General features: G+C 42.6%; 5 protein-coding genes, 1 long non-coding RNA gene and 3 pseudogenes across 19 annotated transcripts; 3 read left to right on the forward strand and 6 right to left on the reverse strand.

The window, feature by feature from the left end:
- Window positions 1-22,970: 22,970 nt before the first annotated feature.
- On the forward strand, window positions 22,971-85,010 carry CAPN2 (calpain 2). Its single transcript, XM_060127501.1, has 20 exons — window positions 22,971-23,330; window positions 27,879-27,948; window positions 52,413-52,531; window positions 53,044-53,177; window positions 54,277-54,445; window positions 55,637-55,720; window positions 64,922-65,007; window positions 65,914-65,988; window positions 66,691-66,851; window positions 69,323-69,492; window positions 72,438-72,649; window positions 73,836-73,872; window positions 74,800-74,865; window positions 76,158-76,215; window positions 78,449-78,513; window positions 79,757-79,825; window positions 80,384-80,462; window positions 81,874-81,990; window positions 82,254-82,312; window positions 84,049-85,010. Exons 1-20 carry the CDS (start codon window positions 23,094-23,096, stop codon window positions 84,070-84,072), a joined length of 2,091 nt encoding a protein of 696 aa, XP_059983484.1. The 5' UTR covers window positions 22,971-23,093; the 3' UTR covers window positions 84,073-85,010.
- On the reverse strand, window positions 31,776-32,657 carry LOC132507838 (poly(A) polymerase alpha-like; annotated as a pseudogene).
- A 3,719-nt stretch (window positions 85,011-88,729) lies between the features above and the next one.
- Window positions 88,730-155,393, reverse strand: TP53BP2 (tumor protein p53 binding protein 2). Of its 4 annotated transcripts, none has more exons than XM_060127458.1 (18): window positions 155,087-155,393; window positions 132,744-132,891; window positions 127,066-127,179; window positions 122,852-122,934; window positions 112,225-112,326; window positions 110,104-110,278; window positions 109,147-109,328; window positions 108,624-108,788; window positions 108,013-108,241; window positions 106,507-106,620; window positions 106,045-106,193; window positions 104,814-105,279; window positions 102,701-103,476; window positions 99,480-99,617; window positions 98,648-98,781; window positions 95,439-95,605; window positions 92,148-92,347; window positions 88,730-89,536 (listed from the first exon to the last, which is right to left on the reverse strand). In XM_060127458.1, exons 1-18 carry the CDS (start codon window positions 155,111-155,113, stop codon window positions 89,495-89,497), a joined length of 3,411 nt encoding a protein of 1,136 aa, XP_059983441.1. In that variant the 5' UTR covers window positions 155,114-155,393; the 3' UTR covers window positions 88,730-89,494. The 4 variants fall into 4 exon arrangements, with proteins under 4 accessions (XP_059983441.1, XP_059983450.1, XP_059983469.1 ...); XM_060127467.1 differs by lacking the exon at window positions 155,087-155,393 and adding an exon at window positions 127,677-127,762 and having other exon boundaries at window positions 132,744-132,814; XM_060127486.1 differs by lacking the exons at window positions 122,852-122,934; window positions 155,087-155,393 and adding an exon at window positions 127,677-127,762 and having other exon boundaries at window positions 132,744-132,814.
- A 16,235-nt stretch (window positions 155,394-171,628) lies between these two features.
- On the reverse strand, window positions 171,629-290,661 carry LOC132507843 (uncharacterized). 10 transcript variants are annotated; one of them, XR_009536331.1, is made up of 6 exons: window positions 290,476-290,661; window positions 288,595-288,976; window positions 287,336-287,406; window positions 281,864-282,010; window positions 280,482-280,866; window positions 278,427-279,800 (listed from the first exon to the last, which is right to left on the reverse strand). It is a non-coding gene; the product is annotated as an uncharacterized LOC132507843 (long non-coding RNA). The 10 variants fall into 10 exon arrangements; XR_009536335.1 differs by lacking the exons at window positions 278,427-279,800; window positions 287,336-287,406 and adding an exon at window positions 253,383-253,528 and having other exon boundaries at window positions 280,719-280,866; window positions 288,599-288,976; window positions 290,476-290,660; XR_009536332.1 differs by lacking the exon at window positions 287,336-287,406 and having other exon boundaries at window positions 278,429-279,800; window positions 280,482-280,863; window positions 288,599-288,976.
- Window positions 220,763-251,927, forward strand: FBXO28 (F-box protein 28). Its single transcript, XM_060127446.1, has 5 exons — window positions 220,763-221,037; window positions 231,638-231,747; window positions 235,397-235,535; window positions 245,309-245,504; window positions 247,262-251,927. The coding sequence occupies exons 1-5, from the start codon at window positions 220,771-220,773 to the stop codon at window positions 247,654-247,656; spliced, it is 1,107 nt and encodes a 368-aa protein (XP_059983429.1). The 5' UTR covers window positions 220,763-220,770; the 3' UTR covers window positions 247,657-251,927.
- Window positions 290,662-290,707: 46 nt separating the features above from the next.
- Window positions 290,708-299,352, forward strand: DEGS1 (delta 4-desaturase, sphingolipid 1). Its single transcript, XM_060127511.1, has 3 exons — window positions 290,708-290,924; window positions 295,533-296,275; window positions 298,842-299,352. Exons 1-3 carry the CDS (start codon window positions 290,843-290,845, stop codon window positions 298,986-298,988), a joined length of 972 nt encoding a protein of 323 aa, XP_059983494.1. The 5' UTR covers window positions 290,708-290,842; the 3' UTR covers window positions 298,989-299,352.
- Window positions 299,353-301,871: 2,519 nt separating this feature from the next.
- Window positions 301,872-321,111, reverse strand: LOC132515369 (large ribosomal subunit protein P1-like; annotated as a pseudogene).
- A 4,776-nt stretch (window positions 321,112-325,887) lies between these two features.
- NVL (nuclear VCP like) lies at window positions 325,888-425,970 on the reverse strand. 2 transcript variants are annotated; one of them, XM_060127581.1, is made up of 23 exons: window positions 425,791-425,940; window positions 422,102-422,175; window positions 420,288-420,340; window positions 420,102-420,201; window positions 416,278-416,335; window positions 415,246-415,518; window positions 412,481-412,613; window positions 411,986-412,062; window positions 411,324-411,458; window positions 409,241-409,342; window positions 406,046-406,163; window positions 400,555-400,699; window positions 389,129-389,378; window positions 387,206-387,424; window positions 386,207-386,311; window positions 381,026-381,088; window positions 376,307-376,426; window positions 372,787-372,886; window positions 357,302-357,408; window positions 345,880-345,956; window positions 343,161-343,249; window positions 339,954-340,024; window positions 325,888-326,205 (listed from the first exon to the last, which is right to left on the reverse strand). In XM_060127581.1, exons 1-23 carry the CDS (start codon window positions 425,845-425,847, stop codon window positions 326,161-326,163), a joined length of 2,571 nt encoding a protein of 856 aa, XP_059983564.1. In that variant the 5' UTR covers window positions 425,848-425,940; the 3' UTR covers window positions 325,888-326,160. The 2 variants fall into 2 exon arrangements, 1 of the variants encoding a protein (XP_059983564.1); XR_009536347.1 differs by lacking the exons at window positions 325,888-326,205; window positions 339,954-340,024 and adding an exon at window positions 371,385-371,446 and having other exon boundaries at window positions 343,190-343,249; window positions 425,791-425,970.
- Window positions 360,141-368,025, reverse strand: LOC132516413 (serine/arginine-rich splicing factor 3-like; annotated as a pseudogene).
- Window positions 425,971-428,137: the final 2,167 nt, after the last annotated feature.

Here is a 428,137-nt window from a genome sequence, read left to right on the forward strand (position 1 = left end):
TTTTTCCTCAGTTTTCCTCTAAGAGTTTTATAGTGTCTGTTCTTACATTTAATTCTTTAATCCATTTGGAGTTTATTTTTGTGTATGGAGCTACGGAGTGTTCCAATTTCATTCTTTTACATGTAGCTGTCCAGTTTTTCCAGCACTACTTATTGAAGAGGCTGTCTTTTCTCCATTGTATGTTCTTGCCTCCTTTGTCATAAATTAGGTGCCCATATGTGCGTGGGTTTACTCTGGGCATTCTATCCTGTGCCATTGATCTATATTTCTGTTTTTGTGCCAGTACCATACTGCCTTGATTACTGTAGCTTTGTGGTATAGTTTGAAGTCGGGGAGCCAGATTCCTCCAACTCCATTTTTCTTTCCCAAGATTGCTTTGGCTATTTGGGGTCTTTTGTGTTTCCATACGAATTGTAAAATTTTTTGTTCTAATTCTGTGAAGAATGCCACTGGTAGCTTGATAAGGATTGCGTTGAATTTGTAGATTGCTTTGGGTAGTATAGTCATTTTCACAGTATTGATTCTTCCCATCCAAGAACATGGTATATTTCTCCATCTGTTTATATCATCTTTGATTTCTTTCATCAGTGTTTTATGGTTTTTTGAGTACAAGTCTTTCGCCTCCTTAGGCAGGTTTATTCCTAGGTATTTTATTCTTTTTGTTGCAATGGTAAATGGGAGTGTTTCCTTAATTTCTCTTTCAGATTTTTTGTTGTTGGTATATAGGAAAGCCAGAGATTTCTGTGCATTAATTTTGTATCCTGCAACCTTACCAAATTCATTGATTAGTTCTAGTAGTTTTCTGGTGACATCTTTAGGATTTTCTATGTATAGTATCATGTCATCAGCAAACAGTGACAGTTTTACTTTTTCTTTTCCAATTTGGATTCTTTTTATTTCTTTTTCTTCTCTGATTGCCGTAACTAGGACTTCCAAAACTATGTTGAATAAGAGTGACGACAGTGGACATCCTTGCCTTTTTCCTGATCTTAGTGGAAATGCTTTCAGTTTTTCACCATTGAGTATGATGCTTGCTGTGGGTTTGTCATATATGGCCTTTATTATGTTGATGTAGCTTCCCTCTATGTCCACTTTCTGGAGAGTTTTTATTATAAATGGGTGTTGAATTTTGTCAAAAGCTTTGTCTGCATCTATTGAGATGATCACATGGTTTTTATTCCTTAATTTGTTAATGTGGTGTATCACATTGATTGACTTGCGTACATTGAAGAACCCTCGCATCCCTGGGATAAATCCCACTTGATCATTGTGTATGATCTTTTTAATGTGCTGTTGGATTCTGTTTGCTACTATTTTGTTGAGGATTTTTGCCTCTATGTTCATCAGTGATATTAGTCTATAATTTTCCTTTTTGGGGATATCTTTTTCTGGTTTTGGTATCAAGGTGATGGTAGCTTTGTAGAATGAATTTGGGAGTGTTTCTCCCTCTGCAATTTTTTGGAAGAGTTTGAGAAGGATTGGTGTTAGCTCTTCTCTAAATGCTTGATAGAATTCACCTGTGAAGCCATCTGGTCCTGGACTTTTGTTTGTTGGAAGATTTTTAATTACAGTTTCAATTTCATTACTTGTGATAGGTCTGTTTATATTTCCTAATTCTTCCTGGTTCAGTCTTGGAAAATTGTACCTTTCCACGAATTTGTCCATTTCTTCGTGGTTATCCCTTTTATTGGCAGATAGTTGTTTGTAGTGGTCTTTTATAGTCCTTTGTATTTCTGCAGTATCTGTTGTGATTTCTCCTTTTTCATTTCTGATTTTATTGATTTGCGTCCTCTCCCTTTTTTTTCTTGATGAGTCTGGCTAAGGGTTTATCAATTTTGTTTATCTTCTCAAAGACCCAGCTTTTAGTTTTATTGATCTTTGCTATTGTTTTCTTCATTTCTATTTCATTTATTTCTGCTCTGATTTTTATGATTTCTTTCCTTCTACTGACTTTGGATTTTCTTTGTTCTTCTTTCTCTGGTTGTTTCAAGTGTAGGTTAGATTGTTTATTTGATATTTTTCTTGTTTCTTGAGGTGAGATTGAATTGCTATAAACTTCCCTCTTAGAACTGCTTTTGCTGCATCCCACAGGTTTTGGGTCGTCGTGTTTTCATGGTCATTTGTTTCTATGCATTTCTTTATTTCTTCTTTGATTTCTTCAGTGATCTCTTGTTTATTTAGTAGCACACTGTTTAGCCTCCATGTATTTGTGTTTTTTACAGTTTCTTCCCTGTAATTGATTTCTATTCTCATAGCACTGTGGTCAGAAAAGATGCTTGATACAATTTGAATTATCTTAAATTTTCTGAGTCTTGATTTGTGATCCAAGATGTGATCTATCCTGAAGACTGTCCCTTGTGCCCTTGAGAAGAAAGTGTGTTCTGCCACTTTGGGATGGAATGTTCTATAAACATCAGTTAGATCTGTCTGGTCTATTGTTGTCACCTGGCAACCATATTTTTACTGTCTCCATATTTTTGCCCTTCCCAGAATGTCATGAAACTGGAACCATACAGTATGCAGTTTTTTCAGATTGAGTTCTTTAGCAAAACATGTTTAAATTTCCTCCATGTCTTTTTGTACCTTGATAACTTGTATCTGGATTTTGCATCCACCAAACCTGCCCCACCGGCAGAAATACCTGCTCAGCCATAAAGAACAACATTCTCATAGCATCAAGACAACTCCTTAAAAGATAACATTCCTGGGCTTCCCTGGTGGCGCAGTGGTTGAGAGTCCACCTGCTGATGCAGGGGACACGGGTTCGTGCCCCGGTCTGGGAAGATCCCACATGCCACGGAGCGGCTGGGCCCGTGAGCCATGGCCGCTGAGCCTGCGCGTCCGGAGCCTGTTGCTCCGCAACGGGAGAGGCCACAACAGTGAGAGGCCCGTGTACCACCACCAAAAAAAAAAAAGATAACATTCCTTCTTGATCTTGAAAGGGGCCATGATGACACTTAGATCTGGATTGTGTAAACTGTCAATAATACATCATTTAATACACAGCCTTCTGTCTCAAAAAACTTATATAACTGTGCATTGACTTCTAATGGATGAAACAGTTCTTGGAGCTTTTTGAGTTGCTGTTCCCAGGTTACAGTCTTCTTTTGGCTTCAATAAAATTTTCCATTCCTTTCTTAGACCAACTGATTAATTTATCATTGACACAAGATATATCTTTTCCCATCATTTTATTTTCACCCTTTCTTATCTGTAAGCATATCATTCTGTTAATGCAGATCAGTCAATCAGTGATTGATTCGCTGATTCCCCAATGTTAAACCAACCTTCTATTCTTGGAACAGACCCAAGCTGTTGGTTGTGATTATTACCATATGTATATGGCTGGATTTCGTTTGTTAACATTCTCTTCAGAAGACAAAGCAGGATGTGGGTCCAGGTGGGAAGGGTGTGTCCTTGGGTGAGGTGGCCTCCTTCAACTAAAACACACCCTAAAGGAACTGAGAGTTGGAAACTTTCTGCTAATCACACTCCCTGCCGTTGGAGCAGCCCACATCCAGTGATTGACAGAGACAAAGGTCTAAAGACATTTTGGCCCAACCTAGCATTTCTTATGGGCCATGGATGGTCCAGAACATTCCATGGGATTGGCCAAAATTTTGTCTCAGCTCTATCACATTTTGACTTCACCCTCTGACCAAGACTACCTACCAAGCTTTATATATATGTTATATATTATATATATATATATATATAAAACTTTTTTTTTTTGGCTCCACTGCATGGCATGCAGAACTCCCCCAACTAGAGATTGAACCCATGCCCCCTACAGTGGAAGTATGAAGTCTTAACCACTGGACCACCAGGGAAACCCCAAAGCTTTATATTTTAACAGCATTTTTTTCCTGGGTTTTGAGAATGTGGTCACATTTTCTTTTTGTGCTGAGCCCTGTAAGTTATGTAGCAGGCCCTGAGGGTGAGATCCTGTGCCACTAATTTGGTTGTCCCGTGGGAGTTTGGAAAAGAGGAGTAATACTTTAAGCTATTATCTGTCATTTACCCCTTAATGTAAATGAATTTCAGATCCTTTTATGAAAGATCTTAAAACATGTAAAAAGCAAGCTTAGGGGCACTGCATACCTGGAAAATAGAAAGAATACCATTAAGGTGGGAAAAAGTGATGAAATGGGGGTCAGGGGTTAAAGATAAGCTCCAAATTTTGTACCGAGTTAGGCTTTGTTAGACTCTTATTCCTGATGCTAATGTGAATAAAACGTACAGCCCAGTTATTAAAAACTAAAATTAAGACATCGTTTATATGAGTCATAAAATAATTCCCTAACCCCCAGGAGTACACTAACACCACATATAAGAGTGAACAATCAGAAACGTCATTCAACCTCTTGTTTAAAACTGGCTTTGAATGGCCCAACTCTGGAGAATTGGAGATGCTTTTTATTACCTGGGGTTCTCTGAAGGGATATCAACTTATCAGAGTTCTAAATAGAGAAAAATATCTGGAGTTAATTAAAATGTGCCGATACTGTCATTTTCCATGTGGGGCAGAAAGAACTAATGTGTAGTTAGGATATCAGCAAAAGGCTAGTAAAAATATGTCACTGGTAAATCGAATGTACAACTCCTGCAAGTGATCACAACTTTTTTTTTTTTTTTTTACATTCTGTTCCATGTACATTTGATATTTCTATTTATATGGCTACTTTGTACAAAAAGTAAGAATCTGTTTTCATGTGAAAGGAACTTGTACAGTTAACAACACTCTGGCTACAGGTGTGGAATAAACTGTTCCAGTCCTTTTATAAACAGATTTCAGACTCAGAAAGGATCTGTCAGACAGAAGAAAAACTAATCCAAGAGACTTTATCCACAGCATTTTGACCATATATCCTGAGCAAAGACAACTGTAAACAAATATTGAATACTGGTTGGTAGTTTTGATTTTCACGGTAGAATGGGTTAGCAATTTAAAACTACTTTCTGTGTATTCTTGGATTAAGTAAATGAAAAAATATATCAAGAATGATGGAAGCCATGTTTTTCATTGTTGGCGAAGGGAATTACAAGTATGGAGAGAGGGAACTTTAAAACAAATTCATGTGGTGTTTGTTTGGAAATTGAAGGTCAATGGGAACTCGTGTGCAAGGTATAACATTTAATAAATTAAAATGTTATTTCATTTATTCACTTTTATAAATATAAAGTGAAGATGAATTTATTTACCCAATGTTTAAAAATAATTTATTTACCTAATTAAAAGAAAACCAGCAGGGTAGCAAAGGTGGTTCAAAGAGAATTTGAAAGATTAAATATTTTAGGCACTTGGGAATGTAAGTTGGTACAGCCACTATGGAAAACAGTATGGAGGTTCCTCAGAAAACTAAAAATAGGATTACTATATGATCCAGCAATCCTACTCCTGGGAATATACGCGGACAAAACTATAATTCAAAAAGACAGGGACTTCCCTGGTGGTCCAGTGATAATCCTCCTTGCAATGCAGGGGACACGGGTTAAATCCCTGGTCAGGGCACTAAGATCCCACATGCCACGGGGCAACTAAGCCCACATGCCACAACCACTGAGCTTGCACGCTCCTCAACTAAAGCCTGCATGCCACAAACTACAGAGCCCACAAGATCTGGAGCCCAGACGCCACAACTAGAGAAGAGAAAACCCGCATGCCACAACTAGAAAGAAGGCTGCGCACCACAACGAAAACCCCCGTATGCCTCAACAAAGATCCCGTGTGCTGCAACTAAGACCTGAGGCAGCCAAAAATAAATTAAATAAATAAATAATAAATCTTTTTTAAAAAATCCTAAAACTTATTTAAAAAAACCCAAAAAGACACATGCACCCCTATGTTCATAGCAGCACTGTTCACAATAGCCAAAACACGGAAACAACCTAAATGTCCATCGACAGATGAACAGATAAAGAAGACGTGGTACATGTATACAATGGAATACCAGTCAACCATAAAAGAAGAATGAAATAATGCCATTTGCAGCAACATGGATGCAAATAGAGATTATCATTCTAAGTGCAGTGAGTCAGAAAGAGAAAGACAAATACCATATGATATCACTTATATGTGGAATCTAAAATATGGCACAGAAGAACCCATCTACAAAACGGAAACAGACTCACAGACACAGAGAACAGACTTGTGGCTGCCAAGGAGGAGGGGGAGGAAGAGGGATGGACTGGGAGTTTGGGGGTGGTAGATGCAAACTTCTACACTTAGAATAGATAAACAACAAGGTCCTGTGTATAACACAGGGAACGATATTCAATATCCTGGGATAAACCATAATGGAAAAGAATATAAAAAAAAAGAATGCAGGGCTTCCCTGGTGGTGCAGTGGTTGAGAATCTGCCTGCTAATGCAGGGGACATGGGTTCGAGCCCTGGTCTGGGAAGATCCCACATGCCGCAGAGCAACTAGGCCCGTGAGCCACAACTACTGAGCCTGCGCTTCTGGAGCCTGTGCTCCGCAACAAGAGAGGCCGCGATAGTGAGAGGCCCGCGCACCGTGATGAAGAGTGGCGCCCGCTTGCCACAACTAGAGAGAGCCCTCGCACAGAAATGAAGACCCAATACAGCCAAAAATTAATTAATTAATTAATTTAAAAAACAAAAGAAAACAACAAAAAAAAGAACGCATATACATGTATGAGTCACTTTGCTGTACAGCAGAGACTGGCACAATATTGTAAATCAACTATACTTCAATAAAAATTATTTTTTTAATATTATAGGCACTGAATAAAGAATAGGATTTCTGGGTTAGATACAAAACTGGTTAATGTCATACAGGGCAAGGAAGCTGTAACCTTTGGGATCTGGGGATTTTGTTTCTTTGTGTGTGTGTGTGTGTGTGTGTGTGTGTGTGTGTGTGTGTGTGTGTGTGTGGTACGTGGGCCTCTCACTGTTGTGGCCCCTCCCGTTACGGAGCACAGGCTCCAGACGCGCAGGCTCAGCGTCCATGGCTCACGGGCCCAGCCGCTCCGCGGCATGTGGGATCTTCCCAGACCGGGGCATGAACCCGTGTCCCCTGCATCGGCAGGCGGACTCTCAACCACTGCGCCACCAGGGAAGCCCTCTTTTTTTAATTTATTTATTTATTTATTTTTGGCTGCATTGGGTCTTCACTGCTGTGCACGGGCTTTCTCTGGTTGCGTCGAGTGGGGACAACTCTTCGTTGTGGTGCGCGAGCTTCTCATTGCAGTGGCTTCTCTTGTTGTGGAGCACAGGCTCTAGAGCTCAAGCTCAGTAGTTGTGGCACATGGGCTCAGTAGTTGTGGCTCATGGGCTCTAGAGCGCAGGCTCAGTAGTTGTGGCGCACGGGCTTAGTTGCTCCACGCCATGTGGGATATTTCTGGACCAGGGATCAAACCCGTGTCCCCTGCATTGGCAGACAGACTCTCAACCACTGTGCTACAAGGGAAGTCCCGGGGATTTTGTTTCTGATTTCTTTGGTTTTTGTTGTTTTATTTTTTACCTGAAAGAAATGATTTATATCAGTACCAGACAAAAATCTGCATGTTAACATGTAACCTTATACAGTCTGGGCTCTATTCAATGGTGAATAACCATTCAAACAAAAGTACATTTCCCTAAAAAATAAAAAAACCTTTGAGTGGGCCTTTAGCTGCAGAATGGACAGTGTCCTTTATAGAGCGGACAAGATATGTCTGCCATGAGGGCCAGGAAACATTGCTACTTCAGTAGCAATAAGCAAGCACCAGGATCTTGGTTTCTAAACACCATTCTCCATTACTCCATGAAGCAATGGTTAATTACAGAGCTAGGGCAGAAGACGTATAAGAGAGATCTGGAATGTAGTTATGTGCCAGAAAGTAAGGGAGTGCTCAAAGAATGGTGGGGGCTTGTTAAAAGGACACAGGAGCCTGCTTGAAGGGACTCCAACTGGCCAAATCTGGGGCAATTTAAGCATAGAAATAAATAACGATAGCAAAGGATTAGAATCCATTGAGTAAAATAAGAATCTGTGTGTCTTTATATAAATAACTGGAGGAGAAGGGAAAGTGCTTCCTAACAGTGGAATGCCAGCCAATAAAGGCAGAAGAAATAATAAAACGAGAAAAAACACTATTTTGTAATACTCAGAGTAATGGTTGATTCAGGCAAAACATATCAATGAATGCTACAACTAGTGGATGAAAGTTTGATAAGGAACAGGATATTTATACAGTTTCAAAATATTTCCTATCAAATGATTGATTAATTATAGAGGAAAAAAATAGTAACTTTACAATGGAGACACTGACAGACACCACCTTCACTAAGTAATCAAGATGAACATTACCAGTAATAGGACAAATCAATATCGTGTACCTCCTGATACAATGTCCTAAGAAGGACACAATATCATTTCTGTAATATTATTGCCAAAATGCATAACCTGAATCTGATCATGAAGAAACATCAGACAAACCCAAACTGAAGGACATTCTTTGGATAATTAGATAATAGCAATGTATCAAAGTTAAATATTCTGACTTTGTTACTCCTTAAAGTATTTAGGGGCAAATAGACACAATGTCTGCAACTGATTCCCAAGTGGTTCAGGAAAAATACATTCATGTATTTTATATATATATGTATATATATATGCATACATAATGGTATATGCATATACTCTTTTATATGCATATAAAAGAAATGAAGGAGTATGGTGCTTGCAAGGTGATGAGGTTTGGAAATGGCTGCTAAAGACACAGGGAATGTGATTTGCTGAGAGAACAGGGAGGACCTGAACCTTCTGGCCTCCAATTCCACCACTTCAGTGAAGCAGCAGTGACCAAGTCCAGCGACCACTCACCAGTCATCTTCCTTGTTGATCTCTGATCTGCTGTTGACTTTGTCTCCTTGAAAACATCTCTTCCCTCCGCTTCCACTGGCATGGATCTCCTGGTTTCTCCTTCTGCCTTTCCATCTCTTCCCAGCTTTTCTTTCTCTGCCTATTTCTTTCACGCATGTGACATTCAGGGTTCTGATCTCGCCACTCTTCACAATTTCCCACCTCAGGTTCATCTATGCTCACAGCTTCCATGACCACCTCACGCTGAAGAATCTCCCACCCTCATCTCCCGCTCAGGCCCTGCTCTTCTAAGTTGTATCTACATTTCCACCTGTCCTTTGGGTACCTGCACCCAGCGGCATCTCAAACTCAACAAGTCCCAAACAGAGCTCTCTGTCTTCCTGTTCACTCTGCCACACTGTTGCTCCAGTCTTCTCTACCTCAGAAAATATCCTGTTCTCAAGACGGAACCCTGAGCATCATTCTGCACTGAGCACCTTCAGTCAGTCACTGAGTCCTGTCTTTTCTGCCTCCTAATTCTCCCTCAAACCCGTCCACTTCTATCACTACAGTCACCCCCTGCCAATCCGTTGACCCCAGCTCTCCTTGGATCATTCCAACAGCCTCCTAGCTCTCCTCTCCCCCTCTAGGCCACGTGTCACACTGAGGTTAAACGCCGTGGGTGAGCACTTTAACCTGAGTCTGAACTCCTCCAGTTAACTCACAAAGCCCTTTGTGTTCTGCCCCTGCTCTCCTCTCTGGCCTCATCTCCTACTGCCTCTCCCCTCTTGCACCCTACATGCCAGCCCCTCAAACTTCCCTCACTTCCTCCAACCCAATATCCCCCCATCAGTTTGGAAACCTCTCCCGTTCCTACCCTTCCTCACTCCACTTGCTTCTCCCACCCACTCACTCACTCTTACATAAATTGCATTCAGCTGTCACGCATTGCTTGTTTACTACCAGACTCACCAAGTCTGGTTGAGGATCTCCTATAATGCACTTCCCACCATAGTATTTGCCACGGTGAACTGTAATTTCCTGTTTATTTGTCTTTATCCTCGCGAGGACAGCACTGTCTTGTCCACGGTTGAAGCCTCAGTGCTCGTCGTTATACCTGGCACATTATACCTGGCCACATATAATGATAGAGAGATGGATAGATGGATCAATAGATAAATGATTGAGGGGCTTCCCTGGTGGTGCAGTGGTTGAGAATCTGCCTGCCAATTCAGGGGACACGGGTTCGAGCCTTGGTCTGGGAAGATCCTACATGCCACGGAGCAACTGGGCCCGTGAGCCACAATTACTGAGCCTGCGCATCTGGAGCCTGTGCTCCACAGAGAACAAGAGAGGCAGCGATAGTGAGAGGCCCGCGCACCGCGATGAAGAGTGGCCCCCACTTGCCACAACTAGAGAAAGCCCTCGCACAGAAACGAAGACCCAACACAGCCATAAATAAATTTAAAAATAAATTTTAAAAAAATAGATAAATTATTGATTGATAATAGGTGATAGATGATAGAAAGATGATAGATAGAAAGATAGATGATAGGTAGATAGATAGATGATAGAGAATAGGTAAACGAACAAACAACTCAGTATAAATTCCAGAGGGTTTTGGAATCTCGACTCATGACTTCCTGAGAGCCATAGCAATACACCTTGTCAGTTTTACTCATTATGGCCGAAAAGTATCAAAGGCCTTTGAGGTAGAGATTTCCTTTTCCACAGGGAGGTTGGGAGTTTTACGGCTTTGAAGGAACAGTACTATGTTCTGCCACGTGGTGGCGCCAGCACAACACCAAAGAGGTCTTCAGAGGCGCCATTTCGCCCCCATCATCAGACTGGGGGTGATACCACCCACCCTTGTTGACAGTGGACAGCATTATTGTGGTGTAAAGGCTTTACTAGGGGCTTGTATTCATTGTTTGGGAAATCTTGGCAATATTTACAGCTCTCTGAGACTCAGAGAAATCATCCCAGCTCCACAAAAGGGCGGAGAGGGTTATTTCCTCTCCCACAAAAGTGTGTCAGCCTATTGTGCTAATAAGTGAGAAGGCTGCTCCCCTGTGAACGAGGAGAAACCTTGGGGAATTGCTGTCTTCAGAAAAGCCGAGTACTCTTCCCTCAGAGCCTGCCTCTGAGGGCTGAGCAGGCCCTGGGGACTGAGAGGTGGGGCTCTGCAATCCTGGCCAGAGTCCTGCTTCTGGAAGGAGCCTTCAGTGCTCCTGGCATTTCCTGTGATGGGGCTCAGGGGCCCCCTCCACCCAAATCCCTCCCCCTCTCCCCCCCAGCCTTACTCACCCTCACCTCCTTAACCCTTTGATGACTCCCTCAAGGCCCTTACAAGGCCCTGCAGAGGCGGGCTCCTGGTTTGCAGTACTTTGTAATCAGCCCTGAATGCCCCAGGGTATTTGCACACCCCAGTGGGTGGAAATGGGGTGGAGAGACTGGGCTGTGTAATGGCCAGTCTGGTCCCAGGCAGACTCCCTGAAGACTCTCAGGGCTCCCCAACCCCATAGGCCAGCATCAGCACCCACATCTGAAGGATAGACCAGTCCAACCAAGGAGAGTGAGGGGAGGAGGGAGTCAGCAGGAAACGCTTGCAAGACCTTGACCAAGAACCTTCTCATGTTTCTCCTAGAGCAGACATCACAGCCGCCCCACCCTGGGGCAGAGATCTTCTGGCTCTCTTGTAGAGAGCAGTGTTACACCCCACCCCAAGATAAACACAGACACAAGACACAGCCCTCGTGGCTGTTAAGCCTGGGCTCCTAAAAACTCTCAATTCAGGGACCCCTTTAGCAGGACACAGGGCCCTAAGCAGCATGTCCCCCACCCTATATAAGTGACACAGCCATGGGAGATACCAGCAAGCTTTGCCTAGAGTAAGCTTTGTGTCTATGTTCCTTCAGTCAACAGACCTTCACCAGGGACCCACCAGGTGCCAGGCACTGTGCCAGGATCACAGGGTGAATAAGAAAGACAGTTCTCCAGTTCAGGAACTTACAGGCTAGCAGGGAATCAGACCCATTAGTATTTGTCGCACCTGGTTATAAGCACTGTAAAAGAAGTGACACAAAAAGTGCTAAGGTAATAGCTCTGATTATTCATTATTGTGTTTTTTGATTTGCATTCAAAGCCACATCACAGAATATACATTAGAGAGCACTTATGTCTTCACGTGACTTGCATTTTTGATCAGTGCCTATGTTGCAGGAAGGGGGACCCCTTCCAGGGCGCGACAGTGGGCTCTTGTCTAACGCTTGGAAATGAATTGTCCGAGGAGACACTCGTGCTGACAAAGCGAGAGACTTTATTGGGAAGGGGCGCCCGGGGAAGAGAGCAGCAGGGTGAGGGACCGCAGGAGAAGTGCTCTGCCACGTGGCTCGCAGCCTTGGGTTTCATGGTGATGGGATTAGTTTCGGGTTGTCTCTGGCCAATCTCTCTGACTCAGGGTCCTTTCTGGTGGTGCGCACAACGGCTCAGCCAAGATGGATTCCAGCGAGGAGGATTCTGGGAGGCTGGTAAGACATGTGGACAGGTGTCTCCTCTCTCCTTTTGACCTTTCCCGTAGTTTTCTGGTTGGCGGTGCCTTGTTAGTTCCGTGTTCCTAACCAGAACCTCGTGTTGTAAAATAACTCATGCAAATTGTTGCTGTCTTTGCCTGGCCCCCACAGGCGGTTTCAGTCAGTGTTTCCCCTAACACCTAGACTGCTTGGGTGGAAAGAAATTCCTCCAAGACACTCCCTTCTGAGTATGAGTCAGGAAGCCTAGGCCTCCCAGGCATAACCGGGTCAGAGGCAGGGTAACTGGGCTCCACTACGTGTTCCAACCAGAGGCTGGACACAGCCTGGGAAGCGGGCAGCAAGATGGGAAACCCACCCCCTCCCACTAGGCAGAGGCCCCAGTGCTGGCTCCAGCCCTCCCCTATGACTGCTGGCCCTCCAGCTGTCACAGCCCTTCTCTGGCCTCAGCTTCACATCTGCAGCGATTAGATGGGAAGAAATGGTCCTGCCCTCTTCTCCACCCCTAAGCCTGTCGCCTTTGTGATTCTCATCCTTGCCATTAGGAGCTGAAGGATCTCCATGCTCTGAGCCAGATGCTGTGTGGCCACATCACTAAGGGGTGACTCAGACCCAGACAGGGCTCTGAGGCTCCTTTTGTAATTCCCTCGTTTGGCCCCCAGGCAGGGTCTCTCTTTGGAGGTGCTGGGCAGAGCCTCTCTCTGGGCCAGGGAAGAACCTGGGCACCCAACACCCAGGCAGTGACAGTCTGGCATGGGCTCTGTAGCTGACCACCTCATCCTCAGAAGAGACTTATGCTAAGGAATGTCTTTCCGGGGACCTCCCTGGCGGTCCAGTGGTTAAGACTCCACGCTTCCACTGAAGGGGGCGCTGGTTCGATCCCTGGTCGAAAAAAATGAAAAAAAAAAAGGAATGTCTTTCCAAGCTTTAAATCATGTGAAAATTTAAGTTATAAATTGTATGGAGAATGCCTTGGGCACCATTATGCTTCATTGTGCCTGGAAGCCCAAATTAATGTTCTAAAAAGTAAGTATCTTGGGCTTCCCTGGTGGCGCAGTGGTTGAGAGTCCGCCTGCCGATGCAGGGGACGCGGGTTCGTGCCCCAGTCCGGGAAGATCCCACGTGCCGCGGAGCGGCTGGGCCCGTGAGCCTTGGCCGCCGAGCCTGCGCGTCCGGAGCCTGTGCTCCGTAACGGGAGAGGCCACAACAGTGAGAGGCCCGCGTACCGCAAAAAAAAAAAAAAAAAAAGTAAGTATCTCTAAGTCTGTAGAAAAGTCGTGTGTGTGTGTGTGTGTGTGTGTATGTGTGTGTGTGTGTGTGTGTGTGTGTGTGTAAAAGAAAACAAACAAACAACCTCTCAGAGGAGGAAGAAGCCTCAGGCAGTGGAAATATCCTGGTTATACCCCCAGCGCTGGCTGCATTTACAAGTGGCCCCTGTGATTGGAAGTTGGAAGCAGAGGGGATGATGGACCAGGCAGGTTCTGGGGCAGGAAAAGCCAGAACAATGTACACAAAAGGCACAGGCAGAGAAAGAGGAGCTGGTGAAGGAGGTTGAGGAAGAACAGGCAGAGAGCTGGGAGAAAAGCCAGGAGAGGGAGTCATCCTCGGAAGCAGAGGGAGGAAAGGTTTCGAGAAGGAAGGGGAAGGACTGCAGTGCCAGAGGCAGCGCACAATACCTCAGGTGAAAACAGGGAAGCCTTGGTATCTGCAAAACAGCTCAAAGGGTGTGGCTCAAAATATTATCTCTAGCCCTTGAGGAGGAACTAGATCCTTGACTGAAGGTCTGGAAGCCATCAGTGACTGTGGCCATTGCAGTTTGTGGCATGCTGATAAATAAGGGTCAGAATGTTCATTTTTCTCCGCATTCGCTCCGCAAACCACACTGCCTCGTGTCTAGGGCAGGACTTCCCAAATGCAGCTTTGCGTTCAAATTCCGACTCCACTATACTCACTAGCTGGATGACCCCAGGGAAGTCACTGAAACTCATGGTGCCTCGGTTTCCTCATCTGTAAATGTGGAAAAAATGACAAGACCCATCCATGAAATGAAAAAATATGTGTAGAGCATTCTAGATGAAGACAAGCTCTCCCCAGGCTGCTCTAGCCACTGATGATACAGCAGAGGCACTGGGCTGGCCATTTCTGCCCACTGCTGACTTCTAAGAGGCCTGATTTGCTCAGGAGTCCCCAGTGGGTTGGCTGGGGATTTCTCAGGCGGCACTGCTGGCCCCCCAACCCCACTGTTTTTCCTTCTCTCTCTCTTTCCACAGGTGTCAGGCTTGCACTGTGGTGCAAAGGCTCCCCTACCTCCTCTGCTCCCTCCCCGCTTTCTCTTTCACAGGTATCACCCCCAATCAATCTCTTGCACGTCTAACTTTGTGTTGGCATTTTGCCTCCTGGAGGACCCAAATCGACAAACTAGGTAAAACAGAATTCTTTGCTACAGGACTTGCCTGAGCCTTTAATGTAAGAATATACATTATGGTTCTCAAGAGGGGAACATAATTGGAAGTGTTTCCCAAATTTATTTGATCACTAAAAGCTAACATCCACACACTCACAGCCACAATACCATAGAACATCCATTAACGTCTCATGGAATTTATGATCTGCTAAGTAAAGTTTTGGTTTTTTTGTTTTGTTTTGTTTGCTTTTCTTTTTTTTTTTGTGCTAGAACCATTTTAATATAATTATACACATCTTCCAAATCCAGGAAGAAAGGTTTATGCATATATAACTTTTCCATTTAACATCTGCAAACATAAACAACGAGGATCTCAGTTTAGAAATTCATCAGGGTCAGAGCAATTGACCAACGTCTCTTTACTGCTAGGCTTACCAACAGCAAATTACAGATGAATTAGTGTCCTTTTGTTTCTCTTCTCTCACCTTGTCCAGAGACATTCTGTTGTAAAGTTTCAGTGCAGCTCACCTCCAGCCAAAGGTAATCGTTCTAGATAAGTACTCAGTTGCTCTGAATTTACTTATAATTATAACCTCTTTAATCATAGAACCCCTGCAGAGGTGGAGTTCAAGGTTGCATACAATAACAGGAGCTCACTGTTTTGAAGTCTAGCACAGATTAAAAACCACAGATGTACCATTTATATAAGACGCATACTGATTGTCTCTTAAACTACATATTGACTCCTTGTGAACATTATATATATATATATATATATATATATATTTTTTTTTTTTTTTTTTGCGGTACGCGGGCCTCTCACTGTTGCGGACCACAGGCTCCGGACACGCAGGCTCAGCGGCCATGGCTCACGGGCCCAGCCGCTCCGCGGCATGTGGGATCTTCCCAGACCGGGGCACGAACCCACGTCCCCTGCATCGGCAGGCGGACTCTCAACCACTGCGCCACCAGGGAAGCCCTCTTACAGAACTTTTTATTTTCCCTGAGGTTAAGCATCCGGGCTATGGATTTGGTATGACCTAGATGCTTTATTTTCTCTTCTTTTCACTTGGAGAAAATAATCTAAAGAAAAATTCTACAAAAAGAAGGTTCTACTATATAGCACAGAGAACTATTTTCAGTATCCTATGATAAACCATAATGGAAAAGAATATTTTAAAAAAGAATGTATATATAGGTATAACTGAATCACTTTGCTGTACAGCAGAAATTAACACAACATTGTAAATCAACTATACTCCAATAAAAACACAATATTGACCAAGAAAAAAGAAAAAGAAACAAAAAGAAAAATTCTACAAAAAGAGATTCCTTTGCTCTGGCCCTCTGAGACACACATACTTTCTCTCTCTCTCCCTCTCTTCTTCTCTCCCTCTCCCTCTCTCTCTCTCTGTCTCTCTCTCTCTGTCTCTCTCTCTCTCTCTCTCTCTCTCTCTCTCTCTCTCACACACACACACACACACACACACACACACACACATACACACACACCCCTAGTGGCACACAGGCCTGTGGCCCGCCCCCAGGCAGCTGTGGGTAATCCCAGCTGCTCTGACTCACCCCTGCTCTCAGGGCTGGGTGACTCACTGCATCAGTGAGGCTAATGGGATGTCTGTCTGTCTGTCTGCACTGGTGAGTTCCTGTGGAAGGGATTATGCCATCAGAAGGAGATTTTGCTGGATCCAGAGAGATAAAATCATGTGAGAGGCTTTGAAAAGTACAGAGCAGTGTTTATTCAGGTTTTAAAAACTGGACCTTGTCCAGTGGCGGGTGTAGTCATCATCATGGGTAACAAGTAAATATGAGTAGCTCAGGACCACCAAGTTCCTTTGTGAGCAGAGTCCTGTGTGCAGAGGCCCTGAAGGCTGACGAATCATCGGCCAGGACCGCAGAGAAGAGGGTGTGGCCCGGGCCAGAGGATGGTACTCCCGGGTGACGAGGGGGTTCCTCTGTGAAGGGCTGCAGGAAGCTTCTGTTACAGCTGGTTTGCCTTTGTCGCTGAAAGGCCTGGGAAGGGGAACCTCAGCCACCTGCCTGGGAGGAGGTGCTTTCCCAGGATGGGCTGTCCTCCAGCAGACTGGCTGGAGGAGAAATCTGCCCACTCTACTGCTGGACGGTTGGACAAGCTTTCTCCCAAGAGCCCCCGGGGGCTCAGTGGCCCAGCAGTGAAGGAAACTAACAGCTTCCAGGAAGGGTTGTCTCTTTCCTCTGCTCTCAACTGGGATGGTTTCGTAAAACACTTGCACCAGAAACCTGTGACTTAGGAATGAGTGCCTGTGTCCCCCATTTCATCCAAGGGTACAGAAAGCAGAGCCTGGTGGTGGCAGTGGTACCCGTCCATCGGGCAGTGCCAACTGGAGATGGAGGATGTCAGGTAAAAACACATCCAGACTTAGATGGGGAAGACTTCTATCAGAAAGAAAGACTGTTGCAACAGGGGGAACTCTCAGGTCTCAGAAAGCTGCAAGGATCTCAAAATCAAAAAAAAAACCACAAAACAACAATTTGTTTTTTAATAGGGTAAAGGAGGGGCGACAGAAATAAGCAGACTCTTTGGAGGGGAAGCTGGACAAACAAGGGGAAACGAATGGGGTCTGATAGGAAAAGGTCATGCTGGGGGTCAGGAGATTTCCCGGGAGAAGCTGATAAGCGGGACCTGGTCTGCTTTTTCTGTGTTTGCTCAGACTTGGAGGCAAGAGAGAAACCTGACTAAAGTTTGGTCAAGCAGAGTGTAAGAAATGGACACGTGAACACCTGGTCAAGAACAAGATAGACTGAGGGAGGAGGAATAAAATTGGTGAATACAAAACCAAACACAAATGGAGGCTGTTTTCATGGAAATGGGGTGCCTGGGAATTCCACTCCTGGAGCTCTTGGTCCAAAGGACTCCGTTCTTAAATGTGAATAAATACTCATGGCAGCCAATGCAATTCGAAAATCCTATGAAATCCGGGAAATTTAGAAAGTGGGGAGTAATAGGCAATCCCCCAAAGATTCTGAGGGACAGAGTAGTTCCTTCATATGCAAACCACTCCCCCCCCCACTTATAGAATGGGTGTGCGGCCCTCATGAACAAGGCCAGTGCTGACTTTAAAGCTAGGAGGAGGATGGCACCCTGATGACGATTGTAAGGCCAACTGGCCCGAGGCAGGGGAACACAATCAGATTCACAGGTTGCATCAGACCGAATTCTCCGGACCACCCAGTTCCAGAAACTGCCCTGGAGACATTCCGGACCACCCAGTTCCAGAAACTGACGTGGGGACTTTGAACCCGGCCCAGCCTTCCCGCCTTTCGAGGGGCGGGACCAACGGTCCCCCAGGATACCCGAAAAGACCACCAAATAAGGAATACCCTGTGCCCTCCCAGATTCACCACACCCCTTTCCCTTCTTCCTCTATAAAATCTTGCCCAACCCTCGCCCAGGTGCGACTTCTCTGGCCCCCTTTCTCTCGGAGCAGTGAACCTCGCCCGGGAGCGCTCCCTGATAAAGCTCACTTGAAGCTTTCCTCTGTTTCGTGGTGCCGTTTGTTAAGATCCGACCTTACAATGATGGAAAAGTACCTGCAGGGCTGGCTCATACCATCTGCCTGCAAACCTTGAGGCCATGGAATCTTTGGCTATGAAAGAACCCCATAGGTCACCAGGCCCTATCTCTGCAGGCCCCTCCAGCAGAAGGACCCCCATCTGGCTGGCCCGCAATCATTAAAGACCAAACACTTTGTGACCCCAAGTGATTCTGATACTCAGCCGAGTTGGGGAACCCCTGACCCCTTGAACACAGCCAGTGCTGCTGGAATCTCTGCGTCACAAGCCACTATTTAATTAGTTTTTATGTTGAATTAAAATCTGTGCCCCTTTAAGTCGATCACTAGTTCCACTTCTCCCTCTGGAGCAACACAGAATGAATACACTTCCTCTTCTCCAGGACAATCCTGTAAACACTTGAAGTTAGCGCATCGAGTGCCCAATATCCATCTCTTATCCAAGAAAAATGCCTCTATTTCACTTGAATATTTCTCACCCATTTTATTTATTTCTCCATCATTTATTAAGAGGCGATAATGTGCACATGACATAACAGAGCCTGTCCACAAAGTGTCTGTTAAAAGAGTAAATAATGGGGGCTTCCCTGGTGGCGCAGTGGTTGAGAGTCCGCCTGCCGATGCAGGGGACACGGGTTTGCGCCCCGGTCCGGGAAGATCCCACATGCCGCTGAGCGGCTGGGCCCGTGAGCCATGGCCACTGAGTCTGCGCATCCGGAGCCTGTGCTCTGCTACGGGAGAGGCCACAACAGTGAGAGTCCCGCGTACCACACACACACAAAAAAGAGTAAATAATGACTCTCATACAAATATAAAATAACTACATGTCAAAGATTTGATTTAACTCATGAATAAATGAGGGAACCAGTAGATATTAAAAAAAAATAGTTTAAAGGAGAATGCAAAAGAACAATTAGGAATGCTGAATGGAATTTGTTAATAGATGCAAAACTGAGGGAGGGAATCCGTTTGATTGCGCTTCTACCCAAAGAAGTTCATTTGCATATACATGGACAATAATTATTTGCATTACTATCCATTTCTACAATGCACAGAGTAGTAAAATACCCTGAAGACTGTGAAAGGCACAGACCGCTGCAGATCTGACCCCTGGCAGGGTGATTAGGCTTCACCTAATTCCATAGAACACCAGGAATACTTTGTAATTCCAAAGACTTTTCAATTTTTCCTGACAGATCATTGTTTCACTAAAAAATCCTGAATATTCAAATCTCAAACTGTCCTTCAAGATTGACTAAAATGCCACTTTATCTGGTCTTCCTCAGACTAAAAGATAATTAAAAAAAAAAAAGGTAAAATCATGACTCACATACGGATATAAAATGAACAAGTTTTAAAGATTTTATTTAACTTATTAATTAAATGAGGCAACTAAGCATATGTTATGACTGATTCAAAGGAAAAGTCAAAGAGGCACAGATTTATATGAAGTAAAGAATAAAGAATATTGAAATGAATGTGCAAATGGACTCAACTGGCTTCTCCACGGTGGGGAGGGAGATCCCCCGCCCCACACTGAACAGAATTAATTTGCATGTAGAGAAAAATTATTTTGCACTGCTACTGTTATCTACAACTTTGGTTGTAAAATGACTCAAAAACAGTGAAAGGCTGGAAGCAGATAACTTGGGAGGAGGTGCTCTAAACCAGACTTTCTCAGCCTCGGCATTACTGACATCTTTGGATGCTGACTAACAATTGTCACTTCCCATCTGGCTCTCAAAGTCGCTGACCTTCAACACCCGCTGAAAGGAGTTCAGGGTGGAGATCAGGAATGAGGCACTGTGCTCTGAGAAAAACTGGCAGAACAGGCCTTTAGATAGTTAGATATTTTCAGGAGAAGATTTTATGAGCCCGATTTCTTGCACCTTCTCACATCTAGGAAAGCACTAAAACCATTCATGGAGACGTCTCCTTGTGACTAGCTGCAGCCTTCTGCCAAGATGTGAGCTTGACTGTATGTATCCCCCGTCACCAAAATCACATGTGTACCGTCCTCCTCCCACCTCTTCGGAGCAGTTCCTCAGAGCTGAGAGGCTGTCTGCCAGGCTATAATTCTCATTTTGCCCCCAAAAAACTTAACTCACAACTCTCACGTTGTGTTTTTTTCTTTCTTTTTTTCAGTCGACATGGACCACGTAATTCTTTGTTTTGTGGGGAGCTGTCCTAGACATCCAAGATGTTTAGCAGCATCCCTGGCTTCTACCCAATAGAGGCCAGTAGCACCCCATCATAACAAAAATTATCTCCAGACATTGCCAAGGGTCACCCAAGGCCGGGAGGAGGGGGCAAATTCACCCTCAGTTAAGAAATACTGCTCTAGGGCTTCCCTGGTGGCACAGTGGTTAAGAATCCACCCGCCAATGCAGGGGACGTGGGTTTGAGCCCTGGTCCGGGAAGATCCCACATGCCACGGACCAACTAAGCCCGTGTGCCACAACTACTGAGCCTGCACTCTAGAGCCCGCGAGCCACAACTACTAAGCCCACGCACCACAACTACTAAGCCCACGCACCACAACTACTGAAACCCGCACACCTAGAGCCCGTGCTCCACAACGAGAGAAGCCCACACACCGCAATGAAGAGTAGCCCCCGCTCGCCACAACTAGAGAAATGCCACGCGCAGCAACGAGGACACAACGCAGCCAAAAATAAATAAATAAATTTTTTAAAAAATTTAAAAAAGAAGTACTGTTCTAAACAGTGCATAGCTTTCCACTGAAACACGAATTCTTCCATATTAGCACAGAGATGGAGAGGAAGGGACGACCGCACTCCTTGGCACACACCCATTCCTGTGTATGAGCCAAGAATCTCACACTACCTCTTCAACGAGCAGAATGGTCACAGTGGCCCCTAACACAGGCAGTGTTCTAAAGGCTTTACCAATATGGACTCCGTCCTCCCAGTTAAAAGTGAGTTTCAGATAAATAGCAATTAGAGAAGAAGAAATTTTCTTCCACCCTTCTATGTTCTTCCGGCTGGTCTAAAAATCAAATTGACATGAGGCAGGTTAACAAAAGAAAATCAAATACAAGTTTAATACCACGTATACATGGGAGAGAGCCAGAAAAACTGAGTAACTCGCCAAACTGGCTGAAGCCCTCTCCTTAAACACCATCTTCAGCTAAAGACAAATGAGGATGTTGGTGGTAGGGGTTTGGGACTTCAAAGGGGCAGAAGACAATTGACTTGGAGATGGAAAAGCAAATATTTGGTAAACAGATGTTTGCTGGGCCAGGTGGAGACAATGGGACACAGGGAGGAATCTGGTCTCTAGGCCAGTCTTCCCCACCACAGTGAGCCCACATTCTTTGCACACATCTCTGGTGATGGCTCTCTTCTGAAAAGAGGCCCTTTATCTAAATTCTTTAGGCAGTTACCGGGAAGGTCAAAGCTTCTTCCTGAGTCTTTTGGGCCTTGACTGTTTTCAGCTCAAAATAATCCACATGCCAGAGAGATATTTTGGGGTGGCAAATTTTGCTCCCCTACGTAGGAAATAATTTTTTAGTTTAAGTATGCCCCCGTGCAATATTTGGGATATACTTATACTAAAAATCATTAGTGTTTACCTGAAAATCAAATTTAACTGGGTGTGTTACCAAACGCAAGTTCATGTGCCTGACATATAGCGAGCCCAAACAAACCGAAACAGAGTTTGGAGCAGAGAAAGATTTGTTGCAGGGCTATGCAAGAAGGCTGTCTCATGCTTAAAATGCCCCCAACTTCTCCAAGAAGTTCAGCAAAGTACTTTTAAAGGCAAGATGAGGGAGGGGCATGGTTGGTTGTTGCAAACTTCTTGGTGTTGGAATCCTTCCTTCTTGTAGCTGTTCATGTTGGTCAGGTGAAGATGTTCCTGTAAACCTCCAATGAAACAAAAGTTATTCTCTGTTTTGCAACTTTTTATCTCTATATGAATGTACTCTTAAAGGTCAGAGCCCTGGGAATAGGCTATCCTGTATATTTCAGGCTGTAGATAACATTCTTTTACAAAAGGTTCGGAGCCAGCATGACTAAACACAGGCAACAAAACAGATCTAATATGGAGTCAGATTTGTTCTTTCCTATTACAGGTGGATGCATTTCTATTTGCCAAATCTGGCCACCCTATCTGTGATCATATAGCTAACCAGTAGCAGTGTGTAGCTACTGGTCATGATTGTAACATGCCTCTGGTGACTTAGAATTCCTGTTCTGCCTCTAATTAGTTGTGCAACATTGGATGATGTCATTGAACCTCTCTGATGCTCAGTTTTCCCATCTGCCAATTGGGAGTATAGCGGAGGGACAACCTTCTCACAGAGCTAATTTAGTCCCCTGGAGCTCTCTCCCCGATCTTCTGACTCACAGGGTGTGTCCTGGAGAGTCAGGACAGCCCCAGCCTCGCGTTTCGCTCAGGGTTGGGTTTGAGTCCCCACTTTTCCACCAGGACGCCCAGGTGCACGGCGCGAGCCGGCTCGGCCATCCCAGGCGCCGGCCGCAGGTAGCAGCACCGGCCCTGTGGGCCGCCGCCGCCGTCCTCCCGCCGGCGCTGTGCAGGCCGCCGGCCGGCAGGGTCTAGGGCCGCGCGCCGAGCTGGCGGGGAGCGGCCAGGCCACGCCCCGACGCGCGGAGTGCGCTGCCCTGCCGGGTGAATCATCACCCACGGCGGCCGCTCCCAGTCCCGCTACCGCGCGCCGAACCCTGGCCGCGCCCCTGCGGAGCGACGCGCAGAGCAGCCGCTGAGACTCTCGCTCGCGCAGCGCGGACACCGGGCCGACCATGGCGGGCATCGCGGTCAAGCTGGCGAGGGACCGGGAGGCGGCCGAGGGGCTGGGCTCGCACGAGAGGGCCATCAAGTACCTCAACCAGGACTACGCGGCGCTGCGGGACGAGTGCCTGGAGGCCGGGGCGCTCTTCCAGGACCCGTCCTTCCCGGCCCTCCCGTCTTCCCTGGGCTTCAAGGAGTTGGGACCCTACTCCAGCAAGACCCGGGGCATCGAGTGGAAGCGGCCCACGGTAGGCAGCGGGCCCGCGGCGGGATGCGGGGCGGGCGGGGCGCGGAGACCGGAGGCGCAGCGACCGGGCCTCGCGGCAGCCGAGAACCAGGCCCAGCGCGCGGGGAGCCCGGGGAGCGCGCAGAGCCGAGCCCCGCAGCCGGGAGCCCCGTCCCCGCGCTGCCCAGCCGGGGACTCTGCAGGCGCGGGGTCGGGGGAAGCTCCGCGGTCGCCCGTGTCCCCTCTGCCACCCACGGCGCCCGCAGGACGGGCCGAAATGCACGCTGCCCGTAAATCCCACTAGCAGTCCCGCCAGCAAAAACTCACAAAAACTGGGTTGATATAGGGGGAACGTGGAGAAAACTTGTTGGACTCCGGTGGGGAGAGAGTCTGCGGAGAAGGGAGGCAGGGTGCCGGGGGTGGGGTGAGTGGGACACTATCCAACCGGGAAAAGTCGGTCTCTAACTCGGTTAGGCTGCTTCAGGAAGGGAGAAACTCCATGCCTGGCCTGGTCCTTTGTGACTAAGGATTGCCTCATGCAGCCACGGTTAGATTTATCCAGTCGGAGTTTCCTGTTTATTTTTCCAAATGGGGGCCGACCTCCCTGTAACATTTACCCTGGGGATTATCAAAAGGACAGGGGAGATGCAGCCAGGAGCCAGTTCCTGCACCTTACTCACCCTCCCAGAATCCTCACCCCTGCATCTCAAGGGCCCCTCGGTGTTCCCTTATCCCGCCCCGCTGGGTCTCTGTCCTCCTTGCCCTGGCAGGCCTTGGAACAGTTTCCTTCCTGATTAGTTTGTCCATCCTATTTCCCCTGGAACCCCTCCTGGCCCCATGTCCTATGGGACACCTCACCGATCTTCCCCCACCAAACCTCAAGGAGGCTTCCTGGGAAATACAGGCTCCAGACTCCTGTTAGGGAAATAAACATTCCCGCCCTGCTCCCACTTCTCTGAGCCCCTCACCCCCACCCGCTAGTCACCTTCTGTTGCTCCAAACCCAGTCCGTAGGCAGCAAGTTCAGTAGGAAGTGTCCTTGGCCTGGAGCACTTGACTTCATTTCTTGCTAACCTGCGTGAGCCGTTTAACCTCCCTGCCTCCGTTTCTTCGTCTAAAAGAAGAGGTGATGCCTACATAGTTTCCTCTCCCCACTGGCGCACCAGGCCCAGCACCTTTTAGTTTCTCAAGGGCACCCATTTCTTTCCTGCCTCACCTGCCAGGGATGCTCTTTCCTGGTTTTCTGGGGTCTGGCTCACTTACTCTTTGGGACTCAGTTAGATGTCAACTCCCCAAAGAGATCTTTCCTGACCATTCTTAGCAGCCCCCTTCTCATCTTGTTATTCTTTATCACTGAACCCTGCTAATTTCCTTCATAGCATTTTCACAACTTATAAATGTAGTTACATATATTTGTTTGTCCTTCCTAGTGAACTGCAGGGACCATGTGTGTATTGTGCACCAGTCTATCCCCAGTGCATTCAGAGTATGCATTCATTCGTTCATTCATTCATTTAACAATACTTATCGAGTGCCTGTTATGTCAGGCAGTGTCTTAAATGCTTGGGATACATCTGCGAACAAAGACTGTGACTATTTGTGGAATGAGTGAATGCAAGACTAATCAGCCTCAAACAGAATTACAGCTGTGAAAGTGATAAACGAGAATGTATTCGCCTTACATTTGTATAGCACTTTACAGTTTACAAAGTGAATTTACATACTTCTTTGCTTATTCTTTCATTCACTCAATAAGCGTATCTTGAACACCTACTGAATGCCAGGCACAGTGCATATGGTTTCTGCCCCTGAAGGCTTTAGGGGCTAGTGAGGGGACACAGACAGGTCACCCAACAGTTGGAAATGCCTGTAGGACTTCCAGATGGGGAAATAGAGATCCGAGACTATTTTAGGGCCCCAGATTAGGGCGGGACAGGGTGTGCACTGCACATCCAAGGGGGAGGGTAGCTGTTATTGTCCCATTCAGTAGTTGAAGAAATTGAGGCCGGGGGAGGTTAGCTATTCGCTCATACAGGTGTCTGGGGTGGAGCCAGGACTGTGTCCAGCCTATGGGTGTCGAGAGCCACAGCTCACAGCCGCCCTCTCTGCCTTCTCCAACACCACTGTGGTTCGGGTCAGACAAGGCGAACAGACAAGTGTCTACTGGATCTAGATGGAAGCAAGTCATTGGTAACTGTAACAGAGCAATCGCAGTGGCATAGAATTGCAATGGGGTAGAAGCCGGATGGCTGTAGACCCCAAAGTAAGGAACCGGAAATGAAGAGCGCGCCCAGCTAATTCCAGAAGGGGGCCTGTGAAAGGAGAGGAGGAAAAGTGTCGGGGAGAATGGGACCTGGGGCTTGAGAGGCTGGTTTTCAGATGAGAACAGTTGGAATGTGTTATATGTCAGGTCCCAGAGAGAAAAGCAGCGGGGAGACGGTGAAACGGAGCCACCAGGAAGTGAGAGTAGGGTTGCAGGAGGGAGGCAGGGGAGCAGGCCAGCCCTGGAGCGGGGGCTGCTCCTCTGGCCACAGAGGGCTGGGGGCTGGGAAGGAGGCTGAGGAGCACAGGGCTGCAGTCCCTGTGGCTGACGCAGAGGCACAGCGAGGAAAAAGCCGGCACCACCCGTCGGGTGGGAGCGAGGGCAGGTGTGTGAGTCCCCACCTTACCCTGAAACATCTAAGGCCTCTGAGTGGTTTATGATTTGTTTATACTCAGCTGGCTGAACTTAGCCTCAAACCTGCATCTCCTGCCTCAAGTTCAGTGATTACGATCAACTTCTCCAGTAATAATTAATAGTAGATGACTTTTATAGAGCTCTTACCAAGGCATGTGTACATAGTCATCTCATTTAACCCTCAGAACAACCTGATGTGGTAGGTACGCTTGTCAGCGCCGTCCCCATTATACAGATGAGGAAACTGAGGCTTAAAGAGGTGAAGTAACGTGCCAGGGTCATAGAACCCATATAAGAAGTGACAGAGCCAGAATTCAAACCCAGGTTGTCTGACTCCAAGGCCCAAGCCCTCAACCCCTTTCCTGGGACTGTTAAGTTCCGTATTTAATTCCGTGCCCTTCCTGTTGTGGACAAGTTTCAATTTCCTGAAGCATCTCGAAGGGCCACTCTAAACTTTTCCTTCTTTGGAGAGGGTGCCAAAGGTGTGAGGAAGTTTCTCAAATATAGTGGAAAAATCCTTCTAGGGTAAGTGCCTGGCACACTGAAGATTGTCAGTATGATTTTTGGGCTCCCAGCACCAAACCCAGTCTCTTCCATCAGCAGGATAAGCGTTTGGCTGGCAGGCCTTGGGCCAAGCTGGCTTCATTTGCCTCCGCAGAAAAGCATTCTCACTGTCCCTGTCATTCCCCCAAACAGCCCAACCTTAACACGGAAGGGACAATGCAGAGGCATGAAAGGAGTGTGTTCTGCTGCGGATTCCAAAAGAGCCTCTGCAGACTAAGCTGGGATGGCCAGGGTCTAGATCCAGGCCTCACCCAAGAAAAGCTGCTGCTTGACAGGGAGGGCAGTGGGGGGATGGGTACGGGGGGCTGGGCGCTCTGGGGTGGAGCTCTTACGAACCAAGGGGTCCCGGCCGAGGGAAGCCCAGATTCATGCCCTGACTTCCTCTGTGGTTTTGGGGTGGGGCTCTTCAGAATCAGGAAGCGTACTCAGAGGGGACTGCAGAAGGGCCAGCACTGTTCAAGGTTGGGTTCCAGCAGGTGACCTGTGGGACAGCCCTTGGAGGCTTGTTAGTAATCCATTAGGGGCAGGGCAGGAGGGAAAGAATATATGGTTTACACCGGTGAGTTCAAATCCCAGTGCCATCTACAGCTTACGAGCAGTGTATCTTGGGATATGTGGCTTTATCTCTTAGCCTGTCTCCCCACCTGTGAAATGGTGTCAGTGTCCATCTGTGCTCCTGGAAGGGCTGCCTGAGATAAAGTACCACACACAGTATTGACACACAGCAGGCTCACGGTATGCGGACCCCCAAGTATCATGGCCCGTGGATGAATCCAGAAGGCTAGATACCATCCCCTGCCCTCAAGAAGCGTGTGTTAGGAAGACAGACTGGTACCCAGCACCACCACATAGCACACAACTAGCTGCTAAATTGCAGAATACACATACTCTGGGATTCAGGATCCAAAGGATGGGTGAGGGCTGGACTGTGAAGGAGAGCTTCGTGGAGTTGGTGGCAGTGGGTCTTGAGATATGGTAAGATGTGGAAAAGGAGAGAAGAGTGTGGGAGAGGGAGGAATTCCATGCAGGAACAGAGGAGAGGGACCGGCATAGCGGGCGGGGCAGCTCCAGAGCGAGGACCGTCTCGAGGCCCCCAGAGGAGGCTGGACTTGGCACTGCCCTGGCCCTAGGAAGGTAGCGTGATGAAGTGGGCTGTAGGCGGTGTGGAGCGTTGGGGTCCCGTGGCAGTCTAACTGTAACTGCATAGCTTTCCCTAGAGGGGAGGGGAAGGGGCCGAGGGGGTCCGATGCACCTTCTGGGAACCGAGGTGTCCTGACTACAGAAGCACATGGCAGGTGGGTTGACAGCACTTTGTGGGTCTCGTTTCCAGGAGATCTGCGATGATCCACAATTTATTACTGGAGGGGCCACTCGCACAGACATCTGCCAAGGAGCCCTGGGTAAGTGATGGCATCTCAAACAGGCTACGGGGGCTTGTCTGAAAGGCTGTGGGTAGAAGGCGTGAGGGATGATCTATGGCTCCGCTCCCTTGCCAGAGAGTTCGACAATTTTCAGTTCTAGAAGCTTCCTGGAATGTCTTGTCCCCTGAGGACCCGGTGCTGCGGCGGACAAATGCACAGATGTGCAGTGAGGCCTCCTGGGTCCCCTGCCCTGGGCTAGTTGTTGAAGTTACAAAGACACTCCCACTAGAAGACGGAGGAGCTTCTGCATCTCAGCCACCCTTGGTGTCTGTATGTCCCGGGGCCCGTGTTGCTAGTGGCCCACAGAACAGTCAGGCTCGGGGCTGAGGGCCAGGTGGGAGGCCTAGCCCAGGCCTGGTTGCAGCACTGAGACATCAGTTCTCTGGGGTTCAGGGGTGGGATGGTGACTCAGTGTGTGGAGGAAGAGGAAACCCTCACACTCACTGCTGGGAGGAAGTTAACGTACCAGGGCGTTCTCAGTGTTTGCAGGACGAGCTCACCATGGTATCACAACAGTGAATGTGGGCGCTTATTGTCACAGAGGCAACTGAAATGTTCGTTTAAGTAAGTTCAACTGGAGTAGCTGAATCGTGAGGGTCTGAAACCTTGCTCTCTGTAGCTGAGCTCTGATTTTCTGGACATAGTGCCTGCTGAGATTGGAACCTGCTCCAGCTTTGGCATGAAAGCCCCCAAGTTTTCTTTTTTTTTTCTTTAATTTATTTTATTGAAGTAAAGTTGAATTACAGTGTTGTGTTAATTTCAGCTGTACAGCAAAGTGATTCAGTTATACATATATTCTTTTTCATATTCTTTTCCATCATGGTTTATCATAAGATATTGAACATAGTTCCCTGTGCTATACAGTAGGACCTTGTTGTTTATTGCTGTACAGGACCCGAGGGTTCTGCAAAGAAGTCTTAACGATGGTGCCTGGGACCACTATTTAAGATTCTCATAGAATCCACGCTCATTTTTTTTACTCATAATAGATATGGGCCTATGATCGCTGGAGGAGATTATTTGCTGCGAATAACCAAAAACTTGTTTCGAGCCATCAGCTCCAACTTGCGTTCCAGACCAGTCTATCAGTAACAAAATTAATCATCTTGAATTGTACCTTCTTTCCTGGCCCACCCAGCAGAGGTTCTGTCCTGGGAGTGACTTGTTTGAGGTCATCCAACAGCTGAAGTGAGGGCCTGGAATGCAAATGCAGAGCGTCTGCGTGTTTAACCCCTGAGCTAGGCTGGGAGTGACTTGTTTGAGGTCATCCAACAGCTGAAGTGAGGGCCTGGAATGCAAATGCAGAGCGTCTGTGTGTTTAACCCCTGAGCTAGGCTCCCCAGAAGGGGCATGGAAAGTTTTCAGTCTCTGAGGGATGTCAGGGCATTTGTGTGAATCGTTAGGACAGGCAACTGGGAGCCCCTTGTGAAATGGGTCTCTGAGAGCATGACCCAGGGCTGGGCGTGCAAACACCGCTCTCTGAGCTCAGCCTCTGTGTGCAAATTCCTGAGATGCCAGAGCACATTCTTACCCACAGAAAACGTACCTCCCATTTCCCACCTTCTCTCCCCCACAAAAGAGAGATGCCCAGGGGGCCAAGGGCACCTAGGTGGGTGCTCCCGGAAAATCCATTGGTTAGAGAAAATGGAAGTTAACAGGGCTAGAAGTTGATGGAGACTTTGACCAACCATGGGGGCTTTAGGAAATCTGGAAAAAAAAGGACAACTGTCATACCCGGGCTAAATTCCACACCTAGACTAAACATCTACTTTAAAGTTTAATGACATCTTAAGGGCCAAATTGCAAGATTTAAGTCCTGGTTAAATACTGTCAGGCCATTTGGAGAGGAGCCTCTCGCAAAGCTTACACTCCCTGGGGTAGAAATCCCCATGATATGCACCAAATCAAATAGAAACAAGATTAAGTGTAAGTCCTTTAAAACATTTCTCAGTAATCAGGTCTGTGATTTCTAAGGTTTTTTTTTACACCACATTGGCCGTTTTGTCCTCTTGGCCTTTTATTTTGGAGGATCTGGGTTTGATTACAATCTGTGAAGTGTGGTGGACTGAACTCTGATTCTGGCATCCGGACACAGGGTGGGCATGGGGTGGGGACTGTCACCAGGTCCCAGCAGGTTCAGAGGCATCAGGAACAGGGGGGCCGCGGCAGTGACACCTGGCCACACAACCAGAGATACGAGTCAAGGCTCAGCTCTTAGTTGGCAGACGTTGGGCACGTCATCACTTGGAACCTCAGTCTCTTCTGAAAATGGGAGGGAGGGGGAGAGTCAACGGGGTGACCTCAGAGATCCCCTACGGACGGGGCAGTCAGCTATTCTAGAGTCGTTCCTCATGCCTGACACTGAGTGTAAATCTTGTGCTGGAGAATCAAAGCACCGAGGGCAGATCTCTTATCTCAGAGCAGGAATGATAACAGCCCCTATCACTGTATAACAGTATGCAACTCGTGGAGCATTTTCATTGCATTGTCTCATGTAATCAAGTAAATATTTTCATCCCCACTCTGCAGATAAGAAAACTTACCTTATCTGGAGGCAGGGGGTGGGGAGCCCATGCAAGGCCACAAAGCTAAAAATTGCCAAAGGAAAGAACCCTGATCTGATTGTAAAGCTTTCCACACTCTTCTCACTCCCATCACAAGTGGCCATGAGGCGATGTTGAGGGATTTTGGAGGTAAAATTCTCAAAGCAAAATTTATTTTCCTACCTGTACTTTCTACCCTGAGACTCACTCAGTTCACCAGTGAACCTGGGCGGGGCCCATCCTGGGACTTGTACATTTCTCAGCCTCCTGCCTCCCTTCACAGGGCTGCCCAGCAATGGTTAATCCACCAGCTCCCACCCACTTTCCCAGAGGGTAAGCTGGAAGCCCCACCAAAGTAATTCCAACCATGGTTGCAGAACTGCTCTGATGTGAGCCATCTGCTTTGCAGACCCTGGTTGGGCTCAGCACTGAGTCAGTGAGGAAAAATCTGCCCATCTGGAGGAAGGGCTGGAGACCCAGGCTGAACCTCGGCCAGGCTGGCCCTACAGCTAAATATGGCTCTGGAGTTGCTGCTTTCAGCCTCTTCTTACAGGTGATGGCCGTGGAGTGGCCCCAGGAGCCCAGGAGGTCCCAGAGATGAGCTCCTCCTACCTTTGGTTTTCACTGGGCCACTGCTGGGCTTTAACCACTGCCCCCTCAGAGCCCCCCATGGGCCCCAGAGCCTTCAAAGCTCTCAGAGGAAGGTAGCTGCCCTGGCCAGGTTCCCCCATAGGCCCTCGGCTTCCTGGGGGAAGGCTCGAGGCTGCCAGCACTGTCAGAGCTGTTGAAACCACACAGCCCCGTGTCTTTGTAACCTGGCCCCTCAGAGGTGGATCACCCTGCCTCTACCCCTAAAAGTCACGTGGGCCCCCAAACACTAGGAGATGCTTGGCTACGGGGTGCCCCTCCCCACAGCCCGGCTCAGCAGAGAGTGGGGAAGGGCAGGGCCAGTGGGAAAAGCGTGCAGGAAGGAGGTTTCCAGTTCCTGCTTCCTCCCCTGCTTACTAGCCTGGGTGACTTTGGGCAGGTTACCCAAGCTCTCTGAGCTTCAGTTTCCTCTTCTATAAAATGGGAATAATGATAATACCCCTTTCCCAGGGCTGTGATGAAAAATGCGATTAATATAGGCAAACACATTGGCAAATTGTAGAGTCCTGAACAAATTCAACCTCTCCCTATTTTCCCATTTTTAAATACTGTAAATAACTTTTTAAATGATTCTTAAATTATATATTTTTCTCAGTGTCTACAATCCATTTTATTTTAATATAATCTAAACACATACCATTTAGAAAATACCAAGAAAAATTTATGTACAAGAGTTGATGCGGTTGCATTGGGATAAACCTGGCACGTTCTTGCTACTAGCATAGCCCAGGAAACACCACCGAGGAAACCTAATATATTGGAATAGACGTTGCGGTGTTTGGCCCACAGTTTGATAGCTCTCAGGGTTAACCTGAAGTTGTCAGTGTTTGGTACTAGATGTACAATTTCATCGGTTACCCTGCAACCATTAAGACTTCTTACGCATCTTATATTTAAATTTTTAAGCAGGCTGTCATCTCTTAAGCCCAAGTCTCCTGGAATAGTCTGCAGTGCTAATCGTGCAAACAAAATATCAATCTCTATCCCATCAGAACACAGTCTGATAACTGGTACAAATGCTTCTTCAACAGCTCTTCAATCTTTTACTTCTTCCTGTAATTTCAACTTATCATAGAATGAGGTGAAAAAATCACTTCGATCAACGTGTCTTGGTACGACACACAATGCATTAATGTCGGCACCTTTTGTATGTACTCGTAATCTCTAAGATCCAAATGTAAAACTTTTTCCACCACCATTTTCAGTTACAGATTGTGGAAGATTCTTGCTTTCACTGATTTCTCGTATCCACTCATTTATCAGGTTATTTAATTTTCCCCAAATTAAAAAATCCTGCGCTGCAGTTCCCCTTCCTCTTCAAAAATGCCAAAGGGCTTCAGAGTCTCAATTAGTTTCTGTGTAAGCAGGCAGTCAGTCTCCTTGGGGGCTGCTAAGCTGATGGGAGAGGTAATGCCATAGTGCTTCTGCGGCAGCTGTGTTTGCTCTGATCCCTGCGTTGTAACTGGAAACCGCATGGTCTCCTTCGCGGACACTGCCCAGTCATCCGCCTCCCCCGCTGCCGCCCTGGGCATGACCCACTGAGACGGGGGTGAGGGGTGTCTGCCTCAGCCCTGGATCCAACCCCCTTAAATTATAATTTTTAAAAGCCATTTTAATAGATGCCTTTTAAACATTTTAATAGACTTTGTTAGAACAGTTTTAGGTTTACAGAAAAATTGAGATGATAGTACAGAGAATTCCAAACACACCAGCCCAGTTTCCCCTACTGGTAACTTCTTACATTATTAAGTGTGGGACATTTGTTACAGTTAATGAACCAGTATTGGTACATTATCATTAACTAAAGACCATACTTTAGCTTTCTTTAGTTTTTACTTAAGGTCCTTTTTCTGTCCCAGGATCCCATCCAGGACCCCACATTACATTTAGTTGTCATGTCTCCTAAGGCTCTTCTTGGCTGTGACAGTTTCTCAGCCTGTTTTGGTTGACCTTGTCACTTTTCAGGAGTACTGGTCCGGGATTTTGTAGGATGCCCCTCTATTGGAATTTGTAGGTGCCTTTTTTAAAAAAGAGTGCTTGTAGTTAAAAAAAAAAAAAAAAAAAAAAAAGAACTAGAAAATAAGTGTTGGCTGGTTTGGTGGGGAAAATAAATATATTTTTTCCTGTTTCTTAAAACAATGGCTTCACCGCCAGCCCCAGCACTGCCCTCACCGTCCCCGACCCCAGTGGCTTCCCCCAGCTCCTGGGGCAGATGTGTGCGGTCTGTGAGTCCTCCTGTCCTCTCCCCGGCAGCTCTTCTGGTTACAAATGCGTTTTCACAGCTTTTCTCCCCTGTGGCTGCTGCCTGGGCTCCCAGCTTCCTTTCCTGCTGCACCTGAGACAGGCCCATAAACGCGCCAGGGATGAATCTCCCGGCGGCCCCGTCCAGCCCTGGCTGCCCCAGCCTTGGCAATCACACAGCGGGGTTCCTGCCTCATCCCAGGCCTAAAGTTGGGCACATCTCTCCTTGGCTGTCCCTGACCTCCTCTCCCCAGGGAGGAGAGGCAGTGGGAATCCTCCCCAAAGAATCCCCCCTCCCATTGTCATGTGCATGTTCCTCCGAAGCCAGAGGAAACTTGCAAAGAGTTTACACGGTTCCTTGGCTCCCCGTGGGCCTGTGGGTCAGAGTGTGACTTTGTGCTTGTTCGGACGCTTGTTCGGGTGCTGCCTGAGCCAGGAGCCAGGCCGCATCCCCGTGTGGACTCTGCTCCGTTTCTGAGTTGAGGGGATTGGATCCTAGTTCCATAAGGTCTCACTACTTCTGATGTTCTGTGACTTCCACTGGCAGTCCCCACTCTCCACCACCCCCCGCCGGCACCAGGCTGCAGATCGTGTTTGTTGAGCAGTAACATCTCCACCCCAGGGCCTGAGACCCTTGCTCAGATCATCCCCCACAGGATGAGCCACAGAGAGGCCCCCATCCAGGGGATTTCAGAAATAAGGGCCGTGTGTTCTGTGAGGTCTAGTGGGGCCCTGGGCAGCAACTGTGGGGCGAGGAAGCCCCAGGAGGAGGGCAGTCTGCTCTGGCTGGGCCGACGTTGGGTGGCCTGTGTGCAGTGGGGCAGGCTCTAGACCAGCACTGTCCACCAGCACTTTGAGCCGTGATGCGAACGTTCTACACTATCAATATGGTAGCTGCAAGCCACATGTGGAGCATTTGAAGTGTGACTAATGCAACCAAGGGACTGAATTTTTAATTTTCTTCAGTTTGGACATGAAAAGCCACGTGTGCGTTATGGCCACTGCAGCGCTGGGATCCGGCCTCCCATCCTTGACTTTCCGGAGTGGGATGGTCTCCACACAGAGACAAGCAAGCCACGTACATCAGTAAGCATCTGTAAATGGCAAGGTCCAGAGTGAGGACTTGGGTGTCCGTCAGTTAGAGGCTGGCCTCGTGGTTCTGCCACTTCCTGGCTCTATCACATGGGGTAAATCACCGTCCTCGTTAAGCCTCAGTTTCCTCATCCATAACATGGGGATGATAGTAGTATCTACCTCAGAGGGCTGTGAGGATGAAATTAAATAATGCATGGAAAGCTCAGAGTGCCAGAGGCTGACACTTAGAAGGGTTTAATCACTGCAAATTGCAAGTTACCTTTGGGGAGAGTGTGGCTTGAGGGGAGTACGGAAATGAGGCTGGGGAGGGGAGATGGAGCATGCCCTGCTGTGTCTTGAACAACCAATGGGGTCCGTCTCTAGCACTTGGCACTAGGAGGTGACCAAGGCGCTGATGTTTGGAGAAAAGTTCAAGAGACTCGGTGAAGTCTCCTGCTCCAACTTTCAGGGCTCGTGCAATGGCCATTGCTCCCTGATGTTTCCCAAAAGGCCAGGAGGCTCCTCACTGCCACCACACTTGGGCTCTCTCCTCTCCCAGCACTCGCTTTGCCTGTAGCGTGCCTACTATTTTCAGTCTCAAGCCTCTACTTACCCACCTGTGAAATGGGAACAAGGTGACATGTCTGTCCTTTCCTTTTCCCGTGAGGCGGAGAACCTTAAGGCTGTATGACTGATGGTTTCTCTCTCTCTGGGGATCAGGACCAGAGTGAGAAAACCTCTAACGTTCACTCTTACCGCAATCCCCGACGTGATCTCTCCCCTGTGTTTTGCTGCCCCAGCTGCACTGAGACTTTACCTTTCGTTCAACACTGTGAAGGCCCCCAGGAAACCAGGAAAGTAGATCCTCACCCTCTGGTTCCTCCGGGAGGTGAGGAAGCAATTCTGAGGAGTAGGAATCTCAGATGGGGTTGGCTCCACCTCCTTGCCTGCTGGGGCCTCTGGGCACGGAGGGGTTGGGGAGGAAGGCGAGGTTGTGGATGTGGATGGCAGGAAGACACAGGGCTACGGTGAGCTGGCTGGTAACTCTGCCATCTGGTAGTGACCGCAGCGTCCACGGTCGCGGGGAGCTGGGGGGCAGAGTCGACACCTACAACCGGGAGGCTGTGTCCTCCCGGTCCAGGGCAGCCGAGGGCGGCACGGGGCAGGGCCTCCCTTCCGAGAGTCTGGTTCGTCCATGCAAGTTCGGTGTGCGACAGTGTGACCCTGAGGCCTCGGCTTCCTCGTCCGCCTGCATCCTCCCTTCTCCTTCTCCCTTTCAGGGCCCCGCTCCTCAGGAGCGGCAGGGGGAAGGGAGGGAGAGGGCACACATGTGGTTCGGATCATTTGTTCTGGCTGCAGTCGCGCTTGCAGCTCACGGAAGGCGGCTGAAGCCCTGTGTTTACCAGGGCTGGGATGTGAGCAGAACGGAGCACCTCCACCTCCCCCCGACAGTGCCGATATAATGAGACGTGATTGTGTGTAGGGGGTCATTCCGCTTTGGGGGTGCCCTTTTCTGGGCTGCTCCAGACAGTGAAGCAGTCACGGAAGGGATGGCCCCGTGGGACTCATCGGCCGCCATGGTGCAGGGCCGGGCACTGGCAGGGTGTGCACTTCCTCTGGGGAGCACCAGCAGCCCCGGGGCTGGGGGAGTGCCTGTTGGCTCCCAAGGACTTCCTTCCAAAGCTGAGACGCCCCAGGCTGCCTGGGCCAGGAGACAGTTATTCTGCCAGCAGGGTCTCGGTCTGCTGGAGACTGCTAAATACCAGTGTCTCGAGAAGTAGCCTCAGTATCTTGGTCCCTTTATCATTTATCTAGCTGTCACCATGGAAAAGCAAAGGCACAGAGCCCTGCAGGGATGAAACACAGGACAAGCAGGACTTGAGAGGGAGAAGGGTTTCCCCGACCTCGGCCCTGCTGGTGGTTGCGGCCGGCTCATTCTCCATCATGGGGGTGTCCCGAGGGCTGCGGCACGCATGGCAGCGTTCCCAGCCTCTGCCCATTAGATGCACTGGCAGCCCTCCCCAAGCATGACAACCCAAGATGTCTCCACACAGAGCCAAAAATCCCTTGGGGGTAAGGGGAGCAAAAACGGTCCTGGGGGGCAACCTGTGGTAGATCCGGGGAGAGAAGGAGGCTATGGACACAGTAAGTACCACGGGGCAGGCGGAGGGCAGTCATTGGGCACCCAGGGTGTGATGCCTGTTCTGGCAGCTGGTGAAGACCAGCCCCACGCACGTCCAGAATCACCTCCCCTAAGCCAGCCACAGTTGGGAGTAAGCGTCCTCCTGGGGAAGGAGGAAACATGGAGCTGCAGTCAGGGCGGCATGGCTGGGATGTTTGACCCCATGGAGAGGAGCTGCTGCAGCAAAGGAGATCGGCCCTCTCTACGTCTCGGGACTCTCCCCTTGGCGGGCCGTCTGTCTCATCAGCTTCCCGGAGCAGGCATGTGCGGTGCATCTCAGGTCCTGGGGTGCCCCGGGGACTGCAGAGTGATTGGGTGTCTGGGCAGGCATGTCCCCCCCCCCCAGGGGCAGACTCTGTCAGCTGGCAGGGGCCTCTTACTGCCCCTGGCCAGGCACAGATTTCAGGAAGGTCCTGGTCTCCTTGCACCTGTATCTACTGCGTGGCAATCTGCCCCACCATCAAAGGCTTGAAACAACAGCAATCATTTTCTCATTCTCTCCTGTGGTCCTGAAGGATAGATAGCTGAGCTTAGCAGGGGGGACTCTCTCAGGGTCCCTCGTGGGGTTGCAGTCAGATGGGGACGGGCTCAGGTCACCCGAAGGCCCCCCACTCATGTGTTTGGTGCCTGGGCTGGAGGCTCGTCAGCTGAATCTCTGGGGTCTTCCTGCATCCTGTGTGGTCTCTTCCATGGAGGCTTTAAGGGAGCTCCACTTCTTACACGGAAGTTACAGAGAGAGAGCCTCAGAAGTCACAGAGCATCACTTCTGCCATATCTATTCACTGAGACAGACAGAGGCCCCACCAGGTTCAAGGGGAGGGATGCAGATTCCACCCCCGGTGGGGAAGGGCAAGGTCCTAGAAGAACAGGTGAAACCGGAAATATCGTGGCTGCCGTTTTGGGAAGATGCCACAGTTCCTCCCCTTTGAATAATGGTCACCAGTGGTGACCCAAGGCTGCTCGGACACTAGCCCATCGTGGTTGGGGCAGGTGAGTCCTCTGTTCTCTGGGACTTCCCAGTACGCAGGGCGGAGGGGCACTCAGCGGGCTGGGCTGGTGGTGCCGAGCTTTCCTGAGACACCCTGCCGGGCCCCGAGGCCCTTTCTGCTTCCACTCGGCCATTGGGTGCCTGTGACCGAAAGAGCAGTGGGCTGCGACTTTAGGCAGAAGACAAAAAACACCGCGGCCCTTTCTCTGCACCAGACTCGTCTTGTCTCCAGCTCCTTCTCCCACATCCATCTGGTCCTCCCTGTTCTGGGTCCTTAATCCCTCGTCACGCCTCTCCCAGCCTCTCCACCTACCAAGCCCCCATTACTCCAGGTGGGCCCTAGTTCTCACCTGGATTCCTGCTCTGGGTACCTGCCTGTCACCGGTCCATTCTGACGTTACTGCCAGAGGCCCTGTCATCAGGGAAGTGACGGCCAGTGGGGGAAACGGTTAAACGGACAAATTAAATATAAGTTCTGTTCATGCTATAGTAGGGGTCAGCTGGGATGCAGTGTGAGGACACAGGAGGGGAATGGCAAGGGATGGGACAGTCCCCAAGGACGACTAAGGAGAGAGGCGGAGGGAAGGTGTGGGACAGAGGAAGCAGAGCAAAGTGTGTGCTTCCCCAGCAGGAAGAAGCCCATTCTGGAAAGTGCAAGTGGTATTTTCTTGTGCCTGGAAGGTCTGTGCAGAAGAAGAAAGGGTGAAAGGGAACCTTCGTTTAAATTCCCTCGGGGTCAGTTCAGACGCTGCGGAAGTGTAACCCATCTCCAGACTCTGCCCTCCCTAGACCCCCGGGGTCCTCGCACCCCCTCTGCCCTGCTCCCCACCCTCCTGGACGGTGCCACGCCACCCCCCATACCTTCGGGAGCCTGCACTTGACCTCTCTCTCTGCAAGCGCTTCCCACCCCACCTCCACCTTGCTCTCAGGACCAGTCCAAGCTCCCCTCTTCGAACCCCATGGCCCTACAGCCCGTGTGACCCGTTTGGACTTGAGTCCTGGGGCTCACCCCCGTCTTCTCTGATGGTGTTTCCACATTGTTCCCCACGCCAGCTGGTGAGCCCAAGTGTGAGAAGCATCCTTCTCTAGACCTGGCTCAGGAGGGACATCTGAGACCAGGTGGGAGGCAGAGGAAGCACGTAGGCCAGTCAGGTGCTCAGAGGCTCTCGGGGCGGCTGGTGTGCCCCAGGAGCCACGGGAAGCAGCAGCGAGGGGTGCAGAGCCCTGCAAGGCTGGCCCTGGGCTTCTTGTTCTGTCCATTCTTTCTCCTCCGAGATGAAGAGCTTCCTCAGCCTGTGTTGCTTCATGGAGCACGTGCTCCGCGTTGGCCGCGTCCCTGCCCTCACAGAGCTTGCCTCCTCCTGGGACTGTCAGCAGGCACCATGCCCTAGAGTGATGGAGCTGCAGCGGGACAGGTGGGCCGGCAGCCAGCATCTCCTGGGTCCTCTGCTCCGCTTCCCGGTGGGTGGAGGAAAGACAGTGATGGTGGGAGGGAAAGGAGCGGAACACACACAACAAACATCACGCTCCCCTCTGGGGAAAACTTCCAGCAGCCACCAGTGTAATCCTCATCACCATTCCAGCCCCATTCCACCCCTCCCCACTACAGTGGGCCCCAGGTGTCCTCGGCCTGTGCTCAGCGCTGACCCTCGGGACTGGACACAGAGGCCCGGGGAGCACAGCTCTGGAAATTCATCGACGTGACTCTGCATGAATTTATCTTTTTAGAAGAGGGCTCCGGAGCTTAAAGGAGCTATTCATGAGGTCTGCCCGTGGGTGCTGTGTGCTCAGAGGGTGGGGATCTGGGCGTGCTGAGTGTGTGCAGTAGAGGGAAGCCTGTGTGTACATGGTCACGGTCACAGCGAGGCTGCAGAGGAGCCGGACAAGGGCAGCCCAGCCGGGGACAGTTAAACTTTTATCCAGGTAGCCTGGGTGCCTGAGTCCAGGAGGGTGAGGCAGCTGTGCTTAACGAACAAACCAAGATCCTACTCAAGCCTCCTTTTCCCAAGCAAATCAGAAGGGGAGGGGGAGGTCTGAACTACGAGGGGGGTTCCCTGAGGTCCCTTGAGAAAAGTGGCTTAAGTGATCTCAGCAGGTGCCCAAGGGTGGGCCAGAGAGAACGACACTACATAGGCATTGAACAAGTGAATAAATTCAGAATCAATGCATGAACACTCTTCCGCCGTAGGCACAAAATACAGTAAAATTTTGTGTGAAAACCCACAGGAAAGGCATGCGGGGAGAGAAAGTGAGTATCAGACTGCAGAGACGGGGTAGGCAGTTTGCTTGTTAAAGGAGCCTCTTGCCTTGTCTCCTGTGAGGGGACAGAGCAGAGTCCGCGAAGCCATCCTCAGCCCAGGGGGCGGGTATCGGGGCCCCTGGTCTTGCGCTGGGGTGGGGGTGGGCGTAGGGGGCAAAGGCCACAGTCCCGGGTGAGGCACGGGCAGGGGTGAAGGTGAGGGGCTCCATCACTGCAGGGGCCGTTCTTGGGTTTTGAGTAAATGCTTTCATGTCTACATCCTCATCAGTGCACATCCTTTACCTTTATTTACCGTCCCCCCCACCCCCTGCTTGCTTCTGAAGATTCGGCAGGGGCTCAAGATGGTGAGACAGGCCCCAAAGCACTCAGCAGGTCACAGTCCTCCCCGGTCTCACTCCCTCCTCCTTCCCACCTACCCGCACCCCCAGCTGTCACCCTTTCCGAAACAGGGCGTAACTCATCCTCACTCGAGACTTCACCTCTTCTGGGCCTCAGTTTTCTCCCTTATAAACTTAGAAGATAAAAAGAGCAAACCCTCAGAGACAGTGTTCTAAATGCTTGACTTTTTTTCTCCCATTTAATTCTCAACTCTGTGAGGCCATTTCCTATCATGAAACCCATTGTATGTATGAGGAAATGAGCACAAAGAGAGTAGTTTGCCCTGAGTCAGAGCCAGAATTTGAACTCCATGTTCTGGCTCTGTTGTTTCTTAATTTTGGGGGTGTGAGGGGGAAGGAAACCTGACTCCCCCCTAGAAAATGCATATATTTGCATACATACAAAAGGTGCACACAGTGTTTTCGGGTTCCAGATCTCTGAAGCCCATCCAGGACCCCCAGTTTCCCTTTTTCATCTGATCCTAACAGCCCTTTGAGGATATGTGTGTATTATCCCCCTTCCACAGCTGAGAGAACATGGGCTCAGAGAAATTAAGAAATGTGTCCAAGATTACACAATCTTAAGCGGCGGGGTCAGGATTCAAATCCGGGTCAGTCCTCCTAGCTCTATTCAGGGGATCTTTCCTTTCTGGTTGGGGGGTCACCTGGAGGCCCCGCGGGGCTGTGGGTGCCTGTGCAGCCCCTGCCCTGTGCCTGGGATCCGGGAAGGCCAGGCAAGGCGCACCTCCCCCTCTCACCTCCGTGGTGGGTCAGCACATCAGCCCAGCTGCAGCCTTCCTTGGGACCCGTCGGCACCCAGGCTGACGGCACCCAGGTTCTCATCCAGCGGGCCAGCGCTCCCGGTGGGCAGGCACCCTGCAGCGGGCTTGTGGACCTCCCTCTAGCTCAGTGCTGGCAGCAAGAGCCCCAGGACAACGTGGACTGGACTCGTAGAGGGGGTTGTGCAGGAAGGGTGATCCCTAGGGCCTGGGCTGGAAGGACAAACTCGGCCAAAGGGGACTGACAGGGCGGCCGAGAGCCAGCCTCTGAGGAACCCAGAGAGCGTGGAGTTGGTGCAGGGGCCTCCTGGTGCCAGGAGGCAGCAAGGTGCATGGAAAGGTGAGAGAATGGGTGCGAAGCAAGATGAGAAGGGCAGTTCTTTAAGGGAACGGGCAGGAACACAGCCTCCAGCGGGATACGCCTTTTATAGGGATCCAGAAGTCCCCACTGGGGAGGGCAGGGAACCTCTGCGCCCACCCAAGTCCAAGTTCAAGGGGCAGGTCTGGCATGAGGTCCTGGACCGCCCCCGCCCCGGCCTCGGCTGGTTTCCTTTCTCTCGTGCTTTTTATTTGCTCCACCCCTACCCCGGCTCCAGACTCCCAGAACCCTACCTCTCCCTTTTCCCCACTAAGCTGCTCTCGGTCATTTTCATGTTAGGGCATGTAAATGCACGGGTCCCTTTCCCTCGGTACTTGCGTTTGAGGTCCCACCTCAGTGCAGGGTGAGGACTGTTCTGTCCGGGGAGTTTCGTCTGCACGTGGTGCAGATGTGCAGAGGAAGGGGGCTGCGGGCTCCTGTAGGGAGGGGCACCCAGGTGGGCTTCTAGGATAGGCAGCAGGGCAGAAGGTCCCCAGCCTCACAGGCCTGTACTGGCCGAGTGTCTCCCAGGACAGAAAGGAGGGGCAGAAGCTTAGCTGTCGGGGGAGCCCAGATGTGGGAGCAGTCAGCATGTCGAGCCTGCTGGCAGGCCTTCAGGGTGGTTCAGGAACCTCTGGGCAGGGCCCTGTGTGCTGCCTCAGTGATGGACGGGGCCAGCAGCCACCTGCTGAAAGGAAATGTCGCAGGGAGCCAGGGTGGTCAAGGACCTCTAGTGACCCAGCTCTGACACTTGTCTCTGCTTGTGTGCAGGGCTCTGGACAGACCGAGGCAGGTATCAGGCTCCCAGAATGAGAAAGGCAGATGACAGGTGGTGAGTCAGAAGATGTTAAGTGTTTAGATACGCCTCGCCTCATTCCTCAGAAATTGTTTTGGCCTAAACACCCCCCCAAGAAAAGGCATACAATGAAACCATATATTACAAAGAAAAATAATCAGTTCTATAGACAGGACTTCCCTGGTGGCACAGTGGTTTAAGAATCCGCCTGCCAATGCAGGGGACATGGGTTCAAGCCCTGGTCCGGGAAGATCCCACATGCTGCGGAGCAGCTAAGCCTGTGTGCCACAACTACTGAGCCTGAGCTCTAGAGCCCATGAGCCACAAATACTGAGCCTGTACTCTAGAGCCCGTGAGCCACAACTACTGAAGCCTGCGTGCCACAACTACTGAGCCTGAGCTCTAGAGCCCATGCGCCACAAATACTGAGCCTGTACTCTAGAGCCCGCGAGCCACAACTACTGAAGCCTGCATGCTACAACTACTGAGCCTGTGCTCTAGAGCCCGCGAGCCACAACTACTGAAGCCCGCGCGCCTAGAGCCCATGCTCCGCAACAAGAGAAGCCACCGCAATGAGAAGCCCGCACACTGCAACGAAGAGTAGCCCCCGCTCACCGCAACTAGAGAAAGCCCACGCGCAGCAGCGAAGACCCAAAGCCTTTAGCCAAAAATAAATTAAATTAATTTAAATTAATAAATAAAGTATAGACAATCCAGAAAGAAGAGGATGTCAAAACCTGGAGAGAGGAAAAAGCACATGGGTGCTGTCAGAAGGACCTCAGCCACTAGAGGTGGGCCCTGCAGCTAGTGTTGATGCCTGACAGCCGCTCACTGGGCCCCCAGGGAAGATCTGGTTCTGAGCAGCCCAGCTCCTGGAGCACCTCCCAGGGTGAGCCAGCGGCTCCTGTGCCCTCACAAGGTAAGCCAGCATCTCCAGTGAGCTCCATGGTCCCTGCCTGTGTGAGATGTCAACAGCAAGGGTTCCAGGGTCAAATAAATTTGGGTAACATTCATATTATACCCCACTCCCCTTACCCCTGGGAAGGTCACAGTGTGTAATTATTGAAAGGCTCTGAGATGTCTCCACACTTGACCTAGTTAGCTTTGCATTTCCCAAACTTACTTGACCACAGAACCCATTTCTCAAGGAGCATCTGTTAACCCCAAGGAACTAGTTTCTACACAACACACTTTAGGGGACACAGGAATAAGTGACTTGATTGGTTGTTTGTTCTTACTGACTAGAGACCAATTATTATGGAAGACTTTACCAAAAAATAATCATTTTCATTTAGAAGACCTGATATTAAGCTACTTTTTTTTTTTTTGCTGCAAATACTGACATAACCAGTTATCTATTGAAGGCAATAAACTAGAGTTTCTGGTAATAAAACTACGATTTAAGCACATAGGACACATGTTCTGTGTAATAAATCATCCAAAAATAACTTCAGTTTGTGAAGATATGAATTACAGAATGGGAGCCAATACTATGTTCGCCCAGTTTTTCTTTTTCCCTCTTTTTGTTGTTGTTGTTCTGTACCTTGCTTTGTTTCACTTAACACATCTTGGAGATTATTCCGTATCAACAGAAACCATCTTCGTTTCTTTTCAGGGCTGCACAGAATGTTGTCATAGAGGGAGCATAGTTTGTTTCACCTGTTCTCTGTGGATGAACATTTACCTTTAGTCTTTTCTGTTGCAACCAATGCTGCAATAAATAACCTTACACATGCATTATTTTCACACGTGAGTATGTCTGTAGGAAGATTACTACATGTGGAATTGCTGGAGTATATTGACGATATCCTCAAATTGCCTTTGTCAGCATTGAGCGTGTACATTCCCCCAGAGCCTCTCCAAATGATCATGCTTTGACCTTTGCAATCCGAAAGGTGAAAAATGGTATCTTAGTATAGTTTTACTTTATGTTTCTTTTATGATGATGAGGATAAATGCCTTTTACTATGTGTAAGAGACATTAATTTTTCCTTTTTCCATTAACTCTGTTTATATCTTTGCCCATTTTTCTATTGAACTTTCATTTTTTCCCTTTTAAATACTAGGAAGATTTATATATCACTTGTGGTCTGGGAGCTGAATAACAGATATTTTTCCTTATTAATTTTTAGTTTGACCTTATTGTGATTTTTTTTTACCATGCAAATTTTCTTTACTTTAATGTAAAGTTTATCATTTAAAATTTTTATGGCTTCTAGGTTACAATTTGATAGCCTATCACCACTCTAAGATTATAATAGAATTCTCCCATTGTCTCTTCTAGGGTATATAGATTTATAAATATATTTATAATGTGAACATATTAAAATATATCATATAAATACATAAACAATAAATATGTAAATAATACAAATGGCTAGATTTATATATAACATATAAATAATATAAAGTACATTGTTAAGATATATAATGTTATGTTCATGTAAATCTTATTCCATTTAGAATTTATCCCCATGACAAGATGAGCTATAACTTGATTTTTTTCTAGATGGCTACTCAGTTGTTCCAGTTCCAGTTGTGAATAATTTATCTTTACTAAATTCCTATGTTTGGAACTATTTCTGGACTTTCTATTTTGTGCCATTTATGTATCTCTGGATACTCTTGCACAAGTTCTGTCCTATTTTAAATATGTTAGCTCTATATGTGTTTTAATAGCTAATAGAGCTAGACTCCGCTCCCTTTAGATTTTTTTCTGGCTAGCCTTTATGTTTACTTTTTCCTTGTAAATTTTAGGATCAGCTAAGTTCCAATTTTTAAAAAATCCTCTTGCTATTTTTATTGGGATTGCATTCAATTTATAGACTGACTTAAGAGGAAGCGCCAATTTTATGATGAATCTTTCTAGCCAAGAATGCGGGCCGCCTTTTGAATGGAGTAAATGACTGTCTACGCCTCTCCAGGCAGGATGGTGTCCTGGAAGGATGACTAACTAACTCCAGGATGGACTTAGCTATAAGGGTGAACAGCCAGTGGAGGACAGACCACAGTAGCCAGAGAAGTCTTGAACACTGTTGGATATAAACGGCGTGGCTGGAAGCCTCTGTAATCAAATGAGGAAGCATAACCATCCCTCCCAGAAGAGAGCCCTGATGTGAGTCGGAGGCAGTTGTCAGGATTCTAGAACTGGGTCGTGTACAGATGCCACCTTGAAGGAACAGTGCCTGCAGCCAAGGGACGTAGCTCGAGCCGAGCTCACAAAGAAGGAGCCAGGGAAGAAATACACTAATCTCACTTTCCTCCCTCCCTCTGGTCTTTAGGGCTCCCTGCTGGCCAAACCCTCCCAGCAGCCAGAGGCCCCGGGAGCCCACAGTTTCATCCACTGAGGTCAGCTCTGGGGCAGAGGGCAGGATGGAAAAGGGTGTAGGCTGGACGTGGGGAGGCAACCGGAAGGTACCCATCCTCACCTCCAGCTCACACAGTCCGGCACTCAGGCCCCCAAGACAGTTGTTTCTGCTCTGAGATAAATGGAGTAAATAAAGATCAGAAGGGGCTTCCCTGGTGGCGCAGTGGTTGAGAGTCCGCCTGCTGATGCAGGGGACAGGGGTTCGTGCCCCGGTCTGGGAAGGTCCCACATGCCGCGGAGCGGCTGGGCCCGTGAGCCATGGCCGCTGAGCCTGCACGTCCGGAGCCTGTGCTCCGCAACGGGAGGGGTCGCAACAGTGAGAGGCCTGTGTACCGCAAAAAAAAAAAGAAAGATCAGAAGGTTATCACCTCCTTCTGCTCCTTCTAAAAGGACTTTGTACCTGGGCAGGAAGGCTAAAATCATGTAACAACTGGAAAACCCACCAGGAAGGGAAGGCAGGAGTTTCGTGGTGCACTGTTCAGTGACACATCCCCTGAGCGGTCTGGGCGGCTACCCTCACCCCTGCCAAAATATCTTCTTGTGTGACTGGAGAGCAGAGCCAAACAGACAAACAAGCGAGCACGAGGAAGAAATATTTGCTGAAGTGCAGAGTCTCTTATAGATATATAATTTAGACACCCGTAGAAAACTACACACCGGATCTTTCTTTTTCAAGCCCCAACCACGTGGCAACATTCCAGGAGAAGCCTTGGTCACTGGCAGGCACCCTCTCAAACCATTTTGCGCCACAAGTGGTCTGGAGCCTCGGAGGTCAACGGGTTGCCTTGCCCGGCCCGTACCAGCTGGCCTGGTTTTTATCCAGACCAGGATGTGACTGACCCAAACAGGCTGTGCCAGGAGGAGACTCCAGTGACTTCTCCAACCAGGTCACCTCTACAGAAGCAGATCACCATGGGATTACCCGGAGGAGACGGGTTTTCATAAATCATTTTAGGGAGAGTAGATGCTGACCTTGGTAGGGAGAACCCTCAGCCCGGAGGAGTGGCACTGTGTGAGGCTACAGCTAATGAGGGTGTAGAACAGGTTTCCACGTGGGGAGAAAACCCTCAGGCGGACATGGCCATCCAGGCGGAGCGAGCAGGAAGCTAGAGAGAAAACACTGCAGCCAAACACTGAAACATAGTGGAGTCACCTCTCAAGGACAAAAGCCCCCAAGACCATGTTTTGTGAACTGGGTGAATTAGAAACTGACACCTACTTGTAAAGGAGACTTCAGATTATACATTAAAAGCATGTGCTTTGCTCAGGCACGTCTGACAGCCGCTCATTAGCTGGGATCTTGGGGTGAGCCACCCAATCTCCTTACAGAGGGGGGTAATAGTACCCATCTACCCCAGATTGTTTTGTGGCGAGGAAATGAGATAACTTCATGATACTTCCGACTGAAAAAAACGCACAACCTAAAAGTTGCGAGTTACGTTTTATTCGGGGACCTATCTGGGGACTGTAGCCTGGGAGACAGCCTCCCTGGTAGCTCTGAGGGACTGTTCCAAAGAGGTAAGGGAGGAGCAAGGTATATAGGAGTTTTTACTGAAAAAAATCACGTAGTGGACATCAAAAGATTACTGCTAATCACAAAAAAACAGACATCTCAAGTTAATGACTTTAGTGTTCTTCTATGTATGGGAGGATCCAGGAGTCTGGACTCATTGAAATTATTCCCTAGATATCATATGCGTCTTAACTATCTAGGACCAGTTTTTCTCCGTCCTGAATCCCCTCAGGGTGCACTGTTTGGGTGGCTGCCATGGCTGATGGCTTGATGGCAGCAACATTGTTGTTTCCTGGAATGAGAGGCAATATTTTGTTGTTGTTGTTTGCAACGCATGTAAAGCATTTTAGCACAGGGCCTGGCACACAGTAAGTCAAGTCTCCGTGAGTGTAAACTGCGATAACCGTTGTCTTCAGATCTTGTAACTGAGAAAGCTTATATGAGCAGATATTAAATAAACTTTAAAAATGGGCTCTACATAAGGGAGCTTCCCAACTTAGTTAAAAATATTTTGCTGCGTGGGGTGAGGGAGAAAGTTAAGAAATCAGAATAATACAATAGGATTTCAAATGCTTTCACCTTATTAGAAATCAAGATGTTCTTCTGAGTGGCTCTAAGTCTCCCTCAACTCCAGAATTTGGAGACCTGATAAAAAAACTTTGAACCTTTGACTGTAAAATGCATCTAACTCTTGTTTCTTCTTGCTTGTGCTGTGATCTTAGTGCCAGGGTCTTGGCTGTGCAGTGACAGGCCATCCTCCTGTTGCTGTAAGGAATTGCACTGCCTTGAATGGGTGATACGTTTGTTTGTTTGTTTTTTGTTTTGTTTTTGTTTTGTTTTTTCCTTTTTTGCGGTACGCAGGCCTCTCACTGCCGCGGCCCCTCCCGCTGCGGAGCACAGGCTCCGGACGCACAGGCCCAGCGGCCATGGCTCACGGGCCCAGCCGCTTCGCGGCATGTGGGATCCTCCCGGACTGGGGCACGAAGCCGCGTCCCCTGTATCGGCAGGCGGACTCCCAACCACTGCGCCACCAGGGAAGCCCGGGTGATATGTTTTAATATTTCTGAGCCAAGGATATTGGGGTATTAAGATACAATATAGGATTTCAGGAAGCTGCCAACTTGTTACCCCTTAGTTTTAAATTTGAATTGCAGTTGGATTTTCCTAGTTAGAAGTGGGGTCTTTCCCTAGTTAGAAGAATCAGATACTCTTAACCATAGGAAATCTTCAGCAAGGTATGGTTTTTAAACAAAACCCAGGATTTGTATTCAGAGGATTTACATGTTAAGACCTGCTAACTGTGTAGAACACAGACTCCTGAGCTTCGTCCAAAAAAGGTGATAATAATTAGGATAATCATAAGATTTCTGTAAGGATCAAATAAGATGTGGACCATGTTCTTTGTAAATTGCAGAGTATTATACACAATGTTAACTACTTGTTATTTCTTTCATTCCTTCTGGCGGAAGGAGCACAGACCAGAAGTTAAGAGTCTAGATTCCTGTCCCTGCACAGGTCCCCCTTTCCAGGACCTGTGACCTCAAGAAAGTAACTTAATCTCTCTCTCTTTTTTTTTCGTTTGGCCACACTGTACAGCTCGAGGGATCTTAATTCTCTGACCAGGGATTGAACCTGGGCCCCAGCAGTGAAAGCGCAGAGTCCTAACCACTGGACCACCAGGGAATTCCCTTTTTTTTTTTTATAACTTAATCTCTAAAAGGTACAGTTTTGTGGTCTAGGAGACATTCTAGGATTATGAATCCTTTCAGAGGAAACATGTTAGATTGGAATAGGAAGGGATGAAGAAAGCAATCCTCTCTGAAGGGTAGGGGGAGATGAGGCCTTGCTCCTCTCAGGATGACCAGGAAAAATACTTCTGGGACATGAAGGAAAAAAACAGGGAGCCTTGAAACGTGGCCACTGATTTCTGGGATGTCGCAAGAACGTCCAGGTCTGGTGGTGAGCGGTAATCTGAGACACATGTACGGTCGGCACTGACCTAGATGTATGACCCACAAAAAGAAAAAGAAAAAAAAAGGAAAAGGCATCACTACCTGAATTCAGTCACTGTCCCACAAATAGCACAGTCAGCCGTGACCTCCAACGCTAAAAAGCAACCAACAGGTCCTGCAGACACACACTCGTGTGATGCCTACACGCACGCACAAGGTAAAGGCATCGACTCTTGGTACCAAGGGAAAGAGAACCAGGAGGGCGTTAGAATGGCCCTCCCAGAGTCAGACAGAGTGGGCAGCTCTTCCGAGGATTTGACAGAAGAGCTACAGGAACCATGGGAATAACTGGTTTCAGGACAAATGTCGCTGAAGTTCCTACACTTGGGCCCACTTTATCCACACGCCTGTCTGCCTCCATGTATTGACAGACCCAAGTCATTTTCCAGGATTCCTAGAAAATCTTAAATAACCTCAAGGAAAATAAGAATCACAGTCATCTCCAGGTTCTCAAAGAAGGACTAAAGTCAGGAGAAGATCTGAAGTTGGAGGAAGGGGAATAGATTGAAAAGGAGGATCTCATGACTCGAAGAGCAGCTGCCACTTGGTGTAGTCATCCTCCAGGGCAGACAGTATGATAAGGTCTAAGTGAGAGGGGGGTGGGTGCTCAGAAAAGGCCTGAATGTCGTCTGTTTCAATGACAGTCTGGTTCCTACAAGGCAGCGTAGGGAATCAAGCCGGGAAGAGCTCCTCTACATAGATTTCCATCCTCACCAACTGGGGGCTCCTTCCGCAGGGCCAGTGCTTAAAACCCTCACTGCCAAGTTTCTCTGCAAGCTCCTATTCTCACTGTGTCAAAGAGTGTGTCTCTAGTTTGGTTTATATAAAGATCTAGTTGACCCAAAAGGTTGTCTCTGAGATCTGACGAACGCCACACCTTTTAAACTCTTCCTTGCAGTGTTTTACTGTTGGCAGTGCACTTAACCTCCTAAGCCTTGTCATTCTCAGCTTTTAGCATGGAGATGGTCATAGCACCATCCTCATAGAGCTGTTGTGAGAAATAAATGAAATGATGAACCTGCAGCTCCTAGAACAGTGGCTGGCACATAGGGAGGCCTCATCAGTCATGGCTATTGCCCAAGCTCCCCTAGCAGTCAGGAGGCAGGAACTGGTAGCCCTGGCTAATGGGTCAGGAAATAGGGACTTGACCAGTTCTTGGAACTGAGAAGTCCAAGGCAGGTGTGGCTTCAGGTACAGCTTGATACAGGGACTCAAGTGATGACACCAGGACATGGTTTCTCTCTCTCCAGCTCTCAGCCCCTCTCCCTCTGAGTTGGCTGCAAGATGGCTTCAGCAGTAGGCCGCCCCTCATTGTAGAGCCAGTGCAGTAGAAGAGGGCACCTGTCCACTCTCTCTGAAGCCCCAGGAGTGGTCTCCTCACACCTCCCTGGCTCTGGCTGGATGGCAGAACCTTCCCCAAGTGAACCACTGAAGCCAGAGAACATGCAGCCCAGCTTGCTGAAGATCCACCTCTGGAACTGGGGGCAAGGCCAGCGCTACCCAAACCTCTCAGGCAGGGAGACTTGCTTCCCGGAGGGTCACTGGTGGTGCCAGGAGGGAGGAGATGGCCGCTGAGTGGAAAACTGCGGTGAACCCACAGCGGCCGCCCAACCTGAGGAGCAAAGGGATTTAACTTCCTTTGGCTACTGACTGGCTGGTTAGGGAGAGGTGTGCTTCCACTTCCCACAGGGCCGGCTTGAGCACCTAGAGGCCTCAGAGCTGTTCCCCCGTCATTGCTAAGTGTTAGCAGGTCAGTCGGTTCAGCAACTCTCAGGACACCAACTAGTCCACAGAATTCAAAGATTGCGGTGAATTTCAGTAACACTCTTTAAAAAGAGTTGACATTTAAAAAAATATTTTTTAACTTATTTTTATTTATTTATTTTTGGCTGCGTTGGGTCTTCGTTGCTGCACATGGGCTTTCTCTAGTTGCGGCGAGAGGGGGCTACTCTTCGTTGCGGTGTGTGGGCTTCTCATTGCAGTGGCTTCTCTTGTTGCGGAGCATGGGCTCCAGTAGTTGTGGCTCACAGGCTCAGTAGTTGTGGCTCGCAGGCTTCAGAGCACAGGCTTGGTAGTTGTGGCGCATGGGTTTAGTTGCTCCGCGGCATGTGGGATCTTCCCAGACCGGGGCTCAAACCTGTGTCCCCTGCATTGGCAGGCGGATTCTTAACCACTGTGCCACTAGGGAAGTCCTTCAGTAACACTTTTAATAGACCTGCCAATTAATAAAAATAAACCCAGCCATGGAAATCAAACTCATCTGAGGCTATTTCCTATTCTTGTCATGGGAAATTGTAGGAAAGTGCACATTCCTTAAGAATGGAGTAAACTGGGCTTCCCTGCTGGTGCAGTGGTTGAGAGTCCGCCTGCCGATGCAGGGGACACGGGTTGGTGTCCCGGTCCAGGAAGATCCCACGTGCCGCGGAGCGGCTGGGCCCGTGAGCCATGGCCGCTGAGCCTGCGTGTCCGGAGCCTGTGCTCCGCAACGGGAGAGGCCACAGCAGTGAGAGGCCACGTACCAAAAAAAAAAAAAAAAAAAAAGAATGGAGTAAACTTCCTCATCTTCGTCCCAGAACGCCCCCATCAGTCGGGCCTTTTATCTCGTGGCAAACATGACCCCTCCCCGCCACCAGCTTGCTTCTGACCCCCTGAAATGGGTGTGTGCTTTACACACGTGCTCTCGTCACACCTCCCAGTTACTCAACGTGTCGCAGAGGAGGGCACTGAGGCTAAGGGGAGGCCAGGCTGCCAGACAGCTGACCATCTGACTGTCCCCATCTTTGACTCCCACGTGTGGTACCCACACACCCGCCCAGAGGTGTTCCTCGCCCGTCCTCAGGGAGATAGCCCAGGGTGCCTCCTCAGATTCTGGCTCTTGCATTTGCGTCCATGGGGCTGCCTGCCGGTGTCTTCTTCCTCTCCCTCAAACTCGCCCACTTTTAAACCCTGTGTTGTCAGAAGCCTCTGCTGCTGAGTTGGAGTCCTCACTCCACACATGATCGCTGCCATGCACCTTCGGTGGCCCAGGCCCAGAGCTGGCTGTGAGGATACAGTCCAGCCATCACCGGGTTCTGGGTTCTTCAGGGAATGAATTCTCCCATCTCAACTATCACAGCAAAAACATTTCTCCCTCAGCATTCCCTCAGAGCATCACCCCAGCCCTCCTCCATAGCCCTCGTGTGAGGACCAGGGGGGAACATCTGTGCCGGAACAACAGCCTCAAGTGCCAGAGGTGGGCACAAGAGGTTTAGCATCCTCCCGGCACTGAACCTGTCTGATGAGAGCTCCTTACACCGTGTTCACAGGTGACTGCTGGCTACTGGCAGCCATTGCCTCCCTCACCTTGAATGAAGAAGTCCTGGCCCGAGTCGTCCCCTTGGACCAGAGCTTCCAGGAGAACTACGCGGGGATCTTCCACTTCCAGGTAACTTAAGAGTTGGCTCGAGCTTCTCCTGAGCAGGTCCTGAGGGCTAGGAGCAGGTGCTGGGGGCCAGGCAAGGACACTGAGAGACAGCAGGAAGCTGCCTGGCCTGTCGTCGCCCTGGGACCCTGTAAGGACAGCAATGCGGAGGAGGGCGGTAGGGCAGGGCACTCAGGAAGTAATTCCCACATTTCTTTAAGAAAGTTGACTATTTGGGGTCTGAGACAAAATGTTAAGGTACCACTTGCTGTTCTCCTTTTATGCCGGTAAAGGAGAAATAGCATTTTGAAAAGCATAAGTCTGGAGGGGCAGGTGTGGCCTGGGAGGGAAGGGCAGGTGCCTCTGCGCTCGTTTCTCAGCGAGGCTGTACCTGCAGGAGGAGGGCTAGAGGGGAGCGTCTCCTCGGGGATGCGATGGGCTTGGGGAACCGGCGCCCAGGGGCCGGGCAGGGAGGAGCCAGCTGCGGCTGAGGCTCTCAACCCCCCGCACACTGCCGCCACCTCCCCCTCCTGCAGTTCTGGCAGTACGGCGAATGGGTGGAGGTGGTGGTGGACGACAGGCTGCCCACCAAGGACGGGGAGCTGCTCTTCGTGCACTCGGTAGAGGGCAGTGAGTTCTGGAGCGCGCTGCTGGAGAAGGCCTACGCCAAGTAAGTGCCTGCCGTGCCCGTCCCCCCGCAGCCTGCCCCCAGCTGCCCTGCATTCTGGGAAGCAACACGGGACTTAGGCGAGGGCTGTCCCGAAGAGAAGTCCTCTGGTACAGAAGGACTACTTTGGACAAGATTGGGCTCTCAATTCTAGGAGATAACGCACCCAGCTCTTGCCGTTTTTAACCAAATGCACAGGAACGAGTCATGGTACTGATCGTGCTGGCCTTGAGAAGAGCCTCTGCTTCCTTGGCAGGTCATGTTACATTTTTGTCAGCTAAATACAGCAAAGAGTTGCTGCCCGTGGGCAAAACTATCCACTGCAGAGGTATGAAAATGATGCAGACTTGCCCACAGTACATAATACGCTGAGTAAAACTGGTTTCCCCAGCCGGGCCCCCGCCCCCCCCAGGCTGCCCGGAGTCGAGCCTGTCCAGCGCTTAGCACTGCCTGTTCTCAGCGGGACGCCCACGTCGGCCCCCCTCCAGAGTGGCCGGGTCCTGGCCCTGCTATCTGGGCTCCCTCTGAGAAAATGACCGGCTCTCAGGCATCAGGAGGATTTCTGTTCCTTCCAGCCCCTGCCAGGGAGGAGGGCCAGGAGTCACACACCCAGCTGTGAGAATCTGGGGCCTGAGATGCTACTAAGTCTTATGCTTTAACAGTAGAGTTAGGGAAGCCACAGGGCGCCAACATCGCCATGGGGAGAGACCAGCCCCTCCTAACACAGCACACGGAAGCTGCTTTCATTACTGAACTGTTTTCTTTTAAGCTATAAATGCCAAACAGCCAATTTAGCAGACCTCCCCTTTCCTGCCAGGATGTAGAAAGAATCAATACAGGAGGTTGGGCCAGATAAACACCGAAGTCCTTCCTAACTCTTAAGGTTCTGTGAGATTTTTCCAAAACCTTCACCAAGTACCAGGCAGTGGTAGCTTTGGCGACAGTCACTGGCCCTCGTGGGCACCCGGAGGTGGAGACAAACCAAGGAACGACCGAGCAGGGGGTCCCTGCAGCATCCAACAAAAGAGGCGTGGGGGGAGGGGCACTCTGAGAAGCAGAAGTGTCCGCACCAGGTGGCAGTGGCATCTGTCCCCTCCTGCAGGATCAATGGGTGTTACGAAGCACTCTCCGGGGGTGCCACCACTGAGGGCTTCGAGGACTTCACCGGAGGCATCGCCGAGTGGTATGAGTTAAGGAAGGCCCCTCCCAACCTGTTCAGGATCATCCAGAAAGCTCTGCAGAAAGGCTCTCTCCTTGGCTGCTCTATCGATGTAAGTCCAGGCCTCCCTCCCTGGCCGCACCCCCATCTGCTCTAGCTGAAGGGAGCCTCCGCCAACAGTGACCAAAGAGACCCACTGCCCTCATTCCCCACACGGTTGGCGCATCCTTTGTCCACCATAGTGCACCTCACCCGGAGCCCAGGGGCGGCTAGGCAACCACCCGGCTGGCTGGGGTACAGCCGCTGGGGCGATGGTGACTCCAGCCTTTCCTTCTCCCACCTGCTTACAACCCTCAGCCTCCTTGGACTCACCACCCCGGACCACAGCTTCCCTGAGAGTCCCCTGCCCTCTGCTGGGCCCAAGGCAGGACCATTCTAGACACCTTCTGCCCCACCTGTGGGGCCTATGACCGCAGGGAGCCCAGCAGCCTTCCCTCCACTGCTGCAGGGTTAAGGGGCCCGTGGCAAGACTTCAGAAGGCACAGGAAGGAACCATTCCCACGTGCCACCCTTGCTGGTGAACGTCACCAGAGGAAGGGAGGTGGGCACAACCCCTGTCCCCAAGGAGCCTCCAGGCTTTGCCTGTGCCCGGCACCGGAGCCCTGTCCTAGCTCTGGTCCCTGTGGGGACAGGGGTAAGAAGTGTGGCTCTGGGGGCCCAAGTCTCTGTCTGACTCTAGGCAGGGATTCTCAGACTTTCTCTGCAAACCATGTTTGCATGGCAGAGACCCTTTCTACTCCGACACAGCCCTTCTCATTGACCCAGACAAAAAGAACAACCTCCATCAGAACAGATGGGGAAGGAATGACTGGGGAAGTTCTAGTAGAACAGAAGCCAATTCTGAAGTCAGGCAGAAACGAACGGCTGTCCTAGTGTAAACCCTGCAGTGGGTGGGGCAGCCCTCGCAGTTTCAGGGGACTCAGCGCACCTGGGCCGCCGATGCCGTCCAGGTGTGTGTCCTGAGTCCCCTCCACGGTGTGCCCTTTCCTGCGGGAATTTGTGACCGCGCCGGGCACACACGAGTGCAAGCGCCGCTCTCCCAGAGGGCTGCCCTCGGCCTCTTCTCTGGTTGTGAATAGCCGGGCAGCGCCTCAAAGAAGTAGTAGGTGGGCCTCCAGGCGGGAGCGAGAGCCCTCCACCCGGGCCAAGGCGCTGCTGAGCCCTGAGCAACGGAGGGAGGGAGGGAGGGAGGGAGGGAGGGAGGGAGGCAGCCGGCCTGGGACTGATTCTCCGACATTTCCAGATCACCAGTGCTGCAGACTCGGAGGCCATCACCTTCCAGAAGCTGGTGAAAGGGCACGCGTACTCGGTCACTGGCGCCGAGGAGGTAACGCCTGGCAGGCATTTTCGGGGGTCTTTGTCTTGTTCGCCCGATGGCAAAAGCCATTTTTGCTGCTTGCTGAGGGTGGGGCCCGTGTTCCCCAGTTCTCGCTGCAATTCAGGGCCAAGGGGATGGGCCGGCCCTCTCCAGCCCCTGCCGGCCACGTGCTGCCCTCTGCTGGCCACAGGTCGGTCCAGGCCCTCTGTGCCACTGAGTTCCACAATTGTCTCGCTCTTCTGGACCAGGTAAGATAATACAACAACACTGCATCTGTGTAGTGTTCCGTCCTCTTCAAAGTGCTTTCATGAGACTTCCGGGAAGATGGCGGAAGAGTAAGACGCGGAGATCACCTTCCTCCCCACAGATACACCAGAAATACATCTACACGTGGAACAACTCCTACAGAACACCTAATGAACACTGGCAGAAGACCTCAGACCTCCCCAAAGGCAAGAAACCCCCCCCACGTACCTGGGTAGGGCAAAAGAAAAAAGAATAAACAGAGACAAAAGGATAGGGACAGGTCCTGCACAAGCGGGAGGGAGCTGTGAAGGAGGAAAAGTGTCCACACACTAGGAAGCCCCTTCGTGGGCAGAGACTGCGGGTGGCGGAGGGGGAAGCTTCGGAGCCGCGGAGGAGAGCACAGCAGCAGGGGTAAGGAGGGCAAAGCGGGGAGATTCCTGCACAGAGGATTGGTGCTGACCGGCACTCACCAGCCGAGAGGCTTGTCTGCTTGCCCGCCGGGGCGGGCGGGGCTGGGAGCTGAGGCTCGGGCTTCAGTCGGAGTGCAGGGAGAGGACTGGGGTTGGCGGTGTGAACACAGCCTACAGGGCGTTAGTGTGCCACGGCTAGCCGGGAGGGAGTCCGGGGAAAAGTCTGGACCTGCCGAAGAGACAAGAGACTTTTTCTTCCCTCTTTGTTTCCTGGTGCGCGAGGAGAGGGGATTAAGAGCGCTGCTTAAAGGAGCTCCAGAGACGAGCGCGAGCCGCGGCTACTAACAGCACGGACCCCAGAGACGGGCATGAGACGCTAAGGCCGCTGCTGCCCCCACCAAGAAGCCTGTGTGCGAACACAGGTCACTATCCACAACCCCTTCTGGGAGCCTGAGCAGCCCGCCACTGTCAGGGTCCCGGGATCCAGGGACAACTTCCCGGGAGAACGCACGGCGCGCCTCAGGCTGGTGCAACGTCATGCTGGCCTCTGCCGCTGCAGGCTCGCCCTGCACTCCGTGCCCCTCCCTCCCCCCGGCCTGAGTGAGCCAGAGCCTCCGAATCAGCGGCTCCTTTAACCCCGTCCTGTCTGAGCAAAGAACAGACGCTCTCCGGCGACCTACAGGCACAGGCGGGTCCAAATCCAAAGCTGAGCCCCTGGGAGCTGTGAGAACAAAGAAAAGAAAGGGAAATCTCTCCCAGCAGCCACAGAAGCAGCGGATTAAAGCTCCACAATCAACTTGATGTACCCTGCATCTGTGGAATACCTGAATAGACAACGAATCATCCCAAATTAAGGAGGTGGACTTTGAGAGCAAGATTTATGACTTTTTCCTCTTTTCCTCTTTTTCTGAGTGTGTATGTGTATGCTTCTGTGTGAGATTTTGTCTGTATAGCTTTGCTTCCACCATTTGTTCCGGGTTCTATCCATCCGTTTTTTTGTTTTGTTTTTTTTCCTCTTAATAATTATTTCTTTATTTTAATAACTTCATTATATTTTATCTTTATTTTATTTTACTTTGTCTTCTTTTTTTCCTTCCTTCCCTCCTTCCTTTCTTGCTCCCTCCCTCCCTCCTTTCTTTCTTTCTACTTCTACTAATTCTTTCTTTCTACTTTTTCTCCCTTTTCTTCTGAGCCATGTGGATGAAAGGCTCTTGGTGCTGCAGCCAGGAGTTAGTGCTGTGCCTCTGAGGTGGGAGAGCCAACTTCAGGACACTGGTCCACAAGAGGCCTCCCAGCTGCACATAATATCAAACGGCGAAAATCTCCCAGAGATCTCCATCTCAACGCTAGCACCCAGCTCACTCAACGACCAGCAAGCTACAGTGCGGAACATCCTATGCCAAACAACTAGCAAGACAGGAACACAACCCCACCCATTAGCAGAGAGGCTGCCCAAAATCATAATAAGTCTACAGACACCCCAAAACACACCACCAGACGTGGACCTGCCCACCAGAAAGACAAGATCCAGCCTCATCCACCAGAACACAGGCACTAGTACCCTCCACCAGGAAGGCTACACAACCCACTGAACCAACCTTAGCCACTGGGGACAGACACCAAAAACAACAGTAACTACGAACCTTCAGCCTGCAAAAAGGAGACCCCAAACACAGTAAGATAAGCAAAATGAAAAGACAGAAAAACACACAGCAGATGAAGGAGCAAGGTAAAAACCCACCACACCTAACAAATGAAGAGGAAATAGGCAGTCTACCTGAAAAAGAATTCAGAATAATGATAGTAAAGATGATCAAAAATCTTGGAAATAGAATAGACAAAATGCAAGAAACAGTTAACAAGGACCTAGAAGAACTAAAGATGAAACAAACAGTGATGAACAACACAATAAATGAAATGAAAAATACTCTAGATGGGATCAATAGCAGAAGGCAGAAGAACGGATAAGTTACCTGGAAGATAAAATAGTGGAAATAACTACTACAGAGCAGAATAAAGAAAAAAGAATGAAAAGAACTGAGGACAGTCTCAGAGACCTCTGGGACAACATTAAACGCACCAACATTCGAATTATTGGGGTTCCAGAAGAAGAAGAGAAAAAGAAAGGGACTGAGAAAATATTTGAAGAGATTATAGTTGAAAACTTCCCTAATATGGGAAAGGAAATAGTTAATCAAGTCCAGGAAGCACAGAGAGTCCCATACAGGATAAATCCAAGGAGAAATACGCCAAGACACATAAAAATCAAACTGTCAAAAATTAAATACAAAGAAAACATTAAAAGCAGCAAGGGAAAAACAACAAATAACACACAAGGGAATCCCCATATGGTTAACAGCTGATCTTTCAGCAGAAACTCCACAAGCCAGAAGGGAGTGGCAGGACATATTGAAAGTGATGAAGGAGAAAAACCTGCAACCAAGATTACTCTACCCAGCAAGGATCTCATTCAGATTTGATGGAGAAATTAAAACCTTTACAGACAAGCAAAAGCCGAGAGAGTTCAGCACCACCAAACCAGCTCTACAACAACTGCTAAAGGAACTTCTCTAGGCAAGAAACACAAGAGAAGGAAAAGACCTACAATAACGAACCCAAAACAATTAAGAAAATGGGAATAGGAACATACATATCGATAATTACCTTAAATGTAAATGGACTGAATGCTCCCACCAAAAGACACAGATTGGCTGAATGGATACAAAAACAAGACGCATATATTTGCTGTCTAGAAGAGACCCACTTCAGACCTAGAGACACATACAGACTGAAGGGATGGAAAAAGGTATTTCATGCAAATGGAAACCAAAAGAAAGCTGGAGTAGCAATTCTCGTATCAGACAAAATAGACTTTAAAATACAGGCTATTAGAAGAGACAAAGAAGGACACTACATAATGATCAAGGGATCGATCCAAGAAGAAGATATAACAATTGTAAATATTTATGCACCCAACATAGGAGCACCTCAATACATAAGGCAAATACTAACAGCCATAAAAGGGGAAATCGACAGTAACACAATCATAGTAGGGGACTTTAACACCCCACTTTCACCAATGGACAGATCATCCAAAATGAAAATAAATAAGGAAACACAAGCTTTAAATGATACATTAAACAAGATGGACTTAATTGATATTTATAGGACATTCCATCCAAAAACAACAGAATACACATTTTTCTCAAGTGCTCATGGAATATTCTCCAGGATAGATCATATCTTGGGTCACAAATCAAGCCTTGGTAAATTTAAGAAAACTGAAATTGTATCAAGTATCTTTTCCGACCACAACGCTATGAGACTAGATATCAATTACAGGAAAAGATCTGTAAAAAATACAAACACATGGAGGCTAAACAATACACTACTTAATAACGAAGTGATCACGGAAGAAATCAAAGAGGAAATCAAAAAATACCAAGAAACAAATAACAATGGAGACACGACGACTCAAAATCTATGGGATGCAGCAAAAGCAGTTCTAAGAGGGAAGTTTATAGCAATACAATCCTACTTAAGAAACAGGAAACATCTCGAATAAACAACCTAACCTTGCACCTAAAGCAATTAGAGAAAGAAGAACAAAAAAAACCCAAAGTTAGCAGAAGGAAAGAAATCATAAAGATCACATCAGAAATAAATGAAAAAGAAATGAAGGAAACGATAGCAAAGATCAATAAAACTAAAAGCGGGTTCTTTGAGAAGATAAACAAAATTGATAAACCATTAGCCAGACTCATCAAGAAAAAAAGGGAGAAGACTCAAATCAATAGAATTAGAAATGAAAAAGGAGAAGTAACAACTGACACTGCAGAAATACAAAAGATCATGAGAGATTACTACAAGCAACTCTATGCCAATAAAATGGACAACCTGGAAGAAATGGACAAGTTCTTAGAAAGGCACAACCTGCCAAGACTGAACCAGGAAGAAATAGAAAATATGAACAGACCAATCACAAGCACTGAAATTGAAACTGTGATTAAAAATCTTCCAACAAACAAAAGCCCAGGACCAGATGGCTTCACAGGCGAATTCTATCAAACATTTATAGAAGAGCTATCACCTATCCTTCTCAAACTCATCCAAAATATAGCAGGGGGAGGAACACTCCCCAACTCATTCTACGAGGCCACCATCACCCTGATACCGAAACCAGACAAGGATGTCACAAAGAAAGAAAACTACAGGCCAATATCACTGATGAACATAGATGCAAAAATCCTCAACAAAATACTAGCAAACGGAATCCAACAGCACATTAAACGGATCATACCCCATGATCAAGTGGGGTTTATTCCAGGAATGCAAGGGTTCTTCAATATACGCAAATCAATCAATGTGATACACCATATTAACAAATTGAAGGAGAAAAAACATATGATCATCTCAATAGATGCAGAGAAAGCTTTTGACAAAATTCAACACCCATTTATGATAAAAACCCTCCAGAAAGTAGGCATAGAGGGAACTTTCCTCAACATAATAAAGGCCATATATGACAAACCCACAGCCAACATCGTCCTCAATGGTGAAAAACTGAAAGCATTTCCACTAAGATCAGGAACAAGACAAGGTTGCCCACTCTCACCACTCTTATTCAACATAGTTTTGGAAGTTTTAGCCACAGCAATCAGAGAAGAAAAGGAAATAAAATAATACAAATTGGAAAAGAAGAAGTAAAGCTGTCACTATTTGCAGATGACATGATACTATACATAGAGAATCCTAAAGATGCTACCAGAAAACTACTAGAGCTAATCAATGAATTTGGTAAAGTAGCAGAATTCAAAATTAATGCACAGAAATCTCTTGCATTTCTATACACTAAGGATGAAAAATCTGAAAGTGAAATCAACAAAACACTCCCATTTACCATTGCAACAAAAAGAATAAAATATCTAGGAATAAGCCTACCTATGGAGACAAAAGACCTGTATGCAGAAAATTATAAGACACTGATGAAAGAAATTAAAGATGATACAAATAGATGGAGAGATATACCATGTTCTCATATTGGAAGAATCAACATTGTGAAAATGACTCTACTACCCAAAGCAATCTACAGATTCAATGCAATCCCTATCAAACTACCACTAGCATTTTTCACAGAAGTAGAACAAAAAATTTCACAATTTGTATGGAAACACAAAAGACCCCGAATAGCCAAAGCAATCTTGAGAACGAAAAACGGAGCTGGAAGAATCAGGCTCCCTGACTTCAGACTATACTACAAAGCTACAGTAATCAAGACAGTATGGTACTGGCACAAAAACAGAAAGATAGATCAATGGAACAGGAGAGAAAGCCCAGAGATAAACCCACGGACATATGGTCACCTTATCTTTGATAAAGGAGGGAGGAATGTACAGTGGAGAAAGGACAGCCTCTTCAATAAGTGGTGCTGGGAAAACTGGACAGCTACATGTAAAAGTATGAGATTGTATCACTCCCTAACGCCCTGCACAAAGATAAGCTCAAGGTGGATTAAAGACCTAAATGTAAGGCCAGAAACTATCAAACTCTTAGAGGAAAACATAGGCAGGACACTCTATGACATAAATCACAGCAAGGTCCTTTTTGACCCACCTCCTAGAGAAATGGAAATTAAAAACAAAAATAAACAAATGGGACCTAATGAAACTTAAAGGCTTTTGCGCAGCAAAGGAAACCATAAACAAGACCAAAAGACAACCCTCAGAATGGGAGAAAATATTTGCAAATGAAGCAACTGACAAAGGATTAATCTCCAAAATTTATAAGCAGCTCATGCAGCTTAATAACAAAAAAACAAACAACCCAATCCAAAAATGGGCAGAAGACCTAAATAGACATTTCTCCAAAGATATACAGACTGCCAACAAACACATGAAAGAATGCTCAACATCACTAATCATTAGAGAAATGCAAATCAAAACTACAATGAGGTATCATCTCACACCAGTCAGAATGGCCATCATCAAAAAATCTAGAAACAATAAATTCTGGAGAGGGTGTGGAGAAAAGGGAACCCTCTTACACTGTTGGTGGGAATGTAAATTGATACAGCCACTGTGGAGAACAGTATGGAGGTTCCTTTAAAAACTACAAATAGAACTACCATATGACCCAGCCATCCCACTACTGGGCATATACCCTGAGAAAACCATAATTCAAAAAGAGTCATGTACGAAAATGTTCATTGCAGCTCTATTTACAATAGCCCGGAGATGGAAACAACCTAAATGTCCATCATCGGATGAAAGGATAAAGAAGATGTGGCACATATATACAATTGAATATTACTGAGCCATAAAAAGAAACGAAATTGAGCTATTTGTAATGAGGTGGATGGACCTAGAGTCTGTCATACAGAGTGAAGTACGTCAGAAGGAGAGAGACAAATACCGTATGCTAACACATATATATGGAATTTAAAGAAAAAAAATGACATGAAGAACCTAGGGGTGAAACAGGAATAAAGACACAGACTTACTAGAGAATGGACTTGAGGATATGGGGAGGGGGAAGGGTAAACTGTGACAAAGCGAGAGAGAGGCATGGACACATATACACTACCAAACGTAAGGTAGATAGCTAGTGGGAAGCAGGCGCATAGCACAGGGAGATCAGCTCGGTGCTTTGTGACCGCCTGGCGGGGTGGGATAGGGAGGGTGGGAGGGAGGGAGACGCAAGCGGGAAGAGATATGGGAACATATGTGTATATATATAACTGATTCATTTTGTTGTGAAGCTGAAACTAACAAAAAAAACAAACAAAAAAAGTGCTTTCACATTTGATCTCACAGAAGCATTGGTGCCCCAATTACTGTAGTGGTCAAATCTGACTCTGCTTGCCAGCTGTGTGGCCTTGGGCAGTTATTTAAGCTCTCTTCTGCCCCCTAGTTTCCTCAGATTTAAATTAGAAACAGTAATAATAATATCCATTGTAGGGACTTCCCTGGTGGTGCAGTGGTTAAGAATCCGCCTGCCAGTGCAGGGAACACGGGTTCGAGCCCTGGTCCGGGAAGATGCCATATGCTCTGGAGCAACTAAGCCCGTGCGCCACAAGTACTGAGCCTGCGCTCTAGAGCCCGTGAGCCACAGCTACTGAGCCCACGTGCCACAACTACTGAAGCCTGTACGCCTAGAGCCCGTGCTCCACAACAAGAGAAGCCACTGCAATGAGAAGCCCACGCACTGCAACAAAGAGTAGCCCCCGCTCGCCGCAACTAGAGAAAGCCCACGCACAGCAACGAAGACCCAACGCAGCCAAAAATTGATTAATTAATTAATTAAAAAAAATAACATCCATTGCAGGTTGTTGAGGTGATTCAAACAAGTTAATATATGTAAAGCACTCAGACTGCACCTGACACATTGTGTCCAAGCAGGTCGCTGTCCTGGATTTTGCTGGCGGTGTTTGTTTGTTTGTTTTTATACTATAAGGTAGCCACCATCCACTGTTAATTACAAAACCCGGACTAGATCCCAGGTCTTCTGACATGTGCAGTGCCCTCTCTCTCTCTCTTTTTTTTTTTTAACACCACCGCATATATCTTTTTATTTTGAAAAATTTCAAGTCTACAGAAAAGTTGACAGAATAGTATAATAAACATCCAAATGCTATTTTTCCAGATTCAACAGTGGTTGAAATTTTCCACATCTGTTTTGTCTCTATGTATGTGTACTTCCTTTCTGAACCATTTGGAAGTAAATTGCAGATGTCACAACAGACGCTTCACTCCTGAATACTTCAGCATTTATCTCCTACCCATAAGGACACTCTCTTACATAATCCCAGTACTATTTTCATGCTGAAGAAATAAACGTTAATTCAATAACATGATCTAATATATAGTCCATGTAAACATTTTCCCAGTTGCTCCAAAATGTCCTTTAGAGTACCCTCGATGCCCCCAGTCCAGGGTTTAATCAAGATTCATGCACTGCATTTGCTTGTCATCACCAGTGTTCATTTGATGGAGCTCCCGTGACAAAAGTACATGCTATTATAGTTAGTTAAACTAAGGTTCAGAGGTGACGTGCCAATTCAGCATCTAGAGCAAGCACATTTGTGCCTCAGACTCAGGATAGAGGTTAAAGAGCCCTGGTCCTTGCGGCTTCCCTGGTGGCGCAGTGGTTGAGAGTCCGCCTGCCGATGCAGGGGACACGGGTTCGCGCCCCGGTCCGCGAAGATTCCCACATGCCGCGGAGCGGCTGGGCCCGTGAGCCATGGCCGCTGAGCCTGCGCGTCCGGAGCCTGTGCTCCGCAACGGGAGAGGCCACAGCAGCGAGAGGCCCGCGTGCCGCAAAAAAAAAAAAAAAGAGCCCTGGTCCTCCAAGGGCCAGACCCTGGGAGCTGACCAAGACGAGCAGCAGCGAGGGTCTGGGAGTCAAGGCCCTCTCCCTTTTGCGATCCCCCTTATTACATGGACTTGACGCCTCCTGCCCCTGGCTCATGGAGAAAAAGGGGCTTTGGGCCGGAGAACCTCCAGGCCTGGCTTGAACTCAACATCTCTCTCCTCTCCTTCCCCCACCCCTCCTGCAGGTGGAAAGCAGAGGAAGCCTGCAGAAGCTGATCCGCATCCGGAATCCCTGGGGAGAGGTGGAGTGGACCGGGCAGTGGAACGACAAGTGAGTAGGGCAGGTTCGGGAGCCGGCGTGGGGGCACTCTTTCCAGGGGTCTCTGGGGAGCTGAGGAGGGGGGGGGCATGGTAGCCGTGCTGAGAATAAATCCCCGAGAGCACAGGCCACCCCGAGTGGGACCCCTGGGGCTGGTGGCCCTCTAGGCTCTTAACCAGTGCACTCCAGCCGTCTGGGTGCCTTTACAAGGGCTCCTGGGATGCTCATCCTTTCATCACCTCATGGTTCCTCCCTTCCCTAGCTCGGCGTCACCTTGCTATTGGATCTTCAGGGAAAAAATACACCCTTCCTCCCCTAAGCACTCGTTCTAGCCCAAGGATGTAAACGTTGTGCCTGTGACCAGAGAGAAGTCCTTCTGTTGATGTCTAGGGTTCCTGGTAGGCCTGTTAGACCTTCGACTCTCTGGGGTGAACTCTGTGAGCCCCTCTCATGGTCTTCCTCTGCTCCCGTCTCCCCGTGCCCCTCCACAGCCCAGCACCCATGGTTCTTCACCTTTTCCCTGGCAGCCTCTGCCATGGCATAGAGACGCCTGCCCGGGACTGCAGGCCAGCCACAGAGACCAAGATGAGCGCCCCTCCCCTACATCGAATTTCCAATCGCCCCTTAAAAGAGCTGACAGGCCCATCTCAGTTTGGGCCACTGATGCTACTTCATGTCTCTCTGATGGGCTGTGTTCATCTTCTGGAATCTTCCTTGCCACCATCTTCCAGGATAATGTATCCTCTCACCTTGCTGCCCTGTACCTCTCAGCCACCTGTGTGTTACTTCCCTCCCTTACTGGGGTCTGAGCCCTCAGGTGGGAGAGCATGTCCCCGGTCCTCAACTTTGGGGCATCTTGGGGAGAAGTCATCGTCCCACACTAGTTTCTAATGCCTCTCCCATTGCTTGGTTTTCCAGCTGCCCAAACTGGACCACTATTGACCCAGAGGAGAGGGAAAGGCTGACCAGACGGCAGGAAGATGGGGAATTCTGGTAAGATTCTTAGGCGTTAGGGAAAGAGGTGTCTGATCTTCACTAGAAAATGAGTGAGATTATCGTGTTGAGGGAGCAGGGGCGTGGGATCCTGGTTTTGTTGTTGTTTTAAATTCACTATAAGACCTTGAACAAAACAATTCTTGAACCTCTTCAGTTTGTCCATCTCAGCAGTAGGGTTTCAAAGCTGAGCAGCTCAGCAGAGAAGGCTAAGAATCCCTGCAGGCATGTTCAGGTCCCAAGAGAAAAGAGGGGGAATGTGGGCCTTTCCCCTAACCAGTTCCTAGAGATTCATCCCGAGGCCTCAAGAAATGGGTCCTTTGGAGAGTAGCAGTGGGGCCCACGCGGCTGTGTCTGTGCTGCTCTGGGACCACCTGCGTCTGCACAGTACTGGCGTTTTACCAAATGAGCAGCCGTATTTTGTCTCATTTGATGCACGTGGCCCCCATTTTTACAGATGAGAGTTCTGAGTTTCACAGAGGCTTAAGTAACTTGCTGAAGGTCACCTGGCTAGAAGGTGGTAGCACCAGGACTAGAATTGGCGCCTTCCAGTGGTGGACCTGGTGGCCATGTGGCCCCGAGGTGCTGTCTCCTAGCAGCTCTGCCTGGCCCTGACTGGGTCCTAGTCTGGCCTTGGGCGGAAGGTCCAGGCTTATCAGTGTGTCCTCCGGCAACCTGGGTGCTGCGTCCCTGCTTTTGCAGGATGTCTTTCAACGACTTCCTGAGGCACTATTCCCGCCTGGAGATCTGCAACCTGACCCCTGACACGCTGACCAGTGACACCTACAAGAAGTGGAAACTCACCAAGATGGATGGGAACTGGAGGCGGGGCTCCACCGCGGGCGGCTGCAGGAACTACCCGAGTGAGCACCCTGCCACCGCCCCACCCTGGTGTGCTGCACCCCATCCTGGCCGCTCCTACCCTCCAGGACCCTCTGCCTCTTCTCCCTGAGTCTCCACCTCAACACCCTTCTTGTCCCCTCAGCCCCTTGCCTTCTGCACTCACTTGTCTCCCTGCCCACGCAGAACCCAAGACGTGCTCTTTCTGTGATTCCTCTCCGGGCCCTAGATTCCCTGATGCCACGGCCTCGCCCACTGAGGCAGCGTTAATCCCACTTCATACCCATGGGCTACTTTTTTTTTTGTTTTTTTGCGGTACGGGGGCTTCTCACTGTTGTGGCCTCTCCCATTGCGGAGCGCAGGCTCAGTGGCCATGGCTCACGGGCCCAGCCGCTCCACGGCATGTGGGATCTTCCCGGACCGGGGCACGAACCTGTGTCCCCTGCATCGGCAGGCGGACTCTCAACCAGTGCGCCACCAGGGAAACCCCCATGGGCTACTTTATCCACACGAAGCCCACGCGGCCTAGCCCAGCAGGGGGACCTCACCCACTGGACCTCTGCACATCCAGACCCTGGTTGTTGCCTGGCAATCCTCTTGTGCCCAATTCACTCAGCAGGTGTTGATGGGGTCCTGCTCAGATGGGGGCAAGGACTCCTCCTCTGGTTTATCGTTTGTTTATTCCCCTGACCCTTCTGCCTCGATGGCCCAGTCCTCCCCGCCCTCTCCCACTCAGAAATTGTCCCATCATGATGACATTTGCCAATTATGAAACATACATTGGGTGCTAGGAACTGTGCTAAGTGATTTATTAATATATTTACTCCATTTAATCCTCACAACAGCCTTCTGAGGCAGGCACTTTATTATCATCTCCATCTTTAAGATGAGGGGACTGAGGCTTGGAGAGGTTAAGTGACTTGCCCAAGGCCTCACAGCCTTCACTGTGCCCGGGATTTGAACCCGGGCAGTCTGACTGTGGAGTCAGTCTTTAAGTACTGCAAGGGCAATTCATGGTCATATATTGATTCTCTTGTTACAGATGAGGAAACCAAGGCTCTCAGTGGCATACCTGGGCCACAGAGCAAGTAGTCAGACTGGGACTAGCAGATTGGTGCCTCTAGCTCTGGTGCTTTTTTTTTTTTTTTTTTTGGCTGCATTGGGTCTTTGTTGCTGTGTGCAGGCTTTCTTTAGTTGTGGCGAGCAGGGGCTACTCTTCATTGCGGTGCGCAGGCTTCTCATTGCGGTGGCTTCTCTTGTTGCGGAGCACGGGCTCTAGGCACGCGGGCTTCAGTATTTGTGGCTCTAGAGCACAGGCTCAGTAGTTGTGGCTCGCGGGCTCTAGAGCGCAGGCTCAGTAGTTGTGGTGCACGGGCTTAGTTGCTCTGTGGCATGTGGGATCTTCCCAGACCAGGGATCGAACCTGGGTCCCCTGCATTGGCAGGCAGATTCTTATCCATTGCGCCACCAGGGGAGCCCAGCTCTGGTGGCATCTCATGTATGCAGCCACCAAGCAAGTTCCAGAGGTGCTGGGATGGTCCTCTGCCTCAGATAAGACTATGTCTCCTACCCACTAGATCAGGGGTTGGCAGACTCTCTCTTAAGGGCGAGATAGTTGACCCTTTTGGCTCTGTGGGCCATCTAGTCTCTATGGCAACTATTCAACTGTTGCTGTAGCCCGAAGGCAGCCATACTTAAATGAACAGATATGATGACTGTGTTCTAATAAAACTTTACTTGTAAAAACAGGCAGCCAGCAGCCCATAAAGCCATAGTTTGCCAAACCCTACACTAGATACCTTTATCTCCACAAGTAGAATGTTAGTAGGTAAAGGAAGGAGATCACATTAATTATCCTTAAGATGAATGAATCTCGGCTCCTTCCTGCAAGTTGGTTTTGAAAGTTGGGAGGACAGAGACACCATGGGAGTGGGCAAGGGGACAGGCCCAGGAGGACGGGGACACAGAACAAGAGGCTGAGACGGGGCACAGGATGTTCCTGGCCCCTGGGTTCATTGATGGGGTGCAGACCTAGTCCCCAAGTCCCCCCCCGCCAGGCCAGCTGGGCCATCTCTGACCCCCGAGTTAGAGCCTGGTGAGAAGATACCGCGGGGAGATATCACAGCTGAGCCAAAGGAGATCTGGGCCTCAGCTCTGACCACCCTGTTCCAGGATGCCTCCAAGCCCGGCCAGCCTGAGGGCGAGCGAGAGAGAACTGCAAAGGGGAGCTTCTAATTTAGGTTCCCGTGAGGTTCAGACAAACCCCCAGCCCTCCACTGCTCATGGCCTGTTGCCACCCGGACGGGCTGCCAGCCAGCCCTGGTCTCTGGTTCCTCTGCCCTGCCATACCCCCACCCGCCCATCCTCACCCCTCTCCCAGCAGCCTCCAACCCCTGCGACCAGCGCGGCCTCGTCCCCTCGTCCCCCCATGCACACCTGTTCACGCTGGGCTCCTGCGGTCTGAGTGACTGACCCCCGCCCCTTCTGCCTACAGATACCTTCTGGATGAACCCTCAGTATCTGATCAAGTTGGAGGAGGAGGACGAAGACCAGGAGGACGGGGAGAACGGCTGCACCTTCCTGGTGGGTCTCATCCAGAAGCACCGGCGGCGGCAGAGGAAGATGGGCGAGGACATGCACACCATTGGCTTCGGCATCTATGAGGTATGGGAGGGGCGTCCACAGGGCTGGGGCTCCTCCTTCCCTTCCACCTTGGCTCGTGTCAGCCCCTGCGACGAAGGCCAACCCCAGAGGCAGACCTGGAGATGGGACCCCAGGCCGGGAGCTTGGCCAAGGAAAAGCAAAGCCATGGGCCGGGCCAGTCCTAAGAGACTCATGCAGGGAGGTCCCTGCAATTGGTCTGGGTCACCAGGAGCCCCCGCCCCCCTTCCCCTGCAGCCAGCTTCCGGGGAGTCCCGCTCTTTCAAGTGGCCTCCGTGTCCCTTCTCACTTCCCCCAGGCCTGGCACTCTGGCTGGCCACCAATCTCCAAAGGACAGAACAGATGTAAGGCGAGGACAGAGTATGCTGGACCATGTCCGGAGCCACTGTGAGGGCAGGAACTGAGCCAGCAGGTCCCGTCCCGCTGGGCAGAGCCCGTGCTCGGGGCAGGGGAGCAGTTGGTCCTCTGCTCCCACCAGGGCTCAGCCGGCTAGAGCCCCGCGCCCAACACAGGTGCTCTCACTGCCCCCATGTCCTTTCATTCCGAACCAACTGACCCAACACGCTGGGCCCGGTCCCTTCCCCTCTCCCTTCTCCCGCACAGAGAAGAGCTGCTCCTGGCCTGGGGTGAGCAGTGGGAGAAGCGGGGTGCAAGGAAGACTTCAGAGCCACTCAAGTGGGGTGCACTTTGGTGTGATGGGCGGGCCGCAGTGATGTGCTGGAACCGGCCCACTCTTCCCAGCCCGACATTCAGTGAGGTCACGTGGGCAGCCTGAAGACAGCCACGGCAGGGAGGGGGCAGTATGTACAGCATGGAAATGAGCAAATACTACACATCAGGTCTCCCACCGAACCCTGAGAGCCGGGCTCCCAGCACGGCGCGTAGGAGTCAGACACAGTGTCGGGGAGAAGGCTGTCTGCTCACTTCACCCAGCAGGGAAACGCGGCTGCCACCCGTGGGGCGACGATCTGCCTGCTCACCCACCAACAGGTGGAGCTGGGCAAGCACCATCATTTCTAAAAATGCACATAAGGGCTTCTCTGGTGGCGCAGTGGTTGAGAGTCCGTCTGCCAATGCAGGGGACACGGGTTCGTGCCCTGGTCCGGGAAGATCCCACGTGCCGCGGAGCGGCTGGGCCCGTGAGCCATTCCGCTGAGCCTGCGCGTCCGGAGCCTGTGCTCCGCAACGGGAGAGGCCAAAACTGAGAGGCCTGTGTACCGCAAAAAAAAAAAAAAAAAAAGCACATAATTCCAAGCTTCTCAGTCTCTGAAGTAGGAGCTGAGGACTTCAGATCTAGGACAGAAGAGCTGCAAGAAAAATGCAGACTGAATTGTGACACACAGCCCAGACTTGGAAATCCAGCCATGGGCTTTCAGAGCCAAGAAGCACCTATCCCGTTTTAGAGATAAGGAAACTGAGGCCAGAGAAGGGAAGTGACTTGCTTGAGGAAATACAGATGGATGTGGCCGGCAGCAGCTTAGAACCAGCACGTGCTGGCCCCCAGCCCCGGGGGGCAGCTGTGTCCCTGTGCTGCTTCCTCCAGCCCTGCTTTCCCTGGCGGCGAGGGTGGGGTGTGGGCTTTGCTACAGGCAGCTGGGTGACCTCAGCCAGGTCAGCCAGGTCACTTCACAGCTCCAGGCCTCGGTTTCTTGCTCTATAAGTTAAGCACGGGGCTAAGGGCCCATGTACATTATCGCCGGCTCATAAGATTTTTTTTAAAATGTGGGAATACGTTGCGTTCCTTGGGAAATAATTACTGGGTTGACTTAGTTCCTATTGGTAAAGCTACAGAGAAAGCGGGGTAGCAAAGGAGACCATCTCAGTGGTGACATTTCTTTCTGGAGCTTTTCCAGAATCTGAATTCAGCGTGTTCTCCTTTATTTGCAGATTCCAGAGGAGGTACGTCTGGCTCACGTCAGCCGCTGTCCCTGGGGGCTCAGGTTCACCAACAAGGAAGAGGCTTAGACTGCTGGCTCGGGGGTCTTGTGAAGCCTGGGCAGGGGCTGGTGGCGATGAAGGATGAGTCCCCAGCCCCTCTGGGCTGCAGTGAGCTTGCTCAGGTCCTAGATCCCAGGGTCTAAGCACAGGGTAAGGCAGCTGGGGCAGTTGCCACGGGGCGTGCTGTCTCCCCAGACCTGGCAAAGCCGCTGCACACATTTAGTCCCAGGTGGAGGGTCCGTGGTCCAGGGGCTGCAGGAGACTCTTCCTGGAGTCCTGTAGTGCTCTTAAAACAGGCCTAAAGGGAAATGATGAGCCCTGCGGTGGTATTATAAGATGGGAGAGCACAGAAAGAGGCCCGGACCCCATTCCCAGCTCTGCCATTTGCAAGCTGTGTGACCTTGAGCAATTAACCTGTCCTCTCTGGACTTCAGTTTCTTCGTCAGTAAAACTGGTCAACCATCCACCTTGCCAGACTATTGGGATGCGTGGTGATACGTGAGAGCACTTAGTAGGCCCACAGTTAGGCTTAACCGAGCTGGTGAGACACACAGTCGCAGTGTGTGTTTTTAAAGGCAACAGTTATTCAAGTCGACACACAGGACAGGGCAGTTGGTGGCGTGCTGGGCCTTTGTGGATGCCGTGGTCAGACTGACACCCCACATTTGAGAGCTGGGCCCCCTCCTCGCCGCGGTCCTGGCTGCTTGGTCAGTGTGTCTATACCACACAGAACTGAGTGGATCCCGGCCGAGGGCACTTTAATGCCCCTGAGTCGTAAGGGGAAAGCTGAGGACCTCTGTCCGAGTGGAGAGATGGGGCATCTGAAGACGGGGTGAATGTGGGTCTCCTGCTGTGTGTGCCTCTGAGCTCGTGTTTGGGGTAGAAAGTTAGCTTTTCATCTAAGATGATGCAGAGTTGTCGCCGTGAGCTTCTTGTCTCGATGAGTGGAGAGGACGGTGCTTGGAGCCCTTTCCACCCTCCACTCCGTCTTGCTCCTGTTTCTTCACCAGTTGACAGGACAGAACAACGTCCACCTCAGCAAGAGCTTCTTCCTGACTCACCGAGCGAGGGAGCGGTCGGACACCTTCATCAACCTGCGGGAGGTGCTCAACCGCTTCAAGCTGCCCCCGGGGGAGTACATCCTGGTGCCGTCCACCTTCGAGCCCAACAAGGACGGGGACTTCTGCATCCGGGTCTTTTCCGAGAAGAAGGCTGACTACCAGTAGGTCGTTCAGCCCTCCTCATCCCCACGCCTTGTTCCTGCCCCGCCTGGACCCCCGCGTCAGCTTCTTTTTCTGTAGTACCCGCCCGCTTCGAAGGCTTAGCGTGAGGACTTGAGGTATCGAAGAACGTTAGTGCTGTCCTCGGGTCAGCAAAGAAAATAGACACTCGGGATGTTTCTGATGAGAAAGGGATGGTTGTAGAGCAAATTGCAAATGCCTGTCATTTGGGGCAGTGCTGGTAGAATCCCTGCGTCCCCAGCCCACCAGCCTGGCAGAGCCGAGGGTCTAAGTGCCAATCCCAGCGGTCCCTCAGATGTCTCCAGGCGCTCCCCCGTCCTCACTGGAGCCCCGCCGTTCAGGGACCATTTTTGGCTCAATTCACAATGGCTGCTGGCTTAACCGTGTCTGTTCAGCTGGGCCCTTGACTGCGTGAGATGTAATCAGCCTTGGGCAACTTAAGCACAAGATTTACTGGAAGGCCCTGGAGACCCTCTAGAACTGATAGGAGGCTGGACGCCAGAGGACCAGGGTGTGGGAAGAGGGGGTGTGGCAGCTGCCATGTCCCCCTCTGACCTTGGGCCACATGCTCAGATCCATGTGGGATGGAGGGGGGCGGGCAGTGGGCGGGAGGGGCAGGGATCGCCGGGCTCCAAGACCATGCACAGCAGAGAAGGAATTTCCCTCTCTGTGGAGCAGAAGGACCCAGCCCTGCACACAGGACTGTGTGTGGGATAAACTAGCCAGGGCCTGAGCTTCAGCTGAAATCTCACCCAGGCCTCCCTGCCTTCTCCCACCCTCGGCAGAGCAAGTAGGCAGCAGGGTACACTGCAGGATTCTCAGTGTGAAGATTTATGACAGCAAAGGGCGTTTCAGAGGGAGCCTAAAAGCTGTCCCTCCAGGCCAGAGCGCCAGCACCGTAGAGCCTGGGAAGCCTGTGTTCTTCGATGAAGATTGAAAACTAGCAAACAAAACAGTTCTGACTCTCAAGTTGTTTTAGCCAGGACACTTCCTTGGATCATCTCTAACTGTAATTTCTGCTGTAGGGGATGTGTTGTCACAGAAACTTGGGATGCAGAAAAAACCCCTGTGCCCACCCCATGCTGGGTTTAACGGCGCAGTTTCATTTTAGCCGGGATTTCTGCAACGCTCCCTTTTCAGTGACACGTAGTTTCCTTCTGTTTCCAGAGTTGTCGACGACGAAATCGAGGCCAACCTTGAAGAGGTACCGTACTGCTTGAGCTTCACCCGCTCTGTCCTGAACAACCCAGGAGCGGTGGAGCAGAAAATAACCCCAAGGGTTCAGGAGGCCCCTAGGATTTCACGAGCAGAGCTTGAAACTAGGGTGCAGCCCTGGCCTGGGAGTCCGAGAGCGCCTCCTGCACCGGCTGTAGCCGCTGCGTGGGGCTGGACGGTCCCCTGGATGTAGCCCGCACGCACGGGGTGCCTGGAGGATGGGACACCAGGCTGCTCTGAGCAGTGGGCGGTCTTGTCACTCCCCTTTCTGGCCCTCAGTTTTCTCATCAACAAAATGGAAATGTTGCATGACAAGATTTTTCAGGTTCCCTAGAGTTCTGGGAGTTGTGATTCAGTGGTAAATCCTGAGGGCTTTGAGGACTGCAACTCAGGAATTCCAGACCCAACCTAAGCGTCCAGAGTTGAGGAAGGATAGCACACAGATGGGAAGGAGCGCTCTTCCCCCTGTCCTGGTGCCCGCAGCGGCCTGATGATGGTTATTCCTCAGCAGCTGAAGCTCCGTGTACTCAGTGAGACATGGAGCCATTCCCAAGGGCCTCACGGCTGTGCTCTCGCCACGTTCAGAGTCGTCCGAGACCCCGCCAGCTCGTCTTTACACTTCTGAGTCCCCATTACTTAGATCATAAAAGGCCGTTTTGGTGGAATGTTGGAGAAGACGCCTATGTGAGAAATTAGAGTGTAACTCCTTCCCACATAGTTAATAGTCCCTCTTATGTGTTTTAACTGGAAAAAAAACTCCTTCCTCACACTGTCCTTTGTCTCAATCCCGGTAACCTTAGAATTCAGGCCTGAGAGAGGGAGAGAGGGTAACTGAGGGGGGCGGGGGAGGCCACCTCGGAAGGGAGAGCAGGCGCCCGCTGGTCACTGCGTCTCACTTCTGTGCCTCACCTTCCAGATTGATATCAGCGAGGACGACATCGATGATGGATTCAGGAGGCTGTTTGCCCAGTTGGCAGGAGAGGTAAGTGCTCCCCAAACCTCTGTGCTGCGCGCCCTGCTTGACGCAAAGGAAGAGACCATCTTTGCCCTCAAGGAGACTTCAGTCTAAGGGGGGGAAAGGAAACAAACTGAACAAAAAGCAAAGAGGAATTACAAACATAACTGGGATTTCCGCTCAGATTCCTTACCCAAGGCCTCCCCAGGGCCTCTGCACGTCAGTCGCCAGGGGCTTCTGCTGTCGGGGGTCGGCTCTGGCTGTGATCCTCCTGCCTGAGGACTCTGGGCCTCTCCTTGTGGCTGTTTTGTTTGCTCTGTGCCACTGCAGCTGAGACGTGGAACTCAACCCCTTCTCTTTGATTGCCACGAAAATATTTGGGGACTTGGAGGGTTTTCAGTCTCAAGGATGCAAGCAACAGAGAGAGTGTCAGCCTTCCCTGTCCTTAAAAAAGAAATCCCTCAGGCATCTAGGCTTCCGTCCGCTACAAAGTTAGCAGGCCTCTTCCTCCAACGACTCCAAACAAAGTCATTCTCCTCCATATATGGAGCACACTAGCTCTCTCGAGTGTCCACCATCGGCTTACCTGGGCCTCCTCATCAGAGTTGAAGCAGGTGCCACCTGCCCCATGCCTCCGCCCGCCTGTCTGCCTCCCTCCCTCCCTCCTGCTTTCTAAGGGAAGGGGCATCGTAGAGACATACTTCCCCACTGATTGAAACACACACGCACACACACACACCCCAAGAACGCACAATGTCAGTCTTGGTCTTAAATAATGGGGCTTATCCCCCAGTTACACAATATGTGTAAGTGAACAGAGGTACCCGCACCACTTCTGAGGAGCTGTGACATCAAGGGCCACAGAAAAAGTGCTGGGCCAGTTCTTGGAGACAGCCGGTCCCAGCCAGCTTTGCAGGAAGCCAGATCTGGGTTTTAAAGGGAGAGGAAGGCATGCTGGGTACGAGGAAGGGTATAGAGAACTGAGTCAAAAGACCACAAACATGGGTAGAATGGAGAATTTATTCTTCATATTCTCTACAGCAGAGCAATGGCGAACGAACTCTGCCTGGAGCACGCTGTGCATTAAAACACTATCAGAAACTTGGGCTGTGGCTGTGCTCCTTGTGCGGCCTGGGGGGTGATGGCAGCAGCGTATCCCGGGGGCTTGTTAGAAACGCACGCCCACAGACCCCTCCCCGCCCCAGCTCTAATGCACCTCGCGGGCTCAGCCAGAGCGGACACCCGTTACACGTCCGCTGCTCCGCGCTTCACGCAGCCCCAAGGGAGCCCATAATGACGCTCTGGTTGCATCTCCACAGGATGCAGAGATCTCTGCCTTTGAGTTGCAGACAATCCTGAGAAGAGTTCTGGCAAGGCGTAAGTACCCACCCCTCGCACATCCCTCATCCTGCTTCTGCAACGTGAGGGGACACGGTGACCCTTCCCCTTCCCCGGCTCAGCGGCTGTCACCCCCACTCCTGCTTAAACGCCACCGTCACCACCAAGGAACCGGATGAAGGAGGTTCTCCCCGATGTGATAAAAAAGGGCGGAGGTTTCTGGAGTCTATAGAGGTCAATGATCACATCCAGGTTTCCACGACTTACTAGCTCTGTTAGATAATCTCCCTGACTCTTGTTTCGTTATCTGCAAAATAGGCATATTATTACTTAACCTCTTCAGAGTGGTTGAATGTCTTAAGTGAGATGATGTGTAGGAACAAAGCCTGGGCTCCGTATATATACGGTGACTCTTAGGATGATTAATTGCTAAGAAAAAGCGTGATGGGAGCCAGAAAGCATCCCCTCCCTGGATTCCCGGCTGTATTTAGTGGGGAACCACTGACAGAGTGACGACAGCTCACTGATGAGCCAGAATGGAAAAATAAGGGGTCCGTCTTCCACTCCAGCTAAGGGGATGGCATTAAAAAGGCTCATCTCCCACATGTGTGTTTAAGGGAGCCTGGTCGAGCCAGTTCTTGACGGGAGAAATGTCACTTCCGTTGAGCCAGTGGGCCAGGCAAGGGGCTTCAAGGCTCCAGAAGTGACGGCCCTCAGCCCAGGCCGATGGGCGTCTATACAGAACGGACAGAACTGGGTGGAGACTTGAGAAGGAGCTGGAGAGCCATGGTCCTCACGCACCTTTTCAGGTGAAACTGTTTCTTAAGCAAAAAATATCAAAGGATGGATCGTCCACCTCCCCAGTGTTGATCACCGCTGCAGGGGGTGGGGAGAAAGCACCCCCACACACTGCTCTTCTCCCCCTCGAGTTAGCACCAGAACTGTGCTGCTGTGATAAGACAGCAGTCCACTGAGCAGGGGTCTGTACGGTATCAGGAGTTCTCAGCCTGGATCCGAAACCAGAGCGCATGTCGTCAGGGCTGAGCGTCAGCCTGGGATCATCTCCAGAAGTCCCGTGGACTTCACTCTGGCCCAACCCCAAGAGATAAAAATCCTCCTCTTGAAGCCAAAGAAGGATCCAGGCCAGTGGGGTCTTCCATCACAGCGCACGTGAACGACACGCATGTGGTCCCTCACAGGAACCGCGTGTGACCGATCCATGCCCGGTGGCCTCCAAACAAAAGGCTGCCTTTGAGCTTCTTCGCAGAGCTGCAGCCAGGGGGTCCAGCGGCCAGGGTGGGGCTTCCCCAAGGCGGACCCTGGTCCTCGGCGCCCCTCCTCCAATCTGGGGGTGATGAGAAGATAGTGTTTACCCTCGAGGCCACCAGGCACGAGTGAGGTCACAGCCTGTTAAGCTGTGTGGCTGTCATGAACCCAGGGACACGGAGCCCCATTGTTTCTGCACAGATGCGGGGAGGGGGAGGGGAGGGATCGGGCCACGCTGGGATTCAGCTGCTGCTTGTTGGGGGCGCGGCAGTAGCCTCACCCGAGCCCTGGAGCTCGGTACCCTTCCCCGCTCCACACCCAGTGACGACTCCTGCCCGAGGGCCCCAGGCACAGCCCACACCCGAGAAGGGGTCAGAGCCCAGAACAGCAGCTCTGAGACAGGTTACGTCCTAACCTTCCACAAGGACAGGATGAAAAGGGTGGGCTCCCCTGAAGGCTGTGGGAACAGACTCACATCTGTGACAAGGCTCTCACGCCACCTGTCGACCACCAACTAGACGGGAGTCAACCAGTGAGTGACTCACCTAGGAGAGCACAGGCTGCGGACAGGCTCTGGCCCTCTGGCTAACCCAGCTGGGGACACAGAGGCCCCCTAAATGCCTGCAGACGGGCAGTTAAGTAAACCTCTTCCTCTCTCAGGGCCCTGCCTAGAATAAACACGCAGGGCCCCCGCTAGCTCCACAGGTGACTTTGCACCTTATGAACACTTCAAGGCCCAGACTCTTACCATTCTCTTATTTATTTAAAAAGCACTTCTTATAACTCCGTATGCCCATGGCCAATATACAGAGAAGTCAGGCAGATGTCACACAGCCTCTGCACTGTCCCAGTACGGTGGCCACCTGCCTCGTGCCGCTATTTAAAACAATTTAAGTGGCTCCCACATGGGAGGGTGCAGATACGGAATATTCTGCGATCGTAGAAGGTTGTATTGGACAGTACTGCTCTAGAAGATGTTCCTGTCACACTTATTTTTGTCTCCTAGGCCAAGATATCAAGTCAGACGGCTTCAGCATAGAGACCTGCAAAATCATGGTTGACATGCTCGACGTATCCTTTAATGGGCCCCGCAGGACAGAGGCTGGGAGAGTTTGAAACTTCACTCCAGGAAGATACAAACACAGGCCTCCTCCCCTGCACAGCGGCCAGCTGTCCCTACTGGCTGAGGTGTAGGACCGTTGTCAGCACTGACCTCCCTTGGTAGGGAATTCGAGGGACTGCAGCTGAGGGAATGTGAGATGCCACAGGCTGAGGGGTTCCTGCAGGAAATTCCCGACAGCATGCCCGCGGTTCTCTGCCCAGGGCAGCTTGGATGTGTCACCTCTAGGGAAATAGTCCCTAAACCATGATACTTTTTTTTTTTAATTTTTTTTTTAATTTTTGGCTGTGTTGGGTCTTCGTTGCTGTGCGCGGGCTTTCTCTAGTTGCGGCGAGCAGGGGCTACTCTTCGTTGCGGTGCACGGGCTTCTCATTGCAGTGGTTCTTCTGGGCTATAGGTGCGCGGGCTTCAGCAGTTGTGGCTCGCGGGCTCTAGGCGCACGGGCTCAGTAGTCGTGGCGCACGGGCTTAGTTGCCCTGCGGCATGTGGGATCTTCCCGGACCGGGGTTCGAACCCGTGTCCCCTGCATTGGCAGATGGATTCTTAACCACTGTGCCACCAGGGAAGTCCCTACCATGATACTTCTGATGTGAATGCTTTCCCCAGTCATGATTTTCTTCCTGATTCATAAGATAGGGGCCCACCCTCCAAGAGCACTCTCCTTCCTCTTGCTCTGGCTCCTTCCCAGGCCACCACCCGGCCCTGAGGCCGACTCATCGTCCATCTGCTGCCCCTGCTGCTTACTGAGAGGTGCTGGGCAAGGATGGCCTGGATGGCTTAAGCTTCTATGAAGTTTCATCTGGTGGGCTAATGGCACCTGCTGTGTAGCTCCCCTCACAGAAGGCCTCTTAGAAATAATGATACTCCCTAAATGGGCAAGGGCGCAGCCATTAGAAGCCATCTGAAGCCTCTGCATATCCTCCAACGGCTCCTTCTTAGCAGGAACTGGGGCCAGCTGCATAGCACCCCCAGACCCATCAGCACACAGTGTCGGGGAACCAGCAGGTCTCTATTGGGCCCTTCCACCAGCCCTCAGATGGAGGTCTAGCCAGTGTGAAGAGCAGGAAAAGGGTCCTTCTGCGAGAGCTTCTCGTGATTGAACTGTGGTTACCAGATGCTCCAGGGGAGAGGACAAACCAGGTGCCACGGCCCACGTGAACCCAGACTCTGGGAGCTTTCCTTAACTGCAGGCAGTCGGATGGGAGTGGCAAGCTGGGTCTGAAGGAGTTCTACATTCTTTGGACCAAGATTCAGAAATACCAAGTGAGAGCCCAGGCGGGCCGGGCGGCAGGGGCGGTAGATCTGTGTGGGCAACGCGCCATGCACGTACTTTTGGACGCAGCAGCTCTTTAGGACGGTGGAGGAGCATCTCCGAGCAGAGGGGATTGTACTCATAACGGAGCTCAGAATGGGTGAAGACAGGGCTGGGCAAATGCAAACAGGAAAAACAAAGACTTCGCAAGCGACATGGTTTACTCCCTGCCTTACTGACCCGAAACGGGGTCATCTAAAAGTCACCATCAAGTGTCCTGAAAAGGCCATGTAGCCACTTGTAGTTGGGGTTTTTGACAGCTAAAGTACAAAAATTACAGAGGATAATAACAGGGGCTCATGTAGTTGGCTAGGTGATTTGATGGGCATATTTATAAACTAGCTCATGGAGAGGCAAAGTACTCTTTAAGGCAGAAACATGGGTGACGCTTCCAAGGCCACACTAGAGGCATGGAGCTGGAAGAACTTCAGCCCCACTTAGCACACAGCACAGAGAGGTAACTTGCCACCTTCTGGGTCATGGTTTTCTAACTATTTTGCGTGTTTCAGAAAATTTACCGGGAGATCGACGTGGACAGGTCCGGAACCATGAACTCCTATGAGATGCGGAAAGCATTAGAAGAAGCAGGTAACACTTCCTAACTGTATTTTCTTTCTTTTATCTGTAGAATATGTGAAAACTTATTCTATACGATACAAAGTTTGGTAAGCTATGAAATAGAGTAGGTGCTGGTTCAGTACAAACACATCCTTTTCATTCGCCTTTTAAAGACTAATTGGTAAAATGAAATGGAGTCCAGGACGCTCTGCCCTCTAAGCCGTCTGGAATCTCAGTTTCCCTCCAAGGGCCCCAGCGGGTCGCAGGCAAAGCCAGTTTTCAGCACACCCACACACCCTGCCCTCGTCCGTTCAGGTGCAGGGCTGGTCAGGCAGAAGTGCGATGTCCAGTTCCACCCTTGGGTGAGTCCTTAGCAGCACGTGATGTCGGTAAAAGGGACACCAGCTGTGGGAGACCAGCAGAGTGGGAGACTGGTGTGCTTAGGGGACAAATATGACAGTATGAGGCTGTCCATTCGTTGGGATGTAATGCTGCAGCAGAGACCCCAAAGAAGTGGTTTAAACAAGATACACCTTCCTCTCACATAACGATTCAAGCTCAAGCCATCCAAGGCCAGATGGTGTCTCCTGTTGTCAGGGACCCAGGCTCCTTCTCTCACACTGTGTCACCAGCCCTTAGATCGTCACCCGTATCTGTAGGTCGGGGACGGCTTGTCACCACAACCACGTTCTAGCAGTGGGCTGACAGAAGGAGGGAAAGAGGGGCTCCTTGCCTTTAAGGGCACATGTCACTCTGTACACAAATCCCAGTGCCAGGACTTAGTCACAAGGCTTCAGAGGGCTGCCAGGGAAGCTGGGAAAGGCAGCCTTGATTCTAGGCAGCCATGGCCTGTTAAAAATTCTACAACTATGGAAAAAGGGAGAATTAATATTAGTTTAGCATGAACAGTTTCTGCCACATACATCCAGGAAGAATCTAGTCTCCAAGGCGATTCAGCGTAAGACAGACAGAAAAGGAGATAGGATCGATAGCATGAAATAGCCTGACCGTGAAAGTAGGAACAGGCAAGGAAAGTCTTACATGTTAGTAAGGAGACGGGACTTCCTGATGGTCCAGTAGGTAAGACTCCACGCTCCCAATGCAGGGGGTCTGGGTTCAATCCCTGGTCGGGGAACCAGATCTCACACGCATGCTGCAACTAAGACCCGGAGCAGCCTAAATAAATAATATATAAATATTAAAATGCAAAAAAAAAAAAAAACCAAAAGAAAAGGAGAGAGGCAGGGTGGAGGTGAACAGTGTGGAAACAGAAGCAATGGCAGAAGGCACTGGCTTTGCAAAATAAAAACAGTCTCACAGCAGAGCAGCCAGGGGACCAAAGCCATCATAACTCTCATCTGCCGGGTCCAGAGCCCATGAACAGAGCCCTAGGGTGCAGTCGAACACTTGGCAATCGGTCTGCATGTCCATTTAACTGCAGGTTTCAAGATGCCCTGTCAGCTCCACCAAGTCATCGTTGCTCGGTTCGCAGATGACCAGCTCGTCATCGATTTTGACAATTTTGTTAGGTGTTTGTTTCGACTGGAAACACTATTCAGTAAGTGCCCACTTGGGTAAAGGCCCATTTCAGTTCTCTCGGCACGAAAGCAGCCTGCCTTTCCCTACGGGTGAAACCATCCTCACGGGTGAGCCAGAGACGTGTCCGTCCAGTTGAGAATGAAAATCCTTCTTTAATTTGGGGACGGAGGGAAGAAATCGTAACTTGTGCCATTCAGTGAACTCAGCTGCCAGGCTGGGGAAAAGGATAATGTGACCTCTGTTGCAGCTCACTTATATGACATCCTGTTTCTGCCTCCACAGGGATATTTAAGCGGCTGGACCCCGAGGATACTGGTATGATCCAGCTTGACCTTATCTCTGTAAGTCAGCAGCTTCCCAGCCCCTACTCCTAGGGCACAGAGGGGAGAAGGGCTGCAACTTGGGCGACAGAGATCTGTGGCTTTTGGTCTGTCAGGGTCAGGCTGTAAATTGTTGTAAGATCCCACAGTGCACCTCTACTGGCAGTCATTTCCCAACTACCCATTGGTTCTCGAGTCCAAGAAAACACACCTGGTGCCTCCTCCCAGAAGCTTTGCCTTGAGAATAGCACAAGGTTAAAAGAAGAAGAGGGTGGCTTGTAGAATCCCTCTTAGAAAAATGACCTGCTAATTAGCATGCACGGGAGAAGATGCTTATTATGCAAAGAAACCCTGTGGATGAAATGTAAGTGGGTCTTGGGAAGAGCTGTCATTCTTAGATCTACTTAAAATACTTTCTGCACAAATTACTTTACTTCCTCCACCTTTAAAATAAAATAACAATAGTAGATAAGCTTACCATATATAATGATTGTGCTCATGTGTCTGGAAGCCCAGCAATGGGCACCTCTGAAACGATCACTCGAAATTCAGTTGGTATGCCAATTCCACAGAAAGCAAAGCGCAAAAATGTTCTCTTGTCATCCGAAGACAGAAAGTTCTCTCACTCCAAAGAAGGAAGCCAGCGGGGCTTACTTTTCATCCTTGCCCGGCTCCAGCTTGCATTTCCTCTGTCCAAGGGGGAACTGAGCTTGGAGCAACACAGGCTACAGAGACTGGGGTTGGGTGGCCAGTGCTGGGTAGGAAGGACCAAGTCCCAGGGACCAGAGAGGAGCAGAGTGGTAAGAAGGACGAGGGTGAGGGACTGGCGCCGCCTTCCATTGAATTTCGAACTCTGGAGGAAGCCAGCAACTAAATAGCTCTTTCACTCTGGTATCAATGCATTTTAAAGTAGCGCGAGCCAACTGCAAAATACGTTTTAGCTGCTTCCAAAGAACACTAACTTGCTTAAAACTCTGTGTAGCTCAGGAAATAACCCTCCCCTGAGACTGCAGTCTAAGGTAGAGGCAATACAATTGGGACCTAAACATGCCACGTGTGAAGTTTGGGAAACTGCAGCCCCCTTTATCCTTCTGGCTGGAAATCTCATTCCTCCCACTATTTTATGCGGCCAGCCTACTCAGACCATCCTCCCATTTCCTCTGAGAAACATCTCACCCACCGGCTTTCCCTCCTTTCCTAAGCCTCGCCTTTCACAGGTCCCTGGAGTTCCCCACACTCAACTCTCTTTTCGCTGAGGCTGCGACAGAAGAAGACCTCTCCTTCAGTTTGCAGCGATTGTTAGCCTGGCCTGCAGCTCGCAGTCCTGGGGAGCTTCGCAGAAGTCCTGATGTCCAGGCCCATCCCAGACTAATTTCATTAGAGTCTGATTTAAAGTTCGCAGATTACTCCAGTAGAGAACCGAGGTTGAAAACCACTAGTTTAAGGGCTATCCAAACTAACCTCTGATGTGACACTGAGGCAGGGATACAGAAATGCTAATTCGTGTTTTCCACGTTTCACGTGTTTCAGTCAACCCTGTAATACGATTCATGACCACCTAATTCAGATTTACGACCCTGTAAAAAGCTAGACTCTAGAAATCAGGTAGAAAAAATGTGAGTTAATACTCTGATATCTCAACCCTTGATCAGCTTTTCTCGTACAACAATCTTCCAGAATAATCTGTAGGTACTCAGATAGCCTTTTAATTCTAAGAATGCTCACTGAACTGATTTGGTTTTTTTCCTTCCCCACAGTGGCTGTGTTTTTCAGTACTTTGAGGTTATAACTGATCTGCCTGAAGACTTCTCATGAAAGAATCAGCCACGGACTAAGCATCCACAGAGAAACTTTTTATCTGGATCTTGAACTTATGGGAACATTTACTTAAACTGATGATTAGAGCTGAAAATGATGACACTATCTGCTTGAGAAAGCAGAACTTTCAGATATCGAAGTAAAAGATTTGCATATAACCGTACTAAATGCAAGCGGGTCACTTAACCCTTGAAAAACTTAGAGAAAACCTTCAATCTGTACATAGGATACACTTTCCTTTTACACACTTTCCTGTTTATAACAATATTAAATCAGGAAAAAATGCAGGGAGGTATTTAACAGCTGAGCTTAATTTAACATTCAGTCAAACCTTAAAGGACATAAGGTCCTTGCCAGCAATATTTAAAGCAACTTTGAGTTTAAAAATACAGTTGTGACATGTACCAAAGAGCTGTCCAGGGGTTACCATTTCCCTTGAGTAAAATGGAAAAATATGCTGCATCACGAAGGCACCTGAAGAGGCCAGGTGAGAAGCACATCTCTCATTTGGGCTAAATAAGAGACAGATTTTATATAAAACTGATTGGTTAACAGTGTGTCTGTCTCAAGTCCTCGCACATGTCTGGTCTTATAAACTGAGCGTTACGATACTGAAGGGACGCTCCTGTTGCTCAGCTGAAGTGATGACCCAAACCGGGGGTCCCGTCTGCAAGCCCACGGTGACGGAAGACAGCAGAGCTGTTCGCCGCCTGCCTCGAACCTTCCCAGACTTCACCGCTAGCGTTCGTGCATGGATTGGGGGGGACGCCCATGGAAACCACATGAACGTGTTTCCTGGCTTCACCTTGGGTAAATGCTAGCGACACTGTACAGATACTGCCTTGTTGCCTTATCTTCTTGCAAATGTACTGTTCAATAAAGAGTCGCTCAGGCAATCGCACGTGGGTGCCGCTCTTCCTGAGGGCCCAGCGGTGAGCACACCCAGTTACATCCCGTCCCACTCTAGCCAGGCGCGCTCCCTCCCTCCCTAAATGCCGGTATTGAGAGGAAAGGGCAGCTGGCCTCCATTTCAGTGTGGAACTATAGAGCTTTTTAAAAATCCAATTCAGAAGCTTTGATAATGGACCAGAAAGTCAGCTCCAATTTCTACTGCTTCTTGGTCTCTGAAAGAGGTACCGGCAAGTCTGTGCTCCACCTGCCACCTGCCTGTCACTTTGGTGGAGGGGACAAGAGAGAGCCAGGAAGACATGCAGCTAAACCACAGGTCGGCTGCTGGGGAATCCTTGAGGAATCGCAGGAGGGAAAGATGTCAGACGACTAGAGAGAGGCAAATGGCAGCCTGCTATCTCATGAAACGATAGGAAGATGGATTTCCCAAATTCAACTCGCAGGAGTTTAAGTTTTCCTGCTTGCGGAGCATCTCAGGGCCCAGAGGAAGCGGGAACCAAGAACAGGCAGCACTTCCCCTGGTGCGGGGGTGGTGATTTTCTCCATTCAGTAGAACTGGGTTTGGGAGGGCTGGATGCTCCCAGTGACACGGGATTGCTATGGGAGGGGTGGGGTGGGGGGAGGGTAGGCTGACCACTGGAAGGGGAGAGGAGGGTGCTAAGACGGTTGAAATACAGGAGTGGTAGAAATTGGGAGGAGAAGGGCAGGCAGGCTCCCCCCAGTCCACCCAGGCTGCTCCAAACCTTTCCCACTGTTCCGGGTGCTCTGCCCCTCCCGGTGCACTTTGACCTGCCGTGCTGCCTGAAGCTGGAGTTCACAACTTCACTTTTAGTCACAGGATAAGAAATAATGCTTTAAAAAAAAAAAAAAAAGATACGTTATATGCTTATCGTAGCAAATTTAGAAAAGATTTAAAAGAGAAGGGGAGAGATTTCACGGGGGGAAAGAACCAGATGATAAAGTAAATCCCCCCCAGACTTCTGCCCCGAGGAAGTCACCCTAATCTAATCCCCCATTGCTCCCTTCCCTCCAGTCCAAAAGAAAAGCCCTCCCCGTCTCTGCTCTGAACTGCAGTCTCAGCCTATCAGCTGGCCCCTCTCTTCACACTCTCTTTCAGGTGCCTTAGGCCTGCCACCTGGTAACACACAGACCACCCGCCTCCTCCCGGCCTCCCCTCCTTCCCCCAGAGCCAGGCCTCCCCAGCAGCTACGCCCCTGCATCTTTCTGGGACTCCTTTACCTTCTGCGATCTGGCTAATGGCCTGACCACTCTCCTAAAACTGCTTTTGATGATCACCACTTACCTCCCAAAAAAGCTATGGACACGTATCTGTCATCACCCTCCCCGACTTTGTGCTGCCGTCCCTGCCGTCCCCTCTCCCTCACGGACACCCCTGCTCGCCTGCCTCCCTGGCTGACTCCCGTACTCCCCTGGTTAAAACCCCTCGGTGGCTCCACTGCCTTTAGACTCCAAGCACAGCTAGAGTTTACACCCTACCCTCCTTAGCAAGGCCCATTCTCCAGTTGCTTTATCCCCACTTATTTTTTCAACAATCTAAAACTTCTGCTCCCATAAAGATGTGAGCGCAGCATCGATGATAACACAAGCGAAAGGCAGCCAGGCGTTCAACACAAACGACTTGGATGAATGACGTGGTGGAATACTACACCGCCATTAAAAATCAGCAACGTGAAGCATAAAACAGGACAATACAGCATTGCTTAAACAGTATGCTCTCAACTATGTGAAGAGAAAATCATAAGCAAGAATAGAAAGAAATAGGCCCGAATGTTAGTTATGGTTGCCTCCATAGTGGTCTTTTCCCCCCTGGCTTCATAACCTTTTTCTATACTTTTAAGGAGCTTTTTTTTTTTTCCGGCTATGCCGCATGGAGTCTTAATCACTGGACTGCCAGGGAATCCCCTATAGGGAGCTTTAATATACGGATATTCTGATAATAAAACAAGCAAGTAAAAATACCCCCAAAGGGAGAATAAAAACAAATGATGCTCTAAGTTTCGGACTAAGGAAATAAAAGTGAGATGATCACGTTTTCCCAAATTTTCCCATCTTCCCTTTTCATACATTGGCGCAATTTGTTGCGGGTTTCCAGGTACCTTCACGTATAGTACTTAGTATGGTTTCCCTCGACCCCATCTCAGATTATACACACAAGGCTGAGTGTCCCGGGCAAGGTCACAGGATGGATGAGTAAGTGCACCAGCCCAGGATGAGAATCCATTGTTTTTTTGGCTCCTGTGCTGCTGTAACATGTTTGCCCAAACTTGGTGGCTTGAAAAACACCCACCATCTCCCAGTTCTGTAGGTTAAAGTCCAACACCTCTCTTATTGGGTGACACATTCTTGCTGGAGACTGGAGGAGGATCTGTTTCCAGGCCCACTCAGGTTGGCAGAATTCAGGTCCATGTCGTTGTAAACCCGCGGTCCCCGTTTCCTTGCTGGCTGTCAGCCAGGGGTTTCCTCAGTTTCCACATTCCCTGGCTCATGACCCCTTCACCTTCAAAGCCAGCAATGGCAGGTCGAATCCCTTCACTTCAAATCTCGCTGACCTCCCCTTCGGCCTCATCTCTCCTGCTTTGAAGGGCTCAAGTTGGGCCCACCTGGGATGGGCCCAGGATAATCCCCCTATGGTCAGGGTCCGTTGATTAGTAAATTTAATTTAAATCTGAAAAATCCTTCACGGCAGTACCTGGATTGGTGCTTGATTAAATAACCAGGTGTCTCAGTCTGCTCAAGCTGCTGTAACAAAATACCACAGGCTGTGTGGCTTAAATAACATTCTCGTGATTCTGGAAGCTGGGAAGTCCAGGATCAAGGTGCTAGCAGGTTCAGTGTCTGGTGAGAGTGGCAGCCTTCCTGGGGTGTCCTCACACAGTGCACCAGACTCCTCCTCTTATGAGAACACTAACCTCATCATGCAGCCCCACCCTCAGGACCTCACCTAAACCTAATCACCTCCCAAGGGCCCCACCTCCAAATACTATCACACTGGGGGTTAGGGCTTCAACATGAATTTTAGGGGGACACAGACAGTCAGTCCATAGCACCACAGGACAGGAATATGAGGGGCTGGAGGGGCAGCTTTAGAATTCTGTCTACCACACAGGTCTTCTGATGTTTCATCCATGTTGTCACTACTTCTGCATGACTCTGAAAGGCATCATATGTTCTGTCATTCATCTATCTTCCTTTTTTGCTAGAAGTTAGCTACTCATAAAAATGTAAAAGGAAAAGTGGCCACTGGTTTTTCTCACCTGTATCTTCTATTAAATGAAACAGTTTCACTAAGCAAAAGGAGTTCCCCCAAAATTCACAAACTTGGTAACCTATTAATAAAACGACGTGCAGACTGTGTCCACCTAAGTTTTCATCCCGTAAATGTATATAACTCTATGAAGAATCTGAAATAAAATGAGGACACTGAAACAGCCTATCAGAAGCTCTAGGTAAAGGTACAAGTTTCTAGCACCATGGCCTCTAGGATCTTTAAAAAGCATCTTAATTCTATAACAAAGACCGCCACGAAACTCACAAATTGCAAAACTGAGCAAAGAAATACTTACGTTTAATCACATGGCTGGTAAAAAAAAAAATTCTTATTATTTTTCAGCAGGGTACGATATTCCAATGGCTTAGGAACGTTAAACAAGGCTGTTAACGTGACATAAAAAACTAAAGCCGGTAAAAAGCTTAGAGTCAAAAAGTTTAACTTTATTACAATTGTTTTTAAAGTCAGCTATGATCTTGACAAATATCACGGGTAAGTCTATATAGCAAGTCTCTAATTTCCGAGATACAAAAGACAATAAATATAGATTCAAACTTCAGCCTAAAAACAAAAGTCTAAATCTAATTACCTGTAGTGTAGTGTGGTTTCAATATTTTGAATACATGACGCTACAAGAACTCATACCATAAAGTTATTGCTCACTGACAACCAACAAACAGTTCTTCACAGACGACACGCAAGTGTGCGGCACCTTCGAGCCTCCATGTGAGTCCCCCACGGGCCTGCTGGTGCTGGGGGACAATCTGAGATGGCATCATGATGGCACTGCTCCTTCCGGTGGGAGGGCAGGGACAGGGGCAGGCAATGAAAAACGCCCATTTAAGCAGGCCCCGAAGTTGATCTCCCAGGAGCCCAATAAGTGGTCCCGTTTCTTGCAGAGAACAGGACGGTCACCGTGTATCTTTTGGAGTGTGACACGGAGTACCTGTATCCAGCGCAGAGTGGTCAGCTTCCTGCCAAGCTCCGTTCATTCTGTCGTGCTGAGTATCCTCCACCAACAGTGGCTCTGCTCCAAGCCTTCATTTGCTTCCAGAGCCTGATCTTCATTGCTTTCAAGTTAGTTTGTCATTAAAATAAGTCTTACAAAATTTCTGCCACAAACAATCATATTATTTCTTCTTATTGGTAACAGATTAATTCTTCATTAACTAAAAGTGTGCAAAGTTTCAAGCCAAGCTCCTTTGTCTTGGTTTAATTCTTGGGTATAGCTGTAATAAAGAATTTTAAAAATATTTACATACTGCACAGACGTGGGAGTATAACACATTTTCAAGAAATATGGGGGGTAGGGACGGGTGCTGATGTCACAGGAAAGAAATTAAACCAAAGAAAGAACTCCCTGCCATGTGAAACACCCAGAGCTGCCCAAAGATTCATATTTACCAACTCTTGTACAAAGGACATTCAAAGGTCACAGGGGTTCCCTCAACAGGGACAACGCCATGGTGCAGTGATATAAAATCCAGGATGCGGGCTTCCCTGGCGGCGCAGTGGTTGACAGTCCGCCTGCCGATGCAGGGGACACGGGTTCGTGCCCCGGTCCGGGAAGATCCCATATGCCGCGGAGTGGCCGGGCCCGTGAGCCGTGGCCGCTGAGCCTGCGCGTCCGGAGCCTGTGCTCCGCAACGGGAGAGGCCACAACAGTGAGAGGCCCGCGTACCGCAAAAAAAAAAAAAAAAAAAATCCAAGATGCTCTGAGCATTAACTCCATCTACACAGCCTACTGAACCGTAAATCAAGTCCAACAAGGACCACAAAGGACTAGAGGTGATTTGCAATACGCTATAAGCTCCAATGCTGGGAGCTTCCATTCCACGGGAAAAGATAAGAGGTTAAAAAGTCTCTATTTTAACTTTATTTCACAATGGACGTCACACAGACTTGAGGCTGTCAGGAACCAAATGCCACAGACTAAAAGTCTACAGATTTGAGGAAGGATAAGTGGAGTTTTTTGTTTTAGGATTTGGTGGTTTTGTGTTTTCCATAACAAGAGCTGGCAAGGAGGGTGTTCAGGAAGCCAAGAGCAACTCAAACTAGTCATTCAACTGGCAAACAGAACAAAACCCTCCTCCCCCTCCCCTAGACAAAGGGAAAAAAGGGTTTACTGAAACAAAGTCAAGCCAGACTTCCAGCCCAAACTGCAAAGTTAACTGAGGGATCAATGTTGTATCAAGGGTTGTTTTTCTCTGTGAGGAAAGATATTTTAGCCAATATAATTTTCTACACTTGTATGTGAGCCTCTGACTAAAACATTTATGCAATTTCCTTTTTTAAAAAAAAACCTCAAAAGGAACCCAAAGAAGTTGTGTAGAGGCCACTTCTACCCAGGAAAGATCTCCAAAGAACCGAGAATATTTAAATGTCCGATTAAAATGAAAATCTGCAATCCAGTCCGCTGATTACAGCACCTCTGAAAGCCACCCAGGAGGCAGAGCTTGGTCTCTGACCAGCTGCTTCCACACTTGGGAACAAATCATTCTCCCCATGTTTCATTCACCACTGGACCTCTTTGTCAGAAAATTAAAGTTAAGACTCAAATAAGCAACTACTTCTAAGAGGTAGAGCTTTTCCCAGATAAGAAACTACAAAAAGCAGAAGTGCGTGCCTGTTTGCTCTCGGTGTTCATTAAAGAAGGAAAGAGGCTGCACGCAAGAGATTATGCTTCTCTGGCGCTAAAGACTTTGTAGAAGCAAACAGGAGGGCTCAAAAGAGAACTACCTTTACGTTTCTGCTTTCGTCGTAATTGGAAAGATTTTTTTTAACAGGCTCCATGGCTTAATTGTTTTTTTCAGTTTCACTACTCTTTATCGTTTATAGTATGATCACACGAATGAATATTGTCCAAACCCCAAATGCTTATCTAATAGTAAATTTTGCTACCAGGAAGACAGCAGTCAGGATATATGATGTCATTTACACTGCACATCAAACCACAAAGGAGAAGAGTCAGGAGGAGGAGATACAGGCCAGAATCCAAGCTCCAGGTCCCAACACCGGGGTCATTTTAACGAGCTCCACAGAGAGTAATGTCCGGACAGTGGGATGATTCCAGACAGAGCCCTGGTTCAGGGCCTCAAGTGGGACAGAAGCTCTCTGCGGACACAGACCATGTCTGTCTGACAGCTGATGAAAATACAGTGAAAATATCTCCCATTTTTTGTATATTAGACTCTGTCCAACTATACTAGCCTTTCCCTGAAAATACTCCCCCCACCAAGAATGTCTGCCCACTGACAGCAGTCCCTTCAGACTAATACAGACATGTTATTGGATTACATGTGCTGATATGATTCGATTATTTTCTTGGTTTTTATGAAACTTAAAATCCAAAGGTAGAGAAAGAACAAAGAATCTTGTCTCTGGTGCACTGTTCAAGTTCCCTAGCAGATTCGGAAATCCTGACTTAAACAAATCCAGGGACTTCCCTGGTGACGCAGTGGTTAAGAATCCGCCTGCCAATGCAGGGCCCTGGTTCGAGCCCTGGTCCGGGAAGATCCCACATGCCGCAGAGCAACTAGGCCCATGCGCCACAACTACTGAGCCTGCGCTCTAGAGCCCGCAAGCCACAGCTACTGAGCCCACGCGCCACAACTACTGAAGTTCATGCACCTAGAGCCCGTGCTCCACAACAAGAGAAGGCACTGCAATGAGAAGCCCATGTACCGCAACAAAAAGTAGCTCCAGCTCGCCCCAACTAGAGAAAAGCCCGCGCATAGCAACGAAGATCCAATGCAGCCAAAAATAAACAAATAAATAACATAAAATAGATACAACATTAAAGAAATAAAAATTGTTTAAAAAAAAATATCCTTCACTTACTCCCAGCAAATTGCGTGGAACGTATCCCTCCTTGTCATTCAGGCGGGCCCACCACCATTCAATCTCATCTTCGTCTTCCCTGCGGATGATTGTCATGCAGTCTCCTTCTTTCATGGGTAGCTCGTCGTCATTCTGAGGTTCATAGTCCCAAAGGGCATAAATGACCCCTTTATTCATTATGCCCATCTTCTCCTGAACTCCTGAAATCATGTAAGATACAGAACAGAATATATGTAACTCAGAGGATACCACGCTCAGAACCTGTCACTCTATAAAACCAAATGAGAAGAAATGGGGACCTGCTGGAATGGTAGAACTACTACATTAAACTTTCAATAAATAAACTTCCCGGGGCCAGGGGGAGCAGACGAAGGCCAGCCGTGTAGAGGGAACATATAAAAGACAAGTTAACATATGCTATCATCTCTAAACCAGCTCTAAAAACTAACCAACACCTTATAAGCAGCTCTCAAAACTTCTCTTACTCAGAATACAAAACGATTACAAACCCAGGAATAAAAAAAGAACTGTTCCAGTCTAGGATATTAAAAAAGTTAATGAAACATCTGTCCAATTTTAGCCTATTCACTAAGTGTAATGACCAAGGAACTCTGGAATCATTTTTGTTCTTTACCTAAAACTTAAAGCAGAGAAAAATGACCAGAGTGTTGTGCCTATTAAAGTGGTCTCTATCAATTTCCAAATGTGGAAAGATAAAAGAAAAAAAATTATAAAATGTTACAATATAGAAATATGGCCAGGTATATTAGGCAGGATATAAAAGTCCACATATAGTCAACTCTAAGATGATGAGAATCAGAATTCTAAAAGATACTGAAATCCACAAACTGGGGAAGGAAAAAAAATCCCCAAATGTCCACTTCTTACCAGAGTTAATAACAGATTTGCAAATGAACTACGACCTTAGGTTGTACCTTTCTCCATTTATACCTTCCTATCCTATAAGGTGATGCTAATTAGCGGTCACAATCATCAACGGACAGGCAACATGGGGAAAGGGGAGGAAGAATTAGACAACAACGTCCTGGGCAAGTCAGAGGTCATTATCATTGTCACCTTTTTAGAAAAGCCAGGAAAATACCTGCTTGCCTGTGAACAGCTGGGTTTCTCAACTTATGCGAACCTAAATTATTATGAACTTATTTTTCCTGTGTCAATTAATATGACATAGCACACACTACCTCTCACTCTGGGCAAAACAAGAAATTAAATCGTTCTTTTCCAAAAGAAGGCTCTACCTATCTAAATGGTCAGGTTTCTACTCATGGGGACAAGTAAATTTCCAACTTTCAAGTTATACTTGATAGAACTGTAACTCCACCAAGTTTTAAAGCACGCCAGACTCGTCATCTGGTTGGGATCAGAATGGTGCACTCAACATAACAACTTGAGTCTCATTTCCAGGAAACCATTAGGCATGGAAGACAATTTCTCATTACTTTGCTATTTACCAAACTAAGAGTTATGAGTCAACAATTTTCAAACGTTTCTGAGGGTCCTAAAAACATGCTCCATCTCAGTGGCAGTTTGGGAAATGCAAACTAAAGGCACAGTGAGACAGGCTTCCAAATCCACCAAAGGTCAAAGAGAACACAGAGCAAAAGGTACTCTCTGCTTGACGTATATTCCTGCGACCTGGCTATTCTACTTCTAGAGAGACACCAGAAGATGAGGACAAAAATGGTGGCCGAAGCCATGTTTATAATTGAATGCATGAATGGATAAATAAATAAAGGAAATAACTCAACATCTGCCAAAAGTAGAATGGAAAGATAAATTGTAGTAGAGTCCCCAAATGGAACAGTAGCACAGTGAAAAGAAACAACAGCTACATGCAACAACACAGATGCATCTCAAAAACTATGGGGAATGAAAAAAGCAAGCCACAGAATCACCAGTATGGTTTATTTAATATGAAGGCCAAAAACGGGCAGAACTAAACAATATCAGTTGTAGGATTCATACAGAGGTGATATACCTATTTTTATAAATTCAAGGGGGCAGTCACCACAGATGTGAGAAGAGCTACAACAGGGCAGGGCCCCTGCTGACGGCAGACAGAGCTCATGTTCTGTTTCCCAAGCTGGATACCTGGATGTTTCACTGTGTTAATGTAGGATCATCATTACTTAAACTGCACATCTATGTCAGAAATGCTCTTGGTATCCACGATATATTTCATAAATTTAAAAAATCTGATCAAATGTCCCTAAATGTTTTTTAAAAAATCATATCCCATACTTACATATAGCTCGATCGCCAATACGTTTAATGTAACAAAATACATATTAATATAACATACTGATTTCAAAATGTATCCATAGGTCAAAATTATTCTTTGATGTAAAGTTGAGAACATAAACAGAGAGTGATCATAAATATCAACGATAAAAACTAAGAGCTGAGAGATGAAGAAGAGAACCTGCAGTCTGTGGTTCTCCCTCTGACCCCTCTCCCTTCTCTCCGAGAGCCTGAAAACAGGCCTAGTGAGACTCGGAAAACAGTCAAACAGAGAAGACGTTTCACCTCAGGCATCTTTCCATGCCTGATGCTTGAGTGGTCTGGGGTCCTGGGACGTACCTCCTCATTTGTCTCTGTCTTTTCCCCTTCTCCACTTCTCTCAAGCCAGACTAAAAAGAAACATTAACCTCAACTTCTAAGACTTGTAAATAAAAACAATTTTCCTTGTAAATAACTGTGCCAATCAACATATATCCATCTAAAACTTCAAGTCCTTTTTTCTCTAGGGACAGAGCTGATGGGATGCATCAGAATCATAAACTCAAAAACAAGGGAACAAAAGAGTCAAAAAAATCAGTTCTAAAATATGGTGTTGCCTTTCTTTTCCTCTGCGACAAGTTTGATTTAGCAGGAAAACTTGGATCTGTGGATTCTCATTCCAACCCTGCATTTCTCTTGATCATCTTGCGGGGGGGTTCTGTTTACTTATTTGCACAGATACAGCATCACTCGCTAAGTACTGAAGTCTTACTAGAGGATCTTTCGATGGTCAAAAGCTATTAACCCTGCTAGGTCCAAGGCTGCATCACTGTCTTTTGTCTTTGAAGATGTCCCTGATAACAGCCGCTTCTAGGCACACACAAAAGCTGCATTCATGTTTGTGATCGAGGCTGCCCTATCTTCAACGCCCAGGACTATGTACAACACAAAATGCATTCCCAAATAATAAAAACCCTTTGGAACGATCCCCTAGAGATAAAGGATAAATGAATGCAGTAATCAGTGCACGTAAATCGAATTGTTCCGTACCGTAAAGAAACTGCGAGCACTGGGTGTAGCCTTCCTCCGTTTCCTCACATTTATCCGCAGCCGTCTGCATGTCGCTGTAGGTCATGGCAAACACAGCGGCTCCGGACTCCACCAAAAACTTACACACCTGGACGCTGTTACAGGACGCAGCGCAATGCAGCGGGGTCCTGCGGACAAGGGCACAGCAAGGACTGGGGGTGCCTTCCTACACGGGACGACACCTGCCGCAACACGGCATCCGCAGGGAGAGCTCTCCAGCCTGTCACCCACCAGGCCCTTTCTCCTGAAAACCGCTCTCACAGATTTTTAAAAATGAGTTAAACATAGATGCTGGAGCCCATCCGAGAATTCCAGCCACAAAGAAAAATGTCGGGACGGCACTGGGGCCAGGGCAGCACCGCGGGTGAGAGGGATCAAGGACAGGAGTGAAAGGACATGCAATTCGTATACTGATCTAAAGCAGGATAGAATATATTTAGTTCCACGTTCTGGAGCATCCAGCCTGATTATTTCCGCCAGGATGGAGGACCTAACGTCTTTAAATAATAGGCCTCCCCTCAAAACACGTGCCTGGGCTTCCCTGGTGGTGCAGTGGCTGGGACTCCGCCTGCCGATGCAGGGGACGCGGGTTCGTGCCCCGGTCCGGGAGGATCCCACATGCAGCGGAGCGGCTGGGCCCGTGGGCCATGGCCTCTGGGCCTGCGAGTCCGGAGCCTGTGCTCCGCGGTGCGGGGGGCCACGGCAGTGAGAAGCCCACGTACCGCAAAAAAAAAAAAACAAAAAAAAAAAACACGTGCCTGTAACTGTCCCTTTATCACCACCAATTTTGAAGGAATTAAGCTGCACATAAAGAACTACCTTTACCCAACATTTTTTTAATCCTAATTCAATTTTAATTGGAAAAAAAATTGCCAATTCAATTCAGACCAGAAAAATGACTGGAAAATACACATTTCAATCTATATTAGCAACCGGTTAGCAGGAACTTAGGAATACCATGACAAAGAATCTTCTCCACCATCTCAAATGTTTCATAATGTATTATAAATGACTCCAGATTCATGGTAAAGGTGGAAGAGCCGGGACCACTGCCCAAACTCAGAAGATGGGCTGGAGGATGTTAATCAAGCCCTGAAGTACATGAGATTTCTTTACCCTTTTCTTCCCTCCCCTTTTCATGTTATTCCACTTGGGTCTTTCACAAAAGAAATTTATTTCCCACCCCCCCATATCCCAAAACACTATCACTAATAATTTGGTGAATATTACTACAGACTTTTTAACTGCATGGCTTTTTAATTTTTTTAATAGTAAAAAATTATAATCTAAACTCCCAATATTAGGAAACAAAGACATTGTGACACATTAAGAGTTTGTTCTGCTTATGTTGTGAAGGTAAACTAAAAAGTAGGCATAAAAAAGGCAAATACTGTTTGTTATCACTTATATGTAGAATCTGAAAAATAAAACAAATGAATGAAGAGAACAAAACATGCAGACTCACAGGTGCAGAGAACAAATCAGAGGTTACCAGTGGGGAAAGCCAAGCGAGGAAGAGATCAAGACGGGGACTAAGAGGTACAAACTATTATGTATAAAATAAATAAGCTACAAGGATATTTTGTACAGCACAGGGAATGTAGCCGATATTTTAATAACTTTAAATGGAGTATAACCTATAAAAATTTTGACCCTGTGTTATACACCCGAAACTAGTATAATATTGTAACTCACCTACACCTCAACTTAAAAAAAAAAAACCTATTGAGAGCTAAACTAAAAAAAATATATAGGCATAAAAAATTATACATATAGGGCTTCCCTGGTGGCACAGTGGTTGAGAGTCTGCCTGCCGATGCGGGGGACACGGGTTCGTGCCCCGGTCCGGGAAGATCCCACATGCCACGGAGCGGCTGGGCCCGTGAGCCATGGCTGCTGAGCCTGCGCGTCCAGAGCCTGTGCTCCGCAACGGGAGAGGCCATAACAGTGAGAGGCCCGCATACCACAAAAAATAAATAAATAAATAAAAATTATACATATATACACATACATAAATGAGCTTGAAGGAAACATATTAAAATATTGATGGTGTTTACTTCTAGATTGTAGGATGCAAATGGCTTGTTTTCCTCTTATTTCTCTATTTTGTACGTTTTCCACAATGGGCTCACATTACTTTTATAAATACAATTTTTTTAAAGTGCAACCAAAAATGCTTCTCCAAGAATTATTTATAACAAACAAAGAATTGGAAAGCAATCTAAACGTCTAGCAAGAAGGAGACAGCCACAATGAATGAGTCACAGCCATGTGGTAAGAGATGAGGCTTTTTCAAACCTATGCATATGGGTGTCTGCAACTTATATGTGTATACATGTAAATTTGATATTACAATTATTTCCATATTGAGAGAAATACAGGCTATAAAATTTAAATACTTGCATAAATATAGTGTGATTATAACTTAATTCTTTTTTATATAGAAAGAAGTAAATCTTTCCTAGGAATCATTATTAATCATTAAATCATAATTTAATTAATAATCATAATCATTAAATCATCATCCTAGGAATAATAATATTCGTCATTTACAATAATATCTCCTAGGTTTTAGCCACACACCAGTTCCACAAGATGCTCCATGAAAAATGGATTCCACGGTCAAAATTACTGGGAGAAGTTTACAAATTATAATCCCCTCTTAGACACACAGTAGTTTCAGGGAGGTGGGGGGACCCTGCTTAAATCAGCATTTCTCATATTCACTGAAGCATGCCAATGAACTGTGTACCACTTTGGGACATTTCTTATTTTTATTATTTAACTACTAAACTTCTGAAACTCCATCTGGGAAATTCCCTGGCGGTCCAGTGGTTAGGACTCTAAACTCTCACTGCCAAGGGCCTGAGTTCAATCTCTGGTCGGGGAACTATGATCCCATAAGCCATGCAGTGTGGCTAAAAAAAATTTTTTTATATAAAAAAACAGAACTCCGTCTGCTTCCAGAACGGGAGTGAGATGACTATTACATGAAGACATATTAATTCCTTAAAAATGTCTCCCACGTCTCTCCTTCTAGATTACAAGCAGCATTGAGGACACGCACTGACATACTTCTTCCCTTCTAACAGCATCTACAACACTGCTCCTCCGCTGCCTACGCAGCAGATACAATTGAAGTCTGAGTGGAGTTTAAAAGAAAACCTTACCATCCATCACTGTCAGCAGCATTGACATTTACACCAAACTGTACCAGGAATTTAACAATTTCTGTGTGTCCTGCACACACGGCGTTGTGAAGAGCTGTGATACCTTCATCATTAGGTAGGCTTGGGTCATCAACCTGTAACATCAATAAGAACAAGGGTGATCATCACTCAAATTTTTTGTCACCTTAACTGTCAACTATTAACTGGCTCTAGGATCAAGAGAATTGAAAGAGACTCTTGTAGTTTTTTTTTTTTTTAAACATAATTAAAACCTTCAGAAGCCAAGAAAACTATACCAAGTACAGTTCTAGAAATACGACATTAAGTAGGCACTCCCTATAAAAAGGGTTTTAAAAGCTGAAGAAGTCCCAGAAACTATATATCCTTATAGTCACTTTTGCTTATTTATCCTCCAACTTCCCACCACAGATAAGCATCTACGGAGAAGTCACGTTTGCCATGGAAGGGAAGAAAGGTCAACTAAAAATATTTTAAATAGTAGGTTTCTGAAAAGTAGGGACCACATCTGTAATTTAACACTGCAGGGTACAAATCCATACTTGAGCAACTTTTAAAGGAGAGTCATGATGTCCCTAAGGAAAGTACCCCCAGTGAATAACTGAACTTCCGCACTATTTATTGGAAGTGTTACAGCCACACCTTTAAAACAGAGAAGCTGGTTTGGGAGCATGCTCAAGAGTTCCTCTCAACAACCCCACCTCCCAAATGAGAAAACAATGCAAAAGTACAGTTTCCCTACAGTAGCCTTCTGATTAGAGCTTTAAAACAAAATACAAGGCGGTATATAAGAAACGTACTAATTCAATCGTACCTCATATATAATTCTCTGTACAAGGTCAAATTCTCCCTCCAAAGAGGAATCGAGAAGTAAAGCAAGGGGGTTGAATTTCACCCTCATCCCATGAGCAATCCGGTCTGAACCAGTTTTACGCAAGTTTGTCCTTTTGCCCTGCAAAAGAAATGCACGGAAGGTTAAGGATCCCGGTCTAAGCAAGAGACCAAAAAACAACAAGAAGGGAGGAATAATATCTCAGCTGAGATAGTAAAAGGAGCTTTGAAAATACACACATATATATATATATATATAAAAATATATTTTTTTTAGCGCTTAATGAATAAACCCACGTAACTAAGTGGGAAGAACCTAATTCTTTAAAGCCTAGTGAAAACTACATTTGGGTAACATGCGCTAAGAGTATAATCTGCAGTAGGAAGCAGGCTGGTTCTCTGTCAAGGATCAAAATTAGCCAAGATTGGTCTTTAATTACCTAATACAGTAGCGCTAACCCCACATTAATAAACTGGGCAAGAGCACAAACTGAGAATTGCGAGAGCTGACATTTATTGAATGATTATTCATTTATTCCTCTTGAAAACCCTATTATCCCATTTTACAGATAAGGAAGTTGAGGCACACAGCCAGTAAACATCAGAGCTGGAATTCAAATCCAAGGAATCTGGCTTCTTCAAAGCCCCTCCTTTTAACCATATCCAACATAATGCCTCCTGGGGGAAGGGGAGTGGAGCATATTATGAAAGTAAAAAATAAAGATTATTAGTCTGTCTTAGACATACCAGGGAGGAATCCTACAAGTCTTAAAATGCTATCACTATTTTATATTTAAAAATTTAACTGTACTCCAAGACACATGGGTAAATTAACCATCTTTTCTACATTTTAATACGTCAGGCTTAAAAAACTAAGGCAAATGTTAAAACTAGATCTAACATCCTATAAGACAGGTTTCTTAAACACAGCCAACAGAGTGGAAACATTTCCTAGGGTATGATATGCTGTACATACTTCTCTTTATTTTATTTCAGGTGTGGAAAACTACTGAGTTTTGAAAAACGTTAAGTAGCAATGAATATATTTCATAAATGTACAATGGCTAAAATGTTTCTGTCTCTTGAAAATAAGAAAACAAGAGTAAATATTACATGGCTGAGATAATACAACTCACAAACAGTACAATCATACCCACTTTCAAACAACAGCACGAGACAGTGGCTTCTATTTCACTTGAACCAAGAAGGGAAAAGTTTATAGATCACCTTCCCAGGAAGAGAATAACAGAATCTCGCATGTTTAACTCAAAGAGAATCACGCCTCAGGATGGAGCAGCACAGAACTGTTAAAAAAGTGTTAACCTCTATTTTAAAACTTTTTTCACTAGAATTCAATGTTTACCATATAGAATTTTTTTTTTTTTTTTTTTTTGGTGGTACGCGGGCCTCTCACTGCTGTGGTCTCTCCCGCTGCGGAGCACAGGCTCCCGACGCGCAGGCTCAGCGGCCATGGCTCACGGGCCCAGCCACTCCACGGCATGTGGGATCTTCCCGGACTGGGGCACGAACCCGTGTCCCCTGCATCGGCAGGCGGACTATCAACCACTGCGCCACCAGGGAAGCCCTACCATATAGAAGTTTTAAACAAATGTCGACTATAAACTAGTAGTTGAGGCAACTTTGGATAATCATTATCTTTGACTTTTACCACATCTAAAAGATGTAATAAGGGATCAAACATATAAAGCACTTAAAAAAAAAACCCTTACAATATGCTATGGTGCTTCTGCCCAGGTTTTAAAAATTCATAGCTTGGCATCCTACTGAAACAAAATGACTTCAAACTAAACTCTGAAGAAAACAACTTTGAAGACATTTTGGGATTCTGATCTTCTCTCACCTATTTCAAAGTGACAAAATAAACTTCCAAAGAAAAGCTTAACATTTGGAAGGAGTGCAGAAGACACGCCCAAGTCAAAACATACAAAGCTTTAGAATAACTTAGCGTCATCCAAAACCTATGGGATGCGGCAAAAGCAGTTCTAAGAGAAAAGTTTACAGTGATACAAACTTACCTCAGGAAACAAGAAAAACCTCCACCTAACCTTATATCTAAAGCAACTAGAGAAGGAAAAACAAACAAAACCCAAAGTTAGCAGAAGAAAAGAAATCATAAAGATCAGAGCAGAAATAAATGAACTAGAGACGAAGAAATCAACAGAAAAGATCAATGAAACTAAAAGCTGGCTCTTTGAAAAGATAAACAAAATTGATACACCTTTAGCCAGACTCGTCAAGAAAAAAAGGGAGAGGGCCCAAATCAACAAAATTAGAAATGAAAAAGGAGAAGTTACAACCGACACCGCAGATATACAAAGGACCAATAAGAGACTACTACAGGCGACTACATGTCAATAAAATGACTGTCCACACTAGAAGAAATGGACCAATTCTTAGAAAGGTACAATCTTCCAAGACTGAACCAGGAAGAAATAGAAAATATGAACAGACCAATTACAAGTACTGAATCAGAATAACAATGTCAGAGCACAAGGAAACCTGAGGGATCGCCATGATACCCAGAGACTTCAAACCAGGCTGAAGGAGAGGAAGAGGCTGAAGAGGGTCCACCCCACTCTCTGCTCAGTTACCTCCCCCAGCCCCCATTTCATCTCGAACCCTTCCAATTTTATCAGCATTGAAAGTTTGAGGTTCCACCTAAATATGACATTGAAAATAAATTTCACTGCTAGAAAAAGAAAAGTCTGAAAGAGTGGTATCACCAATGAGAGAAGTTAAACCATCTGCCCGATTTCACAGAGCTAAACTAGTGATCGAAAGTTCCAAATCCAGGCCTTTTCATTCCCAGTGTTGCCTTCCATAATATGTGACACCAGCTAGAGAAGAAACAGCAAACATGGTGTTTATAGGTATGAGAGCAAAACTTTGTTTCCTTCATAAAGAAAGGGGCTCTTCCCCCAAAATTAAAATGTTTGTGATGCTGAACATATTGCGTTTTGATAACATTTATAAGATCCACTCTGTGCCAAGGGAACTGTAAAATGAAGGGCAAGCTGTAGAACACATTGGCTACAACAGGCAGTTTAAACACAGACCATCTTTGGTGAATGGCCGGCTGTAAGTACTCACTGGTGTTTCACTGAGTAGTGACGACTAGCCACCTAGAAAGCTGTGACAAGACAAAAGGTTTCTGCAGTGACCACAAGACACCACAGTACTTACAGGAGGCAGAGAAACCTGCCCAGTGATCTCAGGCGGACGCAGGCTCACAGGGTCTTCTCCTGGGCCTTCTGGCTCCCCAGACGGGTATGGCGGGGGTGGGTAGGGGGGGTACTCTTCGAGGTACACTTCAAGCAGAGGGGGAGCCTCTGGGTTTGGCTCTTCCACGTTGTTCTGGAAACTTGGACTGCTGTCTGGGACTCCTTCAGGCTCATACTCGAGGCCCGGAGAAGGAGCGGGCAGGTCACTGCTCTCTGTACTGGCGCTCCCTGCTTCCCCCGGGGATACCGGCTCAGGGGCCAGGGGGAGCGCCTCCTTCTCTGGCTCCACGTGCAAATATGGACTCTGGGTCTCCAGCGGGCTCTCCGGGCTGGCAGTCCCGGAAGTGGACTTGGATGCGTGTGCCGGGACGGAGATGGTCTCCATGGCGGCGATGGTGGTCCTCTGATACAGAAGTTTCTGAATGTTCGGCCCATTAGGACCCTCTGGCTCTGTAATAGAGCTGCGTTTCTTTAGTGGCCGTGGTGCGTTCGACAGTTTCTTTCGCAAGGCTTCTAGGTCAGCGTCGCTCTGGTTTCGGTAAGGATTCGATAAGAAAGGCAGTAATTTGGTTGGGCTCAGTGGCCTAGGAATTCTTTCGTTTTCATGGGTCTCCTGAACTGAAGAAATGGGCTCTGTTTCAGGTTCCGGGCTGCCAGGTTTGCCCTGGGTATTGGAATAAATGTTCTCTGGGAGCTGCTGTGGGTTCTGGGCAGTAGCAATCACAGGCTTGCCATAAACTAATTGGAAATGGAAAAAAAAGCCCTGATTAGTATTAATTAACAAAACTAGCAAATAACAGACATAGCTAACAATAATTAAAGCCTCTTGTAATTTCAGTTATTACATAATACCCTTCAATACAACTAATTTTTAAAAATAACAAATGACAAAGCAAGGTTTCCATCGTTGCATAATAAACTTATTACAGAATCAAAACCCTCATTGATTGTAAAGAGGTACCACTATTTTATGTACCAATGTGAAAGAAAATGTTGTCAATTATAATTGTAAGAAATCACAGACCATAGTATCCAAATTTAAAATGTCAAAATGTAAAAAAAATAAAATTAAAATTAAAATAAATAAAATGTCAAAATGTGAAAAGAATTTAGAATCAGTGAAAACTGGTGATCCTTTCACGTGTCCAGATTAAAACTAAACATGCACTATCCCATCTTTCACAATTTTCAAAAGGAAATCAATGTGACAAATCATTTGGCTTACAAAATTATTAATAACCACTTCTATTTACCAAAACTATTCTCCTTAAACATTCTGATTACATCATCATTATCTAATTCCCAAATTATTATATTAGCAGTTTTCACCAGACTCATGAAAAAGAGTAAGATGTAGCATATATACTAATTCTCTGCTGTGTAATTACTTTCATGACATTCTGGGCCACAATTACGTGCTTATTTCATAACTAGAAAGCCATTTTCATTCCATTAAAACACAGTGAATTTTATTCCGGTCCCATAAACTAATGACTCTTAGAAAGAACCCAACAAGTTACCAAATTATGTATGTTGAACACAAAGTAATCTTTTTGTGTTTTATATTTAACTAGTAACTGTGTCCTCATTAGAACAACTTAAAATATAGTAGAGAACATTAAAAAAAAAAAATACATATACAGAGGCAGTTGTCTAAACCTCTAGGCACCAAGAACACCTGGTCAGACCTAGAGTGAAGACACATCCCTCTGCGCAGCGATCCCCTGCAGGCACTTTTCCCCCGCTCACCGAGGAGCTCGTCCGTGAGCGGGAAACAAACGCACACAGGAAATTCAACACAGAAGGCTATGTCATCGCTATAGGTTTTATGCATCAATTTTCATATTTATTTCATTTTATTCACCTACCATCTTCAGCTACTACAGTAGCTGACATTTAGCACAAACTCTTTTAAACTGCCCATGAAGAACAGAAGCCATAATGAAACAAATCTCTTAGGACAAAAGCATCAGTCAAAAGAGGTACACGTCACTGTGCTGTTTACTGATCGACGGCAGCTCTGGTGTAGGATGGAAACACATCCACGCAGGTGAAGATGAGACCAAGAATCTTACCGCTCGGAAAGTGGGGCCCTCGGGAATGGGACTTGGTCAACGCGCTCTGCACGGCCTGCTGGAAGTTTTTGCCGGGAGCCTGGTGCTGGGTGTACATGGAGTATATGGAGCTGGCAGCCACGGTCTGGGGTTTCCTGAAGGGCGGAAGGAGGGTGTCCTTGGAAGGCTGAGGCGTGAAGGGCCGGACGGCAGCAGCAGGGGGACTTTCTTGCTTAGAACCTGGAGGAAGGGTCTGGTCCGCTTGGCCAACTGAAGGCATGCTGACAGCCAGCAGGACCCTCTGCTGCTGCCCTGCTGGTTTGGGTTTGTTTCCCATGGATGCGACAGCCGCTGACAACTGCTGAGGGTTTCCATCTGGCTTAACGTCTGAGGGCGACTGATTAGTTTGTCCAAAATAAGGCAAATTAATCTGTTTTGGTTTTGATGGAACAGGAGGTGGTACCTTAGCTACATTCTTATTTGCAGCCTGTGAACACACACGACAGCCGATTAAAATACTGTGTAACTGGGTGTACAGGATGTTCCAGACACCCTAAGCTTCACAAATGCTAAGTACAGACTGAAAAGACTAGCTCTGCATTTAAAAATCATTAAAAACTCTTAAATCTCTGAACTAAATCACACGTAAAAGGCACTTCAGTAATGCAATACAGATCCTGCCCCGTACGATTTCCTCCGCATTGCCCCTTCCTATTTGGGCAACTGTAAGTGGCCACTTGAAAACTTTTAACTGCCATTTTTCATATTCACGGGTGACACCAATAACTGAAAACCATTCTCGTTCATCGGAACGTCACGCAATCTGGGCCACGTGGTTTAAAAAAAACTCCTAACTTGAAGCATGCAGCCATAGACTGCTTATCAAAGGGTGGGATCCTAACAGTTACGGAAGATTCATCATCAGATTGCTTGACATAACCTAAGCTCCAAATTTTGAAGAAACAAGGTAACTGAGCAGCACAAATACAATGTTCTTCAATGCACTAGTATTTTTTTTAGAGAATCATACAAAATATGACCCAGAAGCAAGCATGTTAGTCATGCGCCAGTACGATGTGAGACGACAAATATACTCAAGCAACAGAATTTAAAATAACAGAATGCTGTTGTATTTTCTAATCTTCCAGATAGATTTTTTTTCTCTCCCTTACATAATACTTTCTCTCTTCTAAAAAAAAAAAATGTATATAGAATTACCATTAAATCTTAAAACTGGGATACTCTCAAGTACCTGAGCATCCCGCAAGATATCTTCACTGCTCTGGTTCTTCCTGAGGGTACCAAAGGCGGGTGGGGCAGCAGACTGGTCCACGGTGTCAAACATTGAAAAGGGACGCACTTTCTTCTCCTTCTCCCTCAGCGGAACCTCCCCATCATCAGCTGAAGAAGACAGGGAAAAAAAAGAATCACGCTGATAACCAAACTGCTCGTAATAAAATTTCTTATTCATACATGTTTCTCTCTCCTCAAACGTATACCCACTAAATGCTCTTCTATTCTTAAATTAAGTTGATTAAAGGATAACCCAACACTACAATGCTAGTACCTTAATTCCCTGGCTAAATGAAGCTGTTCTGGAAATAAACACAGTCCCTGGTCTTAACACACTAGAAAATAAGCTATCTAAAAAAGGATACACAGAACCTTTAGATGCCCAAAACAGAATATTCAGGAACAGCAAAGTAAACCTCACCTTGGTCTGGAGCATTTCCAGAGCTTTTGGACACAGAAGCAGAGGCTTGTTGGCTCGAGAAGAGATCTGCATTCGGAGGAGTCCAATCAGGGCCAAGCAGATGGATTTTAGAGCCTAGAACACAGAAAAGCAACTGCAATAACCTGGCATTCTAAGGAGATGTTTAATGGTTCACTTTGCTGCTAAGACGTTAAATCTCTAAAAATGGGTTTAAATCTCAGACTCACAAAAACCCCAGTAAACTTACTTAGAAAACATCAGATTTTATACTTGTAATTTAAGAGGGCTCCTGCTGACTCAAATAAATTAATCACCATCAACAGAAAGTCCGTTTGAAGCAGCAAGGACGCATTACTCCTCACCAGGTAAGAAAACGTCACCATCCCACCCAGAAAACGACTTCCAATCTAGCAGACCAAGGGCTCGCTGGTGTGTCTTACATAACCACCACAAGTGATGCACGCACAACAAAAGCAAAAGCACGGACTTTCAGCCCATGACTCTGACCACAGTCTTGGGTAAATCAGAGTATTCAGGTTTTTTCTACACTGGTATTTAAGTTTCAAAGCCATAGCTTTTATTTTTCCTTAAAAGAACAAAACTAACTCTACAATAAAACCCAGACTATGCAGCACTACTGCTTCACAGTGGCAATTAATCCAAAATAATAAATAATTTTAAAGTTAGCTATTATTTACACATGATAGTGGTTACGGAAAAGAGATGATTCTATTTTTTTTTCTCCAGGGGTGAGTTTAATAAGCTCATTAAAGGATGCGTTTTGCCCTGCTTTTCCTACAACTCTCCCTTCATTTTTTCCTCCTATTATAAAAGTCTGGCTTGCACCTGCCCCCCGCCCCCAGCCAAGTATCTGAGGACTACACACAGAATGTAAAGACCACTAACACAACGAGCCTCTGTTACTTTCACTTTTATCTCCCAATATGTTTACCTTTATTCTAAAAATTATCATCAGGCAAATTCTCACACAGAAACATATACGAATAGCAAACACCAATCATCAACAGAATGGACCTACTGTCTCGCATTCTGTGGAGACACCACCACTAACATATCTGGAGTTTTTATACCACAAGGAAAGTTCTCAAGTTATTAACATCAGATCAAAACTTCCTTATTGATGAGAAGGAATTCAAAACAATTTCCAGGTTTTTAAAAACCTGATGTTTTATTTCATTTCCTGAACAGAACCCTATAGTACTTAGGGTTAAGAAAATTATCATTTCTTAACCCCAAAGAACACAAGGAGATTTTTAGAATTGCCACATGAACAAGGGATAGGAAGACATCTTTTTAAACTCAAACCTGGAGGGAAAAAAAAAAATCTAAATTAAAAAAAAAAAAAGACTTGCTGTGAAGCACAAATAAAAGAAAGGTATACAAAAACAAACAAACAAATAAATAAATAACTCAAATTTGGGGGAAAATCATAGTGAGCACAGGAGCAACTCAGCCCTGGAAGGACTTGGAAATGCCTGGTTTTACCTTTCACTTGTGAAGCGGCCCCAGATCTCATGTTGGGCAGTGTCTGGACTTTCATGGACCCCTCGGAAGCCTGCATGGCCCCAGGCCCGTCGGGCAGGGCTGGCTTCACCAGAAGCTCAGGCCTCGAGGCAATCCGGGGCATAGTTGACGACTGGATATAGGGACCGACTGCAGCCACTCGACTCGGCCCCGACGCCCCCGGCTGGGGCAGGTGTCCATCAGACGAAACCTTAGGAGAAAGCACAGAGCCTTTAGTATTGCAAGTCAGGCTGGATCTGACTCAGAAAAGCCCGTGACGTGTTCATAATTTTGTTAAAAATCGGCACTTTCAGGATCTAGTCATCAAATCTACAAGAGAGATCCCCAAACAAAAACACCCCATGGTGAACTCTCACCCACACTTTATCACAAGAATTAGAAAAAAGAGCAGAGCTATGTAGGTGATCATATTAAAAGTATAAGAACGGTGGATTCTCTTTCAAGAAGTCACAGGTCCCGTCCCTTTCCGGAGGACGCACCGAGCAACGATTCTGAAGATGCTGCTGCAAGTACTGACCTCACTGGGATGGTCATCGTCCCCTCCTCCCGCCCCCTGCCAACAGCACACTTACTGGAAGGTTCTCCTTCTGCTGCAGGGCCGCCTTCTTCTTCCACAGCCGGTCCCTGAGCTCATTAACACGCTTGTCCATGACCGCCACTTCTGAATTGCGCTTATTCAAGCACTCCCTCTGTTGTTGCAGCTTGGCATTCTGCTCCTGGTTCAGTTTGTTTCTTAACTGAACAAAATTAAGGGAATAAAAGGTAGCCAAGGAGTAGGAAGAAAAATTTCTCAAACAGATAATCACATGGTTCGCTATCATACAATTTCTAAAAATGTAAGGTCCCCCCAATACTTCTCATCTCACGGTTTAAAATTAAGTGTTGGACCACCAGCTGTGGTCATAAGGAACACCTCAGATTTCCTGTCTGAGGTACTATAAAGTTTATTCTGGATTCTGCGGGGTTTAGGTCTTCCTCCCCCTCCCCGCTTTAAGGAAAAGAGGCCGAAATCCAGGACTTCCTGCCGCTTATGTGGACAATGCTGTCGTCCTAGAGAGGATGTGCCACTGAATGTCACGGGCGGCCACAGTTTACCTGCAGCTCCTTGTACAACCGATCAAGCTCAGCCACCGCGGACTGGTTGTCATGGTGACCATCAATCCTGCCGTTCTTGAGCATCTCTAGCTGTCTTGTAAGTTCCTCTACTTTTGACACAGCCAGAACGAGCTCCCTCTGCTTTTGCTGGAACAAACTATTCATCTGTTCAATTTCCTCCACTAAAGTAAGAACAAGAAAAGCAACAGTAGTTGAAAAGAAAAATGAGAATGGACTGCTTTCCGGGCAACCAGGATGTACCATAAACTTTCTCATAAAAAGTAGAGAAAATTTTCAGGAATGTCCTAGAATCAACCTATTCCTTTATAAGCGCCTCTAAATCAAACAGACATCTCTAAATCAAATCACTAAAATTTTAATTAAAATGGTATTGTAATAGATGGAGCCATTATATGCATAAAAATCCTTACCTTCATCAAATTTTCAGTCAAAAATTAGAGAGAAGAAAGAGGACTTCAATGCAGGGGGCCTGGGCTCCATCCTTGGTCAGGGAACTAGATCCCACATGCATGCCGCAACTAAGAGTTCACATACCACAACTAAGGAGCCCTGGAGTCGCAACTAAGGAGCCCGCCTGCTGCAACTAAGACCTGGTGCAACCAAATAAATAAATAACTAAATGGGGCGGGTGGAAACTACTACTACTACTACTACATTTTCCAAAGGGAACCTGGAAACCTTGTCTAAAACATTCAACAGCTGAATTCAATTCAGGGGGAAGCAGCAGCATCAAAACTGCAGTGAATTATACTTTTCCAAAAAAATCCTTTGAAGTTGATCTACATACAGAGTCTCATCTTATTCTTCTTACTTACTGCAAATTCACATAAACTTCCTACACCAACGTGTTTTCTTATACCAATGCGTTTCCTTACACCCAAACAGTTTAACACTGTAGCATTTAGCACTGAGGTAAACCAAATGGGAGCAACTCACCAAGTTTCCCGTTGCTTAGCCTCTTCTGTTCCACGTGGCCTTTAAGTGCTCTCACTTTTTTCAGCTTAGCTTCCTGATTCTCAGCTATTTCTTTGAGCCTCTTAAGCTTTTCCTGTTCAGCAGCTTGTTGCTGCTGACGCTGATCTTGCTGTTTCAAAAACTTTAAGCGCTGCTCCTGAAGATATAAGCCATCATCAGACATGTCATTTTAAACAGTAGACCACTAACCCACAATTAATCTAACCACACCCTGAGGTGCCCAGGCTGAGGTACACTGGTGGCGTTGCTCTGGTCTCACCATCTGTCCTACACACTGCTATGAGAACCACCTGGGGAGTTTGTGAAAAACAGACTCTCCCGGGCCCAAGCCTAGAATCCACCTCTTAGGGGGTAAGATCCAGGAACCAGTATTTTTATCCAAGTGGTCCTTGTGCAGCAAGCAAGCAGTGATCCTTGAACTAGTTTTCATGAGCTGCGGCTATAATTTTAAGAAGGAGCTCATGTAGAGGGGGAGGCAGTAAAAGAAAGCTATTAAATGATACACTTCGAAGTCCAATTTGGATTCAAACCCAAGCTCTGCCATTTATTAGCTATGAGACTTTGGGCAAATTACGTAATTTCACCAAATCCACAAGTCTGTCTCTTCACCTATAAAATGAGATGATCACTAGTCCTCCTAGGGCTACAGTGAGGATTAAATGCAGTGTGAAATGTAAATCTCTGTCAACAGTATTGTACATAGTTAGTACACACTCAATACACTTAGAAAAGAGCTAAAGAACTACTTAGTGCCTTCAGAAAACTGCAATAATGCAACTTACAATTTTATTTCTATTATATTAAAATTTTTAACTGAGTAATACAGCCACACAATTTATAATCAAGGGTAAACTTCACAGATTAATATGGCTAAAACATACAAATAACACAGAAATAGTTTCAAAATAAGACCCTGAGGGTAGAGAGTTATTCTGTTAACAATCAACCTTTTTCTTTGAATTCATGTCCTTGCAACTCAAGGAATGCTGCGTCAGCATCACATGGGACCTTGTTAGAAATGCAAAATGTCAGACTCCAACCCACACCTACTGAATCAAAATATGAATTTTTAACAAGATCCCTAGGTGATCTGTATTCGTATTAAAGTTTGAGAAGCAATGATACACATGATTTTGAAAAAGCTGGTGTCTGGCATCAGAAGTAGAAAGGATGCATCGGAACCCTAGGAAGTATTCCAGGGAAGGCCATCGTGCATGTTGAGAACCACCTTAAAGAATCCCTGGCCATCACTTCAAAGCCCTGCTGGGGACCTTGCTACTCAAACCCTCAAGTTGTTCACCCCAAGTGAACTTACAGTCCCTCAAAGACTGGTCGGCGGCAGAGACTGGGTATTTAGACCAGGGGCAGGCAGACCTGCAGGCGAAATCCAGCTTGCTATCCGTGTTGTGAGTAAAGTCTTCTCGGCACACTGCCATACCCGTTCGTCTATGGCTGCTTTCCTGCTACAACTGCGGAGCTGAGACAGCACAGCTTGCAAAGCCTAAAATATCTCAGCCCTTTACAGACAAAGTCCGACAACATCTGGCTCAGACTAGAAGCCCATGGCTGGCAGAAGCAGCAGCAGGGAGACTGGTTTAGATAGCAGTGGAGAGGCTTCCCATGTTTTCTTTGTCCAAGGACAGGATGTGAATTAGGTGGTGGGTGAAGAATGTCCCCAGATAAAGGCAGGCAGCCTGTTACCAGTGCCAAGCAGCAGCTGGGGACAGGTTTGCGTGAGCAGCAAGCGCCTCTTGCTGCAGTAATGATTCAGGAGGAGGTTAGCCCAGAGCTGTGCCTACAAGCAAAGCTGAAAGGTTCTTTCTGCTGTTCCTGTTTTACTGATACTCAACATAGCGTGGTTAACTCTGATCAGAATGGTGGTCGGGAAGATCAGGAACAACTGGGTGATTTAAGGTTTCTACAAAATGCTGCAGTGAAGAGAAGAAAGCAGGTACCTTTCGGGTTGATGGTATCAACACGTATCTAGGAGGTAACTGGTTTACTAGTGAGGATGGAATGTAAACGGCTTTACACACACATGAACAGGAGTGGCCCGTTAGGTCTTTGAAAACAAGGTATTACCTTAGTGGCCAGCATTTGTTGCTGGGCCTCAATCTGTTGCTGCTGGCGAGATGCCATTTCCTGAAGTTCAGCAAGTGTCAGGTCCATCCTAGGACTATTAACCTACCAAAAAAAAAAAATGCAAACAATCCAACTTAGTACAAAATGATCACAGAGACTCCTCACTCAAAGGCCCATTATAAGCATCACCTGAACCAATCATGACAAAATTATTTAGCCATTTTTCTTCCATAATATTAAAGAAACCATTAACTTTTATATTAATACCCCACATTGACTTATTAACATATAAAACATACTAACATACAGACCAACACTCTTCTAAGCTGTAAATTTAAATTAACTAGTTTCAATAGTCAGTAACACAGATGGAACAACTTGGAATTACCTCGTTCTATAGTTAGTTTAAATTAGGAAGGCAGTGTTTGACCATATTAAACATGATACTGGGACACTGGCAGCAAACCTAGAATACAGTCATCAAAGCACCCTTTAAAACTATGACACTAGAATTTTAAAAATTCAAGATACATTGGGTCATCAGGGACAAGGCAAGATGTCCACTCTCTAAACATCCATTGGACATGGTCCTAAGAGGTTTAACCAGTGCCACAGAACAAAAAAGTAGAAATAAACTGTTTCCAGATTGAAAACGAAAACGTTTCTTGGATGGGGCTAATGGCGGACTGTGGGAGGGCTCACGCCAAGGAGTACTCCCCCGAACTTTTGTTGCCAGTGTCCTTGTCCCTGTGGTGAGCCACAGCCGCCCTCAGACTCTGCAGGAGACCCTCCAACACTAGCAGAAAAAGAAGAAAAGTAGAAAAAGGAGATAATGAAGGAACAGCCATTATTCAGTCATTTTTCTGCAGCTTTACCTGAAAGGAGAATTGCGTCTATGTGATTCATTACAAGATACCAACAGCATCAGATACATCAGAAATACATCTACACGTGGAACAGCTCCTACAGAACACCTACTGAACGCTGACAGAAGACCTCAGACCTCCCCAAAGGCAAGAAAGTCCCCACGTACCTGGGTAGGGCAAAAGAAAATATAATAAACAGAGACAAAAGGATAGGGATGGGACCTGCACCAGTGGGAGGGAGCTGTGAAGGAGGAAAGGTTTCCACACACTAGAAGCCCCTTCGCGGGCGGAGACTGCGGGTGGCGGAGGGGGAAGCTTTGGAGCCGCGGAGGAGAGCACAGCAACAGGGGTGCGGAGGGCAAAGCGGGGAGATTCCCGCACAGAGGATCAGGGCCGACCGGCACTCACCAGCCCGAGAGGCTTGTCTGCTCACCCGCCGAAGCGGGCGGGGCTGGGAGCTGAGGCTCAGGCTTCGGGCCTGAAGGGGTTAGTGCACCACGGCTAGCTGGGAGGGAGTCTGGACCTGCCGAAGAGGCAAGAGACTTTTTCTTCCCTCTTTGTTTCCTGGTGCTCGAGAAGAGGGGATTAAGAGCGCTACTTAAAGGAGCACCTGAGACGGGCACGAGCCGCGGCTAACAGTGCGCACCCCAGAGACGGGCATGAGCCGCGGCTAACAGTGCGCACCCCAGAGACGGGCATGAGCCGCTAAGGCTGCTGCTGCCGCCACCAAGAGGCCTGTGTGCGAGCACAGGTGACTATCCACACCTCGGTGGATCCGAGGTGTGGATCCACAGCACGGTCCGGGGAGCCTGTGCAGCCCACCACTGCCAGGGTCCCGGGAACCAGGGACAACTTTCCCGGGAGAACGAACGGCGTGCCTCAGGCTGGTGCAACGACCCACCGGCCTCTGCCGCCGCAGGCTCGCCCCGCACTCCGTGCCCCTCCCTCCCCTTGGACTGAGTGAGCCGGAGCCCCGGAATCAGCAGCTCCCTTAACCTCGTCCTGTCTGAGCGAAGAACACACACCCTCCGGCGACCTACACGCAGAGGCGGGGCCAAATCCAAAGCTGAGCCCCGGGAGCTATGCGAACAAAGAAGAGAAAGGGAAATCTCTCCCAGCAGCCTCAAGAGCAGCGGATTAAATCTCCACAATCAACTTGATGTACCCTGCATCTGTGGAATACCTGAATAGACAACGAATCATCCCAAATTGAGGAGGTAGACTTTGAGAGCAAGATTTATTATTTTTCAAAAAAAAAAAAAAAAAGATTTATTATTTTTCCCCTTTTCCTCTTTTTGTGAGTGTGTATGTGTATGCTTCTGTGTGAGATTTTGTCTATATAGCTCTGCTTTCACCATTTGTCCTAGGATTCTATCCGTCTGTTTTTTGTTTTAATTTTTCTTAATAATTATTTTTTATTTTAATAACTTTATTTTATTTTACCTTATTTTCTTTTACCTTCTTTCTTTCTACTTTTTCTCCCTTTTATTCAGAGCCGTGTGGATGAAAGGCGCTAGGTGCTGCAGCCAGGAGTCAGTGCTGTGCCTCTGAGGTGGGAGAGCCAACTTCAGGACACTGTTCCACAAGAGACCTCCCAGCACCACAGAATTTCAAATGGGGAAAATCTCCCTGAGATCTCCATCTCAACACCGGCACCCAGCTTCACTCAACGACCAGCAAGCTACAGTGCTGGACATCCTATGCCAAACAACTAGCAAGACAGGAACACAACCCCACCCATTAGCAGAGAGGCTGCCTAAAATCATAATAAGTCCACAGACACCCCAAAACACACCACCAGATGTGGACCTGCCCACCAGAAAGACAAGATCCAGCCTCATCCACCAGAACACAGGCACTAGTCCCCTCCACCAGGAAGCCTACACAACCCACTGAACCAACCTTAGCCACTGGGGACAGACACCAAAAACAATGGGAACTACAAAACCTGCAGCCTGCAAAAAGGAGACCCCAAACACAGTAAGATAAGCAAAATGAGAAGACAGAAAAACACACAGCAGATGAAGGAGCAAGATAAAAATCCACCAGACCTAACAAATGAAGAGGAAATAGGCAGTCTACCTGAAAAAGAATTCAGAACAATGATAGTAAAGATGATACAAAATCTTGGAAATAGAATACAGAAAATGCAAGAAACATTTCACAAGGACCTAGAAGAACTAAAGATGAAACAAGCAACGATGAACAACACAATAAATGAAATTAAAAATACTCTAGATGGGATCAGTAGCAGAATAGTTGAGGCAGAAGAACGGATAAGTGACCTGGAAGATAAAATAGTGGAAATAACTACTGCAGAGCAGAATAAAGAAAAAAGAATGGAAAGAACTGAGGACGGTCTCAGAAACCTCTGGGACAACATTAAACGCACCAACATTCGAATTATAGGGGTACCAGAAGAAGAGGAGAAAAAGAAAGGGATTGAGAAAATATTTGAAGAGATTATAGTTGAAAACTTCCCTAATATGGGAAAGGAAATAGTTAATCAAGTCCAGGAAGCACAGAGTCCCATACAGGATAAATCCAAGGAGAAACACGCCAAGACACATATTAATCAAACTGTCAAAAATTAAATACAAAGAAAACATATTAAAAGCAGCAAGGGAAAAACAACAAATAACACACAAGGGAATCCCCATATGGTTAACAGCTGATCTTTCAGCAGAAACTCCACAAGCCAGAAGGGACTGGCAGGACATATTTAAAGTGATGAAGGAGAAAAACCTGCAACCAAGACTACTCTACCCAGCAAGGATCTCATTCAGATTTGATGGAGAAATTAAAACCTTTACAGACAAGCAAAAGCTGAGAGAGTTCAGCACCACCAAACCAGCTCTACAACAACTGCTAAAGGAACTTCTCTAGGAAAGAAACACAAGAGAAGGAAAAGACCTATAATAACAAACCCAAAACAATTAAGAAAATGGGAATAGGAACATACATATCGATAATTACCTTAAATGTAAATGGATTAAATGCTCCCACCAAAAGACACAGACTGGCTGAATGGATACAAAAACAAGACGCATATATATGCTGTCTACAAGAGACCCACTTCAGACCTAGAGACACATACAGACTGAAAGTGAGGGGATGGAAAAAGATATTCCATGCAAATGGAAACCAAAAGAAAGCTGGAGTAGCAATCCTCATATCAGACAAAATAGACTTTAAAATAAAGACTGTTAGAAGAGACAAAGAAGGACACTACACAATGATCAAGGGATCGATCCAAGAAGAAGATATAACAATTGTAAATATTTATGCACCCAACATAGGAGCACCTCAATACATAAGGCAAATACTAACAGCCATAAAAGGGGAAATCGACAGTAACACAATCATAGTAAGGGACTTTAACACCCCACTTTCACCAATGGACAGATCATCCAAAATGAAAATAAATAAGGAAACACAAGCTTTAAATGATACATTAAACAAGATGGACTTAAATTGATATTTATAGGACATTCCATCCAAAAACAATAGAATACACATTTTTCTCAAGTGCTCATGGAATATTCTCCAGGATAGATCATATCTTGGGTCACAAATCAAGCCTTGGTAAATTTAAGAAAACTGAAATTGTATCAAGTATCTTTTCCGACCACAACGCTATGAGACTAGATATCAATTACAGGAAAAGATCTGTAAAAAATACAAACACATGGAGGCTAAACAATACACTACTTAATAACGAAGTGATCACTGAAGAAATCAAAGAGGAAATCAAAAAATACCTAGAAACAAATGACAATGGAGACACGACGACTCAAAACCTATGGGATGCAGCAAAAGCAGTTCTAAGAGGGAATTTTATAGCAATACAATTCTACCTTAAGAAACAGGAAACATCTCAAATAAACAACCTAACTTTGAACCTAAAGCAATTAGAGGAAGAAGAACAAAAAAACCCCAAAGTTAGCAGAAGGAAAGAAATCATAAAGATCACGTCAGAAATAAATGAAAAAGAAATGAAGGAAACGATAGCAAAGATCAATAAAACTAAAAGCTGGATCTTCGAGAAGATAAACAAAATTGATAAATCATTAGCCAGACTCATCAAGAAAAAAAGGGAGAAGACTCAAATCAATAGAATTAGAAATGAAAAAGGAGAAGTAACAACTGACAATGCAGAAATACAAAGGATAATCAGAGATGATTACAAGCAACTCTATGCCAATAAAATGGACAACCTGGAAGAAATGGACAAATTCTTAGAAATGCACAACCTGCCATGACTAAATCAGGAAGAAATAGAAAATATGAACAGACCAATCACAAGCACTGAAATTGAAACTGTGATTAAAAATCTTCCAACAAACAAAAGCCCAGGACCAGATGGCTTCACAGGTGAATTCTATCACACATTTACAGAAGAGATAACACCTATCCTTCTCAAACTCATCCAAAATATAGCAGAGGGAGGAACACTCCCAAAGTCATTCCACGAAGCCACCATCACCTTGATACCAAAACCAGACATAGATGTCACAAAGAAAACTACAGGCCAATATCACTGATGAACAAAGATGCAAAAATCCTCAACAAAATACTAGCAAACAGAATCCAACAGCACATTAAAAGGATCATACACCATGATCAAGCAGGGTTTATTCCAGGCATGCAAGGATTCTTCAATATACGCAAATCAATCAATGTGATACACCATATTAACAAATTGAAGGAGAAAAACCATATGATCATCTCAATAGATGCAGAGAAAGCTTTCAACAAAACTCAACACCCATTTATGATAAAAACCCTCCAGAAAGTAGGCATAGAGGGAACTTTCCTCAACATAATAAAGGGCATACATGACAAACGCAGAGCCAACATCATCATCAATGGTGAAAAACTGAAACCATTTCCACTAAGATCAGGAACAATTCAAGGTTGCCCACTCTCACCACTCTTATTCAACATAGTTTTGGAAGTTTTAGCCACAGCAATCAGAGAAGAAAAGGAAATAAAATAATACAAATAGGAAAAGAAGAAGTAAAGCTGTCACTGTTTGCAGATGTCATGATACTATACATAGAGAATCCTAAAGATGCTACCAGAAAACTACTACAGCTAATCAATGAATTTGGTAAAGTAGCAGGATACAAAATTAATGCACAGAAATCTCTGGCATTCCTATACACTAATGATGAAAAATCTGAAAGTGAAATCAACAAAACATTCCCATTTACCACTGCAACAAAAAGAATAAAATATCTAGGAATAAACCTACCTAAGGAGACAAAAGACCTGTATGCAGAAAATTTTAAGACACTGATGAAAGAAATTAAAGGTGATACAAATAGATGGACAGATATACCATGTTTTTGGATTGGAAGAATCAACATTGTTAAAATGACTGTACTACCCAAAGCAATCTACAGATTCAATGCAATCCCTATCAAACTACCACTAGCATTTTTCACAGAAGTAGAACAAAAAATTTCACAATTTGTATGGAAACACAAAAGACCCCGAATAGCCAAAGCAATCTTCAGAATGAAAAACGGAGCTGGAAGAATCAGGCTCCCTGACTTCACACTATACTACAAAGCTACAGTAATCAAGACAGTATGGTACTGGCACAAAAACAGAAAGATAGATCAATGCAACAGGATAGAAAGCCCAGAGATAAACCCACGCACATATGGTCACCTTATCTTTGATAAAGGAGGCAGGAATGTACAGTGGAGAAAGGACAGCCTCTTCAGTAAGTGGTGCTGGGAAAACTGGACAGGTACATGTGAAAGTATGAGATTAGATCACTCCCTAACACCATACACAAAAATTAGCTCAAAATGGATTAAAGACCTAAATGTAAGGCCAGAAACTATCAAACTCTTAGAGGGAAACATAGGCAGGACACTCTATGACATAAATCACAGCAAGATCCTTTTTGACCCACCTCCTAGAGAAATGGAAATAAAAACAAAAATAAACAAATGGGACCTAATGAAACTTCAAAGCTTTTGCACAGCAAGGTCATAAACAAGACCAAAAGACAACCTTCAGAATGGGAGAAAATATTTGCAAATGAAGCAACTGACAATGGATTAATCTCCAAAATTTACAAGCAGCTCATGCAGCTCAATAACAGAAAAACAAACAACCCAATCCAAAAATGGGCAGAAGACCTAAATAGACATTTCTCCAAAGAAGATATACAGACTGCCAACAAACACATGAAAGAATGCTCAACGCCATTAATCATTAGAGAAATGCAAATCAAAACTACAATGAGATATCATCTCACACCAGTCAGAATGGCCATTATCAAAAAATCTGGAAACAAATGCTGGAGAGGGTGTGGAGAAAAGGGAACACTCTTGCACTGCTGATGGGAATGTGAATTGGTACAGCCACTATGGAGAACAGTATGGAGGTTCCTTAAAAAACTACAAATAGAACTACCATACGACCCAGCAATCCCACTACTGGGCATATACCCTGAGAAAACCATAATTCAAAAAGAGTCATGTACCAAAATGTTCATTGCAGCTCTATTTACAATAGCCAGGAGATGGAAACAACCTAAGTGTTCATCATCAGATGAATGGATAAAGAAGATGTGGCACATATATACAATGGAATATTACTCAGCCATAAAAAGAAATGAAGTTGAGCTATTTGTTATGAGGTGGATGGACCTAGAGTCTGTCATACAAAGTGAAGTAAGTCAGAAAGAGAAAGACAAATACCGTATGCTAACACATATATATGGAATTTAAGGGAAAAAAAATGTCATGAAGATCCCAGGGGTAGGACAGGAATAAAGACACAGACCTACTGGAGAATGGACTTGAGGATATGGGGAGGGGGAAGGGTAAGCTGGGACAAAGTGAGAGAGAGGCATGGACATATATACACTACCAAACGTAAGGTAGATAGCTAGTGGGAAGCAGCCGCATAGCACAGGGAGATCAGCTCGGTGCTTTGTGACCGCCTGGAGGGGTGGGATAGGGAGGGCGGGAGGGAGGGAGACGCAAGAGGGAGGAGATATGGGAACATATGTATATGTACAACTGATTCACTTTGTTATAAAGCAGAAACTAACACACCATTGTAAAGCAATTATACTCCAATAAAGATGTAAAAAAAAAAAGTTTCTTTTCTGTCTTTACACAAAGACAACACAATCATCTATGAAGAAAATCCTATGGAATCTACAAAAAAGCTACGAGAATAATTTATTTAGCAAGAATGCAGGATAAAACATCAATATGGCAAAATCAATTATATTTCTCTATATTAGCAACAACCAGAAACTGAAGAAAATATTTTTAATACCATTAACAATAGCATAAAAAACATGAAGCACTTAGGAATAAATTAACAGAAGATGTGCCAGATCTGCACACTGAAAACTTCAAAACCTGGCTGAGAGAGAGAAGGCTTGAATAAAGGGCGAAGTGGAGCTCATGAACCGGAAAGCTCAATACTGTCAAGACGGCAATTCTTCCCAAACTGACTTACAGAGTCAACAGAATCCCAACCAAAATCCCAGCAGGCTTTTTTTGTATAAACTGACAACCAAATTCTAAAATTCCATATGGAAGTGCAAAGGACATACAATAGCCAAACCTTTGTAAAGAATGCAGTTGAAAACATACACTACCTGACTTCAAGACTTACCATGTTTCAGTAACCAACACAGTGTGTTACTGACATCATGATAGATAAATAGATCAATTGTGCAGGACACAGAGTACAAAAATAGACCCACACGTCTATGGGGTAATTGATTTTAGAAAAAAAGGCAATTGAGTGGAGAAAGTTTAGTGTTTTCAACAAATACTGCTTGTACAACTGCTATCCATATATGAAAAACAAAATGAACTTTAACTCTCACACCATATGCAAATGTTACTGCAAAATGGATCATAAACTTAGATGTAAAATCTAAAACTACAAAACTTCTAAACCGATCAATTATACTGTATTAAAATTAAGAACAAGTCATAGACTGGGAAAAATATTTGCAAATCATCTAAGTAATAAAAAACTTGGATCCAGAATATATAAAGAAGCCTTAAACTCAGTAATAAGAAAGTAAACAACCCAATAAAGAAAAAATTAAGCAAAAGAGGTGAACAAATACTTCACCAAAGACAATACACAAATGGCAAGTAAGCACATGATAGATGCCCAACATCATTAGCCATTAGAGAAATACAAATTAAAACCACAATGTAATACCACTACACACCTATTAGACTGCCAAAATGAAAAGGAATGACCATACCAAATGTTGGCAAGGATGTGGAAAAACTAGAACTCTCTGGTGGGGAATGTAAAATAAAACAATCACTTTGGAAAACACTCTGGCAGCTTTTTAAAAGTTAACATACAACACACCACTGTAAAGCAATTATACTCCAATAAAGATGTTAAAAAAAAAAAGTTAACATACATCTACCAAACGACCCAACCATTCCACTCCTAAGTATTCACCCAAGAGAAATAAAAGTATATGTCCATACAAAGATGTGTACCCAAATATTCACTGTAGCTTGATATGGAGTAACTGGAAACAACCCAAATGTCCATCAACAGATGAATGGATAAGGAGTGGTGTAACCAGACAATGAAGTATCTCTCAGCAATAAAAAGGAATCAACTATTGATACACACAGCAAAATGGATTAATCTCAAAATAATTATCCTGAGTAAATTCAGACAAAAAGAGTACATACTGGATGGCTCCATTTATCCTAGATTCTAGAAAATATAACTAATTTGTAGTAACAGAAAGGAGACTTGCTAGCAGTTCCCTGAGGATGGGGAGGGAGGCAAGAAGGAAAGGATTACAGAAGGACGTAAGGAAACTTTTTTTGGGGGGGAGGGGGTGATGGATATGTTCATTAGCTTGATTATGGTAATGGCTTCACAGGTGTACACATATGTCAAAACTTATCAAATTGTATACCTGAAATATGTGCAGTTTATTATATGACAATTATACTTCTATCAAGATGTTTTTTAACAACCCAGTGATGGGACTTCCCTGGTAGTCCAGTGGTTAAGACTCTGCATTTCCAGTGCAGGGGGCATGGGTTCGATCCTTGGTCGGGAAACTACGATCCCGCATGCTGCGTGGCCGAAAAAACAAATAAAAAATTAAAAAACCAGTGATAAGATGTGTCAAGATGCACTGAAATCCTGTTAATGGTTGAGACCATTTCTGTTATCGTCATATCAACCTTTCTTCACTGTAAGATAAAAATGAGATCAGAGAAGAGAAACAGGAAGAATTTTGGGGGGAAAAACAAAGAATATGGGGAAAGGCAGAGTAGAAGCAAATGTAGGTTGGAGAGAGGTAATTTAGCTAATCCTTAACAGTATTAAAAAGTCTAAGCTCTGAAAAGAAAATGCCTACAAGGAATCCCAAGGATACCTGCTAAAATTCATATGCAGTAGCAGGAGTATTAATATATCATTAATCGCTAAAAACGACGGCAACAAATAAAATCACCAAAAAAACAGACACTTCCCCCAACCTGCTCAACATCTGTTTTGTTCTGAATTTAGGGTACATTCAGCATTTGAATTATTTCGACAGCCACGTGGAGATCATTAAAATTAACCGTTTTTGAAGAAATAAATTTAAAATAGGCCTTTTAAAAAGGGCCATCCTTAATAACCCACTGAAAAACAAAGTAACAGTGAATGAGATTTAAAGGTTAAAAAAGCAGTATCACTGTGGTCCATACATGGCATGGGTAACAATGATCACTTACGCCATTCTCCTTTCTCCGATGTTCACCTGGAACTTTTACACCATTTCTTTTTAAACTTGGATCCTGAGACCTTGGTCCGCTCACTAGGCACAAAATTCAGAAAGCAGGCATTAACACTAGAGTTGACAGATATTTTAAGTCCCAGTTCATTTCTCAGTTCCCTGGTGGCGCAGTGGTTGAGAGTCCGCCTGCCGATGCAGGGGACACGGGTTCGTGCCCCGGTCCGGGAAGATCCCACATGCCGCGGAGCCGCTGGGCCCGTGAGCCATGGCCGCTGAGCCTGCACATCCGGAGCCTGCGCTCCGCAACGGGAGAGGCCACAACAGTGAGAGGCCCGCATACCGCAAAAAAAAAAAAAAAAAAAAAAAAGCTGTAATTCAGCCTGTTCTGGAAAACCTTACTTGGAATGGTGAATAAATAGTCAGTATTACAGGGCTTCCCTGGTGGCGCAGTGGTTAAGAGTCCGCCTGCCGATGCACCCCGGTCCGCGAAGATCCCACATGCCGCGGAGCGGCTGGGCCCGTGAGCCATGGCCGCTGAGCCTGTGCGTCTGGAGCCTGTGCTCCGCAACGGGAGAGGCCACAGCAGTGAGAGGCCCGCGTACCGCAAAAAAAAAAAAAAAAAAAAAAGGCACTAGAAAATGTCACATGCTAACCATTCCCATGCGTCAGATACCACAGGAGGCGAAGTTAAGAAAATACATGTACTTCTGATTACGGGTCATTCACACCGTTTGCTTAAGTGGCTCCTCCCAGTTCTCTATTTAGCTACTCAGCAGTGAAATTGGGAATAGTTTCATTGAAAGAAATAAAAGTGAAAATTAAATCAACCCATCCTTGTACTCGTTAAAGAGTTTGTACCTTACACGGGAAGGAAGCAAATGAAAACAGAACAAGTGGCATTTCGAACATTTGGTCATTTTGCGATAATTCCGAAGTATTATCAAGTATTTCCCCATTTATTTAAGTAAAAAAAATTCCATTTTCTTAGCTTGGGAAAGTACTAATTGGAAAACACTGTGCATTCTGCTTTTTTGGCTAAAAAGAATTTTTCAAGCCCGAATATATGGGTCTCTCAGTACCACTTAAAGCATCATGAAGGGAAAACAGTCTTAAACTGATAAATTATAAGAAACAATATCAAAGAGAATTTCTTAAATATGTGAAATTAAGCTTAGACCTGTACTTCCCAGAAGTTAGAAAATTTATTAAATTATCTCCCAAGAGGTTTTAGATTAAAATTTCTTTTGAATCAAATCTCTATTATACCTGCCTGGAAGCTTAGCACAAATTTCCAGTAAATAAATATGTCTATCCTCAGGGCCACGTACCACACTTACATCTAACTCCAATGAGTTAGCTTTACTTTTTTTTTTTTTTGCGGTACGCGGGCCTCTCACTGTTGTGGCCTCTCCCATTGCACAGCACAGGCTCCGGACGCGCAGGCTCAGCGGCCATGGCTCAGGTGCCCAGCCACTCCGCGGCACGTGGGATCTTCCCGGATCGGGGCACGAACCCGTGTCCCCTGCATCGGCAGGCGGACTCTCAACCACTGCGCCACCAGGGAAGCCCTACTTTTAAATACTGTTCAATTCTCTGACAAAACAGCTCAGGTAACCTGTGACAATATTTCCGTAGAAGAAAAAAAAAAAATCTATCACTTAGGAATAACTGCTTTCTTTGCTGCCTCAAAGAAAGAGCACTCCACCAGTTTCTCCTTGGCATGTTCAGTTACATAATCAGAGTAAAAAGCAAGAGTTTTTAAATTAATGTCATATACATTTTGGGTCACAGGTCCTAGTTAAACTGGAAAAAGAATACAGTAACAGTCTCCTAATCTGTAATCTAGAAGTCTACACCACAAAGGCTGACACTGAACAGCAATCCTGTTTTATCCCAGTTTCGACACTATGTGGCACTGGTGTTTTGCAACAATGTGAAAACAGCGTCTTTATCTTCAGATTATATTTCTCACATTACAGACACACTGAAACTGCGTACTGCACTATTGAGAGGCTGTTTAATAATTTACCCGGTACGATAGAGAAAGATATTTGAACTAGTAGATCAACGGGGAAAATTCATCTAATTTACTAAAAGAAGATGTATGCAGTACTGTAAACAAAGAACAAAATAAAAATAAGATGCAGATGCCAACTTAAAACCACAAAAAAGAAGGCTGCTTTAGGGAAAAAGAAAAAATGCATGCTTATTTAAAATAAAATTACAGACACCAGAGACACTGAAAGGCCTGTGAGCCAGCCTGGCTGAAGTGACTCAGGTTCCACTCCTGCCTCTGCCTCTAGGGACGTGGCCTCTGACAAGTCATTTAACCCCTGAGTATCAGCCTTTCTCATCTGTAGAGTAAGAGGCCAGACTAAGTCAATTCTGGGGTCCCCCACGGTCTGAATGTCTAATTGCTGGGTACCATGTGGACATCTGTACTAAAGGAATAAAACTGAGATTCTGTGACACCTAATAATTAACCTCTGTTACCGACATTCTTACTCCCAAGAATTACACACATACTGAAGTCACAAACCTTCCATTTTAAAAGTTCCAACATTTTTAGAAACACCTAGTAATCATGCTCCGGCCAGTGGTTTCCCACTGAGAACAAAGTTTCCCCACAGATCTCAGACCTGAAACTGCCCTTTTCTCCCATGTCCTATGAGATCTCCAGGGTCACAGGGATAGCTGTGTCCCGATGTCTAAGGGCTGCTTTCAGCCCACTATTTCTCCACCTTCACGTATTACCTTCTACCCTCTCCTCACTGTCATCTATAAACTCTGGTCACAACCCTCAGTCACCGCAGATGTGACCACCCGACCCCCCTGTTCTCCCCACTCCAAGTCCTGCCTTCATGCTGGATGACCTTACCACCCAAAAGCTCACCTCTAGGATCCGTGGCCTCCTACCTCCTCTCTAATTCAGGATCATTTCATGGCCCGGTGCAGGACCACGTCACCTAGAGGTGCTCTACCCCTGAAATCTTAAATTCAGACTTTCTACTTTTTGACCATAATTTCCTCTCACTGCACCTGTGCATGAATCTGAGACGTGCAGTTCCTTAGCACTGGTCTGCTCTTGCCCTGCAGCCCCCCTGCCTTCACTTCGCCCCCACCCAGCTTAGACGTCATCTCACCAACATCCTCGTCTTCCCTGTCCCACTGACTCCACTGAACTGGTCTGGTCAAACCCCAACCTTGGGTCAATCCAACCATCTCCTCTTACAACCCTCTGGGCTGCAGAGCATCACTGGGGAAAAAAATCACCCATGGTCTCCTGGTCTCTAGTCTCAACTGGCCTCCAGGGGGACCCTGGTCCCCCAGCAGCACTCTCTCCTGTTCTCCACCATGGCTCCAACCATCACTTTCACACGGCTGTGCCTCCTATCTCAGAGAAAACAAATGTTCTCAGATGAGAAGACCCTCCCACTGCTCCCACAGGGAGCACACATTTACCTGCATCTGCAAAGTTTCCCTTCCACCCAGTTAAAATGGAAGAGAGAATAAAGACGCAGACTTAGAGAACGGACTTGAAGACACAGCAGGGGCGGGGGGCAGGGAAGGGGAAGCTGGGATGAAGTGAGAGACTAGCATGGACATATATACACTACCAAATGTAAAATAGAGGGCTAGTGGGAAGCAGCCGCATAGCACAGGGAGATCAGCTCGGTGCTCTGTGACCACCTAGAGGGGTGGGATAGGGAGAGTGGGAGGGAGACGCAAGAGGGAGGAGATATGGTGATATATGTATATGTATAGCTGATTCGCTTTGTTATAAAGCAGAAACTAACACACCATTGCAGAGCAATTATACTCCAATAAAGATGTTAAAAATAAATTTTAAAAATAATAAATAAATAAATAATGGAAGAGAGACCCTTCCCCGCCACCTCCCACTGGCTGACTTGCCCATCGAGCATTCCTCCTCCTTGTATTTCAACCCGCTGCTCTACTGACTCTTTCCTTCCCACCCACATTAAAAACTGTCGCCAAACTTTTCCCATCTTCCAAGAAAACAGAACAAACTGAACCACACCCCTTTCTCCCCACCCCCCAGTCAGGGCTTAGAGGAGCTGTCTATCCTCGCTGTTCCCACTTCCTTACCTCTCACTTACTCCCCAAATTACCTGGCTCCTGATCACGTGCTACACCCGAGCATGAAATAAAACTTCAGATCTTTGTTATGACTGATAGGATGCTACCTACCAATGTCCCTGCCAGAGGGGCGTTCATGGCGAAGGAAGAACCGAACTTCACTCCTCTGACTTCCAAACCGTTGCAGGACATCAAACATTCGCTCATTATCAGCAACTGGACGTTCTAAAAGAAACGAATAAATGAGGTACAAATCATGTTATCTGCAGGTAAAAAGAAAGACGAACATATCATTTACTGTCTATCCTTCATGCAAATTATGCATTATGAATGCAGAAGTTACTTAGCATCTTACACCTTTTTTTTTTTTTTTTTAGAAAATGAAGCATCACCAGCTTTCCACCCATATGATCAGGGTCAAGCGTGGGTGGAGTACTGGGGGGAGGACTGGATCCAGGCTGCGAGCAGGAGCTCAGGAGTCTAATTCAGCGGCCCCTCACTAGCCACAGGCAGGCTGGGAAGCTCTGCGGGTTCCAAAGCCCCTGTCATCTATTCCATAGGACAGTCTCTGAGGTCCCTTCTAACTCTAATGGCTCTATGATTCTCTAAGTATACACATGAAACATTAAAAAACAGCTTTCTAAATAGTGTAGTCTTACTGTCTATTGCTTTTTTTAATTACAATTTTATAAACTACGTTAAAAAAAAAATCAGACACTTGCATTTCCAAACAAAAGCCTCTTTACTGCCCTGAAAATATGCTTCTTTGGCCCTTCTTCCGATGAGACTGCCAGTTGTCAGAACTTTTCTAGAGACAAAAAGAAGGGCATAGATAAATACCCTAATAAATGGGAACTTTAGGAGAAACCAGATATCTTAAGCTCCCCTCAAAAAATCTTCCAATCTTGAGGGCTTCCCTGGTGGCGCAGTGGTTAGGAACCCGCCTGCCAATGCAGGGGACACGGGTTCAAGCCCTGGTCCAGGAAGATCCCACATGTCACGGAGCAACTAAGCCCGTGCACCACAATTGCTGAGCCTGCGCCCTGGAGCCCGCGAGCCAAAACTACTGAGCCCACGTGTCACAACTACTGAAGCCCGTGCACCTACAGCCTGTGCTCCACAACAAGAGAAGCCACCGCAATGAGAAGCCCATGCAACGCAACGAACAGTAGCCCCCTCTTGCCGCAAGTAGAGAAAGCCTGCGTGCAGCAATGAAGACCCAACGCAGCCAAAAAAAAAAAAAAATCTTCCAATCTTAAGGGATCTGGATATAAAAACCAAATATACTGCCTGAGGATGCAACTGTTTAAAATGAAAGAACTCCGGTAACATCGATATAATTTTTAATATAAGAAAGTTGAAACAGCCTAAGAAAACTCAATGCACTTGTCAGTAATCAAAGACACTATCTGAGTACCTTAAATAAACAACACGGGCAGAGAATGGGGCAGCCAAGGGTTCAGCAGCCAATTCTGTGAACTAAGCCCTGAACTTAATCTGCTCGGTTGCAACGAAGTACATCTCTGGTTCTTGACATACTGAGTTGACACAGATACCCCTCTCTCCTCTAAACTGGGGAAATTCTAACTAAGACCACCCCACAAAAGGAAACACCCATAGCTGAGTAGACACCCTCCCAAAAGAAACTCTCAGCAGACCCTCCACCTCCTCACAAAAAAACCAAAAACACACACACACACACACTTTATTTCAAAAGAAGTGAAATCCCCAGGTTCCATAAGCAAAGAGGGAATTCAAAGGAAGGGAAGTAACTTCCAGTCCACGCTGGGTTGGACCGTCTTACAAGGTCTAGGAGCTAAGGTCCTGATGGCCTATGACGACAAAAAATCAGGCTTAGGCCAGCAAACGCTGAAATACACTTCAAAGGGTCTCAAAGCCGCCTATTCACCCCATGCTCTGACCACACCAATCCCCTTGTCCTGGCATCCGTGCCTATGTGACTTGGAACAAGCCATTCCTAGCATTGAGAACTGTCCCCATCACTCTTTTCTCCTTCTGCAGATGGAGCACATCCATCTATTCCTGCAGTCATCGCACTGTATGATAAATGTCTGCTGATTCCTGCTTTTACTTGAAGGCAGGACACTTTCATCTCTCTATTCCTCACAATCAAGCACAGTTCCTAGTACATTATAGGAATCCAAGAAACGTTCTCTTAGCAAACAAATGAGTGGGGAGTAAGGAAATGGAGATGGCAAATAAAAGCTACATATTTTGAAAGACTGTCAGTTAAAGGAAATGGGAAACTTGAGAAGCTAACAAAGTGGAAGCAACAAATTTATTATGTTTATTTTTAAAATTTTACTTATTCATTTATTTATTTTTGGCTGCACACGGGCTTTCTAGTTGTGGCGAGCGGGGGCTACTCTTCATTGTGGTGTGCGGGCTTCTCATTGCGGTGGCTTCTCTTGTTGCGGAGCACAGGCTCTAGGCACGCAGGCTTCAGTAGTTGTGGCACACGGGCTCAGTAGTTGTGGCTGTAGAGCGCCAGCTCAGTAGTTGTGGCGCACGGGCTTAGCTGCTCCATGGCATGTGGGATCTTCCCGGACCAGGGTTCAAACCCGTGTTCCCTGGACTGGCAGGCGGATTCTTAACCACCATGCCACCAGGGAAGTCCAAATGTACTATTTTTAAAATGGGGCACCTTGAACAATTTACAGCAAAAAAGGAGGAGTTGAAAACATAACAGCTATTACTTGCTGAGAGCTAACATTAAGTGCTATGCTAACAGGGGCTATGCTAAACCCCCTTCAAATGTCAGCTCCTGGGATCCTCACACAATCCTATGCAATAAATTCAATTATTATCCCAATTATGCAGGGAAAACACTTGAGGACTACTGAGATTAAGTACCTTGTCTGAAGTTATAAAGCTAGTAAATGAAAGAGACAAGATTTTGATACCTAAGACCTTGATCTTAATCACACCATACAAACAACCCTCAAATGAATTATGAATTCACTGTAAGCAATCAGAAGCCCCAAAGAATTTTTCATGGAACATTTCAAGGTAATTCTAAAACATATCTGAAAAAGAAAATACACAAGAATACTACAGGATAACAATGAAATAAGCACTTGCCTTACAATACCAAACCTTTTATAAAACTATAGTAATTAAAACTGTTTGGTCCTATCATAAAACTAGAAGAAAACAATAAAAGTAACTGACTATAAAGCTTATAGAAACATAACTTCATATAAGACATAACAAGAATTCAAAGTGACATTTCACATCAGTAAGGAAAAAGACAGCTGTTCAATAAGACACTTAAAAAAAAATTCGGGGGGGACTTCCCTGGTGGTGGAGTGGATAAGACTCTGCACTCCCAATGCAGGGGGCCCGGGTTCAATCCCTGGTCAGAGAACTAGATCCCACATGCATGCTGCAATTAAGAATTCACGTGGCACAACTAAGGAGCTGGCAAGCCACAACTAAGGAGCCCACGTGCTGCAACTAAGGAGCCCGCCTGCCGCAACTAAGACGGGCGCAACCAAATAAATAAATAAATAATTTTTTAAAAAATTGACGGGATTTCCCTGGTGGCGCAGTGGTTAAGAATCCGCCTGCCAATGCAGGGGACACGGGTTCGAGCCCTGGTCCGGGAAGATCTCACATGTCACGGAGCAACTGTGCGCCACAGTTGTGACACTGTGCGCCACAACTAAGCCTGCGCTCTAGAGCCTGCGAGCCACAACTACTGAGCCTGTGTGTCACAACTACTGAAGCCCACGTGCCTAGGGCCCATGCTCCACAAGAGAAGCCACCGCAATGAGAAGTCTGCGCACCGCAATGAAGAGTAGCCCCTGCTCACCGCAACTAGAGAAAGCCTGAGCGCAGCAACGAAGACCCAATGCAGCCATAAATAAATAAATAAATAAATTCATTAAAATAAATAAAAGAATTCCATCAATAATCAAAAACAAGGAGACCATGCCAGGCTCCCAGAAAAAAAAAAAAGTTTCAACTCAGAGAGTGAGCCTTGGCAAAGTGAAAGAACCCTTCTTGCTCTAAGAAAATCAGCCAGAAGGGTAGGCACACATGCAGAGAAACCTGAGGTAAGTACAGAGGAAGGAAACCGAGGAAGCTCACAATGCGTGGTTTCAATCATCTTGGGAAAGTAATTTGCAGAATGCAAGGAGGCCACCAGAGCAACGAGAAGCTCATTTATTCATTCAGTAAATATTTATCGAGCACTCCCTCTGAGCTGGGGTGCAGCAAGGAACAAGACAAGCAGGTCTCTGCTCTTAGGGAGTTTACATTCTTGTGCGTGTGTGTGAGGCTACGGGGATTAAAGAGGCAATAAACTAATAAACACACACAAAACACCGGACACACCTCACGCAGAGGATCAAATCAGGATGGAGCTGTAAAACAGAGAACCTCATGCCTGCTTTAGTAGGAAGCTCGGGAGAAGCACCTCCGAGGAGGCAGTGTTTTAGCTGCAATCCCAATGACCAGAGGGAACCGGCAATGACAAAATCCGGAGGGAGAGCAATAGAGGCAGAGCGAACAGCTGCCGCCACTGGCTCTAAGGCGGGAAAGAGCGTTGTTTATCCAGGAATATAAAATAGCTGCAGGAGGCAGGCAAGGAGGAAAATGGTTCCAGATGACATCAAAGACCTCACAATCTCAGATCAAGACTTTGGATTTTATTCTAAGTAGAAGAGAAAGCCATCAAAGGGTTTAAACAGGAAAGTCGAACTATCAGATTTTTTTTTTTTTTTTTTTTTGCGGTACGCGGGCCTCTCACTGTTGCGGCCTCTCCCGTTGCGGAGCACGGGCTCCGGATGTGCAGGCTCAGCGGCCATGGCTCACGGGCCCAGCCGCTCCGCGGCATGTGGGATCTTCCCGGACCGGGGCACGAACCCGCGTCCCCTGCATCGGCCGGCGGACTCTCAACCACCGCGCCACCAGGGAAGCCCGAACTATCAGATTTTTATTTAAAAAGGATCACTTGGGTTTCTTTATGGGACTGGTCTAATCTAGCTCCTATGTGAAGTAAGCAATTCGGGGAGAGTGCAGAAGACCTTCCTGAACACACAGCTGTAGGGAAGTCAACGGGAGATGAGTAAGAGGACTGGCCTGGGAAGCAGCGGACGCCCAGCTGGAGTCACACACCATGACCGGTGTGAATGCAATGAACACAGTGGGAAACTCGTGCTGGGACACTGCACCCCCAGGGGAGAAAAAGGAAACAGTGGGAGCTCACCCAGGCTGTACAGAAACAAAGCAGAAATCCTGAAAACTTATTCCCGCATCTACAAACTCCTAAGGGGCCAAAAAGAAACCAGGCTGTCCCATTTCAGGGCTCCAAAGAACTAAGTAAGGGGGTTGATGTCAAGGCTTACAATAATGCCTATGTCTCCTGCCACCACAGTAACTCAACGCCGAAGAGCTTTCCCGAAAAACCTACAGAACCTCAGAGAGGGCAAAACAGTCAGGACACCTCAAATTCCTAATTAAGTGCAGCTTAAGCGTACAAGAAACACTTGTGAGCGCTATACATTTTACCATAACACCCCAGAAGCTTCCACCCTGTGTATCAGCTGCCTATCTTTTGACCTTTTATACTGGAGTGTCTACGGTGTCCTGCAGAAAAAGAAAACAGCAAAGAGACTTTGTAGGTCGCCACAGAACTGGACTGAGAATACTAGCTCTGATGGACACCCTATCCCGCAGTTTCTCCACGCATAAACGCGTGCGGCACACAGCGCCTCGTCTAAAACCGATGACAATGAAAGACGGCACGACCGAAGCACGCATACCGGAGCCGCACCACACTTCAGCCAGGTGGCAATCGCTCTCGCCAGGTTCTTTGCAAAGATCCACCACGTCCCTGCAGATGGTTTCCGGAGTAACTGGGACTTCCGTGAAGTGCTGCTCGTTGTTGCTGAGGTACACGGTAAGAAACATCTGGAAACAAAAGGAGAAACACAACAGTTATCAGTACTGTCTACACTGGTGCTGGTCACTTTCTACTCACCTCGGATTCCTTTCCCCAGATGGTCTCAGGTGAAGTGCAAATGCACAACAGGACCGTCTGGCTGTTCCCTGGCCTGAGGAAGGGAGGGACCTGGAGCTCGGCCAATGGACACCGGCCCCCCTCTCCTGGCAGTGCCTGCAGAGCCCTTGGGGATCCCCGGAGCACAGGCAAATCAGTGCATACAAAAGGTCGTATTAAATTTTCTTCTGGGAATTCCCTGGCAGTCAAGTGGTTAAAAGACTACCTGCTTCCAATGCAGGGGACATGGGTTCAATGCCTGGTCAGGGATCCCACGTGCCCTGTGGTACGGCCAAAAAAAAGTCTTCCTCTGACATTTTATTCATGTTATTTGTTTACCAAATACTTATGTAGTTCTTAGTATGATGTGCCAGACCCATACTACAAATAGATCTTCTTATCAATCCTGTGAAGATGATCAGGGGACGATGATCTCACACACGCACACACACACACACACACACACACACACACACACACTTATGCAAAGCCTCTCTTGGGAAGGATACACAAGAACAAAACATGTGTTGCTTCTGAGGGTGGGGATGTCTTTTTTTATAAAAAGAAAAGATGCAGGGCTTCCCTGGTGGCGCAGTGTTTGAGAGTCCGCCTGCCGATGCAGGGGTCACGGGCTTGTGCTCCGGTCCAGGAAGATCCCACATGCCACAGAGCAGCTGGGCCTGTGAGCCACGGCCGCTGAGCCTGTGCCTCCGGAGCCTGTGCTTCGCAACGGGAGAGGCCACAACAGTGAGAGGCCCGCGTACCGCAAAAATAAATAAATAAATAAAAAAGAAAAGATGCAGTATCTACTTTTACTGGGAGAAAGACTGCTAGTGAGTTTTATTTATTTATTTATTTATTGTGGGGTCTTCGTTGCTGCGCGCAGGCTTTCACTAGTTGCAGTGAGCAGGGGCTACTCTTTGTTGCGGTGCACGGGCTTCTCATTGTCGTGGCTTCTCTTGTTGTGGAGCACAGGCTCTAGGCGCGCGGGCTTCAGTAGTTGTGGCACGTGGACTCAGTAGTTGTGCCTTGCAGGCTCTAGAGCTCAGGCTCAGTAGTTGTGGCGCACGGGCTTAGTTGCTCCACGGCATGTGCGATCTTCCCGGGCCAGGGCTCAAACCCATGTCCCCTGCATTGGCAGGCGGATTGTTAATCAGTGTGCCACCAGGGAAGCCCAATACTGCATCTTAAAGACACTGCAACTAAAGAATTCAAGTTTAAAAAAAATAAATAAAAATGCATGACAATTAAAAAAAGGAACACAAGTTTTCATACCTATTAAATAACCAAAAATAACCCAAACAAAAAAACCGTTGTTAACTCCCAGTACTGAAGAAACTGAGTGAATCAACAAACAAATTGATGGCGGCAATGCAAGTCAGCACACTCCCATGCTCACTCACTCAGTGAGGACCTATGCCGGGAAGATTAGTGTGTATCAGGATAAAACAAAACAATAAACAAAAAAAAACACCAGACAACTTGAAAGCGTAATCCCACTGTGAGAATTTATCCTGTGAAAATAACTCTAATCAAAGAGAATACAAAGCCTGTGAAACATGAACTTGATGGGCCATTATACATTCTGTAAAAATAATTAATGAGACTATGCCAAACACTGGGGGAAATTGGGGTTTTAAGGCTCTAACAAAGCAGAATGAGTAGGATCTGCACTGTGACCACACTGACACAAGGACATCATACGACAGCTGTAGCACCTGCCAACAGTCAGCCACACAGCTTCCCATCCAGCTTAAACCTCGCTGCCCATTACCCCCAGGTGAGACAGATGCATTAGGCTCTTCTTTTTTTATTTTTGCAGGGGGGGGTGGGGTAAGGGGGGAAGGAGGGGGAAGGCAGTGCCTCATGGAAACTATGACGGAAACTGGCTAAAACAGCAGACTGGGTGCCTCAAGGATCCGGTCCAAGTAAGGGGAGAAGACAACATGCGTAAGAGAAGACGGCCCACTGGGTCAGCAGGCTCAGCCCCCGGGGGCTTCCCACCTCCTCCCTGCACTAAAACCATGAGTTCTTAAAGTAAGCCAAGTCTCCACTTCCTGCAACCAAAACCCTTTAACTCACATGAACATGTGTAGCATAGAAAGTAACCCCCAAAACTAGAAACAATTACAGCTAGAGGGTAACCCAGAAAAAAAAGAGTTTAAGTGGATAATGTTGAAACAGTAAAATATATAAAATCAAAACTAGAATTTGCCAGGATGAGCTCAGAAGCTTTCACGCTGTTATCAGGTTCTTCACATTCTGATCAACTGTGCTACATAAAGATAGATACATAGTTCTAGGCCTCAACTTAGTCAACACTTTCAAACTGTTCCACAAAATGAACACAGGTTTCCACCCTGCTGCTGCTCTAGATACATATACAGTGCATTTAACGAGAGAGATAAATAATTTACACTTCAGTACTAAACTGTGCTCCTCCTCAGTGTTCCTACCCACACCAATACTTTCTTTGAAGTTCAACACTTCAAACACAGTAACTGTTTTCTTCGTAAATATGAGACCTAGAGGCATTTATTAAATTACAGAAATATTTAATATACAGTATATATACGAAACATACTGTATCAACAAATAAAAGGCTATTACATAAGACAACAGCACCTTATTCAAACGATCCTCCCACTAAGGACCAAAAAAAAAAAAAATCTGGATGAATATGTTTAAATTTAAGAGCATTAAAAGCTAATGAGGGGGGACTTCCCTCGTGGCACAGTGATTAAGAATCCGCCTGCCAATGCAGGGGACACGGGTGCGAGCCCTGGTCTGGGAAGATCCCACATGCCACAGAGCAACTAAGCCCGTGCGCCACAACTACTGAGCCTCCGCTCTAGAGCCCGCGAGCCACAGCTACTGACCCCACGTGCCACAACTACTGAAGCCCGTGTGCCTAGAGCCCGTGCTCCGCAATGAGAAGCCCGCTCACCGCAATGAAGAGTAGGCCCGCTCGCAGCAACCAGAGAAAAGCCCGTGCACAGCAACGAAGACCCAATGCAACCAAAAATAAATAAATTAAATAAATAAATTAAATTTTTTTTAAAAAAAAAAGCTTATGGAGAGGCTTTACCTGGGTTCAGTCTCCAGGCTGCGTCCTTGGGCAGCTTCGAGCTCGGGGGAAGGCAGGTGGAGCGCACATTCCAAGGACAGGAAAGTGAGTGCACGGCCTCCAAGCCGGGGTCCAGCTTGCAGGTCAAACCTGTGGTCACGCCTTCTTAATGACCTTCCCCAACAAATGTTCTTCCCTGTGTGCCGGCACGGCCTGCCCCCTCACCTCCCCAGGGCTTTATACTCCAACACTGCCTTCCCAGAGAGGCCTGCCCTGGCCATCCCGCCTAAAATCCCACCACCGTGCTCACACGTGCGCCTCCACTGTCTCTCCTTGGCACAGTGGCCATCATACCAAATATTATATTTATTTCACTTGCTTTTAATATCTGTCTTCCCTGCTAGAACATAAGCTCCACGAAGTCCAGGGCTTTTTCTGTTCCATACAATATCCTCGGCCCCTTGATCTGTGCCTGGTCTGTGACAAGCACACAATAAGTGTGTGTTTATGAATGAATACGTCCAGTAGCTGTTACTGCACTTGACAGATTCACCTCTGATTTATTTTCAGAGTAAGTGTTCCCTCGGGTATTGACAGATGGTAGAGCAGATAGTATACAGCACAGCTACACGCACTGACAGAAATTAGCTTCCTCTCCTCATTTCTTCAAGCTTACATCATGCTACGTCCTCCTACTTCTGTTTCAACATTCTTTTCATTCATGAAAGATATATAGGCCATCTATTTTTGTTTTTTTTCTTTTTGCCACACCGCCCAGCTTGTGGGATTTTAGTTCCCCAACCAGGGATCAAACATGGGGCCTCGGCATTGAGAGCACTGAGCCCTAACCACTGGACCACCAGGGAATTCCCTATAGGCCATCTATTTTATGGTTTAAGTTCTAATGTAGAAATCATCCTCACTAAATAGTTATTATAGCACACAGCACAAAATTCAAGAGAGAGAGAGAGCACGCTGCGTGGAGAGGACTCAGCCAGCCCAGAGGAATAAATACCCCAACCTGGCTCCCTTCTTCTTATATCATCCATCCTACCACTCCCCACTGGATAAACCCAACTAGAAGTCGGACGGCAAGGGAGGCCATTTATGTGGCTTATAGAAGTCAACCTCCTGGGGCATAAAGCAGGGTAGAGACAGGCCATGCTCAAACTCAATTACTTCAACCTCTATGTGGTTAGAGAGGGTCCTTGAGCCACAATCGAAACAGAATGAGAACACACGATATAGGAAAAGAATATCCCAAGCAGAGGAAATAGCAAATGTAAAGGCCCTGAGGAGGAATCAAGTTTGTCACATCTGTGGAAGAGGAAGGTCACTGTAGAGAGAGCAAGAGGAAAGGATTATAGGAGATCATTTCAAAGAGTCCAGATGATGCAAGACCTTAGAGGCCACTGGTCCTCGAGATGTGGTGCGGAGAGAGGGTCTTTAACTATGGATGGCTAGGTCCCATCTTCAGAGCTTCTGATTCAGTAGATCTAGGATGGGGACTGAGATGCTGCATTTCTAACGAGCTGCCACGTGATGCTGGTACCTGCTGCCCTGGAAACCACAAGCTGAGAACCACTGTTCAAAGGCCAGAGCAAGGAATTTGGATTTTAATCTAAGAGACCATTGGAGGCAAATCATTAGAGACAAAAAGTGGATTAGTGGTTGCCAGGGCTGGGGGAGTGACTGCTCAGAGGTACAGGGCTTCTTTTTGGGGTGATGAGAATGTTCTGGAATTAGTGGTGATGGTTGCACCATCTTGTAAACACACTAAAAAACACCGAATTGGATACTTCAAAATGGTGGTACGTAAATCATATCTCAAATTTTTAAAAAAAAAGAAGTCACTGGAGGATTCTGAACAGGGTATTGAAGTCATTTTTATGTCATTTTTTAAAAAATCACTCTGGCTACTATATGAATAGACTACAGGGGGACAGGCACGGAAGACCAATTAAGAGGAAATGTAGCACATAAAATGAGATATAATGGTAGCACAGACTGCAGGTAACAGCAAAGGTAGTGAAAAATGGCTGGATTGGGGTTATATTTTGAAGCAGAGCCAGCAAGACTGGCTTAATGGACAGAATATGGGATGTGAGTGTAGAGAGAAATTAAGAGTGAACGTGGATTTGGTGTCTAAGCAACGGAGTTAAGAGTAGTGTGACTTACTGAGATGAGGAAGGTGGAACGAGCTGGGGAAGGGCCCACAAGTCAGGGGTCTCGTCCAGAAGTCCTACAGAGAACAAGGATCCAGCAAAGGACTGGGAAAGATCCATCCATAAAAAAACCAGAAAGAAACCCAAAGGAGTGTGGAGTACCAGAGACCAAGTAAAGACAGTGCTTCAGATGAAGCTTACAGATCTCAGAAATGAGAGCTGAGGACCGGTCCCCAGGCTCAGCAAGACAGAGGCTGCTGGGCGCCTTGACCAGCGCTGAGGAATGAGATTGAAGGCCTGGCTGAGACAGGCTGAGAACCTGAAGGAAGGATGCAGAGACTCAGAACAGAAAGACGGAAAAAACGGAGCCACAGATGGAAGGAGACAGAGTGAAAGGGGTGCTTTGTTTCTTCTTTATTTCAACATGGAGTTTTTACAGGACACTTTAATGGATGGAATGATCCAGTCAAGAGGAAATGATGTGGGTGATGCTGAATCTGTATCTCTAGCCACTGCCTGCTCCCTAGACTGCCCAGCGGTGATCTGCGTCCGGAGAACCCACAAACACTTCATGCTAGGCTTGGCCAAAGCAGTCCCGTTCTCACTTATTTTCTTTGTTGTAGTGATTTTACTTTTTAAGTTACAAAGATAGTTTACCTTTATTTTGAAGATTTCTTAATTGGACACCACAGCATGGTGACAGCGATATAGCTGGAAGAGGTGTCTTTGAGCCATGACAGTATGACAGCTCATGTGCAGCTGAGAGCAAGTGTCTTCCCATCCACACCAGAGAAGGGGTGGGGGAGAGGGACCACCCACCGGGCCCAGCTGCTCCTGATGGCCATAATACCTATAACTGCTACACTTCCCCCTAGAAAATTCTGATTAGAACACAAAGCATTTGAAATCAACCTTTAAAACTCACTTCACCCATCTTTAAATTTATAGACTTTAAGTATGTCCCCAAGTTATAAAGGTTAAATATCACTTGCATTTATATATCACTTATAATTTTAAATCTTTTCATTATCATCTGCCCACAATTATGGGCTTTACTGGTAATTTATAACTACTTCAAATTTTATAGAGAAAGTGAAACGGGCATTTTCTCAATAAGTATCAATTCTCTTCTTAACTTTACTTGGAAAAGGAACAAAAAAGAAAAAAGATGTGGTTGTCAAGTGGCGGGGTGGGGGGAGGGATGGACTGGAAGTTTGGGGTTAGTAGATGCAAACTATTACACTTAGAATGGATAAACAACAAGGTCCTACTGTATAGCACAGGGGACTATATCCAATCTCCTGGGATAAACCATAATAGAAAAGAATATTAAAAAAAATAAAAGAAGAATGTAAAGAAAAAAGAGAAGAGGGTCAAAACAGAGGGCTGGTTAAACTAATCTATCATGTTAACCTGAGAAAAAGTAGGCACACATGCTCTTTATATTGCTACTTTCCTTTCATCTTTGTTTCATAAGTGTACTGTGCTACAAAAGATAAAAGAATTCTTCAAAATGTAATTTAATTACCTAAAAAATAAAACAAGATGAAGCTGTTTTTATTTCATTTTGATGAAGCAGTTTTATCAGCATGTCGAAAACTTACTAAAGAAAGAAATTTTAGCCTATTCTATCAAGTCCTTCTGAAAACAACTGTGGCCAAGAATTCATGATCTTTAATGATAAAAAATAAAACTGCTAAATCTTAGAAGTTTTCAGCATCTGATACCGAAACATTTTAGAAGGAAAAAGCACAAAGAGCAAAACTTTCAAAAATGTGTCAGTTATGTATTGTTTTATTACAAAACAGTATTCACCATATCTTACTATACAACTGGGAAAATATACGTGCATACATACATGTAATACATGCAAAGAAAAAAAAAGGGCCTGGAATTAAATTCACCAAATTAACAGTAGTTATGCCTTGGTGATAAGATTAAGAAATAAATTTGGGGGAGCTTATCTATGATTAAGTTTTCTAGAATGATTAAACATCACTTGGATAATAAAATTGATTTTTTTTTTTTTTTTTTTTTTTTTTGCGGTACGCGGGCCTCTCGCTGTTGTGGCCTCCCCTATTGCGGAGCACAGGCTCCGGACGCGCAGGCTCAGCGGCCATGGCTCACGGGCCCAGCCGCTCCGCGGCACATGGGATCCTCCCGGACCGGGGCACGAACCCGTGTCCCCTGCAGGCGGACTCTCAACCACTACACCACCAGGGAAGCCCTAAAATTGATTTTATAAGGAATCAATAGTGAAATTAGTAAGATAAACATAAAGTACCATTTTTATTCCCTGGGCCCTTGCTGTGAGATATGTAAGGCAAATAAATATCTGTCTGACAATACTTTTCTAGGGTTACCATACTGCCTTAACTTTAGCCAGGGACTAAAAATAAACAATCAAGAAATATATCTTAAATGTCCATTAGAATGGAATATTATTCAGCCATAAAAGGAATGAAGTACTGAGGCATACTACACGTAGATGAACCTTGGGAACATTATGCTAAGTGACAGAAGCCAGACACAAAAAGAAACATCCAGAGAATTCAAATCCATAGGGACAAAAGCTAGATAAATGTTTAGCAGCGGCTGGGGGGCAGGCAGAATAGGGAGTGACTCTGGAGGATGGAGTTTCTCTCTGGGGTGATAAAAATGTTCTGGAATTAGTGGTAATAACCTTGTGAATATACTAAAAAAAAAAACCCTACTGAATTATATACTCTGTAGGGTGAATTTTATGGTATGTGAATTATATCACAATTAAAAATGCCTACTACATACTTACTATGTGAGAAATATAAAAATCTCTTAAAAGAAATAAAATTTACTCATGAAAAGATTAGAGAACAATTTAGTACCAAATTACATGAGTGAGGCTGTAGGTAAAATGGAAATTCAGAAAAGAGAAAGATGAATGTCATCGGAGGTAGACCGAGGTTTCAACAAAGAGGCATAAATTAATGGAAAGCATTAAGAAATAATAGAAAAATAATAATCTATAGTAACCTTACTTCCAAAATGCCATCTTTTCCTGATGCTTCAGATTTTTTTTTTTTTTTTTTTGCGGTACGCGGGCCTCTCACTGTTGTGGCCTCTCCCGTTGCGGAGCACAGGCTCTGGATGCGCAGGCTCAGCGGCTATGGCTCAGGGGCCCAGCCGCTCCGCGGCATGTGGGATCTTCCCGGACCGGGGCACGAACCCATGTCCCCTGCATCAGCAGGCGGACTCTCAACCACTGTGCCACTAGGGAAGCCCCAGATTTTTTTTAAAACACCATATTCTCAAGAAAATAGAGGTGACTTCCTTAGCTTCTTTCCCATATGGAAGCAAGGAAAATGGAGTTCCCTAGAGTTAAATCCCCTGGGAGGCTGCCGTGAGAATCCTGGTTATTCTCACTGACTCACAAATGTGTTCCTGGGAACTTGTGACGTAAATTAACTTCATCATAAACAGTGCAGCAATAATCAGATCAAAACAACACATGAGCCTTTACAGCTGCACCTGCGGCTACGAGGACAATAAATTGCTGGGGCATCTGAAAATGCTCATGGCATCTAGCTTGGATGGAACAGAGGAGATGGCTTTTCTTCCCTTAAAAGCTGGTCAGCCCTTCTCAGTGACATACAGACATCAACTGTTAACTTATTTCCAACTTGTAAATCAAGAACTTCATTTTTTTATAGTATGAGCCACAAAGAGAATAGATTACCCAATAAACAACAAGAGTCAAATCTAGAGTATACTTAAGAGCAAAAGCTATAACAGACAGATCACATAGGGCAATACAAATGGTAAAACTTGGGGGTGGGAGGATAAATTAAATTAAAACAACAAGGCATCACTTACAACTATTAAATTAGTCTTCTATTAAAAGATGATATAACAGAGATGAGGTTGTGGGAAAGTGAGTCATTCAAAGACATAATGATGGTACTAAAAATTGTTAAAAATCCCGTTTAGAAAGTAAAATGAATCATGTATCAAAACCCATAAATTTATGTATACCTCATGAATTATCCCTAGAGAAATAAATAAAATGAAGAAAAACTCTAAATGCCTGAAGATTTTCACTACGGTGCTAGATCAATAAACAGCAAGATAGAAAACTAAATATCCAGTAAGTTAAGCAAGGAAAAGTTAAAATACAACTGCTGGAAGGACTATGACCCAGCTACCAACTACTGTAAGTATAGTGTTAGAAAAATGGTAAGAAAAAGTTATAAAACAGTAATATTAAGTTGTAGATTGTAACCATTTAAAACATCTGGGGACTTCCCTGGTGGTGCAGTGGTTAAGAATCCACCTGCCAATGCAGGGGACATGGGTTCGAGCCCCTGGTCTGGGAAGATCCCACATGCCGCGGAGCAACTATGCCCGTGCGCCACAACTACTGAGCCTGCGCTCTAGAGCCTGTGAGCCACAACTACTGAACCTGCGTGCCTAGAGCCTGTGCTCCGCAACAAGAGAAGCCACCGCAATGAGAAGCTCGCGCACCGCAACGAAGAGTAGCCCCCGCTCGCCGCAACTAGAGAAAGCCCGCGCGCAGCAACAAAGACCAAACGCAGCTAAAAATAAATTAAAAAAAAAAAGTCTAAAACATATGGACACAGGAACTGACTTGTATGGAATATGTAAGTGAAATCCGTGGTATTAGGAGATCAGATATAGATGTCACTTTAAATTTGTTTAAATCTCAACGTTAATGTATTTTTACAGTAATTTACAATTTTAAAGTACACATAACACAATACAAACTGTGATAAAACAATGTGAAAATATTTCAGTAAAACTAGTAAATGTGGTTCGATTCTTAAAGTGATCAATCTGAAAAGAAAGAAGATTCAGGGAAAGATCAAACACTATGTTAAGTTGGGCCAGGCCACACCTCCCCACACGCTGTGCACAGTCATTCACACCTGTCATGTCTGAAGGAAGGTTTGCCTTTCCAAACATCCAAAGTCACAGACAATTTTCACTTAAAAAGAACAGATCAAAGATTTATTTTTAAGAGTTCCATTTTTACAGGACATGTATTCACTGTAACTATAATGTTATGCTATTAACACAAGAATGACTCATTTCAAAGAGGAATTATTTCAGATTAAAATTTGGAAGACTTTTCCAAGAGGAAATTAAAAAAAAAAAACTGCCCGGTGCATTTACAAGAAATGTACTTGTGTCAGAGGCCAAAGTTTATTCCTTTGATTGAAAAAACCATGTGAAGTTCCACAGAAAGAAAAAAAGAATTAAGAGTTTAAGACGTTCCCTGTCAGAGAAAGGAAATTAAGCTTTGCAATAACACCTTCAGAGCTTTGATTTACAAAAACTCAAATTGCTTAGGTTTACCTAAGAGGGAAAAAAAAACAATGGAAGAGGAGAAAAAAATTGTCCTTTAGAGAAAAATGAACAATCTGTAAAAAGTGACATAAATCCTCTGCAATCTTACAACTCACAGGAAACTCACCATAGGGACAGCCAGGTAATAATGCTCGTAGTGAGATTAAAGTCAAGATGCGTTTTGTATTTAATAATTCCTCTGTGGAGAAAGAATGTCATGAATGAAGGAAGCCCCCAGATTTCCTTCTAGAAGAGGATGCTGCCACTAGGCTTCCTATAACTGGTCAAGAAAAACACCTCTCTTAACACTCATACATCCAGAAAGGGGATTTGATTAAGACATAGCAACAGCAACCAAAGCTTCTTTCAATCTCTCAAACGCACAGAGCCATTCAGCCCAACTATGGCTTACAACCCTGGAAGGGGGTTAGAAATGAGATGCAGAGAGTTCCGATCTTCCGGGTTTTCAGCGTCCTGCCCCTCGGAGTCCCGGCTGTCTGCTCCCGTGGTCGCTCTGCTGGCAGGGAGCGTGCACCGAAACACTCCGTGGCTCACTTGGCTCCCTATCTTGGACACACTCCGCCCTAGAGGTGGGCTGGGCTGCCGGCCTTCTGTAGGAAGTGTGCTGTCCCGTTACCCCAGTTATCCCAGCCTGGTTGGCCCTTCCGCCTCTCCCCCCATCTCAGTGGGCAACCCAACAGCGGTCTCTGTGGAGCCTCCCTCAGGAGCAGCGGGGATACAGCTTTGAGTCCTTTCCCTCAAACAGATACTCTCCAGCCTCCCTGATGATCAGTCCAACCTTATTACAGTTATCTGATGATCACTGCTTAGAGAGGCCTATTATGACTTCTGAGCCGTCTCTCCTGCCTAGAGTTTACTCTCGAGGCCATTAAACTGCTTTATTAAATCTTCATCAATTACCATGAGTTACATCAACTAATGTTGTATTAAAGATCAATGATATTTAAACCTACTTCTACACTAAGTGTACCACTCATACACGACATGTACTGCCTTTTTAGCATGGAATATTTTAAACATCAGTCCATCAGTTTCTATGAGATATCTGAGTTACATAAAAAAAAATTATAAAATCATATTCAATGGATTTTTTTTTTTTACATCATAAGCTATTTCTTTGGTCACAATAGCAAGTGAGTAGAATCTAGAAATCAATGACACATTCGTCTCAATACCAATTTGAACAGTACTGTTAGAAAAGTTCATCACAGGGCTTCCCTGGTGGCGCAGTGGTTTAGAGTCCACCTGCCGATGCAGGGGACACGGGTTCGTGCCCCGGTCCGGGAAGATCCCACATGCCGCGGAGCAGCTGGGCCCGTGAGCCATGGCCGCTGAGCCTGCGCGTCTGGAGCCTGTGCTCCGCAACGGGAGAGGCCTCAACATTGAGAGGCCCGCGTACCACAAAAAAAAAAAAAAGTTCATCACATATGGGATATCCTAGCCATTCATTCAGTGTTACCTAGAGTCCACAATCATTTTCTGAGATAATTACCATTCTGGGGAAAATGACACAGCACATATGAAGTGGTTACTTTAATTGTGGGAAAAATTCATTACATACTAAAAACTAGCTGGTCTTAGGTATCTGATTACATAAGCACTTCATCTACGTCAACAGAACAGTCACCTCCCCTGAGACTGAGTCTTATCCCATCAACGTCAGTCACTCTGAAGAAGTTCCTCCTTCAGTTTCCTCTCAATCCCAAAAAAAAAAAAGCACTCCTTTCGGGCTTCCCTGGTGGCGCAGTGGTTGAGAGTCCGCCTGCCGATGCAGGGGACACGGGTTCGTACCCCGGTCTGGGAAGATCCCACATGCCGCGGAGCGGCTGGGCCCGTGAGCCATGGCCGTTGAGCCTGCGCGTCCGGAGCCTGTGATCCGCAATGGGAGAGGCCACAGCAGTGAGAGGCCCGCGTACCGCAAAAAAAAAAAAAAAGCACTCCTTTCAAGGAGTACTACTGAACTGAAAACTGCAGGATGAGTAAGACAAGCAGGAAGAGGGCCATCCAGGCAGAAAAACATCACACGTAAAGGCGTGAGGAAACCTAGCATGCTATCCTCACTGCAATCCTGGAACTGCTGAAACAGGAAGGTGGGAGGACAAACAGAAGAGACAGGTCACTTTTTAACCAGTGAGCCGCAGCTGCGCTGTAGAAACCTACAACGTACAAAACTTGTTTTACACACACAGGGGATTATGGCAAAGTCAGATGGCGCAGAGCAGGTGGTGGACGGCAATATACAAGAAGGTGCAACTTACCGTGAGCGAAAGGAAAAGGGATCAGGCCCCACAAACAGTCCTAACGCAGGGTCCCTGGGAGCATGTGCGAGGTGGTGAGCAGATCTTCCAGAACTGCCCCTCGATCCCGAAGGAAGGTCGGCTGAGCAGTGAGGAGGTGGCTGCTCTTCCATTCAGCACAAAGCAAACACACTATTTACTCCCCCTCCACGGTGGGTGCTGGGTTGGAAGTGCTGACTTGTTCTGTGTTTTGAGTCTTTCAATCACTTCCACTGCCCACTGAGAGGCAAAATATTCTGGAAGTCTATCTTGACACAAAAAGGCCGAAATCGAAATCTACTGGGCTAGACAATAAAGAAACTTTGTATCTAGCTAAGGAGGTTATATCATAGTCTGTAAGTAATACAAGTCAGCCTGGAAGAATTCTGGAGGGGGAAGAGACAGACTGCTGTTTCAGAAAGACCACCACGGGGTCTTCCCTGGTGGCGCAGTGGTCAGGAATCCGCCTGCCAAGGCAGGGGACACGGGTTCGAGCCCTAGTCCGGGAAGATCCCACATGCTGCGGAGCAACTAAGCCCGTGCGCCACAACTACTGAGCCTGCGTTCTAGAGCCCACGAGCCACAACTACTGAAGCCCGTGAGCCACAATTACTGAGCCCGCATGCCACGACTACTGCAGCCCATGCGCCTAGAGCCCATGCTACACAAAAAGAGAAGCCACCACAATGAGAAGCCCGCGCACCGCAAGGAAGGGTAGCCCCCACTCGCCACAACTAGAGAAAGCCCGCGTGCAGCAACAAAGCCAACGCAGCCAAAAATAAATCAATTGATTAATTAAAAAAAAAGAAAGAAAGACCACCACGAAGTAGTGTAAGAAAGACCACCACGAAGAAGTGTACAGATGGATTGAAGGCATGAAGAACAGTAAGGGTAAGAAGATAAATAAGGAGAGGATCACCCCAGTCCAGGCAGGCGAGGGGTGATGCAGAAGAGGAGCACCAGGGGTTAGAGAGGAGGGGTCCGTGACAGTGATGAAACCATTATGGGAGAAAACAGAAGAACAGAAGGAAAGCAGGATAACGCCCAGGTCTCCCGACCACTGAAAGCAGCAAGCAAAACCTACCAGAGAAAGGATCCTATCTACCTTTAAAATAAAAGTGTTATCCAAAATAGCCCTCCCCACCCCGCAGTGGTTGAGAGTCCACCTGCCGATGCAGGGGACACGGGTTCGTGCCCCGGTCCGGGAAGATCCCACATGCCGCGGAGCGGCTGGGCCCGTGAGCCATGGCTGCTGAGCCTGCACGTCCGGAGCCTGTGCTCCGCAACGGGAGAGGCCACGGCAGTGAGAGGCCCGCGTACTGCAAAAAAAAAAAAAAAAAATAGCCCCCCCCTTTCCAGGAGATCAATAAATTACCAAAAAACGACCTACACATCACAAACCAGGTATCAGTCAGCAACTAGATATTGTTGGGGTGCAAAAAACACTGGCACGAGGAGACCCTTTCTAGAATTCAAGTCGCCTCTGACTTGAATTTCCTAGATTGCTAGCTGCTTTGTATTTGTCAATAAAATGAAGATTATCACAGCGTTTTAAAAAAAAAAAAAAAAAGGAGGTCAAGGAACTTGTAGGTGAAAGTATCAGAAGCTTCCATGGTGGCGTGGTCACATGGTCAAAGGCACAGTTGTTGTAAAACACTTGCAGGGTTATGGCTTCTGTAAGAAACCTGATGTGCCCCTCTCCGTTTAAAGAACCACGGGGACAGAAGGCGGCTTTCTCTCAAGCTCTGCAGAGCTCTCTAAATGATATAAAAAGTCTGGTTTCTCTTTAGTCCCATAGGAGGAGCTTGTGGACGTGTTACCCTCCCCATCCCTGTCCTGGTCTTAATCCCAACCCCGGGCAGGTGTTACTGTTTCTTCTCTCACCCTTGAAGCTTCTGAACGCCTAGAGCAAGTCACACACTGTGTGGACTGAGCTCACATCCAGTTCACACTAACAGCTGGGCCCTCGGTGTGATAACGCTTTTCTCCATCTTAGGTGGTTTTCTGCAGTCTTCCTATGCCGTGGGTTGTCAGGCTCTCGCACCTTTCCCAGTTCCTTCGCTCTGGCGCCGCCATCATCCATTCTCACACAGCAACGGAGGGATCTTTTCTAACCTCTCAGATCATGTCACTTTTACTGCTTAAAACTCTTCCAGTGGCTGCCACATCCCCTCCCCTGCCACCTAAAATCTTCGCCCCAGCCCAGGAAAGCCTACACGCTGCACCTCTCCACCTCCGCTCCTGCCACCCGCCCCCCAGCCTGCTAATCTCCAGCCTCACCATCCCCATTGCTTCCTCCGGGCCTTTACACCAGCCCCTGGGAATTCTGCCTACTTGATATGCCCCTTCCACAAATCTTCACAAGACCAGCCGCTTCCTGTCATTCAGGTCTCAGCCGAAATGTCACTTCCCTGACCATCCAATCTAAAGCAGCCATCCCAGTCACATGATGCTATTTAAATCCTACATACCTCTCATGTTTTGTTTTTTTACTTTCCATATCCGCCCCCCTCCAAGCCTCACACTAAACTTCTTGAAAGGTAAGCTCCCCGAAAACTCTCTTCTTCTTTCCTGTGTCCATGGCACTTAGAACAGTGGCTGGAATACAGTAGATGTTCGCTAAAAATACCTGTTGAACAGATGTTGTCTCCAAAAGGCCATCCAAAAACAATCAGCAGGTTAATGAGAAAGAATGAAGAGCGATGATTTAATGTGATGTCGTTTGACATCAGTCCCTAGTTTACTTCCGATAAATTCATCTGACTAAACTGAATCACTATTCCTCACTATACAGACAACCCTGGGGCAGCAAGGGGAGATGCTGTCACTCTGCCCCCGCCTGGAGATCCCACCAGCAGCGGGCATTCCTTCAAGTCACTGCTGTCCCTCTCAAGCCGCTGGAAATGACTGCACAATGACGATGGCAATCTCTCAGCAGACGCCACGCTTTCCTTGCCCTCCACGGCTCCCAACACGCCTACGCTACTCTGCCCTTTCTTTCCTACCTCATCACCTTCACACCCTGTTTAAAGATACCGTCAAAGAAAGATTATCCAACACCCCTCATACAAAAGGTAAACATTAAAAAGAAAGAAGAGAAAAAAAAAGGTAATCATTACACCCCTTCTCTTTCCCTGCTGATGTGGAAGAACTAAGATCTCTATGGAAATATTAGACATAGGAAAAACTAATAGTCACTGAGATGTTTACTCTGCACAGGGTGAGGTCAGCTCCACATCAGTCGAAACTTGGTAAGAAACATTTACCAATCTTCTCATCCAGTTTGGATTTAAATATGGGAAGATACCTCTGTTCTCCTTTTTCTACGTCAAAAATAATTATAGTTATGCCCTGAAAAGCAATATTTGAAGTTATCATTAGCCAAAAGAACATCATGACTACTGTCCTGCCCAGTATATAAAAACATTCTAGAGGGACTTCCCTGGTGGTCCAGTGGTTAGGACTCCGCGCTTCCACTGCAGGGGGGCATGGGTTCAATCCCTGGTGGGGAAACTAAGATCCCATACGCCATGCGGCTCAGCCAAAACAGAACAAAACAAACATAAAAAAAAATTCTAGAACATTTCTTCACAGGTAGACCTCGTTTTCATTTCATTTCTGCCACGTGACCTGCAGTAAATTACCGAAACCCTTTGAGCTTGAAATTCCTTATCTGTTGTATGAGAAGGGGGTAGCCTCGCTTCACAGGGTCATAAGGAGATTATCTGGGATGAGCAGCCTAACCTCGGGGCAGGTGTGGGGCACACAGGGGTTCCAGGAGAAGCTCCCTCTCCATCCTGGGTGGGAAATGAGAGCACAGGGCTTTCACCCACGCTGGTTTACAGAGAAATTGTTCATTCCACTGTGGAAGACCAATACACCGCCTTGACCATTTTTTATTTTTACCACTAGCAGTTTCAACTGGTATTCTACAATAGTTTACTTTCCTAAACTTGCGCCTTAGGGATTTCTGGTAGAAATGTTTCAAATTTAAATAAATAGTACTGTTATAAATCTGTTTCTAGAAAAACCACTGAAATATGCATTTCAAAAGGGAAAGTTCAGTATCTACTGGCCCCATGAACATTTTCAATGAAAATCTGGTTCCACTAACCAAATAAATCATTTGTTTTTTGGATAAATTTTATGTAGAAAAGAGCTAAAAATGGCCACAGTGGCTGAGTCTGCGAAGCTACGTTTCTTGCACGTGATCTAACTATGTTGAGAATCTGCATTTCTTCGATAAGATAGTTTTCTTTTGATAAGACAGTATGCAGAACGTTTTAAGAATCCTCCTTAATGCTCAGTGCTCCTAAAGGATCTCCTTAATGACTAAGACTTCTTGGCTCTCCCCAACAAGATGAAAACTTTTACTGTCTCACCTACCACTCCAGCGTAAGTATACCTCTCACACGGTCTGTCATCTCTGCGTGCTTTTCTCAATGACATCTGATTAAGGAAAATGTTCTGTTCAGTACCTAGCACATCGTCAAAAAAAAATGTATTTAAATAATGTTTGACTTGACTACATGGCATGAGCTGAAAAGAACACCCTGGATTCCTGAATTCTTATATCCCATTCTTCATATTCTTTGTGATATTTGTTAGTAGAGAAGGGTGGTGAGAGGTTTACAATACATGACGGCAAGTCATACCAACATGTATTGGTACGCAGTTACCCTATTTGAGCTGGAGAGAGGCTGGACCTCACATGAGCTGCAAGAATGGCTCAGTGTTAAGTTAGCTTTAGAAAGACTTTTTAAGGAGTCTCACACACTATGGTAGATTACCAAGAGATAAAGGTCTACAGTATTCCTTAAAAGCTCCAGAAAAGAGAGGTTTTGTTTTCTTGTTTTTACTGTCTGCTGCTGGGGGGCAGGGGACGTGAAGAGGGAGAGAAAACAGTTCTTCCTAGAAGCAGTGCATTAATAAATGACCCTCCGTGTCCCTCCCAGATAAAGAAGTTCTAAGTTAATTTTTTAAATATAAGCAGGTACACGTTTGTGCTACGTTTCTTTATAAAGTCTAAATCTGGTTTCTCTGAAACAGGTAAAAATACAGAAATTATTAAATGCTTTTCAGCTTTTAATTAGTGTAGCAGAAGTCACAAGGCAACAAATTTCACTACAGCACATGAAATGTGAGATACTTTGCACAGTTTTTAAAATAGGTGATTTAACAGCCTTTGAGAATTACAATTCTATAGAGAACCTACCTTAAACTTTCTTCTGGAATAAAACCTAAACTAACTCACTACATTACTACTCAACAACAAAAATAAATTCTTTCAGGACGTGGTATAATCATAATAATACAATGTTCCAATGCTATAACTTGAAAGGTTTGTAATTTCAAAACACAATCTCAGTTTGGAAAAATATGTGCAAATAAAACCAGCGCTTCGCTTCCCTGGTGGCGCAGTGGTTGAGAGTCCGCCTGCCAATGCAGGGGACGCAGGTTCGTACCCCGGTCTGGGAAGATCCCACATGCCGCGGAGCGGCTGGGCCCGTAAGCCATGGCCGCTGAGCCTGCGCGCCCGGAGCCTGTGCTCCGCAACGGGAGAGCCACAACACTGAAAGGCCCACGTACCGCAAAAAAAAAAAAAAAAAAAAACAGTAGGGGCAAAACCAGCACTTCTATATGAAACTAATACAAGTATTTCAGCAGAAGTTAAGCTCTTGGGCTGTACATCTAACGAAGCTGCACCTAGTTGCCTTTAGAAATATATAAATCCGACTGACCAGGTATCAAACTTCTAAAGGAGCTACTACAATATCCCATTTTTTTGGTCCCAGACTCCCCAGACTAGAAGCTCAAATAATCAGATATTATTTCACAGCATCATGGGATAACTAGAAATAATTACGATACCTCTGAAGCACCAAAAGATAAGAAGCCATAAACCTAAAAATAAATCATGATTAGTTCAATTGAGCTCTTTAAAATAAGCTATTATTTTCTCGAAAATATTATCCGTATTAGGGCTACATGATAAAATTTGTTTAGGCAGAACACTAAATTAAATAATCAGAAAAACCATTCTCCAAGTCATTAGCGATAAACAGGCCATCACTATTTCATTTAAACTATTAATGTAAATGTGAAGCTGCAATATGGGATTCAAATGTAAAATTATCCTTTGTGCCACTTCGTCAAACTGACTGCACTGTAAATACAATCAGTGGCCACTAGGCACATGTGACTATTTCGATGTAATTAAAATTAAATACATTTTTTAAAAAAATTCAATTCCTTGGTCCCACTAGTCCCATTTCAAGTGCAGTGGCTGCAGGTGGCTGGTGGCTACCACACTGGACAGCACAGATACAGTTCATTTCCATCACAGCTGGATATAAATGCCAAATATATGACATCAACCACTGAGACAGGCAAATTCAAGTCCTCTGGCCTTCCATGTGGCACTGCAGAATACTGTGTGTGGTTTTGTGTGTACATTTTGTTAATTTACCTTTCAGCAGCAAGTACAAACAAAAATTTTGATAAAACTATATCTAAAAGAACAGTGAATGCTTTTAGAGTTAGCTAAGCTCCTTCATAAAAATATTCTTCTTTGAATACAACACTTCACAAAATGAAAGCAATGAAAAAAAGATATCTGATATAATTTTAAATGGCTGAGAAATTTTGCTTTTAATGATGATTTCCCTTTATTTGATAAGTAAATACAATATGAGAGTGGCTCACTAAAAAGTCATACTGTCAAACTGCAAATGACCCTTTCTTTAATGAAGAAAAAATAAGGTGTCAAGTATGAAAGCATAATCAGTTTCTCCTCACCAAGTTGTGGAAATATCACAGAACCAGACATACTAACTATGGCAGGTATCTGAAAATGAGTGTAATTATTACCCCCTTTTCTGCAATAACCTATCATTACCTCTATTGTGATTCTCAGCGCTTGTCTACTTATTTTTAGTTAGCCTGCTAAAATGCATCATCCCCTTCTGGTTTGGGGTCCAAGTATCACTCATGTCCCACATGGAAGAAAATCACTTGATTCTCTAACATTTGGTGAGAAAACACATGAACACAACTTATTTGCACATTTTTAATATAATGCAGCCTAAATATCAACAGCAAATTATTTTTAGCATGCCTTTAAAAGCAGATCAAAAAATTGTACTCTTAATGCCACAGAACTATACACTTAAAAACGGTTAAAATGGTCATTTTTATGTTACGTACATTTTACCCCAACAAGAAAGTATATCAAAGCAACTATCTACTTTCTGAGACTATCCATTTTTCCATATTAAGCATAATGCTCTTCCTGATAAATTAGAATTTTTCAAAGTAATAAATTCAAAACCTCACTTGGTGGAATAAAAATCCATATTAAAAGCTAAAGAGGAGAATATATTTAAGAAAACAGTCTTATTTTCAAGTACCCCAAACATTACAGGATAAAGACACATATAACATGAGGTTACTAAGTGAAAATTTGTTTCATATTTTTGTGTGTCGCAAGTATAAGAATCTCCAGTTTAACCAATATTGCAAATTCAGGAGAAGTTCTTATCTAGCAACTATTCTAAGCAAGGCAATGAGGCACCAACTGCTTCATAAACAGTAACTCTAATCCTCCCAACCACCCTAAGAGCTACTATCATCCCCATTTTGCAGATGGTGAAATTGAGGAACAAATCCGTAAAAAAGAAAAAAGGGTACAGTCACAAAGGTAGGAGCTGAGCAAATACTGCGCATGCCATCACAGCACACAGTCTCATTAAGAGTCTACTGACATTAGGAAAGGCAATCAGAAGAACCATGCTGCTAAATTAGTCTTAAAGAGCTACATAAATTTTTATAGATTGTGATGATCTGGTATGTAGTTGGGAGAAAGAAAACTTTCATAAGCATTAAGAAAGCCCAAAGAACACCTTCCTTCTTCAAGGAAGAAATCATATTGCAACAACGCACATTTGCTGTCTTGCTCCTATTTTTAAGAAGAATTCACAGACAACTTGCAAAAGTTATTTTAAGGCAAAGAAATGTAAATCCAAGGAATAAAAAATTTTAACAGCAAAATCCCTCACCCTTATCCTATGTCCGTATTTTAATATTGGGCATTCAGATCACAAACCTAACTTCATAACCAGGTATTAAACTAAAATAGGATGCATAATGCTATTAACACTTTCAAATTCCCTGAATCCTGGCAGGACAAACTATCCCAAACCATCTAAACTCAATTATCAAATCCAATAAATTAAGTGTGTCCAGTACGTGAAAGTTTAGGGACGCCCTCCTTAAACACAAGCTAGGGGGCCTGGGGACAGAATATTATATTCTGCATCTGTGACTGCATATAAACAAAATTTGTCGCCACTCATTCCACAGATTGTATAAAAGTAAAAGAAAAGTTGTTTCGTTGTTTTAACAAATGAAGCCATAAGAAAACATCGGATGACTGCAAGATGATCCCGCTTCAGTGGGAGAGGTTTAAGTACAACTTCCTCGAGGAAACAACACTACTGAAGTCTGCATAAGCCATTGCAAGCCTCCAGGTTCTGCGACCGTTGAAGGAAAGGGGCATTTCAAATGTCTCAAACCTGCTGTTCACCTGTGTCCTGGTGGCCACGTCAAAAGCCTACAGAGCCTATAAACAACTCACTAATCTTCTCAGAGGTCTAGCTAAACAAGTTGTGGGAAACAGCAGGAACCAGGCAAATGCGTTTACTGCGATCAAAAACTTTGAGGTTGCATTTATTAAAACCAGTTTCCAGAAAGAGATAGAGTGGCTTGGCTGCCATCACAGCTATCAAGATCGAAATTCAACTAAAAATAAAGCAAAAGTTCTCTTTTCAGTAGGTATATTTCACTCCAACTTAAAGTTGTTTGTTTAAAGACAAAGCAAATAACAAGATTCCCGGTTCCCTTGTTCTTGACCTTCAAGAACTGCAAAAAGTCAGGACCCAACCAGAGAGAAAAAGAAAAGTTCGAGTGGCTGCCTCACCGACTCTGGAGCAGTTGCTGGAACCCCTCCCCGCGGTGAGGGTCTCCCCGCTCCCGCACGCAGGAGCTTGGGGTGGAGAGCCCCGAGGATGGAGCCGCAGCAGCTCTCCCGAGGTTTGCAACGCAAAGACCACCCGCGACGCGGACTCAGGCCCCCGGGCTCCTCTGGGGACCTGCACGAAGGCGCGCACCAGACCCCCGCCCGCTACCCCGCACACTTCCGACCCCGGCCCCGGCCCCCACCCGCCAGCCCGCTTACCGGCATCATTTTGGACCCGAACCGCATCGAAGCGGATGGCCAGACCGCGGCTCGGAGCCGATTGGAGGCGCCCAGGGGGTCGCGCGGTGCGGGGGTGGGGAGCGCAGAGGGAGGCCGCCCGGGAGGCGGCGGACCTGTTGCAAAGCGACGGCGGGTGGTGGGGCGGCGTGCGGGTCCGCAGAGTTCTCCCCGCGGGCTGGGGCGCCACCGAGCCCCGGGCCCACCTCCGACCGGGCCCCCGGACGCGGCTTTGTCTACTCAGCGCTCGCGACGGCCCGGACTCCCCCCGCTTTGCTCCGAAACCAACTAATCCCGGGGCCTGGCCCCCGCCGAGCCCGCGCCGGCTCCGCCCCCCGCGCGGAGCCCCGCCCGCGGCGCGCCAGGCTGGCTGGGGGAGGGGAGGACGCGGGGACTGAGCCGCGCGCGCCTGCGCGGGCCCGCGGCAGGAGGGAGGCGAGGCGGCTGGCTCGCGCCCGGGTTGGCGGGCGCCGGGTCACCTTTTCTTTATTTGCCTTCGGACGACGCGTCGCCGGGGGCGCGCGGCGGAGCGACCGGAGCGCGCGCCTGCAGGCGGGGCCGGGGACTGTAAGGCCGCCTCTGAAAGACGGAATAATGAAAGACGCCGGAGGAGCCCGGGGGCTGCGGCCGTCACTTCCCCGCAGTTTCGAACTGGGCCAGGAAGCTGAACCTTGGGCCGAGACTCGGCACCTGGACGGGTCCTCCCCGCGGCGGTGCCGCGGGGCTTGGCCGAAGCCAGGCGACCGGACCTCATGGGAGGACCCGGCCGCACGGCTGGAACGGCCGATGTCCCTGGAGGCCCGGCCACTGCCCCGTCCCAGCAAGATGGAGATCGGCAGGGCCGTCTCAGCCCGCAGCGCATTCCGAGAGTTCCTGGTGAAGGAGTCCTCGGGCTGTCGCCTTTCGTCTCATTTGCCATCGTCCAAATTCTGATATAGAACTCACGTGTGACTTTCTATAACTAAAAACAAACAAAAAAACCAAACATTTAAAGATGACGAAAATGGTCAATTTTACCTGTTTTACCACAATAAAAATAAGTAAAAAAAACCAAAGAAGTTTGAAATGCGTAAAGCAGCTTTCTGAGGCGCTGCTTTTCTGTTGCTCAAGAATGTCCTGGATTTCCTCTCTGAAGGTTGCTTGTTACACCCTCAGGACAGTCTCGGATGTGACCACACACTGCTCCCTTTGCAGGGAGCTAAGCGAAGGCCTAGGAGAATTGCAGAGGCTCATTTCGAAAGAGTAGCAGAGCTGGTTCAGGTACCCTCTTCCACCTTCCAGGGAGACAGATTCCGGGAACCCTAACTCCAGGAAGCCTTAGTTCTGGCAGAATTGTCCCTGTGAGCGAGCGTAAGTGGGGTGAAGCACCTGGATTTACCTAGCCTCAAGGATGGACGGTTCTTTCGTTGTCCAGTATATCCCTTACCAGAATCTCCATCAAAGTCTTATCCTACTCTTCCAGGTACATATCTGGAAATAGTAAATATTAAACTATGACTAATTTGATTAGTATTAAAATGTCTCCAAAAATCTAGTTTAAAGTCTAGCTTTTCTAAGAGGATTGTCCTAAGTCAAGTAAAGGGAATTCATCCCTTTTTTCAGTAAATATTTATCCAATACCTACTACATGCTGGGTATTCTTCTAAGTGCTGGGATACATTAATGAAGAAAACAAAAATTGGGTGGACAACAAAATCCGTAGCTGAGTATATTAATAATTAAGACTTACATTACCAAATATAGTTATAAGGAAAAAATTAAAGGGGCTAAGGGGATGAGGCATGCAGGTGCAATTTTAAAGTGATCAAGGGACTTCCCTGGTGGTCCAGTGGTTGAGACTTCCCCTTCCAGTGCAGGGGGTGTGGGTTTGATCCCTGGTCTGGGAGCTAAGATCCCACATGCCTCATGGCCAAAAAACCAAAACATAAAACAGAAGCAATATTGTAAAAATTTAATAAAGTTTTAAGAAATGGTCCACATCAAAAAAAAACTTTAAAAATAAATGAATAAATAAATCAAGTGGTCAAGGTAGACCTCACTGAAAAGATGATCTGTGAGCACAAACTTGAAGGAGTGGACTACAGCAGCGGTCCCCAACCTTTCTGGCACCAGGGACCAGTTTCCCGGAAGACAACTTTTCGGAGGGGGAGGGGTGGGGGGATAGTTCAGGCGAGTGATGAATGCGAGTTATGGGGAGCAGCAGATGAAGCTTTGCTAGCTTACCCGCAGCTCACCTCCTGCTGTGCAGCCCGGGTTCCTAACAGGCCGTGGACTGGTACCAGTCCGCGGCCAGGCAGTTGGGGATCTCTGAACTACAGCCTCCATGAAGGCTTCCAGGCAGCAGGAATAGCCAGTGCTAAGGCCTTATGGTGGGAGCCTACTTGTCACATTCCAGGACCGTCAAGGAGGCCAGGATGGCTGGAGAAGACTAGATAAGGTGGAGAGAAGCAGCAGATGAGGTAGAGTGATATAAGGAGCCGGATAATGTACAGCCTTGGGGGCCATTGTAAGGACTTTGGCTTTTACTCTGAGTGAAATGGGGAGTCATGGAAAGATTCTGAACGGAAAGATGGAAAGATGAGTACCATGATCTGACATATTTTAATGGAATCATTCTAGCTGCTGTGGAAAACAGACAAAGTTAGCAGAGAACCTGTAGGAAGACCTTGCAATAATCCAAGCAAAAGATGAAAGTGGCTTGGGCAGTAACAGTGGATGTGGTGAAAAGTGATCAGATGTGGGATGTATTCTGAAGGCTGAACCCATAGAATTTCCTGATAGGATAGATATGGAATAGGAGAGTAAAAAGTCAAGGGTGAGTTCAAGGTTTTTGTCCTGAAGAATGGAAGCAGCTACCAACTGAGACGGAGAAAGACCCTGGGTGGCAAGTTGCAGGGAAGAGGCGATCATGTTAAATTTGAGAATCTTAATAAAAATAAGAGAAACCCTAATCCTGGAATTTAGCACATTTGTGGAAAACAAGACTCCCTTTTGGCAACAGGCAGGGACTATGTAACCCAAAAACCTACTTCATATTCCGCTGGCTTTCATTATTTTCTGGCATATGAAGAAATCTCAGAAACAACTATAAGATACCATGATCCAGGTCATCCAGGAAAGGGATTCTGAATATCGGTCACTAAACGTCCCATCCTCAACAAGGAGAAAACATCTCTCTTTGCCATCCAAAAACTGGTCACACACAATTGTAAATTATATTTAGAGGGAGCATGGGCAGCCCTGGCTTATTAATAAAATAATAACAGCAGTAGAAGAAAGGAGACGATTATTGGAATAAGATGGCCCAGGTCTATTTCTTTCCCGCCTGTTCTCACGGTTTGTCTTACTGCCTGTTTCTCCTGAGGAGAGGAAGAAAAGGGGACAGTGGCTGGCGATCGGTCCCAAAACTCACTTCCAGCCAATTGAGAATTCCCTGCTGCCAAATAGCAGGCATGTTTCTGTTGAGGGTTTGGTTTTGTTTTCTTTTCTTTCTTTCGTTTATTTTCTTTTTTAGCGTTGAGCATGAAACCCTGTCTATGCTTCGGTTTCACTCCTTCAGATTCTGTGCCATCACATATAGCTCTCAGATGGGTTGTTTTCTCCCTTCCAAAGTTCCACCTGTTTCTTCATGCCCACTCTCACCTGCTTATTCTGCCGAGAGCCTGTCCTCGTTTCTCCCAACTCCATAATTCTATATCCAACTCCGAGAAAGATAAATCAAATCACCACCAAGCTGGGTGCGGAGGAGCTGTCTTCTCTTTGGATCTCACCTCACCCCCAGGCACAGTACAATCAATCACTTGTTTGGCTGGAGTTCAAATGTTTGAGTTCCCAACTTCCTCCCCATGTTACTTTCTTTCCCATTTCCCTCAGGTGTTCCAAACCTTGCATCCCTCCCCGGCTCAGAAGATGAACTCCCAGTTTCCTTACCCAATGAAATAGAGGCTATTGGAGCTTACGTTACACACCTGCAATATCCTTTCCTCCACTTCCAACCCATCATGCAGCCTTTTCCACTTCCTTCCTCTTCTTCATTTCACTCTGTGTGCCTGAATTTTGCCAGGCACCGTTCTAGACTCTAGAGATACAACAGCCTGCAAAACAAAGACTCTGCCTTCATGAAGCTTGGATTCTAGTCAGGGAGTTAGACAATAAATGAATGAGATTGTAATAGATGCTTTGTGGGGCGGGGGAAGCAACTAGGTAAACCAAAGAGTAGTGTCTGTTTTGGATAGGGTGGTCAGAGAAGTCCTCTGAGGGATGGAGTGAGGGAGGGAATGGGGCTCTAGGCAGTGGGAACAGCAAGGGCAAAGAGCCTGAGGCAGGAGTGTGCCAGGCATCTTAAAGAAACAGCAGGGAATTCCCTGGCGGTCCAGTGGTTAGGACTCTGCACTTTCACTGTGAGGGCCTGGGTTCAATCCCTGGTAGGGGAACTTAGATCCTGCGAGCCACAGGGTGCAGCCAAAAAAAAAAAAAAAAGAAAAACCAGCAAAAAGGACCAGTGTGCCTGGCGCTGAGTGAACAAGAAGGGTGGTCAGGGAGGTGGAAGATCGATTGCGTGGGACCATGTGTTCCACCAATTATTCCCCCTCTTGAAATCTCAGATACTCCATTTTTCAGGTTTCTTCGCCTACAAGTTTATTTGGTTCTCTCCTATACTCCCTTCAAATTGGCAGTAACCAAAAGACAGAGATGGGGCAGAATTTTGAGTTTCAAGCCCCCTTGCCTCCATCCGCACTTTTCTCTTTGCCTTGAATATCTTCCCCCTCACCCTACTTCTGCTCATCTTTTAAGTGCCTACCTAAATGTCATTCTTGGAAGTCACGTTTCATGTTTCTCAAACAGAATTAATCAATATCTCATCTATATTCCATAGCCATTTATATATATATATAAACAATTTATTTATTATGGTACTTACCATATGATATAGAAAAAACCACATTTGTCTTCCCAACTAGACTCAGTGACAAAAGCTATTTGTTTGTTCATTTATTTGTGTATCTTCAGCCCTAACATTGTGCCTGGGCATGGTAGGTACTCAATAAATGTAGAATTGATGGTACTTAATCAGTGTTCACCATGCTCTCTTTTCTCTTTGCTAGGAACAAAACCTAGGGAGGTTTTGTTCCTGATTCCTGCAATAGCCTCAGGCAGGCCTTCCTGCCCTGTTTCCTCCAATCCATTCTCCTCCCTAGGAGTTGGCAACCAACAGGCCAGATCTGCCCTCCACCAGTTTTTGTATTGCCTATGAGCAAATACGGTTTTTAAATTTTTTAATGCTCGAGGGAGAGGGGAGGAATCAAAAAAGAATATGTTGTGACACAAGAAAATTATATGAAATTCAAATTTCTGTGTCCTTAAGGAAAGTTTTATTGGAATACAGCCACACATATTTGTTTGCATGTTGTCTGTGGCTGCTTTGACACTACAACAGGGGAGTTGAGTAGTTGTGGTAGAGACTGTATGTCCGGCAAAGCCTGAAATATTTACTACCTGGCCCTTTAAAGGGGAGGTTTGCCGCTCCTGCTCTAAGAGCAACAAGAATGATCATTTTAGCAAAAGCGTAATCATGTCACTCCCATGCTTGAAGGTCTTTAATCAAAGTGGATGAGCATATGGATGGGGTAGAACTGAGGTCTGAAGGCCACTGGGGCCAGGAGATAAATGTACATAGAAGTTAATCATACTTTTCTGTCTTCTTGTGTTTACTCTAAATTCTGGATAATAAAAAAATTTTTTTCAAGAAAAAGGAAAACCCTTCTATTGCCTTCTATTGCTGTTAGGGTAAAGAATACTCTATACATGGCCTCCAAGCCTTTGCTTGGTCTAGCTCATACCTACTGTCCGAGACAGTTAGGGCAGGAAGAAGGAACAGTAATTACCTCCCCAAATTCATGAAAAAATGATTCGAAATTGGTAACTTTGCAGAATAAACTCAGTGCTTTGAAGACATCTTTCTGGCTACTGACTGTACGTTGATTTGGTTTAAATAAGTCCCTGCTTATTGCAAGTCGTGGAACCAGGGGCTCCTGGTTCCTCAGCTTCTGTTGTCAATTCTCTCTCCATACCTCACCTTCCCCTCCCTCATCCAGTCTGCCTTCCAGCCCCATCCCCCCTCTGAAATAGCTCTTGATGAAATCACTGGTGACCTCTACTTCATTGATGCAATAAACATTTTCATCTTTCTTGACCTTTCACCAGCACTTAGCTGTGACTCATTCTCTCCCTCTCAAAACACCCGTTTCCCTTGACTTTTAGGACAATGCTCTCATGGTTTTCCTCCTACCTCTCTCACTGCTTCTTCTCTGTGTCTTTTGAAGCTCATTCCTCCTCACCAGCCTTGACATGTTGAAGGTCCTCAAGGCTCAATCCTAACTATTTCCTTTTTTCACTGACTACCTACTTCCTCGACAGTCTCATCCCCAGTCATAAACCTCATCTACACGTGGTATGAAGTTTTATATTTCCAAACCAGACTGCTTCTCTGGGCTCTAGAACTGAGCTGTCCAATGAGAAAGTCACGTACCATATATAGTTATTGAGCATTTGAAATGTGGCTAGCGCAACTGAGAAACTACAATTTTCATTTTAATTCATTTAAATGTAAGTGGACGGTAGTGGTAGACAGTGTAGATACAGAATACTTACATCATCACAGAAAGTTCTACTGAGCAGTGCTGCATATCCAGCTGCCTGTTAGTCATTTCCTCTTGGCTGTCTCAAGGTATTGCAAACTCAACTTGTCTAAAACCAAACATTTAATCTTTCTCCCCAGCATGTCCTGTCTCTGTGAATGGCACAAGTGTTCATCCATTTTCTCAAGCCAAGAACCCAGGAATCATGCTTGACTTTATTTCTTCCTCATCTCCAACATCTATTCAATCATCAAGCTGTGTTCATTCTGTTTCTTAAACATTTCTTCAAAATTCCCATTTTCCATCACCACCGCTACTCTGCTGAAGCCACTATCATCTCATTCGTCTGATTATAGACAACCCTACTTAAAGTCTCTCCTTAACATTGCCTCCAAGCCCTGAATGTCTGTCCCTGCCCATTCTCTATCTTTACCAGGTATAGTCCCCTCCCTCCCTGAGACTCAGCCGCACCATCCTTTTTCAGTCCCTTTCACCCTCCGTGCTTCTTCCAGGACATACGGCAGTATGGCTCCGAGGACCTCACCTTTATGCCACGTGCCACCACTGAATATTTAGATGAATTGTGTTGCTAGTGTTATTCAATTCATGCCTGTCTCTCCCACAAGACTTTAAACTGTAGGGTATCGACTTCAGCTCATCCTTGTTTACCCCTGATCCTTCAGTACCTAAAATGGGGCCCGGTACATAGTAGTAGAATGAATAACTGAATGAACAAAAGAGTGACTAATGAGTTGTTCATTTGCCTGTAACGCATGTGATTAAAGCCAGTGCATTAATCAGCTCAGGCTGCCATAACAAAATATCATAGACTAGGTGGCTTAAACTACAGGAATTTATGTTTTTCACGGTTCTGGAGGCTGGGAAGTCCAAGACCAAGGTACCAGCCAGTTTGGTTCCACAGCGAGGGCTCTCTTCCTGGCTTACAGGCTACTGTCTTAGCATGTATCCCCACACGGCAGAGAGAGAAAGAGGAAGAAAGCTCTCTGGTGTCTCTTCCTATAAGGACGAGAATCCCATCATGAGGGCCTTCAAGACCTCATTTAAACTTTATTATCTTTCAAAAGCCCCACCCTCAAATACCATCACACTTGGGGGGGGTAGTGCTTCAACATAAATTTGGGGGTGGACACAATTCAGTCCACAACAGCTAGCATTTTGCACATTTTCCCAATCCTATGGCCATACATTATACTCATCACCCCAAAAAGCCATCTCATAAATGCCTATAAGAGGCTCTGATTGAATGAGGGTGAAAGGATGTATGGAACAAAAACCCGTTGCTGGAAAACAGACCTAATGTGCTTGCCCTTCTGCTGATTGGTCTATGATGTCACCATCCATAAAGGACTATATTGATAATTACTACACAGCATTTGAAAAGTAAGACAGTCCACCTGATGTTACTTCAGAAAGTTAAACTGAGGCTTCACTGTTAGCAAGCAAGAGAAGTCTAGCCTGAAATACTGGAAATGGACACTTTCAAGTGCCGAGGTGTCACAAAGGCCATTGGCCATCAACAGAGCCTGCTGTGGCTTTGTTCTCCCCAATGCAAAGGGGTTTTTATTTCACTGTGAGGAATATACATGTATTTCCTCGTGGTCTCTGTTAAAATACACCATGTTAGATCAGAATGCACTGAGTTCTAGTCAGTTCAAAAGCATTTAAAACCATTTTTAATCCAGGGCTTTATTCAAATATTTTTCAAGAGTGCCTGTGAAGGGACTTCCCTGGTGGCGCAGTGGTTAGGAATCCTCCTGACAGTGCAGGGGACACGGGTTCGATCCCTGGTCCGGGAAGATCCCACATGCCACAGAGCAACTAGGCCCGTGTGCCACGGCTGCTGAGCCTGCGCTCCAGAGCCTGCGAGCCACAACTACTGAGGCTGCGTGCCACAACTACTGAAACCCGTGCGCCTAGAGCCCGTGCTCCACAACAAGAGAAGCCACCACAATGAGAAGCCCACACACTGCAACGAAGAGTAGCCCCTGCTTGATGCAACTAAAGAAAGCCTGTGTGCAGCAACGAAGACCCAAGGCAGCCATAAATAAATAAATAAATAAATAAATAAATAAAAGACTGCACTCCTAATGCAGGGGACACGGGTTTGATCCCTGGTCAGGGAACTGAGATCCCACATGCTGCACACCGTGGCCAATAAATAAATAAAGTTTTATTGAGTGTCTACTATGTGCATAGCAATATGAAATATACAAGTAAGACTTGATCTGGGCCCTTGACAAGCTTAGGAACTGGGGAAGGAGGAAATGCAGGCAGAAATAATAATAACTAGGCCCACCATTTATAGCACCATGCCCACACCGTGCTAAGCCCTTTACAAACCTTTTCTTGTATGATCTGCACTAACTGCATAAGGAGATACTGAAATCTCCATTTTACAGATGGAGAAACTAAGGCTTAGAGATGCTAACTCATTAATTCATTCAATAAGTATTTACTAAGAGTGTATTATGTATGTGCAGGTACAATTCTAAGTTCTAGGGATATAGCAGTGAAGAAGACGGATAAGGTCCTGCTCTGCTGTCTAGAAGTTTTTTTTCTAATAGAGGATGCAGATGATAAACAAGTAAATAGGACAAGTGCTATGAAGAAGTTAAAATAAGATGATGTAACAGTGACTGGAGTTGGGTAGGTACTTTAGAAATGGTGGTCAGGAAAGTTCTGTCTGAAGAGATGATATTTGAACTGAGATCCGGATGACAAGAAGAAACTATCCTCAGAAGATCTGGATGAAGATGGTCCCAGGCAGAGGAAAGAGCACATGCAAAAACCCTGAGGGAGACGTGAGCCTTGCATGTTCAACAAGCAAAAGGAAAGCCAGAGTGACTAGAGCAGGGGGTCTCACCCCAAGTCAGACAGCCAATAAATAACACAGACGACAGTCAAATCTAGCTCTGCCTACAGCCAAAGCCCGCACTCTACAACTAAACATCACCTAAAGGGACAGATCGAATGTTCTACATATTGTCATCACTGACTGTGTTTTTAAGTTAACTTGAAAAAAATCCAAAGAAAATCCAAAATCCAAAGCAAAAGGAACATATGGAATCAAAAGTCAAAATAGAAGTCTTGCAAACAGAAAGGCTTCCCTAAGAGAGGAGCTAAGAAGACAAAGCCTTGTATTGCACAAGCTGTATCAAACCCAGTTTCATCTAACCCTGAGCTTAACTTCAGCCCATTATGCATCTGCAGTTCTTATCTTGGACTGAAATCCCTTGGGGGTGATGGGAGGTAGCTCTAATACTTCAGATTAGGAGCTCAGATAAGCTTAATGTCCAAAATTCTTCCAGCTTCTCACGGGTGCCGGCAGAGAACTACTCAGTCTGGAGGGCCCCTACTTCTGGAGGCTCCAACAGAAGAACCCTGGGCAGGCAGGAGCCATCATGGCGAGAGGTTCTGCAGGAAACCATGCTGGCTTGGCTGGTCAGGTGTGATTAAACCAGTGCGCGTATGGGAGGGGGTGGTAGGTTCAGACAGGTGTTGTTATTGAGATAGTCATCATAAGGTAAGTGGCAGAGGGCCAAATTGTGGGCAGGGCAGGCTTCAAGTTGCCAGGCAAACTGTCATAGAAAAAGAGGGCAGAAAACCTTATCGAAATGAAACACCATGTGTGAATCCAAGAGCAACGAGTTTTTCTAATACCTCGCCGGGTCAAATGAGCCCATTTTAAGGCAAGTTAGCCTGGATTTAACTGCACAGCCATGTCCCAAAGAAATCTCAGTCTTAAAGGGCTGGGCCTCTCCTCTGTATCCAGGTACACAGAATGTCCTACTCCAGCAATCCCTTCACCTGTTGATGAATATTTGGGCTGTTTCCTGATCTGGCTATTATGAATAAACCTGCTGTGAACATTCGGAAGTCTTTTTCTGATCATGTATTTTCATTTACCTTTGGCAAATAAATATATAGCAATAGAATTGCTGGGTCATTTGGTTACTGTATGCTTACCTTTATAAAAAATTGCCAAACTCTTTTCCAAAGTGGTTAGACCATTTTACACTCCTGCCAACACCATATGGGAGTTCCAGTCGAGCCACGTATCTGAGAACACTTGGTATTGTCTGATGACTTATGGTAAGCATCTTCTCATGCTATTGGCCATTTGTATATTTTCTTTTGTGAAATATCTGTCCAAGTCTTTAGCCCACCTTTAACTGGGTTGTTCGTCTTATGATTATTGAGTTGTAAGAATTTCTTGTATATTCTGGGGAAATGTCCTTTGACAGACATGTGCATTGAGACTATTTTCTCCCATTATGTGGCTTGTCATTTCATTTTCTTAATGGTGTCTTTCAAAGAGGAGAAATTCTAATTTTGATGAAGTTCAGTTTATCATGTTGTTCTTTTATGTTTTGTGCTTTCTGTGTCCTAAGAAATCTTGCTTAACACAAGGTTTCGAAGATTTTTCTCCCATGTTTTCTTCTAGAAAATTTACAATTTTATCTTTTACACTTAGGTCCATGACCTATTTTGAGTTACTTTTTGTGTATGTTATGAAATAAGGTCAAAGTCCTTTTTTCAATATGGATATATAGTCTATTCCAATGAAATAGACTATCCTTTCCTCATTCAATTATTTTGGCCTTTTTGTCAAAAATCAACTGATCATATATGTGTGGGTATATTTCTGGGCTCTCCACTCCATCCCATTGATTTACACGTCCCATAGTATCAAGATCCCCACACTGCTCCCTCTTCTCCAGTATCTTGTCCCCCAGCCCATGGATTCAAGCTATGTCAGCCGCCCCTAACTCTGATCTCTGCTTCCTCAGCTCAGAGGGACTTCCATGTTCTGTCTGGGTTCTATATCATGATGCCAAAGAAACTGTCCCCAGGTACAATATGCCCAAAGTCAAAGGGCAAATGGCACTCACCCCTTGAGCTTCCTTGTCCTCAAGGATCACGATCTCATACTGTCTGTTGTTAAATGCCTGAAGACAGTTGCCGCATATATTTTGTCTAGTTTTATTCTTGTTTATGGCAGGAAGGTTAGTCTAGTACCAATTACTACATCTTGGCCAGAAGTAGAAGTGAAAGCATATACTTCTAACTTTATGGTTAGAAGAAACCTTGGAGGTACATCTGAGCAGCAACTATGGCAGCAGTTAACAGCAGCAGCTACAACTCTGTGGGCTCCCCAGTAGGGTCTGAAGTCTGTCACTTTTGTTAGTAGCTCAAAGCTGCAAAAATTGAAGTGTTCCGTTAGGATGAGGTTGATGCATTCAACCCTCAAGAAGGGTTTCATCGTCTTTTACAACTATATGAGGACGGAAAAAGTTTCCTTTGGTCAGCTTATCTAGTTCTTTATATGGACATAAATGTATGGGTGTCCGCTAACTAGCAGATTCCCTCCCCAAATTCAAGGTCACCAAAATTTCTAGCTGACCATGAAGAGGTTTATAAACCCCAATGTCCTGAGGCAGGGCCCAAATACGTCTTGTGAAGAGTCCTGATGAGGACACACATGCGTCCAACAGGGAGTATCTTCCTGGACTTGGGGTTAACTGATAGAACTTGCTGAGCCAGATGACAGCCAGGCGGCTCCCAGGAGGCAAAGTCGGGATAAAGCTGGGGCCTCACAGTTACATTGAGAAGCAACAGGTGAGCTGACACCATCATCCCTGGGGATGTCTCTCTGTGTGTGTGTGTGTGTGTGTGTGTGTGTGTGTGTGTGTGTGTGTGTAGCCGGGAGGGGTGGGGGGGCAGGGGGATGGTTGGAGAAGACAGCCTGAAAACAGGATGCTGGGGAGATGTGTCAAATCTAAACACTAAGCTGAGTGGTAAGCTGGGCCTATGAACCCCAGATAGTTGAACAAAGAGAAAGCCTGTGCACAGCAACGAAGACCCAACACAGTCAAAAATACATAAACTAAAATAATAATAATAATTTTTAAAATAAATAAATAAATTTTAACATTATTGTTTTGCAAGTCTAGATAAAGTTTTTACCATACGCCAAAGTGAACAAGGTTCCTCAGCTTTCTAAGTGAGCCGTCTTTTTTTTTTATTTATTTTTGGCTGCATTGGGTCTTCGTTGCTGCGTGCGGGCTTTCTCTAACTGCGGCGAGCGGGGGCTATTCTTCGTTGCGATGCATGGGCTTCTCCTTGTGGTGTTTTCTCTTGTTGTGGAGCACGGGCTCTAGGCGCTCAGGCTTCAGTACTTGTGGCGCATGGGCTTTAGTAGTTGTGGCACACAGGCTTAGTTGCTTCGCGGCATGTGGGATTTTCCCGGACCAGGGCTCGAGCCCGTGTCCCCAGCATTGGCAGGGGGATTCTTAACCACTGCGCCACCAGGGAAGCCCCAAGCCATTTTCCTAATTATCATGTGCACAAAATTTGTCACACATGCAACTTAGAGGTGAAACTATATACTCCTCTTCCAAGTGTGTGATGTTCTAAAAATAAAAAACCAGGGGCTTCCCTGGTGGCGCAGTGGTTGACAGTCCACCTGCCAATGCAGGGGACACGGGTTCGTGCCCCGGTCCGGGAAGATCCCACATGCCGCGGAGCGGCTGGGCCCGTGAGCCATGGCCGCTGAGCCTGCGCGTCTGGAGCCTGTGATCTGCAATGGGAAAGGCCACAACAGTGAGAGGCCTGCGTACCGCAAAAATAATAATACTAATTAAAAAAAAAAATTAAAAACCAGAAAGGTCTTTTTATGTGTATTGTTTTCAGAAATAAAAAAGGTTATATGCTCAACCAAACTATCATATAAGAATAAGTTATTGGATAATTGATGATATCATGAGATTATTACAGATTTAAGAGTGATAATGATACTATTGTGGCTATTTTTATTTTATTTTTTTAAGTCCTTATCTTCTAGTTATACATATTGAAATAGCTATGGATAGAATGATATGATATCTGGCTTTTGCTTAAAATAATAAAGGATGGCAGGAGTAGATGAGGGTGTAATTGAAATGAGATTTGCCTGAAGTAGATAACTGTTAAAGTTAAGTGATGGGTACATGGGAATTCACTATATTGTTCTCTATATATGTTAGTTGTTTTTCTTTTTTTTAATTTTATTTATTTATTTACTTATTTTTGGCTTCATTGGGTCTTTGTTGCTGCACGTGGGCTTTCTCTAGTTGCAGCGAGCAGGGCTACTCTTCATTGCAGTGTGCAGGCTTCTCATTGCAGTGGCTTCTCTTGTTGCGGAGCATGGACTCTAGGTATGCAGGCTTCAGTAGTTGTGACACACGGGCTCAATAGTTGTGGCTTGTGGGCTCTAAAGCGCAGACTCAGTAGTTGTGGCGCATGGGTTTAGTTGCTCTGCAGTATGTGGGATCTTCCCGGACCAGGGTTTGACGTTATTTGTATTTTATTACAAATTATTTGTATAACTTGTTAATAAGTTGTTATTTGTATAAGTTTAAATTTTTCCATAATAAAATGCTAAGAAAAGTCTTCAAATATTTAAAGGGTTGTCACTTTTAAGGACCCTTGTGATTTCATTAGGCCCACCCATATAATCCAGGATAATTTCCCTATTCTAAGGTCAGCTGATTAGCAACTTTAATTCCATCTGCAGCCTGAATTCCTTTTTGCCATGTAATATATTCACTGGTTCTGGGGGGCCATTATTATGCCAACTATATTGCGATATGATTGACATGCTAAAAACTGCAATATTTACAGTGTACCATTGATAAGTTTTAACATATATGCAAATCTCTGAAATTGTCACCACAATCAAGATAATAAACATATCCATCACCCTCAAAAGCTTCTTTGTGCCCCTTTATAATCTCTACCTCCTTCCTCTCCCTTTCCCTCTTCTTCCCCATGTGGCTACCAACCTGATTTCTGTCAGTATAGAATTAGCTTGCATTTTCTAGAATTTTATATAGATGGAATCATACAGTATGTACTTTTGGGGGGTTGTCTGGCTTCTTCTTCACTCTGAATAATTATGAGATTCATCTATGTTTTTATGTGTATCAATATCTTACCCCAATTTTTTTGTTGTGGTTCTGGTTAAGTAGTATTCCATTGTCTGGTTACACCACAATTTGTTTACCCATTAATCTGTTAATGGAAATCTGGGTTGTTCCCAGTTTCGGGCTATTACAAATAAAGCTGTTATAAACATTAGTATACAAGTCTTTGTATAGACACATGGTTTCATTTCTCTTGGGTAAGTAACTGGGAGTGGAATGGCTTGGTCATATAATAGGTGTATGTTTAACTTTTTTTAAAAAGGGCCAAACTGTTTTCCAAAGTGCATGAGAGTCCCACCAGCAGTGTATGAGAGTTCTAATTCCTCCACATTCTCACCAACACTTGGTATGGTCACTCTTTTTCATTTTAGCCATCCTCATTGGACCGCTAATTAGATAGGGGTATCTTGCTGTGGTATTTGTTTGTATTTAAAATGCAAATAACTAGTGACTATTGATGTTGAGGATCTTTTCATGCCAACTATATATCTTCTTGAGTGAAGTGTCTATTTAAATCTTTTATCCATTTTTAAAATTCAGTTGTTTGTATTATTGAGTTTTGAGAATTATTTATATATTCTGCATATAAGTCATTGCTAAATCAATTGAACCTAGAAGGTCAAGCCTCTGAGCTAACTACTGGCTTACAGGAAATACAGGGGATGGAAGAACAGGTTAGATGACACCCAGGAAAAACAATCAGTGAAATCCACGCTGTGGGAAACTCTATAGGTCAAAGGGTCCCATGTCCTTAAAACTATATTGCAAAGAAAAAAGTGTGGGAGAGAAAGAGGAAGAGAGAACCTATGATAAATGAGACAAGAGACATATTACTATCACAATATATGAATACAGATTTGAATATCAAACTACAGAGAGAGAGTTAAAAAAGGGAGAATTGGGAAATTTAAACACTGACTGGATATTTGATGGCTCTAAGGAATTATTGTTTGTCTTCAGTTTGATAATAATGTGGAATTTGCTTCAAAATAATCAGTAAACTGTGGAAGTGAGTGGAAGTAGGTGAAGATATACAGAGGAAATGATGTTGGCGATGCATTGAGAGTTGTTAAAGTTGTGATGAACACATGAAAGATCATAACACAAAAAAACTCTCTGCCTTTGTTTGAAATTTTGTGTTATAAAAATTTTAAAAACAAAACAAAAAAGTAAATTCTTTTAAATGTACAATAACTTAGAAAGTTTACTGCTGAACTATTCTCACTGAAAAATTTCCAAAGGATGCAAAAGAATAAAGGAAGAGGGGCTTCCCTGGTGGCGCAGTGGTTAAGAATCCGCCTGCCAATTCAGGGGACACGGGTTCGATCCCTGGTCTGGGAAGAACCTACATGCCGCGGAGCAACTAAGCCTGTGCGCCACAACTACTGAGCCTGCGCTCTAGAGCCCGTAAGACACAACTACTGAGCCCATATGCCACAACTACTGAAGCCTGCGTGCCTAGAGCCTGTGCTCCACAACAAGAGAAGCCACTGCAATGAGAAGCCCGCGCACCGCAACAGAGTAGCCCCCGCTCCCCACAACTAGAGAATGCCTGCGTGCAGCAATGAAAACCCAATGCAGCCATAAATAAATAAATAAAATTTAAAAAAATAAATAAAGGAAGATGTAGAATATGAAAAGTAAGAGTGAACAGAGAAACTGGTAATATATGGTAATACATCTAAATCTAAATCATTAATAGTAAAATAGCTTTTGCATGTTTAAAAACAGACTAAAACAAATACCAATATCAGGCTACGTATGGGAATAGAGTTTGCAAGAAAGGCACTAAATTCTTGCCTCATGCAGGAAGAGGATATAAATACTGATTAACTTCAAACTTTATTAGAAAAATACTAGGGATGCACGTTAAAAATTAAGGTAGTCACAAAAATATTACACCCAGAATTTTAATAAGTAGCATGAAGAAAATTTTATCAACTCAATAGAAGGCAGGAAAGAAGAAAGAAAGTAGTAAATACAAGCATGGAAAGAAGAAAACAAAATTGTATGACAGTGGGCTTCCCTGGTGGCGCAGTGGTTGAGAGTCCGCCTGCTGATGCAGGGGACACGGGTTCGTGCCCTGGGCCGGGAGGATCCCACGTGCTGCGGAGCGGCTGGGCCCATGAGCCATGGCCACTGAGCCTGCGCGTCCGAAGCCTGTGCTCCGCAACGGGAGAGGCCACAACAGTGAGAGTCCCACGTACTGGGAAAAAAAAAAAAAAAAATTGGATGGCAGTTTCAAGTCCACTTATATTGGTAATCATGATAAATGTAAATGGTAAAACACACCAAATAAAAGACAGACTCTTAGATTGGATTTTAAAATTCCAACTAAATGTTCTTTATAGGACATACAGCTTACTACCTATAAAAAGAAAATTAATACCTTAATGAAAACATTATAGAATTTAAGGAAATAGCAGTAAAAGGAACAAAGAGGGATGTTTCATACTTAACCCACCAAGAAGACATAACTAAAAATGTCATGGAAAGCTCTTGTAAAAATTATATTCAAGAACTTCTTTTTCTATAGATCTTCATTTATTTCATGGCTCTGTACATTTTTTTTTAACATTTTAAGGTTTTGTCCTTCATGGGTCTTTCTGTATTTAAATATAGTACAATACCAAAATATATCCTGGCACGAAAGTGATTCAGGGACTTTGAGGAACCAAGACTATGAAAGACAAATGGGAGGTAAGCAAGACCAATGGGCTGTTATTCCCTGTGGAGAGAGGAGAAGAGATCGCGGTAACTCCAGTGCAGACACAATGAATTCATTTCCACAACGCGCTGTAAGGTGCAGAGGAAGGAGGTAGCTCTCATTAGAAGTGATCAGAAGAGGCTTTCTGGAAGAGGTGGTATGGTGGGCAGAATTCTAAGAATGATTCCCAGTGACCCTCACCCTTATATAATATCGTCCCCCTTGAGGTTGGGCAGAACCTGGGAATATGTTGAGATATTATTCCCATGATTAGGTTACCTTATCTGGCAAAATGGAGCTTATCCAGATGGGCCCGGTCTAATCACATGACTCTTCTAGAAGAAGAAAACTTAAAAAGGTGAGGGGAATTTGACTCAAGGGAGGTTCTCTGTTGCTGAGATGGAGGGGGCCACGTGGAAGGAGCCTAGAGCAATCTCTAGGAGCTCAGAGCAACCCCAGCCAACAGCCAGCAAGAAAAAAGACTTTTCTTTCTACAGCTTAAGGAACAGAATTCAGCCAACAGTCTGGATGAGCTGGGAAGCAGATTCTACCCCAGAGCCTCCGGATAAAAGCCCACCCCAGCTGACACCTTGGTTTCCAGCTTGTGAGACCCTGAGCAGAGAACCCCATTGAGCCTGCTCAGACGTCAGACCTACAGAGCTGGGAAGTAATAAATGGCTGTTGGTTTAAACCACTGAGTTAATTTGTTACACAGCAATAGCAAACTAATACAGTGACATTTGAACTTTACCTTGAGGGTGGACAGGATTTCAAAATCTAGAGAAGAGGAGGAAAAAGCTCTCCAGGCAGAGGGGAGAGCATGGCCCAAGGTAAGAGCTGGAAATGTCGGGAAGCATTCAAGGAGCAGCCGATAACATTGTTGGCGCCAGGTTTCCTGTGAGGTTAAAGAGTTTGCAGTCAGCTTACAGGGATCTGGAATGCCATCCCAAGGAGTTTATCTTTTCTCCAGGATGTCATGGAGAGATATTGAAGATTTTCAAGCAGAGGAGTATATGATAAGAGCTGTTCTTGAGGACGATTAAGCTGAGATTATAGGTAGGGTGGATCGGTGACAAAGATACAGAGGTAGGAAGACTAATTAGGAAGTTATCACAATTGCCCAGAGAACCAGATGCCATGGTGCCCACATCCCAACCCCTCAGCCCACCTGTGATTTCAGGTGACAGTCCCAGGCTTTCTCTAAGGCTCTGAGAGCCCTCCAGGTCCTGGGCTAGTGCAGCTTAGAAGTGCAGTGTTCCCCTCAACTAATGGGAGACAGAAGCGTTGAGTGTCTGTCTGTCTCCTGTCCTTTAGGTAGACTGTTGTGGGAGGTATTCTCTACACTTCTTAAAAGGTCCCAGTGGAATCACATCTCCATTGCTCAAAGCAATCCAGACCCTCAGCAACGTAACCTGATATTGGCTTTTACTCCGCTCTCTCTCCCCTCCCCCTCACTCCCACTCCCTGCACCCGGGTCCTTCTATCAGGCTCTTATTTGGGGAAAATCCACACCAATAAATTCAGGTAAACAGGGCTTAACCCAGGCTGGTAGTGTGGATGAGAAAAGGATAGAGACACTGCATGGCTAACTGGGCAATAGACTTCACCATTTGGACGTGAAGGGAACAAAGAGAGAAGAGCCCAAGAAGATACCAATGTTTCAAACCTGAGGGTCATTGGCAGGAAAAGTCAAGCGTGAAGTGGAGATGTATAATTTGTGCAGTTCTTGGACCAACATTTGCATTAACATGTATATATATATATATACACAAATTATAGAGCCATATACCACAATTAATGTCATGTTTTATGTCCTATATCTCGTTGCCCTTTGTCATAAAATATGTCATAGATGCCAATTGTTATTTGTGTAAAGGGGTGGCAGTACACCACCACCACCACCATCTGGAGAAAACAGCTCCAGATGGTACCAACAGTTCTTAAATTATTACACACCTCCATAGGCCCCAATGGTGTCTTTGCCTGTGGTGGTCACATCCTCTCCCTGGCCTTTGCCCACTATCACATGTCCAGTGGAGTTCTGCATGCCTAATGTACCAAGCACTGGACTTTCACAATCTACTAGAACCAATGTAGAACTTATTTTCCTGGGTAGGAAGATGCAAGATTTTTGTCTTATCCTTACGTGCAAACAAATAACAAGAACAAAAAGTGTGTATTTTCCGAGCCTCCAGCAAAACTATAGTATTATAACTTAACCTCAATTATGTGGAAATAAAATCTAGTCCCCAAGATTCTAATAAAACCAAAGATGAAACCTTAAGGTTTGCCAAATGTCTTTTCCTCCAGCTGACTAAAAGAACAAAATGACATTGTTAGGGACTTCCCTGGTGGTCCAGTCATTAAGACTCTGCGCTCCTAATGCCGGGGACCCAGGTTCAATCCCTGGTCGGAGAACTAGATCCCACATGCACATCGCAACTAAAAGATCATGCATGCTGCAACTAAGACCCGGCGCAGCCAAAATAAATAATAAACAAATAAATAAATATTTTTTAAAAAATAACATTGTTAGATCTTCCAAATAATGAGGGCTCTCATCTTTTGAGTACTTACAATTTATTGGGAACTTTTACGATATTATTTTATTAAATTCTCACAACAACTTGGTGAAGTAGTTATTAGATCTCCATTTTACAGAGGAAAAAAACTCAACCACTCAAAAAGGTATGGTAATGTGAGCCAGGTAAGTGGAGCTGTAATTAAAACCCAGATCTGCTTGATTCCAAATCCCACTCTTTCTGCTATGTAATCCTGACCTACCTGTGGGCTTGGTAGCTGAAGAGTGATAGGCCACAAAGGAGAAGACAGGTCAGCACTATTTCCTTTGGGTCAATGACCCTTAATCTCCTCCTTGTGATTACATGGGGTTTTCCATGTTTATTTTCCAGAAAAACAGAGGTAAATGATTTGCTTAAATCCCTGGGGATCAATACTAATAAGTTAACTCTAAAACAAGTGTGCCCAGTGTGACATTACCTCCCATCTCTACCCGTGTATTACGTTTCCTGAGATGACTCATCCTCTCTGGTCCTCATCCATGTAGCAACCTGCCAGCAGGCCTGAAGGCATTCATTCACTGACCTGCATCTTTCCACCCCCTGGGATTTCTGCTTGAAAGACCTTCTGCCTCAGTGTTCACTGCAGGCTCACTCCTTGGTGCCTGGGGGGTTTGCAGTGGGATTGAAAAAGAGGATTCCCACCAAATGATTTTCTAAAGTTTTCATAGGGAAAACATTCACACATACACACAATCCTGCAACGTGGTGGAGTGCTGGAAGAGGTTTCAAAGGTTAGGACTTCATCAGGAGCCCCTGAGCAGGGCCAGAGCAATGTGAACTAACAATTCACAATGGAAACAGTGGTCCAGAAAAATGTCCGGGACCATGCTTAGTAGCAAAGCCACCTGCTCCTCCTGTGGATGAAGAAATGGGAAATCAGTGGAGGGGGATCCAAGGCGTGCTGTAGGAGTTGGAGTAGAAGCCAGAATGTTCCATCCAGTCTGGCTTATCCCCTCTTACGGGAGCTGCAGAAAGAAGAGTAGTCAAGGCTGCTGGGAAAGGGGGTCATGCTGATTTCCCAGAACAAATAACAGATTAGTCAACTTGGAAAAAATTCAGGGTAGCTGAAATCCTTCCCAAACTCCTGATTTCGTAAACATTATTAGCTGAGACAGTAATCCACCCCTGGAATTCTGGAAATCTTGACCTGCAGCATCTGCCGGGCTGACAGAAATAGCCTTTAATGGTAGCTTCAATCAGTGATACTAAAACCATCTAAAGAAGAAAGTGTCAGAGAGGAGGTGAGTTAGGGAGAAAGAATGGGTTCAGGGAGACAAAAGAAACCAATAGCATCTGTTTCTATCCAAGACCCTGCACCTGGGGTCACTGGACAAACAGCCCTGTCACCGGAGAAGTATCCTCTGATGAAGAGAAGGGATTTTTCATCAGGCTTTACAGGAACATAGGCGAAGAGTTCCCCACAGCCGTAATGCTTTCTTGTCGATACTCTATTCATAGGAAACAGCCTTCTGACTAATAATGCAGTCACCCAAAAGCCCTTCTACTACAAATGATGGCTCTGCTCCCACAGGCATGGCTTGGAGACTCACACATCCTGGTCACTGCAAAGGGAAACCCCTGCTGCAAATCCTTCTGCTGGAATTCTAATGAACAAGTCAGTCTGCTGTCAGCTTAACAGGCATGAGTCTATCACTGGGTAGACAAAGAAAATCCAGAGGCTGGACCTAAAACTCCAAGGACTGAGCTAAGCCCTGAACTCAGGGACCTCTCAGAGGTGCCATTTGTGTGACCTGCTGGATTCCCATCAGTGACAACCCCCCCCGCACCCCCCCAAAATCCTTTTACACATCAGAATGCTTAGAAGTCACACCTGTGTTATCATAGTGTCACGTTTCCCAGGCCTGATCCATTCCTGAGACAGAGCTCTTTCCCTATCCTCCTACTCCTGGCAGGGGAACCTGCTTCCCCAGCCCAGATCCCTGCTCTGCTCATGTCATCACTGTCTTGGTTCTGCAAGACCGGAAGTCTGTCTTGTCTATACTTTGTAGCTATTAGTAACTGTTTGTTTTGTTTTGTTTGTGTGTGTGTGTGTGTGTGTGTGTGTGTGTTGATGCACACAGACTTTCTCTAGTTGTGGCAAGCGGGGGCTACTCTTCATTGCAGTGCGCGGGCTTCTCACTGCGGTGGCTTCTCTTGTGGAGCACAGGCTCTAGGTGCGCCGGCTTCAGTACTTGTGGCTTGCGGGATCTAGAGCACAGGCTCGGTAGTTGTGGCGCATGAGCTTAGTTGCTCCGCAGCATGTGGGATCTTCCTGGACCAGGGTTCGAACCCGTGTCCGCTGCATTGGCAGGTGGATTCTTAACCACTGCACCACCAGGGAAGTCCCAGTAATTGTTTTTTAAATTCTCTTTTCTCCTCTGTTACTAGTCTATTAAATTTTGTATTCCTTATAGCAGTTGGATGCAAAATAAAAAATTAAAAGTATTTAAAGAAACACGGGGAAAGTTCTACATAATCTTAGTGGAAGAAGCTATCCTAAGTGTGACACAAAACCCAGATACCATTTTTTAAAAAGATCGATGAATTAAATTACATTTTCAAAAAGAGATTCTAAGCAGAAACTAACACGCCATTGTAAAGCAATTATACCCCAATAAGATGTTAAAAAAGAAAAAAAAGAGATTCTATTGGACACAGAGAAAGGAACTTATTAAAAGAAATTACTAACACAATATACCATTAGTGGGACATATTGTAAGGACAAAAAGAACTAGAAAGAAATATTGAAATTTATAGGTTTATTTTTAGTAGTTGCATTGGTGATATAGCTCCAAAACTATCTTGTGTATATTGTAGGGTAATGGGTAAATTCATTAATATTCCAGGGAACAAGGTTTTCTTTAGGAAAAGGAAGATACAATAGGGAATAAGATAAGGTGGGGAAAAAACTTGTGATGTCAGATTTGGATGGTAATATAAACTCATGATATACATAATATATATACATATAAATGTACATATGTATTTTAATTGCACATATTTAATTTCATAAATATTAAAATTCTGCAGGAAAATATGATGAACAAAGACAAAAGACAAGCGAAAAACCAAAGAAAATATTTATAACACATATGACAAAGAGCTCATTTTTTTACTATTTAAAGAACTCCTATATATCAATTTTTTTTCTTTTTTTTTTTTTTTTTTGCCGTACGCGGGCCTCTCACTGTTGTGGCCTCTCCCGTTGCGGAGCACAGGCTCCGGACGCGCAGGCTCAGCGGCCATGGCCCACGGGCCCATTAATTAATTAATTAATTAATTTTAATTTTTGGCTGCATTGGGTCTTCGTTGCTGCATCCGGGCTTTCTATAGTTGCGGCAGGCGGGGGCTACTCTTCGTAGCGGTGCGCGGGCTTCTCACTGCGGTGGCTTCTCTTGTTGTGGAGCACCGGCTCTAGGCGCGCAGGCTTCAGTAGTTGTGGCACGTGGGCTCAGTAGTTGTGGCTCGCGGGCTCTAGAGCACAGGTTCAGTAGTTGTGGCGTACGGGCTTAGCTGCTCCGCGGCATGTGGGATCTTCCCAGACCAGGGCTCGAACCCGTGTCCCCTGCATTGGCAGACGGATTCTCAACCACTGTGCCACCAGGGAAGCCCTACAATTCTTGCTATAGGGACTTCCCTGACAGTCCAGTGGTTAGGACTCCGTGCTTCCACTACAGGGTGTGCAGGTTCAAACCCTGGTGGGGGAACTAACATCCTGCATGCTGCGTGGCGTGCCCAAAAGAAAGAAAAAAAATTCTTGTTATATATTCCCACATGACTTTACAAGAAAAAAATTTTTTTTTCAATTGTCACTTTTCCTAAAGCCTCTAACTCCTAATAAAAAATAAGTTGCTGGTGTTTTGAGAAGTTGAAATATGCTCCCTCACCTTCCCCACTTTATGTATGACTTGCCACTTTCTCTATTCAATTGACTGTGAACTTGTTCCTTCTGAAAGATTAGGTAGGATGAGAACTTAAATGTATTTCAGCTGATACATATCAACAATGTTTAGGGAAAAGTGTTCAGACTCCATTCGAATGATAGAACCATTTCCAAAGTTTCAGGTTTATTGGTTTTCATCGTTGATAGTATAACGTTTTCTGCTTTGCCCGAATCTTTACTTCTTTCATTAGTAACACACGTTGGCCCTCCCCTGCAGTGATTACCTGTTTTCTATTTACTTGTCTGAAAACGACTCACCACCTCTGACCACTCGTCACGGGAAATCTGAGCACCAACTTTGTTTTTTTTAATATTTTGTTGGTAAGTTATGTTTTTCACCTTATTTTCCCGATTTTCATCAAAATTTTTGTTGCATTTTTCTTGTGAAGAAGCTGGGTTTTTTTAAATCAGATGGTCATCAATTTAAAAATTTTTTATTTATTTATTTATTTTCTTTATTTTTTGGGGCTGCATTGGGTTGTAGTTGCAGCACGCAGGGTCTCCGTTGAGGCATGTGGGATCTTTCATTGTGGCTCGGGCTTTTCTCTAGTTGTGGTGTGCGGGTTTTCTCTCTCTAGTTGTGGCGCGCGGGCTCCAGGGCACATGGACTCTGTAGTTTGCCGACTCTCTCATTGAGGTGTGCAAGCTCAATAGCTGTGGCACATGGGCTTAGTTGCCCAGGGGCATGTGGGATCTTAGTTCCCCAACCAGGGATGGAAGCCGCGTCCCCTGCATTGGAAGGCAGATTCTTTACCACTGGAACACCAGGGAGGTCCCGAGGAAGCTGTTTGGAAATTAAATAATTAATTGCTTTCAAGTAGGCTAATAAAATCCAAAATGATCAATAGATTATAAGTGAAAAGGAGGTGTCCACCCTTCACCAAGTCTCCCAATTTCCTCTGCCAGAACCAACCACTGTTCTTGGTTCTTTTATATTTCCCAGATATAGTCAACGTATAAACAATGTGTATGTATTTGTATTTATATATTTATATATGTGCTTTTGTTTTTTAAACACCGAGATAACTACATATATACGATTTTAGTACCTTGCTTGTTTTTAAATTTTATGATATATCTTGGAAATCTTTCCATATCAAGATGTACGACCTGTCTCATTGTTTTAACAGCTGCAGAGCATTTCGTTGCATGGCTGTATCATAATTTATTAAACAATCTCCTTTGGATGGGCATTCATGTGATTTCCAAACTTCTGTTACTACAAATAGTAGTGCAGTGAATATCCTGGTATTTATGTTTTGCATCCACTTGCAAGTGTGTCTGCCAGATAAATGTTAGAAGAGGAATTGCTGGGTCAGAGTATCTGAATTTGAAATTTGATAGCTATTGCCACTTTTGCCCCAGAGAATTTTTAATTTGCAATTTTAACATTATAAGTAAGGTCAAGTATTTTTTGATAAATTAAGAAGCCAGCTGTTTTTTCTCTTCTGAGGAATATCTATTCTTTTGTTTTAAAAAGAATTTATTGATGTGAAATTCACATAACACAAAATTAACCATTTTAAGGTGAGAAATCCAGTGGCATTTGGTGTATTTACAATATTGTGCAACCCCACCTCTGTCGCGTTCCAAAACATTTTCATCACCCCAGACAGAAATTCCATACTCATTAAGTAGTCCTCACTCCCCTTCCCCTCAAGCCACCCCTGGCAACCACTAGTCTGTGTTCCGTCTATGGATTTATCTATTCTACATAAGAAATATCTATTCTTGTCCTTTGTGTTTTATCGGGTTTTAAAAATTGATATATAGGGCTTCCCTGGTGGCGCAGTGGTTGAGAGTCCGCCTGCTGATGCAGGGGACACAGGTTCGTGCCCCGGTCTGGGAGGATCCCACATGCCGCGGAGCAGCTGGGCCCGTGGGCCATGGCCGCTGAGCCTGCGCGTCCAGAGCCTGTGCTCCGCAACGGGAGAGGCCACAACAGTGAGAGGCCCCCAAACCGCAAAAAAAAAAAAAAAAATTGTAAAATCATTCTTTATCTTTTATTTCTATTTTGGATCAAAAAGCCTCATGCTCCTACCCATGCTATTTATAATAATGAAAACATGTGAAATGCACTGAAACAATATTTAACTTTCTAAAATATATGTATGTAGACTATACTAATTGTAATATGTGAAATAACATTGAATTAAAAGCAGAACACCAGATAGTATATAAAAACTTGTTATATAAAGCCTGTGTAGAGGCATTATCAAAGATTTAAAAAAGTTAATTTGGAGGAATGGAAACAGTTTATAATGAAGTCTTCATTAGGCTTGGGTTGAATGGTTGCTTCAATTCTCAGAAAAGAGCACATCCATCTGGCAAGCATTAAGGCAGAACAAGGAGGGGCAGATGGGCACAGTAATAGGTCAGTACCGGCAGAGGAAAGAATACCTCGATCGGGCTACTGATATCCCACCTTTGGCACCCAGGCAGTCCAACTGGCCAGCTAGACTTGGCCGGTGCACACCCAAGGGAATTCAAGGCCACCTGGCGGCTGTATCATAAAATTACACCTCAATTGATTCCTGGAGTTCAGATGTAGCAAGACAAACTAAGTAGGACTTGGATTGACCACCATTTATTGGCCAGCTTTACATGCACACAAAAGCACCTTACTGGCTCCTGGTTTATCATCACAATTTCCTACAAATCGTACTACTTCCTCTCATCTTTGTCAGCGTTCTTAGTCACGCCTTCTGTCACCCTCAATCAATATAATATCTCTCTTTATCATCTTTCCTCTGGAAATACCACATACTACTGCATGTGAGCGATCAAGATTCAGTCCTTAATGACAGGAAAATCACCCCTTCACTGCAGCACATTCTCCAATTCTCCTCCAGAAACACAGCAATATATTTTATTATTAAACAATAAACATAATAAAGTAGCACTTGATTCACAAAGATAAATACATATTATGTTTCACTGTTCTTTTTTTAAATGGCCCAATCATTATAGAACATTATTCTCATCATTGTCAACTCTTGATTATCCTTTGGGATAGTCTGGGTAATAAAAAGAGCATTTAATCTCAGGTCTATTTCTGTTACTGTTGTTATTAGTACTCTCCCCGGAGAGCTCTATCTGCCTGAAAGGACAGCCCCCTCCCACCAGGTGACAAGTTCTGCTATGACATTTGAAAGACTTTAAAAAGGTAAGGAAAGTCTCTCTGGAAAGGAACTTCTGGATGTGGACACTTGACTACCTTAACTTTTGTTTGATTACTCTTTCTGATGACTCTAGCTTTTGTTTGATTACTCTTTCTGATGACCTCTACTTCCTGATTACTCAACTTTCCATTCTGCATCATGAAAGTACATGGGTCATAGCAGGAGCTCAATAAACGTCAGTCCCTTCGCTTCTCGTCCAACTGATCCAGCACACTTGTGTAAAGACCGGAAGTATGAAGCAGGATGGCGAGTACCAGTCATACAAGATATGAAGTCGGGGGAGGTGAGTGTGTGTGTGGTGGGGATGTCAGGCCCCTCCTTCCAATCTTCAGGTCCATCTATGGCTTTGATGAGTCCCAGGACCAAAGCTCGCCCTCTCTACTCAAAAGTGGGGCGCCCATCAGCCCTGCAGTTCATCTCCTCCCAGCCTCAAATTGTTTCAAATCCTCTTTCCCTAAATCCGTCTTGTTACAGCACTACAATTGTTTGCTTTTTCCAAACTAATTGAAAATTAGAAGATGTGGACAAAAAGAAACTTGAAAACAGAGACACAAAAAACTTCAGAAAATTTATGGCATTAGTCTGAGCAGTCCTCCACTTAACTGGGTTCCAACACATTGGTTATTCATTGTTCCCTCAGTGTTTACTGTGCTTGTCAGTGATTAAAACGCCAGAAATAGTTAACATCACCACTGGTGCAACACAGTGACAGTCTGAGTTTCCCAGGGTAATGCACCAGGAAGGGTGCACCACCACTTCTGTGCTGTTCTTCTAAAAATGAAACTAACCATGGGAAAACATAATACAAACGCAAATCGAAAGACATTCTACAAAACTACGGACAGATACTTTTTAAAAATGGCAGAGTCATGAAAGATAGCAAAGGCTGAGGGGTTTGTTGCAGATCAAAGGAGGCTAAAGAGTCATTTCAAGGACATTATTGAGACAAGTGGCAAAATTTGAATATGGACTGTATAGTATTAGGTAATAGTATTATATCAAGGTTAAACTTCCTGAATTTTATAAATAAACTATTGATATACAAGAGAATGTCCTTGTTCTTAGTAGATACCTGCTAAAGTATTCTGAAGCAAAAGGGCACAAATAATTTAGTGAACAAAATAATGTGAACATACAGAGAGAGAACAGTGATAAAGCCAATGTGGCAAAATGTGAAAAATCGGGATAAAGAAAATGTGGGAGTTCTCTGTATTATTCTTGAACTCTCCTGTAAATTTGAATTTTTTTCTTTAAAAAGAAAGAGAAGGGGCTTCCCTGGTGGCGCAGTGGTTGGGAGTCCACCTGCCGATGCAGGGGACGCGGGTTCGTGCCCCGGTCCGGGAGGATCCCGCATGCCGCGGAGCGGCTGGGCCCGTGGGCCATGGCCGCTGGGCCTGTGCATCCAGAGCCTGTGCTCCACAGCGGGAGAGGCCACAACAGTGAGAGGCCCGCGTACCACAAAAAAAGAAAAAAAAAAAAAAAAAGAGAAAAGAGGAAACACAAAAATAGAAGAACATTCAAGAATCAGGTCTTCCACTTCTATCTTTTGATAGGTTTTTCATGCAAGTAAGAGAAGAGAAGAGTTTACATGTAGCTCTTATAGCAAATGCATTTTTAAGTTGAGAATAATACTGGTCGACCATTGGGGGGTTAGATTATTTTTGTAGGCGGCCCTCGCTAGGTTACTCTCTAACCAGAAAGAAGACATTGATTTGCTTCATAGATTCTCCTAATTAATTCCGAATTATTCTACACATTCAGTTCAAGGGAGGGTGTGCTGTTCAATGATCACAAATAATAATAGTTGATGAGTAGTAAGTGTTTATGTGTGATGTGTATGAAACACTGAGTTTATCTTTTAACGGTATTGGGACATTTGGTTCTCAACAGTCCTATGAGATATGTACTATTATTATAGCCATTTTTACAAATGAAGAAACTGAGGCACAGAGACGGTAAATACATTTCACAAGGTCACAAAACTACTCCATGGAGGAGCCAGGAATTAATCGGGTCTATCTGACTCCAGCACTGATGCTTTTAACTGTTGCGCTACTACCAGACATCCAGACACAAGGAGCCCTTGCTAAGCCAGCATCTTGTCAGGAGTAGCATTTATCTGCTGTGCCTACTCTTAGCGCTAGGATTGGATACCATGGTAAGTCTGGGTATCTCCCTAACCATCACATGCCAGAGAAGGCTATGAAGACTTTAAGGGCAGAGGAAGGGCCTCATCCCCTGCCCTGACCCCAGTCGTTTTTTCCACCTTCCACTCTGTACACCAGCACTGGATGGGGGCTTTAACTCAGGCTTGTAAAGACAGCCAAGACCATGAACGAACTCACACTGTGGAATGAAATCTACATGAAGTTGGCAGAGATGAACTCTGACGTTAACGTGCCTCGTCTTGCATTTCCCCCTTGCTTTTCGGGGTCTCTAGACCTCCTTCCATGCATGCCTCCCCCATCCCTTTCCCTTGAGCCTCTTCTACAGGAGAGGAGGCACTGGCTCTCCCCTCACTTTGTTCCACACCAACTCAGAGTTCAGCTGAAGTCCCAGATGGGATGGTTCTTCCCTCACACGCGTCGTACAAAACACCCACAGCTCGTCACAGGTTCTGTCTCCCTCCACCCTGCATGTCTCTATAATTCCCTGGCAGCAACCACTGAGTTCCACCATTCTGTCCCCTGCCCTGTCCTCCTTGGGGCAACAGGAGGGGTATTTTTTATTCCACTACTTTGGGCAGGAAAAGCAAATTATAGAAGGGAGTTCAAGCTGAAAACAGATTGCTCTGTCAAGCAGAAGCATGGATGCCTGTGACACCTTTTTACTAATACCACTCAAAACCCACTCTGGACGCAGAAACCCATAAGCAAAGTGTAGGGAATGTGTAATGGAGAGGGAGGGGAGACCCAGTCCCTTCAACCTCCCAGAGGGAGAGAAACTTACAATGACCTGGAAATAATAAAACTGTTGGAAGCTTATGAAATCAGCTTCACCATTCCTGATGACACTGTTCCATTTGTTCTCCAATTATGTATAACCCACAAATGAGTCACCAAAATAGAACATTTAAACTTAACACCATCCCATTTGGGCATCTTTGTTTCCATACACTTGAGTCATGCTCAGGGCTGCACCTGTTTTGCATGTAGTCACATTTCTATCACTCTGAGCTCTAGGCTTTGGCACAGCAGCAGGATGGGCAGATGGGGAGGCCCCAGATCTAAACTGGATCTGTCAGCTGGAGTATGGCAGCATTTGGACAGCATCTGGTCTAAGAGAAGACAGTCTCCAGGAAGGGCAGAGCATTGACTTAGGTGATATACAGGTCACAGCTAGTATCTGTGACTAACATGATATGTCATGTGCCCTGATAGGCAGGTGGAACCCTACCCGTAATAGTCAGAAATCCAGGGAGTTAACATCCGGTAATTGTCAGATGGTTGCACCAACCACTAGACTGTGCCTCTTGGGCAGATTCTAGTACTTGGTGGTAGGACAGTACTGGTGGGAAGAAGGCAAAGTACCCCGATTTTGATGGAGAGGGTACCAGGCAGACATAAGCACATCAGAGACCACACTGAACCAGTCATCAGGCTCCTGCAGCCTGGAAGCAAGAGTGCATTGGGAGCAGTCCTTGATGAGCTATAAGGTCAAATGCCCTTCTACAAGGTCATGATAGGTCCTAGAGACTGATGCTCCAGGTCACACATGGCAAGGACTGTAAACCCAGGGAAATGGCTTCAATCTGGGCTCTCCACTGTCAGGAAGAGATCCTTCATTCACGTGGTCAGTATCTTCTGAGCACTCAGTATGTACCAAGCACTGGTTTACAATGGAGACTAGTCTCTGCCCTCAAGGAGTCTTGAGAAACAGGACCCATTTGACCATCAATGAGAAAGCACTGAGACAAATCTTTACAGTACCTCTGGTGCAACCCTTACAGACTGGAGGCCAGTCTCTACACAGGTCCTGCAGACTCGTTTTTTCTTTTTATGCTCTGCACAGCAAAATACATAATGCAGTAAAGTGCACAAGGAACCAGCTTGATGACTTTAAAAACCCACCATCACAGTGTTTTAAAAGGTTACATACACATCGGGCTTCCCTGGTGGCGCAGTGGTTGAGAATCTGCCTGCCAATTCAGGGGACACGGGTTCGAGCCCTGGTCTGGGAGGATCCCACATGCCGCGGAGCAACTAGGCCCGTGAGCCACAACTACTGAGCCTGTGCATCTGGAGCCTGTGCTCAGCGACAGGAGAGGCCGCGATAGTGAGAGGCCCACGCACTGCGATGAAGAGTGGCCCCTGCTTGCCACAACTGGAGAAAGCCCTTGCACAGAAACGAAGACCCAACACAGCCATAAATAAATAAATAAATAAATAAATAAATAAATAAAAAAGGTTACACATCAAAATGTCAACCCTGAATACAGAGAAGAGGAAAGGTAAGTTTGGTGGGCAGAATAATAGCCCCCAAACATGTGCATCTCCTAATCACCAGAGCATGTGAATAAACACAGGACACTTACACAGCAAAAAGGACTTTGCATATGTGATTAAGTTAAGGACCTTGAGATGAGAAGATGATTCTGGACTATCTGGGTGGGCACAATCTAACCACATGGTCCTTAAGATCAGAGAAACTTTCTCAACCAAGTTCAAAGCCAGAGGGAGATGTGACAACAGAAGAATAGTTGGAGAAATGTAACATCATTGGCTATAAAGATTGAGGAAAGGGACGTCTTTATATGAGCTTTATATCATGCTTTGCGAGCACAATCGTCACGAGCCAAGAGTCCTAGCAGCTTTTAGAAGCTGGAAAAGGTGAGGAGGATTCTCCCCCTGGAGCCTCCAGAAAGCAACACAGTGCACCTTGACTTCAGTTGGCCTTTTGTCAGACTGCTGACCTACAGAACTGTAAGATAATATGTTTTATTGTCTTAAGCCATTACATCTGTGGTCATTTGTACAGATAGCAATAGGAATCTAATAAAGTGAGAGATGGTGCCACATTTATGAAGCTAAAAGGATTGAATACTTTCTATTTCCTTCCCTAATATTCATTAAATCTTCCTCTATCATAACAGAAAATCAATAGGTAATGTCCAAAATCAATAAATCAAAAAATAACAGTTTAGCATATTCTTTATACATGGAGATAAGTACCAGAAGAAAAGCCTAAATGAAGTGAAAGTGGGTGACTCTGGGGAGTGAGATTAAAAGGCAGGGCAGGGTCTGCTGTTTTTAGTACCATTAGTGCTATTTTTAAAAATCTAAGGGGGGGACTTCCCTGGTGGCGCAGTGGTTAAGAATCCGCCTGCCAATGCAGGGAACACAGGTTCGACCCCTAGTCCGGGAAGATCCCACATGCCACGGAGCAACTAAGCCCGTGTGCACAACTACTGAGCCTGCGCTCCAGAGCCCGCGAGCCACAACTACTGAGCCCACGTGCCACAACTACTGAAGCCCGCACGCCTAGAGCCCATGCTCTGCAACAAGAGAAGCCACCGAAATGAGAAGCCTGTGCGCAACGGAGAGTAGCCCCCGCTCGCCGCAACTAGAGAAAAACCCACACGCAGAAACGAAGACCCAATGCAGCCAAGAATAAATTAATCAATTAATTAAATAAATTTAAAAAAAAGAATCCTTTACAAATCTAAGGGGAATTAAACTTTGATTTAAAAAATGCTAAAGCCATGTAATTAGGCAGTTATTATCCTTGGTCCAAGCATCTTATCATCTAATGTCTAGAGTTGTTCTGGTGTATATGATAGCCACTAGCTCTATGTAGCTTTTACATTTTAAATTAAAATTAATTTAAAATTAGTTCCGGGTGGGGGATATATTAGGAGTTCAGGATTAGCAGATACAAACCACTATACATAAAATAGATAAACAACAAGGTCCCACTTTATAGCACAGGGAACTATATTCAATAGCCTGTAATAAACCATAATGAAAAAGAATATATATACATCAGAATCACTGTGCTGTACACCAGAAACTAACACAACATTGTAAATCAACTACACTTCAATTTAAGAAAAGAAAAGAAAAGAAAATTCAGTTCCTTAATCGCACTAGCCACATTTCATGTGCCGGACAGGATGTATTGGATAGCATAGGTTTAGAACATTTCCATCATCGCAGAAAATTCCATGGTCTGTATCCTTCCTGCACTCTGCCCTACACACCCTGCATTCATTTTTGGGTTGGTGACCCCTGCCTAGAGGCAAGATAGGGCCGAAGATGTGAAGTATAAGAGACAACAGGCCAGTTAAAGAAATTCTACCTGCCAGCCAGGATTAAGGGAAATGGGATTAGGAAAGGAACAGATAGGCTAAATTCCAGTTATCTAGGGCTTTGTAATACACCACTTCAAAACCTATATGTCATAAAATAACCTGTTTTGTTTTGGTTTGTTTTGGCCACGCAGCTTGTGGGATCTTAGTTCCCTGACCCGGTCCCTGGCAGTGAGATCTCGGGGTCCTAATCCCTGGACTGCCAGGGAATACCAAAATAACCATTTTTTATTGTACCCATAAACTCCATGGGATAGAAACTCTGACCGGGCACATAGGGGAAGCTTGTCTCTACTCCAGAATGCCTGGGCCCAAAGATTCAATGAGTGGGGCTTGTATCACCTGGAGTCATCTCTACTCACGTTTGGCAAGAGATGCTGGCTGCTAGCTGGGACCTCCAGCTGGAAGCTTAGGCTGGAATATCTAAGCAAAGTCTCCCTGTGTGGCCTGGGCTTCATCACCACTTGATGGCTGGGTTCCAGGAGGGAGCAAGCAACCAAGAGACAGGAAGTGGAAACTGCCAGGTTCTTAAGGCCTGGGCCCAGAGATTGGTACCCTTCTCTTCTACCATGCTTTATTGGTCAAGCAGTCACAGAGCCCAGATTCAAAGAGAGGGGACGTGAACCCCACCTCTCAATTAGAGGAGGGTCAAAGAATTTGGGAGGACATGTTTTAATACTGCCAGAGCTCATAACTCCCCTCCCTTCCTTATCAAAGCCTACTTTTCAAGGAGAGAATATTTTTCTTTACAAAACAAGTCTTTATAAAACTTGCGTCAAAAAATATTCTAAAAGTATAATGTGCCCTACTCTGTGTCAAACACTGTTCGCCTACTTTTTTTTTTTTTTTTTTTGTAGGCTACTCTTTTGAGTAATGATGTAAAGGAGAAAATAGAGACATGCAGTGTGGAGAAAGCTGCTTTCTTAAATGGGAGAAAATTTGAACATGTTTATAGGCTCAGAGGGAAAAGGGTGTTGCAGATATAGAAAAATAATCCAGATATTGGCAGGGAAAGTAGGGCTTGAATGAAGAGTACCAGGGAGGAAATTTACATCCAGCAGCAGGGGGCTATTCCTCCTTTGTCCCTTCCAGAGATTTCCTTTTAATGCAGATGTACCTTTTCCCTTCTGAACATTTAAAACACTTTTGCACAGAAAACTGTGTGTTTCTTAGTAGAAACACCCATGGGGAGTGGGGCATTTAATTTAAAGGTGCTGGGGCCCCCAGTGGTATTATTTCTACTACTATTCCTCCCACTTAAAAGAGGGTGAACACAGTTAGTGTTAAATATCGCTCCCCCAAGGGAATATGCAAGAAGCAGAAGAACTCAGACAGCTGCAATGAGCTCTCTGAGAGATTCTGATTTGCAAGGAATTGCAACATTTTGCCTTCACCCAAGTGTTCCCTGAAGTTTTGCTTCCATCTTCAAGAAAAGAACCCTTTACTGCTTTCCAACTCTTTTGCGGTACGCGGGCCTCTCACTGTTGTGGCCTCTCCCGCTGTGGAGCACAGGCTCCGGACGCGCAGGCTCAGCGGCCATGGCCCACGGGCCCAGCTGCTCCGCGGCATGTGGGATCCTCCCGGACCGGGGCACGAACCCGTGTCCCCTGCATCAGCAGGCGGACTCTCAACCACTGCACCACAAAGGAAGCCCGTCTTCTTTTTTTTTTTTTTTTTTTTTATTTATTTATTTTTGGCTGTGTTGGGTCTTTGTTGCTGCGTGCAGGCTTTCTCTAGTTGCAGCAAGTGGGGGTTACTCTTTGTTGTGGTGCGTGGGCTTCTCATTACAGTGGCTTCTCTTTGTTGTGGAGCACAGGCTCTAGGCACGCGGGCCTCAGTAGTTGTGGCACATGGGCTCAGTAGTTGTGGCACATGGGCTCAGTAGTTGTGGCACACGGGCTTAGTTGCTCCGTGGCATGTGGGGTCTTCCCCAATCCAGGGCTCAAACCTGTGTCGCCTGCATTGGCAGGTGGATTCTTTTTTTTTTTAACTTTTTTTTTTTTTTTGCGGTACGCGGGCCTCTCACTGCTGTGGCCTCTCCCGTTGCGGAGCACAGGCTCCGGATGCGCAGGCTCAGAGGCCATGGCTCACGGGCCCAGCCGCTCCGCGGCGTGTGGGATCTTCCCGGACCGGGGCACGAACCCGTGTCCCCTGCATCGGCAGGCAGACTCTCAACCCAAGGGCAATTTTCTTCCTTTTTTTTTTTTTTTTTTTTTTTTTTTTTTTTTTGCGGTACGCAGGCTCTCACTGTAGTGAGAGGCCTCTCCCATTGCAGAGCACAGGCTCCGGACGCACAGGCTCAGCGGCCATGGCTCACGGGCCCAACCGCTCCGCGGCATGTGGGATCCTCCCGGACTGGGGCACGAACCCGTGTCCTCTGCACTGGCAGACGGACTCTCAACCACTGCGCCACCAGGGAAGCCCCCTCTTCCTATTTTTTTAAAAATTTTTTCAAAGTCAGTTATCAACCTTTATCATGAAAAATTCCCTGAAATATAAATTTATTCCAAGCCACAGCATACACGAAGCCTCACTCATCATTGCCAGGTTTACATCTTAGATTCTGATCACAAGGAACAAATGAAAGGATAGAGGCTCTTCTTGAACTCATTTTCCATCTGAAAAACCACTGTCTAAACAAATCTTTACCCAGAAAGAAAGCATCATCTTTGTTGCAAAAGCAAGATTGTCTAATAGTGTTACCAGAGCTCTCTGTACCTCAGGTTCCTCATCTGTACCTGCCATGTACAGCTGAATGAATGCCCTAGGGCTGGTGTTTAAAGTGTACTACAAATATTAAGATGAGTTCCAAATGAAACTTTTGGTAGAGTTGAGTAATACAACTTGTAGCTTCCCCTTTAAGAATTAATTTCCCTGTGGAATCACTTAAAACCAAAAGGGCTCTACAGATTACCTCTGGGTTTAATCCTTTAAAGAAGCAAGAAACACCGGGATGAATTTAACTGAAACCCAACACTTAAGTACTTGCCTAAGTGCCTAAAATGGTTATAAGCCCTTCCCTGAGAGTTTTTAAGAAAAGAAATTCCTTTTCCTGAAGTAGTTCAGGTTTCAAGTGAAGCTGCTACTCAGGGGAGTTAAAATTAAATAACCCCTAAAAGTTTTTTCCAACCATTGGGGTTTTTTTGTAATTCTCTTATGCTTTCCCCTTCTCTCTCATTTCAAAGATAATCAGGAAGTCTCCTAGGATAAGGTTATCATATTCATGTCTTGCCAAAAATGTAAGAAAAAAAACTCCTCTTTGATTGGATCAAGAGGAACAATTATACTTCCTAAAATGAGCTTAAGCTAAGAAAATGAAAAGGTTTATAAATAAGAAGTTCAGTGCTTCTTTTTTGGTCTCCTTTCATCACTGTGTGATTTACTTTAATAGTAGCCTGTCATTTCCAACTAGATGACTAGTGGCCTGGTCATGGGTTCCAGGGCATTTCATCTGTGGTCACCCATCTTACCCATGAAGAAATTAATATTTAGTCTACTTTTTTTACTATTATTCTCTACTGTAACCTCCTGACCCTTGCCCAATCAAAACGATCAGTGCGGGTTTTCCTGGTGGTGCAGTGGTTGAGAATCTGCCTGCCAATGCAGGGGACACGGGTTCGAGCCCTGGTCTGGGAAGATCCCACATGCCGCGGAGCAACTGGGCCGGTAAGCCACAGCTACTGAGCCTGCGCGTCTGGAGCCTGTGCTCCGCAACAAGAGAGGCCGCGACAGTGAGAGGCCCGCGCACCGCGATGAAGAGTGGCCCCCGCTCTCCGCAACTAGAGAAAGCCCTCGCACAGAAATGAAGACCCAACACAGCCAAATAAATAAATTTATAAAACAAACAAACAAAAAGATCGGTGCTATTCTGCTTTTACCTACAGAGAAAGAACAAGGAGAAGATAAAACAGGACCTTGCTATTAGGGGGTGCTGGTTCATTTCTGATGGTCAAACAGGAAAAGCTGTTTTGAACTTTGCCCCATCAGTTCCTAAAACTGCAGCATAGGAACTTATAATTGTAACTGCCCTTTATCTTCCAAGAATGAAACTGTTTTCTCCAGTTGAAATTTAAGGGAATGAATTAATTGGTGTTTCTGGCAGGAGTGCTCTATAATTGCAAAGCATTGTTGAGTATCACCATATAGTTTTTTCCTTAGATGGTCAATTAGGAGGAAGTATGACATTCTCAAAGCTATTCTCTAATTTGGTCAGCAGACCCTACCAAGAATATGATCCCCTCTCTGACCAGGTATAATCACAGTGAGAAGTGACTTTCAAGCTTATGCCCATACCGTCCTAAATTTCTGATTTGCCCTGGAAGGAGGTTCCCATCACAGTGTTCTGAGTGCTAGCCTTTGGGCCTGACTTCCCAGTGTGCTTGGATTTGAGACTTTTTGCCTGTCCTTTAACTTGTGATTTGCCCCACCTCATGTTTAATTAGGGTTTTTATTCGGAGTGTAGAATCTTAAAGTTTACCCCTGTTGGATTTCATCTTGTTAATATTGAAAGATTCCATAAGAAAATCTCAAGGCAAAAAGGGATCATAGGCTTCCCTGGTGGTGCAGTGGTTGAGAGTCCGCCTGCCGATGCAGGGGACACGGGTTCGTGCCCCGGTCCGGGAAGTTCCCACATGCCGTGGAGCGGCTGGGCCCGTGAGCCATGGCCGCTGAGCCTGCGCGTCCGGAGCCTGTGCTCCGCAACGGGAGAGGCCACAACAGTGAGAGGCTCGCGTACCGCAAAAAAAAAAGGATCATAATGGACCTTCAAGGAAAGGAAATAGGAAAGAAGTCCAGAGAAGCAAAGAGTTAACTAGGAAGCCTAGTTGAGTGACTTCTAAATTAAGAGTGCAGACTGAACCCTGCATTTACTTTTGCTGCCTCCTAAAACCCAATAACAGGGATTTTTGGTTTAAGGCACAAACTCACAAAGATAAAGAGAATGGAGTGGCCATGACAGTAAGAAAATTTTGGCATCTGAAAAGCTGATGGACAAGTGGTAACTAAATTAGCACTTCAGAGAATGCTAGTCCCTAAGCCAGCAGTGGGGAAAGACACAATTCCATGCGCTCCCCCAAGTCCTAAAAGCTTTAAGAACTGATGGCTTCGGGTTCTACTGAGAGTGAAGAGGAAGATGGGCTAAAACAGTTGATTGGATGAAGGCTGCTATTCAACCCCTGGAGCCCCTTCCCTACCCTCTTCGTAGGAGGTGTATTATCTGGACAATAAGGCACCATGGAAGGTTGGCATACTGTTTTCAGAGGATTAAAGGGAATATTTTCGGCTCAGTATCATTCTTATAGACAAAATGTTAGTGGTTTCTTCTGTACAGAATCCAACCAGTCGAACAGGAAAGTGCCAAGAACTGAGGCTTTAGTGTTCCTCAAACACACACCTCAGCCGGGTCATCGTCATAGGTGAAGTCCACAAACAAGCCCCACCCACACCCTCAGAGTTTCCAAACAACCTGCAAGACTGCCTCTCTTAAATATAAGAAGCCTTCTAAGGCTCACCATGCATCTGAGGAAAATCCCCAGTGTGAAAAAACAGGTCACCACACACACACACACACACACACACACACACACAAACTTGGAGGAAACAGAAACTGCAGAGATAAAACATCGCAAAACAATGATTAATAACCTCACAATGTTAAGAAGATGTTGCATTCATGAAATAAGAATATTTAGAAACCATTAGCAGAAATGAAAATCCCAGTGAAAGGTTTAGAAGAGTTGAAGAAATTTCCCCAAAAGTAGAGGAAAATGACAAAAAGATGGGAAACAGGAGTGTGGAGATAAGAAAATAAAAAGATCATTCAAGAATGTCTAATATTTGAACAGTAAGTTTTCTATAAAGAAAGAACAGAAAAAAAATGGAGGAGAGGAAATCTTCAAAGAAGACAGGCCATAGATCATCAGGAATCAGAACGTCTGGAAGACAGAATAAAATGAAGCATTGCTGTCAAAATTTTGAGGGAAAATGATTTTTCAAACGAAAATTCTATCTCATATATCAATTAAGTATAAACATAAAATAAGATACTTTTAGATATGAATGGTCTCAAAATTTTCCCTCCTACGTACAGTTTCTCAGGAAGCTCCTGAAGTATGTACGCCACCAAAACAAGGAGTCAACAATGGGAGGGGAAGTTACAAGAAGTTCCGAGTCAAGAGGAAGGCAAAGGGTTTTTCTAGAATGATGGTGCAGAGATATTCTGGGAAGACAGCCGTGCTGTAGGCACAGACAGCAACCAAGTCAGACTGGAGCATGTTGGAAAGCTCAGGGAAAGATTTCTTCAAGAAGATGAAAATGATAGATGAGGTTGAAAGTGAGGAGATTTAGACAATTGTGGAAAGTTTGTGGTTGATTTAATACAAGTATAAAGAAAACCAAGGAACAACAATTTTTTTTAAAGACAATTATTAACCTCAGGGAAAATAAAAAGTTCTGCAAGAGGGCTTCCCTGGTGGCGCAGTGGTTGAGAGTCCGCCTGCCGATGCAGGGGACATCGTGCCCCGGTCTGGGAAGATCCCACATGCCGCGGAGCGGCTGGGCCCGTGAGCCATGGCCGCTGAGCCTGCGCGTCCGGAGCCTGTTGCTCCGCAACGGGAGAGGCCACAGCAGTGACAGGCCCGCGTACCGGAAAAAAAAAAAAAAGTTCTGCAAGAAAGGGTAATCATAGTATGCTCCCTGGCTCATCTGTGAATAGTATATACATATTTATAATAATGAAAAGATGGAATCATCCTCTAAACAAGATGGGATGGTGTGATGGGAAGTGTGTGTGTGTGTGTGTGTGTGTGTGTGTGTGTGTGTGTGTATATATATGTATATAATATATATGGTAGTGGAGGGCAATGGTGAAAGAGAATTAAATCTTTACCTTTCATGGAAGGAAGTCAACGGATAATGTCTAAAATGGGAATACCAAGAAATAACAATATAAACAATATCTCTAAATGACAATTTTTAGAGATAGGAAGATAAATATTAAAAGAAGCAGCTTAGGACTTCCCTGGTGGTGCAGTGGTTAAGAATCCGCCTGCTAATACAGGGGACAGGGGTTCGAGCCCTGGTGTGGGAAGATCCCACATGCCGTGGAGCAACTAAGCCCGTGTACCACAACTGCTGAGCCTGTGCTCTAGAGCCTGCAAGCCACAACTACTGAGCCCACGTGCCACAACTACTGAGCCCATGTGCTGCAACTACTGAAGCCCGCGTGCCTAGAGCCCGTGCTCTGCAACAAGAGAAGCCACAGCAATGAGAAGCCCACGCACCGCAATGACGAGTAGCCCCCGCTCACCTCAACTAGAGAAAGCCCGCGCACAGCAACACAGCCAAAAAAACAAAACAACAAAAAAAAGAAGCAGCTTAAAGATTTGAAAGTCGTTGCCTCTAAGGAAAGAAATACGATGCAGAGGAAAGCAGTACTTTTTGCAACAAGTCTTGTAGAATTGACTCTTTATGTGCACAAAAAATTGTAATAAAAATAAAAACTAATTTGAAACCAGAATGAATAAATGAAGGAAAAAAAAGGAATTGAGAAAGCCATTTAGCCTTGCTAAGAAAATGCTTTGATGATGAGTGAAGAGGGAATAGAACTCATCCAACACTTCAAAGCCAAGTGGAAAAGGGTCCAGAAATGAAGCAAAGGAATAAAGACCACCACTTGAACATATCATTGGATTTGGAAGAAAGAGGACATAAATCTGTCACCAAGGCCAGTCAGTTAACGGCCTCTTCAGCTTCATTTCTCCCCACTACTCAACCATATGAAAATGGTATCTTTTCTCCATTTTACCCCACTCTCTCTCCACTGAGCTTTCACACTCTTGCCCCTATTCACCTGCCTAATTCCTACACAATCCTTCAGGATGTAGCTGTGCAAAACATTCCCTGACATCCTAAACTAGGGTGGTTTCCCCTACTGGGAATTCCTCTAGGACCCCATCACAGCATTCAGCACATGTATTCCAGTTTCTAGAACTCTCCCACTAAGCTCTACCAAAACTGAGGCAATGACTGGCTTCATGCCCCTATTCGTCATGACTCAACTTGTTGCAGATGAGAGATTTCCAATTCCAAACAGCTAACACAAATGGGAATTTATTGTCTCATAAGTGTTCAGGAGTGGAGTAGGTCTCAACCATAGCTGGAGCCCTCAGCTCTCATCCTCTACCTCTATCCATTCAGATTCTGTCTGTGAATTGGTCTTATTCTCTCCTACAATGGTCAGGCTTTCTCCATGTTGGGATTCAAAGTAAGGGGGAAGTCTTCTCTACTGGCTCCACAGAAGAGTCCTGGGAAACACTCAGATTTTCCTTGCTTGGGTATATGCCAATCCCTGAACAAAGGAACAGAGTACTCTGGCCAGGCCTGAGCTATTGTGGCTAAAGGGATTGGGCAAGGCCTGGATCTGTTATTAGAAGATGGAAAGGATAGGGACTTCCTTGGTGGTGCAGTGGTTAAGAATCCGCCTGCCAATGCAGGGGACACGGGTTTGAGTCCTGGTCCGGGAAGATCCCACATGCAGCGGAGCCACTAAGCCCATGCACCGCAACTACCGAGCCTGTGCTCTAGAGCCCGCGAGCCACAACTACTGAGCCCGCGTGCCTAGAGTCTGTGCTCCGCAACAAGAGAAGCCACAGCAATGAGAAGCCTGGGCACCACAACGAAGAGTAGCCCCCCGCTTGCTGCAACTAGAGAAATCCCGCACACAGCAACGAAGACCCAACACAGCCAATAAATAAATTTAATTAATTAATTTAAAAAAAGAAGATGGAAAGGTTAACAGTGTTCTCAGAACAACACTTGCCACTGAACCTCTCTGTGGGTGCTCACATTGTGTCCCCTCTATGTGCAGTGTCCTGGCTCATCAGACCTATTCCATGGAGCAGCTCGAGCCATAATCAAGTGGCCAGTTGTGAAATTGAGCAGAGCCTAGACACTTAACAAGCTAGGACTGAGGGCAGCCAAAAAACCCAGCCTTGAGACATCCTAGTTCCAAGAACATTTGGGAGAATTTTTGATCACAGGATAAGGGAACATGAAACAGTTCCTGAAGAGAAAGAGGAAAAATAAAGAAAAATTAAGGGTCAAAACCAAGAGTCAATGGCAAAACAGAACGATTTCAATCACTGCCTAAGCCTAGAACCAACTCTCTCACTGGCTGACAACGCCACATCTCTTGACTTACCCCAAACTAGAATGATGGCTTGTTTTTGTGGCTTCCTTGTACCATAATTAGTTTTCTTTTTATTTGTTTGCTTGTGTGTTGTTTAGAACCTGGTTTATTAAAAAAAAAAATTAGGTAGGATGCTACTATAATATGTTCAGAGAGAAACTGAACAGTCTGTGTGGTTTACTTTACTTCTCATAAAAAGGGATTTCTACTGACTGGGGAAAATTATCCAAGTGGGAAAGGAGTACCATATCCTAGTATGTTAAGATAAGATTACAAAATTCTCTGCATCAACAGAATGACATCCAAAGTATGCATTTCGAAGCCAACATTTTGCAGAGGAAAGAATACTATGTGCTATGTAAATACTTAGAGGAAGTTAGATTTTTTTTTAAGCTACAGAGATGAAGGTGGTACTGTTGGAGATACCTCTGTGGTATGATGATGGGCCAAGCTTTGTGACAGAAACCATTCATTGCAAGAATTTTAAATGCAGTCATAAAATAACCCACAAATACTGAATGCCTAACCAGCAGTCAGCTCTTGATAATGCTAAGAACACATTATTTTTCACTGGAGAAGAAAAGGTGGTTATTTTTCTAGCCTGTTGAATATATTGATGGCTTTTTAAGCAAAAGTTTATTACTGTGAATCTCCTTCACTTGAAAAGCTTATTTCTGACATTTCTCACCTCAACTCTTCGGGGAGATCATTATACTGATGGATTCTTAAGCTTGTGTTATAGGAAAGGAAAGCCTGGGAAGATTAAGCCATTTTTCCTCGGTCACTGCTATAGGAACTGGCTGGAGCCATGTCCTTGGATGACAGCAGCTCTTTGCTGCCACCTCAAAGTTTGACCTTCAATGACATCTCAGAAGGCCTGGGAAGTATTTCAATGTAAACGGGAAGAAAAATACCTTAAGTTTTGGCATTCCCAAGCCTAGAGCAAGTTTTTCTGGAACCTCACAGAAATCTCAATTTTCAATATTTTGCTTTTGTTCAAAATAATGCTGCATATATTTCCAATAACCATGAGTATGAGTAAAGTTGGATAAATAATGAGCAGTCCCCCACCAACTTGTACAGGTGGAAATGGGCCCGAGGGTCACTCACCATTCTCAAATATTTATAGAACAACAACTGTGTATGTAGCGCTATCAGATGCCAGCATCACAAAGTCCCAGCTAGACAGGGTCCTTCAGGCCAGCGGGGAAATAAGACAATTACATATGCAAAATGAAACAATAGTATAGGGCCATGAATCATTAAATGATAAATGAATGGATGGGCAGGAAGCGGCTAGTAATTGCTGAGAAAGGAGGTACCCTTGAGAATGGGCAGCTATCGTCATCCAGTGGAACCCGGCCACCTGTGTTCACATCCACTCCACCGTCTGCCACCCCTACAACCTGAAGCAAATTATTTTACCTCTCTTTGCTTCCGTTTCCTGATCTGTAATGAGCCAAGATAGGGGTGGGGGATATGTAGAAGGAGAAACTGATACTTTGCCTTGTTTTCAACATGATTATGTTCTTTACGGTTCATAGTCAGATGAACAGAAACCACTGTGACTCCGAGATGAACCAAAAATGTCTGATTCTGTCCCCCCAAATAAAGAAATCTTGACTATTTCCCATAAACTCCCTTAAAAAAGCAATTCTATCTATTTCATGCAACGTTGTCTGAAAATACATCATGACTTTTTTTTTGAATTTTATTTTATTTATTTTTCATACAGACATCATGACTTTTGAGAATATGATAATCACTTGAGAAAGCTGTTTTTTACTGTGAACAGATATGTAACCTTGGCAACTTGGTAGGTTTTATCTGTTTAAATCCCTGTGTTTGGGTTTGCTGTGCCAGACCTTCTGAAGTTTGACTCTCCTGCATTCTTTGCAAGTAAACTTTTTCTTTCCTTTTGGAAATGCTCCTGTCTCTGAGCCTTCCTTTGACAGTAACAATAGTAACCACCTCTTAAAGCTATTATAAGGATTGAATTAATATTTATAAAGCACTTAGCACAGTGCTAGGCTTTTGTTCAATGATAAAGTGGTAGTAGTATGAGAAGGCTTCCCAGAGAGGAGCAGACTTTATCTGGTCCAGAAAAATGAGGAAGATTTAGATGGAATAGGGAAAGGCATGAGGGCAAAAATGTCACAGCCTGACTGAGGAACCCTGAGTAACCTTGTGGGAATGGAACAAAGGATTCGCTTTGAGTGTGGCAAGAGAGACGACACTGCTGGGAGTATCGGTTGTGAATTACACATTGAAGGGCACGGTCTTATTGGTGAAGATAATAGAGTTAGTGACATTGTTTGTAGTCTGTGACATGATCACACTCTACTGTAAGAAGTCCTTTTGTCCAATAATGCCTTTGGAAGCCAGAGCCCCTGTTAGTCCTGAATCGCTGTTTGAAGTTTAACTTGACTTTGCAAGCTGCCTTCTGCCTTTGCTGAAAATGAAGCAGACCATTGCTTCTTACCCACTCCCTCCAACCCCGACAATGCCAAAGTCTGCTGTTTCCTGGCAACCTGCTCAGAAGTCAGAATCGAAGCTATTTTGTAAACCAATTAGAGAAGCCACAATTAGCTCCTTTATTATGTCCTAATAGCATTTTTTTCTGCCCATCTTATTTGAGCGGAAAATCAGCTCATCATATAATTTCTGCCAGCGTGTTGTGAGCTATGCAACATTCATTTCAGTACTGGTTCTAGAACTCCTCTGCCACTGATCACGACACTAATCAAGAAGCTGAATTCACATATGGACCAGTCTAGAGAACATGACTAATACTCTGTGAACTATGAGTCTGAAGCTTAATTCCCTTTTGCTTCTACATTTTGTTTTCTAACCTCTGAAATTCTACACTTCCTTCTTAATTTGATTTTCTAATTTTTTAAAAATCACTGCATCATGTACTGGAAACAAAGAGCTTTTCCAATTTTCTGCCAGTTAAAATCTTTGCCTTTCAAAATCTTTGACCCTACCTGAATCCTCTCATCCTGGGAGTTTTTCTGTCTTGGCTAAGGAGCTCATAAGCTTTGTGAATGTACTTTAATGAATGTAACTATTTATCTAGAGCGGTTTTAATTTACTTATTGGCTCGATTAAATAATTTAGTCAGCATGGTATTGGGAAAAGAGCATTGAGTTCTTGTCCTGACTTTGACACTGGCTCATCACATGCTCTCAAACAAGACACCTACACACACTAAGCCTGACTTTTCTCATCTGTAAAACAAGAGGGTTGAACGAGACTAGACAATACCTAACATCCTTTCCAGCATTAAAATTTCATAATCCATGATCTCATGTGCATCTAATCGATCAAGATGTTCTAAGACAGATCACCTTACTCCATGGGGCTACACTGACTGTGATCAAAAACTTCTGACAAGGGCTTCCCTGGTGGTGCAGTGGTTGAGAGTCCGCCTGCCAATGCGGGGGACGCGGGTTCGTGTCCCGGTCTGGGAGGATCCCGCATGCCGCGGGGCGGCTGGGCCCGTGGGCCATGGCCGCTGGGCCTGCGCGTCCGGAGCTCGTGCTCCGCAGCGGAGGAGGCCATGACAGTGAGAGGCCCACGTACCGCAAAAAAAAAAAAAAAAAAAAACTTCTGACAAGGCTGCCAACGTTCTCTGCCTCCCGGGGTTCACACCCTAATGCAATCCTCTTCTCTCCAGTGTGAGCTGAACCTCGTGACTCCTTCTATCCAACAGAATACAGCCAAAGTGATGGGATGTCATTTCATGATTAGGTGCAATACTGCAATGCAATCTGACACTAGCCACTGGGAGTGACCACAGAGTCCACAGATTTAAGGGCACAGACCCCGACAAAATTGCCTGTACTTTAAATGCCAGCCACAAGTTTGGGCATCCCCAAGCCACTGACCCTTCTAAGCAGCTGGCTCCAGATCCAGGGATTCTCACTACCCTTTAGGGTTCAACAGTTCATTAGAACAACTCACAGCACTCAGGAAAGTGCTATATTTAGAATTACAGTTTTATTGTAAAGGATACAAATTAGGACCAGGCAAATGAAGGCACACAGAGCAAAGTTGGGGAGGGCCTCAGATGCAGAGTTTTCATGTCCTCTCCCTGTAAAATTAGGACACAGCAACCTGACACACATCAGTGCGTTCGCAAGCCAGGAAGCTCACTGAGCTTCAGTTTCCAAAGTTTTTACTGCAGTTTCATTACTTGTCCTGGGTTGATTTAATCATTGGTTGAGCTCAGTCTCCAACCCCTTTTTCTCCCTGGAGGTTGAGCTAAAAATTCCAACCCTCTAATCTGACTTTGCATCCTTTTCGTCTCATAAACTCAGGTATGGTCGGGGGTCCCACCATGAATAACAAAAACACTCCTATAACTCAGGAAATTCCAAGGATGTAGAGGTTATCTTCCAGGAACCAGGAGCAAAGATGAGAAAAATTCTTTATTATACTTTAGGTTACAAAAGATTGTAACCTTTCATCTTGCTAGAAGATCAAATCTATTACTGGTTTCGATGAAGCAAAAGGCAAGGTATTGAGGGAGGCCTCAGTCCAACAACCCTCAAAGAACTGAATCCAAATTATTAGAGAAATGCAAGTCAAAACCACAACGAGATATCACTTCACACTGGTCAGACTGGCCATCATCAAAAAGTCTACAAATAATAAATGCTGGAGAAGGTGTAGAGAAAAGGGAACCCTCCTACACTGTTGGTGGGAATGTAAATTGGTGCAGCCGCTATGGAGAACAGTATGGAGGTTCCTTAGAAAACTAAACTAAAACTAAACTAAAAACTTAACTAAACTAAACTAAAACTAAACTAAACTAAAACTAAAACTAAAACTACTGTATAACCAGCAATCCCACTCCTGGGCATATACCTGGAAAAGACTAAAACTCTAATTTGAAAAGATACATACTCTGCAATGTTCATAGCAGCACTATTTACCATATCCAAGACATGGAAACAACGCTAGTGCCTATCAACATACAATTGATTTAAGAAGATGTGGTATATATATATACAACGGAATATTACTCAGCCATAAAAAGGATGAAATAATGCCATTTGCAGCAACGTGGATGGACCTAGAGATTATCACACTAAGTGAAGCAAATCAGACAAAGACAAATATTACATGATATCACTTATATGTGAATTCCAAAAAATAATACAAACGAGCTTATTTACAAACAGAAACAGACTCACAGACATAGAAAGCAAACTTATGGTTACCAAAGGGGAAGGAGAGGGAGGGATAAATTAGCAGTATGGGATTGGCAGATACATACTACCATATATAAAACAGATAAACAACAAGGATTTACCAGATAGCACAGGGAACTATATTCAATATCTTGTAATAACTTACAATGGAAAATAATTTTTAAAAAGAATATATATATCAGAATCACTTTGTTGTATGCCTGAAACTAACACGATATTGTAAATCAACTATATTTCAATTTTTAAAAAATCCAAAAGGAACTGAATCCAGTCAACAGCCATGTGTGTGAAGTTGGAAGCTGATCCCTCCCCAGTTGAGCCTTCAGGTAACACCCTGATTTCAGCCTTATAGGAAATTATATATATATTTTTTTTTTTGGCCACGCCGATGTGGGATGTTAGTTCCTGGACCAGGGGTTGAACCTGTGCCCCCTGAAGTAGAAGCACGGAGTCTTAACCACTGGACCTCCAGGGAAGTCACAGCCTTATAAGAAATTCTGAAGCAGAGGACCCAGCTAAGCCCATCACAGATTTCTGACTCACAGTAACTATAAAATAATAAATATGTGTTGTTTTAATTTGCTAAAATTTTGGGATAATTTGTTACATAAGAATACACATAACTAATATACTGACTACGTTGTGACTAAAAGACAGTGATGTCCTGAACGCAGAGAACCTAGAAGGTTAAACCAAATAAATGGATATCTTAAGTAATGCTAAGTAAGTGAAAAAAATGAGATAGATCTGCTTAAGCAGAAGACTACTGGCATGGAGAGATTAAGTGACTTCCCTTAGATCAAACAGGAAGTAGTAAAGTGAAGATTTGAACCCCCAGTGGCCAGAGTCCAGAACCTGTGCAATAAAAATTCAAACTGCAAAACCACAAGATAACTGCCCAAGGTCCCTTACTATCAAGGCATTTCTCCCCGACAAGTTGTTATTTACATGCCATTGTTTCCAAAGAGGATATAGAGTGTCTCAGTAATCCTACAATGCACTGTAATAAAATTAAAATAAAATCTAGTGAGGAAATCAGAATGAAGGGACTATCAGGATAGAAAAAATAGAAGGAAGCTACGAGGGCTTATTCACTGGGTAGAGGTGGGAGCCACAAATTCTGAACTCTGAATTTCAGGATTCTAGAAGAAAAAAATATGATCAATTACATGATGCACGGTGCTCTCAGAAGTTTAAAGCAATTTGTTGCACAGGAAAAGAACAACTATTAAAATCAGAGAAAAATTTTTTTCCTGCAGGCTCTCACAAAGGAAATAGTGTGTAATATAGTCATCGACAGCCACAAAAACATCTATAGGGAACAAAAATAATGTTATGCAGCTTCCTGCTGATGTCTCAACACATGCACAGATTTTAGAGTAGCTAGAAAAACGGATGCAATGCCTAGCTTCTCTCTCATTCATGTTTTTTCTTTCTCAGTATTTTTTTTATTCCTCCTACTCTGATACCTGCTCTTTGGTAATTTGAGCATTAGAGAAAAAGCTGTGAAATCTTGGGCTGAAAATGAAAACCAAGTACAAAATCACTATGACAATTACTGTTTTCATAAAGAGGAATTGGAAGAGGAAGAACAGGAGGATGTAGTTCCCTAAGTAAATCAACTGCTTCTTTCTTTTGGACAAACTAACCCTCCTCCATAGCTGTGTGCCCTGCATTCCGCCATCCCACTAGTCAAAATTTAAATGTGCTATTAGGACACATTAGATTCCAACACTTGTATGTTCTCCGTTTGCAGTTGCAGTATGATACTATTTGATTTCTTTGCTGTGAAAACTAAATCCTACAACAGCCCAGCTGGGAATGTCCTGCCTCTTGTAACTATTTGAAGTCTCTGGATAACCTATTTGAACGCTCATTACTTCGTGGATCCCAATGACCTTATAAATGAAGCTATTATGTGATTATGGAAGAGCTATTAAAAATAATATCAGGAAGCCAAGGGATATAAAACAAAAACATGAGTAATTGCTTTGGTCTGTGATCGTGAAATGTTTGGTTTCCATAAAAGGACAAGCCCTTTAAATCGAGGCAGGGAGAGGCAAAACGCTGTACAACTTCTTCCCAGAATGTCCTTTGGCAGATCAATGCCAATAGTTAGCCATTTAATTTCCATGTGATTGTTAGAAGAGACAAGCGATGGGACTTCCCTGACAGTCCAGTGGTTAGGACTCTGCACTTTCACTGCCGTGGCCCGGGTTCAATCCCAGGCTGGGGAACGAAGATCCCACAAGCCACCCCCTCGGACAAAAAAATAGACAAGTGATTCTCAAAGGTAAGGACCATCCCCCCACCCAAGATGGGGACTTCTCAGAATTTGGAGAAGTGAACTATGTAAGTTGAAATCACATTATAATGTTCTAATATTACTTTACATTGGAAAAAAGGAAAGTGTACATTTTCGATATGAAAATGTCTGAAAGTAATTCTCAACAAGATCTTTGCTGCAGAGAACACAAAGAAGCACTGTTTCTCAAGGTCATAAGAAAGTAGGGGACATGGGGGCATGCCTCGCTATGGACATACCCTGTAAATCAGTACAGGATCTGAGATTTCTATCGTTATCAACGAGGACACAGACTTAAAAGTTGAGAAACGTGCTGGACAGTTGACCATGACTGATTCATCTTCCTCTCCCCGGCACCTATCATTCCATTTACACAAAAATCCAGGACAAAAAAATCCAATCTGTGATTATAGAATGCATACCAGTGGTTGTCTGGAGCAAGGGGTATGAGGAGTGGGGATTGACGGGAAGGAACGCGAGGGAATCTTTTGGGGTGATGAAAATGTTCGGTTTCATTTTTACTTTAATTAAAAAATACGTCATTGATTAAAAATGCTAACCATCAGGCTTCCCTGGTGGCGCAGTGGTTGAGAGTCCGCCTGCCGATGCAGGGGACACGGGTTCGTGCCCCGGTCCGGGAGGATCCCACATGCCGCGGAGCGGCTGGGCCCGTGAGCCATGGTCGCTGAGCCTGCGCTTCCAGAGCCTGTGCTCCTCAACGGGAGAGGCCACAACAGTGAGAGGCCCGCGTACCGCAAAAAACAAACAAACAAAAAAGCCTATTCAGTCACTCTGCCCATTTTTTAATTGGATTGTTAGGTTTTTTTGCTATTGAGTTGTATGAATTCTTTATATACTTTGGATATTAACCCCTTATCAGCTGTATGATTTGCAAATATCTTCTCCCATTCAATAGGTTGCCTTTTCATTTTGTGGATGGTTTCCTTTGCTGTGCAGAAACTTTATAGTTTGATGTAGTGCCACTTTTTTTTTTTTTTCACTTTTGTTGTGTTTGCTTTTGGTGTCAAATCCAAAAAAATCATTGCAAAGACTGACATCAAGGAACTTTCTGCTTATGTTTTCTTCTGGAAATGTTATGGTTTCAAGTCAAATTTATATCTTAATTAGTATAAACATATGTTTGTTTTTTGTTATAGGGTTTTTTTCCTTTGTACTTATACCACCTAATTCCTCTAAAGTTATACTTAGTAAACTTTTTTGGTAGTTCTCTCTTTCCTGCTAGACCATAAGATTAATGAAGGCATGAAACCTGTGAATCTGGATCAGCAGTGTATCTCAGGCATAAGCACTTAACACAAGTAAGTGTGAAAAAATGTTTGCTAAAAGCTACAAGCTTCGGAAACACTGTCTCATAGAACCACAAATATTTTGTACGTAGTCTTATACTTGCCAATTCTGTTATATCTTTGTCCTTACTTCTTTGTGTTCTGAAATAACTTTTTATTTTTATGTTTTAAAATCATTTCTAAGATGTTACATCATTTTTCGGGGAAAAATCAGTTTTAAAGTACAGTATCTTTATTTGGGATTTCAGAGAATGTTCTATATCTTGATTGTGGTAGTGCTTGCGTGAGCATGCACATTTGACATAATGCATCAAAATGTGTGCACTAGGGACTTCCCTGGTGGTCCAGTGGGTAAGACTCTGTGCTCCCAATGCAGGGGGCCCGGGTTCGATCCCTGGTCAGGGAGCTAGATCCCACATGCTGCAACTAAGATCCAGCACAGCCAAAATAAATAAATAAACAAAAACAAAATGTGTGCACTTTGCATGCAAATCCTACCTCTATAAAGCTGATTTTAAAGGGAAACTTAACAGGTAACCGAACTCTCGATCCCCTTCACCCCAACATTCCTCCCAGTGTTCCCCATCTCAGCAAATGTCTACTGCATTCTTTTATCCCCAAGGTCTCATCAGAGAGGCCATCCTTGACTACCCTAGATAAATAGCATTCCTTTTCACTCTCTATCCCCCAATCCTGCTTTACTTTTCTCCATAACACATATCCTCATCTTACATATTATATATGTATTTTTTATCTCCCTTAACTAGAATGTATTTTGTATGTTTTGTTCCCTGCTGTATCCCAAGAACCTAGAACAGTACGTGGCACATTGAAGATGTTCAATACATTTCTGCAGAGTAAGTTAAGGAATCCGTTTTTCTTTCCTCTTCTCATTGAAAGTCCTCAGCCCACAAACATCTTAAAATTGACATTGCTAAAGCTCAACTCTAGAAAGAGAAAGCTAAAGCTTTCTCTCTGCTGAAAGCTGAAACCTGTGGCTCTCTTCATCTCTCCCTCCCATTAAACGGCCCCATCATTCACCTTGTTGCTAGGAACAAGGAACAAGGAATCATCCTTGATTCCTCTTTCTCTCATTTACCACCTTCAATCCATCAAAGATCCTTATTTAGGTTTATCTCCGAAATATATCTTCAATTCATCTATTTCTTTGTATCTCCACTGCCACCATACTAGTCCAAGCCAACATCATCACTGCTTGGCTTGTTAAAATAGCTCCTGACTTTTCCACTCACATCACCCAATCCTCTCCCAGTTCAATCTCCACACAGCAGCCAGTGACCTTTTCAAATCAGAACATGTTACTTCCCGCTGAAAAGACTACAGTAGCTTCCTGGAACCCTTAGAATAAAATCCAGTCTCCTTCCCATGGCCCAGAAGATTCTATGTGATATTTCCCCAACCTGTCACTTTCCTTCTCACTACCACCCAGGCACCTGGCTTTCTTTCAGGAGCACCAAGTTCATTCTGGTCCCAGGGCCTTTGCATTTGCAGTTCCCTCCGCCTGGCATTCTGTCGCTTGAATCCTTCACTTGGCCAGCCCCTTCTTGTCATTCAGGTCACAGCTCAACCTCACCTCCCCATTACCACCCTCCTGAACTGTTCAATCTCAATTACACTTTGCATGCATCCTGTCACATTCTATGTCATTGCCATCTAAGATCACCTTGTCTCCTTATTTGTATAATCATTTACTGTCTTACTCCACAATGAGCTCTATAAGGACCATCTCTCTCTTGCTCCCCATGGCCTAGTGATTAGAAGAGTAACCGGCATACAGGAGGTTCTCACTAAACAGTTATTATACAAATAAAGGAAAATTCACTTTTAAATAGAAAGAGGTAGAGACATAAGTTTGCAAGCGTTTTAAACAGGAAACTAGTTAACCAATTTCTACCAAAGAGGAAATATTTTATATTCCAATATTCGACCCTTTAACCTTAAAATATTCACACTTTAATTCACTAATATCATTCCTGAGAAACTAAAGTTTTTTTTTAAAGGTAAAAGCTATATACACAAAATGTTTATACTTCAGCTATAATGTAAATAAAAAGGTAGAAACAACCAAAATGGCTAATACTTGGTAAATGAGTAGGTAGATTATAGACATTTCACATTATAACTACCAACCCTCTCTCATATCAAGGAGAAATGTACCCGTTTTGTTAAAAAACAGCAGAACACAACTCTCTGTACTTTTCTGTTTACAAGTATGTACAATGTAAGTGCAGTACACAGGGAATGGCAGGGGCAAACCTACTGTATTAGAATGACAGAAGTAGAGATAGTTTATGTTTTCAAACTTTTCTTTAATGTTGAATCAATTGATTTTTATAAGAAATTTCTTATACAAAACAAAATAATGTATACCCTCAGATCTCGTGGGACTGTTCAATAATAGATACTTGAAGACAGATTTTCCAAACTCGCTGGAAACAGAATTTCTTAGCATTCTTGTTAATGAAGGTGCCTGAGCCCCATCCCAGATCCACTGACTCCAAATCTCCAGCGAAGGTACCCAGGAATCCTTATTTTTAACAAGCACTGATGATTTGGCAACCACTAATTTAGGGCAGCAGACAACATCATCATGACCCGAAAGATTCAATGTAGTTTTCAGTCCTCCAGTTGGCTTGCTCCCATCCATAAGGATATGTTTCTCATTCCTCTGCATTTCCTCTTATTGAAGAACCTCAGTGAACCATCTTAATAAGCCTCTCAACCTACTTTTTCTATGCGCTCACAAAGTAGCAATGTTCTCAAGCAACATATGGTAAGAGAAAAGAAATGTGGAGGCTGACTTGGATTACTCAGTGAATTACAGGTAGAAAGTAGACCATGATATAGTTTATGAGATCTGGAGACAGAGCAAAGGAAGGTATTTTTTTTTTAAGTAGCATTAAAGTGACTGTGATGGTAGTTTAGGGAGAGAGTACTAATGGAAGAAGGAAATCGATAGGAACACCAAATAGACCTTCCTATGTGCCCCTGTTTCTCATTTCCTCCCCACCCCTGGCCCAGGGTAAGAGTGAGAGGCCCAGACCCTATCCAGGGACCCAGCTCAAGTTTTACTAGGCTAAATGCTGGGAAGAAGTTCCCAAGGCGGGTGTGGTGTTCATATACTCATTCCCAACGTGCGACAACATGAAAGGGTGTTTCGAGAGCCTGTCAAATGAACTAAGGATGTATAACAGGGGAGTCAAGAGAAAGAACAAAGGACAAAACAGGTCAAATGGCTCAGTGGCTAGGTCCTTGAATGGAGCAAACTCTTTAGACAACAACGCAAATTTGATGGTGAGGGCAGCAGAGTTCCTAAATGGCCTTCACTGTACTGAACAAGAGCATCCTCCTACTGGTCATTGTGCTGGTCCCACCTGTAAGATTAGGTCCCTGACTGCCCTGGTTTCTTGTTTAACTCTGCAAGTTCACGTTTAGTGTCAGAGTCCCATCCAGAACATGATTAGCTCAGCTAGAGATTCTAACATGTGCCTTCCTCTCACTAGCCTCCCCCCTCACCTCCTGCTCTCTGAGATGATTTCCTAGAACTTAGAACTACTTCTTAATTCTGCCAAATATTGCCTCAACCCACCGGACAAAATGTCCTCTGATAAGAATGTTGAGAGAGTGGACGGCTGGCTACCCATCCTTGGGGGCAGTTTCTCCAGCTCTGGTTCCACCTAGTATCCTTCATCCCAGCCCTTGACACTATACTTGATTCAACATAAGAGATGACCAGGGACTTCCCTTGTGGCACAGTGCTTAAGAATCCACCTGCCAATGCAGGGGACACAGTTTCGATCCCTGGTACAGGAAGATCCCACGTGCTGCGGAGCAACTAAGCCCATGTGCCACAGCTACTGAGCCCGTGCACCACAACTACTGAAGCGCGCGCACCCTAGAGCCCACACGCCACAACTACTGAGCCCACGCGCGGCAACTACTGAAGCCCCTCACCTAGAGCCTGTGCTCCGCAACAAGAGAAGCCACCACAATGAGAAGACCGCGCACCGCAACGAAGAATAGCCCCAGCTTGCCGCAACTAGAGAGAGCCCGCGTGCAGCAACAAAGACCCGACGCAGCCAAAAATAAAAGAGATGACCAATACCCAAAGGACATCTGAATGATGCTCAAGGACCTTAGTTACTTGCATGCACTTAATATTTTGTAACAGGGCCAATGATAAAGATACCTTCAAAGAGGTAACAATTTCTTAATTCCTTCAGAGACAACAAAGCCTCAGGAAGCTCAGAACCTGAGCAGGAAGGCAGGCATCTTGCTCTTTAAAAGCCCCTCTCAGGGTATGCAGAAAGGGGAACCCATCCTCCTTGTAAGCTGGTGCAGCCACTATGGAAAACAGTATGGAGGCTCCTGAGAACTAAAAATAGAGCTGCAACATGATCCAGCAATCCCATTCCTGGGCATATATCTGGACTGCACCCCTATGTTCATAGCAGCACTGTTCACAATAGCCAAGACATGGAAACAACCTGAATGTCCATCGACAGATGAACGGATAAAGATGTGGTGCATATATACAATAGAATACTGAGCGGCAATTTTAAAAAAAAGAAGAATGGGGCTTCCCTGGTGGCGCAGTGGTTGAGAGTCCCCCTGCCGATGCAGGGGACATGGGTTCATGCCCTGGTCCGGGAAGATCCCACATGCCGCGGAGCGGCTGGGCCCGTGAGCCATGGCCGCTGAGCCTGAGTGTCCGGAGCCTGTGCTCCACAACAGGAGAGGCCACAGCAGTGAGAGGACCGCGTACCACAAAAAAAAAAAAAAAAAGAATGAAATAATGCCATTTGCGATAACATGCATGGACCTAGAGATTTTCATATCAAGTGAAATAAATCAGAAAGAGAAAGACAAATACCATATGATATCATTTATATGTGGAATTTAAAATATGACACAAATGAACCTATCTACAAAGCAGAAACAGACTCACAGACATAGAGAACAGACTTGTGGTTGCCAAGAGGGAGGGGAGGTTGGAGAGAATGGATTGGGAGTTTGAGGTTAACACATGCAAACTATTATATATAGAATGGATAAACAACAAGGTCCTACTGTATGGCACAGGGAAATATATTCAATATCCTATTATGAATCATCATGGAAAAGAATGTAAAAATGAATGTGTACATATGTATAACTGAACCACTTTGCTGTACAACAGAAACTAACACAACATGGTAAATCAACTATAGTTAAAAAAAAATTTTTTTAAGCCCTTCTCACCGGTCTTCTGCTTTCTGAGATGTATTTGAATTGAGCAGCTGGGATCTGAACCACAGTTGTTAGTTCAGACCCCATCAGATTCAGAAATATACCAGGCACCCCTAGTCTGCAGCTCTTGCCATCTCATTTTCTTTGATAAATTCTTGACTTTAACTCCCATTCCATGCTCCCAATTCTACCATCCACCCTCTCAGCTCTTGGCATCTTCCTTCCTGACATGCAATACATTGGCTTTGCTCCTTAACTCTGCCCTCACTTCCCAATGTGGCTCTGATGCACTACTGTACCTGCTCCCCATACCTATGTCCTAACATGTGCCCCCACCAGTAGGTATGGGACAATGACCAGGGGACAATCAAGACAGTAGAAATGCTGTATGTGGTGTTTCTATCCAAAGTTTTCAGGCTTTTCTCTATTTTAAGTTTCAGAATCATTCTAGCTTGCTGTTTAGGGCTTGAGACTCCAAACCATGGTGTCACATTTCGATGAAGCCTAGGAAAGTATGAAGCAGTTATTAATGAGTCATGGACCATCGTTTCTTTTGAAGCCTCTGCAGGTAGGAGTCTCTAGTTAGTCTTGAATCAGAACCACTTTTGATCTCGAAGCTTTGCAGATCAGGATCTGCCTTGGGGAATAATATCCTTCAGACTTCACAGTGCTGTGGCTCACACTGGTGACAACTCCTCTACCACTGCCCACCCCCTGCAGACGTTGAAGAGCTGACCCCCGCATTACATTCCAATGACTAAGAACGGTAAACACCCCCCTCCACTCTGCATCATGATCATTTAGTCTAATTCATTGGCTATTTGTGAGCATCTACTCTGCCAATGCACCATGCCAGCTACTCGAGGCGTACAAAGATAAATGACACAAGTTTGCTTTGAAAAGAATTACAAATCCAAACTTAAGGGGAAAAAAATCAAAAGTATTTATCAAAAAAAGTGGGATGACCTATTCCCCACAATGCTTTATGAAAATCACAGAAGTAGAGGCCAGTGCCTGAAAGCCAGCGAAAAGAAGAGTTCTTAAATAGTTAACTGATGAGAAAATCTGAGTTCTAACAGTACTATGAACCTGAGTACACAATTATGCAACCTAAAAACAGCAGCTTCCTCATCGATTATGCCATGGGAGTGGGGATGGGAGGACACATAAATACAGAAAAGCCGACCCTGTAGCACGCCTAAGGAATAGGTGTGGAGTTTATTTACAGTGAAGATTCTCAGAGTTTCTGATTTGGTAGATCTTAGATAAGTCCTAGGAAACTTCATTTTTAACAACCACTCCAGATTCTTCTGATGAAAGTTTCTGACCACAATTCTGAGACACGCTGACCCATAGCAACAGGAGATAGGGACAGATCATGCCTAGCTGTCCCAACACTTAATTGGAATATCGAGATTCAAATATCCTGCTTCCCTGCTATCAACTCATCATCTCTCACCATCCTTCATTAAAATGTTGTCTGAATGTGCGATAAAGGGCCTATAGCAAGTGAAGGAGCCTGACATTTAAGCTTCCTTTGCTTTATGGTAAATCCACTTATGTGAAGAAGTGAACCATGGAGTCAAGAAGGTGGAGTCCCATGGTGAGACTAGTTTCCTTAAAAGAGGAACAAGATAGCCAACTCTCTGCTCTCCACCAGGTGAGGACACAACAAAAAGATAAGCATCCATAAACCAGGAAGTGTTCCCTAACTAGACACCAGATCTGCCAGAACCTTGATCTTGGATTTCTCAGCCTTCAGAATTGAGAAGTAAAGGAGTTTTTTTTGTTTAAACCAAAAAAAAAAAAAAAAGAAGTGAGCCATGGAAATACCTAGGTAAAGGACTTTCCAGGGAGAGGGAATGACCTTGAGGCAGGAGAATGTTGGGCGTGAGGAGAGTAAGAGGCCGTGTGTCTGAAGCATAAGAGTGATGAGGAGAGCAGTAAACAATGAGGTCAGAGCTGTCATGGAGGCCAGAGTTTGTCAGGTCTTGTTGGCCTTTGTAAGGACTTTAGCTTTTACTGAGTAATGGAAACTATGAAGAAGAGAGATGGGATCTGACTTATGTTATAGTAGGGTCACTCTGGCTGCTGGGTTGAGAATAGATGAGGGAAGATGCAGGAACACCAGTTAAGAAGGCGTTACAATAACCCAGGCAAGAGGTGATGGAGGCTGGAACAAGCAGTAGAAGTGGTGAGAAGTGGAATATTCAGAACATATGCTGAAGGTAGAGCCTGCAGGACTTGCTGATGGATTGGATGTGGGCTGTGAAAGAGAAGGGTTAAGAATGACTTCAACTCAGGGGTGCAGGGTTTCTTTTTGGAGTAATACAAATGTTCTCAAATTGATTGTGGTAATGGTCACCCAACTCTGTGAATACACTAAAAGTCATTGAATTGTACACTTTAAATGGGTGGCGTAGGATATTTAAATTATATCTTAATACAACTGTTTTTTTTAAAATGACTTCAAGGTTTTGGGTCTGAGCAAGAGGAAGGATCAAGTGATCATTCATTGAGATGAGGAACACTGTGGAAAGAGCAGGTTTGATGGAGCTCAATTGGGGATACAGCCATTTGGAGATATACTAAATTTGAGATGACTATTAGATATCCAAATGGAAATATTCCTTAGGCAGTTGGATATTTAAATCTCAAGTTCACAAGAGTGGATGAGGCTGGAGATATGTTTGTTTTAGAAGGCAATAAATGAGACCACCTAGAGAGTGAATATAGATAATAAATAGAAGAAGGCCAATGACTGAGCCCTGAGACACCCCAATATTGGGAGATCGGGGAAATGAAGAGAGAATGAAAGAAGAGACTAGTCGGGTAGAAGGAAAACCAGGATGATGTATGACCTGAAATACAGCAGGCACAGCAAGTCTTTTAAAGAAGGTAGAACAACCTTCTCAAATGCCTTTGACAAGTCAAGTAAGATGAGAACTAAATATTGGCCATTGGATTTAGCAACGTGTAGCTCCTGGAGATCTTAATAAGAGCAATTTTGAAGATGTGGCCAGCGTAAGAGCCTGACTGGAGCGGAATCAAGAGAGAATATGAGAAGAGAAATTAGAGGCAGGAAACATGGCCAACTCAAGAAGTTTTGCAGTGAAGGGAAGGAGAGAGATGGAGTAGTAGCTGCAAGGATATGTGAGGTCAAGAGCTGTTTTTTTGTGTTTTTTTTAAGATGGGAAAACTAACGGCATGTGTGTATGCTGAGGAGAAATATTAGGTAAAGAGAGAAATTTTAATGGAGAGAAAGGAAAATTGCAGGAATGTTTCCTTGAGTAGAGGAGGGAAGGTGGGATCTACTAGGGAAGCAGAAAGGTTAGCCTTCTCTGGGAGCTAGAAAATTCATCCAAAGTAACAAAAGAGAAGGCAGAGTACATGGGTAGGTACAGGTCAGTGGGTACATGTGGGATGAGAGCTTGTGGAAGTTCTATTTTGATCGTTTGTATTTTGTCTTTGAAGTAGTTAAGAAGCCAGATCAATAACTGAACGCAGGTGGAGAGATGGAGGAGTATTGAAGGTTTGAGAAGAGAGGAGAAGCTGTGAAATAATCATTAGAAAAAATGGTAGAGGGCTTCCCTGGTGGCACAGTGGTTGAGAGTCCGCCTGCCGATGCAGGGGACGTGGGTTCGTGCCCCGGTCTGGGAAGATCCCACATGCCGCGGAGCGGCTGAGCCGTGAGCCATGGCCGCTGAGCTTGCGCGTCCGGAGCCTGTGCTCTGCAACGGGAGAGGCCACAATAGCGAGAGGCCCACATACCGCAAAAAAAAAAATGGTAGAGGAAGTGAACGTGGGAAATGTACAGTGATTGTAGAGCAGCAGTAAGGCCCACTTGAGGGTCATGATCATGAATTTAAAATGAGAACAGTCAGCATGGTTACTTTTTTTTTCTTTTTGGCAGCCATATTCAGCTCTCTATTGCAGGCAGAAGTAAGTAGAGAGTTGGATCTAGCCACACTATAACCATATTAATACCGTAGTTTAGCCAGAAGCATGATAAAGCAAGAAAGGGCAAGCGAGTAGAAGATTTCTACAAGGGAGTAATGATAATGACTATCAATGGAATTTGAGCAGAGTTAGGCAGGAAGTGATGTTATGAGAAGGATGAGGGACAGGAGAAAAACTAGCATAATCAATGGAGGTAGGTCCCAGGGGGTTCAGACGATTATTAACACTGCGGTATTAGAGAGAGTGAGCTGCAAAGACAGGAAGAGATGGCCAGAGACTGGGATGTTTGAAACATATATAAAAAGTTCCATGGGCTTCCCTGGTGGCGCAGTGGTTGAGAGTCCGCCTGCCGATGCAGGGTACACGGGTTCGTGCCCCAGTCTGGGAAGATCCCACATGCCGTGGAGCGGCTGGGCCCGTGAGCCATGGCCGCTGAGCCTGCACATCCGGAGCCTGTGCCCCGCAACGGGAGAGGCCACAACAGTGAGAGGCCTGCGTACCGCAAAAAAAAAATTCCAGTCACTGATAATGACAAGGTCTACCACATGACTATGAGAGTAAGTAGCTGAGATAGAATGGAAGACAAGACCACTGGGAGCAGAGGGGAGGTTAGAGAAGGTGTATTAATCAGGTTTCTTATTTTCTGTATTTTACTGATGCTTAGACATCTTGGGGCATTTCAACCTGGGGAAGGACTGCCTCTCCCAGGATTTGCATATTCCTAGAGATAGAAAACAACTTGTCTTTGAACATGTCTTTGATATGCACACCAACCAATTCAGAGTCCAACCACCTCCTTTTACCAGCCTCTGTCAGTTCAGAACACTATCCCCTTGCCCTAAATAACCCCAGAGCCAAGTACAGGACAACTAGAGACAACCTGGTAGCCCAGAGCCTGCTGAAATTATTCAACCTATCCAATCCTAAACTTGGTCAACTTGCCTATCTCGCTTCACCCATTCCTTCCCCCGAAAAAACACAATAAAGGCCCTGGGCCATACTTTCCCCTCTGCTCCTTCTGCCTCATAGCTGATCGTGGTGCTTCCCCACATGATTTCACATGGAGTAGCATGGAGGTTGCCAAGGGCTGGGGGCTGGGAGGAATGGGGAGTTGTTGTTTAATGAGCACAGGGTTTCAGTTTTGCAGGATGAAAGTGTTCTAGAGATTGCACAACAATGTGAATATTCTTAACACTACTGAACTGTACTTTTAGAAATGGTTAAGATGACAAATTTTATGTTATTTTTTTTACTGCAATTAAAAAGGAAAAAAATACATGGTTAATTAGAATCCATAGAAACCCTCAAAACTCTTTTTAGTCTATGAGTTCACCCTTCTTTCTGTATGTTACAAATCTGCTAACAAATAGGAAAAACAATGTCTGGTTTTAGTTTCCTCTTTTCATATATAAAGTCCATCTTCCTGTGGAGGTGCCACTGAATAGCTTAGCCCCCAGCATACCTCACTGCACCCAACCCAATCTTATCCTCTCAGAACACACCTTAACCAGGAAAGCAGATGGATAATGGGGCCAGGATAATGTACAGTGACTATATTACATTACAGTAAATTGACTTGAACATCTTTAATCTAAGGAATTCTAAAGTCCACCCATTTGCGATCTCAGCTCATCCTCATATTAACTTTGTGAAATAAAGAAGGAAGGTAATATTATTCTCTCATTAAATATGAAACTAGAAACACACAGATCTCAAGATGCGTAGGTCCATCCTGTACTAGAGATCATTATCTTGCAACGATCCTATGGTACGCTGATGGTGTAAAAAACACATTTAGAACTCAGAACTCCCAGAATTTCAAATATCTGTTTTAGTTACAAGTATTTGTTTTGATTGGGAAACAACTCCAAAACAAGCATTGATTTCAATAATTGAAACAAAGCAATCATTTGTTTTGAAACTTTCTCTTTTAAAAAACAATATGTAGGGGCTTCCCTGGTGGCGCAGTGGTTGAGAGTCCACCTGCCGATGCAGGGGAGGCGGGTTCGTGCCCCGGTCCGGGAGGATCCCAGGGGCTGGGCCCGTGAGCCATGGCCATTGAGCCTGCGCGTCCAGAGCCTGTGCTCCGCAATGGGAGAGGCCACAACAGTCAAAGGCCTGCGTACCGCAAAAAAACCCCAAAAAACAAAAACAATATGTAGCGGCACAGATCCAATATACATAAACAGAAGACAAGTTAAATGGGCTTACTGGCAGGAAGTGGTTTAAATCGTTTCCAAAGTTTTATTCTGTTGTTTAGATCAGGGGTCAGCCTGGCCTAGATGTTAACTAGTTGACCACATGTGGAGCGATAAGGGAGTAGGAAGACTTTTCACAGGCCCATTTCAAACAAAACAAAACTGCATATAACTAGTCGATTTATCCAATAGACGAAGGGAGTGATGATTCACTTCTTAAAGGATTTTCTTTTTTTTTTAATTAATTTATTTTTGGCTGTGTTGGGTCTTTGTTGCTGTGCGTGGGCTTTCTCTAGTTGCAGTGAGTGGGGGCTACTCTTCGTGTGGCACGTGGGCTCAGTAGTAGTGGCTCGTGGGCTCAGTAGTTGTGGCTCGCAGGCTCTAGAGCGCAGGCTCAATAGTTGTGGTACACGGGCTTAGTTGCTCCGCGGCATGCGCGATCTTCCCGGACCAGGGCTCAAACCCATGTTCCCTGCATTGGCAGGCGGATTCTTAACCACTGCACCACCAGGGAAGCCCCTAAGGGTTTTCTTTATAAAGATAAAGCACGATTCCATTTACAGAAATTCAATTTCAATCCAACCTACCAAGAAAGTACATAACTCTAATAAAGCAAGGTAGAAAATGAACTCATTTCAGATCAAATTGTAACAGGTTCTATGAAGATATAGCAATACCCTAGGTAGAAAAATGAAATTGCAATCTATTAGTGGAGATAAAGTTAACAGATTATAAATATGCACATACTTAGGTATAATTGAATGCTAAGCAATCCTAGGGTAGAAGAACTAAAGAAGTAACGTCAAAGAATTTTATGATCTGCAACAATGATGGGTAAAATGACCAATAGTTTACATACCCATGAATGAGGAAAGGATGCCAATTCTAACAAGCTAACCACTACCACCACGTCCAGTTCATCTTCTTGCTTTAGTTGCCACTCCCTTTCTTCTAGCCCTTAGTCATGCCTAGCTTCTTCTGCAGTTTCTACCATGCAACAATGAGATTCCAAACCAAAGCAGGAAAAGAAAGGACACATTGCAAACTTAAAGATTAAAGACCCAGAACGAAAGACAGAAAGCTTCAAAATTTAGTGATTTGTGCACCTTTAATCTTTGTCACAGGACAGTACAAGGATACGTAATGTACAACGTGAGAAATATAACACTGCTAGAGGTGATATATGAAAGCTGTTAAGAGAGTAAATCCTAAGAGTTCTCACCACAAGAAAAAAAAATTTTCTACTTCTTTAATTTTGTATCTATATGAGATGATGGATGTCCACTAATCTTATTGTGATAATCATTTCATGATGTATGTAAGTCAAGTCATTATGCTGTACACATTAAACTTATACAGTGCTGTATGTCAACTATAGCTCCAGAAAACTGGTAGGAAAAAAAAAGATAGTACAAACTCTCATATGCTCTTCATCTGGATTCAGCAATTGTTAACATTTATCATATTTGCTTTATTAATCTCATTCTCTATCTATCTACATATTGAACCATTTAAGAGCAAATTGAGATATCATGCTCCTTTACCCCAAACACTTCAACGTGTATTTCCTAAGAAGAAGGACATTCTCTTATGTGACTGCAATAAAATTATCCAAATCAGGAAACTTAATACGATTACAATATTATTATCTAACGTATATTCTATAGTCAAATTTTGCCAATTGTCACAGTAATGTTCTTATTGCGCTTATTCCTACTCCATGATCCAATCCAGGATCACCTATGTTTAGTTATCTTGTTGCTTTCATCTCTTTTAATCTGGTAAAATTTCATAGTCTTTGTCTTTCATGACATTAACCTTTTTTAAGATGATGGGATAGTTACCTAGATTTGTCTACCTCAAATACAGGTTATGTATTTTTTGGTAGGAATACCACATTATGTTATGTCCTTTTTAAGATAACACATCAGGAGCTGTATAATATCCATTTCCCCCCATAACTCATGATGTCAATTTTGATCATTTGGTGTGGTGGTGTCCATCAAATTTCACTATTGTAAATCTTTTTATTTTGTAATTGATAGGTAATTTATGGGGATTATTTTGAGACTATGTAAATATTATATTCCACATCACACCTTTACTTTCTAGTTTTAGCATCTTTTGATGATTCTTGCCTAAATCAATTTTTTATTGAGCTACAATTCACGTATTATAAAATTCACTATTTGAAAGTGTACAGTTCATTGGTTTTTAGTATATTCACGAAGTTGCGCACCAATCACCATTATCTAATTCCAGAACATTTCGTCACCCCAGAAAGAAACCTTTCACCCCTTAGCAGTCATTCCCCTTTCCTTTGCTCTTTCCAGCCCCCGGGAACCACTATCTACTTTCTGTCTTTGTCGATTTGGCTATTTCAGACATTTCATATCAACGGATTCATACAATACGTGGTCCTTTGTGTCTGGCTTCTTTAATTGAACATGTATTCAGAGTTCATTCATATGGTAGTTTTAATCAATCCCTCATTCCTTTTTACCTAAATCAATTATTACTATGGTTCTTGAAAAATGATGATACTCTACATCATTCCATCGACACTTACTAGTTAACATAATTTTTATCTCCGTTTATCAGGAAAGCACTTTAAGAAAATTGGAAGCACTTTAAGAAAATTGCACGATGAAGTTCATTTTAGACAGGGTTCCCTTGCCCTCAAGTCGTTTCCAATCTTAGAAGAAAGCGCTTACAAAGACTATCTTTCTTCTCTGCTTCCCACTTGAACAAGGAGCGATGTGCCTCTCTCGTCTGTCATCCACGGGCTCCTCCCCCTTCTCCAGGTGCCCCTCCCCGGCGGCTCAAGAGGCGGAAGTGACGCACAGGAAGTGTCCCTCTTCCCCTTGCTGTGGGAGGAAGGAATCAAACCCCCAAGATGGCGGCGGCGTCGGAGGAGCGGATGGCTGAGGAAGGAGGCGGTGGCCACGGCGACGGCGGCTCCCCTTCGGCCATCGGCTCTACCCAGCGACTTCCCCCACCTCCCCCGCCCCAGGCCCCGCAGCCGGGGTCCCAGGCTCCCCCGATCCCGGCGCTGGCTCCGGACCAGCTGCCTCAAAACAACACGCTCGTGGCGCTGCCCATCGTAGCCATCGAAAACATCCTCAGCTTTATGTCCTACGACGAAATTAGCCAGCTCCGCCTGGTGAGGCCCCCACGGGACCCCCGCCGCCCTCTCCGCCGGGCCGAGGTTTGGGGAGGGCCCGAGAGGGAAAGAGCGTTCCCCGGGGAGGGAGCCCCTTGGGAGCCGCAGCCGGCGCCAGAGCACCGAGTGCGCCCCTCCCGCCCCAAAATCTCTGTCGGGACCGGTCCGCGGGTCTTGTCCGGATTTTGCCCTTGCTTTGGGGCTGGGGGCGACTGCGTGCGGGAACTTGGCCTTGGGGGGCTCCGTGCCCCCCACCCGGAAGCGGGGCCGCGGCCGGGGAGGCAGCGGGAGCTGGGCTTCCCACCTCCTCCCGACCTGAATGTGGACCCCGGAGGGGTCTCGCCACCTGCCTTTTGTATATCACCCTCCAGCCCCCGGCCGGAGTTAGGGGGCCAGCACTCCGAAGTAGGCGAGATGATCCCAGCCAGGTTTGGTTTGTCTGCGAGAATAACGTATTGTTACCCCGCCCCCCCCCCGCTAAGTTTTTTTGTTGCAGAAAATAAAGTCGGATCGGTCGGTCCTCCCAAAAGCCGGTAGAGGTTTGGAGGAATTGGAACGTAGCCTCAACCCCAGCGCCCTAGTTGACCAGTAAAGTAGAGCCCTGAGAAGTGACTATTCCGGCTTTGCCTCACCCCTGATACTTCCCACCCATAGTGAAGCAACTTGCCCCTTGAGAAGGTTTTTTTTCTTTCCTGCAGTTCGTTTTCTAACTAGTGATTTACGCCCACCCACCAGCTTTAGGAGAGGTTTTATACCTTAAAATCACAGTAGTTTAGTCCATGATTTATGAAAATAAATTGCCATTGGGATTTTCTTCATTCCAGAAGTTTCACTGAAGGTTTGATGAATATCTTAGTTCAGTCAGGTATTTTGCTTCCTTTTAGTGAATTTAAGTGGTAAGGAAATTGAAGGAGGTGGACATTTTGAAATGATTGCAGACCGATTCTGTGTGGAAGCTAAATCTGTGGTCGGGTTGTTTTTAAGAGGACAAAGACATGTTGCTGAATGTGCTGTGTATAGCATTTTCTTAATAATCAATATGCCATATTTTAGGTGTACACCTCCAATCTAAAATTGATTATAATTGTATTTCTGAAAGTATACTTATTTTTTAAAGGAAGGTTGTAAATATTCATTCAAACTGGTGGACAGTTGTTGCGTTTTTTTCTTGTCAACACAGCACATTAACCATGCCAGTCTGCAGGATGGAAAATTCTTCATTTGAAAAGTGATATTTCAAAATGATTGTCCCTTAATTTCCAGGACATGTCATCCAGAATTTCTTGTAGAATCTTAAATATTCCTTCAGATTTTTATAAAGGTTGATGTTTGATCAGAATTCATGGTATACATTCCTGGTGTCTGGAAATTGGGCATAGCATTTGATTGAATTGAGCCTTTCAGCCAGACAATGCCTTTGTAAAGCTTGGGATGTTCACAGTTCTGTTTTATAAATGTTGAGGAAAACTGGGGGGGGTTTGTTCATTTGTTGGTCATTTTATTTTTTAAAAAATTAAAAACGTTTTTAAATGGGGGAAAACCAGCCTGTCCTAGGGGACAAAGTTAAAAACACACCCCACAATTTATTAGTAAATGACATCTCTTTCAAGTGAAGTATTCAGCTGCATTCTTCATTTTTAAGTAGTTTTCTATTTTAGTGTTTTAAAGATACAAATTTGTAGTTTCAAAGATTTTTTCCATAAGGAGTCCATTACCACCCCTCCACTAAGGAGTCCCTTGCCACCCCTCCACTCCTACCCCCCAAAAAGATTCTGCTGCCAGTTTTACATCTTAAAAGATGGGTTTTTTTCCTCTGCTTTAGTAATGGGGAACTATTTCTTATTCCTTTCTTAAGGTTAATGGATAATTCTTAGATTAAATGGATAATCTTTTGTGGGGATTTGGAAGTGTCTTTGGTTGTAGATTCATTGGTTTGATGTCATAAGGTACAATTCAAGTAACATGAAAGATTCTTTCTTGCCACTAGATGTCAGCATTAATTTAATTACGATCATTTAATGAAATTGGCTGCCTAGAGATAGTGCTTGTTAGGTCTTTTACAGGCCTTTTCTCATTTAAGTGACCATTTATACCTAAATGCTGTTTGCCAGAAAATCAGTAGCAGTGTGTGTGCTGCTATCTGGCATACAAATTACATAATTTCTTGAGTGGAGTTAGGTTGGATATAATTGGAAGAGAGTGATATTAATTAAGAACAGAATTGGTTTCCATAAAGCTAAATGTCAACTATTCAATGGTTGATGAGCTAGTTTATTTATTTTTCAGGTGTTTCTTTTTTCTTCCTTCCCAATTTACTTGCCTTAATAGGACCTCAGTCATAACTATTGTTAGCACCTAAATTAGAGGACAGGTGCTTGATCCATGTGCTTAACCACTCTGTATTTTCTTGAAAAGATTTGCTCTAAGTTGAAATGGCTAAAATAACATTTTTCAATTGCAGTTTAGTTGATAATTTGCTTCCTGTTGCCATGAATTATTGAAGTTTGACTCTCCAATTTAGTTATTTCCAAGGGACTGTCCAAATGCCTTATTAAATTGGATTTTGTTTTGTTTTTTCTGCCATTGACTATTTGCTCCAAAAATGTACATGGAACTTGGAAATCCTGGTTACATAAAAATAACTTTAAATATTTAACTTCTCCAATATATTTAAAATTAATTGGATGAACACAACTTTTGAAATGACAAAACATGTACTTTGAGTTGTTCTGCCAATAAATCACACAAGTTTGCGCTGATGCAGCATTAGATTGTCACCTAGGCCTCCTTGGCAGGTATGAGAGTTTTTGAAACAAGTGGCACAGGTTAAGAAGTGAGGTCCTACGGCTGGTTACAGAGCAGATCAAAGCTAACTTTAAACGTATAACTTTGACTCATGCATACAGTGTTCTCGCTCACTGAAAAAATGAGTATGGGAGGCTTTAAAAGCTGTCTTAGGGAATTCCCTGGTGGCCCAGTAGTTAGGACTCCCCCTTTCACAGGGGGTTGGGGTTCAATCCCTGGTCGGGGAACTGAGATCCTGGAAGCTGCGTGGCACAACCAAAAAAAAAAAAAAAAAAAGTTGTTTTAGAGAGATCCTATCATACCTTCTCCTCTGTGATTCTAGTGGAGCTCCTATAAAGTTAATGGAATCCTATTAGTGGTTCGGGACAAATTTGACTAAAAGTTAAATTCAGAAGTCCTGCTTATTATCTGGAATGAAATTTTCCAGTTGGTAACAAGGTACATAAATATATGCTTTTGTCCCAAGATATTTCTCTAAAGCACTGTATCTAGTTAAGTCTATTACCCATTTCTAGTTCCTTTTACATCTTTTCTTCAAATGTGTTTGAAAACTTCAGTTGTAGAGAGGGTTGATTGGTAGAAAATATGAAGGAAAATGGGAAACCATTACTTGTTTTTTTAAGTAGGCAAGCTGTCTTCCTCCTATCTCTTGCTCTATACCAGTAGTTCTCAAATTTTTTTGTCTCGGGACCCCTTTACACTCTTAAAAGTTATTGAGGACCCTAAGAGCTTACCTTTGAAAAGTCTAGAAAACACAAGAATACACAATGCACAATTCCCTTAGCTGTCATCACATGTCATGTTACCTCTAAAAAATTCTGCTGTATCTTGTGAGAGAATAAGCATGAAAATGGCAAATAACATCTTAGTATTATGAAAATAGTTTAGCTTCACAAACTCTTGAAAGGATCTTGGGAATCCCAAGGGTCACATACTTTGAGGACCACTGCTCTGTATCGCTGTATTATAGAAAATACACTCTCTGCATTGCTGGGGTTTTTTTTTTCCCCCACCATGTCATCAGGTTATTGATTTTATTAACAGGTACTTAAGTATAGGTAAGAAATTATAATATTTTGGGGACAGTTCACTCCTGCACAGTCTCAAAGCAAAGGTGTTCAATCAGTAACCCTGTCCACAGTATCATCATTGAGACAGAATGTAAACACCTTCCTTGAGCACATTTACAAAGCACTAGGACAACAAATGCATAGTAGTAAATACAAGAATGTAGAGGTTACTCAGGAGAGGCTTCCTCAAGATCATGAATTTTCATCCAGTCAGAGGTAGAAGAACATTCCCAGCAGAAAAAAGGCATGTAATTATCCTAATTGTTTTGCTCAGGCTAATATTAAAATATATATTTTCTTTCCAAGTGAATATTTAGGGAGGACACCCAGGGAATTTTTAATTTGTTGTAATTTTTTTTACCAGCAGACGATTGAGAATTAACTCTGTCTAGTATTGTATCTTAAACAATCCATGCCAGGTAGATAGAATTTTTTATAAAAGATTAAAGTATTCTTACGAAAGAGGGGGCAAGTTGTATCAATATTTTTAATAGGTAAGGGAAATTAAGAGGAGTTCACTGAAAAAAACAAATAGGCCTGGCTCATTCATTGTTCATCTTTTAAATGATTTTATCACCTGTCATTAACTGTTTGCCACATTTGCTTTATCTCTTTCACTTGTATGCTTATTCACCATTAGAAAGTAAGGTGCAAATATAATGACATTTACCCCTGAATACTTCTTCTATATAATCACAATATCATCACTTCCAAGGGATTTAATATTACATTTTATATTCAGATTTTTCAGTTGTCCTCAAAATATTTTTTTATAGCTTGGAGGGAGGTAGTTAAGGTTCTTTAATCTAATAAAACATTAGACTCTTTAATCTAGAAAATGCCTCCCACTTTTTTACTGTTTTCATTCTTTCATGACTTTTTGAAGAATCCAGCCCAGATGGCTTGTCAAATGTTCTACACAGCAGATTTGTCTGACTGAGAGGATTATAGGAAGATCTTGGTCTAGCTCCATCTCTAAACTTTAGTAGTGTAGTAGGAACCCCCCACTAATGTCCTTAAAATAAAGAAGTCCTACTTTCTAGACTAGTGCCAACAGTTTCTATAGCAGTGGAGTATTATTTGAGACTCTAATCAGTTGAGAATAATTAGTATAATCATTTCGATCTGTATAGCTACTGATCACTAAATTTAAAAAGATGCAAATCAGAAGACCTGGATTCTTTTTTTTCCCCCCACATAGCTTGGTTTTTATTGAGGTGCTGTCCTAGGCACGTCTCCAATCCTTCAAATAATCTTGTGCAGCCAATACAAAAAAATGAGGAAACTGAGAGTAATCCATATTAAAGTCCATATTAGACTGATACATATATATGTATATCTATAAACAATAAGTATCTATTTGCTAGAAGACCCTTATTCTTAATTTCATTTTTTGCCCCTGAGTAGCTGGATGACCTTGGACAAGTCATATAAATTCTTAAGGCCTCAGTTTTCTCACTGTTAAAAGAAAGGACAGGTTCTGGTGTCTACATCCCTTTCAGTTCAAGGGTCTAATAAGCAGCCTAATCTTTGATAGTAGCTTCCTAATTAATTGGAGAAAAACATGAACTGTTCATTTGAAAACTGTAGAGCATGAAATGAGTACATAAAAATGTGATTTCATTACAGTATTTCCTTGATTCCAAGTTATAGTTTCATATTTTAACTTTTTTTATTTCCTGTATTTTTTTCGTTGTGCTGCATGGCATGCAGGATCTTAGTTCCCTAACCAGGGATAGAACCCAAGCCTCCCCACAGTGGACGTGCAGTGTCTTAACCACTGGACTGCCTGGGAAGTCCCCATTTTAACATTTTTGAAATGAGAATGCATCTTGATCAAATTGCATATATATTATTGTGGCAGTACTTTTTTCTTCTTCCAGAAGAGCTTTTATTAAATTGATAACATATCTTAAAGTCTTTACAGCATCTTAAACAAAATTGAAGAAGCCCAGCATACTATATTTCAAGGCATCTAAGATATCTGAGAAAGAAATGCTGGCAATTATATTGTAATATATCATATATTGGAAGACCATTCCACTGTCAAATGTTAAAAGATGAAAAATGTACATCTTAGAATCAACTAAGATTTTATATTAGAGATTAGGTTTGACAGGAAAAGTGTGCATTTCATGGATTTATGGCGCATGTGTCTTGCATTAAGAAGGGCCATAGTGGCACAACAAAAAAGATTTCTAAATAAACACAAGTGAAGAAAAATTTTTATTACTGACCACTTAAGTTAGAAAATGATAAAAAGAATAAACATGGGGGCTTCCCTGGTGGCGCAGTGGTTGGGAATCTGCCTGCCAATGCAGGGGACAGGGGTTCGAGCCCTGGTCTGGGAGGATCCCACATGCCGCGGAGCGGCTGGGCCCGTGAGCCACGGCTGCTGAGCCTGCGTGTCTGGAGCCTGTGCTCCGCAGCAGGAGAGGCCGCGATAGTGAGAGGCCCGTGCACCGCGATGAAGAGTGGCCCCCGCTTGCCACAGCTAGAGAGAGCCCTCGCACAGAAGCGAAGACCCAACACAGCAAAAATAGATAAATTAATTAATAAACTCCTACCCCCAACATTTAAAATAAAAAAGAATAAACATGGCATTTTAAATCTTGAAGTAATTAACAAAGAAAAAACAAATCTGTTCTTCATACTAGAGCAGCAAATAACAGGGGGGCCAAGCTAAACGTCTTCATTGTAGACTGATTTGTTCCATTAGTTCCCTTTTGTTTTTATAGTATATATTTTCCTAATCTCTAAATACACTGGTTGTTTTTGACATAGTCATCATCTTTGTATATCAGATTCTAGAATTTTATTTTTCTGTCTTGGGTAAATTGCCAAATTGCTAGGATTTTTGTTTTGTTTTAATAACTGGAGAAATGAAATTTCTTCCCTTTAGCCTTGGGAAATAATTAAAATATCCCCAAATTTAGAGCTACACTTTAAATAAGATAATTTTGTTTTGCAAGTTAACATACATTGGCAGCAGTTAACATTAAACTGCTCACCTTGGGGAAAATTAGTGTATTGCTGTTTTTCAGAGGTCACTTTGCTTCCTTCTGAATCCTAAACAAAAGATAGATATATGCTCTATCGTGTCTTTGTTTTTATGCTCTCGGTCAGTCAGTGCTTATCGAACATTTATGAATGGAATAATACCACATTAAATACTGTTATTTTCCTACAATATTGACTAATGCTTCAAATCTTTTTGGCTTTTGTGGTGCTCTTCTAGTTTGTCTTTGTGACCTCCTATTTTCTAATTTTTTTTTTTTTTAGTTGAAGTATAGTTGATTTACAGTATTCGTTTTAGATGCATATTTTCTGATCTTTTTTTTAATCAGCTTTTAGTTATAATGGTCAGTTGAGGCTCCATTTATAAGCCTTTGTTTTCTTGTCTTTTACTTCATTTGGGATTCATCTGCAGTGGTTTCAGCTATCTTCATGTGAAATTTCCAGAACCATATCTTTAGTCTTAACATTACAGTTGCTTACAGAAAATGACCAATCAGCTGTACCAATACTAGATCTCTCCCAAAATGGGTGATCTTTTTCCTTTTAAACTTACTTCTCATTACTGTCTGATTTTCCTGCTCAAAACATGAGAGATTTTATTCCTCTCAGCTTTGCCTACATATCTGATCTGTCTTCAGAAGTAGTTTGCTTGCTAATGGTTTATTCCTTCCAGGCTTTGTGCCTTTGTTCTGTCAGTATTAACTTGGCAGTCCTTGCTTGTCCTCTCTTCCTTTAAAGCCTAGTTCAAATCTTGTATCATGTGAAGTCTCTTGGTTGACCTTAACTGGTTCCCCAGTCAGTTGTATACTCATACTAGTCAGTACTCATTCCGTTGCATTTCTAGATTATTAAGAGATACCTAAATTCTAGTATTTAGCTAGATTCAGTGCAGCAAAATTCTAGTATAATAAAATAATTTAGAAACTACCTTGGAAATTAGTACAGCAGTAATTGACCTTAATTTTTCACTTTGTAAATAAACTTTTTTTTTCAGTTTTGAGATGTAATTGATATATAGCACTGTATAAGTTTAAGGTGTACAGAATAATGATTTGACTTTTAAAAAATCAGGAAATCATCACCACAGTGGGTTTAGTTCCAGTATTTAACTCAGAAATTATCAAAGAGGTTATAGAGTCCACAAATAGAAAAAGTATTTTTCTACAAAGTTGTGTTAGAGGGTGTCTCACATCAAGTAGTTTTAACAACGTTAACAACAATGCAACCCCCAATTTTTATTCCTCAGAGGCACCACTTTCAAGTCTTTGGGTTGTTTGTCTTCTATTTGATAATATCTGTTGACTTCCTACTACGAAAGATGAGAATTTAGCCTGCTTTATTCCCCCTCATCACACACAAAAAGACATACTCTCTTTTCCTTCCTCCAGTAACATGATAAAATTTCTTTTTTCCTCACATAAAGTTCAGTACCAGTGTTCATGGCAACGTGTTTACGCAGGATGAGGGCACTGGTTCTCATTTGTGGTCCAGGTTTACCAGAGGGGTTTCCAAGACCCTTTCAGGGAGTCTATACAATATAAAATATTTTCATTACTTTACTAATATATTATTTGCAATTTTCACTCTCTTTAATGCAGAAGAAGCAGATATGAAAATTCACTTGTTTCTGTTAAACCACGGATCAGAGATTTGTAAAAATGTAACTCATTAAATATTTTGTTTTAGAAACAGTTACTTATGTTAATACATATTGGGTTTATTTTTTTTTCAGTAGACACTGAACAAATGTTTATAACTTACTAGTTAGAAATAGATTCCACCATATTTTAAAATATAATTTTTTAGAATTACTCTTAGTATCAGTACTTAAACCTTATTATGTTTTCATTTACTTTGAAATGAAAAGAACTGTTTACCTTCATACGTTTCATTTGCCATACTGGGATTTAGGGAATAGCTAGTATTTAATATTAGAGTATCAAAACCTTTATTAGCTCAACCCAGTTTACCAGAATTTTTGTCCCTATAATCTCAGGAGAAAGCAAACTTGTATCAAAAGTTTCATCAGTATTTCAAGTATTTGTCAAGCATTTGTTTTTAGGTGCTATGAGAGATAGAAGCATAAGACAGCCCTTGCCTAATTGACTTAGCCTTGATGTAGATTTATCTCAATAATATCTCAGTGTTGCACTTTCAGCAACACCTATACAGTGAGAATTAACGACCAGGTTGATCACTTTGAGTCACTGCAAAATACTCAGGAAACAAAGAACAAATGTATTTTGTGTAGTAGGTTTCATTAAGATAAAAAAGATACTGGGATATCTCAGAAATATAAGAACTAAGTATATGAAGCAAAGTTTTCAAATTAGTGGTAAGTTAAACAAAATTTATTTAACATAATTTTTATATAGCACTTTATAATTTACCAAGTGATTTAGTGTGTGTTATTTAATCCTAATGACATCCCTATATAGTAGATACTATCCATATTTTACAGATGTCTGATTCAGGCTTTCAAATAGAAGCTGACTTGCTCAAGGATGTATATTGGTTGGAGTCAAATTTAGGTGTTGTGACTTCAGATCCTGTATTTTTTTTTTTTTTTTTGCGGTATGTGGGCCTCTCACTGTTGTGGCCTGTCCCATTGCGGAGCACAGGCTCCAGACGCACAGGCTCAACGGCCATGGCTCACAGGCCTAGCCGCTCCGCAGCATGTGGGATCTTCCCGGACTGGGGCACGAACCCGTGTACCCTGCATTGGCAGGCGGACTCTCAACCACTACACCACCAGGGAAGCCCCAGATCCTGTACTTTTTTTGTATAAAGACACCATGTTTTTAAAGGATTCAAAGTAGTTAAGTTTCTGCTGTACATGTTGAAATATTTTGGAGGATATGACAGTATCTAGTATAGGCTTTGGCCATCATAATCTGTCATACTTAACCCAAATCACTAGAAGAAATAATTAAAAACTGTCATTCTGGTTATAGATCATAAAAACTTTGTGAGCAGTTAGACTTAAGTTTGAATATGTTTTTGGCCAAAGGAGAACTTTCTTATTTCAAACTGTTAAAAACCTTCAAATATGTTGCTTTAATGGTCATCAGGATTATAGTCTCTGACCATAAAAGCAGGGATACATCCAGAACATTCAACAAATACCTAAAGACTCGGCACTTCCACTGCAGGGGGCACGGGTTCAATCCCTGGTGAGGGAACCAAGATCCTGCAAGCCATGTCTCACAGCCAAAAAAATTAAAAAAAAAAAAAAATATATATATATATATATATATTTTAAGGAGTAAAGTATTCCTTGCCTACACATAATACTAATTCCTTGCCTACACATAATACTAATTTTTAAATGCAGTATTGTAATTTACAATTTACATATAGCAAACTGGGGAATAATACTGGCACAGAGAATTTTGAACCATCAGTTATAAGCCTAATTTTTTTTTTTTTTTTTTTTTTTGCGGTACGCGGGCCTCTCACTGCTGTGGCCTCTCCCGTTGCAGAGCACAGGCTCCAGACACACAGGCTCAGCGGCCATGGCTCACAGGCCCAGCCGCTTCGCGGCATGTGGGATCCTCCCGGACCAGGGCACGAACCCACGTCCCCTGCATCAGCAGGCGGACTCTCAACCACTGCGCCACCAGGGAGGCCCTATGAGCCTAATTTAATTGTTACCAATTTGGTTTTTACTTTTTACAATTCTTCTTTCTCATTCTCTCTTCCCATAGGTTTGTAAAAGAATGGACTTGGTCTGCCAGAGAATGTTGAATCAGGGATTTCTAAAAGTGGAGAGGTACCATAATCTATGTCAGAAACAAGTTAAAGCACAACTCCCAAGGTATGTTATGGTTAGCATTGGCAATAATTTACAATTGGGGATTTTGTTTGTTTCTTGATTTTTGTTTGTTTGTTTGTTTTTAATCTCACTAAGGGTTTACTTGGGTTAAATGGTTTCCAAATTTTTGTAGCAAAGGGTACACAGATCACAATAAATCATTTTACTATGGTTTGTTCAACTCTCACCATATCTGTTCAACATTTTGGTTCAAACTAGGGCATTTAGGCAAGAAAATGAAATAAAAAGCATCCAGATTGAAAAGGAAGAAGTAAAATTCTCTATTCACAGATGATACAATCTTGTATACACATGATGTTGTATATAAAATACATTAATTATTAGAGCTAGAAATGAGCTCAGCAGGGATCCTGGATACAAGATTAGTACACAAAAATCAATTGTATTGGGACTTCCCTGGTGGTCCAGCGGTTAAGTCTCTGTGCTCCCAATGCAGAGGGCCTAGGTTCAATCCCTGGTCATGGAACTAGATCCCACATGCTGCAACTAAAGAAAGATCCTGTGTCCCACAACTAAGACCCAGCACAGCCAAATAAATAAATAAATTAAATAAATAAATAAATGTATGTATAATCCTATGCACTAGCAATAAACAATCCAAAAATGAAGTTAAGACAATTCCATTTACAATAGCGTCAAAAAGAATTTTAAAAACTTAGTAATGAATATAACCAAAAAAGTATAAAACTTGTATATTAAAAACCACAAAACACTGTTAAAAGAAATTAAAGAAGACTTAAATAAACGGAAAGGCATTCTATGTTCATGGATTGGAAGATTTCATATTAAGATGGTAATACTCCTCAAATTGATATATATATATTCAGTGCAACCCCTGTCAAAATCCTAGCAGTCTTTTTGCAGAAATTGACAGGCTGATCCTGTAATTCCTATAGAATTGCAAAAGGCGCAGAAATCAAAATAATCTTGAAAAAGAGCAAAATTGGAAGACTACCATTTCCCAGTTTCAGAACTTACTACAAAGTTACAATAATCAAGAGTATGGTGCTGGCATAAGGATAGACATATAGGGACTTCCCTGGCGGCGCAGTGGTTAAGAATCTGCCTGCTGCACCCTGGTCTGGGAGGATCCTACGTGCCGCAGAGCAACTGAGCCTGTGTACCGCAGCTACTGGGCCTGCGCTGTGGAGCCTGCGAGCCACAGCTGCTGAAGCCCATGAGCCTGGAGCCTGTGCTTCACAGCAGGGGAAGCCACCACAGTGGGAAGCCCGCGCACCGCAGCACGGAGTAGCCCTCACTCACTGCAACTGCAGAGGGCCTGTGCACAGCAATGAAGACCCAACGCAGCCAAAAATAAAACAAATAAATAAAAAATTTTTTTAAAAAAAGGAATCTGCCTGCCAATGCAGGGGTCACAGGTTCGATCTATGGACTAGGAAGATCCCACATGCTGCGGAGCAGCTAAACCCGTGTGCCACAACTACTGAAGCCCACGCGCCTAGAGCCCGTGCTCCACAACAAGAGAAGCCACCACAGTGAGAAGCCCGCGCACCTCAATGAAGAGTAGCCCCTGCTCGCCACAACTAGAGAAAGCCCACATGCAGCAACAAAGACCCAACACAGCCAAAAAATAAATTAATTAATTTTAAAAGAAAGGATAGACATACAGATCAATGGAATAGAACTGAGAGTCCAGAAAGTGAACCCTTAAATTTTTAGTCAATTGATTTTCAATAAGAATGCCAAGAAAATTCAATGAGGAAGGATTAGTGTTTTCAACAAATAACACTGGGACAAAAGAATGAAGTTGGAAACCTTTCTCAAACCATATACAAAAATTAACTGAAAATGAATTACAGGCTTAAGTGTAAATGTCACTGCTGTATTATAAAACCTTGAGAGGAAAACATAGTCATAAACCTTCATGAACTTGCATTAGGCAGCGGTTTTTTAGATACGACACCAAAAGCACAAGTAACAAAAGAAAAAAGTAGACAAACGAGAATTTATCAAAGTTTAAAATTTCTGTGCCTCAAAGGACACCATCCAGAAAATGAAAAGACAGCCTGCAGAATGGGAGAAGACATTTGCAGCTCATATATCTGTTAGAGGACTTATATCCAGATTGTATTAGAAACTCTTATAACTCAACAATAAAAAGATAAATAACCCCAATTTGAAAGTGGGCAAAGGATTCGATAGAAATTTCTCCAAAGAAGATACACTAAAGGCCAAAAAGCCCATCAAAGATACTCAGCATCATTAGTCATCAGGGCATTGCAAATCAAAATAGTATGGGATACTGGTTTACACCCACTAGGATGGATGGCTAAAATTTAAAAAGACAAATGTTGGGAAGGAGGTGGACAAATTGGAATTTTCACATGTTACTGGTGAGATTATAAAATGGTGCAGCCACTTTACAAAACAGTTTCTCAAAAAGTTAAACATAGAGTCACCAAATGACCCAGCAGTTTCACTCCTAAGTATATACTCAGGAGAAGTGAAAATATGTCTACACAAAAACTTGTACACACGTATTTATAGCAGCAGCATTCATCATAGCCAAAAAGTGGAAACAACCCAAAGGTCCATCAACAGATGAATGGATAATCAAAATAATGGTATGTCCATATAATAGAATATTATTCAGCAATAAAAAGGAATGAAGAACTACTGAGACGTGCTACAACATGGATGAACCTTGAAAACTATGCGAACTGAAAGAAGATAGACACAGAACACCACATAATATTATGATTATGATTCCAGTTATCTGAAGTGTCCACAATAGGCAAATCCATAGAAACCGAAAGTAAATTAGTTCTTGCCAGGGGCTGGGTAATGGGAGTGATTGATAATGGTTACAGGCTTTCTTTCTTTTTTTTTTTTTTAAATATCTTTATTGGAGTATAATTGCTTTACAATGTCTTGTTAGTTTCTGCTGTACAACAAAGTGAATCAGCTGTATGTATACATATATCCCCATATCCCCTCCCTCTTGTGTCTCCCTCCCACCCTCCCTCCCTATCCCACCCCTCTAGGTTGTCACAAAGCATCGAGCTGATCTCCCTGTGCTATGCAGCAGCTTCCCACTAGCCATCCATTTTACATTTGGTAGTGTATATATGTCGATGCTACTCTCTCCCTTCATCCCAGCTTCCCCTTGGCTTTCTTTTTGTGATAATGAAAATGTTCTGAAATTGGATAGTGGTGATGGGAACACAACTGTGAATATAGTAAAAACTACTAAATTGTACCCTTTAAAAGTGAATTTTATTGTATGTGAATTATGTCTCAATAAAACTTTTTAAAAGTTTAAATGAGCTGATTTTGTTGGCAAAAATATATGGTTTCTTGTCTTTATGTCCATGTGTAATTCTTTCATTAATTTCTCTAATAGCCATTAGGCTTGACAAAGCCAAAGAACAAAACAAAAAAAAAACTAATTTTTTTCAGATATTTTATCAGTGAGTATTGGATTAATCCTTGGCAAGGATTTCTAAACAGTGATTCATTTATCATGACAGTTAAACAAATTATGACCCAATTGTAGATTTCTAAATTAATGTGTAAATGTTAAACTTACATTAAGGCATTTTGTTTGGTTAACATTGTAGTCCACAGTACTTCTTTTAATGGTTGCCCTTTTTTTTTTTTTTTTTGGTAGGAGAGAGTCAGAAAGGAGAAACCATTCATTAGCTCGTCATGCAGACATCCTCGCTGCTGTTGAAACAAGGCTGTCTCTCTTAAATATGACTTTCATGAAGTATGTGGATTCCAATCTCTGTTGCTTCATCCCAGGAAAGGTAAAATAGAATCCCTTACCTAGAACAGCTGGATTGCACTATGTAAACTTTAAATTATTATAAAGTTACAGAGTGATATTTTTAAATAATAGAATTATTTCTACTTCTTTGGATGCACTTCTATGAATGGCTTTGTTTAGCTTCTGTGCAACAACATATACATATGTATCATTTATGTGATCTTTATATTTAAAATTATGATTTTGAAATATACTGTAGAAGTGCTACTATTCTTTAGAAAAGCTTTTTAAGGGTTCATACTCAAGAAAAAATTTTGCACTTTTACTTTTTGTTAAGATGCCAGAGATACAGCAATGAATAGGATAGGTATTGTCCCTGCCTTCAAGATTGTTATAATTTGGGGGAGGTGGAGTAGGAAGGACAAGCTGGTTTGGTTTTGTTTGAGAAATGTTTCATGAAGACAACTTACAAACTTCCAGATCTGACAAGAATAGATAATTACTGTGTAACAGTATACTCAGAGCTAAGTAATAGTGCTGTTTAACACAGAAATAAGTATATTGTGATATATTTATTGTTACTAAGTTAATAAAGATCCCAGCGTTCAACACACTACTCATACCTTCACTAGTATCTTGCTTCTTGAATTGAGTGTAAATTCAGAATGAAATAATGTCTATATCTTTTTATGTCCAAGAGATGGAGGTAGAATTAAAGATCATTTTGCTACTTAGTTGATACTGGCAAAAGGTTCCCTTAACATGGTTGGAACTAATTAATACCTAGTAAAATTTGAATGTTCTCTTTTTGTTATTTCCATAGATAATTAACATTGGCAATATTTTTAATGTACTTTATCCATTTTCAACTTTCTGTGACGTACGTTGGGAGCCAGAGGAGTCCTGTTTCTTTTTGTTTGTTTTTGTTTTTGCGGTACGCGGGCCTCTCACTGTTGTGGCCTCTCCCGTTGCGGAGCACAGGCTCCAGACGCGCAGGCTCAGCGGCCATGGCTCACGGGCCCAGCCGCTCCGCGGCATGCGGGATCTTCCCGGACCGGGGCACGAACCCGTGTCCCCTGCATCGGCAGGCGGACTCTCAACCACTGCGCCACCAGGGAATCCCTCCTGTTTCTTAAAGTATACTTTGGTATAGCGCACTTCCCTCATTAGCTACCGATGCTTCTGCACAGTACTATAAAAGAGTGACCGGGGCCTTCCCTGGTGGCGCAGTGGTTGAGAGTCCGCCTGCCAATGCAGGGGACACGGGTTCGTGCCCCGGTCCGGGAAGATCTGACGTGCCGCGGAGCGGCTGGGCCCGTGAGCCATGGCCGCTGAGCCTGCGCGTCTGGAGCCTGTGCTCCGCAACGGGAGAGGCCCGCGTACCGCAAAAACAAAAACAAACAAACAAAAAATAACAAAAAAAATAAATAAATGAAAGGGACCGGTTAGAAACTTTAGATTCTGATTCTTATGCCAGATTTTATCCAGGTCTGATTCATAGGCCTTAACTCTTAGGTGTTCCTGGGATGTTCACTGAACTAGAATAGGTTGTCTCCTGTAGCCTTGTAGTTTTTATTGCCTATCATAAGGTTGTGAATAGTTAAGACGCATCTCCAAGCTTCATAACCTTAGAGACAATTCAGTCAGTTGTTAATGAGACTTGAGTAGTTTGCAGCGAAGTCCATGTGGCCTGCAAAGCCAAAGATATTTTAGTACCTGACCTTTGCAGAAGTTGCCCATCTTTTGTTCTAATTTATCAGGATCATGTGATTAGAATAATATTTACTATCTATACAAATGAAGTTGAATCTAGTTGAGTCCTGCTGGTTTTTTGGAAACCACTTGTCTTTACTTTTAATTCTAGTACCGACTGAGGTGGTGGTAGCAATGGAGAATGTCTTCAGCTTTCAAGCTGATGTGTATCACCCTGGGCATTTGCTCTGGACAGCTCCTTAACTGAGACCTTTACCTTGCCTGCAGTGGAAAAGTCTTCCATTTTTCCTTCATCGTACCCACTTCTTCCAAAGATCTTATCCTGATTTATTTTTCTCCTACAAATCTGAACTTGACTGGAAAAACAACCCCCAGAAAACAAATAATTTTTGTTTTTATTATCACCTTGGCTTCTTCTCTTTCTTACAAGTGCCATCTATATAGCTTATACCTTGCCTAAAACAACACTGTATACTCAGATTATTACTTTTTATTTTTATGTAGCTGGTACTTTTTAGCTTAGACTAAATCTAAACTGCTAACTTACACAGTTTGCAGTATTTGGGTTGTTTTATTATTGTTCCTTTTTGAACTTCTCATCCTTAAACTTTCACATTCTATCTTCAGAACATAAGGATGTGGCATTAATTTTCTCATCCTTAAGTGAAGACATTCTATAAAATAATTTTCTTTCAGTTTAGCATATAATCTTGATTTGGTGTGTGATTTCTGTGGTAGTTCATTCTTGGTTTTCCCAGGATCTTGCTCCCGGGTTATACTTAAAAGTTCAGGTGCTCTTATACTTTGTAAGAGAACTCTTTTCGTGGTTTTGTATAGAATATATCCATTTTGTTAAAATTCAGGTCTCCAGTAGGGATTTCATCTCACAAATTACTTTTCACAAGTTACTTAAGTGAGTCTGGGTAATATGCACATTAGTTTAAATTAGATTGCCTGATATGTAACAGAATTTTGGACCTTTAACAGTTGGGAAGATTTTTTTCTTTTAATTATTCTCTGAAAGAACAGTTGAGTTTGTTCATAAAATTAAATGGCAGGATGAAGATAGAAGATTAAATATATGTTTACCTCTTAATTTCTCCCAGAACTCTAGTCAGTGGAGTGGAGTAAATGATCTAATTTTTAAAAGGAAAAAAGATAAAGACCCATGAAAATGAGGTCAGAAAGTAGACAGTAGCAACAGAATTTTGGAAGCTGGAGAGTAGATGAATAAATGGTAACTGACTTAGCAGAACTGAGAAAGTTAATTCCTAAACTGGGAGTGGGGGAAGCTGGGAGGCAACCCAGTATGCACAACTGAACCTCTAGAAAATTCTAGGTCGAAAGCTCCAAGCATTTCTGAAAATGGGGCTAAAATAGGAAGGTTGGTTGAGAATCTATATTTAAGAATGATTTAAACCTATAGGTCCCTTCTCCAGCTCTAAACAAGCTAGATCATTACCCTTCTACTCAGTGAAAACCTAAGGCTTATTCACTGGAGGGGTTTAAAATGGAGTCTCTTGACAAGGAAAGCATACTAATAGCAAGGGCATTAAAAGAAAATCTGTCTAAAGATTAGTTGGGAGTTTGCCACTATGGCTATGGCAGGGATCAGCAAACTTTTTCTGTAAAAGGCCAGATAATAAATATTTTTGGCTTTGTGAACCACATGGTCTGTGTCATGAATACTCAACTCTGAGAAACAGCCGTGATTCTACAACGTGTGGTAAATTAATGGGTGTGTGCTTGTGTTCCAGTAAAAACCTTATTTACAAAAATAGGCACAGGTCAGTTAGGGCCATAGTTGCAGACTCTGACCACTACATTGATGTTGCATTCATCTTTTCTCAGAACTAGAGTTTAGATTCTTAGCTTATTCCTGTATACATTTCTCAAATCTTCTGTCTGACATATAGAAGTCAAACTTTTTATAGTAAGCTCTCGGTCAATATCAGCAGTTCACACATACTGAAAAACGCATGTGAGCAGAGGCCAACTAACCATTCTGGGAGATATAATAATGAAAAAAGATATGAATAATTTCTTCTCTTCACCATTACTAACAGCCCCAGTAACCCTTTCGTGCTTATTGAAACACAGAAGTCAGTGTTTTTATAGTGTAAATGATCATGTAAGATCATGAAGCTAGATTTCCCTGAACAAACATAAAATCTACATATTATGTATTATTGGTTTGTTTTTAACGTTTTTGATGAAGAATAACTGGTGGTGGTCACTTTCTTTATTCCTTTTTTGGGGGGTAACTTTTTGTTTTGATGTATTTTCACATTTACACAAAAATTGCAAAAATATTACAAGGAATTCCCATGTATCTTTTATCCAGGTCAGCAATTATTTACCTTTTGTCTCATTTGCTTTTATTCTCTCTCTATACATATTTTATTTTTTTCTGAACCATTTGAAGATGAGTTGGAGCTACTGTGACTCTATACTCTTAAATATTTCAATGTATTCCCTAAAAACTAGGACATTTTGTTACTTAACCATAGTACAGATATCAAACTCAGGAAATTTAACATTGATCCAATACACTTAACTAATCAGTAATCTGTATTTAAATTTCATTTCTTATCCCAATAATAGTTTTCCTAGCTATTCTTTTTTTTTTTTCTTTTGGCTGCGTTGGGTCTTCGTTGGTGTGTGTGGGCTTTCTCTAGTTGTGGCGAGCGGGAGCTACTCTGGGTTGCGGTGGGCAGGCTTCTCATTGCAGTGGCTTCTCGTTGCGGAGCACAGGCTCTAGGCGCGCGGGCTTCAGTAGCTGCAGCACGCAGACTCAGTAGTTGCGGCACGTGGGCTCAGTAGTTGTGTCTCGTGAGCTCAGTAGTTGTGGCTCATGGGCTCTAGAGCACAGGCTCAGTAGTTGTGGCACACGGGCTTAGTTGCTCCGTGGCATGTGGGATCTTCCCGGACCAGGGATCAAACCCGTGTCCCCTGCATTGGCAGGCAGATTCCCAACCACTGCGCCACCACGGAAGTCCCCCGAACTATTCTTATTTCTGAGTCCAGAATTCAGTCTAGGATTACACATGGACTTGTTAATCCTCTTTAATGTGAAATAATTCCCTACTCTTTGTGTTTCTTGAGCTTCACATTTTTGAAGGTCATAGGTCAGTTTTTTGAGGAATAAATATCCTTCAATTTGAGTTTACCTAATGCTTCCAGAATATTGTATTTTTGTTTCTCTTAAAATTGGTTTTAATGTGAAGACATTCTTAAAAATATCTATTACTTGGAAGCATTTCCTCCTTTCACTATGCTGGTCCCCAAGTAAATATATACAGTCCACGAACCTTTAAAATGAAAAAAGAAGAATCAGTCTATTCTCATTGATTTTTTTTTTAGGTCCCTGCTCTTATCCCCCTATACCCCACCTTTCCCACCATCTTGGCTAACTAGGAGTTCTGATCAGCTTTTTGTGTGCTCCATTCTTAAGTATACGCAAGGAGTAGAGAATTGCCAGACTAATATGAAACACAGAATGAAACAAATGGGGAAAAATACACCTTTGAGAAAGCAATACAAGGATATGAAACTTAAAGAAACTGTGACTAATAGTCTAAGAGAAATAAGAATATAGTCAAACACATGCCATATAAAGAAATATTTACAAATATGGAAGAAACAATTTTAAGTAAAAGGGGCGGAAAGGAAAATTAAGGAAGTCTCAAGTGGAACAAAAAGACAGAAAATGAGAACATATGAGGTTCAGTATTTTAATAGGAGCTTTGTTTGCTAAACAGTAGATTAAACAAGATAGAAATTCATCTACAGTAGTAGAAATACTTAAATGATATTCATAGTATGTCATTTATTACTGTGCCAATTTAAACATAAGCATGATATAGTAAACTGCATGTGTTAGAAATATGATAGCTGTTCACATTTGGTTTCTTACCATACTTTTTTAAAACTTAAAAATATTTTCATAACTATTATTTTATTATCTCAAACTTGGGTAGGATTCGGCATGTGGCATATTATTTGAAAGGTGTACAGAGAGCCATTAAAGAGTTTAGGTGACCTGCCTAAAACCTGTGATCTTTACACTGGACACAAGACTCACACGTTACATTCTTGCTGCTAAAGTAATTTTCAGAAAGTGATTAAACCTACTCAGAAATTGAAATGTTTTAAAACTCAGGTAAATACTATGCTTTCTTAATATGTGCCTCTAAAGCCATTGTAGCCACTGATGACTCTGAATGCTAGAAGCAGTTTGGTTCTAACATGCTGTGTCCTTTTTTCCTCACGTTGTCCTTTGCTTATAACTTTTGGACAGAGGAAAGAAAAATTTTTTTTTTTTTTTTTTTTTTTTTTTTGCGGTACACGGGCCTCTCACTGTTGTGGCCTCTCCCGTTGTGGAGCACAGGCTCCGGACGCGCAGGCTCAGCGGCCATGGCTCACGGGCCCAGCCGCTCCGTGGCATGTGGGATCTTCCCGGACCGGGGCACGAACCCGCGTCCCCTGCATCGGCAGGTGGACCCTCAACCACTGCGCCACCAGGGAAGCCCCAGAAAATATTTTTAATTTTATTGAAAACATGGATGAGTCCATTTAACTAAATAACCTCTATATAGTAAGCTTTGAAAACATTGTTTCCTAATGGAAGACTTGAACAAATGGAAAGAGATACCTTGCTTTCACACTATATTTAGAAGGCTGAATACAGTAAAGATAAGATTATTTCACAAATTGGTTTACAGATGTGATTTAGTATTAGTAATCCCTATGGAATAGTTTGATATGAAGTTAATTCTGAAGAATCAGGGTTACGGAAGAGGATTCACTGCATAATAAATTTCTTTTAAAAACCCAGAATAAAGGCATGGTACGTAGTAGCACTACATACATGTTGATTTCCTATGCTGTCACCTGTCCATCCACATCATCCATCTCCTCAGTCCACTCCTCCTTTAGTCATGCTCAGACTTCTCTTCCCCATTGAAATTCTGCTTATGTCTCATTGCCAGGTCCTTCATTAGGCCTGCTCAGTTCTCTCAAACAGATCTTATTTCTCTTTTTCTTTTTCACACAGCACTTTGCTTGTACATTGAATTTACTCAGTTTGAGCTAGCCTTTCCTGTGTATGGGTCTTTCACTAAGTCATCTTGCATTGGATAAGATGTATGTTTTATTCATGCTTGAATCATTATAACAGTCATTTCTAGTCTAGTTCAAATATACTGTAAATATTCTTCTACCAGTATTTATGTACATAAACATAATATAAATAGACCCATTAATAAAGCTGTGGATAAATACTCTTTCAAATATTATGTATTTTTAAAAAATTCCTCTCAATAAAAGTTCTGTTAACTGTGACCTTTATATTCAAAATCCAGCCTCTAAAAATCATGTTCTTGTATTGACTTTACCCCTGTGGCTTGTCCCTAAACAGTTTTATTTAGATGGGTTAATATTAAGCAATTTATGATATTTGACCATCTTTATCACTCATTTAACAGACGTTTATTGAGTATCTGCTCTGTGCCAGACACTGCTAGACTGTGGGGATCTGACAGTGAAACTAGGCATGGTCTCTTTAGTTGAGCTTACTATATTATAGGAAGACAGACATTTACAGAAAAATGTAGTACTTAAAACTTGTAATGTGTATTCTGAAGGTAAAATAAAGGATTTGATGAAGATGTTAACATGATTTAAACTGAAAGAGGGTTCAGAAAAGACTGCTTACTCTGAGAAAGTGTTGCTGAGACCTCAAGGATGAGTAAGAAATTCGGGGCTAGAGAAGGTAGGGGAGATATGCAGGGAGAACATTCCAGAAAAGAGATCATAATGTGCAAAAATCCTGAGCAAAAAAGAGAGAGAGGGTTTGATGTAGTTCGAAGAGCTCATGGTTACTTTGTACCTGGAGCTGGAGTATACGGGCATTGAGGCCAGCATAAAATGATACTGGAGTGTCGCAGTACTGATTTATAACACACATGTAAACGCCGATGAACACAGAGCTACTGTGGGTCAGTTAATATCCTAGCACTAGTACACAGACTCTCCGTCAATATGAAGGACCTTGAAAAAAATACTCTATTACTACTTTAGCTTATATATTTTGTAATTAACAATTTTGTAATCATATAAATATTAAGTTGTTTTTTTTTTCAAAGCATTGAGCTTATGCTAGCTTCCATAAATTTTTACTGTTTGGAGATACAGATATAGTTTGCATGTTTCTAACCCTTGAACTTAAACAAGCCAAACTGACTCAGACCTTGAAGCCATTGCCATTGTTATCCCTGCTTAAATGCTTTTCTTCCCAGATCTTCCAGTTCCTCATCATCATTCAGTTTTACCTTAAATATGTCAAAGAAGCCTCTCCTGACCAGTAAATGCTTACAGGTTAGGATTTGTTCACATAATTAAATTGTAAGCCCAAGAGAAAGTACTGTTTTCTTCATTTCTTTTTTTTTTAATATACGTAATAGTTCCTAACATGGTAGTTCAGTAAGTTTTTATTGAAAAAAAAATGTTACTTTCTTTTGGAATGAATTCATAATCTAGTAGTAATACCAAAAATAAATGTATCACTTAACCACTAGTGCCTCAGGATTCTGCCTTTGACTATTCTATTCTGTATCTTCTCCCTTAGCAATGTCAGTCCCTGTTATGCCATTGGCTACTGAGGCCTCTTCATCATTTGGAGTTTCTCTCCTGATCTCCTAACCTGTATCTCCATATATGCCTGCCTGTCTAGTATCACCTGCATGGCCCATGTAATTCAAAACTAGCATATCTCCTATCTTATTACATTTGCCTACATATACACCACCTTAGGCCAAGCCAATTCCTAGTCATCTCTCCAGGCCCACTGACGTGGCCTCTTCTGTGAAGTCTTCTCTGATTCATGATAAAGACACATCCTAACAGTTTAATTTTGCTGACATTTATTTAGCACACATGATGCTAGACTGACAAGGATCATCTCATTGCCCTGAGAGTCTAGAACGTGTTAAGGACTGTAATTTGTCCTGGTACTATTCTGCAAGATTTTATGTTTCTCTAGCAGTACTCAGCAGCCTGAATAAAGGAGAAGAAAAGGCCAGTTATAAATAAGATTGTTCCGTAGTTGGGTACTGGCTAGGTAAATGCAGCAGTGGAAATGAGTGGGATTCAAGGTGGTTTGAGATACTTTGGTGACAGAATGGTTTGGCTGATTTAACCCACAAGTCTTGTGAGGTGAAGACCCATTGGAACAGATATCATCCAGACTGGAGATCTTCAGAGATGTACATTATTATCTTCAGGTCTACGCTGAAGCCATAGGAGAAAGTAGGGCTGACCTCACAGGGATTAAAGCTGAGGGCAGAATGCCTAAGGAATGTTCAGTTACCATTCCAGCAAGAGAACTAGGAATCAGGACTGTCAGCTTTCTTCTCCATGTATGTATGCCTTGTGTTTCCCCATTGCAATTATTATTAAAATGAAAAAGGATCTCTTGCTACCCTTTGGCGATAACAAGAAAGTGGGCTGTGAGGAGACTTCATTCCAATCCACAGCAAGTCTAAGAGAAACAAAACTTCAAGGATAGAGCAAATAGTGGCGGTGTGAAAGAGAGAAGGAAATCAGGCTGAGTCCCTGGGGCTTTGGGAAACAGATTCAGACTAGAGTGAAGTAGATTCAGAGGATTAGTAGAATATGGGTTTGGGTAATTCCCCCACCCCGACCCCTACTTGCATACAAGATCTAATCTCTTAGTTTAGTCTTCTAGTTTCTTTTGCAATTTGTATATCCCTCTTTACGTCACTTCTTTACACATCTTTCTCCCCAGTTACACTGATTTCCTTCAGGGCAGGAGCTGTATTTTAATCATCCTGATTCCGTAGCACCAGTAGAGTACAGAAAAGATGCTTAAATAAATATAAATATGAAATGTATAAAGTATTATAACAAGCCCAAAGCCATGTGTTACAGATGGTAATGTTATCAGTGGTCAGTATATCAGTTAAGTCACCTGTAGGTCTTTATAGGAATTGCAAAACAAGCAGTCACTTTGCTCCCTGTTTAGCTGTTTTCTTTAAAAAAAAATAAATCTAAAGTGCTAATGAGAGCTCATTATTTTAGGTGATTGATGAGATTTATCGTGTGTTGAGATATGTCAACTCTACCAGAGCCCCTCAGCGAGCTCATGAAGTACTTCAAGAGTTAAGGGATATTTCCTCCATGGCAATGGAATACTTCGATGAAAAGATTGTTCCAATTCTAAAGAGGAAATTACCAGGATCAGATGTATCTGGAAGACTCATGGGCTCTCCTCCAGGTATCTTTTGTTTATAATACGTTCAGTTTATAATAATGTTCATATTATTATAATGTACATAGATTTGTAACTTGCTTTTTCCCCCCACCACTTAACCGTGTATCTTGAACTTTTCTGGGTCTGTAACTGTATCTGCAACATAATTTTTAATGACAGATTGGGCTACAGACCATAATTTATGTAGCTGATCTGCTGCTGTTAGGCACATTTGTTTCCAGATTTTCAGTATTTGAACTACACTCTGAAGAACAATCTTGCGGCTAAATCTTTGTACATATCCACAACTTTTAACTTGGCTTAAATTTATCAGAGCAAATTGCTGAGTGAAAAGCTATGTATATGTGAATGGTTTTTGATGTTTCTGACTAGTTAGTATTCGTTATCCTATAACAGAATCAAATATACCAGACAAAACCCAAAAAATTCTTCATGGAAATAACCAGTTAATTATTTCAGCCCCTGGAGTATCTGGCTGCTACTTTAGAAGACAGGGTGCATAAGGCTGTTTTGAACATTGTCGGATCCTAGAGATTTGTGTCCTTATCTACTGAAAGAATGAATTGTTCAATATCTTCAACTCTTGCAAATACTTTAAATCTGGGAACAAATTTTTAGTAAAATATTTTGTTCAGATCAGTTAGCTCCCTGGAGTACTCGGTGGGGTAACTAAGTGGCTGTCTGTAATTTAATAATAAAGCTTACAGCATCTCAGCATTAACACATCTATTATTTATTGAGTACCTGTTATGTGCACAGCACTGTACTGTGTCCTGTGGGGACTAAAATGAAGTATAATACATGGTGTCTTCTCTCAAGAATCTTATTATTTCAGAAGGTAAGACATATCCAGACTCAAATTATCGTAGGCAAGAGAAATAGTTTAAAGGAGTGTCCATTTAAATGTCAAATGAGTAGCAGAGAGAATCTTAAGGAAGATAAAATCATCGTTGGCTGGTCTGATTGAGACTTCACAAGAGGTGAGAATTGATCTGAGCCTTGTTAGTTGGCTAAAGGGAAGCAGAGAGAGAAGGAAGAATGCACCAGCTAAGGAAAATATTCTGAGTATTTAAATGTATAAGGAGAAAATTAGCAAGATGGGTTTTAGGGTGTGGATGGATCCATCTGGTCCTTTTAGAAAAGCTTCAGGAGATAGGGTTTTAAAAAAGTAGGTTATTAGTTTAAAATAGTGATTTTTGTGCCCATGTTACATTCTATTATTACTAAAACAGAATAGTTCCAAAGCCTTCCTACACCATGTCAGAAGTTCTTCCTGATCATCACATGTGATGTAACCGACTTTTTGATGGTGTCCCTGTTGTTTGGCTAATGTTGAAGCCTTTGCATATAACTAAGTGCAGAGAGGATCTGCGAACATGATAGGTCTGTACTTCTAACTCAGATGTTTTATGTTTGCTTGTGTGAAATGATTCTACTCTAATTTTACTATTTATATTTTCTTACTAGGTCCTAAAAATGCTTTATAATATTTTAAATCCAAGTTTATGCCATTAAATGCCCATCTCCATTTGCTTGCATTCCACATATTGCCACATGAACATGAGAATCAGAATTCAAACTCATTTATAGTTAAGACAAGGTGTCTGATTAATCCATTAGATCAAATAGATTGCAAAGAAGAAATTATCAGAAGTGATTTTATAAAGGATATTTCTGTTTTTGAGTAAGTTTAATTAATGAAGTATTACTGGTAGTGAGGCATTTTAAGTGATTGACCATTTTAAACTATTTCTCCACAGTTCCAGGACCTTCTGCAGCCCTGACAACAATGCAACTCTTCTCTAAGCAAAACCCTTCAAGACAAGAGGTTACCAAACTCCAGCAGCAGGTTAAGACAAATGGTGCTGGGGTGACTGTTCTCAGGCGTGAAATTTCTGAGCTTCGCACCAAAGTGCAAGAACAGCAGAAACAGCTTCAAGACCAGGACCAGAAACTGCTAGAGCAGACCCAGATCATAGGTGAACAGAACGCACGGTTGGCAGAGCTGGAACGCAAACTGCGAGAAGTAATGGAAAGTGCAGTAGGAGACTCCTCAGGGTCTGGGCAGAATGAAGAGTCTCCTCGGAAACGCAAAAAGGCCGCAGAAGCCATAGACTCTCTTAGGAAATCTAAACGTCTCCGGAATAGAAAGTAAACCAGAATGTGCTTCTAGCTCCAGAGGAAGCCCTGACTTCGTAGCTTGAGCAGTTCTGCATATCAGGACACTGTGAGCAACATGGTGTCCCTTAGCTCTAGGTTTTCAGAACACAACGTAAACTTGAACTCTCATGGTTGGGACAGTCTTTTCCCGCTTCTCCTCGTTGAACTGATGCGCAGAATCCTTTTATTTTGCAATAGATTTGTACTAACCAGACCTATCCTATCATGTTTTGAGAAGTTAACTTTATTTCTGTGCAGATAATGTTTAAAGCAAGTTTATCTGTTTCTGCATATATGCACATTACATAAGGATCTTAAACCAGTCTTGACAGACTAGAAGTTAAGTTTAATACATAAAATGTCCTGTTCACTTGAAAGAAAAGACCTACTTTTTAAATGGACAGTATCTTGTTTTTAAAAAAAAAGTTGACTTTTTGTTATAAGTGACCTTTGTCTGGAATGTCTGAAAAGTAGTAAATGCTTTTTGGTATTGAAGTAATGGGTAACTAAAATGGACTTCCATAGTATTGGCTGTAGAAGGGGCCTCTACAGTATTGACTATATATTTTTATAAACTACTGGCAAGGGACTTACCCAGTTGTTATATACATGTTTTCGGTTCACTTTTGGGGCCATGTCCTACATTTGCATGGATGGATGCATGCACTGCCTAGTCAACTCACTTAAAAAGCTCTTGCACTGGTATTGATCTTGAACCTCTACACTTCTCCACTTTTTAGAGCAGCGTCTTAGTTCATTTAAGCGCTTAACATCTTCCACCACAACAGCTTGCCTCTGGGGGCGGGGTGGTATTTGTATGTCCATTTGTCCTCCAGTTTTACAAGAATGAGAGAGTATTAGAGCCCATTGCTTTATCTATTCTCTGCAGGGTTCAGGTACACTGGCTAAGGCAAGAACCCCAATTCTTTACATTGATGTCAGACTTCTGGCAACTAGTACTCTTCCTTACTCACCGCTGTGTGTGCTCATTGATCAAATGTGGTCATGACCAGTGGTGTGAGTAGGAAACCCAACCTGTGGGATGCAGTTTTGCCATTGAAAGAAAGTTCACTGAAGAAAATTATACTATGAAAAGGCATTTTGATCGTTTCATTTCTGGGGAATGACCTGAGGGAAGCTTTTTAATATTAATTTCAAGCTTTCCTTATCCTGCAACTTTAAACAAAAGCTTTAATTTCGTTTGCACTCCTGTTTTGAGCTTGTAACTGGAAAAGCATGTCTTGCACTGTTCAACCTTCTAAGTGGTCACTTTAACAACCTCCAAATTGTGTACAGTGGTTATTTTCCCCACTTGTTTATTTTTGAAACAGTCAACTATTACTGTCCTAGTTTTATTTTAATGTACTAAATTATGTAGTCATTATTTGCCTGTTAAGTTCTTTTAAACAACTGTTGCCTTGGGCTTCAGTTATTTAAGGTAAACTTAGGTGTAGTATAGAATACTATCCCTTTCCAGGTGGGAGTTTGACACCTGTATAAAACCTAAGGTTTTGGTAAGTACCTTAGTTGAATAAAAGCACAAGGTCACTACCTTTTTTTATCTGTCCAACATGACTTGGTTATGCATCCTTGAGATTAACCTCACCAAATGAAACGTTTTCTTATCAATTTTTAACATTGTCCTTACATAATATTGTCCTTAGATTTTGATCAATTCTTTGTCTAACTTTGAAACTCCATTTACAATGTAGTATGTTTTCAATGAAAAACCATAAAATAACATCCAAGTGTTTTCATGGTTTGTTGGGAAGGTAATTTTAAAATAAACAATTTCCAAAAAACATTTGTCAGCCAAGGTCATCCATAAAAGTCCCTGTCTGGAACTCATTTTCTCAGCAGGTCTCATTTGTTTAATCATAGGATTTAGCCATATTGTCACAACTTCGGAGGAGGCCTACTGGAATACTCATGGCCTTTCATAGTCTGCTTTCACGTCAATAGGAAGACTTAAGTAACAGAGTACATGTTTACAGGCTTACAAAGGGATATAACCTCAGATGATCTTTTTAATAGTTGTTAATGAATTATTTAAAGTTCCCTGGGTCTCTTTTTAAACTACATCTGGACACCCTAAATGTCTACAGTCTCAGTTAGCATGAGTATTTGGCTTCCATAATAAGCACTCACTATTAAAAGATAGATTTTCTGTTTCAAAATCCAAATTTCTACAGTATACACTTGTAGTCATCTGCCCATAAGGTTAATGAGTTGCACTTGTTAATGCATGAATGTGGCATAACAGTAGGAGATAAAGCACTACAGTTTAAGTCTTAAATCTTAACTAGCTAAAACATGTTAGGATGTTGCCTTGGCCCATTTGATAGCTGTTATACTTGCCTTTGGGTAGTATAATGGTATTTAAGTTTCAACAAATCACAAAATATTTCCTTCACCTAAAACTGCCATATGTTACAGGAAAATTGTAAATTAGCCTCCCAAGAGAGAAACCATCCTGCCCTGGGTTATAGGTCGGTAATTTAAATGCTGTATGTTAATATTGTGTTGTCCTAGAACAACATTTTATAAAGTATTCCTGTCATCTTCCTTGGCTGTCTTTCAGAGGAGACTTCTCTAATAAGTCGTCCCACTTACGAATTGATTATGGTGCAATACTACAAACAGGTACCACGTGGAAGGGCCTATGGAAGAAATGGAGAGGACTGCCTCCTCGCCCCCAACATGATTCTCAGCTTATCTCCCATGTGGACTTGGCTTGGTTTTCACATATTCTGAATTATGTATTATTTTAGAACATGAGGATATAGAACCTGGTTTTTGTTTGTTTGTTTGTTTTGAGCTCCTCTTGATGTACAGAGCCTGGAAATAATGGGGCATACACAAATGTAATCAGAGTAATCATACTGTTTTAAAAACCTGGGGTGCCATCAGGTCTAAAGCCACTGGCTTTGGAAGCAACTTTTTTTTGTAAAACGTGTTTTTGGAGTACTGAACTTTACAGGGGCTTGCCTTAATCTCTATTTAGTAGTTTCAAATGTAGGCGCTATTATTCTACTTGTTAAAGTGTTAAAATATTCTATGTAGCCCCTAAGGTGGGTAGAACAGAGTATAAGTAATGCCTAAATAAATAAGCTAAAAGGTGTCACTACAGCTGGATTTTTGAGCGAAAATGGACATATGAACATAGGCTATGTGTAATAAAAATAATGGCACCTTAAGATTGCACTATTTTATGCATTATTTTATATGCCATTTCATAGCCTGCACTTTAATCTCCAAAGAAACAATGTATGATGTCCCAGTTCCTTATTACTAACAAACTTTTTCCTAAGACAGGGCACTTAATTCTATTTTACTATACTGAAGTAGTTTCTTGGAGGTAGAATCCTCTTTTGAGTTCTCTATTTCCTTAGCCATAATATTTTCTAGGATCTAGGAACTCCCTATCTTGTCTATTTCCAACAGTATATAATTTTAATTTAATGTAATGTAAAATCTCATACTTGGTGATCAGCACATTCTTATATCCTGCTCTAGCAAAATGAGTACCCGTTTTTTAACACTTACCAAACCTTCTAAAAATAATATGCTGTAAGTAAGATTTGAAGCCAGGGATAAAGGCATTCTCAAAGGAAATGCCATGTATGATGCAGTCTCTTGGAAATGGCTGTTTCTAGTGTAAAATACAATTTGATAGGCTATTCAGTGATTTGACTTGGGATCGGAATTCCTTTAACTAGTCCTCAAAAAGTTAATGAGTAAAGAACTACTTTAAAATAACAAACTTCTATAGCCTGCCATCTGAGGTGAATTATTTTCAAGAAATCCTATATAATCTACAAAACGAAATTAGCAATTAGTTGACTGCTGCCTACCATGATTTTATTTTTAATAGCAATACATTTATATTTGTGGTAAACACTATAGGCTTAGGTAATGGCCTTTTCCAGCTTCCTAAGAATCTTTGTTAAATTTCTGAAATTGAAACATTAAATTGAAATTTTTCCTGTTGTGTCTGAAGAGAACCATGGGATTTAGAAGCATATTGGTAATCTATTAGGTCCATTGCCAAAGTATACATCAAAGCTATACCAAAAGTTTAGACGTGTTTAAAATTACTTTATGTGGTACCATGTCTGTTTACTTACGGTCATGAGCAACAATAAATTACAATAGTTTACCTTCTGGAATTTTAATTGTTATAACCTAATTCAATTACTGGAAAGTGAAAAACACCTCCCGGGCACACGACAGGGTACGTAAATAAATGTGTTTTTACCAGTGTTACTTGTTTTCTTTGTATTTCATGCACAAAGATTATGGAGCTCTTCGTCTAACAAATGCCATGCTAATAGCTACCACCTCTTAAAGCAGTATATTGTTTTAGTTTAATCCTCATAGCCACTTTATAAAGCAGGTTTTACTCTCTATAAGGAAGTTAAACTCAGGTTAAGCAACATATCCAGAATGTTATACAAGGAAGTGCCTAAGTGGGATTTGAACCCAGACCTACCTGCCTCCAAAGCTTATGTATTTCTGCTACACTCTACTACATTCTAAAACAGCTGGGACCTATGAGACTCTAGATTACATTAATTCTTTAAACTCAATAAATATATAGAAGAACATTTCATACATCTACCAGAAGCAGTCTATGCCAAAAATCACTAATGTTAAGAGTAACATACAGAGCTTAAAATCATGAAGACTAGGCTTGAAGGAGGCAACTTTTGTCCTAAAGTTCTTTGACAATGGATTAGGTAAAAGAAAATATTTTTAAGGCTTCTAAGAACCTGTAGTCTTAAATAGGCAGTCCTGGCAAGAGATGTAGCTGGAGGCCACTAGCGCATGTCTGTAGTTGCCTTACTATAATGTTGGCTACCAGTCAATACAAAAGTAGTGACCACCAATTCTCTTGTCCTGCCGGGAAAGAATACTCGTTCTCTTCTAGTTCTCTTTCAAAATTCCTTCCAGCTCCAAGACTATTCAAAATTTCAATGCAATAAAATCATACAAATCAATTTCATCTCTGTTTCATAAAGATGTAACTGATAGGGAATTACTGGAAATGAAATTTTCTGAGGAAGAACACACTCTTCTTTGATAAATACTTTACCCACTCACTTTGTTTCCAACTTAGAAAAGAGATCACAGATGAATTTATGCTGAAAGATGAGGGTGACAGCTGTGGTATCAGTTACCCCAACACCATCACTGCATTCTAGTCATCAAGATACCACAGAAACATAGGGACTTCCCTGGTGGCTCAGTGGTTAAGAATCCGCTTGCCAATGCAGGGGACACGGGTTCGATCCCTGGTCCGGGAAGATGCCACATGTTGCGGAGCAACCAAGCCCGTGTGCCACAACTACTGAGCCTGGGCTCTAGAGCCTGCGAGCCACAACTACTGAAGCCTGGGCCCCATGCTCCACAACAAGAGAATCCACCGCAATGAGAAGCCCGCGCTCCGTAACAAAGAGTAGCCCCTGCTCACCACAACTAGAGAAAGCCTGCACACAGCAACGAAGACCCAATGCAGCCAAAAATAAATAAATATTTTTTAAAATTAAAAAAAAAAGATATCACAGAAACCTAGAAAAATAAAAACAGCTGCTGTACCTCCCAGTCTTCAGAGGGTAGACCAGGGTGGAGATCTTTATTCCTATCTCCTTCAGGTAGTTCAGTTGCTATGCAAAAAACACATTGTTGGGAAACCAAGAATCTTTACCAATACTGTTGCTTTAAAAATAAAAGGATATCTCTTTATTTATGAACTCCTCATGTTAATTCCTGAAACAATTCTTACAGGCTCCATTAAAGATTATTTTTCTCATCCAGAAAATGTGTTTCAACTTGCTTATATTCCTCAGGTTTTGGTGAGTCATTTCCTGAAAGCAAAATTATAGGAAATCGTGAGGAGAAAAACACAGTGGCGGATGTTTGAGCACAAAGTACAAATTATGACTGGAAAGGAAATACAAATCAAGGATGAAATTCCCAAAATTCATTAAATTTTGTTCATAGAAATATATTCAACCAAAGAGCTTTCTCAACTTTTATGTTTTCTTTAAATTTTTTTCCCCTGGGATCTTTAGATTGAACAAAAGTCAGTTTCTACCTGGAATCTGAAGCAGCAATGTAAATAATTGGCTCTGGGAATGCAAAACCTATGGCGTGCTTTCTCTCTTAGGACACAGGGAAAACCCCTGTCTTCTCAGGGCTAAGCAGAAGATGGGGAGGGGGAAGCAGAAGCAGGGGACCTAAAATGCTTGTTCTTCCTTCGAAGGGTTGCAGCAAACTTACAAGAAAGTGCCTTAGCTCTCTAGATAACCAGTTTCTATAACCCTAGGTGCTGCCATAGTAGCTGCTTTCCATTCCCAAAGCAAAGGCAGGTTGTGCCTTCCTTTTAAGAGGACAATAAAGGAATGAATGTCAAGGGTTAACAGTGCTCAGCACACAGTAAGCAGGTAATAAGTAATAAACTGTGGTAAATATATATAGGGAGATAGATATGACTAAGGAAATAGAGATACAGAAGATATATTGCATTGGCTGCATGTATTTCCTTCAATCCTTGCTTTAAGCATATTTAAATTTTATTTTTTTTAAGCACGGAAAACAATTAGCTATTACAGGCTTTCTAGCCTCCTGGGGAAATTTATTTTCAATATTTTAAAACTTTTATTTTCAATATTTTTAATATTTCACAGGACTTTTTACACTGCCCGGCAGTGCTTCCTTGAGAGCCACAGGAGAGAAACCACTTTTTTTTTTAATATTTATTTATTTAATTTTATTTTTGGCTGCGTCAAGTCTTAGTTGCAGCACGCAGGATCTTTTGTTGCGGTGCACAGACTCTTTGTTGTGGGCTTCTCTCTAGTTGTGGCGCACAGGCTCCAGAGGGTGCAGGCTCAGGAGTTGCAGCACATGGGCTCACCAGTTGTGGCACGTGGGCTTAGATGCCCCATGGCATGTGGGATCTTAGTTCCCCGTCAAGGGATCAAACTCCGCATTGGAAGGCGGATTCTTAACCACCAGACCACCAGGGAAGTCCCAAGAAACCAGTCTTGAAATGCTCATCCTTCTCCACCTTGGGCTGAGGGCTCTGATAAGGAAGGAGGACCTCGACCTGAACCTGGTAGAATAAAGAGAGGAGCCTCTTCAGAACTCCACTCCCTTCACCTTAAGACACAACCAAGTAAGAGTCAAGCATATGTGCAATGGAACCAGAATTGAGTGCCTACTCCCAGCTCTACCAATTATGAGCTATGTAATACCAGCTTGGGTGGTTAATACTTTGAGGCTCAGTTTCATCATCTGTAGAATACTTCCTACCTCAAAGAGTTGATACAAAAGCCCAAAGGATTCAGGGAGGGTGGTGGAGTAGGAAGAACCAGGAATCTGTCTCCCCACTTAGACAACAATTACACTGGCAGGATCTGTCTGATGTAATTATTCTGGAACTCTGGGGTCTATTGAAGACTTGCACTTCCAAGGAAAGACTTGTGGTTAATTTGGGTCAACTTCAGGTCTTAGCACAGGAGCAACCAGCCACCCATCCCCAACCCATGATGGGCTAAAAGGACCCTGTCCCCCAAATATTTGGGATCTGTGTTCTGATCACTGATCACTGCTTCTGATCACAGAGGTGCAGACAAAGATTACAGGAAGCCACTGTTGTAGCTCCCTCCATTGTTGCGAACCTCTCTCCCACCAGCTCTCCCACCGCCTCCTAGGAGATTTAAAGCGCCAGCACCCTTTCCACCACCACCCCTTCATCTTTCTCTTTTTTAATGTCTGGGAGCCAGACATTAAAGACGAAGACATTCAACAACCACTTTATGTACTGGGAAAATTAGAGTGACCAGGTATGCGGAAGGAAAGTCTCAAATAAAGACCTGAGAGGACATTAAGTTTACACCTCAGGCAGACCCTCAGCACAGAGACAGCCTACAACAATCAAAATAAATAAATATACAAAAACAATTACCAAAATCCAGCAAATCCTGGGCATGCAGGAGAACATGATTCCCAGAGTTACCGCATTATTAGATTTAAATATCTAGTTTTCAATAACAACAACAACAAAATCACAAGGCATACAAAGAAACAGAAAAGGATGGCCCATTAAAGGGGAAAATATAAATCAACAGAAACTGTCCCTTAAAAAGGACTAATGGCAGATATACTAGACAGATTTTAAGATAACTTTTTAAAAGATGCTCAAAGAACTAAAGGGAGATATGGAGAAAGTGAAGAAAATGATGTATGAACAAAATGGAAATATCAATAAAGAGGGAGAAAACCTAAAAAGAAAAAGAAATTTTGGAACTGAAGAGTAAATAACTAAATGAAAAAATTTACTAGAAGGCAGATTTGAGCAGGCAGAAGAAAGAATTAGGAAACAGAAATAGGACAAGGAAATTAAGTCTGAGGAACAGAAAGAAAAAGATTGAAGAAATGAACAGAAACTAAAGGATCTGTGGGACACCAACAACAGGCCAAAAAACACATTGCGGGAGTCCCAGAAGGAGAAGAGAGAAAAGAGCAAAGAGAATATTTGAAGAAATTATGGTTGCAAACTTCATACATTTTATGAAAGACATGAATATAAACATCCAAGAAGCTCAATAAACTCCAAGTAAGATGTACTTAAATAGACCCACGCTGAGACACATATAATCAAACTTTCAAAAACCAAACACAAAGAGAGAATGTTGAAATCATACAAGGGAGAAGTAAATCATTACATACATATCCTCAATAAGATTATAAGCAGATTTCTCATCAGAAACTTTGGAGGCCAGAAGGCAGTGGGTCAATGTATTCAAAGTGCTAAGAGAAAACACTGTCAACCAAGAATCCTATATCTGGCAAAACTGTCCTTCAAAAGTGAGGGAGAAATTAAGACACTACCAGATTAAAAAAAAAAAAAAAGAAAAGCTGAGGGGTTGTTTCCACTAGATCTGCCCTGCAAGAAATGCTCAAGGGAGTCTTGCAAGATTAAATGAAAGGACACTAGACATTAACTCTAAGCTATATGCAGAAATAAATATCTCGATAAAATTAAATACATCTGCAATTATAAAAGCTAGTGCTACTGTAACACTGATTTGTAAGTGCACAGTTTTCCACAGAAGTGACAAGATTAATACGTTAAGAAAAAAATCTCTAGTCTATCACACACTTTGAAAACAAACGTATGGTTACCAAAGGGGAAAGGTGGTGGGGGGGATAAATTAAGAGTTAAGGATTAATGTATACACACTACCATATATAAAATAATCAACAAGGACCTACCATACAGCACAGGGAACTCTACTCAGTATTCTGTAATAACCTATATGGGAAAGATTCTGGAAAAGAATGGATATATGTATGTGTATAACCAAATCACTTTGCTGTACACTTGAAACTACCATGACATTGTAAATCAATCATACCCCAATATAAAATAAAAATTAAATTTAAAAAATCACTAGTTTAAAAGCTAGTATTATTGTAAGTTTGGTTTATAATTCAAAATCTTGTTTTCCACATAATTTAAGAAACTAATGCATTTAAAAAAATTATTAGTTTATGTTTGGGGGCACACACTGTAAATATAAAGAGGTAATTCTGTGACATCAACAATTGACAGGTAAAGGGATGGAGCTGTGAAGAAGCAGAAATTTTGTATGTTATTGAAGTTAGGCAGGCATAAATTCAACTTAGAGTGTTATAAATTTAGGATGTTAAATTTAATCATGGTAAACACCAAAAAAACCCTACAGAATATACACAAAAGGAAATGAGAAAGGAATTAAACATTTCACTACAAAAAAACTGACTAAACACAAAAGAAAAAGTGTGAGGAAAACAGGTAGAAAAATGACAAAAGTAAATCCCTCCTTATCTGTAATTATTTTACATGTAAATGGGTTAAACTCTGTAATCAAAAGACAGAGATTTGAAGAATGGATTAAAACACATGATCCAACTATCTACTGTCTATAAGACATTTCTGATGCAAAGACACAAATAGGTTGAAATTCAAAGGGTGCAAGAGTATATTCCATGCAAATAGTAACCAAAAGAGAGCAGGGGTGGCTATTCTAATATCAGACAAAATAGCCTTAAAATCAAAAAAGTTTACAATAGATAAAGGACATTATAAATTAGCAAAGGTTTCAATACAGTAAGAAGGTATAACAATTATAAACATTTATACACCTAGTGACAGACTCTTAAAATATATGAAGCAAAAACTGAGATAATTGAAAGGAGAAACAGATATGTGAAAATTAATAAAGGGAAACCTTATTTTAAATGGAGTCAGGAAGCCCTGAAGGGAAGCTCTCATGAACATACCATTTGTCACAGCTTACTTTACACTCTTGGACAGGAAGAAGTTTACTACCACATCAGAAGGAAGATTTTCTCCTTGCTCAGCAACAACTCTGCCAATGAGAAACCACCACTCCCTGAACTTTCCTGCAGTGGACTTTTGTTCAAAACAACCCTCCCATGGGGACTTCCCTGGCAGTCCAGTGGTTAAGACTCCACCCTTCCACTGCAGGGGGCACAAGTTCAATCCCTGGTCAGGGAACTAAGATCCCCACATGCCACATGGCATGCCCAGAAAAATAAAATTAAAAATAAAAAGTAAAACCCTCCCAACTCCCCACTTTCCTAAGCTTCTCTTCTTTGTTCTCTGGTTGCCTATGGTTCACCATAGTTTGCATGTCCCCAGTTGCATTCCCTCTGCTATTCCTGAATAAACTTGATTCTACTGGCTAAAAAGCTTGCCTTTTTGTTTTAAAGGTTGACAAATTGTTCCACAGGAATAGTTGGAGACAACAATACTGCACTTACAATAGTGGATAGAACAGCCAGACAGAAGGTAAGCAAAGAAATAGAGGACTTAAACAACACAACAGACCAACTGGATCTAACAGACTTATACAAAACATTCTATCCACCAATAACAGAATACACATTCTACTCAATACACATCATTCTCAAGTCTTTTCCAGGACAGACCATATTTGAGGCCACAAATTAAGTCTCAAAAGATTTTAAAAAATAGATTACACAAAGTATTTTCTTCCACCACAATAGGATGAAGTTAAAAATCAATAACAGAAGGAAAGTAGAAAATTCAAAAAATTATGGAAATTAAACAACATACTCTAAAACAACCAATGGATTAAAGAAGAAATCACAAGAGAAATTAGAAAATACTTAGAGACTAATAAAAATGAAAACAAAACATACCAAAACTATGGGAAACAATGAAAGTGGTACTAAGGGGGAAATTTATAGCTTGCATTAAAAATCAAGAAAGATCTCAAATCAACAACTTAACTTTACAATTTAAGGAATTAGAAAAAGAAGAATTAAACCCAAATCTACCAGAAGGAAGGAAATAAAGATTAGAGATAAATGAAATAGAGAGTAGAAAAACAATACAGAAAATCAATGAAAAAAAAAGTTGGGGGCTTCCCTGGTGGCGCAGTGGTTGAGAGTCTGCCTGCCGATGCAGGGGACACAGGTTCGTGCCCCGGTCTGGGAAGATCCCACGTGCCGCGGAGCGGCTGGGCCCATGAGCCATGGCCGCTGAGCCTGTGCGTCTGGAGCCTGTGCTCCGCAATGGGAGAGAGAGGCCCGCGTACCACAAAAAAAAAAAAAAAAAAAAAAGTTGGTACTTCAAAAAGGTCAGTAATAGTTAAAAACATTTAGTCAGATGAAGGAAAAAAGAGAGAAGAATTAAATTACTAAATCAGAAATGAAAGTAGAGACATTACTACAAATCTACAGAAATAAAGAGGATTATTTATAAGAGAGTACTATGAGCAATCATGTGCCAACAAATTGGATAACTTAGATGAAACAAACAAATTCCTAGAAACACAAAAGTTACCAAGACTAAATCACACACAAAAAAATAGAAAATGTGAATAGACCTATAACTAGTAAGGAGATTGAATTAGCAATTAAAAATCTCCCAAAAAGAAAGGCTCTAGGTGTAATAGCTTCACCAGTGAATTATACCAACATTTAAAGAAGAGCTATTACCAATTCTTGTCAAACTTTTGAAAAAAAATTGAAGAGGAGGGAGCACTCCTCATTTCATTCTATGAGGCCAGAATTACCCTGATACCAAAGCCAGATAAAGACTTAAGAAGAAAAGAAAACTACAGCCAAATATTCCTTATAAACATTGATGCAAAAATCCTCAACAAAATACTAGCAAACTGAATTCAGCAGCATATTAAATGCTTATACACCATGACCAAGTGGGATTTATTCCTGGAATGCAAGGATGGTTCAATAATACACCACATTAACAGAATGAAGGGGAAAGTAACACATAATAATCTCACCTGACACAGAAAAAGCATTTGACAAAATTCAACACCCTTTCATGATAAAACACTCAACAAACTTGAAATAGAAGGAAACTACCTCGTCATAATAAAAGTCACATACCAAAAATTCACAGCAAACATCATATTCAATGGTGAAAGAACGAAAACTTTCCATCTAAGATCAGGAACAAGGCAAGGAACAAGAATTTCACCACTTTTACTCAACATAGTGCTGGAGGTCCTAGCTGGAGAAATTAGGCTAGAAAAAAGAAATAAAAGGCATCAAAATTGGAAAGGTAAAAGGAAAATTGTCTCTGTTCATGTATGATATGATCTTACATATAGGAAACCATAAGATCACACACACACACACACACACACACACACACACACACACACACACACAACTGTTAGAACTAATAAACAAATTTAGCAAAGTAGCAGGATTCAAAGTCAACACATAAAAATCAGTTGCATTTCTATACACTAACAATCAACTATCTGAAAAGGAAATTAAGAAAACAATTCCACTTATAATAGTGACAAAGTGAATAAAATACTTAGGGATTAACTTAATTAACCAAGGAGGTGAAAGACTTGTACAGTGAAAACTACAAAATACTGATGAAAAAAGTAAAGAAGATGTAAATATTGGAACTCATTCTGAGTTCACGGGCTGGAAGACTTCACAGTGTTACCATGTCAATACTACCAAAAGCGATCTACAGATTTAATGCAACCCCTATCAAAATTCCAATGACATTTTTTGCAAAAATAGAAAAACCCATCCTAAAATTCATATGGATTTTCAAGAGACCCCAAATAGCTAAAAACAATCTTGAAAAAGAAGAACAAAGCTGGAGGACTCACACTTCTGATTTCAAATCTTACTACAAAGTTACAGTAATCAAAACAGTGTGGTACTGGCATAAAGACAGACATATAGATAATGGAATGGAACAGAGAATCCAAAAATAAACACTTGCATATAAAATCAATGATTTTTGACAAAAGTGCAAAAACCATTCAAGGGCTCTTCAACAAATGATGCTAGGAAAGCTGTATATCCACATGCAAAAAAACAAAATTGGATTCTTCCCTAATACCATATACAAAAAGTCACTCAAAATGAATCCATGACCTTAATGTCAGACCTGAAACTCTTAGAAGAAATTGAGACAAAACTTCATGACATTGGACTTGGCAATGATTTCTTGGATGTGACACCAAAGGCACAGGTCATAAAAGAAAAAGTGGATAAATGGGACTTCATGAAAATTTTTAAATTTTGTGGATCAAAAGACACTATCAACAGAGTATAATGGCAACCCACAGAATGGAAGAAAATATTTGCAAATCATGTATCTGATAAAGTGTTAATATCCAGAACATATAAAGAATTCCTAAAAATCAAACCAAAAAAAAACGAACTACCCTATTCAAAAATGGACAAAGGACTTGAATAGACATTTCTCCAAAGAAGATGAATAAATGGCCAAGAAGCACATGAAATGATGCTCAACATCACTAATCATTAGAGAAATGCAGATCAAAGCTACAATGAGACACCACCTCACCACACACCTCACATTAGGATGGCTAGTATATAATTTTAAAAACATTTCTAATACAGAAAACAGCAAGTATTGACAAGGATGTGGAGAAACTGAAACTGTGCACTGTTGGTGGGAATGTAAAATGGTACAGCTGCTGTAGAGAACAATATGGTGGTTCCCCAAAAAGTTAAAAGTAGAATTACCATTTGATTCAGCAATTCCACTTCCAGGTGAATACCCAATAGAAATGAAAGCAAGGTCTCAAAGAGATATTTGCATACCTCTGTTCATAGCAGCAGTATACATAATAGCTAAAATGTGGAAGCAACCCAAGTGTCCACTGATGGATGAATGCATAAGCAAAGTGTGTTATATACACATAATGGAATATTATTAGCCTTAAAAAGGAAGGACATTCTGACACATGCTACAACGTGGATGACATTTGGGCACATGATGCTAAGTGAAATAAGCTAGTCATAAAAAAACCAAAAACTGTATGATTCCACTTTGTTGAGGTACTTAAAATAGTCAAAGTTATAGAGACAAAAAGTGGAATGGTGGTTGTGAGGGGATGGGGAAGAGGGAACTTGAAGCTATGGTTTAACAGGTACAGAGTTTCTGGTTTACAAGTTGTAAATGGATCTGAAGGTAGATGATGGTGATGGTTGTACAACACTATTTATGTATTTAATAACACTGAATTGTACAGTTAAAAATGTTAAGATGGTACATTTCATGTTATGTGTGTTTTACCACAATTAAAAAATTGAAAAAAATATTCTTTATATACAAATATGGAAAGATCTACAAGACTGATTGTTAAGGAAAAAAACAATGTGCTGACAAGCATTATAGTATAACAACTTTTGTGTAAAAAATAAAAAAGGAGGAAATAACACACTGCGATCTAATTTCATGTATATGCATAAAGAAACTCTAAAGAAATAGCGAAGGAGTTAACGGGGGTTACATATTGGCATTGAGCAACTTTGCAATGGGGAACAGGAATCCACGCGAGAGTATCCCTAGATACTTGTTTGTATATTTTTCTATTTTTGAACCATGGAAATGTATCACCAATTCAAAAATTAAATTAACAAAACTTTAAATCTTATAAGCTGTGTTTCTTTTTTTGAAAATAGTATACCTATGCTATAACTGAATTTTTGAATATATGACATCAATGATGATGAAAGGGAAGTAGGTAGAGGGAAAATAAAGCACTTTAAAGAACTGATGATTGTCCGCCTGCCAATGCAGAGGACACGGGTTCGTGCCCCGGTCCGGGAGGATCCCACATGCCGTGGAGCGGCTGGGCCCATGAGCCATGGCCACTGAGCCTGCGCGTCCGGAGCCTGTGCCCCACAACAGGAGAGGCCACAACAGTGAGAGGCCCGCGTACCGCAAAAAAAAAAGAACTGATGATTGCATTAGCCATCATTTTTAAAATTAACTTTATAGAGGAATACATTAAATGCAATGAAATGTATCCATTTTAAGTGTACAGTTCTTTAAGTTTTGACAAATGTATATACTCATGTAACCACCACCACAACTGAGATATAGAATTTTCACCACAGCAAAATGTTTGCTTTGATCCTTCCTAGTTGATTCCCATCCCAACACCAGCCCCAGACAACCACTGATCTTATTTGTCTTTTCCAGAGTTTCATATAAAAAGAATCATATATGAGATAGTCTTTTGAGTGAGGTTTCCTTCACACAACATATATTTCTGAGATCTGTGCATGTCAATGCATGTGTCAGTAATTTGTTCTTTTTTATTGCTAAGTAGTATTCTACCGTATAAATATACCAGACTTGTTTATTCTGTCACCTAGTGACAGATATGTAGATTGTTTCTAGTTTTGAGCTATTATAAATAAACCTGCTATGAACAGTCACAGCTATTATACGTAAATCTGCTATGAACAGTCACGGACAAGTCTTTGCATTAACATGTTTACATTTCTCTAGGGGAAATACCTAGGAGTGGAATGTCTGAGTCATATGGCAAGTGTATGTTTAACTTTATAAGAAGTGCCAAAATGTATCATTTTACATTCTCATCAGGAGTGTATGATCATTCCAGTTTTTGTTTTGTTTTTTTTTGTTTTGTTTTGTTTTTTGAGGTACGCGGGCCTCTCACTGTTGTGGCCTCTCCCATTGCGGAGCACAGGCTCCAGACGCGCAGGCCCAGCGGCCATGGCCCACGGGCCCAGCCGCTCCGCGGCATGCGGGATCCTCCCGGACCAGGGCATGAACCCGTGTGCCCTGCATCAGCAGGCGGACTCTCAACCACTGTGCCACCAGGGAAGCCCGAGCACTCCAGTTTTTTTGCATCCTCATCAACGTTTAGTATTGCTAGTTAAAAAATTTTTTAGCCATTATAGTGGATGTGTGGTGGAATTTTGTTGTTATTTATTTATTTAAAAAAAATAAGTTTATCTATTTATTTATTTTTTGCTGCGCACAGGCTTTCTCTAGTTGCCGCGAGCGGGGGCTACTCTTCACTGTGATATGTGGGCTTCTCACTGTGGTGGTTTCTCTTGTTGCGGAGCACAGGCTCCAGGTGTGCAAGCTTCAGTAGTTGTGGCATGCAGGCTCAGTAGTTGTGGCTCATAGGCTCTAGAGAGCAGGCTCAGTAGTTGTGGCGCATGGGCTTAGTTGCTCTGCGGCACGTAGGATCTTCCCAGACCAGGGCTTGAACCTGTGCCCCCTGCATTGGCAGGAGGATTGTTAACCGCTGCGCCACCAGGGAAGTCCCTCATTGTTATTTAAATTTGCATTTCTCTGAGGTCTAATGATAGTAAGCATCTTTTCAAGTGCTTATTAGACACGTGCTTCTTTAGCGAAACGTCTTTAAAACTTTTGCCCATTTTGGAGGATTGCTTGTCTTGTTATTGTTAAATAAGAGTTCTTTATGTATTCTGCTTACAGATCCTTTGTTGGATATATGCATTATGATGATTTTCTCTCAGTCAGTGGCTTCCTTTATTTTCTTGACAGTATTTTTTTTTTTTTTTTTTTGGTACGCGGGCCTCTCACTGTTGTGGCCTCTCCTGTTGCGGAGCACAGTCTCCGGACGCGCAGGCTCAGCGGCCATGGCTCACGGGCCCAGCTGCTCTGTGGCATGTGGGATCTTCCCGGACTGGGGCACGAACCCGTGTCCCCTGCATCGGCAGGTGGACTCTCAACCACTGCACCACCAGGGAAGCCCTTGACAGTATTTTTAAAGAGCAGAAATATTTAATTTTGAGGAAGTTCATTTTATCAACTTTTTCTTTTATACTTTGTATTTTTTGCATCCTATCTAAGAAATCTTTACCTACCCTAATGTCACCAAGATGTTCTCTACTGATAATTTTAGGATTTTAAATTACATTGTTAAGGCCTAAACCCTATTTTGATTTAATTTTTTTGTGGATGATGTGAGATAAGAGTGGAGTTTTATGGTTTTTACCTATAAATATCGGATTGTTCCAGCAACAATTGTTGAAAAAAACCTATCCTTTCCCCCTGTCGAATTACTTTGGCCCCTTTGTCAAAAGCCAGTGGGCTAGGTGACTTCCCTTGTGGTCCAGTGGATAAGACTCCATGCTCCCAATGCAGGGGGCCTGGGTTAGATCCCTGGTCAGGGAACTAGATTCCACATGCATGCCACGACTAAGGAGCCCGCCTGCTGCAACTAAGACCCAGTATAACCAAATAAATAAAGAAAGAAAAGCAAAAATGTTTTTTTAAAAAACCAGTGGGCTATATATGGTCTCTACTCTGTTCAGTTGATCTATGTGTCTATATTTATACGCACACAACACTGTCTTGATTATAGTAGCTTTTTGGTATAATCTTAAAATTCAGTAATGTAAGTCTTCCAACTTTACCTTCTTTCAAAATGGTTCTGATTATTCTAGATTCTTTGTAATTTTTTTTACGAATTTTAGAATTAATTTGACAGCTGATGGGATTCGGATTGGGGTTACATTGAATCTACAGATCAATTCTGGGGGGGTGATATTTTTAATAAGCTACCCCAAATATGGAAGCTTGGTATATTGAATATTTTAAGTTGAAGGAGTTTGAGAAAATGGCTGAAGCAGGAAGGTCCCCCTAACCACCCCACTTCTCCCCTGACACAGTCATGAACCCCTCATGTGAGAGATGCCCTCCCTATACTCAGAGGAAAGGAGCGTCCTTATCTCTGAAGATAAAGGTATGCTGAGATGCTAACAGATAGGCCTTGCTAGGTTTCCTCCAGTTTTACCGCACGTACCATGTACCTTAACCTATCATACTCCTCCACACCTGTCCACCCTTCATCAAGCCTAGCATAAAAATCCTCAGGTTTAACTATTTCTTCGGGTCTTCATTTCCTTATGAAGACTCCCACGTTATGTAAAACTTACATGAAATAAATTTGTATGCCTGTCTTTTGTTAATCTTTTTTCTGTTGGTTTAATTTTCAGACTCTAAGAGGATCAAGAAAAACTTTTTCTTCCCCTCCAGTTTCTGGTGCCCACACAGGAACTCCTTCAGCTGGGAACACCTTGCTGAGTCTGGAAGCTGTAATAAAGAGATCTTGGACCTCTGACAAAACCCAACAGAGGTAAGAATTCTTACCTCATTAATCTGTCAGATCTCTACCTGTGGGGACCTGTCAAGTGAAGGTGGTAAGAGTCTTTCCCTTTCCAAATTCAGATTAGCAGGAGAGAAACATTTGAAAAAATTAGTTCTCTGGATTATGACTCTGGTTAATATTTGGTTTGAGGGCACCCACTGGTTGTCGATCCTTTCCCTCCTAGGAAAGGATTGCTTTCCTGTTTGTTTCTCTTTCTGTGCCCTGAGAACTTGACTTGGTTTTCCCCATTAGGGCATGCAGGTTCTGCAGGTGCAGGGGCCAATTGTCAGATTAGGGGCCCCCAAAGTACAGAGGGGCAGAAATGTAGGTTTCACCCATTTTGTGGCTAGCATCCTAGAGGCTGTTGCCTGCTCTGGGGTGGAGGGTTGTCTAAGTCTTTCTATCTTTTGGCCATCTTTGGGAGTGGCTCTAGATATTGGGAGGGCTGCAGCTTTTGCACTCTCTTTGAGGATGCACTTTGCATCCATGTTTTAGTCATAAAAGGCTTACTGGTTTTGGTTTCAAGTCACCTGATAGTCACTTTTTTTTTTTTTAAGGAGCTACTTGGAACCTGGGCAAATGAAAAATCTTAAAGGACTGCCCTGGTGGCGCAGTGGTTAAAAATCCGCCTGCCAATGAAGGGGACACAGGTACGATCCCTGGTCCAGGAAGATCCCACATGCCACAGAGCAAATAAGCCCGTGTGCCACAACTACTGAGACCACACGCCGCAACTACTGAGCCCCTGTGCTGCAACTACTGAAGCTCACGAGCCTAAGAGCCCGTGCTCCACAAGAGAAGCCATCGCAATGAGAAACCTGCACACTGCAACGAAGAGTAGACCCTGCTCGCTGCAACTAGAGAAAGCTCGCGCGCAGCAACAAAGACCCAAAGCAGCCAAAAAAAACAAAAAAGAAACTTAAAAGATCTTCTCCACAGATATTAGTAAAGTGCTTTAGCCATCTGAGTGGGTAACCTTAACTTATTCCATCTGCCAGAAGCACAATTTGGATACAAGTGTTCTTTTATGAACTAGTGAGTTTTATATTAATATACCTGACACATGGTTAAAATTTTAAAGCAAAAGCTGTAAGATCTCTGTATTTGTCTGCCTGTATGTTTGTGTGTGTGTGTGTGTGTGTGTGTGTGTGTGTGTATTATGTATAAGTGATATTTTTCTACCTCCAGATGGTATTACCATATTAATTTATAAAATCCCTTAAAGGAGTTCTATTCAAATTGGCTTAGAGATAAGTGAGTGCTCATATAAATTAAGTATTCCTAAAACTCTCAGAAATATAGACAATAACCCCAATTTTTTTTAAATTCATGTGATCTGGTGTAATTTTGATAAATAAAGTTAGTTTTCTAATTGTTGGTAAAATAAAAAATAGGCATGTCTTCAGAGTTGTCAGCATTAAATATAATGCAGACATACAATTTTCTTCTACCTAGGTTTACTAGTCAAACAAACTTATATTATCTCTACTAGATGTTTAAGATTATAAAACTGTAGGGGACTTCCCTGGTGGTCCAGTGGTTAAGACTCCACGCTTCCAGTGCAGGGAGTGCAGGTTCCACCCGTGGTTGGGGAAATAAGATCCTGCATGCCCCACAGCGTGGCCAAAAAAAAAAGATTATAAAATTATAAATCCAACCTATAAACAAAATGTACAATTAGAAATGAATTGCTTAATGCATGTCAAGTACCATAGTGAAAAAGAGAGATAAGAACCATGTTTTTAGCTTCTTGCACTCTTTGCTTTTGTGATTTTTTTTGTTTTTTAAAATTTTCTTGGCCGCCACGGGGCATGTTGGATCCTAGCTCCCCAACCAAGGATCGAACATGCGCCCCCTGCATTGGAAGTGTGGAGTTTCAACCACAGGACTGCCAGGGAAGTCCCTGTGATATTTTTGAAACTTACCTGATTCTCGACAAATAAGTTGATGATTAGCTTTGTTTAAAGTCTCATGAAATTTTCCTTACTAATCTAAAAATAATTGTTAAGAAGAAGTGAATTCATAAAAAACTAAAAATATAGCTACCATATGATCCTGCAATCCCACTCCTAGGCATATATCCAGAGAAAACCATAATTCAGAAAGATATATGCAACCCCAATGTTCAATACAACACTACAATAGCCAAGACATGGAAGCAACCTAAATGTCCATCGACAGATGAATAGATAAAGAAGATGTGGTATATATATATATATATATACACACACACAATGGAATATTAGTCATAAAAAAAGAATTAAATAATGCCATTTGTAGCAATATGGATGGCCCTAGAGATTATCATATTAAGTGAAGTAAGCCAGACAGAGAAAGACAAGTATCATATGATATTGTTTACACATGGAATCTTACAAAATGATACAAATGAACTTATTTACCGAGCAGAAAGAGACTCACAGACATAGAAAACAAACTTATGGTTACCAAAAGGGAAAGGGGATAGGGGTAGGGATAAATTAGGAGTTTGGTATTAACATATACACACTAATATATATAAAATAGATAACCAAAAAGGATCTACTGTATAGCACAGGGAACTATATTCAGTATCTTGTAATAGCCTATAATGGAAAAGAATCTAAAAAAGAATACATATATGTGTGTATATATATATACATATATAGAACTGAATCACTTTGCTGTACACCTGAAACTAACACAATATTGTAAATCAACTGTACTTCAATTTAAAAAAAAAAGAACAGAGACTTTCCTGGTGGTCCAGTGGTTAAGACTCCGTGCTCTCAATGCAGGGGGCCCAGGTTTGCTCCCTGGTCAGGGAACTAGATCCTGCATGCCGCAACTAAAAATCCCACGTGCTGCAACTAACACACGGTGTGGCCAAATAAATAAATAAATATTTAAACAAAAACTTTAAAAAAGAACAAGTGAGTTAAAAAGATGTGAGATTAAAGTTTACAAATGAACTTTTCAATAATAATTATGTTCTATAATATATCTACTTAAAATAGTTTCAAAAACTTCTTGATATCTTAAAGTTCACTCAGTTAAGTTAAATGATGGATATTAATTGAATATCTATATCATTTTCAAATAAGATACAATACTGAAACAATTGTTGAACATAGTTTATCTACTTGTGGCATTGTCTTTGTATCCAATATAGAGAAGCTACATATATTTGGGTCTGTTAATAAACATGAGAAGTTGTACTATGAAAAAGATATGCTTCTAGAATATTATAAAAATGGTATATTCATAAATTTGCTACAGAATGATAGTATGTGGCAAACAGTTCACAATTGCCTGGTTCATGGTTGAAGAGATTATTGGTCTGCTATTAACAAGAAATAGTTTTTAAAAAAGGAAAGGAAAGGAAAGGAAAGGGCGGGTGGGGGGAGGATTACTTTTTAAGTAATCTACCTGGGAAACCAAGGTTGTGCATCTTAGAATAATTTCCTGTGCTTCACATTGTCTTTATCAGGTCTTTAATTACTGAAGAAAACCAAGTCTTCTTAATATTAAAGGAGCTACGTTTTGTTCACAACTATTTAGCCTTCTGCATTTGCCTTAAAAATCTTTTAATGCCACTTTGGTTAATAAGATAATTAAGTATTGTTTCATAAGGATCTGTGATCCTATCCAAGTGTTCAAACCTTTTGGCATTTTTGACAACTTCTAAAAATCAAATTCTTTTTTTTAATATTTATTTTTATTTATTTATCTATTGGGCTGCATCAGGTCTTTGTGGCACGCAGGATCTTCGTTGCGGCGTGTGGGCTTCTCTCTAGTTGTGGAGTGCAGGCTCCAGAGTGTGCAGGCTCAGTAGTCGCAGCGCATGGGCTTAGTTGCCCCTTGGCATGTGGAATCTTAGTTCCCTGACCAGGGATTAAACCTGCATCCCCTGCATTGGAAGGTGGATTCTTAACCACTGGACCACCACGGAAGTCCCCTGAAATTCTAAATAGAGTCTTTTTGACTTTGAACTAACTTTGAGATTTCCCAGAAGGCCTCTGGAAAAATCTAAAAAAAAATTATCTCTCACCTTGTAACAGAGAGATGTTAATTAGGTTTATTTGGTATGTTAAATTACATTGGAAGCATTGTCAAATAACAAGTGATGAAAAATCCTCGGGTTATATGTGTATGAATATGTTACTAATACAAGTATTCCAGATTGCATGAAGTTCATAGAAATTTGTCAATACGCTCGTTGTCTAATCATTATCTTAAAATATTGTATCCCACAGAAATAACTCAATTTCCTTATGAAATGAACACTCATAACATCTTTAATCATGGCCATTTTAAAGTATTTTGTCATTTACAGTTATTGATTCACTCTGATTCTTCTTCAAAAGTGTTTGCAAGCAGCTACTGTGAGAATGCCACTTGAATAACTTTGAGACCATGCCACTCGACTGAGTAAGAATTTCCAGAACAAATTAAGAAGCTGATGGATTCATAAAATGCTAATCTGAGATCAAGAAGAACAAGAATTAATTACATGGGGCTGAATGAACTGATCGGGATGATTGTAATTTTTTGATGACTTTTTGTTTGAAGCATTGCTGGTTCTTTAATGTTTTGTTTTCCAGATTCAAGGAAATATTTTTCCCTTTTTTTTAAGGTATCTATAACTTTGAGCAATTTGGTAAAGTATACCTTCTTCCCTACTTCATGGTTTATTTCATAAACTCTGAACTCCAAGTCAGTCAGTCTGGATATGTACTCTGGCTCTGGATATTAAAAGAGAATGCTCAAAAAGAGTCAACAGTTAGAAGATATATTGAAGGAAAACATCCACTTATAATAGCAAAAATAAATAAAGAGAACCTTCAGATGACCTTTTCATGTACGGGGATTAGTATTTAATTCATACCAGCAGAAAATACAGACCATATAACAATGGAATATTGCTCAGCCATAAAAAAGAATGAAATAATGCCATTTGCAGCAACGTGGGTAGACCTAGAGATTGTCATATTGACTGAAGTCAGACAGAGAAGGACAAATATCATATGATATTTGTGGAATCTAAAAACAATGGTACAAATGAACTTATTTATACAACAGAGATAGAGTTACAGATGTCGAAAACAACCTGATGGTTCCAGGGGTGGAGGGATAAACTGGGAGTTTGGGATTGACATATACACACTACTATATATAAAATAAATAACTAATAAGGACCTACTGTATAGCACAGGGAACTCTACTCAATACTCTCTAATGACCTGTGTGGGAAAATAATCTAAAAAAGAGTGGATATATGTATATGTATAACTGATTTGCTTTGCTGCACAGCAGAAAGTAACACAACATTGTAAATCAAATATACTCCAATAAAATTTTTTTTTAAAAAAGGAAAATATAGACCAGAACCCTAACCCCAACCTCCTACCATGCCTTCCTATTTCAAGGAGTCACCACTTTCTGCACACCGGTCCTCAGCAGGTTGTCTCCCCTGGAAGTGGTACAAGTTGAGTCTAGGTCTGAGGATCAGTCAGCCTCCATTTTATAGTCTCTTTCTGTCTTCCCAAGTCTCCAAAGCCCACTTTAGCTTCCATATCACCAGCTACAGGTTCTTTATGGATACTGATTTTCCCACAATTAAAAGAGAAAGAGAATACACATGTTACTCTGAACTCTTAGCAATTGTCATGGAAACATTCCCACTTAAGGGCTATTCTCTCCATCTGGATTACAGAGTTCAAATGCACAGCAATTCTACATAGCAATTTGCCCATTTTGCCCAAGCCAATCACAGTCGCTATAGACATTTCTCCCCTTGAGCTGATACTACCAGAACCACCCCAACCCTTTAGCAAGAAGTTTCTTTCTTCCAGACATTCTCATCAACCAATGTGAACAATGAGGCATTTTCCTCTCAATCTCCTGCCTTCATCCTGTATATCTATCTGCCCAGGAAATTTAGACCACCCTCTAGTATCCTTTCCAATTTAGTTTTATGTCCTAGCAATCCACTGTTTTAAATTCAGCAGAGACCTCAGAGAGGCTTTCTGCACACAATTTAAAGCTCTAGCTGCAGGATGATTTGACTCTCAGATTACAGTCTAGGGGTTTTGTAATGAGCCAGTACTGCAGACGTTAACTGTATGAAATAAAATTTAAATTAAAAATGTATTTTCTGGGACTTCCCTGGTGGTGCAGTGGTTAAGAATCTGCCTGCCAATGAAGAGGACACGGGTTCGAGCCCTGGTCCGGGAAGATCCCACATGCCGCAAAGCAACTAAGTCCGTGAGCCACAATCCCACGTGCCTAGAGCACGTGCTCTACAACAAAGAGAAGCCACCGCAATGAGAAGCCCACACACTGCGACAAAGAGTAGCCCCTACTCGACACAACTAGAGGAAGCCCGTGCACAGCAACAAGGACCCAACGCAGCCAAAAAAAAAAAAATGTATTTTCTACTAATTTTTAAATTTATTGTGAAATATAGCATAAAACTGTTGTGTATAACATTATTTACAGTATAAAGAACAACGAAAACTACACTGTGTACTAAAGAAGAAATCAGCCCCTTCATAATCAACAGAACTCTGTTACATATTATAAGAGTTAAAAACATAGCTAACAACAACAAAAATACTATTGCCTTCAACAACTATAATGACCCCTTTATCCTTTCCATTCTTCTGAGTGAATAGCATAACTTCCTTTGTTTTCAAAACGTGTATTTAAATGTGTTCCCAAATGTACTGGTCTTTGGGAGTGTGTATAGTTGTGAGCTCAAGGTCCTTCCCACTGAATGGATCCCAAAGAAATTCCATTGAATCTGTAGATCAATTTGGAGAGTATTGCCATCCTACAATATTAAATCTTCCAATCCATGAATATGGGATGTCGTCCCACTTATTTAGGTCTTCTTAAATTTCTTTCAACAATATTTTATAGTTTTCAGAGTACAAGTTTTATACTTGTTTTATTAACTTTATTTCTAAGTATTTTATTCTTTTTGATGTTGTTGTACATGGAATTGTTACTTAATTTAATTTTCAGACTGTTCCTTGCTAGGGTAGAAACATAATTGATTTTTGCATATTGAGCTAATTTTTTGTTTAAGTGTATCCTTTAGGATTTTCTATATACAAGATCATGTCATCTGTGAATGAGATTGTTTTACCTTTTCCTCTCCAATCTGGATGATTTTCACTTGCTTGCTTATTGCCCTGGTTAAACCCTCCTAAAATGCATATGGATTTTCAAGGGACCCCAAATAGCCAAAAACAATACTGAAAAAGAAGAACAAACCTGGAGGACTCACACTTCCTGATTTCAAATCTTACTACAAAGCTACAGTAATCAAAACAGTGTGGTACTGGAAAAGACAGATATATAGACCAATGGAATAGAATAGAGAGCCCACAAATAAATCCTTGCATGTATAATAATAATATAATAATTTTTGACAAGGGTGCCAAGGTCATTCAATGGGGGAACACATTCTTTTCAACGAATGGTGCTGGATAGCCACATGCAAAAGAACAAATTGAACCCTTACCTAATACCATATACAAAATTCACACAAGGAACTTCCCTGGTGGTGCAGTGGGTAAAACTCTGCGCTCCCAACGCAGGGGGGCTGGGTTTGATCCCTGGTCAGGGAATTAGATCCCACATGCATGCTGCAACTCAGAATCCGCATGCTTCAAGTAAGAAGTCTGCATGCCACAACTAAATGTCCCGCACGCCGCAACTAAGACCCAGCGCAGCATATAAATAAATAAATAAATAAATTTAAAAAATTCACACAAAATGGATCCATGACCTAAATGTAAGACCTAAAACCATAAAAGTCTTAGGAGATACATAGAGCAAAACTTCATAATGTTGGACTTGGCAATGATTGCTCAGATATGACACCAAAGGCACAGGTAACAAAAGAAAAATAAACAAATGGACTTTATGAAAATGAAAAAAACTGTGGATCAAAAGACATTATCAACAGAGTTAAGAAGTCAACCCACAGAAAGGGAATAAATATTTGCAAATTATATATCTGATAAAGAATTAATATTCAGAACATATGTGAATTCCCCAAATTTCTATATTTGACTTTTAATTCATTCCACTGTGGTCAGAAAACTTATGTAGCATGTTGCAATTCTTTTAAGCATTTTGAGACTTGCCCTGTGGCCTAAAATGTGGTGTATCCTAGAGGATGTTTCATGTGCACTTGAGAAGAATATGTATTCTAGTGTTTTTTCATGGAGTGTTCTATGGACATTTTTGAGGCCTAGTGGGTTTAAATTGTTTTTCAATTCTTCTGTTACCTTGTGGAACATCTGTCTAGTTGTTCTATCCATTATTGGAAGTGGGGTATTGACATCTCCAGCTATTACTATTGAGTTGTCTATTTGTCCCTTCACTTTTATCAGTTTTGCTTCATGTATTTTGGGGCTCTGTTCTTAGATGCATATCCTAATGGATTGACCCTTTTGTCATTGTAAAATGTCCCTTTTTATCTCTAGTAACTCTTTTTTTTTAAGTCTATTGTGTCTGATATTGGTAAAACCACTCCAGCTTTCTTATGGTTGCTGTTTGCACACATATCTTTTCTCACTCTTTTATTTTCAAGTTATTTGTATCTCTGAATCTGAAGTGTGTCTCCTGTAGTCACCATATAATTGGATCTTTTTTAATCTAGTCTGTCAATTTCTGCCTTTGATTGGATTGTTTAATTCATTCATATTTAATATTATTATTGATATACCTGATTTACATTTGCTTTTTTACTTTTTGTTTCCTATATGTCCCATCTCTCTTTCCCTCTATTCCTCTTTACCTCTTTCTTTTGCATTAAATGAATATGTTCTTATGTAAAATTTTAATTCCAGTAATGATTTTTTTCACTGTGTGTTTTCATTATGTTCCTTGTGGTTACACCAGGACTTACAATATGTATCTTAACTAATCAGAATATTTCAAATGTATTCTAACTTAATTTTAGTAAGATGTAGAAATGTGGCTCCTATATAGCTCTATTTCCTTTTCCTCCATTTTGTGCTATTATTGTTAAACATATTATATCTATATGTGTTACAAGTCCAAAAATACACTGTTATAATTGTTACTTTATATAATTTTATGTCTTGTAAGGAAACTGAGAGGAGAGAAAGTACATATAGAGTTTGTTATACTAACCTTCTTATTTACCATTTCTAATTCTCTTCATTTGCTCCTGTGGAATTGAGTTACCATCTGGTATCATTTCCTTACTCCAAGGCAGCTTTGCTCCCATCATATCTTTTGTGCTGTTGTTGTCAAATATTTTACATTTCTATATGCTCTAGGCCCAATAATACATATATATATATATATATATATATACACACACACACACACATATATACACTGCTTTTATAAATTGCTTTTAAAATTAGTTAAGAGAAGAAAGTAGAAGAAATAGGCACTTCTGCTGTCTTTTATCATTACTTAACATTTACTGGTGCTATTTATTTTTTCATGTGGACTCGAGTTACATTCTGAGGTCATTTGCTCTCAGCCAAAGAACTTCTTTTAGTATTTCTTAGCAAGTGGCTGTTAGACAACAATTCTCTCAGTTTTTATTTATCTGAAAACCTCTGTATTATGTCTTCACTTGTGAAAGATAGCTTTGCTGGATATAAGGTTCTTGTTTGACAGTGTTTTTTCCCAGCACTTTGAATATGTTATCCCACTGCCTTCTGGCCCTCATTGTTTCTGATGAGGGGTCAACTGTTAATCCTTTGGGGTCTTCTTTTATGTGACGAGTAATTTTTCTCTTGTTCTTTCAAGATTTTCTCTTTGTCTTTTAGCATTTTTACTCTAATATGTCTGGGTATAGATCTCTTTGTTTTGTGTTCATCCTGCTAGGAATCCATTAGCTTCTTGGATGTGTAGAATAATGTTTTTCATCAAATTTGGGTAGTTCTCAGCTATTTTTTCAGCTATTATAATTTTTATTGGAGTATAGTTGATTTACAATGTTGTGTTAGCTTCAGGTGTACAGCAAAGTGAGTCAGTTATACATATACATATATTCACTCTTTTTTAGATTCTTTTCCCATATAGGCCATTATAGAGTATTGAGTAGAGTTCCCTGTGCTATACAGTAGGTCCTTATTAGTTATCTGTTTTATATATAGTAATGTGTATATATCAATCCCAATTTATCCCTCCCCACCTCCTTCCCCCTTGATGACCATAAGGTTGTTTTCTACATCTGTGACTCTATTTCTGTTTTGTGAATAAGTTCATTTGCACCATCTTTTTAGATTCCACGTATAAGCAATACCATATGATATTTGTCTCAAAGGGATCTTTTAATTGGTTGTCTCAAAGGGATCTTTTGTCTCAAAGGGATCTTTTAATTGGTTGATTTTTTTTGCTTTGCTGTATACTCTTCATTTCATAGATCTACACCAAGATGGTTCTGCTTCCCCACCACCTCCACTGCCAGAAAGAACCTTAGAGTCCTTCCTTCTTGCTGATACAGATTGTAAGGGCAGTACTCGCTCTCAAAAAAGTTATAAAAATGAGACAGTTAAAGGTTAACAATAAAGGAGGACCTAAATGGAAAATGTACAAAGAATTATTAAATTAGACAAAAACAATACATTTCAAAAACCCATAATGTATTGCAAAAATAATGCATAAAAAAGTCAAGCTAAGGGGCTTCCCTGGTGGTGCAGTGGTTAAGAATCCACCTGCCAATGCAGGGGACACATGTTCGAGCCCTGGTCCAGGAAGATCCCACATGTCGTGGAGCAACTAGGCCCATGCGCCACAACTACTGAGCCTGCGCTCTAGAGCCCGCAAGCCACAACTATTGAGCCCACGTGTCACAACCGCTGAAGCCCACATGCTTAGAGCCTGTGCTCCGCAACAAGAGAGGCCACTGCAGTGAGAAGCCTGCACACCGCAACTAGAGAAAGCCCACGCACACCAACGAAGACCCAAAGCAGCCAAAAATAAATAAATAAATAAATTTATTTTTTAAAAAAAAAGTCAAGCTAAGAATTACTGAATATATACCTGTATATAATGCAAAGGCTTAAGAAGCTATGCAACAAAACCCTTTTTTTAAGGTATAATTTTCAGCTATTTTTTAAAAAAACTTCTTCCTGCTTCTTTTTCTCCTCCCCTTCCAGTATTTCTATTACATGCATGTTGATGACCTTAATGGTGTCCCACATTTCTTTGAGGCCCTATTCATTTTTTCTTATTGTTGTAAAATATACATAAAATTTACCATTTTAACCATCTTTAAACATACAATTCAGTGGTGTTAAGCATATTCACAATGTGGTACAACCATCACCGCTATCCATTTCCAGAACTTCTTTTTATCATCCCAAACAGAAACTCTGTACCCATTAAAAAAGTACTCCCCATTCCCCCCTTCCTTTGCCTCTGTTAACCTCTATTATTTTTTCTGTCTCTATGTCTGCTCAACTTTTAAACTTTAACCACAACAGTTCCATTTTTAATCAGACTTTCATGTAGGGAAGGAGGGGCAATTCTTTGGCTTAAAAATATAATTTAAAGAAAATAACTGCCTAGGGGAAAAATAGAAAAATATAAGCAATTGGCCACAGGTGGAGGTGGGAATGGTGATGATTCATCTCACCCTGAAGTAACTCCAGATACTCCAGGATATCTATGTTTATCAGTAGGACAAAGCTTAATTAACAAAGGTAAAATATGTGAAATTAGTTGATTCCCTTATCTGACCACACAGCATAGATGAATGCTTGCAAGGGCAAGCCTGGGGAAGGGAATGGTGCCTGAGTATGTTGTCTGCTGGTGTTCCCAAAGATTATGGGCCTCAAAGTTTGCGGTTTCAAGTAATTGCTATTTATATCAACTGTTCGAGGTAAGATGATAAGATGATTAAGAGTTCTTTGCACAAGATTTAACATGTTCTTCAAATAACACATTGGTCAGCCATGGAGAGAAACTCCTTGTATAATCAAAATCATTTCAAAGCATGTCACCAGAAGTGCATTCAAAAATTATTAGAGCACTTGTACCTCCTGAGCCTGATAGGCATGGTAAATAGCATCTTCTTCAGGACTGAGGGAGAGTATATGTCTCTCTGAATGTCCAATGTGGAGAACCTTTTTTAGCAAGAGTGGCTAAACAGTACCTGCTCCTGTGATACAATAGGAAATATATATATTTGATCTTTATCCCTGGTTCTTTTTTTAAAAATAAATTTATTTATTTGTTTTTATTTTTGGCTGTGTTGGGTCTTCGTTGCTGTGCTCGGGCTTTCTCTAGTTGCGGCGAGCAGGGGCTACTCTTCGTTGCGGTGCGCAGGCTTCTCACTGTGGTGGCTTCTCTTGTTGCGGAGCATGGGCTCTAGGCGTGCGGGTTTCAGTAGTTGTAGCTCGTGGGGTCTAGAGTGCAGGTCCAGTAGTTGTGGCGCATGGGCTTAGTTGCTCTGTGGCATGTGGGATCTTCCCGGACTGGGGATCGAACCCATGTCCCCTGCATTGGCAGGCGGATTTTTAACCACTGCGCCACCAGGGAAGCCCTATCCTTGGTTCTTGACACAGAGCTCCTAAATGGCTTGGAACACCCTGAGGGATGGGAGTGTCTTTTTTTCTAATGAAGTGTTTCTTGGCAGGGCCCTAGATGGCTTCAGGTTGGGGCCTTGTCACCAGAAAGAAAAGCATGATTAGGGTTAGAACTTTCAGGCTCACCTCCTAACATCTGGGGAGGGGAAAGGGACTGGTGATTGAATCAATCAACAATAGCCAATGATTTCATCGATCATACCTTTGGAATGAACCCTTAATAAAACCCCTTAAAGGATGGAGTTCAAAGAGCTTGCAGCATGGAAGATCCATGCCTCTCCCCAAGCCCACCACTTTGCCCTATGTGTCTCTCCCATCTGGATGTTCCCCAGTTATATCCTTTATAATAAACCAGTAATAATAAGTAAAGTACTTTCCTGAGTTCTGTGAGTCATTCTAGCAAATAATCAAACCTGAGGAGAGGGTTATGGGAACCCCCAACTTATAGCTGGGGTTGGTCCAAAGTTCAGGAGGCCAGGGACTTGTAACTGACATCTGAAGTGGAGGACCACCTAGTGGGACTGAGCCCTTAAATCTGTGGAATCTGATGCTAATTCCAGGTAGTTAGTGTCAGTAAGCTGAAGAAATGGTGTTGGAAAAGACACCACATATTTCTTTGTTTGTTTATTGGCTGCGTTGGGTCTCCGTTGCTGCATGTGGGCTTTCTCTAGCTGCGGCGAGTGGGGGCTACTCTTCGTTGCGGTGCGCGGGCTTCTCATTGCAGTGGCTTCTCTTGTGTGGAGCACGGGCTCTAGGCGCACGGGCTTCAGTAGTTGTGGCACATGGGCTCAGTAGTTGTGGCACACGGGCTGAATAGTTGTGGCTCGCAGGCTCTAGAGTGCAGGCTCAGTAGTTGTGGCGCACGGGCTTGGTTGCTCCGGAGCATGTGGGATCTTCCTGGACCAGGGATCGAACTCGGGTTGCCTGAATTGGCAGGTGGATTCTTAACCACTGCGCCACCAGGGAAGTCCACCACATACTTCTTGTCAGGAGGAAAAAAACCTCTTACTTGGTGTCAGAAGTGTTGAGGATAAAAACAGCAAAGAATCTCCTTTACACATCTGCCAGAAGAAGAAATAATTTCTTTATTTTCATGTTCAAGTTCTACGCATTTTATGGGCAATAATGTAAAAATGTTTCCTTTTCTTCTTTCTTTCTATTTTTTTTTCTCACGATGGTCTGCACAAATTCTAATGCCTCTCCAGGCATCAGTGGACAAGAAACATAGTATTTTTAGGAAGGTGTGGGCCTTTTATGGTTTTATTTTGGATATGTATTATAAAAGCCTAGAAAACAGCCTCTGTTTTCTAGAAAACCCAAAGCCTGGAAAAGCCCTAAGTCCCTTGTAAGTTTATTATCAAACACAGTCACTCAGTCACTTCCAGACTCTGGAAGAATAAAAGCTACACACCAGGGCTTCCCTGGTGGTGCAGTGGTTAAGAATCCGCCTGCCAATGCAAGGGACACAGGTTCGAGCCCTGGTCCAGGAAGATCCCACATGCTGTGGAGCAACTAAGCCCGTGCGCCACAACTACTGAGCCCACGCGCCACAACTACTGAAGCTCGTGTGCACTAGAGCCCGTGCTCCAGAACAAGAGAAGCCACAACAATGAGAAGCCCGCGCACCACAACAAAGAGTAGCCCCCAGTCGCCTCAACTAGAGAAAGCCCGTGCACAGCAATGAAGACCCAACACAGCCAAAAATAAATAAATTAATTAATTTTTAAAAAAAAGCTACACACCATTTCCTCCACTCATGTGTATGGTTGGCTTCACACAGATGATAAAACTACTTCACCCTATGAACTGTTCTGTCACCGGTTTGTGGTGTTCACTGGGTCTTGAGCCCTGCCTTCGCCACAGTGCACGTCTCTTCCAGATCATTCCCTCTTCCATTTGGGATGTGAAGCCAGACAGCCTTGGTTCCTTCTTAGCGTCTGCCACTATGTGAGCTGTGTGATCTAAGATACATCACTTACCCTCTCCAGGTGCTAACTTCCTCATACGTACAACGCAGGGAGTGTGTGACATCTCATCAGAAGTCTGAAGTCCAGGACTTTTCTTTCTAGCCTTTGCCCTTTGTCCCTCTTCCAGATCATGACTTTGCTTTTGCATAAGCCGTAGCTGCTGGAGGATGCAAGAGTCATCAGAACATAACCGCTTTTGGATGAGCTGGACGTGGAAGGGTGCTGACAGGAGCAGATTACGTTTTCTTCGATAACTGTCATTCACCCCGTTCTGCTGAATTGTTCTGCCCTGACTCAGATAAGTCTCAAGCAGAGCTCAGAGCCTTTCAGTTTCTCTTGGTCACTAACCAAATTAATCCCCTTTATGTGGGTATTTAAAACTGCAGTCTGATCCCAATAAACATGATATTGTCTCACCGGACTAAAAGCTTCTTTCCGCTTTCTACCAGTCAGGCCTGATTCAGGCTTAGATGTTTACAATGGAAAAGGGCCGGGAGGAGGATGTCTTCTGTTTCTTCTCTCTTCCTGGCTTTTCCTCTGCCCCCTCTTGCAGGACTCTGTGGCATCTAACTTGGGGGAGAGGAGGGTGGGAAGATGGAGGGGTGGTGATAAGGCAGATTTTTTTTAAAAAGGACAGAGTCCCACATTACTGGTACAATTTTCCTCTGTTACGCCAGCAACCATGAAGGTGCAAATCCAGCCCTTGTCAAATGGTGGTAATCTGGCTCACCTCGCCTGATTCACTTACTGGCAAAGCCACAACCTGCAGAGACCCTCTGTCCACAGGCAGCTCCCGAGTACTTCTCACCTTTAGGCATCGTCAGGCCCGAGCCGGAGACCAGCCTCGTGTGTCCCCAGACACAAAAGTCAAGTTCTAGGGTTGGTTCCATGAAACCCTCCTCACTTGGCCGGGATTAACAAAGCGTGCAGAGAAGAGACGCCCAGCCCACCACCAACTCACTCTAAAGAAATTCTATTACCTTCCTTTTTTTTTTCCCAATGATTTAATTTTTTTTTCTTTATTTTATTTTATTTTTTTGGCCACGCCATGCAGCTTATGGGATCTTAGTTCCCAGACCAGGGATTGAGCCCCGGCCCCCAGCAGTGAAAGTGTCAAGTCCTAACAACTGGACTGCCAAGCAATTCCCCTCTCTTACCTTTCAGGATTAGTCTCTTTGATTCTTCTTACACTTCAGGGGGGTGATAAGCTAATAATAGCAAAATGTATTCATCATCTTTGAGCATGACCTACGTGGCACATCTGACTCCCTCCTGTTCACAGTTTTGGAGCCTCTGATAAAACTCTTAAACAAAAGGAAAAGCTAAATTTGTATCCAGTTCTAATATACTTAGGATTATACTTCTAAACTTGCTGCCTAGAGATGTTCTCACAAAACCTATCACACAGTCCACAAGTTTGAATTCCCTCTCTCTGATTTCATATCTGCAGGTGAGCAGAGACTTGACATTGATTCCTGCATACACTGAAAATGCATATGTATTTTTCTGTGGTACCAGACTATCAGGAAGCAAAGGTGTCTGGCTCCCTTCAGCAGAAACAAGTGAAAGCCCACGTGAGTGGGAGGCAGAGTCATACTTGCAGGACTTTCTCATAAGATTCCTTCCTGACACACTGATTTTTTTGCTTTAACTTACAGCCTGTGTCTCTTCAATGCCTCTAGGGTTGACGGAAAGAAATACATTTGGGAAATATGATGGCCTTTTCCACTAGTCTGCTCCTTCAGCAATTTTGCCATAAGAGTAGTTTCTTCTAAAGTGTTTTTCTACAGAAAAGTATCACTTTACCCCTATTTTCCAAATAGTGACATAGGTGAAAGAAGACGCAAGCAACTCTGTTCTGTATCTTCTGTAGTGTGCATGGACCCATCGTAGGTCAGCATTTTTTGCTTACAGTAACATCACTTCAAAGGCCAACCTGAACTGGTTGTACACTTTTCTTTTTTTTGTTGTTTTTGTTTTGTTTTTTGCATTTAAACATATAATTTTATTTTTTATTTAATTTATTTTTTAAATTAATTTTTATTGGAGTATAGTTGCTTTACAATGTTATATTAGCTTCTACTTACAGCAAAGTGAATCAGCTATACGTATACATATATCCCCTCTTTTTTGGATTTCCTCTGCATTTAGGTTGTACACTTTTCTTATTTGAAAACTCGTTCTTATTGCTGAATCAAAGTTTATGCAGTCGGTGAGTTTGTGCTAGAAACTACTACTACAGGCACCAATCTGTCATCTGCTGCTAATCTCTCCAAAGTGAGTCTGAAAATGTTTTAGCATAAACTTTGATTCAGCAATAAGAACAAGTTTTCAAATAAGAAAAGTGTACAACCTAAATGCAAAGGAAATCCAAAAAGTTGCTTTACAATGTTGTATTAGCTTCTACTTACAGCAAAGTGAATCAGCTATATGTATACATATGTCCCCTCCTTTTTGGATTTCCCTGGTCTGTTAAGATGTCTGCTTCTGTTTGTGTTACACCCAGCTGTTAGGTTTCTCTAATTGCTGGCTGATAGCTCTATTATTTTTGGTAATGTCCTTGAGCATAATTTGCTCCAAAATCTGATCCAGTTAAATTTGAGTCCCCTTCCAGGGATACAAGCAAATTGAAGTGAGGATAAATGAGGGCCCAGTATTCTCAGTCTGCCACAACTGTTGTAGAGCCTCCACTCTATGAGATGGCTGAGTGGATGAATGGACCCTTGACTTCCTGGCTACATTCTCCTGGAATTTAGCCTCTGCAACATGGAACTGAGGTGAGGGGCTTGAGGTGGAAGCATGAGAAATGCTGGCAACCTGCCCCTCCTGGGAGGACACCATAGCCCTTGACTGGGAGCTGGGGGAATAGGGAGCCTTATCTTCTTGGCCACAGCTACCTGGAGAGGAGCATCTGTTATGCTGAGCTTGGGTTAAGGGGAGAAGGAGTAGGTCATGGTTCAGGTACCATAGACATTTGTTGTTCTTACTGAGATTTAGTAGATTTTCTTGAATAAATATTTCATTTGCTGTACGTCCTTAGGGCACCTTCCAGAGACTTTAAATAGCTGTTGTGTTCTAAAACGTTCACCGGTTATAGTTGTTTTGCTGGAAAGGAGAGCTTCTAAAATAGTATTTTATTGTGGATTTTAATTGCCTGTCCTTGATATGTAATAAGGTTGAACATTTTTCACCTCATCCTGGGTCATTTGTGCTAGTTTATGCCTGTGTGCCCTCAGATCCATTCCTCATGTTTTCCTGCAGTGCACGGCAGAGGGGCTCACCCTTGTGGGCTCCCATGTCAGCTGGATTCTGGCCGAATTTGGCTAATAGTGTCCCCCCACTGTGGAGGACACTTGAAGGCAGGAGAGTGAAGCCAGGGATTTCTCCCCTCCCTTCTTTACCCTGGGCTTTGCCTGCTGTGGTTGTGACTTGAGCTCTTCCCAGACATGCCCACGGCGATTTCAGCTTTCACTGGATAATGTTGCCTTCTGGGGTCCTAGAACATTTTCTCCTACATTTGTCGGCCCAGCTGAGGGGATGAGAGTGGTTTCCCACATTGTCCTCACTATCCCATTTGCCTCTCAACTCCTCCGTCACCTGTATAACTAGTGCCTTGCATTAAATTCCCTCTGCTGTAAGTACTTGACGCGGTGTCTGTTTTTCATGTTAGACTCTGACTGATACACCATTAGTGCTTCCTTTTCTGTTAAATTATTATTTTTTTCTTTTTTCTATAGTCTGCCCTCCTTTTCTTTTTAATTCTTAAGAGTTCTTTATATATTTTGAATACTTGTCATTTATTGATTGTATGTGTTGGAAAAACATACAATCAATAAATGTATGTATTTATACATACAAACTCTTCTCTCTATTTATAGTTTGTCTTTTCACTCTTTTTTTTTTGCCTGTGTTGGGTCTTCGTTGCTGCGCCTGGGCTTTTTTTAGTTGTGGTGAACAGGGGCTGCTCTTCGTTGTGGTGCGTGGGCTTCTCATTGCAGTGACTTCTCTTGTTGTGGAGCACGGGCTCTAGTGCACACAGCTTCAGTAGTTGTGGCACGTGGGCTCAGTAGTGTGGCTCACGGACTCTAGAGTGCAGGCTCAGTATTCGTGGCGCACAGGTTTAGTTGCTCCGCAACATATGGGATCTTCCCAGACCAGGGATTGAAGCCGTGTCCCCTGCATTGACAGGCTGATTCGTAACCACTGCACCACCAGGGAAATCCTGTCTTTTCACTCTTTATGATGACTTTTGATGAACAGTTTCTACAGTTAATGAAGTAGTCTACTTTCAAAATATGTTTTCTTGATCGTTTGTGCCTTTTGTGTCTTCTTTTAAGAAATGACTTTTCTAAACTTCCCTAAATAATATTTTCTTCCTAATTCAAAATCTTCTTCGTTTAACCTTCCACATTTAAGTCTATAAGATGCGTTGAACTAATTTTAGTGTAAAATATGAGGTGGCTTCAATCTCATGTTTTCTCATATTGATAACCAATTATCCCAGCACCATTTTTATTGAAAATCTTCCCTTTTCCTTACTGATCTTATATTTCTATATACTGATAGGATTTATTTCTGCACCCTCTATTCTGTCTCATTATTATATTATTTATCCCTGAATTAATACTATGCTATCTATATTACACTACACTGTATTATTAATATGCTATCTTTATTTATTAATTTATTTATTTTTGCAGTACGCGGGCCTCTCACTGTTGTGGCCTCTCCCATTGCGGAGCACAGGCTCCAGACGCGCAGACTCAGCGGCCATGGTTCACGGGCCCAGCCGCTCCGCGGCATGTGGGATCTTCCCGGGCCAGGGCACGAACCCGCGTCCCCTGCATTGGCAGGCGGACTCTCAACCACTGTGCCACCAGGGAAGCCCTATAAGAATTTTTTTATCTGGTGAACTAAGTCCACTTACCTTGTTCTTTTATTGATATGCCTTGGCTATTCTTGACCCTTTTACTCTTCAATATAAATTTAAAATTAGCTTATCAAGTTCCACCAAAACCCATTTGAATTTTTATTAAAATATATTAAATTTGTAGATGAATTGTAAGAGTGGGGAGAATTGACACCTTTGTGGTATTTAGTCTTTCAATCCATAGACATGGTCTATTTCACAATTTATTTAAGTCTTTTATGTCTTTCAATAAAGTGTTATTATTTTCTTTTGAAGATCTTACACATCTTTTGTGAGATTTGTTTCTAGGTACTTTTTTTATGTTATCATAAATGTATCTTTCAGGCTTCAGCAAATGAACTGCTGAAATTAGAACACTCCCTCACACCATATACAAAAATAAACTCAAAATAGTTTAAAGATCTAAATATAAGACAAGACCTAAATAGAAGACCATAAAACTCCCAGAAGAGAACATAGGCAAAACATTCTCTGACATAGATCATAGCAATATTTTCTTAAATTGTCTCCCAAGGCAAATTTTAAAAAAAGCAAAAATAAACAAATGGGACCTAATCAAACTTAAAAAGCTTTTGTACAGCAAAGGAAACCATCAATAAAAAAGACAACCTACGGAATGGGAGAAAATATTTGCAAATGATACGACCGACAAGGGGTTAATTTCCAAAATAGACATACAGCTCATACAACTCAATATCAAAAAAAGCAAACAACCCAATCAAAAAATAGGCAGAAGACCTAAATAGACATTTCTCCAGAGAAGACATACAGATGGCCAACAGGCACATGAAAAAATGCTCAATGTTGCTAATTTTTAGAGAAGTGCAAATCAAAACTACAATGAGGAATCACTGCACACCAGTCAGAATGGCTATCATCAAAAAGTCTACAAATAATAAATGCTGGAGACAGTGTAGAGAAAAGGGAACCCTCCTACACTGTTGGTGGGAATGTAAATTGATACAGCCACTATGGAAAACAGTATGGAGGTTCCTTAAAAAACTACAAATAGAACTACCATACGACCCAGCAGTCCCACTACTGGGCACATATCCAGAAAAGATGAAAGCTCTAATTCAAAAAGATATATATATACCACAATGTTCACAGCAGCACTATTTATAATAGCCAAGAAATGGAAGCAAGTTAAGTATCCAACAACAGATAAATGAATAAACAAAATGTGGTACATATATACAATGGAATATTACTCAGCCATAAAAAGGAATGAAATTGGGTCATTTGTAGAGATGTGGATGGACCTAGAGACTGTCATACAGAGTGAAGTAAGTCAGAGAGAGCAAAACAAATATTGTATATTAACGTATATATGTGGAATCTAGAAAAATGGTATGGATGATCCTATTTGCAAAGCAGAAATAGAGAACAAATCTATGGATACCAAGGGGGAAGTGGGGTGGGAGGAATTGGGAGATTGGGATTGACACATATACACTATTGATACTATGTATAAAATAAATAGCTAATGAGAATATACCATATAGCACGGGGAACTTAATGCACTGTGGTGATGTGAATGGGAAGAAAGTCCAAAAGGGAAGGCATATATGTATGTGTATGGCTGACTCATTTTGTTGGGCAGCAGAAACTAATACAACATTGTAAAGCAACTATACTCCAATAAAAATTAATTAAAAAATGAAATAATCAAAAGTTGATCCAAATAGTTGGACCTCACCAAGGTAGAGCTGCAGATCCAAGTTTCCCAAGTGTGAAATAGACAAGAAGACTTGCCATTCAATTTTTTTCCTTTCCATATAGGATTTGTTGGGAAGACAAAAACGAAGCGATTGGTGCCATGTACAGGTAAGGATACAAGACTGGCACTTGTCTTATCTTAGGAGAACACAACCGGAAAGGATCTTAAAGATTATTTAAGCAGGAGTTCCTAACCTGAACTCAGAAAAATAAGTTGTGATGGCCTTCAAAAAGTATGTAAATACTACCTGCTCCCCAAAATTGTATACTACATTTTGTGTATGTGTGTTTCTCTGGAAAGAAGATAGTTTTCATAATATTTTCTAAGGGTTTGTAACCTCCAAGAGTATTAAGTATAATTTAATTAACCATTAATACTATGATCTGATTACTCAGGTAAGAATGTTATTTGCTTTTCCTTCCCAAAGTTTCTTGTTCATTAGAACTCAAATAAACAAACAAAAAGACAAATAAATGATATATTTGAAGTTAAGAGGGAAAAAAAAAGATACATGTACCCCAATGTTTACAGCAGCACTGTTTATAATAGCCAAGACATGGAAGCAACCTAAGTATCCATCAACAGATAAATGGATAAATAAGATGTAGTATATATATGCAATGGAATATTACTCAGCCATAAAAAAGAATGAAATATTGCCATTTGCTGCAACATCAATGGACCTAGAGATTATCATACTAACTGAAGTCAGAAAGAGAAAGACAAATATTATATGATATCACTTATATGTGGAATCTAAAACATAATACAAATGAATCTATTAATAAAACAGAAACAGACTCAAAGACATAGAAAATAAACTTATGGTTACCAAAGGGGAAGGAGACAGGGAGGATAAATTTGGAGTATGGGATTAACAGATATGACTATATATAAAATAGATAAGCAACAAGAATTTACACAGGGAACTATATTCAATATTTTGTAATAATCTATAATGGAAAATAATCTGAAAATATATTTATATATATAACTGAATTATTTTGCTGTATACCTGAAACTAACAATATTGCAAATCAATTATACCTCAACTTTTAAAAAATGAATTGCCCATTCAAAAATTTTAAAAAATGGAAAATGAAAAATCCACATGGAAGAACACCTTGATTTCAAAAGTATGGCTGCCCTCTTCTGAAAACTACATTGTCTGATATTTCCCAATATCACCAGGAACTACTGGGATTCTCCCACAGCTTTTTTTTTTTTTTTTAATTTACTTACTTTTGGCTGTGTTGGGTCTTCGTTGCTGCGCGTGGGCTTTCTCTAGCTGCGGTGAGCAGAGGCTACTCTTTATTGCGGTGTGCAGGCTTCTCATTGCTGTGGCTTCTCTTGTTGCAGAGCACGGGCTCTAGGCGCGCGGGCTTCAGTAGTTGTGGCACGCGGGCTCTAGAGCTCAGGCTCAGTAGTTGTGGCACACGGGCCTAGTTGCTCCTTGGCATGTGGGATCTTCCCCGACCAGGGCTCGAACCCGTGTCCCCTGCACTGGTAGGCGGATTCTTAACCACTGCGCCACCAGGAAGTCCTCACCCACAGCTTTTAACAGCAGACTGGATAGTGCCTTTCTAGAATAACTGGTATGATTGCTTCAAGATAAACTACCTGGCAGGAGTAAGGAAAAGATATGAAAGATAACACATTAAAAACTTTTAAAAGTCCACACTAAAAAAAAAAAAAAAGTCCACACTAAAGAAACATGCCTAAGTGTAATGAAAATACTTGTTAATCCCCACAAAAGTCCTGTAGCCGAATTCTTTTCCTTTTCTTTAGAATGTCAAAATCCACATTCAATTCAAATGTAAAAGGTGAAAAGGATTAAGTGAAAACATTCCCTCCCAACCCTTTCCCCTAGATTCCCACTTACTCTCTTACAATAATAATCATTTCTTGTTGTCTTTCTAAACCTATATTGTCTTTCTAAACCATATCCAAGGAAACACATATTATATATGTATTGTGTATGAAATATACTCCACGCCCCAGCCCATACCCAGTGTTTTGCATTTAACAGTACGTTTTGGAGATCTATTAAGACATAAAGACCTTACTCATTTTTTTTTTTTTTTTTAGTGTGGCATAGCATAGTAAGGTTAATCGCATGTGCCATTATGTGTTTGTTTCAGTTTGTCTGAGGTTTTTTTTTCCCCTGGTATGAAACGCTAATAGATCTGGACTTCAAAAAAAAACAAAAACAACTGTAATCATAACACTATTATCACACTTAAATTAACAATAATTTCTCAATATCATCACACATCTAATCGATATCTGAGTTAAATGATCTCATGTCAATTTTAAAAGCTTTTGACAATTTGAATTACAATCTAAATAACAGCAATACGTTGCAGTCGATTGATGTTTTTAAAGCCCCTTTTAATCTGTAGGTTTTCCCTCTTTTGTTTCCCTTGCGTTTTATTTATTAAAGTACCCAGGATGTTGTCCTGTAGAGTTTCCCACAGTCAAGATCTTGCTGATTCTATCTCTATGGTGTAGTTTAACATGCTCCTCTGTTCTATTTTCTATACATTAGTAGTTGGATCTAGGGGTTTGATCAGATTTCGTTGTGGTTTTGTGTGTGTGTGTGTGTGTGTGTGTGTGTGTGTGTGTGTGTGTGGTGTTCTTTTATTATAAGAACACCCTGTTGGTTATCTTCCTTTTTGTAATCTTAGTCAAAGTTTCTTTTTTAATGGAAAAGTGGTAATTAATTTTGAAACAAAATGTCCTCTCTTTCAGAAGGAGGTGGTGGTTCAAACGACTTCTGTGACAGATGTATGGCTGAGCAATCACCTTGTAAGAGAAATAGTCACACAAGAATAATTCAGGGAAAACAACAAATTCCTCATCATTTTTCACTCTCAACAACAGTGATTTCCTTTTTCTTAATTAGCTCTTAATCACCACAAGCTCCGCATTTTTTCCTGAGGTATTACTTCCAGGAGGCAGCCAAAAACGGCTCAGTGAATAAGCTGCTTTTCAAAATCAAACAACATTTGGGCGAGTCGCCATTTATGACCAAGGCTCCTCGTGATCGAGCTCCGGCCTTCCCCCGAGGCGCTAAAAAGCAGTCTTATTTAACTCGAGACCTTTCTTTCCTTTTTCACCTTTTTCCGGCCTTGGGCACCGGCACCGCGCAGGACAGGCCGCAAGGAGCCGGGACTTGCAGGAACTCGGTCTCAGCCGGTCGCCGAGTCACAGAATCTCAGAACCCCCAGCCAGTGAGCCGCGGAATCCCGTCCACCGCTGGGGCCTCCGCCCGGCCTGCCACGCTCCGGGGCGGGCGTGGTGGTGGTTGGGGCCGGAGGGGCGGGGCCTCGAGGCTCCGCCCCACTCGGCGACTGCTCTCCGGCTCCGCAGCAGCCAGCTGACACTAGTCGCGGAGCCGCCGCCTTCGCTTTCATCTCCGCCGCAGCTTCGGAGGATCCCGGCCAGGAGCGAGAGCCGGCAGCTAGCCCGCAAGCCGCCGCCGCCATGGGGAACCGCGTTTCTCGGGAAGACTTCGAGTGGGTCTACACCGACCAGCCCCACGCCACTCGGCGCCAGGAGATCCTGGGTGAGGTCCGGGCCCGCGCCCCGTTATGTGCGTGCGCGGCCTCCCGCTACCGGGACGCGCCCTCCTCGCGCGGCCCTTGCGCGCCCGAGGCCGGTTAAGAGTCGACTCCCTGCCGCGTCCCGCCGCCCCGGCCGCCTGGCCTCGCGGGAAAAGCCGGGGGAGGCGCTGGGCCGGAGCGGGAGGGAGGGAGGGATCCCCGCGCTCCCCCGTCCCACCGCGTAGCCCCGGCCCTTCGGCTGGGAGGCGCAGGCGCGCCCCCAAGCGCGGGCGTGCGGTCGAGGCCAGGGTTTGCTCAGAGCCGAGTCCCCGCGACTAGGCCACCCTTGGGTAGATCCTCTCGCTTGGAAATTCTCGTGCCGCGGGTCGGCACCGTTTCCTCCCCGTCTCCGTCCTCCCCCTCCCCCCTCCTCCTCCTCTCCCCTCCTCCTCCTCTCCCCTCCTCCTCCTCTCCCCTCCTCCTCCTCTCCCTCTCTCGGTAGCCGGCCCCGGCAGAGCCAGGCTGCGAGCGTGTGCGCGGCAGGGCGTGGTCCTGGAGCATCTGGCGGCCCACGCGCGGGGCGCGCTGACGTTGGTCAGCGCCAGCCGGTCATCCTGCCGCCGGCGGCTGCCGCCTTGGGCCGGGGAGGGAACTCGTGGTACCCGACCCGTTTGACCGCAGGGGCTTCTCGGGCCGGAAAGGGAAGCGTTCCAGGGTCCGGATCCTGCTGCGATCACGGTGTTCTCATTGATCCTCTCAACGAGGCTCATGCAAGAAAGGCAGATTCATATATATTTTTCATCCATCCCAGTTTTGTGGACGAAAAGGCTGAAGTATGGAAGACTTGCCAAGATTAGCCTTCTGGTCCCCTGACTGCTAGTTTAGGGCCTTTACACCAGGTTAACTAGGCCTTATTCAACTCTCTAGAGGTGTAAGGCGCTCAGCTATTTGCAGCTTCTACATTATATAGAGAATTCTCTCATTTCTCCCAGGGTACTCTTAATGGTAAGCTAGGCATTGTGTTGAGTGCTTTACAAACATTACACAATTTAATCCTGCCAGTAATTAGGTAGGTGTTATTCCTGTTTTAAAGATGAAGTAAGAGTGAATAAGTAAACGTTAGAGGGGAATTCTCATCTGGGTTAGATTACCTTCAAAGCATTGCTTTTAACCTCTTTGCTGTTGCTTCAAAGATCTGGAAACTAGTGGGTGGTAAATTGAATAGGAGGAATTCTTTCTCATACACAGTATTCCCCTAGTTTTTTTTCTCTGCATCCATTTGTGCAATGAAAAGAAAAATCAAGCCCCTGAGTTTTGTTGGGTAAGTTAGAAATTTCATGTTTTCACAAAAAGAAAGGAGTTAACCCTTTAAAAACTTTCATGGTCGAGCAGACCCTTCAGAGTTGTCTCTTGGACTAGAGTTCACCTTCTCCAGGTTGCCTGCCTCCTGAATAAAGCAACCTTTCCTTTCCAGCCAATACTTGTCTCTTGAGTCCCGCAAACAGCAGAACCAGAGTTTGGTAGCATGTGGTCACAGATCTAGTAAATGGAGGAATCTAGATTTAAATCCATATCCTTCTGACACTAGGGACTATTTTACACTGTAATAGAACTTTATAAATTGTTAAAAAAAAAAGAGTTAGTAGATCCCTTTGAAATGGATTTGTTAAAATTGAATCAGTAAGTTGGGAGCTTGAACCTTTATAGTTGCTATTAAGGGTATACTTTTAAGAAAGTTTGGTTCGTGGATGCTTTCCTTTTTATTTTTAATCAAAATGTGTATTTTGCAAATCACACATAGGAGATAGCATATGGTACATTTTATCTATGCCTGATCAATACATTACATAAGAATAATCTGGTATCCACGCTATAAAAACCAACTCCTGAATACTGGAACTTAGCTATCTATTTAAAATTCAGAAAATCAAGGAAGTCAAAAGGTGCTTGTTCATGCTTATCTCAACACTGAACCTTTTTTCCACAAACTTATCATCACTGGACCGTTTCACTTGGAAAGTAGAAGGACTACATATTTCTCAATGAAAACATCATTTTCCCTGCAGGTGTAAATAAATACTGCTCAGTGTTCCATCTCAGGGGTGGAGATGGAATACCCTCAGGAAAGATAAAAATCTGGAGACTTGTTTAAATTATACTTAAATGGTGAGATATTTCTCAAATGTATCAGGTTTTGGGGGAGAGAGAGACACCAGAGAACATGGATATGTTGTTTAACAACCACCATCTGTATGCTAAATTTACAAAATTTATGTACGAAATTAATGAAGGCTAGGAACTAGACCATTATTAGTGGGTCAGATAATCACAAGAAATGCTCCTTTTACTGCTGTACTTCCACAGTGAAACAGCATTTTTTTAACAGCCTTATTAAAATATAATTCACAAACTATAAAGTTCATCCTTTTTTTTTTTTTGGCCATGCCGCAGGGCATGTGGGATCTTAATTCCCCAACTAGGGATCAAACCCGTTCCCCCTGCACTGGAAGCGCAGTCTTAACCACTGGACCGCCAGGGAAGTCCTGAAAGTTCACCCATTTAAAGTTTACGATTCAGTGAGTTTTTATAGTGTATTCACAGAGTTTTAAACTATCACTACAATCTAATTTTATAAAGTTTTAGTCACCCTAAAAAGAAACCCTATACTCATAAGCAGTCTCCATATCTTCCAGTCCTGGGCAACCACTAATCTTTCTGTTTTTATAGATTTGCTTATTCTGGATGTTTCTTATGAATGAAATCATAAAATATTTGGTCTTTTGTGACTGACTTCTTTCACTTTGCATAATGTTTTCAAGGTTCACCCATGTTGTAGCATGTATCAGTACTCAGATCCTTTTTGTAAGTTTCGTGTTTGGTGTAAGAGAGAGGTCCAGTTTTATTCTTCTGCACATGGATGACCAGTTTTTCCAGCACCATTTGTTGAAAAGACTATTCTTTCCCCCCATTTAATTATATTGGCATGCTAGTATTGATTTTTATATACTATTACAGCTTTGCAAAAATTTGGTACAGAATTACTTGGAGGAAGTTGATTTGTCTGAGAAAAATGTGCCATCTTTGTTTCATGATTTTAGTGTAACTATGAAGTGTGTGTTATCTTCTATCCCTTGTCAGATGTGTCAATTTAATCTAGTTTTATGTAAGGTAAAAATGCTGGAGCTCTAAACAGAAATAACACATTTTAATACAAAAGATTTATTACTTATCCACCAATGAATTAAACACTTGTTTGGAGGACTGCTCAAAATGCCCATATTTTAATGAATGACTTATTTGAGTTTTTCATTTATCCCAGGGTAGTTAGTTTTAGACGCAAACCTATTGAGTAATCAATAATCAAAAAGTAACCCTCAAAAGGATTATTTTTTTTGGCCTATTGCCTACAAAATTGTTAACATTGATGAAATGAACTAATACCAACAAAGATGAGAGGTTAGGGAGTGGAGACAGAAGAGGGGAAAGGAAAGAAACAAGAATAATTACCTCGAATTAACACTACCTTTATTTCTTATATCTAAAACTAGACTTAAATAACTTCCTGTCTTGCATTTTAAGCTTTTATTGAATTCTTCATTTCACCTTTAGGGAAAAGAGGGTGAAGCTGCTCTTCTTTTTTCTGAATCTTTTCAAGAACACTCTGAAAGACCTGTCCCAAGAAAAAGGTCCTTCTTCCTTTTGCTGTCCTGGGTCAAACATACTTGACAACACACAAAACAAAAGATGTTCATTATATCTGGGCTTCCATCTCTGGAGTGCCGGGATACAGAGAAGAATCTGCATTTGCCTGTAGGAACACTTGCCTGAAATGCAGAGATTTTTATTACTGGCCCTTCCCATAATACTTGGATATTTGCATGTGAATTCAACAAATAATCTAACACAGATTAGTATTGTTCAGTTCTAACGCAAAAAGAAAGAAAGAAGGGGGCGTGGTGTTGTGAATCCATAGAGTTCTTTGGAAATTACCCTAATTTCCAGGTGACTAGAAAAAGTCTACATTGGCAAAAATTTACATATCTAAATGTCTAAAAATAGGAAAATGGTTAGAAGTTACAACTGGCAACTAGAAGTGATTTAGTCATTAAAAAGGAAATTATGAAATCTAAGTATATAATATGTATATATTATATATAAGTATATTGCATATATAGTATATTGTATATATATTACATAAAAGCATATTGTAATAGTCTGTAATCTGCCAGACACATAGGTTTACCAGATTATGATTACCACTTTGTAAAACTTATAAATTTAATATACAAAAAATTGTTAGGAGTGAAAAGGCAACTAGATAACATGAAATCTTTACTCATTTGTGACTATCTTTTTGTTATTGTGGAGAGTCTAGATTTTGAGCCTTATTTTTTTCCGCATAAATTCTCAATTTGTTGTGACATAGTATTTAGTAATTTTACTGTTGAATACACTCCTTCCCTGTAGTAGACAAATATTTGATAAAGTCTCTAATAGAGGGCATATAATGACTTGGAAAAAGAAAAAAATTAATCCATGTGTTAATGTAATTGATGTTAGTTTAATTATAATTGCAGAACTATTGTGCACTTTTCTCAGTCTCTGAGTTTTTGTTTGTTTTTCCCTTACAGCAAAGTATCCAGAGATAAAATCCTTAATGAAACCTGATTCCAACTTGATATGGATTGTAATTTTGATGGTTCTCACTCAGTTTGTTGCATTTTACTTAGTGAAGGACTTGGACTGGAAATGGGTCCTATTTTGGGCGTATGCCTTTGGCAGCTGCATTAATCATTCAACGACTCTGGCTATTCATGAAGTTTCCCACAACAGTGCCTTTGGCCAATGCAAACCTATGAGGAATCGTTGGTTTGGAATATTTGCTAATCTCCCTATTGGTGTTCCATATTCAATTTCCTTTAAGAGGTATCACATGGATCATCATCGATACCTCGGTGGTGATGGCGTCGATGTGGATATTCCAACTGATTTTGAAGGCTGGTTCTTCTGTACCACTTTCAGAAAGTTTATCTGGGTTATTCTTCAACCTCTCTTTTATGCTTTTCGGCCTCTGTTCATCAACCCCAAACCAATTTCTTATCTGGAAATCATCAATACTGTGATCCAGATCACTTTTGACGTTGCGATTTACTACGTTTTGGGAATTAAATCTTTAGTCTACATGTTGGCGGCAACCTTACTTGGCCTAGGTTTGCACCCAATCTCTGGACATTTTATAGCTGAACATTACATGTTCTTAAAAGGACATGAAACTTACTCATACTATGGGCCTCTGAATTTACTCACCTTCAATGTGGGTTACCATAATGAACACCATGACTTCCCCAACATTCCCGGAAAAAGCCTTCCCCTGGTAAGTAAAGGATTTGATACATGTTCTAATTTCTGATGGTTATATGATCAAAATTACTTTTGACTTGCTCATTTAACATGGAATCTAGTATATTTCGTCCATCTAGGCTGTTCATCAAAGAAAACAGCAAGAGTCCAAGTCCTGAGTTGGCCAGCCTAACTTTACAAAGAGTTCACTGTCCTGGATCCCTAAGCCTAGCGGTAACACGTCTGGTTTAGAATGTTGGGGGATCTGCAAAATTGGCTAACATGTGAAGTAATTCAGAAATAGAGAATGAATTCCCTCTGTGAAGGGAGCAAAAGTTCACATAACCGTTATCACTGTTAAGCTGAATACACTTAGCTAAGGTTTGTGTTGGTTTGTTGTGAAATACAGAGGTCCTACATAATTGCTCTGCAAAATAAGTGAACTTCAGTTTCCAGTACCACAGACTTCCCACAGGTAGGGACCATCTGTTTCCTGTCACATAGACTTTCAGTGTGTCGTTTGTGGAGTAAATGAAAGACAGCACATTGACACTCATCCTTTCACCCTTCCCAAAACAGGATGATCCTCTCCAAACTTCAGTTGTATTTCTGATGAGTTCTCTTATTAGACTTGCCATCCTCAGAATGGATAACTTTTACAATTCCATTACCAAAAAAATGTTTCCGTAATTCTAAAAAGGGGAAGTAGTATGATGTGTAATATCAGGTTTTTTTGATTTTTTTTTTTTAGCTGTGATATAAGGGAACCATAGCCAGGTATTTTATGCTATCATATCCACCCAACCACATTTTATAGATTTCCTCTTCAGTTTTTAAATGTTGACTGTCTGCAGACTCGTATACAACATGACAATGAAATACAACGTTTGATTATTGATTGGATTGCCAATTGAGGAAAGAAAGATCTAGAAAGGACATTGAGTTAGTGGGGAAATTTTGAATCTGGACCGTGTGATACATAATACTGTGTCATTGTTAAATTTCTTGGGTGCGGTAATGGTATTATGGTCTTGTCGGGGAATGTCCTCGTTCTTAGGAGATATGTGTAGAATATTTAGGGGTGAAGTATTCAGGGTTAGTTTTCATATAATGTCTGCAGCTTTCTTTCGTCAAAGAAAGAGCAAAGTATGTGGCGTGTCCTATATATGGAGAGAGAGAAAGTGGCCGTGACATAGTGTCAATTGGTGGACCTAGGTGAAGGGCATATGGGTGTTGGTTTTTCTGTTCTTTCAACTTTTCTGTCGGTTTTACATTTTTCAAAATAAAATGGGGGAAAGCACCACATAACTGGCCAAAGACAGCTTTGAAACGGTGTAATGTGGTGCTAGTGCAGCTACTTTGTGTCATTGTGGCCTGAAAAGTACAGCCCACCTTTGCTTGCCTCTTCCCTGACTAGGACAGTACATTTTTATATTTTAAGAGGTTATGGTTTAAGGAGAAAGCCAGTCACCTTCGGAGCAAAATAATTAATTTTTTCCAATATAAACCACATACTTTGACTTGTAATTTTCTTGAACAGTCCCTGAACTGTTCAGCTCAAACATTACTTGACCTAAGGCCCATGGTTCATCAGTGAGTATTGAGTTCCCACTCCATTCCACACTGTTTTCCTGTTGCTTAGCTAAACTAACACACGTTCTCAGAGTTCTCTTAAGTCTTCCTTTTCCGGCTTTTTCTATGGTGTATACCAAGGAGTATCTTGTTCTACAGTTGTTGTGCTGCAGTAGTTATGTTGCATATAACTGTCACGTGGTTAGTTAACAGGTATGTATAGCAAGGTTTCTTTTAACAGCTTTATTGAGATGTAACTCATAGATACAATTCATCCATTTAAAATTCAATGGTTTTTAGATTGTTCAGAGTTGTACAACCATCGCTGTAATCAATTTTAGAATATTCTTATCACAATAACAAGGTTCTTTAATTTTTTCTATGTTTTTCGTGCTGTCTCTCTTCAACATCTTGGATTCTGTGTTTTTGTTTTCCTTTGGGATTTATTAGGGTAGTTTTTGTACATTTTGTTGAAGCCACAGAATTTTTTCTTACTCAGCAGTAACTAGTTTTGCTTGCTCATCACACTGGCAGTAATTTTTTTAAAAGACATTCTCAACTTGAGATGGCTGAATTGCACACTTGATAAGTGATTAATTTCTAACTGGCATGCCACAATAATTGATCAGTATTTGTAGGTTCCTTAATGGCAGGGGATCAAGTGGTGCCTTTAAACCCTACAGTGGCGGCCGTGCAGTACCACACTTAAAAAGCAGCGAGCTGACTGGATTGCAAGTATTTGTTGTTAAAGATCCCAGCTGCCAACTTTTACAAGTAAACCAGTATATTTAGTCCCTCAGAGCTTGTTGGAACGTCATTAACTCTAGAGGATCAAGTATATGTTACTGCTGAAATGGAAGCTGCTTTTTGTTTATAATTCCCAAAGCTGCTGCTTTTATTTATTTATTTATTTGAGAGGGAGGCGGGAGAAAGTCTCATGGTTTCTCCTGAGTGTGTGTGTCAGACGTTCATCTGTCATCTGTAATAGGACTCAGCACTCACTCATCTTGCTGTATTTTCCCTTCCAGGTGAGGAAGATAGCAGCTGAGTACTATGAGAGCCTCCCCCACTACAATTCCTGGATAAAAGTACTGTATGATTTTGTGACGGATGATACAATAAGTCCCTATTCGAGGGTGAAGAGGCATCAAAAAGGCAGCGTGGTTCTGGAGTAAATGTCATTAAGGCCAAAGGAATTCCTCTCTGAAACTCCAGAATAGCTGAGAAAGTGGAATTTTTACTAAAAAGACCAGCGACGTTCAGAAGCTGCCCTCCTACAAATTCGAAGTCTGATCTTCGTGGTATCAAGAAGCTAATCTGGCTGTAAACAGTCAGCCTGTCTGTGCAGCATTCAGCTTTACTCACAGGAAACTTGTTCACTGTATTACCACCGTGGTGGATGTTTTCACTTAGGTCTGACACTTTGTAAGCATATCATAAAAGAATAGCTTTTCAAAAGCTATTTCTAGTATGTTGTTTTCACTATAAGGATTTACTTTATTAAAACATCTAATAAACTGAGCTGTTGATCACAATAAATAGTGTGTATCATATTTTTTTTAATTTTACTGTCTTTACACTATAACCAGAGTACTGGGGGTGAGCTTACTTTAAAATTTAAAAAGGCCTGGAACTATCTTTCACCGCAAGCCGAACGACTCATTTTTACTCTTTTCTGTTGTAGCAAAATACATGGAACCTAAATTAGTGCTGAGTCCTGCACAGCCTATTCATAAGTCAAGACATCACTGAGTTTAATCACATAGAACCTTCAACTTCCTTTTCAGATGCGTGGACTCTCAAATTAGAAGCAACTCAACTAACTGATCAAGGGTTTCTTATCATTTCGTTTCAGCGGAAGCGGGTTGGGTCTGATGGTAGATGGTTGGTGTCAAGTAGCCAGTATCGAGGGCTGTTAGGCCGGCAGTCCTGGTTACCTGAAACGTGTCATTTGGGTAAATTTAGTGTACTATGGTGAACTATTTTTTTATCTTTTTTTTGGCCGGGCTGCACAGCATGCGGCATCTTCCCCTGACCAGGGATCGAACCCTGTGCCCCCTGCAGTGCGAGCTCAGAGGAGTCTTAACCACTGGACTGCCAGGGATGTCCCTGGTGAACTATTTTAAAGTAGTCCATGGTATCAAAAAATCAAATAGTCTACAGTTTGTACATAACACCAACCCTCTGTCATCCTGAATACAAGATATTATAAAATTCTTACTTTTATAATTCCCAGCTGTGTTGCAGTTTCACATGCTGGTGGTGAAGAGTACCGCGCTCATCCTCAGAAGGATTGGGTTTTCACAGACCTAATTTGGGGCGACAGAGTACTTTGCTTTCCCTTCCCTATCCTCTTGCCTGGGAAAATTCCTAGTGTCTTCGAACTATTGCTTAATGACCCTTTGCTTTAACGTTTAGAGTGATAACAGAACCAACTTTACAACTCAGATGTACGGGCTCAGTCAGTAAAAGTATCTGTGAAACCTCCCCTTGTGTTTGACACTAACTGAGCCCTCCACTCACTCCCCTTTGCTGTAGAACTTCAGTCAGTGGCTCAGCTGCCTTGCAAGTGCTGAAAACCCCCAGCTCTGCCAGCTCAGCCCGCTCTCAGTTCCATTTCCTTCCTGGTCCGTAGACGGGGGTGCCTCATTTTCCTTCCCAAAACTTGCCAGTTCTGCTTACATGACCTCTTGCCTGACAGAGGGTTCAGCCTCCTAGCGGTCTCCAGGCCCGTCTAGCTTCCATCTGCCAGCTTGGGCCATTCTTTGTCACTGACGGTGACTTCCAAAGAGAGACCTACGAATCAGGGCGGCAGGAAGGCTGGGTAGCAGAGCCTTGAAGGCACAAGGATAGGTCCTGAGACATGGTTCAGTAGCTTTGCACGAGTTCTCCCTTCTGCCTAGATTCCCTTTCCCCATTCCTGGTCTGGGTCCTTCGGGCTCACACCAGTATTTGGTAGCCCATCCCTCTCGCCAGCAGGTCAGGTGCCACTTTTTGGACTCTCCAACCAGTGTTTGTTTATCTCATTCATGGTCCACATACTATTTTGTAAATACACTTTGTTTTCCCCTGAGGCTGTAATTTCTTAGGGGCAGGGATGACCTTTTATTTCTCTGTTCCCCAACGCTAACAAGAACAGTGCTTGGCTCAAAGTAAGTGCTTAATGAATGGAGAGAGACCAACAGAGGCTATCCTTAAACTTGAGAAGCTTTTCATTGAGAAGCTTTTCATTGAAAACAGAAACAAGGGCTTCCCTGGTGGCGCAGTGGTTAAGAATCCACCTGCCAATGCAGGGGACATGGGTTCGAGCCCTGGTCCAGGAAGGTCCCACATGCCGCAGAGCAACTAAGCCCGTGCACCACAACTACGGAACCTGCGCTCTAGAGCCCGCGAGCCACAACTACTGAGCCCGCGCACCTAGAGCCCGTGCTCCGCAACAAGAGAAGCCACCACAATGAGAAGCCCGTGCGCCGCAACGAAGAGTAGCCCCCGCTCGCCGCAACTAGAGAAAGCCCGCATGCAGCAATGAAGACCCAACGCAGCCAAAAATTAATTTAAAAAAAAAAATGAGGGCATTTGAATAACCTTTAAGTGAGTGTGTATTCAGTCCACTGAACACTGTGGCCATTTATTGAGAATTCTTATTCACGGAGCCCTGAACTAAGTTTATGCATTATCTTATTTCATTCTCAGTATGTCTGTGATGTAGGTAGTACTATTAATATCTTCATTTTATAGACGAGAAGACAGGCTCAGAGGTCACACTTAGTGAGTTGCAGAGACAGGATCTGAGATCGAGACAGTGACTCCAGAACCCAGACTCTTGACCGTGCTTCCCAGGGCTTGTCGAATGAGCCTAGTCCTGCAACGGGAGCGGGAAGGAAAACATAGTTCCCACGCGTTACCGGACGTGCTTTCCTTCCACTGTCTTGTCCATCCCTTCCTGTGTGCCAGCAGTTCTGGCTAGATCTCTGGGGGGTTTTGACTTAACGATCTAAAATTCTTTTTTATTTTCTTTTAAGAGGTCAGCTTTTTATTGAACATAATACAAAGGAGATTTAATCAAAAAGACCAAAGCCTATGCCATTGTCAGACTCCTCAGAGCCTTCTTTCTTGGCTCCCATTTTGTCCTCCATCGGGGCAGGACCTCCTGCTGGGCAGGGCCACTAGCCCTATGCTGCAGATAAGCGTCTTGGTGTTGACATTGGCCAGGGCCTTTGCAAACAAACCTGGCCAGAAATGTTCGACATTCACACTGGCTGCTTTAATGAGGGCGTTGATCATACCCTACGTTAGTGGCATCTCATCCTCGTGCAGGATAAGGGTTGGGTAGATGCAGGTGAGCTCGGAGACGGAGGCTGTGGAGGGGTGTGTGCCGAGTGGGCGGCTGCCAGGTGCAGGTGCCCCCAGAAATGAGGGCCTCACTTCAACACTGCCTTAGCTTCCGTGGAAAGATCAAGCATTTTAGCAGAAGCTGAGGAAACGGGCCATCTAAATTCTAGTATGAAACACTAAGGTTTAAATCCAAAGTAAAAATGCACTTACTTATTCATTCTACAGGTACTTGGCCAGGCACTGCATTAGGCCGAGAGGATGCAAAGACAAATCATGGTCCCCAGTTAAGGAGCTGATGCTCTAGTGCTGGGATATGCAAATGGAATCAGAATTCAGTAATAAAGCCATTTGGGCTTACCTGGTGGCGCAGTGGTTAAGAATCTGCCTGCCAATGCAGGGGACACGGGCTCAAGCCCTGGTCCGGGAAGATCCCACATGCCGCGGACCAACTAAGCCTGTGTGCCACAACTACTGAGCCTGCGCTCTAGAGCCCGCGAGCCACGACTACTGAGCCTGCGTGCCACAACTACTGAAGCCCGCGCACCTAGAGCCCGTGCTCCACAACAAGAGAAGCCACTGCAATGAAAAGCCTGTGCACCGCAATGAAGAGCAGCCCCCGCTCGACGCAACTTGAGAAAGCCCGCGTGCAGCAACGAAGACCCAACACAGCCAAAAATAAATAAACACGATAAATTAAAAAAAAAAAAAAGGGCTTCGCTGGTGGCACAGTGGTTGAGAGTCCGCCTGCCCATGCAGGGGACACGGGTTCGTGCCCCGGTCCGGGAGGATCCCACATGCCGCGGAGTGGCTGGGCCCGTGAGCCATGGCCGCTGAGGCTGCGCATCCGGAGCCTGTGCTCCGCAACGGGAGAGGCAACAACAGTGAGAGGCCCGCGTACCGCAAAAAAAAAAAAAAAAAAAAGCCATTTGCAGCAACATGGATGGACCCAGAGATTATCATACTAAGTGAAGTAAGTCAGAGAAAGACAAACATCATGTTATATCACTTATATGTGGGATCTAATATAAAAATGATACAAATGGGACTTCCCTGGTCCAGTGGCTAAGAATCCGCCTTCCAATGCAGGGGATGTGGGTTCGATCCCTAGTCAGGGAACTAAGATGCCACGTGCCGCAGAGCAACTAAGCCCGTGCACCACAACTAGAGAGAAGCCCGTGTGCTACAATGAAAGATCCCGCGTGCTGCAATTAAGACCTGGCGCAGCCAAAAATAAATAAATAAATATTTTTAAATAAATAAAAATTGTGAATCACTTTGTTGTAACCTGAAACTTACATGATATTAAAAAAAATAATACGAATGAACTTTTCTACAAAACAGACTCACAGATCTCGAAATAAAATTTATGGTTACCAAAGGGGAAACGTGAGGGGAAGCAATAAATTAGGAGATTGGGATTAACATACACACACTACTATATATAAAATAGGGCTTCCCTGGTGGCACAGTGGTTGAGAGTCCGCCTGCCGATGCAGGGGACACGGGTTCGTTCCCCGGTCCGGGAAGATCTCACATGCCACGGAGCGAGCCATGGCCGCTGAGCCCGTGCGCCCGGAGCCTGTGCTCCGCAGTGGGAGAGGCCACAGCAGTGAGAGGCCCACGTACCGCAAAAAAAAAGAAAAAAAAAAAAAAAAAGCCACAATAAAATAGATGACTAACAAGGAGCTACTGTATAGCACAGGGAACTCTACTCAATACTCTGTAATGACCTATATGGGAAAAATCACTTTCCTGTACACCTGAAACATACACAACATTGTAAGTCAACTGTACTCCAATAAAAATTTTTTTAAAAAGAAAGAATTCAGTAACAAAGGACTCAGTGCCTTACATAGGAGAGTCACGACGTGGCTGGAACTGAATGGAGGGCACACAACAGTGCCGTTGATCAGTGTCTGAACTCTGCCAGACTGTGTCCACGGGCTCGCATTTTAATCCACGTTGGCCTGGGGGAGAGAGATACCGTATCCCACATGCTCACATGAAGACAACGGAGGTTCCAAGAGATCAGCGTGAGGGTGTGCGCTGCAAGCAGCGGGGCTGTCCACGCCTGTGCTCTTGCTGTTCACTGGCACAGCTGACTCAGAATTTACTTTGCTTGGATAAGGAGGGAAATGTGTTATTTCTTGTCTTCTTAGGAAAACTCTCCAGGAGCCTTAGTCATTTGAAATGAAGCAAGGATAGTCTAACCCTGGGAAGGCTCTGAAAAATCTTTACCCTCAGAAACCCAACAGCACTAAACCCCTGAGACCGTCTCGGTGTATCTGATTCTGAGATAGGACAAGGATGAGGGTGGCGCCTGCAACGGGGGCTCAGAGTGGAGGAGAGGTGGCAGCAGAGACCTGAAGACATCAAAGCCAGAGATCCCCACCGGGCTGAGGGTGAGGTCTGCGATGGGGATTAGCAAAACAGAGTGTGGTAACAACCCAGGGAGGGTCCCCGTTGGAAAAAGGAGCAGGATTTGACAACAGAAGGATATGCAGGTCAGAGCATGCCAGTACTTTTTGGTTGGAAAATTGATGACATGGTAGAGGAAGAAGAAGAATGGGGAGCGTCATCTGAAAATGGAGTTTGTTTTCGCCGAATTTAATCCAAATTGGCAGATGGTTCATAAAGCAAATAACTGGACCCAGCAGAGGGGAAGCTTTCAGATGCTGACAAGTGAATGCATCACTGCTGCTCAGAGGTAGCTGCTGTAACAGGTGTGTGTGAACTGGTACACGAAGATCAAAAGGAAGGGGTCCGAGGGGGTCTGGGGCACACACTTAGAATTTTTTTCAAAAGACAGAACCCAAAGAAACCCAGGCAGCATTTCTAGAGTTACGAGTGGATTACGTGGGCTTCCCTGGTGGCACAGTGGTTAAGAATCCACCTGCCAATGCAGAAGACATGGGTTCGATCCCTGGTCTGGGAAGATCCCACATGCCGCGGAGCAACTAAGCCCGTGCACCACAACTACTGAGCCAGCGCGCCTGGAGCCCGTGCTCCACAACAATAGAAACCACCGCAATGAGAAGCCCGTGCGCTGCAAACGAAGAGTAGCCCCCGCTCGCCACAACTAGAGAAAGCCCACGTGCAGCAATGAAGACCCAAACACAGCAAAAAAAAAAGAAAAGAAAACAAGAGTGGATTACGTGTTACCAGGCACATATCCCTGTATTTGTAATCCTCAGCAAAGACACTGAATCGTTGCATCATGAAATGACCTGGAGGAATAGAGTTGGCCTCAATGTTGGGTTCCTTGTAGGTCAGCAATTCACTAATGCAAGGAGGGCCACTAATATTCCTCCCCTGTGAGGTCATTATGCAAGGCTGCTGGAACAGGCCCTTGGACCCAGAGTAACCCTTCATTGGTCAAAAAGGGAAGGGGATAGTCCTTTGTTTCGCAGTGGTCGAAGCCTCCAATTTCCTTCCCACTTATGAGCTGAGATTTTTTGGCACATGGAGGGTAGGGTTGAGGTTTCCAGCCCCCTGAACAGCAGTCTCCGATCTTAGCCATAACCACACATCTTTTTTTTTTTTAATTACAATTTTGCAAGCAAATTTTATTTATTTTTAAAATTTTTATTGGAGTATAGTTGATTTAATAACCACACGTCTTGACAACTGGTTTCCCCTCCAGGCTGGGCCTTAAGCGTGCCAGAAAGTGGTCCTTCTCTGCTGTTGTCTTGAGTGGAAGCACTTTCACATCACCTTTCCCTGCTTGGTCATGTCTGTTTCAGCGCTGACAATGAAAGCGCTGGCCTAACCAGCCAGGCTTCTAAACCCTGCATGTCCCCTTGGTTCCGTGCACACACGACCAAGTGCCCCCGCTGGGGTCGCCGCTTTCTCTTCACAGGCTCAGAAGTAAATCTGGTAGCTCACCCACTGCACTCGACTTTAACGACTTTTAGAGTTGAAAACAACTGCAGATTCTAATTCAAACTCTGCCATCCCTCGATTTCGTAAAAGAAAGTTTTTCATCTCCAGCTACCTTCTCAAAAACAGATAAATAAAAGCAAGAGGATTCACCAAAAATCAACTCTGAATGACAGATTCATCAAATTCCTGAAGATTTCATTCTTTCCCTTCGGAATACCTGATTCCCTCTGGGGCCCCAGCCCAAGGCCACCAGACAAGCTGGGTCTAAAGCAGTTTGACCAGAGCTGTTTGTTTCCACCAGAGGGAGGAGCTGGGCCAGAGGAAAGGGCAAAAGTCAAATTCCAAAAACCTCCTTAGTCCTTTGGGAACTGAGTTGGCCTTTAGCTAACTGATCTAGAGTCCCTGATTCTCTTCCTTTGTAGAGTCAGGAGATTTCTCCAACTATGTGTGAGATTCCTCCGCCCCTAAGCTCTCCGGCCAGGCTCCCTGGGAGGTGCTTGGGTAGACTCCGATGGTCTCACTCATCCCTTTGATCCCTTTGTTGTCTCCTTTCTTAAAGGATCAGAGATAAGAGTGATCATAGGGACTTCCCTGGTGGCACAGTGGTTAAGAATCTGCCTGCCAATGCAGGGGACGTGGGTTCTGGCCCTGGTCTGGGAAGATCCCACATGCCAAGGAGCAACTAAGCCCATGCGCCACAACTACTGAGCCTGCTCTCTAGAGCCCGTGAGCCACAACTACTGAGCCCACATGCCACAACTACTGAAGCCCGTGCACCTAGAGCCCGTGCTCCGCAACAAGAGAAGCCACTGCAATGAGAAGCCCACGCACCGCAATGAAGAGTAGCCCCTGCTCTCTGCAAGTAGAGAAAGCCCGCGCGCAGCAACGAAGACCCAAAACAGCCCAAAATAAATTAATTAACTAAAAAAAAAAGAGTGATCATGTATTAGGAAAGTCACTGTCTTTTCTCTCTTTCTTTCTTTTTTAAAATAAAAACCCTACATCCTGACAAGAATGGTTAAGTGTTTGTTTGTTATTTTAATATTTGTTTATTTATTTGGTTGCTCCAGGTCTTAGTTGCGGCACGTGGACACCTTAATTGCGGCTCGCGGGCTCCTTAGTTGTGGCATGAGAACTCTTGGTTGCAGCATGCATGTGGGATCTTAGTTCCCTGACCAGGGGCAGAACCCGGGTCCCCTGCATTGGGAATTCGGAGTCTTACTTAACCACTGTGCCACCGGGGAAGTCCCAGTGTCTTATTTCAATTTAGCATCATTATTTCCTTTTAAATCTCACAATGCAAAGTCGGTAATCTTACTTCCATTTACAGGAGGAGGAAACAGAGAATCCAAGAAGTTACGTAACTTGCTTCAGCCTAGCCAGCTTTTTATCTCCCAGAACCCAGACCTTAAGTAGCTTGTTCCCAAGCCCAAGCCCTAGCCCACACAGCGTTGAGGCTTCATGACTGAAGTTACTTACTTATCTCTGAAGAACCTCTGTTTGTTCGTGTGTGAAGCAAGGGTGTTGGGCTACAGTGCCATGCAGTTTGGAATCCTGGGGTCTCTGAATGCTCTGCCATAAAGGCTGAAACCCACCCGCTCCCCATTCTCCTCCTCATATTCCAGGGAGAAACACCTAACGATGCCACAAGCTGTCTCTGCAACTAGCTCAGGCCCATGGTTGAACTTCTAGGGAAAAGTGACATTGCTCCAGACCCATTTGGACCTGCCTGCCCTGAGGGTTACCCAGGCTCTGTAAACATTTACTGAGTAAACGCATAATGTAAGCACAGGTGTAGGAAGAATTTAATCTACTTCACAGAATGATACGGTAAGAAGCCAGACTTTCTGAGGAAGAAAGGGCGATAAACCTACTTGTTCCCAGAGAACCCTAACTGGGGGGCTGCCAATATTGACGGGGGTCCTGCCATGTGCCAGGCACTGGGCTGTTGCCTGGGCTGGTCTCTTCATGCCCTGTTAATCTTCCCATTGGTATCAGCCTCATTTCGCAGCCAAGAAAACAAATGAATAGGAAAGCATAAGTAACTTGTCTAAAGCCACAGTCAACTCAAGTCCAGTGTCTAAATTCAAAGTCCATGAGTTTTGCATTTGGAGTTACAATGAACATTTTTCTTGAATTCAGAGCCCTCTCCTAATTAGTGTAACGTGTGAAGTTTTTTTTACAGATAATATCAATTCCAACACTCCCAGGAATTTGGGCAGCAGGCCCAGCGACATGGTGGCACCCAAAAGGGTGGGAGTGGGGATGGGTGGCATAGCCTGTAACGCCCTCAAGTTATTTCCACATTTGACGGGACCACAGGGTGCTTAAGCAGAAGTCAGAACAGGAGCCTGTGGCCTGGAGCTCACTTTTTTTTTTTTTTTTTTTTGCGGTACGTGGGCCTCTCACTGTTGTGGCCTCTCCCGTTGCAGAGCACAGGCTCCGGACGCGCAGGCTCATCGGCCGTGGCTCACGGGCCCAGCCGCTCCGCGGCATGTGGGATCTTCCCGGACCGGGGCACGAACCCGTGTCCCCTGCATCGGCAGGCGGACTCTCAACCACTGCGCCACCAGGGAAGCCCAAGAATTTTTTCTTTTTAATTGTAGTAAAGTCCACATAACAAAATTTACCTTCTTAACCATTCCTAAGTAGTATTAAGTACATTCACATTGTTGTACAACCAATCTCCAGAGCCGTTTCATCTTACAGAGCTGAAAGTCTGTACCCATTGAACAAGTCACCCTCCCCCAGCCCCTGGCACCTGTCATTCTACTTCCTGTCTCTATAAGTTTGACTTGAGTGGTTTCCTCTTTTCAGCAAAACTCATCACTGGGTATGTCAATCCACACCACCAGCATTCCACAGCAGGCCTGTCTCACACTAGAGTAACAAAGGCAGGTAATAATTAGTCAGAGAGGGAGCCACACCCACCGCAGCTTCAGGCGAGGGCAGCTTTCAACACCCTGACTCATTCCCCCTTTGCAGCGGGGGCTTATTAAATAGTTGCCGATTGTTCCACTGGAAGCGGTGCCCCAGCTTCAGAGCCGCTATTGGGCAACCGCAACTGTGTTTCCGTCATTAGCCAACACAGGGGAGCTGAAGCTGGGTCCCGCTTACTCAGGGTTCTCCGCACTTAGCGCAGCTGTTGAGACGATTTGGTTCCTAACGACCTGATCTGAATAGATACTTGTCGCGGGACCCGAATGGGTACGTGAAATGGGGTTTTCAAAACACAGCTTCCTGTGAGTGTGTGTGGGGACGTGTCAGGCCGCAGGCGTGAAAAGGGAAGGAGGAGGAGGAGGAGGCCTCTCCCCACAGGGGCCCTCACCCCACCTCCCACGTGACTCGCATACCTGCGGACGCACAGCACACACACACACACACACACACACACACACACACACACACACACACACGCAGGATTTCCAGGCTTCCGCTGCCTCTCCCGTGCCTGTGCTGCAGCCGGGCTTCCTTTTGTTCCCCGTGCACCCCCGGGCCCACTGTCCTGGGGCCTCTGCGGTCGTCGTGTCCCGCCTCCCCGCACCCTGCCGCCCCCCAACACTAGGCCGCGTCCCTGCATGGCCAACGCTTTCTCAACACCCAGGTCTCACCTCAGATGCCATCTCTTTAAAGAGGCCTTTCCTTACCAACTGCCTGCTTTTGAGTTTCCCCCAAAGCGGACCCAGAAACAAGAATTCGGTGCAAGCCACTTATTTGGAAGGTGGTCCCAGGAGCACGACGAAGGGATGGGGAAATAAGTCAGATAAAGGTCACCTTGGTGCTGCGGCTCCTGAGACTGGACGGACCACACCGCAGAATGTCCCACCAGTGGTTACGGGGTGTCTGCCTTAGAGTAGTTCAAGAAGCCCTGGATGTCTTCGCTGTGTTTTTCTGCATCTGCACTTACGATAAAAGATCTTTTAAAAAGTCCCTCTGGGGCTTCCCTGGTGGCGCAGTGGTTGAGAGTCCGCCTGCCGATGCAGGGGACACGGGTTCGTGCCCCGGTCCGGGAAGATCCCACATGCCGCGGAGCGGCTGGGCCCGTGAGCCATGGCCGCTGAGCCTGCGCGTCCGGAGCCTGTGCTCCGCAACGGGAGGGGCCACAGCGGTGAGAGGCGCGCGTACCGCATTAAAAAAAAAAAAAGTCCGTCTGAGGGAGGAAGAGGCTGAGGTGTACATTCACCAACCCCTGTTCCTCTCTGGCTGGTGGATTCTCCTGAGGCCACTTCTAGTCTGCTGGGGCTGGGGGCAGAGGAAGCCCTTGAGAGACCCAGGAGGGCTTCTGCAAACGGGGGACTGGGATCTCCAGAGTGGGTGGAGAGGACAGGAGGGGCACTGATGGGTCTGCTGGGCCCCTCGCCACACAGTTTGCCACCCACATCCCAGGGCTAGAGCTGCTGCCATGCTGAAGAAGCTCACACCTCAGGGCCCCCGCTGGTACAGGCCCCCTGCAAGCCCTGGAGGAGCCCTAGCCTTGTGTGGGGGGTTGAATCGTGTCCCCCCCAAACAGACACGTTGAAGTCCTAGCGCCCATACCTCAGAACTGGAACTTATTGGACATAGGGTCATTGTGGATGTGATTAGCCAAGATGAGGTCATGCTGGTGGGGGGTGGGAATAAATTGGGACTTTGGGACCGATATATATACACTGCTATATATAAAATAGATGACCAACAAGGACCTACTGTATAGCACAGGGAACGCTGCTCAGTATTCTGTAATATCCTAAATGGGAAAAGAATTTGAAAAAGAATAGATACATGTATATGTAAAACGGAATCGCTTTGCTGTACACCCGAAACTAACACAACATTGTGAATCAACTATACTTCAACATAAAGTAAAAATTAAAAAAATAAAAAAGACAAGGTCATGCTGGAGGAGTGGGGCCCTGATCCAACAAGCCTTAGAAGAAGACGTCAACACAGGGACAATGCCATGTGAAGGTGAGGACGGGGGGGTGCACCTACCAGCCAAGGAATGACTGGAGAGAGGCCTGAACGCATGCGCCCTCAGAGCCCTCTGAAGGAACCGACACCTTGGATTTCTAGCCTCCAGAACTGTGAGAGAATTGTTGAGGCTCCCAGTTTGTGATACTTTGTTATGGCAGCCCTGGGAAACTAATAGCCCATGTATTCTTTTTCTAAAAGAGGGTCCCCAAATAAGCTTCAGGCTCCACAAAACTGGGATCTGCCCTTGCCCATTTCCCTTGTTTTCTTCCTAGTACGCCTCTCCACCGGAAATCATCCTATCCAGATATTTGTTCAGTTCAGTCATGAACCATCACATGGGCTTTGTGAGAGCAGAAGCCGTATTTGTCTGTTTGCCACCGTGTCCCCAGCTCTCCTACAGAGCCTGGAAGTGCTCGCTAAACTTCTGCTGAGTAATAAGTATTTAACTGGCTTCCAAGGGGGTTTGGATACATGGAGCACAGCATTGTTACCGAACCAAACTTGGGCCTGCTCACCCATAAAGCCAACATGCTGATAGTGGGTTGTGGTGAAGGAAAGTATGCATTTACTGCTGGGCTCCAAGCAAGGAGTCCAGGTGGCTAGTGCTTAAAAGGCCACACTACCTGAAGGCTATCAGGAAAGGGTTTTTTTTTGTTTGTTTTTTTTCTGCTATACAGGCCTCTCACTGTTGTGGCCTCTCCCGTTGTGGAGCACAGGCTCCGGACGCGCAGGCTCAGCAGCCATGGCTCATGGGCCCAGCTGCTCTGCGGCATGTGGGATCTTCCCGGACCGGGACATGAACCCGTGTCCCCTGCATCGGCAGGCGGACTCTCAACCACTGCACCACCAGGGAAGCCCAGGAAAGGTTTTTAGACAGGATACGGGAGGGTTGGGGCGGTGTGCACGATCAGCTCATGGACATTCTTCTGATGGGTTGGTGGTGAGGTCATCAGGAGTCAACATCACCCACCTTCTGGTTCTGGGGTCTGCGTGCTTGAGGGCAGCATACAGTTAACTTCTTCCACCTGGTGGGGATTTCAGTATCTGCAAAAGAGCTCAAACGACATGGCTCAGAATATTATCTATAGCCCTTGAGGAGAAACTAAAGATCCCTGACCTTGTTTAGTGGCTAAACTATTATTATTTTGTCTTGCTTGACTGTTTTCCTTTGCTTCTGCATTTTCTCACTTCTCTGATTAAACTTATTCTTTAGAACTCAGGGAAGGCCTAGGAGGATAAAGTTTTTCTATAAACAAGAGCAAGGCAGAGGACATGGGTGGGAGGGGTCTGTCCGAGAAAGGCCAGCATAAGGCAGACGATCCTAGGATGGAGTCCAGAGAAGCTGGTTGGCAGCCCTCACTTTACAGACCTTTCAAAAGTCATTCTTTCTTGATGAGGGTTGGTTCACAAAATCATTCAGGGTTGGCAGACCTGGCATGGTGCTATGGACTCAATGTTTGTGTCCCCTTGAGACTGATATGTTGAAGCCCTAAGCCCCAGTGTGATGGCACTAGGTGGTGGGGCCTTGAAAGGTATTAAGTTTATTTTATTATTTATTTATTTTTGGCTGTGCTGGGTCTTCGTTGCTGTGCGCAGGCTTTCTCTAGTTGCAGCGAGCAGGGGCTACTCTTCCTTGCAGTGCACGGGCTTCTCATTGTGGTGGCTTCTCTTGTTGTGGAGCACGGGCTCTAGGTGCGTGGGCTTCAGTAGTTGTGGCACGTGGGCTTCAGTAGTTGTGGCTCACGGGCTTAGTTGCTCCGCAGCATGTGGGACCTTCCCAGGCCATGGCTCGAACCCGTGTCCCCTGCATTGGCAGGCAGATTCCTAACCACTGTGTCACCAGGGAAGTCCGAGAGGTATAAAGTTTAGATGAGGTGGTGAGGTGGGTGTGGGGAGACTTCATGATGGGATTAGCGCCCTTATGAAGGGAGACACCAGAGCTTCCTCTCTCCACTCACACAAAAGAGGTCATGTGAGCACATGGTGAGGTGGTGACCTCTACAAGCCGAGAGGGGAGGTGTCAGAATGAAACCTACCTTGCCGGCACCTTGGTCTTGGGCTTCCCAGCCTCCAGCACTGTGAGAAATAAGTGTCTATTGTTTAAGCCCCCCAGTTGGTGCTATTTTGTTAAGGCAGCCACAGCTGACCGAGAAAGATGATATCAAGTAGTTCATGTAAGAAACATCTTGGATTTTTTAAAACTGGCTGCAAGGAAGGTGATTTAAAAAAAAAAAAGACAAAAAAAAGAAACTTAGTGCAACTTGGGTTACCCATCCAGCGTGCTGTGTTAATGATCAGACCTCACCTGGAGTCTACCTCTAAGAGAGAAAAGTTTTCCAACAACCAGAATGGCCTCAGAAAGGCCTGGGCCAGCCTGCAAAGCAATGAGGTGCCCTTCTCTGCAGGGGCTTCTTAAGAGATGGTGCCTCCCAGTAAGAGAGCAAAAGGATTCTGGTCCCAGGGCCTTGGAGTGAGGTGTCGCCACGGTGCCCTTTGGATCTCGGAGAGGCAGCAGTGAGTGGTGGCGTGAAGTGAGATCTTAGTTCCCTGCCCAGGAATGGAACCTGGGTAGCCTGGATGAAAACCAGGAATCCTAGCCACCATAACCCCTGGCTCCTGCCCCCAGTGAAAAATGCATTTCTCACGAGGCAAAAACTGTAAAAACAGATACAAAGTTTATTATTAGAAACACAGCACAACAAGTGGGAGAGCACACAGAGAAACAGTTTGTTTACTTAAGACAGAAGCAAGGCAGAGATGCACACCCAGAGAGAAAGGGTGTGGGCATCCTCCCTAATGAGAAGCTCAGTAAAGAGGCGTTGAAGTCATAAGGCAGTTCTTCCGTGTCTTTGTTTACCTTTGGCCAATTATCTGGTTTACCTTTGGCCAATTATCTGGTTTCTTTTTCCACACCTGATCTGCCTCAGGACCCTCTCGAACATGAATGCGCAACTTCTTTCCAAGATGGATTATAGCCCAGAGGCCTATGGGACGGCCTTAGCATCACATATTATGGAGTGGCGCCCTCTCCTTTTTGCCCCCAAGGAGTCTTTCTGCGCACCTGCAATATTTCCCTTGCCCCAAGGATGGGAAATGTATGACCTCTTGATCTTTTAATTAGTCCAACTCTATCCCTGCCATAAAAATGTCCAATGTCTGGTTATTTACCCTATTTCTGTTGCTGGTTTTTATATTGAGGTGCAGATCTGGAAACACAGACAGGAGTCTGGTCATAAATATGTAGTCCTGGAGTCCGCTTGTCTCTTGCTTCAGGAAATGTAAACAGGGGGCTGGTAATGAATGTCCAGCCTGGAGCCCATCTTCTTCTCACCCCAGGAAGTGTGAACAGGAGGCCAGTTCTAAGTGTCTAGTCCTGGAGCCCATCTATCTCCTGCCTCACTTTCACCTTGGGGAGTCATTCTTCGTAGGAATGAAGGTGGGTCACTGGGACAGGACCCCGAAAAGGCCTGCTTCATGGGGAAGTAATGTTAACATCTGACCAGGGACAAAAATCACCCCAATCCATCGGATGAGAGAAAATCTTAGAGGCAGATGTTTGACAGCTGTTAATAGTGGTAGCCTCTGAAAAGCAAGATTATGGATGACTCATATACCTTTCTGCTGCCTTGCTGTAAATTTCTACAAATTCCTTCAGCAACAGAAAAATAAATGAACGAAGTTATCCACACGTGTATTAAAGGGCTCTCCCATAGCGAAGTGCTCCGCACTTAATCCTTTTTTGTGCCAACCGATGGCCAGCACTTAAGAGGACTTAAGTCCTCTCTCCTGAGTCACCGTTTTGGCCTTGTGACTACGCTTGGGGCGTTATTTAAACCCTAGACGTTTAAACTTTCCATAATTGTGCTTTGTTTCCTTGAAGAAAGGGGTTTTCAGTGGATAAGACTTGCCCAACTCTGCCTCTCTCTAGCCATGGGCAACCTTCTTTATTTGCAAACTGATGATGAAGTCACACATCCCTCCCAGGGCTACAGTGAGAAGTGAATGAGTTAAAATGTGGGAAGGCTGGCAGCTCACAGCCACTGTCCCTCAGCCTCGAGGTAATGACCCGTGAGGCCACCGGGAGTGCAGGTATGATGGCTCTGCACGGCCCCTCCTCTGCAGAGGTTAGGGGTCATCAATGTCACAGATGGAGCTTGGGACAGGAGCAATGCTGTGACGCGATGCCCTGCCCTGGAGAGTGAGGACAGAGGCAAGACCAGACCACCAACCTGGCCTGTTATGGGGCTTGAAAGTACCCGAGGGTCTGCCGGTCAACCTGGAAGAGGCTGACCAGGTGTCATGGATCTGATGAAGAGGCTGGTAGCACATGAAGGGACGGTGGCACAGCTAGGTGTAGATGCCTTTGACTGACAGACATTTAGGTTCTGTGGTCTCGTGGGGCAGAGCACCCTCTCCCCCAAAGGCTACCTGCCTCTCTTTCACTCCTTGTCCCCCCACCACCACATAAAATAACCACCGACCCACAGACCCACGCACAGCTCTCGCCAGCCCTTTCCCTCCTTTTTTTCACAGCACTTACCACTTGTTCTATTTGGTGTGTGTGCGCATAACATAGACATACCTGGACTTACTGACTCTGCCCTTTTCTTCTCCCCATGCCCTCCCCCACCGTGGGAGGGGGAGACGCCCTTGGGGGAGGGACTTGAGTTTTGCTTTGAGCTGTACTGTCCGCAACTAGCACTGAACCTGCTCAGTTGCCGGTTAAGAAATATTCGTTGAGGGCTTCCCTGGTGGCGCAGTGGTTGAGAGTCCGCCTGCCAATGCAGGGGACACGGGTTCGTGCCCCGGTTTGGGAGGATCCCACATGCCGCGGAGCGGCTGGGCCCGTGAGCCATGGCCGCTGAGCCTGCGCGTCCGGAGCCTGTGCTCCGCAGTGGGAGAGGCCACAGCAGTGAGAGGCCTGCGTACCGCAAAAAAAAAAAAAAAAAAAAAAGAAATATTCGTTGAATGAATTAACGAATTCATTAATGAATGAATGATGATTAATTCATTAATCATTGATTTAATGAATTAAATCATTAATGATTTAATGAATTAAATCATTAATTCATTAATGAATAAAATCATTAATTCATTAATGAATAATGATCAATTCATTAATAATGAATTAATGAATTCATTAATAACTTCGTTGAATGAATGAAGTCCCACTTACATGACTGCTTTTCAGTTTCTAATTTCAAGTTACAAGTGGACTATGGACTGCAAACTACTATATCTATTGTGCCCCGATGCCAATTAAAAAGAAAATCAATCTTTAGACTCACCTGAAATGAACCTGATTTTCATCTGGCATCTGAACCTGTTACAGGTCCCAAGTGAGAACAAATTTAGCATCCTTCAAGATTTGAGACCTCACGTAAATCCCAAAGTCTTCCCTTTCTTCCAGCTTTGTCACACACTAAGCAGCGGGAAGGAGGGCTCCTGGCATTTGTCCCTCATCCCCTTTGCTGCTAATCATGCTGTGCTCCCTACCCGGCTCAGCCTCTTGACCTCAAGTGCCTCTACTGCTCTCCAGCAGGGATAGAAGGAGCCTGTGAAGTTCCACCGGGGCAAATTTTCATTGTTGCGTGTCAGCTCATCCCACAGCCAGCTGCTTGGACTTGGCTGCAGGGCAAGGAAGGGAAGGAGGGGGGAAAGTGTGGCACCAGAGCTGTCACTGGGCTAACGACTCTCCAGAGGCTTCACCTTGAGAACGAGGGTGGCAGGCACGTCTGGACTGCACGTGATCCCCAGGGCGGCCTCGTTTGCTCAGTCAAGATCATCAGGAAGCCAGCGTTGGCACATCTCGCTTCTGCTTCCTCTCTTTTCCAACGTGACTGAAGCTTTAGCTGGTCATGTAATTTACCTCAGTACAGCATGGAATATAGTCAATAATATAATAATTTTGAATGGTGACAGATGCTTACTAGACATTGTGGTGGTCAATTCATAATGCATATAAATGTCAAAGCACTATGTTGTACACCCAAAACTAATATAATATTGTATGTCAACTATATTTCAATAAAAGAAAAAAATCACCCAAGCCCCATCCAGGAACTCTGATTCAACAGGTCTGCAGTGAGGCCCAGGTAGCATTTAAAAAAAATTTTTTTATTGAAGTAAAGTTGAATTACAATGTCGTGTCAATTTCTCTGTACAGCAAAGTGACTTAGTTATATATATATATATTTTTTCATATTCTTTTCCCTTATGGTTTGTCACAGGATATTGAATATAGTTCCCTGTGCTACCCAGTAGGACCTTGTTGTTTATCCATCTATATATGATAGTTTGCATCTGTTAATCCCAATCTTCCAATCCTTCCCTTCCCCATTCTCCCCACCCTTGGCAACCACAAGTCTGTTCTCTATGTCCGTGAGTCTGTTTCATTTTCGTAGATATGCTCATTTGGGTTGTATTTTAGATTCCACATATAAGTGATATCATACGGTATTTTGTCTTTTTCTGACCTTCTTTGCTTAGTATGACAATCTCTAGGTCCATCCGTGTTGCTGCAAATGGCATTATTTCATTCTTTTTTATGGCTGAGTAATATTCCATTGTATATATGTACCACATCTTCTTTATCCATTCATCTGTCAATGGACATTTAGGTTGTTTCCATGTTTTGGCTATTGTAAATACTGCTGCTATGAACATAGGGGTGCAAGTATCATTTTGAATTATAGTTTTGTCTGGATATATGCCCAGGACTGGGATTGCTGGATCACATGGCAACTCCCATTTTTAGTTTATTGAGGAACTGCCATACTGTATTCCACAGTGGCTGTACCAATTTACATTCCCACCAACAGTGTAAGATGGGTCCCTTTTCTCCACAGCCTCTCTGGCATTTATTATTTGTAGACTTTTTAATGATGGCCATTCTGTGCAGTGTGAGGTGGTACCTCATTATTGTTTTGATTTGCATTTCTGTAATAATTAGCGATGAGCATCTTTTCATGTGCCTATTGGCCATCTGTATGTCTTCTTTGGAGAAATGTCTATTTAGGTCTTCTGCACATTTTTTTTTTTTCTGCACATTTTTTGATTGGGTCATTTGAGTTTTTTTGTTACTGAATTGTATGAGCTGTTCATATATTTTGGAAATTAAACCCTTGTCGGTTGCAACATTTGCAAATATTTTCTCCCAGTCCATAGGTTGTCTTTCACTTTGTTTATGGTTTCCTTTGCTGTGCAAAAGCTTGTAAGTTTGATTAGGTCCCATTTGTTTATTTTTGCTTTCATTTCTATTGACTTGGGAGACTGCCAGGTAGCCTGTTTTTAAGAGCCTCAGTTGATTCTTGTGTCATCGAGTTGAGAAATCCTGACAGAGGATTCAAAGGCCTTTTGTAGCATTAGGATTCAATAGTCTTTTGAGAAGGAGACTATAAGTAAACTGTAGGTAATATTTTGCAAGATAAAACACATGCTAATGTTGCTGGATAACCTGAGATCCCCTGCGATGTGGAGAAATACCCATTGTTCTCTAGCATTCAAAGGCATTTGAAAAGCACAATGCAAACACTGGCTTCTGATTATGACTAAGGAGGGATGTGAGCATACTCTAAGGTTCCTAGAGTTAAACATTTGCCCATTTTCTTAAATCTTTTACTTCCGAGGCTGGGCAATACAATAGTTATTTCTTTGCCTCCACCCTAGCCATTTAAAAATCACTATTTAAAATATACATGGACAGGACTTTCCCTGGTGGTTCAGTGGTTAAGAATCTGCACTTCCACTGCAGGGGGCAAGGGTTCGTTCCCTGGTCAGGGAAGTTCCACATGCCATGTGGTGCGATCAAAAATTAAATAAATAAATAAATAAATAAAATCTTGTCTGTCAGAACATCAGAGTTTACTGAGCGGCAACTGTGTAGAGAGGTTTCTGATACTAGTTGCTTGAGTTCAAAGAAAAAAATGTTATTCACTATTTAATAAAGATGATTATTATTACAACTCACACTAGTGAATGATTTAGAAGGCATTTTGGTAGTTCCCCAGGGGACATGACACAGAAGTCCATCTCCTGCCCCCAAAGCCAGCAGGATGTAGGAGGACAAAGTCTTTAGAGTTAAGACAGTCTCGGGTTTGAATTTCCAGATGCCACTTATTAGCTGTGTGACCAAGACAAATTGTTCAACCTCTCTGAGCCTGTTTTCTCAAATACAAAGTGAAGATACTATATGTCTGAGTTTTAATGTATTAGTATACAGTTTATAAGTCCACCTTCCTCTTCTTCCCCCATCCCATGCCACCAGCAATAACAAAGCCTGTGACATTCTGTGTGTCAAGGCACAGATGCTCCAAACCTGTGCCGTGCAAGGTGCAAAATTAAAGTGGCACAAACAATGTCATTTTTAATAAATGAATCTAAGCTGGACTATAAACTGAGTTTGGCAATAAAGGGTCAGAGAATCTGAATGCTGCTTCAACATCCAAGTTCTAAGTGAGCTGAGAGTAATAAAGGAGGCAGTTGGAAAAAAGCAGATATGAAGTAGATGCTCAAAAAGTATTTGTTGAATTAATTAATTTGCTTTTGCCTCCTTTTCAGATAGGGCTTTTTTATTTGAAAAACAGACTTCCTTATACGTACGCTGCAAAACAGGGCTTCTACAGTTCCCTAATCTATTTCCGTCACCCGTATCTCCACTTCTAAAGGCCTCGGTTATCGTGAAACTCATTTAGCTTTCTGCATTATTAGTTTTGAGAAAGTTCAAGCTAGCAAAACTTCCTGGAGTCTGTAAGGAAGACCCATTGTCCATTTACCAGGCTCACTCACAGTTAGCCAGAGTAGCAGAGGTTTTCCTGTCTGTGCAATGACGGTAATTAGAATTTCGGTTGTAATAAATATATATTATCTCCTCCTTAAAACTTTCTGCTTTAGAGAGAGAATGCTTGTGTGGGCCAAGCTCTTAGAACCAGTTTCTTTTGAATGCCTTGAGCACATTCAGGGGCTCCTTAGCCACGGAGAAGTATTGCTAAAAGGACTTCTGATCAGCAATAACTAAATGCCTGAGGAAGCCCCACCTCCAAAGCTTTGCTGATTTCTCTTCAGAGAGCCATGAGCCGTGAAGTTCCAGTTTGGCGGATTCCTGGGGTGGAAACAACATAAAATCTCCAGCAAATCTCCCCTATGTTAGCTGTGCTTTGTGCCATAGGGCAAAGTGATTCAATTGTGCTATTAAAAAGTTACTTTGTTCTTATTATGTGTCAAGTGCTATAATGCAAAAATGAATTAAGGGTTCTGCCATTGAGAAGCTAGTACTTAAGCAGAGGGTGTTTAATGGCCACAGTTCAGGTCAGCACAGTCTGAGCAGAAAGTGGAGTGAGGGATTGGGCAGGGCTTCTCACCATGGGTATTTCAAGCCCAGAAGTGGGTCTTGTGTTTGGGTGGAGGGAGGAGGTGGGTAATGGGAACACCGTGAGCCAGGCCTGAGATGTGAAAGAACATGGTGTTCCACTGGAATGGCAATATATCCAGTCAGGGGAGAGGGGCCAGGACAGGTGCCAAAGGTGGATTGATGTCAGATTACAAAGGCCCATGCATAATTAGACCAATGTGTTTAGGCCACAGGAAGATGCTAAGCTGAGAAGTGACATGATTAATTAGTATCTTTTGAAGGCAACCCCGGTTTCAGTGTGTAAGAGACTGGAATAGGAGATTAAATAGGAGGCCAAAGTAAACATATGAAAGACAAGGACAGCTTGAGCTACGTGTCTGTGAGAATAAGTACATCTAAGTAATAAATGCCTGATCACTGAACAGAAGAACTGAAGATGCCTTCCACCTTCCTAGCTTGGGTGATGAGGACTGTGGGAGACAGAGCAGGTGTTCAGATAGAGGGAAGGGAAGCTAAGGAGCTGTCGAGTTTCTCCCTCTTGACACTTAACTGTGGTCTTGGAAAACAGAACGTCCTTGGCTGCGATGTAACGTGGACTGCTTATCTCCACACCTAAGAAGGAGTTCTTTGGAACACACTTTGGTGAGTTCCTCCCTCCCTCCCCCTCTCAGGGGCAAGGCCTACCTGGCAGTGGAACCAGACTGCATGGGCAACATGCCATCTAAGGAAACATTCCCAAAGGCAGCATTGGCCCAGACAACCTCGATGGCTGCAGGCATCTTTGAAGCTCATATTCTCCCAGGAAGAGAGAATATTAGTGTTGGGCTAATTTAAATAACAAAACTCCACTCCCACTCACCTCTTCAACTTTATTTTCTCACCACTGACCAGATAGGAGGATAGTATGAGCAAAACGCCTGATGTTTTAAGGGGAAAGAGAAAAGAGTGGCTGGCTTATCCTCAAGTATACTGGGCTGTATGCACCTCTTTACTTTTAAGTGACCCACGTTTTCAATATTGATACTCCTATTGTTTTAAATTTTTGAAATGTTTATTATAAATAAAATCAGATGAAGAATCATGAATCACAGAAAAAATTTTCATAAGTTTTTAAAAAACCTTTTTTTAAAATAAATTTATTTTATTTATTTTTACTTATTTATTTTTGGCTGTGTTGGGTCTTTGTTGCTGCGCGTGGGCTTTCTCTAGTTGCAGCGAGCGGGGGCTACTCTTGGTTGCGGTGCGCAGGCTTCTGGTTGCGGTGGCTTCTCTTGTTGCGTAGCGCGGACTCTAGGCACATGGGCTTCAGTAGTTACGGTGCGTGGGCTCAGTAGTTGTGGCTCACGGGCTTAGTTGCTCCGCGGCATGCGGAATCTTCCCAAACCAGGGCTCGAACCCGTGTCCCCTGCGTTGGCAGGCAGGTTCTTAACCACTGTGCCACCAGGGAAGCCCTAAAAAATCTTTTTAACTGAAGTGAACATACTTATAGAAAAGAGCTATGATAAGCACACGGTGCAATGAATCATCAGTAAGAAAACACATGCATGAAGCCATCACCAGATCAAGGAGGGCGTGGCCAGCATCCCAGAGGCTGGCCCACTTGGTGCTCCTTCCAGGCACTGCCCTCCAATACTAACCATAAACCTGACTTCTAATGGTATCGATCAGTTGCCTTTTTGAATTTTATACATTAATAAGTAGAATCACACAAGATGATTTCAAGACTGGCATCTTCCTCTCAGTATCTGTGTGAATCACTCATGCTGTTGCATACAGTTCATCATTGCTGTGTAGTATTCTAGTGCATGAAAACACCATGTTTATCCATTCTATGGCTGATGGATATTTAGGTTGTTTCCATTTTTGGTCAATTATGAATTTTGCTATTTTGGTGTGTGCACTTCTGTTGGATACATATGTCAGAGTGGAACTGCTGGGTTATAAGCTATTCACATGTCCCTTTATCTTTTCTCATATGACAAAGTGAGATTTCTATTACCCAATGAATCAACATTTTTAGTTCTCATGTGGAGGGAGGGGCTGGGCACAGCCAGCAGTCTAATTTTGACAGTCCTGTTGTCTAAGAAAGGTAATTCATTTAACATTTATTAAATGCTTCCTGTGATCCAGGCACTGGGCTGGATGCTAAGGAGACAAGACTGACAGGATCCCTTCCTCATGAAACTTAGCAGGACACCCCAGGTCAGACAACTATAATGCCTGCACATTTAACTGAATATTTTTGTTTGTCCTTATTTTGTAAAAATAAGTTGAAAATTAAAAATGCTGATGCCAGTGATAAGCATAGGTCTCATGGACCTAAAGCAATGGAGTTAAGGGTAGCCTCTGAATGATGTGGGATTCCATTTTATCCCAAATCTATCTGGCCTCTCAGCTCTGGAACATGGGCAGTGCAAAAATGTATCCAAATCCATTCAGTTCCTGAGTTCAGGTAGTGAGAACTTCAACAGTGAGAGAGATTAACAATGACTAAAGATTGTGCCTAACATGTAACTAGGTGCTTTCTAACTATTTTAGCTTTTGGAAATAAGATGCTCCTGTAAACACAACTTTGATGTGTTTTCAGCAATATCCTGTGGATGAATGTTAGAGCGCACCTGTCTTTAGTTTCTCAGACACCAGCCCCTCTCCCCTCTGCAGGTCTCTATTGTCAGTTAGATCATGTATTCCCTTCCTGCATTTCCCTCTCAGCCTTCAGGACTCAGCTGAGGCATCATTTTCTCCGGAGAACTCTCCCTGGACGCCACTGCCCTTCCTCTGTGCTCCTCCTAATGAATGGCATCTATTCTTATCCCTTCACAGTCATTCTCAGGCTGTTTTGCAACTGCCTCTTTACTTGTTTCACTGTATTAATTAGGACATTAATTTGGCCGCTTTAACAGAGATCAAAATATAATTGCTTAAGCACGATAAAGGTCACATATAAAAGTCTAGGCCAACTGTGTCTGAGCAGTGAGAAAACTGCTCCACAAGTGTCCAGGGACCTTGGCTTTTTATGTCTTATTGCTCTGTCACCCCCTAGAATGTCCCCATTTATATGGTCAAAGCTGGTTCATCATCACTTCATCACATTCTAGCCCTGGAAAAGGAAAAGTGGAATTAAGAGAGCAAGCAGAGTTTTCCTCTTTTTTAAACCAGTTGTGGTTTCTGAGGACATTCCCAGAGTCTGCCTATGGGCTAAGATGCGTGAGTTCAAGGCAGGCTGCCCCCAGTTAATAATGGGTTCGCAGTCCAAGCCGCTTCTTTTTTTTGGGGGGGGGGGCGGGGGTCGTGGCCCTCGCTGGGCGGCACACAGTATCTTAGTTCTGCGACCGGGAATTGAACCCACGCCCCCTGCAATGGAAATGCGGAGTCCTAACCACCGGACCGCCAAGTCTCCAAGCTGCTGCTTCTTTGTAAGGATGTGACCAGAAGCTGCACTCATCACCTGAGTTCATATCACACTAGCCAGAACTTAATCACTCTCCTACTAAAAGGAAGAAGGGATGAATGGATAGTATGGGACAATCAGCTATTTCTGCTAACAAATTAGGCAGAAACTAGGCAACAAACTAGGCCACATTAGGCAGTAAGTTCTGAGTCTGTTGACCATTATGCTATCAGTGCTCAGCATAAAGCATTTAATGAAACTGCCTAATCTTTCACGATGCTACAGAGGATACAACTCCAGATGTTTCTCAACAGAGGACTGGACGTTGTTCACAAAAGAAAGAAAAGCTGGACAGCTGTAGACCAGAATTCTGACTCTTCTTATGCATGTATATACACAGGTGACTTTGAACAAGCTCTGAACCTTATTCTTTTTAATGGGGATGCCATCCGATCCCCATTGTATGGGGAGTATGACAGTGTCTAGCACACAGATGGTACTTAGAACATGTTATCTTTCCTTCCTTATGGAGAAGGGCTGGCAATATCCACTGTGACATTAGTTGGTTAGCTTTCTGCCCAACAACTGCCGCTGTCCAACCTACACAGGGGCTGATTTGCAAAGCTGATGGACATGCAGCCCATCTGATCTCTGATGCGGTCGACATTTTATGTTTAGGCTAAGCTAAACTACCAGAAAGTTCGGTAGGTAGACCTAATTGTCTAGAAATCGTCAAGAAAATCCCTCATAACCTACATATATGATATACCAGACTGTGTCTCTCTTTTTTGACCATGTGGCTTGAGGGATCTCAGGTCCCTAACCAGGGATTGAACCCGAGCCATGGCAGTGAAAGCCCGGAATCCTAACCAGGAGGCCACCAGGGAACTCCGCGTGTTTCTCTTTTGATCTGGCTGATATCACGCACAATCAAATCTACTCCTCAAATTTCATAACTGTTTAAGACCTTCTGGCCCACCTTCTAATTTAACTTTCATTCCTAATCATCTCTGCCTAGGACATGATCCTGATTTGCTTTTTCTTTTGGTCTTCCTTCCTCTGGGGTCCTACAGCACCCTCCTTTCCATGCCCCTTCCTTGGGCATTGTGATATTCTGTTTAGATGTCTGGATCCATCTGTGAACTCCTTGAAAAAAAGGACAGTGTCTTACTTACCTGACTTGCTTTGATCTATTAATATTTTTTCCATCTTATCAATTACATTCTTAAAAGTAGCATAAACATTTTTATAGACTGAGGTGGAGTAGAAATTTTGGAAGGAAAAAAGGAGGTAACCAAGGCCATCTATACAACCAGCACTGTAAATGAGGGATGAGATGAAACATGACACAAATTAAACCCTCCCAAAAGTATCAGCTAGAGACCTGTGAAAGGTGCACAGAGGACAGTGTGAAGGGGCTCCCAACTGGCTGAATCTCAGACAATCTGAACATCATATAATGAGAGTAATGGAAAACACACTGCAGAAGTAGTAATACCTGAGTTTGATGAGGAATGGGATATTTACGTAGTTTCCAAGTACCTCCACACAACACACGTATGAATTACAAAGGAAAAGAGTAACTTCACAGTGTAAGAAGCTTGGCAGAACCACCTTAATTAAGTGACCAAAGTGAACATCACCAGTATTGGGGCAAATCAAAACTGCACATCACCTGACACGACGCAGTGAGAAGAGCATCACCTCATGATATTCCTGCCAAAGATGCACAACCTGTGTCTAATCACGAGGAAACATCAGACAAATCCAGATTGAGGGCATTTTACAAAGTAACTGGCCTATAACCTTCAAGAGTGTCAAAAGTCAAGACAGGAGCTGTTCCAGACTTTAAGGAAACTAAAGAGAAACAGCAACCGGTTGCAATAGCTAATTCTAAACTAGATCCCTTTGTTATAAAGGACATTATTGGGACAACTGGAGAAACCTGAATGGAGCCTGAGGATTACATGGTAGCAAAGTATCACAGCTGACGTCCTGATGTTGATGGCTGGTTATGCAGGGAAACCTGGTGTGTAGGAAGTGTACATTAAAGTATTTGGGGGTGATGGGGCATCAGGTTGGCCAATACTCTCAGACAGTTCGGGGTGAGGGGGAGTTCCTTCTATTGTGACTGCAACTTTCCTGTAGTAGAGTCAAGGTTGTTTCAAAATAAACATTCTATTTAAAAAAGGTATCTTATTTTATTTTGACAGTTAAAAATTATTTTCTTTTTCTTAAACAGGAGGTATAGGGTGTTTCCGTACAAGGTTGGCCAGATGGGAAGAATCTTTAGCTCTGACTTGGCCTCATTAATTTGAGCATAAAATGCTTACGTGAGACCACATCTGTGTCAAGTTGAAAGTGGACAGCTCAGAGTACGTGGGTATCTTTGGCAGCTCGATGCACTGGACTCCCTGAAGGCCTGCTGCTGGAGAAGTCACCGGCTGAGGGACCACTGCAGAGCTTCATACATCGCTTGATCCTGAGAGGAGAGGACAGAATATAGAGCTGGTCACTGTCTGACATGGGTTTACCTGTGTTCCCCAAAATTCAGATGTTGAAGTCCTCACCCCCAGTACCTCAGAGTGTGACTGGATTTGGAGACAGGGTCTTAAAAGTGGTGATTAAGTTAAAATGAAGTCATTAGGGTGGGCTCTACGACATCCAATACAACTTGGTGTCTTTATAAGAACAGATGATTAAGGACTTCCCTGGTGGTGCAGTGGTTAAGAATCCTCCTGCCAATACAGGGGACATGGGTTTGAGCCCTGGTCCAGGAAGATCCCACATGCCACGGAGCAACTAAGCCCGTGCACTACAACTACTGAGCCTGTGCTCTAGAGCCCACGAGCCACAACTATGAGCCTGCGTGCCACAACTACTGAAGGCTGCGTACCTAGAGCCCATGCTCTGCAACGAGAAGCCACCACAATGAGAAGTCGCGTGTGGCAATGAAGAACAGTCCCCGCTCGCCACAACTAGAGAAAGCCCACACGCAGCAACGAAGACCCAACACAGCCAAAAATAAATAAATTAATTAATTAAAAAAAAAGAAGAGATGATTAAGACACAAACACGCACAGAGGGAAGACCATGTAAAGACACAGGGAGAAGACCGTCATCTCCAAACAGGGCCCAGAAGAAACCAACCCTGCCAGTACCTTGATCTTGGACTTCTAATTTCCAGATCTGTGAGAAAATAAATTTCTGTGGTTTAAGCCACCCAGTTGGTGGTACTTTGTTATAGCAACCGGAGCAAACAAAGAGAGGTGGCCTTACCTCCCTCATCTAAAGTCCATACAGACTCCTTTTTACAGGGAATGCCCACGACTCTTATAATTGTTGACTAAAGTTTGCTGTAAAAATCAGATTAAAAGATTCTTATGTCTATATCTATTTAATGAAGAAAGCAAAATTCTAAACTGTACTGGGTCCAGATGAGAATGGGAGGCAGAAGCAGAGGCATCTTATACTACATTAACATTTGTAAGAAACTGCCACAGCATTTTCCAGTTGGTGGTATCATTCTACATTTTCAGTAACAATGTATGAGAGTTCTAGTTGCTTCACATCCCTGCCACCATTTGGTGCTGTCAGTCTTTTATTTATCTATGTATATATGTTTGGCTGCGTTGGGTCTTCGTTGCTGTGCGCGGGCTTTCTCTAGTTGCAGCGAGTGGGGGCTACTTTTTGTTGCGGTGCGTGGGCTTCTCATTGCGGTGGCTTCTTTTGTTGTGGAGCACGGGCTCTAGGCACGTGGGCTTCAGTAGTTGTGGCACACGGGCTTAGTTGCTCTGCGGCATTTGGGATCTTCCTGGACCAGGGCTTGAACCCATGCCCCCTTCATTGGCAGGAGGATTCTTAACCACTGAACCACCAGGGAAGTCCTGTTGTCAGTCCCTTAAATTTTAGTCATTCTGGTAGATGTGTAGTGGATTCTCACTGTGGTCACACTAACTTTTTTTTTTTTTTTTTTTGGTGAGGCTGTGGAGCAACAAGAATTCTCATCTATTGCTGGTGGGAATGCAAAATGGTGCAGCCATTCTGGAAGACAGTTTGGCAGTTTCTTACCAAACTAAACATGCTCTTACTAGAAAATCCAGAAATCATGCTCCATGGTATTTAACCAATTGAGTTGAAAATGTATGTCCACACAAAAACATGCATACAAATGTTTACAGCAGCTTTATTCATAATTGCCAAAACCTGAAAGCAACCAAGATGGCCTTCAGTATGTGAATGGATAAATTATGGCACATCCAGACAATGGAATATTTAGTGCTAGAAAGAAGTGGACTATCAAGCCATGAAGGACAGAGAGGAACCTTAAATGCGTATCACTGTGAAAGAAGTCAACCTGAAAACACTAATGTATGATTCCAACTGTAGGACATTCTGGAAAAGGCAAAGCTATAGAGACAGTAAAAATATCAGGGGTTGGGGGAGGGAGTGTTGAGCACAGAGCAGTGAAACTATACTGTAAGACACTATGGTGGTAGATTTATGTCATTACGTATTTGTCAAATCCCATAGAACAGGGGTCCCCAACCCCTGGTACTGGTCCGTGGCCTGTTAGGAACTGGGCCACACAGCAGGAGGTGAGTGGCAGGTGAGCGAGCAAAGCTTCATCTGTGTTTGCAGCCGCTCCCCATCGCTCGCATTACTGCCTGAGCTCCGCCTCCTGTCAGCATTATGGTGAGTTGTATAATTATTTCATTATATATTACAATAAAGTGCACGATAAATGTAATGTTCCCTGACCAGCAATCGAACCCAGGCCCTCGGCAGTGAAAGCACCAAGTCCTAACCACTGGACCGACTCCCCTCAAGTACCTCTCAAACCGTGTCAAAGGTGAACAGAAAATAGGTATTAGTGAAATGCTGAATTAACTCTGAAATAGGATAAAAGGGCCTCTGTATTTCAACACCACTGCTAAATAATATATGTAAAGACATTTTAAGCATGCTTTGCTTATAGCCAGATTAAAGCAATTCCTTTTTAATAATAAAATAACATTTTAAGTTATAAAACAATATTTTTGTAGAAATATAAAGAAAATACAGATAAGCAAAAAAAAAGAAATTAATCCTTAATTTCCAAAGATAACTATTATTACTATTTTGGCCTTACACATCTTTTAAATTATTATTTTTTAAGTATTTAATTTTTAAAGATAGGTAATACATTCACATGGTTCAAAATTCAAACAGGATGAAAGGTCAACTTTCACACCTCTGTCCTCCAGTTACTCAGTTTCTTTTCCCACAAGCAACCACTGTTAGTTTCATAAGTAATAATTTCATAAGGGCCAGTTAATATGCCAAACAAGGAAAGTAGTCTCTTTACCTTAATGTTGTGCCTTATTTTTTTAAAAGATCAAACAAAGTAATAATCAGCTTGGTCATCTGTCTCATTTATCATTTACTCAAAATTCATACCATGCCTACCTCCAAAAGAGAAGTTATATCTTCTTATTCACTAGTGTAGTTTCCAGAGATCAAATACTTAAAGATTTATGATCACCAAAAATATTAAAGAGAATATATTAGAATCAAGTAGCATCACTAGGGCATACATGTAGCCTTCCAAGGGATGTTCCTAAGAGGATAAAAAAAACTCTACCTTGTGTGGAATTATAGGTCCAGTTTTTTAATAAAATCAGTCATATGGCCTTTGTCATACTGTAGTTGATACCTCTGAAGCAAAAGCTGCTTGCAAACAATTCTCTAACATTAACAGAATTGAGTGACCAGGTTAGTATGTATTCTATGTATACATCTATAGTAGTGCTTACCATACAACTCTTTAATTGCTCAAAATGGTTCCTAATCCACATCTTATGTGATTTTAAATATAGCTTGTGAGTCTAGCACAGAGGCTGGCATATGTACAGTAGGTATGTGATATTTATGGATGGATGGGATCTTAGGCAACTCAATACACAGCTAGAGGCAAGAGGGACTATACTTGGGAAGTTTTTCTCTCATAAATGTCAATGTGACAGGCTTGATCAAGCAAATGGATGAACCATATAATCCTGAGTGTGAAGAAGAGAATCAATGTGTTCCGGCCAGTGGGTGTGGAAAACACTAAAACAACGAGTTAATAAAACAGGAGAGTTTCTATGGTGTGGCTTTAGTAGAGGAGGAAAAAAAAATTATAATTTATGTTTGAGTGAGGTTTCCTTCCTGACATCTGAACAATGCAATAGTAGGCAGAGTGAAAAGGCTATAATTTGAGATAATAGCTGGGAAAATAATCTCAAAGTCTCAACATTTATTAATAGTTAACCTAGCCTCAGGTCTCTGGTGAGCAGTTATTACTGAAAAAACCAAACCAGCAAAATAAGTTATGCTTCATAGGTCTATGAAGTGACACATGTTGGACAAGAGAATTTGACTTAATTGAGGGGAGAGAATTAACAGTGACTGAGAAGCAACTGGCAAAAAGAGTTCAATCTTCTTTGTTGGAATATCTGTCATAACAAATTACCAGTCTATTAAGTCTTCTTAGGACCACAATAGGACATGGCCTCTCACCAGAAACTAGGACAGGGCAGGTATCTTCAGATGGAGCCTAAAAGTTTGGTACCAATGAAGTGGGAATGAATGAGGAATACGGGTAGAGACTCAGAGAAGGAATATTTGCTCATGTGTTCACTTTCCACCCTCAACTGGTTACCAAGGATTTACTGGGTCAGGTGACACGTTGCTGCATTTGGCCTCTAAACTACACCCTACTATCATGTCAGCCAATTGCTGGACACGGAATCCACTTCACATGCCGTTGTTGCCCAACCTCAAATTAACAACCATGTGGCACCTGGGAGCCAACTGCTTTAAGGAAGAAGGCACCAGCTAGTAGGAATGATTTACCTGGCAGGAGAGCATGATGAATATTTCAGAACTGTAAAGACCAGCTCTGCGGACTTTGGGAGAGAATGTGCACACCCTTCTTCTTTCAGTTTTCTTTTTCCTTTTTTGACATCTCCTGATCATTTATTTAATGTTAACTCACTTCAAAGCAACTGCTATCTCTGTAAGTATGTCTGAAATGTTAAAATGTAGTAAGTGTTCCTTTTACATTTAACAAAATCTAGTGATTCTCTTTTAGTGTGAAAAGACTACCCTGCCGCTAACAAGTCAATTAACTTGATGCCAGTGTCTTATCTACAGCTTTTCATTCTAGGGCTTGAAGTCATGACCTTTACAAAACTATGTCCTTTAGAATCTGCCTGGCCAGAGTATCTAATTTCCTAGTGAGTCATAGTGATTGGTTTTGTCATGGGCTCTAACCTGAGCTGGACTAATCACAGGCTCCCTGAAACTCTCCTGCCAGAGCTATCAGGGAATTCTCTTGCTCTGGGGATTAATAAACCCCCTGTGTATCTGGGCCTGCAGGCAGCCATCTACCCCCATGAGATGCAGCAATGAGGTTTATGGATCTAGCATGCCTGAAGCCAGCAGTACTCTCAACTTCCTTGTTATGTGGACCAATGAGTTCCTCTTTTTTCCCACTTACATTAGTTTGAGTTGGGTTTCTGTCATTTACAACTAAAAGAGCCCTAATATTAAAAGTAGAAAGAGGTGGCTGATAAATGAGCTGCTCAACCTTACGTTCAGAAAAACATCTCAACAAATGCCACACCTTTCTTTTGGTTTGATGTTTTTCTTTTGTTCTGATTTTTGAAATGGATTTTATTTGACCATACAACTCCTCTAATTTCAACTGAATTCTCCTAAATTAGAAGGAAGAAGTTCTTCTAAAAATAGAGCTGGCATAGAATCCAGCAATCCCACCCCTGGGCATATATCCAGAAAAAAACTCTAGTTCGAAAAGATATATGTACCCCAATGTTCACAGCAGCACTATTTACAACAATCAAGACATGGATGCAACCTAAATGTCCATCAACAGATGAATGGATAAAGAAGATGTAGCATATATATACAATGGAACACTACTCAGCCATAAAAAGAATGAAATAATGCCATTTGAAGCAACATGGATACACCTAGAGATTATCGTACTAAGTGAAGTAAGTCAGATAAAGACAAATACCATATGATATTACTTATATATAGAATCTAAAATATGATACAAATGAACTTATTTACAAAACAGAAACACTCACAGACATAGAAAACAAACTTATGGCTACCAAAGGGGCTATAAAGGGGAAGGATAAATTAGGAGTTTGGGATTGCAGATACAAACTACTATATACAAAATAAACAACAAGGTCCTACTGTGTAGCACAGGGAACTATATTTAGTATCTTATAATAAACCATAATGGAAAAGAAAATGAAAAAGAATACATATACATACGTATCATATACATATATATATATCTCTAAATCACTTTGCTGAACACCAGAAACTAACACAACATTGTAAATCAACTATACTTCAATTAAAAAAAAAATTTAAGGAAGGAAGAAGTTCATTGGTACAGCTTTGAACTGTGAAGGACTAGAACCAGAACAAGAAAGGACTGAGCCCCCAATAAACATAACGTAACACTGGTTTCAAATTTACCTGCAAAGAGTAAGCAAAGGTGGTAAAATAAAGATTTAATCTTTAATTATTATACCTGCAAGGATGAAAACGTGGCCAAATTTAAGGACAGGCCAAACAATTTTCAAACTTTGCATGACATTTTTGTAGCCATCTGTAATAAAATTACTTGAACATTGAACACAGAAGCTTTTCAACATTACAGAAAGCAAATTAGAGAAAGAAGAACAACAAAACCCCAAAGTTAGCAGAAGGAAAGAAATCATAAAGATCAGATCAGAAATAAATGAAAAAGAAATGAAGGAAACGATAACAAAGATCAATAAAACTAAAAGCTGGTTCTCTGAGAAGATAAACAAAATTGATAAAACATTAGCCAGACTCATCAAGAAAAAAAAGGGAGAAGACTCAAATCAATAGAACTAGAAATGAAAAAGGAGAAGTAACAACTGACAATGCAGAAATACAAAGGATCATCAGAGATTACTACAAGCAACTCTATGCCAATAAAATGGACAACCTGGAAGAAATGGACAAATTCTTAGAAATGCACAACCTGCCAAGACTGAACCAAGAAGAAACAGAAAATATGAACAGACCAATCACAAGCACTGAAATTGAAACTGTGATTAAAAATCTTCTAACAAACAAAAGCCCAGGACAGATGGCTTCACAGGCAAATTATATCAAACATTTAGAGAAGATCTAACACCTTACCTTCTTAAACTCTTCCAAAATACAGCAGAGGGAGCAACACTCCCAAACTCATTCTACGAGGCCACCATCACCCTGATACCAAAATCAGACAAGGATGTCACAAAAAAGAAAACCACAGGCCAATATCACTAATGAACACAGATGCAAAAATCCTCAACAAAATACTAGCAAACAGAATCCAACAGCACATTAAAAGGATCATACACCATGATCAGGTAGGGTTTATTCCAGGAATGCAAGGATTCTTCAATACATGCAAACCAATCAACATGATACACCATATTAACAAACTGAAGGAGAAAAACCATATGATCATCTCAATAGATGCAGAGAAAGCTTTTGACAAAATTCAACGCCCATTTATGATAAAACCCTGCAGAAAGTAGGCACAGAGGGAACTTTCCTCAACATAATAAAGGCCATATATGACAAACCCACAGCTAACATCGTTCTCAATGGTGAAAAACTGAAACCATTTCCACTAAGATCAGGAACAAGACAAGGTTGCCCACTCTCACCACTATTATTCAACATAGCTTTGGAAGTTTTAGCCACAGCAAAGGGAAGAAAAAGAAATAAAAGGAATCCAAATTGGAAAAGAAGAAGTAAGGCTGTCACTGTTTGCAGATGACATGATACTATACATAGAGAATCCTAAAGATGCTACCAGAAAACTGCTAGAGCTAATCAATGAATTTGGTAAAGTAGCAGGATACAAAATTAATGCACAGAAATCTCGGGCATTACTATACACTAATGATGAAAAGTCTGAAAGTGAAATCAAGAAAACACTCACATTTACCACTGCAACGAAAAGAATAAAGTATCTAGGAATAAACCTACCTAGGGAGATAAAAGACCTGTATGCAGAAAACTATAAGACACTGATGAAAGAAATTAAAGATGATACAAACAGATGGACAGATATACCATGTTCTTGGATTGGAAGAATCAACATTGTGAAAATGACTCTACTACCCAAAGCAATCTACAGATTCAATGCAATCCCTATCAAACTACCACTGGCACTGTTCACAGAACTAGAACAAAAAATTTCACAATTTGTATGGAAACACAAAAGACCCCCAATAGCCAAAGCAATCCTGAGAACGAAAAATGGAGCTGGAGGAATCAGGCTCCCTGCCTTCAGACTATACTACAAAGCTACAGTAATCAAGACAGTATGGTACTGGCACAAAAACCGAAATATTGATCAATAGAACAGGATAGAAAGCCCAGAGGTAAACCCACACACATGTGGTCACCTTATCTTTGATAAAGGAGGCAAGAATATACAGTGGAGAAAAGACAGCGTCTTCAAGAAGTGGTGCTGGGAAAACTGGACAGGTACATGTAAAAATATGAAATTAGAACACTCCCTAACACCATACACAAAAACTCAAAATGGATTAAAGACCTAAATGTAAGGCCAGACACTATCAAACTCTTAGAGGAAAACATAGGCAGAGCACTCTATGACATAAATCACAGCAAGATCCTTTTTGACTCACCTCCTAGAGAAATGGAAATAAAAACAAAAATAAACAAATGGGACCTAATGAAATTTCAAAGCTTTCGCACAGCAAAGGAAACCATAAACAAGACAAAAAGACAACCCTCAGAATGGGAGAAAATATTTGCAAATGAAGCAACTGACAAAGGATTAATCTCCAAAATTTACAAGCAGCTCATGCAGCTCAATAACAAAAAAACAACGCAATCCAAAAATGGGCAGAAGACCTAAAAAGACATTTCTCCAAAGAAGATATACAGACTGCCAACAAACACATGAAAGAATGCTCAACATCATTAATCATTAGAGAAATGCAAATCAAAACTACAATGAGATATCATCTCACACCGGTCAGAATGGCCATCAACAAAAAATCTAGAAACAATAAATGCTGAGAGGGTGTGGAGAAAAGGGAACACTCTTGAACTGTTGGTGAGAATGTGAATTGGTTCAGCCACGATGGAGAACAGTATGGAGGTTCCTTAAAAAACTACAAATAGAACTACCATATTACCCAGCAATCCCACTACTGGGCATATACCCTGAGAAGACCATAATTCAAAAAGAGTCATGTACCAAAATGTTCATTGCAGCTCTATTTACAATAGCCCGGAGACGGAAACAACCTAAGTGCCCATCATCGGATGAATGGATAAAGAAGATGTGGCACATATATACAATGGAATATTACTCAGCCATAAAAAAACGAAATTGAGCTATTTGTAATGAGGTGGATAGACCTAGAGTCTGTCATACAGAGTGAAGTAAGTCAGAAAGAAAAAGACAAATACTGTATGCTAACACATATATATGGAATTTAAGAAAAAAAAAATGTCATGAAGAACCTAGGGGTAAGACAGGAATAAAGACACAGACCTACTGGAGAACGGACTTGAGGATAAGGGGAGGGGGAAGGGTGAGCTGTGACAGGGCGAGAGAGAGTCATGGACATATACACACTAACAAACGTAAGGTAGATAGCTAGTGGGAAGCAGCCTCATGGCACAGGGATATCGGCTCGGTGCTTTGTGACCGCCTGGAGGGGTGGGATAAGGAGGGTGGGAGGGAGGGAGACGCAAGAGGGAAGAGATATGGGAACATATGTATATGTATAACTGATTCACTTTGTTATAAAGCAGAAACTAACACACCATTGTAAAGCAATTATACCCCAATAAAGATGTTAAAAAAAAAACAAAAAAAACAAAAACGTGCCATGAGCTGTGACAAAGCGAGAGAGAGGCATGGACATATATACACTACCAAACGTAAGGTAGATAGCTAGTGGGAAGCAGCCGCATAGCACAGGGAGATCAGCTCGGTGCTTTGTGACCACCTAGAGGGGTGGGATGGGGGGGTGGGAGGGAGGGAGGTGCAAGAGGGAAGAGATATGGGGACATATGTATATGTATAGCTGATTCACTTTGTTATAAAGAAGAAACTAACACACCATTGTAAAGCAATTATATCCCAATAAAGATGTTAAAAAAAAAACAAACACATGAAAGAATGCTCAACATCATTAATCATTAGAGAAATGCAAATCAAAACTACAATGAGATATCATCTCACACCGGTCAGAATGGCCATCAACAAAAAATCTAGAAACAATAAATGCTGGAGAGGGTGTGAAGAAAAGGGAACACTCTTGAACTGTTGGTGCGAATGTAAATTGATACAGCCACTGTATCAATGTAAATTGATACAGCCACTGTATCAATGTAAATTGATACAGCCACTGTATCAATGTAAATTGATACAGTGGGATAGAGAGGGTGGGAGGGAGACCCAAGAGGGAGGAGATATGGGGATATATGTATATGTATAGCTGATTCACTTTGTTATAAAGCAGAAACTATTAAACTACTAGAAAAAGCAAAGGAGAACATTTTTGCAAACTTAGGATAGTCAAGATTTCTTATGACAGAAGCACACAAATTATAAAAAAAAAAGATAAATTGAACTTCATCTAAATTAAAAACTTCTGCTCTTTAATAGATGCCTTTAGAAAATAAAAAGGTCAACAACAGGTTAGGAGAAAATATCCTCAATATGCATATCTGATAAAAGGCTTCTATCTAAGATGAACTAAGAATTTGTACAACTGAATAATAAGGAAACAACTCAATTTTTTAAGAGCAAAAGATGAGGACACAAAATAAGATATCCAAATGACCAATAAGCATATGAAAAAATGCTCAACATTTTAGTCATTAGGGAAACACACATTTAGACCACAAAAGGATACTATTGCACATCCAGTAGAATGGCTAAAAGACTGAAAATATTTAAGTGTTGGTGAGACTGTGAGCCAACTAGAACTCTCATAAAATGTAAAACGGTATTACAGCCACTTTGGAAAGAAGGCTGGCAGTTCTCTATAAAGTTAAACATAAATTCACCATAAGACCCACCAATTCCTCTCCTGGTCATTTTTTTTCTTTAATATGTATTTATTTATTTATTTGGCTGCATTGGGACTTAGTTGCGGCATCTGGGATTTTTTAGTTGTGGTAAATTTTTTAGTTGCAGCATGTGGGATCTAGTTCCCTGACCAGGGATCGAACTGGGGCCCCCTGCGTTGGCAGCATGGTCTTAGCCACTGGACCACCAAGGAAGTCCCCTCTCTTGGTTATTTACTCAAGAGAAATAAAAACACATGTTCCCCCACCCCCCCCCAAAAAACCCACACACATTCAGAGCACCATCCATAAAAGCCAAAAACTGGAAACAACTGAAGTGTCCACCAACAGGGGAAAGGATAAGCAAATTGTGGTATATTCATATAATGGGAAACTACTCAGCAAGAGGATACATCAAGCTAGTGAAAAACAGAGCAAAGTGGATAAGTCTCTAAAACAATAAACTGAGCAAAAGAAGCCAGACAAATGAGTATATATTGTATGACTGCATGTATGACTGCATTTACATAAAGTTCTAAAACAGGCAAAGTTTGAGCATGATGACAGAAGTCAGATCAGGGGTTACCTAGAGCAGCGTTTAGAAAGGGACTGACAACTACAAAAGAACACAAGGGACTTTCTGAAGTGATTAAAATGTCCTCTGTATTGATTGTAGTGCTGGTTACATTTGCCAAAACTTACAGAACTGTACTTGTGCATTACATAGGTAAATTAAATTTCAATTAAAAAAAGGTTACAGCATGAGAGTGCCAAATGCAGAGCTATGTCAGTATGTCCTAATTCCTGAAAAGCCTCAAAACTTGGCTGTAGATAAGAAACAATTTCAATTAAAAAGATTTTTTTTAAATAACTAAATCTTTGGGAGAACACATATCAGTACTCTCTTGTTGATCAGAATGAAAACTTCCAGTAAGATTAACTGTAAAACTGTTTCTGATTTTAATTAATAAGATTATCTTATTCAAAGATATTCAGTAAAATAAAAACATTTCCTCTAGTATACAAAAATGCCTGAGAGGTCAAAGCAGACTTTCGTTTCTCCAAATATGGTAGAAGAACCAGTCCAAGTTCAGCAGACTTGACTTTACTCTAGCAGAAAAAGAAGTAAGTCATAGGCCTAAAAGATACCACCACCAGCCCAAAACCCTTAACTGATTATTTTAGTTAAAAGTGATAAGATGGTCAACTAACTTAGAGCATTTACAGCAAAACCGGAGGCACTGGAACAAAGCAACCCATCGCATATATTGGGTTGGCCAAAAAAGTTCGTTCGGGTTTTTCTGTAAGATGTTATGGAAAAACCTGAACGAACTTTTTTGGCCAACCCAGTAAGTGTTTGAACTTGGACTTAAGTGTTTTCAATGAGTAATCATAAACACTGAGCCTGGAGTAATAAATGGCAAACGACTTAAAGGAACTTTTAGTATACTCAATAAACAGGATCTCGTGGCTAAGGCACATTCTAGGAGTTCAGAAACACAAGATATCCAAGTGAACAAAACTTATCACAACAGTTTTCAATTTATGCATTTCTTAGGGTTGGATATTTTGTTGCTCTCTTTGTAAGTGTCATAGTAACCTGACTTCCCTTAATAGCAAATATTTAACTTATTACAAACAGAATACCTCAACACAGTAAGAAATAAATATGGGAAAGTCTGGTAGTTTTTGTAAGGACAAGTCACAGTGATTTTTAACCCTTCTCTGACCTTATGGTGAAGGTATTTTAGTCTCCTGAAACTACGGGTAAGTCCATAGTGCTTAGTCTGGGCAGCTTAGGTTGAAGAAGATAAGAAATTATTTGTTTAAAAGGGTGAAATGAAGCAGGTCCAATAATACTTGAATGAGACTGATTAAAAATTCTGAGCTTGTGGAAACAGACACAAGAGGTCATTTTCTCTTTGTGTTTAGTCTCTAAAAACATTCAACATTACAGTCTCTCAAGAACACTCTCACAAAGGCAACTGTTTTGCTCGTTTTCATGAGTTCACATACCTACTACACTCAATTCTAGTCGCTTTTCTCTTATACCTTTAAGAGCACTGCTTACAACCCAATCCAAAAATGGGCAGAAGACCTAAAAAGACATTTCTCCAAAGAAGATATACAGATTGCCAACAAACACATGAAAGAATGCTCAACATCATTAATCATTAGAGAAATGCAAATCAAAACTACAATAAGATATCATCTCATACCAGTCAGAATGGCCATCATCAAAAAATCTAGAAACAGTAAATGCTGGAGAGGGTGTGGAGAAAAGGGAACACTCTTGCACTGCTGGAGGGAATGTGAATTGATACAGCCACTATGGAGAACAGTATGGAGGTTCCTTAAAAAACTACAAACAGACTTACCATACGACCCAGCAATCCCACTACTGGGCATATACCCTGAGAAAACCATAATTCAAAAAGACTCATGTACCAAAATGTTCACTGCAGTTCTATTTACAATAGCCCGGAGATGGAAACAACCTAAGTGTCCATCATCGGATGAATGGATAAAGAAATGTGGCACATATATACAATGGAATATTACTCAGCCATAAAAAGAAACGAAATTGAGCTATTTGTAATGAGGTGGATAGACCTAGAGTCTGTCATACAGAGTGAAGTAAGTCAGAAAGAGAAAGACAAATACCGTATGCTAACACATATATATGGAATTTAAGAAAAAAAATGTCATGAAGAACCTAGGGGTAAGACAGGAATAAAGACACAGACCTACTAGAGAATGGACTTGAGGATATGGGGAGGGGGAAGGGTGAGCTGTGACAGGGCGAGAGAGGGGCATGGACATATATACACTACCAAACGTAAGGTAGATAGCTAGTGGGAAGCAGCTGTATAGCACAGGGAGATCAGCTCGGTGGTCTGTGACCACCTAGAGGGGTGGGATAGGGAGGGTGGGAGGGAGGGAGACGCAAGAGGGAAGAGATATGGGAGTATATGTATATGTATAACTGATTCACTTTGTTACAAAGCAGAAACTAACACACCATTGTAAAGCAATTATACCCCAGTAAAGATGTTAAAAAAAAAGAGCACTGCTTACCTCTTTTGATACAGATGACTTTACTTTCTTGAAAGCTTCTTCAAAGTGCTTCTGACTAACCTTGAGTTCACCTGTGGAGCAAATGCATAAATATACATATCTGGGTACAGTATGCTAATTGTGATTTACAACTTAATTTCTCTTGAGAGACTTCTAAGCATTCAAGGGGAACACTGAGAAAATTAATGATGATACTGGTTCTACTCTTTTTCAGAACAATACTCAAGCCAGATATATTCTGCTCAAGTTTTTAGACACTTTTTAATTTTAATTTACAAATACCTGACCACATTTAATTTTACATAAATGTGTAATGTTTACAATATCCTATATTAAAAAGTGTAATCTTTTTATTTGTAATCTTTTTTCCCCCAGCAATCAAAACAGTTTATTGTGGAACAAATTACCCCAAAAAGTACTTTGTCCAGACTTAATTAAAGATTCTTATCCTTTAAAGAAAACAGTTCATGTGTTTTGTTACTTTGTTTTTCTCCCCAGCTTTATTGAGATATTGTTGGCATATAACACATTCAAGTTTAAGGAGTACAACATGATGATATGATGGGTGAATATATTGCAAAATAGTTATCACAGTAGGGTTAGTTAACACGTCTATCCCCTCATGATAGCTTTTTTATTTTTGTGGTGATAATTTTTAAGATCTACTTTCCAAACAACTTTCAAGTACAGCTCACACCTGAACAATGCCAGGGTTAGGAGTGGTGACCCTCAGTCAAAAATCTGCATATAATGTTAAAGTTGGCCCTCCGAATCTGCGGTTCCATTATCTGCGGATTAAACTGTCGATTGTGTAGTGCTATACTACACATTTACTGAAAAGAATCCACGTGTAAGTGGATCTGCACACTTCAAACCCATGTTGTTCAAGGGTTAACTGCATATAACACAGTATTGCTAATTATTACACTGGATCCTCAGAACTTACTCATCTTGTAGCAGGAAGTTTGTAACCTTTGACCAGTATCTCCCCATTTTCCCCACATTCTGCTCCTCAGATTTTAATGCAGTACCACCCAAAGAAAACTATCACTCATAAACAGATAATCCTTTGTTATCTTTGTACTGTTTACTTTAACTTAATGGCAATGTTCATGAAGAAGTAGAACTGTTCTCTTTCAGGATAATTCAAATAAATTTAACTAAGAATGGAAAGTAGAATTCCATAGTATTCAAGAGCGCATACACGTAATTAGATGCTATGGAATTATATCATAATACATAATATATATAAGTCATATCACAACACTGGAATAGAAGGGTGTTTTAATTCCTTAAAAGGTTATGCCATCACACAGTAAGAGAAATTTAATAACTAAATGTTAAATAAGCCTTGGTTTACAATTTTAGTATGACAACTTAAGTGATGACAATTTATACTTAAAATAGTAAACTTTTATACAGATATTAAGATAGTGTATTTAAAAGTAAGATACAATGTGTTGCTGAATAGGTCAAATGGAAGTTGAATGACATTACTGATTTCAGGTTCTGTAAGATATCAATGAAAAGTCCCTGAAGGGGCTTCCCTGGTGGCGCAGTGGTTGAGAGTCCGCCTGCCGATGCAGGAGACACGGGTTTGTGCCCCAGTCCGGGAAGATCCCACATGCCGCGGAGCGGCTGGGCCCGTGAGCCATGGCCGCTGAGCCTGCGCGTCTGGAGCCTGTGCTCCGCAACGGGAGAGGCCACAACAGTGAGAGGCCCACGTACTGCAAAAAAAAAAAAAAAAAAAAAGTCCCTGAAGGACAGGCAGCTGCAAATGCAAACTGTAGCAAAGCAGGGATGTCAAAATTTGTTACACATGTTTATAAAGTAACATGCAATCAGAATTATTATTATTTTTTTTAAAAAAACATTTATTTATTTATTTGGCTGTGCCGGGTCTCAGTTGCGGCACGTAGGATCTTCATTGCCATGTGTGGGATCTTTGTTGTGGCATGTGGGATCTTTAGTTGCGGCATGCGGAATCTAGTTCCCTGACCAGGGATCAAACCTGGGCCCCATGCATTGGGAGCATGGAGTCTTAACCACTAGAACACCAGGGAAGTCCCCAATCAGAATTATTAGTAGCAGCCAATACATATACAGAGGCCTGCTAATTTTTAGTGACAAACAAATCCAAAGATAGTCATCAGATTCAGCTCTCAGGTAGCATACTACCACATAATGATTTCTTATAAGACATACTAATTTTGCTAATTATATCCCACCCACTTCCAAAATGAACTTAAAATAGCTTACAATAAAAGAAGTTCAGATAACTGAATCTTAAACAACCAAAAAAATGAGGGACTTCACAATCAAGATACATGTGTTGACAAATCTAAGCTAAGCATATGCTGCTGCAACTGTAAAGAAAATTTAGCTCCAAGATTCCTGGTAGCCAAAGAAAAAAGGGAAAAGAATAAAAGAAATAAATATGAATAAAGAAAGACATCTTCTGGGAAATCTACTGAATAAAAGGAGATCAACCTAGACTTGAACTTCAGATCAAAGTACAGGTTTTGAGGACAAGGCAGGTCTTTTGAAGAAGGTATTCGACAGTACTGTAAGGAAGATAGCCACACACTGCAACTGATCAAACAACTGTCCCAGGAACCAAGCAAAGTAGAGGCTATTTTTGTACTTGGCATGGTCGGCCTGCAGGTCACAAATGAATTGTTTTGTAACCCAAATAATACAATCAAAGACACTGTCAAATGTGAAGAACAATGCAAAGCTGCTGACATGGCCCCAAAGGAAAATGTAAGTATATGGAAAGTTATTTCAATTTTTACTTCTTGTTTGTGTGTTTTCTAAGCTCTTCAATTTAGGCTACATTTTAACAGGAAAGTAGATATCACCTTAGAAAAAGAATGAGAAAGTTTTCCAGTATTGATAAACAGACCAAACTCATGATGAAGACAGTAAATGGACCTACTTGCCTAACTCTAAACATTTGTATATGATGATAAGGAAAGATAGAAAACATTTTATTAGGCACCAAATAACTTTGCTATTATTATAGTTGTCAGCCACAGAGGTTATGTAATATTCCAGAACAGCTGCTAAAGGTCTCATCAGAAAAATGTCAGTTTTAATATCACAGATGATAGATGTTAGAAAATGGACATTTTCCAGGTTAACAGTGATTTTAGGTATCCAGAGTCATAATTAACTAGGACTGAGAGATTCTGTACAGAACTGTACCTTTTTCACTTCCACTCTTCTGTCTTGCCATTTCCTGCTTCAAGGCACAGATAGAAGCCTCCCGTACCAAAGCAGAGAGATCTGCACCCCTGTAATAAAAGAACCGTTCTTATTCATTTATTCTTAGACACTGCAAAAGCCCAGAAAAAAGTCTGACAGCAATTTCTTTTTAAGTCACATATTAAACAATCAGGAAAGACACTAACCAATAACGGTGGAATAAACTGATCATGGTCAGTAGGAAAGAGCTTTTTAGCTTTCACCTAAAATATTTCTAACTTTCAGAAGAAAGGAAATTATGAAGGAAACAATGCAATGAATCATAAATATTCCCATGCTAATCACTATAGATACTAATGATAATATAAAAAGTCTAAAACAACCAGTCAGTAGAAAGCAACTTATACATTATTTATTGTAAAACTTTCATTCACAAGGCCCATGCTAAAGTGCTAACTGGCCCATTACCAGTATATACCAATAGTATATTACCTAATGTCTAAACTAAGCTTATATAAGAAATCATTTATGACCCTTAGTTCAAAAAAGGAAAATACAAAGGCTAAAAAGTCTTTGATGCACTTGATTCAAGCTCAAGCTGAATGGATACATCATACATTACTTAAAATATGACAAGAACTAACAAACCTTCATTTAATGGTTCTGTGTAATATGCTGAGCCAGCATGGTTCTTGAGTTCAATGAAAGACATTGGGGCTGACTGGTGTTTCAATACATTACATCTTTAACAGGATTCTTACAGATGCTTTGAGAAAGATTTTGAATTGGGGGATAAGAACCTCATTTCTAGACAAACATTTAACATATAATGTGACAACACACATAACTAATAAAATTAAAGACCCACAGAGTTTAAATTATTAACTGAATCCAATCTTTCTGTTGGTTATGTGTTAGGTTTGTAACATTATTTAATAATCACACACATTAACCAATAATGTAACAAGTAGCTGAAGACTGTAGTATTATACTGCCTTTCAAACTGTGAAGACAGTGGCATTAAAACTCAAAACATACAACATTCAACTTTAACCCTAACCCATTTATTAACTGACTCCTTATGTGGTATAATCCAGAAGATTTGGCCCAGGGAAGGTTCTGCCATCAAAACTGCCTCTGCTACCAACTGAAAATCTTTTCAGATTTTAGCACTCAAACATGTAAACTACTCACTTAAGTCTTATTTTCTTTAACAGTAAGTTCATTAATTATAGACTGGCATGCATTTGACTCCCAATGAGGGGAAGAGAGACATTCTCCTTAAAGTTAAGGTAGGGCTTTTACATACGCCCCTCACCACCACGGCCTGGGGGACCATTTCCCTTTCACTGAGACAGTCACTGCTTTCTTAAGTGAGCCAAGAGTCCTGACCAGAGTGCAGCAAATCTCTCAGGTGCGTTGGGGTTGAGGTGGCAGAACAAAGATCAAGACTCAGATCCCTAGATGTTCATATATGAGAAAACTGGACATTAAATTTTGGATCCTGGTCACACACCCTAAAAATGACCAGCATGGTTTCAAGTGGAATCATCTTAATAAGAGATGGTTATGTGGGCTTCCCTGGTGGCGCAGTGGTTAAGAATCCGCCTGCCAATGCAGGGGACACGGGTTTGAGCCCTGGTCCGGGAAGATCCCACATGCCGCAAAGCAACGAAGCCCGTATGCCACAACTACTGAACCCACATGCCACAACTACTGTAGCCTGTGTGCCTAGAGCCCGTGCTCCACAACAAGAGAAGCCAACGCAATGAGAAGCCCGCGCACCACAATGAAGAGTAGCCCCCGCTCGCCACAACTAGAGAAAGCCCGCGCACAGCAACGAAGACCCAACGCAGACAAAAATGAATAAATAAATAAATTTATGAAAAAAAAAAAGAGATAGACAGTTATGTGAAATTCTTCAACCAGAACTGGAAAGAACTGACTGCCTATATCAGTACCGGTGGCTATGTTCCTTGGATGTAAATTTACACTGCTGAACAACAGACTCCTGAAGACCTCAAAGATTAAAACACTGCTCTCCTTGACTGACTTAGCTTCAGAAAGCACATTATTTGACCTTGAACACCCGAGTATACTGTGGACAATCAACAGGGCTTTTTAAATAAGACAGAGGGAGAGATGTCCCCTGTTAGTCCAACGTAAATTTCATTTTCTTCCCTGTGAACCAAAATGAGGAAAGTTAACAAATTTACTTAAAAACACATGAAGGAAACAACAAAATCAACAACCACCACACACATATGAAAGCTGAAGGCAGAAATATTTGACCTCCTGCTTTTACTACAGGCTGTGTGAATATTAACAGGTGTGCTGTGAAAAATGCATTCTGAGCCTTGAAAAACCTGTAGATTATTTTCTTTTAAGTGCTGAAGCACCTCGATAATTTGGCAGCTGGTAATGAAATGTCTGCTTTAATATTCTGGAACGACAGAGACAATTTGTGAAAGGCAGTGATGGTGGTCAGGGTAGCTGAGTACCAAGAGTGAACATATGAGAGGACTCCCCGTACTCCTGGGAACTCCTCAGAGCCTCAAAACGGGTAGTCCCTTCTCTAAGAAGGAAGAAGGAGGAAAAGCCAGACACTGGGTGCTTTCCAGGATTCCTAATTTAACCCTCCCAACATCATTCTCCCTCATTTTGCACATGAGAAAACTGAGCCTCAGAGAGTTAACTGACTGGAGATGGAGATACTCACGTATAGCAATCACAGCGAAGGTCACCAGCAACTGCTTCCAAATTTACATCTGCATCCAGTGGGGGTTTGGTGCCATTCTGAGTAAGAGAGAAAAATCCACTTTCACTGAGGCTTTAAAGATCTATATTTTCCCACATAATAGGTTCTAAATAAATAGTAATGGCTGCTTGACTAAATGAATATAATTGACTCCCAATCTAGTGTAACAGATATTTACAAATTTCAATTTTGAGAAATGAGGTTAAGAAGTAGATCCCAAACTGGGGAAAGCTGAAGGCAAACAATTTATGCTGGTGAAGTCTGAAGAATTTGTAAGTACTACAGCAAAAACAAAACACCAAGAACAAAACCCACCACCCTCAATCTTTCCAATGGTGAAGAATCACATTTCCTTTGCCTGATTAAATATGGCAAGTACATAAGCTGTGATAAGTTATGACGTGCATATGTGCTTAGTTTTAGTGTGAGGCTGGCTAGGAAGGGAGAAATAACATTGAACGTGGCCAGGAGAGAACAATCAGCAAAGTGTTCTACGAAAAAAAGCCAAAAGCCCTCTGTGCTCAATATGTTCTTTCCTAACCCTTAACTAAAACTCAACCCTGACTTTGGTGCCAATTCCCCTTCCGCTCATACCAAGAGATGCTAGAAAGGACAAGTATCAGAACAGCCTTAGAATTCCAATAACACTTAATACGGTACCTTGCATGCATACAGTATATACTTAATAACATTTTTAGTGACTTAAACTGCAGAGGCAAACAAAACAGTTCTTAGTGACTTCAAGTACAGGACATTGTTAAGATGGTAGGTTTGTGAGTATTTGCTTTATTATTCTGACTTATTCTGATTCATAACTTAAATCTACATTGCATATTGTCTTTCCTTGGTAGCAAATATTACATGGAAATAAACAGTTTAAGAAGAAACACACAGGAAAAAAGTAAATAAACATATGTCATTAAGCCTCAAGTGTAAATATTAGCTCGGCAGGTGCTCCAAACAGAGGGTCAGACGACCCAGCACCTTGAGCTATCACCTGCTTGGTCCATGCTCAGAGGGTGTCCTCTCATGTCCTCCCAGCTGGGCATGTTTAAGAATTTAATCAACTGTACATCTGCTAGCTGCTATTATTTGATAAAATGCAAATGTTCATCTAACACAGGTTCAAGAAACAGTTATGTTTCCCATTCAATCCACTTCGACCTGCGAAATAAACATGGGAAAATAAACTTTCTGTGCGACCTTAGGAAACAATCTTTGTGCTTTTTTCTTTTCTCCCTCTGGTTGTGTGTAAAACTAGATGGTCAGACTGTGTGATCCCTAAGTTTCCTTCAATCTCATCAGTTAACCTTGTGCGGGAAGAGGTGGGCAGTGCCTGAAGGAAGCAGGAGGCCAGCTTCTGTGGCTCTGGTAATGTTCTCTCTTCTACTGTGGTAAAATTTACGTAACAAAATTTATCATTTTAACCATTTAAAAATGTATAGTTTAGTGGCATTAATTACATTGTTACTGTGCAACCATCAATCTCTAAAACATAACCAGCCACCTTCCCAAAATGGAACTTTGTTTGTGTTAAGGGACAACCCTACCCTCCCCTATTCCACCCCCCCGCTCCACCAGCCCCTGGCAGCCGCCATTCTACTTTCTGTCTCCATGAAATTAACTGCTAATATTCTTTCTTGAAGGTTTTGTTTATAAAAACGCATGAAGTTGGACATTTAATGATATGTCCACTTTTCTGTACGTGCATTATACTTTAATAAAAAGGTCTGAAAAGTGGAAATAACACTGAACCAGGAATTTAAAAACTTGAGTTCTGAAATTCAAATCTGCAACTGAATGGACAGTTGGTAAGGCCCCAAATCTTTATTGCGTATTTTCATAATTAAAAAAACCCAGCATCTTTTTTTTTAATTTAAAAAAATTTTTATTTTTGGCCAAGCATCTTGTGGGATCTTAGTTCCCTGACCAGGGATTGAACCCGAGTTCACAGCACTGAGTCCTAACCACTGAACCAGGGAATTCCCCCCCAAACCCAGTATCTTATCTCCAGATAAGGAGAGATAATTTGGTGCTATATTTGGGAGGGGAAGGGGAGGGGGAGGGGAAGTCTTGTTTAAATAGTGATGATGAACAGGTAATAAGGATTTATCATGATGCAGAACAGAAATGTTTGGACTTTCCAAGCTATGTCGGAAGTGGGAAAGCCTGAGGACACTGCCCTGTTGAGTCCCTCAATCTACTAGTAGGAGGAGGTAGGAGGTGGGGCAAGAGGCTACCTCATTAGGCATGAACCCTTTTGAGATTCTTTAATGTTCTTAAGAAACTATTAGGGCTTCCCTGGTGGCACAGTGGTTAAGAATCCGCCTGCGAATGCAGGGGACACGGGTTCGAGCCCTGGCCTGGGAAGATCTCACATGCACGGGGCAACTAAGCCCGTGTGCAACAACTACTGAGCCTGCGCTCTACAGCCCATGAGCCACAACTACTGAAGCTCATGTGCCTAGAGCCTGTGCTCTGCAACAAGAGAAGCCACTGCGATGGAAGGAAGGGAGGGAGGGAGGGAGGGAGGGAGGAAGGGAGGAAGGAAGGAAGGAAGGAAGGAAGGAAGGAAGGAAGGAAGGAAGGAAGGAAGGAACTATCAACCCTACCTTGATGGTCACCCAGCACATGGATGTTCCCTGTGCTGCTAGAGAATTTTACCTCAAACTATCTACTGTCCTGTTTTTTTTTTGTTTTTAATTTATTTTTGGCTGTGTTGGGTCTTTGTTGCTACGTGCAGGCTTTCTCTAGTTGTGGCAAGAGGGGGCTTCTCTTGTTCTGGAGCACAGGCTCTAGGCATGCGGGCTTCAGTAGTTGAGGCACTCGGGCTCAGTAGTTGCGACTCTCGGGCCCTAGAGAGTGTGGGCTTCAGTAGTTGTGGCACGTGGGCTCAGTAGTGTGGCTCGTGGGCTCTAGAGCGCAGGCTCAGTAGTGGGCTCTAGAGCGCAGGCTCAGTAGTCGTGGCACACGGGCTTAGTTGTTCTGTGGCATGTAGGATCTTCCCGGACCAGGGATTGAACCCGTGTCCCTGCATTGGCAGGTGGATTCTTAACCACTGTGCTACCAGGGAAGTCCCTACTGTCCTGTTTTAATCAAAAGCTCAATCATAAGAAACTGATTCATGGAGGACTGCCTAAGGATAATTCTTTTATACTTCTCAATATCTAAATTCTATTCTTGGGTCAAGCCGGACTTTCATAAAGGCTCACACATCCTCGAAGTACATTTCTTTGACCTCTCATGAAGTTGTTTTTAATGAACTGGCTTTTAGTTATGTCCACAGCTTACATTAGGAGAACCACCAGCTTCAGTCCTGAAAGGCTTATTATTGTGTTTATGATAGGGATATTGGTAAAAACGTCTATGACAACTGAGTGTCTTCTTTATGAGAATCCAGAGGAGAAATTTTTCTCACAACTGCATACGGGGAGCAATTGCCAACTTGCCATATTTAGGGCACTCTTTAAGTTAAATCTTTTGACAAAGCTCAATATATAAAGGAACACAATAAACAAATGCTTATCTAAAAGTAATATTTTAGAAAAATAATTAATTCTTAGAAATTTAGATTCTCAGAAATTTTCTAATTTAGTTTTTTAGAAAAATAAACCCCCAAAATACTATCAATTGAAAGAAAGTAACAAACTGCCTGTTTTTGGGGAGTGTGGTCTACAAAGGATACTTCCAAACGTTTCAATAGCAACATTACTTTCCAATTAGTAGAAATAAGGGCTGAGGAATCTCTGTATCATTAAAATCTAATTATTCTTAACTGAAATGTGGCAGTAAGAAGTAAAATGGGGGCTTCCCTGGTGGCGCAGTGGTTGGGAGTCCGCCTGCCGATGCAGGGGACACGGGTTTGTGCCCCGGTCCGGGAAGATCCCACATGCCGCGGAGCGGCTGGGCCCGTGAGCCATGGCCACTGAGCCTGCACGTCCGGAGCCTGTGCTCCGCGACGGGAGAGGCCACAACAGTGAGAGGCCCGCGTACAGAAGAAAAAAAATTTTTTTTTAATAAATAAAAAAAATAATAAAAAATAATAAAATAAAATATGATACAAATGAACTTATCTATGAAACAGAAACAGACTCACAGACATAGAGAATAGACTTGTGGTTGCCAAGGGGGGTGGGGGAGTGATGGATTGGGAGTTTGGGATTAGCAGATGCAAACTATTATATACAGAATGGATAAACAACAAGGTCCTACTGTATAGCACAGGGAATTATATTCAATATCCTGTGATAAACCATAATGGAAAAGAATATGAAAAAGAATATATATATATATTCTTTTATATATATAAAGAACTGAATCACTTTGTTGTATAGCAGAAATTAACACAGCATTGTAAATCAACTATATTTCTTCAATAAAAGAAAAAAACACATCTTTGTATCCTGTTTTTGTGAGATAAAGTTTGCTCATCAGTAAAATGGAAATAATATTCATTTGAATATTTAAATATTCAATTCAAACAGTTCAAAAGGCAGTTGCAAGGATTAAGCATATTCATATCTGTAAAGTACCTAGAACACAGTAAGTGCTTAATAAATATCACTTTTTATTATATCAGATATTCTTATCTTAGCTCATGAAAATTTAACAGATATGTTTCTTGGTGAGATATTGTATGTTTTAGTCTTACGGGGCACATTTTAAAAAACATTGAGAATTCTGGGTCTCTTAGTGGAATTTTTATCACTATTTTAAAGACTGCATATTACCTCAAAGCACTTGGCAGACATCAAATAACCTTTCTGGCTTTCTGAGATAAGGGCAAGTTTTAATGACATTTATAGGAAGAAACAGAAATTAAGAAAAAAATGTTCTACTTGTCCAAGGGGTTTTTAGTGATAAACTTCTTATTACCACAACATTACCAGAAACACCAAATAGAATATATAAAAAAGTAGTATGTCATTGCTCGTTTTTCTTTTAAGAAACTTAGACTCCAAAAGATACTGAGAAGTTGCTCTGACCCACAGATCTTTAGATTTTTAGGACCAAGGCTAAAGAATTTTATTCTAATCTCCCCAAAATATTTCAAGTATTAATTGGAAAAAGAGGAAATAGTATATATAAAACAATCTGGGGAATTTAAGTAAAAAGCCAGCAAACTTTGAAATAGAAAGGTTCATTAAACATTAAAAAGGCCAATTTTTCTCACATTTGGCTGAGTCTTCATAAAGACTGCCATGAGGAGGAGGTCTGCCTTGTGGACTCTGCCCTGAAATTAGAGATTCTGCTTCCTCTCCCTCTACCCTGCTTTAGCTTTAGCCATCAACAAAGATCTTTAAGCAAAAACATTCAAGGCTTCTGGAGGTTTGAAAAAGTAAGATAAGGATGTGAAATGCAGTGCAAGCAGCTCTCCTCAGAGGGCAACAGCAAGTGCACAGTCACTCAGGCCTGTGTGGGCCCCTTCCTCTGGAGCGGGTCTGAGAACACGACACGCCCATAACCGCTGCAAAAATAGTCTAAACAGCCAAAAGTCCTCCTTTGCCTCAGCATAGACAGATGCTGAGAACTGACTATATAACAGTCTAAACCACAATCTCACAAAAGTTGCTTTTAAAGTCAAATAGATTTTTATCAACATGTCTTTTTCTGGTTTCTTTTCTTTCTGTAGTCACAACTTTGTGCATGGAGGCTGCCCAAAGGGCCTTTCTATCTAATTCTAGGCCCTTCCTCCTTAACCTCAACATTTATGTTTTTGTTTAAAAAAAAAAAAAACAAAACATTCTCCATACCCCTCTCCCCGCTATATGCATATATGCTCATGATAGAAAATTTGGAAATATAAAGCCACTGAGACACAGACAAGCAGGCCCTGACATCCAGCAAGTGGGCCTTGGTGTTGCTACGAGCTGGCTGGGCCCTCACAGCTAGGCAGTGCTGCTCTCCTGTTGAATATAAACAATTTCACAGAACATCAACATCAGAGAAGGCCACTCCATGACCAGGATGGATCAAGAGAAAAACAAGATTCCTGCATAATCATGTCTGAACACAGATAAAACGTGAACACTGTCCAAACCACAGAATGGTCAAACATTGCCTGTCCTGGCTAATGTAAATGACAGCTGCTTCTTTCCCAATCACAGCCTTAGCCTTAGTCTAGTCTTCCTTCTTGGTAAGATTTATTAAGATCCTCAATCACAGAATAATGCCTGGTTTTTGAAAGCAATTCAGAGCAAAGTCCCTTAAATTCTTCCCAAACCTAACACAAACACAAATCACTGAAGTCCTTTCTAACATCCTTTTACTGAGACACCCCACTCCTACAGTTCTCTGTGGTGCGGGTCCTCCCTCACTTCAAAGAGAAACAAGCCCTGCTCGTTCAACTCCAAGTGTGTTCCTGGTCTCTGACTGGAGGGCACTGAGAAGGCAGAAGAAGTAACCTGTAAGCCCATCCCCAAGTGGCAAGCACTGTTCATATTTTGCTATGTTTTCTTCTTGACTTTTTTCTTTATATTTCTTTATACAGTTGAAATCTCTAGGTTACTCAGTTGCCTTCATTTTTCTCCCTTTCTCAGGAATGAATTAATATGCCTGTTGTTGTTTTAGAAACATTCATATTATCTTTTCATCTAGAAGAAAAGCTCCTTATATGTAAGGACTATGTCTTATGTGTCTTAGTCTCCCCATGGTATACACACAACCAGGGATATATTTAGTTTACAATAAATACTTGTTAACTGACTAGAAGATCATTCATTTAGGTTAATATTCTAGTATCTTATTTTCCTAATAATTTTATCTTTGAAGTGGGGCCTTTACCCCTGAGTCCAAGAGCTAACAATTTTAGAAAATAGTGCTGAAATTCTAGATGAAGGAAGTGTAAAGTTGTTCCACAGTGCTGAGTACCATACAGTGGATGACACACGTCTGGAAGAATGAGCCAGTCATTCTTCTGGGTCCAAATCTGTAAGGCCCTCAACACCAAATACCTCATGAATTATTACTCCAATCTTTGCCTTTAATTAGTGATCTCCCACAGGCAAGTGTGAAAGTATCATCATTATATCATTATAACTATAAGAAATTTACAGAAACAAATTAGGATTGTATAAATGTGCTTGTGTGTGTATACATACACACATACGTTAACCAAAGCAATCAAAACAATATGGTACTGGCATAAAAACAGAAATACAGATCCATGGAACAGGACAGAAAGCCCAGAGATAAACCCACGTACCTATGGTCACCTAATCTATGACAAAGGAGGCAAGAATATACAATGGAGAAGACAGTCTCTTCAATAAGTGGTCCTGAGAAAACTGGACAGCTACATGTAAAAGAATGAAATCAAAACACTCCCTAACACCATACACAAACGTAAACTCAAAATGGATTAAAGACCTAAATGGAAGGCTGGACACTATAAAACTTTTAGAGGAAAACATAGGCAGAACACACTTTGACATAAATTGCAGCAAGATCTTTTTTGATCCACCTCCTAGAGTAATGGAAACAAAAACAAAAATAAACAAATCTAACTAAACATAAAACCTTTTGCACAGCAAAGGAAACTGTAAACAAAACAAAAAGACAACCCTCAGAATGGGAGAAAATATTTGCAAATGAAGCAACTGACAAGGGATTAATCTCCAAAATATACAGACAGCTCATGAAGCTCAATATCAAAAAAACAAACAACCCAAACAAAAAATGGGCGGAAGATCTAAATAGACATTAACCAAAGCAAACAGAATCTCACTATCATAGTCTCTAATGACAGAGCCAAGGAAAGGGAGAGAAGTGCCTTGATGCATCATCATCAGACTCGACTGATACAAAGAAACAAGTACATATAACTAAAGAAGAGGTTCTTAACTTTGGCATTATTGATATTTTGAGTTGGAAAATTCTTTGTTGTGGGGCTGTTTTGTATGTTGTAGGATGTCTAGTAGCACCATCACTCCCCTGCCTTGGTGATAAACAAATGTCCCGAGACATTGCCCTTGGGGTGAGATGGGTTGTTGGTGATGGTAAAACTGCCCTAGGTTGAGAGCCACTGAACTAAAGCAATGTGTTTTCATGGCTTTGACCACCAGCTATGTGCTGATGACAGGCGAAACCATAACCCAGCCAGAGGACTCCTCTGAACTCCCAACCACAGGACTAACATCCTGCTACACGTCTCCCCGTGGATAGTGCCCAAGCACCTGAAACTCAAATGACATCACCTCCTCATTCCTCAATCTCTTGTGTTGATAGACACCACCATCGATTCAGCTGCTCAAGCTGAGAAATCATCTTCCTTTTGCTTTACCCCCCTAACTCTATAGTTAATCCAATGTTCTATTAACTAAAACCTTTAAATAGTCCCCACATCTATGTCCTCTTTGCTATTCCCCTGATACTGCCTTAGTTCCAGCATGCCTCATTTTACAACCTTGACTTTCACCTTTCTCCAAGTTGGCTTCCATACTGCTGGCAGTGGGGTCTTGTTAACCCACAGAGCTGATTATCCTCCTGTTTCCCCTCCTGCGGGAGACAGTTATGAACACTGCTCTATGCACTTTTAAGTAAGGGTGGCCCAGTGAAGTAGAACACAGAATCTTCCTTTGCCAACACAGAAAGAAAATACTAAAAAAAAAAGTTAAGTTTAAAAATTTACCAGTGGCAACCAAATAAAGAAAGGGGGTAAACCTTATGTTGTAAATGTTGAAAAGTGGGTTCCAAGGAAAGAGATCATTCTGGAGTAGCTATTAATTAGGCCTCCATTCCTGGGAAGCAGCACTGAGGAAAGAAACTAACAAAATCTTATGAATGTCCATTAAGATTCCAATCTGGAGAGAAGCAGTCTTTGGAGCAGATATCCCTGGGAAAAGCTAAACACAAACCTTCAGATATACTATCAGGGGATTTCAGCAGAATCAGGAAGAAACGCCAAGGTATGCCATTCCCCAGGAGCTGTGCAGCGCTGGGGGCACAAGCACATGGGAATGAGACACGCTCTGCATGAGGAGAGCAGGTCCAGGCATCAGGCATTTCACAGGGTCTCTTTCAGAAGAGAATAAGTTCAGGCTTCCTTATAATGGTCAAATCAGTACCGGCTTAGCTCTCTTTCCCACCCCCAGGCTATAAAAATGTGGACAGAAAGCAATTAACCAGACCTCAAATTGTAATGTGTGAAGTGTAGGAAAACTAGTTCCAGGTAGAGTGAGAGGGTGATGAGAGAACTCATTCACTCTACATTGGGAAAAAGAGAAGGTATGGATGAAGTAACCATCAAGTTCATTTCATGAACTTGGGGGTTCCAATGAAAGGAAGGAAAAAAGGAAAAAAAGAGAAGACTTCAAGTTTAATCACAGTGAGTGCAGTAGAAAAAGACAAATTAAAGCAAGTAAACAGGAGCTTCCCTGGTGGCGCAGTGGTTAAGAGTCTGCCCGCCAATGCGGGGGACATGGGTTCGAGCCCTGGTCTGGGAAAATCCCACATGCCGCGGAGCAGCTGAGCCTTTGCGCCACAACTACTGAGCCTGCACTCTAGAGCCCGTGAGCCACAACTACTGAGCCCACGTGCCACAACTACTGAAGCACACACACCTGGAGCCCGTGCTCCGTGGCAGGAGAGGCCACCGCAGTGAGAAGTCTGCACACCACAATGAAGAGTAGCCCCAGCTCGCTTCAACTGAAGAAAGCCTGTGCGCAGCAGCAAAGACCCAACGCAGCCAAAAATAAAATTAAATAAATAAATTAATTAAAAAAGTAAATAAAGGGGCTTCCCTGGTGGCGCAGTGGTTGAGAGTCCGCCTGCCGATGCAGGGGACATGGGTTCGTGCCCCGGTCTGGGAAGATCCCACATGCCGCGGAGCGGCTGGGCCCGTGAGCCATGGCCGCTGAGCCTGCGCGTCCGGAGCCTGTGCTCCGCGACGGGAGGGGCCACAACAGTGAGAGGCCCGCGTAATGCAAAAAAAAAAAAAAAAAAAAAAAAGTAAATAAAAAATAAAACAAGTAGACAAAAGATACAGAAGACAAAGGTATCTAATATAAGAATAATCAGTGACCTTGAAGAAATAAATCCAACAAATGATACAGAAAAAGTATTCATACATACAACACAGAAACATTTCCCTGGAATGAAGGAAGAATTGCACCTACAAAATAAAAAGGCACACCAGACTTTAGTTCTTCACTAGTCAAAATAAAACCCCACTATCACCACCACCAGCAACAGCAACAACAAAAAATTGACAGGGACATATCTTATTTCAGTTATTAAACTTCAGAGATAAAGAATTTTTCAGGGATCCAAGCAGAAAAAGCAAGTCACCTACCAAAGAGAAAACAAAGATCAGACTGACCTCAGACATTTTACAAACACATTCAATGCCCAAACTCATGCTGCAATTTCTACAAAGACCAGAAAGACTGTGTGACCAAGGAAAAATTATATCATTTAATATATCATTTAAGTATAAAGCTAATATATCATTTAATTATAATGACAACAGGCAGACATTCTTAATCATGAAAAGAACTTGAGGAATACAGTTGAATAAACTATTAATAAATGGAATAAACCGGATGATGAAATAGTCAACCAAATGACAAAATGAACTAAACTAGAAAACATAAAAGCTGTGGCAAAAGTGCTGGTTGTGAGTACTGTATCTATATAAATGTGAAACTAAGAATATGACTCTAGAACAGAATGTAAACTTGATGACACTGGGCAAATAAAAAATATGCAGGGAAGAAAAGCTGGTAAGTGGAAAAAGGGAAATATAACAATGCTAATTATCTAACTTTCAGAGCAGAAATTAAACTGATGCCATCTACTTGGAAGTTTAATAATTCCTTTAGTTTTGTTTTCTGTTAAATTTCAAATAAATTTAACTTTATTTAAATAATGTGTTAAATTTATTCCCCTTCCTCATTCTCATTCACTCAACCATCCATCCATCCAACAACCCATTGTGCATAAAGATGTTTGGAATGATGTCTGCACTAAATGTTAATGCAGATTATTTTGCAGTAGTTCAATTTAGGGTGATCTGCTTTCTTCTTTGTATTTTGTATGCACTACTTACGATTTTTATAAAAAGAGCAAAGTCAGTACTGTACAGGCATCTTAAAAGTTGGCATATACCAACATGGAGGACAGAATTCAACACTGTGGCTTCAAAACTCAATTTTTCTCTGGATATTTAAAATGGGCCTATATCTATTTACTTTTCATCTCCAAAAGCTTCTATTCTATTTCAAATATGCTCTGAGAACAATTCCTTTAATGTAACAAAGATCTTATAGGCTGGGCAAATATTTAAAGCTACAGAAAAGACAGTGATTAGGCACCGTAAATGATTAGTTATCTGTATTTAAAATGCAAGAAACATACACAAAAATGTACCATTTCCTTTACTCACTTTTGTGATAGTTTTTAAGATGGCGAGACGATCTGCTGGGGGTGGCAAACCCACAAAGAGTGTTTTGTCCAGGCGGCCTGGGCGCAGGATTGCAGTGTCAATGATATCTAGAGACGAAGGGAGGAAAAAGGCTTAAATAAATGAAACAGAATCTTTTACAAAATATAATTAACATGAGAGACAGGAAGAGTACATTTTTAAGAGAAAAAGTTGATAATTTAGACTTTTTCACAGTTAAAAGATTCTGCTCATCCTTAAGAAAGTGAAGTCCACCCGCCTCCTTCCTGCCTCAAAACTACTTTTCCTTCAGCATTCTCAATCTCAGATGAAGACCCCCACCTGCCTCCCCACACACCAGGCAGGTTTCTCCCTTCCCTCTAACTGGAGATACATTCTATCAATTCTATCGAGTCCACCTCCCATTACCTAGACCCTAAGTCAAGGCCAAATGTAATGCCCCCCTAACTGGTCGTATTTCTAAACTTCCCCTCTCTGGGACCCCTTAGAATGCTGCCAAGGTTATCTTCCTAAAATACATATTCAATTCTCTCAACTCCCGCTTCCCACTGCAGATTGAAGCCTAACACTTGCACCCTCATGTCTCTGACAAGTCTAAGGGTCACCTGACTCTACAGAGCAAAGGTTCTCAAAATTCTGGTCTCAGGAAACCTTTGTACTTTATCATACAGCATATACTATTGGCTTTCTTTTACTCAACATACTTATTTTGAGATTCACCTAGGTTGTTATTTGTATTAGTACTTAATTCTTTTTTATTGCTGAGCAGCATTCCATTGTATGGGTATGCCACATTTGTTTTTTAGTTCTTCTGGTGACAAACATTTGGTTTGTTTCTAGTTTTGAACTACTACAAATAGAGCTGCTATGAACGCTCAAGTACAAGTCTTTGTATATGCTTTCATCTCTCTTTAGTAAATACCTAAGTGTGGGATGCAAAGCAGTACGACTATAACACCCTGTAGGTGTACATTTAACTTTAAAAAATCAACAAGCTATTTTCCAAATGAGTTGTACCATTTTACACTCCCAACAGCAGTAGTATATGAGAGTTCAAGATCCTCTATATCCTTGTCAATACGTTAGTCTTTTGTTGTTGTTGCTGCATTATGATTTAATCTAATGGCACAAAAATTTGAAATTACACCTCCTCTAGATTTTTAAAAGCAAGGTTATGCATACCTCCCTATTCAGTTCTGCACTGTTACATTTGAACCACATAGTGAATTTTACATCATGATGGATCAACTTCGAATTCCCATGAAACACCTCAAATTACATACAATGGAAGCAATTTTTAAAGTTTTGTGTAAAGCTTTCATGCTAACGATAAAAGCCTTTTTTTTTATGGGCAACTTTGGATTATAATGTATCAGGTGGCTCTACCTTAAAATGTTGATCACTGAATATCATGGACTTTGAACTGGCTTCTACTCCTAAAAATGTATCATCACTTAAGTGGACAACCAAAAACTCCCTTCACTTCAAAAGCTGCAACTCTGTTTCTTACAAAATAAGATTTGTGTAACCAACTGCCTTCTATGGGACAAGAACTATCTATGGTAATGGTGGGTTCAACTATTACACAGTTATGCCAATATTTTATTTTCAGAAGTACTTTACAAGAAAATATAAGTATGGCTTCCAATAGGAATGTTATACCTGGACTTGGTACCAAGCTCAAATTTTAGTTTTGCAAGGAAAACCAGGCTTTCAGGTTAAACAACAATTTGTAACCAAAACTTTAATCCCAAGGATTCTCACAAAACATATAACAAATGACAGCATGAAAAAAAATCTTGCACAGCAACTCAAAGTTCAGCTCTACAATGTACCCTTAAACTGGCAGGACATTGGTATCTTAAATAGTCTCAAATTTCCAAATAAATCATGTTACAAAGAGCTATGTATTCATATACAGCAATCACAGAGGGAACTTCTGACCTAAAGCAAAGGTAAACTAATTTCTTGAAACTTCTTCGATTCTACACCAACTGGACAACCTCTTGTCCAGTGTGAACACTAGTGGAATTTTTAAACCTCTAATCTAGGTTAAGGGTCCAGCTTTAATTTTTACCTGCTGGCTTGTGTTCACAGTAGGTTTTAAAGACTGCTTGCTTAACTACAGCTGCATACCATATCCCAGCTATGGAAAAAGTCTTTTCAATTTTTGCCAGTTTTGTTTCCATAATATTAAACATCATACTTTAGCTGGGCAGGAGGTGGAGATTTATTATCAGTCTACGCAAGACTAAAATTCAAAGCAAATTCAATTTTGCTTAAGGGAACATTGTAAAGTAACAATTCTTGATATTACATGCCTCATATAGTCCATTTCAAACCACAGAGAATTACACCTTTATGCGTCACTGTGCCAAGAGACAGACAAATGCGAACAGCTAAAACATCTTAAAAATGCACCAAGCTTGGATTTCCCTGGTGGCGCAGTGTTAAGAATCTGCCTGCCAATGCAGGGGACACGAGTTCGAGCCCTGGTCTGGGAAGATCCCACATGCCGCGGAGCAACTAAGCCCGCGAGCCACAACTACTGAAGCCTGTGCGCCTAGAGCCCGTGCTCCACAAAACAGAAGCCACCGAAATAAGTCTGCACACCACAACGAAGAGTAGCCCCCACTGGCCGCAGCGAGAGAAAGCCCGTGCGCAGCAACGAAGACCCAATGCAGCCAAAAATAAATAAATTTATTAAAAAAGAAATGCACCAAGCTTATGAATTCTCAAACAAAACTTGACTTTTCTGTACATACTCCTGTCAAATGAAGTTATTTCCTGTACAACACTCCTCCTCTTGCAAACTGGTCTTCTATTTCCTTTCATTTGGCCTAGATCGGCTACGAGACCTAGAGAAAGTTTGGGACGGCTTGTGATTTCTCTCTCTTCTCCTATCTCTAGAAAGGGACCTGCTCCAGCTGTAGGAGAAGGTTCTCTGTCTTGGAGATCTGTGGATCTGCGGCGAGGGAGGCCTCCTCCTTCAATAATCATCTTGAGGGACTTCCCTGGTGGTGCGGTGGTTAAGAATCCACCTGTCAATGCAGGGGACACAGGTTCGATCCCTGGTCCAGGAGGATCCCACATGCTGCAGAGCAACTAAGCCCATGCAGCACAACTACTAAGTCTGCACTCTAGAGCCCGCGAGCCACACTACTGAGCCCACGTGCCACAACTACTGAAGCCCGCGCGCCTAGAGCCTGTGCTCCACAGCAAGAGAAGCCGCCACAATGAGAAGCCTGCGCACCGCAACAAAGAGTAGCCCCCGCTCACCCCAACTAGAGAAAGCCCGCCCGCAGCAACGAAGACCCAATGCAGCCAAAAATAAATAAATAAAAATCATCATCATCTTGAGGGTGACGACCCCAAGAAGGAGGTGGGCCAAGATTTCGACTTCTCTTTTCACCATTCAACAGTTCCACTCTTGGGCTTCCCTGGTGGCGCAGTGGTTGAGAGTCCGCCTGCCGATGCAGGGGACACAGGTTCATGCCCCGGTTCGGGAGGATCCCACATGCCGCGGAGCGGCTAGGCCCGTGAGCCACGGCCGCTGAGCCTGCGTGTCCGGAGCCTGTGCTCCGCAACGGGAGAGGCCACAGCAGTGAGAGGCCCGCGTACTGCAACAAACAAACAAAAACAGTTCCACTCTTACTCGGCCGCCACAAAGTGTTCTCCCATCTAGCTCTGCCTCTCTGGGATCTTCAAATTCAACAAAAGCAAAGCCAGAAGGGTTTCTAGCAACCCACACGCTTTGGATGGGTCCACAATAGCCAAAAGCTTGTTCCAATTCGGTCACTACCATTGTTTCTAAGATTACCTACATAAAGCTTACAGTCTAATGGACAGGAATCACAATGGATTTCGAGATCCTGGGCTAGAAACGCAGAGGCTCAAATCCACACACCCTCAGCTGGGTCCTTCCGGTCCCCTCCTGCCAGGCACCCGCAGATGCTCTCGCAAGCCCAGCGTCCATGAAATGACCTACAGTTAGTCTTTTTCATTTTAGTCAGTCATTCTAAGGTTTGCAGTGATATCTCACTGAGGCTTTAATTTGCATTTCCTTGATGACTAACGATGTTGAGCACTTTTTCATGTGTTTATTTGCCACCTGTATACTTTCTATGGTGAGGTGTCTGTACAATTCTTTCGCCTATTTTTAATGCCTTTTTTGTTGTTGTTGAGTTTTGAGTTGTGTCGTTGAGTTCATTATATATTCTTTAAGAAATAATATACTTTGCAAGTATTTTCTCTCAGTCTGTGGTTTGTCTCTGTATTCTCTTAGTGGCATCTTTTGAAGAGCAGTTCAATTTATCCATCTAAGAGATCTTTGCTTAATCCAAGATAGAAAAAATTTTCTCCTGTGTTTTCTTCCAGCAGTTTTATAGCTATGGGTTTTCATTGATCTTTTGATTCATTTGGGTTAATTTTTGCATATGGTAAAAGATAGGTATTAAAGTTCATTTTTCTTGCCTATGGATATCCAACTGTTCCAGCAACTATTGAAAAGGCTATCCTTTTTCCACTGTATTGCCTTTGTGCTCTATAAAAAAAAAATCAATTGTCCAGATATTTATGGGAACATTTTTTAATTCTATTATCCAATGATCTATATGTCTATGTCTATGCCAATACCATGCTGTGAAAACATCTTTTATCTTAAATATACAAACAGAGATCTTAAAGCCAGATCTGCATGCCCCAAAATAAAGCTTGATATAAAGAATCCCAATTGTACTTAGAAAGCATTCTTAGTTTAGGACTTTTATAATCATTTAAATTCTCTGACAACATCACATTTAGTATTTTGTTGTTTATTATTTTAAGAAATTATTTACTTATTTTAATTACAGTAAAAAGCATCCTGAGTAATCTATATACCATAAAGTATGTGTGTGCATATATGTGTTAGATGATTTAAACTATGCTCTACTAGAAGCTCTTACAAAATTCTACATATTACATCTTTTCTCAAAGAAAAGCTGGCTCATACTCAACAATTCTGTTTCACTAACAGGCATCTTTTTTTTTTTTTTTTTTTTTTTTTTGCGGTACACGGGCCTCTCACTGTTGTGGCCTCTCCCGTTGCAGAGCACAGGCTCCGGACATGCAGGCTCAGTGGCATGTGGGATCTTCCCGGACCAGGGCATGAACCTGTGTCCCCTGCATCGGCAGGCGGACTCTCAACCACTGCGCCACCAGGGAAGCCCACTAACAGGCATCTTAAACACGGCATATTTAAGACTGAGATCCAGATCTTTTCCCATCACCTCCCCAAACAGGACCCTACCATTGTTCTTCCCGTCTTGGTTAATGGCAATTCATCCTTCTAGTTTTTCAGGCCTAAAACTTGGAGTCATGTTTGATTTCATTCTCCCACATCTATATCCAATCCATTAGCAAATCCTGTCAACTGTATGACACAGTATATTCAGATTCCTTCTACATTCCCAGGTGTCACCTGGTTCAAAGTATCTTGCAGCACTTAGATTATTTTTACAGCTTCCTAAGTGGTTCCCTACCTAATTGTGTCAGAATTTTAGGTGGAAGACTCAAGATAACAATTCTTATCTTTGCAATGAAGAAGTCACCAACAATTCCAAAGATCTAAGGACAAAATCCATTCACTTACAAATAAGACAGATGCCTGAAGAGGAGGAACTCTCCCTCAGATCTGCTGATTAAAAAGCAACTACTATTCTATTAAGTACCAAAAAAGCGCTAAAATTTAAGAGCTAATGGTAGCAACTTTCAACTTTAGGAAAACAGTATTTTGTTACAAATGGACCCTCAATTTTCAACAATGGTGCCAAGACAATTCTATGGGGAAAAGATCAGTCTTTGCAACAAAGGATGCTGAGACACGTGACTATCCACATACAAAAGAATGAATGGACACCTTCACAACATACAAAAAATTAACTCAAAGTGGACCAAAGACCTAAATGTGAGCACTAAAAGTTTAAAACTCTTGTAAGAAAACATGACCCTGGGTTACACAGTGATTTCTTAGGTATGACATCAAAAGTACATGTGATTAAAAAAAGAAATAAATAAATTGAACTTTACCAATTTAAAACTTTTGTTCTTCAAATGATACCATCAAGAAAGTAAACAGAAAACTCACAGATTGGGAGAAAATATATATGCTAATCACGTATCTGATTATGGACTTGTATCTAGAATAAATAAAGAACTCTTACTACTCAATGACAAGAAGGCATTAACCCAATTAAAAACTGGGGGAAGGATTCAAACAGACATTTCTCCAAAGAAGATATATAAATGGCCAACAAGCAAAAGAAAAGATGTTCAGCATCATTAATTATCAGGGGAATGCAAATCAAACTACAATGAAATACTTCCTCACATCTACTACATGGCTATAATAAAAAAGACGATAACAGGTGTTGGTGAGGATGTGGAGAAACTGGAAGCCTCATACACTGCCTTGTCACAATTACTAGTGCGAATATAAAATGATTCAGACATTTTGGAAAAGAATTTGGCAGTTTCTTGAAATGGTAAACATAGAGTTACCATATGACCCAGCAATTCCACTCTTGGGTATCTGCCTAAGATAAATTATAACATATATCCAAACAAAAACTTGTACATGAATGTTCATAGCAGCATTATCATAATAGCTAAAAAGTACAAACAACCTAAATGTCCATCAACTGGTGAATAAATAGTATGTGGTATATCCATACACTGGAATATTATCCAGCAATAAAAAGGAATGAAGTATTGATACATTCTATAACATGGATGAAACTTGAAGGCATGCTGAGTGAAAGAAGCTAGATACAATAGCCCACATACTGTATGATTCCACTTACATAAAATATCCAGAATAGGGAAATCTACAGAGACAGTAAGTAGACTAATGGTTGCCTAGGGCTGGCAGTGGGGGAAGAATAGGGAGTGACTGCTAACAGACACAGATTTTCTTCTTAGGGTGATGGAAATGTTCTAAAATTAGATTATTGGTATGGCTGCACAACTCTGTAAATATACGCAAAACCACTGAATTGTATACTTAAAACGGGGAAAATTTATGGTACACCACATATCTAAATAAAGCTGTTTTTTTTAAAAAAATTAGATCCTCAGACTAAAGAGATTATCAGTATGTCCAGTGAAATAAAAGTTATTATAAGATCAGACAGCCTTCATGAATCAGAAGTAGATCTCTTCTTATGATTCACAAACAAATATTTACTGAGTTCTAGGATGCACCAGGGTACCTGAATATCAGCAGAAGTAATGCCAGGGCCTATGTTAATTTTATAAGGGCAGTACTTACCAAAGGGCAAGATATACTGGCTTGACCATGGCACCAAGTCATTGTTCAACTGCCTTCAAGAAGCATTCAACCATAATCCAAGGCCATTCAGAATAAATAGGTAAGGGAGCATTGCATTTGACTTGGTACTTAAGTGGCTGAATATCTTACTATAATAAAATCAGTATCTTCTTTTAAGTCACCCACTCTTTCATCTGACAAATAACTGTGGGCTTACAATAGGTAGAAACCCTGAACTTGAAGCTCTGTCTCAAATATAAGACTGCAGACTTACTCCTTGCCTAGAAGAAGCTTACACATCATAATTTACTTATTTATTTTTTGGACTGCACCATACATGGAGAGCAGAAACTCATTCTAGATACTGAATTGCTACTGGTAAGAAATAGACACCTACTCAATAGAAGAAAAAGTAATAAGCTAGTGTGGCCATCTGGGTTATATAACCTATGCGTGCTGCTCAGGAGTGTTTTCAACCAGCTAGACAGGGGTTAAGTGGGAACTGTTCCTCAAATGAGAACATCCTTTGCAGGACTTGGTATCTGAAGAATGCAATGCAAAGATGTGTACAGGAGAGTTAAATTTAGGGCATCTGTGCTCAAGATGTAATTTGCACCAGGAGCTCCATCTCCTTTGGTTGAGCACAGGGAACTGGTTTATTTCCAGAAGAGGGTATGGACTTTGGTATACCACAAGTTAGAAGAAGGCTGTCACAGTTTCTCAGAACAACCAGAGGTAGAATGGTGAGAGGACAGGATTTTAATTTACTTCCTAAAAATCAGTACCTCAAAAATTAGGGAAAAAGGATAAAGACAGAGATGGAAAATAGGTGAAAAGAAGAACTTTAGTAGATCAATTCAAGAGGTTTAAAACCCATCAAGTGCGATGCATACAAGTGAAACAAACAACAAAGTCACATAAAAAGGATCAGAATGACACAGAACTTTTAAAAGAAAAAAAGCAATGCCTACAAATTACAAAAAACAAAATTTTCAACTCAAAATTCTACATCCAGCCAGGCTACCAATCAATAATGAGACTAGAATAAAGATATTTTCACATATATAAGAATTCAAAAAAAATTTACCTCCTACATGACCTTTCTTAAGAAAGCCACTGAAAGATAAGCTCTAGCAAAATTTAAGAGTAAAGCAAGAGACAAACATAAGATCAGAAACAGTGCAAAACAAAGGAAAGCAGGAAAGGGAAGTCCTGAAATGACAGCCATTTATATCACAGACATAGATGGCACCAGTCCAGACTGGAGCATGACAGAAAGCTCCAGAAGGGAGACCTCCAAAAGCAAACAAAATGTCAAATGGAATTGATACATCATCTAGATAAATAATACTGACTGATGTATAACATAGTTGATGAAGAATGGGAACACAGAAAACAAAGCAAAAGAAAAAAATGAGGGTTACTAAATCTAAGAATAAAAAAGGTTTTAGGAGAAGGAAACCTAATCATCCTGTGATTCTTGGGTCAGCGGAGAGAGATTTTTTCAAAGTCATGGTAATGTAAGTGTTGACTAGTGATTTAACCAGAAGTTATAATAAATCTATATTACAATATTGGGAGGCTGGAGTGGCGAGAACAGATGGTGGGCATGGTGTGGCAGTGATGGTGGGTTGGCCTATGTGTGTGGAGAAAGGGTGAATGTAAGATAATGAATCTTCATTCATTGAAAAGAAGTTAATGGGTAGTATGTGAAATTGATAAGACATAGCAGTATAAGCATATTATTTGAAAATATGGAGGAAACACAGCAAAAAAAAAAATAGCTCAAGGATTTTACCAGTAGAAGCCTCTGGGATGGGGGCTGGGGGACGCAGAGGACCAACAGTTTTTGTTATAAGCTTTTCGGTGTCATTTGGTTTTTTTTGTTTTGTTTTGCGGTACGCGGGCCTGTCACTGTTGTGGCCTCTCCTGTTGCGCAGCAAAGGCTCCGGATGCGCAGGCTCAGCGGCCATGGCTCACGGGCCCAGCCGCTCCGTGGCATGTGGGATCTTCCCAGACCAGGGCACGAACCCGGGTCCCCTGCATCGGCAGGTGGACTCTCAACCACTGCGCCACCAGGGAAGCCCAGCTTTTCGGTGTCATTTGATGTTTAACTGATATCTCTCTGTGTGGGTTTTTCTTTTTCATGCCATTCACCAACTGGATCCACAACCTCACGGCTTATTATGGCCATTCTCTTATGGAGTTTGTCAATTTACCAGAGCCGTGTCACACAAAACAAACACTGTTCAAAATCTGAGACATAACAAAACAAACTTCAGTATGCAGAGGTGACTATGGTACAGAATATAGAGGAAATGAACTTGTGCTTTAAAGAAAATATAATCCGGTGGGTGCCTGAGGGTCAAATCTTGGTTTTGCCACTGCTAATTTATCTGGTGGCAAACTAATTGGAATCTACTAATTACTGTGAGCTTTACAGTGAGGATTACCTGACAGAACATGGGAAGCACTCACTGCAGTGGTTGGAATACAAGTGCTCACACGATAATTATGATTATTTGGACTCAGGCAGACTGAGATTCAAATTGCTGCTCCACCCTTGTCAGTTCTACTTGGGCAAATAATTTAACCTAATTTAATTAAATTAAAATAATTTAACTTCTGCAACAGTAAGTATATACATCATGGTACTTTCCTCACAGGGTTGTTGTGAGGTTTAACAAGGTGAACACTTAACACATTACTGACTGGGGGATTTTTGCAGAAACTGCTGCCTGTGGCCATAATACATCTCTGGTCAAAAATGTGTTAACAAAGTGCTTAGCATTTATTTAGCAAGGCTCCATGAACTCCAGTTATTATCACTGATGAGTTTTTTTTTTAATTAAAAATTTTTTTTACTGGAGTATAGTTGATTTGATGAGTTTTAAGTAAAGAAAATGGGATGGATTTATTTTCACCCCCTTTTAGAGATACTTTAGAACTGAAGACACCTCAGTTCTTAAGGAAATAACCTTAAATTATTTAAATTATTTATTATTTTATTTAAAATAAAAGGAAATATTAATAATTTGGATCTCTGTGATTAAGAAGATGAAAAGACAAGATGCAGACTGGGACAAAAAGTTGCAAATTACATATCTGACAAAGGACTCACATCTAGAATATATACAGAACTCTCAAAACTCAACAATAAAAAAGAATACACATTCCAATTTTAGAAAATGGGCAAAGGACACAAAGAGACAATTCACTGAAGAAGATATAAGGATGGTAAAGAAACACATGAAAAGAAGTTCTTATCGGCCATCAGAGAAATACAAATAAAACCATGATGAGATATCACTATACATCTCTTGGAAAAGGTAAAATAAAAACAGTGACAATACAAAATACCAGCAAAGATGCGAAGAAACTGAATCTCCCGTAGCATTACTGATAGAAATTATAGCCACTCAGGAAGACTTTGACAACCTCTTTAAAAAACTGAACGTATACTTAACATACGACCCAGCAATCATGCTCCTGGGCATCTATCCCAAAGAATTGAAACCTTATGTCCGCATAAGAACCTATATGTAGATGTTCAGAGTAGCTGTATATGAAACAGTCATAAACTGGAAATGATCATAATGCCCCCAGAAGAGAATGGTTAAACAAACTAGAACCTCCACACCACAGAATACTACGCAGTACTGAAAAGGAACAATCTACTGATACACACAAGTATTTGAATAGATTTCAAGGGTGTTAGAATAGGTGAATAAAGCCAACCTAAAAGGTCACATTTTGTATGATTACTTTTATATAAAATTCTTAAAGTGACACAATTATAGAGATGGAGAACAGATTAGCAGTTGCCTTGAGTTAGACATGGTGGGAGAGAGGTGGTTGTTACTATAAAGGGATAGCATGAGGGAAATCTTTGTGGTGATGGAATAGTTCCTGTATTGACTGCAGTGGTGATCACATGAATCTACGCGTGTGCTAAAATGGCAACAAAATAGACAAATTACACAAATGTCTATTTCCTGGTTTTGATTTTGTACCATAGTTATGTAAAATGTAACAACTGAGTTAAACTGGGTACATGGAACTTCTGTGCATTATTTTTCTAATTTCTTGTGAATTTATAATTGTTTCAAAATACAAAGTAAAAATAAAAGTCACATATTTTATAAAAAGAAGAAGAAAATCAGATCACTTCACTCCCCCACTTAGAAAACGTTCATGGGACTTCCCTGGTGGTGCAGTGGTTAAGAATCCAACTGCCAATGCAGGGGACACAGGTGGTCCGGGAAGATCCCACATGCCGTGGAGCAACTAAGCCTGTGCACCACAACTACTGAGCCTGAGCTCTAGAGCCCGCGAGCCACAGCTACTGAGCCCACGAGCCACAGCTACTGCAGCCCGTGTTATGCCTAGAGCCCATGCTCCGCAACAAAGAGAAGCCACCACAATGAGAAGGCTGCACACCACAACAAAGAGTAGCCCCTGCCTGCCGCAACTAGAGAAAGCCCATGCACAGCAACGAAGACCCAACGCAGCCCAAAAATAAATAAATAAATAAATTTATTTTAAAAACCCTTCATGGCAGAATAAAATCCACACCCCTTTCTGTGGCCTAAAAGGCCCCTTGCACTTCTCCATCACTGCCCCCCAACTCTTTTCACTCTAGACGCACTGGCCTTCTTGCTGGTTCTCCAAACTTCTTCTCACTTCAGGGCCTTTATACTTATTGTTTGTTCTCTGCCTGGAATGCCTTCTCCCAGATTTTTGCATGGCTTGATACTTCACATTATTTGGGTGCGTGCTGACATTACTTCTGAAGAAGAAGCTTTCCCGGACTATGATATCTAAAGTAGCATTCCTCTCCCCAAACACCCGTCATTCTCCATCCTCTTACCCTGTTTTATTTTATTTATTTGATTGTCTATTATTTACCCCCTGTTCCCCAGCCCCAAATCAGAATACATGCAGGCAAAGAATTTTTCTGAATTGTTAACTTTTGAATTCCCAAAGTTCAGTAGGATCAGGTATATAATAAAAATTCAATAAATATCTGATGAGTGAAGGAGTAAACCTGAGAGACTAAAGAAAATTATACTGGTATGACTGACCTACAACACCAAGCTGTAAGGCGGAATGTATAACTTGCACCATAAAACAAAGAATGTGATAAAAGAAAAATATACATAAGAAGGATTAAAGAAAACTCCCCTTTTTTTTACCTTTCTACTTCTCTCCTTTCGAATCTGGCCCTTCCTGTCACTGCCCTGACCAAGAAAATTTGTGTATTCTGGGCCTTGCCTTCAAAGGAATGGCAGCTTCCACCTTTATCTCTTGGAATCCAGCTGTCAAGTACGAAATGTGAGTACTCAGAGAACCATTCTAATGGAAGCCAAGCCACATGGAGAGGCCCTGGAAGATGACAACTGGTGGTGGGGATGGGCTGGGGGGAGGGGGTGTGCAGAATGCCGAGGCGCACCAAAGCACCAGACATGTGAGTAAAGAAGTGACCTTGAAAGGGGATCCTCTGGCCCAGCCATGCCTGCTGGTGGCATGTGGATCAGAGACGAGCCACCTGGACAAGCCCTCCCTGAATTCCTGACCTACAAAATTATGAAAAATGCAAAAATGGTGATTTTAAGCCACTAAGTATCGCAGTAGTTCACCATGCAGCAAGAGCTGACCAGGACGTCGGGCAAGAAGGGGTTTCTTAAAGCTGAGCAGAATCCAAGTTATAAACAATCAAACAAAATGTCACAGGATAGAATACAATGGAACAGAACTGCCAAATAGGCATCAATACAAGTGAAAAGATCTAAAACATCTATTTTTAAATTTATGTGGATCCTCAACGTAATGGGGTTTGTTATGGGGAGAAAGGGATGGGTGAGGTACAGTGGAGAGGAAGACAATACTCAAGAACACTGGAAAGAACAAAACAGAGGTACCACATTCATCCTGTCATTCACTAGCTAAACTCAAGAGACTACTGTACTCAGTTCTGGGTTTTACAACTAAGGAGAATCTGGAGAATCCTAAGGAATTCAAAGATAAATAAAGAGATCGGAGGGAAAAAAAAAAACCCATGAGGAAAGGTAAGGTACCTGAACCCTTTTGAAGGAAGGGATTTAAGTAAAACCTAGTAGTAACATTTAAGGACCTATTATTTGAGTAACACTGAAGGACCTGTTATTTTCTAATCTACAGAGATTAAACTAAAAGATAAGAGTGCTTACAATAAACAAATATGAAAAATGGTGAGTACGGTTAAAGACAGAATAGGTTATTAGAGCACACCAAAGACTGTCTCCTTGAAATCTACTAGAAAAATCTGTAGCTGCTCAGGAAAGGTAGGATGTGATTCTGTCCAAATCTGACAGACCTTCAAGGTTTCTTCGAGGATGACTCTCAGATTTTATGACCTAATGACTGCTCCTACTGCTAATACCAAAAGTGCTCATGATAATGATAATAATACTAAACAGCTACTTGCCATGCACTATGATAGATACATTACCAATATCACTTAAGCTTTGGGACAATACTGCCTATTAGGTGTTATTATCCTCATTTTATAGATGAGGAAGTACTGGTTAGCAAGATGAAGTAATACATGCCCAGGATTAATGTGGCATAATAAGGAATAAATACATTTGGTCTTTGCCCCTGGTTCCTGGCTAGAGCTTTCTGAGTAACAGGAGTGTCTTTGTTGTGCTAATGAGATGACTCAAGGTTGGCCCTGCAGATAACTTCAGGATGGGGCTGGTTACCAGAACAACTTACCATCTGATTAGAGGGTTGGAACTTGGAGCCAGACATCTGGGGAGGTAGGGCGGGGCTGGAGACTGAGTTCAATCACATGGCCAATGAGTCAGTCAATCATGGATACATAACAAAATCCCAATAAAAACTCTGGACATCAAACTTGAGGGAGATTCCTCGCTGATGAACACAGTGATGTCTCAGGAGGGTGATGTGCCCTGACTCCATGGAGAGAGGGCATGGAAGTTCTGCACTCCCTCTGAGACCTAGCCCTAAGTGTACCCTTTATAATAAACTGTAATTGTAAGTATAGTGCTTTTCTTCATTTTGTTAGTCTTTTTAGCAAATTAGTGAACCTGAAAGGGGTGACGGGAATCCCCAAGTTTGTAGCAGGCTGGTCAGAAGTGCGTGTGTCCTGGAGACACCACTTGCATCTGGTATCTGAAGTAGGGCAGTCTTGTAGACAACTGACCCCTTAACCTGCAGGTTCTGACATCAACTTCAGGTGGTTAGTGTCAGACCTGAATTATAATCTACTCAGTTGGTATACACTAGTTAGGGTTGAAAGAGAACAGTTAGTAAGATATGAAGAGCTAGAGCCAGGACTCAAACCCAGTTCTGCCTAACTCAGAGTATTTCTAATTCAAAGATAAGAGTCTAATTCGAACCTTTCGATTTTTCATTTTAAAATGAAATGGTATATAATTCATGAAGGTTTTAGTATCTGTACTAACTTACAAGAAAAATTACATCAGCTTGAAAACTGAAAAATCCATTTAAGCAATTAAAGTCCCAAGTCACTGCCAGTAGACATAGTTAACACAAATATCAATGCAGGAGCAGCTATGATACAGCGGCGCATATGGATGGCAAAGTATTAAACAATATGAAGAGAACTGAGGACCCAAAGTAAAAGCCACCTTCGGTACTTTTGAAGTTTTGAGACTTTTTCTAAATCCCTCACTAGTACTTAGGCTTTTTAACAATTTAAAAAAAATAGTTAAGTGCAGGTATATGGACATGCTTCCAGTATAAAACCTTAAAAACCTATCTTTAACCTTCAGATACACTGAAAAAGAGACCGGTTCTTGTCTCCTATAAGCTTGAGAGAAACCATGGGACATAAATTCTGATAATACTTTGTGGTCAAAAGTGTATGTTACAAGGGTTCTCTGCTAATAAGACAATTTTCTATGCACCAACACAGAAAAAAAATCTTACAGAATCCAAGCAATAATGTTATACTGTTTTTTTTTGTTTTTACTATAGCTTACATAAAAGCTTTCTAAGGTTTTATTCCAACTTATGAACCAAAAAGGGATATCCCAAACTTATTCTTCCTTTACTAGGACGTATATAAATTATACTGTTCGTAAACGCTGTAAGTTTTTAGACTCATCTGTTTTATATTCTTCTTTCTTACCTGGTCTGTTAGTGGCTGCCATAATAAAAACCTGCTGACGTGTTTCCAGACCATCCATCTCTGTAAGTAGCTGATTTACCACCCGGACACTTGCCCCTGTCTAAAAACAAATAAATACAGCTACATCAGCTCCCAATAAAAGAAAAATACATCACCAGTTTTTTTTTTCCATGCAAAATAATACATTTGCTAACTTGAATGAAAGCTTTTGTCAAAAGATGTAACAATTATTTCCTGAGAAGTCACTATATCTAAGCACTGTGCAAAACATATTCTCATCAGTGTGCTTCCCCAGCAATCCTGCTATCATCCACAATTCAGATGAGGAAACTGAGGCTTAGAGAGGCTATTTGTCCAAGGTCTCAAAGCTACATAAGGGTAGAGATGAAATTCAATCTCAGGCTTAGCTGATCCCACAGTCTTATGCCTCTGAGCTATCCAAAGATCTAAGAACTGAGAATTATATTCAATATCCTGTGATAAACCATAATGGAAATGAATATGAAAAAGAATATATATGTGTCTAACTGAATCAATTTGCGTACAGTAGAAATTAACACATTGTAAATCAATTATACTCCAATAAAATAAATTTTTAAAAAAAGATCTAATAGCCACAACGAATTTCCTTTTGGACAAATCTAGACTCAGCTTTTGAATGCCAGATCAGACTCCCCAGGATACTGGATATTCCAGAGCTTTCAGCTGGGACACTGAGGCCTTTTCTCTTTTCCTTGAAGCATGCAGTACAAAGTTAAACTACCTCAGGGCAATATCTAAGACGTTCAAGGAGTTGGTGAATTGGGGGATGTTTATCCCTTAAATGCAGAAATTTTTAAAATGCACAATGTAGGAAATGAGAAAAGTGGTGCTGTGTTTCTTTTTGTCATTAATTGCCTTTCTTCAACATAAATTTCATGTACAGAGGTGGTAATGAGTTTAACATACTGATTTCTCCAGAAAAAAAATTTGGTGCACCTTATTATCACCCCTTGGAGACACAGTATTAACCGTTAGGAGCTTAAAAGAATTATAATCAGGACTCAAAAAAATAAAGAAGTACTGGTTTTAAAAAAACAAACAAACAAAAAAAACCCAAAACACTGTCCTACCTAAGCAAGACAAAAACCTCACAATCAATTCAGGAAAAGGCTGACAGACTTTACTATATATAAAATTTTATATAATAAAAAAAGATAAGTGATAAAACTGGGAAAAATAGTACCAACACACATAATTGGACAATAGACTAATTTCCATCACATATAAAAAGCTCTTATAAATTAACAACAAAAAAAGGGGAAGATGGAACTTCCCTGGCGGTCCAGTGGTTAAGACTTTGCCTTCCAATGCAGGGGGTGTGGGTTCAATCCCTGGTGCGGGAGCTAAGATCCCACGTACCTTGGGGCCAAAAAACCAAAACATCAAACAGAAGCAATACTGTAACAAATTCAATAAATTGAGACTTTAAAAATGGTCCACATCCAAAAAAAAAAAAAAAAATCTTAAAAAAAGGGAGGGGAGGGAACATTTCATTTTCAGTGTATGTGCTGCCAAAGTGAGCACAGAAAAACATTTCAACAGCAAAAGGGTCAGAGACATGAATACTAAAATTTAACATCATGTTTTGCCAATAAAATTGAGAAAAATAAAAAGATGGGTATTACCCATTGTTGACAAAGGTGTAGAAAATGGTTATTTTTAGTTGGTAGGTGTATGTAACTGGTAGTTTTTGCAAAGAATGACTGTTTTAGCTTTCAAAATATTTGTATACATCTTCTACCCAGAAATTCTACTTCCAAAAGTCTCACATATTCCCACATGTGCACAAAAATATGTGATAAGAATGTTTAACACAGTTGTGTTTATAGGGGAAACAACTGGAAACAATGTAAATGTCCAAAACAGGGGAATTGTTGAATTAATTCTTCCCTATCCAGACTGTGGAATATTTATTCAATAGTTACAAAATAAGTTATTAAGTACATGGGTAAAGTGTCAGATAGAATGACCACATTTATATAAAAAAAATAAGTTTCAATCACACATGTTTTTAAGCTTATAGAAAAAGTTCTAGACCACAAATGCAAAACACTAAACTGTCAGCAGAAGTAACCTGCAAGAAGAGTAACAGGGAGGAGAACTGGAAGAAAGACTTGACTCTATACTTGTATTTATTTGCATTTTTCACAAGCATGTATTCATGAATAACTTGCATCATTAAAAAAAGAATATGTTCAATTTTAAAATATTTTCAGAATCCCCTTCAGGTGAAAATGTTAAAGCAAAACACATATATCTGATTACAGGGATGTGTGGTAGCTGACACCCAAGAGAGATAACCTAGAAGTTAGAAATGTAGTTCATAAGAATGCAGACTTCTCTGAGGGCAAGGAGTTGACTGGATATACCTCCTAATTTAAATTACCACTTGATAACAGAGAGATGCAAACCAATGAAATGGGCTATCAATGAACAAAGGGTTTAATTCACAGCAAAAGGGAATAAATAAAAAGGAGTAAATTTCAGAGCATACCATGCCCTCACCAGCTGGATATAGTGTGTAGGATTTTGCTCTGGATCCCACATTAGATTTTGGAACGTGACGGCCGGCAGGAGAACCCGGGAAGGATCTCTGCCCTGGCCACTGATATCACTATCAGAGATAAGACTGTAATAAGGATTTTCTGTGATATTGCTGACTGCTGGGTGAGCAAACAAAATTGCTATGATATAAAGCACACTTATCCTAGTCAAGTTTTGTTTTGCAACTTCGGAATGCTGGGAATTTTAAGCAAAACGAGGCACCTAATAAATGTTTCACAACCCAAGAACACACACAGAGTAACTACGTGAAAACAAATCACATAAGAAATATAATCATTTCCTCAATCATCTTGTAATAAATGTACTTACTACACAGTCTTTGCTATCCTCTTCAAAAGGTTATATATATATATTTAAAATATATTCTTTATATTATGCTTCACTATGATTCAAACAGCATTCCTGATAACTGTTTTCCAGGTAATCACTGTACCAAAATTTCTAAGAATGGTGACTCAGTGTAGTAATGCAAGTGGTCTTTAATGCCACGAATTTATATCTTCCCCAGATAGAAATGGTGCTGCGTCTTAAAGCATATCATCTGACCCTACTTTGAGTGCATGGTGTCTTAAATTATATTTTCTCCAAGAACTCTGAAGACAATCATACGATTACAAGGTAGGCTATCCAAAACTAATAATCATTTCCATTCCCAAAAACTCATTTGTGTGAATCAGATATGTGCAACCAAAATAATACACAGAAAGAAAAATGGATACAGAGGCTAATAAAAATACAATTGTTATCCCTAGGCCCTGTTTCAAATTACTAGGTTTCTTCACTTAAAGAGTCTCAGTGTTCTCAATGAATGACTTTATAAGAACTATTTGAACTTTACGTAACTTTGTAAGAACTTACAAAAGGTTTATGGTGCTTAAAAAAAAATCTGTAATCACCAAACTATGATACCTACCTCTCGGACTGATCTTCGAGGACATAAGGCATCCACTTCATCAAAGAATATCACACAGGGTGCTGAATTCTTGGCTCGCTGAAAAACCTGTCGCACAGCACGCTCGCTTTCACCAACATACTAGCCATATACAGAAAAGAAATAAAATGTAGAGATGTTTCAACTTTGGAGTCTGGGCCAAATTATAGTAGTACTAGTTTTAAATGACATTTATATGTCAGAGTCCAAAAAGTATTATGTCAAAAATAGCCAGTTATATGTGGTTCAACTTAATAAGATTAGCTATTACTTAAGCTTATTATAAATTTCCTCATTTATAAAATGAAGACTAAATAGAATGAAAGGTCTCCTCTAGCTCAAAAGAATTCCACAATTATATGGTATTTTAGAACGGATCAAAGCTTTATGCATATAAAATACCCAGCAGTAATCTTCATTAATTCAACAGTATTTTAAATGTGAACAAGACAATTTACTGTTCTACTGCCGTTTCTACACAAGTCATCTTGCTAAAGGAAGAGCTAACGGTCACACAACGTCAGAGGAGGCAAACTGAGCCAGTTAGACATCTACCAGGTTTCATAATGCATAATGTATGGTAAAATCAAAATACAAAGCAATTCACAAGCAGCTATAACATGAGGACTCATTAATATAAAAAGTTATATGTAAAAATACAGCTTTACTTTCAGCTAAGCATAAGAAATTGTTCTTGTAAAATTTCAAATTAGTTAACTAAGAAAAGCTTTGTTTCTCATAATAATACTGCTAAATAAGACAATCTGAAAATGTCTTTATGGTGCCAATTATATCATAAGGTTATTTTTATGTTATGACTATATGGTCATGATAAAGTAATTAAGGCATAGAATACATCACAGATGACAATGATTACTTTTATTTTCTATTTGAGTAGAACTTCTTTTCCTCAGATCTGTCCTGTAACTTTTCTTTGTACTTTTGCTTATTCTGCTTCTCTCACTTGAACTGCTTCTCCAACCTACCTCTAAAACAGCTCTTGCATTCTAGATCAAGATCACTAATCTTTCTTCCCACCACCCTCTCTTCTTTGCTCTTGCAGCACTTCCTACTATTATAACTTCTGAGCTATTCTACCTTCACTATATTACATCATAAAGTCCTTGGAAAGCAGAAGTCATGACAGTTTCAAATTTTTCTCTGATCATAACATCCTGCTCAGTGTACAAATACAGCAGATCTATTTAGTTTCCTGAAAAATCTAAATCAGCAAAAATTATATTTGGAATGCTGAAAAGACATTCAGTAGATATTTTTAAAGAAAAGGTATCAGGGGGTTGGGACAGAGAGTTTCAAACAGGGATGAAAGAGAAGAATCAATACAGCCGGCAAAGGGACTTTGGATATAGCTAACCAAAATGACTAAGTAAAAGGAAATTTAATTTAGGGGAAGGTAAACCTAAAGTTTCAAAAGGACAGATTAAAATCAATTCATCTTAAGAAATGTAACAATGATTAAAATTCCCACTACATTGGCCTTTAAGAACTATTTCAAGTAAGGATCCTATACTTATTATTTCTAATTCCTACTTGCCATCAGTTTTCAACCATTATAATCTGGCTTTTGCAAACATAATTATTGAAAATATTTTCCCTAAAGTCACTGGTGACATTCTAATTGCTAAACCCAGAGCCCTTCTTTCAATTTCTTTTCTATTGTATGGCTATATTGACAGGTGGAAAAAATTATCTTCCCTAGGTTTTCAGGCTTAGAAAGTCTTGGGCGTCCTCCACCTTCGGAACAGTCTCCTTTGCCAGCTTTTCCTTTCCTGGCCCGTAAATGTTGGTGTCTTCCAAGGTTCTGTCAGAGACCACCTTACAATACTACACAACCTTACCCATTCCCTAGGTTTTAGGTGCCATTTAGATTGATACTTACTCCCAAATCTCTTCAGAGCTCCAGATTCACATTTCCTATAGTTTGCTGAATCCCTCCAAATGGCTCTTTAAATCTAAAACGTCCTAGAGCAAACTCATTTTCTAACCCCAAGATGTCTATCTTCCTCATTAGATCACTTAATCTCTCAGAGTCATTCTGGACTCTTCCACAGAACTCTTCCCACATTTACCTCTAAAAAACAAACCAGATGACAATGAGATAAAATTTCATACTCATCAGACTGGCAAAAATGTAAGTAACTTTCATTCACTGCTGGTGAAAGTAAAACTCAATAAGAACCACTCTGGGAAAAAAGTGGGCAATACTTAATATTTTTGAAAGTGTATATACTGTAAGATACAGCAATTCTACTGCTGAGTACATACCCTAGGGTGAAAATATCTCACAAATATGCGTAAGGACATATGTATATAATGTTCAACCTAAACATGAATCAAGAAAAAAACTGATGTTTTTAAGCGACTTCCCTGGTGGCACAGTGGTTAAGACTCCGTGCTCCCAGTGCAGGGGGCCTGGGTTCCATCCCTGGTCAGGGAACTAGATCCCACATGCACGCTGCAACTAAGAGTTTGCATGCCACAACTAAGGAGCCGGCGAGCAGCAACTAAGGAGCCCGTCTGCCACAACTAACACCTGGTGCAACCAAATAAATAAATAAATAAATTTTTTTTTTAAAAAAACTGATTTTTTTAAAAGTGTGGTTATACTCATTCAATGGACTATTGCACAAAGAATTAATAACTAGAGGTAAATATATCAATAAAGATAAATATTACAAATATAATGTTCAACAAAAATAACAATAAAATCAAGTTACAAAAGAACACATACCATTTATATAAAGTGGCTTTGTTTTTGCTTTACCATTTATAAAAGGAGTTCCAAACATATAATAAAAGTAGATATAATACCTTAATAAACCCCAGATATACCCATCACCCTGCTTCATTATTATCAGCTCAATTCATGATCAACTTACTTTATCTATACTCTGTCCACTTTTCTTTCTACTTGGTATTTTGATGGAAAGCCCAGACATCATAACTTTATTTGTAAATATTTTATTGTCTCTAAAAGATAATGTTTTAAAAAATATATATATTTTAAAAATCCCATCATTTATAAATGTATTTATTTATGGCTGTGTTGGGTCTTCGTTGCTGTGTGCAGGCTTTCTCTAGTTGCGGCAAGCGGGGGCTACTCTTTGTTGTGGTGCGTGGGCTTCTCATTGTGGTGGCTTCTCTTGTTGCAGAGCACGGGCTCTAGGTGCATGGGCTGCAGTAGTTGTGGCATGTGGGCTCAGTAGTTGTGGCACACAGGGCTTAGTTGCTCTGTGGCACGTGGGATCTTCCCGGACCAGGGCTCGCATCTGTGTCCCCTGCATTGGCAGGCGGATTCTTAACCACTGAGCCACCAGGGAAGTCCAAAGATAATGGTTTTAACATAACTACATCATTATCACACTTAAAAGTTATTTTCTTAATATAAAGTGTCCAGTAGGTGTTCACATTTCCAATTCTCATAAACTTATTTTTTGAAACATGTAAAATAATACTACATGTTATTTAGGGATAAATATATAACATTTACAGTAAATGTAGACAGAAGTGTACAGAATTAATAAACACCAAATTCAGGATTATAGTAAATTCTATGGGAAAGAGAATTGAGGACGTGATTAGGGAAGGTTTGCAGGGGGCTTTGAGTATATATTGGTTTTTTTTTTTTAAGGCTGGATGTTAGATACATGGAGGGGTCATTATATTACTCTTTATAACTTGTTATATGCTTGAAATATTTCATAGTAAAATTTTAAAAATATTACACTCTTAAAAAAAAAGTTACACTCTGTTAGCTCTCTAATATGCTAAAGGTAACATTTTGACTCTAGCTTGGTATGAAGGCCCTGCACTGCCTGGCTATTACTTTTTTCCCAGCCTCACCCTTCACCCCCCATCAACCCCTTCCCCTCAGCGCTTATTTTGAGTACCTCCTCCACTAGAAAGCCAAAATGAAGTGTAAGAAGAGTCAAGATAAAAGTACAAATCCTTATTTTAGGAGCAAAGTAACATATTTAATAGGAAACAAAAAAAATTAGAGGGGGGATAAATTGAAAAAGCCTTTTAAAACAAATGATACCACTTTCATTTCTTCTTTGTTTGAATATTATGGAATGGCATTTTACTCTTCATAGGCATGAACAAGAAATAAGAAATTCAAAGTCTCTTAAATTTAAGATATAAGCTGCTTAAATGCAGAAAGAAGTTATTATATAGTAGTTTAGTGATTCCTTTCCCAAGTATTTTTATTTATTAATCCTTAACTCATTTGAGCTATACAACAACAGGACAAGGAAAGCAGATCAAATGTCAGCTCCACTATCCCCAAGCTGTTGGACATTGGCCAAGTTATACGACCCCTCCAAACTTAAGTTTCCTCATCTGTGAATCAGAGAAAAAAAACAATTTGCATCTCACAGGGTGTTGAAGAATAATATATATAAAGGGCTTGACAAATTCAGAGTTAACACTTTTAATGTTGACTATTTTGATTATTTCCATTTTGCTGGTGAGAAAACTTAGGCTTAGAGGTTAACAGACTTAATTAAGAAAGCATTTATACACAGTAAATAGTACAGCAGAGCAAAGCTCAATCTCTTCACTCCTATTGCAGTGATTTTACCAAAAAACTCAACTGTTTCAATGATCTGAGGACCCTGTAATTTGAATGACCATTACTTTTCCTAATCAAAAATAATGGCTAGTGCCACAACAACTTACCATATTTAGTAACTCAGGCCCCTTGACAGATATAAAATTTAACCCAGATTCATTTGCAACAGCCTAGTAAGAGAAAAAAGACACAAGACAAACATATAATAAAATAATAATAACAATAATTTGTGATAATGCAAGGACTTTTTGTGGTTTATACTCTAGTTTCCCCTTTTTATAGCTGCCTCTTTCTCAAGGAGAGGAGATAAATGGGAATAAAAAGAAAATCAAAGGAAGTAAATGTGAACCTAAAACTTTCCACAGACTAGAAATCAGACTAGAAATCAGATGGAAATGACTTGAAACATTTATGTAAATGTTTTGTTTACATAAACATGGTATATGTAAGTATATTTGTAGCCTTAGCTTAGAATCCTAGTGAAATCATAATCTCTGTATAAACAAATGCTGTGCCCAATGAAAGCAATCATTCATTCATTCATTCATAAACCAGAAGTCAAAAGCATCGGTACCAGTCTTTACAGTATTTACAGGTTATTTTGTTTAATAAATAAAGATTAAACTGCATGGCTGAAAGCCAAAGAGAATAACAAAGGAGAAATATATGGTTATATGTGTAGAAGAATACAAAAATTACACTGAGAATGTAGAGATGAAACCCGAATAAAATCACTCACAACTTCAAAATGATCAGGGAATAAAGTTCTTTCCTATTCTTAGAACCTGATATCTGAGCTCAAGATTTATGTTCAACACATTCCTCAGCATCTCCCCTTGGATTTTTTTTTTCTTTTTTTCATTTCGCATTTGGATCTCATAGGATTTTCAAATCTGTTGTTTCCAAAGCAGGACTCCTGAATTTCTCCCAACTCTCCCCAAATCCCACACCCCAAACTCTTTTTCTCCCTATCCCAGTAAATATATTTTCTAAGCCAAAACCAGTGTCTCCCCTTGATCTCTTGTCTTGTCAGTTCAGCCAATCCATCTGTAAGTTCTATTAGCTCTAATGCTAAAATGTAGGTGAGTCTGATACTTCCTATTTCTCCACTATACCACAATCCTCATCCAGACCAGCATCATCTACTGTCTGGACATGCAAAAAAACCAAACCAAACCAAACCAAAAAAACCCTAACTGGCTTCCTCTCTCTCTTTGCTTTCCTCCAATCCATTCTCCACTTAACTCAAAAATGTAAATGAAGGAGGGAGGGATAAACTGGGAGATTGGGGCTGACATATACACATTACTATATATAAAATAGATAACTAATAAGAACCTGCTGTATAGCACAGGGAACTCTACTCAATACTCTGTAATGGCCTATATGGGAAAAGAATCTAAAAAAAAAGAGTGGATATATATATATGTATAACTGATTCACTTTGCTGTACACCTGAAACTAACACAACACTGTAAATCAACTATAATCCAATAAAAGATTTTTTTTAAATGTAAATGAGATCATATAGTTTTACTATGTTTCTCATTTATTTTCAAGTACAAATTGAAATATTCACCATGGCTTGCAAGCCTATATTTTGTGACATGACAGTTTCTTCTTAGCCCAGCCCCTAGATCTTTCTCCGGTTCTAGAATTCACCAAGCCCTTTCCCACTTCAGGGATTTTGCAACTGCTGTTCCCTCTATCTGGAAGACTCTTCCCCTTCTTTCCCTGCCTCTTCATGTGGCTATCTAGTCCTTCAGGACTCTGTTAAATATCACCATCCCCTGAATACCAAACCTAAAATAGCCACAACAGTTTGTTTATTTCCATCATAACTTAGCTGAATCTGCAATTTTATTGTTTTGTTTACTGCCTGCCTCTTCAAGACAGACAATAAATTCCATTAGAGTAGGTGTCATGTTCACTAGTTTATCCCTAGCACCTTGCACAAGTTCTGGCAAAGTGTATGTAGCTCAACAAATACTGGTTGAATAAATGAATGCATGCAGGCGCTGCCAGGCAAAAACTGCTCAATATGTAGCTTATCCACATCTCGAAATCTCTGTCTTTCCGGCTGCCAATTTCTTAACTTTCCTACCTCTCACGTTCTAAGTAGAGTCAGGATACACATCTAATAAAGCATGATTCATCTACATTAGGTTTTCAACATCCATATGCGAGATAACTAAGATTTCACCCATTAAAACACCCAACAGAGTTCCTGAAATTATCAGAAATCTTTTGTCTTCTATTGATAAATGAAATACAGTGGATATAATTTAATTTTTTCATGGATATCATAATGAATCTTGTACTCAGTGTTAGGAGCTGTTTGCTTCCATACTATATAGTTGCAGATGACTAAATGATTTTTACTGTTCTCTTTCCAGTTTCCTTCTTATTAGTCACCAATTTTCAGTGTGTTGGCCCCCAGCAATCACATGCCTTTACTTGATGCTATTTATATAATATGTGCTTAGAAATTTTTCATTATGTTATTGTTATCATGAGTAAACAAAACAACCAAGGTCATCCAAAATCTTAATTTTATAACCAATTCTAGGTTGCCAGGTTCTGACTCATAAGTGGTTCCATAACTTTACTCCAGTAACACTTTGCTTCTGCCATTCCAGGATATTTTCTATTACTTCTAGATTCTAGGGCATGTAGTCATGAATCTCTTGAAGCATCCAATAAAAGTGTGAACTCTCTCCCTGGAAAAAATACATATACTCATAATATACTGCCTGGGCTCATGGATCCAGTGAGCTGTTGAAGTCCATCCATGGAGTCCTAGGTAAGATTCCCTGCTCTAAATGGTCAGATACCAGAAATCTGACTGAACAGAGAGGGACCAAAATGTTGGCAATTTGGGGAGGCGGCGGGTGGGAAGAAGAGGAAAAATGTGATCTATGATGCCTTAACATTATTTAGGGATTTCAAATGATCTAAGCTATTTCCTTTCTGCTGTGAGCAGAATTAGTCAAAGGCAGATATAACTAAAACACAAACAAACATTACAAGGCACTCAGGCAAGGGAAATGCATCCACCCAGTGAATTCACATATTAGCTTGCAGGACCTTCTTTCTGGCTACGATTTTCTAAAACTGTTGTGAAAAAACATAGACCAGCAACTGTGGTGTTCTCCTTTCCCTCCTTTGTTTCCAAACTCCTTTACAGCAATGCCTTGTAAGAGTACTGAAAGCATTAAGCAAGGAAATTTAGTAATATAAGTAAAAATGTTTTTAAAAAGGTACATGTATATTATATAGGTATATATATATACATGGGCAAATGGCACTGTGGATATTTGGTATTTACTGAGGAGCCGCAGATTATTCGGCTGCTGTGAAACTTATTAAAAATGCCATTAATTTTGATTTCTTATTTACAAGTAATCCAAATTTTTTTTTTTTTTTTTTTTTTTTGCGGTACGTGAGCCTCTCACTGTTGTGGCCTCTCCCATTGCGAAGCACAGGCTCCGGACGCGCAGGCTCAGCAGCCATGGCTCACGGGCCCAGCCGCTCCACGGCATGTGGGATCCTCCCGGACCAGGGCACGAACCCATGTCCCCTGCATCGGCAGGCGGACTCTCAACCACTGCGCCACCAGGGAAGCACGATCCAAATATTTTTAAAAGTCGATAAGGGTTAAGTAAATTATAGATGGAATATTATACAGACATTAAAAATGATGACTAATATGAGATACAGACAAGAAAAATGGTTCTAGTAAGCATGATTCCAAAGGAAAAAAATCACAAAAGACTAAGAAATTTGCCCACATAAATATGAAAAAAAAAACCCAAAACAAAAGTGTCAAAACTATGATCAATAAAGTAAGAATGCCAAAAACACTGACAAACTACAAATATAACAGATCTTACTATATGAAGAGTGATTATAAATAAGAAAATCACAAGCATGTTAAGAAAACAAAGGATACAGACAATTCATAAAGAAAAAAGCCAATAAACATATTATTTTTAAAAGCCCACTAGTAGCTTTTAAAACATAACTTAAAAACTGTAAGATAACCATTTTTACCTATTAGTCAAATATTAAAAACAATGTTAATGGCTATTGCTAATTTGGGGTGTTGGGGAAATGGATACTCATACCCTATATGGATGAAACTGGTACAGACTTTTTGGAAGACACTTTGGTAACGGATCAAGTGCAACTGGGTAATGGATCATTTTGATCGAGTGGTAATGGATCAAAAGCTTTAAATACATGCATTCTTTTTATTAAAAAATTATTTAGGAAAGCATTCTATTAAAATTACCCATCGAGGTACAAAAATGTAAGCACAGGACTGTTTCATGCAGTGTTGTTTTAATAGGGGAATCATTTCCGTAAATTATAGAGCATCTTTTTTTTTTTTGTGGTACACGGGCCTCTCACTGTCATGGCCTCTCCCGTTGCGGAGCACAGGCTCTGGACGCGCAGGCTCAGTGGCCATGGCTGACAGGCCCAGCCGCTCTGCGGCATGTGGGATCTTCCCGGACCGGGGCACGAACCCGTGTCCCCTGCATTGGCAGGCGGACTCTCAACCACTGCGCCACCAGGGGAGCCCAATTATAGAGCATCTTTATGGCAGAATACTATGCAGGCATTAAAAATACCAATGTGTATCTGCATATACTGACATGGGAAGATGTTCAAGAAATATTGATAAGTGAGAAATGCATGTTTAAAAACCTTATAGTTGTAAATGTATGTATAAAAGTTATTCATATTATCTTGATATATATGTACAAAAGAACATCTGGAAGGACTAACAACAAAATGAAACAGTGGTTACTAGTAGGCAATAGTGAGAGGATTATAAGTAATGCTTTTCCCTTTTGCTTATCTATATTTTCTATTGTAAAAAACTTATTTTTCAAAATAACATTTGTACTAAGGAACGTAAAATACTTAACATAAATAATAACTATATCAAAGCAGGAAACAAGGTCAGTTATAAACTACAACTATGCAATAATGTTCATTAAAAACTCAGAATATAATACACAGAAAACATGAAAATTTCTGTGTTAAAATCAATGGGGTTATGGTAGATTTAAAATTTTCTTTTCCAAATTTGCAGTGATATACCTTGTGTAATTAAAATTAAAGTGGGAAACTTTCCTGAAGAAAATTGTCAGTCTTTCCAAAATGAAATTCTAATAATATGAAAATATGCAAAAATATCTTACTGTAACATTTAAAGTTAAATCCATGTTATCCTAACTGATAGTAAGAAATAAAATACATGCAGTTGAATTATTCCATACCTTTGCCAGCAGAGTTTTCCCACAGCCAGGGGGACCAGCAAGGAGGACTCCAGCTGGAGTCTCCAACCCAAGAGCTTTGAACTGATCTGGGTTACGTACTGGTGCCTGGAAAAAACAATCCCAACATCAATCTGTTACAAATGTCCACTTTCTACTGCATATTCAAATCATCTTTAGATGCCTATTTTCAACACTGATTGTGAGGCCTGAAGATAAGAACAGTGCCTGGCACAGAGTGCTTACCTCTGTTTCAAGCATGAGGTAAGTGGTGATAAATTTAAAATCCCTGCTCTTGAAAAATTGAGGTAAGTGGTGATAAATTTAAAATCCCTGCTCTTGAAAAATTCATACTTAAATGTAAGTTCTGAAAACATTTTAGATACAGTATTTCAACATTTTAAACTCAATTTTTAGAAAACATAGATTTTCTAAATCTATAATCTAAATCTATAACCTAGATTTCTAGGTTATAAAGATTTTAAGCAATGGCCCCCTTTAAGAAATCAGAAGCAGCGGTACTCTGTGTAATCAAAAGCAAGAGACACCTGTTCACTATCATCTCCACGTATTTTCTCTTTCAGTAGTTACACACCTCTAAATGGATCATACATCATTAATGAACCATGAAATGATCAGGGAAGTGGAAAAGTAAGAGTAAATGAAAATCCAAAGTTCCACGGGCATTAAAACTGCTTTGACCCTTATGAGCGTGATCAAGTTCAGAAAGTATTTCTCAAATAATTTATTCTCCGTTAAAACCTAAAATGTTTTCTTTTCTTTTCTTCTTTAAACTCACTGCCATAGAATTCAAGCACAACCAAAAGAAAAAATCTAAAGCAGATCTCAGAAGAATGAAAAACCATCATTGGGGGCTTAATAATAATACAACAGATAAAAGAAAACATATAGTTAAGCCAATTTAGACATACAATCTAGTACACACGCATGGTCGTTTACCCATCACACACGCCAACAACAGTTAGCGGCAGATATACCTACCAATATTGCCATGGTGAGCTCCTCTCTAATGTCTTCCAGGGCACCAATATCTGCCCATGTCACATTAGGGACAGTGACAAAGCCTTCCCTTTTAGCAGAGGGTTGGACAGAGGATAGAGCAACAATGAAATCATTCAACTCAAGGCACAGCCCTTGCAGCTGCTCCTCTGAGAGGGGATCTTGGTTCCTCAGCAACCCCAAGAGCCTTTGCAATTCATCCTGAAAGGGAACAAATGAGGGGGAAAAAATGAAAAACCACAAAGTTTGTTGAAAACGTTATTGTTTGTACTTTAAAAAATTATTACTCCAATATTTCTGTAAACTACACGAACTTCTATGCATTAAAATAATTTTCTCTATTGACAGAGGTCACTTATTTTGCTCCAAATGGATTATTTGATTTAGTAAAGCAAAAATACATCGACTATCATCAACTATAGAAGAATGATTTTTATTTATTCTACTAGGGCTAGCTATAGCAAACATAAGCAGTTGGCAAATATTCATTTCAACAATCATGTTACTTCCATTCTTCATTTACAAATATTCATGAAACAGCTGAATTTTGATGAAATTAAAACAAAGTTACTCTGGCGGCAGTTTAATTTCATAATATGGCTCCGTGATAGTTTATCAACTAAACAGAAAGCAGGCAATTTTCCTAGTACGAATGAATCTTGAACTTCAAAGGCAGATTTCTTGCTTTGCGAGGAAAATGAAAGAACAGGTGTAGAAAGTAACTCTAAATAATTCAACTTATAAAAGCCTAATTTATATGCAATATTATAAAAGGAATGAGTTTACTATTATTTTTAACAGATATCATTGTGGTTCCAAATGAGTACGGAACAAACAAATGATCTGAAAACAAAAGACTTAGATCTAACCTGCTCTGGAAAGTAGAGGCCGTGTAGCCTCGGGCAAGTCACAATCTCTTAAGCTTAGTTTCTTTGATTATGAAATGGGAAAAGTAATGATATTTACTTAACAAAGTTATATGGAGCAAGTTATATAATATGTAAAAGCGCCCTGTGCCAGCTATAAAACGCTATATAAATGTTATACTGAGTTTTCATGACTCACAAAACTCAAAATTTTAACAGATCTTGGATAATAATGTCCCTCTCACATTCTCAGCACTGTCCTCCAGCACCATTTGCAGGTAGGGACAAGGATATGGTTGCATCAGCAGACTATCTTAGTATATCAAACCAAAAGGTAACCTGGAAATATAACAAAATGCCAATGTTCTCATAAGAGCTGGAAAACATTTTCTGTAAAGAATTAGAGTAAACACCAAAGGCTTTATGGGCCATGCGGTCTCTGCTGTATGGACGTCTATGCGAATTCAGCTGTGAAGTGTGAAAGTAGAAAAAGACTCCGTGTCAATAAAGGCGCATGGGGACCTCCCTGGTGGCACAGTGGTTAAGACTCTGCGCTTCAATACAGGGGGCCCGGGTTGGATCCTGGTCAGGGAACTAGATTCCACATGCCTGCCACAACTAAGAGTTCGCATGCCACAACTGAGGAGCCCGCGAGCCGCAATTAAGACCTGGCACAACCAAAAAAAAAAAAAATATATTAAAAAATAAAATAAAAAATAAAGGAGAATGGCTGTGCTCCAATATAACTTTAATTTACAAAAACAGGCAGTGAGCAGGTGGGCCATAGTCTGTCAACACCTGCTGTAGATTTCATAATCATTATTGCAAAAGGAATTTATTCAGAATCAACTGAAAAAAGTAAAACAACTTGTACTTTTGAAATTATAGACACTCCGGGTGTAACTGATAATTACTCTACAGATACAATGCCAATGAAACAAAATCATAAACCTCAACTATATTGACACTTGCCTGCTTGTAAGATAACACATATTAAAAATGTTTAAATGACAGTTTAAGGTACCTATAGAGAAAGCACCTGTGTTTTAGAAGTGGGCTCAGTTCCAATCCTTTCTTCCTGGCCTCCTTCAGAGGGCAAACCTTCAATCTCAGGATTCTTCTGCTGCTGCTCCTGCAGCTTCATTAAGACCCTGTTGACTGCACACATGGCTGCCTCTCGGCAGAGTGCCATCAGGTCAGCACCAACGAAGCCCGGCGTTAGGTGTGCTAAGTGACGAAAATGAAAAGTTTCGTGAAGTCTTACTTTTCTGCACAAAGTTTGAAGTATTCTGTAGAAAAGACAAGGAAAAGAAATTCAGATTCCTAACCTACTAGTAAAAACAAGTCACGGAATATATTTATTTGAAGCCTTTCCTCTCTGTCAATGGTATCATAACAGGTAATAAGATCAAATAGCTCACTCATTCAGCAAATGCTAAATCGCTATAATATATCCTACCTTATTCCAACAGGGATTAATATATACACATATCTGCTTTTTTAGAAACTATATTAAATTCTGTGAAGAATAAAAAATTGGTTTTTAAAAAATATTCTGCCTTTAAGAATTTTACAATATTACAGAGGAAATAAGACAAATGATTTATGAGGATATAAGGTAAATTCTACTTTTAGAGTAGTTTAAATGGACATCTGCCAGCAATAAAAAAGGCTCTAAACTCAAAATCAACCATTAATTTTATTCATCATGAAAAGTTATGCTGATACAAACTTTAATATCCAATTTTATATTAGCACAGTTATTTCTCCAACTTCATCTTTATTTACTGCTCATCCTTTGTACTTATGTGTGAAAAATTTTGCTTAACTGAACTGGCAACATGGTATGTGTCAATGAAATATGGACTCTGGATAATTATTATTATTAAAGGAATATCTTAAACAATTTCTGGTAAGATTTACTGAATAAAACTTAAAAGCAGTAAAGATATTCAGAACAAAAGGTCTGATGCCAGGGACTTCCCCGGTGGTCCAGTGGTTAAGAATCCATCTTGCAATGCAGAGGACGCCAGTTGGATCCCTGGTCAGGGAACTAAGATCCCACAGGCCATGGGGCAACTAAGCCCATGCACCACAACTAGAGAGCCCGCATGCCACAACTACAGAGCCCACGTGCCACAACCAGAGAGAAGCCTATGTGCCACAACTAAAGAGAAGCCCACACGCTGCAACGAAAGATCCCACATGCCACAACTAAGACCCAAGGCAGCGGAAAAAAAAAAAAAAGGTCTGATGCCAGACCACTTGAGTCTGAATGTCAGCTCTGTCACTCTCTGTTATTTCATTTTTGTACTCCAGTTTTTCCATTTGTTAAATATATATTACAGTAGCACTTAATAGTAGGGATGTTAAGTGAATACATGCAAAGCTCCTAGAACAGTGACTGATCCACAATAAGTGCCCAATAAATGTTTGTTATTATTATTAGTTACATATTGTGATATTATAAATTAACTTGGACAAGAAAATATATTTTGAAATTTCCAAATTTGTAGGAGACTAATATTTTCAAATGTCAAGTTACTGGAGAATAAGTTACTATACAAATGTCATTTGGGATCATGTAAGTGAATAGAATAGAAGCAGATAAACATTTCTGACAAATGAAAAACAATTCACTTTGATACTGTAAACAATAGGAACCAAGAAGAAGTCCCATTATAGAACTACTTCCTAAAGATACAGACCTGATTTGCTGCTATGCATAAGAATACTAAGAAATTTAGAATGTTAAGAAAACTAGCTGAGATAAAATAAATATCATCCTTTTTTTCAGTTACAGTCTACTCCTGAAAAAATGTAATTTTGGTCATCATACTATAACTCCACAGGAGGAGAAAATAACCATTAAGAGATTTCCAGTTTCAACACGGTTGAGTAAAAGTGTTTCAGCAATATTTCCTCCTCACCCCACCTCCAAAACAAAAACAAACAAACAAAACAAGAACAACAAACAGGAACACAAACTCCATGGTCAAAGAACCTAGGAAATTATCTGTACTCTACTCCCTCACCCCAAACCCCCCCATCCTATCCTGGAAGTACGGCAAAGAATTTGCAACAGAGGATCAGTCTTTATCTCCGTGAGGTCTTTAAAAAGCTATCAACACTTGTCTTAGGCTATAGGCTTCAGTATGGCTCTATAATAAAGACAGGTATCTACACTGATGTGAGATATTGAAGGAAACAGATATTTGTGGGGGGGGGGGTGCTGATATATGCATATTTTACTACCAAAGAAGACAAAGGCCACCCAACATGGGTCTCTCCGTGTCAGCTCTAGCTGGTGCCCTAAGAACTATAAATCCCTATATTCAAGTATTAGGAATTCCCAGAATAAAAACTCAGGTTTAATAATATAGTTGACTGTAAATGGGATGAGTTTTAACTAATTTTTAAAAAATAAACCTTTTATTTTATAAAGTTTTAGATTTATAGAATTAGTGCAAAGATAGTCCAGAGAACTCTGTACACCTCATACACCTCTCCTGTCATTAAGGAAAATTTTTAGGATTACTGGCCCAGTATTTTGTAGAATGTCCTTCAAATGGGATTGGTCTGATATTTTTGTCATGATTAGACTAGAGTAAAGCATTTTTGGGAAGAAGACCACAGAGGTAAAGTGTCATTTTCATCATATCATTCATTATCAAGGATACATACTGTCAACACGACTTATTGTTGTAGATGTGAACCTTGACTACCTTGAGACAGTGTTTGAAAGGGTTTTCCCTTTGAAGTTACTCTTCCCTCCCTTTCCATACTACACTCTCTGGAAGTAAGTCACTTACGTCTGGCTCACATTTAAGAAATAGGGAGCTATACTCCACCTCCTTAAGGGCAATGCAACCACATAAATTATTTGAAATTCTTTTGCACCAGAGACTTGCCTATTCTCACCCATTGATTTATTCAATCATTTATTTCTATCAGTATAGACTAACAAATACTTGACTATCTGTAATCTTGAACCAAAATTTATGAAGAAACTTGTGGAGAATGGTAAATGACCCTGCAGAGGGCACAAAGTCAAAATTAACATTTTGCAGAAAGGTGCGCTATTGAGAAGGAAGTATATTTGTCTGGTGGAACCTCAAAGACCATGAACCAGAGGCACCAAAGTGTTGAACTACAGAAATTAGGGCCACAGCAGGGAGCCAAAACACAGAAATTATCTGAAAATCTGCATAAGGAGTCTGAAGACGCCACATACCCTCCACCCTGTCAACCAGCAGGAGACCAGCAATGTACCCTCTGGTGAAACTGAACCAGGAGAGGGAAGCCCCAGGTTTGTGGACAACAGTAAGATCAACTCCATCAGAAAAAAAGGTCAAAGTCTGTGTCCAGTCGCTCAACCTCCTGCCCCTGCCCCTGTCAGAAGACCAGCAGCTAGATGGACAGCCCCATGGTGTTGTCTGAAGATCTTTTTCTGAAAAATCTGAATTGGTTCAACAAAAAGAATCTACAGAAATAGATATTTGGAGTTTTCTAGCTCAAAAGTTAGCTGGTCATATGACTGCTTTACAATGGCACTCACACTTCAACAAAGTAGCCTGTATTGCACACATGCAATCAGCCTCACTCTTAAGCTGCCAGCATGAAACAGTAATAGTAACAGCTCTCAACTGTCAAGACTTACCACATGCCAGGTCCTGTTATTATGACTTTATAAAGATAGCATTTCTCACTGCAGTATAATATACAGACCCAAACAAACACATATACATACACAAAGAAAAAAAAAAAACTTGGAGGAAACAGTGCAGAAAAAATTGTAAGAGGGCTAGCAAATGAAAAAAAATTGGCAATCATGAATTTCAGAAAAGTCACAAAGGTGAATAAATGAAATGTGATCCTCATATAGGAACAATATTTATAAAGATGAGAAATGAAAATGCTAAATATGGATATAGTCAAACTTCATAATACAACTACATAATACAAATATATGAACATGTTTGGATATCAGATAAATTTTTATTTGTTAGGTATATAAAGGCATTGTGTAATGCTAAATAAAAAGTCTTTATTCATTAGCTATGGACGTATTTATACCTGAAATGATATGCCTGGGATTTGCATTAAAACACTCCAAGAAAAAAAAAGTGGGGGATAAATAAAATAAAACTGTGAAAATGTTGATAATTATTGAAACTGGGTGATAAAAACATGGGGGTTCATTACTGTGACCGTTCTAAAAAGTATGTTTGTAAATTCTCAACCCTCCTCTCAGTGGGAGGTGGGGCTATGACTCCTCTTCTCAAATCTGGGCTGACCTGAGTGAGCAATCAACCAACAGAGGATAGTGGAATTGATGCTATGTGACCTCACTTCCAAGGCTAGAAGATCTGCTGTAGAAAGAGCTTAGACCTCAATGTCCAAGTCCAAGCCACCCCCTCCAGCATGGCCCCAGGTGGACTGGTGACCGGAGGATGCAGATCCTTGCTCCCAGGACCTGCCTCTTCCTGGGCCTCCTAGGGGAGAGTCACACGCCCAGGTGACAGGGCTGGGGTGTGTTAAGAGTGGCTGGTTTTGACTGCTGTTTTTTCCTCCCTTTGATGTAATGTTTTACAAATCCTGAGGTCAAGAACAGCAGTGCTGCCCAAGCTCCCAGTGCAGGGGGCCCGGGTTCCATCCCTGGTCAGGGAACTAGATCCCACATGCATGCTGCAACTAAGAGTTTGCATGCCATGACTAAGGAACCGGTGAGCCGCAGCTAAGGAGCCCACGAGCTGCAACTAAGACCCAGCACAACTATAACATAACATAAGGAAACATAACAAAACATAACATAAAATGAACAGCAGTGTCACTTCAGCCTGTTTCCTGCAATCTTCATGCTGCAGCCCTAACCTGCCATGGACGAACCCTTCCACCCTGAGGCTGCCCGACTCTGAGCAAGCCCACACTACCCTGTAAAGGGCGCCACGTGAGAGGCCTTCAGCGGACAAGACGAGAAAGGGGTTGGGGGGGCAGGAGGCAAGGAACAGACAAGATCAAATGATAGGTATACAGATAGCTAAGTAGGCAGACAAGCACAGCCCCGCTGCCCCAATCCTCCACATGTTCTAGCTCCAGCTAGAGTCTCTGCAGCCACGGGAGACCCTGAGACATAACCAGCTGGCTGAGCCTCTCTGAATTCTTTATCCACAGAAATGGTGAGAAACAATAAAAATAAACTTGGGGGTGCTTTGTTTTGCAAGAATAGAAACCGAAACAATTATATTAGACTCCTTCTGCGAACACATTTTACATAATAAAATGCTTTTAAAATTCAGAAAAATACCAATAACTACCTCAAAAACTTCTTTTCCTGCTATGTGCCAAATGTTATGCTAGGTCCACTGATTTAATTCTTACGAGAAGCCTTCAAGTTAAAGTATTATTATCATTTTACAAATCAAGTAAGGTCTTGTTATTATTACTATTACTGTATTTCAGATAAATAAACTAAAGCTGGGAAATGTTAAACATCTAGAAAAAAGCACAGGACATACGGGCAGCGCTTGGATTCCCAGATAATTTCCTTCAATGACTCAAAGTTCCAGCACCTACTGAAGGCCTCTGCACCCCCGTCTCACCTGCCTCTGCCCTCTTCTCCACTTCATGGACCGTCATGCCCTGGACCTTATCAGCACCTGGATCTGTCCCACCTCTGAAATCACTAGCTCCAGCATCTCCTCTTTGCTCAGTCTCCCACACACCTGTTTTCAAACCTCAGTAGGTTCTCGGATTCACCACCGCCTCATCAAATAGTCCTATTTTTACAATTAAGAGTCCATAGTCTCTTTTTTTCTTTCTTAATCTAAATTCTAAATCTCTGCTTTCTCTGTGCCTGAACCTAGAATGTTGAGCATTGCTATGGGAAAAAAAATCATTAAACCAGCCCTACTGGTACCATTCCATACCCCAATCCTAAACACTGCCTGAAAATCCTGTTACCCCAGCCAGTTCATCTCAAATTAGCCAAGGAAGTAATTTCAGACCTTCATCCTCCTCAAACCTCTAACCTATCCATTATGAGCCTCACTTTCATCTGAAGATCTCGTTTTTTAATTCATAGAGACAACGCCCTCAATTTTCTAGTACCAAACTGATAATCCTTCTTGCCTGCATATCCATTCTTTCTCCCTTTACTATCATGTCAACAAATTAACCCTCGTTCTAAGGCCAGCACCGATACATAAGCTCTGACTCCCTGCTCCTCCCATTTCTCCTTCCCATCAACCCGTAAGGACAACACTCAAGCTTCTCCCACCTTAGAAAAGTCCTCTCTAGACACCCCATTACCACCTCATGAAGCCACCACAACCTTCTGCCTTCTCCCTCGCTGCAGACTCTCCTGAGTGAACCGTGGAAGTCTGCTGCTCTCGCTTTTTCAGTTTCCCTTTACTCCTCAACCATTCCAACCTGGAGTTTACCTCTACCATTCCACTCAAACAGCTTTTTGTTAAGGTCACTGGTGACCTCTAGGCCGCTCAATTCAAAGACACTTTTTCAGCCCTCCCTCCCTGGACCTCTCATTCCTCCCTCTGGAAACACAGACTTCTCTTGGCTTCCATTACGCAACTTTCTCTTCATTTTCCCAATGCTTCTGGCTGCTCTTCCTACATCCTGAGCCTGTTAGCCTCTTCGGGCCTGTCCCAGAACCTCTGACATGTTCTCTTCACACTCTCTCTGGACAATCTCATCTACTTTCTTAACTCCAACTGCCATCAATACATTGATGATTCCTAAATGTTGGCTTCTGTGGAGATCCAGACTCATTTGTCCAATTGCCAACTTGACATCTCTACTTGGACATCCTGCAATTGCCTCTAAACTCCATCTATCCCTAAATCCTCTTCTAAAATCTGCTTATCCTCCAGTATTTCCCACCCCTTAAGCACCTGAAAACCATCAGGTGCTTAAGCGAGAAATCTGGGAATATTTCCCTCTTGTTCATAGCCCCCACCTCTCCACACATATATTCTATTGATAAACATAACTTATTGATTCTACTTCCTAAATGTCTCCAGTTATCTCGATTTGCACTCCCACCTCTTTAAGCCCACCCACCATTGCCTCTGGATATCACAACAGCTCCCTCACTGGGCTACCACAGCCCATCTTGCTCTCCTGTCATTCCTTATTCACATTGCAGCTACAGCGACCTTCTCAAAACAAAAATCTGTTTCTATCACTGTCCTGCTTAATTTAATTGCTTCCTACCACTTACAGAATAAGTCCAAAACCCAAGAACCTAAGAACCGCCAGACCGGGACTTCCCTGGTGGTCAAGTGGCTAAGACTCCGCCCTCCCAATGCAGGGGGCCTGGGTTCGATCCCTGGTCAGGGAACTAGATTCTGCATGCCACAACTAAGACCAGGTGCAGCCAAATAAACAACAAATAAATTAAAAAAACATTAAATTAAATTAAATTAAAAAAAAAAGAGAACCTCCAGACCATGTTAGCTTTGCCTGATATATATATCCTCCCTAAGACCCTGTCTTTGTCTTTTTGTACTCATCACACTTCTGATTATTTAAAGTGGTGACTGAAGTGCCAACCATTGTCTCTCCTTGGTAAACAACAGGTGCTTAAATATTTCTTCAATTAATGACTTCCTAAGAATTATTATTTCTAAGAATTATTGATAAAATAAACACTGATGTAATTCTATTAATATATTAATTCTATTTATATAATTTCCCCATCTTAGAATTTAACTCATTAACATCTGCATATAATAATATAACTAGTTTGCTTCTGCCTTCAGAGCTAGACAAAAGTATAAAAATAAGAAAACTGTATTCTGCCTTTGTCAAAGACTCAATCAGAAATACTCTTCCGGGACTTCCCTGGTGGTCCAGTGGTTTAGACTCTGCGCTCCCAATGCAGCGGGCCCGGGTTCGATTCCTGGTCGGCAAACTAAGATCCCACATACGGCAACTAAGCCCACACACCACAACTACTGAGCCCGCGCACTGCAACTAGAGAAGCCTGTGCGCTGCAACAAAGAGCCCGAGAGCCCCAACAAAGACCCAGCACGGCCAAAATAAATTAATTAATTTTTTAAAACTATTAAAAAAAAGAAAGAAAAAGAGAGACACACTTCCTTAGGAGGGGAAATTCGTGTTTAATGGGTATGGAGTTTCAGTTTTGTAAGACAGAAAAAGTTCTAGAGATTCACTACAATGTGAGTATATATAACACTACCGAACTGTACTCTTAAAAATGGTTAAGGGCTTCCCTGGTGGCGTGGTGGTTGAGAGTCCGCCTGCCGATGCAGGGGGCGCAGGTTCGTGCCCCGGTCTGGGAGGATCCCACATGCCGCGGAGCAGCTGGGCCCGTGAGCCATGGCTGCTGGGCCTGGGCGTCCGGAGCCTGTGCTCCGCAGCGGGAGGGGCCCCAGCTGTGAGAGGCCACAGCTGTGAGAGGCCCGCGTACCACAAAAAAAAAAAAAAAAAAAAAAAAAAAAGGTTAAGATAGCAAAGTTTGTGTTTTTTTACCACAAAAAATTTAAAAAAAAACCAAAACTTCTTCCTTAAAAAATTCTACCTCATAATTATATTCAAGAGCTATCTTCTTTCAGGCTTGACCTTGCTCTTCCCAATTGGCCTTAAACATAAGTAAACATTTAATACCCCTCTTTAGTCTCATAAAAATTCTTCCCCTAGCCGTCTAAGACTTAGCTAGACGATTACAGCCTACATAAAACACCATGTATGCCTATAGAATTTACTTCCTGAATCTAAAATGGAGTTTGAACAAACCAACAAAAGGCAATCATAAATAACTGTAGATACCAGAAACAGATGGATTTTATTTATTAAGTACAAAAGAAAAGGTACCTTTAGAGGAGAGAACTCTGACAAATTTTTCAAGTGATCAAACTTAACATCAACAACGATACAAACTGACACTACAAACTTCCTGAAATGTTCTGAGACACCTCACCATGAATGTAGCATTCTTGCTCAAAATATTTAACCCGAATCTAATCGTGAAAAAGCAATCAGATAAATTTAAGTTGTAGAGTGATCTACAAAAGACTTATCTAGACAATTCAAAAATGTCGATGCCATGAAAGTACTCTCTCCCCCAAAAAGGCAGATTCAAGGAGATTAAAGGGACATGCCAACTACATAGTAGGTTTGCTCTTTATTGAATCCAGGGTAAAAAAAAAAAGCTAAACAAAATGAAAGATTAAAGGTACAATGGACAGTTTTGGGGCAACTGGGAAAATTAGAATAGATTGTGTATTAAATAATATTATTGTCAGTGTTAAATTGCTTTAGTATAGAAAATGGTATGATAGTTACACAGGAGAAGTATTTACAGCTAAAGTGTCATGATGTCTTCAACTATCCTTCAAATGGGCTGGCAAAAAAAATAAAATAGGGCTTCCCTGGTGGCACAGCGGTTGAGAGTCCGCCTGCCGATGCAGGGGACACGGGTTCGTGCCCCGGTCCGGGAAGATCCCACATGCCGCGGAGCAGCTAGGCCCGTGAGCCATGACCGCTGAGCCTGCGCGTCTGGCGCCTGTGCTCCGCAACGGGAGAGGCCACAACAGTGAGAGGCCCGCGTACCGCAAAAAATAAAATAAATAAATAAAAATAAAATAAAATAAAATAAAATAAAATATACACACACACACAAATATATGACATTTTGTGGTTTTTTGGGGTTTTTTTGCGGTATGCGGGCCTCTCACTGTTGTGGCCTCTCCCGTTGCGGAGCACAGGCGCCAGACGCGCAGGCTCAGCGGCATGTGGGATCCTCCCGGACCGGGGCACGAACCCGTGTCCCCTGCATTGGCAGGCAGACTCTCAACCACTGTGCCACCAGGGAGGCCCTGACGTTTTTATATACAGAGTGAAAGTAAATATGGTAAAATGTTAACAAGTGATAAATTCAGCTAAAGGACAGATATTTATTGTATTATTTTTTCAACTTTTCCGTAGGCTTGAAAATTTTCAAAATATGGCTATCTAGGAAAGCCCTTTAAGAACTTTGTTGATGATGGAATAGTGATCAATGGACAAAGGATTTTATCTAGCAGGGATGATGGGCTCTACTGTGTCTATGTCTCTACCATTAAGTTTGGCACTTAATCAAAAAAAGGCTTGATAAAGGATACAGGCCTTATTTCTCTTTCTGTACTATAAGCATCCTGAAAGCAAGGACTTACAATTTTTTATATTCCTCATTACCTACCCCAGTGGTATATACATATACTATATGCTCAATACATGTTTGCTGAATAAATACAGACAACTTAAATACTAAATAATATTATTTTGCTGTGGGTATAAACATGTTAGTAAAGAAACCTGAATGGCTGAGTAACTATTTAAAGATTATATATGTGAGAATGCAATGAGCATTCCTATAGATGACACTGAATACAACAGCTTAAGAAGAAAATGTCAATGAATGAAAAGTTGAAGTCACATTAATCACTGGGAAGAAGGTAAGGATGACCTGTTCCTTTCGAATGCTTTCTCCTGTCCAAAGTGTCTTCTGATCACTTTTATGTTCTGCATTCATGAAGTCTCCTGTCCTTCACCTCTTCCCTTCTCCACTGTCCCCTTAACTATCCTTTCACTACATACCACTTTCTCTAAAAGCCACTGGCGATCGTGTACAGCAATTCAGTGTCTAACTTAAGCTGAAAGTCATTGTAAATACGGTATTTCAGGGCTTCCCTGGTGGCATAGTGATTAAGAATCCGAGACGCCACCACGATTAGAAGCGTGCGCACCGCAATGGAGAGTAGCCCCTGCTCACCGCAACTAGAAAAAGTCTGCGCGCAGCAACGAAGACCCAACTCAGCTAAAAAAAAAAAAAAAAATACGGTACTTCAGCACATTACTAGATTTTCTTTACTCCATTGCCTCAACAGTGCCTCCCGAGATATTTTTGTTACTGAGATATTGGTGGGTGTTTCTTTGCTCTATGGACATTCAACCCCAATTACTAGGAAAGGTTGGTCCTAGAGCAAACAGACAGCTTTCAACTCTCTGGCTACCATTTAATTATTTGTCAGGGAACCTGTGACCTTAGGCAGATTAGTGCAACAAGTTAAAATACTTGTTAAACGCAGATTTAGCCTGCATGTGGACCAGTGAGCACTATTCCATAGCTCTAGACACTCTCCCTAGGCTGATCGGCCACCTAAAAAACACAAGACACTTTTAATAAGACCAGATTAATGAGTATGGATACATAAGTCCAATATCACTACTGAAAAAAGCAGCCTGAAACAACTGCCGTATTAATGAGTAAATTGTTTTCTTAAGCATTAATTTAATGTGGGCTTTTTCCTTTCCAAATCAATTTCACTGACACATAAAGAGAGAGAGAAAGAAAAGGCTACATCATATTTCTCAACCCTCATTTTCAAAGCATTCAGTTCAGATGATGTAGTGGCATACAAACTTCATTCTCTAAGAGTATACCTTTCCCTGGATGCTTCATCTGGGATACCTAGGCATATCTCTCGGTCGAACCTTCCTGCACGTCTCAAAGCAGGGTCTAAGGAGTCTGGTCGGTTAGTAGCTCCGATGACTAGGACCCGAGCTGCAGCGGCCATGTCATTCAGATCTAGTAAGAACCAGACACAGGATGAGTGGTGAACAAGACACTTGACGTTAAGGATAATAATGCTTACACAAGTCATTTACGTGGTTAGAGAGAGAGTATTACACACTGATAGCAATATATATACATGTATATAAAACTAACATTCACTAAATGTCTAGTATGGGAAAGATGTAAGGAAAATACAAACTTTGTCCTCAAGCAGCTCAATCTATTTGAAGCACAGTAAGCATAAACAAAGCACCACAGTGATACGATGGAAGATATGAATTCAGACTGAGGAATCAGGGAGAACTTAGGGAGGAGGTAACATTCTAGAAAAGCCTTGAAGGGTAAATAGGATATTGATAAGCTGAAACATAGGTTAATGCAATTTTACATGGAAGAAATGGAATGAGCGAAAAGCACAGAGGTACAAACAGGTGTGGCATGTTAAGACAAGGTGAGTGGTCCACCAATAGGGAGCCTTGGCAAGACAGAGTAGTATGTATCTCAAAACAGACTCACTACACTGAGATCGGGGAATACAATATAGTCTCCAGTTGCTCTGGCCTAATCCAGATACAGATTTTTATTAATGGACAGAATGCAGGGCCTAAAGTGTATTTTCCACAAGTATTATTTCTCTCAACTGAACCAGGGGTGACTAGCAGAGAGTCTGAGGTTACACCCCCTCACAGGTAACTAAGTCCTCTATCAGCCAAGCAGTGAGGAATTTAGAGGATATTCTTTTGCCAACAGGAAGCCATGAAAGGTTCCTCTGGTAACATTTGTATTTTAGAAAGATAACTCTAATAATAATTTTGAATCGAATAAAGAGGAATAAATGCAAAAAGAGTTTGTTGTGATTTGAATACAATAATCAGGTGAGAGATGAGTGAAGGCAGGAACATAGGAGATGAAAACGAAGAGCCCAGTTTAAGGTCCAAGTTGTAGATAGAATCAAAAGCACTAAGCAAATGATTCAATGTGAAGGCGGAAGAGAAGGAAGAGACAAAGACAACTCAGTTTGGATGCTGTTAACTTAAATATGGAATACAGGAGGGAGGTCAGACATGCAGAAAGGGCCACAGGGGAAGCCAGTGGAGCTCTGGACACACCGAGTGTGAGGGCACGTGGGACAGTCACCTGCAAGTATCTGACAGGCAGCTGCGAAGATGGGTTGCAAGCCTACCAGAAATGAAGATTAGAGATGTAATTTGACGGTTTTTCAATGCACTGAACAGGAGATAGTTGGGAAGTGGCGAGGGCAAGAAGAAAAGAAGATCAAGTGTAAGTGCTTATGGGATATCTTTCTTTAAGGGATGGAGAAAAGGAGGCAAGTAAGTGAAGGAAAGCAGTAGGGAGTTGTCAGAGAACAGAAGGACAGAGTGTTACTCAAGCCAAGTGTGATAACAACGACAAGGACAAGGTGATCACAGTATCAAATGCTCTCAACCACCACCAGTAACACTCACTGGGTGCTCACCCCACGCCAGGAACTACTCTAGGTACAATCGCTACCCCCAGATAACAACTGTAAGAGGTGGGTTCAGAAGGGTGAGGGCTAAGAGCAAACCAAAAGATGTGGCCAACGGTGATCATCAATGGGTTTTCTATGACTGTTTCAGTGGAATGGTAGAGGCAGAGAGACAACCGTAGGGGTGGGGTTACAGAATAGAACTGAAATAGAAACATATTTAATTGGCAGTGACTACTCTTTGGATAAATTTGGATTGAAAAGAAAAGAGGCTTAAGGTATACGTTTGAGCGAGACAAAAAGCTCTTTAATATTTTTTGAAAACTGAATAAAAGGAATCAGCTTAAAAAAGAGACTCACGCTACAAGAGGAGATCCCTGAACAAGCAGAACTACTTTACAGAAAACGAGGTGACACCTCAGAATTGACGTAGCACCACAAGCTACAAACTTGCAGTCACAGGAAGATGTTCCTATGCTGAACCCTCCCTGCACTAATGCTGGTATAGAGCCAAAGCTGTTCCACTGCTGATTCAGGGATGCTTTCCGTCTCACAGCTAAAACAATGACCAAGGGTAGGAGTCTGCTTCCTTTTTCTAGTTCACGTTGCTCAGACACTACAGTCTTGGTGATATGCTCTGAACATAGCAAGGGTTAATAACAGAATTCAACAAGAACAATCATGGAAATCTGTTAAATCTTCAGTAATGAAAATATCCTTCCACAGGAAGTCAATACTTAGTAACACAAGTGCTGTTTCAAAAGCTAGAAAGATAAAAATCAGACCCTAGCTAGGATTGGCCACTTACTACAAGATAAATCCCATTCTTTTTCTCACTTTTAGAGGATCTGATCATTTTAAATTGAAGTTACATTAGTCAAAAGTATGAATTTCTGATTATTAAAAAAATGAAGTTTTACTTGTTTTTACACAGAGTAAAAAAAAACAAAAACAAAAACTAGTTAATGTGTTTCTGGGATAATAGCTCTCATAAATAAAGTATTTGTGGTAGCTCATTAATTGCATATGTATAAATAAACATCTGGATTCTGGCCTATGCTTTGCTAATGACTCACTGTATGTATCTGGCCCTTAGCCCTCTGTGCATCAGTTTCCTCATAAACAAATGATGATATTTTAAGATCCTTCGCAGATCTTAATAATTAGAATTATGTCTGAGTTTAAGTTTTTAAAATTAGGTGAAATTAGTTTTTTGTAAGTGGTCTCCTTAATTATCTTGTTCATATTAATTTACCTAAAAGTGTTAACTTCTTACAATTTCAGATTTATAAACTCTGATTTAATAATAAGGTTTTACAAAATTCTCAAACCGTAGGGGAAAAAATGACCACATGGTACAGGCTATTTGGGGCGAGAGAAAGAAACAAGTCCCCATAAAACCGAGTTCCTCCACTGAGTTTATGATTAACATCTCTATGCAAAACTTTATTCCGTTTCTTGTCCCACCCCTGTTCCCCTCAGGATTAAGGAGTATCAAAGAAAAGGGAGAACTGAGAGTGAGCAGGACTCTGCAGAGCCCTCCTGCGTACAAGCCCCTCTGTGTCCTCTGCTTCTTGTTTGGCCTTTGCCGAGTTCTAAAAAGTGAACCCAAGCAGCTAACAATTACAACAACAGAGTCACAGGACTCATAGTTCCTCCAGAAGGGATATATAGATAACAATCTGACGCATACCTTTCAGTGGTTCTACAGAAACTAAGACCCTCCACCCAGTGGAGGATGGTAACTACATGCTGACCACAAGCACAGAGCCCCCAGACTGGTTGGTGATTAAAATTCCCAAAACATCACCCTGTTACCTTTCCACCAACCAATCAGAAAAATGCCCAGGAGCTGATCATGTACCCTGAGACCCTCCCCTAATATCACCTTTAAAAAACCTTGCCTGAAAGCATCAGGACTTCAGGTCTTTTAAGCATTAGCTGCCTACTCTCCTTGCTTGGTGCCCTGCAATAAACACTGTGCTTTCCTTCACCACAACCCATGTCAGTAAACTGGCTTTGCTGGGCATTGGGCAACTGGATCCAAGTTCAGTTCAGTAAAAGGATGACTATGTAAGTTGAATTATTTACTGTTTTCCTTACTTTGGTTTATAAAGGGGAAACTTAAAACACACACAGACACACCAAAAATCCCAACTAACAGGGCTTTCAGTAATGTTCTAGTAATAAGTAGTCTACTTAATTCCTGTACTTGTTCATTTTTCCACATTTTAGTATCTCTGAAATCAGAATGCTTATACTATCAATGTGATAAGCGTTATGTCATACTTTGATTGGTGTTTTGCCATTTTCCTTCTCAGAGGTACATAAAATAATGGTGTATCTTATAACTGATAACAAATTAGCTTCAATAAAATAATGATAATTCAGAACACAGTCCTGGGACTTCCCTGGTGGTGCAGTGGTTAAGAATCCGCCTGCCAGTGCAGGGGACAAGGGTTCGAGTCCTGGTCCGGGAAGATCCCACATGCCGCGGAGCAAGTAAGCCCGTGCGCCACAACTGCTGAGCCTGCGCTCTAGAGCCTGCAAGCCACAACTACTGAGCCCACGTGCCACAACTACCAAAGCCCACTTGCCTAGAACCCGTGCTCCACAACAAGAGAAGCCACCGCAATGAGAAGCCCGCGCCCCACAACGAAGAGTAGCCCCCGCTCGCCGCAACTAGAGAAAGCCCGCGTGCAGCAATGAAGACCCAATGCAGCCAAAAATAAATAAATGAATAAATTAATTTAAAAAAAAAGAATTGATGCAGATATTTAAAAAAAGAACATAGTCCTTAAAACATGGCAAGAAAATTTTACATAAAAATAAAACAGCAGAATAAGCAATCTACAACCTAGCATCCCAAGGAATGCAAAATATGTATTACTTCAAATTTTCTTATGTACATAAAACATGCTATTTCACAGTAGGTAAGATTTAGTTCCAAAAGTTCTACTCGTGCTGAGTCCTTTCCTCCAAATTTGTATCCAAAAACCATTAAACAAAATTGAAAAACAAATTACAGATAGGAAGTAATTGCAGTATATTTAACAAAAGATTTGTTTCCATAGTATATTAAAATATAATATTCACTCAAATTTTTTTAAAAATTCAATAGAACAATGGGAAAAGGATGAGAAAAGGGACTTTGTAAATAATATGAACAGCCAAAAAAGTATGGAAAGATGATCTACATCAATGGTAATCAGGGAAATGCAAATTACAACAAAGATACCAATTTTCATCCTTCAGACTGGCAAAAATTAAAACAATTCAATGTTGTGAAGGATCTGGAGAAAGAATGATTCTCGTATAGCGCCGGTAAAGATGTAAATGGCAGTCTTTTTGGAAGGCAATTTGCCATTTCCTATAAAAATTTTAAATGTACACTCTTTAACCATTGCTTCGTCTTAGAAAAATACATGTGTATCAAAAAGGACCATTTAAGGATATTCCCTACAACTTGTTGTAAAGCAAAAACCAAAACAACTTGAATATCCATCAAAATGGAAATATTTAAGTACAATGTGATAAATTTATCCTAAAGGATACCAAGCAGCAATTAAAAAGAGGTAGATACAAATGCATTAAAGTGGCAACATTTCCAAGAAATATTAAGATACAAAGAGCAGGTTATAGAATAGTGTGTATGGTGCAATCAGAGTATTGTAAAAAGCAAAACAATGTTACTGTATTTATACAGTGTGTGTAAATGCATTAAAAATAACTGTAAGATATACTCCAAAAATTAACGATGCAATCTTTTACGAAAAGAAAAGATTTCTGCTTTTACTCTTTTATGCTACTTGAATGTTTCATATCTTCACATCTTACACTAAAAAAAGAAAATTCATTTTCTTAAAATGAATTCATTATTTCAAACTGACCGTCCATGCAGGTTAGGAGCTGGGCTACAATTCTTCGTTCCATATCTTTTGAAGCAACTTCTCTTTTGGGGGTAATAGCATCAATTTCATCAATAAAAAGGATACATGGTGCATTTGACTAGAAATAAGAATATCACAAAAATACAATCATAAATGTATTCCCTGTACTGCAGCATAGTTAAGTATATACATTTTTTCAATCTTAAAGTTCAAGGATCATTCACCAAAAGAATAACCCTAAAGAAGGCAGTTCACAGTGATTTACTTCTGATTTTTATCTGACTTAGGAGAACTGAAAGGATTAAAAGAGAACAGTAAGAGACTACATATAGGATAACACATTTATAGTCTTCTTATCAATCCATGTTCTGTGATGATAAAACTACTGAAATTCTTTCGTAAATTAGGCACATTTGCTATGTTCTGAAATTTAAAAATAGTAAGTTTATAAATTTTAAACTAGAAAAACTAAGTTCACTACAAACGTTTCATGAATGTTCCTACCAACATAAAAACATCCAAGCTTTTCCCTAGAATCTGCTATAAGAGGAATTTAGGAAGCACCAGAGGCTTTGCTTTTATTTTTTTTATTGTGGTACCATCTTAACCATTTTAAGTGTATGCTTTAGTGGCATTAAATACGTTTACGTTGTTTTTATCATCCCCAACTGAAAATACCAGAGGCTTAGTTTGAAGACTACATTGAGTAAGAAAGGAGGCTAAAGTTCCAATACATTCAATGTGGACAACGATCACGTTCAGTCTTTTTTTAAACATAAACTAGATAGAGTTCAGAGAGAGTTAAGTTAAGATACAATATAAGCAACAACTACCTGGAATAGTCAAATTCACAGAGGCGGAAAGTAGCACAGCAGTTGCCAGGGGCTAGGGGCAGGGGAAAATGAAAAGTTAGTGATTACTGGGTACAGAGTTTCAGCTTGGGAAGATGGAAAGTTCTGGAGATGGATAGGGGTGATGGTCACATAACAATATGAGTGTGCTTAATGCCACCAAACTGTAAAAATGTTTAAAATGGCACGTTTTATGTTAAATATATTTTACCATAATAAAAAACAAACAGATTAAGAATCAGTTAAAATGAGAAATTTAAATAAAAAGATGTAGATTTACAATCTAAAGCACAGCTCATCCTTAGTTATTTAGTTAGGAGCGACACTGATTATGCTAAGAGTCAGACTGCCAGCCTGGCTAAGATATCTAAAAAGTGTGTGAACCACTGCATTTTAAAGGGAAAGAAATTTGGCCTGCCGCTAGCTGCCTCTCTTTCCAATCCTCTTCATGATAATGTTTGCAAAGGAGAACCTCTGACTGCTCAACACATTACCCAGTTACAAAAGAGTAAAGTTACAGACAGCAAAGGTCTCAGAAAGCAAGGGCAATAGTATTTGTCAATGTTCTGGAAAACTGAATGAGAAAAAAAGGAAAAAAGAATAAATGATGGTCATCAGAATTTAGCCTAAAGCAAGCATGTAGTTTTCAACAAAGAACGATTTGATCTGATTTTACCTTTTTGTTCTCTGATTCACACATACCTTATTGTACTGACTTTCATCAGGAAACAGGGGGTCCAGGAAAGAGGGGAGCTAGACCATACATTTACTGAGCATCTGCTGTTAGGCATAGTACCAGCTCAGTACTGGTTCGAGAGAGATATAAACACACAACTAACAAACTAATTTTGCCCTTTGTCTCTTTTATCCTCATTCATCATTGTGTTTACCATAAACACTAAAGTTATTACTTGTCTTCCAGCTGTGTGCCAATTAACAATCAAATCAAGCTCATTCTGGAAAACAGGTAACACCTGAAAGAATTTAGCTTTGCTCTGCACAGTACCCTTCCCACCCTTCCTCTGCACCTTCCTTGTGCATCCACAGCTTTTCCAATGACAGTCTATGTTTAAGTCACAGGAAACATCCTGACCAGGCTCACCTGTGTGAATAACTGCAGGAAGGAAAAAATCAACACATCCCTTCTGGGGTCTGACCAGAACCAGGACTTTACCTCTTCCCCATTTTAGAATAAAAGAAGCCTTCTTTTTCGTTGGCTGGCTTTCCAAATAAAGTCTCTATTCCTTGCTCCAACAACTTGTCTCCCCATTTACTGGCCTACGGCAGCAAACAATACTAGCTTGGACTAGGTAACGAATTTTGCTACATTCTTGCCATTTAAAAAAACATTTTCAAGTACTGATAAAATACACTTTCTCTTCTAATTTCCCATCAGCTTTGCATTTCAGATGCATTGGCCATGTTCACCAGGCCCTATATAATTGGGGTGCAAATGATGACAACATAAATTTAAACTTTTTGCTATTTTTTAGTTTTCAACCAGTGATGACTAGTGACTGCTCAAGTGAGCACGTCATAGCTAACGTTTTTGGCTTTTGCTGTGTGCTAAACACTACATTAAAGATTTTATATGAACCCTCTCATTTAATACAATCAACAACCTCATGAGATTTAAGTAGTATTATTAACAGTTTACTAGTAAGGAAACTAAGGGTTAGAGTGGTTAAATCTCTTGCCCAAGATTACACAATTAGTATGTGGTGGCATAAGGAACTGAACCCATGTTTCTGACTTGAGAGTACATTTAACCATAACACTACACTGAAGATAAAACTTTCATGAGATACAAATGTCATCTTCCTCATAAGTTCTTAAGCATCCAAATTTTGATAACATGAATTATAATCAGAATAATATCCAATCTGTAATTTCTCTGGTAACAGAATTTTCTTTTCACAGCTTCAATTATACAAATAGAGAAGAGTTTATCCTGGCATGTCCATGGGTACTTTTATAATGTGATAATCCTTAAATGTTAAAAATGTTCACACTGCTTACAGGTTGTTCGGTCAAACCTACGTTAAGGAAAGTAAAAGTGAAAAAAGTATCACAAAGAAAATCTCCTTTCAGCATATCACTATTGGGTATGACAGCCCAGAACTTCTCACCAATTACGTTATTTTCAGATTAAACAGATTATTTTATCCAACAGTCTATGTTAGTTAATCTACTTTAAACATTTAGCCACCATGAGTAACAAACTACCATGTTTAGAAAAGAATGGCCAGTGAACAGGTTAACAAATACCAGCGTTAGAGAAAATAGGATCTTCCACGTAGCCTTATATTTGAACACCTAAAATTAGAGCCATTAGCTGACTCACCACAGCTTGTTCAAATAGCTCTCTCAGCTTCTGTTCCGATTCTCCAGATACTCCAGATACAATCTCTGTAGCAGCTACTTTCAATATTGGAAGGTCAAGTTCCTATGCACAAATATATAAAAGAATGACCAAATTGTCAAATTTTCACTTCCCTACTTTTTCCTCACTCATTCCCTCTCTCAAAATTACATTTTATAAATGACCAATTTTCTGAGGAACCTCATCTTGTGTTGGTCCAATGAAAAACATTACCTAAAAATCTAAAATTTAATCCAAACACTTTGACTGGATACCTTTTTTTTTTTGATGATAGAGAAATGGTTTATTCTTTTTTTTTACAATGGTGCGTTAGTTTCTGCTTTATAACAAAGTGAATCAGTTATACATATACATATGTTCCCATATCTCTTCCCTCTTGCGTCTCCCTCCCTATTCCACCCCTCCAGGCGGTCACAAAGCACCGAGATGATCTCCCTGTGCTATGAGGCTGCTTCCCACTAGCTAGCTACCTTACGTTTGGTAGTGTATATATGTCCATGCCTCTCTCTCGCTTTGTCACAGCTTATCCTTCCTCCTCCCCATATCCTCAAGTCCATTCTCTAGTATGTCTGTGTCTTTATTCCTGTCTTACCCCTAGGTTCTTCATGACACTTTTTTTTTCTTAAATTCCATATATATGTGTTAGCATACGGTATTTGTCTTTCTCTTTCTGACTTACTTCACTCTGTATGACAGACTCTAGGTCTATCCACCTCATTACAAATAGCTCAATTTCGTTTCTTTTTATGGCTGAGTAATATTCCATTGTATATATGTGCCACATCTTCTTTATGACTGGATACCTTCTACTTGTTTTTACTCTGTAGATATCACTATAAAACTGTTATTATCTCTTCTGAATAAAGGGTCTTGAATCTTAAGAAATATGTTTGCCCCCACCTAGAGCTGAGCCAAAACAACTTCATCTGTTATTTATCTGCTGGAAAGGAAATAGCAGGGGGGTGTGACACAGTGGTCTCCCACACACGCCACCGGCGTTTCTCCCTCCCTGAACCCACAGAAATAGCCAGTTACTAGTCAGAGGAGGCAGGTTCTTAAAGTAAAGGAAGAGAAACTACCACCGTCCCACCAATACAGATGGCAGCAACCCTGCCTAAACCCTACTATTCTTCTGGCTATCTTGAAATTTCACTTCCTCAATGATATTCTCTTTGATCCTAACTCTTAACTTGGCTTAAGACAACATACCAACAACATACCACATAGCATTCTACACCTGTGTCTCCCACTCACTCACTGTAATTGTAATCATGAGCAACATTTATTTGTGTGAAAGACTGTTTAATGTCTGTCTCTCATTTGATTGAAAAACTCCTTAAAGATAACAACCGAGTTTGTTTTACTTATCACTATATTTCAATGTCTGGCATGCAGCAGTCACACAAAAGATTTATTCAATAAATGAATAAATGAGGTAAATCAATCAAGTTCTCCTATAAAAATAATTTGCTTTCATAGAGCACTATCTGTTAATGATTGGCATAGTATGCTATTCTTCAAACTGAAGTTACTTGGACATTTTGCATTTTACCATCCAACGCAGTTTCCAAGAAATCTGATGGGACTAAAATTAAGATTGCTTTTTATTTTGCCAAGTGAGTACCTAGTATCACCATTTTAGAAAAGATATTTTAACACTAAAAAGGATAAAAACATGACTCTGAATGGAAATTCTGAATATTTAGTTCTATGGACAATACAATCTTCAGTTTTCTTATTTTACTGCTCTTGAGAACCACTGGCTTAAAGAGAAAGAGAAGTGACTAAAATGTAAACTGTGTGGTTAAAAAAAGAGTTGTTTACAGCTGTATTATTTTGCTTCCCACCCAACCCCTGCCATATAAATAACTGGATACATTAAAACAGCATCTCACACATAGCAGCATGAAAAGAGGTAAAAAAATGAAGAAAGGATCAGTCCTCCTGAGAATATGCCAAGTGTGGTTCAAGGTGACCAAAGAGAAAAAATAAAAACGAGTAACAACAAAAATTACAAAAGCAAACAAGTGTCAGCAAACCTCACCCCAGCAATTGCATGTGCAAGCAACGTCTTCCCACAGCCCGGTGGTCCATGAAGAAGAACTCCGCGTGGGGGTATGACGCCCAGGTGGTGGTACACCTCTGGGTGACGCATGTGTATGAGCATCTTGCAGACCTCCTGTTAGGGAATAAATAGGAACGATGATCTTCACAGCCCCAAAGAGAAAGGATCAATGTGTAATGAAAGGACCTATTCTTTGGAGCAGCAAAGTACAGTAGACAGAGAACAGGCGTTAGGCTTACACCTGAGAATCCCAGCTCTAGTACCTGTCCTGTGACTTTAGCAATACCCTCTCTGAGCTTCCATTTCCTAAGCTGTAATAATATCTACCTTGCAAATACAATGAATAGTAACTAGATTGTAACTGAAACAAACACCAAAAAATAGTAACTTTTACAACTGTTAAAGTAATACTCCTTATAAAGCATGTATCTTATGTACACTATAATTAAAATGGTGAAAAAAGTTGAAGACATGTTTCTTTTATCCCTCACTACCCTGAAGAGTACAGCCAGGCTTGCCCTTCTCACCTTCCTGGCTTTCTTTTCTATACTCAGTTCCTATTAGATAAAAAGAGAAAGGCTTTGTTTGAATAACTGATTGGCCATATCCATCTAAGGTAGAAATTCTGAATTTGAACTAACTTTTAATGTCGTATCATTGCCTCCAACATCTTCAAACTTCACCTTGGAGATCTGCAATTCTAGCCCCCTGGCTTTAGCTGGTAAACAAAAAAGGAGGTGAAAGGATTAGTGATTCAGTAGCAAATCAGAACTATATTGAATAATCTTTTTTTTTTTTTTTTTTTCTTTGTGGTACGTGGGCCTCTCACTGTTTCGGCCTCTCCCGTTGCGGAACACAGGCTCCGGACGCGCAGGCTCAGCGGCCATGGCTCACGGGCCCAGCTGCTCCGCGGCATGTGGGATGTTCCCGGACCGGGGCACGAACCCGTGTCCCCTGCATCGGCAGGCGGACTCTCAACCACTGCGCCACCAGGGAAGCCCTTGAATAATCTTTAAGTAAACAATTCTAGTAAATGTCTCTGCACACAGAAGGTCCCCCATGCAAAATAGCTTGGAATCATGATGCCTCTCTCAGAGCAAACACAGCTGCCACCACCCACAGGACTGGCGTCTCACCTTTCTTTAGCAGGACAGCCTCTATTTCTCCATCTACTTCCTGAAGATCTTCTTTCTTCCTTTTGCCTCTTTTGCTGTTTAGCCTGCCTTTTCTTTTTTTATTACTCTCCAGAAGAGAAGAATCTTTTGAATTCTGGGGGTGGGGGGGGGGAGAAGGAAATTTAAATGTGCCATGCTTGGAATTATAATGCCAATATATTTTTTTAAAAGATGGGCATTATTAAAAAAATCATTCCTGCCCTAGCACTTTCACCTGTTAGCTATTCCCAACCTATTTGCTTAAGGCTGATCTCTGCTGGGGATGTCCTTTTCCATAGCCTTAATTCTCATTTTATATCCTAACATTTGAAAACCTCCTTTCCTGATTCTTCTAATTAGAATTAATCTCTTCTTCACACTCAGAACACTAAATTTGCAACCGTAGTACAGCCTACCACAGTCGGCCTTGTATTTGAGTGACTCACCTGTCTATGTCTCCGTCACTGAATTGTGTGCTTCTGGAGTTGGAGTTAAGACACTAACGTTCATCTTTTATTTCTCACTGAGCCTTTTACACAGTTGGTGTTCATTTGATGTCTGATCAATCACTAAATTAAATATGATGACAGAGCTGCTCTGACAGCCGTAAAACAGTATAATTCAACATAAGGGTCAAGTTTTTCCCTTGACCTTGCCAACGATAATAATGTTCTTTAGAGACAAATGACTAAAGTAAATAGATTTGGAAAAGGCCCACTAATAATTCAAAAGGGGAGGGGAGAGGTTTTGCCAAATCAAAGGGCTTGGTGCTTGAAAACCACTTAGAGCAGCATCATCCGACAGAAATATAATACCAACCACATATGTAATTTTAAATATTCTAGTAGCCACATTTAAAAAAGGAAAAAAGAAACAAGGGAAAATAATTTTGGGGGGAAATTAATAATCTATTTTATTTAACCAAATATATTCAAAACATTATTATTTCAACATATAATCAGTATAAAAATTATTGAGATGTTTTACATTGTTTTTGTAAAACATTGTAGTAAGTCGTCAAAGTCCAATGGATACTTCATGCTTACTGCACATCTCAAGTCAGACACTAAATTTTCATGGGAAATACTTTGTATTTAGATTTTATAAAATTTACAGCTGAAAAAGTAGAAGTTATTCTAAGTATACTTAGAAGTTTTCTAATAACTGAACTATTAGTTTTTAAATTTAAATTAAGAACTCAGTTCCTCATTTGCACTAACCGCATTTCAAAGGCTCAACAGCCACATGCAGCTAATATCTCCCACACTGGACAGCAAGCCCCAGAGCACAGACAGCCACTCTACCGGGAGACAGATTACCTTAAACCCCCTCTTTGCCATGCATTAAAAGAATCAGGTAGGAATGATGTCCAGGGGACTTCCCTGGTGGTCCAGTGGGTAAGACTCCACGCTCCAGTGCAGGGAGCCCGGGTGCAATCCCTGGTCGGGGAACTAGATCCCACACACGTGCCACAACTAAGAGTCTGCATGCCGCAACTAAGAAGTCCGCATGCCACAACTAAAGATCCCACATACTGTAACTAAGACCCGGTGCAGCCAAAATAAATAAATTAATTTAAAAAAAAAGAATTATGTCCAATTATGCTAGCTTTGTGATAATCCATCAAGCTTTACTTTTCTTTATATATGGTATATTTCAATTTAAAAAGATAAAAAAAAAGTGTCTACTTATTTTGTCCATTTTCATAGTGTACCCATTTATGTCATTAATCCCTCAAGGGATTAATAAGTAATTTTTTAAGTACTTTAAAAAAAAAAGAAATAAAGCAGGGTTAGGAAACAAAGTATCCAGTGATGTGCTAGTTTACATGTCAGGGAAGGCCTTTCTCCGAAGATTACATGTGAAAAGAGATGTGAAGAAATGGAGTGAGCCACAGGAATCTCAGGAAAGATGTTCTAAACAGAAAGTACAAGTATGAATGCCCCAAGTGAGAGAAGGTTTGGTATATTCTTTCTTTTTTAAAAATAAATAAATTTATTTATTTATTTATGGCTGCGTTGGGTCTCTGTCGCCGTGCGCGGGCTTTCTCTAGCTGTGGCAAGCAGGGGCTACTCTTTGTTGTGGGCTTCTCTTGCTGCAGAGCACAGGCTCTAGGCACACGGGCTTCAGTAGTTGTGGCTTGTGGGCTCTAGAGCACAAGTTCAGTAGTTGTGGCACACAGGCTTAGCTGCTCCGTGGCATGTGGGATCTTCCCGGAGCAGGGCTCGAACCCGTGTCCCCTGCATTGGCAGGCGGATTCTTAACCACTGTGCCACCAGGGAAGTCCCCTGGTTGGTATATTCTAGAAACAGCCCAGCTGTGGCTGAAGCAACGCTGGGAGGTGGGGGAGGAGGGCAGCAGGGCAGCCAAATCATATAGGGCTTTCCTGGCAACTGCAAGATCTCTGACCGTAGAATGAATGAAGCCACTGGAGAGTTTTTAATAAAAGAGTGACAATGATCGGACTTAACTTGTAAAAAAGTTATCTCTGTGTGAAGAATAAACTAGGGGAACAAGAATGGAAGCAGACTCCAGTTGGAAGGTTATTTCAATAGTTAAGGAAAGAAAGAGTAGAGGCTTGGACTAGGATGAAAATGATGACGGTAGTGGGAAGTGATCAACTTCTACATGTATCTCAAAGTTCCTAAGTCTTTTACAAAACACAAGAATCTGCCTGATATTACGTTCAATGAAAAGGGTATAATGTGCTCCAACTACGTGGGGCTAAAATTCCACTATAAAAATACCTCTATCTCAGAGATCGGCTTCTTATCATTACTTTTCTCATCTGATAGGTCTGAGAAAAAACTGTCTTTCTTCCCACCCGGGGTTTTGTCAATAAACCATCCTCCTTCAGAACCTCTGGCAGGGGTCTTCAAACGAATGGAGCCTGTTTTGGAAGTTATCCGTGGTGTTGAAATCGTGGTTTCTCTTCGCTCCATGTCAGGAGTACTTGAAACAGAATCAGGATTTCCTTTCCGGTATAAGGAGAGCAGGGAACTGTTCATCTGATTTGCTGACTGTAGAAACATGATTTTAGCATAAATTACTCAATAGGTACTCATGAAAGTTTGATTACCTATATTAAGAAGCTTTCTACTTTTTCCTCTCAACACCTCTTCTCAAAACAACTGCAGTCAGAAAATACAGGTGTTTACAATAGGATAATTCACAAACATTTACTATTCAAAAAGATGTACCCCCTCCACTCCAAGTTAATGTACAAATTCATAATTAGCAGTTAAATAAAACCAAATAAGAATGGTTGTTTTTAAAAAATATAATAGAATAAAATATAATGAAAATGAGTTGGATCAAATATCAATTCAAAACTGGATCAAATATAACAGTATCATCATGACTTAGTTAATAAATTCAAAAGCTTAATTATCAATGGAAAAAAAAAAGAAAATTATAAATAATTTCACATATTATTCCCATACTTCCCTTTAATCCAAGCCTATTTATTGTCAATGCCAGCTCTTTGGCAGAAAAGGTATTCTTTTCTCCATTTTTACTATTAATTGCCCGTTCTTTTCTTGTCTGCCCATATTTCTGGCCATCCTCTTCCCTTCTTTCCACTATATAATAGGCTATACACACAAATACTGGAAGGATGGCCAATCCAAGGGTTCATCAAGGCTGTACACAGAAATATTCAATTATTTACTGATGAAGATGTTCAAAGTCTCTTATTCTATTCCTTATTGATCTTTTCTAAGAAGGATTCATAATGATTTTTAAAAAATCAAAGTTGGTCCATTAAATATCTGACTTACCTGTGGATCTGGGTAATCTTCCATATTTGAATCATCATCAGAATAGCTTTCATTATACCTCAGTAAAAAGAAGAAAAGAAACATTGTAAAGGCTTTTCTCCCACATCCCAAAAAAATTACTTCCCAAAACAAGAAAATATACTGAGGCAAAATACTATGGTAGTGAGAGTCCAGGCTTTGGAATCAGAGAAATCTGGATTCAAAATCCAGCTTTACTAGCTTCTAGCTTCTAGAAGTTACTAGCTTCTACTTAACCTCTCTGAGCCTCAGCTTCCTTATCTATAAAATGGAGATAATAAATAATGTCTATCTCACTGGCTTAACAGAGGATTAAATGAAAGCTTGCAAAGTCCTTAGCACATAGTAAACGCTTAATAAATTGTGGTTATCTTTATTCTAGCAAAGTGACATACAAATTCCCATCAGATCCAAGGGTCTCATTTAGGAACGTGAGATGTCAGTAGAAGAAATATTCCAGCAAGCCATGATAAAGCAGTTTGAGTAACAAATTCAACAGGACCAAGCCATGTAACCAAATGCAACTTCTCCAAGTCCATTCATGAGAAATGAAGGTACAAAGAGTTTTTCATATGATACGGCCAAAAACAACTATAAATCCTAGTAACTACAAACTGAAGTTGCAATCTCAGTTCATTATAACTGACAGCTGATATCTAATAGCTTAAAGTAACTATAGGACTCTGTTACCATTTAATATAGTTTCTTTAGAAAATAAACAAGAAATGGACCTTTCCTAAGTAAAAAGATTTATATAAATTCTACGCCCACCTTTATAATTAAGACATGAATTCTTTCGTTATTCATTAAATTCAATTAGTATAATCTGGGGCATTTCTAATCAAGTTAAAAAAGGTGGATTATTCAAATACTTGGAAAAAAAATGTTTGCTCTACAATTCATGCCCTACAAATAAAATTAATTATAAGTTAACAAAATTAATTATAAAGAGTTAAATGAAATACCATAAAGACACAAGAAAAATGTATAGGTAATTATTCTATACACTCTTGTGACAGAGGTCTTTCTAAGTACATCAGCATAAACAAACCATAAAGAAATAGGTAGAAAGACTTGACTAGGTAAAGATGCAAAACTCCTCTAATTAAAAGATGCCATAAACAAAAATAAAAGGCAAATGGCAAACTGTGACAAGCATTTGTAATACATAGAAAAAGAGGTGCTATTTTATACAAAGAGCTCTGACAACTAATAAGGAAAATTCAAATAGCTCTCAGATGAGAGATAAAACCCATAAACAAGAAATTCACAAAGGAAACATGAAACAATCAAAAAACTTAACCTCACTAGTTTTCAAAAAATTACAAATAAAAATAATACAATCAATTTTTTTGCCCATAAAACTGGCAAAAATCGGGACTTCCCTGGTGGCACAGTGGACAAGACTTCGCGCTCCCAATGCAGGGGGCCCAGGTTTGATCCCTGGTCTGGGAAGATCCCACATGCCGTGGAGCAACTAAGCCTCTGCGCCACAACTACTGAGCCCGTGTGCCACAACTACTGAAGCCCGCGCCTAGAGCCCATGCTCTGCAGTAAGAGAAGCCACCGCAAAGAGAAGCACGCACACCACGACGAAGGGTAGGCCCTGCCTGCCGCAACTAGAGAAAGCCCACGCACAGCAATGAAGACCCAATGCAGCCAAAAAGTAAATAAATAAATTTATTTAAAAAAAAATTAAATATATAAAAAGAATACTATATTAGAACCAAGTAGGGTTTATCCCAAGAAGGCAAGACTGGCTTAACACTCAAAAATCAATGTAATTCACCAAATTAATAAGGGGAGAAAGCCAATAATAAAATCTTTCAATACCTGCATAAAAAGCATTAGACAAATGTTATACCCATTCATGATAAAAACTCTGAGCAAACTAGGAATATTAGGAAATTTTCTCAATCTGATAAAGGGTACCTATTTAAAAAACCTACAGCTAACATTATACTTACAGACTATCTAAAGTTAAAAACTGACCATACCAAATGTTGGTAATATGTGGAACTAGTGGAACTCTCACATACTGCTGATATAAATGTAAAATGGCACAAACACTTTGGAAACAGTCTGGCAGTTTCTTATAAAGTTAAATATGCAGTTACCAGGTGACTCAGCTATTCCACTCTCAGGTATTTACGAAGGGAAATGAAAACACTTTCCACACAAATTCCTGGACATAAGTTATCACAGTAGCTTTATCTGTAATAACCAAAAAGTAGAAACAACCCAACTGTCCAACAGCAGGTAGATGGGTAAAAAAATAGTGGCATATACATACATACAGAGCAATAAAAAGCAATGAAATATTGATACACACAACGTTGATAAGCCTCAAAATCATTATCCTGAAAGAATCCAAATTTTTAAAGTACATACTCTATGATTCCATTTATATAAAATTCTAGAAAATGTAAACATATAGTGACAGAAAGCAAATCAACAGCTGTCTCGGAACAGGGATGCAAGGAGAAACAAATTGCAAGTGGGCAAAAAAAACCCTGTGAGGTTGGATATGTTCAGTAACTTGCTTATGGTGATGGTTTAATGAGTATATATACATGTCAAAACCCAACAAATTGTACATTTTAAAAATGTACAGCTTAGGACTTCCCTGGTGGCGCAGTGGTTTAGAATCTGCCTGCCAATGCAGGGGACACAGGTTCGAGGCCTGGTCTGGGAAGATCCCACATGCCTCAGAGCAACTAAGCCCGTGTGCCACAACTACTGAAGCCCACGTGCCTACAGCCCGTGCTCCGCAACAAGAGAAGCCACCGCAATAAGAAGCCCGCGCACCACAATGAAGAGTAGCCCTGCTCGCCGCAACTAGAGAAAGCCCACGCACAGCAACCAAGACCCAGCGCAGCAAAAAATAAATAAATAAAATTTTAAAAAAAAGAGTAAAGGAACTTAAAAAAAAAAGTACAGCTTACTGTATGTCAATTTTACTGCAACACAGTCATAAAAAACTCAACAATATCACTGCTTTTTTTTTTTTTTTTTTTTTGCAGTACGCAGGCCTCTCACCGTCACGGCCTCTCCCGTTGCGGAGCAACAGGCTCCGGACGCACAGGCCCAGCGGCCATGGCTCATGGGCCCAGCCACTCCGCGGCACGTGGGATCCTCCTGGACCGGGGCACGAACCCATGTCCCCTGCATTGGCAGGCGGACCCCCAACCACTGCACCACCAGGGAAGCCCCAACAATATTACTTCTTAAACACAAAATTAATTGGCACCTTTTTATGTACGTGGCATTGTATTAGGGCAGAGAAAAAGAGAGCTAATGAGACAGTTCTGTTAGTAACACAAACACGTAAACAAATACTCTCAATATAATATGATAGACATGCTACACTAAATATCTATAACTAGGAGTTAAGGAAATGCTGAGAAAGGAGGAGTCCAAAAAGGCGTGAAAAAGCAATAACATAGCCTTTTGAAAGCTGACTCCTGCAGAAACTAACACACCATTGTAAAGCAATTATACTCCAATAAAGATGTTATAACCCCCCCACCCCAAAAAAGAAAGCTAACTCTTGAAAACTGAATGAAAGTTCCAAAAGGGGTAATGAACACTCCAGCTACAGAAAACCACCCACACAAAGGCACAAAGAAAGAAGCTGACCTCTCTGGGGAACAGTGAGCATTCAGTGGTCTGAGGTAAAAGTCTGGACAGGTAAGTATCATGCTGGGCCTCACTGGCAATGAAGAGCCACTGAAGTTTTACAAGTAGAAATGTAACGTGATCAGGTTCATGTTTTAGGAAAAATGTCTCCATTCTATAATCCTTACTCATTATCCTCTTCACCGTGCCTTGCTCTTTTAGCCAGATGTTCATCTTCTAATTCTGGTAGATCCTTAAGTTCCTTCTCACTACTAATTATGCTAAATACTGAAACGAAAAGAAAAATGCCATGAGCTAAAACAATTCTTTCTATGACTTTATTAATAATGCAGCTCTAACACTAAAAGACTCACCTTTTTCTACCTGAATCCTAAAAGCATTTCTTTTTCTTCGACCATAGTCTATACTGAAAAACATAACCAGAAGTTTAGTACAGTGGTCTCCACCAATATTTTCCCATTAAGCTCAATCTAAATTGAGAATATAAATTTGCTCTCATATATATATATTTATATAATTATGTCACTGTATTCACACTGAATATATAATTATGTCACTGTATTCACACTGACCATAAACCTATTTTCAAACAACTTCTGAGTTTATATTTTTACAACTGTGTAATTTTTCTAGATTAGAAATAGGGTTATAGCAGCAGCAACATTGCCAGCTTGTACTGAAGAAGACAGAGAAAGGATGAAATGAAGGAAGGCCACTGGACTTCTTGGATTCCACAGGGCAGGCCAAAAGAGGAATGCAGCTGCGAACACATTTATCCTTCAAAAAAAGGAAAGAATGACTACAAAGGAGGCTCCGAAGGTGTCAGGGTTGCCACTGATACCACGCGCCCAGAGGACACAGGTCCAGGGAGAGGCACAGTCTCCCACTCGGTTCCAAATGGCAGGGCAGTCATCCCAGTGAGCCCACAGGACAGAGCACTGAGTCAAAGAGGATTATTCTTAAAGTTTAGTGGAATTTCCCCTGCTAGGTTTCGGACTTCCTTGAGACCATGACCCCTTTCTTCTTCCCAATTTCCCCGCTCTGGAATGAGAATGTCTATCGTATGCCTGTCCCATCATCATATTTTGGGAACAGATAACTTGTTGCCTGACTTCACAAGTTCACAGCTGGAGAGGAATTTCGCCTCAGGAGGAATCATACTTCCAGTCACACTCATACCTGAGTTAGATGATATTCAGATGAGACTGTGGATTTAGAGTTGATGTTGAAATTGGTTAAGACTTCCAGGGCCGCTGGGATGGAGGGAGTATATGTGCAAACAATAAAGACATGAATGTGGGGGGCAAGAGGGCAGAGTGTTATGGGCTCAACTGTGTCCCTCCAAAATTCGTATGTTTTAAGTCCTAACCCCCAGCACCTCAGGATGTGACTGCATTTGGAGGCATGGCCTTTTAAGAGGTAAATAAGGTAAAATGAAGTCATATGGGTGGGCCCTAATCCAACATGACTGGTGTCTTTATAAAAATAAGAGATTAGGATACAGACACACACAGAGGAAAGACCATGTAAAGACACAGGGAGAAGACAGCCACCTGTAAGCCAGGGAGAGAGCTCGAAAGAAACCAACCCTGACAATGCCTAGATCATGGACTTGGAGCCTCCACAACATTAGGAAATAAAATTTCTGTTGTTCAAGCCACCTACTCTGTGATACTTTCTTACAGCAGCCTTAGCAAACTAATATACAGACTAAGGAAGTCAAGAAAATAGAAATAGTGAAATACACAAAGCAGAGACAATTAGAGAGGCAACAGAGCAGAAGAAGTGGGATTAGAGGCACAAAAGGAGGATTTAATCTTCAGTGGAAAGACTACTCAAAGACTACTACACATTTTTAGATAGTCAGGAGACTGAGGGAGATCATGCCTAACGGTTTTAATTTTTTAATGAAGCAGGAAAAGCAGTATACTCCTGACCAGAGTCGTGTGCGAAACATAAGAAGCAGCCATTCTCCTTAGCAACAAGGACGGCTCCTTACACATCACAAGTGCCTGATAAATGTTTGTATAGATAAACTGAATTCTAAACGTATGGACTGGTGAACTACTGCCAGCGGCTATTAATATCGGTTGGAAATTTAGGCAAGATGTAAACTTTAAAAATGGTAGGAAAGAAAAGCAAGAATCTGGAGACTACATTTCTTTACCTGTACATTCTTTGTAAATCGGATGCTAAGACTCCAGTGTCCACATATTTGCCACATCGGTTACTGGTGAGGTACTAAAACAGAAAACATGATAAATACAAGACAATATAGTTCAAACTCAGTGACTTTAATCGACAAGTAAGCGACTGAGCTACTCAAACATGTCATATGTTAATGTAAACTCTCCATTAATAAAGTATACTGGAAATACAAATAAAAATCACCAAATAATTATCAAATCTGAATCAAAGAATTTAATTAACATTATTAATCACTATGACAACACAACAATAATAACTAGGATAGCTATAAGGCAGTAAGTAGGTGAGGGCTTCTTATACCCTAGGTTCCCAAATATACCAGAACAAAGCACTCAACTTGTGAGAGCACCGAGGGATAATTTAAGTTTGAGGGAACACAGTAATATTCGGTATCTGTCCAACAGTGCAGGAACTACAGTTGCCCCTTGAACAGCACGGGTTTGAACTGCACCAGTCCACTTACAGCAGATTTTTTTAATAAATATGTATTACAGTACTGGGTGACCCAGGGCTGGTTGAATATGTCAACGCAGAACCACACATGGAGGGCCAACTGTACACTTATACACAGATTTTCAACTGAGTAGGGGTGGGGGTGGGGGGAGGTGGTCAGCACCACACCCCCGGATTGTTCCAGGGTCCACTGTACCAGCCTGAGACAATTCACAGCTGCAATATTAAATCACCTTTTGATGATGTCATATCTTTGCAAAACTGGCTTTTTAAGCATTTGCTGTAATAAAAATCAAAGTGGCCGTGCTCCGCAACAAGAGAAGCCACCGCAATGAGAAGCCCGCGCACCGCAACGAAGAGTGGCCCCCGCTCGCCGCAACTAGAGAAAGCCCACGTGCAGCAACGAACACCCGATGCAGCCAAAAGTAAATTAATTAATTAATTAATTTTAAAAAAGAAAAGAAAAAATCAAGGTGGAACACGAAATGAGAGGAGCAGTGTCAATCTGATCCGAAGGTATGAGAAGTTGTGCTGTGCCCAATGGACTCACAAATCCCACTAGTAAATAACTGTGGTTATTTTAAGAATGAAATACAAATGCATTAACTTTCCTTGCACTTTTTGTATTATTTGTTCAAAAAGCTAATAAGTTATTTGGACTAAATAGTTATTAAGTTGCTTGAACCTAACTACTTAATAAACAAACCCATTAGGTATTACTTTGGGCCTAGTAGCATCGTGAAAAAAATTACTAAGAAACTAAGGGCCTGGTAAACCTGTTCTAGGGGCCTTTTACACATTATCTCTTTTAGTACTCACAATGCTATGAGGTAGATGTCAATCTCCCCCCATTTTATAGGAGGCTTTAAAAGGTTAGTTACTTGCTCACCAGCACATAAGTTACACGGCCAGATTTCAAACCTGGAAGGTCTAACCATCAACTCTCAAGTTTCACTACTTGGTAGTTATCCAGTCTAGGTTCCCCATTTCATACAGCAATTTCTTCTCAAGGATCCCTAACACATAAGAACAGTCTCTGCATAAATGCCTCCAATGACAAGAGACTAGGTATCCACAGCTGGACCGTTCTTGTTAATCTTCCCCTTCTCTGAACTCCTATAACATGCTGTCATTTACCACAGTTAATCTTGAATTATACATATACATGTATATCTCATACCCACTGCAAACCAAAACGCAACAGAACTAAAACCACTTTAATCTGCTAAGTCTTAGAGTAATTTGTTATACAGCAATAGATAACTAATATGCTAGTTAAAAGGAGGCAAGTGTACTACTTGTGGGAAGATGTCTAAAACATACTGCTAAGTGAAACAAGCAGGCAGCAGAATAGATGCAGATGAGCCCATGTGTGTGATTAAAAAAATTAATACATCTATAAGTGCATATATGCATACAAAATTTTAAGAAAGATACAACAGAAACTCTCCCTGATTACCTGTGGAGAAATGGAGTGGAGATGAAAGGAATTCTTTCTTTTCATTTTATACCCTCCCTCTTATGGTTTTATTTTAAACCATAAGAACCTACTACTTTTATAATGAACCAAAGTAAAAGCAAGAGAGGAAAACTGCTAATGTCAAATGCTGAAGAGCAGTCAAGTGTGGCAAGGACTGAGAAGAGGCCACTGGATTTAGCCATTAGGAGTCACTGCTCAGAGACCTGAATAAAGTGAAGGAGCAAGTTGTGCAAACATCCAGCGGAAGAGTAATTGAGACGGAGTGAACTACAACAGCGAAAGTCCTGTGGTTGGCATGTTTGAGAAGGTCCGTGTATGTAAGACAAGGTAATCAAGGGAGAGATCGAAAGGGACAAAAAGGTAGATGGGGCCAAAGTACATAGGGCTATTTCGGATGGATTTTACTCCAAACGTCTGAAAGTCCACCACAGGGTTTTGAGCAGGGCCCTGGCAAACTCCAATTTTCCCTCTAAAAGGATCTTCCTGGCTGCTCCGTGGGGAACAGACTTTAAGTAAAACCAGAATCAGAGAGATCAATTGGGAAGCTACTGCAATACTCTAATAGGGAGTGTGATATGGACTAGCATGTTGGAGGAGATGGTAAAAAGTGGTTAGGTTTGAAGTATATTTTGAAGGTAAAGCCAAATAGCTTGCTGATTAATTGGTTACAGGAAGCAAAAGTCAGAATGAGTCTTAAGGTTTTTGGCCTTAACAAATGGATGTTATTTACTGAGATAAAGAACACTAAGAAAGGACAGGTTTGGAGGAGAATATCAAAAGTTTAGTTTGTATACGTTAAGTTGAAATATCTATCAGACACTCAAGAGGAGATGTTGAGTAGGCAGCCAGACGTATCAATCTGGAATTCAAGATAAAATCTGCATTGGATTATAATATAAATTTAGAAGTCATGAATGTGTAAATAGTATTTAAAGGTACTAGACTGCATGAGATCACCTAGAAGTGTGGATGGATAAGAGAGAAGTACGAGGATAACGGAAGAGAAGGTAAGAGCACAGGTGCTCAAAGGCACTTCCAACAGATGATAGGAAGAGACAGATCCAAAAAGGAGACTGTACAGTGGCCGGAAAAGTAAAAGAGACAGAAGGAGAGTATATAGCTCTTAAAGTATCTGTCTCTCTTTCTAACTAAGATTGCGTGCTGACTATACCATTCCAAGACATTTACCACACAATGCATTCCACTGGTGATTATGAAAATGAAAAAAAACCGTAGGTAAAGTGCCCATTATAAAGTCAGATCCAGAGTACCTGTTTTTACTGTGTCCCAACCCGACCCCAAATTTCCTGAGAATGGAAATTTACGTATTCTTCATGGCCCCCAAAGCGCTTCGCCCACACGGGCTTTCGAAGAATGTTGCCGTCCCTACTTCACAAGACAGGAAGATTTAAACTCAAAGGCCATCTGCACTCTCCTTGCTGATCTGCACTGAGGTCAAGCAGATCCGGGCTGGGCCCCATCAAGCCGCAGCCTCCCACGATCTCGGGCTGCTCTGTGAAACCCCGACCCACAGTGAGAAGGGAAGGCCTCGAACCGCTCGCAAAGAAGCGGAGTTGTCAACAGCTCCACGCCCGCACCCAGACTAGAGCAGGCGGCTAATGGGTTCGAGCTGGGAGCCCCCCGAGAAGGGGCCTGCGGTGACCCTGGGCACCGAACGCGGACCACTGTGAGGCCTGGCCGTTCGGGATACACACCTGGACGACGCGCTGCTTCAGCTTATTATCCACAAACCTCGCGGGCCTGGGCTTCATCGCTTCTGCTTCCGTCGCCGCAGCCTGGGCTTCACGTGAACCGAGGGCCTCCCCGAGGCTGCCCGCGGCGAACGCCGGGCCGGCTTCCCCGAGAAATGCTCCCCAAGCCGGCCTAGCCCGTGCCGTTCCCCTCAAGAATTTTGTATGGCGAGTGAGGAAAAAAAAACTACCGAAAACACACAGAGAAGACTTGAAAGCAGTAGGGAGTTTCTAGGAGTCTTATCTTACAGGCTTGTCCGAGAGGCCCTGGAAGACAAGGACCCGTTTGAACACGCTCAACTTTATTGTTCCCAACTGTGAGGTGAAGCGCATAGGCGGCTGCGGGGAGGTTAGTGCGGGCGCCTGGTCCCACGCATGTTTGTAGCCGGTTTCGGTTGTCAGATTCTAGGCGTTCCAGGCGCACCGTTTGCGAATGTAAAGTTAATCTTGACTTAGAATCTTAACAAAACAAAAACTAGATACTTGGGACGATTAGATCAGGATAAAAACACACCGCCACCCTGCTGCTTGCTTTCCCACCCAGTGACGCGCATTACTGAGACCCGACAAAGGGGCTTGGTGTCAAAAGAGAAGGAAAGATTAGCTTACCCAGATAACCAAACCATCTGTTACATTTGGAAATTACTTGCTATTATGGTATTTTCGACAGATAATTCATTGAGCACATCCAGTGGCAGACTCCATCTTGGCTTAGAAACTGCCCAGAATTTTATTAAACGTATGTGTTTGCCCGCAAGAAGTTCATCTTGCAGCGAAGGAGACACAAATAAAGGAACCATTATCAAAAAATTTACTGGCTTTAGTTTCTGTTTGTTTGCTTGTTTTAATCGTGTTTTCAGTATTCTTATTTGAGGCTTACTTGGCTTATGACAATATTAAGTGTGGCCTAAGTAGTGATGGAATTAAGAGAAGATGGTGAGATGTTGACAGTGTGGATAAAGCATGTTGCCTGCCATTTTAGTAAACAAAGGATATTGTGGCCATAAAGCCATCAGCCACTCTTGCTGCCCCCAGTGGTGCACCCTGAGAGGAATTCAGGATGGAGAAAAACAGGATACTGACCCTAGATAGTTAAGGTGCATATCAAAGGTATAATTTCAATAAGGCCAGACTCTTGCATCTTCCCGTACATAAAAAAGCACTAAAATCATTGACTTGAGATGTCTGTTTTTTGTGATTAGCGGTAATCTTTTGATGTTCAACTAAAGGTTTTTGTTTTTGTTTTCAGCAAAACTTCCTATGCATCCTGGCTCCTCCCTTACCTCTTTGGATCACACAGCTATCACAGAGGCTGGTTCCCAGGGGTATAGTCCTCAGTAAGTCTCCCAAATAAAACATAATCCTCAACTTTTAGGGTATGCATTTTTTCAGTCGACAACAGATAATCTTCTAGCCAGGGTACCACTGACTTACTTTCTGTTCAGAGTTTAGAGTATAACACTGTTCTTTTTAATGGTTGTTATCTGTACACTGGATGAAGTATAGATTCTCACTCTGATATTCAAAACATTGGGCAACGTGGCTCCAACTTCATTTCCTACTTCTTCACTATATAGGTACTCTGCTTTTAGCTAAGCAGCATTGCCTGCATTTATTCAGCCAATGAATATTTATTGAAGACCTACTATGTCACAGGCACTGAGTACAGCTATGAAGAAACAGAAAAGATTCCTGCTTCTATGGGACTTATAGTTCTATTGGAAGGTAATAATGATAAACAGATAAATAAATTATACACAGCACTTTGCTTTCACTGACATTTCCTCTTATCTACAATGTCCGTCCTGGCCAGCCTATGAGTTTCAGCATCCTAGCTAACCATTCCCTTACAGCCTTTCCTGATATTTCCTTTTATTAAAATCTCCACCCAGTGAAGCCTCCTTTCATTCATTCAACAAGTATTTACTGAATACCTACCAGTATAAGTCCCTGCCCTGCCCGTGAGTCTTGTGGGGAAAAGCAAAATAATTATAATTGTAACTTTTATAATATTTTAAATTAGATTAAGTATTTACGTGCTTGATTAAACTTTAGTGAAGATTCCTTACAGCAAATAGCACAAATATACTCATTGCCCAGTAACTTTTTAAATGTAATTTTATTCTGTGCATACCAAATGTACCACATAGAATAAAACAGGCTAAAGGGCCCAGCAGCATTACAACATATACCAAGCAGCATAGTGTATTAGTCTATAATTTGTTGGATAGTACTATTCTACACTTAGGGTCAGCTTCATGGGTGTGTGATCTGTGCAGCTGCAAAGGGCTTTGTGCTCAGAAGGGCTCCA

Source organism: Lagenorhynchus albirostris, chromosome 2 (genome assembly GCF_949774975.1).
Source record: "Lagenorhynchus albirostris chromosome 2, mLagAlb1.1, whole genome shotgun sequence".
NCBI classification, from domain to species: Eukaryota; Metazoa; Chordata; class Mammalia; order Artiodactyla; family Delphinidae; genus Lagenorhynchus; species Lagenorhynchus albirostris.

What these genes read in the sequence shown, in the direction of transcription:
- CAPN2 (XM_060127501.1), top strand. Translation starts at nt 23,094, where the DNA reads ATGGCGGGCATCGCGGTCAAGCTGGCGAGGGACCGGGAGGCGGCCGAG. An exon ending in CAGGAAGATGGGGAATTCTG is followed by an intron (nt 65,989 to 66,690) that starts GTAAGATTCTTA and finishes CTGCTTTTGCAG; the next exon opens with GATGTCTTTCAACGACTTCC. An exon ending in GAGAAGAAGGCTGACTACCA is followed by an intron (nt 72,650 to 73,835) that starts GTAGGTCGTTCA and finishes TTCTGTTTCCAG; the next exon opens with AGTTGTCGACGACGAAATCG.
- TP53BP2 (XM_060127458.1), bottom strand. Translation starts at nt 155,113, where the DNA reads ATGCGGTTCGGGTCCAAAATGATGCCG. An exon ending in AACAAATGCTGGCCACTAAG is followed by an intron (nt 110,279 to 112,224) that starts GTAATACCTTGT and finishes TTATATCTTCAG; the next exon opens with GAGCAGCGCTTAAAGTTTTT. An exon ending in GGCAGGTTTCTCTGCCTCCT is followed by an intron (nt 99,618 to 102,700) that starts GTAAGTACTGTG and finishes TTTCTTTTGCAG; the next exon opens with GGCAAAAGGACAAACTTGCG.
- FBXO28 (XM_060127446.1), top strand. Translation starts at nt 220,771, where the DNA reads ATGGCGGCGGCGTCGGAGGAGCGGATGGCTGAGGAAGGAGGCGGTGGC. An exon ending in GTTGCTTCATCCCAGGAAAG is followed by an intron (nt 235,536 to 245,308) that starts GTAAAATAGAAT and finishes TCATTATTTTAG; the next exon opens with GTGATTGATGAGATTTATCG. An exon ending in ACTCATGGGCTCTCCTCCAG is followed by an intron (nt 245,505 to 247,261) that starts GTATCTTTTGTT and finishes ATTTCTCCACAG; the next exon opens with TTCCAGGACCTTCTGCAGCC.
- DEGS1 (XM_060127511.1), top strand. Translation starts at nt 290,843, where the DNA reads ATGGGGAACCGCGTTTCTCGGGAAGACTTCGAGTGGGTCTACACCGAC. An exon ending in TCGGCGCCAGGAGATCCTGG is followed by an intron (nt 290,925 to 295,532) that starts GTGAGGTCCGGG and finishes TTTCCCTTACAG; the next exon opens with CAAAGTATCCAGAGATAAAA. An exon ending in CCGGAAAAAGCCTTCCCCTG is followed by an intron (nt 296,276 to 298,841) that starts GTAAGTAAAGGA and finishes TTTCCCTTCCAG; the next exon opens with GTGAGGAAGATAGCAGCTGA.
- NVL (XM_060127581.1), bottom strand. Translation starts at nt 425,847, where the DNA reads ATGAAGCCCAGGCCCGCGAGGTTTGTGGATAATAAGCTGAAGCAGCGC. An exon ending in GATTTACAAAGAATGTACAG is followed by an intron (nt 420,341 to 422,101) that starts GTAAAGAAATGT and finishes TATGTTTTTCAG; the next exon opens with TATAGACTATGGTCGAAGAA. An exon ending in CTTCGCTGTGATTGCTATAC is followed by an intron (nt 343,250 to 345,879) that starts GTGAGTATCTCC and finishes CTTTTATTACAG; the next exon opens with GGGTGCAGATCTCTCTGCTT.